Genomic DNA, 576716 nt, shown 5'->3' with positions numbered 1-576716 from the left:
TACCTCTATTTTGTATCAATTCCAGAGGAAGGCTATGAGGACCAGGAGCCTTTCTTGGTCTCTGCTGTTTGATTGCTTGGCTAAAGTAATTTAATTGTGCATTGTGCTATTTCTTCTGTATGTGGGTATGCTGTTGAGAATATATGTTAAACCTTTTTAAGAAAATCTTTTCGTGCTTAAATACCATTTGTATGAAGGCCTCCTGAAAGCAAATTATTTAGATAAAATTAATACATGAATATATGTGGTTGCAGCATAAAATGAATAACATGAGCCTTTTTAAGATCCTCTTTAACCCAATGGACCCGCCCCCTCCCCTCCCCTTTGACTATATCCTGGCTACATTGAATGAGGCGAACAGAAATGATACTGAAGTCACTGATTTATGATGATCCCCTGAACATTACAAAAAGTCAGACATGATTCTTAACAGGATGTGTGATCATCACAGACAGCAATGCATGCTGAACGTACCCTCATATGGTGGGAGGTGATATCATGAAATTCACACAGAATTATTGCTGAACATAATAATGGTGGTCCACGTGTCGTGGTGTGGGGAGGTACAGTATTGGATGTGCACACTAGTCTCCAAATCTTTAAACATGGTACATTTACGAGTCAACAATACTGTGACAATGTACGCCTCCCCCAAGTGTGTCTTTTCATGGGTGCAATTGCCCTCGACTTCATTTTTGTACACGACAATGTGTGATCACATCAAACGAAGGTGGAGGAGCCCTTGGAATGAGACGATATTTGGTGAATGGACTGGCCTGCTTCTTCCCCCAACTTAAATCCCACTGACCATGTGTGGGATGCATTGGGAAGAAGTAATGCAACACATCCACATACAACAATGACAATTCAACAGTTGTCAACCAAGCTGGAGAAGGAATGGAATGCCCTCCACAAGAATTCCTTAGCTACCTTTTGGCCAGCATGGGAGTATGTTGCAGAGCAAGTATTGGCATCAATGATCATCAAACCCCCAATTAAGAACCATGTCCCATCTTTTGCAATGGCCATGGAACCATCATGAATTGTAGCAAATACAGTATAATTATTGTCTCTGAATACAATTATCATTTCTGTTTATCTCATATTATATTTCTTTCAGTTATTATCTGTACAGTACTCTACTACAGCAGTTCTTTCCATAGTCTAAGTTTCATTGAGCTATGTTACTTGGCAGTGACATGTCAGTGAAGCTAAGCATAAGAAGACAAATTTCCAAGGATTGTGACTGCATGATGTATGAAGGTTTGGACCAGCACTGGGGGGGGGGGGGGGGGGCGAGGGGGGGGGGGGGGGGAGTGCATCAATAGGCAAGGTGTTAGGTGACCGCTCAAATGGGAATCTGAGATTGAGACCTGATACAGCACAAATTTTCATTTGTTGTAAGTAGCTAACGCAAATACAAATTCACAATGTGTAACATCATTTCATGATTTCCACAGCTGCAAATCATCACAGACACTGTCTGTTCTTTCAGACAAGCATGCATATTTGAAGGAGATTGGACTGCAATAAATGCAGTTAATGCATAAACAAAGACACTGTTGCCATTAATGTGGTTTGAGAAGGTTGGGAAGGAGGGGTACATCACTCACAATCCAGATTGAGATGGGCCAATCTCTTGTGAGGACAAGTAGTCCTCAGTGAAACATCCTAATGAATAAACTTTTCAGCAAAGCATAGTTTGAGTCCTGAAGCAGTAAATACAGAATCATCCACAGCAGAAAATACAGAAATGGTACTTCTATGGAGTAGATGCTGCTGACCACATCACAAATATTCAAATACCCATCCAAGCCCATTGACAAGGTTGTTAATCAAATTCTGCTGGAGAATCCAGAATTATTATGAATCAGAGAAATAGCAAATGACTGTTTAGGATATCTGGAAAACAGTGTGTAAGTAGCAATGCTGTCAAACAAAGTGTTATTTTGTAAAAGTCTTACCCGATTCAAAGCAAATGAATATAGGAGTTGTTAAAGTTAAAATATGAGACCATTACTGTTCTTAATATACCTGAATGACTTTAAGGACTCAGGGGAAAATTCTCTTTGCTGATGACAGCAACACAGTAATCAGAGATTATTGAAACCTTCAGAGACATTTACAATTGTTTAATACATATGTAGAGAGGGAATAGTGTGAATTTTATCTTAAAGAAGGTTGGAATAGATTAGACTAATACTTGTTCCATAGATCATGAGTATGACACTTCGTAATGATGTGGAATGTGTCAGGTTAATAAAAGGTGTCCATACAAGATATTACATTACATAAAATATTACATGACACTCAATATTTTTTTTTTAAATTTTAACCATCTAATAAAATGTAGATGATAATCTCACAGACTGTGTAACAAACACAAAATGAATATTGACAATTAGTTAAAGTGGAATAAACACAGAAATGTACTAATAAAGAGAATGTCACCACCATGTTGCTGCATTAGAATCTTGTCATCAGTGTGTGTTAGCAGTTGCCTTGTAGATATATGCTGTTTCTGGCAATACTCAGTTCTTAACTAACAATTTTTTTTTCTAGCTCAAATGCAAAAATATGGAGTCAATTTTTAAACCATAAAAAAGGATCATAGTGTCAATTCTAAAGTAGCTGGTAATTTCAAGGATTGTGGAACATACAGAATATAGTAGGCATAAATATTGAATCTCAGTTGCAGAAAAATGAGCACAAAAGCGACGAAGATATCATCAGCATATTATAACCTTAACTTCCAGTCATCAGTAACAATGCCTCGTGGTTAATTTATGGTCCAGTCACAATGTGACCACCACCTGTGTTCAACATCAACATGCAATAACACCCTCTGATGGCATGTAGCAGCACTAGTCATGGAGGATATACAAAGTGAGTTAAGGGGAGCATGGAAAACAGTGCAGTTGTTGTCATAATACGGAAATGGAGAGATTTATCTGAACTCCAAAGAGAAATGGTCATTTGCTTCTAGGCCAAGGCTGGAAGTATTTCTGAAATGGCTTAGTTTGTAAACTGTGGTTAAAATGCACCATGTATTGCAAAATGGTGCTATCTGCAATAACCACTGAAGCAACTATGATGCCCAATGGGCCATAGATGATGGGTGAATGTCAGCTGCGGAGATGTGTACGGGCATACTAAAGAGCAACTGTTGACCAGCTGACCATCCAGGTGAACCAAGGGGTTACCAACACTGTCTCATCAACAACCATTCAGTGAATGTTGCTGCATAGGGGCCTCTACAGTAGGTGCCTGGTTTGTGCACCCATGCCAACCACTGTTCACTGGCAATAAAGGCTGGAATTTGCATACCTGTACAACAACTGGACATCCACTGTGTCGCAACAGGTGGCCTTTTCAGATGAATCACATTTTATGCTCTACTGTACAGATGGGCATTGGCATGTACAGCATGAAACATCTTAATACAAAAGATCCAGGCCAGAGGAGGGAACATTATGGTTTGAGGAATGTTTTTGTGGCATTCCCTGTTTGATCTAATCATTCAGGACAGCACAATGGATCAACATAAGTATGCACCCGTCCTTAGGGACCATGTCAAACCTTACATGAAGTTTTTTCTTCTCACCACAATTCCATCTACTGGCAGAGAAATGCAACGTGTTATGCAGCTCAAAGTGTAGGTCCATGGTTCGAAGAGTACCAGGAGGAGGTCACCATGCTTCTCTGGTCACCAAACTCCCTGGATTTAAATCCAATCAAGAATCTGTGGGACAATGTCAATTGGGCTGTTTGTGTCATGGATCCTCAACTGAGAATCCCAGCAACAGCTAGCCGTGGCACTTCTGTCGGCATGGTTCACATCCCTTCAGTACCTTCCAGAATCTCATTAACTGTCTTCCTGTACATTCTACAGTGGTCCACAAGACAGCCTTTTGACAGTTGGTCACATAAATGTGAATGGACAGTGTATTATTCCTGTGGACCTGCCATTCTTAGCATTCAGATAATTTTTTGGTGATAAAATGCATAAAATGTGGATACAGTTTAAAACTACAGAACAGGGCCATATAAATAATAAGTAAAACTAATAATCAAGGATGTGATAAAAATCTATTTCAAGATTTATAACAATGAAAACAATCAATTATTGACAAAACTATTTAATAGGATAGATAAAAAATCTACTCACCAAGCGGTGGCAGGACACACACTGTAGTGATTCGAGAATTTCCGCATAAATTTTAGAATCACTCGCCCTTCTAGCATCTCGAACATATAATATTTTAAAAATAACTGTGAGAGAATGTACATACTGTGTGACACAATGCACATACTGTGCAAAACACATTTGTGTGTGCAGGCTGGAAAGGAGTCACGACCACAAGGCAGACGAGACAGTTGAACGGCATTGACAAGTGTTTGCCGCTCAAGCCATGGAAGCCATATTGGAAGAACAAGAAGTAATTATGTAGTATTCTTTGCTGTTTTGGAGACTGTGATTATTGTTAAAGAAAAATGAACATTTGATTATAGACTTTTAAGTTCTTCACGTATTGGACTCACTAGAGTGGTTCTTTAACCAACTTGCTTATGAATGTTAATTTAATGCATTTATAAAGCTCGAAGTATGAGTAAATTACAAGAAGACAGAGATATTTACATGTGAAATGCAAGAATGTTATTCTGCATAATCCAATACATCGTTAATTGGTGAAAACATAAAGTCTGTGTATTTACTCCACACGTTCAATCATTTAAAAGCATTAGAACGTGGTGACCAGTGAAAAGGACTCAAAAACACGGGAATTTTGAGAGGAAATCGAAGCAAAAGATATGATGTGTTGCCATAGAAACCAGGTATAACAAGGCAAGAGAACTAATGATATGAATATAATAGAGGGAAACATTCCACGTGGGAAAAATATATCTAAAAACACAGATGATGTGACTTACCGAACGAAAGTGCTGGCAGGTCGATAGACACACAAACAAACACAAACATACACATGAAATTCAAGTTTTCGCAACAAACTGTTGCCTCATCAGGAAAGAGGGAAGGAGAGGGAAAGACGAAAGGTTTAGGTTTTAAGGGAGAAGGTAAGGAGTCATTCCAATCCCGGGAGCGGAAAATGTCTGCTTGTGTCTCTGTAGGTGCGGATAGATATGTGTGTGTATGCGAGTGTATACCCCTTTTTTCCCCCTAAGATAAGTCTTTCCACTCCCGGGATGGGAATGACTCCTTACCCTCTCCCTTAAAACCCACATCCTTTCGTCTATCCCTCTCCATCCCTCTTTCCTGATGAGGCAACAGTTTGTTGCGAAAGCTAGAATTTCATGTGTATGTTTGTGTTTGTTTGTGTGTCTATCGACCTGCCAGCACTTTCGTTCGGTAAGTCACATCATCTGTGTTTTTAGATATATAAGACAAAAGAACTGTTTCACATTATTGGTTTGTCCAAAAATCAAATGAAAAAAAATTGTGAAAGACATATGAAAGTAATGACATTAAAAAACAGAAAGAAGACCTCAACATATTAGACTAAGAAGATGTACGACGAGAATAATTCAACTAAGAAGATTCGGTGTGGGGAGTATACTGCTCTCACACACATTGCAGAGATGCAGACGCAGAGACAACATCTGACACCACCAGCACCAGTTGCTGCTAACTGGTGCTGATTCTACATACGCACACTGACGCCAATGGCGAAACCAGCTGCCTACGCCACAGGCACCAGTTACATTTCAACAATGCAGCTGGCAGGTTGATAGACACACAAACAGACACAAACATACACACAAAATTCAAGCTTTCACAACCAATGGTTGCTTCATCAGGAAAGTGGGAAGGAGAGGGAAAGACGAAGGGATGTGGGTTTTAAGGGAGAGGGTAAGGAGTCATTCCAATCCTGGGAGCGAAAAGACTTACCTTAGGGGGAAAAAAGGACGGGTATACACTCACACACACACACACACACACACACACACACACACATATCCATCCACACATATACAGACACAAGCAGACATATTTAAAGACAAAGAGTTTGGGCAGAGACGTCAGTCGAGGCGGAACTGCAGAGGCAAAGATGATGTTGAATGACAGGTGAGGTATGAGTGGCAGCAACTTGAAATTAGCGGAGATTGTGGCCTGGTGGGTAACAGGAAGGGAGGATATATTGAAGAGCAAATTCCCATCTCCGGAGTTCGGATAGGTTGGTGTTGGTGGGAAGTATCCAGATAACCCGGATGGTGTAACACTATGCCAAGATGTGCTGGCCGTGCACCAAGGCATGTTTAGCCACAGGGTGATCCTCATTACCAACAAACACTGTCTGCCTGTGTCCATTCATGCGAATGGACAGTTTGTTGCTGGTCATTCCCACATAGAATGCATCACAGTGTAGGCAGGTCAGTTGGTAAATCACGTGGGTGCTTTCACATGTGACTCTGCCTTTGATTGTGTACACCTTCCTGGTTACAGGACTGGAGTAGGTGGTGGTGGGAGGGTGCATGGGACAGGTTTTACGCTGGGGGCGGTTACAAGGGTAGGTGCCACAGGGTAGGGAAGGTGGTTTGGGGATTTCATAGGGATGAACTAAGAGGTTACGAAGGTTAGGTGGACGGCGGAAAGACACTCTTGGTGGAGTGGGGAGGATTTCATGAAGGATGGATCTCATTTCAGGGCAGGATTTGAGGAAGTCGTATCCCTGCTGGAGAGCCACATTCAGAGTCTGGTCCAGTCCCGGAAAGTATCCTGTCACAAGTGGGGCACTTTTGTGGTTCTTCTGTGGGGGATTCTGGGTTTGAGGGGATGAGGAAGTGGCTCTGGTTATTTGCTTTTGTACCAGGTCGGGAGGGTAGTTGTGGCATGCGAAAGCTGTTGTCAGGTTGTTGGTGTAATGCTTCAGGGATTCCAGACTGGAGCAGATTTGTTTGCCGCTAAGACCTAGGCTGTAGGGAAGGAACCGTTTGATGTGGAATGGGTGGCAGCTGTCATTATGGAGGTACTGTTGCTTGTTGGTGGGTTTGATGTGGACGGACGTGTGAAGCTGACCATTGGACAGATGGAGGTCAACGTCAAGGAAAGTGGCATGGGATTTGGAGTAGGACCAGGTGAATCTGATGGAACCAAACGAGTTGAGGTTGGAGAGGAAATTCTGGAGTTCTTCTTCACTGTGAGTCCAGATCATGAAGATGTCATCAATAAATCTGTACCAAACTTTGGATTGAGAGGCCTGGGTAACCAAGAAGGCTTCCTATAAGTGACCCATGAATAGGTTGGCGTGCGAGGGGGCCATCCTGGTACCAATGGCTGTTCCCTTTAATTGTTGGTATGTCTGCCTTTCAAAAGTGAAGAAGTTGTGGGTCAGGATGAAGCTGGCTAAGATGATGAGGAAAGACGTTTTAGGTAGGGTGGCAGGTGATCGGTGTGAAAGGAAGTGCTCCATCGCAGCGAGGCCCTGGACGTGCGGAATATTTGAGTATAAGGAAGTGGCATCAATGGTTACAAGGATGGTTTCCAGAGGTAACACGTTGGGTAAGGATTCCAGGCGTCCGAGAAAGTGGTTGGTGTCTTTGATGAAGGATGGGAGACTGTATGTAATGGCTTGAAGGTGTTGATCTACGTAGGCAGAGATACGTTCAATGGGGGCTTGGTAACCAGCAACAATGGGGCGGCCAGGATGATTGGGTTTGTGGATTTTAGGAAGAAGGTAGAAGGTAGGGGTGAGGGTTGTCGGTGGGGTCAGGAGGTTGATGGAGTCAGGTGAAAGGTTTTGCAGGAGGCCTAAGGTTCTGAGGATTCCTTGAAGCTCCGCCTGGACATTGGGAATGGGGTTACCTTGGCAAAAGTTTGGTACAGATTTTTGATGACATCTTCATGATCTGGACTCACAGTGAAGAAGAACTCCAGAATTTCCTCTCCAACCTCAACTCCTTTGGTTCCATCAGATTCACCTGGTCCTACTCCAAATCCAATGCCACTTTCCTTGATGTTGAGCTCCACCTGTCCAATGGCCAGCTTCACACATCCGTCCACATCAAACCCACCAACAAGCAACAGTACCTCCATTATGACAGCTGCCACCCATTCCACATCAAACGGTCCCTTCCCTACAGCCTAGGTCTTCGTGGCAAACGAATCTGCTCCAGTCCGGAATCCCTGAAGCATTACACCAACAACCTGACAACAGCTTTCGCATGCCGCAACTACCCTCCCGACCTGGTACAAAAGCAAATAGCCAGAGCCACTTCCTCATCCCCTCAAACCCAGAATCCCCCACAGAAGAACCACAAAAGTGCCCCACTTATGACAGGATACTTTCTGGGACTGGACCAGACTCTGAATGTGACTCTCCAGCAGGGATACGACTTCCTCAAATCCTGCCCTGAAATGAGATCCATCCTTCATGAAATCCTCCCCACTCCACCAAGAGTGTCTTTCCGCCGTCCACCTAACCTTCGTAACCTCTTAGTTCATCCATATGAAATCTCCAAACCACCTTCCCTACCCTCTGGCTCCTATCCTTGTAACCACCCCCGGTGTAAAACCTGTTCCATGCACCCTCCCACCACCACCTACTCCAGTCCTGTAACCCGGAAGGTGTACACGATCAAAGGCAGAGCCACATGTGAAAGCACCCACGTGATTTACCAACTGACCTGCCTACACTGTGATGCATTCTATGTGGGAATGACCAGCAACAAACTGTCCATTCGCATGAATGGACACAGGCAGACAGTGTTTGTTGGTAATGAGGATCACCCTGTGGCTAAACATGCCTTGGTGCACGGCCAGCACATCTTGGCATAGTGTTACACCGTCCGGGTTATCTGGATACTTCCCACTAACACCAACCTATCCGAACTCCGGAGATGGGAACTTGCCCTTCAATATATCCTCTCTTCCCGTTATCCACCAGGCCTCAATCTCTGCTAATTTCAAGTTGCCGCCACTCATACCTCACCTGTCATGCAACAACATCTTTGCCTCTGCACTTCTGCCTCGACTGACATCTCTGCCCAAACTCTTTGTCTTTAAATATGTCTGCTTGTGTCTGTATATGTGTGGATGGATATGTGTGTGTGTGTGCGAGTGTATACCCGTCCTTTTTTGCCCCTAAGGTAAGTCTTTCCGCTCCTGGGATTGGAATGACTCCTTACCCTCTCCCTTAAAACCCACATCCTTTCGTCTTTCCCTCTCCTTCCCTCTTTCCTGATGAGGCAACAGTTTGTTGCGAAAGCTTGAATTTTGTGTGTATGTTTGTGTGTCTGTCGACCTGCTAGCACTTTCATTTGGTAAGTCACATCATCTTTGTTTTTAGATATATTTTTCCTACGTGGAATGTTTCCCTCTATTACAACTATATATATATATATATATATATATATATATAAAGATGGGAACATTCCACATGGGATGGATATATATATATATATATATATATATATATACACACACAGACACACACAGACACACACACACACACACACACACACACACACACACACACACACACACACAAAAAAAACTACATCTACATCCATTCTCCGCAAGCCACTTGACAGTGTGTGGCGGAGGGTACCCTGAGTACCTCTATTGGTTCTCGCTTCTATGGCAGTCTCATATTGTTCAGGGAAAGAAGGATTGTCGGTACACTTCTGTGTGGGCTCTAATCTCTCTGATCTTATCCTCATGGTCTCATCGCGAGATATACGTAGGAGGGAGGAATATACTGCTTGACTCTTCGGTGAAGGTATGTTCTCGAAACTTTAACAAAAGCCTGTACCGAACTACTGAGTGTCTTTCCTGCAGAGTCTTCCACTGGAGTTTATCTATCATCTCCGTAACACTTTTGCGATTACTAAATGATCCTGTAACAAAGTGCGCTGCTCTCCGTTGGATCTTCTCTATCATTTCTATCAACCCTATCTGGTACGGATCCCATGCTGCTGAGCTGTACTCAAGCAGTGGGCGAAGAAGCATACTGTAACCTACTAACTTTGTTTTCGGATTGCATTTCCATAGCATTCTTCCAATGAATCTCAGTCTAACATCTGCTTTACCGACATTTATATGATCATTCCATTTTAAATCACTCCTAATGCGTACTCCCAGATAATTTTTGGAATTAACTGCTTCCAGCTGCTGACCTGCTATTTTGTAGCTAAATGATAAGGGATCTATCTTTCTATGTATTCGCAGCACATTACACTTGTCTACATTGAGATTCAATTGCCATTCCCTGCACCATGCGTCAATTCGCTGCAGTTCCTCCTGCATTTCAGTACAATTTTCCATTGTTACAACCTCTCGATACACCACAGCATCATCTGCAAAAAGCCTCAGTGAACTTCCGATGTCATCCACCAGGTCATTTATGTATATTGTGAATAGCAACGGTCCTATGACACTCCCCTGCGGCACACCTGAAATCGCTCTTACTTCGGAAGACTTCTCTCCATTGAGAATGACGTGCTGCGTTCTGTTATCTAGGAACTCCTCAATCCAATCACACAATTGGTCTGATAGTCCATATGCTCTTACTTTGTTCATTAAACGACTGTGGGGAACTGTATCGAACACCTTGTGGAAGTCAAGAAACACGGCATCTACCTGTAAACCCGTGTCTATGGCCCCCTGAGTCTCGTGGACAAATAGCGCGAGCTGGGTTTCACACGACTGTCTTTTTCGAAACCCATGCTGATTCCTACAGAGTACATTTCTAGTCTGCAGAAAAGTCATTATACTCGAACATAATACGTGTTCCAAAATTCCACAACTGATCGACATTAGAGATATAGGTCTATAGTTCTGCACATCTGTTCGACGTCCCTTCTTGAAAACGGGGTGACCTGTGCCCTTTTCCAATCCTTTGGAATGCTACGCTCTTCTAGAGACCTACGGTACACCGCTGCAAAAAGGGGGGCAAGTTCCTTCGCGTACTCTGTGTAAAATCGAACTGGTATCCCATCAGGTCCAGCGGCCTTTCCTCTTTTGAGCGATTTTAATTGTTTCTCTATCCCTCTGTCGTCTATTTCAATATCTACCATTTTGTCATCTGTGCAACAATCTAGAGAAGGAACTACAGAGCAGTCTTCCGCTGGAAACAGCTTTGGAAAAATACATTTAGTATTTCGGCCTTTAGTCTGTCATCCTCCGTTTCAGTACCATTTCGGTCACAGAGTGTCTGGACATTTTGTTTTGATCCACCTACCGCTTTGACATAAGACCAAAATTTCTTAGGATTTTTTGCCAAGTCAGTACATAGAACTTTACTTTCGAATTCATTGAATGCCTCTCGCATAGCCCTCCTCACACTACATTTTGCTTCGCGTAATTTTTGTTTGTCTGCAAGGCTTTGGCTATGTTTATGTTTGCTGTGAAGTTCCCTTTGCTCCCACAGCAGTTTTCTAACTCAGTTGTTGTACCATGGTGGCTCTTTTCCATCTCTTACGATCTTGGTTGGCACATACTCATCCAACGCATATTGTACGATGGTTTTGAACATTGTCCGCTGATCCTCAACACTATCTGTACTTGAGACAAAACTTTTGTGTTGAGCCATCAGGTACTCTGCAATCTGCTTTTTGTCACTTTTGCTAAACAGAAAAATCTTCCTAACTTTTTTAATATTTCTATTTATGGCTGAAATCATTGATGCCGTAACCACTTTATGATCGCTGATTCCCTGTTCTGCGTTAACTGTTTCAAATAGTTCGGGTCTGTTTGTCACCAGAAGGTCTAATATGTTATCGCCATGAGTCAGTTCTCTGTTTAACTGCTCAAGGTAGTTTTCAGATAAAGCACTTAAAAAAATTTCACTGGATTCTTTGTCCCTGCCACCCGTTATGAACGTTTGAGTCTCCCAGTCTATATCCAGCAAATTAAAATCTCCACCCAGAACTATAACATGGTGGGGAAATCTACTCGAAATATTTCCAAATTATCCTTCAGGTGCTCAGCCACAACAGCTGCTGAGCCAGGGGGCCAATAGAGACATCCAATTACCATGTCTGAGCCTGCTTTAACCGTGACCTTCACCCAAGTCATTTCACTAGAAGGATTCCACTCCACACTGAGTATATAAGAAGAAGGTGTGAGTAAGGAAAGAGAGCATAAACCTGAGAGGAATCAATTGTGATAATTATTAAGGAATGTTGAGTCGAAGTATAAGTAGACATAGTATCTGTTCAGAGTAAAGAAGTCAGATTTACAAACAACTTGGCATTATTAAGGTGCTGATCAGTATGAAATTGTAGCCCCTCTAGCCTGGACACATGCACTGATTTAGCTATGGAGGGGGTCATAAAGCCATTGTATTCTCTCCTGAGCCAAGCTGGCCCACAACTGTTGTAACTGATTGTTGATATCCTGGATACAGGCACTGGGTCAAAGTTGGTGTTCGAGCTGGTCCCACACACATTCAATTAGGGACACTTCTGGCAATATTGCTGGCCACAGGAGTACCTCAACATCACACAGACAATTTATAGAGACATGTGCTATGTGTGGATGAGCAATGACCAGTTGAAAAATGACACCATGATACTGTCACACAGTTATGCCATTAGAGTTCCCTCAATCACTACCAACCTTGATCTGCACTCATATTTGATGGTGAACATTCCTGGGAGATTAAAACTGTGTGCTGGACCAAGACTCAAACTCAGGGTCCTTTGGCTGATGGTTTCACACACCATGACACCACGAGTGCATGAGCACCACTGCAGTGCCTCTACAAAATGTTGAAAGAATGGGATCTCCACCCAGCTCATTGTAAAAGATGGTTATCTGGGATAGTGCACAAGCACAATTCATCTCTGAACACCAAAAACACCAGTCCATGCTTGCATGTCATTGCACCATTCCAAATATAGACATTTGTGTCGTCATGCTACAGTTAGTTTACATGTGGGACAACAATAACCTAGATTGGTTGCTACTAGTTTCTGACCACTAGTGTCAGATGACAGAGAACGTTGCAGGGAGTCCATTAACTGTTCATGGATGGCAGGCACAGCTTTGAATGGGCTACAATGTGCTTGGTACACAATATGGTGATCTTGCCTTGTGGTGGTCAGATGTGGCCTACTGGAACCTTGATGACGAGTATGCCTGCCCTTATGTACCTACGGCAGTCCAACATTGGGCCACTGATACATCTGAATGCCTCATGAATCTGGATATTGCATGTTTTGACCAGCTGGCCAACTAGAGAACCACAATGAGGCCTTTTTTTAAAGTCCTAATCTGCATAAGTAGAACACAGTTAAGATCACTCACACTGGTGGTAATGCAGAGACCAGTGCAACAACATAGGTTCCAGAGTGTAATACCAAAATCCTTTGAGACTCTACATCCTATTCCAATCTCATCTCCACTCTCCTGAAAGGGCATATATAAAATATTAGTAAGTTATACTATTTTAAACTGTTGTTTTTTCATTATTTACATTGGGTCTCACCAGTAAATGGACCATCATAATTTACACACAATACAACCTTCAGGCACATGGTGGGAATGATTTCTGTATTGTAATTGTGAGTCACAATCTACTGTTCAATGTCACGTAGCTAAAAGCTTCAACGAATAGTGAGTACTGGCTATCAAGATCCAGCACATGGTCTCTACTGGCCTACTCATGTCAGTGCTTGAAGGCATGTGACTTGCCAGTGCCAATGGCAGCACTTTGCCCTGGAGCAAGCTATGGTTGTAGAATATAGGCCAAGTATCTCTGATGTGTTCTCTCTATACTGATATGTGGGCTGGGCGGGGATTCCATATCTCTATTGGACACGAACTTTCCCCCCATTTTAATCAGCCTTTGCTCACTTTGTCAAGGGTGGGGAGAGAGATGTCCTAGGATTCCAACCAAAGGCTTCTGTGGCAGTCCACCAGACATCATTAGGTGGCCTGGGTGCTGGTGCTGCTGTGAGAACCCCTGCTGATTCATGGGTTTCAGGGCACAGCTTGGGCCTGCCTGCAGGGGAGTGGGTGCTGACCTTGGTGGAGATGAGACCAACAGTTTGGCATCCATGTGTACCTCAGTCCGAAAATGCTAGACATCCATTGATGCTGGGGCAAGGTGACCACTGGTGGTGATGGTGGGAGCCGAAGTGACATAGGCGGAGGAACTAGTTCCACCCCACCAGCTCCTACAACCAGACATTTTCAACACCCTGTTGATGCCCAATGCACGTGTGTGGGTTTCAGATATAGCAGGAAGCCTGCTAGGCAGATGTGTCCCACACACAGTTGTGGAGGTCATGCCCAGTAGGAGGTTGAGGGGGAAGGAGTGACAATTTGTCACATTGGAGATGGAGGTGTTTCCAATGCCAGATCAGCTACTCATGATCATCCAAAACCTCAAACAGTTGCCACTCCCTAGTGCTGATGACAATGCCTCAATACATATGGGGTTCCAGCCAAAAGCATGGGTCTAGATACAGGAGCCCCTCTGGTAATACGGCCATGTGCTTGGGCCCATTAACTCAGGCCTAGCAGGTCTAAGGGGATGTGGGGTCTACGCCTGTAAAGAATGTTGCCCAGGCCATGTCCGTTTACTGTGGTGGACTGATAGGAAGCTGGTGTGGAAGTTGAGTGCTTCCCCAGGGTTGTCTGTCATTATTTTGTGTGTTTTACAGGCTGGAAAGGGCCAGTGGTCAGGTGTTCAGTGCAAATGTATTGAGAAAAATCCTGAAAAGCAGATGCCCTCAAATGAGGGCTGCTGCTGGAAATCAGGGTGGAAGGGCACCCTCTATCACAAATATGATGGACAAGGTATGGATAGGAAGTGCTGTGATAGTTGTAGCCATCCATGCCACACACGGAAAGTTATAGAGGGCATGGATAGCTAGCAACAGCAATGCTCCCCAGAATGGTCCAGTGAAATCAACATGAATTATTTCCCAGAGCTGATAAATGTATGGTCAAAGATTGAAATACTGTGCTGGGGCTGGGTGGTTGTCGATGCATGCTTGACAGTTTCAGATGGTGTGTTCAATGGCTGCATCAAGGGCCAATACACATAAAGCCATGCCATTACCTTCATTCTGCCCATTTGCGTATGTACAGCATGGAGAGGCTTCGGTAAGTGATGGCAGAGGGAGGAAGGAACTACCATCTGGCAGTCAGAATCATCTACAGCTCACAATATGACATCATCAGTGAAGTTAAGCTTGTGCCATAATGAGAAATAAGAGTGTCAAGCTGGGCCAATCCCTTTAGGCAAGGGCTCTTGTCAATCCTGCTGTTCAGCAGAAAACACCCTATGTAGAAGCAGATACAGCCCATTCCTGTGGGTACTTCATGCACTTAATCGTAAATTCATTGAGGATGTATCACTGATTTGCATCTGAGGCAAAACACAACAGTTCATGCCTGCCAAACTCTGCACCTGTGCCACATGGTAATCAGGGAAGTGTTCTGCATTGGAGTACTGCATGATGGATTGATAATGAATCTTGTAGGTATAGTTATTCAAGAAAAACACCTACCATTGCACAGAAGTTTTTAATGGGGAACGAATAGTGAAAAGAGAGGCTTGTGATTGGTGATCAGGTGAAATTTAGTTCCACAGAGGCAGATGTGAAACTTCTTGATTCCATCAGGCTAAACTTAGTACCAGAGAGAGAGACAAGAAAATTCTTGATACCATCTATGACAGCTAACATTTCTTTCTCAATTTGCAAATAATTCCTCTGTGCCACATTTAATGTTTTAGCTACAAACATAATAGGCTGTTCTGTGCCATCAGTATATTTGTGGAACAAAACTGCACTGATGCCCTGCCACAATCCAATGCAAAAGTGGTAAGTACCAAGCTTTTGTCTGAATCGAGTGTTGCTGAACAAGGGGTTGAACTAACACACATTTTAAGTTGCAAGAAAGGTTTCTGAACTGCCACTGACCTTATGAAAAAATGACTAAGAGGAATATGGTTCAACTAAGAACAAACTTCACATAATATGCTGAGGAATGATTGCAGTTCTTTGATGTTCTCAGGAGTTGGATGGTTAGTGATTGCATCCTCGTGATCCTGTGTGGGTATGAGCCCTTCTTTGCTTCACATATATCTCATGTAGTTGAAATTTCATGCATAAAACTAGATTTGTTGAGGCAGCACCACAAATTGCAGACTTAGAGCCACTCAGCCAACATCCGTAAGTTGTGCAGTTGCTACTCCTGCATGGACTCAGTAATCACAAAGTTATCTAAACACTTAACACAGTTTGGAATACCATGAATGAGGTGCCCAAGGTACCTCTGAAATATCACAGGAATGCTTTCCATCCCAAACTGCAACCTGTCCTAACTATATATGCCAAATGATGTCTTAATCACTAAAAACTGATTTGTCTGATCACCTGCAGGCGTCTGCAATGTTTCTGTAACATGTTCTTGTTTGTATGTTTTGTAATATCTTCATAGTCCATAAGTTTCAAGAATGCCTTTGGCTTTGTGTGCCTTCAGTGCATAAGTATTAGAAGTACTGTTGTCAGTCATGCAGGGTATATTAAGTCTTGGTGTTCCTTGAAGCAAAATATGAGGGTTGGCAGAAACTAATGCACCGCATTTCTTTTACTCAACAATTCTTTATTGAAAACAATGAGAATCACACAAATGAAAGAATGGTGTTTTATCTGGACACCCTATTTTTTCGTGTAATCTCCATCCTGTTCTATGGCCTTCTTCCAGCGCAAAACAAGGGCACGTATACCAGTCCTTGTCCTGGTGGTGGAGCCACACTTCCTTTACTGATTGACAGATGCAGAGCCCACTACCGAGTCATAATCTACATCTACATCTATGTGATTACTCTGCTATTCACAATAAAGTGCCTGGCAGAGGATTCAATGAACCACCTTCAAGCTGTCTCTCTACTGTTCCCCTCTCGAACGGCGCGTGGGAGAAACGAGCACTTAAATTTTTCTGTGTGAGCCTGATTTATTTTATCAAGATTATCATTTCTCTCTATATAGGTGGGTGCCAACAGAATATTTTTGCAATTGGAAGAGAAAACTGGTGATTGAAATTTCATGAGAAGTTCCCAAAAAATGCCTTTGTTTTAATGATTGCCACTCCAATTCACGTATCATGTCTGTGGCATCAGTTTTCTCCTCCAGTGTCATTAATATAGATCAGGAACAATAGACGGCCTATAACACTTCCTTGGGGAACGCCAGATATTATTTCTGTTTTAGTCAATGACTTTCCATCTATTACCATGAACTGTGGCCTTTCTGACAGGAAATCATGAATCCAGTTGCACAACTGAGACGATATTCCATAGGAACGGAGTTTGGTTAGAAGATGCTTGTGAGGAATGGTATCAAAAGCCTACTGGAATTCTAAAAATATGGAATGAATTTGACATCCACTGTCAATAGCACTATAAAGAGCTAGTTGTGTTTTGCAAGAATGATATTTTCTGAATCCGTGCTGACTATGTGTCAATTAATCGTTTGCTTTGAGGTACTTCATAATGTTCGAATACAGTATATGTTCCAATCACCTACTGCAAATCGACGATAGTGATATGGGCCTGTAATTCAACGGATTACTCCTACTTCCCTTTTTGACTATTGGTGTGACTTCAGCAATTTTCCAGTCTTTAGGTATGGATCTTTCTGTGAGCAGGTGGTTGTATATAATTGTGTCTGTCCTTGTGAACGACAACATCAGCTTGCTGCAACATGACAGGTGTGACAGCTGTGAATGGTCTGTCTGAACACTGCAAATTTTGGAGCTCTGCCAAAGTACCTTCTGATGATCTCACCTTCCATGCCCAGAGACTAACTGTATGTCTGTTGAGAGCAGATGCTCCATAGACTTTGCACAAGCATTTGTGAATATGCCCAACAGTTTCTTTCTCTGCAGTGAGAAATTCAATGATGGCATGTTGCTTGTAGTGTACATCATCTACAGATGCCATTTTGAAATTGTCCTGCAGCTACCCTATCTGTCAGAAGTGACGGAAACTTGGTGCGCTCACCCAGGAGACTTCAAATAATACATACATAATGTTTTGCATTCATAGCATTGTTTTTGGCTGAGGAAAAAAACCGCAGTGCATTGCTTTCTGGGCAAACCTCATAGATCAAGTTTTGCATTATTATAATTCTAGTTTAGGATGACAATGTTGATTTGCAATCAGGTTATTAATTTCAATCAGTAATGACCATCTTAAGACCTGAGTACAAACATGTCGCATTACACATATAACGATATTTAAAGAGAACCATTGACACATACATACTGCATTTGAAGAGAGACTCAGTTATCAAGATCAAGTTTTGCCTCATGTGGTATACTAGTACAGAGTTGTGCCAACACAAGTGCTAGAGGCAGATGCAGCAGAGATGGCTGCCTTTAATAGTCCCAAGCATGCTCGCCATGTGTTTTGGTTTGATGAGCCAATTGTGGAAGCTAATTTTTGTACAGATTATGGTACAGGTCTTTCCTAGTAGGCCTACTGTTTATCGATTGGCATACGTGGTTTATTGAAACTGGATATTCGGTAAGGCATAAAAAATCCTTATGTCACACCATGCATCTGACAATGTAATAGAGCAAGTGGGACAAAGCTTTGTGAACAGTCCTATAAAATCAAACCGGCATGCTTCTCAAGAGCTGGGCACCCCACATATGACTGTTTGGCATGTTTTAGGAAAATGGTTGCATCTCAAACCACATATGTTTACAATGGTGCAAGAGCTAAAAGACACTGACAGTATCACTTGTAAGGACTTTTGTGTAGAAATGTTCATCAGTTAGATGAAGATGAAAATTTCATTGACAAGATTATCTTTAGTCATGAGATGACTTTTCACTTACATGATATAGTTAGTAAACACAACTGTTGGATTTGGAGCAGTGGAAATCCACAATTATCTCTGGAACATGAATGTGACAGGCCAAAATTAGATGTGCTTTGTGCACTGAGCAAGAGCAACATTTATGGACCTTTCTTTTTCCAAGAGAGGAGTATCAATGGTATAAGGTACTTGGAGATGCTGGAAATGTTTTTAATCACTGAGACTGCCACTGATGACCAAGAATACAGCATACCATTTATGAAAGATGGTGCATTGCCACACTACCTCTCCAATTTCTGGGATTTCCTAAATGTCTGCTTTCCAAGTAAGTGGATGGGCTGAGGTGCACCAATTGCATGGCCTTCATGTTCACCAGACCTGAGACCTCTTTACTCTTTCTTTAGGGGATTCATCAATGATCAAATGTTTGTTCTACCTTTAACAGCTTCTCTATCAGAGCTCAGAGCTAGATTTGTCCTTGAAACTGAACAAGTCACACCTAACATGCAGCAGTAAGTTTGGCAACAAACTTTGAGATTTTCACCAAAGAAGATGGAGTAAATATTCCAGAATTTGAATCAAGAACAGCTGCCAACATGAGTAACTTAGAAGTACCGGTAGATATCATCGGAGTACTGAAGCAACATAAATCACTTAATAAAAGCAAGTCTTCCAGTCAAGACTACATACCAATTAGTTTCCTTCAGAGTAGGCAGATGCAATAGCTCCATACTTAACAATCATATACAACTGCTCGCCTGACCAAAGATCCATACCAAAGGACTGGAAAGCTGCACAGGTCACATAAATATTCAAGAAAGGTAGTAAGAGACATCCACTAAATTACATTTCTATATCATTAACATTGATATGCAGCAGGATTTTAGAATATATATTGTGTTTGAACATTATGAACTACCTTGAAGAGAGCAGTCTATTGACACACAGTGAACATGCATTTAGAAAACATTGTTCCTGTGAAACACAACTAGCTCTTTACTCACATGAAATGTTGAGTGCCACTGAAATGGGATTTCAAATTTATTCCATATTTCTAGCTTTCCAGAAGGCTTTTGACAATGTACCACACAAGAAGCTTGTAGTGAAATTGGATGCTTATCGAATGTCATCTCAGTTATGTGACTGGATTTGTGATTTATTGTCAGAGAGGTCACAGTTCATAGTAACTGACAAAAAGTCATAGAGTTAAACAGAAGTGATTTCTGAAATTCCTCAAGGTAGTGTTATAGGCCCTCTGCTGTTCCGTATCTATATAAACAATTTTGGAGACAATCTGAGCAGGTATCTTACGTTGTTTGCAGATAATGCTGTCATTTATTGTCTAGTAAAGTCATCAGAAGATCAAAACAAATCACAAAATAATTAGAAAAGATATCTGTATGGTATGAAAATTTGCAATTGACACCAAATAATGAAAAGTGTGAGGTCATGAACATGAGTACTAAAAGGAATTTATTAAACTCCAGTTACACAATAAATCAGTCAGATCTAAAGGCCATAAATTCAACTAAATACCTAGGAATTACAGTTATGAACAACTTAAATTGCAAAAAACACATGAAAAATGTTGTGGGGAAGAATGTAACAGACCTGCTGAAGAGACTACCTACACTATGCTTTTTCATCCTCTTTTGGAGTACCGCTGCACATAGTGAGAACCGATGATCATAATACAATAATGAAAATCAGATCCCCATGGAAAGATATAGTTGTTTGTTTTTTCTGCATGCTATTCAAGATTGCACAACAGATAATTACTGTGACGGTGGTTTATAAACCCTCTACCAGGCCCATAAGTGTGATTTGCAGAGCACTTATGCAGATGTACAGATGGCACTTAACCATTGTAAATCAGATTGAACATGTTTAGGTATATACTAAAAAACTTGATGTATCTTGGTATAAAATGACAGTAAAACCATGTCTGCACATTAAATGAATAAATTAACATGAGGCAAAGTTGTTAAGCCCTATTTGTTACATCTGTCATGAGTCACCTAAAAGAGGGAGGAAGAGTTGTCATGTGAACATGGTGTGGACTGTTGAAAATGAATAATTTCATAAAGCTTGTGTGACTATTGCTGATAGGATTGTGAATTTGAATCAATGTATGGTGAATGATGAAATTTAAGCTTGTGCTTGTTTATTATGTGTCATCCCGTGCACAGAGTGTTTGGAGAACTGGATAATATTTTGAAAGGGAGTAAACTAGTTACCATCTTAACTGGATAGTTTACATTTGGTGACATAAACAAGATGAGACTGGTTGGCTTAAAAAACTTTTTAAACACAAAACACACATGACCCAACCACATGAACAGTGACATGTGAATGGTGATGCAACTGAGTAACATTATGAATGTGACCTGACACACTTACAGCCAACAGTCCATGAGTGAGTAGTGCACATGTGCAGAACACATCAAAGTTACAACTACTACAGCAGTTCTGTCATTTTTGAACTTTTCCCAGGAGTCAAAGCAAGCCTAGTGTACATGAACAGTGACACAGTGTTGGGATTTCAGCCTAAACAGTCAAGGCATCTTTGGACTCATCCCAGCGTCCACTGTGAGCAGACTTATGCATGCACAGAGAGCCCTTTTTGGTCCACTGTATTTGTTCTGATCACAACTGTTCCAACTCACAGGCAGGCATTTCAGCAGTAAGTAAACAACAGGTGAGGCATTGCACAGTCTCCACGGATGGCAGCCCCAGACCCACTTGACCCTGCTCATGCCAATGCCACAGCCAGCACCCTCACTGCATGCTTCCACATTTTGCCCTGGGACCTAGGTGTGGGTGAAAGAATTTGGCTGGCAACCAGTCTTCATTCTGGGAACAATCGTCCAGCACTGGGGCCGAAAGTTCTTCAGGGTGCAACATCCAGACCAAGAGGTTCTGGGACATGCCAATCAACTTTACCAAAATATTTTTCTGTCTTCCCTCTACGCCCCAACATTACCAGTCACCTAGTGCCCATACAGCCAGTGTAATACCAGCCTTACTCATGCCTTTTACCCACAGCCAACTGACCAAGACCACACCCCAACAAGAGCGACTAACTCCATATGTCGCCCAGCCCCACAGGCTGCCTTTCCTGGTCTATGAGACGTTGCCCAGTCACCAACCATGAGTAATTCCAGATGAAGATGAAGACATGCCACTGGATCACCATTATTAAATTTCCACACTGAGCAGTAACATGCTCCATTACGTGTAGCCAAAAAAAGCTTTGTTGGTCACACTTCTCTATGCGTTGCTAGCATCGCAGGCACCTTCGTGTGCACGCACTTCAAACCACAGTGATTGGCCACTCATAGCACTCAGTAACTGGCTGCCCAGAATCTATAGTGACCCCAGCCACTGGCTGGCCTTCTTTAACGCCACTACTGACATCTACAAGCCAGTACTACTCATTGTGCCATGTTCTACTCCACAACTCAGATGGGCTGCGCTGCAGTGGACTGTTTCATCTCTTGGACGGGTGTACCTGCTGCTTGATATTGATCTGGCTGTGCTCTGGACTTAGAATCCGGATGCTACACAGGAACTTGGACTTCAACATTCACTACACTTGAATAGGTTAGGTTCAATGACTTTCAGCGAAATGATCATAGACATCTGCAAAGTCATTAAAAGCAGAGGAAACTGAAAACTTCCAAAAAGTGTGAGAAAACAAAAGTGGTGATCCAAAATGGAAACTGTAACTATATTGGAACAAGTGAGGCTCTTCAAAGTATAAACAAACTCAAAAATTTTATCTTGATGCATCTAAATATAATGGTTTAGCAGAAAAATGTCCAAATCTAGGTTACTCTAACATTGATGAACTGCAAGTTTTACTTTCTGAACTGTCAAACATAAAGGTAGTCTGCTTAAACAAACACTGGCTTGCAAAAGAATACATCGACGGTCTAAATAAAATTAGTAATTTCAAACTTGCCAGCAGCTTTTGTAGAAAAAACAAATCTCCTGGGGGTTCCTGTATCTTATTGCATGCCTCCTTAAACTTTAAAGTGAAAGATTTTAGTTATCTAGAATGAAGAACATATTTTTGAAAGCTGTTGTGTAGAGCTGTGTGATTAAATACTGTGATAATATCAATTTACAGAATTCCTGGGAGATTTCCTACTTAATTGTTCTTAGAAAAATTTCAATATCTCTTAAATAAACTTAAAAAAGATAGCAAGAAAAAGATTGCAATTGCAGGAGACTTCAACTTAAATACATTAATTGAAAGCAGTGACAGTGAAAAATTTTGTTATTTAATAAAAAAAATCTGGTTTCAAGTTAAACTTTACTATGTGCATTAGAGAAAACTTCCACTCAGCAACCTGCATATATAATATTCCAAATTATCAGTTTGATGATAAAAGGAAGTTTTGCCTAGATCTAGGGATATCTGATCACTCAGCTTTGTTTATAGAGCTCCCCAAAACAGAGAAACTAAAATCTGAATCTTATATAAGAAGGAATCTTAGCAAAGAAAATTTAGAGTTGTTTTGTGATAAGTTAAGCTGCCCTTTAGACCACTGTGATTCAAGCAACAAATATTATGATAAATTTCTAAATTGTTTTTGGGTGTATTCAATGGAACATTTCCCCGTAAATCTTATCAAAAGATAGTCAGGAATAAATGCAATTGGATTGTACCAGGCATAAAAATTTCAAGTGCCAGAAAAAGACAGCTGCACGATGAGTTCACAGTAAATAGAAACCTTAATTTTGTAACTTACATTAATTGATATAAGACTATATTCAGAAAAGTGATACCTGCAACAAAAAACTGGCCAATAGTATATTAATAAACAAAAAAAGAAATAAAACAAAGACAGTCTGGTCTGTTGTGAAATCAGAGTTGGGAGTCAATGTTAAAAGTCAAGAAATTTCTCAAATTAGGTTTCAGGATGATATTACCGTAAACCATGTCAAATGTCAAACTGCTTCAATGATTACTTTGTCAATATAGCAAAATATGGTGTAGAGATGACAGCCCATTAGGAAAATATGATTTTCAAGCATAGAGATGACATACAAAACATCTGTTTTAAAAAATTCAGAAAAATCACTCAGAAAGATTTGGAGATACAATATTGTCATTAAAAAACAAAAATTCAGCTGTATGGGATGGAATACCTTCCATGCCATTCAAGGCAGTACGCCATATTATTTCGTACCCACTGACTATTATTGTAAACCAGTCCTTTGGACATGAGCCTTTCCCAGATGTCCTAAAATATGCAGAGATTAAGCCATTATTTGAAAAAGGATCACCAGAAGATATGAGAAAGTACAGGCCTATTTCACTCCTTCCTGTTTTTTCTAAAATATTTGAAAAGCTTGGGGCAAAACAACTAGAAAATTTCCTTATAGTAAATGACATTATTTGCAAAAATCAGTTTGGTTTTCAAAGAGGAAAAAGCACCATCAATGCCATCAGGGTATTTACAGAAAAAATAAGAACATCACTAGACCAGGAATATTCTGTGATCTAATGAAAACCTTTGACTCGGTGAACCACTCAGCATTACTTCAAAAATTGAAAGATAATGCATTATAGTGGTTCAACTCTTATCTGACCTAAAGGGGAAAAAAAGTTATTTTAACATCAAATTCAGTTAACTACCACTCCGAATGGAAAACAATTTCCCAAGGAGTTCCACAGGATTCAATACTGGATCTTTACATGTTCTTGTTGTATATAAATGATTTACAATTAAATATTGATGCTCATTCAGTCTTGTTCACAGATGACATCTCAGACCTGACAGAAAATGATAAAATAGGAAAGATTCCAGATAGTATAGAAAATGTTCTGGGGAAACTGGAGTAATGGTTCCATAAAAATGGACTAAAGCTCAGTGTCACTAAGACTCAGTTAAGCAATTTGTCTCTAAATTGTCAGCAATATGTCCTGTACAAATAGCCCATAATAATCAAATGATGATAGAAGCAAGCCATTTGAAATTCTTGGGCCTAAATCTTTTTAAGTTTAAACTGGAGACACATATAGCCTCCTGGCTATGGTACTTGTTGCAAGAAAAACTTCAAATTTCGTTCACATCACTTAAAGCTTTATGCCCAGACACCACTGTACATTTGACTAAAAATATATAACAAATTAAAAGGAAGAAACGTATTAGCAATGGACCTTGGTTCGCTGAAAAGTTTACTCCAAAATATTTTAATAGAGAAGTGTTACTACACTACTGAAGAATTTATGGAAGACAGTCTGACGCTTCGAACAGTAAAAATCTATAACTAATATTGGAGTGTTGTCTGTGTACAACAAAGGAAATTGGTAAACTGTTAATTTATAGTAAATAATGTAGTGTTGGATTCATTGGTATTATTCTGAAAATAGAGTAAAAAGAATTTCTGTAAATCATTATACATTATATTTTTGCTAAACTTGAAGTGCCTCCTGCACAACAGATCAACTGATCTGTACAATGTATGTAATGAGACTAATAAATCAGATTTTACATTTACTAGGCTTAGTATGTAAACAGACTTTTGATTTCTGTCAGAATTCTTCATTTCACTTACAGACTTGTGTTTTCTGCTAGAATTCTGCATTTCACTTGCACTTCCTGGAGATTGGTATAACCATGACCAATTCAAATAATTTTCATAAAGTGTTCATTTACAATTTGGCACTTGGTGACAGAATTATTTGTATCAGTGTTCTGTTAACAAACTTCAGAATGGTGATACATTTATTGCATTATTCCTGGTTGTAACATAGCTAACCACGGGAATCTACACTGTGTAGTTTTGGCTTTTTATGAATGTCTACCATGTTTAAACTGCAGTTTTCCTGAACCCATCTTCTAGTCAGAACCAAAATGACTTTAAAATTGGACAAATACTCAACAAAATCACACGTTTCTGCAGGAGATGGTAAAAGTATGGATTGGAGCTAGTGGCATACTTAGTGTTTTGTGCAGCAATGTTGTCGACACTCGTCATGAGGTATAATGGGAATTATAGAGGGTGTGTCAGCTACTACTTGCACACAATCAATGAGAGCTGCGGGCAGACAATATATTTGGAAGTGAAACACATTGTAACATTCTCACATCAGTATAGAAGCGAAGTCCACTATGTACTCGGGTGGGGTGCGGTGGTGGGGGGGAACTGTGTTCTGAGGTATCACAGTAACTACAATATCAGAAATCACAATATATTTGGAAGAAACCACCAAATATTTGTGACAACAAGGATATAAGTCTCACAGCTGTCCTTTTAAGATTATGATGATGATTTAAAATAGTGATTTCACAGATGACAGGCTAATACGAAAAAGGTACAGTGAAGAAAAAAATTAATGTAAACAATTTCTTTTTGTTTATTTCTCCTCGTATTATCAAAATGTAGACACACAATAAATCTCAAAGTCTAGAATATGTGTAAAGTGAACTTTCTAGGCAGATAACTTAGGTCAATAAAAGTTTTATCAGTTCAAATATGTTAAAAATATATATTTTTCCAAGGAGCCTCTCAAAGGGGGGGGGGGGGGGGGGAGGAGGGGTCACCTTATATTCAGGATTATCTTATAATCACGTAAACATGGTATTTGCATGTGATGAAATGCAGAGGGTGCCAAGAAAGGTCCACGAGGTGGAATTTATGGAATTTAGAACTGATGATGTAAGTTGAAGAGTCATACTGAGGCAAGGATAATTTGTTAAGAATCCATGATGCTATGAAAAAAGGGAGTAGGGGTGAAGCACATCTCAGTGTGTAAATGGATGTTGGCAAGCTAAAAGAAATAAATGTTCAATGGTAAGTAACTCAGCAGAAAGGCAAGGTAAGACTATGGTAAATAGTCATGCAACACATGGAAGATGTTTAGAAGACTATGAATCTGACTAGATATGGCATATAGCATAAGACGTATTCCTATAGAGGGAAAGTTCGCAAATGCTTCCAACAATGTATTATTTGGAAAGATGACAAAATATTAATAACAATCTTCTTGCACTCAAATTTTACACTTAAAATCTAATATAAATGTACTAAGTAGTTAAATATGTGTTAACATACTGGGTAAAACAAGTACCCATATGTCAGACTGGTATGAGATCTCTTAAGAGTATTTAATTTACTTAGCTGGACATCAAACTGTATGAAGATCAGGATGGAATAACAACAATATTATGAAAGGGATAGATCATGTAATGTGATATACTCACCAAGCAGCACCAGTAGAATACACAGCTCCTTCTTCTGGCAGAAGGGTTGATGGGGAAGGAAGAGGGGTGAAGGAAAAGAACTGGTCAGGTTTAGGAGAAGGGATAGAGTTTGGAAAAATCATCCAGAATCCTGGGTAAGGGGATACTTACCAGACTGTTGGGGACTGCCAGTCTTTCCTTCCCATCCCATCTGGTTAGTCTCCCCAGACCTGGGGTTCTGGGAGACTTTTATGAACTCTACCCTTTTTCCTACACCTGACCAGTCCTTTTCCTTCATCCCTCATCCTTCCCTTGGAACATTTCTGCCAGACAGAGTCACTTGCAACCTTTATACCTTTATGCTGTGTTCTCCTGCCGTCACTTGGTGAATAGATTTTTTATGCATCCAGTAACATTGTATTTTCAAAAACTGATTATTTTTGAAAGGAACAGACTGCTACTCAGCAAATATATGATCAGCTGAGTTGCAAACAGGGCCAATGTAAAGACTGCTATACATTTAAGCTTTTCTAAGAAACTGTCCTTCTTCAGAAGTGGAAAACACACAAACATACACACAGGAACAATACACGCACACATGGCCACTATCTTTGGCCACTGTGTCCTGATCATGAACTATGACTGCATCTGAAACTTTCTGGCAGATTTAAAACTGTTTGCCGGACCGATACTCGAACTCGGGACCTTTGCCTTTCGTGGGCAAGTGCTCTACCAACTGAGCTACCCAAGCACGGCTCATGCCCCGTCCTCACAGCTTTAATTCCTCCAGTACCTCGTCTCCTACTTTCCAAACTTTACAGAAGCTCTCCTGCGAACCTTGCAGAGATGAGGTACTGATGGAATTAAAGCTGTGAGGATGGGGCGTGAGTCATGCTTGGGTAGCTCAGTCGGTAGAGCACTTGCCCGCGAAAGGCAAAGGTCCCGAGTTCGAGTCTCGGTCCGGCACACAGTTTTAATCTGCCAGGATGTTTCATATCAGTGCACACTCCGCTGTAGAGTGAAAATTTCATTCTATGACTGCATCTGGTGGGAGGCGGGGCTGAGTAGGTTGAGCAGAGTAGAGGTGTGAGAGAATGAAGTGCTACCTGTGATGGCATGCAGGAATATCGCAGGGACATGATAAGAATGTTAGGTGTAAATATGGGAGGCTGTGCTAGAGCATGGATGGGGAAGGGAAGCCAGTGAATAAGGGAGAGGGGAGAGGAGATTGATAGACAAAGGGAAAAAACTGTATGTGCCTTGGTGGAACAGAAGGCATGTGTAGTGCTGGAGGGACGACCACAGGCTGTTGAAGTTAAATTGCTTCTGTATTTCTAGAACAAAAAAACAATGACCCCAACACCCATAAATGTAACATCTAGTGCTTCTTCATTCATAACTGCATCAGTAGATTTACAAAGATAGCCAAGAGCTTAATTAATAAACTTAATAAATTAACGTCTCAAAGAATATTTTGAAAATGTAGGATGTACATGTAGTATATGAAAAGCAATGATGAGGAAAATTTAGCTCTAATATCATATGATAGGAATAGAAAGCAGAGAAAGTTGTAGCACCATGACACTTCCAGAGAAATGACTTAACTCACGATGTCTTTGCTTAAGTTATGAATATACACTGTTGTCCACAATTAAAGCAACAAAAAGAAATATTGCAAGATTGCATGTAATTTGCTACAAAACAGTATAATGAGTGATAAAAAAGTAGAAACAATGTACTGAATACAGAACAAAAACAACTGCCCTGTACATAACAGTAGATGAAAATGTTCTTCATTTTTTCCAACTCAACAGATTTGCACACACAGTGCGAAAATTGGTTAATATGCTCACTTGGGGTGTGAGCACCTCTGGCAGCAACACAGGCCTGTCAGTGATGGAGCATGCTGTGAATAACGCCATCGAAGTTATGTTGAGGCAATAACATCTGTTCTTTCCATGGAGCTGTCCAAAAGTCTTGGAGAGTGGTTGGTGGATGTTGATGTGATGCAACCCATCTCCCTAGTGCATCCCAGATATGCTCTATGGGAGTCAAATTGGGCCAGCAAACAGGCCACACTGTGCATGCAGTATCTTTCATTTCCAAGAAAACATTAACCACTCATTGAGGTTGAGCACCATTGTCCATCAGTACAAGCCTGGGCGCACGCACCTCGCAACAACTGTACATGAGGTCCCAGACATAGTCACAATGCCTGATAGCAGATAAACGTTTCTAATTCACCCATACAATTTTATGAACATATGTTTGAGTCATCAACATAATCTCTGCCCATACCATAAGTGATCCTCTTCAATATCAGTCTCTTTCCACAAATGTTAAGGTCTCAAAATCATGTTCCACATTTCCTTCTGATGCGTCTGTCGACAATCTCTCTCCAGATCAAATTGGGACTCATCTGTGCAAAGAATATTGGCCCACTCTTCGACTGTACAGGTGGCATGTTGGTGACTCCAGTCTAGGCATTCCCTCCTTTGAAGATGTGTCAGAGGCACACATGCTGCAGGTCTTCAACAATAAGCACCACTCTGTTGAAGTCTTCCCTGCACTGTTTGCCTCAATACAACACATCCAGTGGATGCTGTGAGGTCTGATGCCAGTTGCTGCACAGTACTAAGGCGGTACCATCATGCCCTTACACCCAAATAACAGCCTTCTCTTTCTGATGTCACACTTGGTTGGCCCTGACCTGGCATTCAGGATACAGCTTCTGTCTCTATAAATTGTAGCCCCATTTGAGAAACAAAGGAACAATTCATGTTAAACCAATGGGCCAAATGAGTTTGTGACTGTCCTGCTTCCATTCTTCATATGGCCCTCCACCACAGAGAGCCTGGTAGGCATCTTCTCTGTACCATACTGCACCATCTGCGACTATATACACAGCAATTGTGGATATGTGACTACCCGATAAACACTACTCCATTTGATAGGTGTCCTTACGCCACTGTTTGCATGGGTTTCCATTGACTGATATCCCATCTTCTGTGCAGACCACTATTGTATGTATATCTGTTGACAGTTTGTACGATTATGTCATGAATTGGACATAGGACAGGAAAATAGTGGTTTTTTATTTTAATTTTGGACACCAGTGTAGTAAGCTAAATATTCTGGAATCTAGAATAGGAAGTTATGGGTTCTGTACATTTCATACACATAATAAAAGAAGAATAGAATGGTTGTGTTTGTATTTGAATCTTTTTAGGGGAGGTTAATCATGGGTATGGATATGATCTGTATTGAGTATTGACCAATGAATGGACCAACCACAGAAATTATACTGACTGTTGATTATGACTTCCATGAATGTACTTGCCTATTCCACTACTTTCATAGGGGTTTGTTAGGATCAATTTTCACGGTGTCTGTGATGGTGAAGCCATAGCAAGCCCATTCTGTAGAGAATGCCGAACAACTTCTCCCTCCAGTGCCATGGTGAAGTACCTTAGCAAATGGGGTCCCTGTGGTGGGGGTTGGCAAGGAATCCATCTACGGGGTACTGCTTTATATTCTTCTTTGATCCTTACATACCTGCCTCTCTTTTTCTTTTTTCTTACTTCTCCATTATGAGTACCAAATATATGTTCCCTCTGTCCATATGCAAAGTTCCTATTGCAGGATTTCTTCTTTTTGCAGTCTATATAGTAGAATTTACAACCTACAATAATAGGACTGCACTGTTGGGTATTTCACATTTGATGATGACAGCAGCCTAACAGGTTTTTCTTTGTTTTTAATTAAGTGAGTGACACATTTTAGTCATGCCACATGTTGTATGGTAGAAGAGTCCAGGTAGGAGATGGAAGGCTAGACAAACTGATGGCATTGCAACAAGCATAGCTGAATAAGAAGCAAGACCTTAAGAGTTAACAACAAGGAGTAGATCCGTGAGGAGTAAATTTTAATAACAGGAGACAAAATGCTAACGTTATCCTAGCATATTCACAAGAAATATTTGGAATAAAATCTTTTGTATTGTCTAAATTTAGTAATTATAAGAAAGTGAAGGATAAGCTGCATGTGTTAGTAAGCAGAAAGACGATATGTATGCATGAGGAGCATGGGTACAAAGTGAAGTTACATATGTTATAAACAACAGTAAGAAAAAGAAGTTAGAAGAGAAGAGTTAAGATATTTCGATGGAGAGCCCAGATAATGTCACAGAAAGCAATTATGGAAGAAACTTATCTTTTAGAGGAATAAAAGATTGTAAAGTGGGATAGTAACTGTGTTTAGTGATGAAGTTAAGATGGGGCATGCCCAAATAGTGGATAAGGTGCAGGAGAAGCATGCAATGAATACAAAAGTATGAAGCATATAATATCTAGTGGTCATCATATGAAAGTTTTCTGCAAATCAGTTCTATAAGCAATTAGACTTACCTGATAGTAGAGATGAAAATGGTTGGAGCAGGAATATTCCATGCTTATTGACTACAGCACTTACTTACATTTGACGCTACAGACCGAATAGTTAGCTTATACATGACAAGCAACTCCTCAGATAATAATTACATGGTAAATAGGTGTATTACTGTGCCTTTCAAGTGTACCATTAAAGGTTTCATTTTTCTTTATGTAATATAGCAGAAAACGTGAAAAGATCATACAGTCCTATTTTCTGTTTACATTTTGCCGCAGCAAATCTATAGAATTTCATTTAGTTGTTCTTTGCTCTCTCCAGCAATTTAACTTAGCGTACCTCTTCATTATTTAACTAGCATGTCCAGAAAGTAGCGTAAAGTTTAAGTTGTTGTTTCAGAAACTTTGCACTGTTGTTTTTGTTTACACACAGTTCTGTGTAGGCCAAATTTGTGGAACCATATTTTCGTGTTTATCTGTAATTTAACTGACTTATTCTTAATAACCTATTACGTTTATCATGAGTGAAAAGTGCTTGACTTGCCGTAGGATTGTTAGGTTGGGGCTTTGGTATGATGGGTGCTGTAGTTTTTTCTGGGTGGGTGACTGTAGTGGCGTGGAATAGGAGAAGTAAATGAGACTCATCAGTGGTTTTGTAGGATTTGTAGTAGAGATAAGAAGCTACTAGAACAGGAGGGGAAAATTGCTGCCATTCAGGCTGAGTTAGACAAGGCCAGGGGAGATCTTGACAGGTTAAGGAGGGAGAAGGGTAAAGAGAGGTGGGAAGTGGCTTCAGGCAACAGGAGGAACAGGCCTAGAACTTTCTCTGACAGCTTCGTGGTGAATGCGGAAAAGAGATTTGACGTGTTGCTTCAGTTAGAAGCTGGTGAGCCTCAAGCAGTTGCAGGTGTAGACAAGGCATAACAAACTTTCATCAGCAAATTGAAAAGTAAAATCAGTAAAGAGAAAGAAAGTGTTGTTGTTAGGTAGTCCCCATGGCCAACTTTTGTAGGATGAACTAGGATCAGAATACCAGGTCACCAAATTTTTTAAACCTAGTGTTGGTCTGGAGCAGGTGACAGAGGATTTAGGATTACTTTGCAAAGATTTCACTAAGGAAGACACCGTGGTTATAGTGGGTGGGGCAGAGATACTGGGTACAGTATAGAGCGTGACCTGGCAAAGATTGCATCAGCATCGAAGCATACTAATGTTGAGTTTGTATATGTTCTTGGGCGCCATGACCAACCTCATTTGAACTCTTCTGTCAAGAGAGTTAATTTGGAGCTAGAATGGCTGCTTCTGTCGGGTGCAAGGTCACACATTGGTGTGGTTCCTGTTGATTCTCTCAATAGGTGGGATTATACTAGGCATGGCCTTCACCTCAAAAGGAAGGGAAAGGGTAAATTGGCTGGGAAAACAGCAGGAAAGTTAAAGGGGGGAGGCATTGTCAAGAGTGGTAAAATACAAGTGGTTATAGGGTTCAGAAAAGACCCTTTTTTAGGGTAGGCAGGACAGAAAGAAACCAAATTTTAAGAGATATTAGAACTGAGACAAACCTTCAGTTTGAAAAAGAAACCAAAAAACATAATTCTAGCTTATTACATCAGCATAAACAGCTATTGGTTAAGAATTTTCAACAGTCAGCAGATATTTTAACTGTACCCAATTTTAACTCAGTCAATGTGAAATGTCAGCTATCTTTATTGCATCAAAATATTCGAGGCCTGAGAAATAAAATTAATAAGTTAACTATCTGCATAGATGAATTAGAGTCTTCAAACTCAGCTGACATAATCTGGTTCTCTGAACACCATGTGACCACTGGTATAGAACTTTTAAGTGTTACAGGGTTAGGTTAGCATCTCACTTTTGTAGATCAGAAATGGAGAAAGGAGGAAATGCCACATTCATCAGGAACTATCATAAATTTAAGAACATAGACATTCATAAATTTTATGTCCATTATGATTATCTGGGCTGTTATGCCATGGTCGGTTGATGAATTTTTTCTCAATTCCCAACGTTTCATCCCCGTCTGTGGGAGACTCTCCCGCAGATGGGAATGAAACGTTGGGAATTGAGACAAAATTCATCAACCGACCACGGCATAACAGCTCGGATAATCATAATGGACATGACATTTCTGGCCATGAAAGTCTACATTTTAGTATTGATAAATTTTGCCTAGAACAGCATATGGAAGCATGTGCAACAGAAGTAGAATTTCACAAAAAATCTTTCATAATATTAAGTGCATATCAAGCACGTGCAGGCAACTTTAATCTGTTTGTAAACCACCTTGAAGCTGTACTGGCCCATTTAACAACCAAAAACAAAGAAATAGTGGTTGCTGGTGATTTCAATGTAGATTTCCTTTAAGACTCTCCAAATAAGAACTTATTTGAGTTAGTAACACTATCATTCAACTTAATTCCTACTGTAAAGTTCCCCACTAGGGTAGCCAGTTGCTCACAAACAGCCATTGATAATATCTTTACAGAAAAGTCCAATTAACAAAATTATATTACAAAACCAATAGTCAATGGCCTCTCAGACCATGACATGCAGTTCCTTCTGTTAAATGTTAATACTGAACAGGATATAAAATCTGTTAAATCTGAGCTCAAGAGGGTAATCAATAAGCCAAAAATTGATTATTTTAAGACACTCTTCAGAGACATTCACTGGACTGATGTTTACAGTGCTCATAGCATGAATGAAAAATATAACGCTTTTGCTAATGAAGTGCTTACCTTGAAACATCCTGGCAGATTAAAACTGTGTGCCGGACTGAGACTCGAACTCGGGACCTTTGCCTTTTGCGGGCAAGTGCTCTACCAACTTTACTTCTGCCAGTACCTCATCTCCTACCTTATTCGAACACTGTTTTCCACCAAAACTTACCAGGGTTAGAGCAAAGTCTACAAAGAAGCCATGGATTACTCAAGGAAAAGGGGTATCTTGTAAAACAGAAAGAAAACTGTATCTGTCAATCCGAAACAGTTTTGAAGTTGATGCTATAGCACATTGCAAGGAATACTGCAAAATATTAAAGACTGTGATACAGACATCAAAGCAAATATATTACAAGGAAAAGATAACCATATCAGATGACAGAATAAAGACAATATGGGATATAGTGAAGGAGGAGACCAGTAGAACTAGACATAAAGAGAAACAAATAGCATTAAGAGTAAATGATAAAAAGATGGAGTTGTCAGGTTCGGTAGATGCTGCTATGGAATACCTCAGACCAGACATTTCAAATAACTTCCATAATATGAATTTGATGCTCACTACCCCGGCAGAAATAATGTCCATCATAAAATCTTTAAAATCAAAAACATCTAGTGGGTATGATGAAATATTGACAAAGTTAATTAAAGAATGTGATTCGGAGCTACGTAACATATTAAGCTATCTTTGTAACCAGTCGTTTATCAGTGAAATATTTCCTGAATGGTTGAAATATGCTGAAGTTAAGCCACTTTTTAAGAAGAGAGATAAAGAAATAGCTTCAAATTTCCATCCAATTTCACCGTTGCCAGCATTCTCAAAAATTTTAGAAAAAGTAATGTACAATCAGCTTTATAACCATCTTATCTCAAATAACATATTGTCAAAGTCCAGTTTTGATTTCTAAAGGGTTCTGATATTGAGAAGGCTATCTACACTTACAGTGAAAACGTGCTTAATTCATTAGACAAAAAATTGCAGGCAACTGGTATATTTTGTGATCTGTCAAAGGCATTTGACTGTGTAAATCACAATATACTTTTAAATAAATTAGAATATTATAGTGTAACAGGAAAGGCTGCAAAATGGTTCAAATCTTATATCTCCGGCAGGAAACAAAGGGTGTTATTAGGAAAGAGACATGTATCAAGCTATCAGGCATCATCCAACTGGGAACTAATTACATGTGGGGTCCCACAGGGTTCCATTTTGGGGCCCTTACTTTTTCTTATGTATATCAATGACCTTTCATCAGTAACATTACCAGATGCGAATTTCGTTTTGTTTGCCAATGATACAAACATTGCAATAAATAGCAAATCAAGTGTAGTTTTAGAAAGATCAGCTAATAAAATATTTGTGGACATTAATCGCTAGTTTTTAGCCAATTATTTGTCACTAAACTTTGAAGAAAACACACTACATGCAGTTCAGAACTTGTAAGGGGTGTCCCACGAGTATATGCCTAACATACGATGACAGGCAGATATAAGAAGAGGACAGTGTTAAATTCTTGGGATTACAGCTTGATAATAAATTCAACTGGGAGGAGCACACCACAGAACTGCTGAAGTGTCTTAACAAATCTCTATTTGCAATGTGAATTGTGTCAGGCATAAGGGATATAAAAATGAAAAAGCTGGCATACTGTGCTTACTTTCATTCCATAATGTCATATGGGATTATTTTTTGGGATAATTCATCAAGCTAAAGTTTTCCGGGCACAAAAACATGCAGTAAGAGTTATATGTGGTGTGAACTCAAGAACATCCTGCAGAAGCCTGTTTAGGGAACTAGGGGTACTAACTACTGCTTCCCAATATATTTATTCCTTAATGAAATTTGTCGTTAAAAATATATCACTTTTTCAAACCAACAGCTCAATTCGTGGAATCAATACTAGAAATAAGAATAATCTCCACAAGGATTTAACATCACTTAGTCTTGTACAAAAAGGTGTGTATTATTCAGGAACACACATTTTCAATAACTTGCCAGCAGCCATAAAAAGCTTAACAACCAATGAAATTCAGTTTAAGAGAAGCCTAAAGGATTTATTGGTGGCCAACTCCTTCTACTCCATTGATGAATTTCTCAGTAAAACCAACTGATATATACATACAAAGATTCTGTAACTTACCAAACGAAAGTGTTGGTACATTGATAGAAACATTAACAAACACACACACAAATATCAAGCTTTTGCAACCCACGGTTGCTTCATCAGGAAAGAGGGAAGGAGAGGGAAAGACGAAAGGATGTGGGTTTTAAGGGAGAGGGTAAGGAGTCATTCCAATCCCAGGAGTGGAAAGACTTACCTTAGGGGGGAAAAGGGACAGGTATGCACTCACACTCACACTCACACTCACACACACACACACACACACACACACACACACATACAGACACAAGCAGACATATGTAAAGGCAAAGAGTTTGGGCAGATATTTCAGTTGGACTGAAGTGCAGAGGCAAAGATGTTGTTTAATGACAGGTGAGGTATGAGCAGCGGCAACTTGAAATTAGTGGAGGTTTAGGCCTGGTGGGTACCGGGAAGAGAGGATATATTGAAGGGCAAGTTCCCATCTCTGGAGTTCTGATAGGTTGGTGTTAGTGGGAAGTATACAGATAACCCGGACACTGTAACACTGTGCCAAGAAGTGCTGGCCATGCACCAAGGCATGTTTAGCCGCAGGGTGATCCTCATTGCCAACAAACACTGCCTGCCTGTGTCCGTTCATGCGAATGGACAGTTTGTTGCTGGTCATTCCCACATAGAACGCTTCACAGTGTAGGCACATCAGGTAAATCACGTGGGTGCTTTCACACGTGGCTCTGCCTTTGATCTTGTACACCTTCCGAGTTACAGGACAGGAGTAGGTGGTGGTGGGAGGGTGCATGGGACAGGTTTTACACCGTGGGTGGTTACAAGGGTAGGAGCCAGAGGGTAGGGAAGGCGGTTTGGGGATTTCATAGGGATGAACTAAGAGGTTACGAAGGTTAGGTGGACAGTGGAAAGACACTCTTGGTGGAGTGGGGAAGATTTCATGAAGGATGGATCTCATTTCAGGGCAGGATTTTAGGAAGTCGTATCCCTGCTGGAGAGCCACATTCAGAGTCTGATCCCGTCCCGGAAAGTATCCTGTCACAAGTGGGGCACTTTTGGGGTTCTTCTGTGGGAGGTTCTGGGTTTGAGGGGATGAGGAAGTGGCTCTGGTTATTTGCTTCTGTACCAGGTTGGGAGGGTAGTTGCGGGATGCGAAAGCTGCTTTCAGGTTGTTGGTGTAATGGTTCAGAGATTCAGGACTGGAGGAGATTCGTTTGCCATGAAGACCTAGGCTGTAGGGAAGGGACCGTTTGATATGGAACGGGTGGCAGCTGTCATAATGGAGGTACTGCTGCTTGTTGGTGGGTTTCATGTGGACGGATGTGTGAAGCTGGCCATTGGACAGATGGAGGTCAACACAAGGAAAGTGTCATGGGATTTAACATCAAGGAAAGTGGCATGGGATTTGGAATAGGACCAGGTGAATCTGATGGAACCAAAGGAGTTGAGATTGGAGAAGAAAATCTGGAGTTCTTCTTCACTGTGAGTCCAGATCATGAAGATGTCGTCAATAAATTTGTACCAAACTTATTTTTCTTCGTGGCAAAGTCCTACACTCATACTCTCTGCTGGAAATATCACTTTCCCACGAAGAAGAAGAAGAAGAAAAATAATCCTAATCCTAATGATCCAAATCCCCAAGACACTATCCAAATTGAACCCTGCCTGGAACAGTTCCGTCCTCCGTCATAGCGGGACCCACCTCCTCTTCCTTAAAATCATATATATAAAAACCGCAAAGTAATGGGGAACAGGAGGGGGCATAGTTTCTGAATCACATTGTACACTGAAGTTCAGGATCAATTACTTTACTAGGCTTGCAGCAAATAACAATATGACATAAATAGGCCTCACAACCTTCGTCTGCTTCATTCAAGCAGGAAAATGGCGAAAAAGGAGGCAAGGAAACTTCAGCTCCAGTATGTTGTTGGTAATACTGCAGTTGTAACACCAGTTTCTGCTGCTGATGGGTGAAGTCACACTGCTGTTCATGTTGCTTCTGGAGTTCCCACTGTGTTTAAAGCTGTTGCTGTTTCTGCATTTGTTGTTACCATTACTGTTGCAGCTCTAACTGTAATTGCCAGGATTTTACAAGCTCAGGATCCATGCCTCACTGGGATAGTTGCATGGTGAGAAAGCATGTGTCACCACTTTCCTATCTTACTTTGCGTAGGTAGAACACAGTTTTTGATTATAATGGAACCTCGATTTTACATTCTCCAATTCTACATTTTTTGTGATTCTACACTATAAATTTGTAGCCTCTGTGAAAAACCCATAAGATTAATGCTAAAAATTCCCTGGTCCTGACTCGATGTCTCATTTGACTTCATCCTGTTTTCCTTCTTTTAAAATTTGATGTGACTAAACAAGCTATAAGTGGTTCAAAAGAAGGCTGTTTCACACCACAGGTGGTGGTAGAATTAAGGGAATATTATAGGCCATTGAAGAGAGGGGAAATGTGAGAGAGGAAATGCTAACTTAATCCACGATCAATGTTGCCAAGACAACTTGCAATATTTCCCTGCACCATGCAGTTATGATAAAACTATTGCTAGCTTGCAGCAGTAATGGAAAAACAAGAAAGTTGGCACAAAGTGTTCCAGACTGAGGCAATATGTGATGAAGGGGCCCAGTCTCCACCTTTTCTTGTGCTATTTACAATTCAATCTCGCCTTTTTACATGCATTTCTGATGTACTGTATTCAGCAACAATATCAGTCATCAACATTTTAAAACCAGACAGCTAGTGAACTCTTATTGGCTGGCAATTTGTTAAGTCACTCTGTAGCCAGTACAGCCACCACACCACACTAACACATTAAAATGAGCTCATCCATTGGATGTGTGGAGAGCAGGAGTGGCCACTCACCAACAGGAGTGGAAGTAGGGTTGAAAGCATGTTGTGAAGTGTTGAAAATATACTTTTTGTGCAGATGATGTGCTTTGACAGAGATGTCACACAGAAAAAGAACAAGGGTTTTACGATAGTACATTTGAAAGACTTTTGATTCAAATCTGACATGATACACTTGCAACAACTACATACATTACTCATGTATATACTTTGCACCACACACACCCACAGACAGTGGATCTTAAAGATTGCCTGCAGTGACAGGGGCACAAAGCAAAACTGTAGCACCTGAGATTTCTTTCAAACTTTCATTTTACACAGTGTACAGAAATTCACTGAGTTGACTTCTAATAAGCTTGTAAAGCTATTTGGGGAAGTAAATTCCTTTTTTCAAATCTGTGTTTCTCTCATGAAGCCTAAAATAACATTGTAACGGTGGTGAGCATACTGTGCAGCTCATAAGAAAAGCGTTAAACAATAACAGCAATGGTGACAAAGCACATCATTAAACAGATGTCTGCATTTGTGCTTATGGTTTAATTCAACATGTTTATCAATTTCTGCTTTTTTCTGGGTGAGCACAAGTGGTGATCTCTCAAAAACGCATGTTTTGAATGTATAATCTGTAGTCGTAGCATGTTGGAAAACAGCTCAATTACCTTGTACCCAGATACTAATTTCAATGTTTTGATGAGTTTTTACTTGCTGTTAGACAGCTGTGATTTTTTAAGAACTAATGAAATTAATTATCACAAATTATTGCATAAACATTGTATTGTACATTTAATTTCCTTCATTTAGACACACTTTATACAAAGTGTTGGAGAGGATTGCGATTTTTAATCATGTTCACCACTTACGTGTCATTTTGCTCATTTTTTGGAGGGTTTGAAACTTTCCTCAATTCTGTATTTTTCTTTTCTGCATGAAAACATAAAATAGGGATTTAACTGTATTTACTATGGAAGTAATGCCGAGATTGGTGGGTAAAGAGGTAGTCCTGAAGGTCAATGATGGCTAATGAAAAATACGTCCAGAATGTAACAAAGTCATTTTAAACATGTACAACAGTTCAGGAATTAATCAAAATCACAAATGTAGTAAAGACAACATCAGAACTCTACTGTTCAATGGCACATAACTCTAAATAAACTCCGTCTGAATAGGTCTCGGAAGACCCTAGCAGTACTGACTAACTGCCATGTCATCCTCAGTTTGTAGGTGTCACTAGATGTGGATATGGAGAGACTTGTAAGTCCGCGAACTGCTCTCCCAGCACCATCGTCAGTTTTCTTGACCATATCTACTACTTCTCAGTCAAGTATCTCCTCAACTTGCCTCTCAAGGACTGAGTACACCCTGCTCACAAACACTGTTCGACACATCAGACGGTCACCCATACAAGTGCTAGAGAAGCCCAATAGTGCTTAACTATGGTGATCTGGAGGGAACCAGTGTTACCACTGTGGCCAGACCAGTGGCACATAATTAAAAGCTTCAAGTAAGAGAGTGGCCAGCAAGAGCTGGGATCTGGTATTTAGCATCCTATGTGCATCAGTGCCTGGTCCCACGTGACATGCTTATGGCTGTGGTAGCTCTCTGCATGGGAACAAGTTGCAGCCAGAATACACAGGCCGAGTATCTCTGACATATTCTCCTTCTCATATTTGGGATGGGGAGGGAATCCAAATGACTGTCAAATACTGAAAGGCCTCTTTCAAACTCTTTTAGGTGCTGATAATGCTGTCTTTCACTGCACGCATCATCTCCATGTCCTTCACAGATATCACTCAGCATCCAACACTGTTCACTTTTCTTATATGCCTTACCAGGCTTTGTAACAATACTAAATAAAAAGAACACTAATGCACTCTGGTGGCCATTCTACCTGTTGCATAAAATTTCAACTATAATAATTTACATATCCACTGATGGTGTGCATGTGTACAAAATTACATTGCCATCTGACCATGTGTTCTCTGTACTTTATTTTTGTTTGGCAGGCAGTGTAGAAGCCCATCCAAGAGACCACAGAAAACATAAGATTAAGATGGCATGATCATGTTAAAAGAATGGGAGTTGGTAGGATACCAAGACAGGGTCAAGAAAGGACAATAGGATGCAAGAAACCTGAAGTAAGGCTGAGAGACAGATGGATCGTTGGAGTGAAAGAATGTGTGAAGAAGTGAGGAGAAGGCTGGGACTGAGTGAAGAGAGAAATGTGGTGGTAGGACAGGAAAAGATAGAGGGGGTAGGAGTTGGAAACTGTAGAAGATAATGATTATGATATTATGACCTTCTTGGAATTCAAAAATCTCCTCTGTAGGAATAAACATGGATTGCAAAAACAACAGTCTTGTGAAACCCAGTTTGCTTGCTTGTCCATGAGACTTTAAAGGCAGTCTTGGCTGATTCCATGTTCCTTGAGTTATGAAACTACTTGACAGTAGCCTAATGAACAAAATTCCAATGAATGGAATATCAGGGCTGTTTTGGGACTGTAGATCATATCAAATAGCACAAACCATGACATACTTGAGAGAGAGAAATATTTTGATGCAAAAGTAGCTTTAGGACTACTCCAAGGGAATATTATAGAGCCAGTATGGCCTGCAGTATTTAGTAACAACCAACTAGATAACGTCTGAAGCTCCATGAGCTTGTTCATGTATGAATCTGTAGTGTACAGAAGAGGGATAATGCAAAGAAATAGTAGCAAAACATACCAAAACCTGCAGTGGATCAATGCTCAGCACAGGGCTTGACCATAGGCACTCAAAATCAACAAATGTAATGTACTGTACATAAAGCAGTGGAAAAAGACCAGTTATTGTTTGATTACATGATTGCTCTCAAAAGACAGTAGAAACTGCCATGTATATTAAATATTTGACATTATGTACATGGAGTGATTTAAAGAGAAATGAGCACAAAAAACTAATTGTAGTAAAGGCAGGTGCCACACACAGAATCTTAGGAAGTGTAGTCCACCCACAAAGGAGATAGTTTACAAAGCCCTCATTTGACTGCTGTTTTAATACTGTTCCTCAGTCTGGAAACTTTAACAGGCAATCTGATAGAGAAAATTGAGACTATCTGAAGAAAAATAATATGTTTCATCATGGGCTTGTTTAGTAAGTGCAGAAGTGACATGGATACGCTGATCTGGCTCAGGTGGTAGATAATCTGTACCAGAGAGCTGTTGTGGATCAGGTTGTTTGTTGTACACTCCTATAAGAGTCAACCAATATATTGCTTACTTATACGCATATTTTTTGAAAAAAAAAAGAAAAAAAAAGAAAAAGACTATGAAGGTAAAATTGGAGATATTCCAGCCAGTATGAAAGCTTAGCAACAGTTATTCTTCCTAACATCATTCACACCTGGAAGAGGAAATGGGGAAGTGACAGAGGTATACAAAGTACTCTCCCTCACACAGTGAAAGGTAGATAGCAGAGTACATAGGTTAAACATGACTGGAGATGTAACTTCCCTTCATTTTATGGGCTAAACTCCTCATTTCGTAAGGAAGGACATTGATCCAGAAGGGAGTGCATGAAGAATATACGGATAAAGCAGGATCATAATGAAAGTTATTCATATTATGCTCACATGGCAACTGCCTCAAAGATTTCACAAATTCACTGATAAAAAACATGTTACACTTGTCTGTGGGCTACTGTGTTGCAGATATACTGTCTAACTTCACTTAAACTCAGCTGTATGACCACCAACGATGTGAGAATAGCTGTGCCTGCAAAAGATAACTTGGAGAGGTCTTGCAAGAAGTGTACATGCCACTTTTCAGCAGGAGATGTGGTCCAGTTATCAAAAGTCAATTTTAAGACAATTATATACAATACATCAGAAACAAAAATGTTAAAATGGCTTCTTGTCCACTCAGACCAAAACTTGCAGCAGATTTCATTAAAGTTTACACAGCAGCTGACAGTATATGTAAACATGCATTTCTTTACACATTTTACAGGTGTATAAATATTTAGGCTTCAGCAGACATTGTCAATTTCATTATAATCTTTTTGGGTGAATGGTCACATGATTTTGTAAAATATTTCAAACAATGGAAACTCCAGGCAGGAATATTAACAATATAGGAAAAGACAGATTGCTACTTACCATAAAGAAGACATGTTAAGTTGCAGAAAGGCACAATTAGAAGACATTCACATAAAACATTTGGCCACAGCCTTCATCAGTAAAAGAAAGACACACACACACACACACACACACACACACACACACACACACACACGCAAGCAAGCACACCTCACAAACACAAACACACACACACACACACACACACACACACACACACACACACACACACATGCCAACTCCAGTATCTCAGGCCAGAATGCAACATCATGTGGGATGCAAGCAGTGTTCTGGATGGTGTGGAGAAGGGGAATGGATAGTAGGGTATGGGTGGGGAGAGAGTTGAATACTGTCTGGTTGACTGTACGGGGACTAGACTGCCAACAGGTACAATTCAGGAAGTTGTGGGGTAGGGAGAGGTAGGTGCAGAAAAAAAGGAGTAAACAAGGAGAGAATCAGGGAAAGATGTGCAGATGCATTGGCAGAGCACTGCAGATAAACAGGGTAGGAGATGAGAATGGGGAGCAGATAATACGATGGAGGGGGGTGGAAACTGCTGAGTGGAGGGTGTGGAGACAGTATGTTACCATAGGTTGAGGCCAGGATAATCATGGGAGTGGAGAATGTGTTGTAAGGATAACTCCCATCTGCACAGTTCAGAAAAGATGGTGGTGGAGGCTCAGACACTGAAATCAAGTGTGCAAAGTTCAGCAGCATGTTGTGCCACAGGATCGCCTACTTTGCTCTTGGACACAGTTTGGCAATGGCCGTTCATCCTGGTGGACAGCTGGTTGGTAGTCAGACCAATATAAAATGCTGTGGAATGATTGTAGCAGAGCTGGTGAATGACATGGTTGCTTTCACAGCTGGCCACCCAGGGACAGCCGTGGCAAAAATTCCTTGCTCAGTATGGTGAGGGACGTGCCAGGGCCTTCCCTGATGGGCACTGTCACCCAGACCTACTCCACAAACAGATCTCCCATGCCACTTTACCTTACACACCCAATCCTCCCACCACCCACAAAAACCAGCCACAAAGGAGTGTCCCCTTCAACACCCAGTACACCCCAGATTGGAACAACTGAACCACATCATTCGCCAGGGTTTTGATTACTTATCATCATGCCGTGAAATGAGGGACATCCTACCCAAGATACTTCCCACCCCTGCTAAAGTGGTGTTCTGTTACTCACCCTACCTCCACAATATCCTAGTCCATTCCCATGCCACTCCTAATCCCAACTCCTTGCCACAAGGATCATATCCCTGTGAAAGACCCAAGTGAAAAACCTGCGCAATCCAACCATCCAGCACTTCCTATTCCAGTCCTGTCACAGGTTCATCCTACCCCATCAGGGTCTGTGCCATCTATGAAAGCAGCCACATCATTTACCAGCTCTGCTGCAATCATTGCACAGCTCTTTACATCGGTATGACTACCAACCAGCTGTTCACCAGGATGAATGGCCACTGTGAAACTGTGGCCAGGAGCAAAGTAGACCATTCTGTGGCACAAATGCAGCTGAACATAATGAACTTGATTTCAATGGCTGCTTCAGTACCCAGGCCATCTGGATCCTTCCCTCCACAACCAGCTTTTCTGATCTGTATATATGGAGTTATCCTTACAACACATTCTCCACTCCCGTAGTTATCTTGGCCCTCTGCTGACACATCCATGTGTCTTTCCATGCTCCTCTCCTTCTTTGTCACTTTTTTCCCCACCTCCCTGCCCCACAACCTCCTGACACTGCACCTCTTCTCAGTCTAGTTCCTGCACACTCCACCAGCTAGCGCTCATCTCTCTCTCCACTCATACACACAGCAGTGTATGGCTGGGGAGAGAGATGAACATTGTCTGGTGTTTCCCTTTCTGCCCCCTTCAGATAGCTGCTTGCATCCCACGTGATGCTTGGTGCTGGTGCTGGATTGGCAGTTGTCTGCCTGTGTGTGTGTGTGTGTGTGTGTGTGTGTGTGTGTGTGTGTGTGTGTGTCTATTTTACTAATGAAGGCTGTGGCCGAAAGTTTTATGTGAGTGTCTTTTAATTGTGCCCTTTCTGAAACTTTACAAACTTGCAACGTACTGTATGCACTCTAAATGTTCATTGCACATTTTTGACACCTTCAGAAATACTGTTTTCAACCATGCTACAATGATTTGAAAATGTGTTTTGGGCCAAAATGAGTCACTAAATGAATAATAAGCCAAATTTGAAACTTTGGACTGGTTTTTTGTTCTCCTGATTTTCTGCAACTTGATGTGTCTTCTTTGTAGTAAGCAGCAATCTGTCTTTTCCTACACTGTTGTGTAAAATATTTCAAATACTAAAATAACCAATGTTTTGGAACATGTTGCATTTTATGCAGTGGCTACAGCATTCAGAATTTGTTAAAGTCTAACAAAGATGCTGTGAAAGTGGATAACAATGATGGTGTGTATGATATACATTGTAAGCTCAATGCTGTCTATATAGGGGAAATTGGAAGGCCAGTCACAAATGATGTTCAGGGAGAACAATTGTTTATAAGCCTTCATATTGCCTTGAATAACTCCAATTTTACTGTCATGGTCTTTTTTCAAAAGATGTATGTAGAAGATGCCATCATAGCAGAAGCACAAACACTATGTGTGACTGCAGCAGCAAAAGAATACATTATACTAAACACTTCCATGACTTTGCAGTCTATAAAGTTCCAGGAAATATAAGAGCTTGTGAGGCAGTCACCATAAAGTAAGTGAAGTGATCATATACACAGTGCAAATGAATAACACTGAAAGAGAGGATGAATAAAGGCTCCTGATACCCTGAAAGTGGGTAATGACAGCAGATGAGCACTGAATGATTGTTAGACTGTATTTCAAATGCAAACTGACACAGTAATCAAGACAGACAACACAGCTAGAACTAGTATTGTATTTTCATGATTATCAGAAGGAAAACATGGCCCCAGAAGCATATCATAGTTTTGTATAATGTTACCAATTATCAGCAACTTTTAAAATCTACAAATACAGGGTGGTGCACAAAAAACTGCCAGGAGTACTAGACTGCTCACTGCCATCTGCAAATTATTGCATGCTGTTTTGCAGCTGTTGTGGCTACATTTTGTATTATCTGTATGAAAGCCATTGCAAATTGGTTAAAATATGTGAAGTAAATATAAATAAATAATAGGTAAATAAATAGTTTATTTGTCCATAATAACTTTCACAGTTGTGGATGTGCTCTGTTTATATACATATGAACATTAATAAGAGTTAAAAAAAAAAAGATAAATTGTACACAACAACATTAAAAATCCTTGATAGAGTACATACACTTATCAAATGACAGTTGTTTTAATTTTATCTTAAATATGTTTCCATTTAACAGTTTTATATTATTTGGCACTCTGTAATAAAAATGTCTTCCAGCACTATATGGGCTATGATCTGTTACTTTTTTATTACTAAATTTTATGCAGTAATCCTCTCTTTTTCTTTTATTATAATTATGGATTTCGCTATTGATTACATTATGCTGAATATCTTCTTTTACAAACAGTAGAGTCTTGAGAACATACAATCAACATACTGTTAGCATGCTATACGTAATGAAGTATTCTCTACAGGACTCTGCTCTTTTCTGGGCTCTTAAAGCCCTATCCATGTATGTCATTGGTGCACACCCCAAATCTCAATTCTATATTGTAGGTGGGAGTGTGTGATTCCAAAATAGATTTGTCTTAAGACAGGTGGCACTATTATGCTAGAAAGACATTTTAGCAGGTAGGTGTTACAAGATTTTTTTTTATATGTATAACTGATGTGCTCCTTCCATATAAGATGTTCATCAACTGTAATACCCAGGAATTTATGTTTATCAATTGTTTCAACAGATAACTCTGGCTCAGTATCCACCTGTCTTGATTTGTAATTTCGCACAAACTCCATCAGAACTGTCCTGTCCTTATTTAGTGCCAATTTGTTTTTGGTGAGATATTTTGTGATGAGGCTACTGTTCTCTGTATTATTTTGCACTGCTAACTGCTTTGTAGATCTCCAGCTTATGAAGGAGGTATTGTTGTCATAATTTACTAGGTTTGAATTTTGTGGAATTATTATATCACTGATGTATACAATAAACAAAAAACCCCAATAATGCTTCCCTGAGGGACTTCACAGTTAATAATTTTATAAGATGATTTTACTGTTTGTGTATGCCCCCCAGTAGTATGACATAGCTTAACACACTGTCTCCTGTCAGCAAGGCAGGATCTTAATAAATATAATGCCACATCTCTGACATCATAAGTTTCTAATTTTTATACAAGAAAGGAATGGTTTACAGAGTCAAGGGCCTTGGATAGGTCAAAAAAGATGCCAATAACTATGTTTCCATCATCAAGTTTATACAAAACCACTTGAAAAAATGTAGCTATGGCTGTTGTTGTAGACCTGCCCTTCCTGGAATGATGCTAAGAGCTTTTTAGTAAATTCTACTTGCAGGAAAATGATTGAAGTTGATCAAGAAGTAGCCTTTCTAACAACTTACTAAGTATTCATGTTAATTGAACAGGCCTATAATTTTGTATATCGGTAGTTATTTACTTTTTATGCACCAGTCTTATTTCAGTAACTTTTAAGATGTCAGAAAATGATACCTGACTGAAACAGCTGTTTATTAAATGTTATAGTGGCCTTATTAATTCAGTACTGCATTCTCTCAGAAATTCGGTTGAGATGTCATCCCATCCACAGGGTGTATTTGCACCTTAGTGAGATGCATCCTCTTAAAAAAAGAATCGCAGTAGTGGAGGCATTTTATGTCTCCTAGTTCATTTAAGGATATGCAGGCACAATCTTGGTAAACATATAGTGTCACACGCGTGGAAGTGTCAAACTACTGTCGCATCATAATTAACATTTTATTTTCGAGATATTGACATCATTTACCATCTTATTAAAACAGTGACAGTTATAAGACAGTACACTAACGATTATTATAGATGTCACATTAACCTAGACATACTTGAAAATGGCAATAAAGCTGAAACAGTCTGTTGTAAATAATGATTACTCATTATAAGCAGCTTTTGGTGCATCTACTCCGATGATTGTGTCGTTATCAGGTATATATTTTGCTGATGGCCCTAAAGAAGAAAAATGCAGGACATTTTTGCTACGAAGTTTCCTCATGTCTCCATACCAGTAAAGAGCAAAATATACAGGATTTGATGACAAAGTGGCATACTATAAGGTCAGTTGCAAATGCAAAAAGGAATTGAGTCCAGTTCGTTCATATACCTGCTGTGATTGTGGATATCTGAGCATGAATGTTCCCAAGTCCACAGAAGTTGACACATAAACTGTTTCACATAGATTTTATCAACGTCTTTTACCCAATATAGGGATGAAGCCCTACAGAATGTCATGTGCCCAAGAACTCAAGGACAAACATAGGGAAAAATTTGTGAACTACTGTACATGAGCATGTCAAATAATTGAGAATGGAATAACGGATCTGCTGCTGTATTTCATGAGTTATGAAGCCTGGTTCCATCTGGCAGGACATGTGAACTCCCAGAACACCAGATACTGGTCAACAAACAATTCCCATATGATTAATGAGGAACCTCTTCACAATGAAAGAGTCAGTGTGTCATGTGCCATGTCATCAAGTCAGGTTGTGGGTCACATATTTTTTGAAACAACAGTAAACACTGTTGTGTATATGTGCAGCCTTAAGAAATTTTACACACAGCTGAGGCCCCATGAATGTATGTATGCAGTATTTCCACAGGCTGGGACAACATTTCACACTTCACATGAGTCAGTCTCTAAAATTCATGAAAGATTAATGGGGGAAATGACTGTCAGCAAAGCACTGTGGCTGCCACTTTCACCAGACCTGAACGTTTCTGACTTATATCTCTGTGGCACTCTAAATGGAAAGTGTACACAAATAACCCAATTATGTTAGAAGACTTGACAGACAATATTTGTAATGAAATTTTGAAAACTCATTGGCAGAGTTGCACAAAGTTTTTCTTAACATATTTTGGGCATGTGCAAAAGTGAACTGAAACACAAGGAGGTCATTTTCAGCACTTAATGTAACGTAATGTAAAAGACAAGCTCAAATTATGCACTGTAAAAGACAAAATCAATTCAGTAAATATAGTGCTTTGTATAAGTTTATCTATAATTTCTTTATTATCTAATTATTACATGTTTATCTATTTGCTATTGTTTCTGCTTGTGTCGGGCAACAATTTGTGCATAATTCGTGAGCAGTCTGCACTTGGGGCTGATTTTTCATACACCATGCTGTATCGTTTAATATGCCTCACTCTTCCTATGCTAAAACACTTTAATGAAATTTTAAGGTCAACAAAAATACATACTATTAAAGTCTTTGGTCTTGTGAAACTATTTAAGTTGGAATAGTCTGTCCTGAGGAATACCACAGCTACATGTACAATACTTGATATTATGATGTGGCACTATATGCAATCTCTTACTGCATTGCAGTGGCTAGCACGATGGACTCGCATTCGGAAGGATGACAGTTCGGTCCTGCGTCTGGCCATCCAGGTTTAGGTTTCCCATGATTTGCCTAAATTGCTCCAGGCAAATGCCAGGATGGTTCCTTTGAAAGGGCACAGTCGACTTCCTTCCCCATCCTTCCCTAATCCGATGAGACCGATGACCTCACTGTCTGGTCTCCTTCCCCAAACAACCCAAACCCTCTTAGTGCATCAAAATTCATTCCAGAGGAATATGACAGTATGTGATAAAAGTGTCTGTACTGTTATCATGCAGAGTTATTGCTGTAATATGGTTTTATCTTTGACAAAAAAACAAAAATGTTAAAATGGCTTCTTGTCCACTCAGACCAGAATTACAGTTTGTGGAACACAATAAAAAATGATACACAATAGTTGCAACTTTACCACATGGATCTAATCTTATGTATCAATAGTGTGTCAACAAAGAAATTTGAAAAACTAACATTAAAATAAAACAAATGTGTTCTTTGTTTGGAAAATGTAGTGTCCTTGATATAGGCAAATTGGACAGATGCCAACACACCAAAAATGAAATGCATCTAAATTACGAAGGAAAAAAACTTTGTGTGTAAAATGATAAATGAAAGGATTGCTAATAGAGTGAGAGCGAACAGCAAAATTCCATGTACCAGTATGGGACCAGTCTCAGCAGCAGAAGAAGCAGCATAATCAAAAGCAGCAGAATCATCAGTGGCAGGACCAACAGCTGATACGCCAAAACATGCAGCAGAAACTGGTGCCCATTCTACACACAACAGTAAGCAAACCCAGCATTTTTTATGGTGATTAACATGAGAGAAAAGGATTCCAAGTTGCGTGAAACATCTCTTTTGTATGTTCAATATGATTCTTCCACATCTAAAGCAATAATATCAGCTAGTGTGCTGGAAAAAGCCACTCCTAGCAAACATCATGCAAATGCAGGGGTGAGCAAAACTCAAACTTTGTCTTTATTCCACCAAAATATATGTAGTCTCAAGAATAAAATAGACCAGTTGTTAATAAATTAAAAAGACAATTGCAAAAGTGAGCCTGATATACTGTGTTTCTCAGAACATCATGTTATGAGTGGAAACAACATACTAAAAATTGAGAACTTTAGTTTATCTGAACATTACTGTAGATCTATTTGTAAAAAAACAATGTAGTGTATAAATCTGTAGACTTAATCAAATACTGTGATGAACAGCATTTTGAGGTGTGTGGCATCAAGTTACAGCAGACAGTGCAACAGTTGTTGTACTGGTTATTTACAGGGCACCTGCTGGAAATCTGAATGTATTTCTGAAACAAATAGAATCACTTCTGTCGCACCTATGTAGTGAAACTAAATCAACCACTGTTATGGGTGACATCAATGTGGACTTTTTAACAGAAAACAGAAACAAAACAGACTTTTGACTCCTGATGTGCTGTTACAACTTAGTACTAGCACTTTAATAGATAATGTATTTGTAGATAAGAGTATTTACACTAATTTAACTGTGAAAAATATTATAAATGGCTTCTCTGATCATAAATGGCAATTCCTCACTCTAAACAAGATAAATGTACAAAGGAAAGAAAATTTCATTTGGAAAAACTTTAGGATTGTAAACAAACACACCATTGAAAGCAATTAATCAGCAGTTACAGCTACTGGACTGGTCTCCTGTGCATGCTGCAATTAATGTTAACTCAAAATTTTATATATTTATCTATGAAGTTACAAGTCTTTTTGAAGAAACCTTTCCAAAAAACTCAGAGAAAACCTGTTAAAACTTGAATCAAGCCTTGGATTACTAAAGGCATCAAAATTTCTTGTAAAACAAGAAGAGAACTATGTGCAGCAACCAAGAGATCAGATGATCCCTGTAGGTGTATGCACTATAAACTCTACCATTAAGTTCTGAATCAGACCATACAAACAGCAAATAACATGTACTTGATGGCAGAAATTGATTACTCAAGCAATAAAGTAAAAACTATTTGGAATTTTGTAAAGAAGGAAATAAGGAAAAATGCAGTTTGTAGTGAAAATATGCAAATAAAAAGTGAGGATCATCTTGATATCAATCCAAAAATAATTGCAGACACATTAAACAAACATTTTTTAACAGTAGAGAAAAAATAGATTTACTTGGCCCCATGAACCAAACCATCAATCTTTTGAAAGCCAGAGTACCTAGCTCAGTACAACACATGAAGGTAACAACTGTCACTGTTCAAGAAATTGAAAGAGTTATTAAATCCCTGAAAAGTAAAAACTCTACTAGAACTGACAATGTTTCTAACTAATTATCAAAATACTGCTCCAGCCATGTAAGTAAAGTCCTTTGCTACATTTCTGATGCATCACTTGTGCAAGGAATAATTCCTGACAGACTTACGTATGTAGTTATAAAACTGCTGTATAAGAAGGGAGATAAAACAGAGGCTGCTAACTATCAGCCAGTATCATTACTGACAAGTTTTTCAAAAGTTGTAGGGAAACTAATGGATGCCGAGATAGTTAAGCATCTCAGGAATCAAAATATCCTCAGCGAAAGTCAGTTTGGATTTCAGAAAGTTTTGTCAACAGAAGATGCAATATTTCCATTTGCTGGCAAAGACTTGGAATCTATTAACAAATAACTGAAGGTGGTTGTGAGCTAACAAAAGCATTTGACTGTGTCAGTCACCAGATTCTTTTACCAAAGCTGCACATCTCGGTATAAGTGGTTCATCAGAGAAATGGCTTGACTTGTACCTGTTAACCAGGGAACAGAAAGTTGTAGTGGACAGTCAACATGGAGTCCCATTATCTTCAGAATGGGGTACCATCACATGTGGAGTGCCCCAAGGCTCAGTTATGGGCCCCCTACTTTTTACTATCTTTATGAATGATCTGCCTCTCTGTACATAATATTGTAGATTCACCATTTTCACTGATGACACTATGCTATTTACTGATAATTCAGTAGATAAACTTGACGAAACAACAAATAAGGTTTTAAGTGTAACAGTGAACTGGTTCACCATTAACTGCCTTTCTTTAAATTACACTAAAACAAGTTATGTCGAGTTCCACACAACATTCGGTGATGAAGAAATAGTAGTAAAAATAGGTGAGCAGTTGATAATCAGGGTGGATACCTCAAAATACCTAGGCTTGCATATTGACAGCAAACTGAACTGGTCAAATCACATCCTGGATCTATGCAAAAGATTAAGTTCAGCAACTTATGCATTAACGCATAATTTTTTCTTTTAGAAGTATGGAAACTATGAAGTCAGCCTATTATGGTTATTTTCATGCCATTATGGCATATGGAATTATATGGGGAAATCAGTCACTGGCTAAAAAAGTACTGTGTGCACAAAAAAAAGAAAGCCATAAGGATCATGTATGGTGTCCATCCTAAAGCCACATGCAAGAATCTTTTTAAGAAACTTGGAATCCTTACATCCACTGTGCAATATTATTCTGTTTGATGTGCTTCGTAAGGAAAGGAAAATCCGTTTTTAAACTGAATAGTGAGTATCACAGTCATGAGACGAAAAGAAAACATGATATCCACTATGAACAGGGAAATCTATGTATGGTACAGAAAGCAGTCCATTTAACTGGCTGCAAGATTTTTAACGCCTTCCCTTCAAGTATTAAGTGTTTTGTAGAAGATGAGCTCTTATTAAAAAAAATTAAGGCAGTTCCTATTACAAGGATAATTTTATATGACAGAAGAGTTCATAAACTAAAGTGTTAAGCATTTCTTGTATTGTTAATTGCAAATATATGCCCAAATCTGCATTTGTAATCCTGACTATTTTTTATTGTAAACACATATTTTGCAATATTTATTTTCTGTAACACTTATTATCTTGTAGTATTTATTTATCTCTATGTCACCTAAATCACTTACCCTATCAACAAATGAGAACAAAAGTGTTACATAAAAATGGTCAAATAATTGCAATATGGAATGGCAGATATGAAGTACGCTGTAAGGTCACCCCCAAGTCTGGCTGCGTAATCACTAGTCTTAGCAACAGACATGTTACAATGTACTATTGATGCCATGTTCTCTCATAAAAATGCAGACAGATCTGGACAGCTCACAGCGTTACTTCCAAAATTTTAAATTCTGTGCAGACCAATATTATGTGAGAAAGATAAGGAGTCTCTTAGTATTTTTTATGGATTAAAGGAATTTCTCATTTACCTACACAGAATTAAGTTCTACCTTGTAACAACCCATATGCCAACAATCAGACCTTTTGGTTCTCATTCTGCTATGCCACAGAAAACAGCTGCAATACTTGTAAAAGTTGAGGCAATTATATTTGTTCCATACAATATAGGTCCAGCAGGTAACATGCTATTGTTGACATACACCTTGGCTACTGTGATGGCTGAACCCCATGATTTGATATCTAATAAACAGAGTGATTCTAGCTTAATGAAATGACACAGAAAACACTGCAAAGATTAACCTCTAGTGGGATATCAGGATGCCTCAGACACTGTGACACATTAGATAATGAAAAAGATGTGCCATTGGTCTAAGCAAGTTAGTTAGGATGCCTGCGAGCTGATACTGTGCATCTGCAAAGAACCTTATTCTCTTTACATAATCAGATAAATGTAATTTGTGGAGTTTCTTATTATTAATAGCACATGAAAGTGTTGAAATCCCAGTAGTTGTCTGCAACTAACTGAGGCATCATCAAAGAGAAAAACCTGACATAAAGATGCCTGAATTGACCAGAGGTAGATGCCAGTATTGAAAGACTGGTGTATGAATGTCAATGTTATGCTCAAAATAAATCACTCTACCCAATACATTTTCTCCATGGCCAAAAAAAGCAGGGGGAATCGTTATACACTGATGACAAAGAACAACTCTGGGAATTAATTGGCTTATAGTGGTAGTCACCTTTTTTAATTTCCATTTTGCATTCCGTATCTACAGCTAGATCTACGTCTATACTCTGCAAACCACTGTGAAGTGCATGACAGAGGGGAAATACCAAGTAACCAATTATCAGCATTTCTTTCTGTTCCGTCCACTTATGGAGCATGGGAAGAATGACTGTTTGAATGCCTCTGTGCATGCAGTAATTATTCCAATCTTATCCTCGTTATACCTATGTGGGCAATATGTAGGGAGTTGCAGTGTATTCCTGGAGTCATCATTTAAAGCCAGTTTTTGAAACTTTGTTAATAGACTTTCTCAGGATAGTGTACATCTATCCTGAAGAGTATTCCAGTTCAGTTCCTTCCATATCTCTGTGACTCTCTCCCGTGGATTATATAAACCTGTGACTATTCGTGTAGCCCTTCTATGTATATATTCAATATCCCCTATTGGTCCTATTTGGTATGGGTCTCACACACTTGAACAATGTTCTAGATCCTGTCACATGAATAATTTGTAAGCAATCTCCTTTGTAGACCGATTGCACTCCCACAGTAATCTACCGATAAACTGAAGCCTATCACCTGCTTTACCTATGACTAAGCCTATGTGGTCATTCCATTTCATATCCCTACAGAATGCTACATCCAGGAATTTGCATGAGTTGCCTGATTCCAACAGTGACTCACTTATATTGTAGTCACAGGATACTACATTTTGTTTTGTTTTGTGAAGTGCATAATTTTTCCTTTCTGAACATTTAAAGCAAGTTGCCAATCTCTGCACCAGGTTGAAATCTTATCAAAATCTGATTGAACATTTATGCAGCTTATTTCAGATAGTACTTCATTATAGATAACTGCATCATCTGCAAAAAGCCTGACGTTACTATTAATGTTGTCTGCAAGGTTGTTTATGTACAACACGAACAGCAATGGTCCCGACACACTTCCTTTGGGCACACCTGAAGTTAATTCTACACCTGATGATGACTCTCCAGCCAAGACAATGGTATCTTCTACCTATCAATAAGTCCTCAATCCAGTCACAAATTTCACTTTATACACCTTATTTTCATACTTTTGACATAAAGTGTGGATGTCATGCAGAGTCAATTGCTTTTTGGAAAAAAAAAAAATTACTGCAACTACCTGCCTGCCTTCATCCTAAGCTTTCAGGAAGTCATGTGAGAAAAGTGAGAGTTGGGTTTCACACACTGCAACTACCTGCCTGCCTTCATCCTAAGCTTTCAGGAAGTCATGTGAGAAAAGTGAGAGTTGGGTTTCACACAATCAATGATTTCAGAATCCATACTGGTTGGCACTGAGAAGGTTATTCTGTTCAAGATAACTCATTATGCTTTTGACCTCAGAATACATTCTTAGATTCCACAACAAATCGATGTCAAGGATATTGGATGGTAGTTTTCTGGATCACTTCTGCTACTCTTATTGTAGATGGATATAATCTGTGCTTTTTTTCAATAATTGGGCATGGTTTTTGTTGGAAGAATGTATCACAGATTATAGTTAGAAGAGGGGCTAAGTCAGACTCAAATTCAGTTTAAAATCTGATAGGGATTCCACCATGCCAAGGAGCTTTGTTCATTTTTAAAGATTTCAGGTGTTTTTCAACATCACTAATAGTTATAGCATTCATCTTTTCAGTGGTATGAGGATTAAACAGAGGCAATTGTCCTGTGTTCTCCTTTGTGAAGGAGCATTTGAAAATCGAGATAAGCGCTTTTGCTTTGCTACCCTCAATTTTAGTTCCTGTAACATTTGCTAAGGACTGGCCACTAACTTAGGTGGCACTAACAGCTTTCACATACGACCAGACTTTCTTTGGGTTCTGTGAAATATCATTTGATGCTATTGTGCTAAAATAGTCACTGAAGACATCACACATTGCTCTCTTGACAGCCAAATGTGTTTCATTCAGTACCTCTCTATCTACAGCCCTATGCTTTGTTTTGCACCTGTTGTTGTTGTTGTGGTCTTCAGTCTTGAGACTGGTTGGATGCAGCTCTCCATGCTACTCTATCCTGTGCAAGCTTCTTCATCTTCCAGTACCTACTGCAACATACATCATTTTGAATCTGCTTAGTGTATTCATCTCTTGGTCTCCCTCTACTATTTTTACCCTCCATGCTGCCCTCCAATACTAAATTGGTGATCCCTTGGTGCCTCAGAACATGTCCTACCAACCAATCCCATCTTCTAGTCAAGTTGTGCCACAAACTCCTCTTCTGCCCAATTATATTCAATACCTCATCATTAGTTATGTGATCTAATCTTCAGCATTAGTCTGTAACACCATCTTTCAAAAGCTTCTATTCCCTTCTTGTCTAAACTATTTATCGTCCATGTTTCACTTCCATACATGGCTACACTCCACTCCATACAAATACTTTCAGAAACAACTTCCTGACACTTAAATCTATACTCGATTTTAACAAATTTCTCTTCTTCAGAAACGCTTTGCTTCCCATTGCCAGTCTACATTTTATATCCTCTCTACTTCGACCATCATCAGTTATTTTGCTCCCCAAATACCCCAAATAGCAAAACTCCTTTACTACTTTTAAGTGTCTCATTTCCTAACCTAATTCCTTCAGCATCACCCGACTTAATTCGACTACATTCCATTATCCTTGTTTTGCTTTTGTTGATGTTCATCTTATACCCTCCTTTCAAGACACTGTCCATTCCGTTCAACTGCTCTTCTAAGTCCTTTGCTGTCTCTGACAGAATTACAACGTCATCGGCGAACCTCAATGTTTTTATTTCTTCTCCATGGATTTTAATACCTACTCTGAATTTTTCTTTTGTTTTCTTCACTGCTTGCTAAATATACAGATTGAATAACATCATGGAGAGGCTACAACCCTGTCTCACTTCCTTCCGAACCACTGCTTCCTTTCATGTCCCTCGACTCTTATAACTGCCACCTGGTTTTGCACCTATTACGCAGTAATCTCTGTTTCTTTAGAAATTTCTGTACAGTGCCATGGAGGGTCCCTCCCATTATAAACTGTTCTACTGGGTACATATCTATTCAGTGCATGGTCAACTGTTCTTTTAAACTTAAGACATAGTTCCTCTACATACTCCTGCCATGTGCTGAAAATTTGAAGTTCCTCACTGAGATATGACACTACTGATTTTTATCTAGTTTGTTGAACACACACATCTCTCTGCTTGTTTTAGTTGTCCTTTGTAATTTGATAATCATTGTTGCCACAACCACATCATTGTCACTGATACCACTTTCAATGTCGACATCCTAAAAGAGGTCATCCCTATTTGTTGCCATTTGTTGCCTTATATTTCCATTATGAGTGGGGTTCATAACTATCTCTTCTAGGTTATTTTGAGAGGATGCATTTAGTAATATTTCACAAGACATCTTATCATGCCCATCATAAACCAAACTGTAATTTTCCCAATTGTCAGATGATTAAAGTATCCACTGATGATTATAGTATGACTGGGGAACTTATTTACAAGTGAACTGAGATTTTCTCTAAAGTTTTTGGTTACAACAGAAGATGAGTCGAATGGGTGATAGAAGGATCCAATTATCATTTTATGCTCACTCCTGATACTGAGTTTTGCCCAAGCTATCTCACATGCAGCTTCAGTTTCTGTATCAGTGGTTGAGTTTCTTGTCTTCCGTGACAAGTACACTGTTTCCATTTCCCTATCCTTTCAATATACTCTTAAATTTTCTCAAAAAATATCACTGCTATCAATTTCAGGTTTCAGTCAGTTTTATGTACCTAATATTACATAAGATCCATGCTTTTCAGGAAAGCTCCAGCACTTCGTTGGGAATGCTTCAGCAGTTAACAACTACAATTTTAATACTCTCACTGGTGAGAAACATTTCTTTTGATGTTTTATTTATACTTCTGGGTTTCCTACAGCTTTCATTATATGGATTGGATGGAGAGTCGCCTAACCTAAGAAACCCTTGTGTGAACCCGACACATGGTCAGCTACCTGAGTACCAGACTCTGACACATAGTGCTCACCTAACCTATTTAGGGGGAACACACAGTTCTCAACCCTGTGGCACACATCCAGGAAATCACTGCCTAGCTTGTCACAGAACCTTCAAAGCCTCTGGTTCAGTCCTTCCACTCAACTTAGAACCAAAGGACCATGATCAGTTCTGGGGACAATGCTGCAGACTGAAAGCTTTATTGACACTCCATGCACAAGGCTGGTCTTCTCAGTCTTCTCAGCCAGTTGTTGGAATGTCCCAATTATGACCTCAGATCCCAGACAACAGGCATAATTTGTTCCTGTTCACAACAAATTGCAGTTGATTGCACTCTTTTCCCTCAATGGCTGTTGGAATAGCCTCTTCAACACATTGAATGAGGTCCTCAGGCATACACACTGAGTGCACCTGGTGTCCTTTCCTGTGTGTTGCTGCCATTTCCCTAAGGGTTATCATCATCTGCTGTACATTTGAACTGCCAATGATTAACAGACCCCTACGCTTTTGCGTTTGCATCCAGGACAAAAGAGGTTTCCCTAAAACAGGTGAAGTGAGCCTAACTGGTTCTGTAGTTTGTGCAGAGGAGACAGAATCCACAGGAGAGGATAGTATGACTCTTGGGAGCTCTTCCAACATATCGATTCGCAGCAGCTGCTAATTGTTTGACAGTAGTCAGGGTCATTTCCAGCTTCTTACCAATGTCAAACAACTCATCCTGTGTTTGAGAACAGCAGTCACAGTGGGGCTGCATTTTGGCTGGTGCAATGTATTACAGGGCAGTAAACAAATAACTTTAAATTAAGCCCGCTGATTATCTTTTAACACTAGAATGGAGGTAGGGGCCAAAATGACTCCTGTCATATGTTTTTCATTCACTGTCATATCCAATTTATTTACTTTGTTAATGAAATTATATGACTTTCTAAGGTGCTCTAACCACTTTTTTGTGGTCTTACAGAATAACACCAGGAAACAACTGCAACTCAGGAAATAGGTGTGGGACACAATATCCATGTTATCTGCTACATGGCCTGCAGTCATTCATGGAAATGACTTTCTACAATGCCACTTGGATCCCAATGTCATTGAAGTCCATACTATCAAGGATTGTTGCCCACAGACAAGCACCAATGACTCTCTGACAGCAGCCCTCCACTTGTTACCTACTCATGAGTCTATTACACCTCAGTGATTCTTGTAGTTTGTAGAAAATGATGGTGTATTAAGGACAACATCACAGTTATTTTTCTTCTGGCTTTGTTTATTGTGTTCACTGTGGAATTCATTATCATAAAATAGCCTATGTTTCAATGCCTTAACTGACAAACACACACACACACACACACACACACACACACACACACACACACACACGCACCTACAATCCACTGGGTATGTGAGCCTATTTCTCTCTCAGAGTGAATGTGTGTTGTTAATAATGCAGGTACATCTCAATATTTTGTATTTATAAATGATACTGGTGAACTGAAATTGTGACTGATTGTTAGGGATTCTAGGTTACTTAAGCAATTACACATACTGAAGCAAATGTTTTTGCTAGGAATTATCAAATTTCCTGATATTGGTAACCCATGATCAAGAATGCTTATGCCTGCTAATTGTCGTGGTGTGATTTTTTTTTTAATGGAAAAAAGAACAAAAATTAATCATCTTACTAAGTAGAGGAATAAATGAAATTCATAAGAGGCTTCACGTTACTGCCTTATTTCCCCATTTCCTGTCATGGTTTAAGTGTACTTATTACTTAGTCATTTGGAAAACCAGACTTTGTTATTGTAGAGTTGATGCGGAAGGTAGACATACAAGCCTGTATTTTAAGAGTTTTTAATTTACGACACTGGGTATACGATGTTGCATGCTGCATCACATTCTAATGAGACAGTTCTCCAAGGAAGGTAAGAATTTTAGTCATGTATTTAATTTTAGTAATTTATAATGCAAGGTGGATGACTTTGTGATCTGGATTGCAAATGAATCTATTCTAATAGTTAAAAAGTACAAAATGCTATTGATCCTGTCGTACTAGTGGATTTACGCATGACGTCATCTAGGAAGTATTTATATTTTTCAGTATGCAGATTACGAAACAATCTTTCATCAATGCATGTAGCATAGAAACATGTAACAGAAAACAGCACTCACACTAGCTTTTGAGCACTAACTCTTTTTCTAGCAATACTTCACACATTCACACACACAACCACACAAAACACCCAAATATACACTTTAGGGGCTGCATGGTTATCTGTGTGAAAGTGTGTACTATTGCTAGAAAAAGTGCTAGTGCTCAAAAGCTAGTGTGAATGCTGTTTATGCTGTTTTCTGTTATGTGTTTTTGTGTTCCATGCATCACTCCATTGCAAGTGAGAATTAGCTTTTTTCTCATTTTACAAATTGCTCCATCCAAGAATTTCTATTATTGTTAAACTATCCTGCATGTTTTATGTGCACTGAACTTCAAAAATTTCAATAGTGCATCTGAAATGAGGTAGTTTAGTGTTTCACCAAGCACACCTATGTCTATTCATTTCATTAACAGAGATATTCACCATTTCATTGTTTGATATGAAAATGGTAGATAAAATTCCATAACGTGATTAACATGGTAAGAGTGTTTGAAGTTTTAGCAAAATGCTTTCACAGGAGCTGGATATAGAAATGGAAGTGAAACCCAGTATATTCTTAAGGTAATATTTGCGTTACACATTCTGCTAATAAATACAGTACAAGTAATCTTCATGTGGTCAAGAAATCTGTTTGTTAACACAATTCTTCTCAACAATCAGGACAATAGTTGCACAAAATACATAAAACAAATTTGGTAATTACATTTGTTTCCAATCCAGAACATGAAAAGACGTTTCAAAGCCATCATAGGTGACATAAGTTATGGCTCTGATTCACTTACAGAAAAATAACAATTTTTACAAGCTGTAAAGATGGAATGGTACACTCACAATTCCTTGCAAAAGTAAAATGCACAGACCTCTCATCCATACGGTCCCTGCCCCGAGGGGGCTGATGGGGATCTGGACCTCGCTGTGCCCCTCTCTCATGTGGCAGCAGTGGAGGGCGGCCCCTCTCGGCATGGCTGCGAGGCACACCTCTTGGGTCGTAGTGTCCAGTAGCACCAACTGGCCCGTGGTGGCCCCGTGGGGGTGGACCCCGTCGGTCTGCAAGGTAGTCGTCCTCACTGAAGTTACCCTCACTTGCAGAATCCTTAGTGATCTCTGGAGGAGAAATTGGTGCTTGCATAACATGCAGCTACTTCCAACGGGAATGCAATGTGATTTTTACTTCTAAATACACAATTTTTTACAAAACTAAAGCAAAACGTACAATCCATTCAATAAATGTCAACATATATTTTAAATTAAATAAAAATAAAAACTAGCATTAATAATATGTAAGACAGAACAGGAGGGTCAAATCATGTAACACTGTAAACTGCCACAACTGCAAAAGGGCTGCCAGTCCTAAAGCCAAAAAAATTCTAAAGCTTTCACTGAAAATGAAATGATAGAAAACTGAAAAAAGGACAAACAAGTATGAGAGGAAAAATAATTAACTCCAAACTACTGATCAAATGAAAATGATGACAGATTAGAATCAGAAATAACAAGACTAACAGCAAAGATGCAAAACTAGAGAGTATGAACAAAAGTCACCAATGAGAGACAGCAAAACAATATTCATTATATTTTATATTGATTTTACTTTACCATTATGATTGCAATGGTCTCTTTCCACTCTTTTATATTTTTTATATTTTGAATGTGTCCCCCCCCCCCCCACCACCCGCCACCACTTCTTTACTATTTACACAGATGAGACAAAACATTTTGACCACTGTGGAATGGAGAAGTTCTTGGTAAGTCTTGAGAGGTATATGGCACAAGTTATCTATGCAAAGATCATAGATATCCCATAAGTTGCAGGCCATTGGGTGTAGGGGCAGACCTGGCTCCCAATAGTGTCCCAGATGTGTTCAGTTGGGTTCAGATCAGATGAATTCATTTGCAAATACATAAATGTGAGTTCACTACCACATTCTCCAAACCACTGTAGTATAATTTTAATACTGCCAACCGCCCCCCCCCCCCCCCCCCCCCGCCACCCATTCTATGTCCATGGTACGGTGCTTGCTTCAAGCAGCCATTTTCCTAGATGACAGTGAATCAGGACATGACCACTGACCATGTAACAAGAAATGTAATTCATCTGATGTCCACTGATCCAGTCAAATCTTGATGACCCACATCCACTGCAATCATAACTGATAATGTAGTTGGGTCAACATAGGCATACTCATAGGTCATTTGCAGTGTAACCACAATGTTCAGCAATTGTGGTGAACAGTGTGCTCTGGAACAGTTGTAACTGCATCAGCATTGTACTCCATCATCAGATCTGCCACAGATTACCATCTTGCTTTACAGAGTGGCTATGTTATGTGATGAAACATGTCCAGTACCTTATTGCCCACTTGGGGTTTCATCTTTCAACCACTTTTCACAACAGCAGCATGCAAACAGCCAACTAGCACCACTGTTTCCAAGATGCTTCTCTCAAGCACAGGTCATAATAATCTATCCATTTCCTTAAACCTCTACAGTCCTTTTCTTTCACCCCTCATCTTCCCCTTCAACTCTTCTGCCAGAATAAGGACCCACTGGCTCCAAAAGCTTGTAAAAGTTAAATCCTTTTGTGTGTGTGTTCCCCTGCTGTCACTTGGTGAGTAGATTTTTTATAGCTATCAATTTACACTAACCTTTGACAAAGGTGCTTATTCAGTGCATTTCCCCATTCAAAGCAACTATCTTCCCTAGAATGATTCTCCATTCATCTATGCTCCACTAATGTACCTTCCTTATCATGTCATGTGTCTGAAACATTACCAAGTGGCATTCTGTCTTGTAGTGGCAGTAATCGTAATGGTTTGGCTCATCAGCATATCTATTATTGTTTGTATTTTTACTATTAGAAAGCAAAGGGTTAGGAAGACTATGAAAGTTTCACTGCTAAGCAGTGGTTATGAGAGAGTATTCCTTGACCATGTACAAAATTCTGTGGTTGATGACCGCCACGAAACAAATATTTTTAATTGTTACGGGATGTAAATTTTTCTTATTTAGTCTGTATTAATTCAACCATCGTATGATTACATGGCCCTGATGAGTGATAAATATGTACTGATAAGTTTTATAAAGTGAAAGCATAAATTTTTTAGCCTAATGCAAGGAACTGCAGTGTCCACTGTGATATAGGCCTTTTGGAAAAGATGTAGGTAAGGAAATTCATGTACAAGCAGGTATTTGGACTGCAACCTCTGTGATTCAATAAAAGACTATGTTAGGGAAGTTGCCGAAAATGCTCCTTACACTAGTTGAAGATTATATTACTCTTTGAATCATTCTGTGGAAGACGTTAAAAAGACAGAGCTTGCAGATTTCCTTAGGCAAGATGAAATGTCACACATTGCTCCAACTGTCACATGATATATGGCATGATTGTATCTCAATGCTTCAGACAGGATTCTTCCTGTATGGTGAATTTCTGCAGCGTGTAGTCTGACAAAATTACTGTTCATCCTATTCCAGTAATTTTCAACATTGTTACAATTGTTTTTTAACTTAATACAAGTACTGCAGAATGTATATTTTTTTTAACAAATTTTAGGGCAGATAAAAACTATAGCTATGACAAAGCTTCCAACAAAAATAGGAAGATTTAAAAATAAGTAAATATGTACTTTGTAATATCGATACAGGAAAACAAAAAGGACACTGGAATATAAGCAGTTGCACTTATATAATCATAATATCATTTGGAAATTTAAAAGCTACATCTAGATGGATTCAACACAACATCATACTATTGCACAACCAGTACAAGAAATGATGGGGGCAAACACACACATAAATATCAGTGAAAAAATGCACACTTAACAAGTGCCACATCTACACTTGTCAAAAGTTTGATTGTAATGGGTATCAAGTGAAATCTGTGACTGGATTGAGGACTTTTTGGTAGGCAGGACACAGCATGTTATCTTGCATGGAGAGTCATCGATAGGTGTAAAAATAACTTGGTATATCTCAGGGAAGTGTGTTGGGGCACTTACTATTCCTGTCGTATATTAATGACCTTGCAAACAATATTAATAGTAACATCAGTCATTTGTGGATGATGCAGCTCTCTATAATGAAGTATTATCTGAAAGAAGCTGCATGAATATTCAGGCAGATCTTGATAAGATTCCAAACTGGTGTAGAGACTGGCAACTTGTTTTAAATGTTCAGAAATGTAAAATTTTGCACTTCACAAAACGAAAAAACATAGTACCCTATGACTATAATATCAATGTGTCACTGTTGGAATCAGGCAACTCTTACAAGTACCTGGGTGTAATACTCCGTAGGGATATGAAATGGAATGATCACTTAGGCTCAGTCATGGGTAAAGCAGGTGATAGAATTCAGTTTATTGGTAGAATAATTGGGGAGTGAAATCAGTCTACAAAAGAGATTGCTTACAAATCATTCACGTGACAGGATCTAGAACATTGTTCAAGTGTGTGAGGCCCATACCAAATAGGACTAATAGGAGATATTGAACATATACAGAGAAGGGCAGCACAAATGGTCACAGGTTTCTTTAATCCATGAGAGAGTATCACAGAGATATGGAAGGAACTGAACTGGAAGACTCTTCAAGATAGAAGTACGCTGTCCTCAGAAAGTCTATTCGCGAAGTTTCACAATACAACTTTAAATTGTGACTCTAGGAATATACTATGATCCCCTACATATCGCTCAAATAGGGATTGTGAGAATAAGATTAGAATAATTAGTGCATGCACAGAGGCATTAAACAATCATTCTTCCTGCACTCCATACATGAATAGAACAGGAAGAAACCCCAATAACTGGTACAATGGGACAAGTCCTCTGTTTGCACATCACAGTGGTTTGCAGAGTATAGGTGAAGATGTATATGCAGATGTAGATTGTTGTTCACTGTTACGTGTGACACAGGACTGTGAGTCCTGTGCCATCATAGTATACATGAAAATGCACAAGCTAGTAGTACTGGCAGATTATGGGTCTCTAACAGGAAACATCTTCAGTTTCATGAAACATTTAGGAGAGTTTATGGAATTACATAAGCTTTATTGGAGACTTATTGTTTGTGGAGACTTTAATGTTGATTTGTTATGGTTTACTATTGATTTGGGATGCCAATGATTGAGGAAACATAGAGTTGTTGATGCATAGATTTTGTTTATTTCCCACAATAGAGTTCTCCGCAGCACTGAAGGCTAGAGTGAACAGACACAGAGAACTTGTTTCTAGATCCACAGCACCTCACTGATTTAGAGATAAAACTCAAAGCAAATATTTTATCTGACCATAATGGACACATGTTGGTAAAACAACTTGCTGATGAGTTCATTTCATGTTAGAGAAGAAAACTAACATCTTTGTTGTTAATTATACTGCATAAAATTCAGTTAGTAAGCTTTACAGTAATGACCTTCCCAATAACTGTTTCTTCTGTTACATAATGTATATTATAGTTTCTTCAATAACCTTGAAGTTTCTAATTTATGAAAGGCTCTACAGGAAACAAAGAATGAATGAATATTTTATTTTTATTGCATTTTACTTGAAATTTCTGGCATCTTTCTTTGTCTCTTATGCACATTTGCATCCTGTAATTATGGTTCTCTTCTCGGACCTATCAGTTAAAATAGCACATACCACCTTGAAAGACAGTTCATGCACAGACAGAGGATAATACTGGAAAAAAGCAGCTATCACTATCCAGCGTTACTAATTGGCTGCTAACATTTTGTGGAATTGGAAGCACATGGAAAATCAAAACTAGGGTGCTTTGCAATGTTATATGCACCATAGTGGTTCATAACTGCTATTGTAAGATTTTAATCTTGGCTGTTAGACTTTTGATTCTGTCTCAAAACTTCATGTTTCTCTTGAGCCAGGATTTGGAGTACCTTTCATCATGGAAATAACAGTTTCACAGCTAAAGCATACACAAAGGTTATTTGTATATTATGCTGAGACTAAATTTTTGTGTATTATTTTTATACATGAGCACCTGAGAGTGTGGCTGCAACCCCAAAACTAGTCACAAAGAATGGAATATAAGTAAATAAAAAAAACTACATGTTGCAGCTGTGCAGCTGCTATTTGCGGAAAAAAAATACTTTACCAGCTATGTACCCACAAACACTATTCTCCTCTGAAAATAACAAAAATCTTGACCTCTGGAATGATATTTCTGATACATCTAAATCTTTCCTTCATTTCTCTTTCCCTGACAAACAATCTTTTGCAAGATCCTAAAGCCACAGATTCAGTTTATTTCTCCTGCTCCAGTCATTCCTGTTTCAGGATTCACTAAGAAGGCTCCTCTTCTGACTCAAATATTACTCAAACTTAAAAAAAAGAAAAGAAAAGAAAAAAACAGTAATATTAATTAAATACATGAACAAAGAAGCGCAAATACTCAACTGAAATGTACACTACACATTCCTTGGTTTCATTACTTGTGCAGAGTGATTACAGACAGGATTACAACTAAATCTCACAACAAATAGTACTTCACTTACTACTTATCATTTTGGATGTGAATATAACATTTGGATGCAGCTTCTATAGAGCATAATTTCTTCTAGGACAGTTGTAGGATTTAATGTCAACACTTACTTGTACATTATTGTAACATACAATATTTCAAGGTAATGATACTCATAAGTATGGAAATAGTCTACCAAATTTGGCAGATTACAAGACTGTGGCAACAAGGTTACAGAAGAACACAAATACAAGTACACATCCTGATAAAAACAGTGAAGTACCCAGAAATGGAGTAGGAAATGAAATAAAACTTTCTGGGTTGTGAGGGTATGTGGTGTTCCTTCAGTGATAACAACAAGGAGACAAATTTTTAAAGAACTTGGTGGTATTAGCCCTATTATCAGTAGGAGACTGAACATGCTCTTGCCTGATTTCGTCTATACTGAGATAAGGTGTCCCCCAAGTCCTGTAAAACATCCTTGACATTCTGGATATTGGCAAGAGATGGAGTTGTCTACCAAGCTGGTCCCACACATGTTCTATGGGACAGATTTGGGGATTTCATTGAATCACCACCAAATGTGATCTGAATTTATACCTTATGGTTCCCCACATGATGACATCATGTGTAACACCACCGTGCCGCCTCTCCAAAACACTGGAAAGAGTGGTAGCTCTTCCCAGATTGTTACTATGCTAAGATGATGGCCTTCTAGGGTAGTGCAGAACTATGATTCATTGCTGAACACAATGCATTGCATCCAACGACAGTCCATGCTTCCTCATCAAGGTACCACTCCAATGCAGTTGTCTGTGTGTGTTGATAACAGGAACCTTCCCATGGCACAGTACTTCCCTAGTCCATTTGTTGCCGGCTTCCAATGGGATGGCACACAAAGGTTGCAGGGACTCCATTGATCATTCTACGATGGCAAGCACAGATGTGAAGGGGCTACAATGTGTATGTTGCCCCATATGATAATCCCCACTTGTGGTGGTGAGACATCATCAACTAGAGCCTTGATGACAAGCATGTTTGCCCTCACAATTCCATGCAATCTATCATTGGGCCATTGTCACTTTTGAATGCTCTGCAGATGTAGGTATCGTATGATTCAACTTGCCAGCCAAATAGCAATGCAAAAACTCTTTACAGGTGCTGTAATGCTGTCTCACATGAGCAGGTAACATTTCAGTACCAGCAATAACTCGACATCTGATTCTGTTCATGCCAATTATACCATATTTAGGACAATGTTTCTTCCCAAATTTGTCATTTGAAAACTACATTATTTTTGCATATTAAACTATTGCTGCTGAGGTCAATGGTTTTATGTTGTTCAATGGATTGATATAGGAGTCGCCTTACATTTACTGATGAAGCTTGGGCTATTGAGGTCACATACAGATTTATTTTGAAGAATTCAGAAGGGTTGTTAGGGTGAACAATACTTGTGCTCAAACATGTTTGAGATTGCCTGATATGCTGAACTACTTGATACAGAATTGACCTTACTCAAAGCTGACCGCTGTGGCCAAGCGATTCTAGGCGTTTCAGTCTGGAACCGTGCTGCTGCTACGGTCGCAGGTTTGAATCCTGCCTTAGGCATGGATGTGTGTGATGTCCTTAGGTTAGTTAGATTTCAGTAGGTCTACGTCTAGGGGACTGATGACATCAGATGTTAAGTCCCATAGAGCTCAGACCCATTTGAACCATTTTTTGAACCTTACTCGAACAATCATGACACATTTGACTTGCGTGACGTTAGTGCAACACATAGGCGAGACACTATGAATTAGCCACCACAACAATATATTACTCTGCATCAAATTCACAGTTTTTCGAAACACCGGAGGACATAGAATTTAATGCTATTGTCATACAAACTGTTGTTGTACTTGAACAGGTTTGCAATAAAAGGTCTCATTGATATATGGATGCCATATAAACACATTTATGGTACTTGTTAAGTAAAGTTAACATTTAAAGGCGAAAATGATGAGTTTCCAGAAACAATAAATGATTCTGAACACAAATCAATATGTTATTTGATTACGAGCTACTTTAGTGATTTACCAAGTGGACTGAAAATGAGAAATTCAGTCACTGTTCACATATTAGAATACTAGGTAAAAATATTACCAACTGTTTATCAGCTTTAGAACAAAATGATGACACTCGGATGAAACAAGAAAGAAAATTAATCCAGTATTAAATGTCTAAAAAACAAAACAAATCATACTGCACTGACTATAATTGTTGTTGTCATTGTTGTGGTCTTCAGTCCTGAGACTGGTTTGACGCAGCTCTCCATGCTACTCTATCCTGTGCAAGCTTCTTCATCTCCAAGTACCTACTGCAGCCTACATCCTTCTGAATCTGCTTGGTGTATTCATCTCTTGGTCTCCCTCTATGATTTTTACCCTCCATGCTGCCCTCCAGTACTAAATTGGTGATCCCTTGATGCCTCAGAACATGTCCTACCAACCGAACCCTTCTTCTAGTCAAGTTGTGCCACAAACTCCTCTTCTGCCCAATTATATTCAATACCTCATCATTAGTTATGTGATCTAATCTTCAGCATTAGTCTGTAACACCATCTTTCAAAAGCTTCTATTCCCTTCTTGTCTAAACTATTTATCGTCCATGTTTCACTTCCATACATGGCTACACTCCACTCCATACAAATACTTTCAGAAACAACTTCCTGACACTTAAATCTATACTCGATTTTAACAAATTTCTCTTCTTCAGAAACGCTTTGCTTCCCATTGCCAGTCTACATTTTATATCCTCTCTACTTCGACCATCATCAGTTATTTTGCTCCCCAAATACCCCAAATAGCAAAACTCCTTTACTACTTTAAGTGCCTCATTTCCTAATCTAATTCCCTCAGCATCACCCGACTTAATTAGACTACATTCCATTATCCTTGTTTTGCTTTTGTTGATGTTCATCTTATATCCTCCTTTCAAGACACTGTCCATTCCATTCAACTGCTCTTCCAAGTTCTTTGCTGCCTCTGACAGAATTACAATGTCATCGGTGAACCTCAAAGTTTTTATTTCTTCTCCATGGATTTTAATACCTACTCTGAATTTTTCTTTTGTTTCCTTTACTGCTTGCTCAATATACAGATTGAATAGCATCAGGGAGAGGCTACAACACTGTTTCACTCCCTTCCCAACCACTGCTTCCCTTTCGTGTCCCTCGACTCTTATAACTGCCATCTGATTTCTGTACAAATTGTAAATACCCTTTCGCTCCCAGTATTTTACCCCTGTCACCTTCAGAATTTGAAAGAGAGTATTCCAGTCAACATTGCCAAAAGCTTTCTCTAAGTCTACAAATGCTAGAAATGTAGGTTTGCCTTGCCTTAATCTTTCTTCTAAGATAAGTCGTAGCATCAGTATTGTCAACATTTCTATGGAATCCAAACTGATCTTCCCCGAGGTCCACTTCTACCAGTTTTTCCATTCATCTGTAAAGAAATCACATTAGTATTTTGCAGCTGTGACTTATTAAACTGATAGTTCAGTAATTTTCACATCTGTCAACACCTGCTTTCTTTGGGATTGGAATTATTATATTCTTCTTGAAGTCTGAGGGAATTTCGCCTGTCTCATACATCTTGCTCACCAGATGGTAGAGTTTTGTCAGGAATGGATCTCCCAAGGCTGCCAGTAGTTCTAATGGAATGTTGTCTACTCCTGATGCCTTGTTTCGACTTAGGTCTTTCAGTGCTCTGTCAAACTCTTCACGCAGTATCATATCTCCCATTTCATCTTCATCTACCTCCTCTTCCATTTGCATAATATTATCCTCAAGAACATCGCCCCTGTATACACCCTCTATATACTCCTTCCACCTTTCTGCTTTCCCTTCTTTGCTTAGAACTGGGTTTCCATCTGAGCTCTTGATATTCATGTAAGTGGTTCTCTTTTCTCCAAAGGTCTCTTTAATTTTCCTGTAGGCAGTATCTATCTTATCCCTCATGAGATAAGCCTATACATCCTTACATTTGTCCTCTAGCCATCCCTGCTTAGCCATTTTGCACTTCCTGTCGATCTCATTTTTGAAACGTTTGTATTCCTTTTTGCCTGCTTCACTTACTGCATTTTTGTATTTTCTCCTTTCATCAATTAAATTCAGTATCTCTTCTGTTACCCAAGGATTTCTACTAGCCCTCGTCTTTTTACCTACTTGATCCTCTGCTGCATTCACTATTTCATTCCTCAGAGCTACCCATTCTTCCTCTACTATAATTGTTATCACAAGAATAAATTATGGGAGCAAGAACCCTCATTGAGATAGTACCAGCAAATATCACCAGATCACAGGATGAGCATAAATTTGAGAATTTTACTGAATCACGTATGTATTAGTTGGTGTTGTTACATATGACATACACCCTACAAGGTATTGCAGTTCAGTTTCACAGTTGCTCAGCACAGTATTACTGAAGGGCTGGAGGAGAAACAGTGATTCCGGCTTGGCTGAGAACTAGGATGAATGTGGGGAGTGGAGTAGTGAATAGTAGCAAATTATGTTGTGCTGCCAACCATGGGAGCTTACACCACTGAAGTTTGCCTGAATCCATTCAAATTGACTTTAAAATTGGGCAAATTCACAGCAAAGTTCTGCAGGAAATGGGTGTACTTAGTGTTTTCTGCAACAAGGCAAGATGTTGACTCAGCTGGTGGTGGTGCATGTCAATGAGAGACCAGTGGGCAGATGATACGTTTGGAAGCAAGGAATATTGTAACATTCTCACATCAGCATAGAAGAGAAATATGATATGTATTTGGCAAAAAACAGCTGCATTCTCAGGTTCCACCAAAACCACAACCTCAGATATTGCAGTGTTTTCAGAAGAACCAGTGAAATATTTTATTTTTGACAAGAGAGATATAAATCTCACAATTGTGCTACTAGGGTGATGGTAATGGCTAAAAATAGTGATACCACAGATGACAGGCTTAGTGGGCAAAAAAGGTAGTTCTTCTTGCATTATCAAAATTTAGACATTCAATAAATAGCCCAAGTTTAAAAAATAGGTATAATGCTGACATTTAAGGCAGATACTTGAGGTCTATAAAACACTTTGCAATTTTGATTAATCACAACATGTTAAAAATAATTTTGGTAAATACGGTATGCCCTGCCAGGCCTTATAACAATAAATATGAACAACACTAAGGCACATTGGCAGCTGCTCCACCCATCACAGAGAATTGCAACTCCAATCATTTACATATCACTCAATGTTGTATACCCGTGCAAAGTTACATTGACATATGACTATGTCTTCTGGGTGCTTCACTTTTGTCAGACAGCATATTTTTTTTAACAGATGCAAATATCACAGAAAAAGATAATGACAGATTTTGCTAAACACATCTTTGTTTAACAGTTGTTTATGACTTACTTTGAAAATACCACTGAATTAACCAATTACACTAAGACCAATTTGGTCCAGAAAATTGCATCAACTACAAAGTTTTGAAGCATAGTGTCAATTTTGTTAATGAAGATGCATCACTATGAATATTAAAAAGAAGTCTATAATAAAGAAAAGATGTCAAGATATCTATGGCACATAGATTTTGATGGTAGACTGTCGGACAGCACATTATTTCGTGTGTGTGTGTGTGTGTGTGTGTGTGTGTGTGTGTGTGTGCGTGTGCACAATAAATCATGAGGCAGAATTACATCTAGGAGGTGAAATGTATACTGCCAATAGAGACATAAAAAAATAAAGGGGTGACACCCTATCTAGCTTTCAGAACAAATATTTCCTTCGCGTCCATAATATTCACAGTGATGCATCTTCATTAACAAAACTGGCATTTATAACAAGATGCTTCAAAACTTTGTAGTTGATCAAATATATGTATAGGAGGGAAGGACAGAAAGGAAGGGCAGGTCACTCAGTATTCATGATGAGGGGGACCCAATTATAAGCAAAGATGAGGGTAGATGAAGGAAGAGGCATCAGAGAGAGTAGGTCAGAGATGGTACATTGACAAGCACTGTGCTACTTTCAGTCCAGTGATGATAAAGGAAAGAGTGAATTCTAAAGATTGATTAAGTGGAAAAGACATGAATAATGTAATTAAGAATTAGGACAGAAAAAGATACCAATGTACAATCTTTAACTTGGTGTCTCAGATGTCTTCCCCTTCATGTCTGACTACCTGCAGTTTCACTACAGGTGGATCTCTCTCATCGTGGGGCCCTGAGGAACCTGATCTCCCTTTTTAAGCTTCCCCAACACTTTTATTCCTCTTTCCAGTGAAGGAACTATTAGTTCAGGAATCTAGATAAATTTTTCCTCCTGAAACTAAACAATAATAAGCAGATTTAAACAAACATTGCTCACAAAGAAAGTGAAACACCCAACAGAGTAGCAGAAAATGAATTTTTTTTTTCATCCAGAGTGTACTCTATGTAGCCACGAGAGGTATGTGAAGCTATTTCAGTAATTGCAAAATAACAAAATAGAATCAAATTTACAAAGAATTTGGCAGTATGAGCCCACTTATTGGTATAACATTGTACTCTCTCTGACATGGCTGCACGCACGTAGTTGGTGGGGGAAGGAGTCATGAAAGCCATTGTATCCTCTCAGGCAATCTGACTCACAATGTTATAAATGGCCCTCAACATCCTGAAATAATGGCACTGGGGCAGAGTTGGCATCCGAGCTCATCCCACATGCTATATTGGGGGGAATTCTGGGGATGTTGATGGTCATAGGACTACCTCACATTGCAGAGGAATCCCATAAAGACACATGTAATGTATGAACGAACATTGTCCTGTTGAAAAATGGCACCACAATACTGTTGCATGTCAGGTAACAAATGAGGATGCAGGATGTTTATGACATACTGCTGTGCAATCTGAAATCCCTCAGTTACCACCATCCATAACTTGAAGTCATATTTCACACCTCCCCACATTATAACACAAGGGGTAAGTAACACCACTGTGCCTCTCCAAAACATTGCAAAAATTGGACCTCCCCCCAGGTTACTGCCATACTAATGAATGACAGTCATCTAGGAAGGTGCAGAACTGTGATTCATCGCTGTTCGCAGTGTGATGCCATTCATCAGAAGTCCTTGCTTCCTCGTCACAGCAGCACTGCAAACACTGCCTTTTGTGTTGTGGCGTTAATGGCAGCCTACACATGGGACAGTGATTCCCTAGTTTTGTTGTCACTGTTCTCTGATCAATGGTACGGCATGACAGAATGTTGCAGGGAATCAATTACTTGTTCTCACATAGAAGACACAGCCATGAAGGCATTATGGTATGCTCATTGCATAATATGGAGATCCTCTCTTGGGGTTGTCAGACGTGGTTGACCAGAACCTTGACACTGAATACAACAACAATCACACTCTAAAGCAGCCAACCTTTGGGCCACTGTCACATCCAAACACCCCAAAAACAAAACGCTCTGTCCCACACAAGTACACCTCACCCCCATGCCCTTGCAGTGGTTACTCAACATCTGATGCTGTTCATCTTCCTTATATACCACATCAGATCTGATATGAACACATCAGAACAGATATGAACAACAATAGTGCAGTCTGGCAGCTGTTCTACCTGGAATTGCAATTCTAATCAATTACGTACCGACCGATTGTGTTTATCTGTACAAGGTTACACTGACATCAGATCATATCCTCTGGATGTTTCACTTTTTTCATCAGGTAATGTATTTTATAAGAAGTTATTTTAAGAATCATAAATAAATGAGTAGAATATTTAATGGATAGAAGTTGGTTGAGGAGTAGTTTGATTTTAGAAGGAATATGGCACAAGAGATTTAATAGGATCCTTACGACTTTGGGAGAGATTAATTGAGAAGGGGAGAGAGAGACGTACCCATGTTTTATTGGCCTGAAAAATGCATTTGACAATGTGGTTTAGGATAAGCTTGCAACTATAATGAGGGAAAAGAGACTGAGATTTGCAGACAGAATGGTCCTTTGAGCAATGTATGGAAAATAACTTCATGAAATAGAGAATGTAATTGAAGCTAAAGAAAAGGGATTTGGAGTAAAAATCAACAAAGAAAACAGGATATTGGCTCTAGGAGAAAATAAAAAGGGTAGATAATATGAACGGAAATACATTAGAACACGTGCAAAGCTTTAATTTCAATTGAATTTTATTTGACCATGTAGGATTACACAATGTACAGTAAAAGCACATGTAATATAGGACAAGTCCAAAACCGAAAACATTTATTATCACTTATTTCCTAAGGAGTATTGATTTTGGTAACGCATTCTTAACATCACAGATTATAAGGAACAACATATAAAAATTTAATTTAATAGATACTCTTTAATACTGTAAAATTCCTTTTCCACCAGATAGTTTGAGTTTCTTTGGAAAATTAGTGTTAAGTATGTTATCATTCAGGATTTTAGACAGATTTCTTAGTAACTTGATACCAGAATACTGGGGAACTTTTTTGAGCATCATCCTTCAGTGGGTATGCATCATATGTCATTCTTCCTCTGTGATTTCTGAGTGTGTACACTTGTATGTAATCCACTCTGAACTACCTTTTGTGATGTATATTATTGTTTTATGTATGTACAAAGACATAAAAGATTAGAAGCCTTGATTTTAGAAGCAGTTTCTGCATGTTTCAAAAGTCCTTCCTAAAATACCCCTAATTATTTCTTTTTGTAATGTGAATACTATTTTTGTTTCTTCAATGTTTCAGAATCCCCACACTAGCACTTCACACTGTGAGTATAGCTCAGAGAGCTATTTGTGTGTACATTGTGAAAGCTGCTTTATTATGAATACTACAGGGCTGAGTATCTTACAGACACAATTAATATGCTGTTTCCACTTCAGCTCTTTATCCACAGTAATAACTAAGAATCAAAGTACTTTCCAACACTGTATCATCCACCTCTAAATCCATATGCACAGTCTTCTCTTTGTTTCGGAATACAGTGGAATCTCATTAGTATGTTCCTCATTACCAGCTTTTCTTGCATAGTATGTCCATTTTGCATCTCCCAGTCCCAACTGCATTTAAATCATGTTAAAATGACTCATTTGTGTGTTCTCCTTTCCTGATTAGCATGTTCAAATTTGGCAGTAATGGTACTACTTGGCAGCTGCAAATTTTGCCACTGAGAGTTCTATGAGTGATGGGAGTAGAACATTTGTGGCTGTGGGATGAAGAAAGATGCAGAGAAACAGTGCTATTCAGTCATCAACCCTGCAAGTCCTATAGATCATCTGTTATAGTAAAAAAGATTTGTGTAAGTAGTTTGTATAGTTAGGCAATAGCTCAAATTACTTCCGACTTGTGTACCGGCCAAATAATGAACACAATAGCACATAACTCAGACACTGGTGTTCTTTTTTTTATGTTTAGCATTTGATTGACAGATTGTGATTTTTTTATTAATATGCTGGTACATCTTGGATAAAAAGATGATATGACACTCTACAAATGTAAAAAGTGGAACATTATTCAGGAAGTTAGCAAAAATCACACATGACATGTGTTCTTGTTTCATGAAAACTGAACATTCCTCCAGAAACATTAAATACAATAGTGAGCAAATTAAAAATAATTGAAGCAACATCTTTGGAAGGAAGAAACTACAAACTAAAACAAGTGCACAAACACCAGGTTCTGAGAACTGGAGAACATGCTACTGAAGTGGATAAGCCTAACTTGTGCTTTGAATACTCCAATTGGTGGTACTGTAGTTCATGCTAAAGTGACATAATTTAGTGTATGAATTTATTCAAGGTGAGGCTAGAAGTGTAAACAATGGCACTGTTCAGTCATGGAAAAATACTCTTCCATCAATCTTAGAAAAGCACATTCACAATTATGTTTTTAACACAGATGAAATGGGCTTATTTTTTACACTTTCTGCCTGACAAAACTCCTGAGTTCAGAGATGAAAAACATCATGGTGGAAAATTTAGTAAAGAGAGGCTAAATGTTTTATTATGTTGTAATGAAAGTGGGACAGGATAATTGATGCCACTAATAACTGAAAAGGCAGAGTACACAATGCTTTTAAAATGTGCAGATATTTCTATGTAAATATACATCTAATACAAATGTGTGGGTAACAACCAGTTTATTCAAACAATTTTTGCATACCTAGGATGAAAGTTTGGGTATCAGAATTAGGAAAATCTTTTCTTTTGTCTTGACCAGTGTGCATTGTATCTCTGGGGTATGTATATCTGTGTAATACAAATATAGTATTTTTTCCTTCCCAACTCTGCAAGCCACTTTACCATAAGGCATTATAAAATGCCTGAAACAAAAATACAGGAAGATAGTTGAACAGAAGGGCTACTCTTGGCCTGTCTTGATATTGTGATGAGAAAGGTTATGATTTTGTATGTTATACATTTTGTAAGAAGTGCCTTGGATTCCATGCCAGAAAGCACCATCTCAAACTGCTTCAAGGAGGCTGGCTTTCATCTGATAGTTATAGAAGACCTCACACCAGAAAGTGAACAAACTGCAGTTGAACAATGGCAGAAAATAATGCGACATGAATAAGACACTGACTACCTTGGCTTTGATCAATATATTGATTGTGATGAAGTTCATGACAATTAATGAAGTCCTGCAGGAACAGAAGGCACAGAAACAAGAAGAAAGTGAAGATGGGAGAGAACCAGAACCTTTTCCAGTTCCTACAGTGTCAAAACCTATTGAAGCAATGGGGAAAATTTAAGCAATATGTTTTGGGTTTTGAAGTCAACAAAGAAGTGATGAATGTATCCATTAAGGTGGACAATACAATATTAAAGTTAGGACAAAAGAAACAGTCAGCTACTTTTATGTTTTTCAAAGCTTTCTAAAGACACAACTACACACTGTATCGTGTTGTGTTACAGCATAGTTAGGCTAAAAAGATTTGTGATATACTGATAGTTTGTTGAAATACCAAATCCTGTACAATTACCATTAGTGATTCATTAATGTAGAGATGCTAAATGAATTATGTCTGTTTGTTTGAGACCAGTAATAAAAACTGAAATTTATCATGTTTTTCATTTGTCTTATACCACTTTTGATGCTAGAGATTACTCTCTTGTGACACATACCTTACCTGCATTCAAATTGGCTGATAACAGAAGTGTATATGTCAAGTATAATGGATGTATTTAACACATTTTTGTATCCTGTATGAAAAAAATGTAATTTTAAGAGTTTGTGGGTGTGATATTCGTAACGTTTTCTTGAAAAGATGCATTTTGAGTTGTAATTTGAGACATACATACATACATTAATCCTTCTTGCATAGATCATGAATACGAGATTTTGTAATGATGTGGAATGTGTCACTTTAATGTAAGTTTTCTTTACACAAAATAATAATAATAATAATAATAATAATTATTATTATTATTATTATATAATAATAATAATAATAATAATTATTATTATTTTTTACAATTACTACTTCATATCTATATCTAAGAATTCATGTGTTGAGTAGAAGGAGTTGTCATTCTTTTAATTTGCTTTTAAATGTTGGTTGGATTTCTGTCAGACTTTTAATACTATTTGGCAATTGACCAAAGATTTTTGTGGCAGCATAATTCACCCCTTTCTGTGCCAAAGTGAGATTTAATCCAGAGTAGTGAATATCATCCTTTCTTCTAGTGTTGTAGCTATGCACTCTGCTGTTATTTTCGAATTGGGATGGGTTATTAAAGACAAATTTCATAAGTGAATATATATATTCGAAAGTACTGTGAATATCCCAAATTCCTTAAATAAATGTCTGTAAGGTGATCTTGGGTGGGCTCCAGCTATTATTCTGATTACACGCTTTTGTGCAATGAATACTTTCTCTCTTAATGACGAATTGCCATATGAAAGAAGTGAATGAAAATAGGCATAGTAGGCTAATTTACTGATATGTTTATAACCAAAATTTGCTATAACCCTAATAGCATAAGTAGCTGAACCTAACTGTTTCAGCAGATCATTGATGTGTTTCTTCCACTTAAATTTCTAATCAATGCACACACCCAGAAATTTTGAGTATTCTACCTTAGCAACAGACTTCTGTTCATAGTCTATATTTATCAATGGAGTTATGCCATTTACTGTACAGAATTGTATAAACTGTGTTTTCTCAAAATTTAGTGAGAGTCCATTTGCAGAGAACCACTTAATAATTTTCTGAAAGACATTATTTGCAATTTCCTCAGCTGATTCTAGCTTCTTGGGTGTGATTACTATACTTGGATCATCAGCAAAAAGAACTAACTTTGCATCTTCATGAATATAGCGTGGCAAGTTGTTAATATACATTAAGAACAATAAGAGACCCAAGAGTGAACCCTGTGGGACACCATTCTTGATACCTCCCCAGTTAGAGGACTCTGCTGGTTTTTGTAGACTATCTGTACTGTTAATTTCAACCTTATGCATTCTTACAGTTAAGTATGAATTAAACCATTTGTGCACTGTCCCACTCATACCACAATACTTACGCTTATGTAGTAGAATTTCATGATTCACACAATCAAAAGCCTTTAAGAAATCACAAAATATCCCAATGGGTGATGAGATCACCAGTGTGTGTGTAGTGAGTGAAGTGTTATGAAACAATGAGTGTATAGTGTGCGCAGTGACTGATAGATATGAGTGATCAGAGTGGCATTACATTAAATGTATGTGTATACGAATTAGCTTATTTTAAATAGGTCTAACTTGGCATTACATTAAATGTATGTGTATATCAATTAGCTTATTTTAAATAGGTCTAACTTTGACATGTCCTATATCCTTGTAAAAACAGATCTGCAGATGAATAAAGCTGCTATTACTACTACCATTTTCATTTGAATCTGAGCATTTTTCAAAACTCTGCACCAAAGTTTCTACTATATGCAGACCTCAAATGACCAATACTTTCAATTACAATAAATGGCATACACCAAAGCTTTTTAGCAAGTTATAATTTTTGATGAAACTGAACGTTATTAACTCACTCAGATAAATTTATCATCAAGAACCTCTTGTATAAGATATTAAACTAGATAGCAGAGTACTAACATAATGGTATCACACTTAGAAACAGCAGTATTAAAAGTCTATTCAGGCAATGTGACTAAGGGTTCCTGCAGTTTATCTAAACCCTTCTATCTGAAAATAAGAGGGTTTTACTCAGCAAGCTCTTAGGCTGTTGAACTCTTATTATTTTTTAAAAAAGAAAGAAGAAGGAAAGACACTAAAAACTTATGTGTATTCATTTCCAAAGTTGCTATCTCCCTGCTATGTAATCTGTAAATACTATGAAGAGCTGTGTTGGAGATGCAATTTGGCATCATGGGCTGGTGTATTACAGGTCACCAATTCAAACACTACCATCAGCTGTTACTTGTCACTCAGTATTTATCATTTCTGAAAGTGCCAAAATTTCTTATGTTTACAATATTTGTATATACAAGAATATTTGACATTTTTATAATGAGCCGCACTCTCTGCCCAGGAGTTCAGTTTTGTTGTCCCCATTCACTGATGTCCATAAGTCATATGCTTTAAGTACCAAGTATTGTACTTCACTAGTGATCCTGATTTTCGATCTGGACTTGATTGTTGTTACAGCATCACACTGACGGAGATGCCAGGTACTTCAGAACATCTACATCACCAATTAAGCAACATAAAAGCTATCATCTTTATGGAAAGGAAATGAAATATAAGCAGTACATTGTTCCCAAGGTTTATACACTCCTGGAAATTGAAATAAGAACACCGTGAATTCATTGTCCCAGGAAGGGGAAACTTTATTGACACATTCCTGGGGTCAGATACATCACATGATCACACTGACAGAACCACAGGCACATAGACACAGGCAACAGAGCATGCACAATGTCGGCACTAGTACAGTGTATATCCAACTTTCGCAGCAATGCAGGCCGCTATTCTCCCATGGAGACGATCGTAGAGATGCTGGATGTAGTCCTGTGGAACGGCTTGCCATGCCATTTCCACCTGGCGCCTCAGTTGGACCAGCGTTCGTGCTGGACGTGCAGACCGCATGAGACGACGCTTCATCCTGTCTCAAACATGCTCAATGGGGGACAGATCCGGAGATCTTGCTGGCCAGGGTAGTTGACTTACACCTTCTAGAGCACGTTGGGTGGCACGGGATACATGCGGACGTGCATTGTCCTGTTGGAACAGCAAGTTCCCTTGCCGGTCTAGGAATGGTAGAACGATGGGTTCGATGACGGTTTGGATGTACCGTGCACTATTCAGTGTCCCCTCGACGATCACCAGTGGTGTACGGCCAGTGTAGGAGATCGCTCCCCACACCATGATGCCGGGTGTTGGGCCTGTGTGCCTCGGTCGTATGCAGTCCTGATTGTGGCGCTCACCTGCACGGCGCCAAACACGCATACGACCATCATTGGCACCAAGGCAGAAGCGACTCTCATCGCTGAAGACGACACGTCTCCATTCGTCCCTCCATTCACGCCTGTCGCGACACCACTGGAGGCGGGCTGCACGATGTTGGGGCGTGAGCGGAAGACGGCCTAACGGTGTGCGGGACCATAGCCCAGCTTCATGGAGACGGTTGCGAATGGTCCTCGCCGATACCCCAGGAGCAACAGTGTCCCTAATTTGCTGGGAAGTGGCGGTGCGGTCCCCTACGGCACTGCGTAGGATCCTACGGTCTTGGCGTGCATCCGTGCGTCGCTGCAGTCCGGTCCCAGGTCGACGGGCACGTGCACCTTCCGCCGACCACTGGCGACAACATCGATGTACTGTGGAGACCTCACGCCCCACGTGTTGAGCAATTCGGTGGTACGTCCACCCGGCCTCCCGCATGCCCACTATACGCCCTCGCTCAAAGTCCGTCAACTGCACATACGGTTCACGTCCACGCTGTCGCGGCATGCTACCAGTGTTAAAGACTGCGATGGAGCTCCGTATGCCACGGCAAACTGGCTGACACTGACGGCGGCGGTGCACAAATGCTGCGCAGCTAGCGCCATTCGACGGCCAACACCGCGGTTCCTGGTGTGTCCGCTGTGCCGTGCGTGTGATCATTGCTTGTACAGCCCTCTCGCAGTGTCCGGAGCAAGTATGGTGGGTCTGACACACCGGTGTCAATGTGTTCTTTTTTCCATTTCCAGGAGTGTATAATTGGGAGACCAGTGTACTCCAAGCCAGCAGTAATCAGTTACTCATCAAGCAACCATAAATGTTTACCAGTGATGCTGGCCAGGACTTGACAAGATACCTGGAAGGATTTGACCAAACTGCCAAATACAGTGGGTGGGATGAGATGATGTCTTTGGAAAATGTGTATTTTAATTTGATGGCATACTCCAATAGTGGTTCAAAAACAACAAAGTGAAGCTCAAGAGCTGGAAGAAAATCCAAAGTAACTGAAGAAAACATTTGTTGAGATCAGCAGCAAGTCCTTTTAGTGAAAGAATAATTGAAGAACAGGGCTCGGGGTCATGGGGAAAAGATGTAATCTTACATACAGAATGTTGTGGTCTTATACCACATTGTGAACCTGAATATGAGGGAAGCTGAAAGAAAGCAGTCACAGGACACCTGCACCAAGCTCCTCTGGTGAAGGATGTCATAACAACCAAGGAATTCATCAATTTATGCATGAGGGAAATGCAACAGAAAAGATTCGGATGAAAGAAGTATGATGGACTCCCAAATGTGGTCCCTACGGCAGTTGTGGACAACCACCATGACCTCACCTCTCTCACAGACCAGGTAAAATCAAACAGTGGAAATTCCAGTTAGGAATATCAACAAAGTAGGAAAAGATAGAGTGCTACTTACTGTAGAGATGACACATTAAGTTGGAGACAGGCACAATTAAATTATACTTAACACATAAACTTTCAGCCTCAGCTATAATCAGAAAAAGAGAAACACACCATTCATTCACACAAGCAAGCTCACCTCACACACACTTGACCACCAACTCTGGCAGCCCAGCCTGAGCTACTTTACAGTAAGTAGTAATCTATCTTTTCCTTCACTGTTCATACGCCACTTATGAAGCGAAGAGATACAGTAGTTAATGGTAGCCAGAACTGTCGGATGAAATAAGCAAAAGATATCAGCAATGAAAGTTGATCCCATACATCAAGAGACTGTATGCATCTGCCTGAATCCAAGTAAGTGTCTCTTTGTCACCTAAAAAACAAAAATCTTGGGGCACCTAGTGGATGGCAATGGAGACCCACCCATCCAGAGAAAAATAAGAACAGTTACAAATAGTCTGACTCCTTGGCTCATTGGTGATAAGAGATGTTTTCTCTGAATGTGCACGCAGTACCATTGATTCATAAAACCATTACGTACCAAGGCTCATCCCTTGCAAGACCTACTGCATGGAGATGCGAAATTTTTCTGGTATGAAGTGCAATAAAGATCTTTCCTTGTTCTTAAGGAGGCACTAACATCTTCTCTGGCCCTAGCTTTGTAAGACAAGAATATTGAGACAAAACTTCATACCATTGCTAGCAGCTATGGGATGAATGTAGTTCTAGTGCAAATTCAAGAAGGTACTGAAAAGTTGACAGCTTATGCTACCAGAGTACTCTCCAAATCTGAGATGATCTACTTCATAATGGAGAAAGAGTGCTTTGTGGTTTTTTGTGCCATCAACAAATTTCAGCCATAATTATGTGACACACTGCTCACAGTTGTGATATACCATCATTCTCTATGTTGGCTGATTAGCCTGAAGGATCCTGATGGACTGACTGATGAGACAGGCACTGAGGCTTCAGGAGCACAGTGATATGCAAATATGGACACAAACACCAGGATGCGAACTGCCGTTCAAGGAATGCTTTGGCAGAACACTGCAGTGTTGACACAAACTCAGTCATTGCTGCATTAAATGACATTTCTGCTAAACAGAGGGGTGACCTAGCATTGCTGAAATCTATAGAGGTACTGAAGGAGGAGGAGACACCCCAAGGAGAATTCCAGTTAATAAATGAAACACTGTATAAGAGGAATTATGATCTGAGAGGGTGGAAATGGTTGCTTATCATACCAGCTCGTCTACAGTCAACTATCCTGAATATTTTCCATGACACTCCAGCATATGGGTTTCGGGAATTCATGAAGCCTCTGGAATTCATGAAGTCTCTACACAGAATTGGTCACAGATATCAATGGCCAGGTTTTTAATAATCCATTAGACAATGCCAGCAATGTAAGCATGTGCTGCAATGACTTCCGAGGCAACTAGTAACAAATCACCTGCAGCTATGCCATTTCACTGGATTGGGATCAACCTCTTATAGATTCCTGAAGTTAACAAACATGACTCTCTAGATAACAGCCTGCACTGACTACCACACCTGCTATGCAACCACCAAAGCTCTGCCAACTGCCAAAGCTCCATAATTATGAAGGTTCCATGTAGAAGCACAGCACTCCACATGATGATCTCTGATCATGGTAGGGTTTTTCAGCTGAGATTAGTATTACACATAACTTCATGTAGGAGCATCAGTCACAGGATGACAGCTGCCTAACACCTCCTGGACAAATGGCTTCACAGAACACTTTACGAAGAGGTTGGCAGATACGGTATCAATGTACACGCATGCCAAACAGACAGTGGGATACAATACTGCCCATTGTGACATTCACATACAACAAAATGAAGCAAAACAAAAGACTACAGGTTTCACAGTGACAAGGCCAAACTGACAATGGATACATTGCTTCCACTTCAACCAGGCAATGCTCAGGATGACTATGTAAAACACTTCATCACCAAGACAGCAAGAATGTGTGTGTGTGTGTGTGTGTGTGTGTGTGTGTGTGTGTGTGTGTGTGTCAGGGGGGGGGGGGAGGGGTGCTATTTTCCTTGCTATTTTAATGTTTAATTTATACCTTCAACATAAAGATATTTGATGACCTTCTAAAATGCCAGAGCCAAGGTGTTTACATTATGACCCTTCATGATGACAATGAGATAAGTACTCCTCATTACCTTTGACAATGTTCTCAAATCATCTCTTCATTAATAGAAATTTAAACTCCTGTCTACCCTTTCTTTTGATGCAGCATATGTATATACACATTGTTGTTTTCATGAAAATTAAGCTTTTATGTTGCTTCTTTAACCACCCAAGAAGCTCTTACTTACAACTATTCACATGACCATCAGAATATGTATTATGGAGCTCAACATTCTTTCAATTTTTTACAATGTTTTGGTGTGGGCAATAAATTTATACTAGATGCACTTCTTTTTATAGCAGCCACATTCACACAGCTTGAATATCACTCTAAATGCTGTGTTCTTCATTGGTACTACCCACTTCACAATAAACCATCAATAGACTCTGTCATCTGTTCTTCTTTCACCTATGCCTGACCAGTGAAAATATAGCTTCAGAAAACATGGTCTTTCAGGACAAAGCATTTAAGTGCATAGATCTTGAGAAACTACTTCTCCACATTGCTGTTTCCAAGGAAGAGAAATTAAAAGTACACACATCTGCAACAATCCAAATACTATCAGACAGGTGCAACAGTTTTTGAAAGTAAAATACCCAACTCCCCTAACAGTAGAACTGCTGTGTATCACTACATCAATGCATCAACCAACATCACATGGCCTTCCACAACTGAGATACTTTGTTTGAGACCATTTTTATGTGAGCATCTTCGTTCACGCTGTTGGTAATAAAACTTTATATGAAATTTCTACAAAAATTTCCTGTTACCTGTAGTTCTGTCTCTCATCATAAATCCAGCTGATATTTTAATTCACAAGGTATGACAAACTTAAATCTTATAGACTCTACATCTTGCAGTTACTACAGATCAAATGTCATACATTTGTCACCTATGTATTCCTCCAACCTATAAAACATAAACACACACACACACACACACACACACACACACACACAGAGAGAGAGAGAGAGAGAGAGAGAGAGAGAGAGAGAGAGAGAGAAATAGTAGTTCCATGGAATCTATTTCAGTTTATCAATTTTGCATTGGCAAAATCATAAAATCGTAGATACAACCAAAGAACACCTATAAACAGCTCAAATCTGCAGTGTGAAATAGCATCTAGTGTGACAGTAAGAATATGGAAACTGCTCTTGGAATATTTCATTATCCTATAATTCAATCTCCACTCTCACTTTGTCATATCTGAGCACAAACACTTCTGTTACTCCTTCTCTACTACCTTCTATCTATCTCTAGTTCATTATCTTTCCTGTGTGTGGTGAAACATAGAGTGTATACCACTGTGACAGAGACAGATTTATACAAGGCTGAAAAAGAAAAAGAAAAAAAATAATAATAATACTGCATTACTTTCAGACACATTTTTGATGCCTATTACAACTCACTGATGTGTGAAATATGCAAAACTGTGACATAAGTTATGATGGACATTAATAATTTGAGAGACTCTTAATGAATAATCACTGATTCATTTTTGTTACAAGAGCAAACAACTTAACAATTGTGAATTAAATTAAAAAATTTGATTATAGTTTTTTCTAGATCTGGACTAATAAATTCCACTTTATTCTACAAGACAGTTAACACACACACACACACACACACACACACACACACACACACACACACACACACACAAAATGGCCATCACCTTTCTACAACTGTAACAGTTAATCATGCAGTCTTGTCAAGTACTATCTAATCTAGCAATTGGTCCAATAAGGCACACAATGCATCACTATTTTTCTTTAATCTACTGCTCACAAAATGCAAAACTAACTTTAATCCAGCACAAACCAATGCCATAATTTCTATACTCGATCTACTGTTTCTATAAGGGAATAAATACAGCTCCTCCTCTGTTTAAAACAGAAATACCTCAATTGTATTAAAGAAATGTGAGAAGATAATATCTTGCCTATTAAGGGTATGTTCATGTTGTTTGCAGGGTAGATCTCTTTATCACTAAGATTCTCTTCAGGTTCTATTACAACTTGTCCATGTGAATCAATCCTCATTTGCCTGTGTCCTGAAGACTGCTGATGATGCCTCATATGTGGTGGTACTGCAGAGCCATAGCGTTCTCTTTGACGACGGTCTCTATCTGCTTTCGCACTTTCCAGTGCAGCAGACTCCTGTTAAGAGAATATATTCCTATTAACTACAATTTCAAGCAACATAGTAAAATCATAACAATACTCCAATGAGCAAAAAGCAGATTTTTTTTTTTAAAAAAAGATTAACTGATATGTAATGGAATATAGTAAAATTCTTGTGGAATCTGTACTAACAATAAAGCTGTCGAACTGACACTTCTGTTTTTTGAACACACTAATCTCCAAAACTACTCAGTGAACTTTAATGGGATTTTCACAGATAAATCAAATGTAGCTTGGAGCAACATACAGGCTTTACTCCATCAAAATTAGAACACACAAAATAAGTTTTATCTAAGGTCAGTATGCTCAGCTCAGTAGTTCATGTGCTTCCTCATCATGGCATAGTATGCCAAAGAATCAATAGATGGAGCTGTCAGTTTCACTGTACAACAAAGAACCAATAGATGGCACAGATAGTTTTTTTTTACTCAGGGAAAAGTGTAATTTTGGAAGTTTATTTCAGAGACAGAATTAAGAGCCACAATCATTTCTGTACAAATACAAACCAACAGCAAATTTACTTGACTAGGACATATGGATTTACTGATTTCACTTTGTGTATTAAAAGCTTAGCATCATTGCTTTGCTTCTTTCAATGGGTTTTATTTGTATTCTTTGCTAGGAAAAACAAATTTACAAAGTTTGCTTTGTGTTTTGGGTGACTACTCATTACATTTTCATTTTGTTTTATTTACAAATAAATATTCCTAGAAAATCGGTTGAGTCTTTCTGAATACACCAGAATGGCTAAAGGACTGAGGACTATGCAGTTTCAAGAAACCAATGAAGATTGTGAGGCAAGTCTTGCAGCAGCTCGAGAACATCAGGCTTTAATTTGTTCATTGGAATATCTTTCCAAAAGTGAGGTATAATGTAACAGATCAAGAGCATCAAGTATTATCTTGCTTCTCAGAACCCTTCACTCACAGAAGCTTGAAGTTACTTCTCGCCAGTGTAATATAACAGAAGTGGAAATTTTGATGGGAAGTGGCACATGTGAACAAGTTTTTATACCCCAAAACTTGCTTATTCCTAACAATTTACATTTTCACTTTAAATATGTACAATTTCTGGTGGACTTATATTATGTCATGACCATAAACACAGCACATGCCAGACACTGCTTGTTATGGGCATTGGCCTTTGTGTCAGTTGCTTTTCACATGTCCACATCTATGTGGCTCTTTCTCATGTTAGTGAAGCAAACAAGCTTTTCACTCATTTCATCAATAGTACTACTTCAAACGTTGTATACAAAGAAGGTTTTTTAAGTCAAAAATAAATTTCATGTGTACAAAGTCTCAGGTACAACTATAAATAAATACTTGGTCAATGTCCGGTTTCTCAGCTAGTTTTGAGATGTAGTATGTTTGAGAACAGGGCCCAAAATCACATAAACAGTATTTTTCTCCAACTAGTTTTTATGTATACCTCCCCTGAATTAGAGAATATATGTGGAAAAATTAAGACATATTTCAAAATTCCATAATATAATATTCCTTTTCATCATAATCGACAGCCAACTGCCATACACTGATTTATGAAATGCTTCTAAATTTTTTCATACATTATGTTCTTGAGCTAGGTACACCCATGACATCCCCACATGTATTTAATGTCGTCCGCCCATCACCCTTCATGTCATTTTATTAGGACTCTGAACCCAATAAAAAACATTCTCAGTCAATTTACTATCTATTAACTAGTTACATGGCATGGTTACATCTATTTTATTCTCATTAGTCATAATTTCATCCCTCATTTTAGTCTGTCTGTTTTCATGTGTCTCCTGGAAGTTTCCAATATGCTTCCATTGCTCACTGAGTAGTTTTCAAATTAAAAGCCTTTGTCTCACACACAAATGTCAAAAACTGTAAACTTTCCATATCAGATACACTTAGTTCTTAGAACTCAGTTCAATTTATTAAAAGCACTGCCATAATTTTCTTCCTCTTTCAGTTTATATCTTGTGTTGTCCTTCTAGTCATTGTCTTCGATTACAGTGAATCCAGATACTTAACAATCAGTTCTCAAGTGTGACTGAAGAATTGTGTTTATGCAAATAAATTTGTTTGTAAACAGGAGTTGCATTACACTTCTCTGATCAGCCACTGCAAAATAGCACCACAGGTATTACCAAAAATAAACAAAGATGCAACATACAAGCTGCTATCCAAAGTTTTCAAGGCTGGTGCTGCCATCTGTTGAAAACCTTACCTTTGGACTAATGGTCACCATCACCCTCAAAGTAGTTCCCATTCACATCTACACACTGGTCCCAGCACTTCTGCCACTGATTGAACATTTTCTAGAAGTCCTGTTCTTTGAAGGTGTTTATCATCCGCAGCAATGCTCCTTGAATCCTCTCTAGAGTGTTGAACCAACGGCATTTAAACTTGAGTTTCAGTTTTGGGAATAGTGCGAAGTTGCAATGTGCCAAATCTGGTGACTATGGTGGGTGGGGTACAACCAACTTGTTGTTTTTTGCCAAACAAAGGTCCTGGTGAGCAAGGATGTGTGACAGGGTGTGCTGTCATGATGCAGCAGCCAGTTCCCTTATTGCCAAAGCTCAGGCCGCCATCACATACGTTTTCATGGAGCCATTGCAAAACATCACAGCATTAAGCAGAAGTCACTGTTTGGCTATGAGGGACAATTTCTTTGAGCACAATTTCCTTGGTATCAAAGAAAATGATAATCATGCTCTTCAATTTTCTCTTCATCTGTCTTGCATTCTGGGCCTTGGAGAGCCCAGGCTCTTCCACTGGGACGACTGTTGCTTTGTCTCTGAGTCATAACCATAAATCCAGCTCTCGTCACTGGTAATAACCCATGACAAGAAGGTTGGACCATCAGATGCAGTATGAAGAAGGTTCGTGCACACTTCAACATGCTGTGCATTTTGATCAGCAGTCAAGATCATTGGCACAAATTTTGCGGCAACACGATGCATGCCTAGTTCATCAGTCAATGTTCGTTGACATGTCCCATAAGCAATACCCACTTCATCCACAAGGTGTTGAATGGTTTGACGCTGATCTGCACACACCAACTGTTGAAGTTTGGCAACAATGTCTGGTATTTTGCAGCTAATGGGCATTCCAGCGTGAGCATCATCTTAAACGTCTGTACGGCTGGCCCTGAACTGAGCGTGCCACTCAAACACAAGCGTACGGCTCATGCTCAGTCCCCCAAATACTTGTTGAATCATAGCAAGAATCTCAGTAACACTTTTCCTGAGATTCACAAAGAATTTGATACACATGTCCTCTTCTGTTCACGAATCCATTGTAAAATCGCCACACACAAAACATAGAGTATTACGGAAATCACTGTGGACACGTAACATGTCCTCCCAGGTGAAAGCCACTAGGTGCACTGACTCATCAGATATGCAGCTCTCACCACCTAGTGGTGCAAAGATCTACTACTTCTATTTTCCACATGGCGGCACCAGTCCTGAAAATTTTGGATTCCACCTCATAAAGGGATACAGGTCATGTGACTTCTGTGGTCTTGTGCAGTTCATTAATATTTTCCGAAGGGCAATGAGTTTTTGAAAAATATATATTACCAGTTGTCCATATGCACTTGTTGTAAATGTATTTTGTGAGAAATATGAAGATGCTACAGTGGCAGACAGGTCAATAATAATGAGATTAATTTCCCGCTTCTGAGAAAGCAGATCAGTTGCAGACAAAAAGAGAACTGGGAGACAGCCATTTTGATGGATACTAAACCATCTAAACTGAGAAGTGGTATGCAAATCATTGTCTGGAATATATATGAGGCAACAGGTAAAATTTAATGCACTTTTAAGTAAAATTCTCTCCACATTTAACAGATGTTTCCCAAGTAAAACCATAAAATATAGTCCTAGTGGAAATCTTGGATACCAAAAGATATTAATGTATTGTGTAGTTCAAAGAGAGAATCCAAAAATTGGTCAGGATAAGCATAGATATGCAACTACTTTAAAATTAGAGGAGGTTCTGTTGTTTATTGACTAGCATTACAAGAAAATATAAAAGCTTGTACACCATGCGCGAGAAAAATCATTCTGAGAACCAAACCAAAACAAAAGAACCCAGATGGGGAATGGCTAAGTCTATTTCATTTATTTATTTATTTATTTATTTATCCATCTGTAGACAATCAGGATTGCATAAATGTTGTCAACATAAGTATATACAATAGGAACACATATTTATAATTATCACAATCGGAATTCATGAATATTGTAACATAAAGATACATTGTTAAACCACTTAATAACACAGTTGATAATTTTTACATATATATCTATATATTTACATCATTCCAAGTAATCCTTGACAGTATAAAAACACTTTTCCAAGAGATAATTTTTTAGCGATTTCCTGAAGTTATCTATTTCACTTATACCTATGATCCCTTGTGGAAGATTGTTGCACCATTTAATTCCATTATATAACATGGTATTTTGAGTTTTTCATATTTTTATCCAATAGAAGTGTAAGTGTTGTCTGTGTCTGGTTTCATGTGCATGTATGGAACTGTTTATCAGGATCTGGTCAATGTGTTTTTTTTATGTATAATACTGTCTACAAAATGTATTCACATAGAACTTTCAATAGACCCAAAGATTTGAATAACTCCTTGCAATGGGATCTATTGCCACTTTTCGTTTTGATTCTTACGGCCCTTTTTTGCAACTTATATATTTTTTTCCTGTTCTGCTCTGTTGATCCTCAGAAGGATATGCCAGAATTAATTATAGAGTGGACATACGCAAAATATGCAGTTCTAGAACATGAGCTACTACACACTGAATTTATTATCCTAAGTGCATAGCATGCTGAAGCTATACCACAGTGTGCTCAGTCCAATTTAGTTGAGAGCCAACATGCATGTCTAAAAATATTTTTGATGTGTTTGTCATTAACTTTTAGCTTGGTACTGCTCGGTTTTTTTGTTTAAGTGGAAACTAATACTGATTTTTTTTTCATTTAGGGTTAATTTATTAGTCTCTATCCACTGGCATACATGCTTAAGTGTTTCCTCAGATGCAGAATCTCTGGCAAGAACTTACATTAAGGCAGTAAAATTAAAAGTGCTGTCAGTAATTACGTAATTCACTGCTTACTCCAGTCCCACCAATACAAGTAAATCTCACAATATTACAGTTAGAGTAATATATGAAGCAAATGGACATTGTGTGTCAACTAACATGTGTTCACCACGTGGCTTTTTATATTACAATGGACTCCACTATACTGGCTGGTTGCAAGTATGGCCACAGAAGAACTGTCTAACTTGGTAACATCAAGTAACCAGTCACTGAGTATGTTCTATAGTATGTCTCAAGTGATCTAAATTCGTGCTACATTGTATGGACCATTTGGACCCTCCCATCAACCAAGTGTTTCCGGATCTCTGAAAAAGGGAATCTCTTCTCCAACATTTTCTCACATTGGTTGAGACCAATATATTTTTATTTTGTTAGTACAATTTTGTTACTTACTCAATGATTTGCTCTATTTCTTTTTACTTTTATATCTTCATACACTTATCAATCAGAACTTTATGACCACCTACCCAACAGATATATCAATATATGTATGTGTCTCAACCAATGTGAGAAAATGTTGGAGAACAATGTTTTGGCTGATATTAGTTCTTAATTGTGTTATTCATTCCATTTATCATTTCTCTTCTTCTTAATTCATCTTCACTTTTCACTTTGCCCTCTTATGAGCCCTTGACTGAAGCCAGTACAGTGCTTACTAATGTGGTATCTTTGACTTCTTACACTCTACTACACCTCTTGCTTCACTTTTGTCACCACTTCACCACTTGTCCTCACAGCAGGTGGGTTCATCTCAACATGAGGTTTGAGTGACACTACATCTCTCGCTTCACTTTTGTCACCACCTTTCCTCAAACCAGGTGGGTTCGTCTCAATGCGAGATTTGAGTGACCTATTACATTCTTTTCAGTTTTCTGAAATTTAGTTTGTTCATCTTTACTCCCCGACAAAGGTACTCATAGGTTTCTAAGGCTAGGTAATAGTTTCATGTAGTTTTACTTGTGTCTATCAGTAGAACTTAAAGGAAACTAATACCCAGCCATACAGTCACCTTCTAATTCTGATGGATAATTCATTTAATGACACTAGAAAGTTCTGCATTAATTTATGAATTTTACGTAGTTCACCCTAATTTTATATCATACAGTCCCATTTCTTGTATTACTGTGCATAAATCAACCTGTCATCCACAAACCATGGACCACTCCTTGTTGGGCGGCTTTTCTGCAGATTGCAGTACCATAGGTGGAGATGAGGCCAGATTAAGATATGGGTATTGATAAGAAGTAGCAAACTAGTCAGTAGCAGCAGGAGAAACAGTCTGGATGATTGTGGCCCTGCAACATTAGTCAACATGGCCTTGCTACATCAGTACTGCAAACAGCTGAAAGCAAAGGAAACTGCAGCCATTATATTCCCCAGATACATGCAACTCTACTGTATGGTTTAATGTTCACAAGACATTCTTGCATAAAATATTTGAGGTAAAATAGTCCTCCACCCACAGCTCCAGCCAGGACCACTCAAGAGGATGTTGTCATCAGGAAAACTAAAATGAGTGCTTTACAGGTTAGAGTGTTGAATATTATATCCCTAAAATGGGTTGGTACGATAGAGAATTTAAAAAGAAAACTGGATAGGTTGAAGTCACACATAATTGGAATTAGTAAAGAATGGTGGCATGTCAAGTAGGATTTCTGGATAGGTGAGTAAAGAGCATAGGCGTCCGCAGAAAAATTATCAAATAATTTGCAATATTCTAAAACTTCCAATTTTTTTTATAACTGGCTGTGTGAGCTTGAAATAAGTGTCATTATGGAGGAACTAATTTTCACAGGAAATACACAATGCTCAATATGTTTCTAAAGAAATATTATTTTTAATCCTAATAGCTAATTAATTTTGAAGTAATGAAGGGTCCTGGAGGTACATAAATAATTTAAGGAGTAAAGGTAGTAACTCACTGAAAAGTAAAGGCACATTGTAGCTCAAACTGGGCGAGAGCTTGTGAAGTTGGAGTGGGCAAAGGGAGAAAGGAAGCAGTGGAACACGAGGGAGGATAGTGAAAGGGTAGCTAATGGCTGGGAGGGAGTGGTAGACTGTGCATGAGTTATGAATATGGGTCTACAGTGGACAAATCCTGATGCAGGCAAGACGAGTTGTGTGCAGCACACAGTGACATGAAGAGTGGATTGTGAAGGGGAGATTTAAGAGAGGGAGAAGGAGGCTTAAAGGAATAGGATATAGATGCAGTATGAGAGAAGTCTGAATAATGGGGCAGGGTAGGAGATGTGTGTAAGACAGGGGCTAGTGCGAAAGACAAAAAGAAACACACAGTGCTTATTCAACTATGACACCAAGATTCCACTTGCTTACAAAACTTCACAATTGATGATGTTAATGAATGTGTTGCATTGAATTCATCTCCTATTTTTGTAATGTTGAATGGAGTAACTGAAGATAAACAAATGTTTTTTTTTTAAAGTTGTGTTTTGGGTTTTGTGGAATGTGAAACCAAGGCTTAGCTGGTTCTGCTAGATGCATATGGGAAGCACTCAAAACATCACTCAAATTACCTGGTAGAACTGAGGATTGATAGATGACACGAAAAAGATCAAAAAAAGGCAACTCATCATGTATTATCATGAAATAGTGGAGAGTGTGTCACATATACAATAAGTGAGTTGAGGTGGCAATCATTATAACAAAGGCTTTTTGATTGTGCTGAGATCTTTTCATGAAATTTCAATCAATAACTTTCTCCTCCAAATGCCACAATATTTTGTTGGCTCCCAGATACATATGGAGAAATGAGCATTGTAATAAAATAAGAGAAATCAGAACTTGCATGGAAAGTTTTAGGTGTTCATTTTTCCCAGGTGCTGTACTTGAATTTAACATTGGAGAAACAGTCTGAAAGTGGTTCTGAAGACTGTGTGCAAAGTCTTAAGTGTGAACTGCAGAGTGTTCATGCAGATGTAGATATACACCTACACTGATCAACCAGAACATTATGACCACCTTCCTACTATCAATATAAATCTATTTAGGTGATAGCAGTGACACCTGGAAGGGAATGACTGCTAGTCAGACACATGTACAGTGCATGCAGTAGCAGGCTGTGTGAAGTCAATGTGTAGAATGGGGGAGGCACACCATCTAGCTGAGTTAGACCAAGGGCAGACTGTGATGCCTGGAGGCTTGGCATGAGCATTTCAGAAACTGCACATTTGTTGGATATTCCAGGAATGCTGCAGTGAATGTCTTCAACACGTGGCAAAAGCAAGGTGAAATCACGTCCAGTTTGGTGTTTGGTGACCACCCTTCATCACAGATGTCAAACATCATAGGCTAGGAATGCTGGTAAAAAAGTACAGGTGGTGAACTGTGGCAGAATTAATGTCACAGTTTAATGATGGGCAGAGTACAATTGCGTCTGAACACACAGTGCACTGAACACTCCAAACGATGGGCCTCCACAATTGGTGACACATGCATGTTCCAATGTTAACACCACAACATCAGCAACTACAACTGAAATGGGTACATTACCATTGGCACTGGACTTTGGCGCAGTGGTAGAGTGTTGCATGGTATGATGAATACCTATTACCTTCTTTATCATGCTGATGGAAGGACGCAGATCCATCATCTTACAGGAGAACAGCTCCTTGGCACCAGTACTGCGGGACATACACAAGCTGTTGGCAGCTCCATTACACTCTGAGGAACATTCACGAGGGCATCCACGGGTCCAGTGGAGCTCGTGCAAGGCATTATGATGGCCAAGTTTGTGAGAAGTGTGGCTATTTATTTAGTAGCAAACTAGAGAGAACTTGCAGAGAATTCCAGGGATCTTCACTGCAGTTGGATTGACAGGGAGGTGGCAAGGAAAGATCTGGACCACCAAAAAACTACTCTGAGAAGAGAGGCAAAAAGATAATTCTACTTTCATCTGGTGGTGTATTGGGGTTGGCAAAATATTGCCCTGTTATATTTGCCCAATAGTGCTGATATAAGACTCACCACAAATCTTACTAAATAATCAACAGCAATAAAAGAAAGAAAAATACACCCCACTTTCTGAAGGCTAGGTATGACTGATAACAGAACATGTGCATGAAGAATGCACAGGTGCATAAATCGTGTATGCACAAATGATTTGCATATCGTACATGGTGCCATATTATACGCCCCTGCCAAAAAATCGCAGTGCGGCTCTCCTGCATGTGTGCTGTATGCTGCGTTCACTAATAGTGCAGCCAGACATTATTCATCTAAGACCGTACTAAACCAAAGTTATGACAGGTCTGTTATCAAAAAATCTTGATTTTCACATTGTGATTTAATAGCAACCAGTGCAGGGTTCCAGGCTGTGCTCAGTTGAAATCCCACATCTTTGTTGATGAGATTATCAGCTGTGTGGATATGTATTGTTTCCTTAATGACGGAATCCCAGAAAGGTGATGCCAGGGATAAAACTTCTATATTTTGATAAATCATATGATGTCCTGTATTCAGACAGTATTCCACAATTGCCAACTTTTATGGTTGGTGAAAGTGTGTATGATGCTTGAAGGAAAGCAGATGGAACCTTGGGACACAGCGTCTACTGCATGCCAACGCATACAGCAGCCACCATACTGCACAATGCGGTAGTGCATTATGTACATTAGTTCACAAAGCACATATGGTATCTGATTCTGAAAGCCTGTCTAGTGAAATGCAACATTTGAAGACAGTGTTCCGACAAAACGGTTATTCTGAGAGACAGATACGTACTGCATTCAGGCCCAGGTGAGTTCAATCTATGCAGCAAAATGAAGATACAAAAACACCCACCACTTTGGCCATTTTGCTGTATTTTGGTGCCACATCATCAAGAATTGGAAGAGTCCTCAGAAGAAATGGCATTAAGTGTGTCTTTCAACCATCTGCAAAACTGAGAAACCTGTTAGGTTTGGTTAAGGATGATCTTGGCCTGAGGAAATGTGGTGTGTACAAGAGTCCTTGTGAATGTGGGTCAACATATATAGGCCAGACATGTTGCAGTACAAGAATGCTGTGATGGACATCAGCATCCTAAGCACCTTCGCCAACCGGAAAAGTTGGCAATTGTGGAACGCTGTCTGAATACAGGACATCGCACAATTTATGAAAAGATGGAATTCTTATTCCCAGAATCATCATTCTGGGAGTGCATCATTAAGGAAGAAATACATATTCGTACAGCTTATACTCTCATCAACAGGGATGTGGGATTTCGACTGAGCACAGCCTGGAACCCTGCACTAGCTGCTGTTGAATCACAATGCAAAAATCAAGATTTTTCGATAACAGACCCATCATAACATTGGTCTAGTATGGTCCTTGGTGAGTAACATCTGGCCACACTGTTAGTAAACGCAGCATGCAGCGCACGCGCAACAGAGCCACTCGGCGATTTTTGACAGGGCATTTGAATATGGCACCATTTATCTGCAAATCATCTGCACATTCGAGATTTCTGCACCTGCCCATTCTTCCCAGGAATGTTCTAGAAATGGGGCTTCGATATGTGGACACCATCAGTTGTACCTAGCCATCAGCAAGGTTGAACCACCTGAAGATGTCAGACAGTTGCTCCGAGGAAATATTGTGGAATTTGCACCATGTGATCTGGTGGCAAACCCATGAAAATTAATTACAAAATTTAAATTGCCATCATAATTTACTAATTAAGAGGTAGAATCTCACATTAGTTGTTTCATAAAATAAGACAAAAATTATGGTTAGAAACTGTATATACATCGGAGGCAGCTTAAATTGTCCTGAATATATTCATCCAGCATTTGAGAATACAAATACTTAGGAATTTAAAAGAAACTTTACTTGTAATTTAAAACCCTTTTGCAACCTTTTGTCAGGAATCCCTCCACAAAATAATTAAAGGAAAATGTTCATGATTTACTACATTTTTGCTATCCATGCAGTAAGTTACAGCATTCAGCATGCCATTTTAATTTATTACTTCTTTACTACTATTTCAATTTGCAAAACATTTTGCAGACAGTGCCAACATGTACCACTGAATGAACCTGCAAAATTACATCATTATACGACACATAGTTTCGAGCATAGTTTATGATATCACAAACACAGAGTCACGTGAAAAACTAGATTTTGCTTAAAAAGGAGCACAAATTACTCAGAAAATATCCATCCAGTGTTTGATAATGAGAGCACTTGCTGTTTCCAACAAACTTACACAATTTCAAACCTTTTTAAATTTTTTCTTGCTTACATGCTTAAAGTCAAATATTTATCATATTATTTTATTTGTGAAGTAATCAGACATTTGAAGCTGTTTTATACATACGAGTTCAATTCTTTAAGGAATTTGGGATGGAGAATTTACTAGATGTTACTGTTCAGTAAAACTTCAAATCCACCTTGATGCATGAAACCACAGAAACCACCACTAAACCGAAAAGCTGGAATAATTTCCCATGAACAGTGTGATAGTCAAACAAACCTGTGTTGAATAGTGATTGATAAAGGCATAGTGTTTAATGTTGTGCTCAGCAATGGTGAATCTGTGGTGTAGTAGAATTGCTGATATTCATTTCTAGATGTCCATGAGAATTCTCCAGTGAATAAAAAGCCTGTCCCCAGAATCTAGAGGGGGCAAGTGCCCCTCTTGCTGCCACTTTCACTTCCTGCTGATGCCTATGGTACAGGGTACTAACACACAATCAAACGAAGGCATCATAGGAGTAAGAGCAATAGTGGATAAGAAAATAAGAATGTGGTAGAACAGCCAAAAATGTCACAATGAACATATACAAAAAGGGATTCCTGCCAGAGTAGTACAAGATCACATATCTGCTAGCTCTGTAGATGATGCAGAGATTGTTAAATAAGGTATGATGTAATAAAATAAATCATTCAAGCTGTTAAGGAAGATGAAAATTTAATTGTTATTGGGGACTGGAATTATATAGAAAGGTAAATAAGAAAAGGAAAAAAAAATAGTAGAACATGGGTTGGTAGAATTTTGCAGAGGGCATAATTTAATCATTGTAATAACTCATTTTAAAAATTGTAAAAGCATGCTACATTTCTGTGGAAGTGACCTGGAGAACTGGAAGGTTTCACACAAATTATATGATGCTCATAAAGAGATATCAAAATCAGATTCTAAACTGCAAAAACATTTCCAGGAGCAGATATGGACTCTGATAATAATTTATTGCTTATGAAGCACTGATTAAAACTCTAGCTACTTTTGGAAGGTAGGAAAAAATAGATAGGACCTGGATATGCTGAAATAACTGATTCTGCAGAGAGTTTCAAAGAGAGCACATCAGAAAATTAGTGCACAGCTTTGGGAGATGAAATAGCAAAGGCAGCAGAGGATCAAATAGACAAAAAGACATCTGGTAGAAATCCTCAGATAATAGACAAGATATGAATGTAATATATCAAAGATGAGGATATAAAAATGAACTAAAGGAGACAGGCAAAGGAGAATACAGATGTCTAAAAAAATGAGATTCACAGGACATGGAAAAGGCAAAACTGGAATGGCTATAGGACAAATGTAAAGCTGTACAACCATGCATGACTAGGGAAAAGATAAATGCCATACACATTAAAGTTAATCAATTGCTGGACAAAAGAGAAAGAGCTGTATAAATTTAAAGTGCTGAGGTGGCGGGCCAGTACTAAGAAAAGAAGAGAAGCCTGAGAGGTATTAGGAATACACATAAGAACTACTCTAAGGAAAGAAACAAACTTGAGGATAATTTTATCGAATGGGAAGAGGAAGCAGATGAAAATGAGATAGGAGATATGAGACAGCAAGAAGAAACTGACAGAGCACTGAAATACCAAAATTGAAACAAGGTAACTGGAATAGATGAGATCCCATCAGAATTACTGAGATCCCTGGAAAAACTATTCCAACTGGTAAGCACAATATATTGACAGTGAGATAATCTCACACTTCACAAAGAATGTAATAATTTCAATTCCAAAGAAGGCATGAGCAGACAGATGTGAATAATACTTACCCATCAGTGTAGTTGTGGGGACAACTGGGGCAATACTGTTACATCAATCACATCACTTGTATTTGAATCTTAATTTAATGCTGTCCTATCTTGCTATGTCTCATGTGTTTTTTTTTTTTTTTTTTTGGGAGCTGTTTAAATGTTCAAAAAATCAAGTTTTCCAATATAATTAATTCCCTTATTCTGAAAGATTATTTCATATTCCTGTATTTTCTACTTGTACTTGTACTGGCACATTACAATGTAATGGGTCGACGTATTTTTTAACCTTATGTGGCCAGAAGATGGCAAAGCAGTTCTACTGCGAGTATGACATGCAATCTATGTAACTAAAAATGTAAATGTTTGTTGTTCAAATCTCAAAAAGTTCTTCACTGATTACTTTGAAATTTTGACATATCACTGCGAACAAATATATGTGTGTTTATTTTATATATAGAAACACACACACATTATGCTAACATATGTTTGGATGGACATGGGCTTTGTATTTTTAAATATATGAAATATATAAATATATATACAATAGGGAAACATCATAAGCAAAAATCCTGAAAAATTCTTAACCAATTTATTTTAAATTTTTACTGGACACTGCAGTAAATTTTCATCTGGACATAAGCTGTATATATTTCTTAACAATAATGTACAGGCTTTCTGTTAAAACCAACTGTGAGAAAGAAATGTGTGGTTTTGTGTTCTTTCTTGAAATCAGTTTTAACTGTCATAGTATGGCATTTAAACCATTACAAACATTGTTTCTCCCATACATATTCTTTCTCATATATCAAAAGTTGTATACACAGCAATGTGCCATTTTGTTTTGTTCCTCACAGTTGGGTTTCACAGAAAACAGTAAAGTTGTATTTAAAGCTTATCAGCTTATGATTAGAATACTCCTATGGAATCTGAATTTGGAATAACAGCAACCAAAATTCAAGATAAGATAGAGAGGAAGAAGTACATGGATACAGAAAAGGAGGGGGAGGATATAGACATAAAGATGAGGATAGAGGAGATGGATAAAGAGAGCGGGGTGAGGAGGAGATGGAGAAAGGGGGATGGCGAGGAGGAAGAGGAGGAGATGGGCAGAGAGAGGTGGAAGGAGATAATGGACAGACGCAGATGAGATGAAGGACAAAGAGAGAGGGAAGGAAGAAGAGATGGACAAAAAGAGTGGGGGATGAAGGCTAGGACATACATCAAATTCAAATTTCAAGTTGTATAGGTTAATTTATGTATTTTGTGAGTGCCATTTCAAGTTTTTTGTTTTGTTGTTGCAGGATGCATTTGTCTTGTGTTATTTTTGGTAGTGGTGGGAGCATCTGCTATTGCTCACACACACACACACACACACACACACACACACACACACACACACACATACATTGCTAGATAAACAAAATCTACTTACCAAGCAGGGGCAAGAGAACACACACACAAAAATGTTTAATTTTTACATGCTTCCACAGCCAATGGCTCCTTATTCTGGCAGAAGAATTGAAGGAGAAAGAAGAGGGGTGTAGGAAATGGACTGGAGAGATATAGGCAGAGGGTTGCACTTCAGAAAAGTCACCCAGAACCTGGGCTAGGGGAGGCTTACTGGACTCTTTCTCCATCTTCTCATCCCCCCTTATCTCTCTATCCATTTCCACTTTTCCCATCTCTATGCCCATTTCCTCCTCCCCTTTCTGCATCCATCTACTTCTTTCCTTCTCATCCTGTCTGGTAAGTCTCCCGTGATGCCGAGTTCTGAGTGACTTTTTTGAACTGCAGTCCTTTCTCTAAACCTCCGGTCCATTTCCTTCACTCCTCTTCCTTCCCCTCTAAAAGCATGTTAAAGTTAAACATTTTTGTTTGTGTGTTCTCCTGCGGCTGCTTGGAGAGTAGATTTTTTATCTATCCATTTACTTTACATTATCAATAATTGATTATTTTCATTGTTGTATAACCCCCCCCCCCCCCCCCCCCCAAAGATTTCTGTGTGTGTGTGTGTGTGTGTGTGTGTGTGTGTGTGTGTGTGTGTGAGTACAATTTTTGATTTACTATGGCACATTGGTACACGATCTAGGGTGGGGATACTTTCTCATTTGTGAAATTATTTTGTAGTGTCTAGGGGGGGGGGGGGGGGTGTCAATCTTTCTCTGCAATACGTTTTATTAGTTTAAATAGCATCTGTTTGCTGATGTTTGTCTTGTTATTTATTATGTGTTTCTTTTCTATTATTCCTTTCTGAATTTGAAAGTTCTCTTGTAAGTTTAGGAGATGTTTCTTTTTGCTGAATCTGATTATTTTCATGTCCATTTCTGTTTGTGGTAGAGTGGTGGTTTTCTTGTCAGAAGTGTCCTGCAAATGATGAATGGCTAGTGCCATATTTCTATCCTCGATTGTGTTCCTTATACTTTTTTTTCAAAACTGTTCTGCATCTGTTCTAAGAACAAGCATTTCAGCTGTTATCCTGAGGTCTGTAAATTGCAGAATTTTTGGTACATGTCAGTGTGATCATCTTTTTTTCAAAAGTTTCTCTATAGAGTTATTGCTTCGTAATAAGGTATAAAGAACACACAAGAGCATGGAAACATGGTACACAACTGTTAACAAAATCACCACCCTACCACAATAGAAAAAGGCCTGAAAATAGTCAGATTCAGCAACAAGAAACATCTCCTGAGCCTGCAAGAGAAATTCCAAATTCAAACAGAAATAACAGAAAAGAATCATGTACTAAATGACAAGACAAACATCAGCAACCAGATGTTATTTACATTAATAAAACATATTGTAAAGAAAGAACAGCCCCTCTATACACCACAAAATAATATCATTAACTGTCCCCAAACTATATCGCCCTTTGCTGTACCACAGTACAGCAATAATTTACACACACAGTAGTTTCAACATGTTAGCTTCCTGCTCTCTCTCTCTCTCTCTCTCTCTTCTCTCTCTCTCTCTCTCACACACACACACACACACACACACACATACACACCCACGCATGCACGCAGGCACATGAGGACAATCACCCGCACCACCACTATAACCACTTACAAAAATAAAAATTGTATATACATGTTACAGTGAAACACAGAAATCTGGCAAATTTCAACTTTCATCAGTGAATGTCAACACCCACTGGAGAGGTCCGAATGTACAAAAATGTAATGAGATATTTGATCTTTCACCGACGTATTTGGTATCTGTTGATATTCACCGGTGAAAGTCGACATTCTCCAATTTCGATCATTCACGGTAAAACACACACACACACACACACACACACACACACACACACACACACACACACAGTAGTCAGAAAATATAAATAGTCAAAGAGCAATAACAGACACTCCCACAACTACCAAAATGAACAAAAGATTAAGACAACCCACAACAGCAAAACAAAACACATGAAGTACAAGATGACTGTGGTTCTTCTCATCAAAAACATGAATATATTTAATGCAGTGAAAGTGCTGTGTGTTAAAACCCAACACATACATGCGGAAGAACATGAAGACATCCTGCAATAGCGAAACAAAACACTTGGAATAGCACAATGACTGTGCTTCTTCTCAACACAAACAGGAAGATATTTAATGCAATGAAAGTGCTGTGTCTTAAAACCCAACACACACATGTGGAAGAACAGGAAGAAAGAAGCAAACAATAAAATTATGAGTAATGATAAGAATTAAAACTGTTTGTAGTAGTAAGTAAAGCATTCAATCTCTTCATGATCCTAGTAAACAAACCTGTAAGAGAAAAAAACAATGTTATTGCAGTGATCATTGAGGTTGCTTTAGAATAAAGTATAAGATGTATGGTCTTAATAAGACTTTCATTTCAGTTGCAAAAGATGGTAACTAACCTATACAACTTGTGTATCTGCAGCTGTGGAAACAAAGAGGGTGAAAAACAAAGAAGATGACATGTAAATAAAATTCAGCTTACTGACTCAGTATAGTGTGACACTTCCAACTTCATTTAACAGTTGGAAGCTAATTAATAAACTGACTTTAAAGCTCAAACAATCAGAAACCCTTAGACACATATCACTTCCATCATGACATACAGATGAGGACCTAGCAGTAAAGAAGAAGGTGCTGGTAGGCCAGTGCAGTGCTGCATCAGTCTCAGTAGTAAAGCAATTTTATAATAACTTGTCGTGTGAAAAATGTAAAAAAAGTGGTGAAATGCATCCTGTGTGTCAAGTGCAACTTCTGGTTACATGACAGGTATGCAAACATAAATTATGACATTTGTTGGACCTGTGGTGATTATCCCCCACATGAACCATGGACCTTGCTGTTGGTGGGGAGGCTTGTGTGCCTCAAGGATACAGATAGCCATACTGTAGGTGCAACCACAATGGAGGTGTATCTGGTAAGAGGCCAGACAAATGGGTGGTTCCTGAAGAGGGGCAACAGCCTTTTCAGTAGTTGCAGGGGCAACAGTCTGGATGATTGACTGATCTGGCCTTGTAACACTAACCGAAACAGCCTTTCTGTGCTGGTACTGTGAACGACTGAAAGCAAGGGAAACTACAGCTGTAATTTTTCCCAAGGGCATACAGCTTTACTGTATGGTTAAATGATGATGGGGTCCTCTTGGGTAAAATATTCCAGAGGTAAAATAGTCCCCCATTCAGATCTCCAGGTGGGAACTACTCAGGAGGACATTGCTATCAGGAAAAAGAAAACTGGCGTTCTATGGGTCAGAGCTTGGAATGTCAGATCCCTTAATCGGGTAGGTAGGTTAGAAAATTTTAAAAGGGAAATGGATAGGTTAAATTTAGTTATAGTGGAAATTAGTGGAGTTCGGTGACAGGAGGAACAAGACTTCTGGTCAGGTGAATACACAGTTATAAATACAAAATGAAATAGGGGTAATGCAGGAGTAGGTTTAATAATGAATAAAACAAAATAGGAATGTGGGTACACTACTACAACCAGCATAGTGAACGCATTATTGTGGCGAAGACAGATACAAAGCACATGCCTATCACAGTAGTACAACTTTATATGCCGACTAGCTTCGCAGGTGAGGAAGAGATTGATGAAATGTGTGATGAGACAAAAGAAACTATTCAGATAATGAAGGGAGATGAAAATTTAATAGCCATTGGTGACTGGAATTTGATAGTAGGAAAAAGAAGAGAAGGAAAAGTAGTAGGTGAATATGGAATGGGGGTAAGGAATGAAAGAGGAAGCCGTCTGGTAGAATTTTGGAGAGAGCGTAACTTAATCATAGCTAACACTTGGTTCATGAATCATAAAAGAAGGCTTTATACATAGAAGAAGCCTGAAGATACTGACAGGTTTCAGATAGATTATATAATGGTAAGACAGAGATTTAGGAACCAGGTTTTAAATTGTAAGACATTTCCAGGGGCAGATGTGGACTCTGACCACAATCTATTGGTTATGATCTGTAGATTAAAACTGAAGAAACTGCAAAAAGGTGGGAATTTAAGGATATGGGACCTAGATAAATTTACAGAATCAGACATTGTAGAAAGTTTCAGGGAGAGCATTAGGGAACAATTGACAAGAATGGGGGAAAGAGATACAGAAGAAGAAGAAGAAGAATGGGTAGCTTTGAGAGATGAAATAGTGAAGGCAGCAGAGGATCAAGTAGGTAAAAAGATGAGGGCTACTATAAATCCTTGAGTAACAGAAGAGATACTGAATTTAATTGATGAAAGGAGAAAATACAAAAATCCAGTACATGAAGCAGGCAAAAAGGACTACAAACGTCTCAAAAATGAGATCCACAAGAAGTGCAAAATGGCTAAGCAGGGATGGCTAGAGGACAAATGTAAGGATGTAGAGGCGTCTATCACTAGGGGGTAAGATAGAAATTGCCTACAGGAAAACTAAAGAGACCTTTGGAGAAAAGAGAACCACTTGCATGAATATGAAGAGCTCAGATAGAAACCAAGTTCTAAGCAAAGAAGAGAAAGCAGAAAGGTGGATGGACTATATAGAGCGTCTATACAAGGTCAATGTTCTTGAGGACAATACTATGGAAATGGAAGAGGATGTAGATGAAGCTGAAATGAGACATATGATACCACGTGAAGAGTTTGACAGAGCACTGAAAGACCTAAGTCGAAACAAGTCCCCGGGAGTAGACAACATTCCATTAGAACTACTGATAGCCTTGGGAGAGCCTGCTCAGACAAAAATCTATCATCTGGTGAGCAAGATGTATGAGACAGGCAAAAGACCCTCAGACTTCAAGAAGAATATAATAATTCCAATCCCCAAGAAAGAAGAGGTTGACAGATGTGAAAATTACCGAACTACTAGTTTAATAAGCCATGGCTGCAAAATACCAACACAAATTCCTTACAGACGAATGGAAAAACTGGTAGAAACCGACCTCAGGGAAGATCAATTTGGAATCCGCAGAAATGTTGGAACACTTGAGGCAATACTGTCCCTACAACTTATCTTAGAAAATAGATTAAGGAAAGGCAAAGCTACATTTCTAGCATTTGTAGACTTAGAGAAAGCTTTCAACAATGTTGACTGGAATACTCTCTTTCAAATTCTGAAGGTTGCAGGGATAAAATACACAGAGCAAAAGGTTATTTACAATTTGTACAGAAAACATGGCAGTTATAAGAGACGAGGGGCATGAAAGGAAGCAGTGGTTGGGAAGGAAGCAAGACAGGGTTATAGCCTATCCACAATGTTATTCTATCTGTATACTGAGCAAGCAGTGAAGGAAACAAAAGAAAAATTTGGAGTAGAAATTTAAATCCATGGAGCAGAAATAAAAAATTTGAGGTTTGCTGACGACTTTCTAATTATGTCAGAGAAAGCAAAGGACCTGGAAGAGCAGCTGAACTGAATGGACAGTGTCTTGAAAGGAGGATACAAGACGAACATCAACAAAAGCAAAACGAGGATAATGGAATGTAGTCGAATTAAATCGGGTGATATTGAGGGTATTAGATTAGGAAATGAGATGCTTAAAGTAGTAAATAAGTTTTGCTATTTGGGGAGCAAAATAACTGATGATGGTCAAAGTAGAGAGGATATAAAATGTAGACTGGCAATGGCAAGGAAGGCATTCCTGAAAAAGAGAAATTTGTTAACATCAAGTATAGATTTAAGTGTCAGGAAGTCTTTTCTGAAAGTATTTGTATGGACTGTAGCCATGTATGGAAGTGAAACATGGACAACAAATAGTTTAGACAAAAAGAGAATAGAAGCTTTTGAAATGTGGTGCTACAGAAGAATGCTGAAGATTAGATGGGTAGATCACATAACTAATGAGGAGGTATTGAATAGAATTGGGGAGAAGAGAAATTTGTGGCACAACTGGATTAGAAGAAGGGATCAGTTGGTAGGACATATTCTGAGGCATCAAGGGATCACCAATTTAGTACTGGAAGGCAGTGTGGAGGGTAAAAATCGTAGAGGGAGATGAAACAGATGAATACCGTAAACAGATTCAGAAGGATGTAGGTTGCAGCAGGTACTGGGAGATGAAGAAACTTGCACAGAATAGAGTAGCATGGAGAGCTGCATCAAACCATTCTCTGGGCTGAAGACCAAAACAACAACGTGATGAACATGAAGATCTTCTCAGGGTTGTACACACAAAAAACGAAATTATCAAGTTATTAAATAGTGGTATTGAAACCCTCAAGAAAGAAATAGCGTTCCTGAAACAAGAAAACATAAAGTCTTAAGTGTAAAATGTTTGTGGTCTAGTGAATACAGAGAAACAGCTGTGGAAAACAGCCACAAAAACGGTTGTATTGATATTGTTAAACGTGATGTGGAAACCAAATAAAGTGTTATTTACAACAAAATAAATGTGATATTGAACTCAGAATATGTCAAAACTACTAATAAATTTATGTAGACTCCAGTAGAGTCCAAATACAGAACACAAATCCATCAAGAAAGTGAAAAACAAAAACAAAGCACTAGAAACGACGAACCAGTTACATTGAATAAGTTTTCAGCACTATATTCAGTCTGGGAAACAATGACTAATGTAAGCGGAAGCAAGTCTAATGAATCCTCCGATAAAGACTGAAACAGAAAAATTCTAATGCCTGGAAGCACAAGAAAGTTATTAGTATATGCGGACAGCCACAGAAAAAACCTTTCAGCTCCCCTTGATGAAGCTTTACACAATGAAAATTCTGTATTCACAAAAGTTAAATCTGGAGCTACATTAAGTGCTGTAGTCAAGAATTTATCAGAAACAAACAATCTGAAAAAAAGATGACCATGTTATAGTCACTGGTGGCACCAACGATATTTAGAAAAATGAGAGCAAGTCACCACTCACAGTCTATGGAAAGTTATTGCCAAAACTGTACGACATAAATGTTACCCTAATAAACCTACCTGTGCGACATGATTTCCCTCAGTGGTCATGTGTTAATAGAGAAATTGAGCACTATAATTTAGACCTGCAGAAACTATGTAAAAAACTAAATCTTGTGCACTTACTAGACATAAGCAAACTGAAATGTGAAGAACATACCAGACAAAGACTTCACTCAAACAGAAATGGAAAGCTCAAGTTAGTGGACCAGATAACAGAACTTTGTAACGACCTGCATAAAACCACGGACCCAAGCATCTTACCATGTCACAAAGTGTTGTAAAATATTGGTGCCCTTTAGGATAATGCATCTAAATGTGCAGTATCTTAGGAATAAACTCAATTTGATGCAAGTATTTGTGGATGAGAATTCACCACACCTGTTAGTAATTACAGAAAATGGACTAAAAGACAATGAAATTGAGTATTACAAATTAGACGGTTATGTGTTAGCAGATAGTTACCTGAGGCAATAATGCAAAGGGAGTGGGGTGGTAATATTTGTAAATGAAGATCTTCCATTTAAGAAAATCTCATTTGTTGAACAATACTGCAAAGAAGGAACAATTGAAATGGCTGGTGTTGAGGTCCAAATATACATTCATTCAAGCAGGTTACCTCAACATAAAGTTATTGGTATGTACCGTCCACCAAATACAGATGTGTTGTACTATCTTGAAAAACTTAACAGGGCAATTAGATAAACAGTCCCCACTGACCGTAGCATAGTTGGAGACTTAAATATTGATGCAAACTCCTGTAGTATAACCTATCTGAAAATGACACATATATTAAACTCACATAATCTCACAAATATAATGAACTGTGACACTAGAGTAACAGAGTCAAGCTCCAGTAAGATAGATTATGTAATAGCCAACAAAAATGTAAAAGACAGTGTTAACTTTCAAAGAGTTGATTTTTGTTACTCAGATCACTATTTTCAGGTGTTAGAATGTTCAAGGCTTTTATCTCTTGTTTTGGCCAACCAGCCCCTATTATAAGCTGGCACACCAAATGATGTCATGGATGATATAGAGCTTGAATTTATGGAGGTGAATCAACAGGAAATATTTAACACAATACAAAAGCTAAAGGACAAGCATTCATCTGGATGGGACGGTATCTCAAGTGTTGTGTTAAAGACATAGGCAATGAAATAACTAAACCCCAAACCTATCTTATCAACTGTAGTATTAATGAAAACATATACCAAAATGCCTAAAAATAAGTGTAATTCAGCCAATCAATAAGAAGGGAAGTAAAGAAGAAGTTTCAAATTATAGACCAATATCACTAACCTGCCTTCAGTAAGATATTTGAAACAGTTATCCTATCACAACTCACAACATTTTTCTCAAGACACAAAATGCTTGAATATTCCTTGACCTGAGCAAAGCTTTTGATGTAGTAAACCATGAGCTTCTCTTAAAAAAAAACTGTGGGCGTACACTATCAGTGATGCATGTATGTAACTTCTATCCACCTAGCTAGTGAATTGGAAAAAAGTTTACAAAACTTACACATCAAATTGACAATAAGATCTTAACTTTAAAATCCACAAGTGAAACAGTGACACAGGGAGTCCCTCAAGGCTCAATTCTTGGACCTTTCCTCTTTTTACCATATATTAATGACTTACACCCCATTAACTCGCACATTGTAAATTATGCTGACGACACCTCAGTGTTATTTCATGGTAAAGATTGTGAGGAACTCAAATTTCAGCAAGTAACTGGATACTAGAATAAGTTCACATTTACATGCACAAGGATTAAAGGTCAATGTAAATAAATCCCTGATGCTAATATTTACAACTGGTATCTCATACCACTCATGCATAAATGAAGTATGTGGCATAGTGGCAGAGGAAACAAACGACTGTAAAATTCTAGGGGTCCATCTGGACTCAAACCTCCAGTGGATTAATGTTGTTTGTAGAAAAGTCAGCAATGGGCTGTATCTTCTCAGTCAACTGTACAAAAATAGTGTCCATTCACTTTAACAGAGTACTATTGCTACAAGAATGAGGGTTAAGGATTATACATGGACTAGGATATAAAGACACTTGCGATGATGTTTTCGGACAACATAATTACTTCACCACACACTCTTTGTATCTTTATAAATTAATTACTTATTTTATCTCACAGAAAACTGAAGTAACTGAATGTACTGATATATATGACTACAACATCAGGTCCAAAGAGAATTACTACTGGAAAAGAAAAATATTAAAAATGATGGAGCAGAGCCCATATACTAATGGACTGATATGGTATAATAAACAGCCAGAGTCCATGAAAAACAGTAATAAAAACTAAAAGAATTCTTAATTAAAAGTATCTCTATTCACTCAATGAATTTTAAATGGTTAAGTTTAAGAGCTCTAAAATAATGTATAAAAATAGTTGGCTTTATTAATGTGTGTAAGATGTCATGCATTTTGACAAGCATCAATTTACTGTTTAATTACTACCTATAAGATCTAAATGTATTTTATGTGTGTAACTGCACTTGACGTTTGAAAAAGCCATCATATTGATGACTCTATGCAAAAAAATTAAATAAATAAAGTTCAATCCAGGACAAATCTTCCACTCTGCAATGTAGTGTGCTCTGTTATGGAATCTCATTACAGTTTAACACTGTGCTCTATACCAAAAATCTAAATTGGCCCACTGATTTTCATACATAATGATCGTAGAGGCTGAACCACAGAGGATTAACTTATGACCCACCTTCAGAGTTTTACTTCTTCCAAAATCTTAATTCCACTGTAAAGACCTTACCTACCTTGGACTAGCATTCTTGGGAGAAACACCACAGTGGCAACATGGCTTGGGGACAGTTATTTGCAGCATGAGTATTTCACTCTGCAGTGGAGTATATGTTGTTATGAAACATTTTGATAAATTAAAACTGGTATGAGACCATGCCTGAGAACTTCTGTGAAGTCTGGAATTGAGGTGAGAGGTACCTACAGAATTGATCTGTGAAGGCCAGCTATGAGTCATGTGTGGATTGTACTCACCATTGTGGAATGGTTTTGTCAATGAAAGGCAAGGGTTCAAGTTAAAGTCTGGTACACAGTTTTAATTTGTCACAAAGTTTCAAGAAATTTAGTGATTAGATGGAAAAGTCAAACGTGATAAGGGTTCATGGGAAACATGACTGGAAAAGTTAAGATGATCACTAATAATGAAATACTAACAATAGCGGGAGCTGAGAAGGGACAACAAATGACGAGAGGGAGAGAACAACACATCAGAGATAAGCAAAGGAGGCTCTCCAATAAAAAGTTCAGATGAGACAAAGATGGGAAAAGATGACAAAAATAAAGGATGAGAACTGGTACAAATATGATGTGTTGAAGTTCGACCTTGCAAACACAATCCTTATCTCTCCAAACCCTCTCCCCATCCATTTGATTATAGGTCATGCCAACTGCAGCTCCTGCTATCCCTTTTCTTAGTTTTTGTTCTTTGCTTGTTGGACTATATCTTTTTTGCCATTACCACCCTTTCTTCCAATTGCTGTCTCTACATTCCTTTTCTTAGACTCTCCTCTGAAATTTTGCTATGTAGTGGGCAGATATACTTCTAGTTTTTAAATAGCTGAAATTTAATTTTGGAGTATTCTTCTTTCTACACATATTTTGGATAGAATGCAATTTACAACAGTTATTTGAACACAAGGATTATCCATGCAAAATTTATCGAATGGATTTCATTTAGTGAATATAAATCTGAAGCTATAGATCACCAATGGAAAATTTATCAAATAGATTATAACGGTACAGCCTTCGCCAGGACTCATATGAAATGTCCGATACCACCTTTATGCATCCAGATAGTTATCGGACAATTCAGTGCTTCCTAGGGACTTGTATGTGTGTCTTTATATGTATCAGTCTGTCCTATTTGATAAAAAGCTTGATATTCATTGTGAAGGCATGTGGAATGTTCTGGAAGGACGTGCATTGCCATAATTATTGGTGGATTGTTGTCACTGATAAAATTATGTACATATACTAAATTAACTAACTAATCAAGAAACTGAAGTAATAATTCCTTAGAAATAAATAACTAGAGACTGCAGAGATGTTAGAATGCAAAATCAATGCTTCTAATTAACAAAATGGTAATCTAAAAGTCCAGTAACAGAAGACCTCACTATCTTGAGAAACAGTTATTACCAAGCAATGTATTTTCATTTGTTATTAATTTTATGTCTTCCTCTGTAATTAATATTCTTTGCTGTTACATTTCTAATTAACTCTCCAATTGTTTACATATCACAGTTTTCCAATTTCAGGAACTTGAGGCCGTATTTGTGGATTTTATATATGTAATCGGATAAAGCATGAGCTCTGTACTGAATGTTAGTAAACAAATCTGAACTGTAATTAATTACATAACTAAAACAATACAAGAGACAGTATTGTAATTAAAATTCAGGATGATTTTCTTATGGAAAACTAAAGATATTACTATAAAAGATTGTCATTCAATATTGTATTTTATACCCTATTTGGCTGTAACATCAGTTTCTTTATGTTTTGTAAATTTTAATTGTAACATCAGAATTGTACAAAATTAATAATGCTTTATTTTGGAAGCTACTGTTAAAATTATATATAAAGTGATGCATCAATACTGTACAAGTCAGTTTTGAAGTTACTTATGGAAGTCAAATAGATCAGTGGAATCCGCCCACGTTTTGGTTACATGACGAGTGTGCAGTTCGGAGGTCAATTAATGTGAATAAATTTTGTGAGGCATGAAATTTCGCATTCATTCATCAATGGCCCAGGCAGAAGAAACTTAAGTAACATTCAACATGAATCGTTACATGCTTTCTTGTGTATAGGAAATGGGTGGGGAGTAATATGAACTAATACTATGCCAGTAATGCTGTTTATTTTTTGCTTATCTTCAAATATGTACCTTATATAACTAAATGGATACTTTTAAGATTCTAACATACTGAAACTTTGTGCAGTACCAGGATTTTATCCGGCATCCTTGCCTATCATTAATGATGCTCTATCCAAGTGTTACCGACAGCTTAGGTCTTAACTTCAATCTTCCAGTACATCTTTCCTAATTTCTGAAATTCAAGGAGATTCTTCTGTACACTTTGCTGAACTAGCAGAAAAGAAATAACTAATATTACAAAGAATGGCATAGCCACAACCTACGGCTTGTTTTCCAGAATGAATCTTTCACTCTACAGAGGACTAGACAGTGTTAAGAAACTTCCTTACAGTTTAAAACTGTGTGCCAGATGAAGTGGGGTGTACTTGCAATTTGTCTAGATTATTATACCATATGGAAAATTATTCGAAACTGCCAGGCTGTTGAATGAAGTGCTAGCCACAAGATATTTTTTCAGATTTTTAGAGAAATGCATGCAGTTTTAACTTGAGGTGTGATGAAATGAGAAATTACAAACAAGTGAATATGTAAACTGTAGCATTTCTGAAAATATGGTAGTGATAAAGTGATGGGAGAGAGACTGAACTGTCTTTACTCTTAGAACAATCACAATGATGGCTACAACGTCAAATAGTTGTTGACAAAAAATTATCTCTTTATGCAGTTGTGCAAGGAGCACAAAAGTATTGCATTTGAAGCAAGTGACTATTCCTACTCATTGAGACACATTTGCATGCTCCATTGTTGCAAATTCTCACAAATGCAATCCTCATGGGAGGGGGAAAGGGGGGAGATATAAAATAATTTGGGTATATGGGACTATTAAATTACAGAATTGGCAATATAATCAATTCTTCTTCTTTAGTGTATCTGTCTTACAGCAGTTATTGACTGGATGCTCTCCACTTTTCTCTGTCCTATGCTTCTTCTTTCAACTCCTGGTGACTTCGTCCATTTTTAATGAGATCCACCATCTGCGCAATACTTCCTTTGAAGACTCTTCATTTCCTCATACTACACGTTCCAGTGAGGACATGTTCCTCATTCTTTACATGTCCACTAGGTTTCTTTCTTCTCCCACTACTAGAATTACTTCTTCATTTGTCATTCAAACAGCCAATTTTCTCTACAACCATATTTCATAACTGTCCTAATATTTTCTTCTATCTTTGCTTACAACACTACACTCCAAACAAAACACTTGGAGAATCTCTTTCTTAATTCTATAAAACAAAAATAAAAAAATGGAAAATCCAGGATGGAATGTACCTCCGTTCATATCAAACCTACTAACCACCAGCAGTACCTCCACTTTGACAGCTGTCATGCATCTCATACCAAGCAGTCCCTTCTGTACAGCACAGCCATCCATGGTCATGGCATCTGCAGTGATAAGCAGTCCTTCTCTAAATATACTGAGGTTCTCACTGAAGCCTTCACTAACCTTAATTATCCTCACTTCCTTGTACAAAAACAAACCTCCCTTGCCTTATCTTTCCAGTCTCCCACCACCTCCCAAAGTCCCACATTCCAGACACAGAGGAGCACTCCCCTCGTAACTCAGTACCATCCGGGACTGGAGCAACTGAATTACATTCTCTGCCAGGGTTTTGATTCCCTCTCGTCATGCCCTGAAATGAGAAATATCCTAAGAACTATCCTTCTCACCCCTCCTACCATGATATTCCACTGTCCACCAAACCTACACAATATACTCGTCCATCCTTACACAACCCCTGCTCCCAATCCCTAACCCCATGGTTCATACCCCTGTAATAGACCTAGGTGCGAGACCTGTCCCACACATCCTCCTACCACCACCTACTCCAGTCCAGTCACTAACATCACCTATCCCATCAAAGGCAGGGCTACCTGTGAAACCAGTCATGATTTACAAGCTAAGCTGCAAGCACTGTGCTGCATTCTATGTAGGCATGACAACCAACAAGCTGTTTCTCTGCATGAATGGCCACTGACAAACTGTGGTCAAAAAACAAGTGGACCACCCTGTTGCTGAACAAGCTGCCAAACATGATATCCCTCATCTCAATTACTGCTTCACAGTCTGTGCCATATGGATCCTACCCACCAACACCAGCTTTTCTGAAATGCGCAGGTGGGAACTTTCCCTGCAACATATCCTATGTTCCCATAACCCTCCTGGCTTCAACCTTCGTTAGTCACTGTCCTCACCCACCCAGCCCCCTCCCTGTTACCATTCCAGCACTACACAGCCATCATTCCACCACCACACCCAGTCTTTTAATTTCTATTTATTTCTCTCCTTTCCGCTACTTCCTCCCCCCTCCCCACCCCACCATTTCTCCTGCCCTCCATTTAAACTGCAGCACTTCACTGTCCACCCCCCCCCCCCCCACCATACTATCCCTCCCCGTCCCCGCCCCAGCCTCCTCCTTACTCTCACCCAGTCGCCACTCCCATCATGCACTGGTGCAGCTGCTCGCAGTGTGGTTTCAGTTGTCTGAGACTGCAGAAGGGTGTGAAAGTTTCGTTTGTGTGAATGTGTGTGTGCTCGCTGACATAGGCCTTAATGACTGAAAGCTATAATTGTGTGAATTTTTTTGTTGTGCCTATTGTGACTCAGCATCTCCGCTATATTGTTAATTCTATAAGAATTATTTTTGTTTTCAACCAAAGTTTCTCCTTTTCACCTGTAGCTGGTAGCTATAGCTCCACGCAGTTCATACTCAGCAAATGTGGAGTCATAATTCTACAAACCCCAGCTGCATTTGTGCTTAGCCAGCTTAACTGATAAGTCTTTGCCTGACTGACCAAAATATCACTTATCACTTGTGTACTTCACTGTTGGCTAGCAATTGGGCCTTTACTTTATTACTGAAAATACAATGGGCTATGATGTTCCTCATGTACTAGAAAATCTTATCGTTGCAAGATTTAATTGTTTTGGCTACACTCTGTTATACCTGTCCTGGATATCTGCTTGCACACCAGTTACTGCAAACACTGAAAGGAACAACAAAGTAATCACAGAGGAGGGGTATTATTTTCAATTATACCGGTCAATCAGGCAGAGACGTAGCAGCTAGGTGCCTGAAGATGAATGCAGATGGAGGTAGCAGGTAATGACACCACATTTGCTGAGCATGTATTGAGTGAGAGACACAGCTTCTAACCACAGTCCTATGTTCTCTGCTTAGTGAGCAAAGGCCAAAAACTTAAATCTGTTAGAAGCCCTGGATATTAACAGACATCTGTCTCAAACTTCTGATTTAATATTAAATGACCAAACACAATCATATATTTCTTGTCTTGTGAACTTCACTGAATCATCAAAGTTTTCCAATGCTTCCCACACTAAATTCCATTCTAGTCCTATATTTTACCTGTATTTATTTATTTTATTGTGGTTGTCTATGTACTCCATATATTCAATATTATGAAAAGGACAGTCACAGACTCAGCATCTTTGCTATATAGTGAGTAGCAACAACCCTTTTTGTAATATTATTACATTCCGTCCTGGGGTTTCCATTATTTACTCCATATATTCTCTTGTTATGGTTGTCAGTTCTATCTTATTCTCTGGTTTTGTATCATCTTTCGTACGTAATACATCTTCAGATTATTCTTTAGCATTCTCATCAAGTGGTAATATTATTTTATTGCAATTATTAATTTAATCTGAAATATTAAAGAGGCACTGGTTTTTCAAGTTATGCATTAATGGTTTGCTGGCATGTTTTCATTAAATCTGTTTATTGTTTAATGCGTTTAATTGCATTACCAATGCAATGTCAAAGATAAATTTTACATGTTTGTGCCCCACTCTCTTTCTCAATGTTGTTCATGAATATTGTATCCTCTTTCTACATCTACATCTACATTCATACTCCGCAAGCCACCTGACGGTGTGTGGCGGAGGGTACCCTGAGTACCTCTATCAGTTCTCCCTTCTATTCCAGTCTCGTATTGTTCGTGGAAAGAAGGATTGTTGGTATGCCTCTGTGTGGGCTCTAATCTCTCTGATTTTATCCTCATGGTCTCTTCGCGAGATATACGTAGGAGGGAGCAATATACTGCTTGACTCTTCAGTGAAGGTATGTTCTCGAAACTTTGACAAAAGCCCGTACCGAGCTACTGAGCGTCTCTCCTGCAGAGTCTTCCACTGGAGTTTATCTATCATCTCCATAACGGTTTTGCGATTACTAAATGATCCTGTAACTAAGTGCGCTGCTCTCCGTTGGATCTTCTCTATCTCTTCTATCAACCCTATCTGGTATGGATCCCAGCAGTGGGCGAACAAGTGCACTGTAACCTACTTCCTTTGTTTTCGGATTGCATTTCCTTAGGATTCTTCCAATGAATCTCAGTCTGGCATCTGATTTACCGACGATCAACTTTATATGATCATTCCATTTTAAATCACTCCTAATGCATACTCCCAGATAATTTATGGAATTAACTGCTTCCAGTTGCTGACCTGCTATTTTGTAGCTAAATGAAAAGGGATCTATCTTTCTATGTATTCGCAGCACATTACACTTGTCTACATTGAGATTCAATTGCCATTCCCTGCAACATACGTCAATTCGCTGCAGATCCTCCTGCATTTCAGTACAATTTTCCCTCAGTACAACCTCTCGATACAACACAGCATCATCTGCAAAAAGCCTCAGTGAACTTCTGATGCAATCCACAAGGTCATTTATGTATATTGTGAATAGCAACGGTCCTATGACACTCCCCTGCGGCACACTTCGGAAGACCTCTCTCCATTGAGAATGACATGCTGCATTCTGTTATCTAGGAACTCTTCAATCAAATCACACAATTGATCTGATAGTCCATATGCTCTTACTTTGTTCATTAAATGATTGTGGGGAACTGTATCGAACGCCTTGCGGAAGTCAAGAAACATGGCATCTACCTGTGAACCCGTGTCTATGGCCCTCTGAGTCTCGTGGACGAATAGCGTGAGCTGGGTTTCACACGACCGTCTTTTTCAAAACCCATGCTGATTCCTACAGAGCAGATTTCTAGTCTCCAGAAAAGTCATTATACTCAAACATAATACGTGTTCCAAAATTCTACAACTGATCAATGTTAGAGATATAGGTCTATAGTTCTGCACATCTGTTCGACGTCCCTTCTTGAAAACGGGGATGACCTGTGCCCTTTTCCAATCCTTTGGAACGCTACGCTCTTCTAGAGACCTACGGTACACCGCTGCAAGAAGGGGGGCAAGTTACTTCGAGTACTCTGTGTAAATTCGAACTGGTATCCCATCAGGTCCAGTGGCCTTTCCTCTTTTGAGTGATTCTAAACCATGGACCTTGCCGTTGGTGGGGAGGCTTGCATGCCTCAGCGATACAGATAGCCGTAGGTGCAACCACAACAGAGGGGTATCTGTTGTGAGGCCAGACAAACGTGTAGTTCCTGAAGAGGGGCAGCAGCATTTTCAGTAGTCTGGATGATTGACTGATCTGGCCTTGTAACGCTAACCAAAACGGCCTTGCTGTGCTGGTACTGCAAACGGCTGAAGACAAGGGGAAACTACGGCCGTAATTTTTCCTGAGGGCATGCAGCTTTACTGCATGGTTAAATGATGATGGCGTCCTCTTGGGTAAAATATTCCGGAGGTAAAATAGTCCCCCATTCGGATCTCCGGGCGGGGACTACTCAAGAGGATGTCGTTATCAGGAGAAAGAAAACGCATTCTACTGATCGGAGCATGGAATGTCTGATCTCTTAATCAGGCAGGTAGGTTAGAAAATTTAAAAAGGGAAATGGGTAGGTTGAAGTTAGATATAGTGGGAATTAGTGAAGTTTGGTGGCAGGAGGAACAAGACTTCTGGTCAGGTGACTACAGGGCTATAAACACAAAATCAAATAGGGATAATGCAGGAGTAGGTTTAATAATGAACAGAAAAATAGGAATGCGGGTAAACTACTACAAACAGCATAGTGAACGCATTATTGTGGCAAAGATAGATACGAAGGCCATGCCTACTACAGTAATACAAGTTTATATGCCAACTAGCTCTGCAGATGACGAATAAATTGAAGAAATGTATGATGAAATAAAAGAAATTATTCAGACAGTGAAGGATGATGAAAATTTAATAGTCATGGGTGACTGGAATTCGGTAGTAGGAAAAGGGAGAGAAGGAAATGTAGTAGGTGAATATGGATTGGGGCTAAGAAATGAAAGAGGAAGTCGTCTGGTAGAATTTTGCACAGAGCATAAGTTAATCATAGCTAACACTTGGTTCAAGAATCATAAAAGAAGGTTGTATACATGGAAGAACCCTGGAGATACTAAAAGGTATCAGATAGATTATATAATGGTAAGACAGAGATTTAGGAACCAGGTTTTAAATTGTAAGACATTTCCAGGGGCAGATGTGGACTCTGACCACAATCTATTGGTTATGATCTGTAGATTAAAACTGAAGAAACTGCAAAAAGATGGGAATTTAAAGAGATGGGACCTGGATAAACTGACTAAACCAGAGGTTGTACAGAGTTTCAGGGGGAGCATAAGGGAACAAGTGACAGGAATGGGGGAAAGAAATACAATAGAAGAAGAATGGGTAGCTCTGAGGGATGAAGTAGTGAAGGCAGCAGAGGATCAAGCAGGTAAAAAGATGAGGGCTAGTAGAAATCCTTGGGTAACAGAAGAAATTTTTAATTTAATTGTTGAAAGGAGAAAATAAAAAAATGCAGTAAGTGAAGCAGGCAAAAAGGAATACAAACGTCTCAAAAATGAGATCGACAGGAAGTGCAAAATTGCTAAGCAGGGATGGCTAGAGGACAAATGTATGGATGTAGAAGTGAGTATCACTAGGGGTAAGATAGATACTGCCTACAGGAAAATTAAAGAGACCTATGGAGATAAGAGAACCACTTGCATGAATATCAAGAGCTTAGATGGAAACCCAGTTCTAAGCAAAGAAGGGAAAGCAGAAAGGTGGAAGTAGTATATAGAGGGTCTATTCAAGGGCGATGTACTTGAGGACAATATTATGGAAATGGAAGAGAATGTAGATGAAGATGAAATGGGAGATACGATACTGTGTGAACAGTTTGACAGAGCACTGAAAGACCTGAGTCGAAACAAGACCCCCGGAGTAGACAACATTCCATTAGAACTACTGACGGCCTTTGGAGAGCCAGTCCTGACAAAACTCTACCATCTGGTGAGCAAGATGTATGAAACAGGCAAAATACCCTCAGAATTCAAGAAGAATATAATAATTCCAATCCCAAAGAAAGCAGGTGTTGACAGATGTGAAAATTACCGAACTATCAGTTTAATAAGTCACAGCTGCAAAACACTAACACGAATTATTTACAGATGAATGGAAAAACTAGTAGAATCCGACCTCGTGGAAGTTCAGTTTGTATTCTGTAGAAATGTTGGAACACGTGAGGCAATACTGACCCTACGACTTATCTTAGAAGCTAGAGTAAGGAAGGGCAAACCTATGTTTCTAGCATTTGTAGACTTAGAGAAAGCTTTTGACAATGTTGACTGGAATACTCTCTTTCCAATTCTGAAGGTGGCAGGGGTAAAATACAAGGAGCAGAAGGCTATTTACAATTTGTACAGAAACCAGATGGCAGTTATAAGAGTTGAGAGGCATGAAGGGGAAGCAGTGGTTGGAAAGGGAGTGAGACAGGTTTGTAGCCTCTCCCCGATGTTATTCAATCTGTATATTGAGCAAGCAGTGAAGGAAACAAAAGAAAAATTCGGAGTAGCTTTTAAAAGCCATGGAGAAGAAATAAAAACTTTGAGGTTCGCCAATGACATTGTAATTCTGTCAGAGACAGCAAAGGGCTTGGAAGAGCAGTTGAACGGAATGGATAGTGTCTTGAAAGGAGGATATAAGATGAACATCAACAAAAGCAAAACGAGGATAATGGAATGTAGTCGAATTTAGTCGGGTGATGCTGAGGGAGTTAGATTAGGAAATGAGACACTTAAAGTAGTAAAGGAGTTTTGCTATTTGGGGATCAAAATAACTGATGATGGTCAAAGTAGAGAGGATATAAAATGCAGACTGGCGATGGCAAGGAAAGCGTTTCTGAAGAAGGGAAATTTGTTAACATCGAGTATAGATTTAAGTGTCAGGAAGTCGTTTTTGAAGGTACTTGTATGGAGTGAAACATGGATGATAAATAGTTTGGACAAGAAGAGAATCAAAGCTTTTGAAATGTGGTGCTATAGAAGAATGCTGAAGATTAGATGGGTAGATCACATAATTAATGAGGAAGTATTGAATAGGATTAGGGAGAAGAGAAGTTTGTGGCACAACTTGACTAGAAGAGGGGATCGGTTGGTAGGACATGTTCTGAGGCATCAAGGGATCACCAATTTAGTATTGGAGGGCAGCGTGGAGGTTAAAAATCGTAGAGGGAGACCAAGAGATGAATACACTGAGCAGATTCAGAAGGATGTAGGTTGCGGTAGGTACTGGGAGATGAAGAAGCTTGCACGGGATAGAGTAGCATGGAGAGCTGCATCAAACCAGTCTCAGGACTGAAGACCACAACAACAACAACCATTTTGTCATCTGTGCGACAATCTAGAGAAGGAATTACAGTGCAGTCTTCCTCTGTGAAACAGCTTTGGAAAAAGACATTTAGTATTTCGGCCTTTAGTCTGTCATCCTCCGTTTCAGTACCATTTCGGTCACAGAGTGTCTGGACATTTTGTTTTGATCCACCTACGGCTTTGACATAAGACCAAAATTTCTTAGGATTTTTTGCCAAGTCAGGACATAGAACTTTACTTTCAAATTCATTGAACGCCTCTTGCATAGCCCTCCTCACACTACATTTCGCTTTGCCTAATTTTTGTTTGTCTGCAAGGCTTTGGCTGTGTTTATGTTTGCTGTGAAGTTCCCTTTGCTTCCACAGCAGTTTTCTAACTCGGTTGTTGTACCATGGTGGCTCTTTTCCATCTCTTATGATCTTGCTTGGTACATATTCATCTAACGCATATTGTACGATGCTTTTGAACTTTGTCCACTGATCCTCAACACTATCTGTACTTGATCAAAGCTTTTGTGTTGAGCTGTCGGGTACTCTGTAATCTGCTTTTTGTCTCTTTTGCTAAACAGGAAAATCTTCCTACCTTTTTTAATATTTCTATTTATGGCTGAAATCATTGATGAAGTAACTGCTTTATGATCACTGATTCCCTGTTCTGTGTTAACTGTTTCAAATAGTTCGGGTCTGTTTGTCACCAGAAGGTCTAATATGTTATCGCCACAAGTCGGTTCTCTGTTTAACTGCTCAAGGTAGTTTTCAGATAAAGCACTTAAAAAAATTTCACTGGATTCTTTGTCCCTGCCACCCATTATGAATGTTTGAGTCTCCCAGTCTATATTTTCCAAATTACCCTTCAGATGCTCAGCCACAACAGCTGCTGAGCCAGGTGGCCTATAGAGACATCCAATTACCATGTCTGAGCCTGCTTTAACCGTGACCTTCACCCAAATTATTTCACATTTTGGATCTCTGTCAAATTCCTTCGATATTATTGCACTTCTTATCGCTATAAACACACCTCCCCCTTCACTGTCCAGCCTGTCTCTGCGGTATACATTCCAATCTGAGTTTAGGATGTCATTACTGTTTACGTCTGGTTTCAGCCAACTTTCTGTCCCTAGTACTATATGGGCGTTGTGACTGTTTATTAATGAGAGCAGTTCTGGGACCTTTCTATAGACGCTCCTGCAGTTTACTATTAGCACATTAATATTGTTATTTCCTGTTGCATTTTGCCTACTCCTACCTTGCCGCATCTCAGGAGGTGTCTTGTCGGGCGTAGAGAGGGAATTCTCTAACCTAAAAAACCCACATGTGCACTCCACCCGTACTCCGCTACCCTTGTAGCCGCTTCCAGCATGTAGTGCACACCTGACCTATTCAGGGGGACTCTACATTTCTCCACCCGATAGCGGCGGTCGAGAAATTTGCACCCCAGATCTCCGCAGAATCGACTGAGCCTCTGGTTTAAGCCTTCCACTCAGCTCCAAACCAGAGGACCGCAATCATTTCTGGGAACAATACTACAAATAGTTAGCTCTGATTCCACCCCGTGAGCGAGGCTTTTCGCCTTCACCAATTCCGCCAACCACCTGTAGGAACTGAGGATGACCTCTGAACCCAGACGGCAGGTGTCATTGGTGCTGACATGAGCAACAATTTGCACTCGGGTGTACCCAGTGCTCTCTATCACCGCTGGCAGGGCCTCCTCCACCTCTTGGATGAGACCCCGGTAAGCAGACAGAGTGAACACTGGCCTTCTTCCCTGACCTTTCCACTATTTCCCTAAGGGGCTCCATCACCCGCCTAACGTTGGAGCTCCCAATAACTAATAAACCCCTCCCCCCGTGTGCCTGCTTGGACCTTGCTGAAGGAGCGGCCACATGTCCACTCACAGGCAGAGTGGGCGATGCCTCACGGCCAGCCTCCACATTGATCCTCCGCCTCGTGCGCCGCGAACGCCGCAGAACCCGCAACTCCCCTTGGGGAGAGGGTGACCCAACCGCGCCCGGTACCCGCGAAGATGTCTCGACAGCAGGGACAGTGAGTGAAGCATGTAACACCTGGGATGTACCATGCGATGCACCAGACTCCTCACTGCCGCTACACTCCTAGTCAGCAGCCTGAAGACGGCTGACCGCGGCCCTCAACACGTTCAGCTGTTCGCGAACAATGGCCAGCTCCTCCTGTGTCCGTACACAGCAGTCACACATCCTATCAATGACCATGAGTTAAAGTCTGATGGTGGTCTTGTAAGCCAAAAACTGCCTAATGAAATAAATTAATACATTAGAACATACACAATACTGTGCTTTTCATTTATAATTATAATGTTGTTGTACCAAGAAGTGATGGAATAAGCAGAAAACATGATAAATGTGATTACAATCATTCAGGCACAGCTTAAGTTCCCAAAGAAAAACTTTTTGCATCTCTTAAGTGCCATCTGAAGTAGAAAAGTACAAGGTTTGACTGGAAAGTAATGCCTCCACCTTTATAGCTCTTCAACAGTTGGCAGCATTGGTATGTGGCAGGTACTGGCTTTTTCCATACCCTCTTCTCTACAGCTCCAGTTGGCAGGAAGCCTTATCATTGAACAGTTGTGTTGCTACAGTGTAAAGTATGGAACCCTGCGCAGACAGTCAGTCAATGCGATTTAAGCAATGTGCAGCCATTGAATTCTTCACAGCAGAAGGTGTCACCTCAAAGGGGATCCATCAGAGAATGAAACCAGTTTATGCTGATTATGTTGATGTGAGTACTCTGCTTCATTGGGCAAGTAAGTTTGAAGATGTTGGGACGGGAACATCTGACCTGTGTGAAAAACAGAGTTGGATGTCCTGTAAAAGCAACCACCAAGTTTCATAAGCAAAATGTTTACAGATTGATTCAGGATGATCGTCATATCACTCAGAGAGAAACTGCAAGCACAATCGGCATTTCACAAGAATGTGTGTGTCACGTTATTGCTTTGCTTGGCTATTGGAAGATCTGTGCATGATGGGTTCCTCGCATGCTGACTCCTGAAATGAAAGCACACAGACTTGAAATTTGCCAGGAACTCTTCTCGCATTATGAGAATGAAGGTGACGCCTTTCTCCATTCAATTGTGACAGGAGACGAAATGTGGGTACACCATTACGACCCAGAGATGAAACATCAGTCTATGGAATATCGACACAAAGACTTGTCCCAGAAAAAGAAATTCAAGACACAGCCCTGAGCTGGAAAAATCCTGGCCAAAGTGTTCTGGGATGCAGATGGTGTTATCCACGTCAGTTTCTGTGGTCATGGAACCACAATAAATTCAGAGCATTACATCACAATGATGCAAACTCTGAAATGCCAGCTAACAAGGATCTGAAAGGAAAAGGGAAATGATTTCATGCAGAATGAAATGCCAAACCACACACATCACATGCCATCAGAGCAGAACTTCAGAGACTGAATCTCACCACCATATGGCATCCTCCATACTGTCCAGATTTAGCACTGTCTGACTTCCATCTCTTCCCAATAATGAAATATGATCTGCAGGGACATCATTATGCATCTGGTGAAGGCGATGAGAGAACTGTGAGACTGAGGTTCTGGGAACAGAGTGTTGACTTCTTTTGTAATGGCTTTAGAAAACTTGTTCATCATTGGCAGACATGTATCCAATTGTCTGGTGATCATGTGGAAAAGTGAATATTGGTAATTAAAGATCACATTCTAAGAATTATTTCTGCATTTGATTTATTAAAATATTCCCATGCAAACCCAATTAACGAAGGTGGAGGCATTACTTTTCATTCGACCCTCATACAACAGTACAACTAACATGCATTTTTATTCATTCCACTTCATTTTTCTTCTGGACTAGTTTTCACAATTTTGGTTGTCAAACTGTATAAGAAATTTTATAATGACATACTTCTGCACCGTTCTGTTCTCAAGATATAGCTTTACGACTGACTGTCTCTTAACATCCTACCCACATTTTGTATCCCTTAACTCACATGATGTGGTCTCTCAGATCATACCGGAATTTCCCAAGTCACTCTCGTGGTCAATTGTTGTGGAACATTTTTATACACCACCTGCCCTTTTTTAATCACCAACCCTACAAATTATTATTGTCAGTTGTATTATTGATTGTTGTTGACATGTGATGGAGTCTTGTAGACCAAACCTCGTGCACTACGAACCTGCTTTCATCAGTTCAGTACAAAATATGTTACCAAGAATGTAACAATTTTACACATTTTGAGTTTGATGAAATTTTTAGTCAGTGGATGGAGAATGAAGTCAATGATATAGAACAAGAAGTAGACGAAGAAGACAATGATGTTTCAATAGCCAGTGATTATAGTTCTGCCAGCAAATAAGAGGACCATTCAGAGGAAGAACTTCAAGACAGTTGTGATGAGGACCTTTCTGTTTCTCTAAGAAAATACATAGTGTTAGTCAAAATTACATGTGTTCTGAGTGATGGTAGGGAAAGATGTAGATCTCAGAACGAAATATTAATATTGCAGCCAATCTTTCTCTGGCTATTGAGTTCAGTTTTTATGTGCAAACTCTGGAAATTAGTTTTATGTGAAAATTTATTTTCTACAAGAGATAGTATAATTTTTCAGAATGTAAGATTCAGTTCTCTAACAGTCTGTTTTGTGTACTATTGAATGAGCTTCACAAAAGTATCTGATTTTTGCTTGATTTAAATAAAAATAAAAAAAGTTGGCTGTATTTAGTGCAATAAAATCAACAAGGAGTATTTAAACAACACTTATATAGTTGTAACCATAAATGTTACATAACATAAATAAAATTTTCAAATGATTTACAGCTTTAATTTTGCTTTAAAGATAGTGGTCTCAGAGACCACACCTCATAGTGTACGTTACAGAAAACTCACCTCGTGAGTTAAGGGATATTTTTAACATGATTTCAGTTACAAATATAATGTTCTTGTAATGATTTTAATTGAATCAACTGGGGGTTCTTGGTGAAACATTGTAAATTACCTAAACAAACACTATTTTCTCCCTTGTTTCACAAATTTTGTTATTGTTACTGCACAACCTAAGTTTCCGGTTTTAAACCTATTTTCAAGTATGTTACTGATTCTCAAAGATGATAATGCAGAGATAAACTTGATGATAACGCAAAGATAGTCATCTTAACTTCTTAATGTTTCAATTTTTGGCTTAATGTGTAATTACTTCAATTACCATTATTTGGCAAATTACATAAGGAACAAAACAATTCAGCAATTATACTAACATGGTTAAACATGGCAAGGACTAAAGTTGTGCATCAGCCAAGACCTTTTTATCTACTGATGGACTGAGGTCCAAAGTTTCATTTCTATCCTTGAGTTGTGATATCATCTAAAACAGGTGTATAACTGAATTGGGTTTGCTAGTTTAATAATAAGTGTGGAGATGTACACACCTGTTTCTTAATTTCAAAAATTTCAAACTGGCTGTGTTTGACCGCCTGTTCCTCTTTCTGTAAGACTTGTACATCCATAATGTATTTATGGTTATTGTTAAAGCAATATTATGCAAAAGGCTGAATCAGGCTTCCTCAATTTGCAGCCTCTATGATGTTCTTTAAGCCTGGTACAGATTGACCTCACTGTCCAGGCAATGTAGCATGACTGACACCTGTGGCATGTGATTTTATAAACCCTACTTTTTGTGATGGCTGGTTGTTTGCCTTTTGCATTGAACAAGCAACTACCTATTCTCTGAGAGACATAGAAAAGCATTACAATTTAAAAACAGCAACCAACTGCAACTAAGATATAAAAAAATATGAAAATGTCACCATAATTTGTCTTAGATTTCAATATAATTCTTCAGGTGGTTGCTACAGGCTTTTCTGCTGAGGTTTTCTTTTGTAGTTATTTAGTAATGTGGTACATTGGTGTAGCCTAATTCCCTGAGCAACACAGATATGTATTTCAAATGTGTATTTGTACTATTAACTTAATTATGGTGTAATAAGCACCATTCTATTTTCTAGAGCACCACATACTACTAAACAGACTCACAGCACATATTCCAACTTTACAATGAGAAATGAGAACTACAATTCCAAAAATACACATTTATCCGTTCTTCTACAACTTCACATACACTTGTTTACTAACAAGAAGAGAGCAAATGCAGTGGAATTTACAGAGTCTCAGCAGTACTTTCACCAAAATATTTAGCCAATTAAAGTTACAATGCAGCAGACAAAAAGCTCTTGGGATTTCACATGCAATAGTGTTGAGATACTGCTGTGTTTCAATGAGTTTCATCATCTTCTGGCTTCATTAAGCCAGAAAAATTACACTACGGTATATAAAAAGCACTGTATAATTGTTCACAGGGTAGGTTACTAGAATTCTCTGACTCATTATCAAATAACACATACTATCAACCTTATTCTGAAGCACTAACGAAACAGGAGCTACCTGGAGCTCCAATACTTTAATATTACAATGTCCTTGTTAATTTGTAGTGTAGGTCCCTTACAACAGTTATCCCATAAGCAATGCTTTTAAATTGATGTCTTTTTAACAAACTCAATTTTTCTCCCCATTGCCTCGAATGTAGTTTTAAAATATCTATCACAACTACTGGTATAAACTTATGTACAGAAATGGACAACACTTATTCTCCCAAATAAGTTTCAGACTGAAAGCAGAGTCATAGCAAATTTAAAAAAAAATGGTGAGATTTTTGGGATGATGGAACAACCTTCTAATCTCGCAAGTGGATAAGATTAGCTGGATAACGTACATTTCATTTAGCATAGTTATTGTAAAACATAAATAATGAATTCTCACCTACAGCTTTAACAACTCTATGTATTAATTTCAATTCATATGTGAACAGAGACATACTTTGCCTCAAACACAGTGATTAACAAAATATAACACTATCTCATTAACAGCAATTATTTTGGGACTGTTGCTCTTTAATTCCAATGTAAAAATAAAAATAAAGATTAAAAAACCATTTACATATTCTTCATACACTGTCAAACATAAAGCAATCACATACTGACAAGGATCTGGAAACAAATAAATATAACTAAACATTTTGAGAAAAAATGATTATGAGGAGAATAAAGGTAGGCATTCTACTAACATAGGTTATTATTCTGCAGTCAATAACAAACCTACAAAATAAATGCACATAAATAGTGTTTCACTAACTAGAAATGAACGGATAATGGAAACTTAATGAGAAAATTTTAAGCACAGGCATTATTTCTCCTGTGAATTACTCAAACTACAGAAAATATCTTAGCATGCCATAGGAAGATAACTGGATGCAATGTTTGTACCTTTGCTGTTTTGCCCTTCAGAGCACTGGAGGGTATGGGAGTGGGAACACTGTCAGTTGACTGGCTGTCTCGGGATTTTGTCCGTACAGTCACTTGCTTTGGGTTTAATCCAAGCAGCTTATTTACATCTATTAAGGCATGATCTCCTGCAAAAGTAATCAGTTACAGTTACACTACTCAATCATAAGGATGAAGTCAAGCAATAAAGTGTCCAAAACCATAAAAAGTAACAGCACAACAAAATGTTACAACACAACTACTAGGGGTGGCCAGACAGTAATGCCCTCTTTTTCTTTATTTCACAAAACACTGGAGCAATATAACAAATGTAACACTGAGATTGATGCCAAATTTTCTTCTACATTGTTTATAAATATCAGGGTGTTCCATGAACAGATAGCAGCACTACAGTTTTAAAAAATGGTTGACATTGATGTGTGTATTTTACAAGAAGCTGTAATTGCATTCCTGAACACTTAAGGTGAAATCCCTATTTGCATTCATGAAAGGCAGATGAATGTTCCTTTTGGAATGGTGAGGTGTGTATCAACACATTTAGGTTTGCGTTTGTACTTAAATTGTTGGATAAACACTTATAGCTGCTCAGAAATGAAGCTAACAGTCAAGAATTGCAATTGATGCAAGGAAAAAGGCAAACAATCAGATCCGTGCAATACATCAGCAACACAAAGGAACCTGAAACATATCTTCACCAACATAATCTATCAAAAACTTTGGTTCTTTCACATGGCAAAGAAATACCGAAAATGAATTTGAAAACCAGTGCTGATACTGAAAATGAACAATGGGAAGTTTTGCTGTTGTAAAATGCAGCACAGATTAATTGCTATTTGATTCATCATCATCAGAGGCTATTACTTGATAATAGATATTTACTGTACAGTAAAACATTCCCTTCTTCCAAGGCCTATAAAAGCTGCTGAAAAGGACAGATATTATAAGGAAAAGCCAATAATTATTTTAAAAAATTGACTATATGTTGCCTACATTTATATTTATTTTTTAAATTAAAAGTCAAATGAATAATGTGACATTACTTTCCAACCAATCTTTATACATATGAGGTAGTAATGAAGAAATGTCTTCATCTAGTAAACAGCGTTCTTTCCATAAATTTCTGATCATGTTACTGTGTATCCTTTTTTGCCACACGGGATTAGCCCTGCGGTCTAAGGTGCTGCAGTCATGGACTGTGTGGCTGGTCCTGGCGGAGGTTCGAGTCCTCCCTCGGGCATAGGTGTGTGTCTTTGTCCTTAGGATCATTTACGTTAAGTAGTGTGTAAGCTTAGGGGCTGATGACCTTAGCAGTTAAATCCCATAAGATTTCACACACTTTTTTGTATCCTTTTTTGCCAGATGATAACACCTTTGACTTGGTGAGCATCACCAGTATTCTGCTGTTCATTACCAAAAGCATATGGTTCTGGATACTGAAGTATAACACTTCCTTCTCTGTGAGTTTTTCTCACTCTTTTTCGGCTGATTGTAACAGTGGGTCTGCTTGTGTATTCCATAGCTTTTCTAGCCCTTTTACAGATATTAAAAACTGAAGATAGAGCACAACATCATACTTACCAGAAAGAGAAATAATTATCTAAGAAATAACAGCTGTCCAGGCTTCTAGAAGAGCTTTTGTAATTTTTCTGACAACTTTTTTCATTTTTCAATAATTATATATGGTTCATGCTGTGGGTTCCTGTTGTCATGTCCTAGTTCATGAACCGCAGGCAACGTATGAGTGGCCAAGTAAGTGGTCCTGACAGTTGGGATACCAGTTACTTTGGAATAAGGCTGGGCATCTCAGACATATTCTGAGTCGTGGTCACCTTTGTGCTCAGACAGCAAAGACTACCAAATCCACCAGTTAGTCCCTCAAGCATTAGGGGTAAAACTCAATGGGACCCGGGGCAAGTAAGGCTGGCAACCTGCTTCCCTGGTACTTTAAATATGATGCTGGCATCAATCAGAGCAAAATGCCTCGGACCTTTGGAGGTGACGGAGTCCCACCTCTAATTGACAAACCAGGGACTCCTAAGATACAACTTGGCAAACGAACGGTAATCAGATGGGGAGCTATTAATATCAATGGGGGCTACTCTGGGAAGAAGGTAGAGCTACCAGAGGCTGCAAGTAAGATGGGGTTGGACATTTTAGCTGTTAGTGACGTTCAGGTAAGGGGTAAGAAAGAAGAGGAAGTGGGAGAATACAATGTACCTGTCAGGAGTCAAAGCAGGAATAGCACAATGGGTTGCAGGGCTTTACATCAGGAAAGAAATGGAACCCAGCGTAGTTGCATTAAGGTATGCAAGCAAACGACTGATGTGGATAGATTTGACAGTGTCTAGCAAGAAAATTAGGATTGTGTCAGTATATTCGCATTGTGAAGGGGCAGATCAAGATAAGGTGGATAGTTTTTTGACACATTCAGTGACATAGCAGTTAGAGTAAAGGGCAAGGGCAGTGTTCTGCTCATGGGTGATTTTAATGCCAGGATTGGAAATTGAACAGAAGGTTATGAAAAGATTATGGGTAAATTTGGAGAGGATATGGAGGCCAACAGGAACAGGAAACAACTTTTGGATTTGTGTGCCATTATGGGCTTAGTAATTACAAACTCCTTTTTTAAACATAAGAACATTCACCGGTATACCTGGGAAGGCAGGGGAACCAAATTTGTCATTGACTATATAATAACAGATCAGGAATTCAGGAAGGCTGTGAGGGACACACGTGTATTCAGGGGATTCTTTGATGACACTGATCACTATTTAATATGCAGTGAAATTGGTATTGTGAGGCCGAAAGTGCAGGAGGTCAGGTCCATATGTAGGAGGATAAGAGTGGAGAAACTTCAGGATAAGGAAATCAGGCACAAGTACGTAATAGTGATCTCAGAAAGGTACCAGTTAGTTGAATGTAGTCAATTATAGTCATTGGAAAAGGAATGGACAAGGTACAGGGACACAGTACTAGAAGTGGCTAAAGAATGTCTTGGAACAGAAGTGTGTCAAGGTAGGATGAAGCAAACAGCTTGGTGGAATGATACAGTCAAGGCAGCCTGTAAAAGGAAAAGGCATATCATAAATGGCTACATACTAGAACTCAGGTAGACATAGAAAGTTATGTTGAAGAAAGAAACAAAGCCAAACAGATAATTGCAGCATCCAAGAATAAATCTTGGGAAGACTTTGGAAACAGGTTGGAGACTTTGGGTCAAGCTGCTGGAAAACCATTCTGGAGTGTAATTATCAATCTTTGAAAGGGAGGTAAGAAGGACATGACAAGTATTTTGGACAGGTCAGGAAAACTGCTGGTGAATCCTGTTGTAATGTTTCAGATTTCGATGTACAATGGGATAGGAATGATGATGGAAATAGGATTACATTTGAGGAAGTGGAGAAAATGCTCAATAGATTGCAGTGCAATAAATAGGCTGGGGTGGATGAAATTAAGTCAGAACTCATCGAATACAGTGGAATGTTAGGACTTAAATAGCTACGCAGGATAATTGAAATGACGTGGGAGTTGAGACAGGTTCCATCTGACTGGACGAAAGCAGTAATCACACCAATCTTTAAACATGGAAACAGAAAAGATTGTAACAACTACACAGGTATCTCTTTAATCAGCATTGTGGGTAAAATCTTCTCAGGTATTGTCGAAAGGAAAGTGCGAGTATTAGTTGAGGACAAATTGGATGAAAATCAGTGTGGGTTTAGGCCTCTTAGAGGTTGTCAGGACCAGATCTTTAGCTTACGGCAAATAATGGAGAAGTGTTATAATTGGAACAGGGAATTGTATCTATGCTTTATAGATCTAGAAAAGGCATATGACCGGGTTCCTAAGAGGAAGTTATTGTCTGTTCTACGAGATTATGGAATATGAGGCAAACTTTTGCAAGCAGTTAAAGGTCTATAAATAGATAGTCAGGTAGCAGTTAGAGTTGACGGTAAATTGAGTTCATGGTTCAGAGTAGTTTCAGGGGTAAGACAAGGCTGCAACCTCTCGCCACTGTTGTTCATATTATTTATGGATCATATGTTGAAAACAATAGACTGGCTGGAGGAGATTAAGATATGTGAATACAAAATAAGCAGTCTCACATATGCGGATGACTTAGTTGTGATGGCAGATTCGATTGAAGGTTTGCAAAGTAATATTTCAGAGCTAGATCAGAAATGTAAGGACTATATGGTATGAAGACTAGCATCTCCAAAACGAAAGTAATGTCAGTGGGAAAGAGATATAAACGGATTGAGTGCCAAATAGGAGGAACAAAGTTAGAACAGGTAGACGGTTTCAAGTACTTAGGATGCATATACTCACAGGATGGCAACATAGTGAAAGAACTGGAAGTGAGGTGTAGCAAAGCTAACACAGTGAGTGCTCAGCTACAATCTACTCTCTTCTGCAAGAAGGAAGTCAGTACGAAGACTAAGTTATCTGTGCACCGTTCAATCTCTCAACCAACTTTGTTGTATGGGAGCGAAAGCTGGGTGGATTCAGGTTACCTTATCAATAAGGTTGAAGCTACGGATATGAAAGTAGCTAGGATGATTGCAGGTACTAGTAGATGGGAACAATGGCAGGAGGATGTCCACAATGAGGAAATCAAAGAAAAACTGGGAATGAACTCTATAGATGTAGCAGTCAGGGCGAACAGGCTTAGATGGTGGGGCCATGTTACATGCATGGGAGATGAGGACAAGTAATTGTTTCTCTATTAAACCTCTATAATGGTATCTTTGCAAACTTATATTGGTAGGGTGAGGAGTCATGAGAGTGGAGCAAGGTAAAATAATGCAAGCTGTTATGTTTCTCTATTTGACTATTTCATTTCTGTATCTGCTTCGTTTCTTTATTCGGAATTTCATGTTTAGAAAGAATTTATTATTTTTGGATATAGGTCTATTGGCCACCTGATGATTGTCCTGTTCATTTTAATTACATAAATTATGGGAGCAGTATTTTGTTCGCGGCTAATATTTTTTAACTTGTCTCTGACTCAGATGAAAGAAAAGAAGTTGGTAAAGCAGATGGAAAAGATAAAGATGAAACAGTAGATAGAAGAACATAAAAATATGAAAAGCAAGTTGTCAGATGAATATTTGAAGAAAACTCTGAAGGAAAAACTATTAAGGAAAATCTCAAGGAAACTATGTGAGATAGAACTCTAAAGCATGAACTAAACACACATCTTTCAGAACAGTTATATCTACATCTACAGCTATATCTACATACATACTCTGGAAGGCATCATATGTTGTGTGTCAGAAGATAGGTTGTACGATTACTAGTTGTTTCCTTTCCTGTTATGCTCAAAAAGAGCAAGGGAAAAACAACCATCTGTACATCTCTGTATGAGCTCTAGTTTCTCTTACCTCACATTTGTGGTCTTTACATGAAACATACATTGGTAACATTCTGCAGTCAGCTTCAAATGCTAGTTCTCTAAATTTTCTCAATAGTGTTCTTCAATGAGAATGTTGCCTTCCCTCCAGGTATTCTGATTTGAGTTCCTGAAACATCTCCTGTGTTCTGCATGTGGTCTCCTTTACAGATGAATCACACTTCCCCAATTCTCCCAATACATCAAAGTCAGCCACTAGACTTCCTTACTACAATCTTAGGTGCTCATTCCATTTCATATCACTTTGCAGTGTTATGCCTACGTCAAGCAGCACACTACTAATGTTGTAATCAAACATTATGAGATTGTTTCTCCCTAGTCATCTGAATATTTTACACTTTTCTGTATTTAGAGCCAGCTGCCATTAATCAACCACCTAAAAATTCTGTCTCAGTCATCACATATCCTTCGACAGTCATTCCCATAGACCACACCATCACCAGCAAAGAGCTGCAGACTGTTATTCACCCTGTCTGTCAGATCATTTATGTATGTAGAAAATAACAGTGGTCCTAACACACTTCCTTATGATATCCTTATCTCTAAGTAATACTTGCCATTGAGGACAAGACGACTCATATATCTGGGAACCAAGTCGGGCACCAAGTCAAATGCTTTTTGGAAATCTAGGAATATGGAATCAGCCTGTTGCCCTTCATCCATACTTTACAGGATATCACATGAGAAAAGGGCCAGTTGAGTTTTGCAAGAACAATACTTTCTAAAACTGAGCTGATTTGTGAACAGAAGCTTTCCAGTGTCAATAAAATTTAATATACTCAAATACGGAATATGTTCAAGACTTCTGCAGCAAACCAATGTTAAGCTTATTGTTCTATCATTTTGTGGGTCAGTTCCTCTACCCTTTTCATAACAACCACCTGTACTTTTTTTCATTTGCTTGGGACACAATAAATGGAAGCAAAGAAAGGTACCAATGCTACAGAGTACCTTTTTCAATCTTTCCTATTGATTTAAATCAGTGCCCACTTTCAGCCAGTGTCTGTAATTTCGTTGAGTCTTAAATAAAGGATCAGTTCATAGGACACATTGTGAGGCATCAAGGATCTGTCGATTTTATATTGGAGGGAAGTGTTGGGGGTAAAAATTTGTAGAGTCCAAGCCTTGAACACAGTAAGCAGGTTAAAATAAATGACGGCTGTGGTAGTTATGCAGAGATGAAGGACAGCCAAGCCTGGATAGCTGCATTAAACCATTCTTCAGACTAAACATCACAACAACTGCGATATGTTTTTCATGTGTGAAAAACCTGAAGTTTGTATTCTACATAGTGAACTTTGTGCAATTAATGGAAGGAACACTATGAATGATAGGATTGCAAAGAAATTGTGCCATTTGTTTCAGTAAAAGTTAGACAAAAGTCTACAATGAAGAACAAAGAGGATCACCATTTTCTGTGAAAATGAACTTGTTAAATAGGTTAATGAGAGGATCAGAGAAAATTGTTGGTTCCCAATTACAGAATCATTAGTCAGTTTCTCTCAGATATCATGGATAGTGTTATATGAACGTGTGATTGATAATTTGATTATCAAAAATTTTGTGCATGATAGATCTCAAAGCTTTTGACTCATGTCTACAAAACAAAGACTTGGGAGCTGCAGTAATGTTTCTGAAGTGGTATAGTAAAGATGGAGACAAATTTCTCAGTCACGTTATGACAGAGGCAGAAACATGGTTACAAACATAAACATGGAGAGAAAACACAAACATTTTCTGCACAAAATTAATTTTTTGGACAGAAAGGAGCTCCTTGTTTATTTTATGTAAATATGTACTAGAATGAACTCTTAGATTTATTGCGAACCTCTAAACAAGTGCAGAAGTGGTGTCCAGAAGAAAATGCATGCAATGTTGAGCTTTTGTGCAGATTAACACTAGGTCACATACTGCCACAGGCACACAAACATTGCTTAACTGTATCAACTTCAAATCATTTGATCATCCTTTTTGCAGCTCTGATTTTTCACTGGTTGGTGAAGATATAAAAAGTTACGATTACAGTGGATTGAAAATGATGATAATTTAAAGGTGTGTCAAAGCACTGCTTAGCTCACAAGAAGCAAAATTCTACAAGGACTAGTTCCTCAGTATGACAAATGCTTTAATATAGGAAGTGGTACTGTACAAAAATAGCTTGCAGTTTTAGGTGTAAATTGTTGTTGTTGTTGTTGTGGTCTTCAGTCCAGAGGCTGGTTTGATGCAGCTTTCAATGCTACTCTATTCTGTGCAAGCTTCTTCATCTCCCAGTAACTACTGCAACCTACATCCTTCAGAATCCGCTTAGTGTATTCATCTCTGGGTCACCCTCTACGATTTTTACACTCCACGATGCCCTCCAATACTAAATTGGTGATCCCTTGATGCCTCAGAATATGTCCTACGAACCGATCCCTTCTTCTAGTCTATTTCTCTTCTCCCCAATTCTATTCAATACCTCTTCATTAGTTATGTGATCTAACCATCTAATCTTCAGCATCCTTCTGTAGCACCACATTTCAAAAGCTTCTATTCTCTTCTTGTCTAAACTAGTTATCATCCACATTTCACTTCCCTACATGGCTACACTCCATACAAATACTTTCAGAAACAACTTCCTGACACTTAAATCTATACTCAATGTTAAAAAATTTCTCTTCTTCAGAAACGCTTTACTGGCCATTGCCAGTCTACATTTTATATCCTCTCTACTTTGACCATCATTAGTTAATTTGCTCCCCAAATAGCAAAACTAGTTTACAACTTTAAGTGTCTTATTTCCTAATCTAATTCCCTCACCATCACTTGATTTAATTCGACTACATTCCATTCTCCTCATTTTTCTTTTGCTGATCGTCATCTTATATCCTCCTTTCAAGACAGTGTCCATTCTGTTCAGCTGCTCTTTCAGTTCCTGTGCTGTCTCTGACAGAATTACAATGTCATCACCGAACCTCAAAGTTTTTATTTCTTCTCCATGGATTATAATACCTACTCTGAATTTTTCTTTTGTTTCCTTTACTGCTTGCTCAATATACAGATTGAATAACATCAGGGATAGGATACAACCCTGTCTCACTCCATTCCCAACCACTGCCTCCCATTCATGCCCCTCAACTCTTATAACTGCCATCTGTTTTCTGTGAAAATTTTAAATACCCTTTCGTTCCCTGTATTTTATCCCTGCCACCTTCAGAATTCGAAACAGAATAATCAAGTCAACATTGTCAAAAGCTTTCTCTAAGTCTACAAATGCTAGAGAGGTAGGTTTGCCTTCCCTTAACCTATTTTCTAAGATAAGTCGAAGGGTCAGTATCACTTCACGTGTTCCAACATTTCTATGGAATCCAAACTCATCTTCCCCAAGGTCGGCTTCTACCAGTTTTTCCATTCGTCTATAAAGAATTCATGTTAGTATTGTGCACCTGTGGCTTATTAAACCGATAGTTCGGTAATTTTCACATCTGTCAACACCTGCTTTCTTTGGGATTGGAATTATTATATTCTTCTTTAAGTCTGTGGATGTTTTGCCTGTCTCATACATTTTGCTCACCAGATGGTAGAGTTTTGTCAGGGCAGGCACTCCCAAGGCTCTGTCAAACTCTTCACGCAGTATCATATCTCCCATTTCATCTTCATCTACATCCTCTTCCATTTCCATGATACTGTCCTCAAGAACACTGACCTTGTATAGACCCTCTATATACTCCTTCCACCTTTCTGCTTTCCCTTCTTTGCTTAGAACTGGGTTTCCATCTGAGCTCTTGATATTCATGCAAGTGGTTCTCTTTTCTCCAAAAGTATCTTTAATTTTCCTGCAGGCAATATCTATCTTACCCCTAGTGTGATATGCCTCTACATCCTTACATTTGTCCTCTAGCCATCCCTGGTTAGCCATTTCGCACTACCTGTCGATCTCATTTTTCAGACATTTGCATTCCTTTTTGTCTGCTTCATTTACTGCATTTTTGTATTTTCTCCTTTCATCAATTAAATTCAGTATCTCTTCTGTTACCCAAGGATTTATAGTAGCCCTCATCTTTTTACCTACTTGATCCTCTTGCTGCCTTCACTATTTCATCTCTCACAGCTACCCATTCTTCTTCTACTGTATTTCTTCCCCCCTGTATTTGTCAGTCCTTCCCTAATGCTCTCCCTGAAACTCTCTACAACCTCTGGTTCTGTCAGTTTATCAGGTCCCATCTCCTTAAATTCCCACCTTTTAGCAGTTTCTTCAGTATTAATCTACAGTTCATAACCAATAGATTGAGGTCAAAGTCCACATCTGCCCCTGGAAATGTCTTACAATTTAAAACCTGGTTCCTAAATCTCTGTCTTACCATTATATAATCTGTCTGATACCTTCCAGTATCTGTGGGCTTCTTCCATGTATACAATCTTCTTTCATGATTCTTTAACCTTGTGTTAGCTATGATTATGTTATGCTCTGAGCAAAATTCTACCAGGTGGTTTCCTCTTTCATTCTTTACTCCCATTCCATATTCACCTACTACGTTTCCTTCTCTTCCTTTTCCTACCACCGAATTCCAGTCACCCATGACTATTAAATTTTCATCCCATCACTATCTGAATGATGTCTTTTATCTCATCATACATTTCATCAATCTCTTCGCCATCTGCATAGCTAGTTGACATATAAACTTGTACTACTGTGGTAGGGCTGGGCTTTGTATCTATCTTGGCCACAATAATGCATTCACTATGCTGTTTGTAGTAGCTTACCCGCATTCCTTTTTTTTTTATTCATTATTAAACCTACTCCTGCATTACCCCTATTTGATTTTGTGTTTATAACCCTGTAGTCACCTGACCAGAAGTCTTGTTCCTCCTGCCACCAAACTTCACTAATTCCCACTATATCTAACTTTAACCTATCCATTTCCCTTTTTAAATTTTCTAACCCACCTACCCGATTAAGGGAGCTGACATTCCATGCTCCAACCAGAAGAATGCCAGTTTTCTTTCTCCTGATAACAACATCCTCCTGAGTAGTCCCCGCCTGGATATCCGAATGGGGGACTATTTTACCTCTGAAATATTTTACCCAAGAGGACACCATTATCATTTAACCATACAGTAGAGCTGCATGCCCTCGGGAAAAATCACGGCTGTAGTTTACCCTTGCTTTCAGCCGTTTGCAGTACCAGCACAGAAAGGCCGTTTTGGTTAGTGTTACAAGGCCAGATCAGTCAATCATATAGACTGTTGCCCCTGCAACTACTGAAAAGGCTGTTGCCTCTTTTCAGGAACCACCCATTTGTCTGACCTCTCAACAGATAACCTTCCATTGTGGTTGCACCTACAGTACGGCTATCTGTATCGCTGAGGCATGCAAGCCTCCCCACCAACAGCAAAGTCCATGGTTCATTGGGGAGGGAAAATTGTATATAATAACTCTTAATAATGTCTGGTTTATTCAGCACACTGAGGTTCTGTTTTATTAATTTCATAACTTTCTGCAGTTTCTTACTTTCAATCTATAGTTCATATGCCATAAATTATGGTCAGAGTTCATATCAGACCATGGAAACATATTGCAAATTGAAATCTGGAAAAACCTGTGCATGAAGATTAAAAAAATTTTTTTTTTATATATAATAAAAAATTCTTAATGCACAGGTTTTTCCAGATTACAAATTGCAATGTGTTTCCAAGGGCTGATATGAACTCTGACCATAATTTGTGGGTTACGAACTACAGATTAAAAGTGAAGAAACTGCAGAAAGTTAGGAAATTAATAAAACAGAACATCAGTGTGCTGAATGAACCAGACATTATTGAGAGTTTCAAGGGGAGCATCAGGCAACGACTGACACAAATACATGAAACAAAAACAAAAGAAGATGAACAGGAAGATCTGAAAAATAAAATAGTGAAGGCTACAGAGGTACAATTAAGTAAAAAGACAAAACATGACGGAAATTCTTGGACAGAACTTTAGATATTGACTTTAACTGGCAAAATAAGACAATAGGAGAATGAAGCAATTGACACATGCAAAAGGCAATAAGATGTCTCAAAAAAGAGATTAATAGGAAATTCAAATAGACAAAACAGGAATGGATAGAAAGAAAATGCAAAGTTGTAGAATCATGCCATGTACAAGAAAATTACAGAAATCTTTGAAGAAAAGAAATGCAACATTAAGAATATCAAGAGTTCAGATGACATGCCAGTGTTGAGCACAGACGGGAAGGCAGTATGATGGAAAAAGTACACAGAGTAGCTATGTTACTGAGGTCCTTGGGAGAACCCACCATGGCATAACCTAGTATGTAAGATGCATGAGACACACAAAATGCCCTCAAACTAGAATACAAATGTAATACAGTAATAACTTGGACAATAATAACTTGGGACCGAGTGATAATGATGTAAGGCAAATTCAGTTAAGTTTGGTTCCAATTTTGCATATAAATACATATAAATTATTTCAGTTGGGACCAGTGAATAAAGAAAACAATGTAATTTAGAAGAAAAATGTTTAATAAGATGTTCAACAATTCAATGAATTACATTACAGTACAGTAATATGCACTGCAACCATGCAAACCTAAATTATTGTGATGCAGAAGGCTTCATGAAATCAAACAATGTCATCTGAGGAGTCAATTTCTTTTTCTTTTCATGCAAAACTCCTTATAAGCATGCTAATAAATTTTTTACTCCCCATTTTGTAGCAGAAATGCACATTTCATAGGAGTATATTTTTCCTAAAATTTCTAACACTTTTTCAATGGGACTGAGGTCTTCTGTCAAGTTTGCAAACATCATTTTGTCTTCTGATTGAGTTGTGTCTAAGGCTTTAGGTTGTTTCATGTTTTGTTCTTGCTCATGCATTTTTTATTAGCTCATCAATTGTCAGCTCCTGATGGTGTGAATCTAGCAGTACTTGAAAATCGTGACCATCCACTTCTAAATTTGTCTGGCAAGATTGACTGCTTCTTCAATCATACCATCAATTTGCTCAGGATCTGGTACTGGTTCCCTATGAGTTTTAGTGGTGCAAGAAGATGAACACAGTTACTTCAAGATGCCATTTAAAGTTCATTCCAAGATTGTTGAATAATTCTCAGGACATGTACAAAAGTTTTAAATGTTTTACTGAATCCTTCATCCATCAGTTGAGCTGCTTTTATTCTGTGGCAAAAATGCAGCTTTCATGTGTGGATCAAAATTAATTAGAGCAACAGGAGGATGACCTGATGTGTTATCTATTAATAGCTTCACTTTAAATGGGATTTGTTTTAATTGGCCATAGTGTTCAACTTCAGGTACAAAGTGGTGCCCAAACCTGTCCTCAAAAAGGGAAGTTGTCACCCAAGCTTTAGCATTCAACTTTTAAATTATGGGAAACCGAAGTTTAGATGTATTTTTTAAAGCTCTTGGATTTTCTGAGTGGTAAAATATGAGACATTCTAATTTACTATCAGCAGCTACATTGACGCCGACCATTACTGTCCATCAGAGCTTTGGAAGCCTTCAAACTCACAAAGATTTTCTCTTCATAAATGATAAAAGTTCCTTTAGGCATGTTTTTTCAGAGCAGATCAGTTTCATTTACACTGAAAATGGTTTGTCTGCTGCAGCCACTTACTTTTATCACCGCTTTGAGATTCACTGGATAGATCAGTGCAGTCTCCTTACCAGCACTTGTCGCCACTGCAGTTTCCTTGATGAAATGCACATTACAATGATTTTTGAATCAGCTAAACCAATTGTTACTAGCTATAACATTTCATCTTTGACTGTTTTCCCAGCTTCTTATTTCAATAAACACAATAAATGTATGTTTTTCTTAATTCACACTATCTTCTCAGACAAGTCTTAGCATCAATACTGCCTTGCCTATTTCTACGTTTCTTTCTGGATGTTGGCTTCTACAAGTTATTACACCCTTCTTTAAATAATTCATGTCAGTATTTTACAACACTGACTGATTCAGGTGATGATTTGGTAATATTCCATCCTGTGCACACCAACTACATTTTTTTGGAACTGGAATTACAGTAAGACTCTGAGTCATGCAATAGAATACAAAAAGCGAAAGGTTCTCAACCAGGAAACCTAACTGTAGTTATAAGAGTAGAAGAGTATGAAAAGCAGTTTAATATTGAAAGTGTTGAGCTGGGAAGACACCATGTTTACTATATGTTTCTTTTTAAAGTTGGCATCCAGAATGAGAAGCAGAATGGGAGTTCTCTGAGGTTGTGGGTGATATAATACCCTCGTTCTGTGTTGTAGCAAGATGTCAGTAAAATAACTTATGTAGTTTAATCAGCATGTGTGATATAATATTCACAATAAAGTCAGCACATATAAGTAAAAAAATAACAGGTTATGGGTCCTGTGCTGTACAAAATAAAAAGGTAAAACAAGAGGATGTGATAAAAAGGAAAAAAGGGGAGGGGAATCATAATAACAATCTATATTGTGGGGAAAAATTCACTTAAAGCTGTCTCAAGAAAACGAATAATTGCATGATACACAAGTGCACAAAGGCAGCTGTTCTTTTGGCATATGGGACATCAAAATTGGAATATTTTTTTTTTATGTAAAAGATCTGTATGACATTGTGGAGGGAACTGGATCACTTTAAAGAAAGGAAGAAGAAACAGCAGCATCATAAACCAAGGTGAACTGTTATATATTGAGGATAAATGCCAAAAAGGTGAAACTTCCAAGGTTACGTATGATGTGAAGAGATGCTTCACAAATAACTCAGAATTTTATAGCTTCTGGGGGAAAAAAAAAAAAGAAAAAACAAATACGCTTGTACTGAGATACTGTCTATTTTGCCAGATGAATTCAAACACTTTTTTTCAGTATGTATTATATCACCCAGTGCCCATGGGAAACTTAATTTTAAGGCCCATAATAGAAGAGCAATGATAGAAAAGTAATAATAAAGAAGAAAGGACTGCATTTAATGTTCATTTTAACAAGAAATAAAAGAAATAATCTTCTTTGTAACAATTATTATTTTCATAACAAAAACAAAACAAAAATGTGATTTTTCACATTAGCAGACATAAAAGAAAAAGCAGTAATTGAAGAAAACAAGACAGAAGACCTCAGTCAAGAAAATAAGAAAGAAGACCTTGATGAATAAATTAATAAAGGAGGCAACGCTTTTATTGTATGTGAATGCAACCAGAAAAGATTTCAGAAGAAGTTAATGAGAAAGTATAAATGGTTATGGTTCTCAAAAGTGCATGTGTAACACAAATATTTAATGAAGCTGACAAGTTAACAAACGTGAAAGACCACAACAGCATTGTGACAGTTGTCAAATAATGTGGATCAATGAACATAGTGGCCACAGGAAACTTTATGGTGAAAACTGTATTCTCAAGGATGTTATGTACGTTCCTGAAGTGAATAGAAATCTGATGTCCATGAATGCTATCACTGAAAAAAATTGCACTCATTGTTAAAGGACAAAAAAACAAGATATGGATTGTATCAAGAAAATATTAAATCAGAAATGCAGTCATTGCTGACAAAAGAAGAAAACAAAAATGCTTTAAGAAGCCAGTTCACACAGGCATAAGCAGTACTTCACCGATCAAAAGAATGTGCAACAGAGTTCCTAATATTTTATGCTCAGAAGATATATCGTGTGAACCTTATGTGATTGCTAAGCTTACAAGAAAGAGATTTTCTATTGTGAGAGACAGAGCAACAAGGCCACATGATATAATACAGGCAGATATTTGTGGAGAGACAGATCCTACAAAATTTGATGGATCAGATACTATATGACAATATTAGATGACTTCATTCATTTTTGTGTTACTTATAAGTCAAAGGCTGCAAGATTCATAAGAAAATGTGTGTAAGAAAGTGAAAATCACTTCAATCTGAAAGTGTCAAAAATAAAATGTGATAAAAGTGGGGTGAGGTTAAAGAAATTGTGTGAAGTAAAATGAATTGTGCTAGGCTATAGTATTCCTTATAGTCCTCAAAACAATGGGAAAGCAGACAGATGAAATCTGACAATAATGAACAAGGCAAGAGACATGATCTTTGATAGCAAATCGAAGAAAGAGCTGTGGAGAGAAGCAGTGCTCACAAATATATTTTTAATTAATATAATCCATATATTTTTATTACTTCTGATGCTTCAAATAGCCACAGACTTTTTGATGCAGGAAGAAGAAATATTATTGTGTCAAGAGGTATTGAATGGCAAAAGAAGAGGATACAATGAAGAAAGAAGGAACTAAAATTTTAGGGACAATACTAATTTGAAGAAATATTTAAAATATGAAGATTATAATACACATTACTTTCATAGAAGAATGTATTAATGGCCTAGATAAAGAGAACTATGTAAATGCAAGAGATGAAGAAAAGAAATCACTTGAACAGAGTTAGTGACCCCAACAATGACAATAGGAAAGCACATCTTGACAGGAAAATGGATCTTTAAAGTTTAAGATGATGACCAATATAAGGCGAGGTTAACTGACAGAGGTTTTAACAAGAAAAGGATATAGATTTTAAGGCATTGTTCAGCCCAGTTGCAAATATCCATTCACTATGACTGTTGTTTGCTCTAGCAACAGAGAAAAATTTTGATATGGCAGTGCTTGATTTAAAAACAGCCATTCTCTATGGGTAACTGGATTAAGAGATTTCCATGAAGATACTTGAAGGCTATAAAAAAGCTGGAAAAATCTGTTTTGAAGAAAGCTCTGTATGTACTTACACAAGCTCCATTCAGATGGTATAAACCTCTGACCAATTAACAAAATAAATATAAGGACTGATTCAGGTGAACTCAGATCAATGCATATTTAAAGATGTTGATGTTGAAAGAACTGAAGAGCTGATAAAACACAATGTTCGCTGTATGTTGCATCCAGAATAAGAAGCAGAATGGGAGCTATCTACCAGTGTTGGTAACATTAGATCTGCAGTCTGTGTTGGTTAAGATGACAATAAAATAACTTATGTAGTTTACTCAGCATGTGTCTTGCAATATTTGTAATAAAGTGAACACAAAAAAGTAAAGGTAGTACCACAACCCTTTGGCACACTATATCCTTTTACCAGTCTCATCCCCACTCTCCAAAAGAGGGCATATGTGTAATATCAGTATGCTACTTTGATTTTTTTTCTGGTTATCTGGATTTAAATACACTGAAGATTTTCTTTTGCAGCAAGTTAATATCTTCCATTAATTTAAGCTATTGTTTTCACATTGTTTATATTTGGGCTCACCAATACGCAGAATGAAGGCAACATGTTGGACTAGAAATTGATGTACCATCACAATTTGTACATTACACAGACTTCAGGCACATAGTAGGAAAAAAACTGCTATTGAAATTATGGAGTAATAACAATTAAAAAACTTTCATAATAAAAACCTAATCCCTCTGTTCACCTGAAAAAGATAGGACAATTATCCTTTAAGTAAGTAAAATGACATTGAAATGATAAAACATGTAATTTTTAGTCTTAGAAACAAATTCTTTCCTGTCTTTGTGTGAAATTATTTACTTTTGTTTCATGTAAATTTCTATGTAGTTTGGGAAGATGTATGTAAAATTTTTATTGTTAAACCTAAAAATTTAAAATGTTACAGTGTCACTAATAGTTTAAAATCATATAAATAGAGGTGATTTGTACCCCACCATATCTCAGTTAGATGGAGTTCAGTTTGATGTCAGTGACTAGACAATGTTAAGTCAATTTTACATGTATTCCGCAGCCAAACATCTAGTGGTTGAAATAAAACTCTTTGTGAACATGAATTCCTGGAGCTTATTTCTACCATTGCATGATTCCTCAATGGTGATGCAGTAACATCAAGATAGAACTATGGCAACATTCAGGAGTAATGTGATGTGGTATTCTGTTTTCTTGTGTTATGCAATGATACACATCCCAAACTTCACCACACAAAAATCATTTTTCAACACATTATATTACAAAAACTGCAACATTTAGTAAGCAGTGAAAGAATCCACAAACAGATTTGGAATGTAAATCGAAGTTCAGTGAGAACAATCAATTTTTAAGGTTTACTAGTGACACTATAATTCAGTGAGAGTCAACAAAGGACTTGGCAGGTAAGTTCAAAATGGAATAAGTAATATCCTAAGAAAGGTTATAGGATGGGCATTAACAAAAGAAAAAGAGGGGTAATGCAATGTACTCAGATTAAATCTGGTAATGCTGTAGGCACTAGATACTGAAAGTAGTATAGGTACAATATATTTGACAATGGCAGAAGTAGAGAGGATATAAAATGCAGAATGGCAATTGTGAAAAAATAATTTCCAAAAACAAGAAGGAGCAACGGCCTTGCTGCAGTGGATACACCGGTTCCTGTGAGATCACCGAAGCTAAGCGCTGTCGGGCATGGTAGGCACTTGCATGGGTGACCATCCAGGCTGCCGTGCGCTGTTGCCATTTTTCGGGGTGCACTCAGCCTCGTGATACGAATTGAGGAGCTACTTGACCAAATAATAGCGGCTTTGGTCACGACTGGGAGAGCGATGTGCTGACCCCACGGCCCTCCTATCCGCATCCTCTACCAAGGATGACACAGCGGTTGGGTGGTCCTGTTAGGCCACTCATGGCCTAAAGACAGAATGCTTAAAAAAAAAAAAAAGCATTATCTTAGAAAATAGATTAAGGAAAGGCAAACCTACATTTCTAGCATTTGTAGACTTAGAGAAAGCTTTGACATTGTTGACTGGAATGCTCTCTTTCAAATTCTGAAGGTGGCAGGGGTAAAATACAGGGAGTGAAAGGCTATTTACAATTTGTGCAGAAACCAAATGGCAGTTGTAAGAGGCGAGGGACATGAAAGGGAAGCAGTGGTTGGGAAGAGAGTGAGACAGGGTTGTAGCCACTCCCCAATGTTATTCAATCTGTATATTGAACAAGCAATAAAGGAAACAAAAGAAAAATTCAGAGTAGGTATTAAAATGCATGGAGAAGAAATAAAAACTTTGAGGTTCACCGATGACATTGTAATTATGTCAGAGACAGCAAAGGACTTGGAAGAGCAGTTGAACGAAATGGACAGTGTCTCGAAAGGAGGATATAAGATGAACATCAACAAAAGCAAAACTGGGATAATGGAATTTAGTCGGGTGATGCTGAGGGAATTAGATTAGGAAATGAGACACTTAAAGTAGTAATGGTGTTTTGCTATTTGGGGAGCAATATAACTGATGATCGTTGAAGTAGAGAGGATATAAAATGTAGACTGGCAATGGCAAGAAAAGCGTTTCTGAAGAAGGGAAATTTGTTAACATCGAGTATAGATTTAAGTGTCACGAAGTCGTTTCTGAAAGTATTTGTATGGAGTGTAGCAATGTATGGAAGTGAAACATGGATGATAAATAGTTCAGACAAGAAGGGAATAGAACCTTTCGAAATGTGGTGCTACAAAAGAATGCTGAAGATTAGATGGGTAGATCACATAACTAATGAGGAGGTATTGAATAGAATTGGGGAGAAGAGGAGTTTATGGCACAATTTGATTAGAAGAAGGGATCGCTTCATAGGACATGTTCTGAGGCATCAAGGGATCACCAATTTAGTATCGGAGGGCAGCGTGAAGTGTAAAAATCGTAGAGGGAGACCAAGAGATGAATATACTAAGCGGATTCAGAAGGATGTAGGTTGCAGAAGGTACTGGGAGATGAAGAAGCTTGCACAGGATAGAGCAGCATGGAGAGCTGCATCAAACCAGTCTCAGGACTGAAGACCACAACAACAACAACAACAACATTGGTACATCACATAAATAATGGAGAAGCACTGAATCAAACTGCAGACATAATAAAGTTTATGGTACAACTTGCCAAAAAAGAGGGGATCAGTTGGTAAGATGCATCGTGAGATATTAAGGAAAAGCAATTTGGTAAAGCTGTGAAGTGTGGAGGGTAAAAATCATAAGAGGTCAAGGCATGCCTACAATCAGCAGGTTCAAGTCAAAGTAGTTTACAACAGCTATGCATAGATGAAGAGGCTTGTACAAGGCAGACTATCATGGCGATCTGCATCAAATCACGTTTTCAACAAAAGAACACACCAAGGACATTTACTTTCTGAATAAAGCACTTATGGTTTTCATGCAGTAAGATGACATAACGTTGTGTATCATAAAAATAAAGTAGCAGGCATTAACATCAAAGTCATGGTACCAGTTGATGCAATTTGATATTTAGGACAGTTGAAGACAAAGTCAGGAAAATAAATAAACATAAAAGTAAAAATGACACCGAGTCACACTAAATATGGATTTTAAGAGTAAGTGTTCAATGAGTTTGAAAATGAAAACTTACAATCATTGTATGTCACCAGTTATGACTTAAAACATTGAGACAGACTTTTAATATGAAGAACATTCAAAGACTGAGGGCTGCTGAGAGATACAAGTTGTAAACTGCTAGGAGAGACACACACACACACACACACAAACACACACACACACACACACACACACACACACACACACACACACACACAAAAAAAAAAAACCACACACACACACAGACTGAATTGGAAGATGTAACTATGATTCCATCAGGCTATCTGACATTTGCAAAACATGAATAGACAGAGACTGGAGGTTTATTTGAGCAAAATACTTTATTGCAATCACTGAATTTTGTGAAAAAGCTGAACAGGGTCTTTGAAAATTATTACTATCTTTGAGGTCTGATCGGAACATAAATTCTGAAGCAAATCCCTCTCAAATGTATGACTACTCAACAGGAAGTCAGTAAGCAATTACTATTATAACCCAGAGTGACAGGATCAAGAACAGAACACAAAACATATACAACTACACAGCAAGGAATAAGCAATACATAGAGATGTAAAAACTTATTAGAAAACACAGCACCCCTGGTGGCTGGTGCAGAAGCTGTTTTACAGCTGTGTTTCACTTGTATTTGTGCACATGTGACATTACACCATTAAACACATGAGAATCACTAGATGGCACAAACTTGACTGTTGACTGCAGCAATGGCATGCAACCATGTGGCAGACATTACATCAGCCACCAAAGTGGAAGTAGACCATCATCATGGAATCGGGAAGAAAAATGCGTGTGGTGGCCAGAACAGGATATGTGCACATAATGTTGGTTTGTGATGTCTGGTTGTTGCCCACATAGTAAAGATTGGAACAGGGGGATGCTGAAGTCTTTGTGCTCTGGATGGTGGCTCTTCCTTGAAAATGTATGCAGGCTTGATTCACTTGATGGCAACGGTTATGGATTTCTGCTTACTATGATGTCCAGTGTCTGTACGCTTTTTCATACAACATGGCAGGGGCCTAACAATGGCAGTTGCAGTAGTGGCATGACACTGACCATTCAGAGCATCAGTGCATGCAGCTTTCTAACTCCTGGAGCATGTAAGTGATCAGTGTTCCATTTCTGTAGGCTGTGGACATCATACTTGAGTGATGCACTCTTTTACTTACTGAAGGAATTCTGATTGATCTTGCATTACTGAGTGGAGTGAGCTGGCTGCACTAAATTGTCCAGGAATATGCAACGTTTTACCACATACAAATTCCATAGCCAAGGAATCCAAGCCCTGCTTATGTCTCATTCATAGGGAACTGAGAACTATCGGGAGGGCAGAAGTCCAGGACATTCCGTGACACTTTATCACTGCCATCAGGGAATGATACCATCTTTTGATCATTCCATTACTGGCAGGGAAGTAGCTGGTAGTCTTGTGATGCATGTATCTACAGAACTTTGCCAGCTAGCTGAACAAACCCGATTCAAACTGCTGACATGATCATAGTTATGTTTAGCAGGCAGCCTTACCTCGCTAGCCAAGTTGATGTGAACGCAGAGGCTAAAGTTTCTGCAGTGATGTTGTCCTCTGGTGTTGCCTCCAGCAAGCATGTAAAACAATCAGTCACTGTGAGCAGATATCACTGGCCATTCAATGGAGGAAACAGCCCTACCATGTCAAGGTGCACATGAGAAAAATGAGAGGCTGCATCTGGAAAACCACCGGTGTGCAAGTGAACATGATGGGACACTTCACAGCATTGACACGGGGGCATATCCGTGTACACTTATGGAATCTCTCTCCATCCCTGGCCAGATGAAATGTTAGGACACAAGGTGAAAAGTTGAGTATGCTACAGGGCAGCACAGACTGCAAAACCGTTGATGATTTGCGGCCATAATGCAGTTGGTAAGAATGGTCCTGCTCTTCCCAGTGAAACGTGATTACACAATTGAGCCTCCTCATCAGGAATGTTGACCTGTTGCAACTTAAATGCTAAAGTGGTGTTGTTGATGAAGGTCTGAAGCTCTCAGCCGTGCCTGGCCAGTTCCGAAAAATCTATTGGTCACGACATGCTGCTGATGCATGAACAGAGTCTGTCAGCTCACCATCAATGCCAGAAATGTGCTTATGTATGTGCTACATTAACTTATAAATTTCAGATGGTTATACTGGCAGGGAGAGCAGTTGATGTTATTCTGTTTGAAAGCATAGATTAGCAGCTTGTGATTCGAGTAGATCAGTGAACATCTTTGCTTCTGCAATCCTCTGGGCCTGCTGTGTAATAAATGTCTTTCAAGGGCATACTAAATTTGTACAATCAGTTACGCTGCTATGAGTATTATTGTTTTTACTTGAACAATAGACCTATTTGAGCAATACAGGGTGTTTCAAAAAGGACTTTACAATTTTGAAAATTCATATGAATTAATTCATAGTGCCTACAGAGGAGATTGTAGTGTCAGTTTGTAGGGAGATACATAAAGTTTTGTCCCACATAGTTCATGAGTGCTGAATCACACCATAAGGAGCTCTAGCAGCAGTTCCATTAAAGATGGGTGCCTTCACTGGACCTGAGCATGCTAACTGTGTGTTATGGTCTGAAGAAACCACGTCAGTGACAACACTTCAGAGTAATTTCCATACCAAGTATGCTAAAGCCTAAAATTCATGAGTGGCATAAATGTTTTGTAGAAACAGGGTGCTTGGGAAATCATCAGGTCATCCAAGCACATCTGATGTCTTTGAGTGAGTGAAATAATGTTTTGTCAACAGCCATACAAAATCGACCAGTCGTGCAGCTCGCTAACTGCGAGTCTCACATATGACTGTTTGGCATGTGTTGGGTAACCGTTCACATTTGAAGCCATATAGATTGACAACTCTAAAAGCAATAAAAGACACTGATAAAATTGCTCGCAGGAAAAAATCATCTTTTCTGACAAGTCAACTTTTCACTTAAGTGTCATGGTTAACACACGTAACTGTTGGATTGAGGGCAGTGAAAATCCACAGCAAACATTGCAACATGTTCATGATAGCCCTAAACTTAGTGCTTTTTGGGCATTGAGCAAGAACAAAGTGTATGGCACCTTTTTTCTGAGAGAGAAGCATCAACGGGATAGTGTACCTGAATATGTTACAGTAATTATTGATACCACAGACTGATGAGAACAACCAAGAATGAAATGTTTACTTCATGCAAGATGGTGCACCACCCCAATATCTGTCTGATGTCTGAGATTTTCTCAGTGACAGCTTTCCAGGTCAATGGATTGGCTATGTTGTGCCAATTGCAGGGCCTCCACATTCCCCGGACCTGACACCACTAGATTTTTTTAATGAGGATTTGCACCTCCTGTACCAGCTTCTCTACATGAACTTAAAAGCAAGCATTTACACTGCCACTGATCAAATTATAACTGTAATGCTACAGCAAGTTTGGGAAGAAACTGACTTCCATTGAGTCAGGAGAACCAATAGAAGCCACACACAACACCTTTAGTCTCTCTCTCTCTTTTTTTTTTTAACCAGCTGTATGTCTTCTATCACTAAATTTATATGAATTTTTAAAGTTGTAAAGTCCTTTTTGGAATACCCTGTACAGCAATTAACAAGCTAGCTGTAATAGGAAATTTTATAAATTTTGGTACTTTTGGTGCATTTCATCTGAGTTGCTTATGAATAATATGATAAATTTTGGTACATTTGTCATATTTCATCTGAGTTACTTATGAGTAATATGATTTTACATATGTTTTACAGTTCTGTTTTCCATGTAATATTGTTGTTTCTGTTGCTGTCTATTTGTAACTGATTATGTTTAACACTGATGTAGAGACAATAATCAGTTGTAGTACATTCTGACGTTCATTTAGTAGTGGTTAGAAATAAATCTCATACTGTAGTTGATATTTAGTGACAGTTGTTTCACTGTTACTCTAATATACTGAAGTACTACAGAAACCCTGGTATAGGCATGTGTATTCAAATACCGAGATGTATAAACAGGCAGAATACGGTGCTGCAGTTGGCAATGCCTAAATAACACAACAAGTATATGGCACAGTTGTTAGATTGGTTAATGATGTTACAATGGCAGGTTATCAATATTTAAGTGAATCTGAATGTGGTGTTACATTCAGCACACAAGTGATGGGACATGGCATCTCCGAGGTAGCGATGAAGTAGGGGTTTTCAATACAACCATTTTGAGAGTATACCACGAATATCAGGAATCCGGTAAAACATCAAATCTCTGACATCACTGCGGTTGGAAAAAGGTCCTATTAGATTGGGGCCAATGACGATGAAGGGAATTGTTCAACATGACAGAAGTCCAACCCTTCCACAAATTGCTGCAGATTTCAATGCTGGGCCATCAACAAGTGTCAGAATGTGAACCATTCAACAAAACATCATTGATATGGGCTTTCATAGCTGAAGACCTACTCGTGTACTCTTGATGACTGCATGACACAAAGCTTTACGCCTTGCCTGGGGTTGTCAGTGTTGACATTGGACTGTTGATGACTGGAAACATGTTTCCTGATCAGACAAGTCTCATTTCAGATTGTATCGAGTGGATGGATGTGTAGTATCGAGCGGATGGATGTGTACAGTTACAGAGACAACCTCATTAATCCATGGACCCTGCATGTCAGCAGGGGCTGTTCAAGCTGGTGAAGGTTCTGTAATGGAGTGGGGTTATGCAGCTGGAGTGATATGGGACCACTGATACATCTAAATATGACACTGAAAGGTGACATGTAAGAAAGCATCCCGTCTGATCACCTGTATCCATTCATGTCCATTGTGCATTCCTACAGACTTGGGCAACTCCAGCTGGACAATGCAACACCCCATATGCTCAGAATTGCTAAATACTGGCTCCAGGAACACACTTCTGAGTTTAAAACACTTCCACTGGCCACCAATCTCCCCAGAAATAAACATTATTGAGCATACCTGGCATGCCAAGCAAGGTGCTGTTCAGAAGAGATCACCATCCCCTACTACTCTATGAATTTATGGACAGCCCTGCAGGTTTCTTGGTGTCAATTCCTGCCACCACTACTTCAGACATTAGTTGAGGCCATGCCATGTCATGTTTCGGCACTTCTGCATGCTCGCGGGGGCCCTACGTGATATTAGGCAGGTGTACCATTTTCTTTGGCTCTTCAGTGTAGTAACCAGTTGTGTGTTATGTTCTGACTTTTCATTAATAATGGTCAGAAATAAACTTAATTTCCAGTTTACATTTTGTAAGATTATCTGCAGTATTGTGTGGTTCAATCTGCTGCCTGACAATTCCATCAGCGGTGTTGTTGGGTTATTCTGAATGGATATCAGTGGTGTTGTGTTATTTAAGTAAAATTTTTTTCTGGTTGTAATATGGTTTATCCAGAATCAAGGTGGATGAAGTTTCGATTAATTGTTTATATTTTAGGTCAATTTATTCACTGAGGATTAAATGTGGATAATTCCTTGTGTGGAAAATAAACAGCAACAGAAACAACAATACTGCATAGAAGTCAGGACATGAAAAACATATGTTAAATCATATCATTCATAAGTAACTCACATGTAATACAACAAATGTATAAAAATTTATAAAATGTTCAGTTATAGATAGCCTGATGATGGCTGCATAGAAAAAAATAGTACTCATAGCAGCATAGCTGGTTATACAGATTTATTATATCTTTGTTGCTATTTGCAGCTGCAAGTACTTAACTGTCTCATACACAGCCAGGGGCTTGTGGTCATATGCACTCCAACTCTGTTGCAATGGTGACAATTTGCATGAGAAGTACACAAGTGGTTGCCATGAATCATCTGACCATTATTGCAGTAACGTGTCAACAGCAGTTTGACTTGCATCTACATCTAATGCCAAAGGCACATCCAGCTTAGGCTGTGCACGAGGTGCCGTGTTTGACATACACTGTCAGAAGGCCTCAAAAGCAGAGTACATTGGGTCATTCCACTACAATGGAACTCCATTCAAGCCTTTGGACCAGTATGTACTGTGTTCAATGGATCTTACAGTTACAGTAGTAGATGTCGGTGGTAAAAATTTAACATTCCTAGAAACTGGCAGAACTCCTTGATTGTGGTCAGTTATGGGATCTGTAGAACTGCTTTGACTTCATCAAGTTAGCCATAGAGAGCCTGCTGATGATATTCCATGGCCTAGAAATGTTATCTCAGGTTGCCCAAACATCCAATTTGCGATATTTAATACCACATCAAACTGCTCCAGACGTTTAAATACCTCTTGAAGATACTGGTTGTATTGCTCCCTGGTGGTCGAATACACAAGTATTAAGGCAAACCTACGTTTCTAGCATTTGTAGACTTAGAGAAAGCTTTTGACAATGTTGACTGGAATACTCTCTTTCAAATTCTAAAGGTGGCAGGGGTAAAATACAGGGAGCGAAAGGCTATTTACAATTTGTACAGAAACCAGATGGCAGTTATAAGAGACGAGGGACATGAAAGGGAAGCAGTGGTTGGGAAAGGAGTGAGACAGGGTTGTAGCCTCTCCCCGATGTTGTTCAATGTGTATATTGAGCAAGCAGTAAAGGAAACAAAAGAAAAATTCGGAGTAGGTATTAAAATTCATGGAGAAGAAATAAAAACTTTGAGGTTCGCCGATGACATTGTAATTCTGTCAGAGACAGCAAAGGACTTGGAAGAGCAGTTGAATGGAATGGACAGTGTCTTGAAAGGAGGATATAAGATGAACATCAACAAAAGCAAAACAAGGATAATGGAATGTAGTCTAATTAAGTTGGGTGATGCTGAGGGAATTAGATTAGGAAATGAGGCACTTAAAGTAGTAAAGGAGTTTTGCTATTTGGGGAGCAAAATAACTGATGATGATCGAAGTAGAGAGGATATAAAATGTAGGCTGGCAATGGCAAGGAAAGCGTTTCTGAAGAAGGGAAATTTGTTAACATCCAGTATTGATTTAAGTGTCAGGAAGTCATTTCTGAAAGTATTCATATGGAGTGTAGCCATGTATGGAAGTGAAACATGGACGATAAATAGTTTGGACAAGAAGAAAATAGAAGCTTTCGAAATGTGGTGCTACAGAAGAATGCTGAAGATTAGATGGGTAGATCACATAACTAATGAGGAAGTATTGAATAGGATTGGGGAGAAGAGAAGTTTGTGGCAGAACTTGACCAGAAGAAGGGATCGGTTGGTAGGACATGTTCTGAGGCATCAAGGGATCACCAATTTAGTATTGGAGGGCAGCGAGGAGGGTAAAAATCGTAGAGGGAGACCAAGAGATGAATACACTAAGCAGATTCAGAAGGATGTAGGATGCAGTAGGTACTGGGAGATGAAAAAGCTTGCACAGGATAGAGTAGCATGGAGAGCTGCATCAAACCAGTCTCAGGACTGAAGACCACAACAACAACAATTGTCTAATACACAAAGCAAAATGACAGTCCTCACAGAAGGGCATCAATACTCTTTTTGAAGGTTTTGGCAGCGCTTTGCAACTTAAATATTGTGAATCTGCTTTCAAAAAGCCCTAATGGGGTGAAAATGTTTTCCTCCACCAAAGGAATCTGCATGTATTCCTTGGAGCAGAGCAAAATGATGAATATTGTTGGACCGTGTAGCATGTAATTATAATCATGCAACAAAAGCACACGATATTGATCAGTTACAGTTCTGGAATAATATCTTGGTGAAAGCCTGCTGCTGTCAGTCTGGTAATGCTGTTGACCAACTGAGTGTCGGGTACATCCTGTAAGAGATGGGAATGTCTAAAAAGGTGAGTTCCTATAATTAGATCCATGATGTCAGCAGTGGTGAAGCCCCAAGAGAACAAGCAATGCAGTGCCATATTCAACTCAATCCACTGCATTCCATACATTGAGATGGATGAGTTATTTGCTGTGGATAAACAGAATTCCATCAGTGGTCTACACCTACACACTGAATTTCTCAGGAGAATGCTTGAATCTGAGCTGGTGTCTATCAAACACTAATGAACAAGTGTGAGGGCAGTCAGTTCTGCCTACTATCGACTGCCTCTGGAATTTGGGAACAAACATGGTACTGTGCATTTACCCACATGTTCACTGAACCTATGGTGGTACCAACACATGGGTTCCAAGCATGAGAATGCAGCATTGGTTGAGATCGGCTTCTGGATCTCCAGCAATAATGTCCTCTACCATTCCAAGCCCCACCTTGTGGCAGTAGTGCACTGATCTGCAAGCACAACATCCCCACTTTTTCCACCAATGAGTTGAACTCTATGCGCACTACTGTTAGTGTCACGATCATACTACGGCCTGTCACTGTCACTGCACTAACCTGGGTGGGTGCAACAGACTGTCGAATTTGGTTGGTGGGCTCCAATGACATTTCTGTTTGTAATACCATGATCACTTTGACCTGCAGCAGTGATCCTCTACTTCACAGAGTGTGTAGTAGATTGTCAGGAATGGTAACTGTATCCACTTTGCTCTGCAAGTGATATAGATATTGCAATGGCTCGCAAGCATCTATGTCTTCTTATGTCAACACTTGCTAGATTCACTCCTCATGTGATGCTGTGACTCTCCATATAACTTCTGATTTAAGCCTTTCATATGAATTCTCTTGAGACGGTGCAGTAATTACATGTTGTACTTCCATGGCATGGTGGTTGTCAAGTTGACTTGTGATGAGGTGAATTTCGATGAATCAGCTGTAATTCCAGCATAGCAAATGATGGCTTCTACTTGAATGAGCCATAGGATAGGGTTATTCAACCAGAATTGGGGCAAACAGGCTCCTAGTCTGGACATAGCTGGAGTGTCACTCATCTTGCGTAATATGTAAATACAATGGCAATTATTCCACACTCTTCAGCTCAAATCAGGTCGGGGTCGCCACTTATCAGGTACATTTAAATTTGGACCATCCAACCTTTGCAAAATGTGAACACAATACAAATGTATGTTTACTGGAACAAAATATTTTATTGTAGTCACTGTATTTAGTGAACAAGGTGCACAGTGGGCACAGCAATTATTACTATCTGGTGAGTTTTGATCAGAACATAAATTCTGAGGTGTATAATTCTGTAATGTACAAATGCTCAAGAGGAAGTCAGTAAGCAATTACTACTGTAATCTGGAGTGACAGGCTCAAGAACAAAACATAAAGCACAGAACATACAAAACATGTAAATATTCACAGCAAGGAATAAACAATATACAGAGATTTAAAAACTGGTGGCTGGTGCAGAAACTACTTTACAGCTGTACTTCACTTGTTATCATATACATGAGACACTACACAACTAATCACATAAGCATCAATGGTTGGCACAAACTTGGCCATTGATCATGGTGGCAACATGCAACTGCATAGCAGATTAGATTAGATTAGATTCAGTTTTCATTCCATAGACCCAAAAATGAGATTATTCTTGTGGGTGTGGAATGAATTAGAAAGGACAACATAAAACATTTGAATACAATACTCACTACCTTAATCATTTGTCAGGAAATTGCCAAAATAGGTGAATACATTACAGTAAACTGGAACTGCTAAAATTTACAGAAGTAATACTCTGTCAGAATGAAACATAGTTATGCAGTTTTAATAAATTTATCCTACACACAATATCTAATCTTGACAGTTGTGACCAAGTGCTGTCAAAACCGAAATTTAACAGAGAATTTTACATAAGCTGGTCTAACAGTCATAGTTAAAATATTCATCTATAGAGTAGAAGGAGTTGCCTACAAAAAATTCTTTCAAACTGTTTAAATAGTACTTTGTCCAAAACCAAGTTTTTAACAGTTGCTAACAATTTATTGAAAATGTGTGTTGCTGAATATTGGACCCCTTTTTGGACCAGGTAAGTGATTTTAGATCTTTGTGTAGATTGTTCTTATTCCCAGCATTGGTACTATGTTTTGAGCTATTGGTTAGAAATAGAAATACATTACTTGCAACAATTTCAATAAAGAATATATATACTGAGAAACACTGGTCAGAGTACAAAGTTCCTTGAACAGGTTTCTACATGATGTTCTTGAATTTACACCCCACAAATGAGTCTTTTTGCACACTAAAAAATTTTGCTCAGTTTGATGAACTACACCAGAATATGATGCCATATTACATAATAGAATGAAATTAATGACATAATAGAATGAAAGTAAGCAAAGTACGCAAGTTTTTTTTATATTTATATCTCCTACATCTAACATCATTCTCACTGCAGTCACAATGGAGACTGGCTGGACATGCAGCCAGGTGAATGGATAACAGTAACTGGGTAACAGACAAGAAAAGTCAAGATGGCAACCTAATGAAAGGTAGGTAGATAACGTTAGAAAACATTCAGACGCAGAATAGATTTATGTAGCTGTAGATCATAATGTATGGAAAATTCTAGATCAGAGGACATCAACTGAGTGCTGTTGTTGTTGTTGATGGTGGTGGTGGTGGTAACAGCAGTGGTGGAAAATGCTCAATCACTATCACAATTCTGTTTATCTTACATATACAAAGAGTTTCAAGTTTTTTCTGTCAAGAAGTACAAAATATTTTCATCTCTCACCAGCCTTTTTCAAACTGAAAAAATGTGGTAGAGATTTCCTGTTTCCTGCAAGTGCATGTTTTGATAATTAAACAAACTGCCAGCAAATTATGAACTTGGGAAATGATTCCATCATTAAAAATTATAAGTGATAGAATCATAATGTAGAATCCTCACAATCTGAATAACTCAATACACTTTTCTTTGTTACTTGATTCAAGAATCAGTCATAATTGTACAATATCAGCTTAACTCTTCCTAAGACATTGTATGGTAATCAAGATTATCTTTATTGTTAATAACTGTACCACTGAAGGTCCATGACCCAAAAGTTAAAGCTGCCATAACAAACAAATATTTTTAAGCTAAGCTGAAAACTTTTTGAAACTCTCTCCAGAAGCTAATGCGTATTTTCAGGAATTTTTCTCACAGAAAAACCCAATATCCTCAAATTGTTGATAGCAATGATGAAATGTCAGATGGAAGTAGTAGCAGATGTCTGCTCACTATACACACTCTGACATTAACATCAACAGTTTCGAACTGCTACGTGTTGTTTTGTATAGATTACAGTTTTTTCCATAATTTTCTTATAGCACCAATTTAAGAAAGTAGTTAAAAATCATGCTTTTTAGTTTTCATTCACTTTGTGTCTTCTCAGAGCTAAGATCTATGTTCAGCAAATATCTGTGCTCTTTATATCCTCTTGTTTATGTCCACCAGCCATCTAGACGTTATTCATGCAACTAATCAGATGATAAGTACCCATTAGTTGTTAATTTATTGCATTTTAAGCATATGCTAATATTTTTCAGTTTATTGTAAAAGTAGTTTCATGTTTGTGGGGTCATGATTAATTGGAGCGATTGTAGTGAAGATGAAAGTAAATTATGAGGTGAGGTTCTCCCAAGGACGTGTAGGTTATGCAGTTGAGATGTGAGAATCATGGAACAGGGAAAAAAGATTTATGCCATTCAGACAGGCTCACAAATGGTGTATTTCAACTTATGTATATGTATGTTGAAGGGGGGGAAACAGAAAACTGGAACTGGAAAAAGGTAACACCTAACAAGCAAAAGGAGAAAAACTCAGAAATCACATTTAAAATTCCAGTTAGCAATCAGTCTGACTAGTTACCTGATACAGAAGTGCCTCAATCAGTTTTTGAGCAAGGTAGAGGGCAACAGGCAGGAACAACTTTAAGACTAGGTTGGTAGAAATATCAAGTAGAAAGAAAAGTGTCCTGCTCATAGGTAGCAGATACAGGAGGGGTGTACGCCAAATGGTACAGGAAGAGTTAGGACTAGAATATTGTACCAGTTCACAAACATCAAGAAACCTAGTGCCAAGCTTAGTCAGCTGACAGAGAGCACAGGGGTTCACGCAGCAATTTTGGTGCAGAAGATCAGGTACTTACAATGTAGGAGGAACAACTTAGAGTACAGTATTATAAGTAACCTGGAGGAAACAGCTTCATCAACAGCACACACTCATGTGGGGTTTGTGGAGGTTTTCCAGCACTATGGCCAGTCCTAAGTTAACAAAGCTGTCAACCATGTAAACAACCAGCTCAATGAATTGCTTTTGACTGAAATAAAGTCTCATGTCTGTGCTGTATTTGTTCCTGCTATGGGAATGGGGATAAACAAATCATGGCCTGCACTTAAATAGGAGGGGAAAGGGTAGGACAGGTTCACGGAGTGTCTTGTAAAAAGGGTAAGAAGGCCACAAGTACACAAGGCAAAACTCCTGTAGTTACTGGAGTCGGAAATGCATTTTTTTTTTTTAGGTTAGAATCATATTACAGACAGACAGTCTTGAAAGAAATAAGAAGAGAACAGGACCATAATATATGTAACAATTTTCAGTAAAGTAAAATTAGTTTGTTTCATCACAACTTTACAGACATGAAGAAAAAGACAGATGAGCTTTTTGTACGTCTAGAAGATGTCAAAATTTTTTCACTGATAGATGTTCTATGCCTCTCTGAACACCATGTAACTAAGTGATGGAGGAGTTAAATATCATCAATTAGAGACTAGTATCATTTTTTTCTAGAGTTAATGCAGAAAAAGGAGGAGTTGCAACATATGTAGGAGTTTCACACTAAGTAAAAACATTGAAACAAGCAGTTGTTATGTAGATTGTTACCTAGAAGCCTATAGTTTTGAGCTGTTACTACAGAATACTTCTCTTGTAATAAATCTGTAACAGTTTACAATTTCCATCTAGAAACTTTCAGCCATTTATGAGAAATCTATATGCTTTATTGAGCTACTTGTCAACAAGAGGAAATAGTTAATATTATGAAAAGGGTAGACTTCTACTCACCACACAGAGGAGAAGTTGAGTTGCAGACAGGCACAACCAAAAGACTGCTACAGAGGTGAGCTTTTAGCCAAAACGCCTTCTTCTAACATAGAAAACAGACACCTAGTCATGCAAGCACAACTCACACAAGATGACCACTGTCTCTGGCCAGTGGGGCAGACATTCTTATTCGAGATGATCGACAGATCACAATCAAATACCTCACTGCTTCTCCATTACAATGCAAAGCCTCACACTAATCTGCACACCCAAGAGGGGCTCACAAAACTTCATTGTACTGATCTTCCTCATCCACCCTACAGCCAAGCTCTTGCAACTTCTGACTTCCATCTGTTTGGTCCAATGAAGGATGCACTCTACTGGAAGCAGAATGTAGATGATGAGGAGGTTATTGATGCAGGAAGACATTGCCTCCAATGTTGACTGATAGAGTGGTGCCATGCAGGCATACAGGCTCTCCCAATAAAGTGGTGTGTGTTTATCACCGTGAATGGAGACTATGTTGAAAAACAGGGTTTTGTATCCAAATGAATGGGGAACAATATGGTGTAATGGAATCCCGAATAAAATAAACTTGCTTAAAAAAAGTGTTGCAATACTTATTGAATGACCATTGCATTACTGTGCTTCTCAAACAATTATGTTCAACTATTTTTGCTCTTGGTACAATTGATACTCTTGAAAACAAACAAATCAGCCTCCTGACATATTTTTCGTATTTCCACACAATAATGCCTTAAGGAGTAATTTTCTGGACTAACTCATCACTTAGAAAGAAAATATTGCTAGCACAAAGCTGAACAGTATGAATAATGTGCGGTGTTCACCTGCAGTTGTCATGTAGGTACCTCTATAAGAAGCTAGGAATTCAACATCATTGTGACAATACACATATTTGTTAACAAAATCCATCATGAATAATCCAGCACAATTTTATAAGAATAGATATATCCGTACCTACAACACTAGAGAAAAAAATGACCTTTATTCCCCACTATTCTACATGCAGCAACAAAAAATTTTCATCATTTACCCGATGATGTTAAATGTCTACAATGTAGGAAAAGACTGATTGCCATTTACCATAAAACCATAAAGAAGACATGTCAAGCTGCAGGCAGGCACAATTAAAAGACACTTATATAAGGCTTTGGCCACAGCCTTCATCAGTAAAAGAGAGTCACACACTATTCAAACACACAAGCAAGCACACAACCACCAACTCCATCATCTAGGGCCAGAATACTGGAATTGGCAATCATGTGTGCGTGAGGTATGCTTGTTTGTGTGTGTGTGTGTGTGTGTGTGTGTGAATGGTATGTGTCTCTCTTTTACTGATGAAGACTGTGGCCAAAAGCTTCACATAAGTCAACTTTTTGTAGTCCTGTCTTCCTCAGTTGCATGTAATATTACGGCATATTGATAATTTTTACTTATGGACCATCTGACAGCAACTGAATAAAACACAATTTTAGTGCCATACGCGTTTCACCTTTATTTTCTGCAAGGCATCATCAGTGGCAGGTTGCGTTGACAATTTCTTACATATTACGCTCCTGTTGCATTTTATGTGTTGTTCTTCTTCTTATGAATGCCAATTTACGGTTTTTTTCCACATCCGACAGCACTGTGAACTGAATGCTTGTTTTAATGCTATGTTTTCATTGCATTAAAACAAGCATTCAGTTCACAGTGCTGTCGAATGTGGAAAAAAATCGCAAATTGGCGTTCATAGGAAGAAGAACAACACATAAAATGCAACAGGAGCGTAATATGTAAGAAATTGTCAACGCAACCTGCCACTGATGATGCCTTGCAGAAAATAAAGGTGAAACGCGTATGGCACTAAAATTGTGTTTTATTCAGTTGCTGTCAGACGGTCCATAAGTAAAAATTATCAATATACCATAATAAACTTCACATAAGTGTCTTTTAATTGTGCCTGTCTGCAACTTGATGTCTCTTCTTTATGGTAAGAGGCAATCTGTCTTTTCTGCATTGTTGATATTTCTATCTGAAGTTTCCATTAAACATTAAATGTCTAACAGTTAGCAAAGCAAGTTTTAAACCTAACCTAAAATAATTTATCTGAGATAACACTTCTACTCTGTAAACAATTGCTTATTTAAAACATTGTAACCTGTAGCAAAATATTTACCCAGTTGGCGAAGAAAGACTGAAATTTTGCAAAAAAGATCTTGCTCCAATAAAAAACAACTATGTTATAATGATTGTCTCCCCAACTGACATATATTTGTGACAAACTGTCCCTTATTTCATAATAATACAAAACAAGCTGTTCTTCTTTGAACTTTCTCATAGTCCTTAGTCAATCCTATCTAGTATGGATCCAATACTGCACTGCAACACTCTAACAAATGATGGACAAGTATGGTAGACCTGTTGCATCTTCTCAGTGTTCTGCTCATAAAAAGCAGTATTTGATTTGCCTCCTCTCTAAATTATCTATGTGACTGTTCAAATTTAAGTTTTACATTATTATAATTCCTAGGTATTTTGCTGAATTGATAGAATTTAAATTTGTGAGATTTATTGTGGAACCCCAATTTAACGGATTCCTTCTACTACTCATGTAGATGACCTAAAACTTTTCATCATTTAGGGTCAACTGCCGCTCCTCACACCATACAGATATCTTCTCTAAATCATTTTGCAATCAGTTTTGATCTTCTGAAGACTTTATTAGATGGTAAATGACAGCTGCGCTGGCATACACTTTCACAAGAACACCAGTTAGCACTAAGAAACATTGTATAGTAAGCACTGAACTAAACAAGCCTATGACAAGAGAAGACCAAGACATGCCCCAAGACTACATGCCAAAAACGCCCCAGGGCACCGTGTTCACAGGTCACTGCAGCTGACCAAGCTGTCTCAATCTCAGTACCTCAGTACGTCACATCAGGACTCAGTTCTCATTGCACTCAATATGTTGCATTGTGCTCTAGTCTTCCACAGTGATAGTCATCACCTCACACCTTATCTAGCTGTGAGGGAACATTAGTCATTGTATATAGTTGTGATATGAACATGTACAAGATTCAAATATTAGCGTATGTTATTTGATTGTTGTTAACTATGGAACTTCAGATTGGACATAATTAAAGTTAAGTACTCAATTGGTTCCTGTAACAAAGTGTATTTTAAGTGTACATTTTGTGCTGTAGTGAGAGGAAACTGGCCACCCACCTATCATACCACCCCCTCCTCATCCTCCCAGGAAACAGAAAACATTGCAAGAGGCCACAGCCACAACAAGTGACAATGAGTCTGATCAACAAGTTTTGTTTGCTTTTCAGGTGTTCTCGCTTGCTACAGGGGAGCTGTTGTTATAGTGATACTATTTGCTCATTCGTTTTTGTTGGTGCACATATTACATAAGGGGAGCTGCAGAACTAATCTATTTCTCTTTTCAGAGCCTTTTCATATTGGTTTTCTATTTGTCTTTTCACATTTTGCTGTAATTTGTTTGCATCCATCGCAGGAAGCCCTGTGTTTGATTAATTCAAAAACTCTTCCCTAGGTCATCTCCCAAAGCACTCTCCTATGATGAAGTAGTAAGTGCATTAAGTTAGTATTACGAACAGCAGATTCAGGTCACAGCAGCCAGATTTCAGTTCTTTTGCCTTAAGAAAAAGCCAGAATAGGCATACTGTCAGTGGTATACTGACTTACAGGGTCTTACTAGGAAGTGTAAATTCAAGTGTAATTGTGGCAACGTTTATAGTGACATGATGATCCACAATGTGATCACCTACAATGTCCCTGATAGCAGAATTAGAGAAGAGATTCTCAAGTATTCATGTACTTCACTCTATCAAGTGCTGCAAATATTAGAAAACTTCCGATCCAGTGGCATAGCCACTGATAAATTTGATCAGATCCCAATTTGTAGGGTCAAGTTGCATCTTGCCTGCAACTGCCCCCTCAGCTGTCACAATTAGCATGCACAGAGATGCGCAGACAGCTTAATAAACAAGTAGCCAGGCCTGTAAATCTAGTGCAGTCTAACCCACAATGGTTAGCTCACGATAAGCAGCAACACTGCCTGTTGCATAATGCGACATGTTTACTCACATGAAAAGATAGGCCATATCCAGGCAGCTTGCTCGCAATGGCAAAAGAACGTAAATTCTGCCTGCTCTCACGACACCAGGTCTCATGCACATTCTATGAATGCAGTGTTTTCAAAATCGACTACAGGTTCTAAATGGGTTGTGACCTCATCTCACCTTAGTGCAGCATGTCACCACCAACAAACTATTTGTAACACTAAAAGTTGCTGGACATCATGTTGACTTTCAATTGGACACAGGTGCTTCTGTAACTTTGCTTAATTGTTCCATGTATGAACAATTAGGCTCACCATGCACTTCACTACATACAATGGACAGGAAATCCCTGTACTTGGACAGTTTAGTTTACCTGCCACTTACAAATCTCACACTCGGTCAGTGAAATCTACTGTATTGCAACCAAGAGATGTGCAAATATTTTTGGCTTAGGTTTGTTTGGCTTGTTTGGCCTTAGCATCCATGACAATGTACTTCAAAACTACAGTCAATCCACAGATATTCTCAGCTTAGGCTAAGGCTCAATCCCCAAAGCAACAAGTGCACATATACTTGGCAGAATCATTTTGCACTCGTTGGCTCATAGTGTAGAGTCTTTTAGCAAGTTCCCATTTGGGGTGCCTATGAATGCTACCATGTCACGTAGCACCATTCATGTATTGTTCTCAATTTTTTTTGCATTGAGGGATTACCTTAAGTCATTGTTATGGGCAACAGACCTCAGTTCACATCACATGACTTTGAACAGCTTTGTGAATGAAATGGAATTTGTCATTTAACAAGCACCCTGTTTTACCCTTAGTCCAACGGAGAAGCAGAACACTTTGTATGCACTTTTAAACAACAGATGGCCAAGCATCACGCCTCCCACACATGGGAACAGGCAGCACAACTCTTTCTTGCCTCCTAATGCTCCCATCCATACAACAGACCATCACCGGTGGAACTTCTGCATGGCGACCACCATGGGAAACTCCTTCATTTATTCCAGTCACTGCAGTGTCTAGCACCACTGATGGTACACAAATATCACTTTGCCACTTTGTACCATGTGATCTTGTTCTTTACATGGTTTTTGGCCGATGTCAGCACTGGGAGCGAGGCCAGATCCAGAAACACAATGGCACATACATGTATCTAATCGCAGGTCCCGATGGTTTGCAGTGCTGTCTCTAGAATCAAATTCACTTTGTCATTTGCCCCAGGATTCTGTTGCCTTTCTTCTCCCAGATTTACAGTCTCATGGGCCCATGTGGCCTTCACATCTGCCCGCTAGTGCCGCCACGGCACCCCAGGATGATCCAATGGAGAGAGCGCCCTTGTCTCCACTGTTGCTGCTCTCCAACTCAATGGACATGGACCCTCCATTGTCGTCGCCGTCATTTCCCCAGGAGCTGCCTAGGGACTGGAAGTGTATCCTGAGCAGTGTTTTCAGGAGGATGTTCCTCTGCTCTCGCAAGCCAGATATCAGGGTATGGTTCTCCACAGTTATGGTTCCCAGCTCATCTCTATGTCCAGGTTCCTGCCTCTCCCCTCATTGTCATTTGCACCTCTAGTACATGACAAGAGTGTGGCATTTTGGGGGAGAGGAATGTGCTGGTGTATGCCTTTGCCAGCACACCAGTCACCAATAGGAAACATTCTATAGTAGGTGTTGAACTAAGTGCGTATGTGACAAAATAAAACCAAGACAAGCCCCCAGGCTATGTGCCGATAATGCCCCCTGGGCAGCGTGCATATAGGCCGCTGCCACCGACTGAGCTGTCTCAATCTCAGTACCTCAGTAGATCACATTGGGACTCAGTTCACAATGCACCTCAATACGTCGCACTGTGCTCTAATCTTCTGCAGTGACAGTCATCGTCTTGCACCTTAGTGTGAGGGAATGTTAATCACTGTACATGGTTGTGATATGGACACGTCCAAGATTTAAGAATTAGTAAATGTTATCTGATTGTTGTTAACCACAGAACTTCAGACTGGACAGCACTGAAGTTAAGTACTCAATTGGTTCCTGTAATAAAGTTTATTTTCACCATGTGCGCATTTTGTGTTGAAGTGAGGGGAAGCTGGCCATCCACCTATCATACCACCGTCTCCTCATCCAACCAGGAGCCACAAAACATTACAAGAGGGCACAGCCACAACAACAGAATCAACTGCAAAACTCTATGATGGCTGCTCAGATTGTATCCTAATTCACTTATATAGATTATAAACAATAGAGGGGCTATAACACTTCCTTCGGGAACGCTGGTTATCACCTCTGTTTGACCTGATGACTTCCCATCAACTACTACAAAGTGTGACCTTTCTGACAGGAAATCATGATCCCAGTTGCACAAATAAGAAGATACTCCATAGGCACACAATCTAATTAGAAGTTGCTTGTGAGGAATGGTATCAAAAGCCCTTTGGGTATCCAGAAATATGGAACCACGCTGAGATCCTCTGTTGATAGTATTTTTTACTTTGTGTGAATAAAGAGCTAAGGGTATTTCACAAAAACAATATTTTTTGAATCCATGCTGACTATGTGTCAATAGATTATTTTCATTGAGGTAATTCATAATATTCAAACACAGCGTATGTTTCAAAATTTTACTGCCAATCGACATCAGTGATACGAGTCTGTAATTCATCGTATTACTCCTAATTCCTTCCCTGAATACTGGTGTGACCTGCATAATGTTACAGTGTTTAGTTGAGGATCTATCATCAAACCAGAGATTGTAACATTACTGTTAAGAACAGATCTATTATATCAGCAGACTCTGAAAGGAATCTAATTAGTAGTAATTTAAGTTGCTTTGCTATGAAATAGGACTACCTCTCTGTCCCTGTTTGAAATTCCTTCCTCATGTCAACATATTCTGAAGAGGTCATTTTAGCTCAAGTTTTTTTAACTTTAAGGACTTTATTTTGTTATGTCTCTACCCAAATCCAACAGTAAACTGTCCTTTGAAAAATTAGCACAAATGAGTTTACTATCTCAGATTAATATTCACATTAATATGCTACCTGATTTATATTAGCAACAAAGGGGACTGGGCCATTTGTTAATAATTCAACTTTGAAGTTTTGTGATATGAACTGTGCAGCCACACTGCACCACATATAATAATTCAACTTTGAAGTTTTGTGATATGAACTGTGCAGCCACACTGCACCACATACTCTTGAAAATTTATTTCTCCCCTATTTCTGAAAAGTTATCATGTTTATTCATATGATTATGTAAAACGATAGCTCTACTTGAGAGCACACCAAAAATGCTGTGAACTATATCTTATTGAAAGTGATTTGTTTACAACTAGCTAAAATGTGATTTAAATTGTTGTACTGTGAAATTCATTGAAATTGTATATGAAATTAAGTAAACGTTTGCAAACTGTATATCAGAACATGTAGGGCAATATGTGGCCCATTTATTTAATGTAATTAACTACAAAAATCTCATGACATTTAACTTTTATTTTGTAAATCTTACATTTAACAATGTATTCAACTGTTTAGTTTTATATAAAAAGAGAGGGAAGAGAGAGTTAGTCTGTCAGTCAGTCATCGAGTCTGCATTATTGTCTTTCAGAAGTTGTTTGTGTGAGTCTCTTTCAGAGGCTGTCAGATGAGAAATGTATATTCCAACAATGTACATGCTAATCGGTCACAATATAAGACAAGAAAAGTGATATACTCTGTGTTTTATTTAAAAATTAGTACATCAGCATCGCCAAACACTCGGACTTTCTGAAGCAACAACCCCTGAGGATATTAAAGTTGAGTACCTCATCATATGGAGCAGCTAAGTTATTATCTGAACTTTCATTAACTGTGGTTAAAATTTTTAAGATTTTACTCGTCTTCGTACTTGTGAATGGTGGAGGCCCAAACTATTCAGTTGCTCTGATGTTATGATTGAGAATTCACTATTACCACTGTCCAATTATAGGAAGACCTACATAAATTGTATATTTTAATTTCACTCAGCGCCAGTGGTAATTAAAATGCTTCCCTCCCCTCACACATTTAAGGGTATCATTTTAGCTACTCTGAGAATATCTAGTTCCAAATTACTCACATTGGTAGAAGGAATTTCAGAAAACCTTTTTAGTAATTCTGTTATAGTGGCACTAATTGGCTATCACAAAGCTAAGGTGTTGGTTGTGTCTTGCCACTGATGTACTTCACATACAATCAGAATCTCTTTGGATTTTCTATGAGATTTTGAAACTGAGTTTCGATGAGGAAACTATTAAAAACATCTTGCATTGAAATTCGTGCTACATTTCATGCTTTGCAAAACTTTGCTAACTTTGTGGGCTTTGTGGTCTTTAAATTTGACATGCTTTTCTCCTTACTTCGGCAACAGTGTTTCACCTGCTTGGGTCAGCTCTTTCTCTTATGCATTTATTTGGTATAAATCTTTCCATTACTGTTGACACCATTTCTCTGAATTCAAGCCACATCTGACCTATGCTTGCACAGTTAGTTTTCAAGGAGTGGAAGCAGTTTCATAGAAGGTGTCATGTGGATTTTTATCTGCTTTTTGAAATATATACACATTTTGTTTATTTTTTGTGGTTTTAGATGTTACAGTATTCAGTCTTGCTACAATGACATTGTGCTCACTAATTACTGTATCCATCATGAAGCCCCCAATTTGCTTGGGACTATTTGTTGCTGAGAGGTCAATTACATTTTCACAGCTAGTGGCTTCCTGAACTAATTGTTCCAAATATTTTTTGGAGAAAGCATTTCATATGCTTTCGAATGACTTTTTATGCTACCACAGACTTTGAAAGTCTATTTTTGCCAACATATCAAGGGTAGATAAAAGGCACCACCAAATATAACTGTATGAGTGGGATGCTATTTGAAATGAGACTCAAATCTTCTTTGAATTGTTTGGCAACTGTATTATCTGATTCGGGAAGTTAGTAAAAGGAAACAATTATTAATTTTGGTTTTTCAGTACAGCTTTCATCATTAATTACTCAATAGACCTATCACTCTCAGTTTTTATACAAGATAGACTACTTAAAACAGCAACAAATTTGTCATCACCAACTGTATTTAATCTATCCTTCCTGAACATCATAAGGTTTGTAGCAAAAATTTCTGTTGAACTTATCTCTGGCTTTAGCCAGCTTTCAGTACTTACAACAATCCGAGCTTCAGGACTTTCTCATAATGCCCGGAGCTCTAGTTCTTTCCCAACATAGCTACAACAGATAACTACTATATTACAAATGGTTCCTACATCAATACTCATCCTATGTTTGGCCTGAACCCCCCCTGAGATTGAAACTGTTTTTGTTATTTCACAAGACCCTCTGACACAAAAAACTACCGAGTCCACTCCATGCAGCCTCTGCTTCATATGTAGTCACCTACTGTGTGTGGAGGGCCCCTGACCTACTATGCAGTGCAGAGGAATCCTGACCTATTAAGCGAGACCTGATACCGCATCACTCCGTGGCACATGTCAAGGAATCTACAGCCTATGTGGTTGCAGAACCATCTGCACCTCTGATTCAGACCCTCCACTCGGCTCTGTATCACAAGTTCACAATCAGTGCTGTCAATGAAGCTACAGATGGTGAGCTCTGCCTTCATCTCATAAGCAAGAATGTATTTTGAATGTATTTCTTCATGGATCCAAAAATATGGAAAATGCATGGGGTGATAGTGGGACTGTATACAGGGTGTGTAAGGCCTTCCCAGCAAGACTTTTGCAGTGTCCATGGGTTGTTCATTGGTTTGGGGGAGGGGATCAAACAGCCCCACTGGATTAGGGAAGGAGGGGGAAGGAAGTCTGCCATGACCTTACAAAGGAACCATCCCAGTAATTACCTGAAGTGATTTAGGGAAATCACAGAAAACCTAAATCAGGATGGCTAGTTGTGGGTTTGAATAATCACAGTGTACACGGGAAAATCTTGGAAATATATGAGCGGGGCCACAGAGGAAACATGGTACAAGTTTCCCGTACTCTATCTCTTAGAAAAACTGAGAGTAAAGAGTGATTTTTCCTCTCTTTCAGTATCTGTATCTAATTGTTTTTCTAACATGCTACATACATTTATTAGGGTGAAGGAATACAGAAAATGCAAGAAGCACCAGATTCAGTTGTATTTTTAAATTCTGAGTTTTTCACTCTGGTTTACTTATCCCTGTCTTGTTGCCTAGTAAGTACACACTTATCTTTTGTTGCAAATATTATGATAATTTATTTTTAATTTCATTTTGAATATTTATAGAAGTTACAAATATGTACTTACACAAAGAGACTGTCTCAAATAGAAGTACTCAATGGAAGGTAATAACCAGAATATGAACCTGAGATACAAGTGGCAGAAACAGAGCAACAAGACATATAACTATTTAACTAGCCAAAACGTTATGACCACTGCCCACCATGAAGTTTGATGGCGCCTGGTGGCATTGTGGGCACATGATGCAATAACAAAAGTATTCAGGCAGAGCAGATACAGATGTGGGATCACCATAGTGAAGACATGGGCTGCAAAGGGAGAAATCCACTGACATAAGTGACTTTGGCAAAGGGCAGATTCTTATTACACAGAGCCTGTGAGCGAGTATCTTGAAAATGGTGAAGCTGGTCAAACATTCACATGTTACTGTTATGAGCATCTATGGAAAAAGGTAGAGCAGTGAAACTACCATTAGGCACTAAACAGTTGAATGTCCACAACTCTTCACAGAATGTGGGGTTCAGAGGCTTGTCTGCTTTGTAAAGTAGGATAGATGGTGCCATGGTGTATCTGCCAAAAGAGAACAACGTTGATTCACACACAAGTGTTTTGGAGTGCACTGTTCATTGTACACTGTTGAACACTGAGCTCTGCAGCAGGCCACTTCTACACGTTCACTTGTTGACCCAACAACATCACCAACCGCAGTGAGCAGGGGACCATTGGGATTCAACCATTAATAAATGGAAATGTTTTGGTTCTTCATGTGAATCACACTAGGTCATCTTGTCGTCTTCACAAAGGCCATCATCAAGGTCAGCAGCAGATCAATGTGTGCAGTTTGCAACAGATACAGGCTGGTGAGACCACTCTTATGCTATGGGAGACATTCTCCTGTGCTTGAATGGGAGGAGACATTCTCCCGTGCTTACATGGGAGCTGTGGTAGTAATCGAAGACATGCTGACAGCTTGGAACCACCTGCATCCCTTCATGTTTGCTCTCTTCCTTGACAGTGATGTCATCTTTCAGCAGTATAACTGTCAATATCTCAGAGCCAGAACTATACTACAGTGATTTGTGGAGCATGGCAATGAACTCACTTTGATGTCTCAGCAACCAAATTTGCTTGATGTACATCCAATGGAACCCACCTGGGTAGCTATTGGGCACAATCACTGCATACACAAAACAATGGCCCATTATTTGCATGAATTACATGACCTGTGTGTAGACATCTATGAAATAAACTGTCGGATCCCTGATATGCAGAATCAGTGAGGTATTTCATTCCAAAGATGGACAAACAAGCTTCACACAGGTGGTCATAATGTTTGGGCTAATCAGTGTAAATGATTAAGGTGAAATTTTATTGAATATTCTAATTATGCAGTAATGAGCATAAATGAAGTAACATACTAGTGAGATTGGGGAGAACAGGGTGGAGGGGCAGAAAGCAAGCAAAGTTATCATTTTGAAGCTGTATTACAGCAAACCTTCACATTTGTGACACAGATGTTGCATATAAGAAATGTTATTTGTTTCACAATGAATGGAGCAGAAAGGTCTAAATTTGACACTATTGTTTCTATAATTAATAGACATGTGAAAGGAAAACAAAACCATAAGAAGCAACTATTTAAATATAATTACTATAAAATTAATTATTGTAGTCTTGCTGTTGAAACATACATAACACAGTATAAGAAATAAGTAATACTGAAAGTTTTATGTTAACAAACCTGATGGACTTTGAAAAAGACTCTGACCCAGAAATAATGAAGCAATATACACTCCTGGAAATGGAAAAAAGAACACATTGACACCGGTGTGTCAGACCCACCATACTTGCTCCGGACACTGCGAGAGGGCTGTACAAGCAATGATCACGCGCACGGCACAGTGGACACACCAGGAACCGCGATGTTGGCCGTCGAATGGCACTAGCTGCGCAGCATTTGTGCACCGCCGCCGTCAGTGTCAGCCAGTTTGCCGTGGCATACGGAGCTCCATCGCAGTCTTTAACACTGGTAGCATGCCGCGACAGCATGGACATGAACCGTATGTGCAGTTGACGGACTTTGAGCGAGGGCGTATAGTGGGCATGTGGGAGGCCGGGTGGACGTACCGCCGAATTGCTCAACACGTGGGGCGTGAGGTCTCCACAGGACATCGATGTTGTCGCCAGTGGTCGGCGGAAGGTGCACGTGCCTGTCGACTTGAGACCGGACCGCAGCGATGCACGGATGCACGCCAAGACCGTAGGATCCTACGCAGTGCCGTAGGGGACCGCACCGCCACTTCCCAGCAAATTAGGGACACTGTTGCTCCTGGGGTATCGGCGAGGACCATTCGCAACCGTCTCCATGAAGCTGGGCTACGGTCCCGCACACCGTTATGCCGTCTTCCGCTCACGCCCCAACATCGTGCAGCCCGCCTCCAGTGGTGTCGCGACAGGCATGAATGGAGGGACGAATGGAGACGTGTCGTCTTCAGCGATGAGAGTCGCTTCTGCCTTGGTGCCAATGATGGTCGTATGCGTGTTTGGCGCCATGCAGGTGAGCGCCACAATCAGGACTGCATACGACCGAGGCACACAGGGCCAACACCCGGCATCATGGTGTGGGGAGCGATCTCCTACACTGGCCGTACACCACTGGTGATCGTCGAGGGGACACTGAATAGTGCACGGTACATCCAAACCGTCATCGAACCCATCGTTCTACCATTCCTAGACCGGCAAGGGAACTTGCTGTTCCAACAGGACAATGCACGTCCGCATGTATCCCGTGCCACCCAACGAGCTCTAGAAGGTGTAAGTCAACTACCCTGGCCAGCAAGATCTCCGGATCTGTCCCCCATTGAGCATGTTTGGGACTGGATGAAGCATCGTCTCACGCGGTCTGCACGTCCAGCACGAACGCTGGTCCAACTGAAGCGCCAGGTGGAAATGGCATGGCAAGCCGTTCCACAGTACTACATCCAGCATCTCTATGATCGTCTCCATGGGAGAATGGCAGCCTGCATTGCTGCAAAAGGTGGATATACACTGTACTAGTACCGACATTGTGCATGCTCTGTTGCCTGTGTCTATGTGCCTGTGGTTCTGTCAGTGTGATCATGTGATGTATCTGATCCCAGGAATGTGTCAATAAAGTTTCCCCTTCCTGGGACAATGAATTCACGGTGTTCTTATTTCAATTTCCAGGAGTGTATTTCTAACAGGATGTCCTTTTTCATAATGAAACTTCTAGTATATGCATGAGCAGAATATATATATAGTAAGCCTCAATAATAATTTTATTTAACACATAAAAGCTCTGAACAATACTGACCTGTTGGGCTGTCAACATCAGTGACTTTCTTGCCATCGGCATAGACTGCATAGCCTGTGACCGGAGCTGTTGTGTTGATCGTAACAGGGAGCCAGGTGACTAGCAGGGTTCCATCCTGAGGGCCTGGCTCCACTTGGATGTCAACCGGAGGGTCGGGCAGACCTGAGGAGAGCAAGGATCCGCGCTCTGCTGGCTCACCAATGACAAACACTTCAGTGTAGCACGGTTCCCACAGAAATGTATGGGTGAATTGTTAGCCACTGCCTAGCACGCTTATCACCCACTCACGAAACAAGTTCTGTAATCTTGTAAATATTGTGCCAGTGAGTAAAATCATCTAGCATGCAGTGTGTCTAACTGTCATCACACACAAAGGTGCAGTTTGTGTTTGAATCTACAGGTGCAGAACTCCAAATGATTTTAGCTTAAATAATAGTGTATTGCAAGTTCAAGTTATGCTTATGCAACTGTGCTATACAGGTCAAAAAAGTTTAATTGCCTTTTAATTTGTTAGTTTGAAGTCACTATTTTCAATAAAAATGAATTCACAGAATTCCAATTTAAAGGGCTGGCATGTGATGTCTGAAGAAGAATGAGAGAAAGAAATCTTCATTCTCTTTATTCACATCTCAATGGTCAGAGGAACATCATCATGCAAGTGATAGATTACATCATGTTTACTTTCCTCCAAAGTTTCTGGTCAAGCAGTTATGTTACTGAACCCACTCTTTCAAAATAAGTGTGTTAGGAACATACATTATTAACTAAAACCCTTATTTATGTGTCAAACAATGGAAAATCCAGGATGCAATTACAACCACATGGCAATTCACCAAATATGTAGAGGAGGCATTTAGTTGCAGTCAGGAACAATGAAAAGAACACTGGACATACTCAGCTTCTGGACTACATCCTTCATTGAATATACCAAAATCACGCACACTCACACAAGCACAGCTCATATGCACAAGGCCACTGCTGCCCCTGATGCTGAGGTCTGGTTACCTGATTTGGCCTTAGTGCCTGGAGGCAGTGGTTGTGTAGTGTGACTTCTGCTTGTGTGAACGAATGTGAATTTTCTATGTCTGATGAAGGACTTAGTCCAAAAGCTGAATATTTCTAAGATTCTTTCCCATTGTGAATGTCAGCAACTCAATACCCCTCTATGTGATGAACTGCAACCTATCTTTTCCATACAGTTGTTAATTAGCTGTCAAGCATTCTGAGTAAGCTTTATGTATTTTGAAGAACCCAGCTGAGCATCAATAAAAGAAGTAAATTGTTCTGCACTGGCAGAAATATTTACAACTGCAAAATATTTCTTTATTCAAACCATTGTTAGCGCATGATTTTATTTGGTAATTAATGATATATGTTTTAATGTTTTGTCAGGATGCTCTAGGAAGTTCTTGTCACCACTGCAGCAAAAAATTATTTTAAAATGATTTTCTTTCATTTTTTAAAAAGTTATATTTATAGCACAGAATTAATAACTGCCAATAAAAACTTTCAATGACTTCCATTACAGTAATTAAATTTCATTCTTACAGAACTTTTTACAAGTTGATTATTGAGCAGTATTAAACAACAACCAAGCATTTCACGTGGGATTATTAAAGAGATCTCTACACAGTGTAATACAAGACCACGTGTGTCTTACAGAAGAATAGATCAACAATGTGCATTTTCTAAAAGGTGTAAGTGCACTAGAACAGCTTCTGACTTCTCATTCTCATTCAAGGTGAATCAAACAATCAACCAGCACTCATTTTAAACTTGGAAATAACACTGGTGTATAACTTTGTAATCATATGTAAAACATGATACTGATGAATACCAGTGCTGCAATAGAAATAATAAAAGAACATTTACAAAGGAAACATGCACTTTCAATAAATATGAGATGAAGAAAAAAATTAAAAACCTACTCTTCTAAAACACATGGGCATTCTGGCTCAATCAGAACTTGTTTTTAGGGGCAATTTAAATGGAACATTGTATTTTTAAATTATCAATACTGGGCACTGACTGACAACCACCACTGCTACAACTTATCTACTAATAAATGAAATAATTGTATTAATGTCTCAGAAAGAAATTACAACCAAGCATGTCATGTGGGATGTTGCCATATTAAATTCATTTGACAATATATGCTTGTCGTTATCTGTGACACGTTAAAACGGTGTGCTGGGACAGGAATACGCTCTAGACACCTGCCTTTCATGAACACTGCTATACAAAATGGGCCACTGATACACACCTTTTGAGCACATTCAAAGCTTCAGTTTATCATTGAGTCTTTGAATGTTTCAAGTTGGTTCCTAAGATGCACTCAAGTGTTTCAGTTGGAAATGCAATGACCACAAAATGGGTGGTTACAGGTGTGAGTCCTGATACAGTACATTGTTTTAACCTGTCGCTTGGCATTAGATAACAATGAAACAAGAGGATCATCATCAAAGAAATATTTCATCACAGTGACTTTTGTGTTTTTACCTACAGAAAGAACACAGTTATAAAGGAGAGTGGTACACTGCATTTCAAGAGATACCAATGTATAAGAGGAAAATTACTTATTTAATATGAAAGAGGCAAGAAAAATAAGCCAAAAGCAGTATGGAAAGTGAATTGCATTCGCAATCATATGAACTGTCACATATATTTAGTCAGTGGCTGTCATCATATATGTATATCATGTGCTCTATGGCACTAACCTTCTCCTCCATCACCACCATATTTAGAAATAAAAGGTCAGATGTAAAGTTTCATTGCATTTCTGTTAATCTCCTTTCATGATCATTTTACACATGCTACAGATTCCATTTGTTGTAATAGAATGTTTATTCAGCCCACCACACAATTGTATTTCATGCTGTAATTGGTTTTGTAAACATTGGAAGTCCAGGTTGGAATATTAACAGTATTAGGAATAGGATAGATTATTACCCACTGAAAAGATGACATGTCAAGGTGCAGACAGGTACAATGATAAGATTGTTACACATTTGGCTTTCAGCTAAAGCCTTCTTCAGAAAGGCAGAAAGGCAGAAACACTCACATTCACACTAGCAAGCATACCTCACACACACATGACTACTCTCTCTTGCAACTTGGACCCCAATGCAACTGTCACAATCAATGAGCATAGCTATATACAGTGAGGCAGAGACGGGGGTGGAACATCAGAGTGCAGGTGAGGTGAGAGAAGAATGCTGTCTGGTAGAGAGTGCAGGGACTAGATGGTGGCATGACCAGAATGCCAGGCACAGTGTTGGGAGGTTATGGGGGATGGGGTGGAGGGGGGATGGGGAGGGGGGGGGGAGGGTGGCGAGTGGAAAAAGAGAGTGGAAGGGAGGGCAAAAGAAGGGTGGATGCATTGGCAGAAACTAGCACATGATGAGGATGGTGGGACATGTGAAAAGGTGAAGGCGATATGACAGAGGGAACAGAAACTCTTGAGCAGAGGGTGTGGGGACAGTAGGTTACTGTAGGTTGGCTGGAATAATTTTGAGAGTGGAGAATGTGTTGTAAGGATAACGTCCATCTGCCCAGTTCTGAAAAGCTGGTGGTGCAGAGGACGATCGACATGGCCTGGGTTGTGAAACAGTCATTGAAATCGAGTATGTTAAGTTCAGCTGCATGTTGTGCAACAGGGGTGATCTACTTTGCTCTTGGCTGCAGTTTCGTTGTGGCCATTCACCCTGGTTGACAGTTCATAGGTAGTCACACCAATATAAAAAGCTGTGCAATGATTGCAGCAAAGTCGGTACATAACTGAGATAGAATAAGCCCATAACAAGACAGGGTGTGTGGACTGGACAGTTCTTGCACCTAGGTCTTCAACAGGGAAATGATTTCTATGGCAAGAGATTGGAATTTGGAATGGTATAGAGATGGAATAGCATGTTGTAGAGCTTGGGTAGGTGACAGAACACCATTTTAGGAGGAGTGGGAAGGATCTAGCTTAGGATGTTCCTCATTTCAGTGTGCAATGATAGAGAATCGAAGCCCTAACAAAGGATGTGAGTCAGTTGTTCCAGTCTGGCATGGTAATGTGTGAGGTAGTAGCACTCATTTGTAAATGGTTCTTGGAGATGGTGGAAGGATTAGGGTTGTGTGGCGAAATGGCAAAAGAAATCTGTTTGTAGCCTAGGCTTCGGTTAGTACATGTCCATGAAGGCCTTCAACAGTCCAGGTAATGGTGTTCTTGTCACTGTGTCACTGCAAATACGCCATTCCTGGGTGGCCAGGCTATATGAGAGAGAATTTTTTGTGTGTAAGGGATGACACCAGTTGAAATTCAGGTGCTGTTGCTGGTTAGTGGGTTTAACGTGGACAGAGGTGTGCATTAGAACCATCAGAAGAGAGGAGGTCAAAGTTCAGAAAAGAATCTGGGCTGAGCAAGACCAGGTCCTCCTCTCTCCTCCTGCTCTCCCTCCCTCTTCCCTGGTCATTTCTTGATTGCTGCTTTTGTTCAACTTGACAGTTGCATTCCAACCCAAGCAGCCAGCGATTGTGGTCATGTGCAGGGTGAATGTGTGGGAATTTTCTTCTCTGAAGGCAGCTTTGGCTGCAAGCTAAACGTGTAAGACTCTTTCCATTCTGACTGTCTCCACCTCAAGGTGTCATCTTTATGCTGAGTAGCAAACCGTCCTTTTCCTAATACAGTAGTAACTGGTTTTGCTTACATAGCCATCATCAGACATCCATATCCCTAAAATGTTATTGGACATTGTTCTTACTATAGTGTTTATGCCATCCGCAATGACAGCAAACTCAGTACTAAGGATGATCTTGATCGAGTGAGTGATCGATGAGGTATATGATCTATGATAGTATGTAACTGAAACTGGTAACAATCTGAAATATATATTAGGTATAGACTGAAAAAACATTGTATTGCAACTGTGGTACAAATCCTCACTGCTACTCAGTGCCTAATACATCTAAAATTACTGCTACAGTGTGATACACTTAATTTCCAACTGAAATGGATTACTCTTGTGCAGAAGTTTTCAGGCATTTGTTTCACTACTCTGGTGCTTAATGAATAATTAAACAAGTAGCCTCCAGGCAGAAAATATACAATGTACATTTTGCTGTGCTGTAAAATATCAGATATGAGACTGAGTCAAAAGAAAACATAATTTTACACTTAAAAAAGCAAATGCAGTATTAGCAGCCAGTAAGTTAATAAGAATATTCCTGAAAGTATGCCAGTTTGTCTCCAGGTGGCAGAATCATACAGACACTGAAACCAGAACTGTGTAAACATGCTGCTCCATGTGCAGCTAATATCAAATTTAATGGTTTTCAGTTATTTTTTTCTGTGTGCTGAAGTTGTGAAACCTATCAAAATTCATTGCAAAATGATCATCCAAGTATGATAAGGCATGTTTGTTTCAGAAGAAAACCTACAATTTTAACAGAAAGTTGCAACATGTATGATGCCTTTGGCTAATGCTCCTCAACCAGATCAGATGTACAGAATTGTTGCTTTAGAAAACACTGCCCAATTGCAGCCATCTTAACAGAAAACCTCTGGAAAGCCTTTGGATGACACTGTTATCAACCATAAACCTTAGTCATGGTTCAAAACATTGCATTGTGCATGAGGAGCTCCAATTTCATAAAGTGCCAGTAAGACTGATGTCCAAACAAAATTAAAAAATAATGTGACACTTTCCTTGCAAGAAGCATTCCTCAGGAGAAAACATGGTTCCACTAGCACCAAACAAAAACTAAGAGAGGGAGTAAGTATGGTACCATACCTCTGGACCCAAACCAAGTAAGTTTCTAATGCAGCCATCAGCCATCAGAGAAAATGTTATGCAGACCTTCTTTCAAATGAAAATCATGTTGTCTTGGAATATCATCCACATGAAAGGCCACCAGCACTAATTTGTCCTACTCAGACAACCTACAAATAATTTTTGTACTGAACTCAAACTGAAATAATGTGTATCATTGTCAATGGGTTTCCTGTAGCAAGATAACAAAGCATAGTCACAGACAGCCAACAGTTAGGGCAACCTCAGACATGAAGTTTGAATGTCTGCTGGTGATGAAATCTTCTCAGGTGATCATCTGACTGATGGCGTCATCTTGTCACAACATTTTGATAAGTCTCATACTTACCATCTTCAAGCGAAAAATGTCTTCTAACATACCCTCTAAGACTTAACCTATGTGGTTTTGTTTCAATTATGATGTATGTCATACTGTGTGTGACCTACATGCAGATTTCCTAACAAATAGGCACTTTGTAAGCACTTCTGAACTTGCATTGTTTGTACTGGAGTGTATGTTGAAATTTAATACAGCTATGCACCACATGTAAACAATAAATACCTTCAATTGACTCATCTCAATTTTTCAATCCATCCAAATGCTAACCCACTGGTAACTAAGGAATCCAGTGTGAAATTTCTTTAGAAAAAGCTACTCCACTAACATGAAGCTTGAATTATATTTATCATACAAGATGAAAAAATGATGCTCTAACAAAACTCAATGGACTTCTGTTTTGAGATGATAATTTACAATTAGAAAATACACTACTGGACACTGTGAGAGTATACATCCATTCTGGCTAGTTTGTCAATATACAGGAGACGTAATACTGGAAATCTTGGTGCAGCAAGCTAAGCTGGCAAGCATATGGAAGACATTCATCTATCTTCAGGTCAGACATGGCAGTAAAACTTAAAACAATAGTTTTTGTTAAGTGTGTCCTCCAAGTTTTGATCGCACCTGTGACCTAGATGCTTCATGAATACAAGACAGAAACTTAGAACTATGCAGTATATCAATTACTGACCTCAAGGACATCCTGGAGAGAACAGCCATTATGAAATGGCAATGGGCCTGCAATGATGCCAGAAGAAATTATGACTGATGGTCCAAGAGACAGAGTAGGAACAAGAGGAAGACCACCAGACCAACAGAATAAAGACCTGTGGAACATTGCTCGACTCAGATAGCTAAATATTGCCTAAGCCTCTTGCCCATGGAAGACGTGGTCGAGCTCAATACTTAGGGAGGTCACATTACTTAATGAAAAAAATGATCACTGCTACTGTTGACAATGAGGTTGAATTTTTACCACATTACATGACTTAAGCATAATTCAGTAGCAAATGTAATCAAAACATGAGACAAAGGCTTGTAAACAAAACATGAGCACAAAGATTTGTAAACAGCAAAGTGGTAAAAAAAGTTAGATATGAGAAAATTATCCGCTGTGAGTTTACACGCATGCAATGATACTTCTTCAGGCTAAGTTGAGCTGAATGAGCATATCTATTTGAAATGAACAGATGGGTAATATGGTACAGTCTGATCAGAGGCTGCCAATAATTGTGTCTATAATGAATCATAGTGGCTCTCAGTGACTGAGTAAAGTACCTACAAATCCTAGTTTCTGCAATCCTAGTTCAGACCCACAGTTTTTTAGCCATCCATTGCTTCTTTTAGCTTTGGAAGTTATCAATAAAAGTGCAAACAGTCATGTTGCACAACTGTTTGGAGCCCACGTTACAATGTGGGATCCCCTAAAACTGACTGGGTAATATAGTTAAGAGTTTGGAGAAAGGCAAGGACATATCATCTCCAATGACACAATGCATAGTAAAGCACTGTAATATTCAAATCAATCTCAGGGTTGAGGACAACTTTATTTAGTAACTGCATATACAGAACACACATACTGACTATTACCAATAACAGTCAAAAGTTGATTAAAAAAGTACCTAATAGATCCGGTAGGTTATGGAAAATAATGATGGGAAACTTGATCCAAAATGTGTTTCAAAAAGGCATACAGACAACAAATTACAGATGAATAGGATGTAATAATTTTGTCAGGAATACAACTTTGTATAGAAATGTCTAAAAATGAATGAACAAACACAGAGAGAAATATAAGAATAAAGAAATTGTCGAGAATATGAAATACTGAAAGAGAGCTGTACAAAGATTAGATCACAGTTAGGTATCATAGTATGTATGACAGATATATTCATACTCTGAAGACACAAAAGCATTCTTTGTTAAATGTGTGTGTGCCCATTCACTTTGCTGCAGCTTCATTATATGTGACTGGGTTTTGCCTATAAATAACACTAATATTATCCTCACAAATACTAATTTGAACATTATTCCTTGATGCATGGTGTTTCTGTGTTGTTCTGATCAATTGTGCCCCATAACAGAACATAGAAAAGAGAGTCAGTCAGTTCAAAGGTTTGCTTGCAATGTTATTTTTATTGTCACTCTTTCATCACTTGTGAAACACTTGAAACTTTGATGTAGAATAATTATCTCCCTAATACGCTGTATTTACTACTTTATCTTATTACTTTTTTAACAGTTTTGGTTACACATCTATTATAGCATCACCATAACATGTGTCGCACAAGGATACATTTCTTTGTACCATAACCACTGAAGCACCAAAGAAACTGGTATAGGCATGCATATTCAAATACAGAGATGTGTAAACAGGCAGAATATGGCACTGCAGTCAGCAATGCCTAGATAATGCCACAAGTGTCTGGCACAGTTATTAGATCATTTACTGCTGCTAAAATGGAAGGCTGTCAAGATTTAAGTGAGTTTGAAAATGGTGTTATAGCCACAGCATGAGTGATGGGACACACCATCTCCGAGATACTGATGAAGTGGGGATTTTCCCATATGACCATTTCACAAGTGTACTGTGAATACCAGGAATCTGGTAAAACATCAGATCTCAACATCGATGTGGCTGGAAAAAGATCCTGCAAGAGTGGGACAAAAGACGACTGAAGAGAATCATTCAATGAGACAGAAGTGCACCCCTTCCAGAAATTGCTGCAGATTTCAATGCTGGACCATCAACAAGTCTCAGTGTGTGAACCATTCAACAAAACATTATTGAAATGGGCTTTCAGAGATGAAGGCCCCCTTGTGTACCCTTGATGGCTTGACGACACAAAGCTTTATGCCTTGCCTGGGCACGTCAACACCGGCATTGGACAGTTGATGACTGCAAACAAATTGCCTGCTTGGCCAAGTCTCATTTCAAATTATATTGAGGGGATGAACATGTATGGGTATGGAGACAACCTAATGAATCCATGGACCTTGCATGTCAGCAGGGGCTGTTTGAGCTGGTGGAGGCTCTGTAATGGTGTGGAGCATGTGCAGTTGGAGAAATACAGGACCCCTGCTATGTTCAGATACAACTCTGACAGGTGATATGTACATAAGCATCCTGTCTGATCACCTGCATCCATTCATGTCCATTGTGAATTCCGACAGACTTGGGCAATTCCAGCAGGACAATGCAACAACCCACACATACAGAATTGCTACAGAATGTTTCCAGGAACACTGTTCTGGGTTAAAACACATCTGCTCCCCAGACATGAACATTATTGAGCATATCTGGGATGCCTTGCAATGTGATGTTCAGAAGAGATCTCCAACCTCTCATACTTTTATGGATTTATGGAACAGCCCTGCAGGATTCACGGTGTCAGTTCCCGCCAGCACTACTTTAGACATTACTTGAGTCCATGGCACACAGTGTTGTGGCACTTCTACATGCTGATGGGGGCCCTACGAGATATTAGGCAGCTGTACCAGTTTCTTTGGCTCTTGGGTGTACTAAGCTTTCTTCTTGTTACTTTTCTGAGAGAAGAACAATTAATTATGCACGTCTGTGCATCCTGTTATTAGGCTAAGTTCATCTGCACAATCTCTAAGGGATTAACAAGTTGGCAACTGAAGGGTATTCAGAGTTGTTGCCTTGAAAGACAGAACTTTTTATAAACAGGTATTTGCATGGCATTCTGCCACAAGTTGTGACTGTTGATTAATTCTCTGTTTGACTGGTACTACAATTCAGACCCTTGAATTTCAAGGGACTGTGTGCTACCAATTGTGCCATCAGAACATGCCTCAATAATTGATCCAAAGCTTCAACTCATCAGGGCTTTCTTCCCTTTCCTTCCAAATTCTGAAGGGGCTTTTCAGTGGTGCTGTGAGAGTAGTACCTATGAGAGAACAGATTTAGCAGCGAATTTAGCTTAGCCAGAGCCCCAGCTATATCTTTTTTTCATACAGTCAATGTAGCACATACTTGCACAGCATAAGAGGATAATTTTTCAGTAAAGGCCCTGTTATATCACCTAGGAAAGTGTCTGACACTGCTTATTTGCCAGTAGATGAACCTCCATTCAGTATAATTAGGAGTGTTCTGCCTGTCAGAAATTTTTTTGATCCACTAGGAAGCCAGGTTAGATATCCAGTATGGATGTCTTTGTTTTTAGTAGTCCTTGATGTGGTACTAAATCAAAAGCTTTTTGAACTTCAGAGACACAGAACTCACCTAATTATACCTAACCATGACATTTAATACATAATTTATGATGAGTATGAGACACATTTAAAATGATCAATGTTTCCAGAAACAAAGGACCTGAAAATACTTTTTGTGGTACAGAATGAGAAATTTTAGCAATCATCAGGTTGATAGATTTTACACTTGTAAAATGTAAACTTGCCTCACAATCATTTATGTAAAATTGAACGGTGAGTTCTAGGAAGTGACAGATGGTGTCACTATGGAGAGCCCCTTAAGCCCAGTTACAGAGAACTTCTTCAAAAATTTGAGGAGCAGGCATTGGAAATTGTGGACAACAAACCGATTGTATTGTTCTAGTATGTGGATGATACATTTTTTTTGTGGCAGCATGGCAGGGAGGAACTGGACCATTTTCACAAACATCTGAACAGTGTCAATCTGAAGATTCAGTTTACCATGGAGGAGATAGGTGGAAAATCAAATTTTCTTGATATGCTAGTTTTCCACAAGCCACCCACTAGGATTCGAACCACCTCCCACAACAAAAGTGAGGTATCATAAAAACATTGGCTGATAGAGCAAGAAAAATCCATGAACCAGAGCTGCTTGACACAGGATTAAAGCATCTCACCAATGCACTACTCAAGAATGGTTATTCGTTCATTGAGGTGAAAAAAGAATTCATAGCAGTGCTCAATTGCCAGTGAAATTGAAAGTTTTCCTGCCATTCAATAAGGAAGTGACTGACCACATAGGAAAAATCTTGAGAAAGCAGATCATGGCATTCTACACACCCACATGGAAGATACAACATCACCTAAAACTGGCCAACAATGTCCAAAATGGTTCAAATGGCTCTGAGCACTATGGGACTTAACTTCTAAGGTCATCAGTCCCCTAGAACTTAGAACTAATTAAACCTAACTAACCTAAGGACATCACACACATCCATGCCCAAGGCAGGATTTGAACCTGCGTCCATAGCGGTCGCATGGTTCCACACTGTAGCGCCTAGAACCGCTCGGCCACCATGGTTGGCAACGATGTTAACCAAGTGCTGGAAAAAGCTGGAATTCATGGGATTCCATGTAGTTGTGGGGAAGTGTATGTGGGTACTAGAAAAACAGCAGTCAAGAAATGATTTGTAGGGCACAAGGGCAATTGCAGAAGTAGGGAGATTGACAGATCAGCTGTTGCAGAACATGCTTTACAGCCAGGAAACCACCACAGTCATTTTGACAGGACTCAAGCACTGGCAGTCAGAAGCAGATACCATGAATTGCTATACAGAGAGGCCATAGAGATTGAAAACACTGCAGGAATTTCAGTAGGAAGGAGGAGGACATGAAATTGAATGACATTGGGATTCCAGTGCTGAAGATGTGTACCAGTTCCCACCATGGGACAATAGCAACAGTGGATGCTGGCAGTCAACAGTGTCCTCACATATTCAAAACATGTGATATCACACCATTACACAGAAGCGGAATTTTGCTGGAGTCAGTAACGAGCCAGGGTGTGAATCAGACATCATTCAAAGATGCTATGATACCCCTTGAAAATGTCCTCCAGAGAAGGGGAGGAAATGTTGGGTTTTAAGGTGAAATCCATTCAACCACAGCATAATAGCTCAGAACATTTTATCAATTGTGAGATTTTACACTTCCACCAGAGTGTTAGCAGCTGCAGGATCTTTATGAATGTCTTCACTGATCACAGATCACTAACTGTGCAGCTGACTGTGAGTGAAATGGCAAAAAACTCTTTCTTTGGGGTATGTGATGCTCATACCAGCAGGAATAAAAAATGGATGCAGAAGGGCCAGAACACTTTTATGAGATTCTGAAAAATGTTTCTAATAAGTCAAAATTTTAAGATATTTGCAAGACAGTGTCAGAGTATGAGATGTTTCTGAAAGCAACGTGGTGTAAATAATACATGGTACCAACTGCTGGCAGACACTTGAAATTAACAGTGGTGAAACTGTCAAAAGGAATAATAAGTGTTGCAAAAAGGATAAGTTACATGTAGTTATCGGATATGTTTCTTCCAAGAGATGGGCAACTTCGGCTCATTGAAATACAAACTGAGCCTATATTTGCTGTTATTTGAATGCCTATCACCGACCATTTAAGACTTTTAGCTGCATTTTACTAGCAGCCACTATGCATCTGCTGAGATAAATGAATAATAGAGACCAACAACCTAGATTCATAAGGACCATATCAGACTTTTCGTTACATTTTACTAGCAGCCACTATGTGTCTGCTGAGATAACTGAACAATAGAGAGCAATAACCTTGGTTAAGAAGTTCAAATGTTTCCTTATTCCTCTGAAATAACTTAAAGAGATATTATATATTTGAAAACAGACTGCCAAAATTATAATTTCAGTAAGTGATAGACAAGAAGAAAACTTCTGCAGAACCATTCCTAAAGCTACTCCTGAAAGCTGCTTTTAACAAGTAATTTTGGAAAGCACATATGATGAAAAAGGAAATTACGATTTGCATCCAGCTGCATAACTGATATTGTTAGAAGGCTACAAAGTAAGGCACAGGTCTGTAGATGGGCAGAAGTTAACTGAAATGTCCTTCATTATTACAATCACAGTTTCTGAATATTTCAGTTACTCTGCCAATGACTTGTATCACAAAATGTCACACCAAAACAAAAGACATTTTTGGTCTTATGTTGAGGTGGACAGTGTCACAAACATTAGTCTCACAGAATTTTTGAAAAACAGGTCGAATCATAAATACTTGGAAGCACAACTCTTCACAGTAACATTTTATAGACTCCCCTTGCAAAGAAAACTGTTCTGAGTGTAAGACAACATAGGTCACATCTGTCTACTAGAAGTGTAGCAGGACTGTCTCACTGTATATCACGAAATGTTGGTAGCAGAATTGTACAAGACATTCTGGATTCAAACATAATGGTGTATCATGTACAAAACATTCTTGACCATGGCAAAGAGCATAGATTTTAAATTCACCAAGTGATGTGTTCAACCACACTTTCTCAGCAGATACTGTACAAAGAAAAGTAACCGATTTTGTTCCACAGCATTGTGGCTTACAGGCAATCTGCTTACTGGGAACATTTACTATTATAGTGACTATGTTAATAATTTCTGAACTGTCAGAACACATGATGGTGTCCTGGGCAAAGAGCAATCAGTCACACATGCATTCTAAACAGAAGCAATCTGAGGCTGTCTCTGGGAAGTGTCATAGGATACAACATACTGTACATACAGGGTCATGCCACTTTAATGTAACCACCACCTATGCTCAACATCATCCTGCAATAATCATACACAGATGGCAGGTGGCAGCACTAGCAGTGGAGGGTACATAAAGCATGTTGGGGGAATGCAGGAAACAGTGCGGTCATTGTCGTAATGTGGAAACCGAGTGATTAATCTGATGTCCAAAAGGACATGATCACTGGCTTTTGAAACAAGGATGGAAGCATTTCCAGAAACAGCTAAGTTTGTAAACTGTTTGCTTGCCATTGTGGTTAAATTATACTGTGCATGGCAAAAATGGATCAAATGGCTCTAAGCACTATGGGACTTAACATCTAGGTCATCAGTTCCTTAGCACACATCCATGCCCAGGGCAGGATTTGAACCTGTGATCATAGCAGCAGCGTGGTTCTAGACTGAAGCAACTAGAACTGCTTGGCCACAGTGGCCGGCACTGTGCATGGCAAAATAGCAGTATCAGAAACTGGTGCCAAGGCAACTGTGGTGCACCATGGGACTCAAACAACAGGTGAAATGATGGCTGTGGAGATGTGTATTGGTGAATAGACATGCAACTGATGAGCCACTGACCAGCCAGGTGAACCAAGAGACCACTAACAGTGTCTCCTCAATGACCATCCAGCAAACATTGCTGCACATGGATCTCCACAGTAGATGCTTGACTCATGCACCCAAACAACAGGTGAAATGATGGCTGTGGAGATGTGTATTGGTGAATAGACATGCAACTGATGAGCCACTGACCACTCAGGTGAACCAAGAGACCACTAACAGTGTCTCCTCAATGACCATCCAGTAAACATTGCTGCACATGGATCTCCACAGTAGATGCTTGACTCATGCACCCACAGTGACTGTTGTTCATCAGTGGTTGAGGCTAGAATTTGCTTGCCAGTACTGCAACTGGATAACCAGCTAGTGGTGACAGGTGGCCTTTTCAGATGATGGCATGAAACATCTGAAACTATACATACTGTAACAATCATCAGGAGGGTCCAAGCTGGAGGGGGGAGAGAGTTACGGTCTTGAGAATGTTTTCGTGACATTCCCTGGGTGGTCTCGTCATTCTGGAAGAAAGGAAGAAAGATTGGGTTTAATGTCCCATCGACATTGAGGTCATTAGAGTCAGAGCACAAGCCCAGATTATGTCAAGGATGGGGAAGGAAATCGGCCGTGCATTGTCAAAGGAACCATCCCGGCATTTCCCTGTAGCAATTTAGGGAAATTGTGGAAAACATAAATCTGGATGGCCATAAGCAAGTTTGAACCATTGTCCTCCCAATTCTGGAAGGCACAATGAATCAACACAAGTACGCATTTATTGTTGGGGACCATGTCCATCCCTAAATGCAGTTTGTTCCCCTCAGTGTGATGGTACCTACCAGCAGGAGACTGCAACGTATGAGACAGCTCACAGTATACACGTGTGGTTTGAGGAGCACCAGGATGAGTTTACCGTACTTCCCTGGCAACTAAACTCCTCAATTTAAACCCAATTTAGAATCTGTGGCACCCCCATGATTGGGCTGTTTGCACTGTGGATCCTCAACCATGAAACCTAGCACAGGTGGCCACTCCACTGTAGTCAGCAAGACTTCACAATCCTCCTGTTGGTATCTTCCAGAACTTCACTGACTCTCTGCCTGCAAACCCTGCAGCAGCCTGTGCTGCAAAAGGTGCTCATTAAAACTTTTAACAGGTGGTCAGATTAATGTGAGTGGACAGTGTATATGATAATATGTTTCAAGAAATTGCAGAAACATCAAGTCAACTCCTGACATCATTGTAACATGAAAGAATGTTTGGAGCTGGTTCTAAATGTCCAAAAGTTTGAAGTTGTGTCATTCATAAAATACACTAGTAGTCTTAGTCATGTGACACAGAGGGGTGTAAACAATGGATGAAAATGCTGAATACAACAGTAACATCATTTGGAAGCTGGATAGAGCAAATACCAGCCTTTGATGCAACGCTAACAGAAAAACAGCAGTTTGTCTATGGAAAAGGCTGTCATTGTACAATCTACAAAGTGAAGGAAAAAATGCTGCATTTGGACATTGGCATGCGATTCCTCATCCAGATTCAAGCCAAAAGTTTATCTAGCAAAATCAGATCAGATGCATTTTGAAAACACTTGTATGAAAACAAGGAGCTGGCAACACTGTCACATTGTGCAACGCATCTAAATGTTCAGAGGAATGTGTATCACCCCACACTAGAGTACCAGCCATTGTATCTTCCTTATTTGACTGCTGGGGCATCAAACCCATAACTGCCATGGAGCTATGGTTAAAATCCTCATCAGAGTCCTTTTTTATTTTTTACATGTGTGTTCCCTAGTTCTCATTGTTCGTAAGCAGGACATCATTTTGTCACATGACAATAGCTTATTATATGACAGTGGGATCCATTAAACTGCATGCATGCATCTAAAAACCATGCAATGCACGACCACACCTGAGCCTGACAGGTTCACGTAGGGCAGCTTCCTGACAGAGAACACAAATGATGAATACATCGATAAGCTTTTTGTGCTGGGTGCGTCCAATAACAAGGCTGCTGCTGCTGCTGTTGCATGTGCATGTGCTGCTTGGTATCCTTGAGGCACCTTTCCAACAAGAATGTTTTTCATCTCCTGGAGCCTTCAGGAAACCACTAATCCACATCCACAAGTAATAGATAGATGTAGTCCACGGACTAGGCATACAGAGGATGCTTTCCCTTAAACTATCCACCAATCACCTGGGTACAGTATCCATGATAACACATGGCAGTTCCAAATATGTCAAAGACTGGTTGTTGAAGTGTTGCACGATGAAGAACTGTATCCATATCACTACACATTAACTCAACACCAGTGGCCAAAAGACCGCAGTTGAGTGAATGACTCTTACACTAAGTAGAAGATACAAACATTTTAAAAATAATGTGGTATGGACTGTCATACCTAGCTTCATTTGTGCAGGTATTTTCAACCTCCACAACAGCCATTATTGGTTGGAACACACCCCATATGTCACCCATGAATGTGGCTTTCAGGCGAACTTTGACATTAATCTGCGGGCTGGAATCATGGGAGGAGTGCTTTAGGGCCCCTTTCCTATTCTCAGATGAATTGAATATGCCCCTGTATCATATGTTTCTTTGCAATACTTTGCCTGACATGTTAGAAAATGCTCCACTTGGTTTCAGTGACAGCTATGGTTTCAATAGGATGGTGCAGCACCATATTTTGGAATGAATGTATCTAACTATTTGAATGAAATGTTTCCAGGGAAATGGATTGGTCATGGAGATTCAGTGTTCTAGTCTCCACATTCCCCTGACCTTAATCCACTAGATTTTTGTCTGTGGGTACACTTAAAAGAACAGCTTTATAGTACTCTAGCTGTGGATTTACACGATCTAATAGCTGCCGTGTATGCCACTTCAGCAATGGTGGATGCAGATGTGTTGCATAAGGTCCAGTACAGTATGATAAAGTGAGAGGTGAATTGCGAGCAAATAAAAGGTGGCTGCTTTGAACATCTTTAAAGAGAACATTCCTCATATGGGCAGGTACCATCCTGAAGGTAAGCCTGGATCTCAAACATACAGAATGTAATTACTGTGCACACCATAGTGTGCAATCTAGTGTAGTCTACCCATTGTGTTTCTGTACCTCACTGGATACAGATGATGTTACTGTATGTGCTATTATTTTCATTTGTGTCATGGACAAAAAAAGTAGTCATTTCTGTCTGTAAGAAGTTAATATTATGTCTTAATGATTAAATAAAGTTAAGACTAATAGAACGAAATACACAAGATACCACGTTGTGAAGGTGTAAATTGGAAAAATTTGATGATGTAACTGAAAAAAATAAAGAAAAGAAGAAAGTTTGGCAAAAAACTGACTTGAACATCAATGAGTCTGAATATCAATTACCCACTACACTGCATCATCTCACTGAGCTACTGGGATAGCTCTGGCACAGCGCAGAGCTCATGTTACCTCTTCTTGGCCACCCTACATGCAGTTACAGCATTGCCACAGCCTAATGGTGGGGCTAGGGTTTGCTAGATACACTTTTTAATTGGTATGAAGAATCGCAAGCCAACTGTCAGGTGTGGCTTCTTTTTCCACCCTGTATAATATAGTTGCATCTCAGAAGGATAGTATCCCAACACAAAAAGTTGAAGTGAAATAAAAGTGAGTTCAGAATTTAGATAGTGTTTGTTCTACCATCTGTTGAGGTCATTTACATGTAAATCTCTGAATATGTGTACAATTAATGCTTGAGCATTAACAAATCCTGACCACAGAACACAAGTTTTTGAAGGAACAACACCATGTAACAGACAAGTGTGACTTGTACATTCACAAGAATATTAGGGAAAAAGCTCTATGTAAACACATACAGTATTTACAGACTGACATTTTTCAACATATCTGTTGCTGTGTTGCATTTTTTTCACATTCACAGCTGCAGTGAAAATATGAAGATCTAATGAAGTAATCAAAACACTCACAGGGGCAACATGCGGACATGCTACATCACTTTCAGTGAATCCACACTGCAGCACTCCAGCATGAAAAGCCACAATAATCATATCATCAAATAATTGAAAGCAACAGCACCATGCCATTTCAACCACCGAACATACGTGAAACAAGTGCACCATCCACGTCATGTGCATGTCTCTTACAGTTCCCATTGTCCTATCCCCATGACTCACACACCACCTACAATAAGCCACCTATAGGTACAATAATTAGAAGAGTCTCACTTAAACCCCCTTCATTCAGGCAGCAAAGCCCTATTTTATATGGTTCAAGGAGTTATAGAGTGAGTTTATGTTGCTGTAGGTGACATTGGACAAGACTAAATATAGCTACATTGTTGCAGCATTGAATGAGAACATGGCTACAGAGGTGCAAGATATTCTGGATGTGCCACTGAATGCTAGCCAGTAAGCAACAATCAAGAGAGCCTGTCACATTCCAAGGTGAAAGACTTAGAAATTGTTGCTTACATGTGAACAGGGAGATTGCACACCCTCGCAGATGCTTCATTCCTGCAGATGCTCGGGAGCAATGCTGTCAACAATGATAAACTATGGAACATCTGGCTGTCACACATAGCACCTTATGCACAGAAAATATTAGCAGTTTGCACTGGATATTGAGATGCACTGGCTCAGATTATGGACGCATTTCCGAGATGTGTCCTACCACTTCTGTAATCCCACAGATGGACAGCAGGCAACGCTCACATCTATATAAGTGCAAATCACTGAGATTACAGCACAAGTTACCGCTTTGCAAACATGCCCTTCTCGACACACACAATGCCTCCACTTGGTAAGGAGACTCAGTCAATCACCATCAGCAACAAAAATCTGTTGGCACTGTAATAAATTTGCTTTGGAAGCACAAAAATACAACCCATGTCTGACATGGGCAATGCAACTGGGAATCAGTGATGATGGAAACTGGCTCCATCAATGGCAGCTGTCACTTATTTGTCACAGAGTGATACATGAAGCAGCAGTTTCCAGTAGACACAGGAGCAGATGTGTCAGTGTGTACAGTTACTTCTCTGCCATGCTGCTGCCAATGGATCTTCAGTTCAAACATATGGTTTGGTGACATTGCTTCTCAATTTAGACCTAAGACGTACATTCAAGTGGCAGTTCATAATGGCAGACATGGGACACCCCATTTCTGTGGCCAATAACTTGTCATTTAATAATCTTTTACCAGACCTCTGGCATTACAATCTCCCTGATACAACTAACAGTTTAACCAGCCATGGAAGATTATGCTTTGTCGCTGGTACTAGTGTGCATACTAGCACAGGTGAATCGTCATACATAGAGCTTCTCAAGAAGTTCCCAGAACTTACCAGGCATAAGCCCATGCTAACGCCTGTACAACTTACTACTTTGGTCTATATATTCAGTAGCCCAGGACCTCCAACCACATGTGGCATCATCGATTAACACCTGAGAAGTTAACAGTAGTGAAGCAAGACTTTTCGTACATGTTGACTAGCAATTTGTAAACCCTCAAGCAGTAGCTGGGCTGTGCCATTACATGTCATAACAAAGAAGAACATTGGTTGGCATCCATGCACAGACTATGGACAACTCAACATGAGGGCAGTCCCAGATGGGTATCTGGTGTCACACACTGAGGACTTTGCACACAGCTGATGTGGAAATGCATCTTTTTCACCACTGATTTAGTACATCGTGTCAGCAGATACTGGTCACACCCAAGAATATAGACAAAACTGCCATTATTACTCTGTTTGGCTTCTTCAGATTTATGAAAATGCCATTCAGACTATGCTACACCACACAAATTTTCCAACATTTCATAGATGAAATAATGTGTGACCTTGATTTCTGTTATATGTACATTGATGATTTCTTGGTGATGTCTGTTTTGGAATCATAGCATGTGGAGCAGTTATGCAAAAGCTTCAACCGCTTTCATTCACCGGGACTGATTATTAATCGTTTGAAGTGTGCATTCAGAGCAACAGAAGTGCAGTTCCTCACATACACCATTGATATCCGAGGAATCAAGCCACTACAAGTGAAAGTGGAAGCCATACTCAAATACCCACCGCTGGTCACTGTCCAGGAATTGTGACAATTATGTTATCCAAGTTCAGGATGAGTTGAATATTCCAGCGGACATTCTCTGTTGCATCAAAACAGTAACAACCCCAACCAACTATGAAGCCCTTGTATCGTCACAACATCTTGTTTCCAAAGCTATGTGCACTACAGAAGCAACCAACCAGTCTGGCCCTCCAACAGATCCCAGTAACATTGGCAAACACGCAATTTTATTCTGATGTTTCAACAGCAAAGACATGACTGTTGCCCTTCAGGTTCACCATCAAGCCGTAGGGTTATTGCACAACTTGGGGCCTCCAGGAGCCTGCAACAAGGTGAATCTTGTGAAGTGCACTTTCGTGTGGCTGAGTATGAACAAGGATTGCAAGCTGTTTGTGTGACAGTGCATTGCCTGCCAGAGCAATAAAACCACTCGGCATGTCAAAGCACCTCTTGGCACATTTATCCTGCTTAATTGATTTGAGTATATCCATTTAGATATAATCAGACCATTATCACCATCTGAAGATTTCAATTACTGTCTCATGGTCACAGACCACTTTTTACAGAAGCCTGCCCTATGGATAATATAACTGCTGAAATACTGGACATCATGTTCTTTTGATGATGGATTGCCCATTTCAGTGTTCCTCTTTGTCACCACAGATCAAGGCCACCTATTTGAGTTACATTTGTTTAAAGCACTCACTACACTCACTATTCAATTAGACATGAAATGTATGGCACTACAGTTTACCACAATGCAGCCAGTGGACTTGTGGGATGACTGCACTGTCAACTGAACACAGCACAAAGATACAACTATCATCACTGTACAGAAACATTACCCACATGCTTTTTGGCCTTAGTGCATCAATTAAAGAAGAACTCAAGGTTACATCAACTGAACTTACATGGCCAGCAATATGACCACCAGGTGAATTCCTTGAGAATACACCTAATGACGATGTCGATGTGTTGGACTTTGTATCCAAGCTACATGCACAAATCTGGCAACTATGCCCTGTTGCATTGAGGGACAACTTAGACATTGTCTTTTCATTTTCAAGAACCTAGCAACATGTGACCGAAGACTTTATTCAGCATGACATGGTACACAAACTCTCCAACTGCAGCCTTGCACAGTCCTCGACACAGATGAAAAGATGTTCAAGATCAACACTGAGGTTATTCCCACCCCAGTCACTGTAGATCATCTGAAGCCCAGATTTTGCACCTCACCATTGACACATGTGATGCAGATACTCTGCCTACTCGAAATACCACACCCTTAGCTATCAGCAACCAGCCTGTTATGAACCAGTAGAACAATCAAGGAACAACAAACTCACAGATACTGCAGTAGGTGTGACTCTGCCACAATTCACAATGAATGGCAGTTCACAAAATACCATGCGTGGTTCCACAACACAAGTGATCTCGTGAAAGGGATGCCACGTTCACTTCAATATCAAATATTGTTGACACTTGTGGGCAGTGATGTAGAGTGTTGCAGTGACAGCAAACAGTGTTTGAAGTATTTCTGTTCAGTGATATTTATGTACTCTTTGGGTATGTAGCAGTTAGTTATTAATAAATGTTGTATGCTATCTGGATACATTGCATTATCTGTGCTGCTGCCACAATGTAGCACAAATATGTGACATTACTGGAGACCCCGACATGATTGGAATATGTTTTGTGATAGGAAGTAACTGTGCTGTTCTGTTTTGAACAACTGATGTACATGAAACAACTGCACTAGCTGCATCATTCTGGATGTCTCTTATGGGTCCCACTGCATATCACCATGGCGGACACGCCACCTATGATCAAGCCGCCTATAGGTGCAATATTCATCAGAGTCTCAATTGAATCTGCACTTTAACATGATACAAGCAGTCATTTTTCTTACTCTTTGTGATTTGAACTGAGAAATAAACCTTGATTGGCAGCATAAAAAGTAACCTTTCCTGAATAGCACGAAGCAGTTACTATGGCTTTACATGTTAGTGTATTTGTAGTGAACTGGTGTTGTAGTGATAGTGGTAAGAATTGCAGTCTTGTGCAGACTGTTTCATGCAAGTATATCCTTAATAATCATCTACACACTCATCACACAGTTCACAATTCTTTTCAGCTAATACAAATGCTAATTTCTTACATAAATAGAGTTATTATCAAATAATACTGATTCTTGCAGTGATATTTCACTGCATGTGTTTGTTTTGATTTATTCTACGTTCTGACCATTCAAATATTTGATGGGGATGCAAGTAAATTGTGTTCAGTTATCAGTTATTGCACCTCACGAGTAAGGCACTTGGGAATATAACTCCTACATCTACATTTAGAGTGACCTCTACATTCATATCCTGCATAATACCATGGTTAGCAGTGTGCATGGCAGAGGATGCTTTCCATTGGATTGCATATTAGAGTTTTCCCTCATTAAATTTGTGTATAGAGTGCCGGCAGAATGACTAGTTACATACCTTTGAGCAAGTGGTAATTAGTCTAATCTTGTCATCAAGAACCCTGCAAATGTAATAAATAGGAAGCAGCAGTATAAATGTAGGTTCCTCAGTTACTACTGGTTCTTAAAACTTTGACAGCAGGCTTTCCCAAGATGGTATCTATCCCCAAGGGCCTGCCAATTCATGTTTTTAACCAAAAAATGGAAAATCCAGGATGGAATGTAACAATACCAGAGAATGAAAGTTGCTACTCACCATATAGCGGAGATGCTGAGTCGCGATATGCACAATAAAAAGATTCACACGCTATAGCTTTCTGCCAGTAAGGCCTTTGTCAGCAGTAGACACACATACACACATGCACACATACACTCACGCAAGTGCAACTTGCACACACATCTGCAGTCTCAGAGAGCTGAAACTACACTGGGAGCAGCAGCATCAGTGCACGATGGGAGTGCCAACTGGGTGGGGGTAAGGAGGAGGCTGGGGCAAGGTGGGGGGGGGGGGGGGGGGACAGTGAGGTAGAAGTGGTGGACAGAGAAATGTTGCAGTTTAGATGGAGGGCAGGAGAGGAGGTGCAGAGGGAGGAGGGAGTAAGTAACGGAAAGGAGACAAATAAAAATAAAAAGAAATTAAAAGACAGGGTGTGGCGGTGAAATGACGGCTGTGTAGTGCTGGAATGGGAACAGGGAGGGCGCTGGATGGGTGAGGACAGTAACTAACTAAGGTTGAGGCCAGGAGGGTTATGGGAACGTAGAATGTATTGCAGGGAAAGTTCCCACCTGAGCAATTCAGAAGAGCTGGTGTTGGTGGGAAGGATTCATATGGCAAAGACTGTGAAGCAGTCATTGAGATGAGGGGTATCATGTTTTGCAGCATGTTCAGCAACAGTGTGGTCCACTTCTTTTTTGGCCACAGTTTGTCATTGGCTGTTCATGCAGACAGACAGCTTGTTGGTTGTCATGCCCACATAGAATGCAGCACAGTGGTTGCAACTCAGCTTGTAAATCACATGACTGGTTTCATAGGTAGCCCTGCCTTTGATGGGATAGGTGATGTTAGTGATCGGAGTGGAGTAGGTGGTGGTAGGAGGATGTATGGGACAGGTCTTGCATCTAGCTCTATTACAGGGGTATGAGCCATGAGGTAAGGGATTGGGAGCAGGGGCTGTGTAAGGATGGACGAGTATATTGTGTAGGTTTGATGGACAGCGGAATATCACGGTAGGAGGGGTGAGAAGGATAGTGCTTAGGATATTTCTCATTTCAGGGTATGATGAGAGGGAATCAAAACCCTGATGGAGAATGTAATTCAGTTACTCCAGTCCTGGATGGTACTGAGTTATGAGGGGAATGCTCCTCTGTGGCCGGACTGTGGGACTTTGGGAGGTGGTGGGAGACTGGAAAGATAAGGCGAGGGAGATTTGATTTTGTACAAGGATGGGAGGATAATTACAGTTAGTGACGGCTTCAGTGAGAACCTCGGTATATTTAGAGAAGGACCGCTCATCACTGCAGATGCGGTGACCATGGGTGGCTATGCTGTATGGAAGGGACTTCTTGGTATGGAATGGGTGGCAGCTGTCGAAGTGGAGGTATTGCTGGTGGTTAGGTTAGGTTTGATATGGACAGAGGTACTGATGTAAGCCATCTCTGAGGTGGAGGTCAACATCTAGGAAGGTGGTTTGTTGGGTTGAGTAGGACAAGGTGAAGCAAATGGGGGAGAAGTTGTTGAGGTTCTGGAGGAATGTGAATAAGGTGTCCTCACCTTCAATCCAGATAGCAAAAGATGTCATCAATAAATCTGAACCAGGTGGGGGGGGGGGGGGGGTGGGTTGGGATTTTAGGTTTTTAGGAAGGACTCCTCTAGATGGGCCCCATGAGTAGGTCACCATAGGATGGTGCCATGCGGGGTGCCCATAGCCGTACTGCGGATTTGTTTGTAGGTAATGCCCTCAAAGGAGAAGTAATTGTGGGTGAGTATATTGTTGGTCATGGAGACTAGGAAGGAGGGTGTTGGTTTGGAATCCATAGGGCGTCTGGAAAGGTAGTGTTTGATAGCAGTAAGGCCATGGGCATTAGGAAAGTTAGTGTGCAGGGAGGTGGCATCAATAGTGATGAGCAGGGCACCGTGCGGTAAAGGGACAGGAACTGTGGAGAGTCGGTTGAGGAAATGGTTGGTATCTTTTATGTAGGAGAATAGGTTCCGGGTAATAGACTGAAGGTGTTGATCTACAAGAGCAGAGATTCTCTCAGTGGGGGCACAGTAACAGGCCACAATGGGGCATCCTGGGTGGTTGGGTTTATGGACTTCAGGAAGCATGTAGAAGGTGGGAGTGGTAGGGGTAAGTACAGAGTGTGGGACTCTGGGGAGAGGTTCTGGAATGGGCCTAAGGATTTGAATCACTATTGATGCCACCTCCCTGTACACTAACTTTCCTAATGCCCATGGCCTTACTGCTGTCAAACACTACCTTTGCAGATGCCCTATGGATTCCAAACCAACAACCTCCTTCCTAGTCTCCATGACCAACTATATCCTCAGCCACAATTACTTCTCCTTTGAAGGTAGTACCTACAAACAAATCTGCAGTATGACTATGGGCACCCGCATTGCACCATCCTATGTCAACCTATTCTTGGGTCATCTAGAGGAATCCTTCCTAAAAACCAAGAATCCTAAACCCCTCACCTGGTTCAGATTCATTGATGACAACTTTGCTATCTGGATTGAAGGTGAGGACACCTTATTCACATTCCTCCAGAACCTCAACAACTTCTCCCCCATTTGCTTCACCTTGTCCTACTCAACCCAACAAGCCACCTTCCTAGATGTTGACCTCCATCACAGAGATGGCTACATCAGTACCTCTGTCCATATCAAACCTACCTACCCACCAGCGATACCTCCACTTCGACAGCTGCCACTCATTCCATACCAAGAAGTCCCTTCCATACAGCATAGCCACCCGTGGTCATCGCATCTGCAGTGACAAGCGGTCCTTCTCTAAATATACCGAGGTTCTCACTGAAGCCGTCACTAACTGTAATTATCCTCCCATCCTTGTACAAAAACAAATCTCCCTCGCCTTATCTTTCCAGTCTCACACCACCTCCCAAAGTCCCACATTCCAACCACAGAGGAGCATTCCCCTTGTAACTCAGTACCATCCGGGACTGGAGCAACTGAATTACATTCTCTGACAGGGTTTTGATTCCCCTCTCGTCATGCCCTGAAATGAGAAATATCCTAAGCACTATCCTTCTCACCTCTCCTACCGTGATATTCCGCTGTCCACCAAACCTACACAATATACTCGTCCATCCTTACACAGCTCCTGCTCCCAATCCCTTACCTCATGGCTCATACCCCTGTAATAGAGCTAGATGCAAGACCTGTCCCATACATCCTCCTACCACCACCTACTCCACTCCGATCACTAACATCACCTATCCCATCAAAGGGCAGGGCTACCTGTGAAACCAGTCATGTGATTTACAAGCTGAGCTGCAACCACTGTGCTGCATTATATGTAGGCATGACAACCAACAAGCTGTCTGTCTGCGTGAACAGACACTGACAAACTGCGGCCAAAAAAGAAGTGGACCACCCTGTTGCTGAACATGCTGCAAAACATGATACCCCTCATCTCAATGACTGCTTCACAGCCTGTGCCATATGGATCCTTCCCACCAACACCAGCTCTTCTGAATTGCGCAGGTGGGAACTTTCCTTGCAATACATCCTATGTTCCCATAACCCTCCTGGCCTCAACCTTCGTTGGTAACTGTCCTCACCCATCCAGCACCCTCCCTGTTCCCATTCCAGCACTACACAGCCATCATTTCACTGCCACACCGTGTCTTTTAATTTCTTTTTATTTTTATTTCTCTCCTTTCCGCTACTTACTCCCTCTTCCCTCCGCACCTTCTCTCCTGCCCTCCATCTAAACTGGAACACTTCACTGTGTATGTGTGTCTACTGCTGACAAAGGCCTTAATGGCCGAAAGCTATAGCATGTGAATCTTTTTATTGTGCCTATCGTGACTCAGCATCTCCACTATATGGTGAATTCACGTTTTTAGCATTTCAATTATGCTGTTCCACGAGTGAAACAAACATTTGACATTTTGTTCTGCCCTTCCTTGCCTGCAATAAATATTTTCTTTTAGTCCTATTTGGTAGAGGTCTCACACAGTTCACCACTATTACAGAATGCATCACATCAGTGTTTTGAAAGCAATCTTCTTTGTAAACTGACTGTGTTTTCTCAGTATCTCACCAAGGAATCAAAGTGTACAATCCATTTTACCTATGATTAGCCAATGTTTACATTTGTTTCCATTTCATTTCACATCCCCACAAACTGTTGCTCTTAGATATTTGTATGATCTGGCTGATTCCAACTGCAATTCATTGATATTGTTGTCGTAGACTACAGTGTATTTGTATTTTGTGAATTGCACAATATTATATTTCTGAGCATTTAAGGCAAATGCCAATCTTTGCACTTCTTTGAAATTATATTAACATCTGAATGAATATGTGAGTAGCTTTTCTGCAAATTGAGTTTCATTATAGATAATTGCATCATCAAAAAAATTTCAAAAGCCACTGTTAATATTGTCTTCCAGGTTATTAACATACAATACAGACAGTAAGATGCTGAACAAACTTCCCTGAAGTTTGCCTGATGGCACTTCCATATTTGTCAATGACTTTCTACATCTATATCTACATCTATATCTACATCTACATGGCTACTCTGCAAATCACATTTAAGTGCCCAGCAGAGGGTTCATCGAACCACCTTCACGCTAATTCTCCAATATTTCACTCTCAAAGAGCCGGTGGGAATAACAAACACCTATATCTCTCTGTGCAAAACCTAATTTCCTTTATTTTATTGTGATGTCTGTTTTGCACTGTGTAGGCCAGTGTTAAAAAAATATTTTTGCATTTGGAGGAGAAATTTGGTAACTGAAAGTTCATGAGAAGATCCCACCGCAATGAGAAATGCCTTTGCGGTAATGTTTTCCACCCCAGATCCAGTATTGGATCGGTAACACTCCCCTATTTCTCGATAGTAACAAACTTGCTGCGTTTCTTTGAACTTTCTCACCACACTCTGCTAATCCTATCTGGTAAGGATCTCACACCACACAGCAGTACTCCAAGAGAGTATGGGTGTATGTAGTGTGGCCAGTCTCTATGTCAGAAATGTTGCATCATCTATGTGTTTTGCCCATAACACGCAGTCTTTGGTTTGCCTTCCCCACAACATTTTCTATTTGTTCTTTCCAGTTCAAGTTGTTCATTGTTGTAATTCCCAGGATTTTGTTGTATTTATGGTCTTTTAGATGTGAGTGATTTATTATGTAACTGAAGTTTATTGGATTCCTTTTAGCACTCATGTGGATGACTTCATACTTTTCATTATGTAGAGTCACTCACTCACTTTTGCACCATATAGATATCTTATATAAATTGTTTTGAAATTGGTTTTTATCTTCTGATGACTTTAATTAACAATAAATGATAGCAACATCTACAATTAAGATGGCTGCTCAGATTGTCTCCTAAATCATTTAAATAGATACGGAACAGCAGAGGGCTTATAACACTACCTTGGGGATTGCCAGAAATTACTTCTGTTTTATCTGATGACTTTCTGTCAGTTACTATAAACTGTGACCTCTCTGACAGGAATTCAGAAATCCAGTCAGATAGTAGTGTGGACAAGGTTATGGCTGAAGAAATCTGTATAGAACTGTAAGAGTATTGTCTCGTGCAAAGCCTTGAGAAAGTAATTTAACTGTAGGTAAGAGGAATGCCTTAAAATGTCTAAATGAGGATGATAGCTTTATCATTCTCCCTGTTGACAAGGGAAATGCATCAGTTGTTTTGAATATGACTGACTATCATAGTATGATTAACGACTTATTAGATTCATAAGATATAGGATACGAAGTAAAGACCCCACTGACAAAGTTTTTAGATGCAACTGATAAAGAAGTCCTCTGTCAAACAGAGCATTCAGAAAAGTCTGTTCAATCCAGTTGCGTTTGCACCAAGACTTTATGGATTGCCGAAGGTGCACAAAGAAAATGTTCCTCTACGGCCTAAAGTGAGTGCTATTGGTTCACCCACCTATTCAATTGACAAGTTCTTGACAACATTATCACAACTGTATGTGGGCTGATCAGATTCGTATAACAAGAATTTGGCACATTTTATCAGTAAATTAAATGGCATAGTGGTACAGCCAGAGGACATATTAGTTAGTTTTGCTGTGGTTTTGCTAAATTAAATGGCATAGTGGTACAGCTGGAGGACATATTAGTTAGTTTTGATGTGGTTTATCTATTCACAATGGTTCCTGATGTTGCAGAACTGTTTAAATATTGCCTCAAAACCATGTATTTCAAATGGAAGGAAGAGTTCTATGAACATAGATGGTGTCATTATGGGGGAGGGGGGGGGGGGAGGGGGGGGGGGGGGGGAAGCTCTTAAGCCCGGTTGTAGCGAACTTCTTTATAGAAATATTCGAAGAGCAGGCATTGGAAACTGTGAACAAGCAATCGAATATTTGGTTCCATTATGTGGATCATACATTTGTTTTGTGAGAGGAACTGGATCATTTTCACAAACATTTGAACAGTATCAGTTCAAAGATTCTGTTTACAAAGGAGAAGTAGGCAGGCAGAAGATTAAATTTTCTTGATGTATTAGTTTTCAAGAAAGAAGATGGTAGCTTGGGCCACACAATTTACCGAAAACCCATGCAAACACACTGTTACCTACAACGGGATTCAAACTATTACCCACGCGAAAGCTAGGCATAGTAAAAATGTTGGTGGATAAAGCAAGGAAAATCTGTGAACCAAAGCTGCTTGATGCAGAATTAAAACATCTCACCACTGTATTGCTCAAGAATGGTTGTTCATTTGCTGAGGTGAAAAGAACGTTAAGACCACCATGTAGAAATCATAGTGATGTTCAAGTGCCAGTGAAATTGAATGTTTTCCTGCCATCCATCAAGAATGTGACTGACCGCATAGGAAAAATCTTGAACAAGTGGAACATAGCAGTAATTACACACCCACATGGAAGATACATCACCTAAAATCAGCCAAGGATGCTCGCCAGCTGATGAAAAAAGCTGTAATATATAGGATTCCATGTAGCTGTTGGGAGGTGTATGTGGATACTACAAAAATAACTGTCAAAAAACGATTCAAAGAGCACAAGGGCAATTGCAAAAGACGGGAGACTGGCAGATCAGGTGTTGCGGAACATGTTTTTCAGCCCGGAGACCACCACATTCATTTTGACTGGATTCGAGTACTGGCAGCCACAAATGTGTACCATGAAAGGCTATACAGAGAGGCCATAGAGACTGTGAAATTCCCCAGGAATTTTAATAGGAAGGAGGAGGACATGAAATTAACAGAATTTGGGTTCCGGTGCTGAAGAAGACGTGTACCAATCTTCCACCAGGGCATGATAGTAGTAACAGCGGATGACAGCAGTCAACAATGGCCAGTTGCACTCACATATTCAAAACATATGAAATCATGCCACTGCGCGGAAGCAGAATTTTGCTGTAGTCAGTAGTGAGCCAGGGAATGAATTGGACATTCAACAAAGTTATGATCCCCCTTGAAAATGTCCTCTGCAGATGAAGACAAAACATCAGGTTTTGAAGTTAAATCCCTTAGACCATGGCATAATAGCCTGGAATATTTTATTAATTGAAGGCATTGATTGTGTCTTGCCACTATCATACTTTACATACACAAGCTGAATCTCTTTAAATCTTCTTCCAGTTTTTGAGGGAAGTTTAAGTGTGAAAAATATTATAAGCATCTTGCACTGAGATCTGCACTAAATTTCAAGGCTCTGTAAAAGATCACCAACCTTGGAGGCAGGGGATGAGCTCCATGTTTTGTTAATTTGTTTGGTATAAATCTCTCAATTGATGTTGACACTATTTCTTTGAATTCAGGCCAGATCTGGTCTACACTTACATTGTTAATTTGGAAGGAATAGTGATTGCCTCTATTGAATACATATATTTTTCATTTATTTTTGGTGGGTTTGGGAGTTATGGTATTCAGTCTCATTACTACAACTCTGTGTTCACTAATCCCTGTATCCACTTTGATGCTTGTTATAAGCTCAGGATTATTTATTGATAAGAGTTGAAGTGTGTTTTCACAACTGTTTACAATTAAGTGGGCTCATGTGCTAAATGCTCAAAATAAGTTTCAGAGAATGAGTTTGGCACAACTTTGGATGATGTTTTATATATACCTCCAGATTTAAACATGTATTTTCACAAACATATTGGGGGTCAATTGAAGTCACCACCAACTATAATTGTATGAGTCAGGTTTTCTTTGAATCTTTCAGCAATTGTATCATCTGAACTGGGAGGTCAGTAAAAGGATCTAATTATTATTCCGATTATAATGAATGACATCTACCCATTCTAACTCACAGGAATTATCTACTTAAATTTCGCTGCATAATAAACTACTTCTAACAGCAACAAACATGCCACTGCTAACTGTATTTAGCCCATCCTTTCTGAGCAGTGGTCTGATGTGGATTGATTGGTGGACTTGTGGGTCATGCTGAATGTCAGCTGGATGGTTGTAGTGAATTGGTGACATTGTAAGTATCTCAATCCATGATGAAAGTTGGCTGCTAAATTTTACAGAACGGCTGAATTCATTTCCACAGATAAGACTGATGTGCATCATATTTTAATCTTGTGTCATTTTCTTTGTTGTCAACCTTCACCTTATGGACAACCATATTCACATATTGTATGCACAAATATCAGCAACAAACAACAACAATTTAACTTTGATGGTGTTCATACTTTCTTTATTAATTATTCCCTTTCCTCTAGTAAATTGGTGACATTGCTAGGATTTTTGTTTTGATCCATGTTGAAGCTTAGCTGTCTTATTTGCTGTAACATCTGAATTCCATTTCCACAAATATGATTTGTATGGGTCAATTTTTAATCTGTTGTCATTTTGTTGTTATCAACCTTCACCTCACTGATACCTAAAGAGTGTACATATTTTGCATGTGAAATGCCAGTAACAAACACAGCAATTTTACTCTGATGGTCTCCATCCTTTCCTCAATACGCACCCTCTCCTTCATAACAATGAATTGCGAATTACCCTGACAGTTTCATTCACAAGGTTCTCCTGGATTCCTTAGAGAGCCCCCAACCACAGGCATGTTGAAACATTTGCTTTCCCATCCTTGTTCAAATGAACAAAAGCTTTGTCTAATATTTATGTCATCAATGAGATAATAAACTCTACCCTTCCTTTCTTTCTTCAATAATATAAAAGGAATGTGTGTCTTAATCGGCTTTTGCTTCACTCTCTTGGTGTATACCACCTGACTTCTTGATTTGAGCTATGGATTTCATAGATTATACTGCAATATGAGGTGGATAATAAAATATTTTTTTCTGTGTTGGATAGAGGAACTTTTTGTCAAAATCTGTCTCTACAACATCCTAATGACGATATTATGCAGTTCCTCACCTTATCACTTTGTTGTATTGTTGATCTACTGGTGACTACCTATTCCCTACACTACAAATTTTATCCAAACCACCCTCCTAGTACTACTTGCTTTTGTCGCCTCATCCAAGTACCATCCCTACGGAAAGGAAATGTACCAGTCAAATTCTCATGTCATTTACCAGCTAATTTCCAACATGTATTTGGGTCATCCAATAAGGATTCACAAAGGGCAAATTAAACACAGACAGCAGACAACTCTCCACAATACAACCATCATGACTTGCATCTCTGCTTCACTTCTCAGATGATTTGGTGCCTTAATTACACATTCATAACCACACACATTTGCAGGTTCGGATTTACTCTATTCCACGTTCTTGATAGCTGCAACATAAATAGGCCAAACATAAATTTTTAAATCCTGTCATTGTCTACTGTCACTCTTCCCCAATTTCTATCTCCATTTCAATCTATGAATTCATTTATGTGTTTTCTTGTTCCCATGCTCCTATATTTTGTAGATTCTCTTTATTGTGCAAATTTTATTTACAAAGTTTATAAACACTGATATATACAATATAATTAAAAACTACTTTTTGAGTGTCTCAAATTTTAGTTTTTCGGTCACAGTGCTTGTCTGCATTACAATTCCAGCCTGTCTTTTCCTACGTCAAATGCTGTTTCTCACTATTTCCAACTTCTCAGCTTTTTTTTTTAATACTTAAGGGATTTTTGTTCTGATTAGCCCTTTTTTTCTATCTTGCTATGATCCTATTGATGAAGAACCTTGTATTTTCCTTCTTACTTTGTGAATACTTCTGCTTAAACCCATAATACATTCTCTTCTACAACCGAAGAAATTTTTTTTCTCTGAAAGCTGGTGTCCCTATCAACCCATGCTTGTACGAAGATTGACTGAAAAGTAATGCCTCCACCTTTTTAACTATTCAACAGTTGGCAGCATTGGTATGTGACAGGTACTGGATTGTTTTGTAACCTCTTCTCTACAGCTCCAGTTGGCAGGAAGCCTTAGCACCGAACAGTTGTGTTCTTACAGTATAAAGTATGAATTCCTGCGCAGACAGTCGGTCAATGCGATTTAAGCAACATGCAGTCATTGAATTCTTGACAGCAAAAGGTGTCACCCCAAAGTAGATTCACCAGAGAATGAAAGCAGTTTTTGGTGATTGTGTTGATGTAAGTACTCTGTGTCGTTTGGCAATTAAGTTTAAAGATGTTGAGGTGGTTCATCTGACCTGCGTGACAAAGAAAGAGTTGGACGGCCTGTGACAGCAACCACCGAGTTTCACAAGCAAAATGTTGACAGACTGATTCAGGAGGATTGTCGTATCACTCAGAGAGGAACTGCAAGCACAATCAGCATTCCACAAAAACATGTGGGTCACATTATTGCTTTGCTTCGCTATCAGAAGATCTGTGCACAATGGGTACCCCAGATTCTGACTCCTGAAATGAAAGCACACAAACTTGAAATTTCCCGGGAACTTCTCTTGCATTATGAGAATGAAGGTGATGCCTTTCTCCATTCAATTGTGACACGACACAATACATGGGTACACCATTACGACCCGGAGACAAAACGTCAGTCTATCGAATATCGACACAAAGACTTGCCCCAGAAAAAGGAATTCAAGATGCAGCCTTCAGCTGGGAAAATCATGTCTACAGTGTCCTGAGATGCATATTGTGTTATCCATGTTGATTTCCTTGATCGTGAAACAACAATAAATTCTGAGTGTTATGCCACAACGCTGTGAACTCTGCAACGCCGGCTAACGAGGGTCCAAAAGGAAAAGGTAAATGTTTTCTTGCAGCATGACAATGCCAAACCACGCACTTCACATGCCACCAAAGCAGAACTTCAGAGACTGAATCTCACCACCTTACGGCATCCTCCATACAATCCAGATGTAGCACCATCTGACTTCCATCTATTCCCGATAATAAAAGACAACCTGAGGAGACATCATTATGCTTCTTATGAAGACATTGAGGGAACTGTGAGACTGTGGACATGGAAACAGAGTGTTGACCTCTTCCGTGATGGCTTCAGAAAACTTGTTCACTGTCGGCACAAATGTATCCAATTGGCTGGTGATTATAAGGAAAAGTGGAGATTGCTAATTAAAAATCACATTCTAAGGATTATTTCTGCATTTACTTTATTAAAATATTCACATCCAAACCCAATTAATAAAGGTGGAGGCATTACTTTTCATTCAACTCTCATATATCTGCCACCATCCAGAAACTGAGTTACTGTTCCTTGATTGTAGTTTCTTTTTAACTGGGGTGGACATAAGTGGACAGCTGTCTGATTTGTGGACTATTCCTTTACATTTCTCCCAAATACAGTTGAAGCATGTGATTTGTAAGTGTAGGAATTGGTATGGCACTAGGCAAAAGAAAGAATTCTAGCATATCTCAGCACATGGTAGTCTCAAAGTGCCTCTTTACTTTGGCAACAGACATAGCTGCCATTGTTCAGTATTCTAATGCATTAGATTAATGTCACAATGTCTGCTCGCAGAAAGAGAGAACATAGAACCACCTCACCCCATCAGAATGCCTGCTAGTGGCTTCTTGGTATGATACCAAATTATCATGCTACTTCAAAAAACACTTCTTGTGGGTAGGACTGCATTCTCACAGCAAGTGAAAATTAGACATAGGCTACAAGCCATTTGGCTATGTAGATAAGGTATACTTTCTTAAGGTATCATGTAATGTCACACAGAATATATCCTGTTAAATTATACTAATGGGGATACTTTAAATGCTTTGGGAAAGTAATGCAAATTACTTCATTTCTGAAAACTTACTGTTACATCTTCTCAAAAGGTTCTCCTTCAGATCGGATGGATTAGAGTGCTCTCTCAATCAGCTTACTGAAGTCCCCATGATATACTCCTTGGGAATGACAGCAGGGCAACTCACAACAAGGTAAGGCCATGTCAGGAGATTCAAAATTAAGCCCACAGATCTTCTTACAGAAGAGAGAGGGGAACAGAGACTGTGAATGAGAGAGAGAATGGGAGTACATTTGTGACCTTTTAGTAAGAGTTTTAGAAAGTATTCCTGCAGCATACTATGCTGAAGTTACTGTAATATCTTGACTATCCTCCGTAATGGATGACGAAAATCAGCTGTATATGATTAGCAATTATAAATAAAATAATCTTGGTCTGCAAGGATGGTTTTATAACATTTTTTATTATATGATCAGTTCTGCTGTATATGATTAGCAGTTATAAATGAAAAAGACTCTGGCTGCAAGGATGGTTTTATAACTTTTGTTATTACATGATCAATTTGGGGAATTCATTTTCTCATCCTCAGGTGTACCTGTGCACGTAACAAATTTTTCAAAAATTTCTTTATGTAACTGCATATACAACACAACAACATTCCTCTTGATGTATTTGTTACAAGTTGTCAAGCCCATAGGACATAAGATCAGGTCAAAGTTCTTATGCCGAAAGTCAGAATGTATGAGGAGTGTTCAAAAAGTGAGGTGACTTCTCAAATTCCTCTTGATGTTTTTGCTACAAGTTGTCAAGCCCATAGGACATAAGATCAGGTTAAAGTTCTTATGCTGGAAGTCAGAATGTATGAGGAGTGTTCAAAAAGTAAAGTGACTTTTCAAATTGCATTGGCAATGTACATTTGATTATCGATCTTTTTCCTATTATGTTGGTACACTTGTCCTGAACGTATGTTCAGAGTTTTTCTTTTGACAGATAGAAAGGTTAGACATGTTTTAGTGTGCTTGGCAATTTTAGATTATTATAAAAAATGGAGCAAAGAATTTGCATCAAATTTTGTTTGAAAAATGGAATCAAGTGCTCTAAAATACTTGAAATATTGACAGTGGCATATGGTGAGTCTACTCTGAGTAAACAAAAAAAAAAAAAAAAAAAAAATGTTTACAAGTGGTACAAGCTCATCTAAGATGGCTGCGAAGATGCCAATGATGAACCTCACTCTCGACACCCCAGCACATCAACAACAGATGATAACATAGAAGCTGTGAAGAAAATTGTTTTCAAAAATTGTTGAATTACCATTAGAGAAGTTACTGAGGATGTTGTCATATTGGTTGGCTCATGTCATGCAAATTTTTCAGATGTTTTGGGCATGAGAGGTGTGTCAATGAAGATTGTTCCAAAACTTCTGAATTTTGATCAGAAAAACAGTCGCATGAGCATTGCTCAAGAGCTCTTGAATGACGTGAATGATGATCCTGATTTGCTCAAAAGAAACATCACTGGTGACAAAACGTGGGTTGATGGTAATGTCACTGAAACTAAAGCCCAGTTGTTCCAATGGAAGCATCCCAGAGAATCAAGACTGAAAAAGCTTGCCAATTTCGATCAAATTTCAAAGTTGTGCTCACTTTTTTTTTCTTCCATTTACCATGATTTAATGCATCATAAACCTTTGGCTCAATGTCATATGGTCAATAAGGAGTATTACCTTGACGTTATGCACTGTTTCCATAAGCAATACACAAAAGATGTCTGGAATTGTGGAAAAACAATTCACGGCTTTTGCATCACAACAATGCACCTGCTCATTCATTGGTGCTTATGAGAGGTTGTTTTGCACAAAAACAACATGACAATCATGCCTCAGCCACAATATTCACTGGATTTGGTCCTCTGTGACTTTTAACTGTTCCCAAAACTGAAGAGACCTATGTAAGGATGAAGATTTTCAATGACTGAGGAAATAAAAACTGCATTGCTGGAAGTACTGAATGCAGTACCAAAAAGCGCTTATGAGAAGTGTTTCGAGGATTGGAAGAAGCACTGACACAAGTGTATTCTATCTAAGTGGAATTACTTTGAAGGGGACAACAAGAATATTGATGAATAAATAAAAAATTTTCTTAAAAATACAAAGTCACCTTACATTTTGAACACACACCGTACAAGGAATTACAATAACCCATAGCCAAGAATATTTTCTGTCTTCGCAATGTTAATGTGATTACTTATTAACAAATTTACAACTGAATTAAAACTAGTTGTAGCAGTTTTTTATCATTTGATGTCTTACAGGTGATTATTCACCTAATTTCATGCTCTAACTGCGGGACATGAAATGGTATTTTACTAATTTCAGTGGCCTTTCAGATTAATATTTACTTGTGTTCAGTAATGTCATAAATGTTTATAAGGTGTAGAGACTGGTTACACACTTCCAATTTAAATGGTTTTAATTCAACTGTAAATGGGTTACCAACAATATGTAATAACATTAACATTCCAAAAATAGAAGGTACTATTGACTTAATATTTGGTCTTGGCTAACAATAATTGTAATTTCATGTATAATCTGATTTAAGTACACAAACTTTAATCTGATCTTACAACCATTAGGCTTGAAAACTAGTGACATTCATTTTATGACAATGCTGGTACACCGTATATGTACTTTTCTAATATCTATTATTCTACCTCTGAGGTTCTTACAATTACATACTCTTTAACATACAACTATTTGGTGGTATTTGATTGTCTCTCAGAGCTCCTCCAGAATAATGTTCACTTAATTTTATTGTAATGGTTTTCAATTACATAACTGGTTTTTGTTTTTACAGATGATATTCCCACAGTAAATGTACCTTAATTTTAAGTATTAATACTGTCTTCTATGACTATGCATAATTACACCATGGGTCAAACAAGATAATTCTAGCAATTTTAGCAACTTCTAATTTATCATATGACTTTCTTATACGTAAACACTCATCTGATTTCATGCTCTGACTCTGTAGCCTATGGAGCATAAAATATTTTTCATTATATGCCAATTTTTATATATTTTTTCACTTATGTTCAGTAGAGAGCTTTGCTGTCAATGCCATAAATGGTTATTGCCTACTGTGTGAATACACAATACTACCAAATCAGGTTTAAACAGAATTGTAAATTTGTTACCAATAACATGTAATGATATTAACATTACAAAGGCAGAAAACATTATTGGCTTAGTATCTGGTCTGGGCTATGAGTCATTATAATTCCTTGCATATTCCAACAAAAGCAAAAAATACTTAACCTGATCTTACGTCCAATAAGCTTAACAACTTGCAGCATATACTTTACAAGAAATGCTTTTATTTTGTATAATGCAGTGATGGAATGTAATGATTGGAAAATTTTGTCACATGCTCAGATGCCTCTCAACATACGAATGAAATTCCCAGTATCAATTATGTACTAAAATAAAGTCATTAAGCCATCCTTGCAGCCAGAGACTACTTCATTTATAATTACTGTACTGCCTTCTCCAAGAGTGGTTGTGGTGATGTATATTCTACTTTTCAATTATATATGACCATCAAAAAATATATAATTCACATCATTCACAAAGTCTTTATTTTCTTGGTGGATGAAATATAGAGACAGTATACACTGTATGACTGACCCAGAATTATATATATGAGATGAGGAAAGACAGGAAAGATCAGAACAAATGAAAAGGTACTTGGCAGTTAAGAAAGAACATGATATGTACATACGTTTATACGGACTATTACTGTGTACCTGGAATGACTATTATCTTTGTGAAAATTCCTTTCTTGTTGCAGTAAACATGGCTATGAAGGGAAAAGAATCTTAAAGTGGCAGATGTAGCTTCATGCCACTGAGATTTAAACTCAGATGCATTTTGAAATGGTAAATCACCACATGAAAATACTCTCATTTTAACTTCATGAATGATCTGTTTGAAGCACTTCCACTGCTTACACATTGTTGAAATTGTTAAATATATTTCTGGCATGTGAGAAAATGGACCAAAATCCAGTTAATCTCAGAATCTCAAGTCTGATCCCTGTAATAAGACAATGGCTAAGTTTTTAGAACACAGATTTACTTGTTAATACAAGTAATACACCTTGACTACCAGTCTGGAAAACTGACGTACACAACTGATAGACCTAGACCAACATTTGAAAAATAGATAAGACAAATGCCAAAAGACTACTTTATACCATAATTTTTAATTGTTTTCCTTCTGTTTGGAAGAACAAAAGCTTTGAGGAAAACTGATTGATTACCAGTACCCAGCAAGTTACACAACAGTCTTTCATCAAAAGGTAAACAAGAAAATTAAGTGTTTGAACACTGCCGCTCTGACAGATTTTTGATGTTGTATTTCTTATCCTAAGCAAAGACAGTTTATTATTACATCTAAAAAGATATCATCCAAAACAAAGGACCACAAATAAACACAAAAAAATTGTATTTACCAGGCAATAGCAGATACGCACATGAAAAATGTGGCATATAGATTATATTTTCACACCAAAGTTTCCTCTACAAACAGTGGAGGAAGTAATCTATCCATTCAGGGCTTGAGTAAAAATTCATCTGAGGTTGCAAGCCAAAGGGGATAAGAGGAAATTCATCTACGAAATTTTGGCATGAAAACAACATTTGAAATACTGAGAAGTTAGAAGTGGCAAGAGAGCAGCCAATTAGTTCAGAGGTAACATAAGATCAGATTGAAATCTGTAGCATACATGAATATGGGTATGTGCAAAGAAAAGGAATATTTTCTACATTTGTTTTATCTGTGTTTCTAGCATCAGTATGTTCTTAGAATAACCTTGACTTGTTAACTGCCCTTTCCATAACTTTTGAATAATCAGATTTTTGAACCTTGTCTTCCAGTAGCATTTCATGCTCCATTTGCCTCTCATTCTGTCTTATTTTGCTACCAATGACTTGTAATTATGGTTGATTTTTGAAGTAAATACTTGAAGTGTGTTATATCTTCCAACTACTTCCTTGTTGTAAAATGAACATACCTCTGACTCCTAAGATTAGTACTGAATCACCTTTTGTCCATAATTTTTCTGTCACTGCCTGGTACAAGGGACATGTCATTAATAGTTATAAAACTGTAACAAAATTAAACTTTCTTATGACTACATATACAACAAAAATAGTACTCTGAGCCAAAGGTATAATAAAAATATAAGTCTTCATCATGGCAAAACAAGCACAGGCTTTTTCTAACAAAAGCTAATGGCACTTGGCTGTAAGGAATTTGGGACTTGCAAATGCAACACTGGATGCTCAAAGATAATTGTACAGATACAGTAGCTTATAAGTAAATGTCTTTTCACTCCTTTTAAATTGTGTGTGGCATGCAGTTGTAACTGTCATGATGATCATGGTTAGTATGATGACACTAAGCAGAGACACTAAAATGAGCACAGTACAAACATAATTCTGTGCTGAAAATGGTCAAAAGGATGTAAAAATAATATTTAAAATGGAAAAAATAAAGAAATTAGAATGATCAAATCACCTTTGCAGCCTTTTTTATCCATGCAAGCAGACAAATACAAGAAAAGAAAAATCAGTAAATTATAAAGGCAACAGTTATACACATTTATTAGCTAAAAAAGCTGATAATGATGCTCTCACATTGAAGGACAGAGTTTATCATGTGAGAATACAATCAGTTTTGTCACTATACTTTAAGACATCTAAAACAGAAATATTTCAGAAATAAAATCGAAAATAGTACAAATGTTAACAGTATCTAAATATATCTATTCACTAAAGGCATGAGGCATACATCACAAGAACCCATTCTGATGGGTTATTTAAAGTACAGGTTAGTCATGATAAACTCTTTCTGTGTTGTATGGTAAAACTAAGAGGTTACGAATCTAACAACAACACTAAATGGAATTCTAGTGAGCTGAATCTACAGCAGTTGCTATTGTAGTTTCACTATAGAAAAGGTGGACAGATATTAAAGAGACTGCTTGTCTGTACAAAAATATTACAAGTGTTGCTGCAACAACTGCACAACAGGAAGCTATTATCAAAATATTGCCGCATCAAATGGCCCTTTCCATTCAGTAAGTTGCAAAATGAAGTATATAACTCTGCTTGAAGACAGAACATTTTTTTATTTGTCAGTATCATTATATATAAAAGACAAGCTATTTCTGTCACTTTTTTTGCGCCACAGAAAGCAGTGTCATTAGCAACAAAATGAAAGCTTACTGAGAGTATAGTTCTGAAAAACACTGCATTTGTTATCATAAAATAAAGTATTCACTGCCATCAAACACATTTATTTTGTCTGAAACTGTAAATGGACAGCTTGTAATTGCAAAGAAGTAAATGGTCTCTTACTTGAGGTTTAAATTTCTCCAAGCATATTAATTTTATGTCTCCAACATATGTTTTCAACCACTAATATTTATATTGATTGATTTGTTTTCTTAAATTACTTGAGACTAAGCTGATTTGTTATGAAATACATCACTACATACATTAATGACAGATGGTATAACTAACTAAATAAACATATTTAAAAACAAAGATGATGTGACTTACCATACGAAAGCGCTGGCAGGTCGATAGAAACACAAACAAACACATACATACACACAAAATTCTAGCTTTCGCAACCAATGATTGCTTCATCAGGAAAGAGGGAAGGAGAGGGAAGGATGAAAGGATGTGAGTTTTAAGGGAGAGGGTAAGGAGTCATTCCAATCCCGGGAGCGGAAAGACTTACCTTAGGGGGAAAAAAGGACAGGTATACACTCGCGCACACACACACATATCCATCCGCACATACACAGACACAAGCAGACATTTCTGCTTGTGTCTGTGTATGTGCGGATGGATATGTGTGTGTGTGCGCGAGTGTATACCTGTCCTTTTTTCCCTCTAAGGTAAGTCTTTCCGCTACTGGGATTGCAATGACTCCTTACCCTCTCCCTTAAAACCCACATCCTTTCGTCCTTCCCTCTCCTTCCCTCTTTCCTGACGAAGCAACCATTGGTTGCGAAAGCTAGAATTTTGTGTGTATGTATGTGTTTGTTTGTGTTTCTATCGACCTGCCAGTGCTTTCATATGGTAAGTCACATCATCTTTGTTTTTAAATATATTTTTCCCGCGTGGAATGTTTCCCTATTATATTCATATCATTAACTAAATAAACAATTACAAAATAACAATAAATTATTTACAACTGTAGTGTTCTCAAAATTTACAGCCTCTTGGAGTAAGAAAGAAAATCAGGTCATGTCGCCTACACTACAGCCTTTAATGTGTTTCATAGTTCATCAATACACTAAACAGAGATTTCTTTGTATCACAAAAATCTCAAATCAAGTGTCATACAAATTGTGAACTCTGTTACAGGTTATACCTGACAGAGATTATATAACAGAAAGGAACACTGTTGATATTGCAATCTGCAGCCTTTTTCTGGCATTTGTTGATGTTTTGAATCTGTTTTTTAGAGCGAGATTACATTTAATAAAAATAAAAATTGATTTGCTTCCAGTTGGTTCTCATTTTACGTGAATATATTAAACTACAGTTTCCAGAGCTATTGCAAGTTGTACGATGTTGGAAATTAGACAAAAGCTTGGAAAAATGAAAGGAAACACAGTAATAAGAATGGCATACAACTCTGTACAATACAAAAATCCACAGACTCTTTTACTGAGAATTTTTTGAAGTAAATAAAGTAATATTGTTGTGGAAACTCACTTTGGGGTTCTTGGGATCCTGTCATAAGTGAGAATTAATGTTGATTATAGAATAAATTCAACTTCCAGCTAGTGTTGTGATTATGTTTGGTCAGAAACAAACCTTACTATGTTCATCCATGTATAAAATTTAATTTAATATCAAGGGTAGTGGATAGATATCATCAAAGGGAAGAAAACTACTCATAACAATCAAGGAAGTACAAACTTGAACACAAAAAATATGTTTACTCTTAAGAAAAAAAGAAGTGTGGAACAACTGTGCAAGTATGAACCTAGCCAATCACTATAGTGAATAATTTCAAAAGTGCTCAAATGAAAAAGCAATGTTACATTAATCTAAATGAAATTGGAGGCCATTTAGTGCACCTGAAAGAGAAGCAAAATAATTATATGAGCAAAATTCTGCACAAGATTCTGAAGAAAACATAAAAAATTTTTGTGTGGCAATGAAAGATTTCAAAGAGAACAATTCTGAGACACAAGATTTCGTTACCACACAGTGAATGTCATAAACTGAATTTCGAATTTAACCAGCAAAAACCAGGTTAGTACAAACTAAACCAAACTGTTCAGCTTTGTAAGTAATAAATTTTTGTGGCTCTGCAGAATCACTTGTGTTATGCCACTGTGTGCCTACACTGGAAGCATAATTTGGAACAAATAGTACACTATTTTTATCCTTGCAAGAAAAAATATACATCCAGTGATGTTCACTTGATCATTTGGGAAGAAGAGATGCCGACACCTTGGAATGAAAACCATAAAAATACATTTCAACCCTGCCAGCGGAGAAAAATATTAGTGATAACTGGGGTGAAGGCAAAGGCTTTCGAATTGAATTTTTCTCTTTATATCAGGGCAAATGTTGAGAATTAGGTTTTGAGGTTTTGATAGATTTTGTGTTGGGAAATAACATCATAACCATCTTCTCTAAAGATGTACACATGAATGGCACTGAGAAGAAAAAAAAGTAAACCACTACTGCATTAAAATTTAAGTACAAATTGCCTGTTATGGGCTGCACATTGCTAAAAATGCAAGCATTCAGAATGAAGGCTGCATGTATGATGTCAATCACAGCAAAGCAACTAAGGCTGACTTCATCCTCCTAGAAGCATATGTTGAGTATTCAGTAGTAAAGTGACTGTCCACATTAGAAAAAGGAGAATCCCCAAATGTTTAGTTGTAGGGTATTGCAAATAAACTGATGGATACTGCTTGTCTGAATCAACATAGCTAAAACTAATAAGAGCAATGAAATAATCAATTAAAAAAAAAGAAAAGAAAAAGAAAAAGAAAAAACCCACACACAAATGGTTTCAAGACTTTTTAATAACACATTGACATCAAGCATTATTTTTTTCCCTAGAAAATTGAAGCTGCTGAAATATTGTAGAATGTAATGCAACAGAGCAGATGATTGATGATGAAAAAGACACACTTCCAGCATAATTAACAGATTAACAAATTTGTGCTACGGGGTTTGACAGATACAAATTACGATGTCTGCTCAAAAACTTCCAGAACATCCATAATTTCATGCCAATGGTGTGCTGGAGCAAAGTGCAGTTGGTATTCCTGGACACACCTGTGTTTAGTGTGTAACTATATGAAGTTTCATTGTTTTATGTCGGTTACTTATTGTTCAGTGCTGTATTCAGTAGAATGTTGTGTCACACAGTTTGCGGATTTCGAGATATCAGAGTTAGAGGAGCAACACATCATCATTCAATTTTGCGTGGAACTCAAGGAAACTTTTCCAGAGACACACCAAATGATGCAGGAACCTTACAGTGATGAATGCTCAAGCCATATTCAGTGTTACAAATGTTCTCGTGGTTTGAAAATGGCTGGAGAGAAGTTAAAGATGACCCTCATTCATGAAGCCCTTCAACATCTATCAACAATGCTCATGTCAGAAACATCAATGAGACTGTGCATGCCAATCGAAAACTGACTGACTGAGAGATTTCAAAAGAATGTACCATTTCAGTTAGATCATGTCACAGAATCCTGACACAGCATCTTGGAATGCTTTGTGTTGGTGCCATGTTTGTTCCATGGCTCATGACTCCAGACCAGAAAGACCTTCGCCTCACAATCTGTGGAGAGCTTTAGGATCACACAAATGAGAACAAGATCTTCCTCAAGAGAATCATAACGAGTGATTAGATGTAGGTCTATGGCTATGATATTGAGACCAAAATTGGAAAAGGTTCTCCATGACCAAAATAAACTCACCAGGTCAGATTGAATGTCAAAGCCATGCTGACAGTTTCTTTGACTTTGAAGGATTAGTTCTTTATGAATTAATGCCACAGTGACAAACTGTTAATCAATGGTACTATTGGGATGTGTTGCAACGCCTGCGAGAAAATGCGAGAAGGAAATGGCCTGAAACGTGGCAAGAAAATTCATGGTTCTTGCATCATTATAATGCACCCACACATTCATCTCTGTTGGTGCATGCCTATTGCACCAAAAAATGAAATCACTGTGCTGTCTCATCCTCCATGCTTTCTAGACCCGGCCACTGTGGACTTTTTTTATTTACAAAGTTGAAAATTATATTGAACGGAGGAAGATTTACAATGACAGACGAGATAAAAGAAAATCTGCAGACAGTGCTTCATGCGATCCAGCAAGAGGCGTACTAAGACTGCTTCTGGAAGTGCAAACAGCACTGGGACCGGTGTATCAATTGTGGAGGAGAGTATTATGGAGACCATGCACAATTAGTAACAGGTAAGCATAGATGAGTTTTGTGGACTAAATTCTGGAACTGACTGAACAGACCTTGCATAGTGGAACTGGATGTAGGCTACAAAAATGCTATGCTCTAAGTTCAATATATGTTGCTGCTGGTGCCCATAACGGAGTACAAATGCGGCCCCCCCCCATCACCCCCCCCCCCCACCCCTGCTCTCTCACACACACACATGCGCACACACGCACACGTGCACACGCGCGCGCACACACACACACACACACACACACACACACACACACACACACACACACACACACAAAATGGAAAATTACATCATCGTATATTATGGAATTAAAAACGCATACAGATACCAGTATAAGAGAAGTTTTGTAATTGTGTATTTTCAGTTTTTCTTCTCATGGAATTGTTAAGTAAAAAGTATCTCACTGTTGGTCAGGCTGAGTGGTTGTTTGGCATCTGTGCTTCTGAAAAGTCCTTTCAGAAATTGCACTTTTTAAATACACTGCACCAAGTATTGCTCAGTTTCTCATTCTTATGATGCTATGACTTCATTATATAAAACTGCTTTGTCCAAGAAAAACTTCTTGGGACTTCCAAAGTCATCCACCAAGTCATATACATATATCATGAACAAGACTCCCCTGGGTAAACCTACAACAACTTCCACGTCTGACAGTATTTCCCTATTGAGAATGACATTGTCTGTTCTACTAGCTAACAAGTCTTCATTCCCATCAAAAAGCTGGTCCAACATTCTGTAAACTCATATTTTGTTCACTAGGCAAAAGTGTGAAAGCAATTTAATGGCTTTTTGAAGTCAAGAACCACATCATCAATCAGGCCTATTGCCTCCCAGACCTTAAGGGAAAAAAGGACTGATCCCAAAAGGGAAGACTTCCAGTTTTCAAAAAGGTCATTATGTAGAAGCATGAATTTTGTTCCATAATTTTACAATCATTATGCCTCAGTGACAGGCATGTCCAGTGACCATTCTGGGAAGTAGGTGCTGGTCATTTTTCAATTACTTTAAATACTCTGCTGCTCCAACAACCTACAAAAAGTTAATGCTGAAAGAGAGCAAGTTCTTTTACATTGTTTATACATGGTGAGTTACCTAAAACTTGAGCTCTCAAATACTGTGGAAATGGAAAGTGCTACTGATGTGTAGTTTTCACACAATGGATTGCTTGTCAGGGGCTTATATTGTTAGTCAATAAACAGACTGTAATAATAATTAAAAAGTCAATTTTTTGTGTAAACACATTTTTTAAATGGAACAATGCCTATTGACACTAAAAAATTAAAAGAAGCATACCTGAGAATGACAGTGGTGTTTGTTGCAGGATTCAAATGCAAGCTGTTTACAAGATATCATGTACTGAAAAGTTTTCACATCGACATCTGTTTGTGCCATTCAACCTACATATTTGCTAGGTATGATGTTGTTATGTTTGCTTACAGTGTGTTTGAGCATTCCCTAAGTGCACTGCAATTAGTTAGTCAATTAGTGTGTGAGACTCAAAGCAGCAGGTCATGAGTGGATGATGGTATTTACCAATGTAGAGAAAGCCAACATGCTCATGGTTTATTGCAGTTGGTCCTTGTGTGGTGTATGTGGCATGATATCCCAATAGACATCAACCATCTTGGCAATTATTTATCAAACTTTTTAACCAATTACACAAAAGTGGCAGACTAAAACCTAGAAAATGTAACAGAAGAAAACAAGTATAGACTAAAAAGGGAGGAAATTAAAGTTCTTGCTGCTGTTGCAGTTGACCTGCAGGTAAGCTCCCGCGCAATCGGCAAGGAAGTGGCATCAGTCAGGTAAATTTCCTACACATTCTCCATCAACATAGGTTCCATCCGTATCACACCTCATTCCATCAAGAGCTGCAAGGAAGCTATTATGAGAATCATGTTAACTTCTCCACATGGGCATTAAGGCAGGATACTCCACATACATCATGTACACTCATGTTCAGAAAAAAAGGAACACCCTGAGTGACTAGAGATAGGACAGTCATATTCACAGGCCATGCACATTAGTATGTTCTGCAAAATGATTAGCATTCCAGTCACCTCAGTTCAGCATGTGTCCCACAGCCTAGTAGGCACAGGGTCTGCCATGGACCCTGATGGCTTGTTACACACATCTACATTTACATCTACATGGATACTCTGCAAATCACATTTAAGTGACTGGCAAGGGGTTCATCGAACCACCTTCACAATTCTCTATTATTCCAATCTCGTATAATGCTGAGAAAGAATGAACACCTATATATTTCTGTATGAGCTCTGATTTCCTTTATTTTCCCATGATGGCATCAATGCATATAAGGCACAAATTGCATCCTGTTGTATAGCCATCCATGCTGTATTCACCTGGTTCCAAAGTCCATCCGTGGTGATTGGCACTGGGTCACAGTGCTGCACCCATCATTTCACTATATAGCACTCATTTTCAATTGGCGATAAGTTTGCTGATATGGCAGGCCAGAGCAAAAGGCTGATATCACGTGACTCCAAGAAGGCACATATTCAGCCAATGGCTTGCCGAAAAATCACATCTGGGGTGTTGTGCACAAAGGGTAAGGCTACAGGTCACAGGATGTCATTCACATAGGTCACACTGGTCAAAGTGCCCTGGAACACACCTACTGTGCTTTGTGGTTGTACCCAATAGCACCCCACAACATAAGGCCTCGACTTGGTGCTGTTTGTCTTGCATGCAGTCACTGTGATACTACTCCCCCTGTCTGCGGCAAACCAAAATGCAGCCCTCATTTTCAGTCACAGGACCTGGGTTTATATAAAACACTATTTGATGTCTTTCCTGTTCCATACACCATCTCCCTCTAGCATGTTACTGCACATCTGCCAAAGGTAGGCAGACAAGTGAATGACATGCACATAACCCATACTGTAATAAACAGCAATGGACTGTCACCCCTGATAGTGTACAATGTGTTACACTGCTCCATTGTTGCGCACTGCTCCACTGTTGCGCAAGAGCCAAGGAGGATATAGATGTGTCCTGCAATGCCATTAGCATGAGATGTCAATCTTCTTGGGAGGTGTTCTGAGTGGCAAGACCTGATCCATCACATTGTGCTCTACGCCTTCCTTGAATCATTCTACACACACGCACTGCACTGCCGAAACACTTGAGCAGTAATTTCCTGGATGGATGTCTCACAATCTCTCATGCCAATAATGCGCCCTCTTTCAAACACATGGATTTGATGGCACAGTTTGCGCATACATCTTTGAGGCATCCTGCATAACTGCTCATGTCACAGTGGTCCATTACCTTTGATTTATAGCAACAAAGAGAGCTGGAGGCACATTTTACCAATGGGTGGCATTCCATCACAATATAGATGTTGACCTTGAACCCATAGGCTGACATGGTCCAAATGCTGATCATTTCTGCAGAATATACTAATAATGTACATGTGAATATGAACATCCTACCTCTAGTTGTTCGAGGTGTTTTTTTTTTTGTTTTTTTTTTTTTTTTTACATGACTGTACCTTGTTTAGTGCTGAAGCCACATTTACGAATCATAGCCAGGTAAGCCGCAAAAACATGCACTATTGGTCTCTAGACAATTTGCATTGTCTTCATTAGGTGGAACATCAGCATCTATGGAGTATAAACATGTGGTGTGAGATAGTAAACCATCAGCTCATAGGCCCATCTTTCATAGATTGAACACTGAACGTACACAAGTATTGCTGCCTCCTAACACACTATCTTCCATGGATGCTAGAACACATTCCTCTGCAGTTCAGGAGGGACCTATGGTACCAAACATGATGGCTGTCCAATCCATAGTGCAAGAAGTACTACAGCATTTCTTCATGAATTGTTTCCAAATTATTTCTCTGTATGTAGAGCACCTGCACCTGGGCTGCCCCATTCCCCGGGTTTGACACCTGTAGACTTTTTTCTGTGGGAAAGTTGAATGACACTGTCTGCAAGAAAGTACCAACATCAGATGATGTGCAATGACATATTACTGCAGCCTGCTCAGATATCTCCACTGAAACGCTAGCATGTGTGCAGAAGTCATTCCATACCAGACTGGAAAAAAGTAGTGCCATGCTGATGGTCATTATGAACACAATCTATGATGGTAGTTGTCTCACTACTGGTCAGAATCCACCTAACTAGCATACGCACTTGTGTTGTTCTTTAGCGTGTACTACCACAAGTACTGTACAAGTGTTGGTGTGGAAACTTTTCAAAATACAATATCTCATAAATGATTAACACTATAATCCTGCAACTTACACCACTGACATTCTAATTTGCCCTACTTTTAGACTGTAAATGTCAATAGGCATTGTTCCATTTAAAAAAGTGTATGTTACACAAAAAATACACTTTATAAGTATTACTACAATGTCAGGGTCTATAAGCTGACAAGGAAAAAAATCCTGGATTTTCCGGTTAAAAATGCACTTATACCTGGGTGAAAGTACATTTTTTCCTTGTTAAGTGACAATGTGCTTCCCATCGGAGCTATAAAACTTTTCAACCTTTGAATGCAGAAGGTATTATGCATTTGTGTGGAGCTTCCCAGCACTTTAGGAAATGAATCCCAGGAAAAAATAACATGTCTTGGAAGATCTTTGATGCATGGCAATATGTACCCTGCATATTTCCATATTACAAAAGTATAAATACGAATTACACCAAATACAGTGAAGTTGCTTCCGAAGTACTGAAAATGAGATTGCATTTGTCAGCCAATCATAGCCCATTTCACATGATCTTGCCAGTCAATGACTGGAGATATTCAGAGCATAGAATACTTGATATAGTGATCCAATAGCAAGATCACTGTTAAGTATCAAAAAGCAATACAAATATGAAAAGTTAATGATTTAAATTAATACACATACAGTATAGCTAAGAGAACAGATAAGCTTTCATATATAATAGTGGATATAAAACTTTTTTTTTTTTTTTTTTTTTTTTTTTTTTTTTTTTTTTTTTTTTTTTCTGTGCAGCGCACATTTAGTGGTTACCTGGCAGAATACATATTCCATCAAGCACTTTGACTTTTCCGTAAAAAAGCCAGTTATGTGTAGAAAAAATAATTACAAGTGGAACTGCTCAAGAAGTCTCCTCACAACTTTTTTGGTCACCATTATAGTATAATTTGTAATCTATGAAAAAACTAAAGTAAATATGAAAAAATAACCTTGAAGCTTGGTCTCTCGTAGCATGTGTTACTCTTCAAGATATATCAAACACAAATATGCCGCTAAAATTTGAAATAATGGCGTAAATGGTTGGTCTCCTGGGACCAAAATATTTTTAGGCAGCTGCTCCTCCAAGTGTTAAATTTCAAATGAGAATCAAATGCTCTGTGATTTAAGAAATTCATCACACATTCTCACACATAACAGTTCATCTTGCATAAAATGAAATGTACCTTGAAAGTAACACTTCTCAAACCAGCATCCACAATATTCTGTTAGAAATGTAAACAGTTACAATGTCACACTCATCAAAAGTAGGTTTTTGTTACAAAGCAATGCACAGTCATCCTAAAGTCCTAAAACTTTTGACACACTTTGCTGTTAACACATGCTCGCTTGTGGACTCTGTTTTGTTGTTGTGAATGGTGCATTTTCTTTGCAACTAAAGTTTTATTTTAGTAACTTTGGTGTTATTCTCTTGCTTATGTTTTATTGCTGTAGTATAGTTCCAAAGCAGAAGGCTAGAGTAAAACTCTTTGTTAGAGCATCAATTATAAAAATTTAAATGAAAACTAAAAAAATGAAAAAAAAAACAACACATCCTATGCTTTTTCCTGTTGTCCTGGGGCCCGGACTACTGCTCCAATCTGTGAAAACTGCACGTCAATGGCACTTTCCACTTCCATAATTTTTGTGGTGCAAGTTTTATGAGATTCACCATGTAAAGAATTCAACTTGTACTCTGGTAGGTCCAATTTCCTTTCCTCTGTCAAGTGTTCATACATTAATTGAAAAGAGACAATTCTGTGCAGCTTTCCTGAAGGACTTTTGTATTTCATCCATCTCATGTCATCCTCCTTTTCAGTGCCAGTATGAGAAACTTTGACCAATTTATCATCTTCTTGTGATATCAAATCTTAGACTTTTTCATGGAAATGATGGACAGAATTTTACCTTAGATTTCTTTGAATGTCTCTCATACTCTTATCCTTATGCTCATACTCTTATCCTTATGCTCATACTGTGATAAGCAGTCTTTGTTTCCATAGTAATTTCCTATTTCCCTAATTCTGTAACACTTATCATTACTGCCCTCACTTTCTCATTTAGCCCTGCATGCATCTGGCATGAAGGGGGAAAAAAACTCTTTTTATGGAGTGTGACTGCACATTAAACATTAATTAAATGTTATCTCTTTAAAGACATTAACATGACACTAGAAAGTTTTGTGTGAAATAATAGTTGTGATGTAATTCTCTCTTGTTGATCCATATCTTTCCTTCTGTTTCTCAACTTGTATTTCTTTATACACAATTCTGCAATCACCCCAGCCTCAATTTCCAATAGCCACTGCCTCACAGCCACTGTTATCTCTAGGGACCTCACTCGTCTTAGACTTTGATCTTCATATCCATTAACCTACACCTACACTTTTCACTCCAGTCTCCCTCATCCACTGTCCTGCTGCTCCCCCCCCCCCTTTCCCCCCCCCCCACACACACACACACAGTAATCATCTAATCACATCAACACACCAATGCCTCTTGCCTCCTATATCTTCATGATGTACAGTCAACTTCTCATGCCTGCAATGAATGCAAGGTTCTTACCCTGGTCCCTTTAACCTCTTCCTCCTTAGTCACCCTAATATTCCCTGATCTTCTCACCATCTCTGCCAAACACACATCCTCATCCCAGTCAGGCTATGCACATGCAAACATGCTTGGTCTGGTTGATGTGGTACCTCTGAGAAAGAACACTGTCTGGAAACTTAGCTATGAGTTCAGTCCTGTTTATGAGTCTTGTCTACAAATCAATGGGTCAACTAAATGCTGATCAGTTACCTTTACTCCCCCCACTGTCCATCTCTCTATGTTGTTGTTGTTCTGGTGATCAGTCCAGACACTCGTTTGCTGCAGCTCTCCATGCTACCCTATCCAGTGCAAGCTTCATCTTGACACACCTACTGCAACCTACATCCTTCTGAATCTGCTTAGTGCATTCATCTCTTGGTCTCCCTCTAAGATTTTTACTCTCCATGTTGCCCTACAATACTAAATTGATGATCCCTTGATGCCTCACAACATGTCGTACCAACCGATATCTTCTTCCAGTCAAGTTCTGCCACAAATTCCTCTTCGCCCCAATTCTATTCAGTACCTCCTCATTAGTTACATGATCTCTCCATCTAACCTACAGCATTCTTCTGTAACATCACATTTGAGAAGCTGCTATTCTCTTCTTGTCTTAACTATTTATCGTCCATGTTTCACTTCCATATATGGCTACACTCCATACAAATACTTTCAGAAAAGACTTCCTGACACTTAAATCGATATTCAATGTCAAGAGAATTTTCTTCTTCAGAAACACTTTCCTTGCCATTGCTAGTCTACATTTTATATCCTCTCTACTTCGACAATCATCAGTTATTTTGCTCCCCAAATAGCAAAACTCATCTACTAATTTAAGTGTCTCATTTCCTAATCTAATTCCCTCACCATCACCTGATTAAATTTGACTACATTCCATTATCCTCATTTTGCTTTTGTTGATGTTCGTCTTACATCCTCCTTTCAAGACACTGTCCATTCTGTTCAACTGCTCTGCCAGGTCCTTTGCTGTTTCTGACAAAATTACAATGTCACTGGCAAATCTCAGAGTTTTAATTTCTTCTCCATGGATTTTAATTTCTACTCCGAACTTTTCTTTTGTTTCCTTTACTGCTTGCACAATATACAGATTGAATAACATCGGGGAGAGGCTACAACCCTGTCTCACTCCCTTCCCAACCACTGCTTCCCTTTCATGCCCTTGACTCTTATAACTGCCATCTGGTATCCGTACAACTTGAAAAAATAGTCTTTTGTTCCCTGTATTTGATGCCTGCCACTTTCAGAATTTGAAAGATAGTGTTCCAGTCAGCACTGTCGAAAGCTTTCTCTAAGTCTACAAATGCTAGAAACATATGTTTGCCATTCTTTAACCTATCTTCTAAGATAAGCTGTAGGGTCAGTATTGCCTCATGTACTCCAACATTTTACAGAATCCAAACTGATCTTCCCAAAGTTTGGCTTCTACCCATTTTTCCATTCAGTTGTAAAGAATTCATGGTAGTATTTTGGAGCCTTGACTTATTACACTGATAGTTCAATTATTTTCACACCTGTCAACACCTGCTTTCTTTGGGATTGGAATTATTATAATCTTCTTTAACTCTGAGAGTATTTCACCAGTCTCATACATCTTGCTCACGAAATGGTAGAGTTTTGCCAGGGCTTGCTCTCCCAAGCCCGTCAGTAGTTCTAATGGAATGTTGTCTATTCCTGGCACCTTGTTTAAACTCAGGTCTTTCAGTGCTCTGTCAAACTCATCACGCAGTATCATATCTCCCATTTCATCTTCATCTATGTCCTCTTCTATTTCCATAATATTGCGTGCAAGTACATTGGCCTTGTATAAACCCTCTATATACCCCTTCCACCTTTCTGCTTTCCCTTCTTTCCTTAGAACTGGTTTTCCATCTGAGCTCTTGATACTCATACAAGTGGTTCTGTTTTCTCCAAAGGTCTCTTTAATTTTCCTGCAGGCAGTTTCTATCTTACCCCTAGCGATATTTGCCACTACATCATTACATTTGTCCTCTATCCATCCCTGCTTAGCCAGTTTGGACTTCCTGTCAATCTCATTTTTAAAACGTTTGTATTCATTTTTGTTTGCTTCATTTACTGCATTTCTGTATTTTCTCCTTTCATAAATTAAATTCAGTATTTCTTCTTTACCCAAGGATTACTACTAGCCCTCATCATTTACCTACTCATTCACTATTTCATCTCTCAAAGATATCCATTCTCCTTCTACTGTATTTCTTTCCCCTATTCTTGTCAATTGTTCCCTATTGCTCTTTGTGAAACTCTCCACAACCCCTGGTTCTTTCAGTTTATCCAGGTTCTATCATCTTAAATTCCTACCTTTTATTCAGTTTTTCGGTTTTAGGCTACAGTTAATAACTAATAAATTGTGATCAGAGTCCACATCTGGCCCAGGAAATGTCTTACATTTTAAAACCTGGTTCCTAAATCTCTGTCTTACCATTATATAATCTATCTGAAACCTTCCAATGTCTCCAGGCCTCTTCCACATATACAACCTTCTTTCATGATCCTTAAACCAAGTGTTAGCTATGATTAAGTTATGCTCTGTACAAAAATCCACCAGGCAGTTCCCTCTTTCATTCCTTATCCCCATTCCATATTCACCTACTACTTTTCATTCTATTCCTTTTCCTACTATCGAATTCCATTCTCCCCTGACTATTAAATTTTCATCTCCCCTCCTATCTGAATGATTTCTTTTATCTCATCATACATTTCTTCAATCTCTTCATCATCTGCGGAGTTAGTTGGCATGTAGAGTTGTTCTACTGTGGTAGGCACGGGCATCGTGTCTACCTTGACTATAATAAAACATTCACTATGCTGTTTGTAGTAGCTTACCCACACTCCTACTATTTTATTCATTATCAAACCTACTCCTGCATTACCCCTATTTGATTTTGTATTTATAACCCTGTATTCACCTGACAAGAAGTCTTGTTCCTCCTGCCACTGAACTTCACTAATTCCCACTGTATCTAACTTTAATCTATCCATTTCCCTTTTTAAATTTTCTAACCTACCTGCCCAATTAAGGGATTTGATATTCCATGATTCAATCTGCACAACGCCAGTTTTGTTTCTCCTGGTAACGACATCCTCCTGAGTAGTCCCTGCCCTGAGATCCAAATGGGGAACTATTTTACCTCTGGAATATTTTACCCAAGAGGACAGTAAAGCTGCATGCTCTCGGAAGAATTACGGCTGTAGTTTCCCCTTGCTTTGAGCTGTTCGCTGTAGCAGCACAGAAAGGCTGTTTTGGCTAGTGTTACAAGACCAGATCAGTCAATCATCCAGACTGTTGCCCCTGCAACTACTGAAATGGCTGCTGCCCCTCTTCAGGAACCACACATTTGTCTGGCCTCTCAACAGATATTCCTCTGTTGCGGTTGCACCTACAGTATGGCTATCTGTACCACTGAGTCATGCATGCCTCCCCACTAATGGCAAGGTCCATGATTCATGGTGGGGCATCTCTCTATATACTATGTTTAATACTCACAAATCTAGTCTCTCATTTTCCATGCAAATTATTTAAATTATTTCAATTATTACAGAATGGCAGCCGTTGCACACTGAACCAAGAAGTAAATACCTCTTACAAGAGGCAAAACACACACTGTCAATGCAGAATATACTTTTGCATAAATGTCTCTTCCTTAAGTCACTTACACACATAATTTCAAAAAGCCTTAATATGACATATGCTCCAAATCCATTGATCTCTATGGCCAAGGAACCAGACTATTTCCGTCTGCCTATCGTTCAGTAATTATTACGTAAATGATGTCACTTGATGACTATTATGTGAGGGGGCTCTGTCATGCGGGAAGAATAAACTCTTCCTAGTAGCCAAAGGAATCTCTTCCAATAATGCTTGAAGCTCATTTTCAAGGAATTCTAGACAATGGTGCCTCATAAGGCAGTGAGATAACACAACGGGCCACGTCTACTGATAGGTTACCATACCACACAACACATTTGTACAGAAGCTTTTTGAAAATAAATCTCCACAACAGAATGTCCATTTTTGTTCATGTGAGTTACAGTATGTGATCAAAAGTATGCAGACACCTGGCAGAAAATGACTTACAAGTTCGTGGCACACTCAATTGATAATGCTGGAATTCAATGTGGTGTTGGCCCACCCTTAGCCTTGATGACAGCTTCCACTCTCCCAAGCATATGTTCAATCAGGTGCTGGAAGGTTTCTTGGGGAATGGAAGCCTATTCTTCACAGAGTGCTGCACTGAAGAGAGGTATCGCAGTTGGTCAGTGAGGCCTGGCATGAAGTCGGCTTCAAAAACATCCCAAAGGTGTTCTACAGCATTCAGCTCAGGACTCTGTGCAGGTCCGTCCATTATAGGGATGTTATCACCGTGTAACCATTCTGCCACAGGCCGTGCATTATGAACAGGTGGTTGATCATGTTGAAATATGCAATCACCATCCCCGAATTGCTCTTCAACAGTGGGTAGCAAGAAGGTGCTTAAGACATCAATGTAGGCCTGTGCTGTGATAGTGACATGCAAAGCAACAAGGGTGCAAGCCCCCTCCATGAAAAACACAACAACACCATAACACGACCACCTCCGAATTTTACTCTTGGCACTACACACGCTGGCAGATGATGTTCTCTGGGCATTCACCATAACCACACCCTGCCAATGGATTGCCACATTGTGTACTGTGATTCGTTACTCCACACAATGTTTTTCCACTGTTCAATAGTCCAATATTTATGCTCCTTACACCAAGTGAGGCATCATTTGGCATTTACAAGCATGATGTGTGGCTTATGAGCAGCCGCTTGACCATGAAATCCACATTTTCTCACCTCCCACCTAACTGTCATAGTACTTGCAGTGGATCCTGATGCCTCTTAAATGTTCCTCTTGTTTGGCAGTAGCTGAGCTATGATGAATATTTTATTCAAGCATTTCCCTTTGCACTGTTTTCAGTGACACTATGATCTTTCGGAAAATGATAACTTCAGCAGATGCCTTTGCAGTGGAAGTCTTATTTTTAGAGTTTGTCACTGATTGCCTCTTTCTACTCCCATGCAGTTATGTCATGTATGCACAACCACTGTAACAGAGCATTGCCACAATCAATTAAGATTCCAGGTCGAGTCTCAGTCTTGCATACAGTTTTAATTTGCCAAAAAGTTTCAAAATCGAAAATATTCTGCCGCAGAGTGAAAAATTCATTCAGGATACATTACCCTAGTCTGTGTCTAAGCCACTGCTCCACAATAGCCTTTTTCCCTGGAGTGCTAGCCCTGCTAGGTATGTGAGAGTGCTTCTGTGAAGTTTAGAAAGTAGAAGTGAGAGGCTGGATTGTAAGTCATTCCTTAATTGCTCAGTTGATAAGGTCTTTAAAACTTTCTGACTGCTGAAAACTGTGTACTGTACTGAGACTCTAATTTGGGAACTTGTCCTTCTGTAAGCAAGAGCTCTGAGCTACACAAATATAACTCATGGACTGTTCTCATATTTTTCTTCTGCCAGTACCTCATCGCTCACTTTCCATACTTCACAGAAGCTCCCCTGTGAAACTTACGAGACTAGCACTCCTGGAAGAAAGAATATTGCGGAAACATGACTTAGCCACAGTCTGGGGCATGTTCCCAGAATGAAATTTTCACTGTGCAGCTGAGTGTAGGCTGATATGGAACTTCCAGGCACATTAAAACTGTGTACCAGACTAAGTCATGAACTTGAACTTTGCCTTTCGTGAGCAAGTGCTCACCTGTCTGAGCTACCCAGGCATGACACACGATCTGTCCTTACAGCTTTACTCCTGCCAGTATCTCATTTCCTACTTTCCAAACTTTCCAGAATCCCTCCTACGAAACTTGCAGGACTAGCAATCCTGTAAGAAAGGATACTCCAGAGACAAGGCTTTGACACAACCAAGGGGATGCTTCACAGAGCTTATGTGAACTTTGGAAAGTAGGAGATGAGGCTCTGGTGGAAGTGAAGCTGTAAAGATAGGTCATGAGCTAAGTTTGTGTTGTTCAGTTTGTGAGCAGTTGCCCATAAATGGCAAAGATCCCAAGTTCAAAGTTCAGTCTGGCACATTGTTTTAACCTGCCAGTAAGTTTCACATCATTGCACTCTCCACTGTTGAGTGAAAATTTCATTCTGATAAGAGCACTGTCCATGGAAGGTTACATTTCAGGTCTGAGTCCTGGTCTGGCACATAATTTCAATCTGTGAAGAGGTTTCAAAGTTTTTAAAGATTACCAAAAAATTTTATGTTGTGATTCAAACAAACAATACAACCAAAAGAATTTCTGGCTGGCTTTGCACGTGATACAAAATGTTTGTGTATCAGTATTGTTAATAAAATAGTCAGCATAAACATTGTATCCTTCCCAGTCAATGCCAATACTTATCATGTACGCAAATGAATGTAATTAAACAATCAGCCACATCAATAGAAGATCCCACTTCATAACCTCAGTAGGCCATATTGTCTCGTCATTACCCAAATGAACATTCAGCAAATCTTCTTGCTCTGGCACACATATAACTGTAAAATCTTTTTCCATCTGTGATAAAAATGCCTCCTCATATTTTCTGTCAATGGGCAAACCACTTCTCCCAAAATGACATATGGCATTTCATTATGTAATTCTTGAAATATTGTAAGTGGCAGTAATGAATGTATTGCATTTGTAAGTTTGCTAAACAATAAACTTTGAGTATATCTTTGTCAGATTGTTTACTATAATCACGATCATCTGAGATGATAAATTTGTAGTTTACATCAGGGTTGTTTGGAGTACAATAGCAAAATACTGTTTGCAATTTTAGAATTGATTAAGGAGGGAGAATGTTACAGAGAAGTGGGAAACAGCCACAAGTAATAGAGGAAAGAGACATAGGACTTCCTCAGACAGTGTTGTGATTAACGTGGCAAATATATTTGACTTGTGGCTCCAGTGAGAAACACATCAGCCATATGTATGAAGGCGTGCTGAAAAGTAATGCCTCTGAATTTTTTAGACGAGAACTTAGAAAGCTTTATAAATAAATATCTTTATTCTTCATCTCTAGATATTTATTTCTCAACATAGTCACTATGGTGATGAATCATTTCTCCCAATGAGACACCAGTTTGTTGATACTGTTACTGTAGAATGCCTGACTTTGCTGAAGAAGGCACACTCTCACCTCCGCTTGCACCACTTTACCTCTGAGGGGCAGACATACAAACAGATCAAGGGTATGTCCAGGGGAACTAGGATGGCTCCTTCCTATATGAACCTTTTCTTAGGTCACTTTGTGGGGGCTTAGCAGGGATTTAAAAGCCTGTGAAATGAAGTCTTTGAATGTGTTCTTTAAGTTCTGAAAACAGATGAAAATCAGATGGGGCCAAGTTGGTAATGTATGTAAGACGTAGATGACAGTGAACCCAATGCATCGAATTGCTGCAGATGTCACAGCACTTGTGTTTGGTCTGGCATTGTCATGCTGAAGGAGAGAAAGACTTCATGTGAGGGTGCATTCTTTGAATGTGAAATTCGATAACAGAATGCCATTTCTCATGCACCAACATAATTACATTACATACTGCCCTGTTACAGGGTACAATTTGGAGCTCTCTTGTGTCAGAGAGCTGTAAATATGTAGGTATGAAGAATAAAGATGTCAAATGTTAATAACATTTGTTTTATTTAAAAAGCTTCAAGAGGTTTCACATAAAAATTTTTGAGATATACTTTTCAGCAACATCACATAGATGTAGCTGTACAAAGGGCACAGCAAACTTACAATAATAATTTGAGAAATAAGAAGGTAGAAAAATCTGCTAAGAGAAAGAAAGTGTTGTTGTGGATGAAAAGCAGTTCAGATAAGAAGAAAAAGAAGCATTCGAAATGTGGTGCTATAGAAAAATGCTGAAGATTACCTGGATGGATTGAATAACAAATGAGGAAGTACTGAATCAAATAGGGAAAAAAGAAATTTACAACTTGGCTAGTACACAGAGATGAAGAGGATTACACAGAACAGACAGCACAGAGAACTTCAACCAATGCCCACCTGATTCCAAAACTGTGACAGCTTTCCTGCTCTCCTTCATCAACTTCGTACTTTATGAACAATTACTTTACCTCTGAGGGGCAGACATACAAACAGATCAGGGGTATGTCCAGGGGGAGTAGGATGGCTCCTTCCTGTATCAACCTTTTCATCGGTCACTTTGAGGGGGCTTAGCAGGGATTTATAAGTCTTCAGCCTTTGGTTTTGATTTAGATTCACTGATGACATCTTTACCATATGGACTCATGGTGAGGTTGACCTATTGTATTTTTGGTATATCTAAATACATTCTCAAAATTAAATTTCACATGGGCCTAATCTGAATCTCATGCCACTTTTATTGATGATGAAGTCATCCTCACTAAGGGTAAGCTACACACTTCTATTCACATTAAACCTTAAAAAAAATACAAATAAAAAAATAAAAAACAAACCTTAGCAGTAAACCTCTTGTGGCCCATTATATCCTCATCTTGAGGGTATTAATCAGCTACTTTGACAAGGCTATGGCTTTCAAAAATCATGAACTAAAACGAGGTCCATTCAGTCTGACATTTCGCCCACCACATCTAGAATAAATTTTTGTAACCCAGTCCCCCACACAATCTCTGCAGTACCGTGGTCAGGCCCTATTCTCCCTCTGCACACATTTCGCTACCCTATGTCTCCTATCTTTGTGACTGCCCACACTGTACAACTTACCCAATGCACCCTCCTAACACCATCTGCACTAATTCTGTGAATGGCAACACATACACTATCAAAGGGAGAGCCACCTGTAAAATGGTATATGCAGTCTACAAGCTGTTATGTAAACACTGTTCAGCCCTCTACATTGGTATAACTACTACCAAGTTGTTGTTTAGGATGAATGGTCATAGGCAGAGGGTGTATACTGGTAATACATAATACCCTGTTGCAAAATACACCCTGTAACATGATAGTCATGACCTCTGTGTCTTTTCAGCATGTGCCATCTGGGTTCTCTCTGTAGGCACTAGTTTCTCAGCAATCTGCAGGTGGGAACTGGCATTACAACATGTGCTTGGTTCTTGCCACACACCTGGTCTAAATTTATGTTAATTTATGTGGTCTCAGCATTTCCTTTCAGTATCTATTTCTCTTCTTTGCTCCCTTCTACTTTTCTGTATCTTTTATTTTCCAACCTGTCTCTTTTCCTCCACTGTCCTTACCTGTCTACCTTTAGCTTTCTGCTATTATTGACTCATGTGTGATGCTTTTTAAGTAACATGTGTCATGCTTATACCCTACTTGCCACCTTTAAGTTCTCATGTTTTCAATTCTTGTCCAGTGCAAGCACTAAATACCAGTCTTCCCTTCTCATCCTGTCCAATATGTCTCCACTGACTCGGGGTTCTGGGTAACGTTTCTGTAACTCTCCCCATTTCCTAAATCTCACCAATCCTTTCCTTCCATTCCTTCAACACTTCCACCAGTAAAAGAACCCACTGACTGCAAATGCTTGTGGAGTTTCATATTTTTTATATGTGTTTCCTTCTGTCGGTGGTGAGTTGATTTTTTTATCCATTCATATTATATAAAATTTTCATATCATTCCATATACTATAGTAACTATATACTGGGTAGGTGCATGAAATTGTAACCAGCTCATAAATCATCCATAAGCTCTATTGGCCTATGTAAAGACCAAAGAGTTTGTGTTTGATGATGATATTAATGTAGTTTTTCTTGAAAGTTCTTCCAATAAATGTTTATTACAATAAGTAACATGGTCATTTAATATAATTTCTACAGTAAGATGTTTAACTGGGATATTTAGATGCTCCAAAACAGTCATTGACAACATTTTTCTAGGCACATCAAAGGAATAAAATCATACGGCAAAACCAATAATCAACAGCCTTTCACACCATAACATGCTTCTCATTGTTCTATGAGCAAATACTAAGCTGCTTAAAAGTGTACTAAATCCAAGTATGGGAGAAGAGTTAATCTATCGAAACTTGAATATTTTAGGAAATTGCTCAAAGATATTAACTGGAGAGATATATACAGAGCTCGTGATATGAAAGAAAAATACAATTCTTCCATTAATAATGTCATGACCTGGGCTCAAAACTGTTTTCCTCCAAAAGTAATTCACATTAAACAGAAGTCTACAGAAAAATCATGGATTATTGAGGAATGAAGGTATCTTGTAGGTCGAAAAGGCAACTGTATCTGGTAACCTCGATGAGCTCCGATATTAATGATTTAGCTCATTACAAGGATTACTGCAGAATATTAAGAAAAGTAATACAGATATATAAGAAATGCACTATGAGAAGCAAATAGCTACATGAGGGGGAGGGGGTGGGGAGGTGAAGAAAGAAAGAAAGAAAGAAAGTGAAAAAAAAAAAAATACGGGATATGAAACTTCCTGGCAGATTAAAACTGTGTGCCAGACCGAGACTCAAATTTGGGCAAATGCTCTACCAACTGAGCTACCCAAGCACAACACACAACCTGTCCTCACAGCTTTACCTCCACCAGGATTTAAGGAAATATAACTCATCCAGAAGTGCCTTACAAACCAACTGTTCAGCCAATTCTTGAGTGTTGCTTGTCAGTCTAGGACCCTTACCAGGTTGGATTAATAGAAGAGTGAGACAAGACATTGTAGAGTGATGCATTTCATCATGGGATTGTTTAGTCAGCCTGAAAGTATTATGGAGATGCTCACCAAACTCCAGTGGTAGATGCTACGAGAGGGGCTCAGTGCATTCCAAGAGAGTACATTTTGGGAAGAATAGGACAACACATTACTTCCTACCCATACATCTTGCAAAAATACTACAATGAGAAAATCTGAGAAAACAGAGCTAATACACAGGTTCACTAATGACAATTCTTCCCACAGGGAAGGGAGGATCAGTTAGTGATACCAGAAGTACCTTCTACCATGCACTGTCAGACGGCTTGTGGAGTATAGATGGAAATGTAGAATTTATAAAATCATATAAAACAAAAAAGAAGCCTTTTCTTTTTACACATGGCAATATAACATTTATTTAAAAGATAACAGTACAGTAATGGCTGTAGAGCAGTTGGAAAAATTGCAGTGTGTACAACTGCATTTTGCTTTGAGTGGACCTTAACTAAATTGTGGGGAATAAAATTTGTGAATTGCTTGGACAGATTTTTCAAGCAATGTAAATAATCACTGGAGAACTCCTCCAGAGTGTGAGTTTCCACATGTCACAAAATTCTGTCAAGGAACACTGAGTATAAAGAAATTAATAATAGAAATTTTATACCATGAGCCCACAGCTCAAGATTAGAAAACATTTGTAACAATGCTTGTAGAAATATTGCAGGATAGGGCAACTCTATGCGTTAATGGGACTGCAGTATTTTCCAGTTTGGAAAGCTGAAATAGGTGTTATTGTACCAGGCATGATCTGATGTACAATTAGGTGTGGTTGAGATGCTTAATGGATGGTGCAAGTATATGGGCAGATAATCTGGTACAGCTCATGAGGCTTAGCCAGCAGGCTCTGGCATGTCTTCACATGAAACTCTCCCCAGGAACAAATGAGTAGGAATTCTCAACAAATCATTCTTACATATATTTAATGAACACACCAGAGCATGCAAAATGAGATCATATAATTTCCAATAAAATACTTGCACTTAATATTAAAATGTGCAGATTATGTATGTCTTAGGTGAGAAACAAAATATTCATGTTAACATAATATTTTATGACAAGATATTAATTTGAGGCATATAGTGTTTGGAGTCATTTTGATCAGTGTTTGAGTGTGATTAATTATAAAACTCTTTTAACTAATGTTGGCCAATCATTCAAAAGCTGTACAAACTTGTAATATAATGCATGTAAATAGGACAGTGTGGCTTGGTAGGGAAGAGATGACAGCAGCAGCCCATAGGAATCAAGCTAAAAGAAGTAGTGGGAGCAAGGCTAGGGTGTCAAGCCAGGAGAGGAACTTTGTTTTCAATGTTGAAAGAGTGAATAGCTCTGCCTCCATGACAAGAGTTGGTAACACATTGTGAAGCCATCATACAACTGTCTCATGAATTGATACTGAGAATTTTACACCACCAGTTGCCAAATGTGTGATGTAAGAGGTGCTATCCAAAATTTTCGGGGCTGGTGCTTCCATCTGTTGAAAACCTTACCTTTGGACTAATGGTTGCCATCACCCTCAAAGTAGTTCCCATCTGCACATACACAATGGACTCTGCGCTTCTGCTACTGGTCAAACATTTTCTGGAAGTCTGGTTCTTTGAGGGTGTTTATCACCACCAGCAATGCTTCTTGAATCCTCTCTAGAGTGTCGAACCGATGGCCTTTCAACTTGAGTTTCAGTTTTGGGAATAGGGAAAAGTCACAAGGTGGGAAATCTGGCATGTATGATGGGTGGGGTACAACTGCCATGTTGTTTTTTGCCAAAAAGGTCCTGGTGAACAAGGACGTGTGACAGGGTGCATTGTCATGATGCAGCAGCCAGTTCCCTTGATGCCACAGTTCGGGCCGTCATTGCCGCACGTTTTCATGGAGCCATCGCAAAGTGTCACAGTAGTACAAGGAATTCACTTTTTGGTTGGTGGGATTAATTATTTGTGCATAATTTCCTTGGTATCAAAGAAAACGAAGATCATGTTCTTCACCTGTCTCACTTTTTTGGGTCTTGGAAAGCCTGGCTTCTTCCACTGGTATGATTGTTGCTTTGTCCCTGGATCATAACTGAAAATCAAGCTCTCGTCACTGGCGATAACCCATGACAAGAAGGTTGGACCATCAGTTCTGCGGTCTGATGAAGGTCCATGTGCACTTCAACATGCTGTGCCTTCTGATCGGCAGTCAAATCCTTGGCACAAATTTTGTGACGACACGCTGCATGCCTTCGTTGACATGTCGCATAACCAATACCCATTTCATCCGCAAGGTCTTGAATGGTTCGACATAGATCTGTGCGAACCAATTGTTGCAGCTTGGCAACGGTGTGTGGTGTTGTGCGGCTAATGGGCCTTCCAGTGTGAGCATCTTCTTTGACGTCCGTACAATCAGCCCTGAAGCGAGCATGCTAGTTAGTTAGGTAGTTAGTCAAACACACACATACAACTCATGCTCTGTTCCCCAAAAACTTGTTGAATCATTGCAAGGGTCTCTGTAGCACTTTTCCTGAGATTCGCACAGAATTTGATACACATGCGCTGTTTTGTTCGTGGATCCATCGTAATATTGCCACACACCAAACACAGAGTATTACGGAAAGCACTGTGGACACGCAACACATCCTCCCAGCTGAATGCCACTCTGCACACTGACTTAGATATTCAGCTCTCACCACCTAGCCGTGCAAAGATCTACTACTCCTATTTTCCAGATGGCAGCACCAGTCCCGAAAATTTTGGATTCCACCTCATATTTAGCATAACATGTTTTGGGAATACATTATCCTATTATCATACAGTATAAAACAATGGAAAACTAATAAATAGATTGTAATACAATAAGCACTGACAACCACACAAAACTACTTATAATGTCCATTAGTATAACATACCTTCAAGCTTCTGTGTCATTAGGCACTGTCAAAAGTCAAAACCCAGTAGCAAATCTGAATTTTAAATGATAAAATTCTTCTTAGAACATCTCATGTTGGCATATTACCCTCTTAAGGCACAGTTGTAAACAAAAGGCGGTCTCTTTCACATCATACCAAAGACAGTACTTTCCTACAGTGGATATATCACAGCCTCCAGTGATACTACTGTCTATCATAAAATCTATGACATTATATGTCAAGTCCTAGTAAATTAAAAACCAGCACTACACCTGTGTTGCAATGTGTGCGTCCATCTAGAATGGGCAATAGAAAACATAAAACATAACACTGGTAATTTGAATGAATTGATGGCTACTTCCCAAGTATTACATTGCTAAATTGGGCCCAGGAATGCCACTTGGACACTTCACTCCTCTCAATAAACATGTTGATACATTTCCTCCTTAAAGTGCAAGAAATCTCCACTTCCTCTAAATTTGACAACACCCACGCTTTATCCTCGAACTGCAATAGCATTGTGCTCTCTTTGATGTTACCCAACAAATGCTATTCACTCTCAATGTGCTTTGCTACAGCCAATGAACTATTCTCTTCAATTTCTCAATCTTGACACTTAATTGCATACAGTGCCACTTTCCCTATCCAGTTTTCTTTTGTGCCAAGCTTATAGTTCACCTTCTGCTCCAGCCTGTTGTTCACCCTGAATTCAATTTTCACCTCTTTTTTGTTAAATAACCTTGCTCATTTATACCAGATAATTCCCAATATGGCATTTTTATGCAGATTTTTCTCACTTTGCTGGTTTCTCTGTCCTACTACTGCATGCATCCTATCTATTAAACCTGCATCAAAACCATTTTCTACTGCTATTCTTCTAAGTGTTTTTATTTCTTCATCCTTATTCTAAGAACTTAGTGAGACAGCATTAGCCTTGTGCTAAGCATTCTATGTTTGACAATGCATGTTTGCTGCTGGGTTTTTACTTCTGATGGTGCATAATGGCTTAGTTGCTTTAAGATATGTTATAATATAAAACACATTAAAACAGTTTGTATGGTTGTCAATATGTGTACTACTGCAATTTACTCATTGGTTTCCTTGTTTTGATAATGGGATAACATAGTCCTGAAACATGTTGTGCTAGAAATATCATGCATTTGACAACTGGTGGCATAAAATTCTCAATAATAATACTGAGAGTTGGTCATGTTTGTGTGACAGCCTTCTGGGCAGCAAGTGGAACTGTAGCACAATGATTGGGACTTCGAATTTTCATGGGTTAGTTCACATTATGTCTCAGAATTTTTCTGCAAGTGAGACCATTTGGAAATTTTAACAGTTTTCATAGGGAAATGTGTTAATATACATTGTGGAATTTCCAGTTTAATCTATTGGTCATGAATTATGAGGGTAACTTTGAGTCTGCTTTTTATGAATTTGGCTACTAGCTGGAGTTTACCAAGATATATAACACCACTACATAAATTAAGATTTATTGAGTAAACTTAATTTCGAAGACAGTGTAGCCTAGCTCATTTGCTGTAACCAACTCATTCATTTTATATTGCAGTTAACAAGTCTGCTAAGAACTCACTAACTTGTAATCTTTTTAAATAGGGACTGTTTTGCAGCTGGTTGTGATCAGTCTCCTGACTACGACAGAGGGGACAAAAACAATTCTTGAAACTTATAGTGCATTTATGTCCCCTTCCCATGATACATTTAACAAGACCAGGTTTAATTGAAGAAGTATAATGTATTCACAAATGTTTCATAGTGTTAAAATGGGAAAAAGTCAATTTTTTCCTCTGTATCCTACTAGTTACCACACATCCCAACTTGGCACACAGCGTAAACACCTTGGACAGTGCTTGTGTATGTTTTTTGCATTCCCTATATGTATGTCCTAATACCTACATTTGCCATTCTGATGATAGTGGTCTACTTCCACTCAAGATCAGACTCTTCATTATCAACAATATTGACTGAATCTTAGCATTAGGTGATGTTATTTTGATGGACACCGTAAAAACAGTTTTATAAAAGAAACCCTGTTTTGGATCCCAAGCAAAAAACTTCCCTGTCTTCTGATTGGAAGATATTCGTCATATGCTTCAACATAGCAAATGAATTTTAACTGCCGCTGTTCACATAGAAATAGCTTTATCTTCAATTTAAAATTGATCTAAAAACTTTTTTGTTCATCACTATAGCTCACAAAATTGTCTCCATGAAAGATTTAGCAACTCTATTGATATTTAAGATAATTAACATTTATTGTTCATCTCAGCTGTACATTTTTAAATAGATTGCATGTTTTGCTCACTCTGGATCATCTTCAGCTCCAAAACAAAAGAAAACTAAATATATACCATCTTATATTTTACAATAAGTAGAAAAGAAAAGAATTGTAATCAAATGTAGAATTTACCTCTAAGTAGTGGCATCAGCAACCTGTCTTGTTTACTCAGAACCACATATCAGATTATTGTGTTTTGCAACTGCAGTCAATGTTTTAAACAGGTATATGTTGGGAGTAGGGGAGAATTGGAAGGGGAAACGGAGTGAGGCTGATTTGGGGGGGGGGGGGGGGGGGGGGAAGGAGGCAGGGAGAGTGTGGTGGGGATGTCATGAGTCTAACAAGAGGGAGTTGGGTTAAAACTACAGAATATATACCCATGAGTTATAATGGATGGGTTTCAGAAATTACTGTTAGACAATTTTACAATAACAATTTGCATATAGTGTTTAAGACTAATGACATTATTCGCTTCAGACTGGGAACTGTGTGAACAGAAAAGCCTAGAAATTCATAGCAGCAGGTCTGTATAAACTAAAATGTTGAAACTGTCCAAAATATTATCTAAGTCAAACAGTCGGGCATCTGAAGTATGCTTCAAAGAGCAAGGCCCAATTCACAGTAATAAAACAGCATTTGGAGAGCATCTTTTAATGTCAAAACATGCCATTTGAACTACTGATATTCATGTGGAAACGCTGCACAATGAACCTAATGGACACCTCCTGACAATGTCGGAGAAAACTGAGATTTTTACGCACACTCTGCACAAGCCAGGCAATGCATTAAATCAGAAGAATGATCTTATTAAGAGTGCATTTTTAGGAACTTTGAAGCCTCTCCCACTCTTCCACTTCACCATAGCACACGTATGATCAACAGCCCCACTCACCGAGAAGTGGCAACAGAAGGACATTGGCTCACACCATTCTAGCAGCAGGCCAGAATGCAGACTGGCTTCCATACATAATGCAAAACTGCGCCTTGTACAGTGCCATCAAGCAGAAGCAAATGTAAATAACCACAATTGTCACACCCTGTCCCTATAACATCAGTTGCTGCACATAGATTCACTTTTATGATTTATTGCTTACTAATTTCTACGATTTTACACTCTCAATGTTTTTAAAATTCATAATATTTAGTGACACTCTATGCAGCTCCAAGTCCTCTACATAATTCCACTTCTGTAAGTTTACAATCTTTACATCTTTCACTTTTTATACATCCATTGTTATGAGGCCTACACTTTCATTATTTTAACAAAAAATTTTTACACAATTTTTATTTTTATACTTCCAGAGTACGACCTTAAGACTTTATACTTTTAGATTTGCATACTTTGAATATCTTAAGATATAATTCAGTTTTTGGTACTTTATTTCCATTTTTATTACATACTATTTTATCCCTCTTTTACAGTTTAACGCATCCATTCTCGTATTTTAACAGGAGGTTTTGAGGGTAATTGACTTTTTGCAATTTTTGTGTAACATCCTCTCTTGTTAAGCCTATAGCATCCCTGCCAATGTCCTTCCCCCTCTCTTCCCCTTTCCCTTGCACGCTCTGAATCCCCCCTCACTCAATTTTATAATTTCATTACTTTAAGCCATTTACATTTTACATATCCATTGTTCAACAATATTTGCAATTGAACAAGAAGTTTTACACAATTACACATTCTATAATTTGAACATGACTCTTCGTTAGACTCATGATGTCCCCACCACCTCCTCCCTCCTTCCTTTCCCCTCCCCAATCAGCTTCATTCTATTTCCCCTCCCTCCCTCTTCTCTACTTCCAGCATATACCCATTTAAAACATTGAACGCAGTTGCAAAACACAGTACTCTCATTTGTAGGGAGGATAGCTGAGGTGAGGTGGTAGTAGGGGGGAGGAGTGCGTCATTCGGTACCTGCAGCTAGCCCTCTCTTTTCAACTTTCACCAAAAATTGATCTTTCCTCTCTGAAGAAGGGATATATTTTTTTGAAAACTATGAGTTTTTTTTTTTTTTTTTTTTTTTTTTTTTTTTTTTTTTTTTTTTTTTTTTTTTTTTTTTTTTACTCTTAAGTATTTCTATCAACAGTACAGGGAACTATGCCTCCTGAAGTACGTACTAGCCAGATTTTCTGTGATGTTATAATTTTAGCAAACTTCTAAATTAATTGAATTTTCAATTTCCTAGAATTATATTAATGTCAGCAAAACAAACAATTTTTGACAAAATAATGTAATTGGATAGATAAAAAATCTACTCATCAAGTGGCAGCAGAACACACACATAAAAGAGGGTTGTAATTAGGCAAGCTTTCAGAGCCAGTGGCCCCTTCTTCAGGCAGAAGGATTGAAGGGGAAGGAAGAGGGGTGAAGGAAAAGGACTGGAGAGGTCTAGGAAATGGGATGGATTTCAGGAAAGTCACAGAGAGCCGTGAGTCAGGGGAGACTTACTGCACAGGGTGAGAAGGTTCTCATCCCGTGTGGTAAGTCTGCCCTGACATGTGGTTTTGTGCGACTTTCCCAAAATCTACCCCATTTCCTAGACCTCTCCAGTCCTTTTCTTTCACCCCTCTTCCTTCCCTTTCAACCCTTCTGCCTGAAGAAGGAACCACTGACTCTGAAAGCTGGCCTAATTACAAACCTCATATGTGAGTGTTCTGATGCCACTTCATGGATAAATTTTTTAACTATCCAATTAAATGATATTAATATCAAGATGGATTTTCACGATAACATTCTTTTTTATGAATGACTTTGACTCTGGAGTGGTGGATACACTTCTGTGATCCCCTTGAACGTAAGAAGTCATGAGAAACACTATAAAATTGTATAGCAGTAGCTCAATAGCGACTTATATGAAAATAATTTTATCCAACTTACCTGCTACACTGACATGCAATGGCACATGGAAAAATGACATTGTGAACTATAGATATCACTGGAAAACTTGATATTAATTATAATTTCACAAAATAAATTTCTTTCACAACATGTGACTGGTTGTTGTAAATTAAAAGATCCAAATTCTCTTCCACACATCAAGTAGTCACATCCAGCAACAATGACACATACTGGGCATCTCTCCTAGGAGCTGTCAGCTTTTAGGAAATATCTCAGTGACACGAAGTGGTGTTATATATAAAGCACTCATGGTACAAATGAAAAATACTAAACATTTATTAACAAAAGTTCTTACCTTATCTGAGAGCTGTTTTCCCTTCCTACAGTAAACCAGAGAAGATAGAATTCTATAAAAAGTTATGGATAACACAAACAATAGTGGTATCTTGTGAGATAAAAAGAAAACTTTACCTGTCCGAAACAGACCAGTGTCGATACTATAGCACATTACAAGATATGCTGTCACATAGTGAAATCTGTAGTATTGACTCCAGAACAAGTGCATTGTGAAAAAAAGATAAACACATTGGGTAACAAAATGGAGACAACATGGGATACAACGAAGGAAGAGACTGATAGAACCAGAGATGAAGAGGAGCAGATGGTATTCAGGGTAAGTGTTACAATGGATAACAAATGTGTGCAGTATTGCAAAATTTTTTAACAAGCAGATCAAAACCATTTCTGAAAATGTGAGGTTGTCAGGTTCAGTAGATGCTGCTATGGGAATGTCTCACACTAGCTATTACAAATAAAGTGAATATTACAAATACGATAATGTCAATCATGTGAATAGGATCTTCACTACAACAGCAGTACCATCCACCATAAAATCTGTAAAATCAAAATATTTGACTGGATACAATAACATATCAACAAAGCTAATTAAAGAGTGCTATTCTGAGTTGAGTCGCATAGTAAGTTATTTCTGTAACCAGCCAACTATTGCTGAAACATTTCATAATTGGATGAAACATGCTGACATTAAATCTCTGCACAAGAAAGGAGGTAAAGGAAAAACATCAAACTTCCATCGAACTTCACTTTTGCCAGCAGTTTCAGAAGGAATAGAAGAAAAATAGCAGGGAAACATGGACTGGTGGAAAGGAATGAAAGATGCAGTATTTTTCACAGAGCATAATTTTGTCACTGCTAATACTTGGTTTAAGATCCATGTAACATAACTGTACACATGGAAGAGACCTGGAGAAGGTTTCAGATTGGTTATACAAGAGTAAGACAGAGATTTTGGAACCAGACTTTACACCATTAAGGCACTTCCAGAGGTAGATGTTGACTTTGATGACAATTTACTGCAAATTAAAACTGAAGAGACTGCTACGAGTAGGAAATTAAGGAGATGGGACCTGGATAAATTGAAGGAACCAACTGTTGTTGAGAGTTTCAGAAGGAGCATTAAGCAATGATTGACAGAAAGAGAGGGAGGGATATAATAGAAGATCAACAAGTAACTTTGAAAGATGAAGTAGTAGTGAAGGCAGCAGAGGTTGAAGTAGGTAAAAGGATAAAGTCTAATAGAAACCCTAGCATGATACAGGAAATACTCAATGCCCACTAACAACAAAGGAAAAAGTAGTGGTTTGCTGAATGTGCATATGAGGGGTAGAAATGCAGTAAGTATAATGCACTCCAACTTTATAAAGAAATACTGTTCTTAATCTATAGCAACCAAAATGTACAAACATTTTATGTATCCATTTTTCTGTCATGACCAAAGAAGATGCTTTGTAAATAAAAGCAAAATGCATGTGGTGTAAAATTCTCCTCAATTAACTGCAATAGGCTGAAGATGGAAAAACCAATAATAATTGCTGTTACTAAATTTAATTAACAGCAGGAGAAAATATAAAAATGTGGCAAATGAAGCAGATAAAAGGGAATACAGATGTTCACAAAATAGTGTAAAATGACTAAGCAGGAATGGCTAGAGGACAAATGCAAGAATGCAGAAGCTCTTTAGCCTCGGGAAAGGTAGATACCATTGATAGGTAAATTAAAGAGACCTTTGTAGTAAAGAAAAGGACCTGTATGAAGTACTAAGCAAATAAGGGAAGGCTGGAAGGTGGATGGAATATACAGAATGGGTGTACAATGGAAATAAACTTGAAGCAATATAATAGAAAGGGAATAGGAAGTAAATGAAGACAATATGGGAGGTAAAATACTGTGAGAAGAATTTGACAGAACACCGAAAGACCTAAGTCAAAACAAACTCCTGGAACAGGTGAAATTTCCTCAGAATTCCTGAGCTCCTTGGGGTGTCAGCCATGACAAGACTATTCCACCTGATGTGCAAGATACAGCAGACAGACTTCAAGAAGAATGTAATAATTCCAATTCCAAGAAGGCGGATGTTGACAGGTGCAAATACTACCAAAACATCAGTTTAACAAGTCACGGTTGAAAAATACTGACAGATATTATTTACATATAATAATAGGTAGACTGGTAGAAAACGGCTTTGGAGAAGATCAGTTTAAGTTCCAGAGAAATTTAAGATTGCACATGATGACACTGAACCCATCACTTATCTTATTAGATAGGTTATAGAAAGGCAAACGAAACGTTTACTGCATTTGTTGATTTACAGAAATATTTTGACAATGTTGAGTAGAACACACTCTTTAAATATCCCAAGACAGCAGCCATCATCAAATACAGGAAGTTAAAAAGGAAACAAAATTAAAGCTTATGGAGGGGGAAAGAAAAACTTCAATGTTCAGCGACATCATTGTAATTCCATCACAGACAGTAAAGTACATGGAAGAGCAGTTCAACGGAATGTACACTGAGTAACTATTCTACATATATATCTACATCTACAGGGATACTCTGCAAATCACATTATAGTGCCTTGAGATGTTTCATTGAGCCACCTTCACAATTCGCTATTATTCCAATCTCATATAGTGCGCGGAAAGAACAAATATATATATCTTTCCGTCTGAGCTCTGATTTCCCTTATTTTATCAAGGTGATCATTTCTCCCTATGTAGATCAGTGTCAACAAAATATTTTCACATTCGGAGGAGAAAGTTGGTCATTAGAATTTTGTGAGTAGATTCCTCCGCAATGAAAAATGCTTTTGTTTTAATCATGTCACTCTCAAATCCTGTATCATTTCAGAGACACAAAAATACAAAATGTGCTGCCCTTCTTTGAACTTTTCCAATGTACTCCATGAATCCTATCTGGCAAGGATGCCATGCTGAACAGCAGTATTCTAAAAGAGGATGAACAAGCATAGTGTAGGCAGTCTCTTTAGTAGATCTGTTACATTTTCTAGGTGTCCTCCAATAAAATGCAGTCTTTGGTTAGCCTTCCCCACAAAATTTTCAATGTGTTCCTTCCAATTTAAGTTGTTCATAATTGTAATTCCTAGGTAATTAGTTGAATTTCTGGCCTTTAGATTTGACTGATTTAACGTGTAACTGAAGTTTAACAGACTTCTTTTAGCTCTCATGTGAATGACTACAATTTTTTCTTTATTTTGGGTCAATTGTCAATTTTTGCACCATACAGATATCTTTTCTAAATCGTTTTGCAATTTGTTTTGATCTTCTGATGTCTTTACTAGTTTATAAACAACAGTATCATCTGCAAATAACTTAAGACAGTTGCTCTGATTGTCTCCCAAATTGTTTATACAGATAAAGAACAGCAAATGGCCCATAACACTACCTTGGGGAAATCCCAGAAATCACTTCTGTTTTACTCGATGATTTTCCATCACTTACTACAAATTGTGACCTCTCTAATAGAAAATCATGAATCCAGCCACATAACTGAGACAATATTCCATAAGCATGCAATTTCACTACAAGCCACTTGTTTGGAACAGTGTCAAAAGTCTTCTGGAAATCCAGAAGTATAGAACCCATTTGAAATTCCTTCACAATAGCACTCAGCACCTTGTGTGAATAAATAACTAGTTGTGTTTCACAAGAATGATGTTTCCTAAATCTGTGTTGACTGTGTATCAAGAGACCATTTTCTTTGAAGTAATTCATTTTGTTTGGACACAATGTTCCAAAATCCTGTTGCATATCAATGTTAATGATATGGACCTGTTATTGAGTGGATTACTCCTACTATACCTTTCTTGAATATTGGTGTGACTTGTGCAACTTTCCAGTCTTTGGGTACGGATCTTTTGTCAAGTGAATGGTTGTATGTGATTGTTAAGTATGGAGCTATTGCATCAGCATACTCTGAAAGGAACCTAGCTGGTATACAGTCTGGACCAGAAGACTTGATTTTGTTAAGTGATTTAAGTTGCTCCACTACTCTGAGGTTATCTACTTCTACGTTACTCATGTTGGCAGCTGTTCTTGATTTGAGTTCTGAAATATTTACTTCACTTCTTTGGTGACGGAATTTCAGAAGGCTGTGTTTAGTACCTCTGATTTGGCAGCACCGTCTTTGATAGTATCTCCATTGCTATCATGCAGAGAAGGCATTGATTATGTCTTGCCACTAGCACACTTCACATTTGACCAGAATCTCTTTGGATTTTCTGCCAGGTTTCAAGGCAAAGTTTCATTGTGGATACTATTATAAGCATCTCACATTGAGGTCTATACTAAATTTCAAGCTTCTCTAAAAGATTGCCAATCTTGGAGATTCAGCATCTGTTTAAATTTGGTGTGGTTTTCTTGTTGTTTCTGGAACAGTGTTCTGGCCCATTTTATGTACCGTGAGGGATTTGTCATTTGTTAATTTATTTGGTATAAATCTCTCAACTGCTGTCGATACTATTTCTTTGAATTCAAGCCACATCTGGTCTACAGTTACATTGTTAATTTGGAAAGAGTGGAGATTGTCTCTCAGGAAGGCATCACGTGAATTTTTATCTGCTTTTTTGAATAGGTAATTTTTCATTTATTTTTGAAGGATTTTTGGGTTACAATATTCATCTATTGAAGAGGTACTGAACTGAACTAGGGAAAACAGAAATTTATGGCACAATCTGACTAAAAGAAGGGATCATTTGAGAGGACACATTCTGAGACACCAACAAATCATGAATTTCATAATGGAGGGAAATGTGGGAAGTAAAAATTGTGGAGGGAGACCAAGGCATTAATACAGCAATCAGATTCAAATGGATTTAGTTTTCAGTAGTTATCCATAGATTAAGAGGCTAGCACAGGATAGACTAGCAATGAGGTCAGCAGTAAACTGGTCTTCAGACTGAAGATGGCAACAGCAATATAAAAGCACCTTCTTAACATTCTGAGTGTAAATACTGTGTTGTGAAATTCACTGTCTGGATCTCTAAAGAGTTCCACACTGGGAGGGCTATTTACACATACAGGGTGGTTCTGTAAGAGCGTGCAAAAACTTAACAGGATATAGAGGATACTCCACTAACAATTTGAAGTAGTAAGCCCGGGGTCGAGAAGCCAGCTTAAGGAGGTAACAGGAATAAAATCATATACCTTTGTGCTTTCTTATTTACATTAGTTACCTTTAACTGCAAATACTATCATTGACTGTACAATCTGTACTGTATCTTCAAAAATATGTTGTAAATGGCAGCCATAACCTCAATGCAAGCATGACATTGAGGAACAAGATTCTGATGCACCCTGACAAATATCCCTTTTGTGTTTCGAATAACACCACAGCCAGCTACAGCTCTGGCAATTAATTCCATCTCCATATCCACTGGGGTCTCATACATGAGTGACTTTAGATATCCCCATAGGAAATAATCAAGTGGATTCAGGTCAGGTGACCTCGCAGGCCATGCTTTAGGACTTCTCCTTCCAATCCAGTGATGGAGACATACAGCACTAAGATGGTTGCAGACATCCACACCAAAGTGAGGCAGTGCAACATTATGTTGTATCCACATTCTCTCATGAGGGGACAATGCAAGTATGATACAACTACACCACCTTATGGACAAGTAAAGTAAACAAAACCTGCATCATAACTTCCCAGTAATCAGGCACATCCTCCTTGTTTCCTTGCTGGAATATGTGTAAACTTGTACTGATGTGAGTTGTAAATAAGCTGAAAACAGTAATGCTAGACAAAATGTCACACAGGTTTACATCCATATCCCCTTAAGCTGGCTTCTCCAACTCCAGGTTCCCTACCTCAAATTGTTCAGTGGAGCATTCTTTATGTCCTATTACATTTTTGCATGCTCCTACAGAAACATCTTGAATAATAAGAATGTACTTAATTCATCAGACAATAAATTACAGACTACTTGTATATTCTGATATCTGTCAAAGGCATTTGGCAATGTAACTCATCTTTTTAAGTAAATTAGAATATTATGATTTAACCGCAAATGCTACAAAATACACATACACACACACTCACTGGTCATACCGGACTCAAGAGTCTATTACCGCAGTAACGTATTTTCGCCATCTGTCCCTGTCTTGGTCTATTTCCTTCCATTCACCTTCAATACCTAGGCTCCTCAAATCAGCCTTCACACTGTCCTCCCATCTATACTTCGGTCTCCCCACAGAATGTTTTCCCTCTACGTGCCCTACCAGTACTCTGCGCGCTGCCCTGTCCATCACAGCCTACATGATTTAATAATACTGATTATGTCAGGGCTTGAATAGAGTTCATGAACCTCTTCATTATGCAGTTTTCGCCACTCTCCACTAATGTCATCCCTTTTTGCTCCAAACATTTTCCTCAAAATTTTGTTTTCAAATACTCAAAATGGATTTTCATTTTGCACAGTGGGAGACCAAGTCTCACACCCATACAGCATAACTGGTAGAATAATAGTTTTATATATTCTAATCTTTAAATTCCTAGGCAATATCCGTGATGAAAGTAATCTATTCAGTGAGAAGTAGCACGCATTTCCCGCCCGTAATCACTTCTTCAGTTCGGATTCAATCTCATTTCTAGAAGTGATGTCCACACCTAGATACTTAAAGGTGTTCACTTTTTCAAACTGCATGTCTCCAACTCTTAACGTTACCTGATCTACTGCTGTTGGCATTCTAGTAGTAACCAGGTATTTAGTTTTGTCTTCACTTATCCTTAGACCTACATCTTCACTGGCCTTGATTAACGCATTTGAATTTGCTGTTACAGATTCTTTCCTATTGCTAATGATGTTTAGATCATCTGCATACCCTAATATCTTAATATTTCCATTTAACTCCACACCCTCTGAATTATCTGCTGCCATTCATACAATATATTCTAGGACTAAATTAAAAAGTAGTGGAGACAGGGCATCTCCCTGCTTAAGTCCGTTCTTTATTACAAATGCTTCTGACTCCAATTTCCCCACGTGTACTCTACCTTTTGTGTTTTTCAAACTCGCTTCTATAAGTCTAACATACTTCTTTGATATTCCAAGTTCCAAAAGAATTCTGTACAATTTTGATTGCAATACTGAATCATATGCTTTTGTAAAATCTATGAAAAGATTATAAACTGGTTTATTGTATTCCCATATCTTTTCCAAATTTTGATGCAGGATGAATATTTGGTCTATTGTTGATCTGTTCCTCCAAAAGCCAGCTTGGTAATCCCCCACAATTCCATCTGCATATGGTATAAGCCTGCTTAGCAGAATATTCAAGAATATTTTGGAACATACTGGTAATAGCAATATCCCTCTATAATTACTACAATCCATTTTGTCGCCCTTCTTAAAAATTGGGATCAGAATTGACTCCTGCCACTCTTCAGGTATCATCTCTGAGTTCCATACTTAAGTTATAACTTTGTGAACTACTTCCACCAATTTCTGCCCCCCATTTTTAACAAATTCTGCAGTTATGCAATCTGATCCTGGTGCTTTATGGTTTTTCAATTTGTTGATTGCATCTTTTACTTTCTTTAACATTGGCTCAGGTATCTGGGGTTCTGCTGTATGTATTTCGTACGCCTGCTCATTTCCTGCTTCTTGGTGTACATTTAATAGACGCCCAAATATGCTCTCCCCCCCCCCCCCCCCATTTACTTAATATAGCACTGGGGTCTGTCAGTATTCCCGTGGCATCCCCTCGAAGTGCATTTGTCTTAGCCTTGAACCCCTTCCTATACCCATTTAAGTCTAGGTAAAGTTCACTAATGTTTTTTGTTTTACTGTTTCTTTCCATTTTTTTAAATCTGATTGTTCAAATAATCCCTCTTCTTTGCTCGTAGCCTACAACCAACTTCCCTTCTCATGTTCAAGAACTCCTCTCGTTTTCTGTCTCCCATTCTATCCCAATCTAATCGCATTTTTCTCCTTTCCTCTACCAATTTCTTGTATTCCTCATCAAACCATGGTTTCCTCCTGTTCTTCTTAATTGTACCTATTGTGACCTTCACTGCCTCTTTGATATTATTCCTCACAGTGATCCACTGTTTATTTACATCCTCGTCTTGATCTTTGTGTGTCCTCAGAACATCAAACCTATTTGAAATTTCTATCATGTACCTTCTTCTAAAGTTTTCATAATTTAGCTTGTCAGTGTTGAACCTAACAAGTTCTGCATTGTGACACACTGATGTTGTTGTAGATAGCTGTTGGTGAACTGTGGCAACTATAAGAAAATAATCAGAATCACAGTCTGCTTCCTTGAAAGTCCTAACATTTTCTATACTAGTGTGTCATCTCTGATCTACAAGAACATGATCAATTTGGTTTCGGGTGTGTCCATCTGGAGAGACCCAAGTTGCTTTATGAATGTCCTGTGCTCTCAACAATCATGTCTTTTGAAACAGCAAAATTAACCACCCTTGTGCCATTATCATTCAAAATGTTATGTAGACTTTCATTCCCAATTGTAGGCCGGAATGTTTCCTCCTTCCCTATCTTTGCGTTAAAATCACCTATGATTAATTTTGTGTCATACGAGGAGAACTCATCCCATAGTTGATCTAGTTCTTCATAAAAGCCGCCTTAAAAACCTCTTTAGTGTCCTCAGTTGGTGCATGTACATTAATTACTACTAGTCTATTCCACCTGCCGGACAACACTATAACCGATAGTCGGTCACTAATGAACCTTATATCTCTGATTGCATGAAGCACTTTTTCTGTACTGTGAAACCTGTTCTGAAACTGTGAGCTTCCGCACCTCCATAGAAAAATGTATAGTTACCCTTCTTTATGCTACCCTCCCCCTGCCACTGAGTTTCTTGAATAGCTGTAATGTCTACATCATATCTATCTATTTGTCTAATAATGTCTCGAACGTTCCTGGTCAAACTTTCAACGTTCCATGTTCCCAACCTTGTTCCATGTTCCTTTCGGCCTGAATCTCTTCGAAGTAGGTTCCGCCCGGAGATCCAAATGGGAACCTAGTTTACCTCCAGAATATTTTACTTCAAAGGGACCCATGCCCATTAATGTTGCTGATTCTTGATGAATAGATTTGATAGTAAGAGAAGAAGAAACATGGATGGTTCATCACACCATCACCTGCTCCCCACTGGCTGTCCGCAACTGCTTATTTTTTGTATTCACAGCTATCCTTTATGTCTGAAGGCCGTATCCCCTGTCCACAATCTGGGGACGTGCTGTGCCATGGTGGTAGGGGCCCACGAGACAGAGATGTCACAAAATAGTTCAAGTAATATATCTCTGCCAGGAAACAAAAGGTGTAAATAGTAAAGAGTCCTGTACTAAGCTATCAATCATCATTCAACTAGGAAATAATTACAAGTAGCATCCCACTTGGTTCCATCTTAGGACCCTTAGTTTTTCTGCTGTGTTTTAATCATCTTTCAGCACTAACATTACCGGATGTCAAGTTTGTTTGCTGATGAAACAAATTTTACAATAACTAGCATATTAAGTATATTTTGAAAAAGATAAGCTCATGATCTCTCACTTCTATCCCAATTCCCATTCACACGTCAGCCCACTTACCATCTGTGATAGAGTAGTCCATGCAGTTGTGCAAAGCCTCTATGCCAAGGTGGCATAGCATTTAGTGCATCTGCCAAAGATTTAAAGTCCCTTACTATGGTCCAGAAAGGTGTCCAGTATTCAGTACAACACATTTTCACTAATTTGCAAGCAGCCATACAGAGTTTAACTACTAATAAAGTTCATTCAAAGAGCAACCTAAACAGTTTATTGGAGGCCAACTCCTTCCACTCCATTGAAGATTTTCTTTATAGAGCCAACTGATGTGTACATTTTATTAGTAGTATGAAATAACGTGAGCATTATGTAAAAGCTGACCTCTGTACACCTTCAGTGCAGTAACATGATGAATGTAAATAAGTTTTGTAAACTGATTTTCTCTTTGCTGAGATATGGATACAACTGCCAAAGAATGATCATATGCACTTGAGGGTATTGTTATTACCTGTTACATGAAAATATGTTTAAGATTTGTTTTGACTTGTTACACATCCATGAGAACTGTTTAACCTAAGATTTGTGGAAAGGGCATTATCATATCTCTTTTTTGTATATATTGTAGTGTAACCTGGGATTCTTAGGAATAACATGTTCCACTTCTACCACCTTAGGCCAACAAAAGATTTTCATGGCTTGTGTAAACATAGTTTAGGTAGTCGTTAAGTGTAGAACATTCCACTGCGTGCTCTTTCATTTTATGTACATGCAGATGAAGTGTAAGTTTCGCCAGCACTGGACATCGGCAAGGCACAGTGGCAAATAAACCTCTCCATCCACTGTAGTGGATCAAATTGGAAATTGGAAATTTGTGGTAAGTTCCTACATGACCAAACTGTGATGGATCAATTTTTCTTTGGATATCACAGCATGGTGATGCTTTGTAGGTCAAGGAGCAAAAAGAAGCATGCAAGAATGTAAATGATTATAAACAACTCAAGAATCGTTATAAGAACTGTCATTCTCTCAATTGATAATGTCAAAGCAATACACATATATGTTATAATCTGTCACAAGCTACAAAGTAAGACAGATCTGTTCATCTGTTATTGTAGCTAAAGCTGTACAAGAAAACAGTGTACATAAAATACAGAAGAGCTGACACAAAATTGTTTACATTATTTAGCATCTTAGAAAGTTGGAGCTCTTTTCCAACATTTGCACATCACAATAAGGTGAAGACATCCAACAGCACAGCACTGTGGCACTGTCCAGCAAAACCACGAAAGTAATTAAATTTGAGAAAGGTGACTGGAAGTTAGTTATGAGATAAAGTTGGCATGTGTGCTCAGGGTCACAGATTGCGCATGGAGTTGAAAATTCAGCATATAATACCCCATTTTGGTTCCCTAGAACAGGAAATGAATTAATGGTGTGAAAAGGAGAAAGCATTTGTGGTTTTTCAATAGCTATTATAAGAACAATAGAAGAAAATACAACATTGCCCAGAGCAATCTAAGTCCACAACTGAGAAGATACAAGCTGGCACATGCCATAGTGTTGCCTAAATTAAATTGAATAACTGAAGATAGATTACATAATGGTAAGACAGAGATTTAGGAACCAGGTTTTAAATTGTAAGACATTTCCAGGGGCAGATGTGGATTCTGACCACAATCTATTGGCTATGAACTGCAAATTGAAACTGAAGAAACTGCAAAAAGGCGGGAATTTAAGGAGATGGGACTTGGATAAACTGCAAGAACCAGAGGTTGTACAGAGTTTCAGGGGGAGCATAAGGGAACAATTGACAGGAATGGGGGAAAGAAATACGGTAGAAGAAGAATGGGTAGCTCTGAGGGATGAAGTAGTGAAGGCAGCAGAGGATCAAGTAGGTAAAAAGACGAGGGCTAATAGAAATCCTTGGGTAACAGAAGAAATATTGAATTTAATTGATGAAAGGAGAAAATATAAAAATGCAGTAAATGAAGCAGGCAAAAAGGAATACAAACGTCTCAAAATGAGATTGACAGGAAGTGCAAAATGGCTAAGCAGGGATGGCTAGAGGACAAATGTAAGGATGTAGAGGCTTGTCTCACTAGGGGTAAGATGGATACTGCCTACAGGAAAATTAAAGAGACCTTTGGAGAGAAGAGAACCACTTGTATGAATATCAAGAGCTCAGATGGAAACCCAGTTCTAAGCAAAGAAGGGAAGGCAGAAAGGTGGAAGAAGTATATAGAGGGTTTATACAAGGGTGATGTACTTGAGGACAATATTATGGAAATGGAAGAGGATGTAGATGAAGATGAAATGGGAGATATGATACTGCGTGAAGAGTTTGACAGAGCACTGAAAGACCTGAGTCGAAACAAGGCCCCGGGAGTAGACAACATTCCATTAGAACTACTGATGGCCTTGGGAGAGCCAGTCATGACAAAACTCTACCATCTGGTGAGAAAGATGTGTGAGACAGGCGAAATACCCACAGACTTCAAGAAGAATATAATAACTCCAATCCCAAAGAAAGCAGGTGTTGACAGATGTGAAAATTACAGAACTATCAGTTTAATAAGTCACAGCTGCAAAATACTAACGCGAATTCTTTACAGACGAATGGAAAAACTGGTAGAAGCGGACCTCGGGGAGGATCAGTTTGGATTCCATAGAAATGTTGGAACACGTGAGGAAATACTAACCTTACGACTTATCTTAGGAGAAAGATTAAGAAAAGGCAAACCTACGTTTCTAGCATTTGTAGAGTTAGAGAAAGCTTTTGACAACGTTAACTGGAATACTCTCTTTCAATTTCTGAAGATGGCAGGGGTAAAATACAGGGAGCGAAAGGCTTTTTACAATTTGTACAGAAACCAGATGGCAGTTATAAGAGTCGAGGGGCATGAAAGGGAAGCAGTGGTTGGGAAAGGAGTGAGACAGAGTTGTAGCCTCTCCGCGATGTTATTCAATCTGTATATTGAGCAAGCAGTAAAGGAAACAAAAGAAAAATTCAGAGTAGGTATTAAAATTCATGGAGAAGAAGTAAAAACTTTGAGGTTTGCCGATGACATTGTAATTCTGTCAGAGACAGCAAAGGACTTGGAAGAGCAGTTGAACGGAATGGACAGTGTCTTGAAAGGAGGATATAATATGAACATCAACAAAAGCAAAACGAGGATAATGGAATGTAGTCAAATTAAATCGGGTGATGCTGAGGGGATTAGATTAGGAAATGAGACGCTTAAAGTAGTAAAGGAGTTTTGTTATTTAGGGAGTAAAATAACTGATGATGGTCGAAGTAGATAGGATATAAAATGTAGACTGGCAATGGCAAGGAAATCGTTTCTGAAGAAGAGAAATTTGTTAACATCGAGTATAGATTTATGTGTCAGGAAGTCGTTTCTGAAAGTATTTGTATGGAGTGTAGCCATGTATGGAAGTGAAACATGGACGATAACCAGTTTGGACAAGAAGAGAATAAAAGCTTTCGAAATGTGGTGCTACAGAAGAATGCTGAAGATAAGGTGGGTAGATCACGTAACTAATGAGGAGGTATTGAAAAGGATTGGGGAGAAGAGAAGTTTGTGGCACAACTTGACTAGAAGAAGGGATCGGTTGGTAGGACATGTTTTGAGGCATCAAGGGATCACAAATTTAGCATTGGAGGGCAGCGTGGAGGGTAAAAATCGTAGAGGGAGACCAAGAGATGAATACACTAAGCAGATTCAGAAGGATGTAGGTTGCAGTAGGTACTGGGAGATGAAGAAGCTTGCACAGGATAGAGTAGCATGGAGAGCTGCATCAAACCAGTCTCAGGACTGAAGACCACAACAACAACAACAACAACAACAACTGAAGAGAAATAAATTTAGTTTAGTTATGACTGAAGAACTAATATGTGGTTTCAAGAGCAAGAAAATAATAATATTTGACCATAACAGTGACGACAGCAGCAATAGATATTTGTCTGCTTAAGCAATCTTTGGCACAAGGGTGAAGAAAAATATCATAGAGGATGTGGAAGAATTCATGTAGTGAGTTCAAGACCACGGGGGTAGCACTGATCTCCGAGGATGCCTTGCAGCAGCTGACCAGCATGACAGCAGTGGATCTACACTTCGCAATGAAGCAGATGGTCAGCTGACGTCACAATGAATACTCAGCAACCACTTTCTGTTTCATCGATCCTGTGCGTAAAACATCGGCAATGTAGAGCACGTTGCTGTTAGTTATCTGTTGTGAAGAGTTTTAGAAATACGTTTCAGTGTTATTGTTTATATATACTGCTTTTTATTACTGTTTGCCCATTATGTAAAATGGATGCCACTATCTTAGAAAAATTAAAGAAGTTGGAGAAAGTGTCATACAGTAGTAAAGCTCATGTGGAGAAAGTAAAAAAAAAGCACAGTTAGACAGTTTAAAAAGACAATGAGAGTAATTAAAAATAGTATTACAATACAAGGATAGGCTGTAGAGGATGTACCTATGAAAGTAGAATTTTCAAATGATAACATTTCCAATACACAGGGCAGAGAAAAATTGTGTAACGAAATTTTAACCATGGGTTGATTGCTGATGCCAGTAGGAACTACTGTTGTGTAGGTCTACAATGCACCATTTTTAAACTATGGAAACTTGGCACCAAGTGCCCCGATTAGATGTGAGGCTGCCCTGTTGCTGTTCGTTGGTTGATGGGCAGTGCTATGGTTGTCGGTTCACACATAGAAACACCCTTCACTCTGTCACTGCCCCAACACGATACGCACACGTGTTGAATAGGTCTTTCTGTTTATTTCCACCTAACATCAGAGACATTTACAAGTAAGTTTCGCTTTGGAGCACACACACATGACCTGTGATTTAATCATATAGTAAGCATGGCGGTACAGTATTCGTTTGAAAAACAACAAGGTACGGTTTTTGTTTATTGACTAGCCTACAGTAATGCACGTAAAACTCGATGGATGTATGAGAAACAGTACCCAGTAAGACACCACCCATACCTGCAAACATTTACAGCAATTCACCGGCGACTTGGCAAAACAGACTTGTTAGCAGGATATCATGGTGATAATTACTATTAAAAACAGTCTTGATCACAATTTATTTTATAAGGTGACCGGTTTCGACCACTGCTGTGGTCATCTTCAGACCATTGAGTGGAAACCCCTTTCTGTTGGATTCTCCAACAGAAAGGGGTTTCCACTCAATGGTCTGAAGATGACCACAGCAGTGGTCGAAACCGGTCACCTTATAAAATAAATTGTGATCAAGACTGTTTTTAATAGTAATTATTTACAATTTTATTGATCGCTGCTGTTCCCATAATGCATTCAAAAGTAATATCATGGTGATGCTGGAAGACCTCGAACATGACAGGATGCTGCATTTGAAAAAACTGTTCTCAAGTGCTTCGAGAAAGCACCTACGACAAGTATTCAGCAGTTGGACATGACATGGGGGTCACTCATCAGTTAGTCTGGGAGGATTTGAGGGATGATGGCCAGCATCCATTTAGTTTACATCCTGTCAAAGGGCAAAATCCTGTAGCAGACTATGAACACAGGCTAGGCTTTTAATGGTGGTTTCTGTAATGTGTTGCATGAGATCCTGATTTCCCTGCTATGTGTTGTTTACTGACGAGTGCACCTTCCATCAGGATGGCCTTTACAACACTAGAATCAACATTCGGGCAAGCATTGTGGGTGACCATCTGACTGGGCTGGTCTGTCTACCAACTCGACTTACTGTGGCAAATTACCTTCATTTTTTGCAAGAAACTCTACTCAGCCTGCTGGAAGGTGTTCCCTGGACATACAGCTATGCATGTGGTTGCAGCGTGATAGGGTGCCCACATATAACAGTCATGCTGTGCATAAATATTTAAAAGAACTCTTTTGACGATTGAGTAATTGGCAGAGGTGCTCATAGGACATGGCTCCTGTGATCACCAGACCTCACGCCGCCAGACTTTTTCCTGTGGGGATTCTTCAAGGTTCTAGTTCACTCACCCAGATGCAAACCACCTAGAAATGAAGAGGAATTAATGGATCACATCACATCAGGGCAATGCCAGGAATCTTTGAGAGAGTTTGGCAAAATGCTTTTCGATGTTAACGAGCTTGTGTCATGTCAGAGGGCCACTAGTTTGAGCATCTGCTTTAAAGTAAACAGTGACCCAGCTACAAAAAAGGCCCTTTTCAGGGCCAACACAATTTGGAAAAGACTTTCTGTATGCAAACTAACAGCTGTAGATGGGTTTGTTCCCAGTACATATTATCATGAAACTACAATGGATTTGTCGGGGCCACAGCAGATTCGAGCCCAGGCCCCCAGAGTGAAAAACTGTGCACTACCACCGAGTGTGCGAACTGCCCCTTGGATACATCGCAATCTCCAGCAGGCAAAGCATTTGTAGTCACGCATTGTACAGAGCATCTGGCAACAGGGCAATCCCATGGCCAATCAAAGCACATGGTGCCAAGTTTCCATAGTTTGAAAATTGTGGGTTGTCAACATACACAACATTCGTAATTTTTGTTCCTACTGGTATCAACTATCCAGACTTAAAATTTCTTGACACAATTTTTCTCCACAGTATAATATGTGACCTTAGTAAAATTACTTAAGGAGTTTTGGTCTGGAATAGAAACAAAAATGAGACTTAGTAAGGAAGGAAGTGAAGAGCAGTTTAAAGAGGAACACAATGGGTTGAAGACCTTAAATGATCAAACCTCAGATACACAGGGATGTGTAGAAATGTTAAAACAAGGTAGAAATTCTGGCAAAGTAATTGGTGGACCAAATGCTTTGACTAGTTTTGAGGGGTGTCTACAAGGGTGTCTACAAGGTATAGTTCAACAAAAAGTACAAGAGAAAGTTGAATCCACAAGTGCTACAACAAAGTCTTTTAGCAATGTAGTACAACACAAAGTAGAATTTCTGTGTCCTAGTGAGCTTATTATAGTATATGATAACAGGAAACCTAATTTTGATAAATATTTGATTGGTACAGAGTTTGCAGATGAAGATTTTAGCTTATAATGCAATGTGTGTCAAGGGCAATTGACAACTAAGGGAGATACTAAATCGTGTATTGGTTTGAAACATTATTGTAGCAGGTATGAACATCAATGAGTAGTTAAAGACAATTTCTGAAGCTGCAAGCATAACTCATGAGTACTAGGTATTTTCTGAAGTATACTGATTACATAGCATTTTCATAATATAAATATAAAGAAAAATGCAAGCAATTTTTTTAAAGCTTTGTTTCTTGCAGGCCTCAGAATGGATCAAGAAAAAGGATTACACAAAACTGATAAATTAAAGCAATCCAAATCTCCAGGAGATTTGGCGGTCTTTGGATATACAGCCGGTTGATGTGCATTGACTGTCCAAGTTAACTGTTTTAGTATTTCACATTTTGTTTTCTCTGATGCAGGTTGTCTTACTCTTGCCATCCTGTGATCTTTAACTTGAATGTATCTCTCATGGCACTATCCTGTTTTAGTTGCCAAATGACATATCACAGAGATATTCTCTGTAAATATACAAAACAGATATGATAATACAGAACACATTACAGCTATTGTACATGATGAGGCAGAGTTGGCATATACATGACATTCAATGAATATTATGGGTAAGTAGAATATTTTACTTTTCCTATGCTACAAAATATTATGGTTGGGTTTCTATGACCTTTTAAGGCAGGTCAGCTACCGAAAGTTTGTAGCAATGCAGGAAAATCAGTAATTAACATGTGGTTTTAAGCATTAATTACAACATTACTAGGACAACAGGTAAAAGTCGTAAAAGAAGGAGCTAGGAAATACATGTTTGGAATAACCAGGTGCAGTCAAGATACTACGGAGAAACTTTATCATTGGAATCTATAAAGAAAAGGGGTCAGAAGCTGTGCATATTATTAAAGACTTAATATGGGATGGGCCTGATTCTGAGTAGATAGTGGAGATTAAAGGGTAGCCGAACCCATGGACTAAATGGGCTACGCCTAGGTCAGGCGAATCCATAGAAGGAATGATCTGTTCCATTTCATTTGTGTGGAGGGGAGAGGAGAGATGAACTCACATTGAAGAGTTTAAAAATTATTTACACAGTATCCATCCATAGATGAAGGTGTGAGTGCAGCTCTTACAGAGGTATAAAACTGCACAGCGGTGGTTAGTCATGCTATCAGAGTGTTCTCCAAAATAATTGAAATATAATAGACATACCTGGATGCTGGTGATTATTTGTATTCACATTTTCACATATGTTGACTTACCACAAATCTGTGATCTGAAGTTGTAACGAGAGTGGTAGTTTAAAATGTTAGCATGTAACTCCTTATGGTAAAGATGTAACTAAACTCTGTCTCTCTCTCTCTCTCTCTCTTTCCTCTCTCCCTCCCAACCTTCAATAAGCTTGTGAAACTTATGCTCTTATAATCAATAATGTAACACCACAAATGGACACCTTAGTAAATAGGATATATTCTGGATAATCACACCTACCATTTCTCATATTCTTTCCTGCATAAAATGAAATAATGTACATTGAAATCCCATATAAGGAGAGCAATAAAATGCAAAAGGCAGAAATTATTTACCAGATACTAGGCATGATGAATGAAGGAATAGTCAGCAGAACAAGCAGGAATTTTCCTGACAATGTATGTTAGATATGACTTGATCCTTTGCCTGAACAAATGGATTAACTGATGGGGATTCATCAACAACAGAAATACATTTAGTTTTAAAAGAATTTAAGCACAGAAAATCATGATAACAGAATTAAAAATAAAACTATCATTCGTTGAAGGACATTTTGTTGCCATGCAATGCTGTCATTAGTTACGTATGTTGGGTTACATGACATCTTTAGTATAAGTGGGAGGATCTGTGGTGTAACGTGAGATTCTTAGGAGTAACATATACCACTTTTATCCTCTTAGGCCAATGAAAGATGTTTGTGAGAAATGAAAATGTAATTTAGGTAGTTGTTAAGTGTACAGTATCTCACATTCCTGTTTTATGTACGTACAGATGAAGTATAAGTCATGTCAGGTCCAGACAATGGCAAGGCACAAAGACAAATAAACCTCTCCACTGGTTGTGGCAGAGTGCTTGTTCTTTGAATATCACAGCATCTCAGTGTGATGGAGGCCAAGGAGCAAAAAGACATATGCAAGAATGTAAATGATCATAAACAACTGAGAAAATGTTATAAAAACTGTTACTCCCTCAGTTACTAATGTCAAATCAATACACATATTTAATGTAATCTATTATGGGGTACAAAGTGAGATAGAATTGTTCGACCATTTTTGCAACTAAAGCTGCACAAGAAAAACATGGTGCGTAAAATACAGAAGAGTTCATGTTAATCTGTTTAAGTCATTTGTTAGTTTGTACAGTTTGGAGCTCAATGGGTCCATGGCACTACATAGCAGAACCACAAAAGTGATTAATTTCAAGAACAGTGACCAGAAATTATTTACGAGGTGATGTTGACAAACAAGCATCAGGGTGACACATTAGACATGGAGTTGTAAATACACTACTGGCCAGTAAAATTGCTACACAAAGAAGAAATGCAGATGATAAAGGGGGTATTCATTGGACAAGTATATTATACGAGAACTGACATGTGATCACATTTTCACGCAATTTGGGTGCATAGATCGTGAGAAATAATTACCCAGAACAACCACCTCTGGCCGAAATAATGGCCTTGATATGCCTGGGCATTGAGTCAAAAAGAACTTGGATGGCGTGTACAGGTACAGCTTCAACACGATACCACAGTTCATCAACAGTAGTGACTGGCGTATTGTGACGAGACAGTTGTTCGGCCACCATTGACCAGACGTATTCAATTGATGGGAGATCTGGAGAATGTGCTGGTCAGGGCAGCAGTCGAACATTTTCTGTATACAGAAAGGCCCGTACAGGACCTGCAACATGCGGTCGTGCATTATCCTGCTGAAATGTAGGGTTTCGCAGGGATCGAATGAAGGGTAGAGCCTTGGGTCGTAACACATCTGAAATGTAATCAATGGCACCCCATACCATCACGCCGGGTGATATGCCAGTATGGTGATGACGAATACACGCTTCCAATGTGCGTTCACCGCGATATTGCCAAACACGGATGTGGCCATGATGATGCTGTAAACAGAACCTGGATTCATCCGAAAAAATGACGTTTTGCCATTCATGCACCCAGGTTTGTCGATGAGTACACCATCGCAGGTGCTCCTGTCTGTGATGCAGCATCAAGGGTAACAGTCATGGTCTCCTAGTTGATAGTCCATGCTGCTGCAAACGTCGAAATGTTCGTGCAGATGGTTGTTGTCTAACAAACGTCCCCATCTGTTGGCCCAAGGATTGTGACGTGGCTGCAGGAACCGTTACAGCCATGCGGATAAGATGCCTGTCATCTCGAATGCTAGTGATATGAGGTGGTTTGGATCCAACACAGCATTCCATATTACCCTCCTGAACCCACGGATTCCATATTCTGCTAACAGTCATTGGATCTTGACCAACGCGAGCAGCAATGTTGCGATACGATAAACCGAAATCGCGATAGGCTACAATCCAACCTTTATCAAAGTCATAAACATGATGGTACGCATTTCTCCTATTTACAGGAGGCATCACAACAAAGTTTCACCAGGCAACGCAGGTTAACTGCTGTTTGTGTATGAGAAATCGGTTGGAATCTTTCCTCATGTCAGCACATTGTAGGTGTCGCCACTGGCGCCATCCTTGTGTGAATGCTCTGAAAAGCTAATCATTTGCATATCACAGCATCTTCTTCCTGTCGGTTAAATTTTGTATCTGTAGCACGTCATCTTCGTGGTGTAGCAATTTTAATGTCCAGTAGTGTATGTGCTGTGTATTCTTGTTTTATGTCATGTTCTATATTCTTGACAATCACCTCACAATGGATGCGTGGAACAAAAATTACCTCTAATCTAATCCTAAGGAAAACATCAGTCATGGAAAGGATAGGTTGCTGCTCACCATACAGAGAAGATGTTTAGACACAGACAGCCATCTGACATAGTTGCTGTCAAACCATAGTGCCCAAAGAATACAGTGTCATGTGCTTGTGGGAAATTGTGTGGGTTTCCTGCTTCTATAGAAGGACTTAGTCTGAAAGCCAAAATATGTCCAGCATTTTTTTCACTGTGCCTGTCTGTGACTCAGTGTTTGCTCTATGTGGTGAGTTCAAAGGAACTCATGGTTTCTCTTAAGGAAGATTGCATGAATTCAGAAACACAAATGTGATTGTGTTTTTCAGCTGCACATCATTATGACCTACCAAACTCATCCTGTGAAATGAAGAAGTGCAAAAAATAAACAAACAGTTCCATACTGTTATTTTTTTTATTCCACCCAGGAATTTGTTTGGCAAACACCAGTTGCTTCCTCATAGAGAATTACATGTTTTTTAAAGTGGTATTTTATGCACCCATTTGATAGAGCAGTCCCAAATTAGGGTGATATTCAGTACACAAATAAGTATTAAAAGGAATAGCAAAATGTAAAAAATAATACTCCTGCAGTGACTAAGTTGTACTGCTGGCTGGCAATAACATGCAGAACAGTGAGCATGTGACAGCAAATGGCATGTCAGGCAAGGAGAATATACATAAGTATTTACCAATATGACAAGTGTTGAAGCACTCTTATCATTATGCTCACTATCATACAAGATTAATTTGAAACCACTCTACCACACTGGTACACAAAATCACAAAATTTTTTAATGAGAAACAAATCGATGTTTTCTGTTGACACTAGGTTCTGCCTGAACTATATGATAAACTATACTGCTCACAAGAGGAAGGCACCCCAGTTCAGCTCATATTTAGCAGGTTGCTTGCATATATCTTAAAATGAAAAACTCAAAGACATTTTGGCTCAACATCCTTCCTATTTTGAGAAAACCTCCTCTTAAATTTATGATGTCTAATTGAAGCAGAATTGGCAGGTTCGATAGATTATTGGATAATTTCCAAGAACGATTGCCTATCAAAGTCCCGGGGTCCAAATGATACATATCGAATGTGTGATCATAAATCGATTATGCAACTCTTGTGGCGGGTGTTATGAGTATATTTATGGTGGTCATTACAGCAATGACAAATGAAGAGCATTACAAAAATACTTCTAATTACAAAGGAGACGACTTACATTACTCGTTGTCTGTGTTGTCGTCATTTTAAAGTCCATTACGGTGGTCTGGATGGAAAATTCGAAAGAGTCGAACGGTGTATTCTTCCTTAAACTTGTTTATTTTCCGCACTTTCCGCAATGAAATTGTAATGGTATTTCAGCAACAAAACTGTTCTACGAAGTTTTACACACTTGGCACCACCACAATCTACACAGTCCCTTCTTTCCTCATCTGGTAGTACTCCTTATTTGCGACAAAAGTCAAACAATTTTCTATGCTGGATAAACATGGAATTAGATTTTTCCATGTGAGAGAACCCGCCAAAGAAACATCAAGAATACTAGACATCCCAATCACTACCGTCTCGGTTTCCCTACCAACTCACAAATAAGTCGTGGGTGTATGTAATTTAGAGCAACTATGGGATCAACAGGGAAACAGAGAAAAACGATGATCACAAATAATTGATCACAATGCCCACCACCAGAGTCGTATGATCAATTTATGATTACACGTTCGATATGTATCATTTGACCCCATGACTTCGATAGGCAATCACTCTTGTAAATTACCGATTATTGAAAATTGAGCATTTTCATCATCATACAAGGTGTTCACAAATGCACATTTTCCTGGAAATTGAGGAAAGAAACTGTTATGACTGCCGCTTATGTACCTATTAAACAAACACCATTCAACAAAAACACTGCTGATGTAGCAACCAAGGCATATGGCTATGGAGTGGAGTTTCTCAACTGCATTCTGTAAGTCTCTGTATTCTTTTATTATTGAAATTGTTGGGAATTGGAAGGATAATAACATAATCTATGCATAAGAAATAATAACAAGACAGGCAAATAAATTTCTCAATCTATTTGAATAAATAAAGAATTAAAATTTTAAGCCTCATATAAAAACAGTTTCAAGTAATATCCATGTGAATTTGCAATGAGGAACCACAGACAGCCATGCACACAATGCTTGCTTACAGCAAGACACAGTGCAGAGCTTTACTTGGCGGTATCAAAATTGCAGTGTGCTTTTGAAAACCCAGTGGAAATTGCACAGCTGTACGGAAGCAACATCATCAACTCTCCACTCCAATTTTTCATGCAATGCATATGCATGGTATGCATTAAAATCAATTCCTAAAAAAGAAGTACAGGGTGTGTACACGAAAGAGGGAAAAAAATCCTGAATTTTTCCCAGATTTCCCAGTTAAAAATACAATTTGTACCAGATGAAGCATTTTTTTCAGGTTTAGTGACAGTATACTTTTCCTGGGAACTGTAAAAGTTATCAATCCTTTGGATGGTTATGGTTTTATACACCAGTGTAGAATTTTCTGGCACAATGGAAAAGGAAACTCAGGGTAAAAAACACTTTTTGGAAAGACATTCGATGTGCGGCAACATGTACACTGCATATTTTTGTATTACGAAAGTATAAATTTGAATTCCACCAAACACATGTTACTTTCCAAGGCATTGAAATTGAGATTGCAATGTGCTTTTATTCGTCTTAGTTCATGTCACATGATCTCGCCAGCCAATGACAACAGATATTCAGGGCATAGGACATGGTACGTAGTCAGCCAATAGCAACATCACTGATAAGTAGCACAAACACACAAACATAAAAAGTTAACAGTTTAAATTAACATACATAGTGTTGCTACAAGAAAAGAAAAGCTTTCACGTACAATATTAGTCTCAAAGATTAATATGAATCAAGAGAAGCAAAGCTTCTACATATAATGTTGATCTTTTTTGCGCTTGTTACATGTTAAGATACATCATGCAAATGTGCCAGGTAAATTTTTAACAATGACATAAGTGACTGATCTTCTGGGCTCAAAATTATTCGAAATGGTTGTCCTCAAAGCGTTGATTTTTAAATGAGAGTCAAACACTCTGTGATTTAAGAAATTAATCATACATTCTCGTACTTAGTTCAACTTGAGTAAAAGGCAATTTAATTTGAAAGTAACACTTTTCAAACAACCATTCTCAGTATTTTCCCATGACCTGTTAGAAAGAGGTTCATTTCAGCAGTTTCCACAGAGCGCCAGATAACAGTCGTCACCATGCCTTCGATGATATAGAAAGCCCTTATGTTCATACGTGTAAAACATTAAAAGGTCTTACATTATATCATGAAAGAAACAAGACATTAGTGAATACTTCAAGAGCATTGTAATTTAGTTAACCATACTAAAACACATCGTTCGGCTTGAAGTGCACATTTTTAGGTCCAGATTTGGATGTAAATTTTCTTGGAGTACCAGTACTGTATTATCGCATGTTCGGTTCTTTATTATGGCAATACGATGCATGCCGGAAGACGAAAACATGCACTTGAAATGCGATGAACTGTTGGAGTTAGCCAGTAGTGTGGATTTAACATTTTGTTTCAAAAAAATTGACTGCCTCAGTGGAAAAGATTAATAAAAGCCAAATTTCTTTAGCAAACCAACAAAAATAACTTTGTTCTTCTGCAAGGTGATTATTGCTTGACTGTCACAAAGGTGCAAATAAAATAAAATATGAAACTAATAACATATTTTGGAGTTCCATAATTATATGAATGTATTTTAATTCACTTGATAACTTCTGGCCACTGAAATCCATTTAGTTTTCATTTGACATGAGAGCAATAAACGAAGAGGAAACAGCAAAATCACTAAACATAAGCACGGGTCACTTGGAGACTACCCACTTCTACATCTACATTGATACTCTGCAAGCCACCCAACGGTGTGTGGCGGAGGGCACTTTACGTGCCACTGTCATTACCTCCCTTTCCTGTTCCAGTCGCGTATGGTTGGCGGGAAGAACGACTGTCTGAAAGCCTCCGTGCGCGCTCTAATCTCTCTAATTTTACATTCGTGATCTCCTCGGGAGGTATAAGTAGGGGGAAGCAATATATTCGATACCTCATCCAGAAACGCACCCTCTCGAAACCTGGCGAGCGAGCTACACAGCGATGCAGAGCGCCTCTCTTGCAGAGTCTGCCACTTGAGTTTATTAAACATCTCCGTAACGCTATCACGGTTACCAAATAACCCTGTGACGAAACGCGTCGCTCTTCTTTGGATCTTCTCTATCTCCTCCGTCAGACCGATCTGGTACGGATCCCACACTGATGAGCAATACTCAAGTATAGGTCGAACGAGTGTTTTGTAAGCCACCTCCTTTGTTGATGGACTACATTTTCTAAGCACTCTCCCAATGAATCTCAACCTGGTACCCGCCTTACCAACAATTAATTTTATATGATCATTCCACTTCAAATCGTTCCGCACGCATACTCCCAGATATTTTACAGAAGTAACTGCTACCAGTGTTTGTTCCGCTATCATATAATCATACAATAAAGGATCCTTCTTTCTATGTATTCACAATACATTACATTTGTCTATGTTAAGGGTCAGTTGCCACTCCCTTCACCAAGTGCCTATCCGCTGCAGATCTTCCTGCATTTCGCTACAATTTTCTAATGCTGCAACTTCTCTGTATACTACAGCATCATCCGCGAAAAGCCGCATGGAACTTCCGACACTATCTACTAAGTCATTTATATATATTGTGAAAAGCAATGGTCCCATAACACTCCCCTGTGGCACGCCAGAGGTTACTTTAACGTCTGTAGACGTCTCTCCATTGATAACAACATGCTGTGTTCTGTTTGATAAAAACTTTCAATCCAGCCACACAGCTGGTCTGATATTCCGTAGGCTCTTACTTTGTTTATCAGGCGACAGTGCGGAACTGTATCGAACGCCTTCCGGAAGTCAAGAAAAATAGCATCTACCTGGGAGCCTGTATCTAATATTTTCTGGGTCTCATGAACAAATAAGGCGAGTCGGGTCTCACACGATCGCTGTTTCCGGAATCCATGTTGATTCCTACATAGTAGATTCTGGGTTTCCAGAAATGACATGATACGTGAGCAAAAAACATGTTCTAAAATTCTACAAGAGATCGACGTAAGAGATATAGGTCTATAGTTTTGCGCATCTGCTCGACGACCCTTCTTGAAGACTGGGACTATCTGTGCTCTTTTCCAATCATTTGGAACCCTCCGTTCCTCTAGAGACTTGCAGTACACGGCTGTTAGAAGGGGGGCAAGTTCTTTCGCGTACTCTGTGTAGAATCGAATTGGTATCCCGTCAGGTCCAGTGGACTTTCCTCTATTGAGTGATTCCAGTTGCTTTTCTATTCCTTGGACACTTATTTCGATGTCAGCCATTTTTTGGTTTGTGCGAGGATTTAGAGAAGGAACTGCAGTGCGGTCTTCCTCTGTGAAACAGCTTTGGATAAAGGTGTTTAGTATTTCAGCTTTACGCGTGTCATCCTCTGTTTCAATGCCATCATCATCCCGTAGTGTCTGGATATGCTGTTTCGAGCCACTTACTGATTTAACGTAAGACCAGAACTTCCTAGGATTTTCTGTCAAGTCGGTACATAGAATTTTACTTTCGAATTCAATGAACGCTTCACGCAAAGCCCTCCTTACGCTAACTTTGACATCGTTTAGCTTCTGTTTGTCTGAGAGGTTTTGGCTGCGTTGAAACTTGGAGTGGAGCTCTCTTTGCTTTCGCAGTAGTTTCCTAACTTTGTTGTTGTACCACGGTGGGTTTTTCCCGTCCCTCACAGTTTTACTCGGCACGTACCTGTCTAAAACGCATTTTACGATTGCCTTGAACTTTTTCCATAAACACTCAACATTGTCAGTGTCGGAACAGAAATTTTCGTTTTGATCTGTTAGGTAGTCTGAAATCTGCCTTCTATTACTCTTGCTAAACAGATAAATCTTCCTCCCTTTTTTTATATTCCTATTAACTTCCATATTCAGGGATGCTGCAACGGCCTTATGATCACTGATTCCCTGTTCTGTACATACAGAGACGAAAAGTTCGGGTCTGTTTGTTATCAGTAGGTCCAAGATGTTATCTCCACGAGTCGGTTCTCTGTTTAATTGCTCGAGGTAATTTTCGGATAGTGCACTCAGTATAATGTCACTCGATGCTCTGTCCCTACCACCCGTCCTAAACATCTGAGTGTCCCAGTCTATATCTGGTAAATTGAAATCCTCACTTACAACTCAGACTGCTCTGTGAAACAGCCCCAGATCTACGATGTTTCGGAACTGGGACAATACTAGATAGTGCCTCCCCCTCCATCAAGCGTTTCAGGTAGGACACCAAAAATTAAAAAAAAAAAAAACCACTTTTCAAAAATATTTTCATTTTGTACTACACATCTTTCTGAACAGTTTGATACGTAGAACACATGTGTTCGAGGAAATGTAAGACATGTTATTTCATCTTAAGTGTGTCAAAGTGTAGTGCCACGTCTATTAATACAGCATTCTTCTATCGCACGTCACTGTATTTCACTCTGTGGAATTCAAATGTGTAATATTTTGTACTGGATGCCATCAAACTATATTCAGGAGATTCGAAATTAAAATGTCCTGTTGCGAATTTCCTGCTCCCAGTCAGCCAGTTTGACATGCTGAACATCCTTTTCTTTTTTTACGTAAGAAAAACCCTCACAATTAATACTGGATGGCATTGTTTGTTACTGGGAGAACAAGAACTCTTCATAAAATTTATACTCTTTATGGCCTATTATCTAACAACTTGCTGTTTTGGGTGACATAAAATTAAATATAGGATACATAAAACCAGTGAAGACAAGAGACAAGCAAGAAAGTATACATTTCTTCAGTCCTTAAGTCCTAGCATTTTTCTCTCTATTCTTGCTACAGTTTCACATACACCCAATAAATGAGGCTTTTTTGGCACAAATGGTCATTTTTATAACACGACGAATAGAATTCCTGAAGTACCAATATCAAATGACTATTAGCCTACTACAAGCTTGTATCTTCTTCTTCTTCTTCCTTGTTCTAACAACTAACAAACAATGTTGCCATCACTAATTCTGCAACTCTTTCTGCCAGTGTCAAAACTAATTCTCCGGTTAACTTCACTAACCCTACCACAATCACCAGTTAAGTTATCCCATGTTTATTCCCAGGTTAGGCGTTATTACATGTTCATGCAATGCATTTTCCACACTACTCCGAGAATAGAACTTCAGCAGCTGCTAGCTGGGGATTGGACAACTTGCCCTTACTAGTGTACTGATCTGGCCAAAGATTTTCTGTCAAAACTTCATTTTCTTGTACGTGAAAAGAAGATAATAGGTTATGTAATTTATTTTAAATGTTTTCCTGTTGGTTGTTCATTTTATTTCCACTCTGGTAGCCTGAATTTATGGATTTCACTAGTAATTATAACAAAGCTGATCATTCGCAAGCCCAGACAACCACATAAACAATGATTGGCAGTCACCCGTTCTGCTTTTTATGCTCAGCTCATATAGCTCCGTCCCCTTCTGTCTGCAGGAAAGTTTATTTCTAGATGCAATGGGGATTCCTCTGGCAGAGACATCATGTACACTATTCACACATTCAAAAATCAACTTATTCATTCAGAAATCAACTTAGAAAATGTTCAGAAACCAACAGAGGTACATTCCAAAATCATATTAATAATCAATACAGTAAGGTACGCTGGATGCTAGGTGCTTTGTGCAACAAAGAAAGTTGTTGTTGTGGTCTTCAGTCCTGAGACTGGTTTGATGCAGCTCTCCATGCTACTCCATCCTATGCAAGCTTCTTCATCTCCCAGTACTTATTGCAACCTACTTCCTTCTAAATCTGCTTAGTGTATTCATCTCTTGGTCTCCCTCTATGATTTTTACCCTCCACACTGCCCTCCAATATCAAACTGGTGATCTCTTGATGGCTCAGAATGTGTCCTACCAACTGGTCCCTTCTTCTTGTCAAGTTGTGCCACAAACTCCTCTTCTCCCCTATTCTATTCAATACCTCCCCATTAGTTACGTGATCTACCCATCTAACCTTCAGCATTCTTCTGTAGCACCACATTTTGAAAGCTTCTATTCTCTTCTTGACCAAACTATTTATCGTCCATGTTTCACTTCCATACATGGCCACACTCCATACAAATACTTTCAGAAACGACTTCCTGACACTTAAATCTATACTCAATGTTAACAAATTTCTCTTCTTCAGAAACACTTTCCTTGCCATTGCCAGTCTACATTTTATATCCTCTCTACTTCAACAATCATCAGTTTTTTTGCTCTCCAAATAGCAAAACTCATCTACTGATTTAAGTGTCTCATTTCCTAATCTAATTCCCTCAGCATCACCCGATTTAATTCGACTACATTCCTTTATCCTCGTTTTGCTTTTGTTGATGTTCATCTTATATTCTCCTTTCACGACACTGTCCATTCCATTCAACTGCTCTTCCAAGTCCTTTGCTGTCTCTGACAGAATTACAATGTCATCGGTGAACCTCAAAGTTTTTATTTCTTCTCCATGGATTTTAATATCTACTCCAAACTTTTCTTTTGTTTCCTTTACTGCTTGCTCAATATACAGACTGAATAACATTGGGGAGAGGCTACAACCCTGTCTCACTCCCTTCCGAACCACTGCTTCCCTACCATGTCCCCCGACTCTTAGAACAGCCATCTGGTTTCTGTACAAATTGGAAATAGCCTTTCACTCCCTGTATTTTACCCCTGCCACCTTTAGAATTTGAAAGAGAGTATTCCAGTCAACATTGTCAAAAGCTTTCTCTAAGTCCACAAATGCTAGAAACGTAGGTTTGCTTTTCCTTAATCTTTCTTCTAAAATAAGGCGTAAGGTCAGTATTGCCTCACGTGTTCCAACATTTCTACGGAATCCAAACTGATCTTCCCTGAGGTCGGCTTCTACCAGTTTATTCATTTGTCTGTAAAGAATTCGCTTTAGTATTTTGCAGCCGTGACTTATTAAACTTATAGTTTGGTAATTTTCACACCTGTCAACACCTCCTTTCTTTGGGGTTGGAATTATTATATTCTTCTTCAAGTCTGAGGGTATTCGCCTGTCTCATACAACTTGCTCACCAGATGGTACAGTTTTGTCATGACTGGCTCTCCGAAGACCGTCAGTAGTTCTAATGGGATGTTGTCTACTGCCGGGGCCTTGTTTCGACTTAGGTCTTTCAGTGCTCTGTCAAATTCTTCACGCAGTATCGTATCTCCCATTTCATCTTCATCTACATCCTCTTCCATTTGCATAATATTGTCATCAAGTACATTGCCCTTGTATACACCATCTATATACTCCTTCCACCTTTGTGCTTTTTCTTCTTTGCTTAGAACTGGGTTTCCATCTGAGCTCTTGATATTCATACAAATGGTTCTCTTCTCTCCAAAGGTCTCTTTAATTTTCCTGTAGGCAGTATCCATCTTACCCCTAGTGAGATAAGTCTCTACATCCTTACATTTGTCCTCTAGCCATCCCTGCTTAGCAGTTTTGCACTTCCTGTCGATCTCATTTTTGAGATGTTTGTATTCCTCTTTGCCTGCTTCATTACTGCATTTTTATATTTTCTCCTTTCATCAATTAAATTCAATATTTCTTCTGTTACCCAAGGATTTCTACTAGCCCTCATATTTTTACCTACTTGATCGTCTGCTGCCTTCACTACTTCATCCCTCAGAGCTACACTTCTTTTTCTACTGTATTTCTTTCCCCCATTCCTGTCAATTGTTCCCTTATGCTCTCCCTGAAACTCTGTACAACCTCTGGTTTAGTCAGTTTATCAAGGTACCATCTCCTTAAATTCCCACCTTTTTGCAGTTTCTTCAGTTTTAATCTACAGTTCATAACCAATAGATTTTGGTCAGAGTCCACATCTGCCCCTGGAAATGTCTTACAATTTAAAACCTGGTTCCTAAATCTCTATCTTACCATTATATAACCTATCTGATACCTTTTAGTATCTCCAGGGTTCTTCCATGTATACAACCTTCTTTCATGATTCTTGAACCAAGTGTTAGCTATCATTAATTTATGCTCTGTGCAAAATTCTACCAGACGGCTTCCTCTATCATTTCTTACCCCCAATCCATAATCACCTACTATGTTTCCTTCTCTCCCTTTTCCTACTCTCAAATTCCAGTCACCCATGACTATTAAATTTTCCTCTCCCTTCACTACCTGAATAATTTCTTTTATCTCATCACACATTTCATCAATTTCTTCATCATCTGCGGAGCTAGTTGGCATATAAACTTGTACTGCTGTAGTAGGTGTGGGCTTCGTGTCTATCTTGGCCACAATAATGCGTTCACTATGCTGTTTGTAGTAGCTTACCCATGTTTCTAATTTTTTATTCATTGTTAAACCTGTTATGTCCTAGCCAGTAATGCCACCCGAGCCCGCTGCCAAAAGGTTGGCAGCATCAAAGTCCGGACGCCGCCCGCATAAGCAGCGCCAGCGAGACAGCAAATCGCCGCAAGTCTGCGCGCGCCACCGCTGGCTTCTCGCTTCTTAAGCGCTGGAGTCGCGAGCGCTAGGACAGTTCTGTATTCGCCGCTCAGTAGTATACTCGCCTCCGAATTGTGTACTTGGTAGTCAGTTGTGTGTTCATCGCAGCAGAGTTGTTGTATGTCGTCAGCCGACGCTGACCTAGCCGCTCCGACTCGAACTAGACAGATCTCTGTAGACACCGAGTTCACTACTGTGTTACTGTATCTTCATTAATAAAAGATAAGTACCGACTTTTATTTAATCAGAGTGTTTGGGGTTTCATCTTTCTGTTTACTGTTCCAGCGGACCGGTCGGCCCGCTATTAAAAGTGTGGCGGTGACTTCGTTAGCCATTTCTACAGCTAAGTGTTTGTCGCTATGAACACCGCCACAAAACTGGCGACGAGGACTTCCGAACTCGTGTGCAGGGCTGGTTCAACTTGTTTCTGGTTTTCCTAATTGTAGCGATAAAATTTTGGGGGCTGGTTTAATTTGTGTTCACTATGTCTGCCGAATTACAACAGTTGATCTTGTTACAGAGTCAGCAAATACAAAGTCTGGTGGAAGCAATCGCCAAACAAGTGGCTAATCCTCCAACACAAAAGGAACAAGCACAGGCAGCACCACAGTTCCGGGCTTTTAATGAATCCAGAGAAGAATGGCAAGAATATTTCGCGCAGTTGCAGGCGCACATGTCAGTCCACAAAATCACAGGTACTGAGCGGCAGCTTTATTTAATTTCCACTGCAGGCGTGGAAATCTATCGACTACTTTGTAAGTTGTTCCCGGAATCCCAGCCAGAAGCTTTAGACTATGACGTTGTTGTTAACAAGCTTGCTGAGTATTTCGAGTCGCGAGTTCATGTGGCAGCAGCCAGATTCAAGTTCTTCAGATTAAAGAAACTGCCACATCAATCTAATAAACAGTGGTTAACAGATTTACGGGGCCTCACCCGTCAGTGCCAATTTAATTGTGTGTGTGGAGCTTCCTACAGTGATGTCATGTTACGAGACGCTATTACGCAAAACATTGCAGATTCTCGTATTCGTGCTGCTATCTTAAAGTTGCCTGACCCGTCATTAGAGACTGTGATGAACATCATTGAAGCCCAAGATACTTTTGACTATGCTGAGTGTGAGTTAGATCAGCCATGTATTTCTCAAATTGCCTGTGCTAAGCAAGTTACGTCACGCCCGCGGCCCCACCGGCAGAGTCAGACTGTAAACACTAGCCGGCCGCGTCATGTTAAACACATTCGTCAGCCGCGTGTGCAAAATGATAAAGTTAAGTCTTGCCCTAAGTGTGTTCTTGCTCATCCTCGTGAACGTTGCCCGTTAAGAAACGCGGTTTGTCACTTTTGTCAAAGGAAAGGACACATCCAGACTGTTTGTTTGCGTAAACGCAAGAACAATTCTAGTGCTGCCCAGCCCATGGATATTTATGTTCTTCAAAGCCAGCCCGCCCAGAAGGTCGCGTTTAAAGACTCTTCCACGGTTCGTGTGGGTAATAAACTTGTTCGCAATAAGCCACCCACCCAGCCCTCTGCTATGCGACCCAGGCGTAATTCAAACGCTGTAAAAAGTAATGTACAGACTGCAAGTGAAGCGGGAGTTGTTGTTCCACCCGCCCAACCCACGAGATGTCGTAAGCGGCGAACACGCGCTACACGCGCTGATTTGGTGTCTTCCGCCTCCACTGCACCGATCCAGAGACAGTGTAATAAACTATTTGTGAAGCTACGCATCCAGGATAAGACCTTCAATTTTCAATTAGACACTGGTGCGTCTGTGACTCTCATAAATAGTGCTACGTATGCGGCTATCGGCCGCCCTAAACTTTCAGCGGCAACACATTCTTTGGCTACTTATAGTGGAGAACGAATTCCTGTGTTAGGTGTATGTAGCGTGCCAGCCACATTCCGTGGCAATACAAAAACAGTTTCATTCACAGTGCTCCGCGCTACAGACAGTGTAAACATTTTCGGATTAGACTGTTTTGACTTGTTTGGCCTGTCTATCCAAGACAATGTGTTGCAAATTAATTCTGTTGTTGTTCCTCAAGACAGCATAACCGATTTGTGTAAACGATACAGTGACATATTTAAAGACGAACTAGGTTGTGCTGCGAACTTTGCCGCTCATATTACGTTAAAAGATAATGCTCAGCCTCGATTTTGTCGTGCTCGTCCAGTGCCTCACGCCCTCCGGGCACCTGTAGAAGATGAACTTCGTCGTTGGCAAAACAACGGTGTTATTCAACCCGTTTCAGCGAGCCAGTGGGCTTCTCCCTTAGTTATTATAAAGAAACCGTCTGGCAAGTTACGTTTGTGTGCTGATTTTAAGTCGACAGTTAATCCTCAGACTGTCATTGATTCTTTTCCTTTGCCTAGACCGGACGAGCTGATGGATAAGTTAGGGGAAGCTCGTTTCTTTTCCAAAATTGATCTCCGTGAAGCATATTTGCAATTGCCCCTCGACGAGCAATCACAACAGTATTTTGTCATAAACACATCGTTGGGGTTGTTCCGTTTTCTGCGTTTGCCTTTTGGTTGTGCGTCAGCTCCAGCTGTTTTTCAGCGTTTTTTGTCACAACTTCTGGCTAATGTGCCATCGTGTTGCAACTATTTAGACGATATTGTTGTGTTCGGTCGGACGCCTGCTGAACATTTCCGTAATTTGGAGTGTTTGTTTAAAGTGTTGTCCCAGGCAGGCCTACGTTGCAACATCGATAAATGTTCATTTTTCCTTATGGAGCTGGAGTATCTGGGACATGTTATTAATGCTCAAGGCATTCATCCCTCCCAGTCACATTTAGCAGCTATTCGTGATTTGCCCGCCCCTCGCAATCTGAATGAATTGCAAGCAGTTCTTGGCAAATTGACGTATTATATTAGGTTTATACCTAATGCATCACAGATTGCTGCACCGTTGCATCGTCTCCGCCGTAAGAATGTTCCGTTTGTGTGGTCAGCTGATTGCCAATCAGCCTTTCAGCGGCTTAAAGAGGCTCTATTGAATGATCGTTGCCTGGTCCATTATGACCCTAACAAGCCTCTGGTGTTAGCTTGTGATGCCTCTTCTTTCGGCCTCGGTGCTGTGTTGTCTCACCGAGTCGGTAACACCGAACGTCCTATTGCGTTCGCATCTAAATTGCTAAACAAAGCTCAGTGTAATTATAGCCAATTGGACAAGGAAGCGTTGGCTATTGTGTTTGGTGTCACAAAATTCCATCACTACCTCTATGGTAGACCATTCTATTTAGTAACAGATCACAAGCCCCTGACGTCACTGTTTCATCCGTCTAAACCAGTTCCTCAGAGGACAGCTCAGAGACTACAACGTTGGGCTCTTTTGTTATCACAATACCAGTATGAGATACTGTATCGCCCTACAGCTCAGCATGCTAACGCTGACGCTCTTTCTAGATTGCCGATTGCTGCGGATGATGTCTTCGATTCCTCTGAAGACTCTTGCCATCAGATTGACGCCGATGAGCATCAATCCCTCCGGGATTTTCCGATTGATTATCGTCAGGTGGCACGTGAGACAGCTACGGATCCTCATCTGAGTTTACTATTACGTTTTGTTCAACGTGGGTGGCCGTCCAAGGCAAAGGACATATCGGATCCTGTGGTTCGTCGCTATTATCCGCAACGTCATCTGTTGTCTGTTTCGCACGGAGTTTTGCTGTTACGCACCGAGAATGACCAGCTTTGTGTAGTGGTTCCCCAAGTGCTCCAATCCAAGGCCCTCGACTTGTTGCATCAAGGTCATTGGGGAGTAATCCGCACCAAGCAGCTTGCCCGCCGTCATTGTACATGGATCGGCATTGATAAGCAGATTATGCAGATGTCTACAGATTGTTCGACGTGTGCCGAACACCAAGCTGCTCCGCCTCAATGCTATTTTGAGTGGGCACGCCCTACCGGTCCCTGGCAGCGAGTACATATTGATTTCGCTGGTCCATATTGGAATTCTCGTTGGCTCATCATGATAGATGCATTTAGTAATTTTCCGTTTGTTGTGCCCATGCAGTCTACAACGTCTGCACAAACTATACAGGCGTTGACTTCAATTTTTTGTATTGAGGGTCTTCCAGAAGTTTGTGTCTGACAATGGTCCACAATTTACCTCTGCTGAATTTGAACGTTTTTGTTCTGCCAATGGCATTCGCCATGTTCTTATTCCGCCGTTCCACCCTCAATCGAATGGTGCAGCGGAACGTTTTGTACGCACATTCAAGGATCATATGGACCGCCTTCGTGCTACGCACTCTCGTCAGCAGGCCCTCATCACGTTCCTGTCGTCGTACCGGACCACGCCACGCGACGGCCCTTCGCCTGCGGAGCTTCTCCACGGCCGTCGTCATCGCATCCTACTACGGTTGTTGCACCCCCCGGATCGACCCGCCGCTTCTGAGCATCGCACGCGTTTTCAGCGCAACGACGCCGTTTTTTTCAGAGTTTATCACGGTCGCCGTCGTTGGGAACGTGGTACCGTGATAAGTGTCCAGGGTCGCGGTTTTTATACTGTTCAAGGTGCTACTGGGGTGCACAGGAGGCATCAGTACCAGTTGCGCCGCACTGGCCGCCCGGATTCTGCCGCTTGTTCTTTGTCCACAGATTTGGTCCACGGCGGGTTCCAGCCGTGCCTTCCGACTTCGCTGCCGCCCCCAGGGCAGCAGCAGCAGCCGTCGCCGCTACCACGCCGACAGCCCGTCCCGTTGATGCCTCCCGCGCAGCTTCAGCCGGGAGCGCCCCGGGTGGTCGCTCCGGCGCCTGCGGTCCCTCTTCAGTCGCCACCGCCTTCGGAACTGATGGACGTCGACCCCTCAGCCGGGCCGCCTTCCCAAGCGGTGGCTGTGCAGCCTGTCCTGCAGCCGCTTTCCTTGGGCACCCCCAAGGAGTCTGACACCGCAGCGCCTTGTCCGGCGCCGTCTCAACAGCCGTCGACGCAGCGTCAGGAGACGCTGCCTCTCTTCGTGGGTCCCGTCGCCCCGTTGCGTCCAGTACCAGAAGCTGCGCCCGTGGTCACAGGCGTGCACCCTGACCTCGGTTTTCAGTCGGTGTTTCTCGAGGCCCCCCGCAGCCAATGCTGGGGTGCGGACCGGGGACTGCCACCGACAACAGTCTCCGCCCCGGTCTCTTCTGCTACGCCTGCGGCCAGACCCCTCCCCCGCCGTCGACACTCGCCACGTCATTATTCAACGACGGTGCGGCGATTTGGGGGGGAGGAGTGTTATGTCCTAGCCAGTAATGCCACCCGAGCCCGCTGCCAAAAGGTTGGCAGCATCAAAGTCCGGACGCCGTCCGCATAAGCAGCGCCAGCGAGACAGCAAATCGCCGCAAGTCTGCGCGCGCCACCGCTGGCTTCTCGCTTCTTAAGCGCTGGAGTCGCGAGCGCTAGGACAGTTCTGTATTCGCCGCTCAGTAGTATACTCGCCTCCGAATTGTGTACTTGGTAGTCAGTTGTGTGTTCATCGCAGCAGAGTTGTTGTATGTCGTCAGCCGACGCTGACCTAGCCGCTCCGACTCGAACTAGACAGATCTCTGTAGACACCGAGTTCACTACTGTGTTACTGTATCTTCATTAATAAAAGATAAGTACCGACTTTTATTTCATCAGAGTGTTTGGGGTTTCATCTTTCTGTTTACTGTTCCAGCGGACCGGTCGGCCCGCTATTAAAAGTGTGGCGGTGACTTCGTTAGCCATTTCTACAGCTAAGTGTTTGTCACTACGAACACCGCCACAAAAAAACCTAGCCCTGCATTACCCCTATTTGATTTTGTATTTATAACCCTGTATTCACCTGACCAAAAGTCTTCTTCCTCCTGCCACCGAACTTCACTAATTCCCACTATATCTAACTTTAACCTATCCATTTCTCTTTTTAAATTTTCTAACCTACCTGCCCGATTAAGGGATCTGACACTCCACGCTCCAATCCATAGAACGCCAGTTTTCTTTCTCCTGATAACCATGTCCTCCTGAGTAGTCCCTGCCTGGAGATCCAAATGGGGGACTATTTTACCTCCAGAATATCATCATTTAACCATACAGTAAAGGTGCGTGCCCTTGGGAAAAATTATGGCTGTAATTTCCCCTTGCTTTCAGCCGTTCACAGTACCAGCACAGCAAGGCCAGTTTGGTTAGTGTTACAAGGCCAGATCAGCCAATCATCCAGACTGTTGCCCCTGCAACTACTGAAGAGGCTGCTGCCCCTATTCGGGAACCACATGTTTGTCTGGCATCTCAACAGATACCCCTCCACTGTGGTTGCACCTATGATATGGCCATCTGTATTGCTGAGGCGTGCAAGCCTCTCCACCAACTGCAAGGTCCGTGGTTCATGGGGGGGGGGGGAGGGGGGGGGGGAACAAAGAATATGAATATGAATTTAGCATTCCCCCCCCCCCCCCCATTCCCTGAGCCCTGTAATTACCATCTGGCCCCTAGATCAGCAAGCATGAATCTGGCAGCTTAGGCACGCCAGTAAAATTTTGGCACGTAGCATCTGGCTGCTTGCTGCTATTGCTAATTCAGCTAACTTCACACTTCCATAGCCACACGCAGGAGAAAGTACTGCTCATATGCAACTCAACCACGCATGTGCATGAGATCGCTCGTAACTGCTCAAACGAATCTAATGTAAGCAGTTGTAATGTCATGCTCATCAGAGGCAATTTGTTGTTATGCAGCATTGCACAGTCTTCCTAATGCCTTTGACACATTTTGCTATTGTCAGATGCTTGTATGAACACTGTGTTTTGTTGTTGTATATGGCACATTTCGTTTGCAACGTAAGTTTTATTTTCATTGAACTGACTGTATGTTATAGACAACAGCAGTCATAACATATAATTTACTCAGTTTCTAGGAAAATATGCATTTGTGATACCCACCTTTGATGATGAAAAATGCAGTTTTCAATTATCTATCGATCCCGAATTCTTGAGTCAATTACGCACCATGAATTTTAGCGGTGGTTTTCTAGAAAATGGATGTGTATTGAGGCAAAATATCTTATAGTCTCTCATTTCAGGTTGTGGACAAATGGTTGGTGGCCCTGAGGCCTTCCACTTGTCAGTTCCTTTCTAAAACTTTATTTCATTTCCCTTTTGTGATCATATTTAGGTGATATTGTGATTTTTCTCTATTCATAATATTTTCTGTTACCTCTAGTGTTATCATTTCCACTTCACTGATTACCTTTAGCTTATCAGTATCTTTTAAACTCATTTAAACTAAAATTTTATGCTCACTGTTACTTCCACTTTTATTTTAATATGTTTGATATGTTAGGGGCTTAGACCACATCATTCTCCCTTCTTTATCTGCTAATTTCTCACTTACTGTTCAATATTTCCTTTTAGGTTTCAATGGAAATAAGTTTACAATTGCCTATGACGTGTATCATTTGTGTTTGAGTTTCTGTCATCTTTACTAAAACTGCTTTCATTAGGAATTGTGAGGTAGGGACTTCTCTTTTGCCTCTTATTATTTCAAAAATACGATCAGAAATTCATTTCTTCCAGACAGAGGGCATTCAGTTAATGGAAATTCACAAATTAATTCCTGGATTTTAATGGTTGGAAGATATTTTAAGCACAGTGCTGGCAACTGAGGAACTTAGTAAGAGATTGTGAGATGGAAAATATAGCTTGTATGATATATCAGTAAGGTTTCATTTAAGTTGCTGAATCAGATAGTCAAAAAGATATCCACATCATAACAATCATTAAAATATATTAACAACTTTGCTAACAACAAATTAGAAAACAGTTATGTAATGAAAGTTCATTTTCCACTTCATTTATTACATAAATATGAAACAGATTGAAGATTTTGACAATGTTCTCTGCAGTGCTGCAAGATTAACATTGCAAGATGATTGTTGCTGAGAAAGAGACTAAGCTTAAGCGTTTTAATCTTAGAAGTGGGTACATTACACCAAAAATCCAAATTTAGAGAAACTCTAGCTATATGCAGAAAAAAACTGTAGTCATACATAATAATAAAAATAAAAAAATAAATAAAAAATACACTCTCATCCCCTGGTACTATACTGCATTTTAGTAGAAAATTATGCTTTTATTCCATATAATTAGTCTCAATAGCACTTAGTTGTTGGTTAACTTGAAGCTGGCAATATGAGGACAATTTACCCTTAACTTCCTCAATACTAATCACTTTCAGAATATTTTAAGGAATTTAAATTGTAATATACTGGACACCTGAAGAAATTATTCATAATTAACATCAATATGAAAGTTGGGTGTGTGGCAGAAAATGCATGGTGTACCTGTAAGACAATACAACAGTATGTTCTTAAATCCTTATGTGTCCTTTTGGATTTAATTTTTGAAGATCCTTCCCATATAAATGTAACTCAAAAGTCAGACAAATTATATTACTGAAAGCAATCGTCTTTGTGAAAGAAGTTTCCTTCTATATAATGATAACAAAGAATCTCAGAATGGAAAGAGCCTTTTCTTCAACTATATTTATGCGGCCATTAACTGTAAATTATTCCAAGAGAATAAACTTTGACATTTGATGGCTGTAACTAACTGCAATAATGGATCATATAAAATGCGAAAGAAGTTAAGTACTGGAAAGTCAAACATAAAATACAAATAGTGGAAGTAAAGGTGAACTCTCACCATATAGATGAGGTATTTGGCAACTAACAATCATAAAAACAAGACTGAAATCCTTTGAAATTAATTTCCTGACTGTGAATTTCTTGACATCATTTATTTTAGGTATCTGATAGTGACATGAAAATTTGTGCCAGACTAGGAGTTGAATTTACAACTGATCATGAATGATCACCTTAGCCATTCTGTTATCGATGCATACTCCCTGGACAGGCTCAAATGTATGGTAGCTAATTATGGAATTAGCGCAGACATGGAATACATCATTCAGGCATAAACAACAGCCTAGAGAGAGTACACAATTGGTTAAATGCACTAGACAGAAGAATGACTGTAGCCAGGCCGTGATGAGCATTGGCGCATAGCCTCAATGATACAATAATAAAAGACACAACACTGCCAAGAAGCCTTTTAACACATATATATTTTTCCCACGTGGAATGTTTCCCTCACACAAATGAGTATATATACGATTTTTATATATAACAGTGTTTTCACAGTTTTATTGATAAAACTGCCAAAAACTGACATTCAGTGTCATCACGATTTGCAATTTTCACAATATTGAAATCTAATAAGCTACTTAGAAGACATTTCATCCACCTCATACAATTATGTTTCTCTTCCACAAAATTCATTGATATTAAACATGATAAACTTCTCACAATGCTGAAAATTTCTGGAGGTTTTGAAATTATAACTAATACCATTTTAAACAGTGCACATTCCACATCCTTAAGTAAAGTGAGCATTTCCCCATCAGAAAGCTTCTTAGAAAAATAGGGTTCCATAATTTCAGCATTATGAAAAGGATAGTTTCTACTCACCATATAGTGAAAATTCTGAGTCACAGACAGGCACAACTAAAACACTGCCATAAAGAAAGCTTTCAGCCAACAAGGCTGGCATTGGGAATAGACAAAACACACACACACACACACACACACACACACACACACACACACACACACACACACACACACACATATATATATATATATATATATATATTATTATTATTATTATTATTATTGGTGTTTTGCCCTTAAAGAGCGCATTTGGACTAAACTACATGGCCAGTTCCTTTTGCTGCCTTCCTTGCTGCCCAAACTTCCCTCATTCGCTCGCTGTGTTTCTGTTTCCGGTCCTCTGTCCATGCTTCTTGCATATATATATATATATATATATATATATATATATATATATATATATAAAAAAAAACAAAGATGAGGTGACTTACCGAACGAAATCGCTGGCAGGTCGATAGACACACAAACAAACACAAACATACACACAAAATTCAAGCTTTCGCAACAAACTGTTGCCTCATCAGGAAAGAGGGAAGGAGAGGGGAAGACGAAAGGAAGTGGGTTTTAAGGGAGAGGGTAAGGAGTCATTCCAATCCTGGGAGCGGAAAGACTTACCCCTAAGGTAAGCTTGAATTTTGTGTGTATGTTTGTGTTTGTTTGTGTGTCTATCGACCTGCCAGCGCTTTCGTTCGGTAAGTCACCTCATCTTTGTTTTTATATATAATTTTTCCCTCGTGGAATGTTTCCTTCTATATATATATATATATATATATATATATATATAATGGAAGGAAACATTCCACGTGGGAAAAATTATATATAAATACAAAGATGAGGTGACTTACCGAACAAAAACGCTGGCAGGTCGATAGACACACAAACAAACACAAACATACACACAAAATTCAAGCTTTCGCAACAAATTGTTGCCTCATCAGGAAAGAGGGAAGGAGAGGGGAAGACGAAAGGAAGTGGGTTTTAAAGGAGAGGGTAAGGAGTCATTTGTGTCTGTATGTGTGGATGGATATGTGCGTGTGTGCGAGTGTATACCTGTCCTTTTTTCCCCCTAAGGTAAGTCTTTCCGCTCCCGGGATTGGAATGACTCCTTACCCTCTCCTTTAAAACCCACTTCCTTTCGTCTTCCCCTCTCCTTCCCTCTTTCCTGATGAGGCAACAATTTGTTGCGAAAGCTTGAATTTTGTGTGTATGTTTGTGTTTGTTTGTGTGTCTATCGACCTGCCAGCGTTTTTGTTCGGTAAGTCACCTCATCTTTGTATTTTTATATATATATATATATATATATATATATATATGAGACCACAATCTCTGGATGCTGAGGCCAGACTGCGAGCAGCAGTGCACGATGGGAGAAGCAACCAGGTGATGGGTGTAAGGAAGAGGCTGGGCTAGAGAGGGAGCAGGATAGTAAGATAAGGGTGGAGATGGTATAGTGTGGATAGTGGGTGCATAAAGGGAAGAGAGGAGAGAGGCTAGAGCAGCTAGGTGCAGTCAGGGGGTTAGACTGAGGGCAGGGGGGCTAGCATAAGGAGATAGTAGAAAGACTGAGGGTGTGTTGGTGGAATAGAGAGCTGTGTAGTGCTGGAATGGGGACAGGGAAATGGCTAGATGGGTAAGGACAATGATTAACGAAGTTTGAGGAAAGAAGAGTTACGGAAATGTAGGATATATTTGTAGGAAGAGTTTCCAACTGCACAATTCAGAAAAAGCTGGTGTTGGAAGGAAGGATCCAGGTCACACGGACTGTTAAGCAGTCACTGGAATGAAGAATGTTGTGTTGGGGAGTGCGCGCAGGAATTGGGTGGTCCAACTGTTTCTTGGTCACAGTTTGCTGGTGGCCATTCATGTAAACAGACAGCTTGTTGGATGTCATGCCCACATCGAACGCAACACAGAGGCTGCAGCTTAGCTTGTAGATCACATGAACTCTTTCACAGGTTGCTCTGCCTTCGATGGGTTAAGTGATGTTTGTGACTGGACCAGAGCAGGTAGTGGTGATAGGATGTATGAGACAGGTCTCACATCTAGGTCTATTACAGGAATATGAGGTAGGACATTGGGAGCAGGGGTTGTGTAGGGATGGATGAGAGTATTGTGTAGGTTTGGTCAGAGACCGAACACCACTGTGGGAGGTGTGGGAAGGATAATGGATAGGATATTCCTCATTTCAGGGCACAACAAGAGGTAGCCAAAACTCTGGTGGAGAAAATGATTCAGTTGTTCCAGTCCTGCATGGCACGAAGTCACAAGGGGAATCCTCTGTGACTGGGCCGTGGGACCTTGGGAGGTGATGAATGACTGGAGAGATAAGACATGGGAGATCAGTTTTTGTACGAGATTGGGAGGGTAAGTACAGTCTATGAAGGCCTCAGTGAGACACTTGGTATATTTCAAGACTAACCATTCATCACCACAGATTCAACGGCCTGAGTGGTTAGGCTGTATGGAAGGGATTTCTTGGTATGGAATGGGTGACAGCTGTCAAAGTGAGATGTTGCTGGTGGTTGGTAGATTTGATATTGACAGAAGTACTGACGTAGCCATCTTTGAGGTGGAGGTCAACATTGAGGAAGGGGGCTTTTTGAGTTGAGTAGGACCAGATGAAGTGAATGGGAGAGAAGGAGCTGACGCCCTGGAGGAATATGGATAGGGTGTCCTCACCCTCGAGCCAGATCAGTAAGATGTCACCAATGAACCTGAACCAGGTGAGGGGTTTTATCACACTGGGCATTTAGAAAGGATTCCTCTAGATGACCCATGAATAGGTTGGCATAGGATGGCGCCATGTGGGTGTCTATAGACCTAGCCCAAATTTGTTTGTAGGTAATGTCTTCAAAGGAGAAGTACTTGTGCATGAGGATATAGTTGGTCATGGTGACTAGGAAGGAGGTTGTAGGTATGGAATCCATAGGGTGCTGGGAAAGATAGTGTCCAATAGTGGTACGGCCATGGGCATTAAGAGTATTAGTGTAAAGGGAGGTGGCATCAATAGTGAGAAGAAGGCTACAATATGGTAAAGGAACAGGAACTGTGAAGAGTTGGTCCAGGAAGTGGTTGGTATCATTTATATAAGATGGTAGGTTGCAGGTACTAGGCTGAAGGTGTTGGTCTACAACAGCTGCAATTCTCTCAGTAGGGGCACAGTAGCCATCCACAGTGTAATGTCCTGGGTGGTAAGGTATACAGCCTTTTTGAAGCACGTAGAAGGTAGGTGTGCAGGGTGTGGTGAGGGTGAGGAGAGAGATGGACTTCAGGAAGAGGTTCTAGGATGAACCTAAGGATTTGAGGAGAAACTGGAGATCCTGATGGACTTCTAGAGTGGGGTCACTATGAAAGGGTCAGCAGGCAGATGCATGTGACATCTTTCAAAGTGCTGTATGGATTACAAACCTACAACCTCCTTCCTAGTCACCATGAACAACTATATCCTCACCCACAATTACTTCTCCTGTCTACAAACAAATTTAGGCTAGGTCTATAGACACCAACATGGCACCATCCTATGCCAACCTATTCATGGGTCATCTAGAGGAATCCTTCCTAAATACCCAGTGTCATAAAAACCCTCACCTGGTTTAGGTTCATTGGTGACAACTTCCTGATCTGGCTTGAGGGTGAGGACACCCTATCCGCATTTCTCTAGGACCTCAACACCTTCTCCCCCATTCACTCACATGTTCTTGCTCAACCCAGCAAGCCACTTTCCTCGATGTTGACCTAAACCTCAAAGATGGCTACATCAGTACTTCTGTCCATATCAAACCTATCAACCACCAGCAACACCTCCACTTTGACAGCTACCACCCATTCCATACCAAGAAGTCCCTTCCATACAGCCTAGCCACTCATGGCCATTGCACCTGAGGTGATGAGTGGTCGTTCTTGAAATATACCGTTTCTCACTGAGGTCTTCACAGACCACAATTACCCTCCCAACCTTTTACAAAAACAGATCTGCCATGCCTTATCTCTCCAGTCACCCATCACCTCCCAATGTTCCACTGCCCACCCATAGAGTGGCATTCCCCTTGTGACTCCATACCACGCAGGACTCTGTACCACGCAGGGTTTGGACTACCTCTCATGGTGTCCTGAAATGAGGAATGTACTACCCATTACCCTTCTCACACCTCCCACAGTGGTCTTCCATCTCCCACCAAACCTACACAACACCCTATCCATCCATACACAACCCTGCTTCCAGTCCCTTGCCTCATGGCTCATATCCCTGTAACAGGCATTGTTGCAAGACCTGTCCCATACATCCTCCCATCAATAACTACAAACAGTCCAGTCACAAGAATCACCTATTTCATCAAAGGCAACTGTGAAACCAGTCAAGTGATGTACAAGCTAGGCTGCAATCTCTGTGCTGCATTCAATATGGGAATGACAGCCAACAAACTGTCTGTCTACATGAATGGCAAGAAACAGTTGGACCACTCAGTTCCTGAACACGCTGCCCAACAAAACATTCTTCATTTCAATGACTGCTTCACGGTCTGTGCCACCTGGATCCTTCCCATGAACACCAGCTTTGTGCAGGTGGGAACTCTTCCTGCACATATATCCTACATTCCCATAACTTTCCTTACCTCAACATTCGTTAGTCATTGTCCTTACCCATCTAGCTGCTTCGCTGTCCCCATTTAAGCATTACACAGCCCTCTATTCCACAACACACCAACAGGCTTTTTATTCTCCCCCCCCCCCCCCCCTCCACCCTGACCCCCATCTAACCATCCAACTGTACTTAGCTGCCCTATCCATCACATACCTGTATGCTCCCACAAGTAGCATTTTACCATCCCCTACGCCTGCCTTGTTATCCCTCTCACTCCCCACCCCTAATAGCAGTTTTTATGCTGTACCTTTGTTTTAAATGTAAAACTGTCCATTCCCCTGAGTTGTTAGTATATTAGATACCTGTGGAGAAGCTTACATATATACTTATAGACAGGAAGTATATCGTAATGAAATTGTGAATCTGTATTAATAAATAAAGAGTAGGCAGGATTAAACCAGATGAACTCAATGAACTAAACATAGAAAGTGGCATCATAAACTCAACACAAAAAACATGAACCTTATTGTTCAGGTGTCATAGGCATCCAAATAATAAAAACTGTACAATGTATAATTTTTGGTGTGAGATTGTTTCAGAAGACACATGAGAAAAATTCGGGGCAAATTTTCTGATGGGGAAGAGAATGTTGCACCATAGACTGAAATTCTGTGTGAACTTAAAAAGTTTTTAAAGTTGTTCTCCAGTATGCACAGAGCCAAGCTAACACAAGTTCAAACACAGTCTCCCGCTCAGGATGTAAACCAGAAATGAAAGCCAATGCTGCCAAACAACATTCAAGCAGAGTGTGCAGAACAAGACCACAGCAAAATGATTATTTATAACATTATTCTGACAGCACCACATGGTGAAGTAAGACCCATTACCCACATACAAGAGTGCCCCTACAACATCTAGATGTTGCATAAAGTGTCAAGCTGAAGATCTGAAAGCAATAGTTTGGACACCATGATGTGGTATAGAGCACTGAAATGCCTAGAAAATAGGGGCCATATTTGCTTATCATCAAGGCAGGGTACCATCACAGGCATGTGCCAACCAGTATAAATACTTGGAATCCTAAAGCACAAGATCAGTCGGTATGACAGTCTTGTAAGTTACAGTGACTTGGTGTTGAAGTTGTTGTGTGATGTGCCAACTATTGTTAATCTGATGTCTTCAGCTGCAAGACATGGGCCAGCCAGCTTGATGTACTCCACTTCCATGAACTGCCACTGCTGCCATCCTTGTTGTCCCTGAAATGAAGACTTGACCACCTTTGACCAACAATCCACTGGGGGTCAATCAAGGGGTGAAATGTAAACTGCCAACCTCAAACCTTCTCAGAAATGTGCCTTCATGTTGTCCCCTGGATATGCCTGTGAGCAGCCACTGGTTTTTTGGTTGACTTTTGTTGGGAGGCCAGGACATACTTCTGCATGCCTACCATCATCCCGTCTGGAGTTGTCAGACTGATGGGGGCATAAGCTACAATGACTATGAGAGCAACTTGATGAAATAGTTCATCAAGCTATTAGCAGCCCTGCAGACCTATGAGCCAGCACCCTGAAAAATGCCACCTCTACTGAGTGCGTAGTCCCTGACCATGTCAAGCAACATTGACACCTACTGATTAGGTAAAATTTGTAACACCCAGTCATGTGGGCCACTCAGCCACCACTGGTCACCAACGTGAAGATTGTCACCACTATAGAAAAGCTATTTTTCATTGTATAAATCCTGCCAATAAATATATTAAAGCAAAAACTCACTGATGCCCTCAGGCATGGCATTGGACACACTTGCACACTCTGAGTTTCACATCCTGCACATGCAGAGACCACAGTTCCCTGGGTCTCCACACTACTCACCACATAGAGTAGTCATTTAGTTGCAGACAGATGCAATGAAAAGGAATGCTGGAAATATTAAAGCTTTCGGACAAGTCTTTGTTCAGAAGCAGAATATTCATTCACATTCACACAACAATAGCCCCCACACACAGGGCCTCTGTCTCAGGGCACTAAGATCCTACTGTGACAGCATCTGATGAAGGCAGGAATCTAGCTAATGTGGACAGCTGGGGTAAGGAAGATGCATGGGGTGGGGACAGAGAGGAACAGTAGGGTAGAGGTGGAGAAGATGCTAGTGCAGCCTCTGGAAGCATGCAGGGACATGGTGGGGACAGGATAGGGCTGCCAAGTGTAGCATTGGGTGGCTGTGCTGAAGGTATAAGGAGGAGGAGGAGGAAAGGTAGATGATATGGGAGAGAAGCAGAGAAGAGGAAAAAACATGTATGTGTTTAGTTGGGATATAACTGTCTTCAGAAAAGTGCTTTCTAATGTTTAGTAAAAAGCAAAGTAGTCATCAATCCAAAGATTGTTTTGAATACCACAGTGTTTTACCAGGCATGGTCTTTTTGGAGGTGGTATGCAATTGACTTCTTACAAGCTTCGAACTGACTTATACAGCCATTTACAGGGGGACCTACAATTCAGTGTCGATTCTGAACCATAATGTAACTCAGCATTTTTTACACCAACAAATATGAAAAGAGGGGAAAGAAGTGATAAGCAATAAATGAAAATCCCAGGACTGACTGGGGGTCAACTCCAAGCCTTTTGGATTTGCAGTCAGGCATTTTACTAATGAGACACCAAGCTCAGATAGTCAAAAATTTATAAGAGCTTCCAGATCCCAGCATACAGCTGCAATGAAGAGGTAGTGCACATTAATGCATTATAAATAGTTTATCTGAGCATTTATTCAGGAAACACCAGTTCCAAATTTTAGGGCAATAATGCTCATAGTCTGAACATATGCATTTCATTAACTACAGAACACTTCAGAGCTACCTTCCTAGATGTCGATCTCCACCAGTCAGATGGCTTGATAAATATATCAGTTAACATCAAATGCACCAACTATCAACAGCACTTTCATTCTGACAGCTGACACTCATTCCATGTCAGAAAGTCTCTTCCTTATTACCTTGTCACCTGTCGAAGCAACAAATGCAGTAAAAATCAGGTGTTGGCAAAATACATGGATAATCTTACCGGAGCCTTTATTGACAAACAATATTCTATCCAGTCCATCCATAAACATCTCCTGTTAACCTGACATCAACCAGTACTCCTCTCAACACCCAATATGATCCAGCCCTTAAATATCTCAACCAAATTTGTCACCAGGGCTTTGACTATCTCTTGCGTCTTGAGAAAACGGATATCCTCTCCAAAACCTAACCCACATCACCCAGAAGTTGTGTTCTGCCATCACCCTGCCTACAGAATATCCTTTTCTGTTGCTATTTCAATCCCGCTCCTAATCTTGCAGCCCGTGGGCCATTACCTTGTGGTCAATCCAGTGGAAGACCTGTCCCATACAGACGCCGAACACTTCCTACAGCAGTCCATTCACAGGTATTTCCTACCCAATAAATGTTAGGGCCATGTATGAGAGCAGCAATTTTATACATCAGGTATGCAGCATGACAAGTAACATATTGTCTAATCACATGAATGGGCACCACCAAATTGTGGCAAACTGAAACTTGATCATCATCCAACTGCTGAAGGGGATGCTGTGTACCACAACACAAATGACTTCAACAGCAGCTTCTTCACTCTGCAGGTCATTGTGATACTTTCTGCCATCACAAGTTTCTTTGAACTATGCAAGTGGGAACTGCCTATCCACTAAACTACCTCATCTCATCTTTTCTCTTCTCTCTTCTGTTCATGCCACTCATTTCTTGTCCAGATTCTCTATTGCCTTCTTCCGCCACTCTTCTCCCCCCCCCCCCCCCCCCAACCAACAGCTCTCTCTCTCTCTCTCTCTCTCTCTCTTTCTCTCTCATTATCTTCCCACCCCCCTCTTTCCCACCCCTCTCCCTTTCTCTCTCCCCTCACTGACTCCCTAGTCATCTTCACCTTCTTGTCCTTTCACCCCTCCTACCCTTCTCTCTTTACCTTTATGTGCTCTACCATCTGAACTCCTTTCATCTAGTGTAGCTGCTGAGTCATCTATCACAATGTCTGCTTTCTATGATCCTGCTACTCCCTCCTTGCCTCAGTTGCCCTTCCCTACCTTCTCCTCACCTCCATCAACCCAAGCAACTGCTCTCAATAATAAGTCTCAATGTGGCTGCAGGAGTGTATGTTTGGGTGTACATTTTTGCTAGAAAACGAGAAAGAGCTTGAAAGCTAGGGAGAATATTGTTTTCTGTTACATGTATCTATGTACCACACATCAGTCCACTACAGGTGAGTGATTGCCTTTACTTTATTTTACATATTGTTCCATCCAGGAATTTTAATCATACCATTTTTTTCCCAGAGCAAATGCTTTTACTTGGGTCCATATCAACTTTATGGGGTTGTAATGGCATTTGTATCACGGCTGTCTAATAATTTGGTATTCATGTTGTTTTACAGTCTCATCTACTTTTTAAGTACAGTATACAGGTTCGTGGGCACTGACAAGCAACATAAATTCCACTCTGGTTTAAGTCTGTCTGTGGGGGACCCATAGTTTGATAAACATGTACACTAAATATTGTGGTATGCATAGCTGAAGCTATGTTGGTTTGCATGAGCGAATGCTCGCAGTGTCCATGACAATAATGCTCGCAGTGTCAATGACAATAATGCTCGCAGTGTCCATGACAATAACCAAAATGAGGGAGGGGGGGCAGCAATTACTGATACGTAAACCATTGATTCAAAACACTTTATGTCATTTTACAACAGTCATCATCAGAACTCTTGGAATCAGTGCCTTATATATAAGATCACTCTGAAGAATAAAATCTATGACTGGTGATTCTCCAGGAAATTACATAACATCACACAGACCATGTGCAGTTCTGGTTAAAATGTTTTGTCATCATAAAATAACAGATATTCCACTGTCCCAGATTCCTTGCTTTGCTTCTTGCAGTCACAATACTGCTATTCTATGAAAGAAATATCCTTCCATCAGTCATTTTATTATACCTGAACCCATGTACTTTAACATTTGTACCTTCATCTGCTGACTGTTGTTAATATTCATGGCTTGTTTCATATGTAGAACTAAATTTTCTGCAGTTTGATATTCACTTCTAGAATACATGAAGTCACTCACACAACATAAGATGACGAGTGGGGCCATAGCAGCCAGAGACAGTGCCCATTTGTGTGTGAGTTCTGCTAAGGACTTTTTTGTCCAAATGTTTAAATGTTTTGCAATCTTTTCAGTGTGTCTGTCTGTGTCTTGACACTGCCTCTACATTGCGAGTAGCAAATGTATTCTTTTCATAGATTGTTGTAAGAGGGTGTCAGACATTTTTACCAAACTTTTCTAGATGGCCTATCTTTTTCTTTTAACTGTATCATTTCCCATGTGATTAAAAAGATGTACATCTTCTGACAAAGCAGGATTGGCCCACAGTACTCTACTTTATCTACACTCCTAATTTACAAGTTAAAGCATATATAATTTTTTCCCTAATGCTGTTATTCAAATATTAATTAGTGAGCACATAATATACAAAATGCCAATTTTGCATAAACAGAAACTCCTTACAAAGCTTTATTATTCATGTAATGCTATTTATTGTTCTGACTGTACTGTAAAAATTAGTTTCACTAGAAATGCAGAAAGTCAACAGTTGCTGTAATTATAAAATTTTGTACTACCAGCCATCCACAATAACACTGTGAGCTAATAAATTAAATCTATAGGAAAAATCCCATTAACTACGCTGAGCAATTTCCCACGATTTCAGTAACATAATTATATTTCCCCAAATTTAATCAGTTTGTCAGATATTGTTAGTTAAAAATTTCAAATAACCCAAACTTTTAGAACAGATTATGACCGAAGTACTGTAACATTCCAGGATTTACCAAATGTGCAGTAACCAGTTGCAAAATCATGTTTTATTTATTCACTTTTGCAAATTTATTTCAACTGATTAACAGCCATCATCAGTGCTTTCAACCAGTATGTGCCCTGACTAGTAATACTGTCTTAAGCAGAGGTCAAACATAAACTTTATGTCTGATTAACAGCCATCATCAGTGCTTTCAATCAATATGTGCCCTCAGTAGTAATACTGTCTTAAGCAGAGGTCAAACATAAACTTTATGTTTGACCTCTGCTTAAGACAGTATTACTATTCAGGGCACATATTGGCTGAAAGCACTGATGATGGCTGTTAATCAGTTGAAATTGATTTGCAAAAGTGAATAAATAAAACATGATTTTGCAACTGGTTGCTGCATATTTGGTAATTTTATGGTTTATGGTCGCTGCACAACTTGGGAACCACATGGAGCCCACCATTCCAGGATTTAGTTACATGTTTTTGTTAATCTGAAGTTTCTGCATCTAATGAAATCCATATCATGGGACAACCTTCACTAATTAAGAATTTATATATTTATAATTTATATATTTATAATTTAAAATTTATATATTTTTAATTTTATATATTTATATAATATTTTTCAATAATTAAACATCATCATTCAGTACAGATGCCATACTTATAATATAATGAATCCCAGTGCATATACATAGTTTGGATATGCACATTTTAATACCTACTGCCCATATCCAGTACTTGTTAAACCAAACTTTTCCACAGTTTTAACTGCCAGTTAGGTATGAACATTTTTACCTACAGGATTTTGAAACTATAACTCAATAACCAAAACTGCTTTTAACACCTTCACTTGCACCATTTCAGTCACTCTACATGCAGCCATAGCTTTGACTCATTTCACTCATTAAGTGTTGAGTCTAAATGATCCTTTCACAAGTCTCAGCTTTATATCAATCAAATCACTGGATAATATTTCTTATTCCTTTGGTGCCATGTTTTGGTTCCAAAAAAGTATACAATGTGTCTCACGCTTGTGATTATTTATATCATGCAACATAAGCAATTCCATGTGAACTCGTCTGAATGTAAGCAGCAGTATCTGTTGTTAGAATAAGAGTAAAACTCATTGACTATACGTGAAATTATTGCCACTGAATGTTTTGGGAGATTATTAATATTTTGAGTAACTGTAATATATTTCAGAACTGCTTAAATGGTTGTCAATGAACTGCTACTGCCACTACTAATATGGATTTTTAATAGTCACTTGCATAAAGACTAGCAGAAAACATGACATTTAATGTTCTTTTGTGTGGTTTGAGAATGTCTGATTCCCTTACTTGTTGGAAACATTTACACTGTTTGAGATCTAGTCATTGCTCATAATCAGTGACATAAATAAAAATGGGAAGAATTTTCTGTCTGAAACTATAAAGCAACTGTCTGATTTTTAATTTAGTTGGACTATATGAATGTCTATATGAATCTGCAGCTGCGATACATGTATCATATGTATTACAGTTGCTCAATCTGCGTGATGACTGTCCTTTCAGGCATGTCCAAAAGAACAAACACCCCGCATTCATATGATTGATTCACCTCAATGGGCAATGAATCCACAACCTTCAGATGGATGAACGTATATGTTCAACCTCCAGTAGAAATCTAAAAATTAGCAAAAATGGAGGACATGGGCAGGGACTGTGGGTAGGGGGGGTAGGTGGGAACATTAGGCAGTTGTGGAGTATGCTGAGATAGTCGACACATTTGCAATAAACACTGTGTCTGCATGACACAGTGGATAACACAACTAACTTGTAAGCAGGAGAACCCAGGTTTGAGCCATGGCTCACTAAACATTTTCACTCGTCACCACTGTTTCTGTACAAAGTCCCAATGCAGCTAATGTTATTACTCCCTTCTCTTTCCTTTCATTTCTTCCCCCTCCCCCTTCAATTAACATTTAGTTTGACACAGAATCCTTTTACATAAGTTTTCATATGGCGAATCAGTGTGTGTGTGTGTGTGTGTGTGTGTGTGTGTGTGTGTGTGTGTGTGTGTGTGTGAGCTGACAAAGGCTTTGGCCAAAGTCTAATGTATTGTTCTGATTGTACTGTAAAAATTAGTTTCACTAGAAATGCAGTAAGTCAACAGTTGCTGTAAATATTGTATGCAGGTATTTCTACATGAAGGTGCTGAAACATGACAACCTGTCAGCTTTAAAAGATGTGCTCACTTTACTACATATTCAATACATGGTTCTCAGCCCTACATTGCACAGGTCAGTAGCTCTTGTCTGGAAATTGGCAATGATATAGCAGGCAATGCATAGGAACACATCATCTTCTTCCAGCTCTCTTTTGAATAAAATATAAGCACAGAACACTAAAGTTCTTAACTGTTTGTGTAAACTTGACACTATTCTTTTTATCAGCCATTATGTATACAAAGAGACCAATATAGCTGTTAGCAAACATGTACTAAAGCAAAAATCACTGCAAAACACTCTGAGTGCTCCCAGCAATGTGTGTAACAGATAGACATGGTGAGCTGCTGCTATGGGATGCAGTGTCACATGGAGTACTTTCTCAAGCTATTACAACATGTCTCCACCATCTGATTTCTGAGTGGTACGGGACCTTAAATTGGCACAAAGTATCCCCTGCAATACAATATCCAGCTGCTTGTGGGAAAAAATATATGGTATCTAGACAGATGTGGTTCTGCCTAAATTCCTAATGCAATTACTGGTTTTCTAAGTTTTCTCAACACACAAATTAATGATTACAAGTAGTATACAACTATTTTTAGCCACATGATTATAAAGGTTTGGATGACTACAAAACCTCACTTAAAGCAACCCTTTTCTTCCAAAAATCAGGAAATTATACCAGTGTGAGTCTGCAAAAAAACAGTCCAAACAATACCCTAAGATCTTCTTTTATCAACAATTTTATTCTCTTGAAGATGGAAATGACATGCCTGTTTATCAGCTCTAGTAGGTTGTGACACAGTGGAAATAAAAGTAAATAAATATGAAGTTCCATTCAGGACAATGCTCATACACTGTTGTTGAGATGTTGTAAGTATACAATGTTAGTGTTATTAAATCCCTCACCAGATTCTGGATATAATTTAGTTTCATCCACCTATGAATTTTTATTGATTTCCAATAAAATAAACAGGCAGCATGAAAATGCAACTGAGAAAGGAGACAATTGTTAATGCAGCTCCAAGTAACCTAGAGACCACAATACTGGTACAGGGAAAACTGACCATGAATAAATTTGAAGAACTTTTACAATAAAATGGAGAATGCATTATCTGTCCAATTTAGAGTTTCAAAAACTAATTCAGTGATTACACAGCAGTAACTAAACCTAACACAAGTCTTTGACTCCCTTAAACAAATAAAATATATATGTACTTATGACACAGCTTCATGGGCAGGGCATCATTATTGCTATTTATGACATTAAGGTGTTTTGACATCTTACCTTTTGGTAGTGTGCGAAAATCAATGTGTGCAGACAGCCGTTCCATTTGCTGAGTATTCTTCTCATCAAAGTGTGGGGCTCTTATGTTTTTTGCCCTCACTGTCACTCGGTAAACTGTGTTGGGAGCCAAGCCTACATGGAGAATAAAATGTAGTAGCATTTGTGAAATCCAGTTGTAGCACAACAATTCTGATATCAAAGATACTCCAGATAAATAGTGTCACATAATGAATGTCCAAAATGAATCTATGCAACACTGGAGTCAAAACATGCAAATGGGCTTCAGCAAGGCTAGCAGGTATATAAATCTGTTTTTAAGGACTTGGCAAACCACTAGATTCAAGAACACACACATAATTTCTCGGGAGAAGAAGAAAGAAAGAAACTATACAAAAGAGAAAGAAATTGTAAAAATTGCTAGTACTAAACAAAAGACATCACTTTAAACTAAAGACCAAGAAAAAGCAGATTAATTAGATGAAGGATCTAAATTATATTAAAAAACAGGGCATATAAATGTTAAACAAAGCCATGGACAGATAAAAAAATGAGAAGAGAGTTTGGAGGGAGAAAGATTCAGAAAAAGCTGAACGGAAAGGAAATATTGAAGAAACGTGAGACACAGAGACTAATGATACTGTACAATGTAACTACAAGGAGAAAGAAAGGAAGACTATAGAACAGCAGGCATAAATTAATGACACAGGGACTTGCAAAAGTTGAGATTAAAAATAAATTTTGTGCTGGATGCAAAACTTATTTTCAATTTATTTCTGTTGTGCCATTATTGGTTTCATAGCTACCAGTCCTATCCTCAGATATAACTGGTATATATACATCTAACTGAAATGAGGGATGTTTTTCCTAGGTTCTCAGTTTTCTGTTAGTCCTGTCAAGCAGTAGCATGCGCTGTAAAACCTGTGTCCACAGCACCATTTGGGAAGCACTCATACTGATTAGATGCATACACATGGTGTTTCAAAAAGAATGAGGTGACTTCATAACTCCATATTTATTGATAAAAAATACTAAAAATATGGGATGGCTTGCAAAATACTCACAAAACCAAAATGTTGTAGTTATGCTATTACAAATGCTCTGTCTGTCCAACAGCAGCAGCATAAACAACATCTAGAAATAGCTAAATTCATCATAAACTTTACACAACTTATCTGCTTTTAAAGAACTTATGGCAGCTGTTATTCTGTTCTTTACTTCTTTTATGTCACGAGGTAAAGAGGAGAGGAACACATTTTAATTTGTACATCCCCACAAGAAAACAATCTTGGATGTCAAGAATGTAGGGCAGTGTCTGGAGCTCCCCCTGCCCAATCCAGCATTGAGACAGAGTGTTGTTGAGAAACTTATGTACATTACTGTATCATTGTGGTGGAGCTCCACCCTGTTGGAAAATGAAAACAGAGTCCACCCAAAGTTGTGGAAAAAGCCAATACTGCAGCATTTGAAGATACCTCACTCCAGTCATTGTGTTTTCTCAAAGAAGAAGGAACTATACATGTTTTAACAGGAAATGGAGCAAACAAAATTACACTTTAGGTGAGTCTCTTTCATGCTCAAAGAAGTCATGAATGTCCTTGGGTCCCCACATGTGCACATTATGTTGGTCTACTTTATCAACAAAATTAAATGTTGCTTCACCATTGAAAATTAACAATGATAAAAATGTATCATCTTCCATGTCCTGTAGCAGATCATTGCTGAAGTCAACCTGTTTCCTTTTATGACCAACCTGAAGAGCTTGCACTAATTGTAATCTGTACAGTTTACAGACCAAACGATGTCTTAGCACTCGCCAGACAGCCATATGAGGCACTGCTTGCCGAATTCTTTCCACCATGTCATCAGGTCAACCTTGACTCTTATCTCTGCACAAGCATCCTATCTCTCCAAGTTGGTGGTGCCAATAATTAATGTTTTTCAGTGCAAGCAAATCAATGAGAAAATGACAATGAAAAGCACACTAGACTGAAATCACTGACTCACTCTTTGCAAATTGCAGCACACAAAATGTCTTCTATAGAGTGGATGCCATCTTACTTCTCAGTGACTGCAAAATGAGAAGATGCATTGACTGACATCTAATGGCGATTTTATGAAACCTTAGGCCACACCCATTCAAACAACATATTTCCTTGCTGGCATGTCCCATGTTTTGTAATTATTACCATCCAAAATCAGGTCTTCTTTTTTATACACCCTGTGTACCTGGTGCATTGATCATGGCACAATAAATAGAACCTGAACATCAGTTTTGCAATCAATGGAAAATTTATTCTTAACCTCTACTTATCATATAAGTACGTTCCATCAATGATGGGAAATTTAAATATAGACTTGCATCCATTACTAACAAGTTAGCAACAAGAGCCCTATGTGTCTTGAGCAATGTTAATGAATAAAATAAAAACGCTCTGTTCATACCCCATAAATACTGAAGTGAGGAAAAAGGTAATTAAGAGCTGCATTTGGAACATAGCATTGTATGGCTGTGGAACACAGTCTATAAGCAGAAATGAAATAAAATCTAATTTTTAGATTTCTTGAGGGTGCAGCTGAGTCACATCATAATTAATCCATGGTATTCTGACAAACAGACTTGTTGCCATCTTCAGTTGGTCCCTGATGACTGTTGCCAGGAATTGGCTGAATATGGCAACAAATCTGTTTGCTGAAATATCATGGAGTAATTATTACATGATCTGGCCAGATACCCAAGAATTCTACAAATTAGAAATATGTCGGGAAAACATCATACCAAAATGAAATCTCTTGAAGCAATAGAGGTATCTTGCTGAAGATATCAATTAAAGTGGTCAGATAAAATCATCAACCAGGATAGCCTGCAAAGAACTGGCAAAGGAAGGTCATTCAGGAGAACAACAGAGAGAAGAAGAGTGGATTGGTCAGTCACACAATATGACACAACCAGTTCCTCGTAAATGACCTAGAAGAAATTTTAGAGGGAAAGATAGCCCAAGCAAGATGTAACTGGCATTTTTAAAACAAGCTATACATAATTATGCAGAAATGAAGAACTCAGCTTTTAATAGAACCAAGTGGTGCGCTTCCAGTCAATCAAAAGACTGATAATGAAGATTCCAACTTATTCAAGGGGTGAAATAAATATCTAGGTTCTTGTTCTTAACTCACATAGGGCACCTAACAACAAGTTTTACCGTATTTACTCAGATCTAAGCCGCACTCGAATCTAAGCTGCACCTGAAAAATGAGACTCGAAATCAAGGAAAAAAAAAATTCCCGAATCTAAGCCGCACCTGAAATTTGAGACTCGAAATTCAAGGGGAGGGAAAAGTTTTAGGCCGCAGCTCCAAATCGAAACAAAGTTGGTCCATTGTAATATAAGACACAATTTAGGTCGAATGAATGACGATACAGCTACAGCAGTTTGGTTCAAGTCGTAAGCTTAGCAGTTAAGCTTTACCAGGTAGCCATTGCTATGCGCCAGGTGCTCCGTCCGTATTTATACGGGTACCCTTCCTTTTGCATGTGCTTTGTCTGGTTTAAATCGTTTGCTTATTTTGCTTTGATCTGATAAGTGTCGTTTTCTTTGTTATAGGTGTTTATGTCACTCTAAGCTGAAAATGCATTACTGAACTGAGTCATGCTTGTTTGTCGCATTCTGACAGTGCGTGTTTACGGCCTGTTGCCACTCGTGGCATGGCTTGCTTTTGTGCGCGCAACTGCCGCTTACAAAAAAAAGAGGAATCATCTCATTAGCGAAACAATGGCAAGAGACTGCTATTTTTTGTTACTTACACCACTGCTTTCTCTGATAATGATAAGCAAGATCCAAATAATAGACTGCGTATGATAAATGATGTTCTGAACGAGAGTGTAGTGAAAATTTTTCTCCGTTTGAAAATCTTTGCTGGCGTCTCTTTAGTACATTACATTCTGCACAGAAATTAGAGTCATCTTAGATTTAAAAATCTAGTCAGTTGCCGTGCTTCATTTCTGACTGTATCACTATTAGGCATAAGAATAATACGAATATAAACATGACACGATACGTATACTCTTCCGCGTTTACTGTTGTCTCACTCTAGTTTCGTAGTTTATTAGGCAGACAGGATTTAAATTAGATAGCAGCAAACACGAAAGAATACATGGCAAAATGTTTATATTCGTATTATTCTTATGGTGAAGAGAATACTGCATGTGATTCACAATTCATCAAGTTCCTATTAGCAACCATCTCTTCTCACAGGTAGGAAAAAATTCAGAACGTGGAGTTGGCCATATTGACAAACATCCCAAACAGTCTTGCCAGTCGGATTTTTGTAGTACATTGAAATGCTGCTACATTCGAAGATGAGCAATACGGAATTTGTATTTACTTCGTTGGATAATGTATGAAAATGCAGTGGTCAAAACTCAAAGTGGAGAAGAAAAGCTCGTCTTTCACCTTTTTTTTTTTTAATTTATTTACTGGCGCAGAGGTTTTGGTGCCAGTATTTATCTTTGTGCCTACAAAGCATACCTGTGTAGCGCTACGTATATTCGATGGCAGAAGTTAGTTGTGGCAGCGCATTTCAACATTTTTCAGAACTTCCGCTTGCTTTGCACTCGATTCTAAGCCGCAGGCGGTTTTTTGGATTACAAAAACCGGGAAAAAAGTGTGGCTTAGATTCGAGTAAATACGGTAATTCTTTTGGTACAAATACTTTGTATACACTCAAGCATTCTCAATACAGTTTTGAATATACTCGTGCATTCTCCATAAAGATTTAGCAGAGGACATGAAAACAAGTTGAAGAAACCTAGTGCATCAGTTGACAGCTCACATATGTTGTTTCCCAGCCCACAGACCCCTTGAGTATGTTTGCTGTGACACTGGAGAGGATGGAGTCTATGGCACTGCCATACACTTATGGCAGCTTTAGGGTTGCCACATGTGACCCCAAGTGAAATTCCCTTATATTTCCCTGACTTCCAGACAAGTTTTAGCATTTTTCCATGACAAATTTTGAGATCTCAAGGGGTAAGTAAAGATATCAGTTGACAAAAACTTAAGTATTTCTAAATGTGTGAGCAAAAGTCTTAATTACTAACATCAACATCTTTTGCAGTGAACTTTTTTTAGATTGAGAAAGCAAGCCAAATGGTATACATGCTTCATTAAGACCACTGATGTTATGTTATTTCTATAAAATGAAACACATTTGGTGACAAAAACATGTATTTCATTGGAGTTGCAAGACAGATTTAAAATAACATCACTGATTTCAGAAATACCCTCAGAAGAAAGTAAGTCTCTTGAAAGAAGTGTATAAGGCAGGGAAGAATGTAAATTGACACTGTAGGTGACTGCCAACAAAATGTTTGTTATTGCTGGTTATTACCCACTGTGTTACGTCTTTTATTTCACAGATACTGTGTGGTTTTTCTTACAAGAAATACATGTGTACATGGCATACAAGCTGCCAGTGACTGCCACAATTTTCTCCTTCTTATCATCCATACTTTCTAAAATATAAACTACTTTCAAAGTGGCAAAATGTACGAGAATAAATAAAACATCAATAAAATACCGCAATTTACAATGTATTTTCAGTGAGATAGTTGCAATTCCTGAAGTCCATCGCCCATGGTCTCTGACCTGCTGAGGAGTACTGCAGTGCTAGGTCTATGGATAAACCATGAAAATCTGCTGCATTACATCACACACAAACAGACCTGGCCTGCGGGCATGTAGGTGAAACCAGATCTGAAAGGCAAATGATGGGCTTTAGATTGACAGGCCTGATCTTTAGAGATACCCACAGAACTAGCCCGCAGTTTTGCCCTGTCATGGAGGTCACCTGGTGTGGCCAGCTATTCACATGTCACAGACACCATGTTGATGACATGAGACCATGGAGACCAATCCATGCAACAGATAACTTGAGCAAATACTCTAAGAATCAATACTAATGAGGATAGGTAGCCACTCACTGTAAAGATGATAGCTGTGCTGCAGACATGCGCGTAGAAAAGACAATCACACTCTCACAACCAAATTTTTGGCCATAGCATTTGTCAGAAAATGATAGCAGACACACATTCACACAATCACTTAGACACAACTCACGCACACATGACCACTGTATCCGGTCACTGCATCACCAGTCTCTGAGTATCAGATCAAAGCAAACCACTCCTCATGCCACCCTGCCTCTTGTCAGCAGCTGCTAGGCTAGCAGTAAGAAGAGGTGACAGCACTGATTGTAAGCTCAGGGCAGTGGTAGAAATAAGAGCAGAAGAAAGAATGAGGCAGTAGGGGAGCAGCTCATGTACTCCACTCTGCCCAGCCAGCGACGATGCATGATATCTCAGTAAACAAACCATTTCATCTACTGGGACAAAAATGAGATTTTTCCAGTGTTTCTTTTTTCAAATTTCCCTGATATTTCCTTGATTATCCTGACACATTTGAAATTTCCTGATATTCCCTGATTTCGAGAACTTCTCTTCTAGCAACCCTGAACTCTTACAATGGGGAGCACAAAGCTAAATATTAATGTTGCGTGACAGCAATGTGACGTAGCTAAATGGTCTATTAGGCAGGTTGTTTAGTGGAGCTTTATTTTGGGAGTATGGAAGAGAATTCACACAGTGTTGATATAATGTCTCAATTTTGCAAGGAAATGATGTATTTAGACACAAGTGTAAACAATTATAATTACCCACTACTGATGTTTGTTATTTTAACTGACTAATTATATCATCATAAATTAAAGGCACTGCAGTGCAGTTTAACTCATTTAATTTACTTTACAAGTGCATACTGGGCTTTTAACACATAAGACATAAAATTTAACATGCACATTACATACTTACAAGACATGAACATGTGCAATAGAAAATTATGTCAAAATATGAGGACATATGACCATCATCTTTGAGATAAATTATTTGTGGGGACACAAACACAAAGTATGCTCCTTAAGCTGCCAGTAATGCCATGACCTTGGAGGAATGTATTTATTCCCTTCCTAATAATCCATTTTCTCTAAACGTAAATAAAGATTCAACAGCTCAACAAGCAACCATCTCAAGCTTCGATATACCTTTCAACCACTCCCTCACTGTAAATGATAATCCTTAAATTACTGAAAAATAACCATAGAGTTTTAAAGCTTCCAAAATTATCAATAGAAAGTAAAGAGACGATACTGGAAACCAAATGCTGCAACAATGACCAGTTAATCCAAAATTTTGTTCAGATGCAATATATAGCATTGACAATTACTTTTCCTTCTTCAAACAAATACTGACATTCACTTTAAGTTCCATTGTGAATAATATTAACAGCATACATAAATCTAGAGCTTTAAATAAATTAAATTCAACAGAAAATACATCAGCCACCTTTATTCTATAACCATGAAAAAATCATGAGCTTTAATAACAGCTGCTTTCCATGGTGTCATTAACTGGACACACAGGAGGTGTACCCATACAGAATATGCTACCTGTCCTGCACTGTCAGGGTAACAGCAGATGCAGGACCAGTTTTTCAGAGTAAAGTTAGCTGTTAGAAATTTTGAATTATAGTAACTCTGTTTAGGAGTATGTGTGCATGAAGGTGCAGTATTCTTAAAGTATTTGAAATAATAGAACAATGATATAAAATTGTATATGTTTTTGAATGTTTTACAAATACATTATTTAACCACATTTCATGTAATTCTAACCAGCACATGATCCAAATTTACACATTTTGTCCTACTCTGGTTTGCTGTGCATTATTACAGTTTGTTTACTGATATGCCCTTAGAACAAACGATGCAGCTCCCAAGCTAAGGAGTCAGACAACCAGAATATTCTCAATATCTGACACCTATTAATGTCAATTAAGGTTACTGACAATTTAATTCACTTAGTGCTGGTTTTGCAATCCTGGTTCTTGTCCTTTCCATTAATTTTAAGTTCAGCCAAAGCATGACTTTACGAATTGTTTATCTACCATGCTTCAATGCATTTCTGTGTATGTTTCACATAAGCTTTAATGTTTAACACTTTCAGATATGCCAATGTGCTCATTCTCTCTCACCGAATGCCCCAGAGACAGGTTTCAAGCTTTCACTGTTAAGAACAACATAGATCAGGCTTTCCTAATTGGTACATCATGATGTTTTACTGTGTAGCAGAGTTAAACAAACTTCGTTGCAAAATTTAGTTTTGTCCAGAAATCTAAACTTTATAAGATTATTATGCTGCATTTTATTTTTAATGTGGAAGGTAGTAAGATGGAGATCCCACTGATGACAAGGACAATAAAGACAAGGTCCAAGTGTTATTAAAAGGAGGTGATTCACCTGGGATCCATTCTGGTTCAGTGGGTAAAGATACCATATTTCTCTCAAATTCTCTTCACATATGCAGACTGAGTTATTAGAAAACTTTTCTCCCAATTCCTTGATTCATAATCCCAAGAAGGAATCAATCTTTTCTACAGTGATCTGAAAACATTTACCCAATGCTTGATAAACATAGCTGTTGCATCAATGGAGCCCACAGCCAATCCATCACAAACATAAAACAGCAGTACCAGGTTTTCACCATAGAACACACATGGATCTGAACAGCTCTTCTGCATATTATTTTCAGTAGTAAATTTAACAACACATTCATACCCACCACTTTGAATCTTGCTTTAAACTGTATAGACTGTTTAGTAAATTACATACACTTCTTTTACCATCATCAAATCCCTCTGCTTGACACATATATAGTTCCTTCTTCAAAATACCAATCAGAAATGCTGTCATCACATCAAATTGTCTTAAATCATATTGAGTTGCAATGCTCAACAGAGCTCTCATCATCTTAAATTTGTAAAAAGGCTAAACATGTCAACATAATATATTCCAAAACATTGAATATGTATTTTTTCCATCAATCTTGAGCCAGTTCATTATTTGAAACAAATTTTATAGTAAAGACTAACTGATTTTCTATGACCTTGTTTGTTTTAGTTTTGTAAACAAGTTTCTTTCTTTTACTTGTTTCCAGAGCAATCATTTATTCATCCATTGCTTTCTTCCACTCTTCAGGATTTTCTGACTACACTGCTTCTTTACAGTTCCTTGGTGTCCTGCAAAGAAGCATCATTCTTGATTGATGGGCTGAATCTTCACTGTAAGATGATGGTTTCTTCAAATTTTGTGATTCACATAAATTGTGGCTTTCTTTGTCTTCATTCTTGCTGCCAAGTTTCTCTCAACTTGCTCTAAATGTCATACAACTGGTCGCAGTCCTTTTGTCACTTGTTGCTACATTTTGTTTCATGCAATCCCACTGACTATCCTCTCCAAATTCAATATTTTCATGTTCACTTCCTGTAAAATTTTCAGCTACATCTATATATCAACACTTTTTGTCTCTTGAGTAAGTAGTTTCTATAATTGTTTGCAGCTGAATTTTACATCTCTTCATATGCACATACAACTTTTTTCAGGAAAATAAACATAGTATCCACAATCATCATAGCCAACAACATATCACTTTTAGGATTTAGCATCAAACTTTTTCCATTTTTGTGTATGAATCCAAGCAAACCATTCCGTTTCAAATATTACCAACTTATCAAAATGACCTTTCTCCAGAAATATTTAAGTTGAAAATTTAATTTTCATGGGACCAGTTCAATTTGAAGTATGTTGTAGCCAGAACAGCCTCACCCCACAATGCTTCTGGTAGGCATTCAACAGAGCAGAGCCAAGAATGTGCCATCTCACGAAGGATTCAATTTTCCGGCTCATCAACTCCATTCTGCTGATGAGTGTATGGTGCAGTAACTGAACGTTTCAGTCCAATTGAGTCAGCAGACTTATGTGCATTTTTATTAGAGAACTCCTTGTCACTGCCTGCATGTAATTCTTTCACAGTAAAATATCAGCTTGTGTCTTTATCATTTTAATGAACAGTGATAAATTTCTTTTGTTTTTCTTTTTTTGTGTTGCAATAGTTTTGTTGCCCTATAGCTGCAAAAACCATTCTTAAAAACAACAAAGTACTGATGAAAGTGCAAAGCATTTTTTTTTCACTGGTCTACAAACATCTGCATAAACTAATTCTCCAGGTGTAAAGGGTTTCTGCACTCTTTCACCAAATACCAGCTGATGATGTTTACTGTAGATGCATTAGAAGCGATACCATCAATTTTTGTCTGTATATCACAATCTTTTGAAAACTGCTGCATAAATCATTTATTTTTATGACCAATTTTTTCTGCCATCACTATAATGTGTTATCAGTTTCTGCAACAACACAAGACTTTTCTTGATTAACAACATTCACATCTAGAAAATAACCTCATTTTTGCCAACAGATGTAGCAATGGCAACTGAATACTGTATTTGAAAAATATTAATGATTTTTCCATCATTTCGAATTGTGTAATTTATTCCTTTTTGCGCAACTTTCTTAACAGAAAATAAGTTACGGGATCCATCAGGATAAAAGCAAACATCTTCAAAATATCCCTCTGCCCATTTCTGTTGATTGAAAATCTGAACATCAATTTGACCTGTACCAAATTCTTCAATCTGCACACCATTCTTGGCACTATCCACCTTCCTTGGAGATTCAAATGGTTCATACATAGTGTACCAATTATGCTGACTTGTTACGTGATGTGTTGCATCACTGTCAATATACCACTCGTCGCAGCCAAGTGTATTTATATCTACCGAAAAATTACTGACTCTACCTATTGAAATCTTTTGCTCAGTTTATTAAGTATTTGTGAGACTACAACACTAGTTGCCTGTGCCAATACATTCATTTGATCAATGGCCCTTTTTCTTACTTATAAAACGCAACAATCCATTTAGCATCATTTTGATAAGTGACCTACTTTCCCATATGAAAAGCATTTTCTAACTTAATTTCTTTTATAATGAGATGTTTTCAATGCATCTGTTTCAGATGAAGTTTGTGGCTTCATTGCTGTTTGTTAATCTTTATTTTCACTGTCACTGCTGTAGCTACACTTCTGTCAACACGACTTGCTATTCTCAGTACATAATTTAAACACTGTTGTTTTGCACTGCTGTTTTGCAACTCATTCGTTTGGCTATATTGCCTTGTGTCCATATGTGTGGGGAGCCCGACACAATGTTTTGAAAACCTGCATCAAAGCTGACGAGTGTTTTTCTGTGAAAAGACTTCTGTAATCTTCACAATACCAACCATGTGAAAAAACAATTATCCACCTGAAGATTATGGTGTGAACCACTTAAATACTTAGCTGCACAATAAACAAGTGATTGATGCAAAAAACTGTTTTATTTGTATTTATCAACAGTTACAGCCCTCAACATTCTGTCCCTTATTGACAAAATATTCATTATCTCAAATCTCTTTAGCAATGTCCACCTCTGTAGCGCAGTGGTAGCATTACCACCTACCAAGCAAGGGACTGGGTGTATATGTCATTCATCATCATTTCTATCATCACTGACACGCAAGTTGCCAATGTGGCGTCGACTAAAAGACGGCGGCCAAACCCCGAAAAGGGATATCCCAACCTACACTCCTGGAAATGGAAAAAAGAACACATTGACACCGGTGTGTCAGACCCACCATACTTGCTCCGGACACTGCGAGAGGGCTGTACAAGCAATGATCACACGCACGGCACAGCGGACACACCAGGAACCGCGGTGTTGGCCGTCGAATGGCGCTAGCTGCGCAGCATTTGTGCACCGCCGCCGTCAGTGTCAGCCAGTTTGCCGTGGCATATGGAGCTCCATCGCAATCTTTAACACTGGTAGCATGCCGCGACAGCGTGGACGTGAACCGTATGTGCAGTTGACGGACTTTGAGCGAGGGTGTATAGTGGGCATGCGGGAGGCCGGGTGGACGTACCGCCGAATTGTTCAACACGTGGGGCGTGAGGTCTCCACAGTACATCGATGTTGTCGCCAGTGGTCGGCGGAAGGTGCACGTGCCCGTCGACCTGGGACCGGACCGCAGCGACACACGGATGCACGCCAAGACCGTAGGATCCTACGCAGTGCCGTAGGGGACCGCACCGCCACTTCCCAGCAAATTAGGGACACTGTTGCTCCTGGGGTATCGGCGAGGACCATTCGCAACCGTCTCCATGAAGCTGGGCTGCGGTCCCGCACATCGTTAGGCCGTCTTCCGCTCACGCCCCAACATCGTGCAGCCCGCCTCCAGTGGTGTCGCGACAGGCGTGAATGGAAGGACGAATGGAGACGTGTCGTCTTGAGCGATGAGAGTCGCTTCTGCCTTGGTGCCAATGATGGTCGTATGCGTGTTTGGCGCCGTGCAGGTGAGCGCCACAATCAGGACTGCATACGACCGAGGCACACAGGGCCAACACCCGGCATCATGGTGTGGGGAGCGATCTCCTACACTGGCCGTACACCACTGGTGATCGTCGAGGGGACACTGAATAGTGCACGGTACATCCAAACCGTCATCGAACCCATCGTTCTACCATTCCTAGACCGGCAAGGGAACTTGCTGTTCCAACAGGCAATGCACGTCCGCATGTATCCCGTGCCACCCAACGTGCTCTAGAAGGTGTAAGTCAACTACCCTGGCCAGCAAGATCTCCGGATCTGTCCCCCATTGAGCATGTTTGGGACTGGATGAAGCGTCGTCTCACGCGGTCTCCACGTCCAGCACGAATGCTGGCCCAACTGAGGCGCCAGGTGGAAATGACATGGCAAGCCGTTCCACAGGACTACATCCAGCATCTCTACGATCGTCTCCATGGGAGAATAGCAGCCTGCATTGCTGCAAAAGGTGGATATACACTGTACTAGTGCCGACATTGTGCATGCTCTGTTGCCTGTGTCTATGTGCCTGTGGTTCTGTCAGTGTGATCATGTGATGTATCTGACCCCAGGAATGTGTCAATAAAGTTTCCCCTTCCTGGGACAATGAATTCACGGTGTTCTTATTTCAATTTCCAGGAGTGTATAAGTGCCATACGATCATTTAATTTCTTTAGCAAGCTTGCAATATCCAACACAAAGTAAAGGCTTGACTCCAAGCAATAGAATTAGACATTTCCTTGCTTTAGCATTAGCTTTGATCCATTAGGCGAGATTGCTATTATAATTTTGTACACTTTCTTCTGGCTTCATCAGCTCACTATATACACTACAGCCCTTTAAAATGGCTACACCAAGAAGAAATGAAGATGATAAACGGGTAATCATTGGACAAATATATTATACTAGAACTGACATGTGATTACATTTTCACGCAATTCTGGTGCATAGATCCTGAGAAATCAGTACCCAGAACAACCACCTCTGGCCGTAATAACGGCCTTGATACGCCTGGGCATTGAGTCAAACAGAGCTTGGATGATGTGTACAGGTACAGCTGCCCATGCAGTTTCAGCATGATACCACAGTTCATCAAGAGTAGTGACTGGCATATTGTGACGAGCCAGCTGCTCGGCCACCATTGACCAGATGTTTTCAATTGGTGAGAGATCTGAAGAAAGTATGCACAGGGCAGCAGGCATACATTTTCTGTATTCAGAAAGGCCTGTACAGGACCTGCAACATGCGGTCCTGCATTATCGTGCTGAAATGTAGGGTTTCGCAGGGATCAAACGAAGGGTAGAGCCATGGGTTGTAACGAACATGAAATGTAACGTCCACTGTTCAAAGTGCCGTCAATGCGAAAAAGAGGTGACCGAGATTTGTAACCAATGGCACCCCATACCATCACGCCTGGTGATACACCAGTATGGCTATGACAAATACACGCTTCCAATGTGCGTTCACCGTAATGTCGCCAAACATGGATGCGACCATGATGATGCTGTAAACAGAACCTGAATTCATCCGAAAAAATAATGTTTTGCCATTTGTGCACCCAGGTTCATCATTGAGTACACCATCGCAGGCGCTCCTGTCTGTGATGCAGCATCAAGGCTAACTGCACTCATGGTCTCCGAGCTGATAGTCCATGCTGCTGCAAACCTCGTCGAACTGTTCGTGCAAATGGTTGTTGTCTTGCAAATGTCCCCATCTGTTGACTCAGGAATCGAGATGTGGCTACACAATCCATTATGGCCATGCAGATAAGATGCCTGTCATCTCAAATGCTAGTGATATGAAGTGGTTGGGATCCATCATGGCATTCCGTACTACCCTTCTGAACCCACTGATTCCATATTCTGCTAACGGTCATTGGATCTCGACCAACGCGAGCAGCAATGTCGTGATACGATAAACCACAATTGTGATTGGCTATAATCCAACCTTTATCAAAGTCAGAAACGTGATTGTATGCATTTCTCCTCCTTACACGAGGCATCACAACAACGTTTCACCAGGCAATGCCGGTCAAGTGCTGTTTGTGTATGAGAAATTGGTTGGAAATGCTCCTCATGTCAGCATGTTGTAGGTGTCGCTACCAGTGCCAACCTTTGTGTAAATGCTCTGAAAAGCTAATCATTTGCATATCACAGCATCTTTTACCTGTTGGTTAAATTTTGCATCTGTAGCACGTCATCTTTGTGGTGTAGCAATTTTAATGGCCAGTAGTGTATTATTCCTGGCTCATGAGAAGTCGTGTGCTTATTGCACCAGAGAATATTTGCCAAGTCTGTTCGATGTACACTACTGGACATGACAGTTTGGCAATCTCCCTGCATAAAACCTTCATCTTTATATCACCAGAATGTGTTCTGTGTCACAAGATTGATTTGATCATGCACAAAGAATATTTAAAACAGTGTACAAAATTAAGTGATTGTAATCCAGACTGAATAACACTCTGTTGGAAAGCAAGAAGGTGAATAACAATAAGTCCAGTGCTAAAACATTAAAATATATTTTAAAGAAGTAATTTAACATGAATTTGGCCAAAGGAATACTGGAAAATGAGAGTGCAGGAGGAAAAGGAACAGTTCCAAATGAGTTCTATTCAGGGATGAAATTAAAAGCCTCAATGAAAGCAGTACAGCTACACAAAGAAAACTTACATCATAATCAACAAAATTTGCCAGTAAAAATGTAGCACACAAACAGGAAGTTCGAGAAATTATACTTGCAGGTAGCAATCACCTTAGAGGAAGAAAATTATGTTATGAGGATATCAAAGAATATGCTGTTTGCTATGAAATGAATAATCTATATTACTAAATGCATATCCCAGAACATAGCACCAGTTGCAGATGAAAGTTGCACATGCCCTATATTAATGTCCACTAATTGGTGTCCACATACTTTTGATGAGAGAGTATAGATATGAGGGTTGTCCAGAAAGGAATGCACTGCATTTTTTTCCAAAATGTTATGTATGTATTATTTGAAGTCTCCTGAGTGAGAGTGCCAAGTTTCCATCACTTCCGACGCAGAGTAGCTGTGTTCAAAATGGCACCTGTAAGTGTTGCGTATTACAAGCAATGAGCTATCACTGAATTTCTCACTGCAGAGAAAGAAACTGTGGGGAATATTCACAAATGCTTGTGCAAAGTCTGTGGAGCATCTGCTGTCGACAGTAGTACAATTAGTCACTGGGCGCAGAGGGTGAGGTCATCAGAAGGCAGTTTGGCGGAGCTCCACAATTTGCAGCCGTCAGGGAGACCATCTGTGGCTGTCACACCTGACATGTTGCAGTGAGCTGATGTTGTCAATCATGAGGACAGATGCATTGTGACTCAGCAATTGGCACTGCATCTGTCAATCAGCAAAGGAAGTTCACACAGTGAAGCATTGGCTCGACCACCAGGACAAGGATTGGTAGCAACAGGGCATATATGCCCTTGTTTCCCACCAGTGCAAGGCCACTAGAGCAGAAAGGAGATTACATGGAAAAATAGGGTGTGAAGATAAAACATCATTCTTTTATGTGTGTAATTCTTGTTATGTTCAATAAAGAATTGTTGAAGAAAAAAAAATGTGGTGCTTTACTTTCTGGGCAACCCCTGTATTTCACAATGGAGAATTAAATAAAGTTATCTTTTTCAGGCATGAGATGCGCTAACTGCAATTGTACCCATCATTTTCTGCTACTTCAGCTCAATCATCTCATTTGTCTTATGGAACAATGCTGTAGGCCTATACTTAACAAGTAGCTACATTTCTCATTTAAACTGTTAATTTTATACATCTCTGATTATACTTGTGCCAGTAAATTCTCTGCAAACACTCTGATTGATTGAAGTACAGTCTGAAAAAAGTCAAACAAATATTCAGTCAGATACTGATAGGATTTCAAAGTGGTACAAATACTGGCAAATCACTTTAAAAGTTCAGAAGTGTAAAACTGCACAGTTCATGAAATGAAAAATATGTTGTGTCGAATGACTATAGTATCCATGAGTGACAGTTGGAATTGGTCAACTCTACAAATGCCAGGGCATAACAATTTGTAGGGATATGAAGTGGGACAATCACATATTCTCAACAGTGTCCATTGGTAGAATACTATGGAAATGCAATCAGTTTACAAAGAAGATTGTATGTAAAACAGTTATGTGACCCACCTTATAATATTACTCAAATGTGTCAGCCCAAAACCACATAACACTATCAGGGGATTTTGAATATATACAAAGAGGCAGCACAAATGGTCAAAGGTTTTCGTGAGTCTACCTCCTATAGGAATATGTGACACTTCTTTTTGAACACCCTGTACATTCAGTGATTAACCTCTTGCGGTGAAGTGAAATGAAGAATGATTTTCTAGTTTCTGGTGAAATAAAATATCATACAGTGAGTGAATGCTTCTGTTTTAGTACATTTACTATCAATAAATCAAAGACAAAATTTAGAAGAGTTGGATCCTATTTTGAGTGACTATTCAATATTATTTTAAATCACAAAAATAACTGCCCAGTGAAACAAGAATACTTTTCCATATTTGGACATAAATACTTTTGGGCTTTTGGACAGGTGTAACTGTTTATAGACAGTCAGATACGTACTTGGAAGAAAAGTTTTCAAAAGTATATCCATACCTTCTGCATTACAGAAAACTTGAAGATACGAATAGTAAAACAATGTTGCTACCATAGGTAGGAGCATCAAAGAACCTGCTGTCTATATCTTCAAGGATCCTTTGTATTGTCACAAAATTGTTGTGTTAGTATTCATACTCCTGCCCCTAGCGGAATCATGGGTAATGTCTACTTCTGCTATTCCTTTAAAGGTCTATGTTTAAAAGTTTGATTCTGTTTATTATTGTTATTATTATTATTATTATTAGTAGTAGTAGTAGTAGTAGCAGTAATAGTACTTCATGTGAGATGAGTAGAGCCATGGCCAACAGGGGTTTTTCTGCTGCATATCACAAAATGATTGCTGTAGTGCGTGTTAAAAGGTCTAGCTCGTAGCTCGACTACACCATGTCAATGTTTTTTTTAATCTACAATTATCTGTTTATCTATCCCCCCCCCCTCCCCCCCCCCCCCCCCCAATGAAACATGGACCTTGCTTTTGGTGGGGAGGCCTGCGTGCCTCAGCAGTACAAATAGCCATATCGTAGGTACAACCACAATTGGGGGGGGGGGGGGGGGGGGTAGTATCTGTTGAGAGACCAGTCAAACATGTGGTTCCTGAAGAGGGGCAGCAGCCTTTTCAGTAGTTCCAGGGGCAACAGTCTGGATGATTGACTGATCTGGCCTTATAACATTAACCAAAACGGCCTTGTCATGCTGGTAGTGCGAATGGCTGAAAGCAAGTGGAAACTACAGCCGTAAATGTTCCTGAGGGCATACAGCTTTACTGTATGGTTACATGATGATGGTGTCCTCTTGGGTAAATATTCTGGAGGTGAAAAACTGCCCCATTCAGATCCCTGTGCGGGGACTACTAAAGAGAATGTCATTATTAGAAAAAACAAAATGTGTTCTACGGCTCGAAGCATGGAATATCAGATCCCTTAATCAAGCATGTACATTAGAAAATGAAAAAGGAAAATGGATAGGTTAAAGATAGATATAGTGGGAATTGTGAAGTTCGGTGGCAGGAGGAACAGGACTTCTGGTCAGGAGAATACAGGGCTATAAATACAAAATCAAATACGGGTAATGCAGGAATAGGTTTAATAATGAATAAAAAAAAACAGGAGTGCTGGTAATCTACTACAAACAGCATAGTGAACACATTATTGTAGCCAAGACAGAACGAAGCCCATGCCTACCACAGTAAACCAAGTTTATATGTCAACTAGCTCCATGGGTGATGAAAAGATTGAAGAAATGTATGAGGAGATAAAAGAAATTATTTAGAGGGAAACAAAAATTTAATAATCATGGGGGAATGGAATTCAATAGTAGGAAAAGGAAGAGAAGGAAAAGTACTAGGTGAATATGGAATGAGGGCAAGGAATGAAAGAGAAAGCTGCCTGGTAGAATTTTGCACAGAGCATAACTTAATCATAGCCAACACTTGGTACAAGAATCGTGAAAGAAGGTTGTATATGTGGAAGAGGTCTGGAGACACTGGAAGGTTTCAGACAGATTATATAATGGTAAGACAGAGATTTAGGAACCAGGTTTTAAACTGTAAGACATTTCCACGGCAGATGTGGCATCTGACCACAATCTGTTGGTTATTAACTGTAGATTAAAACTGAAGAAACTGCAAAAAGGTGGGAATTTAAGTAGATGGAACCTGGATCAACTGTAAGAACCAGAGGTTGTAGAGAGTTTCAAAGAGAGCATTAGGGGTGACAACAATGGGGGTAAAAAATACATTAGAAGAGGAATGGATAGCTCTGAGAGATGAAATAGTGAAAGCAGCAAAGGATCAAATAGGTATCAAGACAAGCGCTAGTAAAAACCCTTGGGTAACAGAAGAGATATTGAACTTAATTGATGAAAGGCGAAAATATAAAAATGTAGTAAATGAAGCAGGCAAAAAGGAATACAAGCATCTCAAAAATGAGATCAACAGAAAGTTCAAAATGGCTAAGCAGGGATGGCTAGAGGACAAATGTAAGGATGTAGAGTCACGTATCAGTAAGGGTAAGATATATACCGCCTACAGGAAAATTAAAGAGATCTTTGGACAAAAGAGAACCACTTGTATGAATATCAAGAGCTCAGATGGAAACCAGTTCTAAGCAAAGAAGGAAAAGCAGAAAGGTGAAAGGAGTATATAGAGGGTAAGGGCGATGTACTTGAGGGAAATATTATGGAAATGGAAGAGGACGTAGATGAAGATGAAATGGGTGATATGATACCACGTGAAGAGTTTGACAGAGCACTGAAAGATGTAAGTCAAAACAAGGCCCCGGGAGTAGACAACATTACATAAGAACTACTGATAGCCTCGGGAGAGCCAGCCCTGACAAAACTCTACCACCTGGTGAGCAAGATGTATGAGACAAGCGAAATACCCTCAGACTTCAAGAAGAATATAATAACTCCAATCCCAAAGAAAGCAGGTGTTGACAGGTGTGAAAATTACTGAACTATCAGTTTAATAAGTCACGGCTGCAAAATACTAACATGCATTCTTTACAGATAAATGGAAAAACTGGTAGCAGCCAACCTCGGAGAAGATCAGTTTGGATTACATACAAATGTTGAAACACGTGAGGAAATACTGATCCTATGACTTATCTTAGAAAATAGATTAACCCACTACATTTCTAGCATTTGTAGACCTAGAGAAAGCTTTTGACAATGTTGACTGGAATAGTCTCTTTCAAATTCTGAAGGTGGTGGTGGTAAAGTACAGGGAGCAAAAGGTAATTTACAATTTGTACAGAAACCAAATTGCGGTTATAAGAGTCAAGGGGCATGAAAGGGAAGCAGTGGTTGGAAAAGGAGTGAGACAGCGCTGTAGCCTATCCCTGATGTTATTCAATCTGTATATTGAGCAAGCAGTAAAGGAAACAAAAGAAAAATTTCGAGTAGGAATTAAAATCCATGGTGAAGAAATAAAAACTTTGAGGTTTGCCGATGACATAGTAATTCTGTCAGAGACAGTATAGGACCTGGAAGAGCAGTTGAATGGAACAGACAGTGTCTTGAGAGGAGGCTAGAAGATGAACATAAACAAAAGCAAAATGAGGATAATGGAATGTATTCAAATAAAATCAGGTGATGTTGAGGGAATCATATTAGGAAACGAGACACTGAAAGTAGTAGATGAGTTTTGCTATTTGAGGAGCCAAATATCCGATGATGGTCAAAGTAGAGAGGATATAAAATGTAGACTGGCAATGGCAAGGGAAGCGTTTCTGAAGAAGAGAAATTTGTTGACATCGAGTATTGATTTAAGTGTCAGGAAGTCATTTCTGAAAGTGTCAGGAAGACTTTTCTGAAAGTATTTGTATGGAGTGTAGTGATGTATGAAAGTGAAACATGGATGATAAATAGTTTGGACAAGAAGAGAATAGAAGCTTTTGAAATGTGGTGCTACAGAAGAATGCTGAAGATTAGATTGATATATCACTTAACTAATGAGGAGGTTCTGAATAAAATTGAGGAGAAGATTAATTTGTGGCACAACTTGACTAGAAGAATGAATCAGTTGGTAGGACACTTTCTGAGGCATCAAGGGATCATCAGTTAGTGTTGGAGGGAAGGGTGGAGGGTAAAATCATAGAGGGAGGCCAAGAGATGAATATACTAAGCAGATTCAGAAGGATGTATGTTGCAGTAGGTACTTGGGGATGAAGGAGCTTGCAGAGGATAGAGTAGCATGGAGAGCTGCATTAAACCAGCCAGTCTCTGGACCGATAACACAACAACAACAATTATCTGTTAATTGTTATTGGTTTTCTTGGGAAGCATTGATTGAAATTTATAATTAGCTCCATTGAGTAGTGTAACTTTAATACAGAGAATATATTCATATTTTTTTTTTTTAAAAAAAAGAACAACGACAACAACAACGGACTGTATTCTTTATGTAATGGTGACGAAAGAAAAGGCATCACAATTCAGGTCGAAGGTGTATATTGATTTACAAGTTAGCAGTCTTTTCTGGAAAATAATTGAAGCTGCTAATGAGAAGAATTGCAAGAAGCATTATAACTTATTTTACATAACATATGAATTGATTATAAGTATAACTTTACAGAACATGATAATTAATTATAAATATATGATAGGAAGTCCACATTACAAACAAGAATTCCAGTAATCTTGTTCACAAACAGGTCTATATCCCAGGTACATTAACCTTACTCACCAGTAATTGTGTGCCGGTAAACTCCAGGTTTTACTGTGCGAACCTCCACATTGTTGACACATACAACATGTTGATAATTACTGTTGCTTGGTAGCCAAGAGATGACAGCTGATGAACTGGTGACACGGCTTGCACGCACACTAGTTGGACCAAGAGGTACATCTTTCCCTATGACCATTGTACATGCTGCATCCCGTGAAGTACGGCGATTTGGTGTGACTGAACGAACACTGATGCGATGGGGCTATATGATGAGAAACAAAACACACAGTGCCATACTAACTTATCTTTTGCTAAAGATCAGAGAAGTCTACTTTACAAATATGTATAACCTATTAGACTGCAGATGTAACATTCCATATACAGTTTCAGATAACTCAAGAACAGTGCTACAAAATAATTTCACAAAGATGAAATTCCTGAATTTCACAAAACATGTCCCCCAACAATTTTCCTCAAAATGCCTTAACAGTGCTGTAACAGTACACATACTATGTAATTTCTTTCATTAGTTTCTAAATAACCTGTATGTGTCATCTCTACGAGATGAACAAAGAAATTAATTAATTTCAGCTTAAACTAAGTTTTTTTGGGTCAAAACTTGGCCACGTAAAATTCCTCTGCTTTTGCTCCAAGGGAATCCTCCAGTGTGTATGTGGTAGCACTACACAGCAGTGGGTGGGCAGTAGCCTACTCTTCTTTTACTCACACAGTATGAAGTCCATACTGAGGCCTCACTTTTTCAATTTTTCTCTACATCTTTTTACATGAAGGACAGACAGTTAAGCGTGTTAAAGTCATTCAACATTCTTTACATCAGGCAGGTGACTTTTCATCCTGTATCATCAGATTATGGGTTATATTAAACCACTTTCAGACTCTAGTCACCTGCAGTGTTTTGACAAGGATAACTGCCTGTTACTCAAATTAAGGATGCTGATCCCTTGATCCTTCCTCTACTGATTTTTATTTCAAATAGATGTCAAGTGGTGATACTTCATCTAAAAAAAGGAACAGTTGGTAGACGCTGAAAGAAAGGAAAAATTCTAATACTGTGTCAACAGTGAGGTCATTAGAGGTATGGCAGAGATGTCCAACATTTTCTCCTTCACTGGGTGATTGTGCTGTGCATCAGCTTCATTCACAGTTCTAGTCTCCTTTGTGGAATACCCATAATCACTAAGAATATGTTGTTCTTTGTTTTAAAGAGGAAAAATAAGTCTAACTTCTTGTCAACACTAAGGTCCTAAAAGACAGAACACAAGTTCACTCAGTTGAAAAGAGCAAAGAGAAAAATATCTTCTATACCAAGTTCATACCAGCCATTATCTGATGTGATTACAGAAAACCAGGTGAATCCTTAACCACCATGGTTGGATTGGCAGTGGGAGAGGCAGGGACAGAGCAGCTTGAACAATAGCATTCCTGCATTTTAATTACAATCCAATGCTGCTCAGAGATGGCACTTAATGGTACTTGGAACTGTCTGAACTAAATTATAGAAACAGTCCCATTGATTGTGAGGTGGAAAGAGCATTGAAAAGAACTAAAGTAATGGAAATTGGAGCTTCTGGCATAGCTGCAATTTGTGGCTTCTAGTCCTTGTCACAGAAGTGGTTGATTTGCCAGTGGAATGTATGGGTTCCTTATCACTGTTAACAATGTGGGTGACTGATGGGGCGATTATAGCCAGTGGCATTTCAATTACTGCTGTGGTTGAAGTATTATGAAAAGCATAGCTGAGTTGCAGATAGGCACAGCAAAAAGACTATGAGAAAGTGAACTTTCAGCCAACAAGGCCTTTGTTGAAAATAGGCAACATACACACACACACTCAAGCAAACACAACTCACACACACATGACCTCATCCTCTTGCAGTTGCAGCTGAAGCCAGACTGTGAGCATCATCGCATGATGCAAGAGGCAACCAAGTGGTGGTAAGGAAGAGCCTGGCGTGTGGAGGGGAGAGATAGCATGTTAGGGGTGGAGGGTGGAGAGTTTTTTGGGGTGGCATTGTGCATGTTACTCTAGTTCCTGGAGAGCAAGAGTTTCAGTGTTTGTTGCGGGATACAAGAATTCTGGATTGCATAGCAGGAGAATTTTATGGATGGAGAGAAGGTATTGCTGGGAGGTTTGGGCTTGACTGATTGGGTTTTGCAGGACTATGTTGATGAATTCTGTCAGAGACAGCAAAGGACTTGGAAGAGCAGTTGAACAGAATGGACAGTGTCTTGAAAGGAGGATATAAGATGAACATCAACAAAAGCAAAATGAGGATAATGGAATGTAGTCAAATTAAGTCGGGTGATGCTGAGGGAATTAGATTAGGAAATGAGACACTTAAAGTAGTAAAGGAGTTTTGCTATTTAGGGAGTAAAATAACTGATGATGGTCGAAGTAGAGAGGATATAAAATGTAGACTGGCAATGGCAAGGAAATCGTTTCTGAAGAAGAGAAATTTGTTAACATCGAGTATAGATTTAAGTGTCAGGAAGTCGTTTCTGAAAGTATTTGTATGGAGTGTAGCCATGTATGGAAGTGAAACATGGACGATAACTAGTTTGGACAAGCAGAGAATAGAAGCTTTTGCAATGTGGTGCTACAGAAGAATGCTGAAGATAAGGTGGGTAGATCACGTAACTAATGAGGAGGTATTGAATAGGATTGGGGAGAAGAGAAGTTTGTGGCACAACTTGACTAGAAGAAGGGATCGGTTGGTAGGACATGTTCTGAGGCATCAAGGGATCACCAATTTAGTATTGGAGGGCAGCGTGGAGGGTAAAAATCGTAGAGGGAGACCGAGAGATGAATACACTAAACAGATTCAGAAGGATGTAGGTTGCAGTAGGTACTGGGAGGTGAAGAAGCTTGCACAGGATAGAGTAGCATGGAGAGCTGCATCAAACCAGTCTCAGGACTGAAGACCACAACAACAACAACAACATGTTGATGAGGGTTAAACTCTGGCAGAATCTGAACAGATTAAGGTCATTATGGAAGGCAGGGTGGCAGCCACGGATGGGTAAATCAATGGTAAGGCCAATCAGGGGAATTCCATGAGCCAAGCAACAATGCAGGAACAATATGTGAGACTAGGTTATAGCTACCCAGAACCAAGACCCACACAGTATTCCTAAGATGTTACGTGGCTCATGGAATGTGAGACTAGGTTCTGGCTGGCCAGTAACCAGTCCCACATACTGTTGCTGCATTGTTGGTTGGCTCATGGAATCCCCACAATTGGCCTTACCATCAAGTCATCCATCTCTGGCTTCCACCCTTCCTTCCACAATGACCTCCATCTGTTCAGATTCTGCCAATCTATAGCGCTCACCAACATAGTCCTGCAAAATCTTATCAATCAAGCCCAAAGCTCCTAGCAGTACCTTCTCTCCAACTGTAAAAATCTCATTCTATGCAATCCCAAATTTCTGGGTCCCATAACACACATTACAATTCTTGCCCTCCAGGAACTAGAGCAACATGCTCAATGTCACCCTAAAAAACTCTCCACCCTGCTCACTTCCTACTCCTGTCTTGGAATATCACTCCCCACTACCTCTACAACAACATCCAAACTTTCCCCTTGGGCCCTCATAGTTAACAAACCCTGTCTTGCAGACCTACTACACTTACCCCACCCTCCAAAACTCCCTCCCACCACTAAACTGGAATCCAGAACCTAAACAGACCCAAAACACAGTTATGAACCTTTCCTCCAAAAGCCTTAGCTTCACAGAAGTATCACTCCTTTCCAAAGGTCTCACCTTTTGCCCAATTACCAAATTCAGTCATGTAGATCTTGTTAGAAATTGTCTCTTCTTATTTCGGTAGCTACAGTGATAACACAGTTTTGCAAATAACCCTATCAATCAGACTCAACCAAAGACCAATGTTGAACCTTGCCTGGCTCCATTCACTCCTCCATGCAAACCTGATCCACCTCCACTGCCCCCAAATCACAACTCCTGTTAATATTCCAGAATTTCTTAACCTTGTCCCTTGCCTCAACATGATTCCCCAAATCTCTCAACATGCAAACTAACTTTACATCTGCAGAAAGAACTGCAATCCACCATCTAAAAACTGATCCCAACCTTATAATCCTACCTGCTGATGAAGGCTCCACCACAGCTGTCTTGAACTGCAAGGATTACCTGGCAGAACAACTCTGCCAGCTGCCAGATTCATCCACCTATAAACCCTGCCGCACTGACCCTGTTCCAGAAATCTAGCAGGATCTCCAGTCCTATCACAAAACCTCTTCCCAGAGTCCATCTCTCTTTTCACCCCTATCAATTGCCGCACTCCTACCTTCTACATGCTTCCTAAACTCCATATAACCAACCATCCAGGAAGCCCCCTTGTGGGCGGATACTGCGTCCCAACAGAGATAATCTCTGCTCTCATAGACCAACAACTTCAGCCTATTACCTGCAACCTACCTTCCTATATAAAAGATACAAACCATTTCCTCCACTGTTCCTGTTCCTTTACCACACGGTGCCCTGCTCATCACTACTGATGCACTTCCCTTTACACTAGCATCGCTAATGCCCATGGCCTTACCACCACTGAACACTACCTTTCCCAATACCCAACAGATTCCAAACCAACAACCTCCTTCCTAGTCACAATGAACAACTATATCCTAATTCACAATTACTTCTCCTTTGAAGACAACATCTACAAATAAATCTGGGATAGGCCTATAGACACCCATATGGCACCATCCTCTGCCAACTTACTTATGGGCCACTTAGAGGAATCTTTCCTAAACACCCAGAATCCCAAAACCCCTCATCTGCTTCAGATTCATTGCTCACATCCTTATGATGTGGATTGAGGGTGAGGACACACTATCCACATTCCTCCAGAACCTCAACATTTTCTCCCCCATTCGCTTCACTTGGTTCTACACAAACCAACACGCCACTTTCCTCAATGTTGACCTCCACCTCAAAGATGGCTACGTCAGTGTTTCTGTCCATATCGAACCCACCAACCACTAGCAATACCTCCACTCCAATTCGACAGCTGCCATACATTTCATACCAAGAGGTCTCTTCCGTACAGCCTAGCCACTCATGGCCATCGCATATACAGGGTGATTCAAAAAGAATACCACAACTTTAGGAATTTAAAACTCTGCAACGACAAAAGGCAGAGCTAAGCACTATCTGTCGGCGAATTAAGGGAGCTATAAAGTTTCATGTAGTTGTACATTTGTTCGCCATTTCAGCCAATGAAGTTTTTGGTCCCTTTTTCTTCGAAGGTGCTACTGTAACTGGACTACAGTATCTGGAGATGTTAGAGAATTGGCTGTTCCCTCAGCTCGAACAAGAAGCACAACAATTCATATTTCAGCAGGATGGAGCGCCACCACATTGGCACTTATCTGTCCGTAACTACCTGAATGTCAACTACCCGAGGCGATGGATCGGCCGCCAGGCAGCCCGTGACAGAGCACTTCATCACTGTCCTCCAAGAAGCCCTGATCTTACCCCCTGCGATTTTTTCTTATGGGGGTATGTTAAGGATATGGTGTTTCAGCCACCTCTCCCAGCCACCATTGATGATTTGAAATGAGAAATAACAGCAGCTATCCAAACTGTTACGCCTGATATGCTACAGAGAGTGTGGAACGAGTTGGAGTATCGGGTTGATATTGCTCGGGTGTCTGGAAGGGGCCATATTGAACATCTCTGAACTTGTTTTTGAGTGAAAAAAAAAACCTTTTTAAATACTCTTTGTAATGATGTATAACAGAAGGTTATATTATGTTTCTTTCATTAAATACACATTTTTAAAGTTGTGGTATTCTTTTTGAATCACCCTGTATATAGTGATGAACAGTCCCTCACAAAATACACTTAGGGCCTCACTGAGGCCCTTACAGACCATAATTACCCTCCCAACCTTGTACAAAAATAAGTCTCCCATGCCTTATCCTTCCGGTCACCCACCACCTCCCAAAGTCCCACGATCTGGCCAACGAGGAGCATTACCCTCATGATTCAGTACCATCCAGGACTGAAGCAACTGAATTACATTCTCCCCAGGGTTTCAACTACTCTCATTGTGCTTTGAAATGAGAAATGTCCTATCCACAATCCTTATGCCCCTCCCACAGCTGCATTCCATTATATACATATATACATCTAAAAAGAAAGATGATGAAACTTACCAAACAAAAGCGCTGGCAGGTCGATAGACACACAAACAAACACAAACATACACACAAAATTCTAGCTTTCGCAACCAATGGTTGCCTCGTCAGGAAAGAGGGAAGGAGAAGGAAAGACAAAAGGATATGGGTTTTAAGGGAGAGGGTAAGGAGTCATTCCAATCCCGGGAGCGGAAAGACTTACCTTAGGGGGAAAAAAGGACAGGTATACACTCGCACACACACACATATCCATCCACACATACACAGACACAAGCAGACATTTGTCTGCTTGTGTCTGTGTATGTGTGGATGGATATGTGTGTGTGTGCGAGTGTATACCTGTCCTTTTTTCCCCCTAAGGTAAGTCTTTCCGCTCCCGGGATTGGAATGACTCCTTACCCTCTCCCTTAAAACCCATATCCTTTTGTCTTTCCTTCTCCTTCCCTCTTTCCTGACGAGGCAACCATTGGTTGCGAAAGCTAGAATTTTGTGTGTATGTTTGTGTTTGTTTGTGTGTCTATCGACCTGCCAGCGCTTTTGTTTGGTAAGTTTCATCATCTTTCTTTTTAGATATATTTTTCCCACGTGGAATGTTTCCCTCTATTATATTTATACATATATACATATATATATATATATATATATATACATATATATATATATACATATGTACATATAATATGTACATATATATGTACATATATAATGTACATATATAATCCCCCCCCCCCCCCCCTTGTCGTTGGTGGGGAGGCTTGCGTGCCTCAGTGATACAGATAGCCGTACCGTAGGTGCAACCACAACGGAGGGGTATCTGTTGAGAGGCCAGACAAACGTGTGGTTCCTGAAGAGGGGCAGCAGCCTATTCAGTAGTTGCAAGGGCAACAGTCTGGATGATTGACTGATCTGGCCTTGTAACAATAACCAAAACGGCCTTGCAGTGCCAGTACTGCGAACGGCTGAAAGCAAGGGGAAACTACAGCCGTAATTTTTCCCGAGGGCATGCAGCTTTACTGTATGATTACATGTTGATGGCGTCCTCTTGGGTAAAATATTCCGGAGGTAAAATAGTCCCCCATTCGGATCTCCGGGCGGGGACTACTCAAGAGGATGTCGTTATCAGGAGAAAGAAAACTGGCGTTCTACGGATCGGAGCGTGGAATGTCAGATCCCTTAATCGGGCAGGTAGGTTAGAAAATTTAAAAAGGGAAATGGATAGGTTGAAGTTAGATATAGTGGGAATTAGTGAAGTTCGGTGGCAGGAGGAACAAGACTTCTGGTCAGGTGAATACAGGGTTATAAACACAAAATCAAATAGGGGTAATGCAGGAGTAGGTTTAATAATGAATAGGAAAATAGGAATGCGGGTAAGCTACTACAAACAGCATAGTGAACGCATTATTGTGGCCAAGATAGATACGAAGCCCACACCTACTACAGTAGTACAAGTTTATATGCCAACTAGCTCTGCAGATGACGAGGAAATTGAAGAAATGTATGATGAAATAAAAGAAATTATTCAGATTGTGAAGGGAGACGAAAATTTAATAGTCATGGGTGACTGGAATTCGAGTGTAGGAAAAGGGAGAGAAGGAAACATAGTAGGTGAATATGGATTGGGGGACAGAAATGAAAGAGGAAGCCGCCTGGTAGAATTTTGCACAGAGCACAACATAATCATAACTAACACTTGGTTTAAGAATCATGAAAGAAGGTTGTATACATGGAAGAACCCTGGAGATACTAAAAGGTATCAGATAGATTATATAATGGTAAGACAGAGATTTAGGAACCAGGTTTTAAATTGTAAGACGTTTCCAGGGGCAGATGTGGACTCTGACCACAATCTATTGGTTATGACCTGTAGATTAAAACTGAAGAAACTGCAAAAAAGTGGGAATTTAAGGAGATGGGACCTGGATAAACTAAAAGAACCAGAGGTTGTACAGAGATTCAGGGAGAGCATAAGGGAGCAATTGACAGGAATGGGGGAAATAAATACAGTAGAAGAAGAATGGGTAGCTTTGAGGGATGAAGTAGTGAAGGCAGCAGAGGATCAAGTAGGTAAAAAGACGAGGGCTAGTAGAAATCCTTGGGTAACAGAAGAAATATTGAATTTAATTGATGAAAGGAAAAAATATAAAAATGCAGTAAGTGAAACAGGCAAAAAGGAATACAAACGTCTCAAAAATGAGATCGACAGGAAGTGCAAAATGGCTAAGCAGGGATGGCTAGAGGACAAATGTAAGGATGTAGAGGCCTATCTCACTAGGGGTAAGATAGATACCACCTACAGGAAAATTAAAGAGACCTTTGGAGATAAGAGAACGACTTGTATGAATATCAAGAGCTCAGATGGAAACCCAGTTCTAAGCAAAGAAGGGAAAGCAGAAAGGTGGAAGGAGTATATAGAGGGTCTATACAAGGGCGATGTACTTGAGGACAATATTATGGAAATGGAAGAGGATGTAGATGAAGATGAAATGGGAGATATGATACTGCGTGAAGAGTTTGACAGAGCACTGAAAGACCTGAGTCGAAACAAAGCCCCCGGAGTAGACAATATTCCATTGGAACTACTGACGGCAGTGGGAGAGCCAGTCCTGACAAAACTCTACCATCTGGTGAGGAAGATGTATGAGACAGGCGAAATACCCTCAGACTTCAAGAAGAATATAATAATTCCAATCCCAAAGAAAGCAGGTGTTGACAGATGTGAAAATTACCGAACTATCAGCTTAATAAGTCACAGCTGCAAAATACTAACACGAATTCTTTACAGACGAATGGAAAAACTAGTAGAAGCCGACCTCGGGGAAGATCAGTTTGGATTCTGTAGAAACACTGGAACACGTGAGGCAATACTGACCTTACGACTTATCTTAGAAGAAAGATTAAGGAAAGGCAAACCTACGTTTCTAGCATTTGTAGACTTAGAGAAAGCTTTTGACAATGTTGACTGGAATACTCTCTTTCAAATTCTAAAGGTGGCAGGGGTAAAATACAGGGAGTGAAAGGCTATTTACAATTTGTACAGAAACCAGATGGCAGTTATAAGTGTCGAGGGACATGAAAGGGAAGCAGTGGTTGGGAAGGGAGTAAGACAGGGTTGTAGCCTCTCCCCGATGTTGTTCAATCTGTATATTGAGCAAGCAGTAAAGGAAACAAAAGAAAAATTCGGAGTAGGTATTAAAATTCATGGAGAAGAAATAAAAACTTTGAGGTTCGCCGATGACATTGTAATTCTGTCAGAGACAGCAAAGGACTTGGAAGAGCAGTTGAATGGAATGGACAGTGTCTTGAAAGGAGGATATAAGATGAACATCAACAAAAGCAAAACAAGGATGATGGAATGTAGTCTAATTAAGTCGGGTGATGTTGAGGGAATTAGATTAGAAAATGAGGCACTTAAAGTAGTAAAGGAGTTTTGCTATTTGGGGAGCAAAATAACTGATGATGGTCGAAGTAGAGAGGATATAAAATGTAGACTGGCAATGGCAAGGAAAGCGTTTCTGAAGAAGAGAAATTTGTTAACATCCAGTATTGATTTAAGTGTCAGGAAGTCATTTCTGAAAGTATTCGTATGGAGTGTAGCCATGTATGGAAGTGAAACATGGACGATAAATAGTTTGGACAAGAAGAGAATAGAAGCTTTCGAAATGTGGTGCTACAGAAGAATGCTGAAGATTAGATGGGTAGATCACATAACTAATGAGGAAGTATTGAATAGGATTGGGGAGAAGAGAAGTTTGTGGCACAACTTGACCAGAAGAAGGGATCGGTTGGTAGGACATGTTCTGAGGCATCAAGGGATCACCAATTTAGTATTGGAGGGTAGCGTGGTGGGTAAAAATCGTAGAGGGAGACCAAGAGATGAATACACTAAGCAGATTCAGAAGGATGTAGGTTGCAGTAGGTACTGGGAGATGAAAAAGCTTGCACAGGATAGAGTAGCATGGAGAGCTGCATCAAACCAGTCTCAGGACTGAAGACCACAACAACAACAACATAATCCACAAGCCACTGTACAGTACATGGCAGAGGGGACCACATACCACTATTAGTCATTTCCCTCTCTGTTGTGCTCACAAACAAGTGATGTAAAAGCAGCTGTCTGTAAGCCTCTGTATGAGCCCAAATTCCTTACACCTTATCTTTCTGGTCCTTACACAAAGCATACATTGGCAGCAGTAGAATTGATCTGCTGGTTCTCTAAATTTCCAAACAGTGCCTCATGAAAAGGATGTCATTTTACCTCCAGAGATTCTCATTTGAGTTCATGAAGCATCTCTGTAATATTTCTGTGATGATCGAACCTTCTGGTAGCAAGTCTAGAAGCACACTTCTGAAATGCTTTAATGTCTCCCTTTATTTTGAGCTGTTGGAGATCTGAAACACTTGAGCAGTACACAAGAATGGGTGACACTAACATTCTGTATGCAATCCCCTTTATAGATGAGCTACACTTCCCCAAACGTCTTCCACTAAAACAAATTCGAGCATTCACCTTCCCTACTACAAACTTGATATGGTCATTCCATTTCATATTGCTTTCCAGTGTTAAGTCTAGATATTTAATCAAAATGACTGTCGAGCAACATATTACTGATGCTGTATTTGAATGTTGCAGGACTGTTTTTCCTACCCGTCCTTATTAACTTACATTTTTCTACATTTGGAGCAAGCTGTAATTCATCAGAATGAACAGAAATTCTGTCTAAGTCACATTGTATCCTCCTACAGTCACTCAATAATGACACCTTCCCATACAACACAATGTCATCAGCAAACAGCTGTAAATTTCTGTTCACTGTGTCAAATCATTTATGTACAAAGAGAATAACAGTGTTCCTACCGTACTTCGTTATGGCACTTATGGCGCTACCTTTGTCTCTGGTGAACACTCGCTGTCAACGGCAACATTCTGGCAGCTATTATCTAAGAAGTCTTCAAGCCACTCATATATTGGGGACATAATCCATATGCTCTGACCTTTGTCAACAGTCTGCAATGGGGTGCTGTGTCAAACACTTTCTGGAAATATGGGAATAAGGAATAAGCCTATTTTTCTCCATTCATGATATGTAGGATACCATGTGTGAAAAGGGCAAGCTGAGTTTAGCATGAGTGATGCTTTCTAAATCTATACTGATTCGTGAACAGAAGCTTTTCTGTTTCAAGGAAATTTATTACATCTGAACTCAGAATGTGTTCAAGAATTCGGTAGCACATCAATGTCAAGGGTATGTTGGTTGGTTGATCTGGGGGAGGGGAACAAACAGCGAGGTTATCGGTGCAAACAGCAAGGTCATGTGCCAACGTTAAGGATATAGTTTGTAATTATAACACTCTGATAAAGTTTACCAACAGTAACACAATATAAAAATATTTTTTTAAAAAATTTGACATCCCATCATAGGAATATTCACAGTGTAATGGAGCTGTCAGCAACTTATAAATGGTGTGATTTTTTCTTTATAACTAAACTTGTATGTATTTAAACACTATTCAGGTTATTTTTCTTCTGCAGAAAAGGGTTATTACTGTTGCGACAGTGCCACGACATTTAACAGTGCCGCCACGACAGTACACGCAAACGGCGATAGAGGCGCTCCACAACTCGGCTGAGTGCGGGAGCGCCACCTATCTGTGAACAGCGCCGACTGCATGTCACGGCATGGCAGTCGAATGAGAGATACTGAGTTGTTATCATGTAACCAGCTATTGTTTCTAAGTGAGTGTGTTTGAATATCCACGCAATTATTGGTGATTAAAGGTTATAACACTTTTTGGCGACGAGGATGGGATATTTTCACTGCGTTGTGGATTTGTGTGTTCGTGACGGGGCAGACATCGAACATCTTATGCAAGCGCTCATTGAATAACAAACACAGCTGACGGCTGCTATTCAGGCACAACAAACACAGCTGACGGCTGCTATTCAGGTGTTGTCGACGTCGCTTACTCATTGTCTATCTTCCTCTTCTCCGCCTCCATTCCCTCCTTACGACGAGGCCGCTGAAGACTGGGAGGATTATGAGAAGCGTTTGCAGCAACACTTCTTGGCTTTTGGCGTTGTCAACGCTCCTATGTGTAAGTCGTTATTTATATCTTGGATTTCCCCACGGATCTATCAGCTACTATATCAGTTAGCCCCTCTGCGGGAACCTGCCTCCCTGTCCTTCCAAGAAACGTGTGACTTACTGTCTAACTATTACCGCAAAAACACCCACGTTGTTGCCGCCCGCATGGCGTTCTACCGGTGTCGTAAACAGCCCCATCAATCTTACCGGGCTTGGGTGGTGGAACTACACGGTCTGAGTAGGAAATGTCTGTTTGTCACGGACACTCATCATGAGTCTTATGCTGATTCAATGGTTAGGGATGCTATTCTATGGCTTGCTCCTGATAAAGAAGTTCAGCAATGTGCCCTACAACTGCCAAACCCATCGTTGTCAAAAGTTCTAAGCATCACTCAATCCTTTGAAGTGTCTCACGCTGCTGGCGCGCAAATAGATGCGTGGTGTGATGTAGGCGCTCTACAGTCAACTTTCGACAAGAACAATTTGCCTGTTTCACAGGAGAACGAAGATGTGGCGGCGGTTCACTCGTGTAAACAACGTCGCATTGGGCCACAATGCTCACAGCGAAAACAGCAACCACAGAAGCAGGTTCGTTCCACACTTCCTTCTTGTCCACGTTTTTTCGTACAGCATGACAGGGCCGCATGTCGAAAACGTTGGGCCACGTGTAATTCATGTAGGAAAAAAGGCCACATTGCTTCTGTGTGTCAGTCCCCTAAAGTTCCTGTTGACGAGGACGAGGCATCGGACATGGATGTTAACTGTGTGCTTTCTCAAACAAATAAGTTGTTTGTTACTGTCCGTGTTCTGGATAAAGACATTCGCATGCAAGTGGACACTGGCTCTGCAGTAACTCTCATTAATTCTCGCATGTATTTGGAGTTGGGCTTCCTCCCTTGTCTCCAGTTATGTGAAATCTGAGGACTTATAATAAACAGAAAATTCCTATCATTGGCCAGTTTGATGCTTCCACTGCCTACAAGTCTGTTGTTAGGCCCCTCACGTTTTATGTGGTGGATCATGCGGGCACTGAAAACCTGTTCAGTTATGATGCTTTCCAGTTGTTCGGGTTCTCCATTGATAATGATGTGCACCTCATATCTGAGGATATTCCGTATCATCAGCTGGATGGATTGTGTTCTGAATTTTCATCCGTGTTCTCTGCTGGCGTGGGTCGTGCCAAGGATTTTGAAGCCCACATTACTCTTAAACCTACAGCTCGCCCTAAGTTTTTCCGGGCACACCCTATTCCAGTGGCGTTGCGTGCACCTGTCAAGGCTGAGATAAACAGGTTAACAGCTTCAGGGATTCTCCTTCCTGTTACCTCCAGCGAATGGGCATCGCCAATCGTGGTGGTTTCTAAACCAAACAGGAGTCTGCGATTGTGTGGTGATTTTAAAGCCACCATCAATGCTCAGAGCCTCATTGACACTTATCTCTCTTCCTTGTACTCAGGAGTTATTTATCAAGCTCGCTGGGGGCCAGTTCTTTTCCAAACTTGACTTATCGGAGGTGTACCATCAGTTGCCTTTGGATGCTTCTTCCAAGGAATTTCTCGTCATCAACACTCCTTGTGGGTTGTATCAGTACCAGCGGTTACCATTTGGCGTCGCTAGTGCGCCGGCCATTTTTCAGCAGTTTTTGGAACAGGTCACGGCTTCCGTTCCCAGCTGCATAAATTATCTGGATGACATTGTTGTCACGGGGGCCTCCACTGAGGAGCACCTTCGCAATTTGCGTTCACTGTTTCGGGTTTTGCATTTGGCTGGGTTGAAGTGCAATCTGGACAAGTCACAGTTCTTCCAACCCTCCATTGTGTATCTTGGTTTCCACTTGTCCCGTGAGGGTATACGTCCTCTACGTCAGCATGTTGCGGCCATTAACACTCTACCCCAGCTGTCTATGGTCAAAGAACTTCACGAATTCATTCCATCCGCTGCGGCGGTAGCTCATCCTCTGCATCAGCTGTTACGCAAAAACGTCCCTTTCTGTTGGTCCGATGAGTGTGAGCAGGCTTTTGCCTGCCTGAAGGCTCATTTGCAGTCGGCGCCTTGTCTTGCCACATTCCGTCCAGGCCAGCACTTGGTTCTGGCGGCTGACGCGTCACAGTATGGCGTAGGGGCTGTTCTCGCCCATCGGTACAAGGATGGGTCGGAACGACCCATCGCCTATGCTTCCAAGACCCTCAATGATGCGCAATGGCGTTACTCTCAAATCGAAAAGGAGGCACTCGCTATCATTTATGCTCTAAAAACGTTCAGCGTTTTTTGTATGGTTCTAAGTTTCACCTCATCACCGACCACAAGCCGCTGGTCTCTCAGTTCAGCCCATCGGCGTCGCTTCCAGATAAGGCAGCTCACCGCCTGCAACGTTGGGCCTTATACTTGTCTCGTTTTCACTTTGAGATTCACTATTGCCCCACGGCCCAGCACGCCAACGCTGACGCACTGTCGCGATTGCCGATGGGCTCCGACCCAGTTTTCGATCATGATGAACTACTCTGTTTCCACATTGATGAGGAAGAACGTCACGCGGTCGAGGGTTTTCCACTTACAGGTTCACAGGTCGCGTCGGCTACTGCGCGGGACCCGGTCCTGTGTCAGGTGATCGGTTTTGTTCAACGGGGTTGGCTGGACAGGACCACGGGCTGGGCATCGGATACCCTTCGCAACTACCATGCCTTGTGCCTTCGTCTGTCTGTTCGTGATGGTGTTGTTCTTCTGGCCACGGATGGCGCATCTCCACGGGTTGTGGTGCCAGCCTCTCTTCGCAAAGATGTTCTCAAACTGTTGCATGAAGGCAATTGGGGGATTTCTCGGACTAAGTCCCTGGCCCGCAGGCACGTTTATTGGCCCGGTATTGATTCGGACATCGCCCACATGGTTGCTGCGTGTGGTCAGTGTGCTCAACAACTGGCTGCACCTCGTACAATGCCCTCTCTGTGGCCTGATCCGGCGCAGCCATGGGAACGGGTGCACACTGACTTTGCCGGCCCCTTCCTTGGTACATATTGGCTACTGTTGATTGACGCCTTCTCAAAGTTTCCGTTTGCTGTTCGATGTCCGTCGCCCACAACTGCGGCGACGATGCTGGCTTTGTCAAAAATCTTTGTGCTAGAAGGTCTTCCATCCACGATCGTCATGGACAATGGCTCCCAGTTCTCTTCGCAGGCCTTCCGTGATTTTTGTACTGGACAAGGGATTCATCATGTTACAGCACCGCCCTTCCATCTGCAATCGAATGGGGAGGTCGAGTGCCTTGTCCGCACTTTCAAAAGCCAGATGAAAAAATTCCTTAGAGATTTTTCCACAGATGATGCTCTGCTGCAATTTCTGAGTTCTTATCACTTCACGCCTCTGGGTGATCACAGCCCTGCTGAACTCTTGCATGGCCGCCAACCGCGCACTCTACTGCACCTGCTTCACCCTGTCAGGCCTTGTGCTGTGTCCCCTAGTGCGGAAAAATACTCGGTGGGCGCCGATGTGTGGGCATGAGGGTATGGACCTCGCCCTAAATGGATTCCAGGGGTGGTCAAGGCTCTTCGCGGCTGCCGGCATTGTGAAATACGTACGGACGACGGCATGGTTGTTCGCCATTACGACCAGATGCGCCCACGAGTGGTGGCCACGCCGGTGCCACCGCCCCTTCCTTCGCCTCCACCAGCCCGAGAAGCCAGTTCTGTCACTGCTGCCGATCTACCGTATCTGTTGATGCAGCCGACGTTGCTACCGCTTCCGAGCACGCCGGAACCGGCCCCAGTTGCGACGCCGCCTTCTCCGGGACCCACCTCGCTGGAGCACACCCCCAGGTCCACGACACCTATGGATGCTGCTCCGGAGTTTTCACCCATCATCTCATCCAGGAGGCACGTTCAACACACGAGCTTCCGTCCTGGACATTTTCGACCATACTCTCTTGTCTCTCCGTGGGATCTTCTCGGGGCCTCACAAGAGGCCATGGATGTCTCCACACTGTCCATGTCTCCAGGGAAGTGAGTGTTTTTTTTTTTTTTTCAAGGGGGGAAAGATGTTGTGACAGTGCCACGACATTTAACAGTGCCGCCACGACAGTACGCGCAAATAGCGATAGAGGCGCTCCGCAACTTGGCTGAGTGCGGGAACGCCACCTAGCTACAAACGGCGCCGGCCACATGTCACGGCACGGCAGTCGAATGAGAGATACTGAGTTGTTATCATGTAACCAGCTATTGTTTCTAAGTGAGTGTGTTTGAATATCCATGCAATTATTGGTGATTAAAGGTTATAACAATTACAGGCAATGTTTATTGTAAATATCATCAATGCAAACCACAGCTAAATAACTTGTGGAGGACATAAAGAAGTTACATAACTGTTACTTTGTAAATGTATTTGTATTTAATTATATATCAAGGAAGGTCAGTAGCAGTTACTGATAAGAAAAACATATCCATTTATATTTTTTCTAGGACAATGTGTGACTGAGAATAAATTTTCAGTGTAAAACTACAAACTGCTAATTACAGTTAATTAGCAATCTATTAAATTTAACAGTTTATGTGTCTTGTTTTGATAAACTGTTGTTGGTGAATCTTCTTATGAACTGTATTTATTGCAATTAAAAAGAAAAAAATATCAAGCATGCTAGCAAATACAGCTGCAAGCTGAGGTTACAGTGTAGTCAAATGAGTTTAGAGCACTGTCACTTGAGTTTTGAGATTAGAAACACTAACAGCTGAGTTTTAGGTTAAAATATTAGCATTCAGAAAATAACTTTTGATCTTGTAGTGTATATTTAGACAAAAATCTGCAGAAATGGGTACTTGAAATTATACTGCACTAAAATTACTAAATAAGGAACTTGATTGACCAAGTGGTGAAAGGAAAGTAAATGACTTATTGGATTATCATGAAGGTGTTTTGGATGTAACTGACAAGGCATTGCTGAAGATCCAGCCACTCGAAGAAGGTGCTACACAAAAACAAGTCTAAAAGCACAAAGAATAGTTTGATTTGTTTTGTAAGGCAAATAGTTATGCAACGTGTACGATAACAGATGGTATTATTTATGAAATGAATCAGTGGTAATGGAAAAGCAAACAGCTAGTGATACATGGGATGCCTATGGATGAAGATATTTCAACCAATATAGCACAACTGAATTCTCATGGAACAAGGTGAACAATAGATTTGCTCCTAAAAATGTAAATATTTTGTCAGATCTCATTTTAGTTTGCAAAACTGTGTATATTCTGCCAAGTGAGTTCGAAGCCTTTCAGTCAAGTTGGTTTTTAATACCTTTCAGTCAAGTTGGTTTTTAATAAGACAGGATTAAGAGAGAATGCTTAATGCATTAACAGTCCAGGTGTGTGTGTTTGAAGGGAATTTAATGGAGAATTCAAACAGTGAAGAAACACCAACAGATGCATACAAGGAAGCAAAATAAAGATGCAAAAGAAATTTTTTTAAGGAGTCAAGGAAAAGTGACATTTGCAACTGCTGTAAAAGAAAGGGCCACTAGATGAAGGCCTGAATAAATGGAATGGATAGCCAAGAAAAAAATCTGAACAGAAATAATCATCAATAAAAGGAAAGATTGCTATTCACAGTAAAGATGACATGTTGAGTTGCAGACAGACACAATGAAAACACTGTTAGTCATTTAGTTTTCAGCCAAAGCCTTCTTCAGAAAAGGAAACACCCACACATTCATTCACACAAGCAAGACCACCTCACACACACATCACAAGACCACTATCTATAGCAGTTCTGACCAGAATGCTAAATGTGTAACCATTTTTTGCTGTGCCTGTCTGCAATTCAACGTGCCATTTTACTGTGAGTAGCAATCTCGTATTGTTGATATTCCAACCCGGAATTTCCATTGTTTAAACAGAAGTAATAATAGTTGTCAAGATGTTACCAGTGCTATGCTGTGGTGAATACGCCTATTAGTTTGAAGCAGATACAGCAACACGTTGGATGAGCAATGGAGCTACAAGACGTGTAACCAAGTGCTCAGTTTTATATCAGGTCTCCTCATATTCCAAAGATCAGGTCATCTCAGGTGATGTGTTGAGTGGTGCACGTCATCTTGTCACAATGTTTCAATAAGTTTCATACCCACTACCTTCAGCCGAAGTATAGGGATTCCACATTCTGCATATCTTTATAGCCACTGGACTGGTGAGCACTTCTATAGGCAGGCCATGCTTGGCTCAACCAGAGACTGGTCAGGACACCAGATGACAAGTGTTTACAGTACAGAGTGCGAATATAGGATGGAATATATCAAAAGACATACCGTATTTACTCGAATCTAAGCCGCACTTTTTTTCCAGTTTTTGTAATTCAAAAAACCGCCTGCGGCTTAGCATCGAGTGCAAAGCAAGCGGAAGTTCTGAAAAATGTTGGTGTGTGCCGCCACAACTAACTTCTGCTATCGAATATATGTAGCGCTACATAGGCATGCTTTGTAGTCACAAAAATAAATACTGGCACCAAAACCGCTGCATCAGTAAACAAAATTAAAACAAAAAGTTGGAAGACGAGCTTTTTTCTCCGCCCCGAGTTTCGACCACTGCATTTTCGTACATTATCCAACGAAGTAAATACAAATTCCGTATTGTTCATCTTCGAATGTAGCAGCAGCATTTCAATGTACTACGAAAATCCGACTGGCAAGACTGTTTGGGATGTTTGTCAATATGGCCAACTCTACGTTCTGAATTTTTTCCTACCTGTGACAAGAGATCGTTGCTAATAAGAACTTTTATGAATTGTGAATCGCATGCAGTATTCTTTTCACCATAAGAATAATAACGTACGAATATAAACATTTCGCCATGTATTCTTTCGTGTTTGCTGCTACCTCATTTAAATCCTGTCTGCCTAATAAACTACGAAACTAGAGTGAGACAATGCAGCAAACGCGGAAGAATATACATATCATGCCATCTTTATATTCGTATTATTCTTATGCCTAATAGTGATACAGTCAGAAATGAAGCATGGCAATTGACTACATTTTTAAATCTAAGATGACTAATTTCTGTGCAGAATGTAACGTACTAAAGAGGCACCTGCAAAGATTTTCAAACGGAGAAAAATTTTCGCTAAACTGTCGTTCAGAACATCTATCATACGCAGTCTATTATTTGGTTCTTGTTAATCATTAGCAAAGAAAGCAGCAGTGTAAGTAACAAAAAATACCAGTCTCTTGCCATTGATTCGCTAATGAGACGATTCCTCTTTTTTTTTTTTAATTATAAGCGACCTTAGCACACACAAAAGGAAGCCATGCCGCGAGCGGCGACAGGCCATAAACACGCACTATCAGAATGCAACAAACAATGCATGACACAGTACAGTAATGCATTTTCAGCTTAGAGTGACGTAAACATCTATAACAAAGAAAACGGCACTTATCAGATCAAAGAAAAATAAGCAATCAATTCAAACCAGACAAAGCACGTGAAAAAGGAATCATACCCGTATAAATAAGGACGGAGTGCCTGATGCATAGCAATGGCTACCTGGCAAAGCGTAACTGCTAAGCTTACGACTCGAACCAAACTACTGTAGCTGTATCGTCATTCATTCGATCTAAATTGTGTCTCATATTACAATGGACCAACTTCATTTCGATTTGGAGATGTGGCCTAAAACTTTTGTCTCCCCTTGAATTTCGAGTCTCAAATTTCAGGTGCGGCTTAGATTCGAGAAAAATTTTTTTCCTCGATTTCGAGTCTCATTTTTCAGGTGCGGCTTAGATCTGAGTGCGGCTTAGATTCGAGTAAATACGGTAGTGCTGTATCTTACAGCATCATATGGAACACATGAGAAATTTTCAACTACGATTAGCAGACAAGTCCTCAGTGCCACAGAATAGCATCAGTGAGGAAGACATCTTCAGTTCTGAACAAAGGACGAAGCTATGCAACACCAATGAGTTCTGGCAAACTACTTTTACTAGAAGAGTGACTGTGTGCTAGTAGCCCTGCAGAAGTTCAGGACACTCAAGACATTGAAAAAAGGCATTGGTCCAAAGTCTGCAAAGCATCTGGAGAAAATGATGACAAAATTCAAAAAGAGATATTCTTCTGAGATGCAGAGTGGCAGAGGGAGATGAAAAAACATCTGTTGATGATGTGGCCACAACAGTGCAGGAAGGATTGAGCAGTGGTGTGCAAACATGCAGTGCACAGGAAATTGTCCAAATGATGGACATTCCTGTGAGCATGGTGCATTACTATCCATACAAAAATCACCCATGTTCAGCAGTTGCTTCCTGCTGACCTGCTAGCAAGACAAACATTTGCTCTGAAATTGCTTGCTGTTTTGAAAGTGGACAATGAATGCTCCTGGAAAATTCTGTAGACAAGCAAAGCCCACTTCCATCTCCAAGGATATATCAGTATACATAATTGCATCGGAAAGTCTGGACGCACATGAATTAGTAACACTTCATTCTGTCAAGGTGACTATGTGCTCTGCATTGATGGTTTTTTTTCCACTCCACTGCTCATTGCAGAGCCTGTGAAGCATCTGTTGCAGGAACATTTCAGAAATGCTAGAGCAGCTGGCATTTCCCTAGAGCCTGGCTATCCAGATCATCTGAAATTAAACTGTGTTAGTCTGGCAGTGGTGTTACCAGAAAGATGTTGTGTTCAGTGCTACTATTACAAACACAGCTGAATTGGAGGCGCCCCAATCTGTTGTGGATCATGTTGTTTTGCAGTTTCAATTTGTGGCAGAAAACAGTGAGCAGCATACTAAAAATGTCTTGTGCCAGTATCATGAAGAAAAAGATGCCTTTTTGTTTTTTATTTGGTTTTTCTCTCAGAACAGTTAAAAACATACATCATTTCTATGCTTTTTATGCAGTTTCTTGCCCCAGGGCAATTAAAAATGATACCAATTTGCATTTTATGTAGTTTCTGGCTTCAGGGCAATGAAAATTTTCCATATGATTTGGTATGACCTTGCTATGGTGGATAGGCTTACTTAAATAATAGTGTTACAGCTGTTGACTACCAAACTTGTGTGTAATGCACATTGAACAACATGGGTGGTATCATGTGCCTCTCATGCCATAGCCATCATATTACGATTCATCTGTCATTTGTAGCCAATCCCAATTACATTAAAAAGCTTACAGTGCCATCTATTGGTAAAATTGCCATTAAATTTGCTCCATGATGTTTCCTTGTGTATCAATAATAATCTATTCAAATTTGATGTTAATTCATAGCAGTGGTTCTCTTTTTCAGCATTTTGAAACTGAAACTTTATTTATGGACATTCTGTATATGGCATGTGCCAATTATTTGTAAGAAAAGTTTTTAATTTAGTTATAAATGGATCCCCAGAATGTGCTTTTATTGATTATGGCAATTTGTAAAGATCCTATTCCATTTATAAGTAAGTTGTCATTGCTTGCTATTACAAGATGTTGGTGGTTTATTACAATCATTGTTGTTTATTTCTTCCCTATGCATTAATATTAATCCACTCAAATTTGATGTAATTCTGGGCAATGTTTCTCTTTCTTCAGTATTTTGAATCTGGAACTTTATCCATAGACATCCTGTGTATCTCTTCCAAGACTGGCAAAACTGAATTTTCTAAGCTCATAATCAATGGTTTACATTCATCTGATAGCCACACAAGTAGAGTACACCCAGTGCAATCTCCTTTAACATCAAATCTCAAGCCATTTAATTTATGTGAATTGGAAATTATCTTTGACAGGTGATTTTCTATTAATGAACAATTTTCTGGTCTGGTTGTCAATAGTATCTTTAATAACTGTACTTGTTGGAAGAGACCAGACTCTTTGGAGACTTACTTTAGCTTGATCCACACCTCTTTTGCTGTTGAGATATTTTGCAAATGGACATTTATCAACAGATGGATGAAAAGACAAATTTTGGCACTTGCTGTGCACACTTAGTTACATCCGTTATTTTACAACTGACAGTCCTAGAACTGCTAGTGTCCTAGATAGATTTACATAGCAAACTGCCACATATTATAGTTTTCTCTCCCCATCAGTGTTTCAATCAGGGCAATGATTTGGTATTTAGATAAACATAATCCCAAATCAATGTGCATAACTGCTAATTTCTATTACCCAATAATCTTCTACTTCTTAAGAATATTACACTGAATTATGCAGCCTGGGCCCATAACCTTTCGGCAGAATAATTTACTGTTGTTATCCGATTGGAACAAATACATTCACTGCATACACATTAACATTGTACAACTGTAACACCAACTCTTTTAGAATATATTACCAGGAGCAAAGACAGAGAGCATCCATAGTCATAGCATAGCAAAACAAAAGATTCTTTAGTATAAAGGCACAGATTCTAAAATCTAACAGTTGGCTTAAAATTGGTGACAAAATAAGTGTTGCATGTAACTTGGAAACCATTTCAAACATTGTACAAGGCAGACATTCAACCTACTTTTTACAAAAAAATGTTTATTTCAACACCATTGAAGAAAATCCATTATTGCACCTGCATCATGAAACACGGGACATTAGGATAAACACCATGTGAAAGAAATGGTAGAAAGAGGATTAAGCATAAGAGTTTCCTTTGGAAGAGGAATGTTGTGGACAATGCGTTTATGACAAAGCATGTTGTAGAGTATTTGGTCAAATAAAGAAGACAATCAAGCCTGGTGATGTGATGTTAGTGGATGTCTGTGAACTATATAATGAATATTTTAAAAAGAAGAACTACATGGTTGTGATCAAGGACAGCTACACAAAATTCAATATTGCCATTGCCTAAGACAATATATGAAGTTAAAGATGTATTGAGACACGTTCTTTAATAAAATCTGAGTCTCTACTGGCATATACAATGTTCAAATAACTTATGGAGTGCAACTGTGACGTCTTCAACAACTGCAAATATTTCAACAGGTGAATGTCCTGTCATTTAAAAGCCACAAATACATCAGGGAAGCTCTGTACAAGGGATTTAAAACCTTCACATGCAGAGCATTTCTGGAAAGATAACACACACACACACACACACACACACACACACACACACACACTATAAACACTGGTGCCATCACAAAACCAAGGCTTGCCAACATCAATAGTGAAAACTAATGTGAGGGATAGAGCATGATTGTATGTAGAATTTGAGCAAAAATCTTTATCTTTATTTACAAGGTCAGATCCCACTTTAATATAATCTGCCTCCCTAGTAACCTAGTAACACTGGAAGCGCACACCAGACTCCCCATTTTGTTATTATGATGAGCTGTACCAAACCAATGCTCTGCAATAGCAGATTTGCTTGGCATTCTAAGCATGTGCTTTACACAAAAAAAGATCATCTTTTATGGATCATAAAGGATTTCGGAATCTTAGATATGGTCAAAAAATACATTTCACAACACATTTCTACGAAATATGACCAATTCTGTGCAAGGCAAAAAGGCCATAGACTTTGGTGCCATGTCACATGCTGCATGGTTGGTTGATTCTTATGGAAGATGACCTCAAGATGGACTAGCTCAGCTGACAAACTCCCAGGATATGGAATGACATGGGCCCTGTGAACCAAGGTATGAAGTACTCCTTCTTGTAGAATCAGATCATGACAACTATCTGCCTGTTGACACAAGTCATTGTGACTTGGTTGTCTATATATGGCATGTCCCAACATACTGACTGACCATTGGGACTGTGGAGGACTGGTATACTGAGCATGAGCACCACACATGCTTACCGCAACTGAACAATTTTTCAAAGACAGTGGATCAGTCCATCAAAAAATTGTATAGTAAGGAAGTTCAGAAATTGCAGCATGTAGCAGGTGTCATTCAGAGGCTAAAAGTACCCTACACACGCCAAAGGCATGGTCGAGGGGGAGCATGAAATGCTAACTATAGTTGAAGTAGCAATAACTTTCAAGTATTCAAATAAAGAATCTGGTCATCCTGCGGTGATGTGGGCAGAACTAGATGGAGCATAACTGTACATTCTACATTGAACTTCAAAATTATCTGTGGATGAAATTAGCCTTTCTCACTGTCAGTTGCATAAGCAGCCAAAAACAAAACATTTATGTACAATAGGTTCTACATAAGATGACCACATCCCTGTTCAAATAAAACAGACAATGTATAAGACCTCTATCCTGGGATCTTGTGGGGCATGATGGAGATGAGTTTTACAGAGTTTGGGTGCAAGAAGAAAAGAGCGACTCTAGCAGAGAGCAATCTTCCCTGAAGGGCCTGGAAGTTGAATAACGAATCAAATTACCATTGCAGTATGTTGAGGAAAAAAACCAGGGAAAGTATCCACCTCAAGAAGACACGGTGAGGTGAACTCGGACAAACAAGAGTCTGACGAATCGAGGATTGGAGAGCATATTGCTGGTAACTGATAAGAGGAATTTTTATCTCACCTCATCAACAACTGTGCAACTATTCAACATTAATGAAGCCTTCATGGCTGAATGATTTGAAGTGATCACTAAAGAAACATTTCATGAAACAAAAGGAAATTCAGAAGCTATGAAAAAGGAAATGAAGTCACTACAAAAGAATAAGACATGGGAATTAACTATTGTACCAAAATGACCAAGAGCTATACCATTTAAGTGGACTTTTCATGTAAGGATCACTCCCAGTGGAAGTGTTGAGGAATATGAACCAAGAATTGTCACCAGGAGGTTTAATAAACACTAGGTGTAGACTACAGTGAAATTTTCTGTCCAGCAGATAAGCTGACACAATCCATTCAGTGTAAAGGGTTACTGCAGCTGAGAAGACCAGTGTAAAACAAGAGTGGTGTGCTGTCAGAAAATAAATGTTCTTCATTTCCTGCACACACAGTTCTGCTGCAGTATGGATAATTGGTGTATCATAAGGTGGAAGCAACCAACTACCTTGTCGCAATGGTAACATTGGTTCCCATCAGATCACCAAAGTTAATTGCTGTCAGGTTTGGCTAGCACTTGGGCCTGCCAAACACTGTTGGCAAGTGGGGTGGTGCACTCAGCCCTTGAGAGGTTGATTGAGGAATTACTTGACTGAGAAGCAACGGCTCCAGTTATGAAAACTGACAGCAGATCAGAGAGCAGTGTGCTGACCAAATGTCCCTCCACATTCACATCCAGTGACACCTGTCAGCTGAGGATGACAGGTAGGTTGGTTGTTACCAATGAGGCTTCCAAGGCCTATTTGGATGGAGGAGAGGTGAGATACTGTGTAAGCTAAATGGCACAGCAATGAAAATGTATTCCACATTTGAAGTAGGCAGGACAGTAACGTTCTTGTGGATAGAACTTCAAACTGCACACATATTCACCATGAAATATTGGCACAATGTCACAGACATGGGTGATACTAAATGGGAAGGAGGGGACATCAATATCAACAGCAGATGATAATATCTGGTCAACTTAGGAACTGATTCGCAACAATCACAGATTTTTCAATGATAAGGAATTCCACACAGCAGTTCCTGTATGGCTCCATGACCAAGGAGAGGATTTCTATTGTCATTGAGCTGAACAATTGGTAGAACATTTCAAACACTGTTTACAGACCTAATGACAATGTTGAAAAATAGCTTCACATATCTGTGTCACTCTGAGGCGTAGTGGAGCATTCAATAGAATATTTTTGGCCTGCTGTAATAATGTGTAACATTTTGAAGCAGTTTCATGTGACCTAGGTATAACCTATCATACATATTAGTTCAGTAAAATATTGGATTACTACAGTGATGTGAGCTTTGGAGAGTGCAACAAAACTGGTCAGTCAACATCTGGTGTCTTTATTACATCTATTACAAAACTTCACTGCTATTCACACTTAAATAACTTACAGAGGGTTCATCAAAACACCTTCAGATTATTTCTCTATCATTACACTCTCGAACAGTGCATGGGGAAAACAAACATTTAAGTCTTTACCTGCAAGATCTGATTTCTCTTATTTTATTAATTATAATTTCTTCCTATGTAGGTTGACATTAACAAAATATTTTTGCATTTTGAGGAGAAAGTTTGTGATCAAAATTTTGTGATAAGATTTGGCTACACTGAAAAATGCCTTTGTTTTAATGATTGCCACCCCAACTCAAGTATCATATCTGTGACACTCTACACCCGATTTCATGATAATACAAAATGAGCTGCCCTTCTTTGAACTTTTTCAATGTCCTCTGCACTACTATTTGGTAAGGATCCCAAAAAACACATGGATTACTCCATAGCAGTATGGACAGGCCTATCACTGACTGTCTCTTTAATAGACCTGTTGCAACTTCTAAGTGTTCTTTCAATAAAACACAGTCTTTGGTTTGCCTTCCTTACAACATTACCTACGTGATTGTTCCAATTTTAAATTGTTTATAATTTTAATTTCTATGTATTTAACTGAATTTACAGCCTTTAGATTAGAGTACTTCAGCATGTAAACAAAATTTACACACAAATTTATGCACAAATGAGACAACACTCCATAGGCATGCAGCTTCTGTAGAATCCACTTGTGAGGAAGAACATCAAAACTCTCAGCAAAATCTAGAAGTGTGGAATCAAATCAAGAGTCCCTGTTGGTAGCACCCAGTTATTTGTTCTTCACAAGAATGATATTTTCTGAAACCATGCTGACTATGTGTCAGTAGATCATTATTTTTGAGGTAATTTTTACTGTCTGAACCATCCTACTGCAAACTGATGTCAGTAATATGGGTCTGTAATTAAGTGGATTTCTCCTAATTCTGTTTTTGATTACTGGTATGATCCGTGCAACTTTTCCACTATTTAGGTACAGATCTTTCACTGAGTGAGCAGTTGTAAATGCCTGCTAAATATGAAGCTATTGTGTCAACATGCTCTGATAGGAATTGGGACCAGAAGACTTGCCTATATTATACGATTTAAGTTGCTTAACTAGACCGAGTATATCTATTTCTAAGTTACTCATGTTGTGATTCAAGTTTTGGAATGTTTAATTCATATTCTTTGCTTAAGGAATTTCAGAAAACCAGGTTTAGTAACTCTGGCTTAATGGCTCTGTCATTGGTAACATTATTATTGCTCTCATGTAGTGAAGACCTTGATTGTGTCTTGCCACTGGTGTACTTATATACAACCAGAATATCTTTGGATTTACTGCCACATTTCAAGACAGAATTTTGTTGTAGGAATTGGTAAAAGCATATCACTTTGAAGTCCATGCTAAGTTTAAGGCCTCAGTAAAACATCACCAATCTTGGAGATGATGTGTTCCTTTGAATTTGGCATGTTTTTTGCATTCCTTCTGCAACAGTGCTTTGACCAGTTTCATGTATCAGTTCCATCTCTTATTAATTCATTTGGTATAATATTCTCAACTGCTGTGAATAATATTTCTTTGAATTTAAGCCACATCTGGCCTACACTCACAAAGTTAGTTTGAAAGGAGTAGAGACTGTCTCTTAGGAATGCATCAAGATTTATCTGTTTTCTTAAATAGATACATTCTGCATTTATTTTAGGTGCATCCAGATGTTACAGCATGCAGTTTTGCTACAACAAACTTGTGGTAAATAATGCTTGAATCCGTCATGATACCCCCAGTTCCACACTGAGAAATTGGTCACACAATTACACATGAAAGATACAGAGGGTCAATAAGTTGTGTGAAATAAATCATAATGAGACCTCAGAAATTTAAAAAAAACTTTCAGGTATCTAGCGAACAGCTTTATGGAACTACAAAACAAGATTCCTATTTTTATTTACGCCTCCTTGCCTAAATGACCACTCTCCCCATTTTCTATATCATGTAGTACACATTTTGTCTGTTCTTTCTATCATTTGTGAAATGACACAGTTGGCACAGTGCTTAATCTTTGACCTCACACTCTCTCTAATGGCTTTGCTCCAAAATCTTTCTCTCCCTTTGCCCCATTTCATCTTTTGGGCCAGACTGACCTGCTCCACCTTTCCATCCTTCTTCAGCTTATTACTCTTTTCCCCCTGAGGAAGGAACTAACAGTTCTGAACTCTTAGGTAGTATTTTCTGCTTTTAAATATGTTTGTTGGTAGTATGGATTATGTCTGCCTCAGGCAAGGTCTAGACAGCCATTCTGATTCCTTGTAATTTTACATTTCTCAAAGTACAAAGTATCAGACATGAACTACATGAAATATTAATATAGATTCTGCTCTTATAGTGCATCAATTTCAAAGCAAAATCATTGATTAATGTTACTGTTGCTTCTGTTATGCTGTTGCCTATATCAATCTTATAACATTTCAGTAAGTCCAACTTTATTTCTAGACTTTGTCCTTTTGCAGTCTAAGTACCCTATCCTTCTTCTCTCTTTCTTTTTCTCTAAAATACAAGCACATACACACAAACACCATACAGCAAAATGCACACATCTGTGGCCATAGAGTTTAGCATTTTGATGGTTTGTTTGTTTGTTTGTTTGTGTGTGTGTGTGTGTGTGTGTGTGTGTGTGTGTGTGTGTGTGTGTGTGCTTATGTCAGAGAGAGAGTGAGTGAGAGAGAGAGAGAGAGAGGGAGAGAGAGGGGGAGGGAGAGAGAAAGAGTGAGAGGGAGAGAGGGAAGGAAGGGGGGGGGGGGGGGGAGGGAATACTTAGATAAGGAAAAGAGAGAGCTCTTGAACGCAAAGGTGCTTCTCTGAACAGTTGCGTGAGTCTGTGTGAATGAAGTAAAATATCTATAGTTTCAAGCACTTTCTATAGTTATAATATGATTTGGATTTTATGTAGTGCTCCTAAATACTTCTGAATGTATCATTAGGTATGGTATTCTTTCTTGGGAAGCTCAAATGGCATATTCATTATTAGCTACATGTTTCCTTCATAGCCAAAACTATGTTGTTGTCAATTATTTGCGAAACTGTAACAATGCTGCTGAGTGGCTTCCTCCACTGAGAAATTACAGTCATTTCACACAATTGACTGAAATTACTCTAGGAATATAATTTCAACAATAGGTAACACACAGAAGGAAGAACATTTTATGCTTCCCACACACACCAATTAGAGTTATATGCTCAAACTCTGCAGAGTACTGGGATGAAGACCTTCCAAAAAATACTCAACATGAAGTCAGATACACTGAAATGATAGGGAAGAAGCAGGAAGCAAAGTTAGGGTTCAACACTCTTTCAATGACAGAACGCAAGCTTGGATTTAATATGTTACCTGGAAGCTGATTGGCTGCATCTGTTACAAACTATTCTGAGATTTGTATTAATAGATTTAGGGAAACCATGAAACACATGGATGGCCAGAAGCAAATTTAAACCATGCTCTTTTCAAATGCAAGCCGAGTTTGCTAACCAATGTTTAACAATGCTTGGTTTAGAGAAGGTTATAGCATATAGTGTTGGTAGAAGTGCTACAGTTCAGTGGAAAAATTTAAATAGAATAAATGTATAATTTGAGCAGAGTGTAACTTCACATCAACAGTTATGAAATGTATAGATTGCCACTCACCATACAGATGAGACACTGAGTTGCAGACAGACACAACAAAAAGACTGTTACACATTGAGCTTTCAGCCAAAACTTTTTTCAGAAAAGAAAAGAAAAAACACACACAAACATTCACATAAGCAAGTACACACCTCTCTCTCTCTCTCTCTCTCTCTTCTCTCTCTCTCTCTCTCTCTCTCACACACACACACACACACACACACACACACACACACACACACACACAGAGAGAGAGAGAGAGAGAGAGAGAGAGAGAGAGAGAGAGAACCACTAACTCCTGCAGTATCTGCAATGCAGTGTGTCATCTTCACAGTGAGTAGCAGCTTACTCTTTTCATAATTGTTGATATTCCATCCTGGACTTTAACCTGTTTGTAACTTGATATCAAATTTATTAGGTAACTGTTTCTCCATTATACAACTACATTAGTGTTAGATTAATTTTAATAGCACACTATAAAATACTACACTTAGTAAAAGGTGAAGCCTTTATCCCCAAAAAATTGTTTACATCCCTGCATCCATATGTAACGTTTCATAAATGTACTTGAAGAGTCTCATAAACCACAATTTACATCCAGCTTTTCTCTTCTTACTTATCACCTGTGATTTATTCTCATGGGATTGTTTTTCAGAAAATTTCATAAAATGTTTGAAAAGATTTCTTTCAATTGAATCGAGGTTCTTTTCTGGATGACTGATATTTAATTACTCAAAGTTGAAAAGATGCAGTCCCTCTCCAACAAAAATTGTAGTGAAGTACTATACGAGTCAAATCAGGTATGCAATAAAGCTGATAAATTTTTGCCAAGCTGCCACATAAAAAAGGTACAAAATAGATATTAAAAGTTATAAATATTTGTTCAACAAAAAATTTCATAAAAGGTTTCAAAGGATTTCTTGTCCATTGAATCAAGATTCTTTTCAGGATGATTCACATTTAATTCCTCAAAACTGAAACTGACCACAATTTTGGTGAAGTGTACTCCCTCTCCAACTAAAATTGTTGGTGAAGATATTAAATCACATTTTGTTTGTACAACATTTAAGGTATAAGTCAAACCAGGTAAGTAACAAAGCTGATAGATTTTTTGCCAACATGTTACATAAAAAAGGTATAAAAGTTAAGTTCTAAACATTTTGTTAAATGTGAATAAACATCCATCTCCCTTTACAAACAATGTGTGGTTAATCTTCAGAGATACTACCACAACAGACAAGTAAGAAGGTATTCAAGTCACACAAAATCTATTTTTTTTTAAATTAAAAGTAAGTCCCATATATACTTTCACAATGTGGGTAGAAAGATAACGCCAATTATCTTTCTTCCTAATGCCAGAATAAACTTTAGGGCAGCATCTCTTCAAAATAAAATAAAACTCCACTCCATGTGACGTAAATATCAACAAGCCATTACATATCAAGCTAATTAATGTGAATTACAGTAAAATTTCATTTATACATTTTTCACTTATACGTTTTTCTCATTTATACTCCCCCCAGCGAAATATCCACAGTATGTACAAGTTATGATGCAGTGTTTCAGAGTGGGTTGCCGGGAACTGGATTGGTAAGGCCAATATTAGACTATAATAAAATTTGATAGTGTAATAAGGAACTTTGTCAAAGTTAGGCATTGGTCAAATTTTCTTTGATCAAATGTAGTGCTTCATCTTAGATTCGATCAAAGGAAGCGTTCATCTTCTGTTTACTGCATGGAGAAATCAACTGCTTGGAGCACTACCATCACTGCAGCTGTCTGACATAGACAGGTGTGCAGCACATCCTCCCCTTACTTCCTATTTGAGAAATGTGACTGCGGAATTCTTTCCAGTGAATTGCACAAGTGAGCTCCAGCACCTTGACCTTGGAGTAATACGTAATTTCAAGTTGCATTATCGCAAAATGCTCATGCAGCATAGCATCAGGTGTGTAAACATTGAAAAAAAAAGGAAGCAATGAAAATAAACAATTAACAGGTAAGATTATTATTTGACATTTAATTCATGTTGTGCTACCAGAGATGTAGAACACATTGAGAAATTATTAATGAATTTGTTTCTTCTGATAGGCAATACACTACATTACAGCTTCAAGGCACAGAGTTTCAGACAATACCATTCAGAAATGTTTCTTAAAAGCCAGATTTGGAAATGAACTCCATGATCATGGTGGAAATGATCATACTGATGATATTTCACCTACTGATGAAGAATGGAATCAACTTGAAGAGCAGGCATCACTTGAGGATTATGTGAATGTTGATGAGAACCTCATCACTACAGAACGCATGACTATGATTGAGATAGTTCAATGTGCAATGTGGGACCTGGATGAGGAAGTAACTGACAATGAGGATGATACAGAAGTGCCTCAGCAGTCTTCTGTGACATTTAACGATGCAGTAAATGCGTTAGAAATAATTAAACAATTTGTGACGCACCACAATGTTTCTGATGAAGTAATGACAGAGTTATCCCATTTTGACGTACACTATTGCTGTGTCAAATAAAAAACTAGCAAAAATTAAGGACTTTTGTATGAAATGATATTTTCTTCTATGTAGAGGCTTTCATTTTTCTTTATATATCCGTTAAGTATGGTACCTAGTAAGCCTATATAACGTTTTCTAGAATGTACATTTTTATTTATTGGATTTTACATTTGCGTTTATCAATTAATTTGATAATATGGTGCTATTTTCATATATACATTTTTCACACTTATACTTTTTTTTCTGTAGTCCGTTGAAAAACATATAAACCAAGTTTTACTGAATAACATTATTTCTACAGTAAGTTATAGCTTGATAATCATTATGTAGTCTAATAAACACTTAACCATCTGTACAGCAACAACAATATACTTAGCAATAATCAAAAACAGTCCAGTCAGATACTACAATTCATGTAATTATTCCTTACCCTGGTGGAGTCAACTCCCTCGACGAGTGCCCGCGTCCGCTCTGTTGCCTTAACTGTGGTCTTGAGAACACCATCAACGTAGACGTGGTAGCTCTCTATAGCAGATGGTGGGCAATTGTCTGGAGGATTCCAGCCGATGAGCACGCTCTTGTTCAGCTGTCGCTCCAGCGTGAGCTGCTTGGGGGCTGGGACTAGCACCGAGAAGAACAGGGCTGCAGTTTCAACCAAGCAGAGGGGCCAGGGCAAGAGAACAGCATTGTAAGGGGGCAGCTGCAGCACCACGGCTATCAGAATTCACAGACACCTGCTGTTTGTTGCAAATAGTGGAATGCACTCATTGTATTGATATTTCTCTTCATGAACTGAAGACAGCTAATTTACAATGACAAATAACTGTAGATCCCTGCATTCGTAGAATGATGTGAATCTTTTGAGTTTGCATTTGTAGCATTTTAGTGACCCTCACTGTCCATGTATTGAAAGAAAAATGAGAGAGAGAGTGAAAGCAAAATAAGGAAATTTTCATGTAAAATGTGGATTTACATATGGTTTATAACTAATTGGTGTAATTGATGATGCAGAACTCAGAGTTGTTTGAAAAACTGATTACAAAAATAGTGAGAAAATAACTGAAAATTAGTATAAATCATATTGTGGGACTGACATGTATCTGCAAATAATTTCAGAAAATAATTATAAATTCTTAGAAAAACCTTCAACTGGAAATGTTCAGTGGTGGAAAGAAAAGACTTTACCTAATGCTCATTGTAATTATACAAAATTTCCGCTAATAAATGGTCCTTGATGGATTGGCTACAGCAAAATTGTTGACACTTATTGAGCAAGTGTGCTACTGAGAGTCTATAAGAAAAACAATATAAGTTATTATATCTGTTGGTGAGGTTGTGGTAGGTTTTCAGTTATCTCATTTTTCTCTAGTGCAAGAACACACTCTCAACCACACATACATTCAAATGTACCAGTCAGACCTTGCTGTTGCAGCTGCTACTTTGAGTGGTTTCCTTCATTAATTTTTGCTTGTTGTGCAAATGAGGTGATGTACAATGAATGGTTACTCTGGAAAAGGTAGGAAGAGTCATCAATAACTTAATGATATAATCTGAAACTATATGAATCTGAAGATAACTTCTCTGTAAAGAACAGTCGTGAGCTCATCAATAACATTTAATACATTCCCACTCTAACCATAGCTAAATTTTCATTTCTTGACATACTTGTAAACCAACACACCTATCAAAGAAACATAAAAATAATACGTGTTTTCGAATTTCAACCAATAAAAATTGGCATAAAATGCAACTGATATTCTGTTCCATCTCTACGTGACCTTGTTGTCCACTGAACACAAAACTCAATCTTCCTTCTTATTTCCTCTAAATTTAATTTGTCTTTCATTGTCTCTGAATTATTGCGTTTGCTCTATAAAGTTGAACTTCATCTTTGAGCATGCCTTCAGAAACTTGCAGTCTGGATTTACAATCTGCCAATACATAGGAAGAACAGATAGTACAGTTTAACAAGATGGAGGCTTTTTCAAGTGTATAGTCCACAAACTTGCATCCAACACTTGCAGGATGAGACTTACAGGATCTCCAAATGTAACTGAGATGTGATTATAATTCTGAAATTATAGTTATGCTGGTTAAAACATTTAGCAACTAAGGAAGAAGGGACTGCTGTTTGTCAATAGATTGTCAGTGATATGTTCAATTTCAGTACCAGCAAATTTCAGGGAATGGAGAGCAAATGACTCAACAGAAATCAGTAGGGGCTGGGAACCAAACAGTCCAACTAAAATATGTATCAACAATAATGAATTCAAGTTGCTGAGTAAGTGCCTTAAGTCCAATATTGCTCCCAAACTAAATACACGTACCATTATAGTTCTAATAAAGAGTACAAAAACAGTATGTTCGACTGCCATGTTAAGACACAATGAACAAAATGCTGTAGCCCATAAGTCAAAGAAAATTATCATGAGGATTATACACTAAAACACAGTGGACAATGTCATAAATGATGAACATGAACACTGTAAAACACCAATAGAGAACTTTCAAAGGACAATGCTCTCACTAGTAAAGCAGACAAGGGATACACAGTTGTTATTGTCTTTGAATCAGATTAGATAAACAAAACTAGGAAAATTAAGTATTATGAAAAGGATAGATTGCTACTCACTATAAAGATGACATGCTGAGTTGCAGATAGGCACAGTGAAAAGAGTGTTACACACTGATCTTTCAACAAAAGCCTTCTTCAAAAAAGAAAAGAAAAGTCACACAGAATGTTGGAATGGCCAGAGATAGCAGTCATGTGTGCATGAGGCATGCTTGCTAGTGCATATGTGTGTGTGTGTGTTTTTCTTTCTTTCCTGAACAAGGCAATCTATTCTTTTCGTAACACTGTTAATATTCTAACCTGGACCTTCCATAGTTTAAATTAGAAAGATTCCTGGATATAATACAATAAAATAAACAGAACAAGTTCTGAGACAACACTGCAACTTACTTTTGTCCCTAATAACATTAAGCATTGCTCAGTGATGAAAGGGCAGCAGCAAAATTATGAGCACAGTCAAAAATCTACAAACCACACTATCCAAAATATATCCTTACACAATACATCAATAGCCCATTTTATGAAATTACCATCAACTTAGTGATATAATCTGAAACTATGTGAATCTGAAGATAACTTCTCTGTAAAGAACAACTGTCAGCTCATCAATAACTTAATGATATAATCTGAAATTATATGAATCTGAAGATAACTTCTCTGTAAAGAACAGTTGTGAGCTCATCAATAACATTTAATACATTCCCACCCTAACCATAGCTAAATTTTCATTTCTTGACATACTTGTATACCAACACACCTATCAAAGAAACAATCAATATAGTAAGTGTTCTCGAATTTCAAGCCATATAAATTGGCATAAAATTCTTGAGCTTTTGATATTTGAGCTCAAATTTAAAGAGGGATCTCAAGCAAAATGTGCTCCTCCATGTGAACTTACGGATTTTGGAAACACTGATAATCCAAAACTCAACTTTCGCTTTTTTCAAGTGACATCCTGAACACCATGGATTGAGGTAATCATGCTGACGCAGTACGGCCAAAATGCATTTGTCTTGGTACCACACAAATGTTTATTACCAAAAATATGATCATATGGTGTTTCAATTAAAATTTGTGTGATTTGACAGAAGATTTATTGGTAAGGAGGCCACAGCATACCTTGGATGGGAAGTCACATGAGTGTCAGGGAAACATGTTAGGATCCATCTTGCACACGTTGTTTGTTAATGACCTCCTCTTTCTTTCAAAAGCCTAAGTCTCATCTCTTCAACCACAGCTTCCTCTCTCCAGTAGTCTTTGTCATCCATACGTTGAAGAATATCTCATCTCAGCAACAATATTTTTTAAATCGGTTGGTCTCAGTCATCCCCTAGTTTTCTTCCCTGTGGCTTCAAAAATATTTTGTACAAAAATATCATATCTAATTATGTGTCCAATGACCTTTGTTTTGCACAGGCCTATAATTCTCAGAAGTTCTTGCTTCTCTCCTATTTCTTGTGGAATCATCTCATTCATTTTTCTGCCAATCCAACTAATTCTTGGAATTCTCCTACAGAACCACATGTCTGAAGGTTCAAAGTCAGCTTACTCCTGCTCTGCTTAAGTCCAGGTTTTGCATCCTTATGTCAGGACACTCCACACAAATCTCTTCACAAATCTTTCCTTGATTAGGAAGCTGAGGTGCTTGTTAGCAGGACGTTCTTCTTAATGTGGAAGGTGTTCTAGGTTAGTGCTATTCTTATTTTGATTTCTATTGTTTTTCTCCATAATGTTACTAAGATAGTGGAAATGCTTACAGCCTTGGGTTGGTCACTGCCAATTCTTATGTCAGCCTTGTCTCCACCTTCTTCCTTGTCAACAATCATAACTTTTGTCTTTTTGGTATTTATTTTTCGTTTTGGTTTTGTTATTTCTTGATTTAAACCTTCAAGCATTCTATTTAGTTCCTTCCCTGAGTATTCCATTACTGGAAAGTCATGACAAATCTGATGAAATGAATATACATATGATTACTTTTACTTTCATTATTATTATTGTCTCCTCGATGAACAAAATAAATAAATAAGGAGATAGAAGGCAATCATATCCCATTCACCTGATTTTTGTTTTTTTGCTAGCATTTATATCCAATTCAGTAATCTGACTTTTGTATATACTCAGAATTATTCACAGTATGTTTGAAACTAAATCTCTGAAAATATGTATTTGGCTTCTTGGCTAGAAATAAAAGGAAGATGTGTTTCAGTGTATTTCAAAAATACAAACCCTAAGATGGTGAAATAGGAGATGAAAATTTCATGAAAATATTTTATTATATTAAAACATTTAAACCTGAATCCATGAAAATTGGCATTTGACTTCTAAGGAAATACATTTCACGAGATGGAAGTTTTCATGGAAATATCACCACAACAACTCAAAAGGCATGATTAACAAAGATCTCTGATTCCAGCTACCAGAATTGCTTTTAGGTCAGAAGCACATTCAGAAAAGACCATGCTTCTGTGACATTAACTAGCATGAAAAGTTTGGAATATGTTAAAATTTGTTTACAACACAAAAATTTGTTTAAAAAAACTGTGCAGACTATACAATCTCCACAAGTGAAGCAGTGGGCACTAAGCTAGTCAATATACAGGGTGATTCAAAAAGAATACCACAACTTTACGAATTTAAAACTCTGCAACAACAAAAGGCAGAGCTAAGCACTATCTGTCGGCGAATTAAGGGAGCTATAAAGTTTCATTTAGTTGTACATTTGTTCGCTTGAGGCGCTGTTGACTAGGCGTCAGCATCAGTTGATGCTAAGATGGTGACCCCTTTTCTTCGAAGGTGCTACTGTAACTGGACTACAGTATCTGGAGATGTTAGAGAATTGGCTGTTCCCTCAGCTCGAACAAGAAGCACAACAATTCATATTTCAGCAGGATGGAGCGCCACCACATTGGCACTTATCTGTCCGTAACTACCTGAACGTCAACTACGCGAGGCGATGGATCGGCCGCCAGGCAGCCCGTGACAGAGCACTTCATCACTGGCCTCCAAGAAGCCCTGATCTTACCCCCTGCGATTTTTTCTTGTGGGGGTATGTTAAGGATATGGTGTTTCGGCCACCTCTCCCAGCCACCTTTGATGATTTGAAACGAGAAATAACAGCAGCTATCCAAACTGTTACGCATGATATGCTACAGAGAGTGTGGAACGAGTTGGAGTATCGGGTTGATATTGCTCGTGTGTCTGGAGGGGGCCATATTGAACATCTCTGAACTTGTTTTTGAGTGAAAAAAACCTTTTTAAATACTCTTTGTAATGATGTATAACAGAAGGTTATATTATGTTTCTTTAATTAAAAACACATTTTTAAAGTTGTGGTATTCTTTTTGAATCACCCTGTATATATCCCATTAGTCATAAGTATCTTCCACATGTAGTATCTTCTCTTTGTATCTACCTAACAACTGTTTGTCATAGTCATAAAAATCCAATAATTTCGCAACTCATGGGTTCATCCGTCCCAACCTGAACTTACCAGCACACCTGTGGTATTGTTGTATGCCTAGTGACACATTAAATTCTCCCATGAACACAACATGGTCTTGGTGTTTATCATTTCCATCAATTTTTCAATGGACTCGTAAATGTTTTTCATTTATTCCTTAATACTACTTGTTCTTGATATATTATTATTATTTCAACTGGGCTCAATTTTAGCTTAATCCTTAATACCCTACCCTCATATGATGATATTCACTACGTTAAGCATACAATTCTTTATTAATATAACAGCTACTCCAGTATTCCCCAACTACTGGTTTCCACTATGAATTATACTTATCATCTGATCTAAAGTTGTCTTTTCCAGTCCATCTTGTCTCACATAATCCTAAAATATCCAGATGACACTTAGTCATAGCCTTTTTGACTTCATCCAGTTTTCCAAGATTTAACAATGTTCACAAATTCCATATGTGAATATTAGACCTATCATTTATTTCTTTTTGTAGACTACCTGTTTCCTCTACTCCGTGAAGATTCTGAGGAATGATGACCTGAGAAACTGCATCATTCCTCCTGCCAGGCTTTGGGATCCAAAACCTATGATTAGCACAGATATATATATATTGTTAGATTCTGCCATGGTTGTTACACATGGCATATCCAAATGGATCTTTAATGAAATAGTTTCCAATTGCGTTCCACATCTCCATGCACTGGCCATGGTAGCTCATCCACCTTCAGGGATATTTTCCCATCCCAAGGGAAAGGGAGTGTCCAAGGAGACAATAATAACCTGTTAGACATTATTACTAGTAACCTAAGACATTTTGGAGATGATGCAGCTATTTATGATGAAATACAACTTCTAAGAACTGCAAATTTATTTGTCAGAATGTGAGAAGATTCCAAAGTAAAATTTGTCTCTCTTATTCCAGTCTACGATCACAAAAATTGTTGTCAGACTTTTGATTTCAGGCTAATAATATCTCACAAAAATTTTTGCAGTCACAGACTGGAATAAGAGAAACAGTTCTACACTTCCTGAATCATAGTTTTTATCACTAACTGAGTTACAACTTGTGAAGATTTCAAAGTAATCGAAAGATGGATAACTTGTTTTAAATGTTCAGAAATCTAAAACAATGACCTTCAAAAATGCAGAAAAGTATTATACTCTGCATACAAGATCATGGAGTCACTAATGGAATCAGTCAACACATACAATTCCTAGGTACAACAATGTTAGGGAAATTAAATGTGATAGTCGCTTGGGTTCAGTAAGATGTAAGGATGGTGGCAGACTTCAGTTCATTGGCAGGATAATGGAAATATGCAATCATCTACAAATGAGACTGCTTATCAATCAGTTGTAAGTGTTTGCAACCCATACCAAATTGGACTAGCCGAAAGGATTACAAGTATACAAATGAGGGCAGCGTGAACAGTCACAGGTCTGTTTGACCCACAGGAGAGTGTCATGAAATGCTGTAAAACATGAACTGTTAGACACTTCAAGATAGGTACCAATTGTTCTGCTAAAGCTTACTAAAAATGTTTCATAAATCAGTATTATGTAAGAAATCTAAAAATGAAAACAATCAATTATTGATAAAATTATTTAATTGGATAAATAAAGGGGAAGGAAGAAGGGTGAAGGAAAAGGACTGGAGAGGTCTAGGAAAAGGGGTAGATTTTGGGAAAGTCACCCAGAACTGCAGGTCAGGGAAGACTTACTGTACGGGATGAGAAGGAAAGCTCTGAAAGCTTGCCTATCACAACAGTCTTTTTGTGTGGTTTCTACCACCATTTGGTGAGTAGATTTTTTAACTATTCCATTAAATAATTTTGTAAAAAATCTATTGATATTCTTCAGCCCTCTATGGACTGCTCCCATAAGGACTATGAAGAAAGGATTAGCACAATTACATCATGCCCAGAGGCTTTTAAGCAATCAATCTTTCTATGTTTAATATGTGATTGGAGTGAGAAGAAACCCCAGCATGTGTTGCCACAATAACTGCCCTCTGCCATGCACTTTATATTGATTTGCATAGTATATATGTAGATGTACAGTAGATCTGTAACTGCCATCATCTTCAGGGGTTAAAATTTATCACTGTCAGGAAGGCTTTATCTGCGGACCTCGTACCTATCCCAACATTCAGAAGTTGTCTCAATTGACATGGATTTAAAACTGAAGACATTTTATCCATTACAACAAATAACAACTGAAAGATAACCTATTCCACAATAACAAACTTATTTTCTTTAATGGAACAACAGAAGAAATAGAAATTCTGACAGAAGAACATAATCAGCAACACCACAAAATTCTGTTAGCTGTAGAACTATCCTGACTTAAAAATCTCTAGTACAACCAAAAGCATAATTATCTAACTTTCAGAAAGCCAGCAACTATCATTCATAACTCCCCATGCCCCACAGACCAAAAAAAAAAAATGCCCCACAGACCAAAAAAAAAAAAAAAAAAAAAAAAAAAAAAAAAAAAAAAAAAAAAAAAAAAAAAACCTTCAGATCAGACACGCTAAAGTCCCAATGAGCACAATTGTTATGAGATCAATTGGCTCTAGTAATGGACATAATCTAGGCAGCAATTGAGGTTGTAATTCAGAAAATGAAATTAAACCAACCAACTGGAGAAAAAATTTCTGCAAACAAGTAAACCACATTTGTAAGCCTACATTTCTTAGGCTATATCCATTACTAACTTGTAACCTCCTTAATGTATGTGAAGTAAGAGTAAGCTTCTTGTCCAACAATGAAGTACAACCTACATGATGGAAGGAAACATCTTCTGGATCAGTATATTATTTTTGTTATTATTTTTAAATCTTTGTTACTGGTTTCAATCAAATAAACAGATGTAATGCTGAAAAGTGTAGCCAGTCCAAAAGAGTGTCATGCCTGAGGGTTTGACAGTAGTTTAATATTCATCAGATAGAAACTCACAATCAAAAAATAAATATGGTGATCCTAAGTTTACTTTCATTACACCAACAGTGGTCACAGTTTTGCCAAGTCATCCTGACATCAGCTATGGAGAACCTGTACAACAATGTAAATGTGTGTGACGGAATGTTTGTCATTTTTGCAAAGAAAATGTTTCCATTGATTATTTTTGCTTGTTACTGATGGTGTGGCGAAATCCTTCTTATCGTTTTTGCTCACAAGGCTTCAAAGGAATGTAGAGTACTACATGACACACATATAGTTTGAGCTAATGCAGACTAAGGAACCAAGCATTGCTACAAACCATGCTACCATCTGTGGTAATCTTAAGTATTGTTTCTGATAGGAAGAATGTAAGGTTGCTGTGTGCTGAATCACATTCCTACCTCATGGTTATTGGATTAAGGTGCTTTATTTGTGAGATATAGTGCAATCAGAATAAATCTTTAATCAGTGTCTGTTCTTCCTGGCAGCTATGTGGTCACCATGCTTGTACAAAAAGCTGAACAATGATTGTACAATAGCTGGTACATAAGATGGCCATCTTGGCTTCTATGCTGGCGCAGGAATCACTAAGCAGTGAGTGTGATTAAATACAGACATTCTAAGTATTTATACTTGTAACATATGTTTTTCTGTCACAGAGCATGTTCTGCAACATCATAAACATGACGTTGGAGCTGCTTTTGCAAGAAGTTAATTTGCATTTTTCATTCTTGTAGTGGTGGCTCGGAACACAGCTCATATGAACTTGCTTTACAGCAAATTCTTGTTTCCCATCAGTCACACTGATGTAAAAGTATGGTGTCTCTCTAATTGTTCTTTACCATGTCCCTTTCTTTTTGTCCTCTACTAATTTTTAGACTTGTTTACCTAACCTCCTTTTATATTTAGTAGTTTCTATTATCGTCCCTTTAGTTTCTTCTCCACTATTTGCTCCATCTATCCCATTTACACTCCTAGCCCCTCATGCACTGCTGCAGCCCAGGTTTATCTCTCTCTCTCTCTCTCACACACACACACACACACACACACACACACACACACACACACACACACACACCAAGCAAGACTGAACAACATAGTAGGGCTCAAATCCCAGGCTAACCATCCTGATTTTGGTTTTCTGTAATATATCTAAACTGATTAAGCAGATGACTGACTTCCTTCCTCATCCTAGACCAAACTGATATTCTGTTCCATCTCTAAATGACCTTGTTGTCCATTGAACACAAAACTCAATCTTCCTTCTTATTTCTTCTAAATTTAATTTGTCTTTCATTGTCTCTGTATTACTGAATTTGCTCTATTTTATATCTAACTTCTAAGTATTAATCCCAGCTGGTGCTGGTATTTCACTGGTGATTTCCTTAGTCTTGTACTATTCTCCCCTCATCCAGGGCCATGCATGACTCTTATATGAAGGGCTTATTTCAATAGTGGTATAAGTCCATTTTTGTTCATTCTGAGATGCACAGTCCTATGGTTATAAGAGCACTGAAAAATCTGCAGTTGAGATGCCAGAAATATTCAAGTATATATACATATTTAGTCCCTCAATATGCTTATTTTTTCTATATATTTGTCTGTTTTGCTTATACTGAAACCTTTAATCTCAAAATATAGTGTATGTGTTAACTTCTGTTTGGATGATTATTTGATGATGTTCACTAGCATGTTGAAATTTTAGTTTTAATGGTGTACTGCAATTTTATAAGTGTGTGGTGGAGAGGATGCATAATTAAACTGCAATTTTATAAGTGTGCCCTACTTGGGCATGATCATTTGTTGCCGGTCGTGGTTGACGTTTCACATGTGGCTGAACACTTCCTGTTTTCTTAAATAACTTTACGTACTACATGAATAAGTAATAAAAAATGGGGGGTTCCTATTTTAAAAAATGCAGTTGACATCCATTTGACTTATGGCAGTGCCATCTAGTGGACCAACCATAGCGCCATCTGGTTTCCCCCTTCAAGCTAGACAAGTTTCTTTCTTTGTAGTTTTTTCATTTGATGCTTATTTTGTGAGATATTTGGCTATCAATGGACCACCCTGTATACTATTAAAGATGTCATATTGATGGATGTTGCCTTGTTTCCATAATTTTTAGGCATTAGCCAGCTAACTTCGAGTTTTTTTTTTTCAACATTTTTGAAATCGAAGAATGGCTGAGACACACCGAATGGCCCATCAGTTCTTCCTATGCCTAGCAGTGCCTACAGCAGCCCATTTGGACATGTAGTTGATATAATTGTTTAACTTGACATGAACTTTGCTGCCAAGAGTTATAGAGCTGTTTAACAGACTTCTCTGGAACCGAAACAGATATTCTCTACAGGAGAGAACATCATGAATTCTCAAAAGTTATTGGTAGATATTACTCTAAGGAATGAAAATAATATTTGCAGTGTTAAATGTTTTCAAATACAAAATTTGGTGTTTCCAGTTTTACACTATTCCATACAACCCCCCCCCCCCCCCCCCCCCCCCCCCCCAATAACTCTTACTGTTCCTCTTTGTGTTTCTTGGAATGTTGCTTTTTGTGTTTACATCATTAGTGAATAATGTTAAAAATACTTACACACAAATCTGAAAGAACAGACACTGTTGACAATCCACAGATATATGAAATACCTTAAAACTAATTCACTGTCTGTGAATTCCTTGCATCAGCTTGTAATAACCCAGGGGTAATATTTTCTCTTCCAAACTGACATTAACAATGCCAGTCCAACTGTTAATAAATTGCCCGATACCACCTTTGGTCGATACTTGCATAATTTTTGGCTTTTGCTGGCGATGATTTTTCTCCACTATTTCTATTTATTTATCCTGCTGAACAATGGAAATCTCAGGTTAGAATATCAATAATATTAAGGGAAGGATAGCTTCACACACACACACACACACACACACACACACACACACACACACACACATGGAAGCACACCTCATGCACACAGTGGTTGGAGAGAGCAGTCATGTATGTGTGATGTTTGCTCACTTGTGTGAATGTGTGTGTGTTGTTTTCCTTTGTTTCCTTTCCTTTTCTGATGAAGGCTTTGATTGAAAGCTAAATATGAAACAGTCTTTTTGTTGTACCTGTTTGCAATATATTGAGTCACACTATGTCATCTTCATAGTGAGTAACAATCCATCCTTTTCATAATATTCTTTATCCGAATGGGTAGTTATTAAAATGTTCAGTATGCAGTCTAAAAATCTATTCATCCAGGCATTTTTACATTCAAGTTAAACAACACTGGATGAATATAATTATCAATGTTAATCCACCATTCATGAACCTCAATTTTCCTAGAGTTCAAAACTGATATCAAAATATAGATAATGTAATTTTTTTGAAAACTACTTCTGGCGCATGAGAATCTTTGGTTGAAAATTGATACCATGTGAGGCACTCTGTGTTACATTGCTATCATGGCTATGGCTCTGCTTGGTTATGTCTTATTTTGTCTCTGTTCTGTGAATTTATGTCATTTATTAAAAATACAAATCTAATTTTAATAACTATGTGAATGTAACAAATAAAATGTGATGAAAATTGTAACAAGTATTATGCTTGCATTCAAATAACTACTTTTGAACAAGCTACTTATATTTTGTTAAAATGCAAAGATTTACTAAAGTGCAAAACGCACATTTTTTTTTATTATTGTCAGTTAACCAACATGAAAGGTAATTTATAAACTCTATTACGTACAGATTTAACACTCGATAGTGACATATGAAAATTTGTGCCAGAGTGGTATTTGGACATGGATTTTCCACTTACTGCGAGTTGTTGCCTGAACTACTTTGGCTATGACATCAGGATGTAGACAGTGTGACATTTGGACGTTTAGGTCGGTCTGAGAAGTGTGAATGGGTAGGCAAAGTAGTTCAGGCAACCACTTGTGATAAGCAGGAAATCCGGGTTTGAGTCTCAGTCTGCCATAAATTTTCATATGTCACTATTGGGTAGTAAACCCACAGCTAATACAGCTGATGTCATGGAATTAACAGCCAGGGAATTAATTTCAAAGTCTCTCAAGTAACTATGGATCCTCAACACATCTGTTCTTTCAGATGTATTACAAGCCTAGGAGGGCACGTGACATCAACAACATTTGTCTTGATTCACCTTGTTGTCTGATTCTCCCTGTTGTGAGCAGGCAATGAACTTAGTGGACATTTTTTACAATATAAGAATGTAGACAGGGTAACATATGGGGGTTTGGGTCAGTATGGGGGACATGAAGGAGAGCCGAAGTGGTTATGGTGACCACTTGTGATAAGCAGGAAATCCGGGTTCGAGTCCTAGTCTGGATGAAATGTTCATTTGTCACTATTGGACAATAAATCTGAATCTAATACAGCTGGTGTCACGGATCTGCAGTTAGCGAATTAATTCCAAAATGCTAAAAATGACAGTGATTGTGTTCTGTTCCAGTCAAACATTGTTACTATTGGCTACTGGAAGTACTACTCCAGATGTAGCACAATCAGAAATAAACTGGTTCAGCACTATCTCAACACTGTTGTAATAACTTTTCATGGATATAGGCTCTTTAGATATTTCTTATGCAAAAATTATAATATGTGTAAGATAAAATAAACTCTGAATTTCATTCCAGACATTCATTATCAGAGTTTCGGCAAATTACTGAAATTACTCCAGACAAGTTTTCAGCAGTTTGGTAATCATAAATGCTTTCAAATTACATTACTTTAACTTTTACAGGATAAATAAGACATTATCAACTTACTGACATTTCATTTTTCTCCAAAAGTATTTATTAATGTAAAAAAAAATATGATGAACTGGTATTAGAAGCTAACTATCCTGTGAAAAACTGTAGCCATTACCACTAGAAAAAAGCTCAGAAATAATCTTGGGAAGTGTCACTCAACAAAAAATGCACACACATCAGTTAAAAACTATGGGATGTATGAGCCATGATGTCTAGACTGTTATCTGAATTAGTATCAAGAACACAGCATCTATTTGCTGTGTTGATTTTGGATGGTTGTCATAACTGATGTACCTTCACTCATGACACGTGTGTTTTCAAGGGGTTATAGGAAGAACAAACAATCACTTAAATAATACTATTTCTTTGGTGGCTCACCAGAGCACGTCATGGGGCCAACGCAAGTGGCCTATGCGAGTGAGCCTGTGAACTGTATGGACATGCAATCTCTGAAATTGCATGCCTCATGAGTGACGGTACATCAATAGCACACACAGTGATAAAATAAAAGAGAAAATAAAACAATGAAAAATACAGGTTAGAATATCAACAATATTATGCAAATAATAGATTGCTATTTACCACAAAGATAACAAGTTGAGTTGCAGACAGGCATGAAGAAAAGACTTCTCCATATAAGCTCTCGGCCAAAGCCTTCTGCAGAACACAGAAACACATGCACATTCAGACAAACAAGCACACCTCACACACATACATGACCACTATCTCCAGCCAGATTGCAACACAAACATGTTAAATGGGAGCAACAATTTGGAATGGGGCAAATAAGAGGGAAGAATAGAAGGGTACGAGTGGGGGAAGAAGAATCAGCAGTGCTGGTGGAGCTTGCAGGGCCTAGATGTAGCAGGACAGGGCACAGCGACGGGAGGCTATGATGGAGGGAGAGAATGGGGGATGAGGGTAACAGGAAGTGGACAGGAGAGGAGGAGAGATGGGGAAAGACTGGTAAATGTGTCGGCAGAGAGCAACACACAATAAGAATGATGAGAGACAAATTGTAAAGTTATGAGAGTAACTAGGGGAAAAGTTGGGTGGAGGGTGTTGGGACACTAGGTTACTGTAGCTAGAGGCTGGGATCATTTTGGGATAGGAGAATGTGTTGTAACAAAAACTCACATCTGATCAGTTCAGAAAAGTTGGGGGTGGAGGGGAGGATCCAGATGGCAAGGGCAGTGAAGAAAACTTTGAAATCAAGAAATTTATGTACAGCTACATGTTGAGGTGAATTGGGCAGGTCTTGCAACAGGGTCTTCCACAGGGATATGGCCGCTGTGGCAAGGATTTGGGATTGGGAGTGGCATAAGGAGGGACTAGGATGTTTTGGAGGTTGGCTTAGCAACAAAACACCACTTTAGGAGGGATGGGAAGGTTCTTGAGTAGGATGTCTGTAAGTTCAGTGTATGATGACAGATAATCAAATGGTTCAAATGGCTCTGAGCATTATGCGACTTAACTTCTGAGGTCATCAGTTGCCTAGAACTTAGAACTAATTAAACCTAACTAACCTAAGGACATCACACACATCCATGCCCAAAGCAGGATTCGAACCTGTGACTGTAGTGGTCGCTCGGCTCCAGACTGTAGTGCCTAGAAGCGCACGGCCACTTTGGACGGCCAACAGATAATCAAACCCTGATGAAGCATGTGGTTAGTTGTTCCAGCCATGGGTGATACTAGATAACGAATGGGGTACTCCTATGTAGATAGTTCCTGAGGAATGTGGGAGGATTGGGTGTGTTTGGAGATATGGAATGGGAAACCTGTTTGCAGTTAGGATAGTGTATTTCTGTGAAGGTCTTAGTGAGACCTTCAGCATACTAGACAAGGGAGCTATGTCACTGCAGATATGCCTTCCCAGGGGGGTAGGGGAGGGATTTTTTTGGTTTGGAAGGGATGGCAGCTGCTGAAATGCAGGCACTGTTGGTGGTTGGTGAATTTGATGTGGACAGATGTGCAGACAGAGCCATCAGAAAGGAGTACCCAAATTTCCAGCAGGTGGCACACTGGGTTGACAAAAACCAAGTGAAATGGATGGGAAAGAAGGTGTTGAGATTGTGAAGGAGAGACCCTTGGGTTCAGATCTAAATCTACATCTACATACAAGCCACTATATGGTACATGGCAGATGATACCCTGTATCATTACTAGTCATTTCCTTTTCTGTTCCACTCACTAATTCAGCATCAGAAAAATAACCGTCTACATGCCTCTGTATGAGCTCTGATCTCTCTAATCAAATCTCGTTGATCCTTAGATGAAATGTATGTTCACAGCAATATAATCATTCTACAATCTTCCTCAAATGCCAGTTCCCTAAATTTTCTCAATAGTGGTCCTCAAAAAGAATGTCAGTTTCCCTCCTGTGATTCCAATTTCAGATACTGAAACATCTCCATAATACCTGTGTGTTGCTTGAACCTACTGGTAACAAATCTAGCAGCTCCTCTCTGAAATGCTTCGATGTCTTCCTTTAATCCCAAACACTTGAACATTACTCAACAATGGGTTCCACTAGTGTTCTATAATCCATTTTGTTTACAGATGAACCACACTTTCTGGCATCGGAGAGTGAAAAGCTGGTGCCCATGGCTGTGGTGCACATTTGTTTGTATGCCTTCCCTTAAAAGGAGAAGTAGTTGGGAATTATAATAAAAGTGGTTTGGATTCTGAAGGACTTTAGGAAAGATAGTGTTCAATGGCACTAAGACTATGGGCATGAGGGATGTTGGTGTATAGAGAAGTGGTGTCAACAGTAACAAGCAGGGATCCAGGTAGTAAAGGGGTAAGGATGGTGGCGTGTTGGCGAAGGAAGTGGTTGGTATCTTTGATGTGGAAGACAAGATTTCAGGCAACAAGTTGGAGGTGTTAGTAAATGAAGGGCACAATTTTTTCAGTGGGAGCACAACAACCAGTTACAATAGCGTATCGAGGGAAGTGGGTTTGTGGGGTTTTGGAGCATTTAGAAGGTCGGTGTGTGGGGTGTCATAGGAGTGAGGGGGGAAATGGATTCAGTGGAAAGGTTCTGATAAAGGCCTAAGGTTTTAAGCAGGTACTGGAGATTACGTTGGACTTCTGGGATGGGATCACTCTGGAACAGTTTATAGGTGGAGGTGTCAGGCAATTGGCAGATACTTCCTGCCAGGTAGTCACTGCAATTCATAATGATGGTGGTGGAAACTTTGTCTGCTGGTAGGATGATAAGGTCAGGATCTGTTTTGAGGGTGTTTATGGCTGTCCTTTCTTCTGCTGAAAGGTCAGTGTTCTTAGGAAAAGACCTGGGGTAGGATGATGATCTCAAGTGGGAGGTAAGAAATTACTGGGGGAGATTAGATGGGAGGAGGGGAGGGTCAGGATAGGATGATGGTGTGAACTGGTAGAGGCAGGGATCAATGTTGGGATTAGGTTGGCTTTGGTTGCAGGGATTTGTGGCAAAGAAGTGTTCCCATTGTGGGATCAGGAGAACCAGATTAGATTTTTGACATGATCAACATGGTTAAATTTGGATGTAGGGCAGAAGGTGAAGCCTTGGGTTTTGGTGTGAACATCAATGACAGAATTCTGGAATTGTTTTGGCTCTGGATTTAGTGGAGTGTTGGAAGGGAGTTTAGGTGGAAGTAACAAGTTGGAAAGGTCAGCTAGGCAGGGTATGGGTGCTGCGAGGGGTTGACTAGGAGGAACACTCTGGGTAGGATAGGTGTTGGTTAGTGGTGCTTCAAGGTGGCAGTAGGATGTCAGCAGATTGGACAACTTATGGAGGTGGTACCTGGAATGCTCTTCTACATCATGGTGTGCAAGGGATTTGATTTCAGAGATATGATGTACAAAGTGAGGACTGCACAATAGCAGTATCTTACAGAGGGAGCAGAGGAGGCTCTTGGATGCCTGAGCCCTGGAGATGTGTTTTTGCTGAAACAGGTTTGTGAGGGACAGGGACTAGTGAAATCTGAAAAGGTGGAAGTCATTGTGAAAGGAGGGGGGACTCCAGAGGAAGGAATTTTAGTACTTAGGTCTTTGGGTGAGATTCCATGGTTTAGCTAGCATTTAAGGAAAAGAATGTGGTCTGGGTTTTAGCCAGATAAAGGAAACTTTTCTGAACTGGCATAGAAAGATGAGCAGGGATCCATCGTGGCAGGAATGGTGTTGGGGAAACAGGAAATGGTGTAGGAAGTGTGAAACAAAGGTGTTAGGTGGTTATGAGGGAGCTGGATAACTGGAAAAGACACAAAAATAAGTAGAGATATCTAAAATATGTAATAATATAAAAAATGTGAACAGGTACGTAGTATATGTTCAAAAATTGCGCTGAGATTAAGAAGAAGAAATTGAGGGGTCATAAAAATACGGACATGAATATCTGTTTACAGTGGAATAACAGGGAAAATTACCTCCCGTCATCTTTAGTTCTATAAAATTTACTTTAATTTCAAATTAATTTCAATTTGATTACTTCTCATCTCTGTAAGATTCAGTTTCTTCCCTCTTATTTTGATTTTCAATTCATAAGTACTAAATCTTGAAATTATGAAACAGCTAATGTTGTTCTGGTTTATAACTACATCAGGACATTAAATATGCACAAAATTCTGATTGATTTCGCTACAGGTATTGTCAAGTTCAGCTGTTAGCACCATCCTACCACACTCGCATTTCCTATTATATTATTAAGTTTATGACTACCACAGGCATTTATAAGTGGGGCAAGAGGGAATACCATTAAACCTGCTCAGACAGTTGAGCATATTAACATGCTTGTTCTGGGACAATTACAGTGAGCTCAACCCCAAATTGAATCCACTTACCAGATTTCAATGAGGGTGGTGAGCCGGCTATACTAGATTCATTTTTAGGAAATTTCCCACATTCAATTATGTAAATAACTGGCTGGCACTCAAGTCCCATACCAGATGCATGCTACGCAAACATTTAGAAAACAATATCACATTTGCGCATACGACTTACTCTAGACATAGGCAAGTGGGGTATACTGTTTGCTTCCTGGAGAGTGAATAAGAAATTGATGTCCTTACATGTTTGATCAAATTAACCCTTAAACAGCAGCAGCCTTCCTCTGAAATATGCAATACAGAGTTTTTGCTCATTACAGAATTCTCATACACTTATGAAAGTGAGTGGAGAATCATCATTTCTCTGGGATATATAAGGTGTGGCAATTAAATAATGAGACAAGTAGATTTACTGCAAACAAAGTTACAACTAACTTCTACCCCCTCAGCATACTCACCTCCCCTAACAACACACTGTTGCATATATCTTATATTGTTCAGACCAATGCTGTATGTCATCCATCCTCACTCTGTTTAACAACTTTGCCATTTTACGTTTACCTCTTCAACAGACTGAAAATGTATTCCCTTCAAGGCATTTTTCACTTTTGGGAACAGATAAAAGTCATTCAGAGCCAGATCTGTTGAATATGGAGGATGTTTGAACACAGGATGCGCTTGTCTCCTACAACCTGTGTCACAGATATGGCAGTGAATTTTCGGAACCAGTTTTGCATAAATTTTTCTTACTGTCACTTTGTTTATGTTCATGTCTTCATTAATTCAAATGCTCAAACGTAGATCATTCTACTCAATTTCACAAATTTTCTGAATATTTGCTTTAGTTCTTGAACTCACAGAGTGGTTGGGACATTCATCATCTTCAATCTCTTCCTAATCTCCCGAAAATCATTTATGCCATTCAAAACCTAACACATATTATATAAAATTATCACCAGACACCTCATTTAACAAATGAAAACATACCACTGATGACTTTTTTAAAATCATATGAGGAATTTGAGATTAATATGCTGCTCGATTTTTAGTTCATCATTCTCATGGCGCTAGTATCTCTCTACAATCAAGACCCAAAAGCAAACTAAAGTAGAAAGGAAGACGAAACTAATGTTGGCTGTTCTTGAAGGTGCTGCATTCCAATACCAACCTCCCACCATGTGGCTGTGGGAAAGGAGGTGCGCAGTCTCATTATTTAATTGCCACGCCTTGGTTTCCATTACATCTTTGTATTTGTTGTAGGTAGTTCAAATAACAATCTAACTTGTTACGTTAAGTTCTCTGAACTGTACATCAGTGACAGCTGATTACGGGTAACAGATGTGGTCCCCCATAAATAGATTTTTTATACATGATAAGATGATAAAGACTATCATCTGATTTTCTGTGTAATGCTATACCAAGAACCTACATAAAGTTTTCATAAGTAATGGGTAAAACAAGTTTTAGGACTTTCAGGACATGCATTCACATACAGCAATGATGAGAAGCAAGACATGAAGTTCACTTTTCTTCCATATGAAGTTTTAGTTTTGAGTAAACGCAGCACATTTTTCAAGAGACAGCATATTATACTTGTCTTCAGGCAACCATACAAAAAAATGTGCTGGTTAAAATGATACAGGATTCAAAACATATGGTCTTTGCAAATTACCATGTGAATATAGACACAGTTGCATCAGGCTGGCACAGGACATCATAAAATAACTTCAAGAATAATATAAGATGAATGTATTATTATGTCTTCATCCGTAGTTCGCTCCTCAGAAAATGGGCATGAAAGTATGTTAATGTGAAATATCTATTGAGATGTAGAAAAAACTCCTTGTGGTCCCATGGACAAATGTATTCTGACATAGCATCATCATAAATTTGACATTTTTAATCATAGATAGATGTGTCAATACAGGCAGAAGCATATAAACTCTTTGATACATGAATATTTTTGTACATTTCCAGCTAAAAATGTAAGCTCACGCACATCATATTGAATTATGACAGCCAGGGACCTACTGTATCTTCATGGCAGCAAACTAGCAGTACAAGCACATCAGGCTTGTGCCAACAAATGCAATCAGTGTATAATACTTGATAGTGGGTGAAAGGAACTGATCCAAAAGCTTGTGGACTTTGAGACATCACAGATGAGGAGAAACAGAATTATATTCCATAATACTATGGATTCCTGTGTAAACTGGCATGTCTTCATTCAAATAATGCATCACAATACAAATATCTGCTTTGCATAACTTGTTTTCTAACTATTCACAAACTCTTCCCAGGATACATCTATAAAAATATTACTGCCACAAAATTTATGAATCATAATTGTTTTAGTTATCTTGGGTGTGGAGCTCCTTCTTGTGTCTCTGTTGGCTTACAAATTAATTTGTTTTTGGATAGGTTTCACCTTGAGCACACACATTTGTTTTCTTCTTTTCTACGAACAGTGCAAGTCTGAAAGTGCAGATTCACAGTGAAGATAATGGGGAAACCTGAAAAAATGATAAACTGTGAAAGAAAAATAGCTATAATGGAAAATAAAGAAAGCCACAAAAGCCACAGCATGTGTCAACAAGAAAAAATTTAAAATAATAGTAATAATAATAATAACAACACCACTGACACTGTAACTTCAGAAAAACATGTCAAGGTAGAAAAGAAAAAAAAAATTGTTTGCTCAAGGCGAATCCTATCTTAAAACAAATTAACATACAGCTTCAATTAGTTCAAAAAGTTTTTAGCACATTTTATTGCACATTAACAACTTTATTTTAATTTTAGAAAGAGTTTCAAGATCTTGTCATTCACAGTATTCTAATTGTTTGAAGATGGTGTGGAATAATCAACAAATATGTAAAATTCTGAAGCATACAATATTAACAGATTGCAACGAGCATAGAATTTGGACAAATGAAATAATACTGGATTGCAGGGATATAATAATAGACTACACATTCTTATATCATTAAAAACTTTTGCTTCATTCATGGGTTCGAAATATCTGGACTAATAAGGCATTCCATTATTTGAACAATAGAACAACAAACTATGTTAATCAAATATCTATTCTCTATTAAACTTCTGAATTAACATTTATTTCTAGTAATCTCTAAGGTTTGCAGACTTAAAACTGCCACTTGGAACACTATCACTGCAAAAAAATTGTAATTGTAAGTCTAATACGAACAAATTTATTCCTGTACAATCAATGGGCACAGAGCAATTCACAGAGCAATCACAATACAGGCAAAAACTGCAAAAAATGGGACACTATGTTTGCAGCATTCAGAACATAAATAATGCCTGAAAATTTCTTTACTGCAATGTGAATGACAACATGAAATGCAATTTAAACTGCACAACTGTACAATTGATTCTAACAGGCACAGCAAGTTAACTGCCACAGCAATAAAACCAGATTATTCAGAGCAATTTACTGAGGGAAGTAATTGTTGTCACTACTTATAGAATTTACAAGATGTCTTATAATATATTACTTCAGAATTGGAAAGAAGTCACTTGCTGACTAGTATCTATTCTACAAAAATTAGTCAGCATACATGTTGTAATTTCTAGAAATTAAGAAAAAGGTATTTTCAATTCATCACCATGCTGTCTGCTTCCTAATGCAGAATATTTCAAGATAACTTGTATGACCACTAACTACAGAGTAAACCATGGCTGGAAATAAAAATTATTCACAACAAATAAGAATGGCCTTCAGCTCAAGTTGAAAATTTTGAAAGAAAGCAAATACTAGAGCATCAAAAGTCAATAACCTAACTGTATACTGATAGAATTGTGGGTAGTGATTAATTTTTTTGGTTAATGTTCATCAAGTAAAGAGCTTGGGGAAATTAAATATAGCTGTCTTGCAAGTAGCAATTAATTTTGTCATAAATAAATACTACAATGAGACAAATGAAGGCATCTTCATTGAACCATCTTTGAAAGTAATGCAAAAATTAAGGCAGTTTTTTTTTCAGAGGAAGGTAATAACAGAAAACAAAGTCTTGTCCCAAACCCCACATCGAAGGGATCCAGAGTTATGGTATGTTAATAAAACATTCAAATAATCTGTCTGTGACATCCATTGGCACAAAACAGAGCAATGGAGGATATTCTTGTTGATCACTGAAGAACTGCAAGCTTTTAGGAGATCATGTCTTTCCCCCCTACATATGGAAATTATGCAGATGAGGCAGTACAGAGAGAACAAAATTTCATATTGATAAAATAGCTTGTGTAACTGGATTAACTTGTCTGTCAAAGTACTCCCCATTTAGACGTAGGCAGGAAGCCAACATGTCTCCCAATGCTAGATTATATACTACACCCAGGTTATCTTTATCTCCTTCATAATGGCCTAGGATGATTTAAAACACTTCATGTAGCTATGACAACGATAAGTTTGTTCAGGCACGTCAGTGCATTTCTGTTTGCAAATCAAGAGCAAGAAAAAAATTAGGGGGAAATATCCTAAGTTGTATCGAGGCCACACAGTCAACACTCTTCTTCAATAACCATTGGTTAACACAATGTAAGGATACACATTACTTTGCAGTAGGTGCAAAGCTGATGGTTGCAAATTTGGCTGTGCTCTTGAGGTGCATTCAGCCATAATCTCCAATTCTGATGCATGAATTACTTTGTGTATAGAAGTGCTTCATGTTGGTGAACAATTGCACAGCAGTCATAGAAGACACTCACCACTTACCTGCAGGTAGAATTGACCTTCACCAAGCACTGCCTCAAATATAACCATGAAACAAAATACGATGACCCCAGTACCTTGGTGCAAAGACCAAGTTTCTTGGGCAACATAACTGTGGAGCCTATTGAAATAAAGATACCAGAAGAAAATATTATGAATAGGGTAGTTGCTACCCACCACAAAGCAGAAGTGTTGTGTTGCAGATGGGCACCTACCATAACCCACCTCCACTGCCCCCGAAATCACACCCTGTTAACCTTGAACCTTGCCTCAACATCATTCCCCAAATCCCTCAACATGGAAACTAACCTTACATCTACAGAAAGAACTGCAAACACCATCTAAAAACTAACCTTATAATCCTATCTGCTGATGAAGGCTCCACCACAGTTGTCTTGAACTGCAAGGATTACCTGACAGAGTGACTCTGCCAGCTGTCAGATTCATCCATGTATAAATCCTGTCACAGTGACCCAGTTCCAGATATCCAGCAGGATCTCCAGTTGCTCCTCAAATCCTTAGGCATTTCCCAGAACCTCTCCCTGGAGTCCATCTCTTTCTTCACACCTATCACTCCCTACACTCCTACTTTCTACATGCTTCATTAAGTCCATAAACCCAATCATCCAGGATGCTCCACTGTGGCCGGGTACTGTGCCCTCACTGACAAAACCTTTTCTCTTATAGACCAAGTCCTTCAGCCCACTACCCGCAAGTTACCCTCCACTATAAAAGACACCAACCATTTCCTCCACTGACACTCCACAGTCCCTGTTCCTTTACTACAAGGTGCCCTGTTCATCACTATTGATGCCATCACCATTTACACTAACATCCCTAATGCCCATGGCCTTACTGATATTAAACACTACCTTTTCCAATGCCCAATGGATTCCAAACCAACAACCTCCTTTCTAGTCACCATGAACAACTATATCCTCACCCACAATTACTACTCCTTTGAAAGTATCTCCTACAGACAACTTTGGAATACAGCTGTGGGCACTATCTTATGCCAAATTTTTCATAGGACATCTAGAGGAATTCTTCCTAAACACCCAGAAGCCAAAACCCCTCATATGGTTCAGATTCATAGATCACATCTTCATACTCTGGATGGAGGGTGAGGACACCCTACCCACATTCCTCCAGAACCTCAACACTTCCTCCTCCATTCACTTCACCGGGTCCAAGTCAATCCAACAAGCCACCTTCTTCAGTGTTGATCTCCATCTCAAAGATGGCTACATCTGTCATTATCAAACCTACCAAGCACCAGCAATACCTCAACTTCGACAGCTGACACTCATTCCAAGCCAAGAAGTCCTTTCTGTATCCATGGCCATCGCATCTGCAGTGGGCAAGTGAGATTTTGTACAGAGGTGCCCAGCCCTTATGGGAAAGGCTTTATGATAAGGAAAGAGCTACAGCTGTTGCAAAATTTAGGTATTGTTAGTGGTTTTCAAATGAACAGATTATTTTGTGGTACATAACAAGAAGTGAAGAACAACATTTGGGAAGGCTCACAACTGAGCTGAAAAGAAGCAGGTGAAAGAGTTTTGGGAGTAGGTGGTGTGGTTCTGGAGAAAAGAAAAAGAATAATAGTTCAAAATCTATCAAGTATCTAAACTTTTGGTGTACTTATATATCACCTAGTTTTGTGTGTACATGAATTCTTGAGTTTATAATTTTTGTGTGTGCTGCTCCTGTCTTGCTGGGTTTTTTCCCTTTATTTTTCTTCCTCATTGTCACAATACTGTTAAATAAATATATTTCCTACAGTCACCTTCTGGTACCAACAGAGGTACAAAGAACTGGGGTGAAAATAATCAACTCTCTGTAACCAGTGAGATAGTACTGAATGTAATAATGCAAAATTGTGTGCAGCAGACACCAGACTGTCTCTATCATAGCACTGGACAAAAGCTACAACTGAACAGAAATATTTGTATACAAAAGTTCTACCCAAATATTGTATCTTCCATGCTCAGAACCATTTAAACACAGTGTTATAAGATGTAACGGAAGTTGCTTGTATACAAGGCTCATGCAAAAAGTATGTCCATATGGAAAGAGGAAAGGAACTGCAGTTATTAACAATATACTTATCATAATATGGTACCAATTTGTCTCACTGGTGCTGTCCCAAATAAGTTCATTTATCTCAAATTTTGGTGCACCGCTTTGGTCCATATTAAAAAGAAAATTACATCACATAACAGAAAGTCTGCAAATTATAAAGAACTCAGAGAATGAACTGGACAATACTTACTGTTCTCATGTAATGGTAAAGATTGTTTCATACTGTGTAAGCAACTAATAAAAAAAATTAAGTAATACAATTAAACTAAAACAGTGTTTATAGTCAAAGTATATGTTAATCTACTCATACATAAAACCTAACAGATGCACAATATTTGACTGGCCTCTAAAGTTCTGCATTACTTTCAAAGGTGATAAGTATAATGTAAATTTGCAATGCCTTCATTATACAGTTATTTGTAATATACATCCTAAACAGTAGCTTGTTAATAAGCTTTTCCCTTCCTTTTCTTGTTCCTCCCTGAGATACTTCATATTTGAAAAGCAGCTTTCTAAAAACAATAAAATTTTCAAACTGCTAAATAGTTGATAGCAAATTCTGAATAATGAAAAGAAATCTAAGTGAAATATGGAGAACTCTCTGATTCAAATTAGTATTTGATTAGTATCTCAAGACTTTTTTATATGATAACTTTGAAGGCACATGCATGCTTCTACATAAAATAACAAAAGCAACCATATTTAACAGTTACAAAAATGTTCTGATATAATGTCATCAACAGACATGCTGGTGGCTAGAAAAATCAACACTGGATAACATAATAATGAATATAAGCTACAAAAAATTCTATATTATAAGTATATCAAAGCTTGATATAGCACTTCAGAAGCTGTACCACAAATATTAACTGGATCGTCAGCGGTGATCTTTCATTAATAATAAAAATAAAAAAAAAATAAAAAAAAATTAAGTGGCTGTATTTAAAAAACATAACTTGCACTGACAAAAATTTCATGAATTTTTTCCCCCTAGTAAAACAGTATTTCACAAAAAGCAAAGCACTGCAAATAGCTGCTTTGATTAATCTCACACACAAACATAAACGATGAGGTTTACTGAACTAGAATTGTTTGTGTTATTTATATGGAATGAAATAAATTGTTAGGTCGATAACAGCTTGAAAAATTTAAGAAAGGAGAGGGGAAGATGCTCCCATGAGTATTTCTAGGTCTTTAAATAAGACAAATCAGCCTTGTTTATAGTTTAACTTTGGTATTTGCTAACACCACTTACACCACAAAGGCCTTTGGTGACAACATTTGATAACTTCAGTATTAATCAAGAATAACATACTGTCATCACTCAGAAAGTAAAGAAATAGAGTCTAGACAGCAATTGTAAAACATCTGATCTTTAAGACAAGTTCTAATATTATTAAAGCCTTTGCTTAACATTACTCACAATGAATATCAATATCTGAAATTCCTGACTGGTGCAGTGCATAAAATAAGGGAAAGACAACCACTCAACTATAGCAGATTGATGCATGGAGGACAGAAACACATAACAAAAAATGATATTCTCACTAGTTTTTGAGCACTAGCTCTTTCTAGCAAAATGTACACAAATTCACATACACAACCACAAGGAAACCCAAATGCAAACTGGATGTGTGGGTGCATGTGGGTCTGTGTGTGGTTGAGAGTGTGTACTAAAGCTAGAAGAACAGCTACTGCCCTGAAGCTAGTGTGAATGATTTTTTTCTGTTACATGTTTCTGTGCTCCATGCATTGATCCACTGTAGGTGAGTGGCTGCTTTCCATTGTTTTATTTACTGCTCATTATAATTATTTCTTGCACAAAATGGGCATAGAAGAACTGTCCACTTCTGGGAACACCCAGCATTGGTTCCTGAGCATGCTCTACAATACAACTGAAGGAACCTGAGTGTTAACTACATCACATGGGCTATTTGGATTCTCTAACCTGATGGCAGTTTCCTTGAAATCTAGTGATGAGAACTTGCACTACAACATCTTGGCACCTTCATGGACATAATTTGCATTAACATATTACCCCTCCTCCTTTGGACAGAAGCTGTCAGGTTATTAAGTACCACCTCTGACTTACAGTCTCTGATGCTTCTGCCTTCATCTTCATCTACCCCTGTCCCTACTACAGTTAGGTCTCTCTCATCCTGCAATCTGAGTGACTTGTCCCTCCTTTTTAACCTTCCCCAACCTATCCCTGTTTCCTTTGCAGTATGGAAGCTATTAGTTCTGAAAGTGGAGTTGTGTCTCTCTTTTACTTTTATTTGAGTTTACTGGCAGAATTATACACTTTGCCTCCAGAAGATAAGTACTACCGAGCACCGTTGTATCATAATTTATTAATTTTCTTGACTAAATTTTCCTTTCATACAAAATACAGTAAATGGGACTGGTACAAGAACCTAGCTTTTTAAGCATGTGTGTAAATATTGGAAAGGAGCAGTGAGTCTCTACATGGACATTTTTAGCTCATCTGAATCACAAACAATTCTCCATGACACTAAATGTATATGTAGTAAGAATTATACCATCTATCAGACCATGAACCATGGACCTTGCCGTTGTTGGGGAGGCTTGCGTGCCTCAGTGATACAGGTGGCCGTACCGTAGGTGCTACCACAACGGAAGGGTATCTGTTGAGAGGCCAGACAAACATGTGGTTCCTGAAGATGGGCAGCAGCCTTTTCAGTAGTTGCAGGGGCAACAGTCTGGATGATTGACTGATCTGGCCTTGTAACACTAACCAAAACGGCCTTGCTGTGCTGGTACTGTGAACGGCTGAAAGCAAGGGGAAACTACAGCCGTAATTTTTCCCGAGGGCATGCACCTTTACTGTATGGTTAAATGATGATATTCCGGGGGTAAAATAGTCCCCCATTTGGATCTCCGGGCGGGGACTACTCACGAGGACGTCGTTATCAGGAGAAAGAAAACTGTCGTTCAACGGATCGGAGCATGGAGTGTCAGATCCCTTAATCGGGCAGGTAGGTTAGAAAATTTAAAAAGGGAAATGGATAGGTTAAAGTTAGATATAGTGGGAATTAGTGAAGTTTGGTGGCAGGAGGAACAAGACTTTTGGTCAGGTGAATACAGGGTTATAAATACAAAATCAAATAGGGGTAATGCAGGAGTAGGTTTAACAATGAATAAAAAATTAGAAACATGGGTAAGCTACTACAAACAGCATAGTGAATGCATTATTGTGGCCAAGATAGACACGAAGCCCACACCTACTACAGTAGTACAAGTTTATATGCCAACTAGCTCTGCAGATGATGAAGAAATTGATGAAATGTATGATGAGATAAAAGAAATTATTCAGGTAGTGAAGGGAGAGGAAAATTTAAAAGTCATGGGTGACTGGAATTCGAGAGTAGGAAAAGAGAGAGAAGGAAACATAGTAGGTGAATATGGAATGGGGGTAAGAAATGAAAGAGGAAGCCGTCTGTTAGAATTTTGCACAGAGCATAAATTAATGATAGCTAACACTTGTTTCAAGAATCATGAAAGAAGGTTGTATACATGGAAGAACCCTGGAGATACTAAAAGGTATCAGATAGGCTATATAATGGTAAGACAGAGATTTAGGAACCAGGTTTTAAATTGTAAGACATTTCCAGGGGCATATGTGGACTCTGACCAAAATCTATTGGTTATGAACTGTAGATTAAAATTGAAGAAACTGCAAAAAGGTGGGAAATTAAGGAGATGGGACCTTGATAAACTCACTAAACCAGAGGTGGTAGAGAGTTTCAGGGAGAGCATAAGGGAACAATTGACAGGAATGGGGGAAAGAAATACAGTAGAAGAAGAATGGGTAGCTCTGAGGGATGAAGTAGTGAAGGCAGCAGAGGATCAAGTAGATATAAAGATGAGGGCTAGTAGAAATCCTTGGGAAACAGAAGAAATATTGAATTTAATTGATGAAAGGAGAAAATATCAAAATGCAGTAAATGAAGCAGGCAAAAAGGAATACAAACGTCTCAAAAATGAGATTGACAGGATGTGCAAAATGGCTAAGCAGCGATGGCTAGAGGACAAATGTAAGGATGTAGAGCCTTGTCTCACTAGGGGTAAGATAGATACCGCCTACAGGAAAATTAAAGAGACCTTTGGAGAAAAGAGAACCACTTGTATGAATATCAAGAGCTCAGATGGAAACCCAAGTCTAAGCAAAGAAGGGAAAGCAGAAAGGTGGAAGGAGTATATAGAGGGTGTATACAAGGGCGATGTACTTGAGCACAATATTTTGGAAATGGAAAAGGATGTAGATGAAGATGAAATGGGAGATACAATACTGCGTGAAGAGTTTGACAGAGCACTGAAAGACCAGAGTCAAAACAAGGCCATGGGAGTAGACAACATTCCATTAGAACTACTGACGGCCTTGGGAGAGCCAGTAATGACAAAACTCTACCATCTGGTGAGCAAGATGTATGAGACAGGTGAAATACCCTCAGACTTCAAGAAGAATATAATAATTCCCATCCCAAAGAATGCAGGTATTGACAGATGTGAAAATTACCGAACTACCAGTTTAATAAAATATACTAATGCGAATTCTTTACAGACGAATGGATAAACTGGTAGAAGCTGACCTCGGGGAAGATCAGTTTGGATTCTGTAGAAATATTGGAACATGTGAGCCAATACTGACCCTACGACTTATATTAGAAGAAAAGTTAAGGAAAGTCAAACGTACATTTCTACCATTTGTAGGCTTAAAGAAAGCTTTTGACAATATTGACTGGAATACTCTCTTTCAAATTCTGAAGGTGGCAGGGGTAAAATACAGGGAGCGAAAGGTTATTTACAATTTGTACAGAAACAGGATGGCAGTTATAAGAGTCAAGGGACATGAAAGGGAAGCAGTGGTTGGGAAGGGAGTGAGACAGGGTTGTAGCCTCTCCCTAATGTTATTCAATCTGTATATTTAGCAAGCAGTAAAGGAAACAAAAGAAAAATTCAAAGTAGGTATTAAAGTCCATGGAGAATAAATAAGAACTTTGAGGTATGCTGATGACATTGTAATTCTGTCAGAGACAGCAAAGGACTTGGAAGAATAGTTGAACGGAATGGACAGTGTCTTGAAAGGAGGATATAAGATGAACATCAACAAAGGCAAAACAAGGATAATGGAATGTAGTTGAATTAAGTCGGGTGATGGTGAGGGAATTAGATTAGGAAATGAGATACTTAAAGTAGTAAAGGAGATTTGCTATTTTGGGAGCAAAGTAACTGATGATGGTCGAAGTAGAGAGGATATAAAATGTAGACTGGCAGTGGCAAGGAAAGCGCTTCTGAAGAAGAGAAATTTTTTAACATCGAGTATAGATTTAAGTGTCAGGAAGTCATTTCTGAAACTACTGGTATGGAGTGTAACCATGTACGGAAGTGAAACATGGATGATAAATAGTTTGGACAAGAAGAGACTAGAAGCTTTCGAAATGTGGTGCTACAGAAGAATGCTAAAGATTAGATGGGTAGATCACAGAACTAATGAGGAGGTAATGATCAGAATTGTGGACAAGAGGAGTTTGTGGCATAACTTGACTAGAAGAATGGATCAGTTGGTAGGACCTGTTCTGAGGCATCAAGGGATCACCAATTTAGTATTGGAGGGCAGCGTGGAGGGTAAAAATCATAGAGGGAGACCAAGAGATGAATACACTTAAGCAGATTCAGGTTGCAGTAGATACTGGGAGGTCAAGAAGCTTGCACAGGATAGAGTGGCATGGAGAGCTGCATCAAACCAGTCTCAGGACTGAAGACCACCACAACAACAACAACAACATGATGATCTTTTATTTCACGGTTGTAATCTTCAAAATTTTTGTTTCTTAAAACACACACACACACACACACACACACACACACACACACACACACACACAATATTGCATGCCCAATATGCATTCCCACTAATAGGAATGGCTGACTGGAATGAAGGGTGTCCATTACTGCCTGAATGACAGTACACATCCTCAATGTAAAATGTATACATTGCACACTGTGCACATACAGACAAAAGTCATCTGGCGCGCAACTTGGATTCAGTCTTTAACAAACACATCATTGTCACTCAACAATATTTATACTATTTCCACTCTCTGAATAACGGCTTGCCTAAACCTTCTTACTTTACTGCTCTTACCAGATGACTAATTTGAATTCAGATTCATTTCACATTTCTCTTCTGTACAATTTTACTACAGTAAGTTATGAAGAATTATTTATGGATGGGACTTGGTTTATCATTAAATGTGTCGAATAGAAAGTGCTACAGGTCCTGCAGGGTCTAAAAGGAAGAAGAAGAAGATGATGATGATGACGAGGAAAACTAAAGAACAGATTATCTGGAGACATTAATTGTAATTTGTAATACTGCACTGATTTTATAATGAAGATCTGATATGCTTGATTAACTGCCTTTAATAGTAAAATAGTCCTGAAATAGTGGTAGAATGATTGTGGCTCATTAATCTCACGATGACATCTGCATCCCATTTGGTTTGCATAATGAGGCATGTTGGACAGGTACATCAAAGTTACAATAATTTTTCATTAATGAATAATAATATAACACTAAAATGATGTTTCCATGAACAGTTCTACAGTTAGTAGGATATGTAACAGGTTGCATCCTGCTCAAATTACATGTTTCTTCTGCATGAATCCATCAATTCAGTATCAGTGTCTCATAGAGTTTTCTTTTCATTCAATCTAAATTCATCTGAATTTACTTGTTCTCTTTTAACTTATTATCAATTTTCATTCCCATTTATTGATGTGCTTGACATAATCTCATAAACATATAGTGTTAGGGGGGTTAATAGGTGAAGTGTTTTAATTAACTGACAACAGATTGTTTATGACATAGAGTGGACTTGTTACAAATGGTAATTTTCTGTATACATAGTATCCACACTATCTCAGCAGTTCCCTCGGAAAGCAAAACTATATCTAATAACAGAGTCAAGATAACTTACATATTCTACTTTTTGTGTCCATGTCAGTATCAGCTGCAAACTGCTCAGTTTGTTAGCTAGGTACTCAATGTGTGCCGCATAGTTCAAATCCAATCCTAAGGATATGACAGAGTCAATTTCTTCAATATTGGTTGTTGTGAATAATCTTAATCTGCTCACAGTTTGATGGTTTGCTTTTGAATTGCATCAGGTGAGCCTTAGATATGTTTAGATTAAACCCATCTAGCTGAAAAACATTTATATGATAATGGAGGTACTGATCCATGAGTTGGGATTTTTTTCTGCATTCTAATTTTCACCAAGTACAGAAGTATCATCTGTAAACAGAACTAATGGGGAGCTGATATTATATGGTAAATCATTTACATAGAATGGTAAAAAATAAATAAATAATAAAATAAAATAGACTGGGCCTGCTAGTCCCTACCATCTGCTACTTGCAACACTCTCAAAAGAGAATGTTTTTTATGAAATCATGTTACTGCTACATTCCATCTGGAAATTGTTGTCTGAACTGACTAGATCATCATATGCACCAGTTCTCTTATATTCACTTCATTATATAGTTCCAGATCTCATTGGAGGGACACAGAGATCAAACACCACACCCTAAAACTGTATAGTATATTCTTTGCAAGAAGAAAAGAAATTAAATGAAACAGAGGAGGGTGGAAGAAAATCTTAAGATTTACAGGATTTTGAATTAAGAATAAGTTAAGTAAAATGTTGATCTGAGAAGGATAAGACACAGGTAATGAATTAACAGCAAAGTTTGAAAACCCAGAGCAGAAATAATAAGTTACCAGTAACTGATAAATACAAACTAGTGCCGAAATTAACTTAAGTCCCATGAAGTAAACAGAAATTAAACAGATAGAAAATGGGCAGGGAAAGGAGCAAAAAGAACAAATGAGAAAGATATTGAATAATAAAATAATGGAAAAGAAGACAGACATGTAGATAGAGACAGAAAAAAATCTAAAACTCAAATTAAAAAAGACATGTAGGAAAGTTTTTAGCAAGAACTGGAAAAAGTAAAGAAAGGAGAAACTTAAGTAAATAAAGTGAGGTATGAAACAGACTCAAATGTGAGAAATATTAGGACCCATGACTATTTGAAAGTCTTTATTCATCATCAAAATTATTAATTAATTTCATAGTGTTACTTGTGTTATGGTCATCATCAAGACTATAAAATGTTGCAGTAGTATGTTCAAAAAACATATAAACCATCCAACTGGAATGACATGTTGAATAAATTTCTGCAATATTCTATGTTCTGAAGATGGCTACTGCATTGTCAAAACCAGTAACAGTGTGCAACTTATCGATGATAGTGGTAGCGAACACACACTTCTGTATTTTTAATTTAATGCAATCTGGATGACAAAACACTATCTTCTCCTACCTTCTGTTGTTGGTATTTTTAAACATTTTGGAAGGTAAAACTTTAACTGTGTCTTTAATTTAGTTAGGAATAGGATAAATAGCTACTCAGCATACTGCTTGACTGCTTTGACAGGTGATTTGGCCTCTGATGGGATAGGATACGTCTGAGACAGGACTGGAATAGGAAGTGTCATGTGGACGGTATGTACAGGTCTTGCCCCTGGCTCTTCCACAGGGCAAGGGTTGGGATTGGGAGTGGCAAATGGATGGACTAGGATGTTGAAGAAGTTAGGTGAGTGACAGAACACCAGTCTCAGAGTGGAGGGAAAGATAATGGCTAGGATGTCCCTCACTTCAGGGCATGGTGAGAGATAATCATAGCCCTGATGTGATTTTGTTGTTATAGGCCAGGATGGTATTGGGTAAAAAGGGGGTATTTCAGAAATGAAACAATCACAGAACACTGGTGTTAATCTTTACACCAAAATCCTCAGCCCCACAGAGGTCTCAGTCCTATCCAAAGGTCTCAGCTTCAGCCCAACACCAAAACTTAACTGTATTGGGCATGTCAAAGACCTCCTCTCCTTCTCCTCATCCATTCAATGAAAGCACTTGTTTGCCACTAATCCTTCCAACCAAACTCAACCTTATCCCAATATTATACCCTGTCTCTCCCAATTAACACCACCATCCAACTGTCATCCTCCTCCTCCTCCCCAACCTAACCAAACCCTTGTCACCTTCCAGGAATTCCTTACCTCCACCTTGGCTTCATCTATCTTCACCATGTTGCTTCTTGAGCTTACCAGCTTTTCAGTAGAAGAAAGAACAGAAATAAACAGATCTTCACCTAATCATCCCATCTGCAGACAAAGAGACTACATGGTGGAAGGCCTCTGCCTATTATCTGACTCTGCCACAGACATCAAATACCTGAAGTGCAACATAACCTTCAGTCCCTGCTTAAAGCCTTAGGCCATACCACAACCTCTCCGCTGAACCCATTTGCCTCCTTACTCCTATGACACCCTGCACACCTTCTGTCTACAAGCTCTCCAAATTCACAAACACAACAATATTGGACATCCCATTGTAGCTGGCTGTTGTGCTCCCACTGAAAGAATATTGACCCTCACTGATCAATTTAGCCTCTCTCGTCAAAGACACCCACGACTTCCTTTACTGACTTTCCACCATACACACCCCTTTACCTACGAGATCAATACTTGTTACTGGTGACACCACTTCCCCATGCACGAACATCCCTCATGCCTATAGCCTTGTTGCTGTTGAATGTTACCTCTACCAATTACCTTCAAGCTTCAGACCCACTACCTCATTCCTCATACACCTCACTAACTATATACTAACACACAACTACTTCCCTTTGAAGAGAATTATACAAACAAATGTGTGGTGTGGCAATGCGCACCTGCATGATACTCTCCTATGTCAATCTGTTTGTAGGCTATCTAGAGGAAATCTTCCTAGCTCCCCAAAAAACCTAAACCCCTGGTCTGGTTCATGTTCATTGATGATATCTTCATCATCATGGCTCAGGGCCAAGATATGCTATCCTCATTCCTCCACAACTTCAACACCTTCTCCCCCATTCACTTCACCACTTCACATGGTCCTCCTTAACTCAGCATGCCACCTTACTGGATACCAACCTCCTTCTCTCTGATGGCTCCATCCTCACAACTGTCCACATTAAACCCACTAGCCACTGAAAGTGTCTTCATTTTGACAGTTGCCATCCCTTCCACACCAAAAAACCCCTCACATACAGCCTTGCTTATCATATTTGTAGTAACAAGGAGTCCCTCACCTAGTATGCTGAAGGTCTCACAAAGGCCTTCACAAACAGGCAGTATCCCTCAGACCTAATGTACGAGGGCAGTTCAGAAAGTAACCTCCGATTGGCCACAGTGCGGGTTGTGGGGGGAGTAGCGATGCCATCTGTGCGTTCACGCACTCAACAGGTCAGCCGGCATCAAGCCGTGGTCGAGTGAACATCGTTCCTGCGCTAGTTTAGTTTTTGTGGCAGTTTGAAATGTGTGCTGCAATAGAAAACCCCGCCAAATGTGAAGTGCGTGCTTTCATAAGGTTTTTTACAGCCAAAGGATATTCTGCAACAGCTATTCATTGTGAGCTTTGTGCCGTGTACGGACCAAGAGTTATGAGTGAAGGAGTTGTCCGTGAATGGGTACGTTTATTTAAAAGTGGACGAGAAAACGTTCATGATGAAGAGAGGAGTGGTAGACCATCATTGGTGACTGACGAACTCGTTCAGACAGTTGATGCAAAAGTTCGTGAAAATCGACGTTTCTCAATGTCGGAGTTGTCTACTGGTTTTCCACAGATTTCTAAGACTCTCTTGTATGAGATAGTGACAGCAAGATTGGGTTACCGTAAGTTCTGTGCACGATGGGTGCCCAAAATTCTTACCGACCACCACAAAACTCAAAGAATGGCCTCTGCATTAGACTTTCTGTCACGTTATGAGGACAAAGGAGAACCATTGTTAAACAGAATCGTGACCGGTGATGAAACCTGGATTAAGTACGTGAACCCTGAAACAAAAGAACAATCAAAGATGTGGGCACATTCAAATTCGCCTACCAAACCAAGAAAAGCCTCGCAAGATTTTTCTGCCAGAAAACTGATGGCAACGGTGTTTTGGGATGCCAAAGGGGTGTTGTTGGTTGAATTCATGGAATGTGGTACGACCATTAATCAAGACGTGTACTGTGAAACAATAAAAAAGTTACGACGGGCTATACAGAACAAACGCCGTGGTATGCTGACTTCCGGTATCGTTTTTTTGCACGATAACGCCCGTCCTCACTCTGCTCGCAGAACAACGGCCCTTCTTGAGTCCTTCAAGTGGGACGTTATCAACCATCCACCTTACAGCCCAGACCTGGCGCCAAGTGATTATCACCTCTTCATGCATTTGAAGAAATGGCTCGGGTCACAGCGGTTTGATGACGACGAAGAGCTCAAAGATGCGGTCACAGGCTGACTCCAGGCACAAGCGGGTGATTTTTACGCAGAAGGAATTTCAAAGCTTGTGAAGAGATATGATAAGTGCCTCAATCGCTATGGAGACTATGTAGAAAAATAGTGCAAAGATGTAGTTGTAAGATGTATATATTAAAATATTTTTATTTAACTTGGTGTATTTTTTTAAATCAACCGGAGGTTACTTTCTGAACGGCCCTTGTATAAACAGATTTCCCATGCTGCAGCCCCACCCATCCCAATCTTCCCACCACTTGCACGGACCAGCTACAAAGGAGTGCCCCCTTCATTACCCAATATCACACCAGACTGGAACAATTGAATTACATCCTTCACCAGGGCTTTGACTATCTATCATAATGCCTGAATTAAGGGATATCTTACCCTAGATCCTTCCATCACTCCAAAAGTGGTCTTCCATTGCTCACCCAATATCCTCAACATCCTAGTTCATCCCTACACTACTCCCAATCCAAACCACTTGCCACTGGGACCATATCCCTGTAAAGACCCATGTGCAAGACCTGCCCAACCCACCCACCCAGAACTTCCTATTCCAGTTCTACCATAGCAATGGCTGGATCCCCTGCAAATGCAGCCATGTCATATAACAGCTTTGCTGTGATCACTGCACAATTTTTTATATGGCATGACTACCAATGAGCTTTCCAGCAGGATGAACAGCCATCGCCACACTGTGGTCAAGAGCAAAGTGGATCACCCTATGGCACAACATGCAGCTTAACCGTAACATGCTTCATTTCAGTGGCTGCTTCACAACTAAGGTCATCTGGATCCTCCCCTATACTGCCAGCTTTTCTGAACTGCACACATGGAGACTATACCTACAACACACCTACGGTAACCTACTATCCCACATCCTTCACCCAGCAGTTTTAACTCCTCTGCCCTGTCACCTCTTCCCAGTTCATGTCCCCTCATCCTCACTGTGCGCCACTCTCTGACAACACACCCACCAGTCTTTTCCCCTTCTCTGCTACTTCCCCTTTCTGCTTCCTGTCCCCCCCCCCCCCCCCCTCCCTCATCCTCACACCTCACAGTCTCTCACGCTGTACCTGGCAACCTCGTCTTGCCACTATCTACCCCATGCATGCTCTGCCAGGTAGTGATTACTTCTCTCCTCCCTCCCCCCCCCCCCCACTTGTACCATGCTACCCCTCCTCCTTTCCCACCGAACTCTGGGTTATTGCTTCCACTTGATGCAGTTGCATTCTGGCCAGAGCAGCTGGAGGTAGTGGTCATGTGTGCAATAGGTGTCCTTGCTTGGGTGAGTATGTGATTATTTCCTTTCCTTTCTTGAGAAGGCTTTGGCTGAAAGCTCAAGGTGTAAAAATATTTTTATTGTGTCTGTCTGAATTCAATGTGTCATCTTTACATTGAGTAGCACTCTATCCCTTTCATAATATTGTTGGTAGCCCAACCTGGACTTTTTATTGTTTAGTTTAATTAGGCACACACACACACACACACACACACACACACACACACACACACACACACACATCTCCAGCTGTAACTTCACCACTGCAATAACCTGTTTGCTCAGAAGGCCTCCCTTCAGCCCTTGTCTTTCCTTTATTCAGCCTCTTCAGTGGAAGCATTTATTCACCCACACCTTACAGACCACAGTCAACCCAAAGTCTATACCGAATCTTGTTTGAAACTTTTCCAATTTTCTTTCAACTGTGAACTCAGCTTTCCACACACCGCAAGGTAACTTTTGAGGACTCCCTCAGCTGGATATTTTTCCCCAAAACCTTTTTTACAAAGCTCTGCAACACAGCTACAAACAGCTATATATGACTTTCAAATGAATACTAACCACATCATTCCTCCTGTGAAAAATATCTCCACCACTATGGTCATGAACAGGTGGCTGAGGATTCTTCCCCTGCTTGCAATCATTACAACTAAGATTCAAACCCTCACATTTAATATTATCTCTCCTCACCATGGAGGCCCCCCACCACCAAATCTGAAATTTCTCTGCTATGCTCATCAGTCCATGTGGCCATAGAAATATCCTCTGCTTTTCTTGATGTAATACCTCAACTTATACTCTGCAGTCCCTGCTTCTTGCGCCCAAGACACTGATTACTTCATCAATTGTTCTTATCCCTCAGTCTGTACAGTTACCTTTACATTTCTAGCTTGTTGCTGAAATGCTGATTACCTGAAAACTTACACTTCCCATGCTCATGGTTTTGTTACTGCAGAACACCACTAATACCAAATTTCTACTGAATCCAAACCCAACTACCTACTTGTTTGTTCTTTGGTCAAATAAATCTGTGGAACTGGAAACACACAGAGCAATTTTATATGCCAGCCTATTCATGGACTACTCTGAGGAATCAGTATTTATGTATCACCTTGAAGCCCTTGTCTTGTTCAGATTTTTTGACAATAACTTTGAGACTTGGATCCAAATCAAAGTCAACCACTGGACTTCCCTCCAGAACCTCAACCTTTGCTCCCAAATAAACTTTATCTGGATGTACAGTTCCACTTCCCATGTGCTTCAAAAAATACCTCTATCCATTTGAAAAGCACCAGCCACTGATAACACCACAATTTTAATAGCTGTCATCTATTCTCAATCAAAATGTTCCTTCCCTACAGCCTTTGTACCTATGGACACTACATCAACAGCAGAAATTAATATTTATTATTTACCAAAGTCTTAACAGTCTAAAATGTATCATAATCACATTTATTCTGCAGTTTTGTCCTATGACACAACCAAGCAGCCATCGCTGTAAACCAGTTTCTGATCAATACTATTCATATCACCTAGACTTCAAAAACATGCAATGTCTGCTATGTTTTGGCCATCTCCTATTTCAGCGAGAGAAGAGATATTGTACCAGTACCCAAATCCTACCATCAACCCCTAAAGTAGTATTCCACCACCTACCAAATGTATGGAATTGAATGTTCCATTCCTATACTGTAGCTACTCTCACTCCTGCAGCTCATGGGGAACATCCCAACAGGTGATTAACATTCAAGACCATCCCCACACGTACCAGCAGCATTACAGAAAATGTATGTCCAACTGCTATAAAAATGAATGTGATCAAGCTGGTGTACAGAAAGGGAAGCAAGGATGAAGCCTCACCTTACATACCAATATCTTTAATCACCATATTTAGTAATATATTTGAAAGTGTTATCCTGCCTCAGCTTAGTGCCATCTTTGTAAGACACACACTGCTCACAGGATCACAAGAAAAGTTTTAGGAAAGAGCTACACACTATCACAGCAATTTCATAGAAGTATACTATCTGATGAAGTGGAAGAGGAGAGAAGTAGAGAAGAGGAAAACGACTCGTGGGGACTTTGGCAAAATGGAAGGCTGTCTAGCGTTGGAGAAAGAGCAGGGAAGGGAATAGATAGTCATAGGTAGGAACTAGTGAAAATGGGGTCAGGGAGGAGGGGGGAGGGGGGGGGTGTTACAGAAACAAAGGAGAGTTCTCACATGCAGAATTCATAAAAGCTTGTGTTGGTAAGAAAGATCCAAATGACACAGAGTGAACTGAAGCAAGTCATTTTGGGCACTATGTTCGACAACTGGGTAGTACAGCTGTTTCTTGGCCAAAGTTTGTTGGTGGCCGTTCATGTGGATAGAAACCTTTTTAGTTGTCATTCCCATGTAAAAATCAGACAGCGGTTGCGGCTTAGTTTGTAGATCACATGGCTGCTTCTGCAGCTAGCCCTGCCTATGATGGAATAGGAGATACCTGTGACTGAACTTGACTGGAGTAGCTGGTGGTTGGAGGATGTATGGGACAGGTCTTGCAGCTAGGTTTATTGCAGGGATATGAGCCATGAGGCAAGGGGTTGGGAGTAGGGATCAACTATGGATGGACAAGGATATTGGGTAGGCTCTAGAGGTGGCAGAATACCAGAGTGTAAAGGATTGGAAGGATAATGGGTATTCCTCACTTCAGGGCAAAAGAAGGGATAGTAGAATGTGATGCAGTTGCCCCACACCAGAGTGGTACTGAGTCAAGAGAGGAGTGCTCCTTTGTGATTCAGCTGCCACAGGCCAGGATGGTACTGTGAGTCATGAGAGTGCTCCTTTGTGGCTGGACAAAGAGGTGGCAGCTGAGTGGAGTGGCAAGGCATGGGAGATTAGTTTCTGTTTGTGGTTGGGTGCGTAATTCCAATCTGTGCAGGTGTCAGTGGCACCTTTGGTATATTCGGTAAGAGAATGCTGGGCACTACAGATGTGACAAATATGGGTGGCTAGGCTGTATGAAAAAATTTCTTGCTATGGAACAGGTGATCACTGTTGAAGCACAAGTATTGCTGGTGGTTGGTAGGCTTGATATGGAAAAAGAAATTGATGTAGCCATCCTGGAGATTAAGGTCAGCATCAAGGAAGATGACTCGTTAGGGTGAGGAGGATCAGCTAAATGAAGGGGGAGAGCATGTTGAGGTTCTGGAGGAAGATGGATAGTGTGTCCTCAACCTCAGTTCAGATTGAAGGTGTGAATCAGTTGAGTTGTTTGGGATTCTGGGTAGTTAGTTAGGAAGGATTCCTCCAGATGGCCCATGAATAGGGTGGCATAAGATGGAGCCCTGTGGGAACCTATGACGTACCATGAATTTGTGTGCAGGTGATGCCTTCAAAGGAGAAGTAATTGTGGGTGAGGATATAGTAGGTCTTAGTGAGCAGGAAGGAGGTTGTAGGTCTGGAGTCAGTCTGGAACTGGGAAAGGCAGCGTTCAATAGTGGCAAGACCATGGGCATTGAGGATGTTAGTGTGTAGGGAGGTGGCATCTACCTGCCTGGTTTAGATTCACTGATGATATCTTTAAGATCTGGACTACGGTGAGGACACACTATCCGCATTCCTCCAGAACCTTCTCAACACCTTCTCAACAAATTCTCCTCTTTCAACATCATCTAGTTCTCCTCAATCCAATAAGCCACCTTCCTCAATACTGACCTCCACTTGAAGGATGGGTACATCAGTACCACCATCCATCATCCTTCCACTTCCCATTTCATACCAAGAAGTCCATTCCACATGGCCTAGCCACCCATAGTCCTCACATCTGTAATGTCAAGCAGACCATCTCCAATTATACCATCGAACTTATACAATATCCTTATCTATCCCTACTCCATCCCTGCTCCCAACCCCTTGACTCACAACTCATATCCCGGAAACAGTCCTAGATGCAAGACCCATACATCCTCCCACCATCACCTACTACAATCCAGTCACAGGTATCTCCTACTCTATCAAAGGTAGGGATACTTGCCGAGCCAGCCATGTGATCTACAAACTAAGCTGCAACCACTGTGCTGCTTTTTACATGGGCCTGACAACTCACAAGGTGTCTAATAGCATGAATGGCCACCAGTGAACTGTGGCCATGAGACAGCTGCACCAACAAGTTGCTGAATGTACTGCCCAAAACAATTTGCTTCATTCAGTGACTGCTTCAGACCCTGGGGCCATATGGATTTTCCCCACCGACACCAGCTTTTCTGAATTCCATATGTGGGAACTCTGCTTGCAAATACCCTATATTCTCTTAAGTGACTTGGCCTCTCAATCTTCAGTAGACCCTGTCCTCCACCTACCTATCCCCTTCCCTGCTTGCTCTCCAGTACCCCTTCTCTACTTTTATCCTTTTCCACCCCCCCCCCCCCCCCCCCCCCAGAAGAAACTCTCCCGATTCCACCTAGCAGGCCTACTCTGTTCCCACCGCATACCACGTACATTCCAAGCAGCTTACACCTTCCCCCACTCCTATCCAGCTATCCATCCTCCTCCCCACCTCATGCTGCCTCCTTGCCACCACCACTCATTCCACACTGTTGTTCCGATCAGACACAGTTCAGTCTGTAGTTCAGGCACTGGGGCCAGAGACAGTGGTAGTGTGTGTGTATGTGTGAGGGTGTTTTTTTTTTTCAGAAAAAGCCTGCCCAAAAGATTAAATATGCAGCAGTTTGTTTGTTGTGCCTGTCTGAGGTTCACTGTATCCTCTATATGGTGAGTAGCAATATGTTTTAGTTGACTCCTGGAATATTTACTTGCTGTATTTCACTTGTTGAATTAGTTGCAAAAGATTTCAAATCCTGACCCTCTTTTGCAAAGTGTAAGATTGAGGTTTTCCTCTCTTTGTGAGAGTTGAGAAGAGATGCCAATGCATTAAAAATAGGAAGAATACAAAGTAACCAAGAACCAAGTACTATATTACTGGTGGACTGGAAATTTAGCTTATATTTATATGTCATTTTTATACTTCGCTTACTTTTAATCCTGTGTACACAGATGGTATAGAAGGATATCTTATATTATAGATGCAGCATTTGAGAAGTAACACTCATACAAATGCTTTTATTGGGCTAAATATATACCTCTAACCTGTATTTGTAGTCCACCAGACAATACACTTCTGTGAAACTGATGTGATAGTGATTCTTTGAGCAGTGTGTCATATAAAGATGGCACTAAGCTGAGACAGGATAACACTTCCAAATAAATGACTAATTAAAGACAATGCTCTTCAATTTGAGACTTCAGGTTGGTTTCCCTTTCTGTACACCAGCTTGATCACACTTTTTTTTACAGCAGTTCGATGATGTTTTCTCTAATGCCCCTGGTATATGTAGGGATGGTCTTGAATGTTAGTTATCTGTTGGGAAGTTCCCCATGAACTGCAGGGCCGAGGGTAGGTATAGGACAGGAATGAGACTCTCTTCATCTGTTTTGGGGAAACCTGTTTTGTCCAGTGTCGAGAGGAGGCAAACACAAAAGGATAGGGGCCAATTAATCATCGGCAGTTCAAATGTATGACAATTGATGGTACCCCTTATGGAAATGGTAGCAAGCAACAGGAAAGGACACCAGCTGCTCTCAGTGTGTGTGCCTGGGGACTTCATTCAACATGCTAAATAAGCTATTCCAGCAGCTACTGAGGGAATGCAGTGCAACCAACTGCAGATTGTTGTGCACGGAACAAATGAAACTTGTCATCTGGAATTATTTCTGTGTAGAGTGGAAGGAATGAACCAGAGACTTTAAAGGTTCTGAGACAAGCTAGGCTACAACTTCCTGGACTTGTAGCATAGGATTGAGAACTGAAGGGTACTCCTAAACAGGTTAGGAGTGCACTATGAAGCAGAGGCTGCTACTCAGATAGCTGACTGTGTTAAAAAAAAAAATTAGATGACTCTCCATCTAATTCAGATAATGATAGCTGCAGGAAACCCAGAAATATCAGTGTAAGATCGAAAGAAATTCCTCCCACAGGAGAGAGTATTAAAGGCCCTATGGTAAACTGGCGAAGCATTAGCAAAAAAGCATCAGAGATTGAAACACAAATGAAAAGCAGTGAAGCTCTCATAATGTTAGGTACAGAAAGATGGTTGAAACCTGAAATTGACTGTAGTGAGATTTTTGGGGAACATTTAAGTGTATGCCAAATGGATACACAAGAAACTTAAATATACTGAGACAGAAATTGAATGTGCATGTGAGATTGTTTGAGCAAAACTCAGTATCAGAGTTGGACACAAAAAGATAATTGGATCCTTCTGTTTCCCACCAGACTCATCTCCTGATCTAACTGAAAACTTTAGAGAAAACCTCAGATCACTAATACGTAAGTTCCCCAATCATACCGTAATCATTGGTGAAGACTTAAACTATCCAAAAATTAATTGCAAAAACAACTGTTTTGCTAGAAGTGGGCATGATATAGACATCCTGTGAAACATTACTAAATGCCATCTTTGAAAACTATCTACAACATATAGTTTGGTACCCTACTCGTAATGGAAATATATTGGATCAAAGGCAACAAATCATCCTGATGTTTTTGAGGATGTCCACATCGAAACTGGTATCAGTGACCATATCATGGTTTGCCAACAATTATTACTAAAGTACAAAGGACAACTAAAACAAGCAGAAAGATATATATGTTCAGTAAACTACATAAAAATTCAGTAGTGTCATATCTCAATGAGGAACTTGAAACCTTCAGGGCAGGGCAGGAGCACGTAGAGGAACTATGGCTCAAGTTTAAAACAACAGTTGACCTTGCACTGGATAGGTATGTATGCAGTAGAAAATTCCATAATGACATGAAATCCCCATGATATACAGTCACTGTACAGAAACTTGTAAAGAAAAATAATAGGTGGAAAACAAAGCTTAGGGCTATAGACAGAGAGATACTGAACGAAATGCATATAGCTGTCAAGAGAGCAATGTGTGATGCCTTCAATGACTACCATAGCAAAATATTGTCAAATGATCTTTCAAAGAACCCAAAGAAATTCTGGCCATATGTAACGGCTGTTAACAGCACCAAAGTTAGTGTCCAGTGCCTGGCGAATGAGACAGGAACTGAAATTGAAGGTAATGAAGCAAAAGTTGAAACGCTTAACTTCATTTTTAAATTTTTCTTTACAAAGTAAAACCAAGGAGAATTGCCCTGATTTAATCCTCGTATCACTGACAAGATGTATGAAATAAATTTTAGTGTCAGTGGTGTTCAGAAACAGTGGAAATCATTAAAATTGATCAAAGATCCAGGGCCCGATGAAATCCCTGACAGACTCTACACTGAATTTATGGCCGAGTTTGTTCTTCTTCTGATTATAGTCTATAGCAGGTCCCTCCCACAAAAAACTATGCCCAGTTCTTGGAAAAAAGCACAGTCACACCCATTTACAAGAAGGGTAGTAGAAGTGATCCACAAAACTACCATCCAATATCCTTGACATCGATTTGTTGCAGGATCTTATAACATATTCTGCACTAAAACATAGTGCGGTATCTTGAACAGAATGACCTCCTCAATGCCAACAAGCATGGATTCCAAAAAAAAAATTGATCATGTGAAACCAAACAGCACTTCTCTCACATGACACACTGAAAGCTTTGGATTAAGGCAATAAGGTAGATGCAGTATTTCTTGATTTCTGATAAGTATCTGACTCAGTACCTACCTATGGTTATTGCCAAAAGTATGTTGTATGGAGTATCAAGTGAAATTTGTGACTGTATTGAGGTGTTTTTTGTAGGCAGGATGCAGCCTGTTGTCTTGGATGGAACGTCATTGTCATATGTAGAAGTAACATTGGTTGTACCCCAGGGAAGTGTGTTGGGATCCTTGCTGTTCATGTTGTATGTTAATGACTTTGCAGACAACATTAAAAGTAACTTCAGGCTTTTTGCAGATGTTGCAGATATTTATAAGGAAGTACTATCTCAAAGACGATGCATAAATATTCAGTCAGATCTTGACAAGATTTCAAAGTGGTGCAAAGATTGGCAACTTGCTTTAAATGTTCAGAAATGTAAAACTGTACTTTACAAAAAGGAAACAAAATGTAGTATATTATGACTATATTATCAATTAGTCGCAGTTGGAATCATACAACTCATACAGTTGCCCTGTAGGGATATGAAATGGAAATATCAAATACATTCAGTTGTGGGTAAAGCAGGTGGCAGACTTCAGTTTATTGGGAGAATACTGGGGAAGTTAAGTCTGTCTACACAGGATATAGCTTACAAATCACTCATGTGACCCATCCTAGAATATTGCTCAAGTGTGTGGGACTTGTGCCAAATAGGACTAACAGGGGGATATTGACCATATACAGAGAAGGGCAGCACAAATAATCACAGGTTTCTTTAATCAATGGGAGAGTATCACAGAGTTCATTAAGGAACTGAACTGGAAGACTCGTTGATGATAGACGTAAACTATCCCAAGAAAGTCTACTAACATAGTTTCAAGAAGCAGTTTTAAATGATGACTCTAGGAATATACTACAATCGCCTATGTATTGCCCACATAGGGGTCATTGAGGATAAGAATAGAATAATTACTGCAAGGACAGATGCATTCAAACAATCATTCTTCCCATGTTCTTTACATAATGGAACAGGAAGAAACCCCAAAAATTGGTACAATGAGATGTATACCCTGCTATTCAGCTCATAGTGGTTTGCAGAGTACAGATGTAAATGTAGATGTGAATATAGAATGGAACATTGTAACCTCCCAACTGCACCTAGCAGCCCTAGTCTGTCCCCACCATGTCCTTCCATGATCCACAAGCAGCACTACACCTATCCCCACCTCCCGCCTGCTATCCCACCCCGTCCCAACCTCATGCCTCCTCCTTATCCCCACCACCCATATGAGATTGCTGCTCCCATCAGGCACAGTTGCAGCCCATAGATAGCAGTCAAGTGTGCTGAGTTGTGCTTGTGTGAATGTGCGTGTGTTTTCTATTTCAGAAGACCTTTTGGCCAATAGCTTAAATGTATAGTAGTCTTTTCATTGTGCTTCTCTTTTCATTGTGCAGTCTGTGACTCGCTATCTCCTCTATATGGCGAATAGTAATCTATGTTTTTCATAATACTGTCAGTATTCCATCCATAACTTCCCATTGTTCAATAATCAATACATACAAAACATACTAAGGCTGTCCTTGAAGTATTTTGTCACTTCCTACAGTGAAGTCACAGTTATTTTTCTTTAGTTTCTTGCTTTTTCTTTTAGATGTGAAAACATCTTTTCTCTTGTCAGTCAAACTTTCTTATGTGGCAAAATACCATGGGCTCTGAATCACTTATAACTACAAGACTAATAATGCATAAAGGATGATTGAGCACACAATGGATAGATCATATCTGTAAAGTCTGTCATGCAGCATTTGTTTTAACTGTGACTCATCACACCAGTTTACACACATGAGCTTGAGTGTTGTGAATTACCTCTGTGTACAGTTATAAACTGGTGTAGCATGGAAATGTGTTTAGCTGGGTGTGATTGAGAAGAGGTTGCAGGAGCATTACTAGAAGAAAAAGTGAGACAGAAAAAGTATTCATCATAATATAAGTGAAAATAGGAATTAAATTCAAAATTACGAAATGATGAAAGTTGTTGTCTCATATGACTTGTAAATATAATCAGAATTATAGAAAATGCAAGTCAGATGAAAACTCATGTCAAAAGGAATCCAAAAAGTATAAAAAGTCCAGTGCTGAGCGAAGGTGAGAGCTAAAGAAGCATCAAAAAGGAAATGAAAACATAGCAAAAAGTGATTACTTAGCTGGCCCACTGGGTATATCAACATGCAATATTATGGTGAGCCCATTAAACTCATGTTATGTATGCCTGTGATCTGCTTCAGGCCGTTGTCTATTGCCTCAGCTGATCACGCTAATCTCACTGAGGGTGATACTATGCAGACCATTAAACACCCCTTGATACACTTAATTGAGTTCATGAGATCACAGACCCTTGCTAAATGCAATAATATCTGTGATTTGTCTGTTCCATAATCATTGCACTACAATGTGTAACTGCTGTATGAGAACAATTGATAATTAAATTACATATTAATATGAAATACTTGTTATTATTTTATCCCAACATTTTCATTATGGTTTTATGAAAAATCAGTTTCTGTTGCATGTAGAAGCTGTCCATGATCTGGTAGTCAATATTGTGTATGTTCATCAAATACTGTATGGACAAAGAATTGTTGTTTTCAGACTGTTTTCAAATACAGTTTTTGTGATGCAGAATACTGTTTTGATTTAATTACACAGCTTGCCTGAAGTTTAAATTGTTTTTCATCAAGTACAGAGTAATGAACCAAATAAATGTATGAATGTACACGATTGCAACACCAGAATAAAATATAATTATTTTGACACAAAATTAACTTAAAAAAGACATGTAAAGACATAATTTCAACACAAAAATAAATATGTATCTATAAAAAATGTATATTAATTCAAATAATTTAAAGTGGTGAACCAAACATGCTCTGGTGTATAACATTAAGTGGCTTATCTTTATGAACCAGTTTAAATAAGTAGCAGCATTGTATGAACTGTCAAGTAAAAAGTATACTAAATAAACATAAGATGTTTCAGTTTTCTACACAACACATAATTTTAGTATCACTAACATATTTTTAGTATTACTATTGAAATGGCAAAAGGGAAATGGGTTGAAAATGGAGGGAGAGGAGAGGGGAAGGCAGATGATGGAGAGAGATAATGCTCATGATGGAGGGGGGTGGGGGAGGTGAAAGGAAGAGGGTGAGAGAAGGCAGAGCATGATCTGGATGGAGAAGGAGTGGTGTGGACAGAAGAGAGACAGAAATAGGCAAGATGAGGCAGTGGGAAAAGGTTAGCAGGGCTTTAGGCCAGGGGTATCGCAAAAACACATATGTGCTTGAGTGTCAATTCTCCTTCCAGCACAAGCTTCTCTGAACTACACACATGGGAATTATCTCTCCAACATATCTTGCAGTCTCTAAATCGCCCTTAGTATAAACCTCCACTAACCTGTTACCACTGCCTCACCTTGCCTTTTCTCTTGTCCACACCACTCCTTCCCCATCATGCCTTCTTCCACCATTCTTCCTTCCCCTGTTCCTCACATGCAGGCATTTTCCCTTGGCATCTCTCTCTCTCTTCTCCACCTCTTCAACCCATCTCCCTTCTCTCTTCCATCAATTTCCCCCCTCTTCACTTCACCTTTTTCTCCCTTCCTCTCTCCCCCATTACCTCCTCAGTCTCCCCCTCCCCCACCTCCCTCACTCTTCTAACATCTCTTTTTGGTGTACCTTCTGTACTTTTTTCAAGTTGTTGTATGGCCACAAAGTCATTGTTGAAAGACCTGTCTCATTCACACTATCCCTCCTTATGTCCATCCCTACCCCCTCATCTCCAACAAGTCAGACAATGCCTTCAATAATCACCTAACAATAATTAGTCATGCTGAGTCACAGGAGTGTCCGTTTCATGTCAGTGTGGTTGTCTGTGTGAATGTGTCTACTACTGCAAGAAAAAGAGCTAGTGCTTTAAGGCTAGTGTGAATGATGTTTGCTGTTACATTACGCTGTGTTTCACCCATTTACACTATGTGATCAAAAGTATCCAGACACCTCCAAAGCACCAGTTTTTTCATGTTAAGTGCATTGTGCTGCCACCTACTGCCAGGTACTCCACATCAGCTACCTCAGTAGCATTACACATTGTAAGAGAGCAGAATGGGGTGCTCCATAGAACTCATTGACTTCGAACGTGGTCAGGTGATTGGGTTTCACTTGTGTCCTATGTTTGTACATGAGATTTCCACACTCCTAAACATCCCTAGGTCCACTGTTTCTGATGTAATAATGAAGTGGAAATGTGAAGGGAGATGTACAGCACAAAAGCATACAGGCCAACCTTGTCTGTTGTCTGACAGAGTCGGCTGACAGTTGAAGAGGGTCGTAATGTGTAATAGTAGGCATCTATCCAAACCATCACACAAGGATTCCAAACTGCATCAGGATCCACTGCAAGTACTATGACAGTTAGGCGGGAGGTGAGAAAACTTGGATTTCATGGTCAAGCGGCTGCTCATAAACCACACATCATGCTGGTAAATGCCAAATGACGCCTCACTTGGTGTAAGGAGCATAAACATTGGAAAATTCAACAGTGGAAAAACATTGTGTGGAGTGACAAATCTGGTACACAATGTGGCACCTGATGACAGGGTGTGGCTATGGTGAATGCCTGGTGAATGTTATCTTCCAGCGTGTGTAATGCCAACAGTAAAATTTGGAGGTGGTGGTGTTATGGTGTGGTCATGTTTTTTATGGAAGGGGATTGCACCCCTAGTTGTTTTGTGAGGCACTATCACAGCACAGGCCTACATTGATGTTTTAACCACCTTCTTGCTTCCCACTGTTGAAGAGCAATTTGGTGATGGCAATTGCATCTTTCAACATGATCGAGCACCTGCTCATAATGCACATCCTGTAGCAAAGTGGTTACATGACAATAACATCCCTGTAATTGACTGGCCTGAACAGAGCCCTGACCTGAATCCTATAGAACACCTTTGGGATGTTTTGGAATGTTGAATGTTGAATGTGCCAGGCCTCACCGACAGACATCGATACCTCTCCTCAGTGCAGCACTCCGTGAAGAATGGGCTGCCATTTCCCAATAAATCTTCCAGCACCTGATTGAAGGTATGCCTGCGAGAGTGGAAACTCTCATCAAGGCTAAGGGTGGGCCAACACCATATTGAATTCCAGCATTACCAATGGAGGGCACCACAAACTTGTAAGTCATTTTCAACCAGGTGTCCAAATACTTTTGATGACATAGTGTATCTACTATACAGGGTGGTCCATTGATAGTGACGGGGCCAAATATCTCATGAAATAAGCATTAAACAAAAAAATTACAAAAAACAAAACTCGTCTAGCTTGAAGGGAGGAAACCAGATGGCACTATGGTTGGCCCGCTAGATAGCGCTGCCATAGGTCAAACAAATAACAACTGTGTTTTTTTAAATAGGAACCCTCATTTTTTATTACGGATTCGTGTAGTATGTAAAGAAATATGAATGTTTTAGTTGGACCACTTTTTTTGCTTTGTGATAGATGGCACTGTAATAGTCACAAACATATAAGTACGTGGTATTACGTAACATGCCGCCAGTGCGGACAGGATTTGCTTCATGATACATTACCCATGTTAAAATGGACCGTTTACCAATTGCAGAAAAGGTCAATATCATTTTGATGTATGGCTATTGTGATCAAACTGCCGAATGGGTGTGTGCTGTGTATGCTGCTCAGTATCCTGGATGACATCATCCAAGTGTCCGGACCGTTCGCCATATAGTTACGTTATTTAAGGAAACAGGAAGAATTCAGCCACATGTGAAATGTCAACCATGACCTGCAACAAATGATGATGCCCAAGTAGGTGTTTTACCTGCTATTGCGGATAATCCGCACATCAGTAGCAGACAAATTGCGGGAGAATCGGGAATCTCAAGAACAATGGTCTTGGGAATGCTAAATCAACATCGATTGCACCTGTACCATATTTCTATGCACCAGGAATTGCATGGCAATGACTTTGAATGTCGTGTATAGTTCTGCCAGTGGGCATAAGAGAACTTACGGGATAATGACAGATTTTTTGCACGCGTTCTATTTAGCGACAAAGCATCATTCACCAACAGCGGTAATGTAAACCGGCATAATATGCACTATTGGGCAACGGAAAATCCACGATGGCTGCGAAAAGTGGAACATCAGCGAACTTGGCAGGTTAATGTATGGTATGGCATTGTGGGAGGAAGGATAATTGGCCCCCATTTTATCGATGGCAATCTAAATGGTGCAATGTATGCTGATTTCCTACGTAATGTTCTACCAATGTTACTACATGATGTTTCACTGCATGACAGAATGGCAATGTACTTCCAAGATGATGGATGTCCAGCACATAGCTTGCATGTGGTTGAAATGGTATTGAATAGCATATTTCATGACAGGTCGATTGGTCGTCGAAGCACCATACCATGGCCCGCACGTTCACTGGATCTGATGTCCCCGGATTTCTTTCTGTGGGGAAAGTTGAAGGATATTTGCTATTGTGACCCACCGACAATGCTTGACAACATGCGTCATCGCATTGTCAGTTCAAGTGCGAACATTATGGAAGACGAACTACTCGCTGTTGAGAGGAATGTCGTTGCACGTATTGCCAAATGCATTGACATTGACAGACATCATTTGGAGCATTTATTGCATTAATGTGGTATTTACAGGTAATCACGCTGTAACAGAATGCGTTCTCAGAAATTATAAGTTCACAAAGGTACATGTATCACATTGGAACAACCAAAATAAAATTTTCAAACGTACCTAGGTTCTGTATTTTAATTTAAAAAACCTACCTGTTACCAACTGTTCATCTAAAATTGTGAGCCATATGTTTGTGTCTATTACAGCGCCATCCATCACAAAGGAAAAATAGTGGTCCAACTAAAACATTCATATTTCTTTACGTACTACATGAATATCTAATAAAAAATGGGGGTTCCTATTTTAAAAAATGCAGTTGATATCTGTTTGACCTATGGCAGCACGATCTAGCGGCCCAACCATAGTGCCATCTGGTTTCCCCCTTCAAGCTAGACAAGTTTTGTTCTTCGTAGTTTTTTCATTTGACGCTTATTTCATGAAATATTTTGCCCGGTCATGATCACTGGACCACCCTGTATAGGTGAGTCATTGACTTTCCCTTGTTTTACATATCGTTCCATCCAGGAATTCCATTATTGTTACACAGTTCCTTTTCAGGAATTTTATATGTTGTTTATTCACTGCACAAACACTGTGTTTCTGTTTTTAGCTGTCTTTCTATAGCACCATTTTCCTAGTATCCTACTAATAAAGGAAAGCCTGCCTGGTGCTTTATCTACAACTGAGTCTATGTGATCAATCAGTTTCATATCACCAGATACATAAATGATATCAATATAATAGAAGGAAACATTCCACATGGGAAAAATTATATATAAAAACAAAGATGAGGTGACTTACCGAACGAAAGCGCTGGCAGGTCGATAGACACACAAACAAACACAAACATACACACAAAATTCAAGCTTTTGCAACAAACTGTTGCCTCATCAGGAAAGAGGGAAGGAGAGGGGAAGACAAAAGGAAGTGGGTTTTAAGGGAGAGGGTAAGGAGTCATTCCAATCCCGGGAGCGGAAAGACTTACCTTAGGGGGAAAAAAGGACAGGTGTTCACTCGCACACACGCACATATCCATCCACATATACAGACACAAGCAGATATATTTAAAGACAAAGAGTTTGGGCAGAGATGTCAGTCGAGGCAGAAGTGTAGAGGCAAAGAAGTTGTTGAAAGACAGGTGAGGTATGAGTGGCGGCAACTTGAAATTAGCGGAGACTGAGGCCTGGCGGATGACGAGAAGAGAGGATATACTGAAGGGCAAGTTCCCATCTCCGGAGTTCAGATAGGTTGGTGTTAGTGGGAAGTATCCAGATAACCCGGACGGTGTAACACTGTGCCAAGATGTGCTGGCTGTGCACCAAGGCATGTTTAGCCACAGGGTGATCCTCATTACCAACAAACACTGTCTGCCTGTGTCCATTCATGCTGGAAGTATCACTTTGTCACGAAGAAAAATGATCCTAATCCTACTCCTAATGATCCGACTCCTCAAGACACCATCCAAATTGAACCCTGCCTGGAACAGTTCCGTCCTCCGTCACAGCGGGACCTCAAAATCACCCTCTCCAAACCTTCCAGGAATTTCTGACTTCCAGCCTTGCATCTCAATCCTTCTTGAAAAACCTTAATCCTACACCCAACATCACCACTGCTGAAGCCCAGGTTATCCGTGATCTGAAGGCTGACCGATCCATCGTCATTCTTCCGGCGGACAAGGGTTCCACGACCGTGGTACTTGATCGTCGGGAGTATGTGGCTGAGGGACTGCGTCAGCTTTCAGACAACACCACATACAAAGTTTGCCAAGGTAACCCCATTCCCGATGTCCAGGCGGAGCTTCAAGGAATCCTCAGAACCTTAGGCCCCCTGCAAAACCTTTCACCTGACTCCATCAACCTCCTGACCCCACCGACACCCCGCACCCCTACCTTCTACCTTCTTCCTAAAATCCACAAACCCAATCATCCCGGCCGCCCCATTGTAGCGGGTTACCAATCCCCCACAGAACGTATCTCTGCCTACGTAGATCAACACCTTCAACCCATTACATGCAGTCTCCCATCCTTCATCAAAGACACCAACCACTTCCTTGAACGCCTGGAATCCTTACCCAATCTGTTACCCCCGGAAACCATCCTTGTAACCATTGATGCCACGTCCTTACACACAAATATTCCGCTCGTCCAGGGCCTCGCTGCGATGGAGCATTTCCTTTCACGCCGATCACCTGCCACCCTACCTAAAACCTCTTTCCTCATTACCTTAGCCAGCTTCATCCTGAGCCACAACTTCTTCACTTTTGAAGGCCAGACATACCAACAATTAAAGGGAACAGCCATGGGTACCAGGATGGCCCCCTCGTACGCCAACCTATTCATGGGTCGCTTAGAGGAAGCCTTCTTGGTTTCCCAAGTCTGCCAACCCAAAGTTTGGTACAGATTTATTGATGACATCTTCATGATCTGGACTCACAGTGAAGAAGAACTCCAGAATTTCCTCTCCAACCTCAACTCCTTTGGTTCTATCAGATTCACCTGGTCCTACTCCAAATCCCATGCCACTTTCCTTGACGTTGACCTCCACCTGTCCAATGGCCAACTTCACACGTCCGTCCACATCAAACCCACCAACAAGCAACAGTACCTCCATTATGACAGCTGCCACACATTCCACATCAAACGGTCCCTTCCCTACAGCCTAGGTCTTCGTGGCAAACGAATCTGCTCCAGTCCGGAATCCCTGAATCATTACACCAACAACCTGAAAACAGCTTTCGCATCCCGCAACTACCCTCCCGACCTGGTACAGAAGCAAATAACCAGAGCCACTTCCTCGTCCCCTCAAACCCAGAATCCCCCACAAAAGAACCACAAAAGTACCCCACTTGTGACAGGATACTTTCCGGGACTGGACCAGACTCTGAATGTGGCTCTCCAGCAGGGATACGACTTCCTCAAATCCTGCCCTGAAATGAGATCCATCCTTCATGAAATCCTCCCCACTCTGCCAAGAGTGTCTTTCCGCCGTCCACCTAACCTTCGTAACCTCTTAGTTCATCCCTATGAAATCCCCAAACCACCTTCCCTACCCTCTGGCTCCTATCCTTGTAACAGCCCCCGATGCAAAACCTGTCCCATGCACCCTCCAACCACCACCTACTCCAGTCCTGTAACCCGGAAGGTGTACACGATCAAAGGTAGAGTCACGTGTGAAAGCACCCACGTGATTTACCAACTGACCTGCCTACACTGTGATGCATTCTATGTGGGAATCACCAGCAACAAACTGTCCATTCGCATGAATGGACACAGGCAGACAGTGTTTGTTAGTAATGAGGATCACCCTGTGGCTAAACATGCCTTGGTGCACAGCCAGCACATCTTGGCACAGTGTTACACCGTCCGGGTTATCTGGATACTTCCCACTAACACCAACCTATCTGAACTCCGGAGATGGGAACTTGCCCTTCAGTATATCCTCTTTTCTCGTCATCCGCCAGGCCTCAATCTCCGCTAATTTCAAGTTGCCGCCACTCATACCTCACCTGTCTTTCAACAACTTCTTTGCCTCTACACTTCTGCCTCGACTGACATCTCTGCCCAAACTCTTTGTCTTTAAATATGTCTGCTTGTGTCTGTATGTGTGGATGGATATGTGCGTGTGTGCGAGTGAATACCTGTCCTTTTTTCCCCCTAAGGTAAGTCTTTCCGCTCCCGGGATTGGAATGACTCCTTACCCTCTCCCTTAAAACCCACTTCCTTTCGTCTTCCCCTCTCCTTCCCTCTTTCCTGATGAGGCAACAGTTTGTTGCGAAAGCTTGAATTTTGTGTGTATGTTTGTGTTTGTTTGTGTGTCTATCGACCTGCCAGCGCTTTCGTTCGATAAGTCACCTCATCTTTGTTTTTATATATAACAGATACATAAATGAATTGACACATTCCAGCTGTGCCTTGTTGATACTATGGTCATATGATACTACATTTTTTTGTTATGTAATGTTCACATTTCTGAACATTTAGAGCAAGTTGTTAATCTTTGCACTACTTCAAAATCTTATCAAGATCTGACTGAATTTCTGTGCAACTTTTTTCAGACAGTACTTGTTTCTAGATAACTCTCACATCTACCAAAGTCTGAGGTTACTACTAATGTTGTCTGCAAAGTCATTAATTCACAAAACATGACCAGCAATGGTCCCAATCCCTTGTCTGGTGCATACCATAAGTTAATCCATGCAAGGTAACATGCTGTGCCCTTCCTACCCAGAAATCCTCAATCCAGTCACAAATTTTCCTTTATACAATTACAATCACACTTTCATGGTAAGTATAGGTGTGATATCAAGTCACTTGCTTTTTGGAGATCAAGAAATAACTGCATCTACCTGACTAACTTGATGCACGCATTTCAGGTTGTCATCTGAGAAAAGTGGGTAGTACAAAAGCTTCACTTTGACACATCAGTATGGCCTACTGTGATGCCTTGCTGCAATCCACCACTGTTCCCGCTTCAGTGACGCGTTCAAGTCAGCCAATGACTTGTAAACAGCAATGGGTTACCTTCACAACAGTGGTTCACCACAACAAGATACACTGCTGCACAACTTGGGTGAGCTGTATCTGTGGTAAATGATTTGCTCTTCTATTATTTTGAGTGTGGTTGTGTGATACTTACTCAACATCGAGCAATTTAATGATGAATGATTTTTTAAAATTGGTATTACATGTTAGTGATTTAATACGGCTACAAGACTAATCTAATTCTTATTACAAGCACACTGTAGAATTTACTGTATCCCCATTATTACCCATAGAATGGAGAGCAATTTACAGAAACATTTGAAAAATTAGAAAGCTTCTATGGGTAATGATGGGGATAGAGTAAATTCTACAATGTGCTTGTAATAAGAATTAGATTAGTCTTGTAGCAGTACCACATCACTAACCTGACCACTCTAATACAGACTTAAAAATGAATTAAGCAATAAGATAGAAACTAGTTAAGATGAATTGTGAACAGCTATAAGTACAATGGTGTTACATGCAGATGGGAACAATCAATGTGAGCTGGTGCGAAATGAAGTCAATGAGCGATTCCGTGAATTAATTGAAACAATTAAAAGAATTAACTAAGCAGGAATTTAACAATGTTAATGAACAAGTCTCAGACAACAAGGTAAAGTTGAACATTTTGAGACAGACTAGGCATTCAATGGTTAATGATTAGACTCCAGCCAACATTTACCATTTTGGAGAAACAAATAAATCACTCAAAACCATATCTGATAGTTTAGGCCAGACAGAATGTAATCCTTGTATTCATGTTAGACCTATATTTACGATATAGTCATTGAATAATGATGACAGATGTCCTAGTGAGTGTATAAAGTGAACAAATACCATATGATACAATATGAAAAATACATTTTTTTATACAGAGTGTGCACATGAAGACAATCCTGATATGTTCATAAAGACTTAATGCTGGAACACAGTACAAAGATACTACAGTATTTAGTAGTTTTAGTTTATGATAATGAGAATGTGAACCATCATGGATGCCAGGGTGCCCATTATGATAGTTTGTAGGGGGCGGAACCCAGACCTGGGGGTATGCAAAGGTCTGAGCTACCTGAGACAGCAGTCATGTGTGCACGAGGTGTGCTTGCTTGTGCAAATGAATATGTGTGTGTGTGTATGTGTGCATGCACACACGTGCATGCATTCATGTCTGTCTTCAGAAGAAGGCTTGGGCTGAAAGCTAAATTGTAACAATCTTTTTGTTGTGCATCTCTGAAACTCAATGTGTCACTTTAATGGTGAGCAGCAATCTATTTTTTCCCCATATTATTGCTACTCTAATTTGGTGTTTCTGTTGTTTGTAAAAGATGATAATACTTATTCAACAGATAGTCACAGAGTTTTGATTATCACCTCAAAAAATAGTTACATAATTAATGTTGTATTTGTTTGCAGGTACATGTCCGCAGTCCTGATACACATTGAAATCTCTGTGCCATAGAATTGCAGCACATTTCTAAACCAAACAAAACAAAATTATGTAATGCATTGATAACATGGAGTATTGTGTGGTAGTTTGTGTTATGTTTGAAGAAGAAAAATACTACAAAAATCCATGCCGACTCAAGAAAAGGTGAACTTCTTAGCCAATATAACTTGTGAACAACCTTTACTGTTGATTACCGGCTCCGGTAAACATCTTCAGATCCGTGAATACATCATACAACGTGAAATTATACACAGATAAGTATAATAGTAGACACATTTCAATAGCAAAACTGGTTTACAAACTACCTTGACAAAATGTTATTAAATGTCCCTGTACCATTTGTACATGTTGTTGTTGCTGCTGCTGCTGTGATCTTCTGTCCAAATACTGGTCTGATGCACCTCTCTATGCTACTGTATCCTGTGTATCTCCAAATAACTACTGCAACTTAGATCCTTATGAATCTGGTCATTGAGTTCATCTTTTGGTCTCCATCTACAAGTTTTAACCCCCCACCCACACACACACACACACACACACACACACACACACACACACACACACACTTCCTTCCAATATGCATGAGACCCCTGAACAATACTCATTGACTATGTTGTTTTTAGGGTATTTTCCCATGAGCTGTATTATGTGAGAATTCAGTTCATTTTACTGTTGTCCACTCAATAGATATTTTGACAGTAAATACATACTACTGCATGTGAGGTCTGTTCAAAACATTTTCGGACTTTGTCTACAAAACTTTTCTATGCTTATCTTTTATATATTTTAGATGGACTCCTTCGATATCCTCTCCTCCACAATTGATACATCACTCTCAATGCTGTTTCCACTTTTGGAATTTTAGAAGCAGTCTTGGTATGCCTCTTGCTGGATCACACAAAGCACTGTTTGTGAATTTTCTTTTGTCTTGTCTGTCAGTGTAGATCTTCATCCTCTCAATGGGGTTTTCACCTTGGGGGGAAAAAAAGAAAAAAAGAAGAGAAAAAGAGAGACAGAGAGAAAGAAAGAAATTCCACAGAGGTCTGGAGAGTATAGAGGATGAGGTAGCACAATGATTTCATTTTTCGTGCAATAGTCATGCATCAACAGGGATGAATGTGTGGGTGCATTGTCATGACACAAGAGCCTTGAATTGCCTTGCCACATTTCAGGCCCTTTCCTTTTCACTTTGTTCACAGGCATCCCAATACATCCCAACAGTACCATCAATTAACAGTTTGTCCCAGTGGCATGAATTCATGATGCACTAATCCTTCAAAGTCAAAGAAAACTATCAGCATGGTTTTGACATTTAACCTGACTTGATGAGCTTTTTTTAGTCTTGGAGAACTGTTCCCGACCCAATATGAAGACTGAACCTTGGTCTCAACATCATAACCACAGACTCATGTTTCATCACTAGTTACAATTCTCTTAAGGAACATCTCGTCCTCTTTTGCACGATCCAAATGCTCTTCACAGACTGTAAGGCAAAAGTCTTTCTGGTCTTCACTCATGAGCTGTGGAACTAATCTGTCACCAACACAAGGCATTCCAAGATGCTGTGTTAGTATTTCATGACATGATCCATCTGAAATGTTACATTCTTCTGCAATCTTCCAGACACTTGGTCTTCGATTGGCACACACAATTTCATTGACATTCCTGACATGAGTATCATTGGTAAACATCAAAGGGCATCCTGAAAGAGGGTCATTTTTAACTTCTGTCTGGCCATTTTTAAACCATGTGAACCATTTGTATGATTGATTACAGCTTCAACATTCATTACTGCATGCTTCCTACATCATTTGGTGTGTCTCCGTAAAGGTTTTCTTGAGTTTCTAGAAAAATGTAATGCAGACATGTTGCCCCTGCATCTCTGCCATCTCAAAATTTGCAAACTGTGCAACACAACGTTCTATCCAATACAGCACTGAACAATAACTGACAGACATATAATAATAAAACTTCCAGCAGCTATACATTAAACACAGGCATGTGCAGGAATGTCAACTGCATTTCAGTCTAAAACACCACTGGTGGAAATTACGCATGTTCTGGATTTTTTTTAACAGACCTCCTACATTAGCTAGCTCATGTCTGTAATAAATTACATGTAACTGTCAGCTCCTTCTGCATATTGCATTTTTTTTTATATAAGTAGACCACCAATATTGCGTATAGTGACCTAGTATGTATTTTGTAGTGTCATATGTAGTGCTCGCTTACTAGATTAACACCGCTAAAACACAACATTAAATTTTGTGCCAAGAGCTGTTTGTCTTATGGATTAATTTAATTTGTTCACTAACTAAGAGGTTTTTATGTCTTTATTTTTGCTTAATATGTTGTTAATACAATGACTTTAGCCTATCCTTTAATATCATTGAGGGGAATCTATTTTGTTTTAAGTAACTCACCACTGGATCACAATGTAGCCATAGTTCATAACTCTGATATGGGCAGTAGATTGTCATCCGTAGTGTAGATTGATACCTAATTTAATCAGTGGAATGAAATTGGGCTGTAATTAAAGTACATAAATAATTTTCAGTACGAAGTACATGAATACACTAGTGACACCTGTCAGTGCCAATTGTCAATTTTCCGGCCAGTACCTTGCGGTCTAGCAATGTGTTGGCTGCAATGAAGTACACAGTACTCTCATGCCAATGGAGCTCACCAAGATCTACCATCTTAAATTCATTTATTTTTCTTCTTCAAGAATTTCTTCCATTTCTATTTCTATTCAAGAAGATGATCAAGTCATCTAAATAAATGATAAGGAACAACAGGCAAGAATAGTGCATCAAGGCCTACTCCTCACATGTGAATACCTTTTACAACAAAACAAACCTTGAAATGTTGAATTTCACAATCTGTTTTTTTTTTTTTTTTTTTTTTTTTTTTTTTTTTTTTTTTTAAAAAAATAATCATTTTGAATTGATTCACCACCAAAACAGTTGTGATTCATTTTCTTTAACATTATTATTTTCTAATTTTGAGTGCATGGGATCTGTGACTGATTGATCAGTATCCCCGACATTGCCATTCAGTCAGGTCACTGTCACTTTCTGTCCATTCAAGATAAACTGCACTTCTATCAACATCAGCAGGTTGTATTGGTTATGCTGCTTTTTCAATGTTGTTAGGCACTGCCAGTGGCTTAATTATTATTGTCAATCACATCATTACTGTCGATTATAGTACCCTTCATGGTGATGTTACCACAGTTGCTTTCTGAATTTTTTAAGAACTGTACGTTATGAGCTTTCGCAGTTGTCTTTGTTGAATTTGGTTTACTTCGGTCATATGCTTAAGAATCTTAAAGATAAATCCTGTGGATCTGTCTTCTAACTTTTATTTTATTTTATTTTATTTTTTTAAATTATGTACATCGAAAGATTAACAAGTGGCTTATATTTATTCAATGACTGCTCCATAATTCTTCAGAATTAACATTTTGAAGAGTTTTCTTTTGAAATTGATTCTTCAAATATGTTGCTGTGTTGGTGTCTTCAGCCCAAAGTGCTTAATGGTGCACCTGTCAACATCAATCTTGTCTTTTCAATGATTGTTCTATTAAGGCAATGTGCAATTCCATTTTGTCCTGGTGTGTAACTAATTGCTGCCTCACATTGAATTACATTCATCGTTAAGACAGTCTTCATACACTGATTGACAGTCTCTTATCCATTATCTGTTTGAAGTATTTTAACAACCAGTTTCACTTTATACTTGTGATTTGAGCTCAATGAAAGTATCACAGACTTCCTGTGTTGAATCTAGAATGCAACCAAATGATATGCTTGACGACTATCCATAAAACAGAGAAGGTAACATGCTTTCCCCCATAATGCCATGATCATTGGTCCACAAACATTAGAATGTACTATATTAAGCGGATATTTTGCTTTTCTATTTGACATATTAGAAAAAGAATGTCAAGACTGTTCTACTGTTATGCAATAAAAACATGGATCTAAATTTAGCTACTCTTTCCTTTTAACAAACACATGCTTACATGATTCACATTTCATAATTCTTGATTTCTACAGCATTTGCATGATGACACACTTCAATTAATCAATAACTGCCACCTACTTGAGCTGCAATCACTGTTGGTGTTCCAGGGAAAAGCTAAATCACTTTTGATGTGTACATTGTGTGGTACATCATCAAACAAAATGCACAGTCCATTTCCATTTGTTTGACTTGATGAAAATAAACTATATCCACAGCCTGGAGCCTAATTACTCATTATCAGCTTATTCTTGTCATCTGTGGTAACTTCAAGATGAACACCACCCTCAGCAGTTGCCTCAAGACCGCTGTTATCTGTCACTGTAAGTTTTGTAATTGTGGTGGATTCAAAATTGTTCAACAAATCTGTTTGTTGAAGTAAATTGACAGATTATTGAGTCATGAATTATTAACCACTAACTTACTAAAATACTAGTAATATTGACACCTGAGTTGTTAATCATCATAATCAAGGGTTGAAAATCTGTTGGAAATCCACATAGACTGATCATAATGACTACATGAACGTCAATTTTCTTACCAAAACTTTGAAATTGATGAGCGAGTGACATAATTTTTGATAAGTATGCTTCCTTTTGATAAATATGCTTCCAAATTTTTCTCAGAAGCCAATTATGCATCTATCAAGGATTGCAGCAGTCTGATGTAATTAGATTAATTCTGATCTTCGAATGCTGATCATAAATTTTGCCATACATCTTCGGCAGTCACTGCTCCATGATGTTTTGGTTATATGGATGAATTACAGTCAAGCATATTTTGGATAGTACCTACTGTGTGTTCTTTGAATTGATATCAGTGGCAGCAATTGTATGTACATTTCAATCATAAATTTCCAGTCATTGAAGTAAGCCATACCCATCAACTTTTCAAAATTAAACAGTCATCGTTCACTCAACGTCGTATTAGATATGTGCCATTCATTCAGCAAAACAAATCTTGATTTTTTTCAACAAAGTATGATACAACCACATTTAACACATGTAAAATGTGGTTCCTCATGTTTACCCATGAGTAACAGTGAGGGCAATTTATGTCACATGCCTACTAGTGATATTGACTCATCAGTTTTTCAACAGATGCTTTATTAATGTGGACATTTCACTGATCTCTTCCTAAGCCAATAACTTATTGGATATTAAATCCAATCAGCCTTTATGGGAATATAACGTTGACTTAGTAACAAAATAAATTCACACACACTGCATTGCCAGAAACACAGGTTATTTGTTCTGAGATAATTACTGGAGAGACAAAGAGCTTTTAAAATGAAGAAGAAGATTAAGTTACTACAAGGTATCAGCACAGAAAACATACATTTTCCCAACAGAAACCACTGCATGGCAGGTGTTCACAAAATGTTGAGCCAGTTTTCAAGGTGAAACTTTTCCTGAATGGACAGAATGTAGACTTCTACAACCAAAGTATCCACCAAGTCATTCAGAAAAAGTGGCACACTGAAGAATGAATACATCAAGAAGAATTGGCACCAGCACCAAATTTCATGGTTGCAGCTTTATTTTTTTGCAGGCAATAATGAAAATTTTATGACTATCCCTTCTAAAGATAGCTATATGCTACGTAGAGTAACATATAAATAAAAAGAATGTTAAAGAAGAAGCAGTAACAAAATAACTTTGCCATTTAATTGTGAGGGGTAAAAGAAGCTGATGGGATATGGATAGCCTCTTCTTTATAGGAACAGATGGGAAGCTTCTGGAATGTAATAAAGAGACATATAAATCTGAATACTTTTGAAAATTAGTTACCAGGAGGTGGCACCACGTCCACTGCCAAATCAAACAGTGGTGACAAACACACCTCTTTCTTCACAATTTCACTCTCACATCTTCTGCAGCTGTTCCCATAAATTCCAGCAGGTATCTTTGTGTACAATGCCCAAATCCATAAAGTAATCTCAGGCTCAGTTATTGCTGTCTCTAACTTGAATTTCAACTGATTATTTTATTACAGAGACCCAGTAAAAAGCTACCTTCAACTCTTTTGCTACCTTCAACTCTTTGCTACCTTTTGCTACCTTCAACTCTTAATTTTGTTTTATCTCTGCATGCTCTGCTGCTCAATTGCAAACATAACTAAACCTCTGTGTTCTAAATGGTACATGCGTTCTGTTAACAATCAATTACAATTTCAATGGTCTGGCCAATGCAGTTATTCATTGCTCCAGAATCTGGTATATTCCTAACAGCCTCAGACCAAGTCTGTGGTTGTTGTTGTGGTCTTCAGTCCTGAGACTGGTTTGATGCAGCTCTCCATGCTACTCTATCCTGTCCAAGCTTCTTCATCTCTCAGTACCTACTGCAACCTACATCCTTCTGAATCTGCTTGGTGTATTCATCTCTTGGTCTCCCTCTACGATTTTTACCCTCCGCGCTGCCCTCCAATACTAAATTGGTGATCCCATGATGCCTCAGAACATGTCCTACCAACCAATCTATTCTTCTAGTCAAGTTCTGCCACAAACTTCTCTTCCCTCCAATTCTATTCAATAGTTATGCGATCTACCCATATAATCTTCAGCATTCTTCTGTAGCACCACATTTTGAAAGGTTCTATTCTCTTCTTGTCTAAACTATTTATCGTCCATGTTTCACTTCCATACATGGCTACGCTCCATACAAATACTTTCAGAAACGACTTCCTCACACTTAAATCTATACTCGATGTTAACAAATTTCTCTTCTTCAGAGATGCTTTCTTTCCCATTGCCAGTCTACATTTTATATCCTCTCTACTTCGACCATCATCAGTTATTTTGCTCCCCAAATACCCCAAATAGCAGAACTCCTTTACTACTTTAAGTGTCTCATTTCCTAATCTAATTCCCGCAGCATCACCCGACTTAATTCGACTACATTCCATTATCCTCGTTTTGCTGTTGTTGACGTTCATCTTATATCCTCCTTCCAAGACACTATCCATTTCGTTCAACTGCTCTTCCAAGGCCTTTGCTGTCTCTGAAAGAATTAGAATGTCATCGGCGAACCTCAAAGTTTTTATTTCTTCTCCATGAATTTTAATAGCTACTCTGAATTTTTGTTTAGTTTCCTTCACTGCTTGCTCAATATACTGATTGAATAACATCCTGTCTCACTCCCTTCCCAACCACTGCTTCCCTTTCATGCCTCTCAACTCTTATAGCTGCCATTTGGTTTCTATACAAATTGTAAATAGCCTTTCGCTCCACATATTTTACCCCTGCCACCTTCAGAATTTGAAAGAGAGTATTCCAGTAAACATTGTCAAATGCTTTCTCTAAGTCTACAAATGCTAGAAACGTAGGATTGCCTTTCCTTAATCTAGCTTCTAAGCTAAGTCGTAGGGTGAGTATTGCCTCATGTGTTCCAATATTTCTACGGAATCCAAACTGATCTTCCCCAAGGTCGGCTTCTACTAGTTTTTCCATTCGTCTGTAAAGAATTCGCGTTAATATTTTGCAGCCATGACTTATTAAACTGATAGTTCGGTAATTTTCACATCTGTCAACACCCGCTTTCTTTGGGATTGAAATTATTATATTCTTCTTGAAGTCTGAGGGTATTTCACCTGTCTCATACGTCTTGCTCACCAGATGGTAGAGTTTTGTCAGGACTGGCTCTCCCAAGGCCGTCTGTAGTTCTAATGGAATGTTGTCTACTCCCGGAGCCTTGTTTTGACTCAGGTCTTTCAGTGCTCTGTCAAACTCTTCACGCAGTATCATATCTCTCATTTCATCTTCATCTACATCCTCTTCCATTTCCATAATATTGTCCTCAAGTACATCACCCTTGTATAGACCCTCTATATACTCCTTCCATCTTTCTGCTTTCCCTTCTTTGGTTAGAACTGGGTTTCCATCTGAGCTCATGATATTCATGCAAGTGGTTCTCTTTTCTCCAAAGGTCTCTTTAATTTTTCTGTAGGCGGTATCTATCTTACCCCTAGTGAGATAAGCCTCTACATCCTTACATTTATCAGCTAGCCATCACTTCTTAGCCACTTTGCACTTCCTGTCGATCTCAATTTTGAGACTTTGGTACCGTGTTTAGTCAAATCTAAGCCGCTCTCAAATCTAAGCCGCACCTGAAAAATGAGAGTCAAAATCGAAGAAACAAAATTTTCCCGAATCTAAGCCGCACCTGAAATTTGAGTCTCGAAATTCAAGGGGGGAGAAATGTTTTAGGCCGCACCTCCAAATCGAAACAAAGTTGGTCCATTGTAATATGAGTCACAATATAGGTCCACTGAATGACGATACAGCTACAGTAGTTTCGTCCACGTCATGAGCTTAGCAGTTAAGCTTTACCAGGTAGCCATTGCTATGCGTCAGGTGCTCCATCCATATTTATACGGGTACCCTTCGTTTTTCACGTGTTTCCTCTGGTTTGAATCAATTGCTTATTTTTCTTTGATCTGATAAGTGCCGTTCTCTTTGTTATAGGTGTTTACGTCACTCTAAGCTGAAAATGCATTACTGTACTGTGTCATGCACTGTTTGTTGCATTCTGATAAAGAGTGTTTACAGCCTGTCGCCGTTCGTGGCATGGCTTGCTTTTGTGTGCGCTACCGCCGCTTACAATAAAAATAGAAAAGAGAGAGGAATCATTTCATTAGCAAACAATGGCAAGAGACTGCTGTTTTGTTGCTACTCACACTGCTGCTTTCTTTGATAATGACCAACAAGAACCAAATGATAGACTGCGTATGATAGAAGATGTTCTGAATGAGAGTTTAGTGAAAGTTTTTCTGCGTTTGAAAATCTTTGCAGACGCCTCTTTAGTACATTACATTCTGCACAGAAATTAGAGTCATCTTAGACTTAAAACTCTAGTCAATTGCCATGCTTCATTTCTGACTGTATCACTATTAGGCATAAGAATAATACGAATATAAACATGACATGAAATGTATATTCTTCCGCATTTGCTGTTGTCTCACTCTAGTTTTGTAGTTTATTAGGCAGACAGGATTTAAATGAGATAGTAGCAAATGCAAAACAATACATGGCAAAATGTTTATATTCATATTAATCTTATGGTGAAGAGAATACTGCATGTGATTCACAATTCATAAAAGTTCCTATTAGCAACCATCTCTTCTCACAGGTAGGAAAAAAATTAGAATGTAGAGTTGGCCATTTTGACAAACGTCCCAAACAGTCTTGGCAGTCGGATTTTTGTAGTACACTGAAATGCTGCTACATTCGAAGATGAACAATACAGAATTTGTATTTACTTTGTTGGATAATGTATGAAAATACAGTGGTCGAAACTCGGGGCAGAGAGAAAAAGCTCGTCTTCCACCTTTTTTTAAATTTATTTACTGACGCAGAGGTTTTGGTGCCAGTATTTATCTTTGTGACTGCAAAGCATGCCTGTGTAGCACTACATATATTCGACAGCAGAAGTTAGTTGTGGCGGCACCTACCAACATTTTTCAGAACTTCCGCTTACTTTGCACTCGATTCTAAGCTGCAGGCGGTTTTTTGGATTACAAAAACCGGAAAAAAAGTGCAGCTTAGATTCGAGTAAATACGGTATTCATTTTTGCCTGCTTCATTTGCTGCATTTTTATATTTTCTATGTTTGTCCAATTGTTGGCAGTAGTTAGAACACTATTTTTGTCCATTATCTGAAATGTGAGGGTACTACATTATGTAAACATTATGACATAAAAAGTGCTCAGTTCCACAAAACAGTTAACTATTTAATATATGTATAAGAAACATACGGTCATGTATGAAACATCCTAGCAGATTAAAACAGTGTGCTGGAGCCACACTTGAATTTAGGACCTTTGCCTTTTGAAGGAAAGTACTCTACAAACTGAGCTACCTCAAGCATGACTCATGACTGAAACAGAGGACGACCGAAGAAAGGCAGAAATACTGAATTCAGTGTTCCGAAACTGTTTCACTGCGGAAAATCGTAACACGGTCCCTGACTTCAGCCGTCGCACGGACGCGAAAATGGAAAATATTGAAATAAACGATATCGGAATTGAAAAACAACTGCTATCACTTAGTAGCGGAAAAGCATCCGGACCAGATGAGATACCCTTAAGATTCTACAGTGATTATGCTAAAGAACTTGCCCCCTTTCTATCAGCAATTTATCGTAGATCGCTGGAAGAACGTAAAGTACCTAGCGACTGGAAGAAAGCGCAGGTCGTTCCCATTTTCAAGAAGGGTCATAAATCAGATGCGAATAATTATAGGCCTATTTCGCTTACGTCAATCTGTTGTAGAATAATGGAACATGTTTTGTGTTCTCGTATTATGACGTTCTTAGATAATACAAATCTCCTTCATCATAACCAACATGGATTCCGCAAACAGAGATCATGTGAAACTCAGCTCGCCCTATTTGCCCAAGAAATTCACAGTGCCGTAGACACTGGTGAGCAGATTGATGCCGTATTCCTGGACTTCAGGAAGGCATTTGATACGGTTCCGCACTTACGTTTAGTGAAAAAAATACGAGCTTACGGAATATCGGACCAGGTTTGTGATTGGATTCAGGATTTCCTAGAAGAAAGAACACAACATGTCATTCTTAACGGTTCAAAATCTGCAGATGTAGAGGTAATTTCGGGAGTACCGCAAGGAAGCATGATAGGACCTTTATTGTTTACAATATACATAAATGACTTAGTTGACAACATCGGTAGCTCCGTGAGGCTATTTGCAGATGACACGGTTGTCTACAAGAAAGTAGCAACATCAGAAGACTCGTACGTACTCCAGGAAGACCTGCAGAGGATTAATGCATGGTGCGACAGCTGGCAGCTTTCCCTAAACGTAGATAAATGTAATATAATGCGCATACATAGGGGCAGAAATCCATTCCAGTACGATTATGCCATAGGTGGTAAATCATTGGAAGCGGTAACGACCATAAAATACTTAGGAGTTACTATCCGGAGCGATCTGAAGTGGAATGATCACATAAAACAAATAGTGGGAAAAGCAGGCGCCAGGTTGAGATTCATAGGAAGAATTCTAAGAAAATGTGACTCATCGACGAAAGAAGTAGCTTACAAAACGCTTGTTCGTCCGATTCTTGAGTATTGCTCATCAGTATGGGACCCTTACCAGGTTGGATTAATAGAAGAGATAGACATGATCCAGCGAAAAGCAGCGCGATTCATCATGGGGACATTTAGTCAGCGCGAGAGCGTTACGGAGATGCTGAACAAGCTCCAGTGGCGGGCACTTCAAGAAAGGCGTTACGCAATACGGAGAGGTTTATTATCGAAATTACGAGAGAGCACATTCCGGGAAGAGATGGGCAACATATTACTACCGCCCACATATATCTCGCGTAATGATCACAACGAAAAGATCCGAGAAATTAGAGCAAATACGGAGACTTACAAGCAGTCGTTCTTCCCACGCACAATTCGTGAATGGAACAGGGAAGGGGGGATCAGATAGTGGTACAATAAGTACCCTCCGCCACACACCGTAAGGTGGCTCGCGGAGTATAGATGTAGATGTAGATAGATGTAGACCCATCCTCACAGCTTTACTTCCACTAGTACCTCGTCTCCTCCCTCCAGCTGCAGAGAGAAACATGGTCATGTGTGTCTGTCTGAAACTTGCATGAGATATTGATTTCGTTTGTTATAACCACATATAAGTAAATTTAAATTCCAAATCTAACTTTGTCAACATCTGAAGTTTTCAGAATTCAGCTAGGGCAATGTTGTTGCTATAGGAGAGCCCATGCATGATCACTGTAGCTTCGGTTTCACAAATGACAGTATTAATTATTGATAAAATATGAACTGGTTGTTTGACTCTTCTGTAAAATTCAAAATACTTGTTTTGCATAGTACATTACAGTCCTGCTGTGGAGTATGACAAGAAATTGTGTAATTTACAATAGTGATCACATGAAAAACCATCATGGAAAAGCTAAAAGTCATCATTAAAACTGAAGTCTGGCACCAGTCAGAAATGTTACTTTCCTAAATTGCACACCTACCACTTCTCTGAAGACTCTTCTTTACGATGAAATTTATGGAATAAGATTTCTGAATGGTAATAATGATAATAATAAATGAGTCAAGGATGTCTGTTAGCTGCATGGAAGTAGTTCACAGTACAGATGCATGATATGCAGTTGTGTAATGTAGACAGCCCCCTGTTGTTACAGGTGTAGGTCTTGTAATATACAGAATCACAGACAGGCACAACAAAGAAGTATGCTAGAAATATTTCAATTTTTGAGGAAAGTCCTTCTTCAGAAGTTGAAACCACAAACATTCACATAACAGCAACTCACACACACATGGCCTGACGTGGCCTTAGCACCTGGAGACAGTGGCCATTTATGTGAGAGTTTTCTATGTCCAATGAAGGACTTAGTCCACTAGCTGAATATTCTTAACATTCTTTTATGGCTATCTGCAACTCAATTCCTCCTCTATGTCGTGAGTGGCAATTTATCCTTTCCACATTTCTGTTATTCCAGTCTGTAATTTCCATTGTTTGATCTCATAGTATTTTTGGACTTGATATCTCACAGATTTTAGTTTTTCTATTCAGCATACTGTTAACCCTATCCAGCCTTCAGTCCATCATGCAGGAACTGGGACTTTATGTTCCCAATTTGTGTCATTATCTGAGCCTGGCATATGGTCAGCCTTGAAGTTCCAGGCACACTGTACAACCTTTGAGTGAGCACTGCCGTTGCCTCTTGAAGCCTGTCAGTTTCCTTGGCCCTTAGAAACAACAACAACAAGTGACTCTGCCTTTTCTCTTTAATCAATGGGCAGCTCTCATAGTGAATGTACAGAAATTTGGTGTTACACCATGCCTTTATGGTGATTTTAAATGTCATTGCCCCAGCCTAATAAACTCTTCTTCTAATTAGCTGTGGGACAGTTCGTTTCAAACCTTGACCAGTTTCCATTTGCCAAGAATGCAGTGAAAATCTTAGTATTACAAGGGTTTTCAATAAGTAACACAACGCTTTTTTTTTGCCCCAAAAGCAGTTGATTTTTAGAATTCCAATATGACATCTTATTCCTCACTCTTTCGGCTACAAATCCTATCTTTCAACATAATCTCTGTTCAATGTGACAGCCCCTATTTTTCAACATAATCTCTGTTCAATGTAAAAGTCCCTATTTTTCAGAATAATCTCTGTTCATTGTGAACGCCCTACACCACCTTGATGCAAGGGCCTGTTTGCCCGCATGGTACCACTCTACTGGTCGATGTCAGAGCCAATGTCTTCATGCATCAATAAGCTCCCCATTACTCATGCACTGCTTTCCACAGAGTGCATCCTTGATTGGGCCAAACAGATGAAATCTGGAAGGTGTGAGATTTGGGCTATAGGGTAGATGAGGAAGAACAGTCCAATGAAGTTTTCTGAGCTTCTCTCAGGTATGCAAACTTGTATGAGGCCTTAAATTCTCATGAAGCAGAAGTTCATTTGCACATTTGTGTCAATGAACAAGCTGAAGTCATTTCTTCAACTTCCTACGGATCACACAATACACTTCTGAATTGATTGTTGTGCACCATGAGGCAGGACATCAGATAGAATAAACCTTTTAAAGTCCCAGAAGACAGTCACCATGACTTTACCTGCTGCAGCTTTTAATGTTTTCTTCAGAGGAAAGGTGGTGTAATGCTAGTCCATGGACTCCCATTTTGTTTCTGATTTGAAGGGATGAACATATGTTTCATCACACCTATGATGATGTTTGACAAAAACTTGTCACAATCAACCCTGTAATACATAAGCAATTTTGCTTAGATGGTCCTTCTTTGCTTTTTATGGTCTTCTGTCAAGCAGTGAGGAACCCAGCAGACATGCACTTTAGAATATCCTAACTGATGGACTAGTGTGGCAGCACTACCAACAGAGACATCCAGTTGAACAGAGAGGTGTCTGATTTGATCTGACAATCAACTTGAGTGGGTGTATCTGCATGCTCCAACACTGCGAGAGTCACAGCTGTGTGCAGCCAGTCAGCACATGGGGCATCAAATAGGTTTGTGCAACCTTGTTACCTTGTTGCGATGGTGACAGATGCCTTACCCAACAACTCACCATGCTTTTATCCACTACAAAATCTCTGTAGCCATTCTGCAAGCTCCCCTGAATATCTGTGATGCTCTGGTTTTCCACTGAAAGAAACTCAATTTCAGCTCTCTGCTTGGAGTACACCATTACACATGCCATTTTGAAGGCTGTGTATAGTGCTGCCACATAGTGGAATTTGCATTACTGAATACCCACCATAGAATGCCTTTTTGCCCCAGCTATTTTACAGAGGCTTTTTGATTGGCTAATAGCAGATACTCCCCAAGGCACAACTATCATGATGACATCCTGATTATGGTTGTAAAAATTAGGAACATCTATGTAAATTACATTGGGTTTTTGCTGCTTTGGCTGAAAAGCGTCTAAATGTTATTGTTTAAACATTCATTACTTCAACCTTCTGTCACCCAGGATATTTCCTTAGAAAAGGGAGGTTACAGCCCAAACAGTTCTATGTTGAGAGAGAGAATCAACAACGTGCTGGTTCCCACACCTTTGAATGACTTCCATGTGTTGCTCAGTAATATTAGCTATTTCGACAGGTTTATTCCTTGCCTAGACTTTGGACCAACTGCACTGCTGGTCTATGGCTCTTCAGAAGGATTTTCATACTATGATAGCTTGTCTATGGTTAGCCCTTTATTAAACAATGTATCAGCCTCAATTGCCATTAGTTTTGCTAACAGATGCCTCTCCTCACAGGGAATCTTGATAAATTTTAGAAATATTGTAGTGGTATCTCAGAAGGGTTCCCTAATACAGTATGCTTTCCAGCATGTCTGAGCAGAAAGGCCTGCTAAATTACCAGCCTCAGCATCACCTATGCTGCTCAAATTTTTGTAAACAGTGTGGCTACTCAAACTTGGAAAATTTTATGAGAATTCCAGGTGTGAGGAGAAAGATGGTGTCAAGAAGCTTCTGATAAATTGATGATGAGTGGAAAGGGGGGGGGGGGGGAGGGAGGCAGCAGCATGTCACAATAATGACTTTCCTTTTTTCTCAGCTGAGCTGTAGACCAGCCATAAGTACTAGTTTAACTGCAGTTTTGGAACGTTGATAATATAAACAGAATAATATTCAAAATATAAGTACTGTAAAATTTGTGATTTATAAAACTCAATACAATTCAGTTTCAGTGCTAGTTTAAAAACATAGGATTCTCTGAGATTTTATGAAATTCCTGAAATTCGCTGAGATTTCCCTGATATTTTCAGGTACAATATAATTCCCTGAGAATTCCAGGTTTTCCAGAACAATTGCCATCCTGATATAATGTCAGTTACTCCAGATTTTCCAAGGAATCCTGCTGCTGAAGCAGGAGGATGACAATTGTTATGTGGTGGTACCCATAGTTCTTCCACAATGTAAGATACATCACTTCTCGAAAGTCTCATAGGGGGAACCTCCCACATAAAACAACTTGTTCACTGCTACGCGTACTGGCCGCATCACATAGACAGTGCATACTTATCTGACCTGTCAGGCAAAAAATCCATCACCTCCACAACTCTTGACCAGAATCTACTCAGTAACTGGACCAACTGCATTTAGATTTTGTCAGAACTTTCTTGGGAGACTCAGGGCTCCTCCTTCTTGCTGATTCTTTCTCCAATTTTTCGTATGTTGTGACATTGTGTGCCAGGCAACTACTACCACTATTACCACTACTACTTCTATCGCTATCCACTATCACTGAGGAGGCCCTAGTGGAAATCTTTTCCATCGAAGGTGTCCCCCCACCTTTCCAACCCCCCTCCATCACTGTAGCACTACAGTTATGGATAATGGGCCTCAATTTACAGTTGTTGCCATCCAATAATTCTGCATATGTAATGACATCAAACATGGCATTGTCACACTTTCAATTCACATCATCTTTAATGGCATGGTGGAATATACTGTCTGCACCTTTAAGACCCAAATATCAAAGGCTATGAGGATATCAATGTCCAAATCCACTCTTAATGCTTTCCTAGCTGCCTACAGAATGACACCCATCACTGCCCACAGTCTAGCAGAATCAAAGCATGAGTGTGTCTACCTGATGATGCTTGATCTTTCACTAGCACCACCTGCTCAAGTCAAAGCAGATGCAACACCTTTTCATGACGGAGATCTCACGTGGGCATATACATTTGCTTGGGTCATGGGTTGGATCCAGGACAACAATACTATTATTTAGTTCTAGTGGCAGTTAGATTGGGGTTGATTCAAAGCGATCAGAATCATCTTCAGTCGGTTGCATTGTGGTCATATGCATCCACCTACCATGGGACTACAACATCAGTAACAGTCTATGCACCATGATCTACAGCATCGCACTAGGATGATGGGCAGTTGCTGCTTCCCTATTATTTGAGCCTTCTGCTGGAGATCTTCATGAATTCTGACAGTATTCCCCCACCAGTAGAGTCACTGATGCTTCCAGCAATTCAACCTGAGCAACAAGTGGCAGCCAGGAGATTGCCTGATACCAGTCTATAACTGGCAGTGTCACTACCATTGGTGTGCAGACAGTATCTTCAGATAACTGGTCACTAGGCCATGTTAGCCAGCTGATTTAAGGCAAATTGGTCTCAGGCTCACTCTCACTTCTGTTTGAAAGATAATGTGTCCCTTTCCACAGCCAACTGAAGTACTGTGATCATTCTGATTTGTACTGGCTATTCTCGGCATTGTTCATGTTACAACTGGGAATGACACCGACAATGCATGGATAAAATAGCAAAGTGTCTGTCTCATACCCCCATCCCCCATTTCCTGGCACCTTTAGTAGCACCTACCAACTTTTATTGAGAATTTTATAAATATACCTGTACAGAGGCAATGCGTGGAGTAATACTAGGCACCTACAGGTAGGTATCTCAAAACAAAGGATGTTAACGGGTTGCCTGCGTGCAGGCACCTATGACTACTTTGCACATTGGCTCTGTAAAAGAAAATTTTTAAAATTCTGAATAAAGGTGGGCAGATGCCACCCAGGATGTTGCCTAACAGGAGAGGGAATGGTCTTAGGGGGACCCTTTGCTATTATATACACACATGTGTCAATGTTTCAACTCCCATGATCATACCAAAGGAGGGCTCAAAACAGAAGACTGAAAGTGCATAAGCATCCTTTGCTGCTTCAGAACATGTTCAAATTTTGTTGAATAATTTTGAATGGTCCCTAGCTGTTCTAGCCTGTACATGAGAGCAAAAATTGTGGCCATACTGCACTCCAAAGGGGTGCAATCACGTTATATTGGCATAGAACCCCACAGTATCCTCAGAGAAGAACTGAACAATCCGACCATCTCAGCAGTGTCAGAGGTGGTCAAGAATGTTGTCCTGTTGCTCATTACATCACAAACTGTAATTTTTGACCACAAAATGTGTGGTCAAAGAAAGGGGTGGTTCAAATGATGCCCTTTTTGCCAACTGCCTTCTGACCTTTTGTGCCAATTCTGACTGATGGTGTGTCTGAAATGTTTTCCTTGGCCATGCATAACGAAATCACATGATTTCAATGTTAGGTGTCATGGGTCTGACCTACACCACAGTGATGTCAAATAAAGGTGGGAAACATGGGTAAGAGTGGTGTGATGACCTCATCATTGTGTGACATGTTCCCAGTGACATTGGCCACAATTGTGATGAAATTTGATACCAATGTGAAATCATTAACCCAATTTACATGTGAATTTCTGAGCTCTCATCTTTCTTCACATGTGTCAACATCTTTCTGTTTGAAGGGTCATGAAGAATTAGTGTGAGGGTACAGGGTGCCACCAGTTTGCACCATTATGGAGGAAGGTTGCAGGCAACTCTGACCCAAATTTCAAAATTCTGTGTCAAAATGGGGAACAATTATGGGATTTTGAAAAAATAATCCTTTAATTGTTTAGTACAGTGTAGTAGGTTCCCAGCAACAGATGAGGAACAGTCTTTCCATGTATCTAAGACAGTAACAGATGTTTTACTCCTTCCAAGGCAGCAGCTTCTTGCTAATTTATTGGGTTACATTAAGCTGATGTAAATATAGGTAGCATTGAGCAGTACACTGATACTGCATTATTAACACAACATATAGATTAAGTGCATAATAGTTGATTCCAGAATCTATTTTTTTGAAATGTATATCATGTTTGTTCTACAAATATCAAGGTTCTCCATCTTGATAGGCTCTATAGAACATGATGAATGAATGAAATGGAAAGAAAATTCACTGAATTGAAGCAATAATAAGACAGCATTATCTGCCAATCAGCAGTATGTTCCCCTTCAGGTAAATGTATTTATATAAAATTTGTTCATAACATACAACACTAATAACAAATAATTAGTTTCTGCTTTAGTCTTTTATGTCCTTCACATCTATTGCTCTTTACAGTTTATCAACTTTATATAATTTTTCACAAGCACCTAAGAATGAATTGTGATAACTAAGGGCTCTATCTGTAAAGTTTTTGATGTCACTCAGACAATAAAATCCACTTTTTTTTCTTGGAAGAATTTAAAGCTTAGGAATGGATATGTGACCGGATATTTTTAACATATGATCACTTGAGAAGCTTAGAAACAAATAAATAAATATTACTATAGCAAATGCTGCTGAGGTATTATGCCACAAATGGCTTTCAACTCCTTAGAGGCAGTCAGCAGGAAGGAACGAGGAATGAAATGATATCTCAACAAATCCCAGTACACTACAGCAAATAGTATGCTGTTTCTTTGCCTTCATTCTTTCTTGTTGTCAGTTTATGCATAAGTGAGCTGATTCAGTTAATAATATGATGTACCACTGCAATCTTCCCAAAGTTTATTGTTTTTATTACTTGTGAAGTTCATTCTCAGCAACTTGAATATTAGACTGTCATTACTCTGCATCTCAAAACATCTATGTGACTTTCAGTGCAAATGCATGAATCATGGCCTTTCTGGTGTAGACTGGTATAATCCTTCCATATAAACCTGTTTTCAGGAAATGCACTGCCAATATACAAAATTACAACTTTAAAATTATGGATTTTGGGATGCCTTACCAGTGCTACAAGTTGATTTAATGTGACATGCAAAAGCTATTTTTTCTGACTGCACATAGTTTTTCCTAAGCTAAGCAAATTGCTCTCTACAGTTAAGCATAGTCTACTACTGGTTTCTCATAAACTATTTACATCAACAAAAGTATATAAAGCCAAATTTTTACTTAATGACATTCAACTTATCTCTCCAGGATAACTGTGCTTAACAAGTGTAAGACGTGAAATGAAATCATTTTGTGAATTCATTTAACATTCCAAGGTGCAAATCTTGCAATAAAATTTTGTAATGTTAAAAAGATTCATAAATACAAATATTTCAACGTGAACAGAGAAGAAGTGCAATAAGAAGCCAAAAGTGCAAGTCTTTGCATGAGGTAGAGACTGAAAATCTGTTTTTGCCACATACACATATGCCAAAATTCAAGCTCAGTACTTCACAGAAATAAAAGAATTATTCCATATGAAAAATTGAAAGAAGTATGTACTGTAAGGAAGGGGAAAAAATGAAATTCTATAGATGAGTACTGGGAGCACTTACAAAAATAGGTAGATGAATATATTTAGATTTTTGGTGGGTCATCATACAGTGTGACATAGTATTAAACAAGGCAACATTACTTACTACTGCAGGTTCAGTGTATAGAAAGACAATGACATGGCATGAGATCCAGCAAACTACTACACTGCACCAATGGAACTATTAAGTGAAAATTGTGTAGTGCGGAGAGAAGAGAGGAGGTGCAGAGGGGTGAGATGAGGATGACGGGGAGGTGGGGGGACTCAGCAAATTAACTTGGCTGAGGGAGGTAGTAACAGATAAATATTTAGAAAATGAATATAAGACATAGAAAACTGCATAGTTTTTGAACTATCAAACATTAAATCTTGTGTACAGTAAGAGAATTCAAGAAAACAATTTGACTAAATATAAAATTGGAAATCTAAAGTACAGAGAAAAAATCTCAATAGGGATGAAGGTTAAGATTTCAAAAGGGCGATAAAAGTAAAATATCTTTAATGCTCACAACAGTGTTCAGCTGAACCTGCTTTAGATTGGAAAATATTTTCCCCTTCCATACTCCATACTACCAACAGTCTAGTATTTTGTTCTTTAAATCTACACAAGAAAGAAATGTAATAACTTAATCTGCATGTAACCTTCATAATACTGTAGACCAAAAGCACACATTTCCACAATGTTTTACACACTCTTGTTCTGCATAAACTCAGTGTATCATTTGTGCTGGATAAAATGTTTTTATATATGCTGTGAAACTTACAAGCTGAGGCAACAAATAATACAACATTGATATTTAAACCTAAAGTGATCAGATATCTCCAGTAATACTGAATGTTAGAGGATCCCTGTAATAGAATAAAGCTGGGGAAAAAACTATCAGCCATTACCTAATCTGCAATCAAATTGATAGGCTCACATTTCAGAGATGGATAAAAAACCCATGACTGTTATTTCATGGTATGGATCAGAGTAATACATGTAAATCACATTTCCTGAAATATGGTGTCACAATATTCTTACACAACTATATAGCACTGATATCATTAGCAATTCTCAGACAGTAAATTGATCTTAAAGACCAGCTGAAAATATGAACAAACATGTAACCAACATCTGATAGATTGTTTTTGAACAAAAAACTTTGGAAACCTGTCTAGGATCGTAAAAACACATTATGTATAAAGTAAAATATGAAAACATTCTTCAGTGACATATGGCTGTAAAAGTTAAGACGATATTAAGTGTAAAAAAGAACATACTACTCATTCCTTGGTCATTCTTACCAGATGTATGAAACCCACAAATAGCCACTCATTCAGCAGCTGCACTCTCTTTGGGGGGGAGGTGGGGGGGGGGGGCGAGTTAAAAAATGCTATTCAAGTTTTCTTTAGTTTTTTGTCTAGTGATGTACTATGATAATAACAATGATAATAACAATAATATCAATCATAATACGTTCACCTAAAGATATACTAAAATATCATAAGAACATTCATATCAGAATAGCAATGGTTACATACACTTCCATTATTAATATGAGTTTTATTAGCATAAAGGTTATTTATTAAAAATGAAACAAATGTTACAATTACTAATAATAAATTATTTATATGTTATAATTTGTATTGCTAGAATATTATATGAAAAAAGATATACTAGGGAAGTAAAGTACATAATATAATTAGAAGAACATCACCATTACTCTGTCAGTCCACATGGTGTGTGTACAACACTATTTCAGATTTAAGGTGCAATAGCAATAATAGTTAAAAAGATCCTGTGTATCTTGTAATGGCTAGTAGTCTTCATGTGAAACTTGTGAACAAATGTAATGTGTCAGTTTTGATTTTTTTATCTATTAATTTATTTAGTCTCACAGATATACAATAACCAGATCTAAATTAATTAATGAGGGATACTGAAAATATTTTTAAGTTTTAAAAAAATGTTTCCTTCTCATTCTGAAAAGATAGTTACTAGGAACAACTCTATCTGTAAAGTTTTTGATGTCCCTCAGGCAATAAAATCCACTTTTTTTCTTGGAAGAATTTAAAGATTAGGAATGGGTATTTGACCTGATATTTTTAACATATGATTACTTGAGAAGCTTAAATTTAAAATCATAGTAAGATGGCAACTTTGCAAGTGATATGTGCTCAAATGTAAAAGTGTTAGAAAACAAAATACTGTAACAACGCTTCAAGACTTTTTCTCATTATTCATGCTTCATCAATAATTTTTCTGAAATAAAAGCGATTATAGGCATACAATATTTTAAGGGACTTCCCAACCTAATATTAGCTGTTCTGGTTTAAAGTTATCATAACTGTAATCTAAAGTAATTGATGGTCTCCCAACCTAATGTTAGCAGTTCTGGTTTACAGTTATCATAACTGTAATCTAAGATAATTGATGGTCTGCTACTGACAGTGTGCCAATGTTGCACTTTTCCACACCACTGTGCAGATTTACAAAACGGTGAATTCCTATCAAAATAAAAGCCAATTCCCCTGTATTAATAAAACAGGCTTTTTCAGATGTGACTACTGGCATGTCATACACTTCCATGGTTTGCTCCCCAGGCACTCATTAACCCAAAGGCCTCTCATCTAATTGACACATCAAAATAAAATTTGTCACTTTTAAGTCATTTTTTCCTCTTTATTTTCTGTTTACTTGCACCATTCACCACATATTTGGAGCAGATTCAAACATGCAACTATACAAATATTTCCTTGTAACAAAGTAAATACTCATACAGCCATGAATCACAAAATTTCTTTACCTATTAAACCAATGTTGAATGTTACTTAATAAAAATGTTGAACCTGTAGTACACTTTGACACTCATAAAAGACAAGTTTCTGATCTCAGATTAAATCATTATATGGACTACACATCATTCATTGCTATATACAGGTAACAGGATGTTTCTTCCCAGTGCACACTCCTATCAAAAAAACACATTCTTACAGTACAGTGTAGCAAAAAGTCATTGTAGACAAAGTCTTGTGAGTGGAGTGCACACATTAGAAACTCAAGCAAAATTTATAAAGCTTTGCAGGCACAACCAAGTAAGTATTTAGGCAATTTTTATAATAGTAGAAACACTGTTGCCTTTCCCAGATAAAATGTGATATTGATAGCTCCATATAGTTATTTCAGCAATGGTGAATCATGGCTTCCAACATAGATTTGCTATTTTTTATATCTACATGATCACCACAATCTGAAAATCACAAGATAAGCTGTATTTCCAACTGATGGAACTGTTTTTGATTTCTTTGCAGTGTCTGCGACATTATCCTTCCTCTGTATATATTACTGTCTAGTTTCCGCCATGTAGAGGCACATTCATCTCCCAAAAAAGATCACTCAAATTCATTTACTATTAATTTTATTATGAATTTTTAATGACTGGTTACATCATTCAGACACAATTTACTACACCTAAAAATGTTTGAATTTGAAACATAGTCTAACTGTCCATCCTCTGTATATATTATTGTCTAGCTTCTGCAACGTAGAGGCACACTCCTCTCCCAAAAGCGATCACTCAGCTTCATATATCATGAATTTTTAAAAACTGGTTACATCATTCAAGCACAATTTACTACAATGTTTGAACTGGAAACACAGTCTACTTTGATATCCATTATATCAGCAATGAAATAATCATTATACCAGTAATCTCATACACTTTCTGTGTTTAAATACTGCATATTGGACTACAGATTAAAAATAGAAAATGTCATTACAGTTGTCCAGGTTCTGAATATATAGAACTATGCAATAGCACAAGACCTGTCTGACTTATCAAAATCACTAACCTCTTCTTGTGATTTTGCTCACATATGCATTCACCACATACATTACCACATCTTCTCCTGCCCTCTCTCTGCGTCTCATCATTCCCTCCCCCCCCCCCTCTCCCCCCCTTGCCACTATGATTGCCTCGTCCTATCCTCCCTCCTCCATCTGTCCACCTTTGCCTCCCCACGTTATTTGTCTCTCCATCCCCTCCTGCCATCTCTCCTTGTCCACCTCGTTCTCCCCATCTCTCTGTGTCTACATCTCCCCCTCTCTCTGTCTATCCCCTTCTCTCCCCTCTCTCTGTCAATCACTACCTTTACCCTCTCTCTGTCCATCACCACCTCTACCCTCTCTCTGTCCATCTCCTTCTGCCCCCATCTCCCTATTCATCTCCACCTACACCCTTCTGCCTGTCCATCCCTTCTCTCCACCTCTCCCTAAACATCAACTCCTGCTCCTCCCCTCCACTCTCCATCCAACTTCTCCTAGTTGCTTCTCTCTCTATCCATCTCCTTCTCCCCTCTCACACTATCCATCTCCTCCTCCCCTCTCTCTGTCCCTCCTCACCTTCACTCCTTCCCCCATCTCCTCTCTATCCATCCACTCCTGATCCCTGTCACTCCCCATCCAACCCCTCCTGTTCCCTCTCTCTGTCCATTTCAATGTTTTCCCAGCTCTCCCATCTGCTTGTGTAGTCCCTGCAAAGCAAGTTGACAAAGAAGGCTGATACTATTCCTACAACATGTCTGCTATGCAGAACAGTCTGCACATTAGCTGCTTAAAAAACTTTTTTTGCCATAGACTAATACCCAAAACTACAAAATGTCATTCATCAAACAGTGTCTAGTCCTTTATTTTAGTTGTTTTCAGTACAATATAAAATCATATATTATGTTTCACTTCTGCACACTACTTCTTAACACTGTTTTGCATTTGTGTGGCATTATTCTGAATACCACATCAGACAACAATATTTTTTCTCCTTTAAACAGTATGTTTTGATTTGACCACAGAATAGATTATCATGTAGAAAGCATTTCTTTCAAATGCTGGTAACAGAGGACTGCTAACATGTCTCAGTTTTTCAATTCTCAACTGTCTTTAAAAATGTAAAGATGTGATTTGTCCTAACCCTTGTCGACTTTACTATCAGAATGGGAACAGTTGATCTTGATGTGTTTAGAAAAGACCTACTACACAATTTGCTATACTCTTAGTACCTAATCATGTGGCCATGTCACACATTCTGAGCTCCAGAGAAGGTTTTTCTTTGGTAGTTGCATTACCTTATACTGACTTTGTATCCTGTCTATATATTATGTGCACAATTATGTTTGTCACACTCACTTAAAATTGATGGTAAGTAATTTTATTCACTCACAACAGTTATCACATCATATTCTTTATTATTCTTATGGATCCTCGTTGCTTATTAAATTACTAATTCTTTATAAATTTGTTGGAGCATTTATTATTTTGTGTTACAACCTTATATGGATTTTTCTTTGCAGCTGAACAATTTTGCAGTGATAACATATCTTGTACAAATGCTTCATGCATCGGATAATACTGCTACGTTTACAGAATACTTTTACTCATACAGGATATCTGTTACATGATACACTTTACTATTTTTGTAGCTCCTTGTTCATCATTAAATTGCCAATACTTTCCATGAACTACCTTCAGTAGCTTCTGCCTTTTTTCTGTTTGCTTCTCCAAATACAATAATAATTTATATTTCTGAAAGAATGGTTCTCCCACTCTAGTGCTCTGTGTGTGTGTGAAGGGTGGGGGGTGAGGGGAGGGAAGTAAGGGAGAGGATTGCTGAATAACTGACTCATCTCCAGGCGTAGGATCTTTACACTTACCATCTCATTGACATTGTCTGGATTCTACATTTATACATATGATTCCTCATAACTAACAAGTGTGCTCACTGAAGCTGCAATGGTACACACGCATGCATGCTCTAGCATATAATCCCAATGGATACTGTTCTTATGAAACATTATCATAAGTAAAATATAAACAGAGCCTTAGTTTCCAATGTCAGTGCATGCAAAGTGCATCCACATTATAAAATTAATATGTCTGAATAGTGAGTTGTTAAAACAAATGTCTTAATGGTGAGTTAGGTGATAATGAACAAGCATTACAATACAAAGGCCTTATGTAGTATGAAGAAACAGTGTTTTAGTGTGTGATAAAATGGTGGCTTCCAAATGTACAAGTTATTGCTTATACTATAGATCATTAGATTTTTCTCTCTAGCTGTTGCAATGTAGTGGAATGTAATTTTATAGAGAACATCAACTAGTGTTCTTCAGACAGTAATACAATCTTTTAAGTTTTTTTATCTGAGATGGCAACACTGCAGGAAGATGTTAGCTGTCTATTACAAGTTTATCTTATAATTTCTATTTTTAATAATATTTCATTTCTGGAATTTATCAATAAATGTAATCATACATGCAATAAAGAAGATCATCTTTTCAATACTTTTAAGAAACTTTTTGTCTAAAATTAATGTAAAACTACAGTGCAAAAACACTCTGCAAAATAAATGCCCATGCTCACAGAATAAATAAATGTAATTTCTGTAATTGTTTCTGCTTGAATACATATTAAATAGTACACAGACCAGGCATATTGCCTACAGGGAAGTCAATGAGAATCTTGTAAATTATTTTAATTCACCATCTTGTAAAATATTTTATTTTATATACAGTATTTCAATCTCAAGTCACTCAAACTGAATGATTACCCATGTTAAACATACTTAACAGTGTGAATGCCTCTATGAGTCCATGTCAGCAGAGAAGTTACTATGTAATGTGTTTAAAATATTAATTTATTTTAAAATATACTTTACTCTTGTGCCTTTCATTTATTCTAATTTAAGTTTTCAACATAATAAAGACACATCCATAGAGATTACACATGATTTTATGTTTAATAATGAACAGTACTTTGTTGTGCAACATTGCTTACCTGGACCTTCTCCCATTTGTTCCTCATCTTCTTCTTCCAGAATGTCATCTAGCTCAGCATAAGCATATTCTTGTTGTGACAGCCGCTGCTTCCCATAAACGCCTTCATCTGTGGATAAATTAACTACCATAGTGAGAACTTAATGAGTGTGTGCGATGTTTTATCACACATTAATTACGACTTCTTTCAACTATCTAATCTATGAATTAACTAGCATGTCAATATTAGTGGCAGCTGCTACAGCAGTAACTAATCCTACCACGAGTCAAAATATAAAAGCATCCTACTGCTGTGACCAAGCGGGTCTAGGCACTTCAGTCTGGAACCACGCGACCTCTACGGTCTCAGGTTCTAATCCTGTCTCGGGAATGGATGTATGTGATGCCCTTAGGTTAGTTAGGTTTAACTAGTTCTAAGTTCTAGGGGACTGATGACCTCAGATGTTAAGGCCCCTCGTGCTCAGAGCCAATTGAACCATTTGAAATATAAAATCAGTACTGTATTTCACTTTGTTACTGCTCAATTTGATTCAAATACACAGGGATAAAATTAAAGAACAAAAATGTGAAGGCAGCAAAGAGAAAATAATAATAATATTCAATGGTAAAAGGATTAAATGAAGTAAATCTTTGAAAATTGTAGATTCAAACTGAAAAAAGCTGTATAAACAGCAGGCTTTTTCAAACAATGTTTTATTCATTAAGATTTTCTTGAGTTTTTGTAGTGAGTATACAAAGTTCCAAAACACTGCATGCTCATTGTGTATTGTTTGGCAATAAATATCAGTTTTTCATTCATTTAAAAATATCAGCATGTATAGGCCTAATCAACGTGACACATTTCTAAAAAAAGTTTACACAGAGAGAGATAGCTTAATATCTTGAATTTGTATTTTAGTGTGACGGATGTGATCTCATCTCAATACCTAAAGATCGTTAAAATTACACAGGCACAATGGCATTTGGCACCTCCTTAAAGCCAGAAGGCTTCTCCTGTGTCCACAAATAAATAAGAACCTCCTGCCTTCGTCCTTCACAAAAGTCTTGGGAAGACATCGTTACATCACTGGACTCTTGACATAAGATTGAACAAATCTACGTTGCATTCCTCAGGGTGATTTCCCTCTTGGAAACCCTGTTGTGTTCCTATAGTCCAACAATTAAACTATGAACTTTATCCCAGTTTTCCTCCTTTGTATTTCTTTTTTCCTCATGACTCCCATGATTTTTCTTTCATTACCTCTTCTGCTAACTGCTAACTGGAGTACACATATTGAGTTCCTACCAAATGAACTAAGCAGCTTTGCATTTGCAATGCAAATACTAGCAAACTCTACTGACATGAGTACACGAAAAATAGCATATCACAGTTATTTTGAATCTGTCATTAGGTATGGTATCATTTTCTGGGGAAATTCAAGTAGTGTATCTCGAATACTGAAACTGAAAAAGAAAATTATAAGATACATGTGTAGTGCACAACAAACAGAATCTTGTCGCCCATTATTTCGGAACCTGCAAATCCTAACAGTTCCCTCCATGTACACTTATGAAATTATAATCTTTGTACATAGCAGACAAAAATTATTTGAGGAAAATCATTTTAACCACACATACAACAACAGAAATAAAAATAATTTTATGTTACCCACACACCATTTGAAATTATATGCACAAACTCCACAGTATATGAGGATGACAATATATAACAAGCTAATGGGCAAAAATATATTTAATATGAAACCAGAGAGTCTAAAAATAAGGCTACAGCAGATTCTGTAGAAGAAATGCTACTATTCAGTAGACGGATTCATAGAGGATGGCATGATAATTTGAGCAAGGGGTAATTAATTGTTAGTCTTTCATTGTATGTGTAACAAAATTGTATTATTATTATGATACCATTTGTTAAAATCAGTTGTTGTAGTTAATTGTTAGTTTTTTTATTGTATGTGTATTTTTATATTGTATTATTGTTATGGTGCCATTTGTTAAAATCAGGTGTTGTATGTATATGGTAAGACTTCATCAAAATTTTGACGTGTCTCCTGTACCTGAATCAAACGATATAGGTTATGTACGTTATGAGACCAATAATCCACAATTCACAATTCACAATTTTCCTTGTAATCTTTCACTATTCTCCAGTCAAATTCCTCCTCTGATTTGGTTATATCAGCATCACTCCTTGGCTTTCTGTGAGTTGTTATTTTTCCCATTTGAGGTGAACACTATATTGCAAGAATGCACTTAACACAATATTCATAGGACCACCATTTTTGTAACCATTATTTCTTAATATAATTGTTGTAGTAATGATAATGGTAGTAATAATAATAATAATAATAATAACTGTTATTATTATGTAATAATGACATTAAGAAACATAATGGTTACAGCAATGGTACTCCTATTAGCATGGTGTTAAGTAAATCCTTGTAATATACTTTTTATCTCAAATTCTTCTTCTTCTTCTTCTTCTTCTTCTTCTTCTTATTATTATTATTATTATTATTATTACTGTTGTTGTTATGATTATTGGTCTCTAACAAATGTACTATGCATATTGCAATGTCAGCTGTAAAAAGAATGTTTAACAATGCATGGCAAGAAGTAAGAGTAGCCTGAACGCTTAATCTTGACACATAAGAAAATACACAAACAATTAATTAGTTACAAAATTTAGTATTAAAATAATTATTTGAAATAATTACAATCTCCTCAGTACAAAAATCCATTCATATCACTTGCAAATAACAAACCACACTTGTTATCTTTGAAACGATATCAGGAAATTGTTGGATTCCTTTGTGTAGAGTGAAATGGATGATTATTCATCATCACAGCATTAAAATAGTGCAGATGTATGCATTAGGACACAGATGATTTACTGGAATTCTACCCAAAATTATGCACTGTTTCAAATTTCTGCACCCTTGGCAGCTGCCTAGTTTATCAATGTGATAGAATTATTTCTCAACCATTATACAGGTTACACACTGACCAGAACTGGGATACTCTGCAGTCATTTACATTGACTTGATGTCTTACATAATGCACCAAACTCAAAATCTGAGGGCTTTGCATGTTTGTTAAGGAGTTCTTCCTACATGGATCTAAATAATTATTTCATCATTTAGGAACATAGCTTTTTTATTACTGTGTGCCAAAGTCGTCTTCTTCTTCTTCTTATTCTTCTTTTTCTTCTATGTGATCCGGTCCAGTGGACCGCACGCTGCTACAAGTTTCCTCCTCCATTGTATTCTGTCCATTGCTGCTATCCACCACATCTGTTGATGCTTGGTTTAAATGTTCGTGGAGTCCATCCCTCCAATGCTTCTTGGGTGGACCAGGGTTTTGTACAGTCGAATCTTGAACTGTCTGGTGAGATATCTGGACCGAAGCAGTTGTGCTAGGCTGTGGTAAAATTAGTTTCCTGCTTGTATTCTGGCATTGATCTCTGCTTTACAGGACGAATTCTCAGTGAAAAGTGCCCCTAGTTATTTAAATTCATGCACTTTCTTGTAGGACTGGTTTCCCACCTGCAGTGATTGTAGATGACCAGCAGTCTGACTTTGACCACGTGTCATAACGAGGTACTCTGTCTTGGCTTCGTTTATGTTTAGCCCAAATTTGCTGGCAGCCTCCTTTAGACCTCTGGTCATTTGCTCCAACTGCTCTTCAGACCTAGAGAGTAAACAGATGTCGTCTGCATAGGCTAAGTATGCCAGTCTCTTTCTTTTGATTTCAATCCCTTCATTCTCTTGGAAGGTCTCATGTATGATCTTCTGGAGGGCAAAGTTGAACAGGATAGGGGCCAACCCATCTCCTTGCCTGAGTCCTGTCATAATTTAAAATTCCTCAGTTACGCGATTTCTGTTTTTCACCTTTACACATGTTTCACTCAGGCAGATCTCTATCAGCCTGATGAGTTTCTCTGCCATGCCAAACTCTCTTAAACAGCTGTGCAGGCTCTTGTGATGCATACAATCATATGCCTTCTCAAAACCAACGAATACTCTTGTGATGCATACAATCATATTCCTTCTCAAAACCAACGAATAAAGTATACAAATCTTTACCATATTCACGCAGTTTCTCAGTGACCTGCTGGAGACTGAAGATATGATCCACTGTTGACCTTCCTGGCCGAAAGCCTCCCTGGTACTCCCGAATCACAGATTCTGCCACTGGCTGAATTCTATGTATGAGGCAATAGGACTGGATCTTATAACAGATGTTAAGCAGGGTGATTCCTGAATAGTTGTCACATTTCAGTTTGTCGCCCTTCTTATGTATTAGACAAATCAGACCTGTTTTCCATTCTGCTGGTAGTTTTTCTTTGGTCCATCCCAATCTTCTTACATACAAAAACCTGTTTTTTCCACTTAAAAATTTTTAGCAACTAGTAACCATATCCATGTCCCCTTTATGTCAACTATCAAGTGACGTAACCAATATGTACACTAATCTGCTCATGTTATACAATATTAAATGTGGAAAGACTCACCTCTTAAAACATTACAGACATGTTAAAGGCACAAACAGTAAAATTTATGGCTCGCTCAATTTAATTTTGAGCAATACATTTTCATCTTTAATAATAAGTAAGCAAGCAAAAAAATTCACTGCTATGTAATTAATCATAGCAGATATATTGTATTGTATTTTATCTTTATTGGCCCCTCTGATAATGCAATGTAGAATATGGTATTAGAAAATTTCTAAAATTATTGATTGTGTGAAATGTGAGTAACTTAATGTGAAGTGATGCACTGACTTGTTATACGATTAACCCACCCTAGTTCACATGGGTAGTACTAAGTATCTTGTGGTTGGACAATTCATCTTATGAAGTGGTTATTATGCTGACAGTCACTGCATAAAGTTACAATAAAAATTCATACAACAAAATTAGGCAACTGTGTAACATCACTCTCATATTACTTAAATGATTTAAGCAGTGCATGCCATGAATTTCCTTGGAGGCAAAAATATTATCTGCTCCACATTTAACTGCCTTTGGTGTGATATCTTGTGGCAATAATGAGAGCTGTGAGCTCTCTTACAACTTGGCTCATTCAACTGCAATGCCACTTTAGGGCAAGCCACAACTAATTGCCAGCTGCCTGACTGCAGTGGCAGAATAAGGCAGACTATCCCACAGCAATGGACTGGTCTGAGCTACAGCCACTTGTCGACTGTCCAACACTATTGCCAGTCCAGAGTGAGTTACATTTTCTGTGTGACCTTTTCCCAATTTTCCAAGTATAGGATCAGTACAAAGCACCCTCTGCCAAACATGATAAGTATGCAGCATCTCGACTCGTACCATGGTAAAAAGCAACCTCTGCCACATGATATTAGTATGAAGCACCCTCTGCCATGCAATATTGGTTCAAGCAGCTCTCTACCATGCCACATCAGCTTGGAACACACGCTGCCGCTCCACATCAGCATGGAACACTCTCTGCCACAGAACACTGGTACAAAGGAAACTCTGGCATGAACATTGTTCCCAAGTCTTGTGCAGCACACCACATGAGTAAACACTTTTCATGCCTAGCTACTTTACATATATTTCTCCTGCTGCTGCTGACTTGGACTTTCTGGTATAGTTATTGGTGTTCTTCCTATGTTCCGATCATGAAACAGTTGGACTTGCTTATGGAATACGTTCGAAAGAAGTGTCTGTGATATGGACCCCAAGTTTACCAGTGTTTGGCAGTAATAGCTGCCCCTTCAAGAGCGACAGTTTATGGCTCAGCTGGAACAGCAGGCTGCTCTCCTTCAGCTTGTGGCACAGCAACAACAACTACATTGTGACATTATGAATAATTCCACTAACAGCTGGTAAAATTGTTGTTTATTGAAACCACAACCAATTTTGGGCCTAAGGCTACACAATCATCATAGGCATATCCATCACTCCTAGTCAAAGTTTACTATTCGGTGAATATTGTCAGTGCTATGGAGAGTGAAAGGTAACAAAGATGTGCTCCATTCATTTAGGAAAAAATGTTTATAGGTGAAACTTGTCTGCATCTATAAAGAAATTAACAAAAAAATTGTAGTGAGAGGACACTAAAAGTTTTTAAAGGGGCTGAGTTGACGATAAAAATTTGTCACTATTAAGATGATTAGTCACAGATTTTGCAAATTACTATGTAGAATGTATCAGGTGGCAGTGTCTTACCAGTGTGATGGCAGGGCAACCCAATGTTTGGCAAAGTAAAAGTGGCACACACGAATGACAAAGAGAGACTAACTGCTGGTGGAATCAAGGTTACCGATGTGGACAGTGTACCATCATATACTCATGACAATGAATAGTGGGGCTCTACCTTGACAAGTGAGAATAATACAGAATTTTATTACATACTAATATGTAATCATATAAACAATCAGCATTAGCCAGAAAGCTATGGTGCTTTAATCCTAATTGGTTATTTAAGATGAACTGTGCATTTTCTTTTTTATACTTAAAAATTTCTGCTTCATCTAATATATCCAAAATATTCCTTTTTTTGTTTTTTATGAAGCATTTTTAAATTTTCTGAAGGGCTTGTGATGTTGTGCCCCGCTTTGCACAAGTGCACTGTTAATGCACATCAGGGATTATTTAAGTTAGGGCATCTCTGAATGCTTATTCAAAATGACATACTGGTTTCCCCTGTGTATTTCTTATTGCAATCATTGCATGTAATGCAGGATACACCTACTTCATTATATTTACTGTGCGCCCCCGGTAGCTGGTGCTACACAGAGCAGAATCGACAGAATATATGCCACCCCCACTTTAGACACTAAAGTCAGTAGTATCGAGGTGATACCAGCTGCCTTCTCTGACCACCTCAGAGTGAGGTGCAGCATCAAATTAACCAGCCAAAAGACATATTGGGGTCACCCACTATGGAAATTAAATGTCAATATCAATACCGTCTCTGAAAACGCTCTAGCTTTAAAGATGCAAGAAACTTGGCAGTCTATTTTAAGGATGCATACTAAGTATAGAACAACTATTGAATGGTGGACTATGGCCGCTAAGAAAAAGATAAGAGCAGTGCTCATATCTTACGCCAAAGAAAGGACAATGTGGTCAAGACACACAATGGAGTTTTATTATTCTTGCTTAAGAGACCTTTACGACCAACCAATGTCTCAAGATGTCTTTATAAATATTAAAAATGTTAAAGCCAAAATGATAAGTATCAAGAGGATACATTTGCAGAGATTACAAATCAAATCACACACTAGAACGATGCTGGAGGCAGAAAACACCTCCATCTACCACTTGATACAACACACAAAAAACAGAAGAAGAAATTTTATTGCCAGCCTCAGAACGGAAGATAACAGAGGCCTGACAGAACAAAGGGATATCTTAAATGAAGCACATAGATTTTTTCAGCAATTATATTCTGGAAATGCTACTGATGATAACTCAGTACAAAAGTTTTTACAGAACTCCAGAATAGAGGCAGTTGTTACAGAGGAGGAGAACGGAGGTTTAACATTAGAAATTACAAATGACGAGGTTGTTGATATACTCAAATCTTCACCTTCACGTTAGTCTCTAGGCCCAGATGGCCTGCCTGTGGAGTTTTATACGACCTTTTGGCACCTAATAGGTTCCCAATTCACGGAAGTAGTTAATGACGTCTTGAGGGGAGAGGAAATTTCTGCTGCTTTCAAGGAAAGTGTAACTGTACTCCTTCCCTTTGGAAGTAGTACGGACACGAAAGATGTTACTAAAATGAGGCCGATCAGTCTAATGAACTCAGATCACAAGGTAGTTGCACGTGTAATTAAAGAATGAATGGGACCGATTTTAGAAAAAGTCATTGGATGCCACCAGACGGGTCTCCCTCAACATACCATTTTTAAGACTGTATGTGAATATCGAGACATTATTTCTATTTTATCATCATTGTCAGCGAATGGAAGCATTGCCTTCATTGATTTTGCTAAAGTGTTTGACAGAGTCAACTATGGATATCTGTTCAGAGCCTTGAAACACATAGGTTTCAATGATGGCAACTTAGCGGTTTTAATGAACATCGTCAGAGGCATACGAACCAAAATCTCGATCAATGGACAATATACTAATGAAGTATTGATATCTAGTGGAGTTCCTCAGGGAAGTTCCCTGTCCATGTTGTTTTATGTAGTTTCTCTGGAACCCCTTTTACGGCTTTTAAACGCAACCTTAGAAGGCATAACTATAGCTGGGCTGAAGACAGTTACAAATGCATACGCTGACGATGTGGGAGTTCTAGTAAGGAGCGATGATGACTGTGCCCAGCTAACAGACAAGTTATTGCTTTATAGCAGGGCAACTGGTGCGAGGATAAATGAAACGAAAAGTTCCTTTTTAAATTTACAGGGTCTTGACAATGTGCAGCTACCGTGGGCAAACAGGGTGGAGCGTCACACTGCTTTGGGCATAACTTTTTACAGTTGCCCATTAAGAACAACAGCTGCTATTTGGAAACAGGTGTTAGGAAAAATCAGAGGCAGCTTAATACTGCATGAAACGAGAGACTTAAATATCAAGCAAAGAATTAAACTAATAAACTGTGCAGTTCTTTCGAAAGCTGCATATGTCGCTCAGATTTTACCAACACCTCCAGACATAGTGAAATGTATAATGAGCAAAATCTGTCGATACATATGGAAAGGCCATATTTTTAGAGTAGCAGTAGGAACGACTACATCGAGACCCGAAAACGGAGGCCTAGGGCTGACAGACCTTCAGAGAAAAAACACTGCCCTCTTCATTAAAAGAACGCTAAAACTTACAGAGACGCAGCTGAACAGCATAACTGCTACTCTATTTGACCTTCTTAAACCCGAAAGCATGCAGCCGCCAGTAGATGTTCACAACATAAATTACAACCTAAGGCATATTAAGGATTTTTATGTAGAATTAAGCTACTTGACATGCATTTTAACAGACAAAAATAACAGGACAAGTAAATATATAGTAGAGAAGTTACAATCCCTCGAAAACCAAAATAAATTGGAGCTGAAGTATCCCAACAAAAACTGGGAAAAAATATGGACTAATATAAATAACAAAACACTGACTATGGAAGTGCAAGCGTCATGGTACAGAGTTGTCAACAACATTTTTAGTACCAATGAAAAACTGTATTCAATAGGACTACAAGCAAACGATGTGTGCCATAAATGTCACAATTTGGACTCATTAAAGCATTGCTTCATCTGTAATGGATACAAGAATATTTGGAATGAAATTGTATTGCAAGTCGCTTTTCTCAAACGGACCAATAGAAGAGAAATCACACTAAACAATATACACTCTCCAGAAGAAATTTCCTTTCCACCACAAAAAAATGTCATCTTGTGGCTATTTGGAAATTTTGTCAATTATGTTGTTAACAACAAAGGCAATGACAATCTACAAGAATATCGAGAATATATGAAAGAGGAATGCTTCAAAATATACCAGAACAAAGACCATAAAAAGAAGTTCAGAAATATGATGCGAATTTTGTTTCAGAAACAAGGCATCGGTTAATACCTAGATAATATGAAATCGACCGAACAAGATAGACTGCCAAAGTAGGGGATTGCTGTTGAGGGTGAAGTACGGTTGGGACTTTGTGTGCCCCGGGACCGATACGGTAGCTGTGAAGGCCTCAACAGAACCCCGAAAAAGCATGTTCTCCCGAGAAGTAACAGGAGTCATGCCACAGCACAAGAATAGTAGAGAAAAACTATTCTCATGCAAAAGACATGCATCACTGAAGAAGTTTAATTTCCTCTCTTAATTTTTACTTTTGCTTCTCTCTCATATTTGTTTCAATTCTAATGGAAGAATATTTTGCATTCCGTTAATGCAGTCAATAGTATTTTAGAGAGAGTTATTTTCACTGTAATCAATTCGAATTGCAATTTACAATTTTCTAACATTGTCTTCAAGATGAAATTCAGTTTCATAACCCATTTAAAAAAAAAAGGGGGGGGGGGGGGGCATTGAAGCTCACCGAAGAAGGCGCATGAAGGAGAGCGAATGGAAGGGCTAGAAGGGGAGATGGGAGGCCCACCCCTATTGATGCGCAAGTCGCTGAAGTGGCGTCAAATCGAAAGACTTGCACCAGACGAGCCGTCTACCTGACGGGAGGCCCTTGTCACACGCCATTATTATTATTATATTTATTTACCATTGCTTTTTCCTTGTGCCTAATAATAAAATTCTGTATTATTCTCACTTGTAAAGGTAGTGACCCAGTGCTCCTAGTCATGAGTATATGTTGTCACACTGTCCACAAAGATAGCTTCCATCGCGCAAGATGGCCATTCTCTCTCTACCATTCATGCAGGCTGCTTTTACTTTGACCAACACTGGGTTGCCCTGCCATCACACTGGTAACACACTGCCACCTGATACATTCCACATAGTATTTGCATAGTCCATGACTAATCATCTTAGCAGCAACATATTTTTTTTTTTTTTTTTTCCATCCGCTTCAAAGAGTTTTAGCGTCCTCTCACTATAAAATATTTTTGTTTTTACTTTTTAGATGCAGGCAAATTTTGAAACTTGATTCTGTCACCACAAGTTTCACCTATTAGCAATTTTTTCTAAGTGAATGGAGCACATATTCACTACCTATTATTTTTAATAGTATTGACATTATTCACTGAATATTGAACTTTGACTAGGAGTGATGGGTCTGCCTATGATCTTTTGACATGAATATATTTTATATATTCCTTTACTAATTTTAATGTCCACAAAATGTGGCAACACCATACTTGGCTTTTTGCTATGTAGGTTGCACCTGATAATGTGGCTTCAGGCCATGAAACTGTTTGTGTTTTCAATGAACAACAAATTTTCCATTTTTCCCAGAATTGTTCCTAACATCATGCCTTTCAATAGCTGTGGATTCCCAGAATAGAAAATAGTTTGTGAGAGTCAAATCAATCAGCAGTCATGACAATGATTTTACCTTCATTCATTCCCTTACGTGAATCTTCGGAGAGATGGAAAGTCTACCTCTGACATTTTGAACTGGACAGTTGTTCTTTTACTATTTTGTCTTTGCTTCTAGGAGTCATTTATAACAATTGGTGCAGAAATTGCAACCAATTCCAGACCCTAGTCATTTGTCTTTCGGTGATCTCTGTGCTCTGTCAAGACTACAGTTTAATCAGTGTCATGAACAGTATGTACAGTCTTATGAAGCATGGGCTACCAACTTGCACAGTCTTGCACACAAGTGCTGTTTCATGTGTCACAACTGTAAAGTTCCATATACAGAATGGTTAACATGATACTGTCGTTGCCCCTGACAAGCAAGTCACAACTAAAGCTTTGTCCAAGTCCAATCCCAGTCTTGTTGAAGTGCTTAAAACTGCACAATATATTGAGGCTGCTTTGGCAGCTCAGTGTGCCTTTGCAAATGAAATTCAATTATCTCAAGTCACTAGTTGCCAATTCAAGCTGGTGTCACCTGTCATTCTGAGTCAACATCCCCTAATTCCACCTGTAAATTATGGGCAATCGGATTGCCAGTATACTGTCGGAGACTTAACTACACTGATTACGCTGCTCCCTCTTCAGCTGCCACATGCTCAGCTGCGGAACGAGGTGCACACTGTTGTTGAAAGCTCAATCTGCACTTGAAAATGTTCAAATTGATGTGGAATACCAGCTGGACATTGGCACCACCATGTCTTTAATCAACAAAGACACCTCTCAGCAGACTGGTTCACCTTTGCTGCAACTACCATGGTGCTAGGTCCTGTCTTACTGCTGCTTCACCATTCCTCTCCTCAGTGAACTGTCTCTGGCCAAGGTCCTTTTTCTCATGCTGATGTGTTGTGCACATCACAGAAGGAGACTTTTGAACAAAAACTCAGTTTTACATATAATGTCATGGCTCATGTTTCTCTCAAGCATTCTAGGGTGCCTCAGTTTTGTTGAGATTTCCACTTTCATTTGTGGTTCATAAGGCAGTTCAAGCAGAACTCACATGGTTTAAGGAATAAGACATTATTTCTCTCTTTTCCGTATGTCAATGGCAGACGCCTGTGGTGGTCATTAAAAAACTGAATGTGTTACATATCTGTGCTAATTTTCAGTTCACTATTAAATCCCCTACTTCTGACTCTACACACAGCCTCACCCCAAAAAGGAGTTTTTGGTTACACTGGCAGGGGGCTACTACAATTCAAAGATAGATTTCAAGGAGGTGTGTCTCCAGCTACTGCTAGATATTGCTTCCTGTCAATTGTTAGTTTTAAATGAGTCAATTGATTCATTCCAGTATGAATGTTTACTGTTTGGCGTTGTGACTGCAACAGCCATTTTCCAAAAGTATTTATAATAGTTGATTCAAGGTATTATACATTGTGTTAATTATTTGGACAACTATTGTTACAGAGTCAACACATGCAGAACATCACAAGAATCTTGAATCCCTTTTTCAGTAGCACCAAAACCCTCTCTATCAGCTGTGCAACAAAGGTGTCAAATTTGTATAGTTGGTCACCTGTCATCAGGCTTTTCAGCACCTCAAGGACAGTCTCAAGGCAGTGCCATGTCTGATATGATACAAACTGTGCATGCCACTGACACTCCAAAAGGAAGAATCCTAAAATGGTATTGCTGCATTTCTATCTCACAAGTTGAAGGCTGTCTCTGAGCAACCAACTGCCTTCATTTCTGAAATGTTAAATGAGGCACAGCTCAACTATTCCCAAACAGAGCAGGAGAATTTAGCAACTGCTCATGGGGTTAAGAAATTTCATGTGTATTTGTATGACAGAAAATTCCATATATTGACTGACCACAAATCCTTGAGTTCCTTGTTTGAGCATCACTCTAAGCTCTCGGAGAAAACAGCATATCGTTTGGAGTGCTGGGCATTGTTCCTGATTGCGTACCAATACAAAATCTTATTTTCAATCCACTACCATATACACCAAAACAGAGTCCTTGCCCCATCTCCCCCCTTTTTCTGATGTGGAGTTTGATCAACAGGAAACTGTTAGTTCTGCCTTGCATCAACACTTACAAGCAACCCAGAATTAATTAACATGTACAACTTGTGAGGTCGCCTCAGCGTTGTCCCCCTACACAGCCCTGTGGAAGATTTTGTTGGCGGTCCAGAAAGAGTGGCCAGAAGACATTTCCTGTCAGGGCAATCTGGCTTATCAAAACTATTTGACACTGTGTTACTGGTTAAACACTGTGTAAGACTTATCACAGTTGGGTCATTCTTTCACTCCCACTCTGCCCTCGTATCATCCAGCTCCTTCATGCGTCATGTCAGGGGTTGATGCAAATCAAGGTATTAGCCAGATGACACATCTATTTGCCCAGCATTGATGCCAACATTTAATGCGTGTGCTGTTCTGATGTCTCAATCAACTGTCTCCAGCTCAGTGATTTCCGCCATTGCCTTGGCATGGTCGGTTGGTTGATTTGGAGGAGGGAACCAAACAGAAAGGTGTCATTCCCATTGGATTAGAGAAGGATGGGAAAGGAGTTGGCCATGCCCTTTAAAAGCAATCAACCTAGCATTTGCCTGAAGTGATTTAGGGAAATTGCGGAAAATCTAAATCAGGATCGCTGGACGCAGGTTTGAACCATCGTCCTCCCAAATGCGAATGTTCAGTGCCATGCCATGGCCTTGTCATGAGCATCCATAGCAGAAGGTCCACATTGGTTTTGCCAAGTCATTTCAGGCAGCTATGAGGCTGCTGGTAGTGGGTGCCTTCTCCAACTTCCTAATATGTGTTACTTATGTAATTCATTACCACCCATTCCACCATCTGTGCCCTTGAGGTTTTCCACAAAGCAAGAGGCACCTTGCATCCTTGTGTCAGACAACTGTCCCCAGTTTCTCAGTTCCAGGTCTTCTGTCACCTAATGGCATAATGGCATCAAAAATATGACACCCCCCACCTTCAGTGCAGAGGTTAAGCAGATGGTCCACATCTTCAGAACCCTGATGCGGAAAACCTTACAAACATAACAGTCTGAGAAGGTCTTATCCAGCTTCCTTGTGATGTACAGGTCCATCCCTGATCAGAATCCTGCACGGGTACTGGTGCCACAGTCTGTTAGAACCATGCAGCATGCCCATACTGTGTAAAGGCTGACTGTTGAGAGCACCTGCGACTGGGCATGCACATTCAGCCTGTGTCTGGGATGGACCAGAGGGTTCATCATAGGCCATAGGGGCTCATAACTGTTTAACGTTGTGGCTGGGCATGTCTGGCTGACCCACCATCAAACAAGCTTCAATGGTGGCCACAGTTGCAATTGGTGCCTGTGTCCTTGCCTCTGCCTCTGACCCCTGGACTGTTTCCATAGTGATAGTGGACTTTATTTCATCATAGTTCATTTCATCTGTATGAAACATTTATTACTTATATGTACAAATCTCTCTCATAAATTAGTCTACATATTAGTGAAAACATACCAAAACATTATATCTGAGCCTGAACGTACAGACAGAACCACGGTGGGACACTTCAATTTATATATGTATAGATAGAAGACACATAGAAGAAGATAGGAAGATGGGTTGCAAACATGAGCATTTGAAAAATAAAACTATTTTCCCAACTAAAATGAAACAATAATCGCAAACAAAATTTACAAAATGTTAAACAGAAATCATACAGTACCATGCATATAATTTTTCCATTAAAATTTTATTTTTATAATTGTAAAGTTAACACTGAACAGTAACTCACTGATCAAAACAGGAAAACATCAAGAACTGACTCAAGCACTTGAACACCATAGTATCCAAATTCTGGCACTACAAAAAACACTACTCCTGAGGCCTTGTTTCGACTCAGGTCTTTCAGTGCTCTGTCAAACTCTTCACGCAGTATCTTATCTCCTATTTCATCTTCATCTACATCCTCTTCCATTTCCATAATATTGTCCTCAAGGACATCGCACTTGTATAAACCCTCTATATACTCCTTCCACCTTTCTGCCTTCCCTTCTTTGCTTAGAACTGGGTTGCCATCTGAGCTCTTGATATTCATACAAGTGGTTCTCTTCTCTCCAAAGGTCTCTCTAATTTTCCTGTAGGCAGTATCTATCTTACCCCTAGTGAGACAAGCCTCTACATCCTTACATTTGTCCTCTAGCCATCCCTGCTTAGCCATTTTGCACTTCCTGCCGATCTCATTTTTGAGACATTTGTACTCCTTTTTGCCTGCTTCATTTACTGCATTTTTATTTTTTTCTGCTTTCATCAATTAAATTCAATATTTCTTCTGTTACCCAAGGATTTATATTAGCCCTCGTCTTTTTACCTACTTGATCCTCTGCTGCCTTCACTACTTCATCCCTCAGAGCTACCCATTCTTCTTCTACTGTATTTCTTTCCCCCATTTCTGTCAATTGTTCCCTTATGCTCTCCCTGAAACTCTGTACAACCTCTGGTTCTTTCAGTTTATCCAGGTCCCATCTCCTTAAATTCCCGCCTTTTTGCAGTTTCTTCAGTTTCAATCTGCAGTTCATAACCAATAGATTGTGGTCAGAATCCACATCTGCCCTTGGAAATGTCTTACAATTTAAAACCTGGTTCCTAAATCTCTGTCTTACCATTATGTAATCTATCTGATACCTTTTAGTATCTCCGGATTCTTCCAGGTATACAACCTTCTTTCATGATTCTTGAACCAAGTGTTAGCTATGATTAAGTTATGCTCTGTGCAAAATTCTACAAGGCAGCTTCCTCTTTCATTTCTTCTCCCCAATCCATATTCACCTACTATGTTTCCTTCTCTCCCTTTTCCTACTGACGAATTCCAGTCACCCATGACTATTAAATTTTCGTCTCCCTTCACTACCTGAATAATTTCTTTTATCTCGTCATACATTTCATCAATTTCTTCATCATCTGCAGAGCTAGTTGGCATATAAACTTGTACTACTGTAGTAGGCATGGGCTTTGTGTCTATCTCGGCCACAATAATGCGTTCACTATGCTGTTTGTAGTAGCTAACCCGCACTCCTATTTTTTTATTCATTATTAAACCTACTCCTGCATTACCCCTATTTGATTTTGTATTTATAACCCTGTAATCACCTGACCAAAAGTCTTGTTCCTCCTGCCACCGAACCTCACTAATTCCCACTATATCTAACTTTAACCTATCCATTTTCCTTTTTAAATTTTCTAACCTACCTGCCCCATTACGGGATCTGACATTCCACGCTCCGATCCGTAGAATGCCAGTTTTCTTTCTCCTGATAACGACGTCCTCTTGAGTAGTCCCCACCCGGAGATCCGAATGGGGGACTATTTTACCTCTGGAATATTTTACCCAAGAGGACGCCATCATCATTTAATCATACAGTAAAGCTGCATGTCCTCGGGAGAAATTACGGCAGTAGTTTCCCCTTGCTATCAGCCGTTCGCAGTACCAGCACAGCAAGGCCATTTTGGTTAATGTTACAAGGCCAGATCAGTCATTCATCCAGACTCTTGCCCCTGCAGCTACTGAAAATGCTGCTGCCCCTCTTCAGGAACCGCATGTTTGTCTGGCCTCTCAACAGATACCCCTGCGTTGTGGTTGCACCTACGGTACGGCCATCTGTATCGCTGAGGCACGCAAGCCTCCCCACCAACGGCAAGGTCCATGGGGGGGGGGGGGGGGGCAGGTAGGTTAGAAAATTTAAAAAGGGAAATGGATAGGTTAAAGTTAGATATAGTACGAATTAGTGAAATTTGGTGGCAGGAGGAACAAGACTTTTGGTTAGGTGAATACAGGGCTATAAATACAAAATCGAATAGGGGTAATGCAGGAGTTGATTTAATAATGAATTAAAAAAATAGGAGTCCGGGTAAGCTACTACAAACAGCATAGTGAACGCCTTATTGTGGCCAAGATAGACACAAAGCCCACACCTTCTACAGTAGTACAAGTCTATATGCCAACAAGCTCTGCAGATGATGAAGAAATTGAAGAAATGTATGATGAAATAAAAGAAATTATTCAGATAGTGAAGGGAGATGAAAATTTAATAGTCATTCATGACTGGAATTCGGCAGTAGGAAAAGGGAGAGAAGGAAATGTAGTAGGAGAATATGGATTGGGGCTAAGAAATGAAAGAGGAATCCTCATGGTAGAATTTTGCACAGAGCATAACTTAATCATAGCTAACACTTGGTTCAAGAATCATAAAAGAAGGTTGTATACATGGAAGAAGCCTGGAGATACTGACAGGTTTCAGATAGATTACATAGTGGTAAGACAGAGATTTAGAAACCAGGTTTTAAATTGTAAGACATTTCCAGGGGCAGATGTGGACTCTGACCACAATCTATTGGTTATGAACTGTAGATTAAAACTGAAGAAACTGAAAAAAGGTGGGAATTTAAGGAGATGGGACCTAGATAAACTTACAGAACCAGAGGTTGTAGAAAGCTTCAGGGAGAGCATTAGGGAACGATTGACAAGAATGGGGGAAAGAGATACAGAAGAAGAATGGGTAGCTTTGAGAGATGAAATAGTGAAGGCAGCAGAGGATCACGTAGGTAAAAAGATGAGGGCTAATATAAATCCTTGGGTAACAGAAGAGATACTGAATTTAACTGATGAAAGAAGAAAATATAAAAATGCAGTAAATGAAGCAGGCAAAAGGGAATACAAATGTCTCAAAAATGAGATCGACAGGAAGTGCAAAATGTCTAAGCAGGTATGGCTAGAGGACAAATGTAAGGATGTAGAGGCTTATCTCACTAGGGGTAAGATAGATACTGCCTACAGGAAAATTAAAGAGACCTTTGGAGAGAAGAGAACCACTTGTATGACTATCAAGAGCTCAGATGGAAACCCAGTTCTAAGCATAGAAGGGAAAGCAGAAAGGTGGAAGGAGTATATCGAGTGTCTATACAAGGGCAATGTACATGAGGGCAATATTATGGAAATGGAAGAGGATGTAGATGAAGATGAAATGGGAGATACGATACTGCGGGAAGAGTTTGACTGAGCACTGAAAGACCTGAGTCGAAACAAGGCCCCAGGAGTTGACATCATTCCATTAGAAATACTGACGGCCTTGGGAGAGCCATTCCTGACAAAACTCTACCATCTGGTGAGCAAGCTGTATGAGACAGGCGAAATACCCACAGACTTCAAGAAGAATATAATAATTCCAATCCCAAAGAAAGCAGGTGTTGACAGATGTGAAAATTACCGAACTATCAGTTTAATAAGTCACAGCTGCAAAATACTAACGCGAATTCTTTACAGACGAATGGAAAAACTGGTAGAAGCGGACCTCGGGGAAGATCAGTTTGGATTCCGTAGAAATGTTGGAACACGTGAGGCAATACTAACCTTACGACTTATCTTAGAAGAAAGATTAAGAAAAGGCAAACCTACGTTTCTAGCATTTGTAGACTTAGAGAAAGCTTTTGACAATGTTAACTGGAATTCTCTCTTTCAAATTCTGAAGGTGGCAGGGGTAAAATACAGGGAGCGAAAGGCTATTTACAATTTGTACAGAAACCAGATGGCAGTCATAAGAGTCGAGGGGCATGAAAGGGAAGCAGTGGTTGGGAAAGGAGTGAGACAGGGTTGTAGCCTCTCCCCGATGTTATTCAATCTGTATATTGAGCAAGCAGTAAAGGAAACAAAGGAAAAATTCGGAGTAGGTATTAAAATTCATGGAGATGAAGTAAAAACTTTGAGGTTCGCCGATGACATCGTAATTCTGTCAGAGACAGCAAAGGACTTGCAAGAGCAGTTGAACGGAATGGACAGTGTCTTGAAAGGAGGATATAAGATGAACATCAACAAAAGCAAAATGAGGATAATGGAATGTAGTCAAATTAAATCGGGTGATGCTGAGGGGATTAGATTAGGAAATGAGACACTTAAAGTAGTAAAGGAGTTTTGCTATTTAGGGAGTAAAATAACTGATGATGGTCGAAGTAGGGAGGATATAAAATGTAGACTGGCAATGGCAAGGAAATCGTTTCTGAAGAAGAGAAATTTGTTAACATCGAGTATAGATTTAAGTGTCAGGAAGTCGTTTCTGAAAGTATTTGTATGGAGTGTAGCCATGTATGGAAGTGAAACATGGACAATAACCAGTTTGGACAAGAAGAGAATAGAAGCTTTTGAAATGTGGTGCTACAGAAGAATGCTGAAAATAAGGTGGGTAGATCACGTAACTAATGAGGAGGTATTGAATAGGATTGGGGAGAAGAGAAGTTTGTGGCACAACTTGACTAGAAGAAGGGATCGGTTGGTAGGACATGTTTTGAGGCATCAAGGGATCACAAATTTAGCATCGGAGGGCAGCGTGGAGGGTAAAAATCGTAGAGGGAGACCAAGAGATCAATACACTAAGCAGATTCAGAAGGATGTAGGTTGCAGTAGGTACTGGGAGATGAAGAAGCTTGCACAGGATAGAGTAGCATGGAGAGCTGCATCAAACCAGTCTCAGGACTGAAGACCACAACAACAACAACACCCTACCTGCTTGATTAAGGGATCTGACATTCCACCCTCCGATCCGTAGAACGCAAGTTTTCTTTCTCCTGATAACGACGTCCTCCTGAGTAGTCCCTGCCCGGAGATCTGAATGGGGGACTATTTTACCTCCAGAATATTTTACCCATGAGGACATGATCATCATTTAACAATACAGTGAAGCTGCATGCCCTCGGGAAAAATTACGGTTGCAGCTTCCCCTTGCTTTCAGCCATTCGCAGTACCAGCACAGCAATGCCGTTTTGGTTAGAGCTACAAGGCCAAATCAGTCAATCATCCACACTGTTGTCCCTGCAACTACTAAAAGGCTGCTGCCCCTCTTCAGGAACCATACATTTGTCTGGCCTCTCAACAGATACCACTCCATTGTGGTTGCACCTACGGTATGGCTATTTGTATCGCTGAGACACGCAAGCCTCCCCACCAACGGCAAGGTCCATGGTTCTTTTCTATACAAAAGTCAATTATATGTGAAATTACTGAGCTCAGCTCATTTTTTTTTTATTTTTTTCCCCTTTCCTTTTTTAGGATGATTATATTTTTTGCCATCATTATTGCATTATTTATAATCTATGAAAGAACTAAAACAAATATGAAAAACTGACCTTGAAGCTTGGACTTCTATAGCATGTGTTACGTTACCCTTTAAGATACGTTGAACACAAATGTGCCACTAAAATGTTAAATAATGGTTTAAATGGCTGGTCTTCTGGGTCCAGAATTTTTTGAAGTGGCTAGCCCTCAAAGTTTTAAGCTTTGAATAAGAATCAAATCCTCTGTGATTAAGAAATTCACCTCACATTCTCGCACATAACATAGTTCATCTGGCGGTAAAGGAAATTTACTTTCAAAATAACGCTTTTCAAGAACCATTTACAATATTTTCCCCAGACCTGTTAGAAATGTAAACAGATGGGATGTTATGATCATCAAAAGCAATTTATTGTCACAAAATATTGCGTAGTTTTGATCCTAAGGCTTTTGACACATTCTGCAGTCGTCAAGATGCTTGTGTGTGCACTGTGTTTTATTGTAAATGATGCATTTCTTTGCAATTAAAGTTGTATTTTGGTGTTATTCACTATTTTATGTTTTATTGCTGCAGTATTATTCCACGGTAGTGGGCTAAAGTAAAATTCTTCATTTTAAGTATCAGTTCGTACCAGATAAATTTACAAAAATTTAACTGAAAACTAAAACAATGAAATGCTCCCTGAATTGTAAAAAATTCCCAAAGTTTTACCCAGATGCAAAAATTCTGTTTTTTTCCAGAATTTCTTGGTTGGCCCGAGGTGTATATGACCTGTCTCTGCACCTGTCATTGGTCAAATGTGTGGCCTAGCAGTTACAGCCTCATCAAGTAGCATCATTGACAAGGCAAAGCCACTGGTCTACAAGCTGTTAGCTAGCCCTGATTATCTGGGCTTTGAACTGGATCTGCCAATTTAACTCCACAAACTGGGTGCCATCACATGACACTCCAGCTAATCTATAAGACAACCATGTTAAATTTAGGGCATTGTACACCCATGCTACCCAGCTACCTTGGACCGAGTGCAGTGTAGGACAGTCCAATTGTAAGATCACTGTATTGTGGAGCTGTCACCCATCTCGCATCAGCAATGTTGCTGTCACAGCAGATGCTGTTCTGCTGCCAGAAGACCCCATTTTACACTTCATACACATGGTACTTTTCTGATAGGATGGGCCACGCTGTAACACTGATGTCAGTATTTCAGTTCAAAGGCTGTATCAGATGAGGAAATTTACTAACTGCTTGAAGAAAAGACCTGGATATGAGTTATGAAAACATTGAATAAGGTGACCATGTCAGGAATCTGAACTTGAAGCTGAGGTTGGTGATGATCTCTAAGAGATAGCAGATGTGAAGGTATTCTTCACTGGAAAAGACAAAGTTACGCATTGGCGCAAGAGCCAGTGTGCTAAAACATCATAAACTGAGAGAAAAAAGTTTTGCAAATTCTACCAGGTCCAAAGACGAATGTGATAGATAAAACTGATGAAGTTAGTGTTTTTCTGAAAATAGCTGACCTCGACATTATTGATGAAATTGTAAACTATACAAATATATATATACACTAATGAGCCAAAACATTATGAACACTGTCCACCACGAGGCTGAATGCCTCCTGGTGGTATTGCAAACATATGACGCAGAAAGGAAGGAATGTAAGTGGAAGAGAGATGAATGGGCAATCATTATAGCGAAGATATGGGCCGCAAATGCAGAAATCCACTGATATACACTGTTCTTGCAAAGAGGACATTGTTGTGGCACTGCGGCTGGAAACAAGAATTTCTGAAATAACAAAATTGGTCATCTATTGGCATATTACTGTTGTGAGCGCCTATGGAAAGTGGTTGAAGGATGGTGAAATAACAAGTAGTCTGTATAGTACTGAACAACCATGTCTCATCACAAAATGTAGAGGTCTGAGGATCCACCACTGTGTAATCCAGGATAGACAGTGATCTGTGGCAGGTCTGATGACAGAGTGCAATGCTGGTGCAGGCACAAGTGTTTCAGAACACACTGTTCAAGGGCCATTGTTGAACATGGAGGTCCACATCACACTACCCCTGTGTTGATCCAACGACATCATCAATTATGATTGCTGTGGGCACAGTATCACTGAATTTTCACTATGGATAAAGAGAAACATGTCACCTGTCAAATGAATTGCATTTCTTGTTACATCAGGTCAATTGTTGGGTCCTTACAAGCACACGTCATCCAGACAAATGGCTGCGCAAAATAAGCATTGCCCCACAGATGCAGGCCGGTGAAGCAGAGTTATGGTATGGGGTACATTGAGTTGGGCTTCCATGGGATTTGTGATGGTAGTCAAAAGTATCATGAGAGCAGTGAACTACATGAACATTATTGCAGACCATTTGCATGACTTCATTTTTTAAGTCTCTCCCTATGGCAATGACAACTTACAGCTGGATAACTGTCCTTGTTGCAAGATCAGAATCATGCTATAGTGGTTTGAGGGGTGTTATAGTGAACTCACACTGATTTTTTGCCAAACAATACAGCTTATCTGTACCCACTGGAATGCATACCAGCTGTGTTCCTTTAAACCACCATCATGTAATTTGTGGGAATTGCTTGACCTGTGCATAGAAATCTGGTGCCACATACTTCTGGAATCCTGTCAAGGATTTGTAGAAACTATGGCAAGCAGACTCTCTGTTTTTCTGTGTTTGAAAAATGGAACAACACGCTATTAAACAAGTGATCATAATGTTTTGGCTCATCAGTGAAAATACACAGTGAAACACACACCAATTCTAGCACAAAAGAGACAATAAAGTGACATCAAGACAAGAAATAATGCCTGCGTTTGAGATTCTTTTTTGATTGGAACCAAAAAAAAGCAATTATGCTAATGTACTAGAACTCTAGGCAGCATAAAGGACAAGAATGCAACTGCTTAGGGCTGCAATAAGTTACAAAAGGTTTCTCTTTCTTCTCTACTGTACACAGACTGATGACATTAAAATGAGGGATTACAGGGAAAAACTGAAACATTGGTTGCAATTCATACAGTATTGAATGTTTTCATTACTAACTGTCAAAGTTCTTACATTCTGAGGAAATTCACAATAAGAGATGAAATGCTTCACCCTTTCAGAGACCACTGTGGATGGATTCAATATGTACCCAGCAAACCAGCTAAATATAGGATAAAAATGATTGCACTTCATGATGAAAAAACACTTAATTGCAGTAATCTGTAGGTTTACCATAGCATTTAAACATAAGCGTAATATCAGAGGACATAGTGAAAAGAACTTGCGGTGCTTATATAAAATTCTATCAGGAACCTCACAAATGACAATTAGTACACAAGCTACTTTCTTTCTGAATATTGGCTCCAGAGGAAAATCACTTGGATTGGTACAATGAGGAAGAACAGACATGAAATTCCTAAAGGATTTTTCCCAGACAAAGCAATAGAAACTGGAAGGGCAGGATGGTAAGACCTTAGTTTCATACGTTCCTCATAAAAACTGTGCTGCTATATTTCTGTCTACTATGCATGACATGGCGACAGTTTATGAAGAAACACACAAACCTGAAATCATAAATGAGTACAATGAGTCAAAAGGTAAAGTTGACAGTTTTGATAAAATGAATGCCTGTTATTCTGTTTCAAGAATTACATGGAGATGGCCATTTGCTAGTTTTTTTCATTTTTTATACACTGCATGAATTAATTCACAAATATTTTTTTCCTTCACAAAGCCGGGAATAGCTTCACGAAGACATATTTATCTCAAGACACTGGCAGAAGGTCTTGTGTAAGAACATCTTGTGTCTAGAGCTCAACTCAAATCGCTGCCATCCAATCTCACTGTATGTCTTACACAATTTCAGGCTGAAGCATCAATTTCTGAAGATCAAACCCTGAACCTCCAGCGAATAAACACTTGGCATGTATCCTTCGTGGGGAAAAAAAAAAAAAAAAAAAAAATCATCCACATCAATTAGATGTGATGATGTGATAGGTATAATAACTTTGGTTGTAAACAGCACAATAAGAAACAAATTGACTTTGAAAGGTGTCATAAAAGTGGATATAACTGGCTAAAGCATTATTAAAATACCTGGAAGAGCAAAAGCTTTTACAATAAAGTTTAAGACAGTGAATATGAACTGCTTTCTATAATAAATATAAAAGTTTGTTCAACACAGGCTTGTTTTTATTGACTAATGTCTACATTGTAAACTTCACAGTGCATGCCTGCTTGTGTGACAACAATATACATTCCAGCTGGAGGGTTAAGTCATACAGCAACAGTTGAAATTCTGAAGGTGGGCTTAGTACAGTGACATGAGAGGAAGAGTAACTGCAGGTTGTAAATGGAACAGCTGAACAATGTGTCAGGAAAATGGGGAGTCTATTGAAGACTTTGTGGACAGGATCCAATAACTAAATGTCAATACATATGACCTAATGGAAAATGATGATACCAAAAGGGTCCTTCTGCAAGATACAGCGCAGAGAGCACTGGATAAAATTGTTTGCATTGGATACCTTTTTGCAGAGTTTGTCACTCAAAGCAGTGAAAAAAGTATGGGCAGTGTTCCATATGAATTTAGCTGAAGTTATAATGACTGTGGTGGCGTTAATAGATGTGATGACCTGATTTTGGGATATGATGGAAACTTTCACAGCAGGAGTTAAGTATTTAAGATGTGGAGAAACAGGTAACATATGCCGGGAATGCTGTGAACCATAAAAAGTAAGTAATGCAGATGAACAGGACATCTAAAAAGGAATTGCAGGCAGCAGCCTAACAGGGATTATGGCACATGGACAGAGCGTTGGATGAGTATCTCACTGTTAAACAGCAATGGGAGCTCTGGAGCCACTGCACACCACTCTCACTAAAAATAAACAATTAAAATGTGTGAAGTGGCAGAATTTTGCTCAGATAGTTTAGTGGATGTGTAATATTTTATTGGATGTAGGTTCACAGCCATCCTTGGAAAGTATGGATCTTGTGGGGGAAAAAAGGTTGGGCCCACCACAATTTAGGTTAAGGGGAGTGGATGGAAATGACATGCGTTCACTGGGTTCAGCGGTGTTGAATTTTTGGGCTGGGCCAAAAATTTTCCAAGTTTGTAAGAAACTTTTGCCTCTTACAGGTGATGTTTACTGCACAATCTTAAGTTCAGTTCTCTTGCTTGAACATCTTGCTAAAGTTGACCTGATTTGGCACGTGGTAGATATTGATGACATATCATTTCTTCTGGGGGAATCTGCCAAAAGAGACACACTAATTTGCCAGTAAATGTATAGTTTGTAGCAAAGCTGCTGCAGGAAGAAGATGAATTAGATAAACCATTGTATATCATAGACAGGGATGTTGTATGTGTACATTGGTAAGAAGGTGAGCAGGTCATGCTCATCAGTTAGATAATTTTGGGACTGTAGATAGGGAATTGTCAAGGAACAGACAGTTGCCTATATGGGGATTTTCCAGGAAGACGATTCATACAGAGCAAATTCGGACTTAATCTGAAGCAAGCTGACAGTTTAGTTGCATTATGGAAGAATTTAGCACACTTGGAAGGAGCATAGAAGGTAATGATGGTGAGTCTGATTCCAGTGATCCCAGAGACACACCACAGAATCCTGACTATAAATGGACTGCCTGTTTATTGTAAACTATACCATGCACTGTATCATCTGTTATAAGAAGGTATTATTAAGGGAAGTACCAGTCCCTTGGGAGTGCCAGTGGTGATAATCCTGAAGAAAATGCAAATAGGATGGAGTTGTGTCATTTTTGTTGTAACTATCAGTACCTTAACAAACATACTGCTCCGGATGCTTTTGCAATCCCAAATATCATGGAAACTGGATACTTTGGGGAAGTGCAGATATTCTTCTACCATGGATCGGCAGAGTGCTTATCACCATTTTAAAGTAGCTCCAGAGGATCTGATCCCATCAGGGCATTATCAGTATAACATTATGCTGTTTGGATTGAAATATGCACCAGCTACATTTCAACATAACTTAGAGTTTTGCTGGATGAAAATTTAGGCAATGTGTGAAGTATTTAGATGACATAATTGTGTCTATAAAGAACATGGAAGAGCATGTGATGTTGGTAAGACAAGTGTTTAGGTAGTTCAGTGTACCACACCTAGCACTCACTCGGAGTAGGAAAGTGTCACTTCCTGCTAGAACAAGGGCACAATTTAGAGGATGTAATTAGTCACAAGGGAGTCCGGATAGACCTCAAGGTAATAAAAATCTGTACGGCACTTTCCGGCACCGAATGTATGAAAAGAGTCTTTGGTTTGAAAAATTATTATTGGGAATTCATTCCAAAATTTGCAGTAATAGCATGACTGCTCACTCACCTGTTGAAGAAACAAGTGAAGTTTCACTGAACAGCAGAGTGCAAGGATGCATTCAATTGGCTGAAAGAATTGTTGACAAATCAACCAATATTGGCTTTCCCAAATCATGAAAGGTAATTTGAGCTGTTATGCGACATGAATAATCATGTGCTCTCCTGTATATTAAATCAGGAAGTGGACAGGCAGGACATTGAATTACATACTAGGCTTCACATAATGGAACTGAGCAGAAAAGAACTACTCTAAAACAGACAAAGAGATGCTGTGTCTCATTCACGGCATAATATACTTTTGATGTTATTTATGTGAAAGGAAATTTAAAGTCATAATAGATCACGCAGTGTTCAGAAGGGTCTTATGTTTGAGAGAGATCCATTGAGCAGGTTAATACACTGGGTGCTAAAACTCAGTGAATTTGTGGCCAGAGTCGGTATGTGTGTGCAATACAGAAAGTACAGTCTGCCACTACAAAATGGCAGACGGCTCAAACAGCTAAAGAAGTCTGCAAACTACTTGCAACATAACCACAATTCATTTTGCATGGCAGATTGTTAGGTAATCAAACAAAATTTGGACCTCACTTTGTGGTACCACCTCCATTGCAAAATGAAATATTAAATCAGGTACATGACTATGTGTTAGCAGGGAATGGAAGTCATAGAACAAAGGAACAATGTACAGCCAACCAATGCTGGTGACAAGACACATAAGCAGGATGTGGAACAGTATGTAAAGAACTGTGTATCACGTACATAACAAGCCAAATTAAGTCACCAGTGCATTTGGCTGCAGAGATTACTGGAGGTCAGCAAACTGTTTGAATGACCAGTTTGAACATCTTAGGTCCTTTTGGTCAGACACCAGGAGGGAATCATTATGTGTTAATGATGACAGATCACTTTTTGCACTATGTAGAAATGACAGCTATTTCAAATAACATGCCAACATGGCAGCACAAGCCACATTTAGTAATTCATATTAAAGTTTGGTGCTCTAGAGACATTGATAATGGAACAAGATTCATGTTTGAGCTGAACAAGCAACTTTGTCATTTTGTATGAATTCGTAATCTATGAACAACTGCATTACATGTGCAGGCAAATCGAAGAAAGGAACAGGTTCATCGGATATTAGGAAAGATTTAAATTCACTGAGTCAACAGTCATTGTAATGACTGTGATATACACTATTAACTTTTGCTGTTTCATCTTACGATTCAAAAATTCACTACAGTACAGGTCTATCACAATGCAAGGTAGTATATGAACAAATGATGCCTTCACCATTTGAGATATTGGTACCCACAGTGGGGGAAAATGGTGTATCAGTGCAAAAGTTTGCAAAGACATTACAGCCTGTGCAAAAAGCAAATATTAAGGCACTAAAATGGCAGGAATGAGTGGGAGAATGGAATGCCAAGTTGCCTACATACCATGTAAAGCAATGGGTGATGCTGATGAGCTCTTACATCCTGAAAGGAAAAACTGAAAAACTATATGTTTGTTATCAGTGTCCATATCGAGGTTGGTTGGTTTGAGGGATAAAGGGACCAAACTACAGGGTCATCAGTCCCTTGTCCATATCAAGTGATCAGAATGAGCTCACTAGTAAATGTGAAGTTACAACTCCCTAATCAAAAAAACTGTCATCCATGCTGGGTGTATTTGGCCCTTCCAGGGTGCTTGGGAGGCCTTAACCAACATTATTGCATTGGTCCCAAAAAAATTGGATACAGGTAACAAAGGGAAAGTAGCATGGCAAAGTGAGGAAGCCTCTCCCAAGCAGCCTTCACATACCTTTCCATCCTTGTTAATATCAAAAACACAGATTGAAACAGAGAAGAAAAGATGGTGACTGGAGTAGCAAGAACTGAAACCAAATATAGATGCTTTGTGGTACACATTGTATTTGGTGAAATGAGGGACTTAAGCAAAATTTGCGCATATAAGTTCAAAGGAGAGCTACTAGTTACACCAGGTGCAAACAGGCACACACTGATGACTGCAGAAGAGCTGTGCTGATACTGAGGGTTGAGGGAGCAGGTGTGCCCCTCCATGGTGGTCTAAAATGTAGTAGGAAAGTGTGAGACAGAACTATTTCTTGAGGGAACAGGTGAGTGAGGATATCAATGAGACATCCTTACAACCCATTCATATATTCAGAGAGTAAGACTTCACGGGTTGTATGTGGCGTACAACTCAGTCATAGCTATCACAGCTTGCTACGGGTGAGGGCATTTGAAAAGAACAGAACAGCAGGAATTATAGATACTGCTAAAGGGGACTCAATGTGACATCTCAGAACTGACTTTTGGCATCCAGAGACAGTAACAGGGACTAAGGCTCTGAACACAATGTCTCTTCTGCTTTATCTACCCAATAATCCTTTTGAAATATTGCCAGTGAAGAACCTAACACATCAGATCCCTGATCCCACCATAACTAGTTCCCTCAACAAGCTGTTAGCAGCACAGAATAGGTGCATTAGCATAGAGCAGAGCTGTTGTTCCTGCATATTTGACAATACCACAGCTGTAACCAGCAAAGAGTCATGGTAATGGGAATTTCATCCTCCGGAACTTTCTCAGTCCTGGCACTCACTTGTATGATCTATGCCTATCATCACTTCAGAACCACCCAAACCCCTGTTCATTGCCTACCAAGCCAATAGATTGAGCACAGGGTTTGAAAGTGACGAAACCATGAGGTTGTACCAGTCACCATACACTGTTTGATGGAGTGTGTGGGGGAAAATCAGATTGCACTTAAAAGTGTAAATAGTGGTATGAGAGAGAATTCAGAGTTGGTGCAGACAAAACAAATGTAGACACAGTAGTACCATGTTGTTTTATTATTTCAGAGGTTCAGTAGCAGCCTGAAATTCAGAGGACCAAATTCTCCCAGTAGGGGGAGGAAATAATGTGGCACTGGTTTCAGGCAGGCTGTCGCAACCACTGAAGAGGCAGGCAGGCCAACCATCTACGTAATTCTGCAGCTGTGTGCTACAATAAAGCCAGCATAGTATTTCACAACACAGCATTCTATCGACAGTGCTGGACTAGATGGCTAGGTGCTGTAGCGCAACACAATGTTTCTGCAGTCAGCTACATGTCCTGGCCAAATTCTTGTCACAACACTCCCAGCCAGAGATCACATAAAGACTTTGTAGCTCAGCCGGTAGCACTACTTCCATTGGCGCCATGCGACTGACTGGTGCAGCCTCCACACCAGCTGTCGGTCAAATGTGTGGCTCCACACCAGTCATCAGTCAAATGTGTGGCATCTCAACTACGGTGACAATGAGCAGTGTCATAAGGACACAGTAATCAACCTCCTATATCAAAGCATCAATTAACAAAGAATGTGGATGTCAACTGAGCATTCTTGACACACAGTTCTCGACACACATCAATTTGGAGAAAGGACAGGCCACCCTGCAACACTGGTGCCAGGATAGCCATAAAAACACAATTCTGCCACTAAAAAGGAGATAAATGGAATAATTTTCTAACAAGGAGAGGTCCCAAGTGGTGGAAATGACTTTTTGAAACCATCTATATGGTGATATAGGAGAAGATCCCAGGAATCTGGTTCGCCCTCTTTTGCAAGTAATTGAAAAAAAAAAAAAAAAAAAAAAAAAAATTGTAATTTTACATGGCACTCAACAGCATTACAAAAGCATAATAGACTGGTTGTGTTGTGTAAGGAATATATAGACTTTCATGTATAGAAGGTTGTGAGTTTGAATCTCATTGGGTGCTCCACATTTTTCTTTATTTTCAAATCTTTTTTGAAAGGACTTTGATCACTATTTTAATTCAATTAAATGGTTGTAATGTAACTTTTTTATTTCTGTTCCTTAGTTACCTCATTTTAACCACTGAACAAATTTTTTGATTTGTTCTCGTGTTTTGTGAATGTGAATTTAATTGTATTTATTTACTATAATATTTCCATATTTGACAATGCTGATCTATCAGTAAAAAAAAAAAAAAAAAAAAAAAAAAAAAAAAAAAAAAAAAAAAAAAAAAAAAAAAAAAAAATAATCTAATTATACTGACTGTGCAACTGTGTCAAAAATGTGTTTTTCATTACAAGGTTTGAATTTTTTTTATGGTAACAGTCACACAAATGTTTAAAACATAGCCTAAGTGCACTACGGACCAAATAATGCAGATGAAGATTTAAATAAAAGAAGAGATTATAGGTAAAATGAAATTCAAACAAAATAAGGAATAGAAATAATTAGTGCAATAACATGGACAAAAAAATAGGGTGATAAAGTGAAAGAAATTAAACTGAAGTTAATACTTAAAATTAATTCTGAAATTTCTTCATAAATTACTTGCAAATGAAGACCCACCAGAGTGAATGCTGCATGCTGTGATACTTGAGATTTAAACCTACATCACTGTGTATATGGTTTCAAAAAGTCGATCCCACTACTGGAGACCTCTCCTTGTAAGAAGATGAAACTGTTAGAAGGGTGTGGAAAGATCTGTTGACAAATTGAATTTAAATCAACAGAGGTATTGTTAATTTCAGCAAGGAGAATGGGAATAATTATTCAGCTACAGGCAGTAAAGCAAAAAAATTAAATGAACTGAAATAAAAGAAAGAAAGGAGGAAGATTAGAGTATAGCATTCTGTTGACATCATGGACATTAGACACAGAGCACATGCTCTGAATGTTTCAAGGATGGGAATGAAATTGGGTGTGTCCTTCCAAGGGAACCATCCCAGCATTTGCCTGGAGCAATTTAGAAAAATCACAGGAAACCTAAACTTGATGGCGAGATTCAGTCAATCTCCAAAATGCCAGTCCACTGTATTAACCACTGCATTAGCTTGCTTGGTAAAACCGAAATACACAACATGGTCTGCAAACAGAGGGAACAAACCACCACATTGGCTATCAGTAACTATAAAATAATGTTACTATCATTAGAATCAAAGCAACTAAAAAAAGTACTGGAAAGAATGTAATTTATTCTAGAGAAAAAAAATAAAATAAACAAACTGCTGACCATCAAATTAAACACACTACCACATGTCTGACCTGTTCAATTTGACATGTCTCAATATAATTCATTTTTACATTACAAATGCAAATGTGTCATGGAAAATGCTGCTCTGTGTGAACTGTAACTTATGCTGAGGCACATAGTGTTATAGTCTACTCACTCTTTGTTGTCAAAGAATTCTTCCTCCATTTTCTCATAGTCTCCTATGACACTACTGGAATTACCCATTCAGAGTGAGCCATCAGTAACCAAGCACACTGCCCCGCAAGATTAGGGCCATCACGTTCTCACTTACATGTAAACAAGCAGTCTACTTATTTTACACCATGTTGATAATAATATACATATTATAAAAAGATTTAGATTAAAATGGGATACAATACTCATAAATAACTACGATGTAATTAGTGGAAAACTGTAGTAGTTACAAGTTATAAAACACAGTTTACATTAGTTCATGAAAAGTAGAACACCACTCATGGATTTGTCTAAGGATTCAGACTAAGGGCACTTGCAGCAATGAAAGAGAGAGAAGGGATGCAAGAGGGATACAGAAAGAAATGTGACAGAACATAAGTAATGAAAAATGGGGAAAAGACAGTGGTGCGACTGATTCAGAAGTGAAAAATAAAGGAACCGTAACTGGGAGAAGATGGAAGTACTTGTTTCACTCTCTGACAGAAGGAAATTAATTCTTTTAGGAAAGAGTTATGCAGGTGATGAAAGGAAGTGCTTCAGGTTTTACTTTAATGCAAAGGGACAGTGAATTGTTTGCAAAGTGCAGAGTAGCTTGTTCCAGCGGAGGTAAGCAGCAATGGTGAAGGAGTTTACAGAGAGATAAGTGAGAATCTTATGTTGTGAATTAGATGACATCAAACAGTGGAAAATGCAGGATGGAATAATGACAATATTATGAAAAAGGTAGATTGCTACTTATCATATAGCAGAGATGCTGACTCACAGACGGGCACAACAGAAAATTACTAAACAAGTAAGTCTTCGACCAGAAGGCCTTCTTCTGAATTATATAACATACACAGACACATCTCACACACACATGCTCACTGTCTCTGACTGGCCTCAGTAGCCAGAGAAAATTGTCATGAGTGTATGAGCTGAACTTGCATGAATATATGTGTGTGTGTGTGTGTGTGTGTGTGTGTGTGTGTGTGTGTGTGTGTGTGTATGTGTGTGTCTGTGTAATTTGGAAGAAACCCTTTGGCTGAAAGCTTAATTGTTTAGTAGTCTTATTGAAAATGATGAGGTGATAGGTACCTGATACCTAATGTGAGGTACTGAGGTGATGGATAGATAAAAAATCTACTCACCAAGCACCAGTAGAACACACACATAAAAGAAGGTTATAATTAGGCAAGCTTTTGGAGCCAGTGCTCCTCCTTCAGCAGAAGGGTTGAAGGGGAAGGAATAGGGATGAAGGAAAAGGACTGGAGAGGCCTAGGAAATGGAGTACATTTTGAGAAAGTCACCCAGAATTGCAGGTTAGGGGAGACTTACCAGATGGGATGAGAAGGAAGACTGGTTGTTGGGGACTGCACTGAACGAGATTTTAAAACCTGAGAGCTTAAAAGTGGAAAACAGGGTAGTATGCAAAACAGAGATTACCACTTAAACAACGTGCATGAGTTGATAAGAGAGTGAAAACCTAAGTGCATTGTATGTAACAGAGGTGGGAGGGGGGGGGGGGGGGGGCAGTGAAAAATAGATAAGAAAATGAAAGATGCAGGAAACTAAAATAGAGTGAGGAAAGGAGTAGTTACCATGAAAAATGCTGGGACAGAAGAAATTAATGTAAATTAGGGCCAGGTGGGTTGCGAGAAGAAAGGAGATCTTGTAGTGCTGGTTCCCACCTGCAGAGTTCTGAGAAACCTGTGTCTGGATGAAGAATCCAGATGGTGTGTGAGGTGAAACAGGCCCCGAGGTCACCATTGTCATGTTGTAGAGCATCCTCTGACACAGGATGTTGTGTGTTGTTGGTATACACAATCTGCTTATGCTCATTCATACTGACTAATAATTTGGTGGTAGTCATACCAATGTAAAAGGTCGAACATTATTTATGTAGTAGCTGGTATATGACATGACATTTCACGGGTGGTTCTCCCTTCGATAGTATATATTTTACAGGTTACAGGGCTGGTATAGGTGGTGATAGGAAGATGCATAGAACAAGTCTTGCAGTAGAGACTGTCACAGTGGTAGGAGCCATATGAATGGGCGCAGAAAGAGCATAAGGTCTGACAATATTGCGGAGATTAGGAGGGCAGTGAAAAGCTATTCTAGGTGTAGTGGGTAAAATCTCAGACAGAATGGATTTCATTTCAGGGCATGATTTTAGGAAGACATGGCCTTGTCAGAGTAGTTGATTAATACTGCTGCAATTTAAACACTACCTAACTACCACCAGTAGAAAATATGGTAATGAAAATATAAATCACTTTCTCCATTCCTTGAGCAAAGAAAACTGGAAAGAGATTTATAACTGCAAACACACAGATGGAAAATATAATAACTTTATCAGTACTTTTCCCTACTACTTTGAATTGTGCTTCCCTCCAACATGGAGGAAAACATATACAATGAAAACAAAAAAGAAATGGATCACTTCTGGGGTTCTAGTAGCCTCAAACAAAAACAGGTTACTACACAGAGTTATCCAAAAAGCTCACGTCACCTGAATTTGATACTTATTACAAAACCTTTAAAAAGATCTTCAAAAATGTTGTCAAACATGCAAAAATAATGGCAAATGATGCATACATAAAAAAATTCCACCAATAAGATGAAAGCCATATGAAGGAAGGAAACTGCAGTAGAACAGACAGATTTCCATAATATTAACTGCTTAATGGAGAAGTCATCTGTGATAACTGAACCTACAAAAATGGCAAATAAATTTAATTCCTACTTTACACAGATAGCTGAACATCTTATCAATCAAAATTTACAGTGTACTCCCAGAAATCAATCCAGATGTGCTATAAATAATAAATCTATTTTTCTATGCTGCAATGAAAAGGAAATACTTGCTATAATCAAAGAACTGAAGCCCAAATTCTCTGTTGGTAGTGACAATAACCCTGACTATATCTTGAAGAAATGTGCTCCTCTCATAGCCAGGCCACTTTTCAACATCTGTAACTGTTCTCTATCAAAAGGAGGTACCCAGAAAAATTAAAGACAGCTAAATTAAAACCTCTGTTGAAGAAAGAGATAAAAATTTGCTACTTCTGGTTTTCCAAAATAACTGAAAAACTCTATTATAAAACACTAATCAATTTCATAGAAAGAAATAATTATAACTCGAATAAACAACATGGATTCCAAAAATCTAAACCTACTGAGACTGCTATTTTTGCATTCCTAAATGAAGTCTTAAATGCAATAGACAGCAAAGAGCAAATCTCAGCCATATTTATAGACCTCTCTAAAGCATTTGATGTCATCAGTCACAACATCTTGCTTAAGAAACTTGAATCTTTAGGTATTAGGGGCCCAGCCTATGAATGGATAAAATCATATCTCCAAAACAGGGAGCAAGTAGTTGAGCTTGCTATCCAAGAAGAGTATGATGTAAAGTCCTACTGCTCAGAAATGCATTAAGTATAGCGTACCACAAGCTCTATTCTAGGACCAATTCTGTTTCTACTCTTTGTAAATCACTTAGAACCGACCAGTCCATGCCATAATTCCATAAAATTCGCAGAGACATATGTGATAATAAAAGGAAGGACCAGAGAAGAATTACTGCCTGAGATTAAAAAGTGTACCACCAACATTACAGACTGGTTTTTTGGAAACCATTTAGTAATAAACACAGAAAAAAACATTACAATGCACTTACACACAGTGCAAAAGAAATGCCCACTAACACCAGACACAGAGATGTTTGCCAGAAACCTTGAAAATGTAAGCTCAACAAAATTGGATGTGATGACGCAGGAAATCTGCTTTTGAACTAGTCTGATCTGGTAATTATGCCCAGTGAAGGCTGAGGTGAGAATGGTAGTGTATTGCTGTAGAGAATCTGTGTCCAAACAAATACACTTGGCTCAAATGCCAAGTCCGTATGAAAGGGAATGTGTGACGTGGAAAGGACGGCACCTATCAGAATGTAAGTACTGTTGATTGTTAGTAGGTTTATTGTGGACAGAAGTGTGTAGCTGCCCTTCGGTGAGGATGAGACAAACATCAAGGAAAGTGGCACCTCAAAACAGTCAGATTTGAGAGTTCTTTCATTTTGTGTTCACCTTGAAAATAGCAAAAATTTATAGCCTACATGGTGGAATAAATTGAAAACTGTGAAACATGGTGAAAACTGCAGACTCCAACATCTTGGATTTTTGTAGCTTCTTGGATGTTTGTTTCCCATTTGCAGCCAATAGCTCTATAGCTTGGTGATATCATGCCAATTCCAAGGCTTCTAGCAAATAGAGTGATAAACAGCATGCTCACTTGGTGGCTTATTCGAAAGTAAGGCTGATGAGATTAGTGTATAGCAAATGAAGTGACTGCAGCTTCCACTTATGTTTAATTTATAAATTTATACCTTGTACGCTGTTCACTACCATGCATTAATTTTACTTATAGTAGTTCTGCTTGGTGTCTGTTGACAGAATCCAGAATGTATCATTCCTCTACCACCAGCAGCCAACATAGGCTACTCCACTTGTTATGTGCCGTACCACAATTAACAGAATGTGAACAGTGAAGAGTTGTGCAATGGCTTGTTCATCTTTGTTGCAATCCTCAATGGCGTTAATATGTTGTGATGGCAGACAGACATTTTGATATAAATGTAATGGATTGCTGGGACACAAAAACACTGAAATTACAGCAGGCTTAACTTTATTTCATATTCATTGGTATAAATAAATACCACATGTGAAGGAAAGCTTGTGTGTATTTATGTGCTCTCACAAAATCTGCTGAATTTAAACTGAAACAAACAATGTGTTTGAGATGCAAACAGTTCACATTGGTAATAGTGCAGAACGCTTCACTCCAACTACCGTATTTACTCGAATCTAAGCCGCACTTGAATCTAAGCCGCACCTGAAAAATGAGACTCGAAATAAAGGAAAAAAAATTTCCCGAATCTAAGCCGCACATGAAATTTGTGACTTGAAATTCAAGGGGAGAGAAAAGTTTTAGGCTGCACTTCCAAATCGAAACAAAGTTGGTCCATTGTAATATGAGACACAATTTACGTCGAATGAATGACGATACAGCGACAGTAGTTTGGTTCGAGTCGTAAGCTTAGCAGTTAAGCTTTACCAGGTAGCCATTGCTATGCGTCAGGTGCTCCGTCCGAATTTATACGAGTACCCTTCCTTTTTCACGTGCCCTGTCTGGTTTGAATCGATTGCTTATTTTGCTTTGATCTGATAAGTGCCGTTTTCTTTGTTATGGGTGTTCACGTCATCCTAAGCTGAAAATGCATTACTGTACTGTGTCATGCATTGTTAGTCGCATTCTGATAGTGCATGTTTACGGCCTGTCGCCGCTCGCGGCACGGCTTGCTTTTGTGCGTGCTACCGCCGCTTAAAAAGAGAGGAATCGTCTGATTAGCGAAACAATGGCAAGAGACTGCTATTTGTTGTTACTTACACTGCTGCTTTCTTTGATAATGATCAACAAGAACCAAATAATAGACTGCGTATGATAGAACATGTTCTGAACGAGAGTTCGGCGAAAATTTTTCTCCGTTTGAAAATCTTTGCGGCCGCTTCTTTAGTACATCAAATTCTGCATAGAAATTAGAGTCATCTTAAATTTGAAAATCTAGTCAGTTGCCGTGCTTCATTTCTGACTGTATCACATTAGGCATAAGAATAATACGAATATAAACATGACACGATACGTATATTCTTCCGCGTTTGCTGTTGTCTCACTCTAGTTTCGTAGTTTATTAGGCAGACAGGATTTAAATGAGATAGCAGCAAACGCGAAAGAATACATGGCAAAATGTTTATATTCGATTATTCTTATGGTGAAGAGAATACTGTATGTGATTCACATTTCATCAGGTTCCTATTAGCAGCCATCTCTTCTCACTGGTAGGAAAAAATCCAGAACGTAGAGTTGGCCATATTGACAAACATCCTAAACAGTCTTGCCAGTCGGATTTTCGTAGTAAATTGAAATTCTGCTACATTCGAAGATGAACAATACGGAATTTGTATTTACTTCGTTGGATAATGTATGAAAATGCAGTGGTCGAAACTCGGGGCGGAAAAAAAAAAAAAGCTCGTCTTCCACTTTTCTTTTTTTTTTTAATTTATTTACTGACGCAGAGGTTTTGGCGAAAGTATTTATCTTTGTGCCTACACAGCATACCTGTGTAGCACTACATATATTCGACAGCAGAAGTTATAGTTGTAGCGGCACCTACCAACATTTTTCTGAACTTCGCTTGCTTTGCACTCGATTCTAAGCCGCAGGCGGTTTTTTGGATTACAAAAATCGGAAAAAAAGTGTGGCTTAGATTCGAGTAAATACGGTACTCAGCACAATGAAAAAGGAAAACTTTACAAGCAATATACTAGAGGTCACTATGCTTGCATCACCAGAGTATGCTGCACTGCCATTTACTAGAGAAGAAAAACAACCCCCCCACATGTTGGATTCTAATACTTTTCACTTTACTTCACAGTTTTCATTTAGTTCACCATGTTCATCAATTTTTGCTCTTTTCTGGGTGAGCCCAAAGAAAAGATCTTTAATAAATGCATGTTTTGATAATTTGTCTACATAACATGTCAGAAAATAGCTCCATTACCTTTTACACAGATATCAATTTCAATATTTTGATGAGTTTTTACTTGCTGTTACACATATGTGATTTTTTAAGAACTGATGAAATTCACTATCAAAAATTATTCTATAAACTTTGTGTTGTGCATTTAATTTCCTTCACCTTTACACATTTTATACAATGTATTGGAGAGGATTACTATTTTTCATTATATATGCCAATTACATATGTTTTTGCTCAAATTTTTGGGATATTAACATTTTCCTGCATTTTCCTCAATTTTGCATTTTGAAGTCTGGCCTGCACAAAAATATAAAATAGGGGTTTCATTGTACAAGTTATGGAAATCTGAAAGTTTTTGTACCTAGTGGCTCCTACCTCTGGTAGAATGGCTGAATGGACAGGAAGAAGGATGAAGGAAAAGGACCGGCAAAGTTCCAGAAATGGGAGAGTTACAGAAAATTCACCCAGAATCTCGAGTCACGGGAGACTTATCAGACGGCATGAGAAGGAAAAACTGATTGTTGAGGACTGCACTGAATTAGATTTGAAAACCTGAAACCTTAAATGTGAATGATATGGTGATAAACAAGACAGAAAGACCTGACAAATCATAATGCACAAGCTAATAAGAGCGGAAAGCTAAATGAACTGTATGTTGTAGAAAGGTGAGGTGGGGGGCAGGAAAAATAGAGGGCTTAGAAAAAAGATGTGCAAAACTAAAAGGAAGAGAAGAAAATGATTAGTTACTGCAAATAAATCTGAAAAATGTCCCAGCAGACAAGGGATCTACCACTATGATACTTGAACGATCGAAATACGTTATGCTAACTTTCTGATGCTTCTACATCCAGCATCTGCCATTAAGATCCAATCACTGTGATACAAACTGACCTTAAAACCTCAGGACCCAACAAGGACTATCGCATCAGTGGATAGAACTTCTTACCCCACCCAAACCACGTACTCACACCTTTGTCCTAAGATTCATGAAGCCAGTAACGCTGGTTGTCCCATAGTTGCTGGCTTCAAAGTATCCACTAAACATACATCTGCCTCAGTTGATTAACTTCTGTAACCTGTTGTGCAAAAACTCCCTTCCTACACTAAAGACTTCAACTGTTACCTGATTGTCTGAAATCTATTTCTATCACGCTACCACCACACACATCTTGCCTGTCATTATTGATGCCTCCCTCTATACCAACAGTACCCATGTACATGGTCTGTCCACTGCTGAACTTTACCTCAGTTATTGGCTGGTTGATTGTAAACCTATTGCATCCCTTCTTCTGACCTTAGTCAGGTTTATGCTTATGAACAACTATTTTACATTTTAGAGGCAGACACACAAACAGATCAGTGGTACACATATGAGAACCCGGATGGCTCCTTTGTGCCAACCCCTTCAAGAGTCATTTGAAGGGGGCCCTCCTGGGATCCACAAATCTTCAGTCCCTGGTTTGGTTCAAGTGTCCTGATGACATGCACTCATGTTCAGAAAAAGAACAGAATACCATGAACAACTAGAGATAGGACGTTCATATTAATAGGTCATGTACATTAGTATGTTCTGTGGAAATGATTCGCATTTGCACCATGTTAGCAGGTTCAAAGTCAACATCTGAAACTTGTTGCAACACTATGTGCTGGGAAAATGTATCTGCACCTCTCATTGTCACTATAAACTGAAGGTCATGAGCAGACATGCAGGACGCCTCACAGATGTATGTGCCATCTGTACCATCAAGTCAGTGAGTTTTAAAGAGGGTGCACTACTGGCATGAGAGAATGTGATGCATCCATCTGGGAAACTGCTGCTCATGTGGGACAAAGTGTTTTGGCATGCAACAGGTGTGTGCAGAATGGTTCACAGAAGGCTGTAGAACACGACGAGATTGGTCAGGTCGCACCACCCAGACCAACCCCTGACGAGATCGACACCTCATCCATACGCCATTTCAGTACAGATCTGCCTCCTCCTTGGCTCTGGTGCAACAGTGGAACAGTGTAACACTTGATACATCACTGTTTATTATGGCATGGGTTACACACACGTTGTCCATTTCCCCATCTACCTTTGACAAATGTGCAGAAACATGCTAGATGGCAATCGTATATGGAACGACGTCCCCGGGGACAGGAGTGGTATCAGATAGTGTTTTTGGATGAATTCAGGTTCTGTTTGTTTGAAAACAATGGCCATATTTTGGTTCACCACTGACGGAGGGAACAGCTGACCAGTGTGACTTGAATGAATGACCTCATGCGACCCGTAGGCATACCCTTTCCGCACAACATCCCAGATGCCATTTTTCAACAAGACAATGCATTATCACATACTGCTGCACAAACACTTGCCTTCTTGGTGTCACAGGATGTCAGCCTTTTGTCCTGGCCCACTAGATCACCAGATTTTCACCAGTCGAAAATGTGTGGGATATTGTGAAACATCCGGCACAGCACTGTGACCCAATGCCAACCACCACAGATGAACTAGGTGAACACAGGCAGGATGGCTATACCACAGGACACCATTCACATCTTATACGCATCGATGTCATTACACACGGAACAAGTTACCAGCGCCCATAATGGATCCATGCCTGCTAGGCAACAGGACACATGCTGAACAGACGTGACTGAAACACTAATCATTTCTGCAGTACACACTAATGTACATGTCCTATAAATATATACCGAGCGAGGTGGCGCAGTGGTTAGCACACTGGACTCGCATTCGGGAGGACGACGGTTCAATCCCGCGTCCGGCCATCCTGATTTAGGTTTTCCGTGATTTCCCTAAATCGCTCCAGGCAAATGCCGGGATGGTTCCTTTGAAAGGGCACGGCCGACTTCCTTCCCCGTCCTTCCCTAATCCGATGAGACCGATGACCTCGCAGTTTGGTCTCTTCCCCCAAAACAACCAACCAACCTATAAATATGAACTTCGTATCTCTAGTCATTAAAGGTGTTCTGTTTTTCCTGAACATGAGTGTATATGCCATATGGACTTATGGTAGTGGTGACCTTTTAAATTTTTTGGAATCTCTAAATACATTCTCCCAATTAAATTTCATATGGTCTTATTCTGAATTCCTTGTTACTTTCTTGATATTGACGTCATCCTCACTAAGGGTCAGCTACATACTTCATTCACATAAAATGTACTAATGAACAATAGAAGTTACATTCTGACAGTTGCCATCCTTTCCATGTCAAACTTTCCCTCCCCTGCAGCCTTGGAATTCAAGGTAAACATGTTTGTTCAGATGAACACAACTACCCCAGCGTAGTTCAAAAGCACATTTCCCAGGCAATCACATCCAATCCTGATACTGTTGGTCCCTCCAAAAAACAACTCAGGAGTACATCTCTTGTCACTCAGTACCGTCCCGGTTTTGAATGTGCTAATCAACTACTACGATAAAGCTATGACTTCATAAAATCATGCACTGAAATGATGTCCAATCTAGCTGTTTTTTACCCTCCACACCTAGAATAGCTGTGCGCCTCCCTCTCAATTAGGACTGTTGATATTTTTAAAAATATTGGGAATCCAATATATCAACGGAAAAAATATCGACATACCTGCCTATAAAAATGTTGCCTGCACAGTGCAAACATACAGCCAGTTTTAAAGCTCTATATTTAAGTATTGATTTATTATTAGATATTCTGAACATCCTGCCTATCCCCCTTAGAGCAAGAATGGAAAGGATAACAATGCACGTTAACGCTTGGCAGTAACCACTTTGCTAACAATGGTAACTGCATGTAAGTGGCACAATAAAAGATGTCCGATGGGTGCATCATTAGATTTCCTCACATATCAGGTTTGTCCGGAATGCTTCATGTTGACTTTCCTATTTTTCAATTCCTGTTACCATCAGTGACCTAGCAGTTGTAGTGTAAAAATTGTGTACTGAAGCTAAACATTGCAGTTTCTTTTGGTAGTGCCAAGTGCTGATTATGTCAGCATTTCCCTCGCATGTTGCTGTCTGCTGCAAAGACCAGACTTGTCATTTAGATTTTTGTTCATCATTGTCAGCGACTGTTTTTGAAGAATACTGACATGCAGAAATAGCATGCTTGTTGCATTATGTCATTGTTCCACTCACACCTTTACCCACAGTGCAATAGCACTTCTTTTCTGCCACATATGCTTGCTTCATACAGTGAAAGAGAAAGACTAGATGTGTTAAATGCTGAAAAAGTAGTAAAACTCTTTCACACAGAGAAAGTAAAATTATGTAGTACTACAACTTCAAAATAACGACTCAAGGACTTACCAAAAATTGTGAAAAAATATATATAAAATAAATTTATCAGCACTCAATATTGCTATTTTGATATTGATATATTGATGGAAAAAATATCGCCTGTATATATATTGAAAAAATATCGATATGTCATTGTATCAATATTGTATCAACAGCTCTACTCCCAGTCTCCACAATTTTAACCAAACGTGCCACCTGGATTCTTCCTCCTGAAACCAGCTTCTCAGAACCCCACAGGTGAGGACTGGCATTGCAAAATGTCCTCAATTCTGACCAACTATTTTGCTTAAATTTACATTAATTTCTTCAGGTTCAGCATTTATTTTCTATAACCATTCCTCTTCTTCACTTCCTTTTAGTATTCTATACCTTTTATTTCCTGACCAGACCCCACCCCATCTCACCTGTCTACCTCATATAATATGGACCTAGCTTTTTCTGTTCTTATCGCTTGCATGATTTTCTATTTTTTGTTAGTAATCTTTGTCTTGCTTATCACCCTGTCTTCCACTTTTAAAGTCTCAGCCTTTCAAATCTTATCGGTTGCAGTCCCCAAAAAATAAGTTTTTCCTTCTCATCCCATACAGTAGGTCTCCACTGACCTGTTTTTCCCCCTTCAACCCCTTCGATAGAGAAAGGTGCCTCTGGCTCTGAAAGCTCACTTTTTTCTGTAACTTTTATGTGTGATTTCTCCTGCTGCCACTTGGTAAGTAGATCTTTTATCCATCCACTGCCACTTGGTAAGTAGATCTTTTATCCATCCAATCACATGATATTTCCAAAATGTGATTATTTTCTTTGAGATATGTGCTAATGAAGTATGTAGTGGATTAAAACTAACTGAAAAATGATTTAAATGATTGAATAACAAAATCATAAAATTATTTGAAGAAAATAGGGATTTCAGACACAGGTATTTGGTTCCAGGCCAGGTTTGGGCATAGTTAAATCTGCTTTGCCATTTCTGACAAAATGTATTCAGCAACTGGTAAACAGAACAGTAGTTAAGAGTAAAATTTTCTATTACTTCATGCTTTCAACACAATGTTCTATGAAATACTATTTAACAAACTGTTGTTCCCGGTGTTCCTGGATTCACATAAAAGAGACAGAGAGAGAGAGAGAGAGAGACAGAGAGAGAGAGAGAGAGAGAGAGAGAGAGAGAAAGTTGATGAGCTAGTGAAACATTCCACAAGCAACAGAAAGCAGGAAGTGTCCTTCAAGGTTCCAATTTTTTTTATTGTTTGCTAGCATCCCCCTCCAATTCCATGTAATCTACATTATTCTCTTTTTTCACCACCTCATCCCCATTCTCTCTGTCTATATTCTCCCCCCCTCCCCATCTGTTCATCTTCTCCTCCCCCCTATTAGTGCCCACCTCATCCTTCCCTCTCTCTCCCTGTCCATCTCCTCCTCCCTCTTCTCTCTCTCTCTCTCTCTCTCTCTCTCTCTCTCTCTCTCTCTCTCTCCATGTTATCTTGCTCACCCCAATAGGGTGAGCACCAAATTGGCTGAAATCATTCCAGGAGTTTAGGAGGAACTTTTTACCCATGTCTTTGCCTGAGTATGCACATGTCACATATATTTTACCTATATTTGACATATTTCACACATATTTGTACACATATTTTACCTGTATCTCTAGCAACTTTTGATGTGTGATTTCATTTTCATGCAACTCAATGTTTATGACATCCTGTCTCCTGAACTATGATTTGTACAGTGACATAATTTTGCAGGTACATCCAGTGGTATATTGGCTCCTGTGTGTGAAATGTATTGTGAATAGAGTTAGAATTAAATAAGCAATAAGTTAAATGTCATACTTGATGTGGTAGTTTTTCATGCATATCAGTATTTACGATGTCACATCTTCTGAACTATGTGTCATACAACGGTATATTTTTCTACGTACTTTCAGCAGCACATATGAATACTGTCTGCAAAACTGGTTGCAAACAGAGTTAATAGTAAAGAAGCAATAAATTAAAACATCCTACATAAACCTTAAACCTGCAGTTTTTCTTTCATCTCAGTATTTGACGGAATCCCCTGAACGCATTTTTGTTGGTAGATTTAGTGCCATACACAAATATTGTCTGCAATAAGTGTTGTAAATAGAGTTTATAGCAATGAAGTAAAAAATTTAAAAATCTTGCATGATGCAGTAGTTTTTCACACATCTCAATGTTTATGACATCAAATATCCTGAACTATTTGTCGTACAATGACAAAATTTTTCTGGTATATTCAGTAGTACATGTGAATACTGTCTCCAAAATGTGACACAAATACAATTAGTAGTAAATAAATAATAAATAAAAAGTCATGCTTAATGTCGGAGTTTTACTGCATGAACATCGAAAACATACTAAGTAATAAACTTTTTTACAATTATAGTTTTTTTGGGAGTCTTCAGCAAAACAGTTCCGCAAAGATTTGGAATTATGTGTACTGTTTGTTGCAAGTCTCCAAGTGCTCTCATTCTCAAATACTGGATAAGTGAAGTATTGGCATTCACACATTATGGGCTATTCTGCTTTTTCACCTCCACACCCACCCTTTTGATACATAGGGGTTCCTAACCCCTGCAGCAATGATTCCCAGACACTAAGTGACATGTATACCAAGCTTGGTTGAAACGAGTCCAGTGGTTTAGGAGATATGGAACATACAAGGTCTGTCCAAAAAGATCTGGAACTTTGTCCACAAAATTCTTGTGCACTTACCTTTTACTTATTGAGCATGGGCTCCTGCAAAATACCCTCCTCCACAATTGATACAACACTCTCAATGATGTTTCTATTTCTAGAAGCAGTCTTGATACACTCCTTGCTGGATCACGTGAAGCACCATCTGATTATTTTCTTTTATCTCATCTATCACTGCAAATCTTCACCCTTTCAACAGGGTTTTCAACTTCAGAAATAAAAAAAGAATCCATAGGGTCCAGGTCTGGAGAGTATGGAGGATGAGTCTGCACAGTGATTTCATTTTTTTTGTGCAAGTCACGCACCAACAGGAATGAATGTGTGAGTGCATTGTTGTGATGCAAGAGCCTTGATTTGCCTTCCTACATTTCAGGCGGTTTCCTTCTCATGTTTTCTCTCAGGTGACGCAACACGTCCTCATAGTATCACCAATTAACAGTTTGTCCCTGTAGCATGGATTCAAGATGTGCTAATCCTTCAAAGTCAAATCTATAAGCATGGCTTTGACATCTGACCTGACCTGACAAGTTGTTTTTTTTTTTTTTTTTTTTTTTTTTTTTTTTGTCTTGGAGAACCTTTCCCGACCCATTAAGATGACTGAACTTTAGTCTCAACATCATAAGCATAGACCCACATCTCATCATGAGTTATGATTCTATTGGGAGCCCTGGTTGGCAGCCCTGCAGCCAGGCGACTAGTGTGACTTTGGGTGTTCTCGTAAAGATGAGTCATTTTAGATTATAAAACATATAGTTTAGTACTGATTAAGTGGTAAATAGTTGTAGTAGTGTGCCTTTTAAGTGTACCATTAAAGATTTCATTTTTCTTTAAGTAATATAGCAGAAAAAGCGAAAAGATTGTACAGTCGCATTTTCTGTTTACATTTTACTGCAGCAAATCTATAGAATTTCGTTTAGTTGTCCTTTGCTCTCTCCAGCAATTTAAGTTAGCATACCTCTTCATTATTTAACTAGCATTTCCGGAAAGTAGCTTAAAGTTTAAGTTGTTGATTCAGAAACTTTGCACTGTTGTTTTTGTTTACACACTGTTGCGTATAGGCCAAATTTGTGGAATCATATTTTCATGTTTATCTGTAATTTAACTGACTTATTCTTAATAAACTATTACGTTTATCATGAGTGAAAAGTGCTTGACTTGCCATAGGATTGTTAGGTTGGGGCTTTGGTGTGATGGGTGCTGTAGTTTTTTCCATGTGGGTGACTGTAGTGGCGTGGGAATAGGGGAAGTAAATGAGACTCATCAATGGTTTTGTAGGATTTGTAGTAGAGATAGGAAGATACTAGAACAGGAGGGGAAGGCCTTTACAAATGTCTGCTTGTGTCTGTGTATGTGCAGTTGGATATGGGTGTGTGTGCGAGTGTATACCTGTCCATTTTTCCCCCTAAGGTAAGTCTTTCCGCTCCCGGGATTGGAATGACTCCTTACTCACTCCCTTAAAACCCACATCCTTTCGTCTTTCCGTCTCCTTCCCTGTTTCCTGATGAAGCAACCGTTGGTTGTGAAAACTTGAATTTTGTGTGTATGTTTGTGTTTGTTTGTGTGTCTATCGACGTGCCAGCACTTTCGTTTGGTAAGTCACATCTTTATATATATAAAAACACACAAAATTCAAGCTTTCGCAACAAACTGTTGCCTCATCAGGAAAGAGGGAAGGAGAGGGAAAGACGAAAGGATGTGGGTTTTAAGGGAGAGGGTAAGGAGTCATTCCAATCCCGGGAGCGGAAATACTTACCTTAGGGCGAAAAAACGACAGGTATACACTCGCACACACACACATATCCATCCGCACATACATAGATACAAGCAGACATTTGTAAAGCCAAAGAGTTTGGGCAGAGATGTCAGTCGAGGCGGAAGTACAGAGGCAAAGATGTTGTTGAAAGACAGGTGAGGTATGAGCAGCGGCAAATTGAAATTAGAAATTAGCGGAGATTAAGGCCTGGCGGATAACGAGAAGAGAGGATATACTGAAGGGCAAGTTCCCATCTCCAGAGTTCTGACAGGTTGGTGTTAGTGGGAAGTATCCAGATAACCCGGACGGTGTAACAGTGTGGGGAAAGACACTCCACCAAGAGTGTCTTTCCGCCGTCCACCTAACCTTCGTAACCTCTTAGTTCATCCCTATGAAATCCCCAAACCACCTTCCCTACCCTCTGGCTCCTACCCTTGTAACCACCCCCAGTGTAAAATCTGTCCCATGCACCCTCCTACCACCACCTACTCCAGTCCTGTAACCCGGAAGGTGTACACGATCAAAGGCAGAGCCACGTGTGAAAGCACCCACGTGATTTACCAACTGACCTGCCTACACTGTGAAGCTTTCTATGTGGGAATCACCAGCAACAAACTGTCCATTCGCATGAATGGACACAGGCAGACAGTGTTTGTTGGTAATGAGGATCACCCTGTGGAATGTTTCCCTATATATATATATATATATATATATATATATATATATATATATATATATATATATATATATATATATATATATAGGGAAACATTCCACGTGGGAAAATTTTATATAAAAACAAAGATGTGTTCATTGTAAATAAGTATTATTAGTAGTTTTATTACACGTTTATTACATTATAAATAGATAAATAAACTTTTTATTTTTAAATTCAGTGCATTAGTATATTAGTAAAATGTGTTCATTGAAAAATGATGATCATTCCACTTGGGACCTGTGGAATGGGGCACTAGCTTATTTGTTTTAGTTGTAAATATTTGTCATGTATTGTTGTTTTTCTGACATGTTCTACATCCTGGAGGACCTCTTCACTATGGATCAATTGGAATGAAAGTAAATCTAATCTAATCTAATGAGCACCTCATTCTCATTTGCGCGATACAAAATCTCTTCATAGATTGCGAGACGAAGGTCTTTCTAGTCTCGATTCATGAGCTGTGGGCTGAACTTGACACCAACACAATGCATTCAAAGATGCTGTGTCAGGATTTCATGACACAATCCAACTGAAGTGTTACACTCTTTTGCAATCTCTCAGACAGTCAGTCTTTGATTAGCATGCACAATTTCATTGACGTTTCTGACATGAGCGTCGCCAGTAGACATTGAAGGGCGTCCTGAACGAGGGTAACCTTTAACTTCCGTCTGGCCATTTTTAAACTGTGTGAACCATTTGTAATGTCAATTACAGCTTAAGCACTCATCACTGTAGGCTTCCTTCATGATTAGGTGTGTGTCTGTGAAGATTTTTTTCAGTCTGTCGCAAAATTTAATGTAGATGCATAGCTCCTCTAACTCTGCCACCTTGAAATTTGCATTCTGTGCAACACAATGTTCTAATCAATACAGCACTGAATAATAATTAACAGAATACAACAATGAAACTTCCAGCAGTTACACATCAAACACAGGTATGTCCAGGGATGCCAACTGCATTTCGCTACAGCACACCACTGGTGGGAAATTATGAATGTTCCAGAATTTTTTGAACAGAACTTGTACATACATACTGACATACATTTCTATAATATGTATGGTTATGAAATATGTCAGTAGTCAGATATAAACTACCTAAATGCATTGAAGAAAATCCTACAGAAATTTTGGTCTTCTGAGAGAGGCACAGGGTTGGAGAGTAAGATACAGTCATTACATACAACAGTTATACAAGGGAAAGATACAGTGAAATTTGTTAAATTTCCAAGAATATCCTGGTCAGGGCACATGAGGAGGATGGTATATGACAGGAGGCCAGAAAGAATAATGAAAAGATGATTGCATTCCATCAGACAGAAGGGCTGACCAATAGCAAGATGTCTGGACAATGACCTTACAAAGATGGAGATCTGAGGATGGAAGAAAAAAGTAGGGAACAGAGACAGGTAGAGGCAGGTTGTTGAGCCAGCCAAAGCCCATCAAGGGCTGCAGTGCTGAAGAAGAGGATGAAGAATAAGATTTAATCGGTATCCTGTAATATAATGCTAGTGCATTTTGTCAAAAACTCTAGAGATCTTAAAATAATACACAGAATGACAGATAACCAACTGGTACAGAATGACAGATAACCAACTGGTGTAATGCATACTCGCTTTGCATCTATCATCAAGACACAATACAGAACCTACATTTTATTTAAAACAATCAAATGTCAATGAAAATTTATTTTCGGCATAAACATAAACAATGTCTAAAGTAAGTAAATTTCCACCTTGTGTTAGTATTCTTCAGCTTCAAGTCATTTAGTATACTTGATGACAGTCATAATATACTATACAAAAGCGAATAATTCATGCCACTGAATAATCTGTACACCCTAATTTTAAGGGACGGGGGAAAATTATTGGCTTCAATTTGTATTCATGTGTGTATGCTATCCATTGTGTATATTGCTGTGTGAGTACAGCTTCGAATAGCTGATTTATACACACATTTAGTCATTGCAGGACAGATGTTAGATCTTCAGAGATAATACAACGCACAATTACCACATAAGGTGGTAGCTTTTATCACTCAACTGTTATAAACACCACTGTACATCTTTGCTTCAAACTTCCACCGGCTCGTATCATTAGCTGGATTCCCATCTTGATAGATGTTACCAACAGTGCTTATGTATAGGAATGTTCATGTCACAAATTTATCACATAACAATGAATATTCACGGCTTTTTTCTCTTAATCACCTGGAAGCTGTTAGTGATGGTAGTTTGCCTCCAGAATCCTAATCCTTTTTGATTGAAATATCATGATAGCTAGCCCCAGCTAGCTCGGAGGCTGTGATGTCTAGTTTTTTACTTAAGCCAATGCTTTGAGGGCACATTTCACTAGATCCATATTGTTGCTTCTCAACTATATAATCACAGAGCCTATTTTTGAGGTCTGAATGTTTCATTTTTTGGCCACGAAATGCCTAGTGAATACCATTCTTATACTGAAGCTGCATTTTGTTTTATTGCCAGTCATGAATATAACACTCACTCATGTTGTATTTTCTCCCAACTGCAAGGTTTCCAGTGTTCTCTTCTTCTTCAGAAATTTTAAGTTTTTCATTAGTTGTGTATGAATAATAATGATAATTTGTAGCCATAATTAACAAGTTAACATGTGATTAATACTTCACTTTTAATGTGCTACTGACATGTCACAGACTGAGACCACAACAACACTGTAGCGTAACAGGATCTATTGTTGGAGGTAGAGCAGCACCAAACTTATTGCAATTAACCTGTACACCTGGTTGTCCATCCTTAAATACAGGAAAAATATGAATGGATTATTCATGAATATATGATATGGTACCCAACTGTGGGGCCATCAAATGGAAGCAAGCAATGGTTCTAAATCATAAAGTAATGCAGTGAGGATAATATGTAGAGTATTACACCTAGCTCTCATTGTAATACAACTATAGAAAATTTGTAATTAAGAGTTGCTATCATTATTTATTTTATGATGCACATACAGAGAACTATCACAATAGTTACCTTCAGTATGACATCCCAGAAGTAAAACACAAGGAACAAATATGATTTAACATAATTACACTCTATTCACACAAAAAAACAAAAGTGATTTCATTTAAAAGTCAAGCTATTAGTTCAACTATTCAAAAGAAATATGAAAGCATGTCTATTGGAACTGAGTGTTTGTGAAGCACACAATTTTTTGTTGAGGCAAAGAAAATGGCATCATTGGAAGTATGTATTATATTACTTGTAGAGTTCAGGTACTAGACATTACTGAAAATAAGTATAAACCATACTTTACAACTACAACTGAAAGTATGTTTATATTACTAATGAACTGAGACTTGATTGCCTACAACAATAAGATTTATATCCTAACTAAGAAACTGTAATGATTAGGCAGTTTCCAATGTACTGTACTATCCAGACATAATACCTTACAAGTCAAAGAAAAGTGTGAAGAAAAGGAATCCTCACCGAGGGGCATTATTTCATGTCCTGAAAACTCCAATTCTTGACCAACATTGGTGGAAGCACTATCATCACAGTCCCTCAGTCCTTGGACAACAGCGTGGTGAAATTCCAGAAGGTCCTCTCCAACTAATTTTTGGATGAAATTGGAAGGAACCAAACCTCGACGACCATCCAGGAGCTCTCCATCAAAAAAACCATCCTGCACATTAAAATTTTTTTTTATTACTTTCTGGTGTAGGGAACAAATTTAGCAGTATGTGACACTGGACAACTATTCCAGAAATATCGTACTGACTAACAAACAACTGTGTCTGTCAGCACTGTCAACACAGAGAAAGGCTGTCTGAGAAGTAACCGCCAATTTAAAATATAGAATGGGAAGTAGTGAGGAGAATATAACAGCACTACACTGACTCAACTCACTCAGAGTGTCAGAGCGATCAGAGGTGCAGTAATGAGAAAGCCATTTTACTTCTCATTCACATAAATTTAAAATTGTGTGCCAGTACCACAACAGCTGTATCGGCTGTGTTTGGCTGGTGCACATCATGACACGATGCACTTTGATGACTGTGTTATGCACCATTACACATGGCATGCAATTTTTGTATGATGAGATAAGGATGATGTATTTGCATCTGTTATAGATGTATAAACCTAGCAGCACTGAATAAAATGCAATTTTTAAAATACCGCCCAATATAATGATGTCTTTCCTCAAATTGATCAAGGCTGTGGTGCCTATCCAGAAAAAGAGTGACCTTACAATAAAATTATAATCAATGTAGCCACATTTGATACTATTTTCATGACATTTTAAATGCATGCTTGAACATAAATGGAGAAGCTAGTCAAGGCTGCAGCCTGCACTGTTGTATTTGATGACGAATAACACCTGTGCAATGTTCCAAATAGGTCGCAAGTGTCAGTATGGTCAAAATGGTGTTCTGTGTAGTGCATTGTGTTGGAGCTAAATGAATTTGAATGCAGGCAAATTGTTGGTCCTCATATGGAGTGTGCTTTCAGAACCAAGGAAGCTGAAGTTTTTGGTGTTTTGAGAGGCACTGTATCAAAGATTTATACTGCATGCAGGGAAAGTGGAAAAACATCATCCACTAAGTCATAATAAGGATGAAAATGTGTGTTGAGTGATCTGACAGGTGGTCACTGAAGAGGATTATGATGAAAAATAAGAGGAAAACAGCTGCAAAAGTCACTGCATAACTGAATTTTGCACTCATGAACTGTGTCAGCATCACAACATGAAGGGAGCTCCAGTAGCAGTTTTTTGGTGATGATTTTTGCAGCCATATCACAGTATTCCCTAGGTGCCATGGGTACTCTGCCAGAGTGAATTACTGCCAAGGGTTATTTGACCATTTTTGCTGATCAAGCACATTCCATAGAACAAGACTACAAGGCCCTGTTCATGCAGCTTGCATCATCCAACACTGGTTTCATGAGCACAACAATGAATTTTTGCATCTCCCCTGGCTACTACGGTCACCAGGTCTCAATGTTATTGGCCCATTGTGGTCTACTTTGGAGAGAAGGTTGCATGATTGCTATAAACCTCCATCATCATTACCAGAACTTCCCACAATTTTGCCACAAGAATGAAGATTCCCTTGAAACGATATAGGATCTGCATTTATCCATTCTGAGACAACTGGGAGCTATTTTAAATGAAACGGGTTTCCTACACTGTATTAGGAATGGTAATATGTTATGTTTTTGGTGTTTTCACATTTTTTTGGTCTTACCCCTGTAAATGTTAGCACAATACAAGGATCTAACATTATTTTCATTAAATACTGTATGGCTCTTCCTATGCAGAGAACTACTCATGAGTATTCTTCTTCAAACATTCCCTTCTTTGTAAACTACTGACACATTATACTACAAGGTGCATCAATAACATTGTGTGATCTTGTAAGAAGTTATGTTTCTGGAAAGTACCAACTGAGTCAATCATGTTCTGTTATACTGTGAAAAGTGCCATGCTGTAAATTGTGTAAAAGGAAGCACTCTGACCTGGAATACAATAAAGGATATTCATTACAAGATCAACAATAAACACAAGGTTCTCCCAGAATGCAGTAAGTGTAAAACCAAACACTTTCTTCAACATACTCTTGACATTTTGTACCAATATAATTTTCAAAATTACGATTTATTTATCTAGTGATATACAGTTATTAATTGTGTGATTGTGGTACATGAGACTTGTCAAAAATATAATTTACAGAAGTGATGTGGTAGCTAATTAAATAGAAAAGTATTTTAAAATTAATTTAATTTTTACTGAGAATGAGCAGCGATATTTACATAACAAAGCAAAATATAAGTGATATCCTGTTTTAAACATCAAGATATCTTTCATGAAATTGCAAAGTGAGTAGTAACATTTCACTAGCAGAGTATCAACTAACTTGGTGCTAAGTGGGAGCAAGGACTGGGTAAGAGTGGCTGACAGTCTGGAGGGAGGCAGCTGTTGTACTTGGTCAGAATGCAGGGTTTGATAGGTAGCAGGCGCACAGGATAGCAATGTGACACATGGGGACCAGCACCAGCGAGTTTGCAGAGCAGACAATGATGATGACATGGAGGAGCCTACAAAGGAGACTGCATGCAAATCTGTCATGTGAGCCATACCAGAAGAACACTCAAGTATGTGGGATGCATACAAAATAGGACTAATAGAAGATATTGAATGTATACAGAGAAGGGTAGCACCTATGGCCACCAATGACTTGTTATCCTCGGGAGAGTGTCACAGAGAAGCAGATGAAACTAAATCGCAAGACACTTGAAGACAGATGCAAACAGAGCCCACTTAAGTTTCATGAAGCTGCTTTAAATGATGAATCTAGAAATATATTACAACTCTCTCTAGTAGGTTCATGAGGATAAAATCAGATTACTTGTCCCACATATAGAGGCATTAAAACAATAATTCTTCCCACACTCCATACATGAATGGGATGAAAAGAACCTGTAATAACTAGGACAATGGGAAGTAACATTTGCCATGCACTTTACACTGGTTTGCAGAACATGGATGTAGTCGTAGATATAGATCTTGTTGGCAGAGGAGACAGAACAGAGAAGAGAGTCTGTATAGAAGAGAGTGAAGTTAGTGTCCTGGGGCAAGATGGAGCTGAGTGTGAAGCAGAGGGCTAATGGAGATCGACACCAAGAATATTTTGAGAGCAAAGGATGTTGCAAGAACAACTTCCATCTACAATGTTCAGAAAAGTTGATACTAGAGCAGGGACCCAGTTGGAACAGGTAGTGAAGCAACCACTGAAATCAGGCATGTTTTGTTTAGCAGCATGTTCTGTCACTTGGGGATCAACTCTGCTTTCAGCTGCAGTTCGTAGGTGACCATTCATTCTGGTGGTTGGTGGTCATGCCCACATAAAATGCTGTGCAGAAACTGCAGCAGAGATAGGTATATGAAATGGGCTGCTTTCACAGGTGGCTCTTCTTCTGAGGGGATCACACATTCCAATCCACCCGAGACAAACCATCATGCCAGTCAACCAGCACAACTGCAGTCTTGGCACTGTGGAATCAGCAGGCACATTGTAGCTGTACAGATGTGTGTGTGTGTCTGTGTGTGTGTGTGTGTGTGTGTGTGTGTGTGTGTATTATGTACTCTAGCTTGAAAAAGGATTTGTTTGAAAGATAGTGATGTTTCCAGTCTCGTTTATGTTGCTGTTGATGACTCAACACCTCTACTATAGTGCGAGTTGTTGCCTTTATTCTTAGATTATTTACATGCAACCACATCTTTCCATAATATAAAAAAGATATTGGTTACTTCAAGAAGAGTAATATGTGTTACGAAACTTAATATCTTTCATCATTTAACACAATTTTTTTTATCTCTTCATAACTGCATCTTATGGGAAGAAGTAATGTCTTAAAATACTTCAGCCTCAGTTAGTAAATCTCACGACCATGACATATTGGAGCTTTCATTGCAGACCATATGTCCTTCGGGAAGTAGTAGTGGCATTTCTTAAATTTATCCATGTTGTATAGATTTAGTTGAGGTCTGCAACTGTGTTATAAATTTATGAAACAATTTTTTCCGCTTCCATCACTTTTTACTAATATTCATTATCTTGACATGTTTTTGCTACATTCTACCACCATGATGTACTTTACAGTTACATACATTAATTTGAAGTGAGTTACATATACATTAATCTGAAGTGTGATGAGGTTTTATTTGCTGGGTGTGTCAGTGAGGTTATGTACTAAAATTTAATCCTGTACAGAGATTTCACTTATTTCAGTGTGTATCTTAACAACAAAAACAATCGATTTTTGACAACACAATGTACTTGGATAGATAAAAAATCTACTCACCATGCTGCAGCAGCAGGAGAACACACACATAGAAGAAGATTATATTTATGCAAGCTTTTGGAGACAGTAGGTTTTTCTTGCAGCAGAAGGTTTGAAGGACAAGGGGGAGGTGTGAAGGGAAAGAACTGGAGAGGTTTAGGGAAAGGGGTATATTTCAGAGAAGCCACCCAGAACTGCAGGTCACAAGAGACTTACAGGACAGGATGAGAAGGAAAGACTGATTGTTGAGGACTGCACCGGATAAGATTTGAAAAACAGATAGTTGAAAGGTTGAAGACACATGCAAGACAGAGATTACTGCTTAAACAACATGCATGAGTTAATAAGAGTGAAAAGCTAAGTGCACTGTATGTAACAGTGGTGAGAGGGAGATGGTGAAAAACTGACGGGCAAGAAAATGAAAAATGTGGAAAACTAAAATGGAGTGAAGAACGGAGTAGCTACTGTGAAGAAATGCTTAGATGGAAGAAATTAAAGTAAATTAAGGCCAGGTATTTCAGCACCAGTTCCCACCTATGGATTTCTGCGGAACTGGTGTCTGGGGGAAACAGGCAACGAGGTCACGACTGTCATGTTGTAGAGCATACACTGCAGTATGATATTGTGTGTTACCAGTAAATACCCTCCGCCTATGCTCATTCATCCAAACTGAGAACTTGATGGTAGTCATGCTGACGTAAAAGGCTGAACAGTGTTTACTTAACAGCTGGTATATGACGTGTCGTTTCACAGGTGGCTCCCTCTTTGATAGTATATGTCCATTTTATGCCATCCCCCTATCATCTCTGTTATGTGCAATGCACTTAGGTTTTCTCTCTTATTAACTCATACACAATGTTCTTGCAGTAGTCTCTGTTTTGCATATTACCTTGTGTTCCATGTTTAAGCTCCCAGGTTTTCAAATCTCATCTGGTGCAGTCCCCAACAATAAGTTTTTCCTACTTATCCCATCCAGTAAGTCTCTCATGACTTGCGGTTCTGGATGACTTTTCCAAAATCTGTCCCTTTTTCTGAATGTCTCCAATCCTTTTCTTTCACCCCTCTTCCTTTCCCTTCAACCCTTCTGCCAGAAGAAGGACCCAGTGTCTTTAAAAGCTTGCATTAGTTTAGCTTTCTTTTATGAGTGTGTTCTCCTGCCGCCACTTGGTGAGTTGATTTTTATCTATCCACTTGCATTTTAGTGTGTACCTTAAGTGAGATTGAGATGTATGTTCCAACATCTAACTTACGTCCTTACATACATTTTCGTTGATTATGTATTTGTCTTGCACACAGAGCACAATAATGCACACAACACCATCACTTATAACTTCCGTGTTTAGTTGTTTACATTCTAAAAACTTGTAAGTGCCAAAAAAAATTTATTCCATTTGCTAAGATAGCAAACACAATGACAATACTTTTTTTTATAAGCATCTTTATGTTATAGCATATATTAAATAGTATGTTTACTTAGTTTTTATTTTTATTTTGATAATGTCAAGAATTTTTTTCCCTCAGTTAACTCATTTATACTGGAGAACATATTCCACATTGAAGAAATTATTGAAGAAATTTATGTTGTTACCTTTATTCTTACATTATTTAATTCTACCACAACTTTTCATGATATAAAAATACACTGATTACTTCAAAAACAGTTATATGTGCTAAAAAATCAATGAAACTTTCTAGTTCTTCACTCACATGCATTTTGAGCCCCTAGTCTGTTTCTTGTAATGCATGAAGATCATTCACAATGTCCTTAAATGGGTGGCCAGTGCCTTTAATGTGAACAGCCATAGCTGATTTAACGTAACTGTTTGTGTGGTATGCCCTTATGGTGAATTGTATTCTTCTTGTAACTCTCGTCTAGTATGGCCTACAAAGAGAGCTACACACTATTTTGAAAATGTCTGATTGGATGTGTTTAGGTAGTGTCTCAGTGTGTGTTGTAGTATGTTATGCTTTGTGAAAGTGATGTTCATGTTGTATGGTTTGAAAATATTTGTTGTTTAGTATGAGTGTTTGCTTATAAATGTTATGCTAGTCATCACTTTCTTTTTTTATACTCTGTGAACCTGCCGGTTTATCTTTTTTTTCTTCTTTTCTGTACGAGGTTGTCAATAGGTGTGTCGTCATAGTCATTTGCTGCAGCTATTTGTTTGATCTTGTTGACAACAGTAGTGCCTCACACTCTGCCAACCAGTTAATCAACTCATACTTGGCAGGTTGCTTGTGTACAACCTGGAATGAAAGATTCTAAGATATTTTGGCTCTACACTACTCCTCCTTTTTTTGGATCAAAATCAACCCTAAATTCACAATGCATAATTGACTCAAAATGGAGATGGTAGATAGATAATTGAAAACTGAGGATTTTCATTATCATATGTGGGGTCCACAAATGCATATTTTCCCAGAAATCAAAGAAAGCAATTGTTATGACTGCCACTTACATACTCATAAGGTAAATGCTGGTCTGTGAAAGCTCAGCTGGTGTAGCAATGTGTAGGTTCTCTAAATGCCCTACACATGTAAATAAATATTTGTAATGATTCTTATTTGTGCCGTCTCCATCATAGGGAAGTACAACTATATCTGAGTACACTGACAGAAAACTGAAAGCTATACTATCAATTTCTTTATGTATGTCAATTGTTTATTTTCACAGTGTCTGTCGCTCTTTTGAGCTGGTGTGATAAAGACGTATGTTCTTGCACCCTCCCAATATTATGTTCATTAAAAGTTTTAGTCTCTTACTGAGCTAGGATCTAATCCCCACATCCTGATGTGATGAGGACTTGAATTTTTTAATGGACCTTTCTGGAGAAGACATCAACATGAAGACAGAATAGCCACTGCAGTCACATTGACATTGTTGTACATCATTTGGAAGACGAGATAAATATCAAGCCATACATCAAAACTCAAAGGAATTAATCTTCAATCAATGTTCCAACACATTCCTTAACCCGCATGCTTCCATACCTGCACATTTCTGGACTTACAATTTCTGGTGCATCAGCATGACTATGTCAGCTCTGAACAATTCACGTCATCTCTCTCCCTAGGTGACCTACACTAGGGCATTGCCACTAGGAGAGAGTTAGCATGTATGTAATAATTTAAAATAATTATACAATTTTGTAAATTTTCTATTATACTTATTGTTATCTTTCTCTGTTTCATGAATGGGATACTACATTATCGCAGTGAGGATGGAAATCACATGATGTGAAAAACATTAAACATAATCAGTTGGACAATTAATTCCAGAAGGATCAAAAAAGCCAAAGAAAATGTAGGAAAATCCACAGTCCACTGTGCACATGACTTCGCTTAGTAGCATCTCTGCCAATAGTGACTGTAGCACCCTTCCTAATTCAATTCCCAAACTGAAACATTCTCATAAAATATTTAGACATTTGGATAGAAAATTAATTTTTGGGAGAGAAACGTGTGCATACAATTGTGTTATGCCAACAATGCATTTTGATACATATCAGCGAGGCACCACTGAATGGGTTGTGTAATGGTATCTTGACTATTACAAAGAGAATATTTCATTTTCAAAAGTATTCATTTATTTTACCATTCTGCAAAACTATTAAAAAAAAAAATTGAGTACAGCAGCTAGGCACTTCATTGCCAGTCCATTGCCAGATAGCCAGACACAAGATGTTGCCAATATGGACATGGCAACAAATGAAATCAAAACTGAAAATGTCAGTTGCAGTGATGATAACTAATTACATTTTTCAGTTACCATTGACACATGATAGTAAACATTATCATTCAAAACAGATATGATGATGACAGTAGGTGGACAGGGTGCACTGTGCACACTGGAAACCCAGATCACAATGCAAATGTTACAACCATTATTTAAACAAAGCTCCAATATTTCTACACAACTGTAATGAATAGCAAAATCAAAAACTTAAGCAAAGCATCAATGAAAAATTTAATGATTTTACAAAACAATGGACATACACACAAAAGGAATTACTTGAACAGCAAAGGCGAACTCTTGATGCTTTCAAAACCAACATTAACACAACAATTCAATGACTTGGCAAAAGATTTGCACACTGAACTTTCAAACGAATTATCGGATAAACTTTTAAGCATGGGGAAAGATCTAAACACACAACTGCTCACTGGTATGTCACAAGATGTAAATACACACGTCAATAAAAGTTCTGAGAGTTCCAGAACCTGTACAGAAAATTGGAATAGAGATCAACATAAACATCATCTGCGCCCTTTTCGTTGCTCATGAAAACCACACATTGCAGATTGTACCACCATACAGCGTGACCTTCAGAGATGGCGGTTCAGATTGCTGTACACACCAGTACCTCTAATACCCAGTAACACCTTGATACCACAAGTTCATCAAGTCACTGTTGGTACATATTGTCCCACTCCTCAACGGTGATTCGGTGTAGATCCCGCAGAGGGGTTGGTGGGTCATGTCATCCATAAACAGCCCTTTTCAATCTATCCAAGGCATGTTCACTAGGGTTCATGTCTGCAGAACATGCTGGCCATTCTAGTCAAGCGATGTTGTTATCCTGAAGAAAGTCATTTTCATGGTGTGTATAAAGGGGGCACAAATTGTCATCTATGAAGATGAATGCCTCATCAATATGCTGCCGATTTGGTTGTGCTTTCAGTCGGAGGATGGCATTCACGTATCATACAGCCTTTATGGCACCTTCCATGACCACCAGTGGCGTACATCAGCCCCACATAATGCCACCCCAAAACAGCAGTGAACCTCCACACTGCTGCACTTGCTGGAGAGTGTGTCTAAGGTGCCCAGCCTGACCAGGTTGCCTCCAAACACATCTATGACGATTGTCTGGTTGAAGGCATATGCGACACTCGTGGGTGAAGAGAACTTGATTCCAATCCTGAGCAGTCCATTTGCCCAGCATGTTGTTAGGCCCATTTGTACTGCTCTGCATGGTGTCGTGGTTGCAAGGATGGACCTTGCCATGGGGTGAAGTTGCGCATCCTGCAAACTATTGTGCACAGTTTGAGTCATAACATGGTGTCCTATGGCTGCGCAAAAAGCATTATTCAACATGGTGGCATTGCTGTCAGGATTCCTCTGAGCCATAATCCATAGGAAGCGGTCATCCACTGCAGTAGTAGCCCTTGGACAGCCCGAGTGAGGCATGTCATTGACAGTTCCTGTCTCTCTGTATCTCTTCCATGTCTGAATGTTGCTTTGGTTCACTCCGAGATGACTGGACACGTCCCTTGTTGAGAGCCCTTCCTGGAACAAAGTAACAATGCGAACGCAATCGAACTGTGGTATTGACCATATAAAAAAGTTGAACCACAGACAACGTGAGCCGTGGACCTCCTTCCTGGTGAAATGATTGGAACTAATCGGCTGTCGGACCCCCTCCATCTAATAGGTGCTGCTCATGCATGGTTGTTTACATTTTTGGGCAGATTTGGTGACACCTCTGAACAGTCAAAGGGACTGTGCTTGTGGTACAATATCCACAGTCAACGTCCATCTTCAAGAGTTCTGCGAACTGCGGTGATGCAAAACTTTTTTTGATGTGTGTAATATAAGCCAAATAGTGTCATCAATAGGAGAGACACAAGAACGGTTCATGGAAAAGAAGGAGGTATCTGAGGCTCAGACAAAAATGCAGCAGGAGCATTCACAATTGTGCCAGAATATAAATACACTCGAGGTACTGTTGACAGGTTGCAACCGGCATACAAAGATCTACCCGAACAGGTACAAGATCTATCATTGCAACTAGGTAGCATAAAATTAAATATTCTGTTCATGAGAAAGGAGCAAGAAAGAATAGATAAAGACATTAAGGAAATAAAGGATAGAGCCAAGGCTGCTATGCTAGACCAAGGCAGTACTCTGGCACAGAATGTAGTCCAGGAACACAAGGGATATGCAGATGTGATCGAGGAAGTGATGAAGGTACAGAAGACAGAACTAAGAGCTGAAACATATCAGAGGTTGAAAGCAGTGGAGGAAAAATCACAGACTAACATAATTAGTAACACTGTGAAGGAAAGGGAACATTCAACCCCAAGTTATCTGGTGTCAACAGACAGGACAGGTGATTCAAACATCTGTCTGCACTTGAATCTTAACCTGTCAGGTGAAATAGATCACAACTATAACATGCAGCAAGCACGGCCAACTTCTGTCACTCTTGTGCAGAAGTATTTGGAATACGATTTCATACATCAAAAAAATGCCACGCTGGCAACAGAAGTGCTGCTTGCTTTTCCACCTTTCTCGTGGATGAAGGCTTATTACAACACAGACAGTTTCCGATTTTTTCTTCCAAAGGTAAGCAAATGAACCCAGTAGTACAAAATTGTTAAGGCTTTCATGGCCACCTGTTGACAAACTGCCTATTGGCTCCTGTCTTGGGTTCTTCGGTCAACGTTCATCTAATGATTTCACTGACGTTTCGCCAGTATGAGTGGCTGGCATTGTCAAAACTTCACCCTCCATTGCCGGTGGTAAACTTGAGCCAACATTGCGGCTACAGACTATATGTACCTGGCGCGCCAACGGCCGAGGTCTTCTCCGCGGTCATTTCCGGTGCAGTTCTCCTCTTGCTACCTGTGACGATCGTTCACTGCAGTACGGGAAGCCAGGATCCATTTACTTTAAGGCTTTCCTCTTTCTTGTTGAAACTGTTTGCCTGTTTTTGTATTTATGCAGTTTCTCTGAACAAGTGCGTGTGATAGTGCTTCTTTACAGCCAGAACTTCCGTGTCGGTGAATTTTATTACGCGGTCAGTCTCACTCAGTGCACGCTCTGCCACGACCGATTTCTCCACCTGCCCCAACCTGCAATGTCACTTATGCTCTTTGATCCTAGTGTTAATTGATCATCCAGTCATCCTGAGATAAACTTTTCTGCATGTGTATAGTATATGGTATATTCCCGACACTGCAAGCGGGTCCCTTTCCTCCTTTGCCGATCTAAGACACTCTTTGATCTTCTTTGTCAGTTTGAAAATCGTCTTTACGCCATGTTTGCACAATATACGGCTGATTCTGTCCATCACTATGGGAATGTATGGCAGAAAGGCCGTATCCGAATTTCTTTTTCCGATTCCTTACTACGCTGTGTGTTTGGCTCTGTTAAACTTCTAATGTAATTTGTGGAGTACCCGTTGCTCCTCAGAACACTTTCCAGGTGTTGCATTTCTCATCTGAGGTGCTGCGGCTCACATATTCATCCTGCTCTCATTACGAGAGTATTAATCATGCCTCTTTTCTGGCTCAGGTGTGGTTTGATAGTTTGTGCAGGTATCGGTCCATGTGTATCTGTTTTTGATACACGGTGTGTCCCAGGTTATTGCCGTCCCTTGTGACCAGCACATCTAGAAATGGCAGGTTTTTGTCTTCTCTACTTCCATGGTAAATGTTATGTTGGCATGGAGGCTGTTCAAGTGTCTTAGGAAGTCACCGAGCTGTTCTTCACCATGGCTCCACACCACAAAAGTATCATCGACGTACCTGTACCACACCTTAGGTTTGCAAGTCGCCAAGTCCAGTGCCTGTGCTTCAAACTGTTCCATGAAACAGTTGGCCACCACTGGACTAAGAGAACTACCCATGGCGACGCCTTCCAGCTGATTGTAGAAATCGCCATTCCACATTAAATAACTCGTGGTGAGACATGCATGGAAGAGCTTTTTGATGTCTTGCAGGAAAATGGAACCGATGTGCTCCAGAGCGTCACTGAGTGGCACTTTTGTAAACAACGAAACAACATCAAAGCTGACAAGGATGTCGTTTGGTGCAAGTTTCAGTTTCTTCAGCTTATCAATAAAATGTCCTGAGTCCTTTATGTATGTGTCGGTATTCCCCACGTGTGGCTGGAGCAGAGAGGCTAAGTGTTTTCCAAGTTTATATGTTGGTGAGCCAGGAGCGGTAACGATTGGTCTCAGTGGAATGTTGTTGTTATGGATCTTGGGTAATATATACCGTCGAGGTGGTAGGGCTTCTGTGTTGTGCAGGCTTCTCTGTATGTCCGTTGGCAGAGAAGACACCTTGATTAATCAATTCATATTCCATGTGGTACGCCGCATCAGATCTGCACTTAGTTTTCAGTACATCGTCGGATCTAATAGGTCTCGAATCTTTTGCTCATAATCTTTGGTCTTCATTACAACGGTTGCATTCCCCTTATCGGCAGGCAGTACCAATGTACTCTTGTCGGCCTTGAGATTCTTAATGGCTTGTACCTCTTCTTTCTTCTGGCTGCATGCTGGTAGTTTTGCTCGGCGCAGTATCCTGGCTGTTTCAGTGCGTATTTCTTCTGCCCTTTCACAAGGAAGGGTCCAAATGGTTGCTTTGGTGTTGGCAATGATGTCCTCCATAGGTATAGTTCTCAGGATGATAGCGAATTCCCTCCTTTTTGAAGAACAGACACTTCCTCTTCGGTCAATTGTCGTTCAGTGAGGTTCACCACTGTGTGTGACATGTCGGGAATCACCTTGTCAGTCTGCTTCCGGCATCTTTGGAATGTTTTCTTCTGTCGCTCGGTGCAATGCTCGAGTTCATTCTGCATGCTCCTGTGAGTGATGCTGTTGATCTTGTCCCAGTCATCTCGATGTATTCTGCTACTTAGTTGATAGAAAATGTCCAGAATTCCTGATCCGTTCGTGCCAAGTCTCTCCGTGTTGTATGAATTCGCTCACGAAGAAAAGCTCATTGCATTCTGTCGTAGATACGATGTGCTTGGGCGGTGGTGAATAGGCACTTACATCTCAAGAATGTCAGTGTAGCACATTCATCTCAGCACTGTGACAGGAAGGTGAGAGAGGACATCAACTGCGCTTTCTTCTTCCGTTGTTGGTCAAGGTGTTGGTACAACTTGCAAATCTCCTCCCCATAGAGGCGTAATACAAAATTGTTAAGGCTTTTGTGGCCACTTGAGAAACTGCCTATTGGCTCCTGTCTCAGCGAAGTAAGGAATCTGAAAAAGAAATGTCGGGTACAGCCTTTCTGCCATACATTCCCAGAGCAACGGACAGAATCGGCCGTATATTGCACAAACATGGCGTAAAGACGATTTTCAAACCGACAAAGAAGATCAAAAAGTGTCTTAGATCAGCAAAGGAGAAAAGGGACCCACTTGCAATGTCGGGAATATACCGTATACCATGCACATGCAGAAAAGTTTATGTCAGAATGACTGGACAATCAATTTACACCAGGATCAAAGAGCATAAGTGACATTGCAAGTTGGAGTAGGTGCAGAAATCGGGTGTGGCAGAGCACGCATTGAGTGAGACCGACCACGTAATAAAATTTGCCGACATGGAAGTTCTGGCTGTAGAGAAGCACTATCACACATGCTTGTTCAGAGAAGCTGTAGAAATACAAAGACACGCAAATAGTTTCAACAAGAAAGAAGAAAGCCTTAAGGTAAACGGATCCTGGCTTCCTGTACTGCAGTGTACGACTGCTGCAGGTAGCAAGAGGAGAACTGCATCAGAAATGACCGTGAAGAAGACCTTGGCTGTTGGCGCACTAGGTACATATAGTCTACGGCCACGAGCTCGGCTCCAGTTCACCCCCGGCAATGGAGAGTGAAGCTTTGACACTGTCAGCCAATCGTGCTGGCGAAACGTCAGTAAAATTATTAGATGAACGTCAGCCGAAGAACCCAAGACAGAAGCCAATAGGCAGTTTGTGAACCCAGTAGTGTTCATAAGAACCTTGGAATGTTTTGCCAAGGAACTGGACTGAAGCACAGAAGATATGCTATGTGGTAGGTTAACCACAGGGTGATATCTTGCTGTGGGCCACTAACATGGTGGATAAATGTCACATCTATGAACAGTTTGAATTGACATTCCTAGACAAATTCTGGTCCATCACAGTGCAAGAGAGACTGCCCATTTAACCTGGTGCCATTCGGCAGTAAATATGGAGGGCTCAAAAGATACTTTGAGAAGTATCTACACATAGCCTGTTACAGGACAAACCTGACATCGCACATAGATGCCCTAAAAACTTTCAAAAATGACTAACAGTTAACAAATTTGAGAAATTAATCACCACTCCTGAGCACAATATAGAGAATTCCCTTTCAGTTCTCAATTTCATTGATCTTATCTACAAACAAAGAGCTGCGCAACCACGAAGTGATGGCATGCAGGCAGACCCCACATAAACAAATTAACAAAACAGTGGGAATGGCAATAATAACAAACACAGTTGGCATCCATATTCCCCTCACAGCAATACCAACAGGAACCAATTTGATAACAGAAAAGAACAAAAATTCAAGTGATGACAAAAAAATTACCAACGACAGAATTTCAGTAAGTCAGGATTTAATAGCCAGAGTAGTCAGCAAGTGTACAAAGCATTTCTGACCAGGAGCAATGACCCAAGTGGCAACTGGCAAGGGCAGAACACAACCACATGACAAAATAATCTGCCATTGTTTGACTACAATCAGTACAATCAAAATTACATTTCAAATAGCAGCCAGGGACAACAAAATTTCGAACTGAGGGCCACACAAGATACTAACTGGCAAAACCAGATGCATAATGTGCATACAGTCGACATTACCCCTAATGAGGAAGTTGGTGCTCAGGATAATTCAAAAAACACAAATTGGTATAGATAGGCCCCCATTTGATGACCATTAATAGGGGAAGGGGCACAGAACTAGTTAAAAGCTGTTGTCATTGATATGACAACTATGGTGATATCAAAGATGATGCGTGTCGGGAAGATATTACCAACTGTGTAGATGAAAGTGAAGACACAGTACAGGCAGTAATAAATACGCAAATGTTTGTTTAATGGTACCCATAGTACTGAACACTGGAGCTACTATGAATATAATTTCTAGGGTTTGTTTGATCAGTTACAAAAACACGGACACATATCGACAATTCCAGTCCAGAACTGTAAAATCCAATCTGCTGTAGGAGGTAAGTCTAAAGGCGTAAAATTGTAGGCATGGATTCCTATTCAAATTGACAGCTTCTCTTTACAATGCATTTTTTTGTGGTTGAAAGGCTAATGGTAAACTATCTTATCAGCAGGGACACCTTTAGGAGGTACCAAGAACAACTGACATTGGTAAGGGGAAGTGTCATTTCATTGTTAATGACCAACAATATTTAGTAGACCTAGTCAAGTCAAATGCAAATGCAAAAGCAAACCAAAACACAGTGCTGACATTCAAATACAACTCTTCTATCCAACTGTCATGTTTGTAAACACACTGAGAAATGAGTAACCACAGGAAGAGGAAACAGGCCCTGAGACCATGCATGCCAAAGTAAGTGAGTCAGCGTGTCTTACAGAAGAATGAAAGTAAGACCCATAGGAGGTTTTAACACATAATGCTCATGTTATTGAATGATGCCCCGGTGTAGTAAAGGGATACAAATACAAAATGGAAGTATACTCACACGAAACCTTCTGCTTTTCATCTTACCCCATTCCATGGGCCAAGAAGGAGACTGTCAGGAAGGAGATTTATAGAATGCTAAATTGGGAAATACTACAGCCATCCTTATCTCCATACCATATCCCCATTTTGGCCATTAGCAAATCACACTGCAGGGTCTGCTTCGTGCTCGATGCATGAGAAATGATAAAATTATTGTGCTTGTCAGGATGCGACCTGACAATCTGGAAGAACAACTTCTAAAAATTCCATAACCTTAAACCTCACCATAGCATATCTCCAACCCTCATATTGGCAGATTGCAATACATGAAGGTAGCTCTCACTGCCTTTGTATGTGGTGGTAGAAGCTACGAGTTCTTTGTCCTCCCCTGTTGGTCATTTAAACATCAGTGTGGGCATATTTATTTCTGCTTTAGATCAAGTCTTAGGATCTGAATTGTTAAGTAGAGTCACTGTGTATGTTGATGATTTACTGACTGCTAGCTCCGCATGGTCAGAACACTTGCGGCTCTTGGCTCATCAAGTCTTGTATAGGTTTTCAGAATACAAATTCACAGTCAACCTAATGAAGTCACATTTCAATAAGAAGTGGTTAAATGCCTTGGACACATAACATCACCTCAAGGCATACTTCCATACCCTAAGAAGCTTGGTGCTATCAGACATTGCCCTGTATCTCAAAATAGGAAACATTTAAAGGGATATCTTAAATTAGTATCTTTCTTCGGAAAATTTATATCACAGCAGCTTTTAAATAGTGATGCTCTATTGAATCTTATATGGAAGAACCACCCCTGGTTATGGAGCAAGCAATATCAAACTGATTCTGACAACATTGAAGGAGCTCTTCTAAATGCCATCTTACATCTTCCTGACATAACCCAGGATTTTTGTCTGTGTACAGAGGTGTCCTCCTAAGGGCTAGGAGCTTGTTTATTTCACATCACTGACATGAATGGAGAGTTTACCCCTAAGGTAATTAGTTTTGGTAGTAGTAATCTGTGACTGAATTGGAAGCTCTTGTAGTAATCTGGGCATTAAAAAGTGGGGAAAGCATACCAAGGGGTACCGCAGCCATCAGTCTTTATCTTTCCTTCTTACTTGTATACTCTCACACAGGAGAATTTCTAGGTAGTGTTTGTATTTATAGGAATTTTATTTTGAAATTGTGTATATCGAAGGTAAACAAACGTAACTGCTGGTGCCTTATTGAGGCTTCCACAAGGTGTACACAAATCTTGGAATTTGTGGAGAACAATTCAGAAATCAGGGTTTTATTGATGAAAGAGAAAACACAATAGCCATGCTATGTTAGGATATGTAAAAGCATGGAGCAACAACAGCAAAAGAATCCCAGATGGCAAAAGGTAATGTTAAAACTGCTGCAGCACAATGATTCCAGGTTGAAAACTTTTTTATGATTTACCAAGATGTGCTGTTTCACCAACACCTCCCAGAGCAGAGCCAGTGGTGCATTTGTTGACCACATAATCATGTTAACAACTTTATATTGCACACTCACAATGGTTGGGAACTCTATATTATCCCAAATGTTAGTAAGATAGGCACTTATTGTTAGTGTTCAAGTTCAAAACCAAAAGTTCTGCATATAATATGTATATGTGTTGTGTCACAGAAGGCTAAGCATACAAATAAGTCAAAATTAATTGAACTACACCTGATATTGCCTAAGAGACCCTTGTAGATAAGTTTCCTTGGATGCAGCTGGAGCGCACTCACAAGGGAAAGAAGGTGCTTTCTCGAAGTAAGTCAAATTGTATGCTGCATTGTCAGTGACTGTGAGCACCATGATCAGAAGAATTACAATGGATTATCTATCCATAGAAGACAAGCCAGAAATACTGATGACGGAAAACATGTCACACTTTACAGGCAACTGTTGGAAAGAGTTCATGAACACTCATGACATTAAACATACACTTGTATTCAGGTTTCACCCAGAATCAAGTCCCACAGAGGATATTTAAGGAATTTAACAGATTTATCCAGACTTACACCACTCAAAAACACACGAGATGGATTAAACACATTACCCCATTTCACCAAGTTATTAACAATCTCCCATGTAGCTCAACCAGCTTTACAGTTAAAGGATTGCTGTTGCACAAAACACAAGTAGATGGTTGGGAAGCACCTATACCTAAAGCCCCAAGGAAGGAAACATCACATGAAGAGAAAATATATCGGGCACTGGTTAACACTGAAGAAGAGGCAAAATACAGAGTACAATTGTATGATAAGAAATTAGGACACACTGTAGAATACCATGTAGGACAATACGTACTGCTGTGGACTTACCCAAAATTGAAAAAGTATGATAAGTTGAATGGCAAGTGGCAACTGCTATGCAAAAGGCTATTTGTTACATCAAAAATCCCTAACACAGGAGCCTGTAAGTTGGTATACTTAAATAGGGGTAAGGAAAATGGTCTCTACCGACACAAAGACTTATGTAAATATGTGCACTAAACAGAATTTGACACCAATCAAGCATAGCTTGGAGCAATGTACTGTTCTTGGCTTGGAGCAATGTACTGTTCACTTGAATTTACTTATTATGATTAATGTTTAGTATTAAAGAATGATCTCATTTTGTTCATTTCACGTGTGTTGCCTTATTTCAACATAAGTTTTAGTTATGTAAGATTTTCATTGTATGTTTATGAACCAGAGAAGCTCAGAAAAAATTACCCTAGCCGAATGCAAAAAATTAATTATTTTCACACTGTACTGTTTAAACACGCAGTAGGTGTGTGTTTGAGATATAGCACATGGAGCTAGCAAAGTGGAGCAAGGACAGAGTTGCACATGCGCAGCAGCTAGTATTAAGGTTGACAACCTCCACACATGCACACAGCACATTGTAATACAAATGATGGCTGCCACAAGATGATTGTGGCTTAGCAAAAAAATGCCAAGCAATCTACATTTATAGAAAACTTTATAATATAAGTTAACTACTAAGGAAATTAAATGTCTACACAACAGAATTAAACTAAGATAAAGAAATTAGGAAGAAATAAGTCAAGGAATTTATACACAGAGGATGAACTAAATATTACCTACAGACAACTAGCTATACATTATGATACTATTTACATTTATACAAGTGGTTATTTACATGCTACATGAAAGGGATATCTACATGAGGAAGGAAGGAATATAAACTAAGTCTTGAGTATACTACGAGAGACCGGATTGTGCCCCTCTTAAAATAACACTTTTCTTTCCAGGTGTAAAAGGTAAGTCAAAATGACAACCGCATTATGAACATGTGCACTCTTCCAACTCATAAAAAAATTGATAAAGAATGAGCTGTGTACTGATAGAAATTGAATATATGAATAATAAAAGTGTCCTGCATTAGTGGCCAGTGAGTAACTATGCACTTAGTTTTAAGTTAGTATTGAAGTGTTCTTCCAGCGAATGATGCAGAGTCATGTTCCGGATAAAATAGGGAACACAATAGTTAGGTGTTTGGTACTAAAGCATATGGGCTGCACCAAAAATAAATAATTATATGTAGAAAATATGTGTGAGTGTGACAGTGTGAATGTGTGTAAGAAAAATCTACAGTACACAAAATGTATAAAAATGTTGAACTTAGGTCTTGTGTTACCAAATAAAAAGGGGTCATACCAAGCATTACAACCCATGTAAATGAGGTATGCATCAAGCAAGGGTTATTGCCGTACATTTGGACATGACCACAAGTTGTCCCAACATTGTCATACACTCGTTCATTGGCATAATTCCTGTAAAGAGATATACATGCACCACAGAAAACACAAGAGTGATATCATGTAGCAAAAGAAAATATAAGTCACCAACACTGAAGCACTTGTATGACACAATATTGTACTGTCAGACTATATCAGCGGATGTTGTTGTTGTTGTTGTGCTCTTCAGTCCTGAGACTGGTTTGATGCAGCTCTCCATGCTACTCTATCCTGTGCAAGCTTTTTCATCTCCCAGTACCTACTGCAACCTACATCCTTCTGAATCTGCTTAGTGTATTCATCTCTTGGTCTCCCTCTACGATTTTTACCCTCCACGCTGCCCTCCAATACTAAATTGGTGATCCCTTGATGCCTCAGAACATGTCCCACCAACCGATCCCTTCTTCTGGTCAAGTTGTGCCACAAACTTCTCTTCTCCCCAATCCTATTCAATACTTCCTCATTAGTTATGTGATCTACCCATCTAATCTTCAGCATTCTTCTGTAGCACCACATTTCAAAAGCTTCTATTCTCTTTTTGTCCAAACTATTTATCATCCATGTTTCACTTCCATACATGGCTACACTCCATACGAATACTTTCAGAAATGACTTCCTGACACTTAAATCAATACTGGATGTCAACAAATTTCTCTTCTTCAGAAACGCTTTCCTTGCCATTGCCAGCCTACATTTTATATCCTCTCTACTTCGACCATCATCAGTTATTTTGCTCCCCAAATAGCAAAACTCCTTTACTACTTTAAGTGCCTCATTTCCTAATCTAATTCCCTCAGCATCACCCGACTTAATTAGACTACATTCCATTATCCTTGTTTTGCTTTTGTTGATGTCCATCTTATATCCTCCTTTCAAGACACTGTCCATTCCATTCAACCGCTCTTCCAAGTCCTTTGCTGTCTCTGACAGAATTACAGTGTCATCGGCGAACCTCAAAGTTTTTATTTCTTCTCCATGAATTTTAATACCTACTCCGAATTTTTCTTTTGTTTCCTTTACTGCTTGCTCAATATACAGATTGAACAACATTGGGGAGAGGCTACAACCCTGTCTTACTCCCTTCCCAACCACTGCTTCCCTTTCATGTCCCTCAACTCTTATAACTGCCATCTGGTTTCTGTACAAATTGTAAATAGCCTTTCGCTCCCTGTATTTTACCCCTGCCACCTTTAGAATTTGAAAGAGAGTATTCCAGTCAACATTGTCAAAAGCTTTCTCTAAGTCTACAAATGCTAGAAACGTAGGTTTGCCTTTCCTTAATCTTTCTTCTAAGATAAGTCGTAAGGTCAGTATTGCCTCACGTGTTCCAGTGTTTCTACGGAATCCAAACTGATCTTCCCCGAGGTTGGCTTCTACTAGTTTTTCCATTCGTCTGTAAAGAATTCGTGTTAGTATTTTGCAGCTGTGACTTATTAAGCTGATAGTTCGGTAATTTTCACATCTGTCAACACCGGCTTTCTTTGGGATTGGAATTATTATATTCTTCTTGAAGTCTGAGGGTATTTCGCCTGTTTCATACATCTTGCTCACCAGATGGTAGAGTTTTGTCAGGACTGGCTCTCCCACGGCCGTCAGTAGTTCCAATGGAATATTGTCTACTCCGGGGGCCTTGTTTCAACTCAGGTCTTTCAGTGCTCTGTTTAACTCTTCACGCAGTATCATATCTCCCATATCATCTTCATCTACATCCTCTTCCATTTCCATAATATTGTCCTCAAGTACATCGCCCTTGTATAGACCCTCTATATACTCCTTCCACCTTTCTGCTTTCCCTTCTTTGCTTAGAACTGGGTTTCCATCTGAGCTGTTGATATTCATACAAGTCGTTCTCTTATCTCCAAAGGTCTCTTTAATTTTCCTGTAGGCAGTATCTATCTTACCCCTAGTGAGATAGGCCTCTACATCCTTACATTTGTCCTCTAGCCATCCCTGCTTAGCCATTTTGCACTTCCTGTCGATCTCATTTTTGAGACGTTTGTATTCCTTTTTGCCTGTTTCACTTACTGCATTTTTATATTTTCTCCTTTCATCAATTAAATTCAATATTTCTTCTGTTACCCAAGGATTTCTACTAGCCCTTGTCTTTTTACCTACTTGATCCTCTGCTGCCTTCACTACTTCATCCCTCAAAGCTACCCATTCTTCTTCTACTGTATTTATTTCCCCCATTCCTGTCAATTGCTCCATTATGCTCTCCCTGAATCTCTGTACAACCTCTGGTTTTTTTGGTTTATCCAGGTTCCATCTCCTTAAATTCCCACCTTTTTGCAGTTTCTTCAGTTTTAATCTACAGGTCATAACCAATAGATTGTGGTCAGAGTCCACATCTGCCCCTGGAAATGTCTTACAATTTAAAACCTGGTTCCTAAATCTCTGTCTTACCATTATATAATCTATCTGATACCTTTTAGTATCTCCAGGGTTCTTCCATGTATACAACCTTCTTTCATGATTCTTAAACCAAGTGTTAGTTATGATTATGTTGTGCTCTGTGAAAAATTCGACCAGGCGGCTTCCTCTTTCATTTCTGTCCCCCAATCCAGCAGATAGTAAACACAAAGTAAGTGGATTAACACGAGCAGATAGTCATGAAATGATGTACTCAGTAGTTCTCTCATGAGGAATTAAGTACTGCAGAATGAATGCTTCTTCCTGTTGATAAAATATCTGGTAGACCAGTAGACACATACTAGTAAACTTGTCAGAGGAGTAGCTAAACGCAGTCACATAGGCTTATCACAATTTCATGTTATGAAGATTTCTTTCCTCAGCATTGGCAATGACGGATACTCACATCAGGTGCAATGTATGGACACAAAATTCATGCACTTCATGTGATAATGTTGTTTGCAAATATTTTGTGAATCCTGGAAAATGAGATTGAAAAAATGATAACCTACGTAAAGTTAAAGCAAGATGAGACTATGAATTCAGCTTGTTCACAAACGAACATTCAAAAGGGTAATGCCTGAGAGCAAAATGTGATAAAAATGATAATGTAAAAACTAAAAAATGTTACATGACATAAAATCAGAAGAAATGTACATAATATTAACTGTCTTCTATGTATAATTTCTGTACAGTGTTTATGTAAATTTTTGTACAATATTTATGCAAAGAAATATAAATGCCATATGAAAACATATATGTATGGAGTAAGAAATACACAAACCCAGCATGTCAGTATATCTTAAAATGTAAATATTCAGGTTATCGTAACAATGATAAAATGTAAAAACTATGTTAATGACGCAATGTAAAGCTGAATATGTTTTCCAAGACTGCATATGTGAACTAATAACTGTAAGTGTGCTACGAATATTTTGTGCAGATTTGAAACCCATAATTCCATGTATTCCTGTAAAACACATGTGCCAGTGCTGGGCAGCAATGAACATTTATATCCACAGTGGACTTGAGTATTGATAAGACCTTCCACCACAGAGAGGGTGTGTAAATGAATAAAGGCATTTGAGACTTACCTTTAACCAATACAAGTGTCTAGTTCAACCACTAAAACATGTAGACTACAGCAGAAGCAAATGCTTGTGCCGTAAATAATGAACCTCCTCACCACAGTATCAATGGTTGCACTATGCACAAGTCTCAGCACACCAAGTTGCAGCAATGGGATGAACACTTTTATTGACTTTGGATAAATAAGTGAAATTTTAACACACTCATGGACAGATCAACTTAACTACAGCATTAACAAACTCAAGTGCACATGCAGCATACATCAGATGAGATGCGCACCAAGGCAATGTTGCAATAGAAGCGGTCAGATTAAAATAATCATACATCAGACTCTGAATTCAAATGTGCCTCTTGACGCTATCCTTAAAAAAATGTTGTAACTAGTAGTTGTAACAATTTGTAAAGAGTACATTAAAGGAGGTAAACTTGGCCATGAATAAAGGCCTCAGCACCCTGACAGGCCAACAGAATAAAGCACAAAAGAGATGCAAATAGTGTAATACATCACCACTGTATACTGAGGTCCATGGATCATGCCAGCACAAAGCAGCCAAAGGCTTGAGGGAGCAGGGGGGGGGGGGGGGGGGGGGGGAATTCAATTGTGTGGGTTCTTTAAATGGCCTACACATTCAAATAAATATTTGTAATGATTCTAGTTCACGTCTTCCTTGTCAAGCAAAGATATTGTAGGGTTGGCAAAAAAACTGAAACCTATACAATCAATTTGTTTTATGTACCTCAATTGTTTTTTTTTTTTTTTTTTTTCCACTGATTTCAGTGTGTGTTGGTCTTCGGAGCTGGTGCAATAAAGACATATGTATTTGTACTCTCCCAATACTGTGTTAATTAAAAGTTATAATATGCAGAAGTCACAAGTTTTCATTCTCCTACCTAGCTATAGCCTAATCTCTACATCTTGATGCAATGGGGACCTGCATTTTTAAATGGGCCTTCTGGAGAAGAAGTCAACATGAAGAGAGAATAGCTGATGCAGCCATGCTGGTATTGTTGTACTGTCAAACGGGGTGATTTCGGACACCAGGGCGAATTCGGATAGTATTACTTATTTGCTCTTTGCCACTACATAGAAACAAAGAGTTACTTATTTTAACATCTGTACACCAGTTATTTTAAGTGCAAGATTGCATTTATTGCTTTCCACAACTTTTATTTTGCGTCAATTGTTTCCCTAGACGAATAATTGACGAACAGTCTCAGTGTTAAAAATCCTTGCATTATCGTAAAGTGGAAACTTTCTATTGTTGCGCCAAGCGGTAAGTTATTGTAATTATAATTGTCAATGCAGTCAGTAACTAACAGCACTGAGACAATTTCTGTACAAGTTTGTCAAGTTTCTCATGCAATGTTATAAAATAATGACAATTTTTGTAAAGCTGTGTACTGTGTGAGGTGATTTCGGACAATGCCAAGAACATATAAGAGCAGGAGTGGTGCTACAGTATGTTGTAATTATGACCAGGAACTTTCAGATAAAGCTGTTTGTGATATTCAGAGTGGTAAATTATCCTACAGAAAAGCATGTGATTTGTATGGTATACCTAAATCAACCCTACAAAATAAAGTGCAGGAAACACATCCGAAAAAAATTGGAGGACAGTCAGTGCTAAATATAGAAGAAGAAGAAATGTTGCAGCAAGGTATCCTGAGGGCTGCACATTGGGGATTTCCCTTCACTAAATTGGATGTTAGATATTTAGTTAAAGGCTACCTTGATAAATCTGGCCGAAAAGAGAAGAAATATTATAATAATTTGCCAGGAGAAGAATGGGTGCATTTATTCCTCAAATGACAGTCAGAAGATCTTTCTGTTTGCTTAAGCAAATATTAAACGAGCTCGTGCAGAAGTGAAGAAAGAGGCTGTTAAGATGTTTTTCTCCAATATCAAGGCAAAGCTGGAAAATTTCCCACCTAGCAACATGACCAACTATTATGAAACCATCATGTAAGATGATCCAGGCAAGCAGCAGATAATTACAAAATGAGGGAGTAAGCATGCTGAAAAAGTGATGGACTCATCAAAATCTAGTGTCTCAATAACGATGGCAACTAGTGCTGATGGTAATCTGCTTCCTCCATACGTCCTTTACAAATCAGAGCATTTGTGGGACACATGGCAAGATGGTTGACCACAAGGAACCCGTTTCAATAGGAACAAAAGTGGATGGTTTGACCTGCCAGTATTTGAAGACTGGTTCTTTACAATTGCTTTGCCCTATTTGAAGAGGTAAAACGGGCCAACAGTCATGATTGGAGACAACTTATCCAGTCACATGTCTCTACGTGTTATTGAAGAGTGTGAGCAGAACAATATTTCATTCATTCTCCTTCCCCCCAATAGCACGCACCTCCTCCAACCGCTCGATGTAAGCTTCTTCAGGCCAATGAAAGCAGCGTGGCGAGCTGTATCAACTGATTGGAAGAAACACACTCATGGGACCATTTCCAAGGATGCCTTCCCATCTCTTCTGAAGCAGACACTGACTAAGATTTCAGCAAACTCCAAGGAAAACATAAAGAGTGGATTTAGTGCCACGAGCCTAATCCCTTTTTAACCAGATCATGTCTTACGAAAATTGCGTGATAATGAGGAGAGCCAGCAGAGCAACGCAGATGCATGATCTTCCATATTTGAAGAAATGTTCAAAGAAATTCATAATCATCCAAATAAGCTTGGTAGCTCCCACCACTGCAGAAAACTAGACGTTCAACCTGAAAAATCTGTCACTGGCCGAGATTTTCAAGGAAATGAAAATAGTGCTGGAACAAGTGACAGTACTTCTAGCAGTAGTGAAAGTGAAAAACAATACATCATCCAATGACATTTTACTGCTGAAAGAAGAGGCTTTTCTTGTTGCAGAGTACAAATATAAATGTGGAAACAAGGAGAAAACAAGGCAGTATGTTGGAGTGGCCACAAATGTTGGTGCTACGGAAGTAAGTGTGAAATTCTTGTGCCCACACGAGAACAGTAAAAACATATTTGTGTCCTAATGTCCCCAATGAAGACACAATACAAAAATTGCAAATTTCAAGAATACATCCCATACCAGTTGAGAAGAGAGGAATGTTCATTTTTCGAGAAGATGTGTTTTAGACTCGAAGACAAATCGTTTAGTTAAAGTGTTTGCAACTTAATTTAGAATGATGAGTGAGAAAAATTATTTTGACCTTTTAGTTAAATTACTTTGTTTGTTTCTGTCTGTTTCTAATATTTCAGTTAAGAACTGTAAAAGATTTTTATTTAAATTCTTGCAAAATACAAACTTATCAGTAATATATAAAATTCATTATATCATTCCATATCACTTATTCGTAACAAAGGGCTATCTTAAAATGTGTAAAATGTCACCAAAATCAAATAAAAAGCCTGTAGAATTTAAAAAAGTCAGGAACTGTCTGAATTTGCCCTCTTTATACTGTAACTTTGGACAGAGATTTAAAAAACACGTGTCCAAAATCACCCCAATCCATGGGGTGACTTCGGACACTTTATTTAACTGCCTGAGATAAATATACCTGCACATACCGTTTCTGATTGTGGGATATTTTATTCTTTACACATATACCCTACCACTTCCATAACAATCAATTTAATCTAACAATATATACGAAAGTTACAATCAAAATAGCGACAAAATCGTCTGAAATCACCCCGTTTGATGGTACACCAAAACTCAAAGGAATTAATCTTCTATCAGTGTTCCAGAACTGCCACAACATTTCTTAACCTGCAAGCATCCATACCTGTGTACGTTTCTGGGCTTAGAATTTATGGAGTGGTGAATGTGTGTTAGCATAACTATGTCAGCTCTGAACAATTCACATTCTCTCTCTCCCTAACCACTACAGTGACCAAACATCTGGCTGTGGAGGAGAAAATCCTGTGTTCAAGTCTCAGATGTATTATGTGGTGTACCAGGTTGTTCTACTTCTCCTTCATAATCTGATGAAAGATGTTCATGTAGGAATGTTTACGTAGTTAGCATGTAGAGAGTTTTTATTGTGTGTGCACTGCATTTGTTATGTTCAGAGTTGGAGCAAGATGCAGAAATGTCAATTTCTTGTGTCCTGTTCTGAGATTCAATTTAGATTTGTTGGTCTGAGAACAAGAGATTTGTCACCTAACACTGTAAATGTTAAATATGGGAACAGCTAAATACAAACAAGTTCTTTAAAGAGTCAGTTACATCACTTTGTAGTGAGCTGCTATAGAAGTGAGCTCTATTACAGCCCTTGACCCTCTGCAGACGGAGAAGAAGTCCCATTGCACAATTAGTGGTACTACATAGCAGGTCCATTTCATCAAGAAAACTTGAAAGGGCAACCATACATCTTCAATAATGTAAAAGTGCACATGAACAACAAGATGATAGACTGTTAGTGAAGTTGCTGGTTCAGTTACAACCCGTAACCAGATACCTAAATACTTAATTTTGGTACCCATGGTGCTGAAATAAGAGAGCTTTTGTGATGATAAAAAGAAATTTCAAGAAATAGTGGAAGAATATATGATGCTGTCTAGAACAACTCAAAGCAGAAAATGAAGAAGATATACGGTATTTACTCGAATCTAAGCCGCACTTTTTTTCCGGTTTTGGTAATCCAAAAAACCGCCTGCGGCTTGGAATCGAGTGCAAAGCAAGCGGAAGTTCTGAAAAATGTTGGTAGATGCCGCCACAACTAACTTCTGCCATCGAATATATGTAGCGCTACACAGGCATGCTTTGTATGCACAAAGATAAATGCTGGCGCCAAAACCTCTGCGTCAGTAAATAAATTTAAAAAAAGTGTGGAAGACGAGCTTTTTTTCCTCTGCCCCGAGTTTCGACCACTGCATTTTCATACATTATCCAACGAAGTAAATACAAATTCCGTATTGTTCATCTTTGAATGTAGCAGAATTTCAATGTACTACGAAAATCCGACTGGCAAGACTGTTTGAGCTACTGAAGCATCTGTATCTTAGGATCAGGTTATTATTAAGTACCGGCCAAATAAAAAACAAACAATTAAGTTAATTAAATCACATGTTTAATGATGTACCGAATATCAAGCGATCGCTTTTAGATTAACATTCAATTATTTTAATGATAGTGCTTATTAGAACACAGAACTGCTTTATTATCTATGCCTCGAAGTGAAGACATTACGATCTATGACTAAGGAATGACGTCATTGTTCAAAGCCGACGGGTTGTATCCCCTGCTGCACTAGACCCTGATTGTCAATATGGCCAACTCTACGTTTTGAATTTTTTCTACCTGTGAGAAGAGATGGTTGCTAATAGGAACCTGATGAAATGTGAATCACATGCAGTATTCTCTTCACCATAAGAATAATAGGAATGTAAACATTTTGTCATGTATTCTTTCGTGTTTGCTGCTATCTCATTTAAAACCTGTCTGCCTAATAAACTACGAAACTAGATTGAGACAACGGCAAACGCGGAAGAATATACATATCGTGTCATGTTTATATTCATATTATTCTTATGCCTAATAGTGATACAGTCAGAAACGAAGCACGGCAACTGACTAGATTTTTAAATCTAAGATGACTCTAATTTCTGTGCAGAATTTGATGTACTAAAGAAGCGGCCGCAAAGATTTTCAAACGGAGAAAAATTTTCACCTAACTCTCGTTCAGAACATGTTCTATCATACGCAGTTTATTATTTGGTTCTTGATCATTATCAAAGAAGCAGCAGTGTAACTAACAGCAAATAGCAGTCTCTTGTCATTGTTTCGCTAATAAGATGATTCCTCTCTCTCCCTTTTTTTTTTTTTGTAAGCGGCGGTAGCGCGCACAAAAGCAAGCCATGCCGTGAGCGGCGACAGGCTGTAAACACGCACTATCAGAATGCGACAAACAATGCATGACACAGTACAGTAATTCATTTTCTGCTTTGAGTGATGTAAACACCTATAACAAAGAGAACGGCACTCATCAGAGCTTGAATGGCGTGTACAGGTACAGCTGCCCCATGCAGCTTCAACACGATAACACAGTTCATCAAGTGTAGTGACTGGCGTATTGTGATGAGCCAGTTGCTCGACCACCATTGACCAGACGTTTTTAATTGGTGATAGATCTAGAGAATGTGCTGGCCAGGCCAGCAGTCGAACATTTTCTGTATCCAGAAAGGCCCGCACAGGACCTGCAACATGCGGTCGTGCATTATCCTGCAGAAATGTTCTATCATACGCAGTTTATTATTTGGTTCTTGATCATTATCAAAGAAGCAGCAGTGTAACTAACAGCAAATAGCAGTCTCTTGTCATTGTTTCGCTAATAAGATGATTCCTCTCTCTCCCTTTTTTTTTTTTTTTTTGTAAGCGGCGGTAGCGCGCACAAAAGCAAGCCATGCCGCGAGCAGCGACAGTCTGTAAACACGCACTACCAGAATGTGACAAACAATGCATGACACAGTACAGTAATGCATTTTCTGCTTTGAGTGACGTAAACACCTATAACAAAGAGAACAGCACTTATCAGATCAAAGCAAAATAAGCAATCGATTCAAACCAGACAAAGCACATGAAAAAGGAAGGGTACCCGTATAAATACGGACGGAGCGCCCGACGCATAGCAATGGCTACCTGGTAAGGCTTAACTGCTAAGCTTATGACTTGAACCAAACTACTGTAACTGTATCGTCATTCATTCGACGTAAACTGTGTATCATATTACAATGGACCAACTTTGTTTCGATTTGGAGGTGCAGCCTAAAACTTTTCTCTCCCCTTGAATTTCGAGTCTCAAATTTCAGGTGCAGCTTAGATTCAGGATTTTTTTTCCCCTTTATTTCGAGTCTCATTTTGCAGGTGCGGCTTAGATTTGAGTGCGGCTTAGATTCGAGTAAATACAGTAAGTGAGCCCATGCTGTAGTATCACCCAGTGTAATTACAATATTTAAGGAGAAGTTATTACATGATTTGGTAAAAACTAAGTAAGAGTGAATTACCACAAGAGAAGAAATAATCAAAATTATTTGACCATAGCAATCAGTTCAATGATAAGAAATATTTATAGGTTGGAGTAACTGTTGACATGTGAGTCAAGAACCATGATATCGGCAAAACAGAAGATTCTGACATGCTGATTCTGAGGCAATGAAAATAACAGCAATCTCAAAGAAAGATTCTGCAGCAGCTGTCCAACACAATAGCATTGTGGCTTCATTTTGCAGGGCAATTGTCAATCAACTATGAGATAACTGCACAATGGCTGATCGTAACATCACTGCACCTGTGCACAATACAGTGGCAGCATGTTGTGTGCCCGATTATGTGAGCTGCAAATGATCCCAAGCTAACTTACCTTTTCTTAATCTGTGTAGGAACTCTTGACGAAATACATTCTACTTATTTTTTTCTGCTGCTACCAAAGCAAGAGTCACAGGACCTCAGTGTTCTTGGCTATATGAAGTGTCATTACCACTGTACTCTTTTCACCACATACAGAATGGATAGCTGTCTGACAGACATATTACGGAAACTAAAACAATTGTCAGATAGTATCAAATCCCAAATGTAGGAGTTAAAGAACAGTTTTAGAAACCAGTAAATAAGAATTAGTACATAATATAAATAATTATGATCAAGCATTAGAGGAAGTAAAAAGTAGTATTAATACCCAGGGCCAATCATTAGAGGAGGCATGTTTCTAGAATGAAATTTTCACTCTACAGCAGAGTGTGTGCTGATATGAAACTTCCTGGCAGATTAAAACTGTTGGCCGGACCGAGACTCGAACTACGTCTAGATTGGGACTTAGCATCTATTCCACAATGCCAGGTCTTATAAGCAATGACATCTCGGTCGGCGAATGACTCCAATCCAGGTAGGGAGGCATTATCACATCAGACGATTGCGAGGGTAAACCATCCACTTCCATCCCCTGCTAATGACCATTGAAGTTGTGCGCCCTAAAACCACATCCACTTCCAGTACTCCCTGTGGTCCGCTGTAGAGTGAAAATTTCGTTCTAGAAACATGCCCCAGGCTGTGGCTAAGCCATGTCTCCACAATATCCTTTCTTCCAGGAGTGATAGTTCTGCAAGGTTCGCAGGAGAGCTTCTGTGAAGTTTGGAAGGTAGGAGACGAGGTACTGGCAGAATTAAAGCTGTGAGGACGGGGCGTGAGTTGTGCTTGGGTAGCTCAGTTGGTAGAGCACTTGCCCGCGCAAGGCAAAGGTCCCGAGTTCGAGTCTCGGTCTAGCACACAGTTTTAATCTGCCAGGAAGTTTCATTAGAGGACGCATTTACAAAAATATAGAAGATTTTTAGTATAGTAAGTATGTTAGCCAAATTACATAAGAAGTTATAAACTGAAACCTAAAAAAAGAACAATGTGATTCTGTCAGGAACAAGATTATGGAACAGTTTAAAGAAGTGAATAGAAGAACTGCCCGTACAGGAATCTAAAGACATACAGGATGCATGAGAAAAGAATGAGACTGACAACCAACCTGGCAATGCCGTGTTGTTCTACTTGTGTAGACCAACATGTTCATCCCTTCCAAACGGTCAGTCTGAGTTTGAGCTCTGTACAGCCATCTCATTATTTTTTAGGGCATCATCAGTGAGGTTATGTTTTTGTTGCAGGTTACAAAAATGGTACAGTGGAACGCAGAACAACATTATGCCATTTAAGTTTTGTGTTAAACTTTGGGTACCTGATAGTGTGACTTTGAAAAGTTGAAACAGACCTATGGGGAACATTCCATATCAAGAGCACAAGTTTTTTGCTGGCACAAATCATGTTTAGAAGGCCAAGAACATATAGAAGATGAACCTTGCTCAGGGAAACATTCAGATTCAGAATTGACAAAAACGCCAAACTTGTATGTACTCTTGTGAGATCAGACCTACATTTATCAATAAGGATGGCGGGTGACTTGTTCAGGTTAATTTTAAATGCTTTCACTGTACATCAAATTTTGACCAAAGTTTTTCATACTGCAAACAAGTGGATGCTGCATCAAGACAATGCCCAATGCCACATGGCTACTTCCATCATGGAATTTTTGACCTCAAAAGGCATTCCTGTTATTTCACAGACCCTTTATTCACCTGATCTTATTCCTTGCGACTTTTTTTCTTTTCCTGAAATGGAAAAATGTATTAAAAGGACATAATTTTGGGTCTCTGGAGAACATTCAAAAGAATGTGACCAATATGTTACAGGGCATCCAGTTGAAGTGTTTCAGTGGTGATACCAAGACTGAGAACAACTCCACTGGTGTATAGCTGCTGAAGGGAAATACTTTGAAAGGGGAAATATTATTGGTTGAAAAAATAAATAAAAACTTTGGTACATGAAAAAACAATCACATTACTTTCCTCACAAATAGCCAAATGTCAGAAACACACAGCTGAGAAGGAGCCTCAGAACAAAGTAAAGATTTTGGCAAAGTGCCTCGAATTCTCTGACCACTCTGGAGGAGTGTCTGTATTAGTTAGTTGAGTAGAAGACATAAGAGAGAATTTAATTAAATAGTGCTACCACTAATTCTTTGGATGATACTGTACAAAATCAGATAGGTGTCCTAAACATATTCAGCCTAAATATTAACCTAACTGGGAAGTTGCTCTCAGAGGTTATGTCATATGAGGGCAACAGAACATAAAGATGAATTTTGCTACTTGGAACATCTGAATTAACCCAATAAATTGACCAGAAAGGTAAAAAGCTGTCATTTCTCACGAACTTAAAAGATTTAAGATCAGTATTTCAGCACTGAATGAAACTAGAATACTAGGTGAAGGATGAATCAAACACCAAGGAAGCCGCTACACTTTCTTTTGGAAAGGAAGAGAATTTAATGAACCTCACATTCATAGTGTTGGCTTCCCTATTGCAAACAAACTTGTTCCTCTCCTTGATGAACTACTTTCTGGCATATGTGAAAGACTCATGAAACTATACTTCAAACACACCAATAACTAATGTGTTATAGTTATCAGTGCATATGCCCCTAGAAGATGATGAAAGGGAGGCCTTCTATTCCCAATTTGAAATGCTTCAAACAAGAATACTCTAAACTAACAAAACCATTCTCCTGGAAGACTTCCATGCACAAGTTGGTAGAGATGTGATGCTATGGCCCAAAGTAATTGGAAAAGAAGAAGTAGGGAAGTGTAGTTCTAACAGAACTGTTCTTCTCTCTAAATGCTCAGAGCAAAATTTAGTTACCACCAATATTACCTTCACACATAAAGGATAAATTTAAAACCTAATGACAACATCCACAGTCAAAACACTGGCACATCTTGTTTACGTAATTTTGTGTACTCATGATCAACACCATGTCATAATTTTTTCAGGATAAAATTCAGTTGCCAGAAGTAAATATATTCTAATTATGCTTAACCAGTTTCAACAAATTAATTTGTCTTCTTCAAAAGCCTACAAAATTAGGGATATTATAAATCTGTAGACCTTGGCTGTACATTTATGTGAAGAATAGGAAGTATATTACAGCAATTTAGTATTGGTTTAGCAGATGTCAACATCTTATTTATAGAAGCATAATGCCGTCGTATGTCCGAAATGTACATATAGTATGTGATTATGTAAAAATATAACCAACATATATAAAGATCTTATATACAAAACATTTGAAAAAACATGACAAATAGTTCTAAGATATAAAAGGAATGAGCTAATTTTCGCATTTTATAAGAGATGATAAGCAATCAAAATAGTGTCAATGAATCTTTTGAATTTAGGTGGGAATGCTTATATATTTCATATTTTAAAGGTTTCATTTTGTAGCTCTTGTCAACTATGTGTAAAATTTTCAAGTTTAGCAACACTGGAGGAAGAAATGTGTGTTTCTCTATTTTGAGAAGTTCTGCAAAGGTTGACTTATATGAGTTTTTGCCATCTTTGTCGAACATGTGCTCATGAAACCATGTCTTATATGCCCTCCCTGTCTGTCCTATATAAAAACCCAGACAAATATTACATTGTATTTTATAGTCTAGATCTGAAGAATATGTCAGTTGGAGGTTTCTCATTAGATATAAGGAGCAAATAAGTGGCATTATTGGTGTTAAATGACACAGTGAGGTCCTATTTCTTTTTAAATAAATTAGGTATACGATATGAAGTGTCACCTTGAAATAGGACTGTAGCACATTTCTTAACAGTCAGGCAATTTTTACTGAGTGTAGATGAATTTATATTCTTATTGGTTTTATTATTTTAAAGTTTTCCTACAAGATTTGCTTTATATCCATTTTTGACTACTATATACTTTAAGTTATTAAGTTCTTAGCAATAGCAAAATGGTTTAGAGACACATCACTGATACAGTCGATCATACCATGAAAGAATGCCAATTTGTGCTTCCAGAGTTGACAAGAAGAAGCATGAATGGCATTATCTGTTGTGGTGGGTTTCCTGTAAATATCAAAGTTAATTTTACCATCTACTAAACATAGTTTCATGTCCAGAAAACTGAGTTCATTATGCTGATTTTGTATTTCATATGTAAATTTTAATTCCATTTAAATTCAGTTTCTTTTACCTAAATTGGAACGATCACATAGACAATATTGTGGGTAGAGCAAACCAAAGATAGTGATTCATTGGCAGAACACTTAGAAGGTGCAAAAGGTCTACCAAAGATACTGCTTACACTACACTTGTCTGCCCTATTCTGGAGTACTGCTGTGCGGTGTGGGATCCGCATCAGGTGGAACTGACGGATGACATTGAAGAAGTACAAAAAAGGGCAGCTTGTTTTGTATTGTCGCAAAATAGGAGAGATAGTGTCACAGACATGATACGTGAATTGGAGTGGCAATCATTAAAACTAAGGCGTTTTTCGTTGCGACGGAATCTTCTCATGAAATTTCAATCACTAGTTTTCTCCTCTGATTGCAAAAACATTCTGTTGGCACCACCTACATAGGGAGAAATGATTATCATGATAAAATAACAGAAACCAGGGCTTGCACGGAAAAATTTAATTGCTCGTTTTTCCCGCGTGCCGTTCGAGGGTGGAACGGAAGAGAGACAGCATGAAGGTGCTTCATTGACCCTCTGCCAGGCACTTTATTGTGAATAGCAGAGTAATCACGTAGATGTAGATGTATACAAGGTGCAACAATAAAGTAATGAGACTGATGTGAAGGAAAATGGTGCTTACCGTTTTAGTCAAGTTTAGTGTTGCCTCCTTCAAAGTAGTTTCCTTCTGATTGCACACACTTTTTCCAGCCCTTCTGCCATTGATGGTAACATTTCTGGAACTCATCTTCTGTAATATCCTCCAAGACCCTCGTCACAGCTTTTTGCACATCTTGTGTTGTTTGAAAATGGTGACTCTTGACTGCCATTTTGACTCTTGGAAATAGAAAAATGCGCACAGAGCAATATCTGGTGAATAAGGTGGCTATGGTAGTACTGAAATTTGTTTTGAGGTTAAAAATTGCTGTACTGACAGAACAGTATGGGATGGTGCATTATCGTGATGCAGAATCCAATTATCAGCAATGTTGGCATGGACACGAATAACTCTTTTTACGAAGTCTTTCTAAAATTTCTTTGTAGTAATACTGATTAACTCTTTGTCCAGGAGGCACCCACTCTTTATGAACAATTCCCTTGGAATCAAAGAAGCACACCGAGCAAGGTAGCGGAGTGGTTAGCACACTGGACTCGCATTCGGTAGGACGACGGTTCAATCCCGCGTCCGGCCATCCTGATTTAGGTTTTCTGTGATTTCCCTAAATCGCTCCAGGCAAATGCCGGGATGGTTCCTCTGAAAGGCCACGGCCGACTTCCTTCCCTGTCCTTCCCTGATCCGACGAGACTGATGACCTCGCAGTTTGGTCTCTTCCCACAAACAACCCAACCCAACCCAAAGAAGCACACAAGCACACATTTCACTTTTGACTTTGACATGCGAGCTTTTCCTGGTCTGGGTAATCCCTTAGAGCACCATTGGGAACTTTGGCGTTTTGTCTCTGGATCGTACTGAAAAAACCAACTTTCATCACCAGTGATAACACAGCTCAACAATTCTGGATTGATTTCCGTTTACTCTAACAGATCGGCTGCCACATTTTTCCGTGTTTCTTGCTGTTGTGGTGTGAGATTTTTGGGGACTATTTTTGCACAAATCTTTCTCATACCATTAAGTTATTATTAGATGAACCTATTTCTCGACTGATGTTCAGTTTTTCTGCAATCATTTTCATGGATAATCTTCGATCAGATCATATGAGTTCACGCACTCTGGCCAAGTTGACATCCGTCCATTAGGTTGATGGTCGTCCACTGTGCTCTTCATCTTCGACACTCATTCTGCCTTCACTAAACATTTAATGCCAATGAAAAACTTGAGCTCTTGACATAACCTCCTCTCCAAAAACCTTCTGAAGCTTTCTGAAAGTTGTCATTACGTTTTTGCCCAATTTAATGCAAAAAGAAAAAGCATACTGTTGCACAATATTATGAGGTTCCATTTCCATGATGAGAGACACAAACATGTGTTAACTTATTACAGCACAACTCACGACAGAGCAGTTGCATCTATGTGCCGCTTTGAATAGAAGTATCTTATAGACCAAGGTCAAAGATACTGTGCCTACACAAGCCTGCAGGGTTGCCACATCTTGCAAAGAAAATCAGTCTCATTATTTTATTGTTGCACCTTGTATATTTCCCTTTCTGCTAGCACAACAGATACAGAGATGTGATTCAATTACTGTACATTGTCAATCTGTGTTTAGAATACTATAGGTACATTTCTGGACGTACAACAGCATTTCTCTTCTATGAAGAAGATATTGACATCTGCTAAACCAACATTAAATAATTTTCTGTAATATACTTTTCATACTTCACAACCCTAATTTTGAAGACTTCTGAAGGTGACAAATTAATTTGTCGAAACTGGCAAAGCACAATAAAAATATATTTGTGACAGACGATTGAATTTTATCCTGCAAAAATATATACTAGAACTGCTGAAAATTACAGCCATAAATAAAATAATGATGTCACAATCATGAGAACACTGACAAGTGCTCAAGATTGCTGGACAGACCACTGACTGATATGGCTTGTGAAGAACCTTCACACTCACTTACAATGTAGGAAACAGAGAAAAATTAAAGAATCCAAAATGCACACAGACCATCTTATTGATAATAATAGTAAAGAGAAATTCCAGCAACTCTTGGATGAAAGACTATTGGATAAATATCCTAAAAGAACCAAAGAACTGTGGGCAACACTGAAGCGAATTTGGTGAAAATGATCAAGAAATTCTGGCAATACTAAACAAAAATAGCAAGGCAAACCAGGGTTGGAAGAGCAATCCTAAGGCAATTACCAAGAATAGAGATCATCAAGAAGTGAAGGCAGAAGTGTAGTGAAAATTAATGCTCTGAAAACAAATGGTGGAGGATGGTACTTCAAGAAATCTAACATCTAGCAGAAACTAACAACCTCAGGCTTTCGTCAGCATGATGGAAAACATATACGGCCAAATAACTCGAGGTCTAAAACCATTTAAATCTGAGGATGGCTCCACTTACCCGAAGGATAGCAATTCCACTAACACACAATGGAAGGACCATTTCCGCTAGTTCTTGAATGAAGACCCAGAGATCAATGAAACAACACCTTCCACAAGTCCATAAAAACCTACAAAACCTAATTTCGAGGAAGTCCTTTCTCTACAAGGAATTGCCTATTAAACAACTCAAAACAACAAAGTCACCAGATCAGACAGAATCCCTGCTGAATTTATCAAGGAAGTTTGATGTATCCTTGCTGAACACATACTAATGCTCACTGTCAAAATAAGGAGCACTTAAACCATTCCACCTGATTTCAGAGATGCAATGATAGATACCATCTTCAAAAGAGGTGACAGAACTGACAGTGGTAACTATCTTGGAACATCCCTCCTATCTGCTGCTCGAAAAGTACTTGCTCCAATTTCATCTACCTGCCTGATATCTCTTGCTTAAGTTTGTTTGCCTGAAACACAGAACTGATTTCGACCTAACTGCAGTACCACAGACAAATGCAGGAGAAGTGCAAAGAACAACATCCTCTGTAAAGGGCACTCATAGATCTTGCCAAGGCCTTCAGCTCAGTCAAAAGAGGCACCTTATGGAATATCTTAGTTAAAATAGGCTGTCATGTACAGTACACAGCTTTGTTAGACTGCTGCACAATAACCTGAATGGCATGATTCTTGTCAGAAATAGACCTGGAGAAAATTTTGAAATCACGGCTTGAGTATAGCTCCCACTTTCTTTTATATATTTGTAGAAATTATACTTAATCTTGTCAATGGGAAACTGCCAAAGGGTATCAAAATAGAATATGCAACTGATGGCAGTTTGTTCCATCTCAGTAGACTAAAGTATCCACTACAGCTGTCATTGAACTTCAATATGCAGATGATAGTGACATTCTTGGCAACTCAGAAGAAGGTCTACAGGCAATCCTAAAGCCAAAGAAAATGTTTGCTCTGCTGCAGAGTGTGTGCTGATATGAAACTTCCTGGCGGATTAAAACTGTGTGCCACACCAAGACTTGAACTTGGGACACTTGCAAGTGCTGTACTGACCGAGCTGCCCAAGCATGACTCATGACCATCCTCACAGCTTTATGTCCACTTTTACTTCATCTCATACCTTCCAAACTTCACAGAAGCTCTCCTGAGAATTTCTAAATGCATTTGATGAAGCATTTACAAGCACAGGACTAAGCCTTAACATCCAGAAGATGCAGATCCTACATCAATCTGCAACCAACTCTATTACCGTACCCCAAACAATCACAGGTCAAACCAAAGTCCTGCAGAACATAGAACACTTCCCATACATCACCAGCCATCTTTCAGCAAACGAAACTACTGATGCTGATATCCAAAATTACCTTAAATGTGCCAGAACGGGTTTTTGTTGTCTTCAGGCTGGATCTTTGATAATCATAACATCAGCATTAAGACCAAATTCTATGTATACAAAGATGCTGTTATACTATCTCTTACATATAGGTGTGTAGCATGGACTGCTAACCAGAAGGCACACATGGTGTCTGCAAAATTGAGATCTGCACTGCCTCAGAAGGATCCTATGGATGAAATGGCATTTGACACACTAACATCAGTGTTCTGGAAAAAGCAAACTCTACTAGCATTTAAGCCAGGATCATCAAGCATCATCTCTGGTGGACAGACCACATCAATCATATGCGTGAATCCCACCTACCAAAACGAATTATGTTTCCACAGCAAATAGATTGTCAAAGAAAACTAGGAAGACCACAAGGATACAGAGACATGCTGAAGCACACATGAAAAGATGTCACATTGAAACTAGTAACTGGGAAACTACTGCACTTAATCATCCATTATGATGTTTGGGAAGGAATTCAGCCCTTTGAACAAATGAGGTGGAAAACAGAAAAGTGGCAAGCATAATGCTAGGAAACAATGGGAGCTCCTGAACATATGCAGTTAGTTACCACCTAAACTAATGTGTGCTAACAATGAGCAAAAATCTGCACCTTCGATCACTTAAAATTCCCATAGAATCTGACTTTTGAAGAAGACATACTCACCAGTGAGTGATAGCCCATCATCTTGTGCCTTTAAGTTTCTGAACTGTGGTGCCACAGGAAATAAATAAAATGATAGAAAATCACATTTTTTGCTAGCTGTCTAAAAAGCTACAGGTGAAGCACAATTGTCTTAGAAGCACACACCCTCAAATAAGCATGCAGAGACTGAAAGAAGTAGATCTATGTGCATCAATGTATTGTTCACTATGTTTCAATGAGCCAAATATTTCTGTTCAATGTATCTGATAGATGAATACTGGCAAGCAAAATTTTATGAAAATTCAAAACTTTATCTAATAGTATGAAATGGACAGATTGCTACCCATCATATAGAGGAGATGTAAGAATATAGTTTCGTGGTGGTAACATTGAATAAAAAGTTCTCAGGTTTTCAGTTCATCACTTGGCACCATAGATATGAGAAACTTGACTAGTTCTTGGAACACCTCAACAGCTTTACCAGCAACATCCAGTTTAACATGGAGGCAGAAAAAGATGATATATTGTCCTTCCTTGACATCCTCGTCCGCCACAACAAAATGGATACTTTGACCACAGTGTCCATGGGAATTCCAGCTACACCAATCTGTTCTTGCATGTCATCACTCATCATCACCCAGCAAAGAAGTGCACTGTTTTACAAATGTTGGTGCATTGTGCAAGAATGAAATCAGGTGCTGATAACATGCCACATGAGCTGAGCTACCTATGCAAAGTCTTCAGTAACAATGGCTATAATGACCATCAAATAAATGAAGGAATTTCAAGCAAGACTCACAATAACACCATTGAAAGGAGCAGGAAACAAAACTTGCAGTTTTGCTGTTCTGTGACTCTGTGTTGGTAAGATAATCTGCCTGCGGAAATGACACATGGTCAAATTGACCTTAAGAGGGTTATAACAAAAGTCTGTCAATTAAAGAGACCAGTTGAAGACACAGCAGGTCTACAAGATATCTTGTGAGTGTGGCCAGTCCTATTTTGGACAGACAGTATGCACTGTGGAACAATACAGGAAGGAGCATTACCGGCTTTATTGTCTTCGCTACCCTGAGAAATTTGCTTCAACTGAGCATGCTTTAGATAACAAACACTGGATAAAATATGACAAAACATCTGTCACAGCTCACACTAATTCCTTCTTGGGTTGTGTAATTAAAGAACCCATTGAAATAAAAATCACCAATAATAATCTAAATTGAGATGGTGGCCTGCAGCTCAGCAGAGTATGGGATCTAGTGATCAAACGACTGAAGCAGGGACATCTAATGTCGAGTCAATGTATGCCCATATACAGCAATGCTACTGGCACCAGTGAAGTCACAGCCAGCAGCCAGTGTATATAAGGGGTGTACCAGCCGCCACTCGCAGTCATACCACTGGACAACAGCCAAGTAGTGCTTGGCAGAAAGCTCGTGTAATTTTAATCACTTGATGTGTCTGGAAAGCCAACAACTTTTTATTCATATAGAGGATATGTTGAGATGCAGACAGGCATAACAAAAGACTAATATACACTTGAGGTTTCAGTCTTAGCCTTCTTCTAAAGTAGGAAACACACACACATTCTCACACGCACAACTGACACACACATGACCACTGCCTCTGGCCACTGAAGCCAAACTGCATGCACTACACCTGATAGGAGAAGCAATCCATGGGTGGTTGGATAAGGAGGAGGCTGGGGCAGACATGTTGAGCGATAACAGGGTAGGGCGTAGTGTTGCTTGTAGGAGCATGCACGGATGTAGAGTGGGCAGGGTAGTGTTGCTACGTGCAGTTAATAGGTTTGGAAATGGTGGGTGGAGGGTTCAGGAAAGGAGAAAAACAGACGAGGAGAAAGAGTCTAGTTGGAGCATTGGTGGAATAGAACAGTGTGTAGTGCTGGAATGGGACCAGGGAAGGGGACAGGGGGCTGAAGGATAGGGACTAATGATGGTTGAGGCCAGAGTAGTTATGGGAACATAGGATACATTCCAGGGGGATTTCCCACCTGAGCAGTTCAGAAATGTTGGTTGTTGGTATGAAGACGCTGTGTTGGGCTGCACGATCTACAAGTTGTGGGTCAGCCATATACTGGTCAAAGTCTGTTGGTGGTCATTCATGTGGGCAGAGAGCTTATTGGTTATCATGCCCATGTAATAAGCAGCACAATGGTTGCAGCTTTGTTTGTATACCACATGACTGCTTTCACAAGTAGCCCTGCCTTTGATAGACTAGGTGAAGCCTGTGACTGAGTTGGAGTAGGTGGTTATGGGAGGTTGTATAAGGCAGGACTCGGTTCTAGGTCTGCTGTGAGAATATGAGCCATGAGGTAAGCAATTGGGAGCATGGATGGAACAGGGATGGACAAGGTTATAGCATAGGTTTGGAGGGTGGTAGAATACCTCTGTGGGAGGGGTGGGAAGGATAGTGGCTACGATATCCCTCATTTCAGAGCATGACAATGGGTAGTCGAAACCCTGGCAGAGAGTGTGATTCAGTTGCTCCAGTCTTGCGTGGAACTGAGTTACAAGGCTGGATGGTGGGAATGTGGAAGGTGACTGGAGTACCAAGGCTTGGGAGATCTATTTCTGTACAAGGTTGGAAGAGTAACTACGGTCTGTGAAGGTCTCAGTGAGACCCTCAGTACACATATCTCGTCCTTGAAAACCATGTAAATCAGGATGAAACCTTCTGGCAACACCTCCTCTCCATCAGCAAAATTCTCCTGCTCTGCAATCTCAAACACTCACATCCCATCTCTAGCATTGAAACTCTTGCCCTCCAGGAACTAGAGGAGCATGCAAACAAGCCAACTCAAAAAATTCTCCAACCTGTTGACTTCCTACCTTGGAGTATCACTATCCACCATCTCTACAATACCCTCCAAACCTCCCTCACAGACCCCCATAGCCAACAAATTCCACCTCGTAGAACTACTGCATTCACCACACCCACCGTAACACCCTTTGACCACCAAACAGAATCCAGAGCCTAAACAGACCTGAAACACAGTTGTGAACCTTTCCTCCTAAAAGCCTTAGTCTCACAGAAGTATCAGTCCTTTTGAAAGGCCTTACCTTTTGCCTGACTTCCAAATTCAGCCATGCTGGAGTTGAAAGACCTTATCTCTTTCTCCCAGTCTCTACAGTGGAAACAGTTTATTGCCACCCACCCTACCAACCAGACTCAACCCAAATCAAATGGTGAACCCTGCTTGACTCAGTTCACTTTTCCATCCAGCCATAACCTAACCCCATTGGCCCCAAACCACACCCTGTTAATATTTAAGGATTTCTTAATCTCAAATGTTGCCTTACCATCATTCTCCAAATCGCTCACCATGGAAGCTAACCTTATATCCCCAGAAAGAACTGAAATCCATCACCTAAAAACTGATCCTGACCTTATAATCCTACCTGCAAAAAAGGCCCCACCACTGTGATTTTGAACTGTCAGATCTGTCCACCCACAAACCCTTCCACAGTGACCCATTCTAGAAATCCAATAGAATCTCCAGTCACTCCTCAATCCTTACATCCATCCTAGAACCTCTTGCTCAACTCTCTCTCCCCTCGCCTTTACCACTTCCGACACTCGTACCTTGAACATTCTTCCTTAAGTCCATAAACCGAGCCAGACAGGACACCCCTGTGTTATTGTGCCACCCCTGAGAGAATCTCTGGTCTCATAGTCCAACACCTTCAACCTATGACGTGTAACCTACCCTCCCATATAAAAGACACCAACCATTCCCTCCACAAACTCTCCACAGTTTCCTTTTCCTTCAGCACAGGGTGTTCTGCTCATTGCTATTGATGCCACCTCCCTCTGCACTAACATACCCTATGCTAATGACTTCGCTGTTATTAAACACTAACTTTCCCAGTGCCCAACTGACTCCTAAAATACAACTCCCTTGCTGGTCACCATGACCAACTATATACTCAGCAACAATTACTTCACCTTTGAAGGCTTCACATAGAAGGGTTGGAACTTAAATAGTGGCAACTATTTAGTCACAACCCAATCAAAAGAGTTACTTGTTTGCACCTGTTACTGGCCTTCAAAGTAGTCACCAGTGTTGTGTAGAACCCATTGCCATTGAGGTGGAAGGCATAGTATACCATCAGCAGAGCCGGTTCTGTTGATGGTACGGATGAAGTGGTCTAAAGTTATGGTGATTCTCATGTACAACTGTGATGGTGTTATCTTAATGCATTCCATTCCTCCATGGCAGACCGTCAATACACAGTATTACCATTCATTTTTTGAGCATCATCTGCGACCAGCTTCGCAAAAGAAGTGGCGACACTTTCTGTGCAACACACCCATCATTTTGCACGACAATGCGCAGGGGCATACAGCGCAAGCTCTGGCTGCTCTGTTCAGTCGATGGGACTTTGAAGTACTATACCATCCACCACACTTCACAGACTTAAGTCCTTGTAACTTTTATTTGATTCCGAAGATGAAGAAACCACTTCGTGACATTCACTTCAGAACTGTTCCAGAGATTCGACAGGCAGTAGATGGTTCCATTCTCACCATCAACAGAAGAGGCTCTGCTAATGGTGTACTATGCCTTCCACATTGCTGGCAACAGGTTCTACACAATGCTGGTGACTAGTCTCAAGGACAGTAACAGGTACAAGCGTGTAGCTCTTTTGTATCAGTTGTGAATAAATAGTTGCCACTATTTAAGTTCCAACCTTTGTACAAACAAATCTGTCATACAGATATCAGTACCCACATGGCAACATCCTATACCAACCCATTCATTGACCATTTAAAGGAATAATGCCTAACAACTAAGGATCCTGAAGTTGTTGACATGTTCAGATTCATTTGATGACACTTTCGTGACTTGGACTGAGGATGAGGACAACCTATCCACATTCCTCCAGATTCTCAACACCTTCTCCTCCATTTGCTTCAGTTGGTCCTCCTCAACCCAATAAACAACCTTCTTCAACACTGATCTGACCTCAAGGTTGGCTATGTCAGTACCTCCGTAATATCAAACCTACCAACCAACAGCAACAACTCCACTTTGGCAGCTGCCATCCATCCCATACCAAGGAGTTCCTTCCACACAGCCTAATCACCTGAGGCCATTATATACAAAGTGATGAGCTGTCCCTCTCCAAATACATCAAAGGTCTCACTGGGGCCTTCACATAGTGAAATCACTCTTCCAACTTTGTACAGAAATAGATCTCTTGTGCCTTGCCTCTCTAGTCACCTACCACATTCCCATGGTGAGATTGGAATAATAGAGAATTATTGTGAATGTTGTTTGATGAACCCTCAGCCAGGCACTCGTATCACACATAGCCACAAAACAGCACTCTCCTTCTAACTCAGTAAAACCCAAGACTGGAGCAACTGAATCACATTCTCTGGCAGGAATTTGGCTACATCTCATTTAGCCCTGAAATGAGAATATCTACCCACTATCCTTCCCACCCTTCCCACAATGGTATTCTGCCACCTAATGAACCTACACTATATCCTTGTCCATCCATACGTCATTCCTGCTCCCAACTTCCATGGCTCATATCACTGGAATAGATCTAGGTGAAAGACCTGTCCCTTGCATCCTCCCACCACCACCTACTCCAGTCCAACCACACACATCAGCTATCGCATGAAATACAGGGCTACCTGTGAAAGCAGTCATGTGACACACAAACTAAGTTGCAACCACTGTGCTGCTTTTTATGTCAGCATGTCTGTCCACATGAATGGCCAACAAAAAACTGTGGCCAGTAGACAGCTGGACCACTCAGTTGCTGAACATGCTACCCAACACAATGTGCTTCATTTCAATGACTGCTTCACAGTCTGCGCCATTTGGATCTACATATGTATCTACATGGATATTCTGCAAATCACATTTAAGTGCCTGGCAGAGGGTTCATCAAACAACATTCACAATAAATCTCTATTATTCCAGTCTCATACAGCACATGGAAAAAATGAATTCCTATATCTTTCTGTGCAAGTTCTACTTTCCCTTACTTTATTATGAATATCATTTCTCCCTAATGAGGTCAGCATCATCAAAATATTTCTGTATTCAGAGGAGAAAGATGGTGACTGAAATTTCGTGACAAGATTCGGCTGCAGCGAAAAATGCCTTTGTTTTAATGGTGTCCATCCCAAATCCTGTATCATTTCAGTGACACTCTCTCCCCTATTTCAAGATAATACAAAATGTGCTGCCCTTCTTTGAACACTCTCGATGTACTCCTTCAGTCCCATCTGGTAAGGATCCCACACTGTGCAGCAGTATTCTAAAAGAGGATGGACAAGCATAGTGTAGGCAGTCTCTTTAGTAGATCTGTTACATTTGCTAAGTGTCCTGTCAATAAAACACAGCTTCTGGTTGGCCTTCCACACAACATTTTCTATGTGTTCCTTCCAATTTAAGTTGTTTATAGTTGTAATTTCTAGGTATTTAGTTGAATTTATGGCCTTAAGATTTAGTCAAATCTTGAGGCCATAAATTCAACTAAATTTATTTATTATGTAACCATAGTTTAAGAGATTCCTTTCAGCACTCATGTGGATGAGCTCACACTTTTCGTCATTTAGGGTCAACTGCCAATTTTTTCACCAAAGAGATGTATTTTCTAAATTGTTCTGCAATTTGTTTTGATCTACTGATGACTTTACTAGTTGATAAATGACAGTATCATCTGCAAACAACCTAAGACAGCTCCTCAGAACGTCTCCTGATATAGATAAGGAACAGCAAAGGGACTATAACACTACCTTGGGGAATGCTAGAAATCACTTCTGTTTTACTTGATGACTCTCCATCAATTACTACGAACTGTCACATCTCTGACAGGAAATCACAAATCCAGTCACATAACTGATATGATATTCCATAAGCACGCAATTTCACTAAAAGCTGCTTATGTGGTACAGTGTTGAAAGCCTTCCGGAAATCTAGAAATACAGAATAAATTTGGAATCCCTTGTCAATAACACTTAACACTTCATGTGAGTAAAGAGCTAGTTGTGTTTCACAAGAATCAGGTTTTCTAAATCTGTGTTGACTGTGTGTCAATAGAGCATTCTCTTAGAGGTTGTTCATAATGTTTGAACACAATATATGTTCAAAAATCCTGCTGCATATTGACGTTAATGACACTGGCCTGTAATTTAGTGGATTACTCCTACTACCTCCCTTGAGCATTGGTGTGACCCTTGCAGCCCTCCTGTCTTTGGGTACTGATCTTTTGTCAAACGAATGGTTGTATATCTTCTTTGGTGAAGGAATTTCAGAGGTCTGTGTTTAGTAACTCTGCTTTGGCAGCAATGTCGTCGATAGTATTTTGATTGCTATCAAGCAGAGAATGCATTGATTGTGTCTTGCTGCTAGCATGTTTCACATACGACCAAAATCTCTTTGGATTTTCTGCCAGGTTTTGAGACAAAGTTTCATTGTGGAAACAATTACAAATGTCTCACATTGAAGTCTGCGCTAAATTTCGAATTGCTATAAAAGATTGCCAAACTTTGAGATTTTGCATCTGTTTCAATTTGGTATGTTTTTTCGATTGTTTCTACAACAGTGTTCTGACCTGTTTTGTGTACCATGGATAATTTGCTCTATTGTTTGTTAATTAATTGGTATAAACCTTTCAATTGCTCCAGACAGCAACTAGCAGCCCTGCCCTCTCCCCACCAGTCCCTGAATTGCAGAGGTGGGAACTCTCCCTGCAATATAACCTCATTCCTGTAACTCTATAATTCCTGTTCTTCACTCCCCTACCCTCTTTCCTGTTCCCATTCCAACACCCCACAGTCTTCTATTCCATCAATGCCACCATTAGTCTTTTTTGCCTCATCTACTTCTCCCATTTTCCACACCCACCTCACCCCCTCCACCCTCCCCAACCACCAAATGTCTCAAACCTCCAGACAGCTTCTAACAGCCCTGTCCTGTCCCCACAAAGTCCCTGTCTGCTCCTACAAGCAGCACTACACTCTGCTCCACCACACCCATACCGTGCTATCCCTCCCTCTTCCTGCCTCAGCCTGCTCCTTACCACCACCACCACCAACCACAGTTTACTTCTCTCCTCGTGCACAGTGTTCGCAGTGTGGCCTCAGTGGCCAGATATAGTGGTTGTGTGTGTGTGTGTGTGTGTGTGTGTGTGTGTGTGTGTATGATTATGCAAGTGTATTTTCTACTTTAGAAGAAGGCCTTCTGGCTGAAAGCTCAAATGCATAGCAGTCTTTTTGTTGTGCCTGTCATGTGACTCATCACCTCCTCCGCTTGGTGAGTAGCAAACTATGCTTTTCATAATGTTGTTGTTATTCTGTCCTGGACTTTCCATTGTTTGAAACATTATACAGTCTTATTGTTTGATGAAAAGTCATATCAATTTAAAGTGCTACCTTTTTGACAAAATATTTGAGTTTATTTATCCAAACCTTAGAGGAACTTTAGGGAAAGATTTATTATAGGAACTATTTATTTATCTAGTTGACAGCTTATTAATATCTGAAACACAGAAAAGTATTGTCCCTTATTAACAAAATCTGTACTACTGAGTTAGTGAAGTCTCACTTTGGCAGGGAGAAACTGAAGTTCTTAGAACATCTGGTAGGAATACATGGATGTAAACCAGATCTGGAAAGAATAAGATTGTCTGGAACCTCAGAACACAAAACAACTATGTTTGTTCCTCAGGCTAGACAGAATTTGTCATCAATACATGCAGAGTCAGGCAATGAATGATCTGCACCTGTTATCATTACTAAAATAAAATCTAGATGGGTGTGGGATGAAGGAGAGGAGAAGCTTTTGAGAATAATAAAAAAGGACTCACGAAAGCACTGAAACTGAATCACCCTGTGATGTATGATCCATTTAAGTTAGCAGCAGATGCTTCAGAGAATGTGCAGTGGCAGAATTATTTCAGGGCAAATGAAATTTGGAAATTGGTGAACATAAGACTATCACTTTCAAAACTAGAAGCCTTAACAAACATGAGTTACACAGCTACATTTACATCTTCATAGATACTTTACAAGCCACCGTATGGTGTGTGGCACTACTTGTCATTTCCCCTCCTGTTCCACTCGCAAATAGAGCGGGGGAAAAAAGACTGTCTGTATGCCTCCATATGAGACGCAGTTACTCATATCTTATCTTGGTGGTCCTTATGCGTGATGTACATTGGCAGCAGTAGAATCGTTTGGCAGTCAGCTTCAAATGTTGGTTCTCTAAATTTTCTCAATAGTGTTTTTCGAAAAGAACATCACCTTCTCTCCAGGAATTCCCATTTGAGTTCTCCAATCATCTTCATAAAACTTATGTGTTGTTCAAAGCTACAGGTAAAAAGTCTAGCAGCCCACCTCTGAATTGCTTTGATGTCTTCCTTCAATATTACCTGGTATGGATCCCAAACACTCGAGCAGTAATCAAGAATATGTCACACGAGTATCCTATGGTCTCCTCTACAGGTGAACCACTCTTTCCCACAATTCTCCCAATAAACCAAAGTCCACCACTTGTCTTCCCTATCACAGTTTCCCCATGCTTGTTCCACCTCTTTGCAACATTGTGCCCAGATATTTAAATACCTTGACTGTCTCAAGTTGGATACCAGTAATAGTGTATCCAAACATTACAGGTTTGTTCTCTCTAATCACCTGCATTACCTTACATTTTTCTACATTTAGGACCAACTACCACTCCTCACACCAACTGGAAATTTTGTATAACTCTTCTTGTATCTTACTACAGTCACTCAGCTTCGACACCTAACCATTCATTATGGCATCATCAGCAAACAACCACAGATTGCTGCTCACCTTGTCTGCCAAATCATTTATGTATCTAGAGAAGAACAGTGGTCATATCACACTTTCCTGGGGAATTCCTGATTAAGCCCTTGTCTCTGATGAATACTCACCATCGAGGACAACATAATGTGTTTAAGAAGTCTTTGAGCCATTCACATATCTGTGAACTTATTCTGTAGGCTTGTACTGTAGCAATGGGTGACCATGTCAAGTGCTTTTTGTAATTTAGAAATATGGAATCTGCCTGTTATCCTTCATTTATAGTTCTCAATATATCATGTGAGAAAAGGGCAAACCAAGTTTTGCATGAGTGATGCTTTCTAAAACCATGCAGATTCTTCGACATAAGCTGATTAGCCTCAAGAAAGTTTATTGTATTCGAACTGAGAATATGTTCAAGGATTCTGCAGTGAACAGAAGTAAGGGATATTGGTCTGTAGTTGTACCAGAATCCTTGTGCACTGGTGGGGAGCGCCAAAGATAACCTCGGTTTGAGGAAGGCCGGCGTGTACCAGATTCTGTGTCAATGTGGCAAGTCGTATATTGGTCAGACGATGCGTACTATCATGGATTGATGCCGTGAGCACCAGAGGCACACTCGACTGATGTATCTGAGCAAGTTGGCGGTCGATGAACATTGTTTGTCGGAAAATCACGCTATGGAGCATGAACGCATGAGGATTCTGGTACAGATGTCGAGATACTGGGACAGCGTTGTTAGAGAGGCCATCAAAATTCGCACCAATGACGACCTCATAAACCGTGACTGTGGCTATAATCTTAGCAAGGCTTCGGAACCAGCAATTGGGTTAATCAAGAGTAAATCGAGCAAAAGTATAGTTGTGATGACCACGGCGGACAGAGCCATCACTCCGACGTCATCTCAGACGCCGTCGCAATCTGTTCCACCACGCGACAGTGGCGCAGGGCGCGGACAGCGGAGGTAGCGCGCCGCGGGCGGAGGGTATTTGAATCAGCCGCCACTGCGACTGAACCCAGTTCCCTCTGAGCAGCCATAGCGAATGGATCTCCGTGCCGGCATGTTCACAGGAGCTCAGTCTGTCAGTTCACCTGATGATGGCGACATGTATGATCGCCGAAATATTGTGCCCGTTGGACACTGTAGACCAGCAGTACACCCGTGGATATTTTGATTATATACATATGGTTCTTAGTAATCAAACATTGCGAGCAACCCCTGACTTACTTTATTCAGGTCACATTGCGGTAATTACAATCTGTTTTCACAGGTGGAGACCAAAGATACAAGATAACACACATAAGAAGTATTGACAAAGACAGTTCTTTTTTTTTTCTTTTTTAATGGGGACAAGATGAACTAGGAGATCTTTTATAACATGGAAAGATGCACATATTAGTAACATCAATTGAATGATGGGTAAAAGAGGGTTACTAACAACAGATGTTTTGTAGAAGTTGACATACTAACATGTACGCAAAAATGAAGTAGCAGGGAATATGAACTGAACTGAGACAACTGAGACCAATAGCAGAAAGTGAGAAGCTTCTGTGTGTGTGTGTGTGTGTATGTGTGTTTCAGGAAGTGAAGGAGGGAGTACACTCCAAGGCTACTATTTTTCTGTAGCTGTTACCTGTCCACCTGGTCTCCATCAGAGCGTAATGTCACTGCGTCAGTGGTCCAAAAAAATAAACATAATAATCTAAACAATAAAGAAACCAGGGCTGAATAGCCTTTGACAACATGTATACATGTAGGAATATTATGAAATATGCAGGAAATATCGGTTTGAAATAGGCAAGTAAAGTCATTAGGATATGGACAAACTTTGTCATTGAAAGTTACAAAAATAAGGGTCCTAAGCAGGGCATACAAGTTTAAATTTTTAAGACTTGGTGCACCAGATTTTTTGTAGGGAGGTACTGGACAGCAACAAGACAGAAAAATTCAGAGACATGATAGTTTAATCCTTGGTCAGGTAGATCCAAGAAAGGAATGACCTGTAGTGTTTTTTATATGCAGAGGTAAGGATAGGAACACCTGCGATACAAGGATGATAAGGTGTGTAAGCAGTATCTGCCAGTAGGATAAGGTGGGTACAGTTCTCACAAAGGTAGGAAGCATTCTCCAAAGTAGTCAAAAGCAAATAGACATACCTGGGCAATTAATGAGTCTTTGAATTTTCATTTCCTTAGTTGTGGCTTACAGCAATTCTGAGATTTGAAGTCATGGGAAGTAGCACAGATTTAAAAACAGCATAAAGCTAATTGCCTTTGATCAAAATAACGAATTAATGATCAAGCCTGGTCAAGTATAACAATTGTCTCAGGTTTATTTTATGCTATGAAACTCTAACAATGTAATTATAAAGTAGTTGGATGGTTACAGTAGTTAAGAAAATGAGAGAGGGTAGAGAAATGAACTTAGTAAAAATACATTTGATCTTTTAATTATGTAAGCACAAACACATGCAGAAGACATAACCAAAATGGAAATGAAACTATTGTTAAACCTAGTAATCACAAGCTTAAGATGATTGACTTAAGATATAAGATAATACATGTTCTGCTGTGTGGAAAAATGACAGTGCATTCAGTCTTACAAGATGATAATTTTAGTAACAATGATAATTTCTCAAAAGTTGAAGATTATAAAAAAACTGTAATTTGTTACGTACATTATTTTACATGACCTCTTTCATCTTAGTGTACAGATCTGTGGTTTAAAAGACTGCTCCATATCTTCTTCACAATCAGAGGAACAATGTTCACGTAAAATCATTATTTAGGTACTTAGCATATATAGCGTTTTTACTGTGTGGTTGTTGGGTTTGTCAATGTTCAGAGTTGAAGCACGTGTGTGAGCCCAGAACATCACCAAGGCACAATACTGATTGAGTGCCTCCAGCTGTTGTGAAGAGGTTGCCTGTGCTTTGGTGTTGTGGCTTGGTGATGTTTCGGAAGGCAGAGAACAAGAAGGGCTGCCTCCAAGACAAAAGCCAGAAACAGTTGAAAGAAGCAAAGGAGGAATATCATTCTCTTTTGTTCTATAACAAAATTCACTTCAGATATGATGAACTGAGTAATAAGAGGTCTGTCACCTAACATTGTAAATGTTGAATATGAGAACAATCAAATACAGAAGATGTTCTTAAAAAGGCAGTTCCATCATTTCATTGTGAGCTGGCATACACATGAGCTCTCTTACAGGTCTTGACCCTCTACAGATAGCAAAGAAGTACCCCGGTGCAATTAATGGCACATCACAGCAGTTCCACTTCATCATGGAGAAGGAGACCATAAATCCTCAATAATGTCAACATAACAAATCATTACTGAATTTATTGGTTCAGTTACAACCCACAACCAAAGCTCTAATCTGTCTTTTCTTCTGTATTGAAATGGGTAGGAATGGGAGGATTAATAAGGAAATTTCAATCCTCATTGCCTTATTATGGAGTATCAAAGCATGTGGATTTTTCCCTGTTCAGTAAACACCCCCCCCCCCCCCCCCCAAAAAAAAAAGCTTAGACAATTTTACTTTATTATACAATATATTCATTTAGTTAATTAGAAGCCACTGGTGTAATTAATTTACCTAGAAACTGTGCTCATTACAAATACCAGAGATTTCAAACTTCATTACCACTGTTAATATGAAAATACATACCTAGTTACTAATTTTCAGATAAGGTAGATCAAAAGTACATACAGATACTGCAAGTGAAGCATTTAGTTAGCTAATGCCTGAAACATAAGTGTATGTTTTGTGTTCATTTCGTTTCAGAGTAATTCTAATCAATTCTAATAGTAATTCTAATTCAGATTCATTGATGAAATCTTTGTAATTTGGATCGAGTGTGGGGACACCCTTTCCACATTTCTCCAGAACCTCAACAGCTTCTCCCGCATTTGTTTCACCTGGTCCTACTCAACCCAACAAGCCACCATCCTACATGTTGACTTCCACCTCAAAGATGGCTACATCAGTACCTCCGTCCATATCAAACCTACTAACCACCAGTAATACTTCCACTTTGACAGCTGCCACCCATTCCATACCAGGAAGTCCCTTCCATACAGCTTAACCACCCACAGCCATCACATCTGCAGTGACGAGTGGTCCCTCTTGAAATATACAGAGGGTCTTACTAAAGCCTTCACAGACCAGAATTACCCTCCCAACCTTGTACAAAAACAAATCTCTCTGCCTTATCTTTCCTCTCTCCCACCTACTACAAAAGTCCCACCATGTAGCCACAGAGGAACATTCCCCTTGTAACTCAGTATCCTTTGTTTTTGTATAAGGTTGGGAGGGTAATTGTGGTCTGTGAAGGCTTTAGTAAGAATCTCCCTGCCTTATCTTTCCACTCCCCCACCTACTACAAAAGTCCCACCATGCGGCCCCAGAGGGACATTCCCCTTGTAACTCAGTACCACCCAGGACTGGAGCAACTGAATTACATTCTCCGCCAGGGCTTCAACTAGCTCTCATCATGCCCTGAAATGAGAAATGTACTGCCCACTATCCTTCCCACCTCTCACACAGTGGTATTCCGCCATCCACCAAGCCTACACAATATACTCATCCATCCCTACACAAACTCATCTCCCAACTCCTTACCTGATGGTTCATACTCCTTTAATATACCTAGATGCAAGACCTGTCCCATGCATCCTCCCACCACCAACTACCCCAGTCGTGTCACAAACATCACGTATTCCATCAAAGGCACAGCTACCTGTGAAACAAATTATGTGACCTACAAGCTAAGCTGCAACCACTATGCTCATTCTATGTGGGCATGACAACCAACAAGCTGTCTGTCCACATGAACAGCCACAGACAAACTGTGGCCAAGAAACAAGTGGACCACCCTGTTGCTGAACATGCTGCCAAACATGACATCCTTCATTTCAGTCACTGCTTCACAGCCTGTGCCATATGGATCCTTCTCACTAACACCAGCCTTTCTGAATTGTGCACGTGAGAACTTTTCCTGCAATACATCTTATGTTCCCGTAACACTCCTGGCCTCAACCTTTGTTAGTCATTATCCTCACCCATCCAGCCCCTTCCCTGTTCGCATACCAGCACCAGACAGCCCTCATTGCACCATCATACCCAGTCTTTTTACGTCTCTCCTTTTCCACTACTCCCCCTCCCCAACTCTTGCTTGTTGTCTGCCTAACCCGTAGCACTTCACTGTCCTCCACCCCTACCCTACTATCCCCCCCCCCCCCTGCCCATCCCAGCCTCCTCCTTACCCCCACCCAGTCACCACTCTCATCATGCACTGGTGCTTCTGCTTGCAGTGTTGCCTCAATTTTCCTGAGACTACAGTCATGTGCAAGTGAATTGCATTTGTGTGTGTGTGTGTGTGTGTGTGTGTGTGTGTGATCTATATTTGACAAAGGCTTTACTGGCCAAAAGCATTATTTGTGACGATCTTTTTGTTGTGCCTATCTGTGACTCAGCATCTCCGCTATATGGTGAGTAGCAACTTTTCTTTTCATTATATTCTTACATTCCATCCTGGATTTTCCATTGTTTGATTTTTGTCAAATCAAAAACAATGTTACTGAAACAGAATGCTATATTTTGGCAAACCAGCACAATTTAACAGCAATTATTGATGTACATAAAAGTTCACATTCAGAAGAATCTCTCTTCACTATTCAGTTAATCACAAGTGTAAATCTTTAATTGTAATTTGTGAAAAGATAGAAACAACAACAGCTGAATGTTTTGCTAATTATTGTAATATTATAAAAGGAACCATTTCAGTCAGTCTGCGAAGTATGTAATGTGGGCAAGATCTGTGCCCAAAATTATTACACAGTGTATCACTGACAGGTGTGCACAAATTACAACTTTTGTAGTGCCTCGAGGTTCATCTAAACTCTGTGTCCAAGCATGTATTTCCTATGATCGACTGTAGACTTGTAATTAACTTCATGAAATGTGTCAATCTTCTATAGATGCCTTCTGCTGAATGTGACAATGAGATTGCACTGTGAAGTCTGCTATTTCCAAATTATACTTACTGTGCACATCATTTTCAGGCCGGTTTGATTGTCATATTTCAAGAATAATGATTTAAGACTGTGTTAATCATATGTCTGCCACACGTAAACTTCATTATCAGGTTACTACACTCTAACAATCTCAATACAGAACATCAGTCAAATGTAATATGTGGCTAGTTGTTTACCCGTGCAGAAATTAATAGTGAATGAGATTTGGTCTGGTCATAAACTGTAGGCTATTTAACAACAAAGTGCAATTAAAATATTTGGACTGAAAACTTGGTGTGGATCACATCATTTAAAATAGCCTACTTTAGACAATCACTTTTCAGCCAGATTTGACAGAAGCACAGCAACCAGAGGCATATTATCACAAGTAAATATGGCTATGCTTCATTGGCTCTGTCACTCACTATGTTACATGTTTTCAATTTCCTGCCACATGAATGGTACTTGCCACATAAACATTCAAAGTAAATATACTCATGGCATCAGTAACATCTAATGAACACATTCTTCATCCAACTACATAATCCATTATAAAGATTTGGCATGTAACAGACCAGGTTTGGATTTAAACATATTTCTTTTTTGGGGATTAATTTTAATGTATATCAAGCATTTGATAGCATCACCTGAAAAATCAGTGCTGGAACTTGATATGAATTATGCATGAATTGTTGTTGCATTAACACAGTTGAGTACTTCCTCCTGAGTTGCCAGAAGCAAATTTCACTTTTTAAACCTCTACATAAATTTCTGTACCACCCCACAGTAAACAAGCATTGTGTGGTCAGCTGTCTGTGATCCATCATGACAAATTAGCAGCAGTGTTATTTGGAATTGTTTTCATACAACATAGCTTAAAATTTTAGTTCTTTACTACTCAAAGTCATTTGAGAAATTTATTGGCCTATCTTGTTATTATTCCTCCTGATTAACGCTTATTATTCCCACCAATTTCAATACAGAGAAAAACGTAAGTGGAAACAAAACAGCAGTATGCATTTGAAAATTAAAAACAGGTTCTCTGCATGCAATCCAGGTGCCTTGGTCACTACACCACAGGCACTTTTCACTTTCATTGAACGGTATTGACCTTATGGCTATATAAGCCACAGTTGTAACAGTTTCTTTCCTCAGTTTCTAGGAAAACAGGCATTTACAGACCCCATATATGGTGATGAAAAATGCTCAATTTTCAATTATGTATTAACCTGTCAATTTCGAGTCAACTATGCATCATGAACCTTGGAGTAGTTTCCTCAAAACAAGAGGGATGTTGAGCCAAAGTATCTCAAGAGTCTTTCATTTTATGTTGTACATAAGTGATCTGACAAATATAAGTTGAATCAGTTGGCCATGTCTGGGGCCTTCTCCTTGTGGGTTCATTGTGCCTGACATCATCATCATCAGCCAATTCAATCATTAAATGATGTGGCCTCTTTGAGTTATGGATTCAGTTAGGCTTTCAGCAGTTCTCTCCAAGTGAACTGGTCTTGGTTCTCTGCCAGGTGCTACAAGTGATCTTCTGGTTATCTTTGTCCCATCTGCCTGGTGGTCTTCCTCTAGGCCTCCAATGCTCTCTCGGACTCCACTCCAATACTAGCTTTGTCCATCTGCTGTCTTTTCTTCTCGTGATGTGGTCAGTCCACTGCCATTTCTAGGAGCCTACTTTCTCTAAGATGTCCTTTACCTTTGTTACAGACCAGATGTCATCTGCCCTTTTCCTATCCTTTCTTGTATAGCCCACCATTGATCTTCCCATGGCTCTCTGTGCTGTCCTAAGTCTCCCTTTTCTAATGAGTTCAGTGTCCATGTCTTGCAACTATACATCAGCACAGGAAGAAATCGTTGATCAAATACTGTTTTCTTCAGATTTACTTGCATTTTTTATCTGAATATTGTTGAATTCCTCCCAAATGCTTGCCAGCCAAGCTTGATGCACTGATAGATTTCTGGCCTTACATCTCCCTTCATTTTTATAATTTGGCTAAGGTAGATATATTCACTGACCTCTTCTAATGGACTGTCCTTGACTTTCACATCTCTAGTTGGACATTACTTTTGTTTTGGAAAGGTTCATGTTCAAGCCAACCAAATGACATTCTGATGCAAGATCTGTAACTAAGTTTTGGAGCTCTGCAAAGTCGTTGGCCAGTAAGGCAATATCGTCAGCAAATCTCAAGTTGGTAAGCCTTCATCCATTAATTCTAATACCCTTACCTTCCTAGCTCAGCTGTGACATAGCCATTTCCAGTACAGCCGAGAATAGTTTTGGGGAGATGGGGTCGCCTTGCTTGACACCCCTCATGATGCGGATTTCTTGAGTTGATTCGCCGATATTAACATAAGCTGAAGAAGTCTCGTAGATATTGTTGAGCACTTCAATGTGTGCTGCTCCTAGACCTTGCTCACTCAAATCTTGGAGAACAGCTATATGGCTAACAGAGTCAAACGTCTTTTCAAAATCAACAAAGGCGATGCAAAGAGGCAGTTGTTATTCATTTGCTCTGCTTATCACTTCATTAATGGTCAGAATGTGGTCAATAATCCTAAAATTGCTTCAGAATCCTGCTTGTTTTATCAGTTGGGACGAGTCTAGGGCGGAACTAATTCAATTTAACAGAATCTTTGTGAAAATTTTGTACAAAATTGAGAGCAAGCTGATAGGACAAAAGTTTTTGATATTGTGAATATTTCCTTTCTTGCGTATCAATATAATCTTTGCCTTGTTCCATGATAGTGGGATTGAAGCGTAGTGCAGGCAGGAAGTAAATACTTTTGCCTAGTGATTTATTGGTAGTTCTCCTGCCAGTTTCAGGATGTCAACACTGAGCACTTCATCACCCAGCACTGTTCCCTTCTTCATGCCATCTAGAGCACACTTGTCTTCCACTGGAGTATATCTGGAACACTGGGAATATCACTTAATTTAGATACACTCAAATTTTCCCTTGGTTTGCTACACAAATTGCTATAATCTGACAAACTTCAAAACCTCCTTATTTTCAGTGATTCGACTGTCATTTCCATCAGGTGTGATAATCTGCTTTTTACCAATTGTGAGTTTGTGTTTGGCTGACTTTAAACTTGTCTTGTTCTCTAAACTTGCTTATAAGGTGTATTCACTGAATTTCTGTATGTCAGTTTTCATTTCTCTTTGCACTGCCTTACATAGTTCAGAACATGCTACCATGTCATGATCGGTTTGGGTTTTCATTTCTCTCCTCTGTTGTAAAAGGTTTTCAGTTTTGGCACTGAATTTCTTCGGTTGTTTATTCTTTTGGCATAGGCCACCAACTTCTCGTACACTTGAAACAATCATTTCCACCAAATCTCCATCTTTAGTTACATGGAACTTGGTTTGGAGGACTTGGAATTTCAACGAATGTTCTTACAGGTTTTTGAGGTTGATTACACTTATCTTCCCTTTCGTAAGTTTATTCCTTTCATCTCTTACATTGAGTTCAACCCTTGCTCTCACCAGACGGTGATCACTGCCAGTGTTGAACTGATTTAGCAGTGATACATCTTTCACAATCTGCAGAATGTTTGACAGAATAAAGTCTATCTCATTTTGGACACTGACATTTGGGCTCCATTTTCAGTCAGGGTGCTTTTTAAAAAATGTATTCATGATGGACATATTGGTGTACTCAGTGAACTGGACTAATCTCTCACCTCTAATGTTTCAGTCATCAATCCCATAGTTGCCCACGACTGTGTCACCTTGTTTCTTGGTGCCAACATTTTCATTAAAATGGCCTCACATGTCTACCCAGATATATTACTGCCTGTTAACGAGTACTCTGTATGCAGCATGTCTGTACATTGGAAGTTGGCAAGGTGAGCTGGGTAGGTGTCTGTTGTTCATGCTGTTGTTGTTGTTTTTGTAGACTTTGAAGGTGTGTTTTGTTTTCTTTACCAATGGTCACATCTAGGAAGTTGAAGCTACCATTGTTTTTATATCCAACAGCAAATTTTATACTTCTGTCTTGTTTACTGTGTGCACTAAGTATGTTATTAGAAATATAAAGCAAATAATGTTATCCCCTGAGGTTGATTTCATGGCAACAGAATCACTCAAAGACTACACACTGAAATACATTGACTTTTTTGTAATATATCTTCCACATATTTGATTTAAAAAACAGTTTTGACTGCAATTTATCCTTTTATTAACAACATGTTTTGCCTTCATGGGGCCCCTTCAGTTTATCTTAAGATATTCCTTTTTCAACATTTTAAAAACCATAAAATCGTTCCTGTAAAATTTGATAATATTTCAATGGATCACCAGAATGTCATCTTCATTTGCTCAAAATCATGAAATTACTGTCAAGATACTGCAAAGTTTTAGCAATACTATGCAACACAGTCCCACTAAATCTCAACAACATCAATAAATTAGTCACAAACATACATAAAGATAAAATTCTCAGTGAAATTAAAACATATTTATAGGCCCATTAGAGATTATGTGAGAAGAAGCATTAAATTATACACATATCCAGTAATTAAATATTGTCTCCCGGACTGATGAGAATATTTTTCAAAAAACTAAATATTCTCACATTTTGACACAATTTTATAGATTTTTAAAAAGATAATGTTAACAACTTTGTACCTCATCCATAGTACCCCAAACCAGCAAGTAATCTCCTGCATTGACTGGCAACTCAGCTTCAGGATTTTCATTTGGAGATTGTTGAAATGGATCATATGAGTACCTGAAACCAGAAAATAGGGAGAATCAACATCTAGGCTGCTTTTAAAATTAAGCACTATAATCAGGTTCACTTATGCATATTGAGAATGAAATAGCAGATAGTACAACACAGAAGAATGTTACAATAATATTGGTATCTCAAGTATGATAAAATAGATTAGGTAAAGCTACACATATCTACTTTAATTAGTTCAATATTATTTTTAGTATCTGATATCTCGTCTTTCTTAGTTACCTTCTCTGAAATACACAAGGGTCATTCGAAAAGAAATGCACAACATTTTTGTTTCAAAAATCCAACCTTCATTCTATGTCTTTCTATTCATGGAGGTGATAAAAACATTCTTCTTATTTGTGTTCAAATTTAATTCAACCAGTTTCTGTAAATTGCACTGTTGTAGCACTCCATCAGCACTCCAACACCAATGTGGTGTTACAGAGTTCCTGTGTTGTGGGAATGAGACAACACAAACATTTACAAGAGATTGAAGAAGGTGTAAGGATATTAAGCTGTTGGTCAAAGTACAGTTAGTCTTTGGGCAGGTAGACTATCTGGTGTAAGTGGGTATGTCCATACCTGGTACTCTCAGCACAGTGGTAGACCAAGCACTGCAAAGACTCCTGGCAATGTGCACCGTATTCACAATTTGATTTTGGATGACAATACTTAACAATGAATGAACTATCAGTATGAGTGCAAACAGGAGAAGTGAGTTGTGTGCAGAATAAGGAGACAGTTGAAGTTGAATGAGGTTTGTGCCAGGCAGTTTCCAAAAATGGTGACAAATGATCACAAAAAAACACACTGTGAAAAGGAATTTTTGAACAGTACAAGAGTTATGGAGATGACCTCTTTGCAAGAATTGTGACAGGAGATGAAACCTGTTTGCACCACTCTGACCTGGAGAAGAAAGACAGGTAATGGAATAGCATCATGCAAATTTGTCGAAGAGGAATAAATTCACAACTGCGTCTTCAGCAGGAAATGTGATGGCTTCCATGGTTTTTGATTCAGAAGGACTGTTGCCTGAGTATATCATGTCACACAGAACCATTACTGGTTCTGATGCTTAGGTGACACTCTGAAAAAAATCATATTTGAATGTGTCGTGCTCAACATCAACAGCAAAAACATAATGTTTTGCTGTTGCATGATAATATCTGGTCACATCATTAATTAAACAAATACCAACTTCAAAAGCTTGGATGGACAACAGTGAAACACCCACTCTACATCCCTCGTTTGGCAGCATATGATTACCACCTCTTCAGCAAACTGAAGAAATCCCTTCATACAACTAGATTCGAAGATTATGACTCTATTGTGAAGGCTGCTAAACAGTGGCTTTTATGTGCTGCATCTGACTTCTACCATGCAGGTCTTAGTTCCACAGTGGCATAAAGCAGTTGAAAGAGACAGATAGGATGTGGAAAAATGATATTTTGAATTTCAAGAATATCAAAGACACGGAAGATAAATTGGACTCCGAGAAAATCATTGTGAGGTATGATCTTCGTATACTTCGAGAATGTGGTATAAGCGGCAGTACAGGTAAACAATGTGAAACAGCTGTTAGAGACTGCATTAATTATTGAAGTTAATTGTTAATGCATTTTCCGACAGCTGCTGGACTCTCTTAAACTGTACACTGACTTGTTCGAAGAGATTTCAGGACTGCAGCAGGTAGTCATTAACTTCATTACATATTTCAACTGGACACTTGCCAGTCATTTTCAGGTGAGCCATCAAAGACTGATGAAGACATTCCCCCCTCCATCATATAAAGCATACTGATAGTATTGCTGCGCATGCGTCAGAGTCATGGTGACAGAAGGACCATGCTGCCTAGTGCTGAAGGCTGATAAAGGTAATTGAACTGTTCTGTTACCATGTAGTTTGTATTTGGAGAAGATGTATGGTCTACTTAGTGATACTACATATAGCAAGATTGATCACAAGCCTACAGCACCTGTGCAACAGAAGATGTGTACACTCCTGAATTCTCCCTCATTACCTCCAGAGACCATCACGCAGTTAAGACCACATGGCAGCGTACCACTCAGATTTATGGTCTTCCTAAAGTGCACAAAGAAAGTCTTCCTTTACAGCCTATAGTGAGTAATATTGAAATCCCCAGATATGGTTTAGCCAAATAACTTGCTTTCTTGGTGAGACAATTGGTTGGCAAATCTCCACATCATGTGCAGAACTCTGCCGATTTTAACAACAGAATGGGGGCTCTCCACCTAAGTAGTTTGGATCTTCTAGTAAGCTTTGATGTAGTATCTCTTTTTACAAAGGTACCTCTTGTTGAGTCCTTGGTACTAATTGGTAAACATTGTCAGTCAGACATCACTGCTTTGTTTCAACATGCTCTTACCTCAACCTATTTTATATTTACCAAAGAATATTTTGAATAGACTGACAGTGTCACCATGGGCAGCCCATTGTCTCTCCTATTGTCTAAATTTTTCATGGAGGATTTTGAGGAAAGAGCACTCAAATCAGTGGTTTCTAAACCAACTGTTTTTTGGAAATATGTGGATGATACTTTCGAAGTGGGCCTCATGGAGAAGATAAGTTAATGGAGTTCTTACATCATCTTAACTCCATTCACGAGAACATTCAATTTACCATGGAATTAGAGAAAGATGGATGTCTCCCATTCCAGGATGTTTTGGTTAGATGGAAGAGTGATGGCTTTGTGCGACGTTATGTTTACCAAAACCCCACTCACACTGATGTGTACTTGCACTCCTCGAGTTGCCATCACCCATTCCAAACCAAGAGTGTTCTTAAAACCCTTGCAAACAGAGCCCATACAGTGTTGGATGCAGTTGGTTTGCCTAAAGAGCTTGCACATTTGTTCAGAGACAATGGATACTCGACCCAGCAAATTAGCAGGGCATTTTCAGCTAAAACTAAGAACCAGGAAGTGGATAAGAGAGAACATGCCAGCAAAGTTCCTAGCTTTTCTTCCCTTCATTGGAAATATTTCCTGCAAATTAGTAAGAATTCTTCATAATTTTCAGGTGAAAGTGATTTTCCATCCACCATCTAAGATTTTGGACTTGCTGGGATCAGTGAAAGATAATTTGTTATTGCAGAAGGAGAGAATTTACTAAATATCTTGCCAGTGTGGTATGGCCTATATAGGACAAATGACAAGCACAGTGGGGAACATTTTACAGAACATAAACTTTGCACTCACCTTCTGAAACCCAGCAACTCCGCACTTGCAGAACATCGAATCTCCAACAGACATTCAATGGAGTATGACAAAACATAAATTTTGCACACATCAACACCTTTTTGGGACTCCATTATAAAAGAATCCATTGAAGTATGCATCACAGAAAATCTAATGAACCATGAAGGCAGCTAACAGCTGGATAATACGTGGAATCTCATCATCTCCAAGATTTGCTACATATGAAGACGTCAGAATACTCCAATAACCGCAGCAAGTGGCAGCACCATAGACAGCTGATCCTTGCAGTTCCACCAGTGAGGGCACTGCCAACTGGTTCTGTGGTCCTTCTGTCACCGTGACTCTGACACAAGCGGCAATATTATCAGCGCGCTAGACACTGCGGAGCAGAGAATGTCTTCATCAGTCTTTGACAGTTCACCTGAAGATGACTAGCAGGTGTGCAGTTGAAATATCAAGGAATGAAGTTTATGAAGACCGGCTGCAATCCTGAAATCTCTTCGAATATTTAATTCACTGGGAAAATTTTAAATTTCCCATACACTGAGTTGTTACAAATCTGTAAGTACCTGAATGCTCCCCTTCATGATGGCATCAATGGGGCAAGATTATTAAAGAATGGCTCTCCATATCCAGAAGATACTGCTTACACAAAAATTCAAGGAGAAATACATATTGTATTCTCTACTAATGATTATTTTTGCCATATAACATGTCCAGTTCAGACAAGAAGAGAATAGAAGCTTTCAGAATGTGATGATGCTCCACAAGAATGCTGAAAATCAGATCAAATAACTAATGAAGATGTACTGAGGAAAAGAAATTGTGGTACAACTTGACAAAAAGAAGGGATCGAATGACAGATCACTTGGTGAAGCATCACGGAACTGTCAATTTGGTAATGGAAGCAGTGTTGGGGTAAAAGTTGTAGAGAGAGATCAAAGCTTCAGTATCATAAAGCAGGTGAAAATGGATGTAGGCTGCAGTAGTTACGCAGAGATGAAGGTGTTTGCACATTTAACGCTTCCATTTTTCAGCAGGATGATCATATCTGATTAGCACAATATTTCATCAATATACCTCACCAAAGTCATCAGGTGTTTTGACATACTGAGCTGTAGTGAGAGCTTCTCCTTCATTTATATCTGCCCCCTACCCCAATGACTTACTCCCCGTCGACAGGCAATTGGTTCTGTCATGCTATCCGTACCAAATTCCACAACCCCAATCATTCACAAATAGTTTAAGAGTGTCTGATGTCTCCTCTGCCAATGGAGCATGGGCTGAAGATATGCTACCTTCATTTTTCTGGTTGCATACTCTGTTCACAAAATGCAGATGCCATGGCTCTTTCAATAATTTGAACATGAAGTCCCATGGCTTGCTCAGTTTGTAGCCAGCATCCCTACTGTTCAGGTTTCTCCCCATCTTGAATTCAATTGGCTCCTGGATGATGCTGTCCCAAAACCTGGGAGTCTGCACAAGTATTTTCATCTCATAACACTTCATGGCATGCTTATATTTCACACAGTGCTCAGGTACTGCAGATTTACCAAGTTGTCAGAGCCTAGTGTAACATTGTTGTTCCACACATTGAACTTCCAGCATTCAAATAGTTTGACCAGTGTAATGCATACCACACTCACAATGGATGTTGTAGATAGGATAGATGCCTGCCTTTTATAAGCCTAAGTTGTACAAATACTACACACTGCCTAGTGGCTACTTGTCTTGGAGTAACTATGCATGCTACACATTCAACACCAAGTTTCTTTAGAATTCCGCTGATCTTCACAGAGGTGGTCCCTGGATAGAGTACACATGCTAAAGCCTTTGGTTTGTCCTCTTCTATTTCTTCTTTTTGCTTGGAAGCTGCTTGATGTTGTGCGCATTAGATCTGGGCTGTGGGGTAGCTGTTTTTGTGGAAGACGTCCAGAAAATGCTGAAGTTCAGAGGCCAAGCTCTCTTTGTCTGACAGGATGTATACCCTGTACCTCAAGGTCTTTAAAACACCACTCTTCTGAGCAGAATGGTGGCAGGTATCGACTTGGAAGTATTGGTCAGGCTGTATCTGCCACTATCCTCTGAAGAAGAATGGAGCTAAAGACCTTGATCCACAGGGCACACACCCAATCAGACAAATCAAGTTTGGCACCTGAACTTCAGTATCCATGACATGTCTTCCACAAAAATCATTACACCTTGGCACAAATCAAATGTGCACTATCTCAATGAGTTTCCTGTGCACAAACAGACAGTGGCATTTTACTGGCACTGCAATTTCACTGTCTGCCCACTCTTAACACTGCTGGAGGTGGTAAAAAATCAACTGCTGCTTTTAAAATAACTGGACAACTGCAAGCAGGTTTAGCATTTTGAGGGTTATGTACAAACTTAATTTTGTCTATAAACAGTTCATCTATGTTCTATAAGTTATGATGAGTGAGTTTGTAAGCAGCACAATATGACATATATGGCCTTTTATTTTGATTGCATTGACTTAGAAGCTTAAACTTCTTACACTGCCAAGGGACTGAAAACTGCAAAAAGTCACAGCAAACTATGGATCAGAAAAAAATGTGACTCCCAGAAAGCATTCTGAGGAGAGCCATAAAGACATAGAAATTGTCATAAAGAATAACACATTACACCATAACACATACTTCCAAGAAGACAGATATAATAATATTTCCTCCACATATCCTAAGTTAAATGGTCCTCATGGATGTGGAATAAGAAAAAAAAATTCTGAATCATATTTTCACTTAACTAGACTTGTCACAAAACACATAGAGGCATACTACACAGACACACTTATCATAAAGGAAAGCTACAATGACTCTACAGGCAGCTGGTTTTTAAAGTAATAATGTCTGACTGTTCTTTTCAAGTTAATAAAAAATGTAACTTAGGAAGCTACATTTTCACTGTACCTTGCAATGTATACATAACAGCGACCTTTACCAGGAATGTCCAACATGTCAACAACTTTGCTGTCTGTAACCATTTGTTGTTCAGTTCCTGGAAACGTAGAATACACTCCAGGCGGAAGATTCCCATTTAGGTAACCACCTCTACCTGTAACAATTAATCACTGTAAAAGTTAAATACAGTGACTTTTATTTAGTATCTAAATATTCCAGATGAAATTGAAAATAATTTATCATATGATGGACAATTTTGAATTTCAAAACAATTCGGAATGTAGACCAACAAATCTAATGACTCTGAACATGTTGGGAATATGACTAAATCGAGGGGGTTGTTGGAGAGAGCTATTAAATAGAGAATGTTTGGGAATATTTCTGAGTCATTTTTATGCATACAAATATAAGTTATCAAATAATAGAAAAATAGTATGAAAATAGCAAATGAATTATTATATAAATTACAAAGGCTGAAGAAACAGAAAGAAATACAGTATCTTAAAAATATAAAATGAAGAATTAACAACTAGGACTACAAGGGTGTGAAGAAAGCATGAAGATTAACAAATCTGAAGGTTATAGATATGCAAGCTTTTGGAGTCAGTGGCTCCTTCTTCTGGCAGAAGGGTTGAAGTGGAAGGAATAGGGGTGAAGGAGAAGGACTGGTGAGGTTTAGGAAAAGGGGCAGAGTTTAGAAGTCACCAGATGAGATTTGAAAATCTGAGAGATTAAAGGTGGAAGAGAGGATAATATGGAAGACAGAGATTACTGCTGAAACATTGCATGAGTTAATGAGTGCAAAAACCTAAGAGCATTGTATGTGATAGAGATTGTCAGGTGACAGAAAAATGTAGACAGATTGGGAAATGAAAATTTTATGAAATGGAAACAGTGTGAAAAAGGAGTAACCACTGCGAAAAACTGTGAAGACCAAAGACATTAACATAATTCACATAAATTTCTTTGGTCTCCACAGTTTTTCACAGTAGAAATTAACATAAATTATGTTGATTTCTTTGGTCTTAGCATTTTTTCACAGTAAGTATTCCTTCCTTTAGGACATTTTAGTTTTCTGCATCTTTCTTTTTCTGATCTGTCTATTTTTCGTCATCCCCACACACCTCTATCACACACAATGCACTTGGTTTTTGGATCTTTTTAACTCATGCACAATGTTTTAGCAGTAATATCTGTCTTGCATATTTCCCTATCTTCAAATATTAATCTCTCAGGCATTCAAATCTCATGGTGCAGTCCTCAACAACCAGTTTTTCTTTCTCATCCCATCCAATAGGTCTCCTCTGACCTAGGGTTCTGGGTGACTTTTCCAAATACTACCCTTCTTCCTAAGTCTTTTTCCTTTCTTCCCCTTCAGCCCTTCTGCCAGAAGAAGAAGCCATTGGCTCCAAGAGCTTGCATACATAATAAATTTTTTATATGTGTATTCTCCTGCAACTGCTTGGTGCGTGGATTTTTTTATCTATCCAAGTACATTATTTTTCAAAAACTGATTATTTCTGTTGATATATTAGTCCGTAAACCTAGCTAATAAAATCATTTCTAAAATATTTTAATCAATTCTTAGCATAACCAGAAAAGATGCATATGGTTAGCATAAAGCGGGGTGACTTTGAACGTTTTAAATTCATTTTTGTAAATTAAACAGAAACTTCTCAAGATATTGACACAAAACTTTATGGGAAGTTGCAAGAGGTGTTGCTGAATGTGATAAAGCATATTATACATTTTTACCTCCCACACTCAGTTTTTTTTTTTTTTTTTAATTTCACCCTATGGAATGGGGTCAGTTTGAACATGGAAACATTTGACTATTCTGTGGGAGTCATGTCAATTACTGTTAAATGAAATCCTGATCATATGAAACAGCATGATATTTTGTATATAGTTTTGAAAGTAACTTATTTAGAAAAATTTGAGTATTTTTTATGAGTTTTCTTTAATCACCTGAAACTGTTTGCGTGATTACAGTTTAATTTTCCTAATAATGGAAATGGGTGATGAGCTAGTTATGAAATAAGAAAAGTATTTAAAATCAGAGCTTTTAAAAACAGTCTATATGACTTTAATAAAATTAATGAAAAAAAAGTTATCACATTTTAAAGAAATATATGTGTAAACATTGTACAGGAAAGGAAGCTGCCAGGGAAGAGTTTCCACTCTAGCAGATGTCATAGACATCAAATTTAAGCTCAAAATGAAGCCTTCCCCTTCTGTCTACCCTAGAATCAGGTAGAATCCTACAAATGTCATCTTTCTCAAAACCTGACATATTGGGAACATTAGGCCACACAAAAAACTTCATCTGATTCCACCTTGGAATGCCATTTCCTCAGAAGAGTAATTTAATCATCAGGATAACATGTGCAACACAATATTTTACGCTTTTCTTTGAAGTAAACTTCACCAAAACATATTTTCCATGGAGCTGATGTGTCAAAGAACAGGGAAAGCTCTGTTCAAAGTCACCCCTTGAAAGACAAGTCTTCACATTTATTTTTTTACATCACCAAAGAATAAATATAACATGTTTTCTGTAAATGTTCATTCAAGTGTTAACCTTGTCCATAAAAATTCGTTTCAAATTCTAAACTCAAAAATGCTTCTAAAATAGGCAAATGTTTTGTGAAGGAACTTACATTCCAGAAAATTATTTTATTTTCTGGCGCTGGTATACAACGTTATTCATATTGACTGTCATATCAATCTGAAAGTATCGGTTACTGGAGATATTTAGCAACTCTGACATTAGTTCCATATTTACACATCAGAGTGCATCTTTTAAGAAGATGCTAAATTGCTGTTCAAAGTCACTTAGCTGTTCAAAGTCACCCCCCCCCCTTTACGGTACCTTATTTAATCCAACACCAACACAACCCCTCATGTCACTTAAGTTACATTACATTCACATTAACAAGAAGCATTAAAAGTAGCTTCTAAGATCTTATTTACAAATTGCAGTCCAAAACTCAAGCATTTCCGGCTACTAAAATAATGAATATTAATTATCCACCAACATAAATTATCCATATCCACGTACACGCTCCTGTTCAGTGCATGGTGGAGGGTACCATGAACCACTACTAGCCATTTCCTTTCCAGTTCCACTTGCAAAGAGAGCGAGGGAAAAATGTTTATAAGCCTCTGTATATGTCCTAATGTCTCTTATGAATCATGAAAGAAGGCTGTATATGTACACTGATGTGACCTACAGCACCAGAAAGTTTAAGATATTTTTTATTAACATAAGACAAAGATTTAAAAATCAGCAAAACATTTTTTGGTAGCATTTGTAGACTGTACATAATTTATTGGGAACTGCTGATTGAAACTGAAGAATTTTTAAAAAGGTAGGCAATTAAAAGAGATGGGGCTTGGATAAGTTGAAAGAACCAAAGATTGTTGAGCATTAAAAAGGGGGGTTAAGTAGCTGTTGGCTGGAACGGGGGAAGGTATACAGTAGAAGGCTTTGAGAGATGAATTAATTAAGAAAAAAAGAAAAGCTAAAATAGAATTTCATGGATAATGCATGATATATTGAATTTAATTGAAAGAAGCAGAAAACGTAAAAATATGTACATACATACATTAATCCTTGTTCCATAGATCATGAATAAGACATTTTGTAATGATGTGGAACTTGTCCCTTTAACATAAGTTTTCTTTACACAAAATAATTCATTAATTTTTTTTTTTTTTTTTTTACTACTTTATATCTAAGATTTCACCTATTGAGTAGAAGGAGTTGTCATTCACAAATTCTTTTAATTTGCTTTTAAATGTTGCATGGCTATCTGTCAGACTTTTAATACTATTTGGTAAATGACCAAAGATTTTTGTGGCAGCATAATTGACCCCTTTGTGTGCCAAAATGACATTTAATCCAGAATAGTGAAAATCATCCTTTCTTCTAGTGTTGTAGCTATGCACTTTGCTGTTATTTTTGAATTGGGATGGGTTATTAGAGACAAATTTCATAAATGAATATATGTATTGTGAAGGTACTTTATTATCCTGAGTTCCTTAAACAAGTATCTGCAAGATGATCTTGGGTGGCTCTAGTTATTATTCTGATTACATGCTTTTGTGCAATGAATACTTTTTCTCTTAATGACTAATTGCCCCAAAACATGACACCATATGAAACCAATGAATGAAAATAGGCATAGTAGTCTAATTTACTGATATGTTTATCACCAAAATTTGCAACCTAACCATTTCAGCAGATTATTGATGTGTTTCTTCCAATCCAGTTAATCATCAGTGCACACACCCAGCAATTTTGAGTATTCTGCCTTACCAACAGACTTCTGTTCATAGTCTATATTTATGAATGGTGTTATGCCATTTACTGTACAGAATTGTATAAATTGCATTTTCTTAAAATTTAGTGAGAGTACATTTGCAGAGAACCATCTAATAATTTTCTGAAATACATTATTTACAACTTCCTCAACTGATTCTTGCTTGTTGTGCACATGGGGTGCTATACTTGTATCATCAGCATAAAAAACTAGTTTTGCATCTTCATGAATATAGAGTGGTAAGTCGTTAATATATGTTGTTGTTGTTGTTGTGGTCTTCAGTCCAGAGACTGGTTTGATGCAGCTCTCCATGCTACTGTAGCCTGTGCAATCTTTTTCATCTCCCAGTACCTACTGCAACTGACATCCTTCTGAATGTGCTTAGTGTATTCATCTCTTGGTCTACCTCTATGGTTTTTACCCTCCATGCTGTCCTCCGGTACTAAATTGGTGATCCCTTGATGCATCAAAACATGTCCTACCAACCAATCCCTTCCTCTAGTCAAGTTGTGCCACAAATTTCTCTTCTCCCCAATTCTATACAATACCTCCTGATTAGATATGTGGTCTACCCATCTGATCTTCAGCATTCTTCTGTAGCACCACATTTCGAAAGCTTCTATTCTCTTCTTGTCCAAGCTATTTATCGTCCATGTTTCACTTCCATACATGGCAACTCTCCATAAAAGTACTTTCAGAAATGACTTCCTGACACTTAAATCTATACTCGATGTTAACAAATTTCTCTTCTTCAGAAACACTTTCCTTGCCATTGCTACTCTGCATTTTATTTCCTCTCTACTTCAACCATGATCAGTCATTTTGCATTCCAAACAGCAAAACTCATTTACTTCTTTAAGTGTCTCATTTCCTAATCAGATTCCTTCAGCATCACCCGACTTAGTTCTACTACATTCCATTATCCTCGTTTTACTTTTGTTAATGTTCATCTTATATCCTCATGTCAAGGCACTGTCCACTCCCTTCAACTGCTCTTCTGGGTCCTTTGCTGTCTCTGACAGAATTACAATGTCATAGGCAAACCTCAAAGTTTTTATTTCTTCTCCATGGATTTTAATGCCTACTCCAAATTTTTCTTTTTTTTTTACTTTACTACTTGCTCAATATACAGATTGAATAACATTGGGGATGGGTTACAACCCTGTCTCATTCACCCCCAACCATTCCTTCCCTTTCATGCCCCTCGACTCATATAACTCCATCTGGTTTCTATACAAATTGTGAATAGCCTTTCACTCCCTGTATTTTACCCCTGCCACCTTCAGAATCTGAAAGAGAGTATTACATTCAACATTTTCAAAAGCTTTCTCTAAGTATGCAAATGCTAGAAATGTAGGTTTCCCTTTTCTTAATCTATCTTCTAAGGTAAGTTGTAGTGCCAGTATTACCTCACGTATTCCAATATTTCTACGAAATCCAAACCGATCTTCCCCGAGGTCTGCTTCTACCAGTTTTTCCATTCATCTGTAAAGAATTCATGCAGTATCTATCTTACCCCTAGTGAGATATGCCTCTACATCCTTACATTTGTCCTCTAGCCATCCCTGCTTAGCCATTTTGCACTTCCTGTTGATCTCATTTTTGAGACGTTTGTATTCCTTTTTGCCCGCTTCATTTAGTGCATTTTTATATTTTCTCCTTTCATCAATTAAATACAATATATCTTCTGTTACCCAAGGATTTCTACTAGCCCTCATATTTTTACCTACTTGATCCTCTGCTGCCTTCACTACTTCATCCCTCAGAGCTACCCAATCTTCTTCTACTGTATATCTTTCCCCCATCCCTGTCAATTGTTCCCTTATGCTCTCCCTGAAACTCTGTACAACCTCTGGTTTATTCAGTTTATCCAGGTCCCATCTCCTCAAATTCCCACCTTTTTGCAGTTTCTTCAGTTTTAATCTACAGATCATAACCAATAGATAGTGGTCAGAGTCCACATCTGCTCCTGGAATTTAAAACCTGGTTCCTAAATCTCTGTCTTACCATTATATAATCTATCTGAACCCCTCCAGTATCTCCAAGCCTCTTCCATGTGTACAACCTTCTTTCATGATTCTTGAACCAAGTGTTAGCTATGATCAAGTTATGCTCTGTGCAAAATTCTACCAGGCGGCTTCCTCTTTCATTTCTTACCCTCATTCCATATTCACCTACTATGTTTCCTCTCTTGCTTTTCTTACTGTTGAATTCCAGTCACCCATGACTATTAAATTTTCATCTCCCTTCACTGTCTGAATAATTTCTTTTGCCTCATTACACAGTTAATCACTCTCTTTGTCATCTGCGGAACTTGTACTACTGTGGTGGGCATGGGCTCTGTGTCTATCTTGGCCACAATAATGCGTTCTCTATACTGTTTGTAGTAGCTTACTCACACTTTTTTTATTCATTATTAAACCTACTTCTGCATTACCCCTATTTGATTTTGTATTTATAAGCCTGTATGCACTTGTTCAGAAGTCTTGTTCCTCCTGCCACCGAACTTCACTAATTCCCTCTATATCTAACTGTAACCTATCCATTTCTCTTTTTAAATTTTCCAACCAACCTGCCCGATTAAAGGATCTGACATTCCACACTCCAATCCATAGAACACCAGTTTTCTTTCTCCTGATAATGACGTCCTCCTGAGTAGTCCCCGCCTGGAGATCCAAATGGGGGACTATTTTACCTCCAGAATCTTTTACCCAAGAGGATGCAATCATCATTTAACCACACTGTAAAGCTGCATGCCCTTGGGAAAAATTACGGTTGTAGTTTACCCTTGCTTTCAGCTATTTGCAGTACCATCACAGCAAGGCCGTTTTGGTTAGTGTTACAAGGCCAGATCAGTCAATCTTCCAGACTGTTGCCCCTGCAGATATTGAAAAGGCTGCTTCCCCTCTTCAGGAACCACACGTTTGTCTGGCCTCTCAACAAATATGCCTCTATTGTGGTTGCATCTATGGTACAGGTGTCTGTATCGCTGAGGCATGCAAGTGTCCCCACCAACAGTAAGCTCCATGGTCCATGGTTAATATATGTTAAGAACAATAAGGGACGCACGACTGAACTCCATGGGACACCATTCATAATACCTTCCCAGTTAGAGGACTCTGCTGATTTTTGCAGACTATCTGTACCGTTAATTTCAACCTTCTGCATTCTTCCAGTTAAGTTTGAATTAAACGATTTGTGTACAGGCCCACTCACACCACAATACTTAATCTTATCTAGAAGAATTTTGTGATTCACACAATCTTAAGCCTTTGAGAGACCACAAAATATCCCAATGGGTGATGTTTGGTTATTCAATGTATTTAATATTTGATCAGTGAAAGCATATATAGCATTTTCTGTTGAAAAGCCTTTCTGAAAAAAATTGACATTTTGTTAGTACTTCATTTTTACAAATATGTGATGCTATTCTTCAATACATTACTTTTTCAAGAATTTTGGATAAAGCTGTCAGAAGTGAGATTCGGTGGTAGTTGTTAGTATCAGACCTACCTGCTTTTTTATGCAATTGTTTAACATTAGCGTATTTCATTCTATCTGGAAAAATGCCCTGTTTCAGTGAACTATTGCATATGTGGCAGAGAATCCTACTTATCTGTTGGGAACAAACTTTTAGTACTTTGTTGGAAATGCCATTAGTTCCATGTGAGCTTTTACTTTTGAGTGAATTATTTTTCTAATTTCAGTAGGAGAGGTGGGTTGAAGTTAAATTTCATCAAATTGCATAGGTATTGCCTCTTCCACATACTGCCTTGCATTTTCTAATGAATAGATGGATCCTGTTTTCTCTTCAACACTTAAAAAATGATATTTAAAAATGTTTTCTACTTCTGACTTCTTGTCAACAAACTTTTCATTGTGTTTGATGGAAATACAGTCTTCCTGTGCTTTTGGTTGCCCTGTTTCTCTTTTAACAGTATTTCAAATTGTTTTAATTTTATTATCAGATTTGCTGATCTCAGACATAATGAACATACTTCTTGTCTTTATAATAACTTTTCTTAATACAGTGCAGTAGTTTTTATAATGGTTCTCTGTTTCAGAATCATTACTCCTCCTAGCTATAAGATACATTTCCCTTTTCTGTTTACAAGATTTTTTATCCCTTTAGTAAGCCATGGCTTTTTACATGGTTTCTTACAATTATATTTCACTGTTTTCTTAGGGCAACTGTTTTCAAATATACTCACAAATGTATCATGAAATAGGTTAAATTTTAAATTAGCATCATGTTCCCTGTACACCTCATCTGAGTCTAACTGTTGCAAGCTTTCCCTAAAATTTTGAATTATTAAATTGTTAATTGAACTCACTATTTTGGAGGACTGTTTTGAATTACTGTATGGAGCTATATCTTATACTGTAACTAGCTGTGCATCATGATCAGACAGACCATTCTTAACAGGAAATGTTTTTATTTGATTAAATTTATCTTGGTCTATGAAAACATTATCTATCAGTGTGTTGCTTTCCTGTACTACCCAAGTAGGAAAATCTATAACTGATGTCAAATTGAAAGAACCCACTAATACTAGAAGGTTAAGCTTTCTATCAGACTCTTTCAGAAAATCTTCATTGAAATCCCCACAAACAATAATTTGCTTTCCTCAGATAACACAACAAAGAATCCAAGTTTTTCAAAAATAGTTGAAAATTTTCCAATGGGGACCTATACACAGCTACAATTATAAAAGTGCCATTATTTAGTTTAAGCTCACATGCACATGCTTTTGTATGTTTCTGTATGCAAAATTTTTTAGTTTCCAAATTTTTCACACAATGACATATTTTAACACATTTGGCAACTCCTCCTTTCTTCATAGTGTCTCTACTTACATTTGCTGAAAGTTTTTATCCACCTACATTTACCATGTCCATACCTGTGACTATATGATGTTCAGATAGGCATCCATTCACCCTCAGTTTCTAAATATTCTAAACAAACAAGATGCTCACCTTCTTTGTTTTTTTAATCCCCTGATATTCTTATGCAATGTACTAACATTATTTTTCATTGTGCTTTTATGTGAATCTTGTGACACTATAACATTATTTTTCACTGTACTGTTACAGGGTGTATCAAAAATGACCGGTATATTTGAAACGGCAATAAAAACTAAACGAGCAGCGATAGAAATACACCGTTTGTTGCAATATGCTTGGGACAACAGTACATTTTCAGGCAGACAAACTTTCGAAATTACAGTAGTTACAATTTTCAACAACAGATGGCGCTGCGGTCTGGGAAACTCTATAGTACGATATTTTCCACATATCCACCATGCGTAGCAATAATATGGCATAGTCTCTGAATGAAATTACCCGAAACCTTTGAAAACGTGTCTGGCGGAATGGCTTCACATGCAGATGAGATGTACTGCTTCAGCTGTTCAATTGTTTCTGGATTCTGGCGGTACACCTGGTCTTTCAAGTGTCCCCACAGAAAGAAGTCACAGGGGTTCATGTCTGGCGAATAGGGAGGCCAATCCATGCTGCCTCCTGTATGTTTCGGATAGCCCAAAGCAATCACACGATCATCAAAATATTCATTCAGGAAATTAAAGACGTCGGCCGTGCGATGTGGCCGGGCACCATCTTGCATAAACCATGAGGTGTTCGCAGTGTCGTCTAAGGCAGTTTGTACCACCACAAATTCATGAAGAATGTCCAGATAGCATGATGCAGTAATCGTTTTGGATCTGAAAAATGAGCCAATGATTCCTTTGGAAGAAATGGCGGCCCAGGCCAGTACTTTTTGAGGATGCAGGGACGATGGGACTGCAACATGGGGCTTTTCGGTTCCCCATATGCGCCAGTTCTGTTTATTGACGAAGCCGTCCAGGTAAAAATAAGCTTCGTCAGTAAACCAAATGCTGCCCACATGCATATCGCCGTCATCAATCCTGTGCACTCTATCGTTAGCGAATGTCTCTCGTGCAGCAATGGTAGCGGCGCTGAGGGGTTGCCGCGTTTGAATTTTGTATGGATAGAGGTGTAAACTCTGGCGCATGAGACGATACGTGGACGTTGGCGTCATTTGGACCGCATCTGCAACACGGCGAATGGAAACCCGAGGCCGCTGTTGGATCACCTGCTGCACTAGCTGCGCGTTGCCCTCTGTGGTTGCTGTACGCGGTCGCCCTACCTTTCCAGCACGTTCATCCGTCACGTTCCCAGTCCGTTGAAATTTTTCAAACAGATCCTTTATTTAATCGCTTTTCGGTCCTTTGGTTACATTAAACCTCCGTTGAAAACTTCGTCTTGTTGCAACAACACTGTGTTCTAGGTGGTGGAATTCCCACACCAGAAAAATCCTCTGATCTAAGGAACAAACCATGTTGTCTACAGCACACTTGCACGTTGTGAACAGCACACGCTTACAGCAGAAAGACGACGTACAGAATGGTGCACCCACAGACTGCGTTGTCGTCTATATCTTTCACATCACTTGCAGCGCCATCTGTTGTTGAAAATTGTAACTACTGTAATTTCGAAAGTTTGTCCACCTGAAAATGTACTGTTGTCCCAAGCATATTGCAACAAACAGTGTATTTCTATCGCTGCTCGTTTAGTTTTTATTGCCGTTTCAAATATACCAGTCATTTTTGAAACACCCTGTATGAGAATCTTGTGATATTTTGATATCTCTAGTACCTGCCTGTTGAAACTTCCCATTAAGCTTAATTTCTATCAATGTAGGATGATTGGACACTGATCTTAGCCTAAAAAAGTACTCCCATGAGTTACAGTGACCCCCCCCCCCCCCCCCCAAAGATTTTGCTATCATTCCAGACAGTTTACCCTAGAGATGAAGCAGAAATAGCCAGGAGAAAAATTCAGTGCTATAGAAATATAAATATCTATGGGAAAGGTAGATCTTGCAGGTAGGAAAATTAATGAATCTTTTGTAAAATGAGAAGCAACTGTCTGAATATCAGGAGATGAGATGGAAAGCCAATACCAAGACAGGCAAAATACCCTCAGATTTTGAGAAGGATGTAATAATTCCAATTCCAAAGAAGCCAGATACTGACATTACTGAACTGTCAGTTTAACAGGTCAGGAGTGCTAAATACTGACTCAGACAATAGAAAATCCAGGATGGAATATAATAACATTATGAAAAGGATAGTTGCTACTCACCTTATAGCAGAGATGCTGAGTCACAGAAAGGTACAACAAAAAGAATGTCGGAAAGTTAGCTTTCGGCCAACAAGACCTTTGTTAAAAATAGACAACACACACACACACACACACACACACACACACACACACAAATGCAGTTCACACACATGTAACAACAGTCTTTGGCTGCTGGAACCAGACTCAGATTATTTAAAGAAGAATAGAAAAACTGGTAGAAGCCAATCTTGGGAAAGGTCAGTTTGGGTTCTGGAGAAATGTAGGAATAAACAAAGTACTAAGGCAGTGGAGAACTACAGTCTTTTGAGGCAGACTGAAGAAGTGAGGCCTACATTTATAGCCCTTATAAAATTAGAGAGAACTTTTCACAGTGCAGGTTCAAAAACACTCTTTGAAGTTTGATGGCAATAAGCATAAATTACAGGAAGTGAAATGGCATCACAATTGGTTCAGAAAGTAGGATGCAGTTGTAAGATTTGGAGGACTTGGAAGGGTGACAGCAGATGAGGTGAGAATAAGACAGATAGTAGCCTATTCCTCATTCTATTCAATCTGTGTGCTAAGCAAGCAGTAACGGAAACCAAGGTGGGTTGACAGAATACCTCCTGAGGCATCAAGAAATAATTTATTTGGTGGTGGTGATGGTGGTGGTTGTGGTGTGTGTGTGTGTGTGTGTGTGTGTGTGTGTGTGTGTGTGTGTGTGAGGGGGGGGGGGGAGGGAATATAGTGTATAGTGGAGGGAGGCTTGACTACAATAAACAGGTTCAGGTGGATGTAAGTTGCAGCAGTTCACACACACACATAACTTCTCAAATCTGAGACTACTGTCATCTATAAACGATTAAAATCCCTGTTCCTCCATTGTGCCTTAGGTTTTCTTAAAATGCACCAGGTAAAAGCCTGAATGATTCCTCAAACAAGAAGTCTTCTGATTGATTGCTTCATCTGATTGCATTATGGCTGTACTTGATGTCTGCTGACTTCATTTTCAGTGGAACATTTAACTGGAGTATTCTCTCCTTTCACCCCTACAGCCTTAAAACATGTAGTTCATGACCAGGTTACTGACTACAAATAACCATTGAGGTGGATACCAATTAGGTTTCCAGAAATATTCTTGTGTGACCACTGCTCAAATAAAAGTGAAGAGTGACCTATAACTATTTCCAATGAGACAAGAAGAGACTGTAATGTATTCCATGCGCTTTTGAAATTTCAGTACTGTTTATGTGAGACATTCCGCTTACAGAAGAGTAAGCATGAGATTTTCCTGAAGTGTTAGAAGTTCTTCTCATATCTTCCTGCTAACAAAAGTGTAGAGCCTAAACATTTGGAGCAAGCAGGTCATAATGGAGAGATGGAGTTTCATGCAACCCCCAAAAGATCTTTTTGGTGCTATTGCTCATCTGAAAGGACATTGAATATGAAGACACCAACCAGATACTTGATGACTGACTGCTTGCATTTGGCATTGAGCTCAGAACATATTGCAGTCCAAAACTCAAGCATTTCTGGCTACTAAAATAATGAATATTAATTATCCACCAACATAAATTATCCATATCCACATACACGCTCCTGTTCAGTACATGGTGGAGGGTACCATGAACCACTACTAGCCATTTCCTTTCCAGTTCCACTTGCAAAGAGAGCGAGGGAAAAATGTTTATAAGCCTCTGTATATGTCCTAATGTCTCTCATCTTATCTACAAGGTCATTACATGAAATGTACGTTGGCAGCAGTAGAATCGATCTGCTGTCAGCCTCAAATGCCGGTTCTCTAAATTTCGGCAATAGTACCTCACAAAAAGTATGTTGTCTTTCCTCCAGTGATTCCCATATCAGTTTATGAAGTATCTCCATAATACTAATGTGTTGATCGGACCTGCTGGCAACAAATCCTGCAGCATGCCTCTGAATAACTTCTAAGTCTTCATTTGATCTGAAGTGATGGGTATCCTAAACACTCGAGCAGTATTCAAGAATAGGCTTCACTAACATTCTACATGCAGTCTCCTTTATAGATGAGCAACATTATCCCAAAATTCTCCCAATAAAATTTGAAGTCAAGCATTTATCTTCCTTACTACCAACTTGACATGCTCATACTGCTTAGCAACATTACGCCTAGATAATTAATCAGTGTAACTGTGTCAGCAGCACATTACTAATGCTGTATTAGAATGTTACAGGATTCTGTTTCCTACTCATCTGCATTAACTCACACTATTCTACACTTGAAATTTTTTCTAAGTCACTTTGTATTCTGCTACAGTCTCTCAACATCATCATCTTCCCATACACTACAGCATCAGCAGCAGCCATAAATAGCTGTTCATCGTGTGTGTGTGTGTGTGTGTGTGTGTGTGTGTGTGTGTGTGTGTGTGTGTAGCACAGTTAACACAGTTATTGCCAGTGTAGAAAGGTCTGCTTCTACAATCCCAGCTATATATACACTCTCCACATCAGCTTGTGATGCATTTTGGAGGGTACCCCTGACACCCTCTCATAACAACTCCCTTCCTATTTTCCTGTTTCACTCATGAACTATGCATGGGAAGAATGGCTGTCATTAAGCACTACTTGAGCTTCAGTTCCAGATTTTACAGTCATGGCCATTTGTTGAGATGTGTAAGAGAGGAAGTAAAATATTATGCGACTTTTCTTGGAACTTACTATTGGAATATTAATGGTATACCTCTCTGTATTCAAAATGAAATTTTTTGTAGTTCCTGCCACTGGAATTTGATGAGCGTATCTGTAATGCTACCATGCTTGCCAAACAGCTTGCGACAAATCATTCTTTCACCATTGTATGTTCTTTATCTCCTCTATTGATCATATCTGATAAGCATATGAAACATATACTCATTTATGTGAGTAATGAACCTAGTACACTGTCCTGGACAGCAAGTGTTCATTACAGTCATAGACGACAACAGGTATGCCTTAAGGTAATGGTCATGTGTTTGAATGAAGTGTCAGGATGAGCAGCAAAACAGCAACTACTTTCTGGTGAAGCTGTTGTGTGCTTAAAAGTGTCATCATTGATCATCTGTAGGGAGATTCAGTATCACACAGATAGAATTTATGTTTGATGCAATAGATGGCAGTCGAATGGCAACTTGCATAAATGTGGATAAATGTAATTTATTGGAATGCATAGAAGAGTAATTTCTGTAATCTTTGAATATCACTGGTATGATGCTTGATTAAGTCATGTTGATGAGATGCAGGGTTGACTCTGTTTTGTTGAGAGAGTTTTGATTTTGTCAGTAAGTGCAATGGAAATGCTCTGTGAGCTTAGTAGGAATCCTGAAACGGAAAAGACAGATCACTTCCTAAAACACTATCAAGAAATGGAGAGAACAAGCATTTGTGATGAATGGCAGAATGATTCTGCTGCTTCCAATGTTTATTTTTCATAAAGACCATTACAAAAAATATGGAGTTTGACTCTCACATGGAGGCATACAATCAGTCTTTTATCCATCACTGCATGTGCTGGTGTAACAGGAAAGGGAATAGTTAGTAATGGTGCAAAATACCTTCCTGCACAAACTGTACAGTGGCTTGTGGGATATGTATGTAACTTTAGATATAAATGTAAGTTTGTATGACTCCACCCAATATTCTGCAGTAATGTTTTTCACTCCATATCTCTCCTTAGCTGGAACTGATGGTAAATTGTTGTGTCAAAAGTTTGCATCCTTCCTTTGATCTTGTCAGACAACTTTGCTTATAGTTCTCTAACATATATGTTCAAAAGCACAGAACCAGCATAATTTCCATTTGTTGCATGGTCTGTACAGTAATGTGCACATTTTCCTCTGTCTTGATTTAAACATTTTTCTTGGAACTGCACAAAATAAATTGCCACTATCAGCAAAGTAAAATCTTCTTTTAATCTGCCACAAAGTTTCATATCAGTGCACACTTTGCTTGAGTGTGAGAATTTCATTCTGGAAACAGTAGCCTAGACTGTGGCTAAGCCATATTTCCACAGTATCCTGTCTTCAAGAGGGCTAGTCCTGCAAGTTACACAGGATAACTTCTGTGAAGTTTGGGAGGAAGGAGATGAGGTACTGGTGGAAGTAAAGCTTTGTGGATGGGTCATGTATTGTGCTTGGGTAACTCAGCTGGTAGAACACTTTTCTGCAAGTGGCAAAGTCCTGGGTTCAAATCACAGTCTGGTACAGAGTTTTAATCTGGTAAGAAGTTTCATGTCAGTGCACAGTCTGCCGCAGATTGAGAATTTCATTCTGTAAAATCTTGCTGTTCCCAGGGAGGAAAGCTTTTATTTCTGAATTTTACTTTGTCTGCTTTTACTTGAAATGGTATTCATGAATCTATTTTCCCCACAACAAAGAGAGGTATAGAAATGGAAAAGGAATGTTGCAATATATTGCAACCAAAACTATAGATGCAGAAGGAAGCAGAAATCATTCATATAAGATCTTAATTACAGTCAAGATTAAAAAATTTTAAATAGTGAAATGTTTCCTGTGGTACCTCAAAGAAACTCTAACACATAGTTCTTTCATGAGGTTATCAAAGGAAATTCATAATACAAATGTCACTTGACATGATCAGTGAGTGAAGGAGCACTGAGAAAAGAAGATTGGATTTGGTGAATGTTCATGATTCATTTGCTTAAGCATATAATCCACAATGTGTCAGAAGTGCTATCCTTATTAGCAGAGCTCAGTCTGGCTGTGTGCTGATATAAGATAGTCATCTGTTATAATATTTGAGGCAGAGTTGTTCACCAAGTTCTTGAAAAGAGATAGAAAAACAAATTATTTTGGTAAAATACATTTTTATTTTTCAACTTAATCCCCTTTTCACTCTATACACTTTTTAAATGTTGCTCCAAATTTTTTTGAGCTGTGCAAAATGTTGGATTTATGAAGGTCTGCAAACTGGCCATTAGTTTGGGCAATGTCCTCCTTGTTTGATGTGAACCATCATCTGCCAAACTGTTTTGTCAGGTTACAGTGATAGAGGAAGGTCTTTTTATTTTCCAAATGAGGACTTTTTCTTTGATTTCTTTGCTTAACCAGTGCAATAACAATGCATAATAATCTCCAGTTATTGTTTGTCTCCTTTTCAAGTAACTGATGTATATGATTCTGTGTGCATCCCAAAAAACCATGGCTGTCAACACGCTAACTGATTTTGCGTTCTATGGAGCCTGTTTGCCTGCAAAGACCCACTGTTTTGATTGTTTGTTAGTCTCGGGAGTGTAGTAGCATATCTGCTATATGGTGAATTCCTTACAAAGGCTTTTGCAAGATGTACAGTTATCTACTTGACACAATATCCTTACCACTCATTTCTGCTGAATAAACACTTTATATACATTAGACGGATTACCTCAGATGATAATTCCAGGACAACAGGAAGCAAAATTAATCAATGTGTTCCAACAGTCTTCTCTTTAGGTCAATGGCACAACTGCTGAACTGTGATTCTTAATTAGTTTATCTCTTAATTAGTTTATCTCATTTTATTTTAACTTTTTATCCAGCTTGACCCCAATGAATTTTGCATAATGAATTTCATTTAGCATATGACCAATGATGTCTGTTTTGATGCTACCCAGGTCAGTATTGCAGGTCTGAAATTGCATAACATGAGTCTTCATGAAATTAAGACTTAAACAGTTTGCTGTAAAAACATTTGTAGGCCTGTTCAGCAATCACCTGAGCTGTATCTGCTAAGGTTAGTTTGGACCCTTGATTAATGCTCTTGTGTCATCATCAAACACTACAGTTCCCACCTTTTAAAGTTATTTGGAATATCATTTATGTAGGTTAGAAACAAGAGTGGGTCCAGCACCATCCTTGTGGCACTCCACATTTTCGTTCCTCCATTCTGAAGGTAGTTTCATGCCTGTGACACAGTCTGTTAATGAGACTGCAAGCTTTCTGTTATGAAGGTAAGACTCTATCCATGCAAGAGGGATAACATTAATGCTATAACGCTCCATTTTGCCAAGCAAATTTTTGTAATCCATACAATGAAAGGCTTTGGCAAGATAACAGAATATACTGAAAGGATATTTTTTCTTGTGTAGCTCTCCCAAAATTTCATTTGTGAGATCTAATACTGCTTTTTGTGTGGAAAATCCTTTGCAAAAGCCAAATTGATAGGCAGTTATTAAGTTCTGCTCAGTTAAATGAGTCAGTAGTTTATTACAAACCATTCTCTCAAACATTTTTAAAATATTGAAATGAGTGATATTATTTATGCAGATTAAAAACAAGAGTGAGTCCAGTACCAGTCCTTGTGGCATTCCACTCCACATTGTTGTTTGCTTGTCTCTATTTTTGTAGATGGGTTTTACAACAGCATATTTAAATATCTCAGGAAGTATTCCCTGAGTCATTGAATAATCATAGAGGTAGCTTAAGTATAGTCTTATCAAGTCAGCACCAAAGTTTAATATTCTGTTTGAAACCTCATCGTAGCCAGGAGAATTACTACCTTTTTAGTGACGTAATGAAATTTGTAATTTCCTAAGGGGCTGTATTTTTGAAACTAATGTCTGTCGGTGCTGCAACCAGTGTGTATGCAAGTAAATCTAATGCATTTGTATTTGATATAATAGAGGGAAACATTCCACATGGGCAAAATATATCTAAAAACAAAGATGATGTGACTTACCAAACGAAAGCGCTGGCAGGTCGATAGACACACAAACAAACACAAACATACACACAAAATTCAAGCTTTCGCAACAAACTGTTGCTTCATCAGGAAAGAGGGAAGGAGAGGGAAAGACGAAAGGATGTGGGTTTTAAGGGAGAGCGTAAGGAGTCATTCCAATCCCGGGAGCAGAAAGACTTACCTTAGGGGGAAAAAAGGACGGGTATACACTCGCACACACACATATGTGTGGATGGATATGTGTGTGTGTGCGAGTGTATACCCGTCCTTTTTTCTCCCTAAGGTAAGTCTTTCTGCTCCCGGGATTGGAATGACTCCTTACGCTCTCCCTTAAAACCCACATCCTTTCGTCTTTCCCTCTCCTTCCCTCTTTCCTGATGAGGCAACAGTTTGTTGCGAAAGCTTGAATTTTGTGTGTATGTTTTGTGTGTATGTTTGTGTTTGTTTGTGTGTCTATTGACCTGCCAGCGCTTTCGTTTGGTAAGTCACATCATCTTTGTTTTTAGATATGCATTTGTATTTGATTTTTATTAGTGCCACTGTGAGGAACAACCTGATAGCCAAAAGTTTGAAAGTGTCATCAATTCTGCCAGACATATTTTTTGAGGACTTGGTTTCATTTGGATGATAAGTTTTGTCTTTTTT

At 39.1% G+C, this 576716-nt stretch overlaps 1 protein-coding gene across 1 annotated transcript; it reads right to left on the bottom strand.

The window, feature by feature from the left end:
* Window positions 1–175998: 175998 nt before the first annotated feature.
* On the bottom strand, window positions 175999–560203 carry LOC124712216 (RIMS-binding protein 2-like). Its single transcript, XM_047242511.1, has 9 exons — window positions 560176–560203; window positions 557920–558064; window positions 551673–551775; window positions 491545–491740; window positions 440393–440500; window positions 355966–356177; window positions 323306–323549; window positions 302127–302258; window positions 175999–176195 (listed from the first exon to the last, which is right to left on the bottom strand). Exons 1-9 carry the CDS (start codon window positions 560201–560203, stop codon window positions 175999–176001), a joined length of 1365 nt encoding a protein of 454 aa, XP_047098467.1.
* Window positions 560204–576716: the final 16513 nt, after the last annotated feature.

The sequence above is a fragment of the Schistocerca piceifrons genome, chromosome 8 (genome assembly GCF_021461385.2).
Source record: "Schistocerca piceifrons isolate TAMUIC-IGC-003096 chromosome 8, iqSchPice1.1, whole genome shotgun sequence".
NCBI lineage: Eukaryota > Metazoa > Arthropoda > Insecta > Orthoptera > Acrididae > Schistocerca > Schistocerca piceifrons.
The sequence above is the reverse complement of the archived record's forward strand: the minus strand, read 5'-3'. Positions and strand labels throughout refer to the sequence as shown.

Excerpts from the sequence above, each read along its gene's own strand:
- LOC124712216 (XM_047242511.1), bottom strand. The coding sequence starts at position 560,203 with ATGTCAGGTTTTGAGAAAGATGACATTT. Across the intron at positions 491,741-551,672 it reads TTTGGGGTACTATGGATGAG|GATGGTTTTTTTGATGGAGA; the intron begins GTACAAAGTTGT and ends TTTAATGTGCAG. Across the intron at positions 176,196-302,126 it reads TTTTCGCACACTACCAAAAG|GTCTGCCCGACCCTCCGGTT; the intron begins GTAAGATGTCAA and ends TGCTCTCCTCAG.